Genomic DNA, 485,771 nt, shown 5'->3' with positions numbered 1-485,771 from the left:
TGAGGCTGCAAACTGGTAGGCCTAAGACCTCCATGGCTTCTGACACATTAAGAATCAGTTCAACAAATGTTTGCTAAGCTAATAAGCACCTGTGTTGTGTCAAGCCTTGTGCTGATCACTGAGCATGCAGAAGTGAACAAGATGGAGTTTAAAATCTGATGGAAGACTGGATGAGTGTTACAACAGAGGAAAAAGGGTAACGTGCAGAAACACGGATTAATATCTCACGTAGCCTGGGCAGCTGGACAAACCAGGATGAGAAAGCAAGTCAGAGAAGACTTCTCAAAGAAAGTGAGACCCAAAGGACGATTTAGCCAAGCTAAGGAGGTGAAGGAAGTGTTACAGGTAAAGAGAGCAAAACACTCAAGGACCAGAAAGTGAGAGAAGCTCACGAATTTGAGGAACAGAGCAATGGATATATAGCAGGGAACTTGGCGTGTGATGAAGGAAGTAATACACAAGAAGATAAACATCTTACAGGGCTTCAGGTATTATTAAAAGGAGCTCAGGCTCCTAAATGTAGGACAGTCATTGAAAGATTTTAAGTAAGGTCCCAACAGGTTTTGTGCTTTAGAAAAATCATTCTGGCTAGAGTGTCAAAAGTGGATTGGGAAGATGGAGGGGTGGCATGAGGGTTGGAATCAGAAGTGTTATTAGGCAAAGTCTTTTCCAGTGACCCAGCTTTAAAAAAAAAACTAGTGCAGTAACAGTAGGGCTTATTGTTGTTGTTCAGTCGCTAAGTCACGTCCTACTCTTTGTGACCCCACAGAGTGCAGCATGCCAGACTTCTGTCCTCCACTATCTCCTGGAGTTTGCTCAAATTTATGTCCATTGAATCAGTTATGCTATCTAACCATCTCATCCTCTGCCACCCTCTTCTTTTGCTTTCAGTCTTTCCCAGCATCAGGGTCTTTTCCAATGTCAGCTCTTCACTTCATGTGGGCTGAAGTATTGGAACTTCAGCATCAGTCCTTCCAATGAACATTCAGGACTGATTTTCTTTCAGTTCAGTTCAGTTGCTCAGTTGTGTCTGACTCTTCACGACATCATGGACTATAGCATACCAGGCTTCCCTGTCCATCACCAACTCTCAGAGTTTGCTCAAACTCATGTCCACCGAGTTGGTACTGCCATCCAACCATCTCATCCTCTATCATCCCCTTCTCCTCCTGCCTTCAGTCTTTCCCAGCATCAGGGTCTTTTCCAATGAGTCAGTTCTTCCCATCAGATGGCCAAAGTATTGGAGTTTCAGCTTCAGCATCAGTCCTTCCAATGAATATTCAGGATTGATTTCCTTTAGGATTGACTGGTTTGATCTCCTTGCAGTCCAAGGGACTCTCAAGAGTCTTCTCCAACACCACAGTTCTTTGGTGCTCAGCCTTCTTTATGGGCCAACTCTCACATCCATACATGACTACTGGAAAAACCACAGCTTTGACTATATGGACCTTTGTCAGCAAAGTGATATCTCTGCTTTTTTAATATGCTGTCTAGGTTTGTCATAGCTTTCCTTCCAAGGAGCAAGTGTCTTTTAATTTCAAGGCTGCAGTCACTGTCCACAGTAATTTTGGAGCCTAAAAAAATAAAATCTGTCCCTGCTTTCACTTTTTCCCCTTCTATTTGTCATAAAGTGATGGATGGAAAAAGGCAGAATCAACAGGACTTGGTGGTTGATTGAAAGGTAAGAGAAGAGAAATTCTGACCTGAGAAATTAGCTTGGTTCAGAAGTACAATTTATAGAGATGGAGAACATGAGAGCAACTCTGAGCCTGCTAAGGTCAAGTTACCGACTTGCTGTCCAAGCAAAGATGCCAAGTGAACGGTTGAATACACTGGATATAAATTCAGGAGAAAATAACTTAGGCTGAAAATATAGATTTAGGAATTCCCAATGAAGCCATGGTATGGATAAAAGAGCCCAAAGAGAATGTTTATTGTGAGAAGAGGGTTCAGAAAAGAACTGAGAAGAATATCAGCTGAAAAGACAGGCAGAGGAAGAAAGGCTAGACAGGGAAAAGGTAAGCCAGGCAGTGTATTAAGAAAAGATAATAGTCAACAATCTCAAACACTGTTGAGAGGTCAAGGAGGTTAGTAACTGAGAAGTGTCCATTGGATTCAGCAACAAGACAATTGCTGTTGACCTTCCATCCCAGAATAAAATGCCGGGAGGCAACAGCTCCACATGAATGAAACTGTACCAAATTCACTCCAAAAGGAAAAATACCCTGGGCTCAAAGCCAGAGAATATTCTTGGGTCAGGTTTTTTCTTCTTCTAAATTTAACCAGCTGGAATGTTTTGTTAAGTGGTATTTTTTCACCCTTGAAATGCAGGATTTATCTTTTAAAAGCATGTCCGTAATTCATCTTCAAGGTAAAACACAATGGTTTTCTATGGGAGCAGGTGCTGGTTGCTGTAAATACCACTGAGAAATTTTAATTTGCCTCAGGTATAGAAGCCTTTGGTGACCCAAATACACAAACAGGGTCTAAGTAGGAACCAAGTTTAAAAAAAAAAAAGCTTCAGGATTTCAACTAAGTTGAGAGATATTGTTTCAAAATAGAAGAGAACAAAACCTTCACTGCCAAAGGAATGAAAAATAGTGAGTTCAGTGCAATAAAAAGAGCCAAGGACTTGACAGAAAAGCAGAGCCCCCTGTCTCTCCTAGAATGCCTCAGTTTCCTTGTGGTTCTGTTGGAATCCCTTTCAGCCTCTTCAAGAAGCACCCCTTTTCCTGACCTGAGGATAAGCAGCTTGGCTTAGCACAGCCACGGGCTCCAGAGGCCCTCAAAAAGTTTTGCAAACTTAAACAATAAAAACTTCTGCCTCCCATCAAGACAGAGTAACATCTTGGGATTGGATCCAGTTTGGGGAGTGGATTTTCCCTCTCACCTGAAACAACTGAAAGATGAGACAAAATACATGAAACAACAGTTTTCAAGACCTTGGACATCAAGCAACAAAGGATGGCAATCCCCGAGAAACACAACCAACACGGTGAGCCCCTTGATTGCCCCAGCTGCCTGGAGAGATCAACTTCAGACCCTGTGCTGAGGAGGTCAGGAGACCAAGGCAGCTAGAGTTCACAGGACAGAGCATCAGAGAGGAAACAGCTGCACAGAGAGCTTCAGAGATCTACGGAGGTCTCCTTTCAAATCTTCAGCTAAGTGCTGATGAGCTCATAGACATTAGGAAAGTACCCTGAGGCTGGGGAAAGAACCACCCAAAAGGATTAGAGTTAATAATCTTTCCCAGGCTCTCACAGGACCAGGGCCAGTTCTTAGTCTCACCAGCCAGACTGGAAAAACCTTCTAATTCCTGGGGGCATTGGGTAGGTACTCAGAAGGGTTTTACCTCAGTTGTGGGGAATTATTAGCCCTAAACTAAATGATGCTCTGTTCTCATCTAAGAGAACTTAAAAGCAAGAGCCAAAGAGATCAAAAACTTCCTAAGTAATATAACTGCATCCCAGAACAAACTCAAGAATACTTATAAGAATACAAAAATATCCAACATTCAACAAGGCAAAATTCAGTGTCTAGTATCCAATAAAAGTTACTAGGAATGCAAAGAAAAAGGAAAATGTGACCCATAATGAGAAAAATCAATAGAAACCAGTCCAGAAATGACACAGATTATAGAATTAGTAGACAGCACATTAAAATAGTTATAACAACTGTATATTTTTATGTTCAAGAAACACTTTCAGAGCATGTTAAGTAGAGTTATGGAAGATGCAAAAAAAAAGACCAAATATCTAAAGGTAAAAAATATATCTGGGGTTAATATATATATATGATGAGATTAACAGTGGATTAATGTAGAAAAAAGAAAAAGATTAGTGAGCTTGAAGGCATAGTCATAGAAGCCATTCAAAATGAAACACAAAGAGAAAAAAAAAAAAAAAAGAACATCAGTGAACTGCAGGACAACTTCCAGCAGTAGGAGATAAAAGTTATATTTGAAGCAATAATGGCTGGAAATTTCCCAAATTTGTTGAAAACCGTAAATGCACGTGGATTTCCCAAGTGGTACAGTGGTGAAGAGTCCAGCTGCCAATGCAGGAGATGTGGAGTCAATCCCTGGGTCAGGAAGATCCCCTGGAGAAGGACATGGCAACCCACTCCAGGATCCTTGCCTAGAAAATCCCATGGACGAGGGGCCTGGTGGGGTCGCTAAAAGTAGGACATGAATGAGTGACTGAGCACACACACATACACCCATAAAGCCACAAACCCAAGAAGCTCAGTGAACCGCAAGCAGAAGAAACATGAAGAAACCTATGTCAAAGCATGTCATAAGCAAGTTGTTTTAAAACCATTGACAAAGAGAAAAATCTTGAAAGCAGCCAGAAAAAACACATACACACGCATTATATACAGAGGAACAAAGACAAGCACAATACTGGACTTAGAAATAGGTGCCAGAAGACAATGAAGCAACAACTTTAAAGGAAAACAACTGTCAACCTAGAATTCTTTACCCAGCAAAAATTTCTTTTTAAAATGAAAGTGAAAAAAAAAGATTTTCTCAGACTTACAAAAGCTGATTGAATTTAACCACAAACCTGTACTACAAGAGATGCTAAAGTCTTAAGAAAGGAGAACAACAACACCATATGGAAGTCTTGATCTACAAAAGGAATGAAGAGAACACCAGAAATGGTAACTATATGGGTACATAAAAAAAGAGAGTTTTTTTTCTTATTATTTAAATCTCTTGAAAAGAACAATCTAAGTAGGACAAGGAGCCATTAACTAAAAAAAAAAAAAAAACACCCAGAGCTCTCTGGAATTTATCCTGGAATAAATTGTTATATGGTGCCTTGTCTAAATTCTGATGAGGTAATTGCAAGAAGTAAACTCCAGGGAAGCTATTAGCAAGTTCACATTTGCAGTCATGTGGGAATGTGGATTCTACTTATGGAAGAAAATAATATGGATATGTTTAGTGCAAAATGCAGCAACCACAGCCGAGATCTGTGGCTCAGCTGGGTTACACTCAAGCTTGAATATAAAGTTTATGTAGACCAAAGCCTTTTTCGGGATCAGTGTATTGTGATGGCGATGTGTCTTCAGTGGACAGTAACAGGTCATACCGGGACAGAGGTCATGGCATCCAGGGATCCCAATCATTCTCCAGAGGAATTTCCTAGGGAACTAGGGGATATATGTAGGTTGGTTTCACTGGAGCTTTCATAGCAGCGGCATGTATTCCTTTTGCTTCCAGATTCTTACCATTCACTCTTGGACCGCTTTTTCTGCTTCTACCACTTATTGAAACTGTTCGCTCAGAGGTCACCATTGACTTCCTTACTGTGAATATCACTTGCCTCATCTCAGTCCTCATCCCCTTGCCTTAGCTCTCCTCTCACTTCTCTGAAAATTCCTCTATTTTATGACTTTTCCTGACTCCAAGGGAGACTATGCTACCCAGCTGTGCCCTTCAGTCTCCCTCCTTCCTCAATAGTCTCCTGCTCTGAGCTCTCATCCACTCCTATTTCACTCTCAGCTACCTGTTCTAATGATGACACCCTGATCTCTCTCCAACACCAGGGCCCTGGGCCACCTCTGCTCTCTCTAACCAGCAATTTCCCTTCCTCTTTGCACCCACCCCCTTCTTTCAATGGCTCACCTGGACTGTAGCCCTAAGTGTCTGCTTTTGCATCTTTCTACCCAACTATTCTGTAATGCAGTGACTGAGATAGGTCTTCTTAGTAGCTGCTACTGCTCAGCCTAGTGTCTGGCACACATTTTAAAGAGCCAAATTTTGCCAGAGAATTCAAATCTAATCAGCATATAAAGCATAGACTATGAATAGTCAAAATTACCCTCGAATAAGCCCTTAGTCATCCATAAAATGCACATGGTATTGTAAATCAAAAGGGGAAGGCAAATTCACTTTCCCCATCTCGCACTCCCTCTGAGAAGTATTTTTCTGAGTGCAGAGCCACAATAGCCCCCACCAGCTGCGTATATTCTCCCTGTCACTCCCTCCCACTTGTGTTTTATTTTTTGGCCCCGCACAAAATTTCTGTAAGTGAAAAGCATGGATGGCAAGAACTCCATTGTAAAGGTCTGATGGACAAATTCCTTTCTTTCTCCTTAAACTGATTCTTGCTTTTAACTTCACACTTTCTAATAATGACAGCCCCTCACTGAATCAGGCTGAAAATTCTTTGACTCTTCCCTCTCCCTCATTCTTTTCTTTCCACTTTCCAGCTTCTTCTTAATCCTTCTTCTGCACAGCATCCCTTTGTCTCCCTTCTTATTGCCACCTACATGATCCAGGCCCTGGTCACCTTGCATCTTGACTTCTATAACAGCCTCCTAATAGGTCTCACTGGTCTCTCTACAATTTACGTTTCACTGCCATTATATTAACCATTTCTAAACTTTAGAATTTTAAAATGTTAGAATCTAAAGCCCTAATTTAGTCCTATCGCTCCTCTGTTCAAAAGCCATCAGGGCCATCAGCTAGAGTCCACTCTCTCCAGGCTGAACTGTCTGGGCACAGGCTATCTCCAGTCCTACTTCCCACTCTTGCCAGATGGGAACACTACTCCCCTTGCCTACCCTCCAAATTTTTCTCACTTTCCTCCACTCAAAGGCCACCTCCACAAACATCTCCATTTACCAAGACTCAGCCTCAGATGGCAGCGCCCAAGGTACCCCTTCCTTCTTACCACTATAGCTCCTTCTTTGCACCTCTCAGCTCACACTGCTGCATTATATGTACCCCCAAAGGAAGGAGATATGTCACCATGTTCTTTTTACTCATTCATTCATTCAGCATATATTACTGAGCACTTACAATGTGCCAGGCACAATCAGGTACTAAAGACACGTGGTGAAGACAGATGCCAGTCTCAGGACTGATCATCTGGCCGTGGAGGGTGACAATGGACAGGCTGTGAACCTCACAGAGTCTATGAGAGGAAAAGAGAAAGAGTGGGACCTCACCATGACAGTGATCAGAAAAAGCTCCCCCAAAGAACAACAGAAGCTGAGATCTGAAGAAGGAGTAGAAAGTCGCCAGGCAGAAGGAGGAAGGAAAGAATTTTATAGGTTGAAGGAAAAGTATGGGGGGGAGAAAAAGTCTGAAGGTAAGAGAGAACAGGGCTTATTACAAGAACCAAAAGGAAAAACTATGGCTAGAGCACATAGAACAAGGTGACAGTCAGGGGGAGGGAATTCCCTGGTGGTCCAGTGGTTAGGAATCTGCCTTCCAATCCAGGGGACGCTGGTTCTATCCCTGGTCAGGGAACTAAGATCCCACATGCCACAGGGCAAAGAAGTCCATGCGCCACAGCTAGAGAAGCCTTCATGCCTCCACTACAGAGCCCTTGTGCTACGACTTCCAAACCATAATGCTACACCTAGAAAGAAGCCTGCATGCCGCAAGCCAGACCCATCACAGCCAAAAATAAATAAATAAAATAAAATGTTAAAGTCAGGGGGAATTGGGATGGAGGGAGACAAGTAGGGCGTAGCTGGGTCACAGCCTATTTTGTAAGGCAAAAGAGGCTGGGTTTGACCCTGAGGGCAAGGGAGAGTTTTCAGCAAAGGAGTAACATAACCATATCTGCACACTGGACAGATGGGAAAAATAGATGCGAGGGGTAAAGATTAGGGATGGATGCAGTGACCTACATGAAAGAAGATGGAGGCCAGGGCTAGGGTGAGAGCAGAAGAAACAGAGAGGAGCACGGATGTGGATGCTACGGCTGGTAGGATTGTGATTAACTGAACTCAAAGGAGCCACGATAGGAAAAGGTCAGAGATGGTCGCACAGTCTAGATGAGCGCTCTGTACATCAGAGTTGTTCAGTGACTATTTGTGGACTGAATGAATGAACAATAAATAAATTACAGAATAAACAATTTACCACTGAATGACAGGCAGAGAAGAGGACATTATTTTTGGAGATCCTTTCCAAGACAGAGCCATCATTAGAAGCAATACAGAAGCAAGGAAAAAATTCAAATTTGTTGGTTTACAACCCCCTAGATTATAAAGGGAGAAATTCTTTTCCTCATCAAGAGAAATTTAGGAAACACAAAGCAATTAGAAGAGCCTCAGATCACTCTTGATGTTTCTACCTTCCCAATGCTGCCTAGCTGAGTCTCTGCTCAATTGATAATCCATCAGGATCACCAATAGCCCCCAACTTCTCCAAATCCTAGGCCCCTGTGCATGTTCCAGGATTTTCCACACTCTTGAAATGGTTCTTCCAGTGACAATCTAAATGGTTCAAAAGCTTTATTTATTTATTGAGTGCCCAATACATGAACTATAAGCTAGGCTATAAGCATGACAACAGACACAGTCCCATCCCTCCTGGAGTTGCCAGTCCCCTTGAACGTTTCAGTCAGATCGCTATGTAAACGATAATATATGGCTTTCCCTCCATATATTCACAAAGAAGTCTCTTTGTATACACACGGTCTCAGAAATAACCGGAGGCCTCCAGTCCGCAGAAGAGTATCATTTTCATAAGGTGATATCGCCACCTAGTGGTCAAAAACAACTTTACCATTTGATCCAGTAAAATTTCTAGCTTCATTCCTGAGAAGGACTCTCCAAGTCTCTAGAACATTCCCTTTCTCTGTCAAGATAATATAGGGGTTGATTCTCTAACATATAATAAGTACTTAATACTTTTAATTAAATGTATAAACAGGAGAGCAAATGAATTTCATACCTTGGTACCTTATGGCAGTTGAAAATTTACATTTTTTCCCCCTAATTCTTCTGGATTCCAAAGAACCTCTGAACATTTCTATCTAAAAGCCAGATGCATGTCTGTCCTTAATTCAGCAAACAACTCCTTTAGGTGTGTTTGAATAAACTGATATTTTAAAAGTCATTGCCACCATGAATGAAATCCTGACTCCAAAGGAAGCACTCTGTTATCCAAAATCAATGAAGAACAGAGTCTGTTACCCCAGATGTCAGGACAAATGGCAAAACAAAAGATCGTTCTACAAGGAGGAGAGCATGGGCAGAGAATGTCGAAAGATGCTTTCACTGACTCTCTACACACAGGTCAAACTGAGCCGAGTGTCACTGGAAGGTATGCTCAGAAAACCAAGGTGACTCAAAGTGGCCTATCCCTACTAGAGATCACAAAGAAAGTAGAAAAGAACAAAAGAAATCAGAATCTAGTTTCTTAGGAACTCAAAGCTCCAGGACACCAGTCTAACAGGCCAAGGCTCAGGTCCTCTTGTCTGAAGTGAAAGTTGCTCAGTCCGACTCTGCGACCCCTTGGACTGTACAGTCCATGGAATTCTCCAGGGCAGAATACTGGAGTGGGTAGCCTTTCCCTTCTCCAGGGGATCTTCTCAACCCAGGGATCGAACCCAGGTCTCTCACATAGCAGGCAGATTCTTTACCATCTGAGCCACCAGGGAAGCCTACTTAAGTACATAAAGTGGATCTCCAACTGATCCTGGAGCCTCCTGGCTGTTAGGCCTTGATTCTCCTGCTGCCTGCGGCCCACATGGCAGGAAAACGGCAGTTAGCAACAGTTACCTGGCTCCTCCTCTCTCAGAACATGGAGAGGCTGAAGCAAAGGCTTCGGGAGGGCTCCTTGCCATCAGTCAGTTCTTTTCTACACGGCCTCATCCTTCCTGTCTGATTAAGATTGTCGTCTGTGCATAAAGAGAGGGAACCAGAGAGGCATCAGAACACAGTGGACTGAAGAGCAAGGACTCGGGTTCTAAGCCCAACCCCCTTCACTTGCCGGCCTTGGATGTCTGAAAAATTACTTAACCTCGCCAGCAAGACCAGCAGGTACTATTGCGCAGGTGGTGGGCCAACTCAGGGGTGTTGCTCAAATGGTAATCACCATAGATTTGTTTATCCATTGAAATAAGTTTTTAGCAAATAGTTTGTAAAGTGTCTTGAAGGGTCCCTTTCTCTAACTCACCCAAAGGTCCCCAAATGGCCTAGCATCAGCCCTGTATTCTGAGCTTCAGTTTCCTAAACCATAAAACGGAGACAATCCCCTCTATCTATAGAGTTGGCCAGAGAACCAATCAAAATAGTGGATATGAAGCACCTTGAAAACTGTAATGTGCTCCGTAGGCTATACTTCTCTATATTCATTTTGTGATTATCCAAATTTGAGGGATTGGCATAACAAAGATGAAACAAGTTTCAGCCTACAATAATTTTTTCTCTCTTTGAAAAGAGAAGCAAAGGCCAGTGTTCAGATAACAATTATTTTCTCACTCAAAATATGTCACAATTCAAAAGGTAACTTTGTATTAACTATCAGAACTTTAATGTGGGAGTTGCTTTACTAAGTAAGCAAAGTAGTTGAATTTGTTTTGAAAGAGTTAGACCTTCTCTGAGTCTTCAGATAAAATGAGTGATTTAAAGCTAAGCCTTGTGCAACCTCAAGCCCCCTACTGACCACTGGAAATGGGGTTTTCTCAGGAAGACAGTTCTGAAGGTAGGCTAAGGAAGAAGTGGCAAGATTTATAAATTTTTAAGTTAGCCCACAGAAGTCACTCTGCAAAGCAACGTATATTTGAGGAAAAAAATTTCAGAAAAACAGTCCACATGATGCCTCTTGGCTTCTTCTTACTGTGAAGATTCAGCTAAGAATAGTTCAGTCTAGTAACACAAATGAAGTCATATAATTTTGAGTTGTCTTGAAAAAGATGAAGAATGGATAGGCAGCAGTTTCAGCTTTCTAATTTGGTCTGTTTTGAGACAATGTTAAAAAAGGAGTCGAATATTTAATCTGCCTTTCTTGGCTGAACTGTATTTAGGGTAACCAAATAATTGATGAGGGGTAAGTTTCTCTTTATAAAAAAAAATTTCTCAGGCCCAGTTTAGAGTTCCACTTCTGGCCTCACAGTACAAGGAGCTCCACAAACAGCTCTCCAGTGAAACTAATGAAAATAATTTTGATTTGTTTAAGTCTCTGGAAATGGCTCTAAGAGCATACAACAAATGAAGAAACAGTTGTTCAAGAAAACCTACTGAAGGAAAGTCACACAGCTCAAAATAGCCTGGAGTTAAAACTCCCCTCCAGGCCCTCCCCACCGTTCCATGCAAAACAAAGAACACTCTCACCAGAAGAAAAATGGATATTAAGGTTGATTATGCCCAGCTCCCAGCTGGTCCAGCTTCTGGCCCATCTCCAAAAGTCCTTGCCCCAGCCATATAAGAGATAACAACTCCGAACAACCTTGGAGAAGAACAGATCCCCTTAAGACAATAACTTTTCACATACGTGCCTATATATACTTACTCTTTTCTTAGGTTAGTGCAGCAGCTCGCTAATCTGACTGCTGCCCCTTCTCGCCTCATTAAAGGTGATCTGTTCTGTAAAGTGCCAGTCTCGTTCTTTTTCTGAACCTCGCGTTCTCTAACTCCCTTACCTTACATCTACAAAACCTCGGTGAGAACTGCAAGAGTCTATGGTATGTGAAGGGAAGAGCCTTTCCCCACCCACTCCTTTCCCCCCACTTCAGTGAGATGACTCTCCTCCAGACTGCTGCAGCCCAAGGACACAGGGCTCCCTCCCTCCCTAGTTCTACATCCGAGGGCTACTTTCCAGGAAGAACAGAATGTCATCCTTTCTCATCCTGCCCCTACCTGTTGCAGAGACTAAGCTCTGGTGAGTACAGCCTATAGATGGAATCTCTCTTCCTCCATCCAGCCCCTAATTATGGGGAGGAAGCTCGAGCTCAGGAGCAGAACTGCTGAGAATACTGGGGCCCCACCTGCTCTTACCGAAACTCATGGGCGTGGGGCCCAGGCTTTTATAACTCAAACCTAAGACTCTGGGTCCCTGAGAGTTTCAATAATTTTACCTAATTCTTTTACATAATTTGGAAATTTTTCTGTATTAAAAAAGTTTAAGGATGAAAATATTGTACAAAATCCTTGCAAAAACCAAGCACAGGGGACCCCGAGACTCTGAAATTTTGAGTCTTTACAAGCATTACTGAAATTTTCCTGCAGACTCAGTAACTCGGGAACTGGATCCTTGGACTCTTTTATGTCAGTCCAAGTCCCCTACCACATGAATAGAAATACGACACATAACAATGAATGTTATTTGACAGATGCAGATGTTATCCTCAAGACAAACCATTTCCAGAGAATAAAAGGAAAAGCAACACGTTAGGGGTTTCCACAGCCCAAATTCATCTTCCTATAACTAGAAACCTTTCAGCGTTTCAGCGAGGAGATAAAAGTGACCCAGAAACAGAGAAACGTGTCTATTGATAAGCAGCGGCTGTGTTTAATCATTAAAATTACCCTGGGCCCTAAAGGGAGAGAAACAATCCAAGTTAGAAAGGGCTTTTTCTCTCTCTCATTTATTTCAGAAGCAAGTAGAAGCAAATGAAGAAAACAGAATCCCTAAGGTCAGACCCTGGCAAGGGCTCCAGGGAGTCGAAGTCCCCGCTCCTTCCTGCTCTCATGTCCAAGGCCGCTGTGCTTGGGAGCCCGAGCATCCTTCTGCCTACACCTCGGACACTTCACTCTGTGCCCCAGAGGGGTGGGTCTCCTCGTCCTCTTCATCTGTGGCCTGAAGAATCCTCAGCAGTTTGAGCTCCGGGTTCCAGGTAATGCTAGAAGCACTCTTTGGGGACCTCATTTGGTCTTCCAGCAAAATCTCCATCTGAGTCTTGATGTCCTTCTTAGTGTATTCTATTTGGGATAATTTGGGACCTAAAAAAAGACCCAGCCATCAACTGCACCTGTAGCCTTCTCCCAGTTAACCATGAAAAATGGAAGACAGAAAAGGAAGGGCTGGGGAGTCTGGAGGACTCTTCTGATGTATGAGGGTTGTGCCCTCCAGGGACGTGAACCATCCTGATCAACAGGGTTCTGCTCCCCCTGTCCTCAAGACACTTTCTAAGGTTCCTCCACCCTAGGCTCTTACTCTTCTTACTGCGGGAGGAGTCCAGGGATTTCTTAGCAACGTTTGTCTGTGGTCTCTCTGTGGAATCCTGAAATTCAAAAGTGTAAAGAAACTTGAGTCAGGATTTAGGAAACAAAGGGTTTTTCTAAATGATGCTTTCCTTGGAGAAATTAACGTCTAAGACAGGACAAAATGCCACCATCTGACACTGAAGAGAGAAGCTGTATCACGGGTTCTTCTGCCTTGCAGGCTGACCACGTGAAGCCAGAATGCAGTTTTCCCCAGTCCCAGCAGTTAACTAAGGGTAAACTGCCTCCAAAGGCGTGTGTGTGTATTAGTCACTCCGTCATGTCCCACTGTTTGCAATCCCATGGACTGTAGCCCGCCAGGCTTCTCTGTCCATAGGATTCTCCAGGCAGGAATACTAGAGTGGGATCCTCCAAGGGATCTTTCCAACCCAGGTATCAAACCTGGGCAGCTGCCAGCAATTCTTCCCATTCCTATAAGCACATGCTGTTCTTACCATTATGCTGCTGCTGCTAAGTTGCTTCAGTCGTGTCCTACTCTGTGCGACCCCATAGACGGCAGCCCACCAGGCTCCGCCGTCCCGGGGATTCTTCAGGCAAGAACACTGGAGTGGGTTGCCATTTCCTTCTCCAATGCTTGAAAGTGAAAAGTGATCATCATGAGACAGAGTCAATTTCCTCTCCTCTCGAATCTGAACTGGACTTGGATTTTTTTTTTTAACAAATAAAATGTGGCAGAAGTGACATGGTTCCAGTTCCAGGCCCATCCCTAGGAAAGTGCCTTCCTGAGATTACTTCTTGGCTGTCAAGAAACCCAGACTATACATGTGGAGAGGCCTCATAAAAGAGAACTAAAGACAATTTGGCCAAGAGCCCCAGCCCAGCCTCCAGCTGAATGCAGCTGCATGAGTGACCTTAGGCAAGACCAGAAAATTATCCAATCAACCCACAGAATCATGAGAAATAACAAACCACTGTGGTCCCACTTTGGGTGGTTTGTTATACAATAATAGACAACTAAGGGCTTCCCGGGTGGCCCTAGTGGCAAAGAACCTTCCTGCCACTGCAGGAGGCCTAAGAGACGTGGATTCAATCCCTGTCTGGGTCGGGAAGATCCCCTGGAGCAAGGCATGGGAACCCACTCCAGTACTGTTGCCTGGAGAATCCCCATGGACAGAGGAGCCTGGCAGGCTACAATCCACAGCGTCATGGAGTCGGACACGACCGAAGTGTCAGCATGCACACCACAGCCAACTGAAATAGGGCCCTAGCAGGATGTCCCTCATACACTCTCACCTGTTTCAAGGTGGGGCCTTCTGTCTTCATCTGCTGCTGCTGCTTTTTGTTGCTTTCCTGACCTCGTAGAGTTTTGCGACCTAGCGACCACAAGATCAATTCAAGTCTCTTATTGGTATTCCACATCCCATTGCTGGGCTTCTAGTTGACCCCTAGTCTACAGGTGACTCCCCAGCCAGGACCTTAGAGGCAGGTCAAAGGGAATGAGGCCCTCTTAAGTTCTATTCGTGATTCTGTTCGCCTGGGACTGTGACCACATCTATCATAGAATTAGTGAGTAAGGTAAACTGTGTGTTAAAAGATCCAGGATTCCTCAGAAAAACCTAAGGGGCAAGCACCTGTATGTCAGTATAGCAAAAGAACTCCTAGGTCTATCTGTTCAGTTTATGAATCCTGTTCTTACTTTCTTGTGCCATCCCTAAGTTACCTCTATTGACTTATGAAAATGAACATCCTCCCACCCCCCAATTTCTAGATCTATGACTCTTTTGTGTCAGATCTTTCCCCCAACTAGTCACGAAATCCACTAGTTCTTTCCCTTCTGTTTCTCTTCCTTTAAATGTGCAATTCTTCCAAGCTACCACCAGCGGTATGAGGCTAAAAGGGACAGGCAAACAAGGAAGTCCCTTGCTCCACAGTTGTGCTGGCTCCCTGTTAGCACTGATTCACACCTTAGTTACACTCTGGGGCATTCTGAAAACCACCCAGGCCTGGACCCAACACCGTACACTCCGATTTTAATAGGTCTAGGGTGCAACACGGGTGTTAGGGTTTTGAAAGCTCCTCAGTTGATCTCAGGGTGCTGTCAAAGCAGATCACCACTGCCCACCACTGAGGATAAAGATCAAACATCTCAGCAGGCCATGTTGTCAGCCTGATCCACCTCTCTCCCTTAAATACCCAACCCCACAGCCACAGCAGACTGCTCAGTGCTCCCTGCAGCTACGCTCCTCCAAGACACGTTCACCCAACCCATCCCTGGTCCAGGAATTCTCTTCTGTATCCGGGAAACTCTCACAAATATCCAGGATCCAGTGCAAAAATCACCTCTTCCACGAGGCCTTTCTCAACTCAGAGAGGACAAGCCACTGCTCTAACCATATAATTCAAAAGGGAGCCCTAGTCACCCAAGCAAAGCTGCTCCTACTGGAGGCACCAGGAAGAGGAACAAGGCACCAGAATGAAACTCAGGGGAGCTGTCATCGCCCTGGATATCGAACTAACCTTGAACAAGCGCCTCCGCGCTGGGCCCAGCCCCAGTGCTGTCTACCTCCCGTGTGAAGGTCAGGAGGCTTCTTCGATCTCCAGGTTAGAAGATACTTTTAGTATCAGAGAGCAGGATGAGTTGGGAGATAAACCAAGAAAAGCATCCTTCTCAGAAAACACCTCACCCTCGCTTTCCCAGTGCTCCAGGGTTGGAGGGTGAATTCTGACGATTAAACAGTTAGTTCCACATCACAGACAGTGATGTCCAGTCTATTTAGGGCAGAAGAATCTGCCGCAGTTTAGGGGGATTCTTTATCCTTGCTTCTCATTCTGCACTCAAACTGAGAAACGTCAGAGGGACCGGGGTAAGTATATCCTTCAGCTCAGACCATGATAAGAACTCCAAAAGAGGGAGTCTCTTATCTGTGGCATGAACACTAGAGGAAAGGGACTACCGGTCAAGAACTAGCCCCCTGCCTCCTGGACAGGGCTGAACCATGAAAGACTCCTGAGACTTCAACATGTGGCTGAGAAGTGGCTGACTCTGCTTCCTTAGAACTCTCCTGGGGCTTTCATGAGGGGCCCCGGCTCTTCCCTGTCTCACGGGCCAGTGGGCCCTTGAGGCTCTTCTCTTCAATAACCCGGGCTAACTCTTCATCCTCAAACCGCTTCCTTTTCTAAAGTAGGACCTGAGGAGTAAGTGATTCTGACTCATGCTCATGGCCGTCTCTCAAATCCCCATGTGAAGCAGACGTCTGGCCCAGCTCACTTGCTGAGCAAATATTTGAAGGAAGGCTGGTACATGGTAGACCAGCCAAACCGACCTCCAAGGAGCATTCAAGTGCCTGACAGACATGGATCCTCAAATGCCAAACGTGTTCAGCTTCTCCTGTCCTCAGCTAGGTCCTGGGATTCTGTCGCTCCCAAACCCATACATTCTCCTTACCACAGTGTGGGTCACAAACCACGGCACCTGAATGTTTGTGCGAGGTGTTGTGGCTCCCTGGTTCACTCTTGCATCTCCTTTTAGCCTCCTGAAACCCACATGAGGAGGAGGTGAATTAGGACTTTTGAAAGTGAAGAAATCTCTTCCAAAAGGGTTGAAAAGAAGGCTGTTAGTATAACCACACAGGAACTTTGTATCTACAACCAGCAAACAGGGAGAATCCCATCCCTTGTATAACCCCTTCCTGTTCCAGGCTGCACCCACTCGCTCCAACCCCAAGTGGAAGCGTCCAGGCGTCCCGAGCGTCCCTTTGCTGTCACTCTACCTGTTTCCTAGTGGCTGTCTTCACCTTCCTCTGTTGCTGCTGCTGCTGCTTCCTATGACCTGGTGACCAGATAGCCAGCTCAGCCCTCTTCTCCGGGACAGCTCCCACCCTCCCCCTGGGCCGCCTGCTGTGTAGTGAGGCTCCCGGTAGTGAGGCTCTCTCCCCGCTGGTCAGGACCAAGCTGGGAGGGGGTGCTTTTTGAAACTGCAGTCTCCTAAGGTCTACAAGTGACCCTGTATGACTGTGGCTGCAAACGTCACTGAGTTGGGACCAAGATCAAATGTAAGAAATGTGGGCAGAGGGGGGATGGTACCTGGAGACCTAGCAGCATCAGAAAACCTACCATCTGTTTTCAGGTTAGAATAGTGTTTCTTCAAATGTTCAGGATATCGCAATGCTGGTTTCTAGAGCAAAAAAAAAAAAAAAGGAAGAAGAAGAGAAAAGAAAAAAAGCTCTACTGTAGGTCTTTCTCTTTCCCAAAATGTATCCCCAAATGCCTTTATCCATGGAGTCAATGAGCACTTTTTTGAGAAGCCCAGTGTGTGCAATATTATACCAGGAGCTCGGGAGAGGGGAAAGGTGTGGGAAGCCAAGTGCAGAAGAAATAGAGAACGCTGCTCTCCTCCAACCTCTCCCTGTACATCCACTTTCACCCACACACAGCCCAGTCCTTCTGTGGCACCTGGATCCAGAGTGGAAGAATAGAAGAGAAAGAAATTAGAAAGCTAAGTCCTCCAGACTTGAGGGCAGGTGAGTTTGGACTTGCACCCAGACATCTTCCTCTGAGGGTCCCTAGCTCTTACTTGTAGGGTGAGGCGGTGTACAGATAGATACATCTTAGCAGAAATGGCACTGTCAGGTCGGCTCTTTTCCAAGGGAGATTTCTTTTTCATCATGGCCAACTGTGTCTGCATCTCTGGATAAAGTATGGTTTTCCCTTTATCCAGCAAGAGGCTGAAGGGGACAGACACAGAGACAGTCAGCAATAGCTTTTCTTGGCTGCGGAGAAAGAGAAGAAAAGGGCCCTATATTTGCAGACATGTCCACCCTGGGCCTTAAAAGGCATGTACCAACAGATGCTCATTCAGTAGCGGCTTCCAGATGCAACTATGGCCATAATGGCTGAGTGGATTAAGTTTACTATATGTCGGGCTCATGTGCTTTACACCACTGAATCCTTACCACACCCCAAGGGCAGGTTTATGATCTTCACTTTGCAAATGAGGAAAATGAAGATTAATAAGGCTAAATAAATTGCGGAAATTCACGAAGGCAATGAATTTCAATATAAAATTCAAAGGTGGTCTTGCTCCAAACCACAGATCCATTCCGTCTTCCGCTTAACCCACAACTCACCTATAAAAAGAACAGTGTGTCTACCCCCCAGTGAAGGTTTAAATGACAGAATATAGGTAGTGTGCTAATTATTAAGCACAGGGCCTGGCAGGTGGTAAGTACTTAAATGGTGGTGATTATCGTCATCATTGCCTATGCCTAAGTCCACAAGTTCAGGGACCAAGTAGGGGGATGGTTTTCTTCCCTCCCTCCCCAGAAAGAGCACACTGCTTAGACGTTTCTTAGCTTCTAGAGAAAAGAGGATGCTCTGGTTCTCCCACAGCTTACAGGACACTCACTCCTTCAGCAGATCCTGAGGCAACACGTCAAACTGGTTCCATAGAGGTAAGGATTCTGAACTTAGTTGCTCATGCAAGTATGCTGGGGTGGGAGGCGGTATCATTATCCCTGGAAGTTCCAACTTGTGTTTCTGGAAGAGGAACAATAGAAAGAACTCCCTGTAGCACTCTCTTCGATGCCACATTGTCCCACCACCGCTCCAGCCTCCCAACACAACGCTGGCGTGGGAAACTCCTTGTTTCCAGACCTACTCCAGCGTCCTCGCCCCCTCTACACGACAACCTGCCACATCTTTACCAATCTGGCTCTTCAACCATATTGTTGAAATCAGATCACACAGGGATTGATGGACTTGTTTCATTATTTCCTCCAAAAGGCTCCGAACAAATATTTATTGGCCAACTATGTGCCAGGCAGAGGGCTAGGGCTAGGAATTCAGCAACGAACAAAATGGGCCAAGATACTCTTCTCCTGGATGTAGCAAACTTCCAGCTTTGTGACTTATCCAAGGCTACATTTACCCAATAATTGGTAGAAGTAGCATTAGAAGCACAGGTCCCTGGAGAAGGAAATGGCAACCCACTCTAGTATTCTTGCCTGGGAAATTCCATGGGCAGAGGAGCCCAGCAAGCTAACAGTCCATGAGGTCACAAAGAGTCAGACACGATTTAGTGACTAAACCAACCAACCACCAAAAAAAAAGCAGCACAGGCCCACTGTAACTTCTAGTCTGTTGAAATTCTATTCCCATCACACCAGGGCTTCCCTGGTGGTGCAGAGGTTAAAGCATCTGCCTGCAATGCAGGAGACCTGGGTTTGATCCCTGGGTTGGGAAGATCCCTTGGAGAAGGAAATGACAACCCACTCCAGTATTCTTCCTGGAAAATCCCATGGACAGAGGAGCCTGGTGGGCTACAGTCCATGGAATAGCAAAGAGTTGGACACGACTGAGTGACTTCACTTTTCACTTTCATCACACTGAAAACTAGTTTCTAATCAACCTAAAATTCCCTCCGAATGCCCAGCAGTTGCTCCTAACATCTCTTCAAGGTGTTCTTTTACCTTCCTACAGGGAGGAGGTAGGGAAAAGACCTAGTTCTTCATTTCTCTGCACAGAAAATGGTTTGGTTATTACACGCCTTCCTTAAGATGGGTTTTATTTTGCAGATGTTGTTCATTTAAAGAGAGAATGCGAGAAGGGGGCAAACAAAAATAAACTCTTACAGACGAAGATCAGGAAGGTTTGGCCACTTTAAACTTACCCCTGGAGATTTCTTTCTGTTCATATTCCCATCCTGGCTGCAAATAATATGCTTCTCCTCAGCTGGGCTTGAAATAAGAATAACCACAACTTATTCCCAGACATCTTAAGCAGAAGCATCAAGGATATTTATGAATGATGACCATGAAGATTTCCATCCTCCATTCAGTACTCAAAGATGGCTGGTTAGGAACTCAGAGGTACCTGCAGTTCAGAGGCTGCTAAAAACAAGAAACCCCCCTCACCTTGCCCTCACATCTAAATTAGGCTCCCCTCCATTCTCTCAAACAATTCAGTTATTTACTTTTATAGTATTAATCCAAATTAGTAATTATATACTTAGGTGCAGGGATGTTTATAATGTCTGAATCCTACCACCACCATAAGACTCCATGAGGATAGGGACAAAGTATTTAGTTTCTTGACTGAATTCCACTGCTTAGCCCAGAGGTGCTCAAATATTGTTTGCTCTGTCATCTTCCTTCTCCTTCTTACCTGGAATACAGATATGATGACTTAAACTCTATCAATCAACTTAGAGTTTGAAACCCCCATGAAGCACCTCAGAAGGTGGGAGCCATGGCCCAAAAAGCTATTAACAGAAGGTGTTCTGGTGTCTGATTACCTCATGGAGCTGAGATACAAGCCATGGACCACCTAACTCTGGGCTTCTTTTATATGAAAAGAAAGAAACCCTTAGAGGTCTTTTGTTTACACCATATATATTCACACACACACACACATACACACAACACACACACACATACATATAAAAGCATTCACAGGATGTTTTTAAAAGAAAATAAAGTCTCATCATCTCTAAACTGAAGATGGCAACCCACTCCAGTATTCTTACCTGGAAAATTCCATGGAGGCTACAGTCCATGGGGTTGCAAAGAGTCAGACATGAGTTAGCGACTTGAACAACATGTCTAAACAGTCACTCTAAAAGAATCTGAGAGCCTCAGCAGTCATGAAAGAAAAATCCGTTTCTTCCAACGATTGTCAAAGATTAGCAAATCTTTGGACCTTCACCAAGTGATATTTATCATAGCTGCTTTGTACACAAATTCTATATGCTATTCATTTTGTATCAATGCTCTAGTCCTTAGGCTTGAGACCAAAGATTTGGGTGCTTCACTGAAAACTTTTACTAGTTGCTGATGACTAACAATAAAAACTGATAGAAGGCATTTGTTTCTTACTAAACCTCACAAATACATTGGGCCCTATCTTGTATGCTATTTACAGACAAGTAGCCTGGAAAATCCCAAGGATGGAGGAGCCTGGTAGGCTGCAGTCCATGGGGTCGCTGAGGGTTGGACACGACTGAGCGACTTCCCTTTCACTTTTCACTTTCATGCACTGGAGAAGGAAATGGCAACCCACTCCAGTGTTCTTGCCTGGAGAATCCCAGGGACAGGGGAGCCTGGTGGGCTGCCATCTATGGGGTCGCACAGAGTCGGACACGACTGAAGTGACTTAGCAGTAGCAGCAGAATTTGATGTAGAAAAGTCCAAAGCATGAATCTCAAAGTGCACTAACAAGAATTCCAGGGCAGCATTTAGGGCTTCCCTGGTAGCTCAGTTGGTAAAGAATCCACTTGCAATGCAACCCTAACCCTAACCCTAACCCTAATGCAGGAGACCCTGGTTCAATTCCTGGGTCAGGAAGATCCGCTGGAGAAGCGATAGGCCACCCACTCCAGTATTCCTGGGCTTCCCTTGTAGTTCAGCTGGTAAAGAATCTGCCTGCAATGTGGGAGACCTGGCTTCGATCCCTGGGTTGGGAAGATCCCCTGGAGAAGGGAAAGGCTACCCACTCCAGTATTCTGGCCTGGAGAGTTCCATGGACTGTACAGTCCATGGGGTCACAAAGGGTCGGACATGAATGAGCAACTTTCACATCACTTCAAGAAGTAAATGCAAGAGGCCATGGCCTTCTGCTCTGCTTGACCTCCTCCTTCATGCAAATAGGTAGCTAAAAAGGAGTTCACAGAGAGAAGGCTGGCAGAAGACAGTAGGCATTTGTAGAACACAAGAGTTGAAGACTCCCAAGTTCTCAACATGATACTCACCTCACATGCTTCTCTGGGATCCAGATGACATCCATATTTCCTACATCTTGAGGACAAGGAAGCTTTGTCTCATTCAAATTCAGCACTGATAGCTAAGAGAAAAATATAAAACCTATGTATGGCTTAAAGGTACCACTCCTGATGGTATTCAGTACCAGGCTAAGGAATGAATCATCATGCTAACCAAAAAGGTATGGTGGTTCAGAAGATGATAAAAAAAAAAAAAAAGAATAAAATAAACATTTCTTATCCCAAAAATAGCTTCATAATATTCCTTCGAGAAACCAAGCTATCAGGAAAGGTACTCTGCAAGAATGAGCACTGATGAGTGAATGGTCTCCCCGGCCTCCCTGTGACATTAGGGCGGCATTTAGCAACTCGCAACCCCACCTCATAGGAGGACACCTTGGGGCTTACCCAAGGGAACACTACTTATTCTGCCCACTGCACTCCAAAAACTAAGATCCTCTGTAGATAAAACAATACAATCTGAGAGCAGGGAGAGAACCGAAAGAAGCAGAAGCAAGTTTTTCTCTTTTATAGCCTGTCTACAATTACAAGCATCTACATAAAAGTTAAAGTCATAATTTGTTTTTCACATTTTGCTATTTAGGACACTAGATTTATAAGGAAAGTTTATAAATCATCTAGTCTGTACCCCTAGCAGGATTCATGCAGGAAAAAAACTATTAAAAATAGGTTGTCCCCATGAAAAGAAACTGACCGACTTGGGGGAACAGAGGAGATATTTGGGGCACATGCATTTTGAATTTAGAACCATATGTATGTATTATCCTAGACAAACAATTAATTTAAAAACTAATTTAATCTAACACTCTCATTCTGAAGAGGCCAAAGAGGTAAGTGATTTGTTCACTCACCTATCCAAACCCATCTACCCTCCCTCGGTTCTTACACTCTCCACCACGTGACACTGAAAAGTGAAGGATCTCATAGGAAAAAATAAATGGCATCCGGGAGGACTGCAAAGAATAGCAAATCTCTACTGTGGACAAGCAGGAGGGTTTTTTCTTCTTAAAATATAGCTCTTTTCCTAACTAGCTGTGCTTTTGAAAAAATCACTTCCTATCTGGGCCTCAGTTTCCTCAACTGTAAGATAAATGAGACAGACCACAGAAATAGTTTTCAAACTGCAGTTGTAACTTATTCATAGGTCACAAAATCAATTTTGTGAATCACAGCCTACACTGTTTTAAAATGAAAGAGAAAAGGATAGAAACTTTCACAGTATAGTGTAACTTACAGTTAGGGTGAAGATTGTCCCATGGTATTTTATTGTAAAATGTATTTCTTACCATAAGTGATAGCTAAAAAAGTTTTAAAATCATGAGTATAGCCGATCTTGAGGCTCATTTTAGACCTGACATTCCAGCATTCTAATTTCCCTGTATTATGAGATGACAGTAGCTGAACATGCTGTATACAGGAGAGATAGAAAATTCTTAACTATGGAAAACTGCCACAAATAAATATCACTAGGTCTGGGATTTCTAGAAACAGTATAACATGTAAAAACATTAGCACAGAGTCTAGTAGTAAGGGCTACTAGACTAATAGTAAGGGCTAATAGTAAGGGCTCAGTAGTAGGTAGTTATCATCATCATTATTCGGATTACAGTCATCCTCAATGTTAAATAAAGGCAACATTTTATTCCCAGTAATAAAGAGAAAATGCTGAGGAAATACCTTTTTTAATCTGTGACTTACTTTGGGAGATCTATCAGCACGGTTCATTAAGTCTCTGTCAGGTAAATCCTTCCTAAAAAATGAGTTTCCAAACATGAAACAGAGTCACAAAAGACTTACTGGGATGATAAAGTTCGTGCTATGAGGAAAAGCTCCTACTTATCTACAGAAAACCTTGGACTTAATACCTACCAAATGAATGTCAGGTCTTATCATCTTCTTAAGTTTTGCTTGTTTGTTTTTCCTTGAACAACTTCTAGACATTGCACATTGCAAAACCTTCATAACTATTTGTTGCATCAAACTGAATTCCTAGCCTACGCCTTTCTCCAACTACAGTTACATAACCATCAGTAAAAAGTTATTCAGTAATTTTGATGGAGATGTTAAAAAACATGCTGCGCTGCGCTTAGTCGCTCAGTTGTGTCCAACCCTGTGACCCCACGGACTGTAGCCCACCAGGCTCCTCTGTCCATGGGGATTCTCCAGGCAACAACACTGGGGTGGACTGCCACGTCTGTCAGGGAATGTTTAACAGGAGGATTCCTACGTGCTGTTTCTCACAAGTCCTTTGTTTCTTTTCAAGCGGAGCAGAATGCTCCTCCCAGGAACCGGGGTCATTGTGTGAGACAGGCTTGAGTCTCCTTTAGTAAACATTCTCTTTACGACAAAACTGCTTAGTCTCGATCCCCTTTCTTGAGATATGGATGGCCTTCTGACCTTGTGGCAATTATTAATCCCTTGTTCCCTTGGTAACGGTTGTTATACGCTTGGTTTTCTGATCTTTATCATTGACAAAAGAAACTTCTTATACTATCGCCTATATATACACACAGAAAAATCATTAAAGCACCTTTGCTCCATCAGAGCTTGGGTCTTTCTTTCTCTCTCTCTCTCTCTCTCTCCGGCTGATTTCTTGGAGCACAGAGACCTGTCTTGCTCACTCTTCTGCCGGGCCTCTAAGACTCTCTCGAGAAGGCGCCCTGTGCCTTCACCCCATCTCGAGAGGGCGCCCCTTGCCTTCGTGAGTGATGCAAGTCCTGTGTCAAGGACTTTATTGGTTTTCTGCGTAAACCAGGGAGTATCAGCCTCTTTCTCTCTCTCACTTTGTTATTGCCGCCTCCAGACTGCCAGGTCCCGGTCCATTAAAGGACCCCAACACACATCCTCCTCCAGGGGATCTCCCCAACCCCAAGATTGATCCCAGGTCTCCCTCACTGCAGGTAGATTCCTTACCATCTGAGCTACCAGGGAAGCCAATAAACAAAATGTGGGGCTTCCCTGGTGGCTCAGTGGTAAAGAATCCACTTGCCAGTACAGGAGACCCAGATTCAATCTCTGATCCGGGAAGATTCCACATGCCAAGGAGCAACTAAGCTCATGCACCACAACCATTGAGCCTGGGCTCTAGGGCCCAGGAGTCACAGCTAACGAAGCCCATGCGCCCTAGAGCCAGTACTCCACAACAAGGAAAACCACTGCAAAGAGAAGCTCGCATACCGCAACTAGAAAGCAGCCCCCAGTTGTCACAACTAGAGAAAAGCTCGTCCAGCAAAGAAGACCTAGCACAGCCAAATAAATCAATACATCATTTTTTAAATGTGGCACTGACATACAATGGAACATTTTTCAGCCTTAAAAAGGCATGAGGTTCATTCATGTGACAACATCAATGAAGCTGGAAAACATTATCCAAGGTGAAATAAGCTAAACACAAAAGAACAAATATTGTACAAGTCCACTTACATGAGGTACCTAGAACAGGCAAATGCATAGAGGCGAAAAGAAAAACAGAATAGAGATCACCAGGGAGTAGAGGGAAGAGGGAAAGGAGAGTTATTGTTTAACCAACTCCTACAAGACAAGCAAGAATACTTTGTTTCCCACACTGCCTACTCATTACTCCTTTAAGGGAACTGCTAAAGGATTTGTTTGTCTTGTTTGGTGGTGGGTTGGGGTGGGGGGCTGGGGTGGGTGGTTGTTTGTTGGTGTTTTTTTGGCTATCCCACGTGGTTTCCCACGTGGTTTGTGGAATCTTAATTCCCTGACCAGGGATTGAACCCCAGGCCACAGCAGTGAAAGTGCCAAGTTCCACCCCCTGGGCCTCCAGGGCATTTCTCATTAATGCTTTGTTTTTAATCTGGCTTTCTCAAAGTTCAGTACATAGGCAAAGAAAGTTAACCCAAAATTTTGAGGTATTAAGCCGTTTAAGGAAGATTCCATGATTATTTACCTGCCTTCAAACTTGGAGTCAAACTTTGAACTCAATAGTGAGTGAGCCTTTGTGAAGGTAAATCCTGGTAAGTGACACCGACAAATAACTCTCTTGGCCGGGAAGCAGGAATCTGCGATGTTTACAATGGTAAGCACTGGGAGCTTGTCTGAAAGACCAGACCAGAAGAAAACATACAACATGGCATGAGGGAGCCAAATAGAAACAATTCAAGGATCTTGTAAGGGAGGACACAGGGCTGGCTAATTCACCTTCAGCATCCAGAAAAGATTTGGAGGAGGAGTCCAGAAGTCGAGGGTGGCCCCTCTCAATCCGGCGGATAGTTGCCCAGCATTGTGGATGCTGACAGACAGCCAGGTCACAGGTAGTTTCATCCCACTGGCTTTTATCTGGCAAATCCATATCTACATATGGTTTAGGACAAAAGCCAGTCTTGCAGCTTTCTAGCCCTCTGGAGAAACCACCACCATATAATTAGGGAATATTACGACCCCATGGATTGTGGTAGGCAACAATCCATGGGGTCGCAAAGAGTCAGACATGACTGAGCGACTTCACTTTCACATACATTAGCTAGTCCAGATATTAATTTGGACTCAAAGCATAAAATGTTTTTATTGAATCATATTGATAAACAGTGGTTACAGGATAGTTAAGAATGGGGTACCATGAAAGTATGAAAATCTCAGCATGGAATAGAGTGACAAGAATTTGGATTCAGACTGACTTCAGAAGGCCTCCCAATTGACCATTTAATTAATAGCTGAGTGACCTGAGATTTAACCAATCTGAGCTTCAGTTTCCTTAGCTGCAAAATGAGGAAAAGCCTATTTCACAGATCAGATCAGATCAGATCAGTCGCTCAGTCGTGTCCGACTCTTTGCGACCTCATGAATCGCAGCACGCCAGGCCTCCCTGTCCATCACCAACTCCTGGAGTTCACCCAGACTCATGTCCATCGAGTCAGTGATGCCATCCAGCCATCTCATCCTCTGTCGTCCCCTTCTCCTTCCTGCCCCCAATCTCTCCCAGCATCAGAGTCTTTTCCAATGAGTCAACTCTTCACATGAGGTGGCCAAAGTACTGGAATTTCAGCTTTAGCATCATTCGCTCCAAAGAAATCCCAGGGCTGATCAGGGTCACTACAATTAGTTAATGGATATTAACAGGTCTGGCAAACAGTTCAAGATAATTATTAACATCCTTTCCTTTCCCCTTTCATTAACCATTAGGGATAGGATGCCCCAATCTCCAAAAAGCCTTATCAAATTATAACCAACGTACATAGGACCTGAATATCCACAAATAATTGTATACACAGGGGCTTCTGGAACCAATTCCCTGTGGGTAACATATCACAGGACAGATAAGTCACAGAAGTGCTTTAGATGGCTCAAAACTTTAGAAGAGATGCTTCATTTTTCAATATGGTCCATTTTTCAATATGCTCCAGTTCTCATACAGGCAGCTAAAATACCCACCAGAAATGAATGGGTTTGCTGAAACAGCAAGTCAGTCGACTCAGAAGTTGGATCAGAAGCCACTAGCTTTTTATTTACTGGCTCTATGGTCTTTGGCAAGTGAATTCACCTCTCTCAGCCTGTTTCCTCTTATAAAGTAGGAAAAGGGAAATCCCTAAGTAGGATTGCAGAAGCATTAAATGAAGTAATGTGCTTTTATGTATGATATATAACAGGTACTCAATAAATGTTATCTTTCTCCCTCTAGAAATGTTTTAGGCAATCACTACCACCAGATCCTTAATAACTTTTTTTAAGGAGAGTGTCCATTTCTTCTTTCTTTTACTCAAAACAATTATTTGACTATCAAATACGTGAGGGGACCTGTTATGAGCACTGAGAACAATAATGAACCAAATAAGTCTCTGTTCTAAACAGCTTATAATTTAAACCAAAGATAACAAACTAGTAGCCTGGAATTGCACCTGACCAGTGGCCACAGGACTGGAAAAGGTCAGTTTTCATTCCAATCCCAAAGAAAGGCAATGCCAAAGAATGTTCAAACTACCGCACAATTGCACTCATCTCACACGCTAGTAAAGTAATGCTCAAAATTCTCCAATCCAGGCTTCAGCAATACGTGAACCGTGAACTTCCTGATGTTCAAGCTGGTTTTAGAAAAGGCAGAGGAACCAGAGATCAAATTGCCAACATCCACTGGATCATGGAAAAAGCAAGAGAGTTCCAGAAAAACATCTATTTCTGCTTTATTGACTATGCTAAAGCCTTTGACTGTGAGGATCACAATAAACTGTGGAAAATTCTGAAAGAGATGGGAATACCAGACCACCTGATCTGCCTCTTGAGAAATTTGTATGCAGGTCAGGAAGCAACACTTAGAACTGGACATGGAACAATAGACTGGTTCCAAATAGGAAAAGGAGTTCATCAAGGCTGTGTATTGTCACCCTGTTTATTTAACTTATATGCAGAGTACATCATGAGAAACGCTGGACTGGAAGAAACACAAGCTGGAATCAAGATTGCCGGGAGAAATATCAATAACCTCAGATACGCAGATGACACCACCCTTATGGAAGAAATTGAAGAGGAACTCAAAAGCCTCTTGATGAAAGTGAAAGTGGAGAGTGAAAAAGTTGGCTTAAAGCTCAACATTCAGAAAACAAAGATCATAGCATCTGGTCCCATCACTTCATGGCAAATAGATGGGGAAACAGTGGAAACAGTGTCAGACTTCATTTTTGGGGACTCCAAAATCACTGCAGATGGTGACTGCAGCCATGAAATTAAAAACGCTTACTCCTTGGAAGAAAAGTTATGACTAACCTAGATAGCATATTGAAAAGTAAAGACATTACTTTGCCAACAAAGGTCCATCTAGTCAAGGCTGTGGTTTTTCCTGTGGTCATGTGTGGATGTGAGAGTTGGACTGTGAAGAAGGCTGAGCACGGAAGAATTGATGCTTTTGAACTGTGGTGTTGGAGAAGACTCTTGAGAGTCCCTTGGACTGCAAGGAGATCCAACCAGTCCATTCTGAAGGCGATCAGCCCTGGGATTTATTTCTTTGGAAGGCATGATGCTAAAGCTGAAACTCCAGTCCTTTGGCCACCTCATGCGAAGAGTTGACTCATTGGAAAAGACTCTGATGCTGGGAGGGATTGGCGGCAGGAGGAGAAGGGGACGACAGAGGATGAGATGGCTGGATGGCATCACTGACTTGGTGGACGTGAGTCTGGGTGAACTCTGGGAGTTGGTGATGGACAGGGAGGCCTGGCGTGCTGCGATTCATGAGGTCGCAAAGAGTCGGACATGACTGAGCAACTGAACTGAACTATGACTTGTTTTGTTTCACCTACACTTTGAACCATTACTTAAAAATGGAAATAGTCCATATAATGTCCAGATTTCCGGCTCCTCTTAAAGATCAAAATATCTGACAACACAGAGGCCCAATTCCAACCACACAGCACCTGGCTGGAGCTGAGCACTTCCTAACATCTTTAAACCAGGTGTATTCTATCCAAGTGGAGACTTACCCCACCAAACTCTATCATCTGTATCTGAAGCAGTTTCAGTTGCCATTTATCACCAATTTTGCTGCTCTTTTTCTTATAACAGAGAAATAGTTCTCTGTGCTCAACTCTGTAACACAAACAGGAAAACTAAAAGTGACCTGAAATAGCAAGTTTCAAGGGAAAAAAAAAGAAATAATTTCTGCTCAGTGAGCGTTGAGGACAATTTCTACATATGTAATAGAAAAATGATAGAACTTAAAAAGCCACTGCAAAACCATGAAAAATATTTTTGACTAGGAAAGATGCACGATGAACAATTCAATGAAACAAAAAACAAATACAACTGTAACAGGGTTTGTTTTTGAATGCTTATGTAACGTTACGTTACTCCTACAAACGGCTGGGTGTTGCCCTTTTGTTACCCAACCAGCCCGAATTGAGCCCAGAGGTCTAGTCATGCCTGTGTCGATGTTGCCAGCTTTAGTACCATGCTGGCAAAGTAGTTTGTATTAAAAAACTTTAGGTAACAGCTATCCTTAATACCATTATTACAAAGTTGAGAAGACTAAAAAGATTAGTGGGAGAATGCGGCAACAGATGGCCATGATTCCTCGAAACCAAAGCAGAAACCAAGTTATTAGCACGCCAAGGCCCACGGGAAGTCGCAGCTCCAGACGAGCTAAGCTGTGGGCCAGAGCCCAGCCTCTCGTCCGAAGGAGCCCCGCCCCGCCGGCTCAGTCCACGCCTCCCTCTCCCACGCTAGGCGCCCGGCCGCTCCGTCGCCAGGCAGCGGCGCAAAGCACTATGGGGAAGGAACGGAAGCCCCAGTGGGCCATACTTAATTTCTAGATGTGATGGAAGGGTGAAGCAGGGAAACGAGCCTGGGAAGGGATGCCAGGTGCCTGTGAGGCCGGACGGAAGGCCCTCGGGCCAAAACCATGGCAGCGTGGGAAGTTCAGACGCACCGGCCACTGGAGGCGGAGGCGGGGCTGCGGGAGGAAGGCGGTTCTGGCGCGCGGGGCACTGTGGGACACGTTGTAGGCAACGTGGGGTGGGACGGAAGCCTCGCTGGGTCAGACCGTGGCGACGCGGGAAGTCCGGACGCCGTGGCGGCCAGAAGCGGAGGTCGCAGGCACGGTCCCCGGCCGCGACCATGGCGGAGAGGCCCGAGGACTTAAACCTGCCCAATGCCGTCATCACCAGAATCATCAAGGAGGCGGTAAGCAGCTCCAGCTGGCGGCCGGACCGGGAGCGGACGAGCGGGCAGTGGGAAACAGGTGCTGGGCCGGTAGCTTTGCTCACCCTCGCTTTTCTCACAGCTCCCGGACGGTGTCAACATCTCCAAGGAGGCCCGGAGCGCCATCTCCCGCGCCGCCAGCGTCTTCGTGCTGTACGCCACATCCTGGTAAGGCGGGCAGACTTAGTCGAAGCTTAGCTGGGCTAAAGCCTAAGGAGGCGTAAAGAGAGCCACCTGATTCGGAGTTCGTAACCTGGACCCCGCAAACCCCGATAATTATGTTCTACCTCAATGGAGCGAGGTTCCGAGCCCTCGTTCTAGATCTTGAAACCTCTGAAACAAAATAAGACAATTACTTTAACCCTTTTGTATAGGGAAGGGTGGGACTCACCGTGTCACAAATATCCATGCAGGTTTTCCCGTTCCACCTTTGGGTGCTCCTTTTCCCACCCACACCATACGCGGCAAGAGCGCATCTGACAGCCCTTAATCTTTCTTCTTTCAGTGCCAACAACTTTGCGATGAAAGGGAAACGCAAGACACTGAATGCCAGCGATGTGCTGTCAGCCATGGAGGAGATGGAGTTTCAGCGGTTCGTAACCCCGTTAAAAGAAGCTCTGGAAGGTAACTGCGTTTTCGTCTTCTTGAACATCCAAGTCGATGTTCATCCTAAATGACCTGCTCATTTAGGCCCTGAGATTTTATCAACTTGAGTCTCTTTTTTACAAAGTCCAGTAGCAAGTATTGGATGCGACTCAAATGGCAGGCACCACCTCATTATCTGTTTGGTGATGCTGGGCAGATTATTTTTCCTTTTGTACCTCAGCTTTTCCAGTTACCCAGTTGATTTAGCTGCTGCTGTCTGTCTGGTTCAGCCTTGCTTCCTAACCTCCTCTTTATCCTTACAGCTTATAGGAGGGAGCAAAAAGGCAAGAAGGAAGCTTCAGAGCAAAAGAAGAAGGACAAAGACAAAAAAACAGATTCGGAAGAGCAGGACAAGAGCAGGGATGAGGACAATGATGAAGACGAGGAAAGGCTGGAGGAAGAAGAACAGAATGAAGAGGAGGAAGTGGACAACTGAGGAGAATGGGGAGATGCCCCTTGGAAGGAACCACGTGAAAACCTGGTACATGTTTGTGTGAAGCTTTTTCCGGCTGGGCAGAGTAGTCTTAGGCAGAAGAGCCTGAGAAGATTGAAATAAAAACTGAATTATCATCAGGATTATCATCAAAGCCAGTGCTTCCCAGACTCAGAGCATCTGAGTAGCAGAATCCTGTTTTGTTTAATCAGTCTCAAGGTTATAACTTTTTGGCAAGAGGGATTCTAAATGGCTAATTTAATTGGTCAGTTTGATCTCTTTTGTTTACATACACATATAGTTAGGCAATTGTTGACCCCCAGTTCCCTCCCTGCCCCCCAGAAAAGTAATGACAACTTCCATGCTGCCAACTGTGTCCCAAATCACAGAGGCAGTTAAAGCTCAGGAAAAATTGGGGTTTGATCACAGTCAACCTATTTGATTATACAGTATTTGGCAATACTAGCTTATTTCAAGTGATCAGAATGGCTTAGCTTTAGGAAACTACTAAAAAGGTTGACGAGAACAATGAAACCTGCTGTCTCTTCACTTGACAGTAACATGAATTGAATTTGGTTTTCTACAGACCCACTTGGCCTAGAGCCCTTCTATATTGCCTGTAGGCGTGTAACCTGCTTGGGAGGCTACCTTCTAGGCACATATTGTTTTTAAATCCGCAGAGTAGAATTAGTTAAGCAAGGTTGCCAATGTCTTACTCTTACAAAACAGATGGTTTAGTTTTAAATGCACCTCACTGCCTGCCACTGTACAGCTTCAGGATTTGTCATCACCTCCTGGAAGGTATAAAATTCCAGGTTTTTGTGTCCCGTAGTCCATCTTCCAGATTCGTGACTATGGCTTTTCGTTTTTCCAATTCATGACAAGTTCCGAACTTTATTTCTTTTAAGCACAACTTTCTCCCTCTGTGCTTCCCACCACCTGTCTCTGTCCTGCCTCTCCTCTGCTCCCCATTCCGACTTTCTCTGTCCCTCTTTTTTTAACTTCTGCCAACCCAGGAACTTGGATGACCTGCAGTACCCAGAGTATGGGTTCCTCTGATTCCCTAGTTCTAATCTCATGTCTTAAAACTGATTTTGTAAACCTCTTTGACCCATGAGGGAAATCTGATGGTGCTCAGGAATTTAATTCCTCCCCTAACCCATCCCCTTTAACTGCTTCTAAGTATCTCTGTTGACCTTTCCAGGTTTTCTTCTCTTTCCATTTGGTGCTCCAAGCACTTTTTTGTTGGTCTCTTTAAGTTGAGTGCTTGGAGATTGAAGGGTAGTGAAGTGTAGTTTGACACTGTTGATTTGTTAAATGAATACAGTGGAAAGTTTGTTGATAATTGAGTGAAGAATATTGAGAAAATTATAATGCTTTGTATAATAAAAAACATTATTGTTAAAAGTGATGACTCCTCTATCATCTGTCTTGTTGATAACAAGAGTGCTTTGGGGGAGGACCATGGACCATGTACTATATAGTTCTTGTGGTGTGAACTGGGCCAGATCCTTGTAAATACAGGCTCTTGCATCATCTTGGACCGCCAGCAGATGTTGGTGGTTAACAGGTAAGGGTGCTGCTCTTCAACCACAGTGAGAGCTTTCCATGGCTCTGCTGGGCACCCTATACATACTAGATGCAAACATTTATTGAATCCCTGCTATGTGTCTGGCAGTGTTCAAACTGCTATCAAGTATTAACTCTTAAACCCTATGAAGGACCTAACTGCTGTTAGCTCCATGATTTCAACTGTAACACCATATTACCTCTGATCTATATAGCTGTTTCAAAGCATTTTTCATACAAACACAACCCCAGTGGCTTTTCCTTCTCCACAGCAGAAACATCCCTTTTTTTTTTCCCCTGTTCTCACATTTATATTTGTATGAAAGACAAAGTTATTCAGTATATATTTGTTTCTTATTTCTCCCTTGCAATTTATATTGATGATATATCTCTAACAGTTAGCTATAATGTGACAGTATTACGTCTCTGGGAAAACAGCATACACTGAGTCCTTCATAGTTGGTTACTGTACAAGTTTTTTTATTTTTTTTAATACACTAAAGTGCAGTTTTTTCATCTCTAAATTGGCAGTATAATACCTATCTTGAAAGAATTTAAGATATAATAGAAGATTCTTAAACAGCGGCATATACACAATAAGGCCTTGTTTTTATCTTTTTCTCTTCTGTACACACGTTCATTTCCCTTTGAATTAACAGATTCCGAATTGGAAAGAAATCATTTTTGTAAGAAGCACTGAGATTCTTTGAAAGAATGAGTGAAACTAGGTGGGCTGGTGTCCGGGCAGGGGGTACAGCACAGGGCCCGAAACACTCACTCAACATGCAGAACGCCTGAAACTTCGTGGATCTGTATGTGCTGTGGAACCATATCATTGGCGCCAAGGACCATGCGTCCATCCAGATGAACGTGACTGAGGTTGACGAGGTGACAGGCAGGTTCAACAGCCAGCCAGTTTAAAACCTCTATCTGCAGGGCCATTCGCAGGATGGGCGAGTCAGATGACTCCATTCTCCAGCTGGCCAAGGCTGACGACATCTCAAAGAACTTCTGACTAGAGACGATCCGGGACATGGAATATCTGTTATAAATAAATAGTGAAAACCTTAAAAAAAAAAAAAGAATCGATGAAACTGATAATCTTGTCTAAGATAATTAGTTTTCTTTCATACTAGTAGACTAAGAAAAACGTAAAATCTGGATACATACACAACATAACATTTGTACTCTGTGATGAAATTAAAGACTAATCCCTGTAGCTTCTGATAGACATCAGAGGCACTGTCGTCAAGTATTTGTTTTTGGAGCAGAATTCAAACTAAATTTCAAGTTTCAGTTTGCTCATTCTATGTCAATATATTCATTTCTAATTATATAATTTAATTTTTAAAATTTAGGTAATATTGATTTCTAACAAATTTCATAAAAATAGTTTAGTGGGGTCTTGGTTTTGTTTGTTTTTATTTTTATTTAGTAAGTACGATATACATACAAAAAGTACAAATAAGAGTAGAGTTTTGTAAATTTTCACAAACAACACATTCATGAAACACACTGAGATCAATAAAACAACACGACCAGCACTCTAAAAAAGTCTTTGATTTCCCTTCTCATTATTCCCTATCTACCCAGTAGTAGTCACGATCCTGACTCCCAGCACAGATTGATTTTGCCTGGGTTTCTACTTCCTATAAACGAAATCATGCAATATGTTCTCTTGTGTCTGACTCCTTTTGTTCAACATTATATTTAAGATTTATATTGTTGCATTCACAGTACTTTTTAAGAGTACTGTTAAGAGTAACAGATTAAGGTAGAATTATATTTTAACGGCTGCAGGAAGTGGAAACAGGTCTGTCAGCCAAGAATAAGAGATAAAGGGGCTTCCCTGGTGGACCAGTGGTTAAGACTGAGCTCTCAAATCAGGGGGCACAGGTTTCATCTCTGGGGGGGAAATAAGATCCCACGTGAGACATGAAAAAAATAGATTATACTAAACAGCACTAAGATCCCGAATATGGCATGGCATGGCCAAAAAGACATAGGGGAAAATATATTAAAATTTCCACCCTGTGATTACCTCTATGAGGGAGGCTTCCCAGGTGGTGCTAGTGGTAAAGAATCCTGCTGCCAATGCAAGAGACTCGAGTTTGATCCCTGGATCAGAAGATCCCATAGAGTAGGAAATGGCAACCAACACCAGTACTCTTGCCTGGAAAATTCCGTGGACAGAGGAGACTGGCAGGCTATAGTCTACAGGGCCGCAAAGGGTCAGACACAACTGAGTGACTGAACACACCTCTATGAGTTGAAGGAGTATGGTAAACACGTATTGAGAAATCCTAGTGGTGACATGGGGCAAATTAATCTCTTGGCAATTGTTTTCCCAATCTATAAAATGAAGATAACATAGTTGTCATCAAATGTAGATAAGTGAATGTAAAACGTATGGTACTGTCCCTGGACTCTTTAATGCACAAAAAACATTACTTTCTTTCCACCACCACCTTCCTTATTTGAACACAGATCAGAACTAAGCAGTATCATATTCTCCCAGCTTTAAGCCTCTCTGTCTCTTAGACTTTGAATATAAAGAGGTATAAAACAGGTTTGGAGTACAGATTTTGATAAATAAAACCTGAGAGTAAGTGTAATACAACCCACTGGCATCCTTCACAGATCAAAATCAACAGTTCAATAATCCCTGTCTCACTTTTACAAAGGAATTCCTTTGCTACGGTATTGACCCCGATCCTTATTTCCCTCATCATGCTACCAGTTCACTCAAGCCCCATAAAACTCACCAGATCCCTCCTGCCCTTGAATATAATCTGCTGCACCTTGCCCACTCATCCTCAGACTTTTGGTCAAATCTCTCCTTGTACCCATGATAGATAGACAGGTCTGATGCTATCAGACTTGAAGTCTTTCCAAAGTGCCCATGTCTTTCACATCACATCTTCCAAACGATGGCTCAGAGTAAGCCCTGAAAAATTACGCTGGAATAACTTTTCTCTGAAAACTTAGAGGGCAGCCTGCTGCTGAACTCAACAACTTTGAAATGCTCAGTCCGCAAAAGTGGGCTTAGTTAATTGTGTTAGGCACGATGGTGTTGTTTTAATGTCCTAGACATCTAATTATTCTTTCAACAAGCAACCAGCGCCAAGTATGCGCTAGAGTGGGAAGAGAGGGCCTTTAAACAAAACCTTCGAAGCCGGTCCACAAGCAGCACAAAACAGCACCGCCCCTGGCCCGCAAGTGGGCTCCCTAGGGCCTTTCCCTGCACCTGCGCAAATCTCAGAGAAGGGAGGGGCGGGCCCGCCAGCCCTTCGGCACACCCGATTGGCCAGGCCTGCTGACGTGTAGGCGGGGCCGCGGCCGGAGTGGACCAACCCTCAGGCAAAATGCCCGCAGGGGGCGTGGTCTGCGCGCTTCGGGGGCGGGCTGCGGGGGTGGGGGGAGTGCTGCTTCCGAAAGAGCCGCCCCGCCCCCACGTGGCCTCCGGGAGACTAAAGCGCGCGACAGCGGTGGCGGGAGCGGTGTCTCGGACTCCTTAGGGAGGCAGGTGAGTAGGGTCCGGCCTCGGGGAAATGGCGGACTTGGAGACAGGGGCTGTGGCACCAAAGTCTTGTGTCCCCAGAACCAGGTTGTGCTGTACGCCCCAAGCGCCGGCTGTGCAGCTGGGGACGGAGTCACCGTGCGACTCCTATTTGAGGCTCTTAGAGGTAGACTGTTCAGCTGCAGCGGGGTTTGGGGGCGGGGGTGGTCTCTGCGTGGCCATTGCCCTTAGAGACCCGGGTCTGGGCTCCGAGTCTCCTCTGGGGTCCTTTCCTTTGGAAAGCCCCACCGGGGCTCTCTCCAGTTCAGAGCCGGAGGTGCCTCTCAGGATGCAGGAGGGCGGTGCAAACAATAACAGCCGCTCAGTGCTACGATTGCTTGTACGTTATCTGCATTGGCCTATTCCATCTTATAACAGCCCACTGAGGTCGGTTCAAGTCCTTATTTACCAGATGAGAAAACTGAGGTCTTACAGCTGAAAAGTGAGAGAATTTGAACCCACATCCACAGACTCCAAAACCCAGACGCTTAACCGTCGTGCTACCAGCTTCAGCCGGGTTCACAGTCACTGTTCTGCCTTTTCCCTCCCTACCCCCTTCTTGCAGAGCTCTCCAGGAGCCCGCCTCTGTTGATACGCTGCTTTGAAATCTATACTTAAAGTTCCAAGGGTAGTGGTGGACACTGAAGAATTCTTTGCTGGAGACCTACCTGGCTTCTAGCCCCGTTGACCCTCTGTACAATCTTGGACCAGTGTCAGCCCAGATTACCATCATTTCAGTAATGTAAGCAGCGTGCTTTAAGGAACCCCCTTAACCAGTATGTTCTAGGAGTTTGGAACTGGCGGATTCTCCTTTTAGCTCCAAATAGCTAAGCCCAGATGAGACTGGGCTCTTCAAAGTCAAGTCAAGGCCTGGGTCTCCTTCTCTTTAAACCCCATTCCAAGTCCTGGGGCAGGCCGGAATAGATATTCAGGAAATGCAGGTTGAATAAACAGGCAGCCAGGCGGATCCTTTTCAGAACTGCCTACCAACTGGGCCCTTCTGGGGCTTTGGATTTCTCAGCCCTGAGCACCTTTTACCTAGCTGGCTCTCCTGACTGTCTCCTCCCCCTGCTAGTGGCAGAGCCAGCCTTCCCTGGCAGCAGCTTGCAACCCTTTGTGCTAAGACCGTAGCCTCTGGAATCCTCGGAGGAACACAACACGGGGGCATCAGACCCAGCAGCTCTTCTCAGCTCCTCCTGGTGGTGGTTCTCTAGGGCCCAACTTAGGTTACTCTCGGGTGGGAGAGGTTACCTTCCAAGGAAGGAGACATTTTCACAATCAGTCTGAAATTTACTTATGCCTCAGTGTCCCCTCTTCCATGAAGCCATCCATCCTTGATTCCCAGAGAGACAGGTCCCTCTCACAACCCTCTACTGAAGTATCAGTATGGTGATGGTTTCTCCTCTACCATATAAACTGCTGGAAGGCAGGAACCCCCCACTTCAGATATCCTGGAAGACCCTGTGGGCCATCCAGGTTTGAGGGAATGTTCTCCCTTCTGGGTGCAGAGGGCACAGCTGTGAGGACCCTCCTGGAGGTCTAGTCAGCTCACTTCTGCTCCTGATGATAGTAAAAGTAGCAGCAGCTACATGTATACGTGTGGCTCCTTGTGCCAGGCATGTACCTCTTCACTATCTCTGATCTTCTCTGCAGCTTTGTAAGTTAGATAGTATCGTTCTCATTTCATAGATTATGAAGTGAAGATTCTGCAACCTTGCCCAGAGTGACACACAGACAAGACCTGGGACTGTTTGACCCTGAAACGTTGTTCTTTCTGCATTGCCTGCTACAGCCTGCCAGTTAAGCTAATGTGTTCTGAATCCCATGGTGACTTGCCCTTGTCTTTGGTGTGGTGTCACAGGATTTGAGCTGTGGCTTACAGGCTCCCTTAGTTTAGGAGAAGGGCCTCTCCCAAGTTTGTGACAAATCTTCCAGTCTTTGAGGGTCTTTTGGGAAACCAAAACTTCCATCTGGATTTGGCTCTGATACTCAGGGGGTGGTGTTCTGCTGCACAAATGTTTATTAAGCTCGTATGTAACAGGATGACTGTGTGTGGGGCAGGTAACAGGGCACTTGAGTGGAAGCCAGGTCAAGCTCAGAGCGGTACATGACTTGCCGTGGCTGTCAAACAACTCCTGTCGCTTTCTGCACCCTGCTTCCGCAGCAGAATGTGAGAGATTAAACAGGATTGGTGATTTCAACTCTTTTAATGTTTTCAGCACTAATACCCATTTCTCAACTTTCTCTGAAACCTAAAATTAAAAAAAAAAAAAAGCAGGTAAAAGTGAAACTGCCCTAGTAAAGCCTGCCCCTTACCACTCTCACCCTCCTCCCTTGCCCCCCACCCCTAAAACCCCCAGTCTTCTCTGGTAAATTGGGACTGCAGGGCCCTAGGCAGCCTGCCCTGTTGCTTCTGAAGGCATTTGTTCCTTCAGCAGCCTTCTAAAGTAGATGCAGATTTGAGACCAGTGGAATGCAGTTTTGAATTCCAGAAGCCTGGGGCCAGCTGCCGTTGTTGTTGTTGTTCTCTGGAAAGTAAGTTAGAATCTAGCTTCAGAATGTGATGTGAATGACGTTGAGCAAGTCACTTCACCTCTCTGAGCCTCCGTCTTCTTAGCACTAAAAATTAGGACAATTTTCTGCAATTACATGAGATAATATATGTGTGTAGTGTACCTAGTGCAATGCCCAGCACGTGACACACCCTCAGTATTTTTTCCTCTGATATCCTGCACCTCTCCAGCCTCAAGGCAGAGATAGTATAGGCAGAGAGACTTCTGCTGAATCAAGTGTTTATCAGTAGTATGGGGTATAGTAGGCTACACCCTGTAGTCATTGTCTGCAACAAACTCACTCACATTCTGGCTCAGTCACTAACTAGCTGTGTGGTCTTGAGCAAGAGACTTAACCTGTCTGAGCTGGGCTAATCCTTGGCAGACCTGAGAGCAAATCTTGCACAGAATCGGTGCTCAGGACTTTGTATCTTCTGAACGATCGCTCATATGGGGGTTGGGCCATCTTTGGGGAGGCCTGGCTTGCCCTGGGTCAGATGATGTGGCTGGCCCCAGGGGTGTGGCGGTGAAGTGGAACCTGTGTGGCTCCCGATAACCCCAACCCCACCAAGGAGGAGGATCAGACAAAGCTGGCCCCAGAGCTAGCTGGGAAGAAGCCAAGGGGGCCTGGGAGAACTGGGGGGCAGAGGGAGGGGAAGGTATCATCAGTGTACTTAAGGACCACCCTCCCACAACCGGCCTGGAGACTGTGCAGCTTTGGGTAAGTCCCTGCCCCTCTCTGGGCCCCTAGGTCCCATTCATACAAGGAGAGATTAGTGGCTCTTTGTTTTCCCCCCAGCTGGCTGTTAGGCACTTCCAAAAGGAAGTGTCTAAAACACAGCTCTCCACCTCCTCTCTCTGCAAGCTCGGCTCCCCGCCGCCCTCTTCCTGCCTGTCACTGGCTCTGCTGTCCTCCAGGTCAAGCAAGCTAGAGCTAGAGCATCCGCCCCAAGAGACTGCCTCTTGGCCGCCTTAGGACGGCCCCTCCTTCCCACCCCTTTAGCCCCACAGCCTCTGTCCTCATCTACTCCTAGTTGGCTGGGCCCCACTAAGGCTGCAAGAATGACCCCTAAAGCCAGGCTCTGGCCAAGCCCCTCCCCCACCCCAGCTCAGAAATCTTCCCTGACCTCATCCTGCCACCGCCCACCCACCCCTAGCTCCTCTCCTCCAAACACACATCCTCAATTGCCTCTTCAGTCCTCCCAGCCATCCACACCCCGTCCTCCTTCCCCACCCCGGCCCCTTCCTTCCCTTCCGGAGGGAACGTTCTCCCATTTCCCTCTACCAAGCTGAACCCACTCATCCTGCAAAACCAACTGCGAGTCCTATCTTCTTCCAACAAGCTTCTGACCTCCTGACTCACATTGGGAAAGTCCTGGCTCATTCACAGTGGGCTCGGCCTCTCCGAGATGCACTCAGTCTGCCCAGCCTCCCACTACAGCAGTGCCAGCTGGATGAGAAACCACGTGTGCGAGTGCCCACTGTGGCCTGGCACATAGTAGGTGCTCAAGAAACGCATCTTAATGCCGCAGCTTTCTTTTGTCTTACACCTCTTTTATTGTTTGGTCTTACACCCCTTATTTGGCATTGAGCGCATGTTGTCTTTGTACTTCATGCAATTAAATGTTTACTGCGCGGCAGAGTGCCGTGGGGAGGCAAAAATGAACTAAGCGTGGACCCTGCCCTGCAGAAGCTCTGCCTACGGGGACGAGATAAGGTAGGTCCACAGAGAGCTGTTACGTAAGAGAGACGGATCTGGGCGAGAGGAGACGGCGCAGAGGGACAGGGAAGGAGGGACTGTCTAGTGGAGAGCCTGGTCGGATTTGGGGGTGGGGGAGTTGTGGAAAGAGGAGCACAGCCTCCTAGGGAAAGAAGATGAACCAGAAGGTGGCCAAGTGTGGCAGGTGCTTGGGGAGCAACATGAGGCTCTCTGGCTGGAAAGGACACCCGTGGCCACTCCCAGGGGTGTCTGTCTGTCTGTCGGACACTGCCATTTAATCCAGTTCACATGTGTCCTACGTGATAAGAAGTCCATGGGCCAAAGGGTTAGCAGTGCTTTTCCCTAGAGGCAGAATTACAGGACATTTTTCTCTTTCTGCTTATCTGTACTTTTCTGAAATTGCTGCCACGCCCACGGATGTCATTCATGGAATAGACAGAGCTGAAGTGGTGGCTGCATCAAGGATTCTCAGGAATTCATGTCCAGTCCACCCCAGACTGATTCTTTGATAAAGTACAATGAAAATAAATTATTAGAGACATGTTTTTTTTAAAGAGAGACGGTGTAAAATACAAATCCAGACTTTATTTATTTTTTTTTTCAAATCCAGACTTTATTAGATTCAGCTTGCTCTGGAAGTTTCTGAAGGCCCACTATCTTGTGTCTCCTTACCGTGATGCAGACTGGCAGGGACTGATGAACCCCAGTAGCACTGGGTCAGAGCCTGGGGGAATGTGACCACCTCCTGGTACCAAGGACCATGTCTCATGTGCCTCCCATTGTCCCCAGAGCTGAGCACACGGCAGACCCCCTGGGAGACCTCAATTCCAACCAGCTGACTCTCCTGTGCCCCCCGTGCCCACCATGCATCCTCAGTCAGTTCTGCACAGCGGCTACTTCCACCCACTGCTCCGCAACTGGCAGACAGCCGCCACCAGCCTCAGCGCCTCCAACCTTATCTACCCCATCTTTGTCACGTGAGTCCCCCAATGAGCCAGGTCTTTGATCCACAGGGGGTGGGTTGAGGGGTGTGTGTGTGTGAACAGAACAGGTGTCTGTGTTGTAAGGGGTAAAGTGAACTGTCAGCTTGGAGCTCAAGGTATTGGAAGTGGCCTATGGGTTTAGGACAACCATCTTTGAAAAAAAAACCTTGAAAAGAATACAGTCCTCCTTGTTGGAAAATAAAAATAACCCTTGCCTGTCACCCTGAGTTTGTGCCATAAGACAGAAGTTGAGATCTTCTGTAGGTTGTACATGTAAAAGGTGGTGGTCATCATCATTCATGATAGCACCTGACTCTTATTGAGGGCTTAGTGTACTCCGGGTACTACTGTGCTAAGCACCTATTGCTAAGCACCTATAGATATTACCTCATTGTACCCTGACAGTATTCAGATGAGAAAAATACGGATATGATCCCTTAGAATGTCATCTCCACAAGGGCAGGAATTTCTGTCTCTTTTGTTCACTGTTGGATCACCAGCCCCAAGAACAGTACCTGACACATGATAAGCACTCAATAAATATTTGTTGAATGGGGAATTCCCTGGAGGTCCAACAGTTAGGACTCCATGCTTTCACTGCCGAGGGCCCAGGTTCATCACCCGGTTGGAGAACTAAGAGCCCACAAGCTGCACAATGCATCCCTAATATAAATACATACACTTGTTGAATGAGTGAATGAATCGACCCACGATACGGATCAAAGAGAATATCCTGTGGTCAAGGTCACCCAGGCAGTAAGTGACTGGGCTAGCAACCAAGGACCTCTGACTCAGAGTCCACGTTCTTGCCCACTTGATTCCTTCCTGTGAGTACTGTTCTTCTAGCACAGTTGCTTGTTGTCACTTTATTCTTGTTGTTCCTGTTATTATTTCAGGCCCTGGGCTTGGCCAGGCAGGGGAACCAGACACTGGATCCCATCCTCCTCCCACCACCTCCGCCTCCATATCCCTTCCCAGCTTCCCAACCATCCCTCCCACTCACCCCCTCACTGCTGGCCCTTCCCACAGCTACCAATCCATAGCCCATCCCCGGCTCTTGCAGGGATGTTCCTGATGACAAACAGCCCATCGCCAGCCTCCCAGGAGTGGCCAGGTAGGAACTGGGGTGGGGAGGGCAGGGTTATGATGGAGGGAGTGATTTCACAGGTGGAGGTGCCAGGAAGCTGATGCAGACCCAGGAGGGAGACGATCTGGAGAGGCTGACTTCCCATCAGAAGGGTTTTCTCAGGGGCAGAGTTGCTCCACAACAAAAGAGGCAGTCTGGTGCCTATCACCAAAGGCATCACAGCAGAGGAGAGTTGAAGTTCAGATGGGAGCTCAGTAACAGAACCTTGAAGGAGTCTTCCAAGCTGAATCCCACAGCTCTGCCACTTAGGGCCTCGGTTTGCCCATCTGTCTGATGGGTGCATTCCTGCCCCACCCTGTACTGTGAAACTTGAGCCCTCCTAATGCCATCTGCAACTTGACTCTTAACAGAGGCACAGACCAGACGGGTGGGGGGACCCTTGCCTGGGCCCTGCCTCACTTCAGCCTCTGCACAAAGGTACGGTGTGAACCGGCTGGAAGAGATGCTGAAACCCCTGGTGGAAGAGGGCCTGCGCTGTGTCCTGATCTTTGGTGTCCCCAGCAGAGTTCCCAAGGTGATGAGTCGGAGGAGGAGTCAAAGGAAAGGGTCGAGGGGGGGCGCGGATAAGCTGAGGTTCCACAATGACCACACCCTCACTCCAGCCTGGTGCTGGTCCCGGGCTCTGCTACGTGGGGCCTCAGCTTGCCCATCTGTCTGATGGGTGCGTTCATCTGTCTGATGGGTGGCCTGGGGCCACCAGTGAAGGAACACAGTCGCTGCCCTGGAAACAGCAGCCATGTGGCATCAGGAAGCTAAGCAGGGCTGCAGCTCTGAATGGGCAAGTCAGGTCTCCTGTACAAAGTGGGAATAGTCCTCCCCAGGCCTCCTGGTCCAGGGGCGGTGGTGGTGATGAAGGAGTGGGCTGGCCTGCTCTGATGGCCGGCCACCGTGCCTCCCTAAGGCTTCATGTAACAGACACACCGCGTTGTCTTTCCCCTGCCGCTAGGATGAGCGGGGCTCCGCAGCCGACTCTGAGGACTCCCCGGCTATCGAGGCCATCCGTCTGTTGCGCAAGAATTTCCCCAGCCTCCTGGTGGCCTGTGACGTGTGCCTGTGTCCCTATACCTCCCACGGTCACTGCGGTGAGCTCCCGCCTCCCACCAGCCCCGTTGCCACCCACAATCCCGCTGAGGTGGGGATGTGCCGAGGCCCGAGCTGTTCCCCCAAACCCAGCTGTTGGTCCTGCAGGGCTTCTGAGTGAGAACGGGTCATTCCAAGCTGAGGAGAGCCGCCAGCGGCTGGCAGAGGTGGCTCTGGCCTATGCCAAGGCGGGTGAGTAATCCCCCAGCAGGGATGAGCACCCCCAGGTCAGGGAGGCGGCAGGGTGGATAGAGGAGGATCCCAGAGTTCTGAAGGCCACCCTCTGCCCTTCAGGATGTCAGGTGGTGGCCCCGTCGGACATGATGGACGGACGCGTGGAGGCCATCAAGGAAGCTCTGATGGCACATGGATTCGGCAACAGGGTAGGGGAGGGGTGTGGGGAGGTGAGAGAGCCTGGGCCAGACCTGCCCCTGTGTCTGCTCCCCACATGGACGAAGCAAGGCCCAGAGCTCCAATGGGCCTGGGACACAGGCTCTTCTTTGGACCTGGGTCCTTCCTCTCCTTTTCACTTCACCCTGGGACACGTGAAAAGGGCTGGCTGAGCTGAGACCCCTGTTATCTCCCTGTAGGTATCAGTGATGAGCTATAGTGCCAAATTCGCTTCTTGTTTCTATGGACCTTTCCGGTGAGTAGGAATGGGTGAGGGTCTGCTGTTGAATCCCTGACCTGCTAGCCCAAAGCTGGAGCCCACCTGGTGTCTCTGCTTCCCCAGGGACGCGGCTCAGTCGAGCCCGGCTTTTGGAGATCGCCGCTGCTACCAGCTGCCACCCGGAGCACGAGGTCTGGCCCTCCGCGCGGTGGTGAGTGAGCCCCACCCAGCCTCTCCCCCCGTCGCCTCGCCTCCCAGGCACTGCCCACACCATACCTCATCTCTTAGGACCGGGATGTTCGGGAGGGAGCAGACTTGCTCATGGTGAAGCCAGGAACGCCCTACCTGGACATCGTACGGGAGGTAAAGAACAAGGTGAGAACAAGGGTGTCGCCACCCAAGACTGAGTCCAGATCAGGTCAGTCCTGGCTCTGTACACAGTGTGACCTTGGGGAAGGCATTTTCTCTTTCTGGGCAAGAAGGGCCAGAGTTGGGGCTGGGGAGATGAGAGTGTATCCACAGATTCTGGGACCTTCGATCGAGGGAATCTCAGAGTTGGAAGCAATCTGCCCAGGAACTGGAACGCTCCCCCACCTCCCGTATGCCATCCCTGCCAGGGAAACACTGTGGGCCTCTGTGCCAGGGCTCGGGGGAGCCTTTGAACAACTCAAGAGTGGGCCAGGCTGCCAGCAGCAATGACTCAGGTCTTGTGGCAGGGAGGAAGGGACACCCGGAGGTACAACCACCCCCGCCACTGCAACCTGCCTGTCCCCCACTGCTTCCCCAACAGCACCCTGAGCTCCCCCTGGCTGTGTACCACGTTTCTGGAGAGTTTGCCATGCTGTGGCACGGGGCCCAGGCCGGGGCATTTGATCTCAAGGCTGCTGTACTAGAGGTCATGACTGCCTTCCGCAGAGCCGGTGAGCATGCAGGAGTGGGGGGTTTTGACCTGGGCCACAGGGAACTGATAGGCACCCTGCCCAAATAGGGAAATAAAGTTAGGGGACAGCCTGGAGTCACCTGTCTGGAAATGCCAATGATCTAAACAGACAGGCTGGGGAACGGACATGAAACTGCGGGGCAGAAGGTGAGCAATGAACCATGCAGAGCCCTCAGTTACTTTTTGATTTTGAGACCTTGGGCAAGTCACTTCTCTAACTTCAGTGTCCTTGTCTGTAGACTGGGGATAAGACAGATGGTGCATGGTCATCAAGGGGATTAAATGAGATGCTGCGTGTAATTGGCATATGCATGTCATTTCAGAAATGAGAGCTGGTTTTGTTGGTTAGGCACACAGCGTGGCGGGGGAACTCACAGCTTGCCTATTTCCCCCACTGTGCAACTTTATACCTGGGCACACTGAGGCCCAGAAAGAGAAAATGCCTTCCCCAAGGTCACACAGTGTATAGAGCTAGGACTGACCAGAACTAGACTCAGGTCTTAGGTGGTGACACCCTGGGGCTGTGCCTCTTCATAGTAGCCTTCTTCCCACCCCAGCCCTCACCTCCCAGAAGGTATTTCCCAAGCTGATGCCCTGCCCCGCTGCCCGCTTCTTTCCCCACACAGGTGCCGATGTCATCATTACCTACTATACACCTCAGCTACTGCAGTGGCTGAAGGAGTGATGGAGAAAGTGTACCAGATTCAAGAACTAGAACTTTTCCATTCCTGAGCCTTGGAGAAGTGAAAACCAAAGTAAACGATGCTTTTAGAACTGTGCACTCCTGCCCTCTTCCTGCTTATGTGCTGGCGGGTGCCTGGAAGCCCTGGGTGGTTTTTGCCAGCCTGCCAAATCTTCCCACTTGCAGCCACATCCTCACTGGCTCTCCCAGGCTTCCCAGCCCCTCCTCTGGGTCAGTCCTGAAGCTCACCTTTGCCAACCCTGCTCCTTCTTCTGGGGCTGCTTTAGCTGGAAAACCACCAGGACTCATGGCATCAGCTCAGTGGGGTCTGGGAGAAGGGCTTGGAACATTAAGGGAGAGAGGGCAGTTGATTCTTGGACCCTAAGAAGCTCTGGAAAGCTGGAGGCCTCTGGCAGCAGAGGTGGGCACACAGGCCTAGATTGACCCCCTGGGTTTAGAGTTGACATTTGCTGCAATTCCACTGGAAAGCGATCCCCACACAGGCCAGTGGTTGCCAGGCTGCCTGAGGTCTGCTGTTGTTCTCTGAGCCATAAACCTGGAGAAGAATTACTCATTAACAAGCAGAAAAGAATTAATTCATTAACAAGCAGGAACGCTGCCGAAGGATCGAAATTCAGAAGCAAAGAGAATTCCTGACTGTTGGCGATGGCACCACCAAAAAGGCTCTTTATTGCAGAGATATTTCTTGAGAAGGTCTGCTTTGTGCCCACGCACAATACCGGGTCCTGGGGATATATAGCAGGACAGACTTCAGCTTGTCTCTGTGTGGAATCTACACAAGGGAACCAGGGTGACAGATGCCAAGAAGAAAACAGACAAATAAGGCAGTTACAGATGGTAATAGTGCTTCCAGGGAGAGAAAGGGTCTGAGACAGAATAATAGATGATGGGCCTCGCTTGAGAAGCCCTTCCTGAGATTGAGGGGCAAGGAAAGGCCTTTAACAAGAGGAGAGGGAAGCGGATGTCAGAAGCTGTGAGAATGACGGCAGAGTGTGCAGGTTCCTGCAACAGCAGGAACCCCATCGTGGGAACCAGATGAGGAAGAAGGTGGGTGACAGCACCGGAGGTTGGAAAGGTAGATCCCACACTTTGTAGGAAGCTTGGTTTCTGTTTTGCATCTGATAGAAAGCCATCTGAAGGGCCTTAACCAGGCGTTATACGTGTTCATGTTCCCCCATTCTGCTGCTTTGAAAAAAAACGGAGGGGTGAGCCAGAACCAGCCTGGTTGGGAGGCTGCTGCAGACCCCAGGGAACCATGCCAGTGGCCTGGACCAGGGTGGTGGCAGTGGAGAGCAAAGGAAGCGGAATGTGCTCAGGATACATTCTGAAGACCAAATAAGCAGGCTTTGCCAATGCTTTCCTGTTGGGGAATTGAGGCAGGGAACGAGATGCCTTCATGGGTTTCTGGCTTGAGAAACAGGTCTCTCTTGGTTCTTCTAAGGGGATGCGATGTCATGTTCCCCACTCCCAAGTGAAAGTTCAGGCCCAGCTAAGGAGGGGCTAGTTCCTAAGTCCACCTGCCTGTCTGCAGAGTTACAGAGAATCCCAACTCTAGAGCCAAAGCAAGACTATTTTGGATGTTAAAGCAGTACAACCTATTTTAAAATTTAGAAATACCTGAGTTAGAGGCAGCTCCCCTCTGACTCCTGGTGCTCTTCCCCAGAGCTGTGGCCACCTCATTCTGTACTCAGCGTTTGGGACGTGAAGAATCACCTTGAGACTGAAAACATGAGAGATGAGCCTCTGACGGGTCTCAGAGCTTGGACCATGCCAGAACCTTGCACCACCTTCATTTCTGTGCCCCCTGGCCTTGAACTCGTTGCTGATTAGTGTGGAAGGGAACATTCTTCAAGGCCATCCCACACTCATCATTGCCAAGCTGAGAGGGAGCCCAGCTCTGTTCTAGGCACAAGGAGATGGGAGGCAGACACGCTCTTTAGGTACAAACCATTCTCAGAAAGCAAATAACTGTGTCCTGAGCCCCCAGGAGTTAACACTGAGCAGAGTGATGATGGGGCTCCCTGAGGAGAATGAATGGGCAGACCTGTTACCACTGATGTAGTGACAGGTGCTGTGAAGGCCACCAGGTATGAAGGATCAGAAAACACTTCCCTGAGGTCTGACATTTAAACCTAGACCTAGAAAGCAAGCAGCCAAGCTGACACATGTTTAGGGACAATCATTCCCAGCAGAAGGGATCCTGGGGCCAAAGTGAGCTGGATGGCTGGGGGCTGGAACACAGAAAAGGTTTTTAATGGGTTTTTAAAAAATCTTTTTTATTTCCTAAATTATGAAAATATGATAACACATTTACAGGAGACTTGGAAAATACAGTACAAAGTTAAGATTTTTATTTGGAATTTCAGTTTATAGAAGCATTTTGACAGCACTGTGGCAAAGCACAAATAAGATATGTGGCCTAGACTGAGTGGTGACTGTGGGGATGGAGAAGAGGAGATTTAGGACTTAGGTGAGAGGTCAAGGGCGAACTTGGCTTGAGCTCCTGGGTGGCTGATAGGCAGGCCATTGACTGAGGTGAGAAAGCTTGGAAAGGGAGTCCCTAAATTTAGCGTGGGTTTGCAGTGAAGAAGCTCTGTCTGTTTATGTTCATATAAGTCTCTTAAGGAGGCTCAACAAGTTTATGGCAGAAGTGGGTCTACAACCCCAGTCACCAACAACAGCAGAGCTGGGATTTGAAATCACATAGCCCAACCCTTACCCACTCTGCCATACCACCTCCCAATAAACAGTAACAAAATTATAGCTCTAACACTGATGCTCTTAGTAGCTCTAGTAACAGGCACATCCAGGGGCTGAGCTGCCTTCAGGCATGTGGTCTATGTGAGTGGCGCCCTCTGGAGTCAAGACTTAGCACCTGAGGTACCGTAATTTTATCCCTGGGCCGAGAACTCAGCTCTCACAAGCAGCCAGGCTTATTATTCTCAGATTTCCAGGTATCTGGTGAGCATTAAGGGCCTCTCTCAACACAATATGATTTTCTTATTTCCCTCTCAAGACGTGCCAGCTTGGATGGTAGCTTGTCCCTTAATGCGGCATCCCGCAGACCACCACAAATAACCAACACATTCCTTCATCACTTTTCATTTCACTAAGGTCCCTCAAACTACCTCAGTGGGCATACAGTTGAGGTCTCCCAAAACAACAAGCATTTAAACCAGACATTTTACAACCGACTTCCCAACTAGGGAAAGGGGAGTCCTGACCTTGCCCCGTGTGGACTCTGCCAGTTCCACACATTAGGGCCACTCACTTGCAGCACCCCATATTCTGCCTTGTTCTGGGTGCTCTTGGTGGCAAGTGACAGATACAGTCTCTCCTGGAAGCCTGTATCCCTTCCTATCTCTCATCTGTGTTTTTCTCAGCTTGCCTTTATTCTAATATGGGTTTTTGCCACTTGACGGCAGCAAGGTCCTTGTCTGTGAAAGTCATTCAGTCACGTCTGACTCTGCGATCCTATGGACTGTAGCCTGTCAGGCTCCTCTGTCCATGGAAGTCTCCAGGCAAGTATACTGGAGTGGATTGCCATGCCCTTCTCCAGGGGATCTTACCTGATCCAGGGATCGAACCTGGGTCTCCTGCACTGCAGGCAGATTCTTTACCATCTGAGCCACCAGGGGAGATGGTCCTTAATCCTTTCTATCCCAGTATTCACATAGCAGATCTCTGGAGGTCTCTTATTGGTCCTACTTGGGTCACACGACCAGCCTCAGTTTAGTCCCTGTGAACAGTGGCATGGGAGATGTGGCATGGAGATGTAAGGCTGGTAGGATCTCAGAGCTTTTGCACCTGTGGTTGTCTCCTTTGCCTGGAATGCTTTTTACCTAAACTTTAAAGGCTGTCTCCTTTTTCATTGTTAAGATCTTGGTTTAAATGTCACGGCCTCAGAAAAGTCTGCTTTGACATCAGATTTAGTCATTCCCCAGTTACTGTGTATTAGTCAGGATTCATGTTCAGTAATTATAACAAAAGCCAAAATAATGATAGCTTAAGATGGAAATGTGTTTCTGAGTAGTCTGGGCTATATGGTCAGCTATATGGTGTGGGGGGTTATGGCCCCTGCCTTGTTCTGTCATCAACACATCTTGGCTTCCATCTCATGATCACAGTTGGTGGATCCATTTCCAACCATCAAGCCTTCTTTCAGTCAGCAGAAAGAGGAGACGAGCAAGTAGAGGGCATGACACCTTCACAAGGGCACAACCCGAAAGTTTCACACGTCATTGGCCCTTGTCTGAACTTAGTCCCATGGCTACACCTAGTTGTATAACAAAGGCTGGAAAAGAGTCTGGTGGGGCAGCCCTGTGCTCAGCTAAAACTTGGAGATTCAATTACTAAGGAAGATGGAGAGATGGATATGGGGACAAATGGCCATCCTCACCACATGGAGTTTTTGTAATGACAGACACAGTGGCCAGAATATCAAAGAAGTCCTTAGAGACCATCAGGTTAAACACTAATTCAGTAGATGAGGGACAGACTCAGACAGGGGACTTGTCCAAGTTCACACAAGCCGGTGTTAGACCAAGGCTGGATCCATATCTCCTAACTCCAAGCCCACAGTGCTCAAAACTAGAGGAGGGATTGCAAGGTGTAGAGGAGAGAGATTGCGTAGGACTTTATCTTTTATGTATTGTCTTAGCTTCAAGTACCTTTTTGTCTTCATGTATTATGTCTAACAAGAATATATTCATGTGTTATTCATGTAAGTGAACACTTGGCCAATATACATGAAAAAGTATTATCTTCACTACTTAACAGAGAAAATCAAATTAAAACCATAATGAGATGCCACCATATATTCATCAAAATGCCAAAAATTAAAAAAAACATAGACTGCCAATTTTTGAGAATGTGGAGCAAGTGGAACTCTCCAGCATGATTGGTACAACCATTTCAGAAAACTGGCCCCATCTACTGAAACGACATACACATACCTATGGCCTAGTGATTCTACATCTAGGGATTTACCCAACAGAAATATGTATGCATGTGACCAAAAACATGTGTTCAAGGATATCCATAGAGGGCACTACCCTGGTGGTCCACTGGCTAAGACTCTGCACTCCCAACACAGGGAGTCCAAGTTTGATCCCTGGTCAGGGAGCTATATCCTGCATGCCACAACTAAAGATCACCCATGCCACCGCAAAGATCTTGAGTGCCACAACTAAGACCTGGCAAAGCCAAATAAAGGTCTCTCCTGGCAGTCCAGCGATAAGACTCCAGGCTTCCACTACAGGGGTCCCGGATTCAATCCCTGGTTGGGGAACTAGATTCCATATGCTGCTGCATGGTGTGACCAAAAAAAAACTTAAAAAAAAAAACAGCCAGTATTGTGACATGCCAGGTGTCTCCAGGAGCAATCACTAGGCCAGAATCCACACAGGGGAGATGAAAGAATGAAACCATCTAGGAATTCCTGTCATCTGCCTTAGGGAGGAAACTGTATCAATGACATGGACCTATTTTTGAACTGGGTAATTAAAAAAAAAATTTTATTTCAAAATGGCAGGACTTATCATTGGCTTTCCTGTGACTCTCAAGGCTCCCTTCTCTGCTGAAAAACTTACCTGAGTCAAGCTCTCCCTTGCTGGCCAAGGTCTGTGACTCTGAACTTTGTATTTCCTCCCAGGCCTGAGACCAGTGAGGGTGAGGCAGTTCTGAATAAAATCAACAGAGCAGCCTTGGAATACAGAGGGATGTTTTGTTTGAAAACACAACAAAAAACAAAAGAAGTGGAGGGAAGAAAGGAATAAAATCGCATGCATGTTTGTGTGCTCCTATAAAATGGTCTGTTAGCATAAAAACACAAACTGCAGCAATCCCTGGGAAGTGGTTGGACAATGGAGAGGCCATTGCTCTTGCTCAGCTGTAGTTATCCTTAATCTTCGCTTGGTTGCCCTTCAGATCTTTGCTCCCCGCCTAACTGGTTCATCCAAAGAAGTCCCCTGTCACTGTTCATGGAACCACTGTTTTCTGCCTCCGTAGCTCTTACCACCTGTGAGATATTGTTTATTTACTTGTTTTTTTCTGCCTGCCCCTGTTCCTTGAAGGCAGAAACCCTGTCTTGTTTCTCATTGTATATATCCTCAGTGAAGAACAGGGTGTCAGACATAGAGCAGATAAGGTCAGCACAAAGTTAGTGCCCTCAATAAGCAGTTAGTGAATGAATGAGGTTGGGCTGTTGCTTTGTATTTTTAAAGATTTTTGAGATGAGCATGACTACTTTTGAAGTAGGAGATAGATGGGCTCCTGGGCCAAACAGCTGATGTTCGTCAAGTGGAATGACACTGAAATTTTATCCTCAGCCAGATGAGAACAATGCCTGATTCCCTTCATCCACCAAAATGGAAGAAATGAACTAGCAGTGGGGAATTTGTTAAACAGAAATGGAAAAGTGGTTTTTTTTTTTACTGCTAACAACCAAGGGAAATGAAGGAATGAGTAAACGGCTATAAAACGCCCAAGAATAGGCCTGGAAGAGTCCAGCGATTCTAGTTTTACTCTAGCTGTTTCTAGTGCACACAACTAGACTTCCTTCACAAATTTAATTCCTTAATCACTGTCTGACTATCTGTGAATTCTATCCTGCACCTGGCATTCTTTTCCCCTACACACCCTTGTAACTCCCTTGGCATTCTTCATTTCAAAAAGGTTACCAGCCAATAACCTCTTTGACGACCAGACTCAAATGTTATGGCCATTTTAAAACTTTGCAGAAAAGAGAATGCAAGATTGTCACTGCCTTGAACCGTATCACATACCCGTGAGCAAAGCCTAGACTATAAGACCTCTCCCTTTTCCCCAGGGAAGGGGAAACATTATCTGAGGCATTAGCCTGCTGCATGCCCTCTGCCTGGCAAAGAAATAAAGCTACGCTTTCTCTTTCCTCCAAAACTGTCTCTGTATTTCTATCAGGCATCACTGCAGTGCACAGACACCTAAGATTTTGACTTCTTTTTTCATCAAAGAAAAAAAAAAATCAGGTTTCTACAGAGGACTCTACCCTCAGCAAATTGTCTTGGGTGAAGACAAGTTTTCAACAGAAAGCAATTCTCTCCGAGTACCGATTGGGGACTCAAGACCAGAGAGGGGCAGCACCTTGCCCCAGTTTACCCAGCACTCACCAAGCCAGACCAGGACAGAAATCCCCTCCTCCCAATCAGCCTGGGCACCTGGGGGGAGAGGGGCTCCGAAACCAAGGCAGGCGGAGAAGGAACTTCGGTGGGGCGGGTGGGGAGCGGATTGAGCGGGGAGAGCACAGAGTGTAAATGAGAGGGACCGTGAGGCCGACTGGGCTAGGATGGGGAGGCCAGGAGCACGCAAGGAGGGCCTAAAGTGATCAAGCTGATTGGTGCGGTGCGGGACCTGGAACGGAGAGGGTGTGGGGTCTTACGAAGGGGCAGAGAAGGTCATGGAAGGGAAGAAGAGGGCAGCGAAGGGTGGTGAGGGCTGGTGACTAGAGCGCCGTATACAGTGAGGTGAAGGTGCCGCCGAAACGAGCGGAGAAGCAGCAGAGGGGAAGCGGTGTGGGCGGGGAGAGGCGGAGGGGCGTGGCGGGGACAGGCGGAGGGGCGGGGACAGGCGGGGGAGCGGGGACAGGCGGAGGGGCGGGGACAGGCGGAGGGGCGGGGACAGGCGGAGGGGCGGGGACAGGCGGAGGGGCGGGGACAGGCGGAGGGGCGGGGACAGGCGGAGGGGGGCGCGGAGAGGCGTAAGAAGAGGAGGGGGCAGGGCGGGGAGAAGTGGAGGAGGCGGGGCGAAGAGGCGGCGGAGGCAGAGGATGTGGGCCGGAGAGAGGCGGGAGGGCCGGAAGAAGCGGAGGAGGCCGGGCGGAGACAGGCGGCGGAGGCGGAGACAGGCGGCGGAGGCGGAGGAGGCGGAGACAGGCGGCTGAGGCGGAGGACGCGGAGAGACGTGGTGAGGAGAAGAGAGGAGGAGGAAGCGGAGGAGGCGGGGCGGAGGAGGCGGAGGAGGCGGAGGGGGCGGAGGGGGCGGAGGGGGCGGAGGGGGCGGAGGGGGCGGAGGAGGCAGAGGGGGCAGAGGGGGCGGAATGGGGAGAGACGGAGGAGCAGGAGGAGGTCTAGGATTCGCCAGAAAAGGGGCACCGCCGAGCGTCTGCGGCTTCTCCCTTCTTCCTAGCGGCTGTGCGGCTGCAGCTTCCTTCCTGACCTACTTCCCCGTGAGGCAGGTAGGTCGTGGTCCCAGGGACTGGCGCCACAGGTTCCGCTGCATACCTCAGGCGTAGATAGGTCGCCCTAGGGCAGGCTACTTGGAATTTGCCTCCACCGAGTCCTGGAAATGGGAAGGGAGGTGAGCAGTTTAGGCCGGCAGCCAGAAGCCCCAACTCCGGCTTCCAGAAATGAAAAATGCTGTGCCAGTGGTTCCCTGCCTGACTCTGGACGAGTTCTCGATCCTCTCTGGGCCTTCATCTACCCACCTGCCACGTGGGAGTATCTTTGGACGGGTCTCCCTAAGTTCTAGACTGAAATTTCGTTGCCAAACTTCCTTTAAGGGTTGTCCCCAGATTCACCAGTCTGGTCTGTCCCTCAGCAACGACTTAGCTGCACTTTGAACTCTGGCCCCTTGGGTTTCTTCTGAACTGGTTGGGTGTCTGGAATCGGCTCTGGGCAAGAAGCTGCCTCCAGCCTATAGATTTTAGGCTGAGAAATTTGTTTTCTGTGCACTGAGTCAGGAACCTGTCACTGGCTCTCCACCCAGGCAGACGTTATATCTGGGGCTCAGGGAGGTTTTAAGACGGGCAGGACCAGGCTGCTCTATCCTGTCTTTGCCCTGAGCTGTAGAGGTTCACCAAAATCAGATTCTTGAATACTCCAAGTACGTCTAAGCAGTGGAAGGAAGTACTGACCAGAGGATCTGGAGGTTTGGGTTCTAGTCCTGGCAGTGCTGCTGACTGGCTGTGACCTTAGGCAAATATCTATCCCTCTCTGGCTCAGTCTTTCCCCTTGACTAAGGGGTTGATCAGATGGTTTGCTAAGACTCTACTGTTTTTCACATTCCCAACAATAGTAATAGCAGTCAAAATAATTGTTACCTTATCTTGACGTACAAGGCCCTGGGCTTCCCTGGAGGCTCCGATGGTAAAGAATCTGCCTGCAATGCAGGAGACCTGGGTTTCATCCCTGGGTTGGGAAGATCCCCTGGAGGAGGGCATGGCAACCCACTCCACTATTCTTGCCTGGAGAATCCCCGTGGACAGAGGAGCCTGGCAGGCTACAGTCCATGGGGTCTCAAAGAGTTGGACACAACTGAACGACTATGCACAGCACAGCACATTTGCTGATTCGGCCTTCTCAAATTGCCAGTGAAACTACACTTGCTTAGGAATTTCCCCGCAAACAAAGTCTAAATCAGGTTTCTGGATTGATATCCTCATGGTACCTGCTGCCTTCCTTCTTTGTCTGATAGCTGTATTCCCTGTTCTTTAATGCCTGTGAATGTCACGAGGGTGACAAGTCTGTCCCTTTCCTAGCATATAGCACATAATAGGTGGAAGGAACGGAGATATCTTATTTGGTGCAGCAGTCATGTGAGGTTGAGTCACTCTGCTCTCCTTACACATGAGGAGACAGCATCAGAGACACTCCGGGTCTCACAGTGAGTTGGCAGCATCAGAATTTGAACCCATTCTGTCTCTGACTCCAAAGCCTGAACTTCCACCTCACTTGCCCTCTCATTCCAGGATTTTCTGCTGTGAAGCCATTACCTAAGTGCCAGCAGATCTAACCCACGAAGCCTGGAAAGAGAAGACCATCAGGTTGGGTGAGGGTGGTCTTGTCTAGCTCAACCTCCTGGGACCTGAGGAAGGGGCTGACCTAGGGTGGACTGGCCCCCCTCCTGCAGACCCATGGCACACCGGCTACAGTTACGACTGCTGACGTGGGACGTGAAGGACACGCTGCTGAGGCTCCGCCACCCTGTGGGAGTGGAATATGCCACTAAGGCCCGGGCCCACGGGCTGGAGGTGGAAGCCACAGCCCTGGGACAGGCCTTCAAGCAGGCGTACAAGGCTCAGAGCCAGAGCTTCCCCAACTATGGCCTGGGCCACGGCCTCACCTCCCGCCAGTGGTGGCTGGATTTGGTCCAGCAGACCTTCCACCAGGCTGGTGTTCGGGATGCCCAGGCTGTGGCCCCCATCGCTGAGCAGCTGTACAAGGACTTCAGCAGTCCTAGCACCTGGCAGGTGTTGGAGGGGGCTGAGGCCACCCTTAGGGGGTGCCGAAAACGAGGCCTGAAGCTGGCAGTGGTCTCCAACTTTGACCGACGCCTAGAGGACATCCTGGAAGGTGTTGGCCTGCGGGAACACTTCGACTTTGTGCTGACCTCTGAGGCTGCCGGCTGGCCCAAGCCCGACCCCCGTATTTTCCATGAGGCCTTGCACCTTGCTCAGGTGGAACCAGCGGTGGGAGCCCATATTGGGGACAGTTACCAACGTGATTACAAGGGAGCACGGGCTGTAGGCATGCACAGCTTCCTGGTGGCTGGCCCCGAGCCTTTGGACCCTGCGGTCAAGGATTCTGTACCCCAGGAACACTTTCTCCCCTCACTGTCCCATCTCCTGCCTGCCCTTGACTATCTGGAGGGCTCCCCGGCAAGGCTTTGAGTCTGGTGAGGGAAGTGGTGGGGGCCAACAAACACTGGAGACAGGGAGCCCTTTTCTTCCCAAGATCTGGCCTTTGCCCCTCCCCCTGAAGCCTCAATAACATGTTCTGACTATAAAGCCTTGAGTGTGCCTTTCAGCCCTGCCCCACCAACCAGCTCCTGGTCTCTGAGAGGATTCATTCATCACACCCGTGTCCCTTTTCCACCGCGAGTCCCCCTCACCTCCAACAAGATTCATGAGAGCCCAACTAGCTTCAAAACCAGCACTTTCAAACTTTCTTTTAGCAGCAGGGCCTTTTGTCATGGGAGTACTTATGTGGAACCCCAACATGCAAAACAGGAAAAGTGAGAAATTGCTAGGGTTGAAGCAGAGGTCCTGGGGTCCTTCTTCCATTCATGAAGTCTCTGTGATTCTCCCCCTGGGAAGCCTAGAGATCAGAGGAGCTTAGTTAGGTAACCAGGACACTAAGCTGAGCTGTGAGGATGCTGCCCTCTAGGACTGCATAGTCTGAAGGGCAAACTTAATTAAAAATTTTTTTTAATTGTGCCGTGTGGCTTGTGGGATCTTACTTAGTTCCTTGACTACGGATCGAACCCCGGGTCTTCAGAGAATTCCCTGAAGGAAGCTTTAGACAAGGAACACACTGATTGCAGCTGATGTAGGCCTGCAGTGTGTTAAATACTCTGCCAGGGCCTTATGTATGTATACATAACTCGTGGGCCTTGCAAGTGTGACTTCCACCTTACAGATGAGGAAATGGATTTGTGGGTTAGGTAGCCTGCCTGAGTCACAACTAGTACCTGCAGGAGCTGGGGTTCTCTTTAGGCTGGTCTGACTCCAGAGCCCATTGGCCTGACTTCTAGCAGAAAGTGATCTGTGTCACGAGACATGATGCCGTGGAGATCCAGGGAGAATAGAGAAGATGTCCTAAGGATGGCAGTGCTGAAGGGCACCCTGGTCACAGGGATAGTGGGGGGGGGGGGGAGGTGGGAAAGCACAGGGAACAGGGACTGGAGCTCAACTGGCAGGAGTGCAGGAAAGTGGGGGGGGGATCATTGGAGAAATTCCATGTCTCTTCCTGTCTTTCCCCCTTCGTGCTTCTCTCTACTTGCTGTTTACTGGACACCTGTGCCCTGTCTAGTGCCAAGTCCGGGGGTACTACAGGTAAAAGGCACAGACAGGCACAGACACAGGATATGTCCTCGTGCCAGTAGCTGGGGAGAGCTCTGGAGTGGACCTGAACTGGGAGTGGCCCACAGATGGGCAGACAGATAAGAGGGGCACTCTTGGGAGCAGGCCCATGAACTGTGGACCCAAGGCTGCTGTGGGAAGGTAGATTGGTAGCTGGGGGAGGGGAGAATAGCATGAAGACCTTTAGGTGCCGCGTAGAAGAAATGGCTTTGACCTAGGTTTTAAGCGAGTCTGTGCTCAGGCAAAAACAGGAAGCTCTTCTTAGACTTGGCCAAACCTCTTGTGGATCTGTCTTCTTTGGGCTTAGTGCCAAGGCCAGTTGACTAAACATTAATTTCCAGTTGTCAAGCAGTGAGGACTCAAAGGTCATGAACTGTGGTTCTGTGCAAGGGCCTCAGAAGTCATGTCAACCGAAAAAGTTGATTTGACCCACCCAGTGTTAGTAAATTATTGAATGAACTTCAGAGTGGGGAAGGCCCTGTCCTCCATCTTTGAGCCCAAGAGCCTTACAGGTAAGTTGCAGGTAAGACTGCCTTGGGACGGTGTTCGCAGGTGAAACAAAATGGAGGACCACTGTTCTCAGTGACCTCCTCAGAGGATAGGAAGGGACTTGACCATGGTCTCAGCAATGCAGGGCCCAGAACCCTGTCCCAGGCGCTTTCAGCTGTGTGTGCTGAGCTCCTGCTTGGATCTGGGAGCGTGGATAGGGGGTGAAGACATTCATTTCCCAGCAAACACAACACTAGATATGAGCTGGCACCTGGGGGATTTGGCCAATTACCAACAAAGAACACAATAAATTTTTCAGTGTTTTAAAGTCTTTAATAATGTACATGTTCTCTAAGGCTGGCCCTCTTATTCCCTTGGCTCTTTCTGGTTTGAAGGCCTCACCCTGGTCTCACTGTATTAGAGAAGGCATTAGGTGATGGCATGTACAGCTACAGTTGGGAAAGAAGTTCGTCCCTGTGACCACAGCTGGGCACTGGCTGGAGCTCTGCCTAGTCAGGCAGTGTTTCCGATGGGTGTGTTGCAGGCAGGCTACCTGGAGACAGGATCCCCTGAGTCTCCCGAGTATCTAGGTAAAACCTGGGGGAGGACAGAGGCCAAAGTCCTCTGGCCAACAGCAACCTGGCAGGAGTTCTAAATCCCTTCCAGGTTGTCCTTGTGTGCTAGAAAAATATTTTCTCTGTGCCATGTCATGAAAAGGATGGAGAAGCACCGAATAGAGGGAATGAAAGAGCTTCAGCCATAAGATTTTCTGCCAGAGGACGGGGTCTCCTGGGGGTAGGAGTTCTCCAGAAGAGCCTACAACATGCATCCAGTCACTTGTCCCTCCATACATCCACCGATCCATCCATCCATCAGTCCATATGTCCACTCACTGATCACGTTTATCACATGCTCACTCTGCACCAGGCACCATGCTGGATACCAGTGCTAAAGGGGCAAATGAGACACCATCAGAGGAGCAGATGGATGGTGGATTTGGGAAACCAAGCCTCAGGGAGTAGTGGATTCCCCCAAATACCCAGCATTTAATGGTTGGACCCATATTCCCCACTAAAGCTGCTCATGGGGCACAGGCAGCATTTGGGAAGAAGACACTGGGTAGAAACGTGGCCTGAAAGGGTGGTGGGGAGGGACACCTGGCCTCCCAGTAGCTGCAGGTCAGTGGACAATGGAAATGGTCTGGTCAGCCACAGCAAAGACCGGGAAGAGGGGCCCAGGGAAAGACGCATGGTGGATGTGGAGCACGGTCCCCGAGGCAGGCTCATAGAACAGTAGCTCCTGTGCCTGCAAGTCCAGCAGCACCCCCAGCTGAGCTGGGCAACGCAGCAGCGCCAGGGGCTCGTGCTGCCCGTCGTGTGAGAAACGGAAGTCCTGGCCATAGCGGGAGAAGACCCAGGAGAAGGCATTGCAGCCCAGACGAGAGTCACTGCCAGAACCCTTGCGGGGCAGCTGGCCTAAGGCCACGCCCACCTTGTACGCACAACTGTTCTGGACGTTTACCGTCCAGGCGTGCAGCCCAGCCTGGAAAGACGTGTCAGCCAGGGCATTGGGCCAGTGGTCAAAGCGCTCTGGGCCATCTGCACAGGCCTTGGACTTCTTGGCATTGAAGGTCAGGGTCCTCCGATCATCTGACAGTTGCAAGAAGGGGCTGACCGTCCTCTCATCCATACGCACGTCCTCTGTGCCTGCCAGAAAGAATTCTCTGAGTTGCCCAAGGCCCACCCTCAGCCCTGACCTGGTCCTGCCAGGTAGCAAAGGGCTTCCTCACCACTCACTGGGAGGTAAAGCCATTTACTCTCTCTGAGCTTCAGATTTCTCATCTATAAAAGTGGGGATCAGAACAGGACTTAACACAGGGTGGATGTGAGGATCAAATGAGATGATACCTGTAAATTACCAAGCATTAACAGTGATAGAAATAAGGCCCAGAGAGGAGAAGCAAGTTGCCCAAGGTCACATACCAAGTTAGTGGCAGGGGCCAAATGAAGACCCAGCATATTGTTCCTACATTTAGCATTGGCACTGATTGGGCTTCCCTGGTGGCTCAGATGGTAAAGAATCTGCCTGCAATGCGGGAGACCTGGGTTGGGAAGATTCCCCTGGAGAAGGGAATCGCTACTCTAGTATTCTGGCCTGGAGAATTCCATGGACAGAGGAGCCTGGCAGGCTAAAAGTCCATGGGGTGGCAAAGAGTCAGACACAACTGATCAACTTTCATTCACTGATTGTAGTGCACCCTAGTTGGGCATACGCAGTATCCAGATCAGACTTGTCCTAGTGACATGGTTCCTGAAAGCTTGAAAGCATCAGATATGCAGTTTCCAACAACTAAGTAAATGGGACTGCAGGCAAATCAGGCACCACTGGATTCCAGAATCTAGAAGCTGTAGCTTGTACTAACATTTTAAGGAGAATGTGCGGGGAGGGAGGGTTAGAATTGAGATGAATTCAATCCATTAACTTAGTCTTTCTGTGAATTGTGAAAATACTACAACAGGCAGTGTGGAAGCTTCCATTTAGTTTGGGGGAGACCTGCTTTGAGAACCCTCCCAGTGGGGGAATTCCAAAAGGCAGGAATCCACGTCACGTCCACCTCTGTGGCCCGAGTATACAGCACAAGGCCAGACCCACCACTGGCCTGAGTCAATGTCAAGTGAGTGAGACTAATCCAGGAAGCTCAATTCTTGCTCCAGATGCTCTCCAACTCAATTGCATGTGCCAAATTGCTTCAGTTGTGTGCTGATTCTTTGCGACCCTACGGACTGTAGCTCACTAGGCTTCTCTGTCCATGGAATTCTCCAGGCAAGAATACTGGAGTGCGTTGCCATGCCTTCCTTGAGGGGATCTTCCTGACCCAGGGACCAAACCTGTAACTCTTGCGGCTCCTTAAAGAGAAACTAGGTTTCCAAGAAATAGTACTGAGCTGTTACAGTAGGGCAGAACATGAGGAGGATGTGATTTCTGGGAACAGGATTTATCCCAGACCCAACCACAGAGCAGGCTGGTCTGGAAACGGAGAGGACCTGGCCCAGCTGCCCCAACCCTGTCCAGAACTTAGGCTCCATTGACAAGCCTGCATCCAGCATCACTGGTTGCTTAACCTACGATGCCAGACACACCAGTCCCCAGTGTGACGCAGCAGCAAAGCCCACCCAGACAGGAGCCTGGCTCCAGCAGTTCCTAACCTGAGAGGGATCCGAGAATGGCTGTTGCCCAGAGTTGGGTCAGTAATGGACTCCGAGTGCACTTCTCATTAAAGTTTAACTTTTCCGACTCCTTGGGATCCAAAATGCCCTCTGCTTCCTCGGTCCTTGTGCAGGGAAAAAAAAGAGATTTAGGGAGGTTCTGGAAACACATCTGGATCAATTCAGGAGGGGGACGGAAGTAAAATCCTTTTCCCATGAGGGTGACAGCAAGAATGGCCAGGACCCACATAGGAGCCCCCAAAGAGAAGGGGCTGGAGCCAGAAGAGAAGGTGGGCATTCCCTCTATGCCTTGGAGCCTTAATTCCAGCAAGGCACATGGTTTATAGGGAAGGGAATACATGGTGTCAATGTGTTCTGTGGGGAAAGCAAGTCACCGGTGTCTCTCGTGAGTTAGCTGGGAGGAGGACCAGAGCTACAAGGAGGATCTAAGCCTCTTGTACCACGGTCTTTCTGCTCCAGTAGCGTGCATAGAGAAAAATCTCGCTTTCCTTCAAAATCTACTGCAGCAAAACCTATTGGTATGGTCAGAAGATACAGCCATTCCTCTGCTCTTAAATCAAACACCCCTCAGGAGTCACATAAGAAATGATCGGTTATCACCCAACCATAAAGTAATCATAGCACTTTGCTCCCAATAGCCACCTCTTTTCAGCTCGCAGCAGGGACTGGGTTTTGCTGGAAGAGATTTGGGAACACAAGATGCCTAGGAGGGGAGTATTGTCATGTATTTAGCAGCCGAGCTCTAGGCTTGCTGTTTCTATGTAGAATCTCAGGATCTTTGCTCTAACTTGGGAGGCAGTTGTTACTTCATTGGACAGGAAGGAACCGAGATTCAGAGAAAGCACTCAGCTAAAAAGAAGAATCTGGATTTAAGTCTTGCTACTCTGCAGAAACAAAAAAAACCCAGACTGGGGTCCAGGCACCATTGTCTTACCCTTGACCTGAAGTGAAGTCTGAAGGGCTGTGAGGCCCTTCAGAGTGAGGATTCACCTTAGGGCCTAGCAGACCTCTGATCTGGCTTCTGAGAAAGAACCTTCCCTCTGCCTCTAATCCTGAAGGTAGCTTTGAGCTCAGGCAGCAAAGAAGTGAGAACACACGCTCTCCTCCCCAGATCTCGTGGCTCTGTCCACAATCAGAGGAGGAGGCTAGAGGGTGAGCACATCTCCTCATGGATGCCAGCTCTTTTTTTTTTAAGACTGGCACCGACTGTCCTGGCTTGAGAGGAGCGAGGTGAACAGAGCCTTAGGAAAGCTGAGAGCAGACTCTAGTTACAAAGACTCTTTGTGGTTGGGACAAGAAAGGCTCTGTTGCTGTCTTCTCAAAGCACTGAGGCTGGCTCTGGAGAAGTCCCAGCCACCAGATGAGGAGGAAAGAGGAGAAGGTGGTGTCAGCAGTGCTGAGTCATTATCAGAGCAAATCTGAGGCCAGTTACAGACACTAGAGTCTAGAGAATCGGCTGGTCCAGCTGCCTCATGCCATGGAAGAGAAAACTCGTGACCCCAAAGGAGTGGGAATGAAACGGGACTGGCATGCACCAGGCCCGGGCCAGGACCAGAACACCCAGTCTGTGCAGCATGGCCTTCTGTCATGGCAGACCAGGGCTGAGCTCAGCCACAGATGTGGAAACAACCTTAGGGACCGACAAACAGGTTTTGAAAACGGTATAATCGTCCCTCCATGTCCTAGGGGGATTGGTCCCAGGACACCCAGGAGTACTAAAATCCATGGGGCATTCAAACCCTTTGCAGTCAGCTCTCTGTATCTGCAGTTCCCCATCTGCAGATTCAAAAACACTCAAACCCTTGGTTGGTTGAATCTATAGGTGGGGAGCCCATGGAAATGGAGGGCCAACTCTACTTTGAGAGTACGCACCCTCAGTCTAGAAGCACAAAGTACTACAAACAAACCCTGAACTCTCCTAGTGGGTTTGTCTACCATACTATGGGTTTTGCAACTCAAACAACTGTTTCTGTATTGTAGGACCGAACAAATGAATAGATATATTGCTGTTGCTGGGAGCCACGGTTCTCACTGTGAAAGAACTACATAAAGACAGAATAAGGAAAGGCATAGGAAAAACCCTGTGGTGTTTGACTGGAATTAGAAGTTGTGATAGAAACTCAGGAATAAAAAAGTTATGTGCACACACACTCCCCATCTCTGCCTGCTGTCCACTGAGAAGGCTTGGAAGCAATGCATCAGTAGCAGGGAACACACCTAAAGCCTAAATCTTGGTTTTTAAATACTCTTCACCACTAAAAGGAACCAAGACTCCCTGGAGAAATAGCTGATTCCAGGGCTGGGGCAGGAAAAGAAGCTGTGCCTAGGATATCTTCTTGTGCTGAAAAGCAAGAAAGTGCTCTAAGAATGGTGAAGCGTTGTCAGAAGGACCACAGGATCTGGCTTGAAGGGGCTCCTACTGGCCAAATCTGGGACAGTTTGAAGATCAAAATTAATAATAGAAGTAATAGATTACAATGCACTGAATAAAATAAGAATCTATGAGTCTATGTTGAGACTAAATAAGTGAATGAATAAACAAAGTCCTAGACACAGCAATCAGACAAGAGAAAAAAGTAACAGTAAAGGACTCCAAATGAGAAAGAAGTAAAACTGTCACTGTTTGCAGATGACATGATACTATACATTGAAAACCCTAAAGATGCCACCAGAAAACTACCAGAGCTCATCAATGGATTCAGTAAAGTTGCAGGATACAAAATTGACATACAGAAATCTGTTACATTTCTATACACTTGACAGTGAACTATCAGAAAGAGAAATTAAGGACATAGTCCCGTTTGCCATCACATAAAAAGAATAAAATTCTTAAGAGTAAACCTACATAAGTAGGTAAAAGGCCTATACACAGAAAATATAAGACACTGATGACAGAAATTGAAGATGATACCAACAGTTGGAAAGATAGACCATGTTCTTGGATTGGAGGAATTAATATTGTTAAAATTACCATACTACCCAAAGCAATCTACAAATTCAGTGTAATCCCTATCAAAACACCAAAGGCATTTTTCACAGAACTAGACAAATAACTTTAAAATTTGTATGGAAACACAAAAGACCTCAAATAGCCAAACAATCATGAGAAAGGACAAGGCTGGAGGACTCACGCTCCCTGACTTCAGACTATACTACAAAGCTACAATAATCAAGACAGAGACAGACACATGGATCAGTGGAACAGAATAGAAAGCCTAGAAATAAACCCACACATTTATGGTCAGCTAATCTACGATGAGAAATTTGTTTTCTGTGCACTGAGTCAGGAACCTGTCACTGGCTCTCCACCCAGGTGGGCGTTATCATCTGGGGCTCTGGGATGTTTTAAAACGAGTAGGACCAGGCTGCTCTGTCCTGTCTTTGCCCTGAGCTGTAGAGGTTCACCAAAATCAGATTCTTGAAAAATCCAAGTACATCTAAGCAGTGGAAGGAAGTACTGACCAGAGGATCTGGAGGTTTGGGTTCTAGTCCTGGCAGTGTTGCTGACTGGCTGTGACCTTAGGCAAATATCTATCCCTCTCTGGCTCAGTCTTTCCCCTTGATTAAGGGGTTGATCAGATGATTTGCTAAGACTCTACTGTTTTTCACATTCCCAACAATAGTAATAGAAGTCAAAATAATTGTTTCCTTATCTTGACCTACAAGGCCCTGGGCTTCCCTGGATGCTCCGATGGTAAAGAATCTGCCTGCAATGCAGGAGACCTGGGTTTCATCCCTGGGTTGGGAATATCCCCTGGAGGAGGGCATGGCAACCAATTCCACTATTCTTGCCTGGAGAATCCCCATGGACAGAGGTGCCTGGCAGGCTACAGTCCATGGTGTCGCAAAGAGTCGGACACGACTGAGCAACTACGCACAACAACAACGATCTACGATGAGAGCAAGAAGATACAACGGAGGAAATACAGTCTCTTCAATAGCAGTGCTGGGAAAACTGGACAGCTACATGTAAAAGAATGAAACTAGAACATTCTCTAACACCATATACTAAAATAAGTTCAAAATGGATTAAAGACCTAAATGGAAGACTAGAAACCAAAAAACACCCAGAAGAAAACATAAGAACACTCTTTGACATAAATTATAGCATTTTTTTGTCTGTTTTTTGGCCACATTGTGCAACATATGGGATATTAGTTCCCCAACAAGGGATCAAACCTGAGAACCCTGTGCTGGAAGCATGGAATCTTAACCACTGGGCTCTCAGAGAAGTTCCATGTAGCAATATGTTTTTGGACCTGTCTCCTAAAGCAAAGGAAGAAAAAAAAAAAAAAAAAAACCAAATGGGGCTTAATTAAACTTAAAAGCTTTTGCAGAGCAAAGGAAACTATCAACAAAATGAAAGGACAACCTAATTGGGAGAAAATATTTGCAGATTATATGACCAGTAAGGGGTTAATAGCCAGATATATAAACAACTCATACAACTCAACATTGAAAAAACAAAAACTCAATTAAAAAATGGGCAGAAAGGGAACTCCCTGGAAGTGCAGTGGTTATTCCACACTTCCACTGCAGGGGACTGGGATTCAATCCCTGGTGGGGGAACTAAGATCCCGCAAGCCACATGGTGCAGCCAAACCCTGTCCTCCCAGAGAATAAACAAAAACAAAAATGGGCAGAAGACCTGAATACACATTTTTCCAAAGAGGACATACATATAGCCAACAGGCACCTGAAAAAATGCTCAACATCACTAATCATCAGGGAAATGCTAGCCAGAACCACAGTGAGCTATCACCTCCCAGCTGTCAGAATGACTGTCATCAAAAAGAACACCAGTAAGAAATGGTGAGGATGTGGGGAAAACAGATTCTCATATACTGTGGTGGGAATGTAAACTGCTGCAGTCACTGTGGAATATGGAGGTTTCTCAAAAAAAAAAAAACCCAACTGAAAACAGAACTACCATATGACCCAGCAACTGTATTACTGGGTCTATACATATACACACACACCCAAAAAGACACATGCACCCCGATGTTCACAGTGGCATTATTTATAACTGCCAAGATATGTAAGCTTCTCCAGGCCAGAATACTGGAGTGGGTAGCCGTTCTCTTCTCCAGGGATCTTCCCAACCCAAGGATCGAACCCAGGTCTCGTGCATTACGTGCAGATTCTTTACCAGCTGAGCTATAAGGGAAGCCCCACGTACATACACACACACACACACAAAACATAATTCAAAAAGACACATGCACTCCAGTGTTCACAGTGGCATTACATATAACTGCCAAGAATATAAGATACCTAAAGGTCCATCGACAGATGAATGGATAAAGATGTATATATATACAACGCAGTATTACTCAGCGTAAAAAAGAATGAAGTTTTGCCATCTGCAACAATATGAGTGGATTTGGAGGGAATTCTGCCAAGTGAAGTACGTCAGCTAGAGAAAGAAAAATACTGTATACCACTTATATGTGGAATCAAAAAATACAACAAACTAATGGCTATAACAAAAAAAGAAACATAGAGAAATAGAGAACACAGATGTAGAGAACTAGTGGTTACGAATAGAGAGAAGGAAGGAGGGAAGATAGGGGTAAGGGATTAGGAAGTACAAACTATTATGTATAAAAGAAGCAACAAGCCTACATTGTACAACATAGGAAATATTATAGCCAATATTTTATAATAACTACAAATGGAGTACAACCTTTAAAAATTGTGAGCCAGTATTTTGTACACTTATATATTATACATCAACTATACTTCAAATTAAACAAACTAATATAATGCTGGATGTCAATTATACTTAAATTAAAAAAGGTAACATCTCTGATAATGGGACAAAATGACATCAATGCCCCCTGGTATGACAGACAGACTGAGGACATCACGTATGAGATACTCTTGCTTGAAATGTACAACCTGAACCTAATCATGAGGTAACATTAGATAAACTCAAATTGAGGGATATTCTATAAAACTGTCCTAGACTCTGAAAAAGTGTTTAGGGGGGAAAAGAGTGAAGGAAAAATTACAGATTAAGAGATCAGATGGATTGGGTATGGGGGGGAATGGGATTCCAAAGACAATTATTAAGAACATTTTTAGTACAATTGGCAACATTTGAATACAGACTATATATATTAGATAATAGCATTATGTGGACATGGGATTTCCTGAATTTAATAATTATACTGTGGTATGTAAGAGAATGTCTGTTTTTTGGAGATTCATGTTGAAGTAGGTGATAAGATAAAAAGTCATACTATCTGCAACTTACTCTCAAATAGGTCAGAAAAAACAAGTTTTTCTGTATATATACACTAGATAGACAGGAAGAAAGAGACACAAGAAACAGAGAGCAAATGTGGCTAACTGATATCAATTAGTATTTCTAAGTTTATTATACTACTTTAGCAACTTTTCTATACCTATGAAATATTTTAAAACCAAAAATAAAGAATTTTTTAAGAAATCAGATCAGCTTGATATTGAGGACAGACTGTATTAGAGGAAGATGATGAAGATAAAAGAGAAAAAGATGAGGAGAGGGACTTCCCTGGTGGTCCAGTGGTTAAGATTTCGAGCTCCCAATGCAGAGGGCCCAGGTTCGATCCCTGGTCAGGGAACTAGATCCCACATGCCACAACCAAGAGTTTGCTGGATTCCAGCTGGACCTTTGAGTCCTTCCCAGCACTTTCATTCTGTCATCTTAGCTCCATGAGATGTGGCCTGGATGTCTGGATCTCAGCATTCTTTTCCCTGAAAATCTCGCTGCAACTAAGACCCGGCGCAGCCAAGTAAATAAATTAAAGAAAGAAAAAAAAAAAGAGAGAGAGAGAGACTAGGAGAAGTGTGGAAAAGATCATAAGGAGACAGTAAGCTAAATTTAGGAACATCCATACTGCGGAATACTTCAGACTTCCCAGAAAGTGAAGTACATCTAAATATACCAGGATAGATAGCCTGATAAGTTATAAACAAATATGAGGTGATCCCATCTGTGCTTTCAAAACAAAATTTCAAGAAGGGAAAAATCCCCCACACTCTTTTGTGATTAAACACGGGAAAGCCTATAAGACACACATATAACTGTTAAAGCTGATCATGATTCAGAAACAGAATTGGGAAGAAGTGATAGAGACATTTTTCACTTTAAATCATTTTCTACTGGTGAAAATTATTTTTTTCTCCCATGTACATATGTTGCTATTGATATCTATACTGCTGTCTTTATAAAAATAAAGAAGAATGGACTGTGCTCCCCAAGCACACATTGTGTCCGTGAGCTCTGAAATCTCACACACGCAGGGTAAGAATTTAATTTCTTTGCCTGGAAAATTATCACGTCTTGGCCACTTCCTCTGGCTCTTGGGTCTCAGAACCTTTCAAGACTTTTCAGAACTCAGGTAGGGCCTGGTGAAATTCTTTTATTACTGCATAATTAAAATAGAATTTTCCTGGTAACGCAGACTTAGATTTCAGATTCTTTCATTAGAGAAAAGGGGAATGAAGTAGAGAAGACAGAACTGGGTCAGGTGTCAGCTGTGGGTCCAAGCCCCAGCGCAGGGGCTTAGGCAAGTCCCTTCCCCTCTTTGAGCCTCAGCATTCTCATCTGTAGATGGAGGTGGTGAAACCCTCCCAGCCGGGTGACTGTTTTTTTAATAGGATAATGTTTAAGAAAGCCCATGACAAGCCCCAAGCCTGGCTTCAGGGAAGCCACTCAGCTGCCCACCCTGAGCTTCCCCCCAGGAGCGGTGAGGCCGGACAGCAATGGACGTGGCAGACTTTGGAGAGGTCAGGGGCCATGGCTCCCACGACTGCCCAGGCAAATACCAGGGCCATACTCACCTCTCAAAAATCTCCTGCTCCTTCTGCTGCGAGAAAAGAAAACAAAGTCAGGCTTGGCACCAGAAACCCAGCAGGTCGTCAAGACTTGACTATGATTAACTCGCATGGAGGGCTCCACGTGGAGAGAAATTCTAGAATAAAAACATCCACTCCTTCTTTAAGACCCTGCACAAGTTTTATGGGTCCTTCTTCACAGACCTCTCCCATCACGCACTCAAAGTGAATCCCTCTGTGCCCTGAGCCCCGTGGCACCCTAGGTTTCCCTCAGACTACACTTCCGGACAATCACCTATTTACCCAGCATTTCATCGCCCAGCGGCTCAATGGACGGGACTCATTGAATTTTCTGTTGTGACCCTCCCAGCGTTTGGGACAGAATGTGCTCGGCACGTGACAGCTGTGTGACAAAATGAACGCGCGATCTGGGACAGCCACAGAAACCATGACTGCACGAGAGGGGCAACTTGAACACAACAATGTTGTTCCACATTCTCATTTCTCTGCGTGGCGCATCTACTGAGATGTCACACCGTCACCTTAAACATATTAGATTGTGATTTCCGGGTGGTGGGAGTGAGGATGAGCTCTGTATTTGCAGCAGACCTCTTGTCAGTGCAGTGTTCTCTCTGCAAGCTTCTGGACTCTCTCCCTCTCCCCACTTCCTTTTACAAAGCTATGACTCTTGTCTTTGAGACATTAGCCTTTAAGTCGCTTCATTCAGGAAGGCTTCCCTGACTACCACCCGCCTCAAGCCAGGACTGCAGGGGCCCCAGCTGCCAGCAATGCCCCCTACCATAGCACATATCCCTCCATGTCTTAATTATCAGTTTATATATTCGCCTCTTCTACAAGGCTGTGAGTTGCTGACAGCCATATCCGGTACCTCCACTCTTAGGGCTTTCCAGATGGCTCAGATGGTAGAGTCCGCCTGCAATGCAGGAGACCCGGGTTTGATCCCTGGGTTAGGAAGATCCCCTGAAGAAGGAAATGGCAACCAACTCCTGTATTCTTTCCTGGAGAGTTCCATGGACAAAGGAGCCTGGTGGGCTACAGTCCATAGGGTTGCATAGAATCAGACACAGCTGAGCAACTAACAACACGCATAGATAACACAATGCTTAGCATACATTAGGCTCTTAGTAAATATTTGCTCACTACTGAAAGAACAGTTACCAGTTGAAAAAAAAAAAAAAATCCCCATTAGTAATATTGCCCTGTCTCATCCTGGTTCCAAATTATCATTTTCTACCCACCTCATACCAATAAAACATTCTCATTTTCAGACTTTGGCGAAATCTGGTCAACTTGTGGTGTCCTCACCCCCGCCTAACTTACAATCAACTGGAGGTCATCCAGATGAGTGAGCATGTCCACCAGGCTGCCGCGGATGGTGTCCAGCTTCTGCAGCGCCTCGGCCCAGTGTACTCGCTGCGTCAGGATACTCTGGTGGGCCCGCTCCTCTTCGCCATGCACCTGTTCCAGCAACCTCTGCTCCTCGCTCTCGCACAAACTCCTCACCAGACCCAGCCGCTGGATGACCAGTTCCCGAGCTGCGCTGGCCGTGCTCTGACCCGGAATTAAACAAGCAGTTGGGTCCTGGCATAGCCCCAGGCAAGATTAGGAGGGTTGGGGCTCAGCCAGAAGAAGTGCTAAGATTGATTAGCCATGTCTGACATGGGTACAGTAAGGGTAGTAATAGTGCTTAAAACACCCAAGCCCTAAGATTTTCCCAAATGTGGTTCAGGGAAAAGAATGCTGAGATCCAGACATCCAGGCCACAATTCATGGAGCTAAGATGACAGAATGTAAGTGCTGGGCAGGACTCAAAGATCCAGCTGAAATTGCTTATTTCACAGTTAGGATCCCCAAGTTCAAGAGACCAGGTCAGAGAATCATAGAAATGCAGAGCAGAAAGGCCTAAAAAGTCTATCATCAACAGAACGCACACAAACAGTAGTCCAGTTCTTATTTGGACCATGGTGGTGGTTTAGTCGCTAAGTCATGTCCAACTCTTGCAAAGCCATGGATTCCTAGGCTCCTTTGTCCATGGGATTCTCCAGGTAAGAATACTGGAGTGGGTTGCCATTCCTTCTCCAGGGGGTCTTTCCGACCCAGGAATCAAACCCAGGTCTCCTGCACTGCGGGCAGATTTTTTATCAATTGAGCTATGAGGGAACCATCTATTTGGACCATGTCTAAGGACAAAAAGCTCATTACTTCCCAAATCTGTCTATTCCAATTGCTTCCATGGTAGAATTCTTAATCTGCCACACAAGAGGGCAGAAATAAATTCTAAGTCAATGAATTTAGCATGTGTCCCCTAGCAACTAGCACAGTGTCTGGCAAGGAGCAGGTGCTCAAATATTTACTGAACGATTGACAGGAAAAGTTCTTTCCAACTTAAGCCAAAAATCTCTTGGTGGTGCTCACATGCCAGTCAGTGGTAAAGCAGGGTCTAGAGCCCAGTTCTCCTGACTCTCAGCCCAGCACTCTTCCCCTCCATCAGTGCCATCTGATGACCCATCCTCCCCCATGGCACTGTTGTCTGAAGCTCCTGCACTCTTGCCAGACAACTGAGGGTTCAACTACTTCCCTCATGCCAGAAAGTTGGGGCTCGTCAGTGGCTCTCCTTGTTTCCTGCCCCTAAAGACCTGCCTTGTACAATGAGGGGACAGTTAGGCCTGTTTCTCAGAAGAGACTGAGACCCACAATGTGCCCCAAGGAGAAGAGAGACGGCCTGAGTGAATGGCTGAGTGAACCCAGGGGTTCAGATTCCAAGTCCAGTGTTCTTTGGAGGCAACATAACACAGTGGTTAGGAAACTAGGCTGTAGAGACAGCGCCTAGGTTTAAATATTAGCTGTTCTATTTACTAACTATGGAACGTTGTTCCTTATCTTCCCTGGGCCTCAATTTTCTAATCTATCAAATGAAGATACTAATAGTACCAACCTCATAAGGCTACTTTGAGGGTCAAGTGAGTCAATATATATAAGAAGAACAAAGCCTGGCACATACGTGTTTGGTATCATTAGCTCTTGCTCCTCTCTCTAGCCCACCTCAATACCTTTCCCACGGGTGGGTCTCTGCAGTCCCGTTTGTACTGTATGAACAGGATCAAGAACAGACCCAAGATGCATTAGATACTCCCTGACAAGAAGGCTGCAGTCAATTTCAACATGCTTCTTGAGTCATTCCCAGGGAAAAAAAAAATTTGCTTTCCAAAGATATGCCTGAAGAAACTAAAATCCCTCCTAGACCAAAACACGGGCTTCCCTGGTGGCTCAGACGGTAAAGAACCTGCAATGTGGGAAACCTGGGATTGGTCCCTGGCTTGGGAAGATCCCTGGAGGAGGGCATGGCAACCCGCTCCAGTATTCAATCTAGACTGGAGAATCCCATGGACAGAGGAGCCTGGTGGGCTACAGTCCACAGGGTCGCAAAGAGTCAGACATGACTGGGTGACTAACGCACACATAGACCAAAACACAGAAATGCTGGAAAAATAGACCAAAGCATCCTTTTAAAGTGAAGCTACTTCTGGCAGCTTAGAAAAGGGAATCCCTTGGAGTCCAAAAGTAGAAAGGAAACGGAAGACCAGTGTAATCAAGAGCTGGGGACTCAACTGGCTGCTCTGAATGGGGCTTGTGATTTACTTTAGATTTGTACACTCATGTAAACCATCATACAAAAACAAAAGTACAATAAAGACCTTTCTGATTTTAAAATAAAGGGAAAACTTTCTACAAATGAGGGAATTATTAAAAGATGTGCTTTAAAATGAACCCTGCACACAGCAACTAGAGAAAACTTGTATGCAGCAATGAAGTCCCAGCATAGTAAAAAAAAAAAAATTTTTTTCTAATTAATTAAAAAATTCTTAAGGGGACCAAAAAGAGACCATAAATAGAATATACAACTTTCAAGCTAGGATAGGGAAAAAGAAGGGAGGAGGGGTTGATTAACTCAAAAGAAGGGAGGAAAGGAAGGAAAAAAAGCACAGAAAAAGTGGACTACAGCAGGGGAAGGATAAACTGGGAGGTTGGCATTGACATAGACACACTACTGTATACACAGCAGATAACTATCAGAACCTACTATACAGCACAGAGAACTCTGTCAGTCCTCTGTAATGATCTGTATGACAATGGAATCTAAAAAGTGGATTTGTGTATATGTACAACTGATTCACTTAGCTGTATAGCAGAAACTAACACAACATTGTAAATCAACTATACTCCAGTAAAAATTAATTTTAAAAAATTATAAAAGTGGACTACATAGAAAACAGGCTTCGCAGGTGGCTAGTGGTAAAGACTCCACCTGCCAATGCAGGAGATGCAAAAGACGTGGGTTCGATCCCTGGGTCAGGAAGATCCCCAGAGTAGGAAATGGAAACCAACTCCAGTATTCTTGCCTGGGTAATTCCATGGACAGAGGAACCTGGCAGGCTACAGTCCATCGGGTCACAAAGAGTCAGGCATGACTAAGCATACACAGAAAACATAAAATGACAGCCATAAATCTAAGATTGATTAAACTTGGCTAGTTAAAAGGCAGGGATTATCAGCTTGGACTTTTTTTATAAGTATTTTTTTAACCTTTCTTTAAAATGTTATTTATTTATTTATTTATGACTGTGCTGCATCTTTGTTGCTGTGCGGGCTTTTCTCTAACTGCTGCAGGCAGGGCTCACTGTGCAGTTCAGGCTTCTCATTGCCGGGGCTTCTTTCATTGCAGAGCAGGGGCTCTAGGGGCGCAGGCTTCAGTAACTGTGGTGCATGGCCTCAATAGTTGCAGTTCCTGGGCTCTAGAGCACAGGCTCAATAGGTGTAGCACAGGTGATTAATTGCCCCATGGCATGTGGGATCTCCCCAGATCAGGGATCAAACCTGTGTCTCCTGCATGGACAGGCAGAATTCTTTACCACTGAGCCACCAGGGAAGCCCTTGTTGTTGTTGCTAAGTCGTGTCAGCTGTTTCCGACTCTGTGTGACCCCATAGACGGCAGCCCACCAGACTTCCCCGTCCCTGGGATTCTCCAGGCGAGAACACTGGAGTGGGTTGCCATTTCCTTCTCCAAAGTATGAAAGCGAAAAGTGAAAGTGAAGTCACTCAGTCGTGTCCAACTTAGCGACCCCATGGGCTGCAGCCTACCAGGTGCCTCCATCCATGGGACTTTCCAGGCAAGAGTACCGGAGTAGGGTGCCATTGCCTTCTCCAGGGAAGCCCTGGACTTTTTAAAAAAGGAAACAAAATCCAGTTTCTAAAACACACCTGAAACAACATAAGAAGTTGGAAGTAAAAGAAAAGAAACTGATATATCCAGAAAACACTTGTTGGTCTAGTAATGAGTAAAAGACAAAATAGTCTTGAAGGCAAAAAGGATTCCTGTTCATAAAATGTCACTGCTACTGCTGCTAAGTCACTTCAGTCGTGTCTGACTCTGTGCAACCCCAGAGACGGCAGCCCACCAGGCTCCCCTGTCCCTGGGATTCTCCAGGCAAGAACATTGGAGTGGGTTGCCATTTCCTTCTCCAATGCATGAAAGTGGAAAGTGAAAGTGAAGTCGCTCAGTCGTGTCTGACTCTTAGCGACCCCATGGACTGCAGCCTACCAGGCTCCTCTGTCCATGGGATTTTCCAGGCAAGAGTACTGTCACTGAAAAGTGACAAAAGGGATGTTTTACCAGGAATATATAACAAATTTAAATATATACACTTAATAAATAGTACCAAGAATATAGAAAGAATTGACAAAATTATAAGGAAAAATAGGCAAATTCACAGCATAGTGTGAAAATGTAAATGCCCTTTGCCAGTAATCAAAAAATCTGGCAATCAAAAAAATAGTAAATATAGAGAAGATCTGAACTTATTAATAAGCTTAATTATGGACTTCGCTGGAGGTCTGGTGGTTAAGGCTCTGAGATGCCAATGCAGGGGGCACAAATTTGATCCCTAGTCTGGGAACTAAGATACTGATACTAATGTAAAAGGTAAAAACATATATTTGAAAATTTTAAAGTATAAATAATTAATAATAAAATAATTAAAAATCTGATAACTCATAGCACAAGGAAAAAGTCATAGTAAAGATTTAAAAATACTTATAACTGAGTGAAACTGAAAATACTACATCAAAATTGTGGGATATCCCTCTATCAATACCTAGAAGGAAATATATAGCTTAAATGCTCACTTTGAAAATGAAAAAAGACTAAAATCAATAGGCTGTGTTCAACTCGGGAAGTTAACAAACTACAGAGTAAATCCCCAAAAAAAATCAGAAGGAAAAAATCATAAAGAGGAAATAATAATGGAAAATAGATGTAATCAGAAGGGAAAAGAGAAGCAATCAGAAGCTCTCAGAAGAGAACTTCAACAAGCTCTCCACATCACCTACCCATCTACCTGCACCTGTGCTCAAACACTCTGTCTTCCCTATTTCTGTGGATAAACTGCCTGTGCTCTCACCTCTGGCCAATACTTCCACTTATTTACTAGCTTCCACCCTCTCTGCTAAACCAACTGTCCCCTTTTCCTGCATCATTAATTTTCCCCTCTCTACTGGGCAATTCCCATCAGCATACACACACACAGTCATTTCCCGCATCTTAAAAACCAAGCAACAAACATTTGCTTGCTTGTTGATAGCATATCCATCTCTTGATGGACATCCCCCTCCACTATCTCTTGATGGCATATCTCTCTCCACTATCATCCCATTTCTCAGCTTCCTTCTACAGCAAAATTCCTCAAGAGTCATCTGTGCCAACTATCTCAAATTGCTCTTTTTCTACTCTCTCTGAAATTCACTCTGATCACACTTTTACCACAATACTCTACCAAACTCCTCTTGTCAGGATCTCCGAGGAGCATGTTACTGAAGAGTCCATTCTCATGTCTCCCCTGACTTGATCCCTCTGCAAAATCTGAACCCACCTCCTTGAAACCTATTGTGCGGCACAACACTCTTATTAACTGTTTTATTCCTATTTACCGATTGCTTGCTTCTTGGTCTACTTTGCTTGTTCCTATCTACTCAATTGGGCTTCCCTGGTGGCTCAGACGTCTACTCAACGGTTAGATGTCAGAGTGCTCTAGAGCTCAGTCCTTGGACCCCTGCTCTTTTCTATCTGTATTCTACTCACTTAGTGATCTCATCATTTCCTATGACTTTCACTTTATACTCTCACTTATTTGAAAAAAAAAGACAGTGCACTAAGTCGTGTCCGACTCTTGGCGACCCGATGGACTGCAGCCCGCCAGGCTCCTCCGTCCATGGGATTCTCCAGGCAAGAATACTGGAGTGGGTTGCCATTTCCTTCTCCAGGGGATCTTCCCGACCCAGGAATCAAACCCAGGTCTCCAGCATTGCAGGCAGATTCTTTACCAACTGAGCTACACAGGAAGCCCCACCCTCACTTATACACTAATACATTTACGTCTCTGGCCCAGCCCTCTCCTAACTTGTGTACCCAGCCATCTACTCAACATCTTAACTTGAATGCCTAATAGTCATCTCCAACTGAACATGTACAAAACTGAACTCTAGTCTCCTCCAACCATCACTCTGCACGCAATCCTTCCCCACCTTGGGAAACGGCTGCTCCATCCCTCCAGTTGCTCACATCAAAAATAAAGTCAACCTGATCCCTCCTCCCTTTCTCTCACAAAGCCTACATCCAATCCATCTGCAAATCCTGCTCTTTCTTCCCTCAGAAAGTATATATTAATATATGCTGCGTTTCACCATTCCTACCATACTCACTCAGGTCCAAACCCCTCTCAACTCTCACCTGGATTAATGCAACACTTCCTCACCAGTCTCCCTGTTTTTACTTTTGCTGCCTATGGTCACTTCTCAACACAGCAGCCACTCCTTTTAAATCTTAAGTCATATCATCTTACTTCTGATAACTTCCTGCCTTCCCCAGATAAAAAGCCAAGTCTCTGTGTGACCCGTGAGGATTCTACCTAGCTCCATGCACTGCTCTCTGACTTCATCTCCTTTGTCTTCTTGTTTACTCTGCTCCAACATGTCAGGCACGCTCCCATCTCAGGGTTTTTGCACTTGCCTTTTCTCTTTTGGGAACACTCTTCCCCAGGATATACAGTGCATTCCCTCACCTCTTGGAAATTTTGTACAAATATCAATCTCCTTAATGAGGCGATTCCTGATCACAACCCCATCCTCAACATGACCCACCCCCTGCCTGCGTTCTATTTCTCCATAGAGGTTATCACCTTTTGACACAGCATATATTTTATTTGTTATTAGCCCTCTCCACTGGTGGCTCAGCTGGTAAAGAACATGCCTTCCAGTGCAGGGGTTCAGTCCCTGGGTGGGGAAGATCCTCTGGAGTAGGTAGTAGCAACCCATTCCAGTATTCTTGCCTAGAAAATACCACGGACAAAGGAACCTAGCAGGCTACAGTCCACAGGGTCACAAAGAGTCAGACATGACTAAATATGCACACACACACACACACACACACACACCCTCCCCTGACTAGAATGCAGGCTTCACGAAAACAAGAATTTTCCCATGTTTTATTCACTGTGGAACCTCTAGCACATAGACTGATTGTGCTTGGTGTGTGGCAGGTGCTTACACAGGTTTGTTAAATAATCAAATAAATGGCAAAAATGTTGTAAGTATTCCCTTCAAAATCAGCACCTGCTACGAAAGCTTCTATTTGACACTGCGCTGAGGTCCTAGCCAGTGCAGTTAAGACAGGAAAAGGAGAAGGATGAAGAAAAAGAGAAAACATCATGCAAAGAGAAGCAGAGATGGACAGAGAACAGCTGCCTGGACTTCTAGCGGCTTGTTTGTTCCTGCTTCTCATCCCCTTTAGGTTCTGAAAGACTCGTGTATCTAAAATCCAAGAAATTCTGTTTTGCTTATGCTATCAGTAGTTCAACTAGACTCTATTCCTTGCGATCAAAATCATTTATTTTTTGACTAAAATAGTGCCATGTCTGCTCCATGTACTTTTGGGGAAGGAGGGCAGGGGTGTGCAGGAAGAAACTCATAGCCCCTGCCCTTGAAGGGCACACTTGAGACTAAGAGGCAGCAGCAGCAATGCGTCCACTGAATAAAGGGTGGGCAGTGAGGTGCTGTGGGCCTCCCAGGCGGCACTAGAGGTAAAGGACTTGCCTGCCAGTGCAGGACATGCAAGAGACACAGGTTCGATCCCCGGGTCAGAAAGATCCCTTGGAGTGGGGCATGGCAATCCACTCCAGTATTCTTTCCTGGAGAGTCTTATAGATAAAGGAACCATGGTGGGCTACAGTCCATAGAGTTGGACACGACTTGGCATGCACGCACTAGTGAGGTGCTGCAGAGGGATCACCTGGGAGTCAGACATCCAGCTCATAGAACTGACTCTGTGAGTCAGTTAACCTCTGCGGGACCCATTTCTCCGTCTGTAAACAGGGATGTTACTACCACCTACTGCCGAAGACTGTCATAAAGAATGTGCAATGTAAAAGCCATGGGTTATTTTATAATACTGGGGCTGAGCACAAAATAATTAAAATGATAGAAGACTCATCTGATCTTTTACCTGAAGAAAGTTATTTTTAAATCAGTCTTTGCATCAAATGCATTCTAGGAACAACCCACTCTGCCCAGATGTAAAACCAAGAAAGAGGAAACCATCCTTCCTGAGCATCCAGCTTTGTCAGTAACACAATGGGTCTGGGAGGTTGGGAAGGAACTCTAGACTGGTTCAAGCCCCTAAGGCTGAGAGCTTATCCTAGGAGGCGGGCCAGAGGAGGGGGAAGGGGAAAAATTACCTACCACTGCTCTCTGGTTCTTCCCTGGCAGGACGTCAGCCACATATTTGGTGATGGTAGCACTCTGTAACTGCAGCCTCTCACACTGGTCCACAATCTTGTTCTGCAACACAGATGACATCCATGGTATTTGGATCCACAGTTGGTCCATTCTCTCCGTTCCAGTGATTTTTTTTTTCCCTTTTACCCCACCTCAGCCACCTACTCCCATGGTCATATCTCGGAACTCATCATTATTGAAAACTATGCCACTTCCAAAATCTTCAAGGATCCCATAACCTCCCCACCACTTTCCATCCTAGATCACACACTCTAGAATCTCCATTCCAACAATCCTCCAGCTTAGATGGAGTCACCAGTACATTAGTCTTAGCACTTTTCACTGTCCATCATCCCTTTTTGTGGCCTTGCTTCCCTCTTGATCCTCAAATCCCATGGCCCATCATAAGCACTTTCTTACATACACTCACTCTTCCTTCATATCCAGCCCCCTAACTGTCCACACCTGCAACTGAGCACAAAAACATGGCTTCCTAAGCTGCTCTTCCCCAAGGAATCCCCATTCATTAACAGTACTTCCAAGCATCAATCTCGCTACCCAGACCAAAACTCCAGGAGTTACTCTCCAACCCCACATCTAATCCATCAGTGAGTCCTACCAGCCTCTTCTCTGAGGTCTCTCTCTCTCTTCTGGCCACTTATGGTCACCTTTACTTCTGCTGTTCAACCCAGATCACCATGATCTCCCACAGGAACTGCTGATAGAGTCTCCTAACAGGGCCTTTATTCTTGACCACCTTCCCAGCTTCCTCGTTAGCCATTGCCACCTTTGGTAAGGAAATCAGATCAAGTCACATCCCAGCTCAAAACCCTCTCGTGGCTTTCCAATGCACCCACAGTGAGACTGTAACCAACAAGGCCCTACCTGGTGGGACTCTGCCTTTCTGTCCAATGTCCTCCTACTAGTCCGGCCTTCTTAAAGTGAAGTGAAGTCACTCAGTCGTGCCCGACTCTTTGCGACCCCGTGAATAGTAGCCTGCACCAAGCTCCTCTGTCCATGGGATTTTCAAGGCAAGAGTACTGGAGTGGGTTGCCATTTCTTCTCCTACTCCGGCCTTCTTACTGTTCCATAAATACACTAAACCTGTCCCGACCTCAGTGCCTTTGCACCTGTTGCTCCTTCTGTCTCCCATTTATGTCTTGTTCCTCGACTCCAAGGAGACTTAAGCCTTCCCTGACCATCGCACACCTCATATCATTACTTTTTTTTCTCCCTTGCACTTATCACTCCCTGATTGTATATCATGAGTCTGTTTACTTCTTTGGTAGCTGTCATCCCCTACAGGAACATAAGCATCATGACTTTAACTTGTTCTCTGTGTCCTACTACCTAGAAGAGAGTTTCTATACATAGAAGGCCCTGAATAAATATTCAGTATTTGTTGAATGAATGAACACCCACTTCTTTGGCCACAAGAGTTTCAGCAGTTCACTGCTCCCAAAGCTGTGAGCATTGGCCCTGAGACCAGGAGAGAGTTTTTAGAAATGAAGACACGAAGGCCCACAGAGAAGTGACTTGCCCATGGAGACAGCCAGGTCCCAGCTTTGCCAGTCCACCTCTCCAGGTAACAGCTGCAGCACTTCCAAGCAGCAGCTCTGCCACCATTTCCCCTAAGAGCTTTGCCCCAGTTCCATCTGCCAAGGGCGACTCAACTGTCTCTTCCAGGCAGTTCTTGTAAATCCTTCCCTCCACAACCAGGACTCAGTCTTACACTTCACTGGCCCAAACACCAAGTTAAAGAAATGACTTGACTGGAAGAAAGCTGTGGCCACCACACACCACAGGACTGAGGGAAGTGAGACTAGCTTCTGAAAAGCTACAGGGCAGGTATCCAGAAGGTAACAGAGAGGTTGCTGAGCTGGCCTTGTTTTTGTCCAGTTTAGTAACAATCTTGCCCTGGGGCAAAATTTCTTTGATTGGCCAGTGGGACAGGAAAGTCTGCAAAGAACCCACAGTTTACTCAAAATTGGAGGCAGGGGCTTCCCCTGTGGCTCAGTGGTGAAGAATCTGCCTGCCTGTTCAAGAGACTCCGGTTTGATCCCTGGTCAAAAATGAGAGGATCCTGCATGCCTCGGAGCAGCTAAGCCTGTGTGCCACAGCCACTGAGGCTGTGCTCTGGAGCCCAGAAGCCACAACAACTGAGCCCATGTGCCCTGAAGCCTGTGCTTTGCAACAGAGGCGGCCACTGCCATGAGAGGCCCACACACTGCAACTACAGAATAGCCCCCACTTGCCACCAACAGAGAAAAACCTGGGCAGCAACAAAGACCCAGCACAGTTAAAAATACTGTTTTTTAAAAAATTGGAAGGAGAGAAGGCAAGACACATGCCCTCCAGGCAAATAAGATGAATATGCTAGGGGCCTCTGGAGGGCTCAGGGAAAGCCCCCTGCCCCGTGCAGAGTCCATTCCAAAGCAAATAGCAGGCTTGCTCCCCTGGTCCAGGCTTCAACCCCTTCTACCACTCAGATTCAGCCCTGATGGCAACTTTTTAAAAAAAGGTCTTATTAAGTTCTCACTCCCATTAGCATCACTTCCTCCCTCCAACCACTGACGCAAAGAGGTGGTTTTTCTCTGGCCTAGTCAATGACTCCTCTGGTCCAGCCCCTGAACATTTGGAACCCTGAGAAAGTTATTCCCCTGTTCTGGGCTTCAGCTAGCTCCCTCATCTATTAAAGATAGGTAGGACCAAACCTTCAAAGGTCTGGATGGGATGAGATGATGGCTATTTAAGCGCTTTGGAACTTGCAAAGTTTCTATCCATCGTGCCAGTTCACTATACCACATTATCCAAGCTTATTTTCATCATCACCAACTTGGTGGTCCTACTTGTTACCCACCAGGAGCTTTTCAAGTGCTGTTGGATAACTGAATCCCTCTCCCCAGCACCCTGTCGGGTGTGTGTGTAACAGTCCAGTCTGAGCCCTCAGGCGTCACAGCTGCGCAGACCTCCAGGGAGAGGTTGGGAGAATCAAGCAGGTTAATCAAATTGCAAAGAAACCCCCAGGGACCAAAGGTGGGGTGGAAGGAGATAGGAAGCCCCATGGTGACTTGACTCTCCAATCTCAGCAGCTCAGGGGAGATTGGTGGCAGGAAGCCAAGCTGGAGGCGGAGGTGAGGAGAAAGAAAGCCTAAGTGAAGGGTTCCAGTAGGAACCTCCTGACATCCTCCCCGCCCCCTCCGTTTACCTAAGTGAAACCGGCTTCAAGTACAGTCCAGGCCAATCCTGAAAGGGAAGAGAAGTCACCTCACCAGGAAGGCTGAAGGGAGGATGAGGGGAGGAGCTTTAAGTCGAGGGGCTAGGAAACAAGGAGAGACCGAGTTTTATCAAGTTTCCAAAGGGGCGGTGGCCGGGGAACGCTTTGTCCCGGGCACCTAGAGCAACGGAGCCCTTCACTGCCCAAAGGCAGCCCCACCGAGCAACACGTTTAATAAATGCCTCCAAACTATAAATGAGGACACTGGGGCTCAGAGATTACGAGACTCACAGGGAGGACCTGATGGAGGTGGGACTCGAACTCGGGTCAGCTGGACTCCAGAAGCCACACCCTCAACCGCCTCGCTCTACAGCCGGTGCCTCTCGCGGAGCCACGACTCCCCGACCCGCTGCCGGGCGCCTGCCGGGGCTCAGCGCCTCCCCCCACACGGCGCCCCCTTCTTCCGGAGCCCGCCGCCTGCCGGCGCCCACGCCCGCTCACCCGCAGCTCTTCCGCGCGCTTCTCGGCCCGGCGGATGCGGTGCCCCCGGCAGCGGCCGCCCAGCCCCGTGCAGGCGGCGCACACGAGCCGTCGCTCGGAACAGCAGAACCAGTTGAGAGCCTGGCCGTGTTCGGGGCAGATCGGCCCTGGCTCGGACCCCGGCTCCGGCCCCGGCCCCTGCCCAGCGCCCTCCGTGGACATGGCCGAGCGCCGGGCGCCGACCGCTCCACCTGTCGCAGGTGACGGCTGGGCGGGGCTTCCCTGGCTCCGCCCCCGGGGCCCCGCAGAGCGCCCGGCCCGCCCGGCGCGCCCAGGCGGCGACGCTTCCTCCCACCCCGCTCCAGTTGCCGGGTGGGCGCCCGCCCCACACCCCGCCCCAACCCGGGCCAGATCCCGCCCGCTTTAACAGTCTTCTTGATGTTTTACTGAATCGTGTTTTATCGCGTGTTTGTTTTGTAATAAAATAAAACACATTAACGTGACTGTAGGAAGTTGAGTACTGTTAATTGAGCACTTACTAAGTGCCAGAGTTTTGCTGAGCGCTTTAGCATCCCATCATGTAATACCCCAACAACTCTTTTTGACAGGCAAGATACTTTTAAGCTACTTTTAACCAAGTAGCTTAAAGCTGGGAGAAGGCAATGGCACCCCACTCCAGTACTCTTGCCTGGAAAATCCCATGGATGGAGGAGCCTGGTGCCCTGCAGTCTATGGGGTCACTAGGAGTCGGACACGACTGAGCAACTTCACTTTCCCTTTTCACTTTCATTGCATTGGAGAAGGAAATGGCAACCCACTCCAGTGTTCTTGCCTGGAGAATCCCAGGGACGGGGGAGCCTGGCGGGCTGCTATCTATGGGGTCGCACAGAGTCAGACACGACTGAAGCGACTTAGCAGCAGCAGCAGCAGCTTAAAACTAGATTCTGGTGTCAGGCTGTCTGAGCTCAAATCCCATTTAGCTGTTTATTGGCTGAGGACCTTCCAGGGTCTCACTTGTAAAATGGGGGTTATGTGGGTAACTACCTCACCGACTTGTGCTGAGGATTAAATGAGTTAAAACACAAAACAGTATCTTAAGTGCAGACGGTGGTTGCAATTGCTAAGCGCCTGCTAATAGTACAAGCAAAGTGCTACTATGATCCCCATTTTTATGGAGGTTAAGGATCTTGCCCAGGGCTCACAGTTATTATTTTGGTAGCAATATGACTGGAACTTAAGCAGTTGGACTTGCGGTCAATATGATTAATATTTTCTAAATTGCATACCAAGGCCCATCTGTGTTAGGCTGATTTCCCCAAAGTCGTTATATCCAAGCTTTCTTAATTTGAAAAAAAAAATGTTTAACTAGTATTGAAAAAAGTAATGCATCTTAACTGAAGGAAATAGAATGTGCAGATAAGCACCTGGATGAAAAATCCATCCCTAGAAGGAACTACTGCTAATAATACCTGAGCTATCTTGGAGCTTTTTTCCTTAGGATTTGATAAAGGAATTTAAGGCTAAATTGAACCCTCTGCAGGGGATACAGACTGATCTTCCTGGGTGCACAGGCAGAGTACAGGCAACTTCCCAACCCCCAAATTCCACTTTAGGAGGTCTTGTCAGAGGACTGAGGGGGAGAAATCAGCCAAAGGCAGAAGGGGCAGTCCTTGGCTGACAAACAGTATTCTGAGTCCAGCAACTGAACACTTGTAAGAACAAAATCCTAAAGAGGCACATCACTATATCCTGCTTCACACTGGAGCTCAGGCACTTTGACCCCGAGACCCCTATAAGCCACAGCTTTATGAAGAAAAGAGAATCTTTCCCTTCTGTCAGCCCCTGAGGCTTCAGCCCCAGAGTTGCACCGCTTACAGTTTACAGCTATGGAAAGTTGGTCAGATTATTTAGTGCTTCAGTTATCTCATCTCTAAAATGGAGGCGATAATACTATCTATCCCTGAGGGCTGCTTCAAGAATTAAATGAGATATTATCTGCAGAGTGCTTAGCTTGGGTGTATGGCATACCCTAGGAGTTAATGTTTTACTATGCATGTGAGGATCTGTAAATACACTTGTAGCAAGTTCTCGAAATGTACATTTTGTGAGGTTATTTGGCTAAAGGGGTGTAGTATTGCTGGCATCAAAAGAAGTTTGTAGTGCATCTCAGTGGAAGGGTGAAAGCCTCATCATAGTATTTCTGGGATTATACTTCTGGGGATGGAGACAGAAATGGGCTACCATAGACATGGTGGTTAGAATTTTTTGTTGTTATTCTAAGGGCTAAAGGAGGGGAGGACTATTGAATCTTATGGTAAGAGCAAAGAAAACAGAAGGAGGTGATTTTGTCTGAAGGAAAGAGACTAGGGAGAGCAGCAGGAGGAAGAAAGGGTTGAGGCCCTTAGGGAAAGTGGGGCCCATTTATTGGGTGTGGCCCTAGAGCTATGGAGGCCCTAGGAGGGCTGTAGGCAGGAAAGCAGAGACAGAATTCCCAGAAGTGCTCCCAGGCAGAGGGACTAGAGAGTGAAAGGGGCTTAGGTGGGAATGGATTTACTTTTATAAAATTGGGATCATCTATTCCACCCCTCAGGGGCTAAGCTGGACTGGAACTGGAGGATCAACCCCTTCCCTTAATGCATATGAGGCCCTGCCCAACAACACTTGTCCCCAAGAAGCCTAACTGCTAAGTCACTTCAGTCATGTCCGACTCTGTGCAAGCCCATGGACTGCAGCCCAACAGGCTCCTCCGTCCATGGGATTTTCCAGGCAAGAGTACTGGAGTGGGGTGCCATTGCCTTCTCCCAAGAAGACTAAGGATACTCATAATCCCCCAAGTCGGGGCTCTCAAGCTTTATCAGACCACAGAATCACCTGAGTCGGTCAGGGAAGAGGAGTGGTTAAGCAGACAGGCTTCCCAGGGAGATTCTCATTTACAAGTCTGGCCTGGACCCAGGAATCTGCATTTGTGGTGGTTGTCCTGAGACTAGGATACAAATGAGCCCTCTGAGCACTCCTAGAAACACTACCCTGAGGCTGTGGTGACCTACTGGTATGTGGTCTCCAACCAAGAAGGGGCGGAGACTAGCATCAAAGAAAGAAAGTGAAAAAGGAAGAGAAAGAAAGGAAGAGAGGGGGAGAGAAAGTAGGAAACATTGCCCCTAGTAAGGGTGTTCAGGTTGTTTCAGTGACATACGCATGTACAGGTGTGAGCACTGGAGATTGAATATATTTTTCTGAGAGTCATGATCAAAAAAGTTTGAAAGCTGCCCCTCTAAGGTGACCTTTGGAGCCTTGGTGGGAGTATGGGGGAGGGGAGCGCTGAACTTGAACTTTAGGGCTTGCAGAGGCAGGACATGGTGAGCTAGGGACAGAGAAGAATGTAACCTTTGTTACATTTTAGTCATTTAACAGATTTATGGAGCACCTTCCTATGTGCCAGGCTGTGCTTAAGACACTGAGGATGCAACTGTAAAGAAGAACAAAGTCTACGCTCCCAGACGAATAAAACAAATGGGTATGTAATATAATGTCGGTAAGTGATAAGAGGGACCAAAAGGACTCACAGATCACAGGAAAGAAGGCTTGATGGAGGTGCTGATATAGAAAGGATGCAGGAGGAGGTCTCTTGGAGACCTGGAACTGTGTCCTAGATAAAGACAGCAAGCAAACTGTGAGAGTATCTGCGGAAGAAACTTTCCAGGCAGAGGGATGAGCAAGGGCAAAATTTCTTTTTATGCCATGAACTCTGCTCTCTCCCCTTGCCAAAGAACTGTACATTTGTTACTGCTTGTACACTGTACAACTTGTTGCTGAAGGAGGAAACAGACAGAACAGGCTCCATCTTGAAAGCAGGACTCCATCTTGGGCCGGAATTGTGGACTTTGAGCTATACGCCCAGTATTTATGGAAACGACACACCAACTGGAAAACCAGACCCCTCCCCACCCCACCCCACCCCCCACCCCGGGATGGAAGAGCCCCAGGGCTCGTATCCAGACTCTCCATCATCACCTGAAAGAATACACCAATTATCTGTGTAACCAAATAGAATCATACATTCTATTATGCTTACTGGGGTATGACCACAGGCCTATTGATAATTGTCTACTGTTAACTACCTAGGCTTAAGGCGTGCGAATCATGGGTTAACTTTGATTGTATCTTTCTTTTCCTTTGTTCAGACTAGTTTCAGGGAATTTGGGGATGTGGGTTTGAACATGTACACTTAGAGTATATAAGGTTTTCACAAAAACTGGTTGGGGTCCTTGGCTAAGAGGAGACTCTGCCTTGGGCCCGCCAGTGTAATAAACTGCATTGTCCTTCTGAGTGAGTTTGTTTCCCAGAACGCGTGGCTACAACATTACCGCTCTGCTCACGGAGGACTGGCTAATAAGTCTACAGATGAGGTGTTGAAGCAAGGAATATGACTTTATTCAGAAAGCCAGCAGACCAAGAAGATGGCAGAATAATGTATGAAAATAACCATCATCTCGAGGTCTGGATGCCAGCTTCTTTTGCAGATGGGAGTAAGGGTGAGGAGGTAAAGTAAAAAAAAACACCATTAGTCTTACAAATATCTCCTGGAATAGCTAGCCTAGGGTAAGTTAGAAAGAAAGTTAAGTCGCTCAGTTGTGTCTGACTTTTTGCGACTCCATGGACTGTAGCCTACCAGGCTCCTCCGTCCATGGGATTCTCCAGGCAAGAGTACTGGAGTGGGTTGCTATTTCCTTAGGGGATGTGTTAATATCTTCCTTCTTGTTCAGTTCAGTTCAGTTTAGTCGCTCAGTCGTGTCCATCTCTTTTCGACCCCATGAACCACAACACGCCAGGCCTCCCTGTCCATCACCAACTCCCAGAGTCCACCCAAACCCCTATTCATCGAGTCGGTGATGTCGTCCAACCATCTCATCCTCTGTCATCCCCTTCTCCTCCTGCCCTCAATCTTTCCCAGCATCACGGTCTTTTCCAATGAGTCAGCTCTTCGCATCAGGTGGCCAAAGTATTAGAGTTTCAGCTTCAACATCAGTCCTTCCAATGAACACCTAAAGGACTGATCTCCTTTAGGATGGACTGGTTGGATCTCCTTGCAAGTCCAACAGACTCTCAAGAGTCTTCTCCAACACCACAGTTCAAAACATCAATTCTTCAGTGCTCAGCTTTCTTTATAGTCCAACTCTCACAGCCATACATGACCACTTGTAGAACCATAGCCTTGACTAGATGGACCTTTGTTGACAAAGTAATGTCTCTGCTTTTTAATATGCTGTCTAGGTTGGTCATAACTTTCCTTCCAAGGAGCAAGCATCTTTGAATTTCATGGCTGCAATCACCATCTGCAGTGATTTTGGAACCCAGAAAAATAAAGTCAGCCACTGTTTCCACTGTTTCCCCATCTACTTCCCATGAAGTGATGGGACCAGATGCCATGATCTTAGTTTTCTGAATGTTGAACTTTAAGCCAACTTTTTCACTCTCTTCTTTCACTTTCATCAAGATGCTCTTTAGTTCTTCACTTTCTGCCATAAGGGTGGTGTCATCTGCATATCTGAGGTTATTGATATTTCTCCCAGCAATCTTGATTCCAGCTTGTGCTTCCTCCAGCCCAGTGTTTCTCATGATGTACTCTTCATATAAGCTAAATAAGCAGGGTGACAATATACAGCCTTGATGTACTCCTTTTCCTATTTGGAATTAGTCTGTTGTTCCACGTCCAGTTCTAACTGTTGCTTCCTGACCTGGATACAGGTTTCTCAAGAGGCAGGTCAGGTGGTTTGGTATTCCCTTCCTGTAGCCATCCACAAATGGACAGGGTCCTAAACAAAGGCATTTTGGTTTAACATTCAGGCAGAGGGGAGGGTTCCTGAAGCAGGCCATTGTGTATGTGTTAGTCGCTCAGTCGTGTCCAACTCTTTTCGACACCATGGACTGTAACCCACCAGACTCCTCTGTCCATGGAATTCTCCAAGCAAGAATACTGCAGTGGGTAGCCATTCCCTTCTCCAGGGGATCTTCCCAACCCAAGGATCAAACCTGGGTCTCCTGCATTGCAGGCAGATTCTTTACCATCTGAGTCACCAGGGAAGCCCCTCCATTAGGTATGGAAAATATAATTTTAGTGAACAAAAGCCACAGGAAGCAAAGGTTAAACTAAAATAAACAGATCCAATATGGAGTCAGTTCTTCCCTGTAACAAATTTACATTCTGAAATGGCACCACAAGTATATTTTACAGATTCCCACACACATGATATAATTTTCATTAGCTCCTACAATATGACATAGGTGGGAATGTGTTTATTTTTATAAAACTGGGATTATCTGTACATTCTTCTCTGTAATCTAACTTTTCACTTGTTTATGATGTTTGGTTTTGGTCTTTTTTTTTTTTTTTTTTTTTAACTTTTTAGTAGTGAACGTTTGAGAAAATTCTGTTGAAAAGGACTATCCCCGGCCTTTACTACTACGGGCTTTATTACCCCGCAGGCCTGCTCTTTAGTGGTGGCCCTTGTCTGCCTGCCTGTCTCTGATGTCAGGGCTGGAAACTATCTGACTGGGGCTTGCATGGTTTACAGGAGTGGCAAGAAGTTTCTCAGCACTGTGGCTTCTTTTCTCCTGTGATGTATTCACAGCATAACCAGTCTCAACTGTCACCTTTAAGAGGGGCTAGGCCGTCTGCCACTGCTGAATGACAGCCTCAGACCACATAGCTGCCATGTGGTGAAGCCTAGGCCACTGAGCAGAGAGTCTTCTCCACTTTGGCCAGACGAGATCCAAGAAGGGACTGGGTGAGACCAGGGCTTGTCTCCAGAAGGCTCTCAGGATCAGCCCACTTCAGAGGAATGACAGTATCAAACTAGACAAGCAGGAGAGAATACTGCTAAGGCAGTAAAAAGCCAAGAACTAGGTTTATATCAATATGTATATAAGGCAGAATTAGAGGCACTGGTTTCGTTACACTAAAGGGAGAAAAGGTCAGGGTAAAAGGCAGTATGTGAATTTGCCTTACTTACACCCACAGCATTCTGTGTTGTGTCCTAATTGGCTGTCCATGACTGACTTCCACTCTCATTTTTTTATTCAAAAATACTCAGTGATTACAAAAAGAAAGAAAGAAATACAACCATGGGAAAAATCACCATAAAGGATCACCTCCATCCTTAAATGCATCAGTATTTGGCAGGTGAGAAGTGAATATAATGACCAGAAGTGGCTGTTTAAAAAGAAAAAAAGGAAAAAGTACAACCAAGGCAAAAATATTCCAAGAGCATAACTGAGCTGCCCAATACTACAGCCACAAAGACATAGTACCGTGGGTACTAAAATTTAAAGTTAAAATTAAATTGTAAAATCAACTCTACTTCAATACAAAATTTAAAAAAATTTTAATGTTATTCACAGGAAAGAAAAAGTGGTTCAAAATAATAGTTTGTCTAGTGCCTATCTCATCGGAGAAGGCAATGGCACCCCACTCCAGTACTCTTGCCTGGAAAGTCCCATGGACAGAGGAGCCTGGAAGGTCCCAGAGGGTCGGACACAACTGAGCGACTTCCCTTTCACTTTTCACTTTCATGCATTGGAGAAGGAAATGGCAACCCACTCCAGTGTTCTTGCCTGGAGAATCCCAGGGACGGGGGAGCCTGGTGGGCTGCGGTCTATGGGGTCGCACACAGTCGGACACGACTGAAGCGACTTAGCAGCAGTAGCAGCAGCAAATAGTCAATGCCATACCTTCTTTTTCTCTAAAGAAAAAAAAGTGTTTCACAGCCCAACAGATTCTAAGAAACAACAGGGCAGGAAAAAAATCCTGACAATTACTCTTAAATACGAAGATCTTAAAGCTCAGGGTCTGGCTTTCTAATGAACAGACCCACCCAGAAGAAGCACCCCCACCACACACACAGTTAGAATTAAATACAATTTAAAAATCAAAATCAGTTCTTCACTTGCACTAGCCAAATTTCAGGTGCTTAATAACCACAAGTGGCCGGGGACTAGGAGATGGTACAGAGAAGATACAGAACACTACCATCATAGTAGAATGTTTTATTGCAGCACTATGCTAGATGCTGTGTTAACACAGCAATCGATCCAGGTGGGATCTATCAGCCACTGCCCACATGGAACTCCCAATCAAGTGAGAAAGACAAGAAAATGAAAAATCATGCTCGATGGTGGAAAGTGTGGGGGCTTTGCAAGCACAAAGGAAAGATGGCTAACTCAGGCTGGAGGAAGAGAGGTATGGTGGGGAAGACTGTGGGCAGAGAGGGAGATGGCCTTTAAGCTGAGGATAGTGAGGCAGAGACAGGTGATCAATGTAAGGACTGTGGACAGAGGGAACACCTGTGCAAGGATTCACAAGTGACAGCTGAATAAGCCAGGGAGCTGCGAGTGGCTTCAACCACTGAAGCATATAGTATGGGTGGTGGAGGAGGACGTTGAGATTCAAAGACAAAGTATATTCCAAACCTTACAGAACCTGATGAAGGAATTTGGATATTAGTTATCTTTTGTGTATAATAAACCATCCCAAAGCTTAGTGGCTTAAACAGCTGTTTATTTGCTCACAGTTCTGGGGGTGGCAAATTGGGCTGAGCTCAACGGGGCTGTTTTTCTGATGTTTTTCTGGCTGATCTAAAATAGCCTCACTCAGGGACGTCCCTGGTGATTCAGTGGCTAAGACTTTGCATTGCCAAGGTAGAGGGCACAAGTTCGGTTCTTGGTCAGATAACTAAGATCCCACATGCCATGCAGTGCACAGAAAAAAATTTTTTTTTAGTTAAAATAGTCTCAGTCATACAGCTGGCATTTGGTGCTATCTATTGGATGGGCCGTGTGTGTTAAACAGGCTAGCTTGGGCTTCTTCCTGTGGTGGCAATATTTCAAGAAGGTGAGAGCAGAAACTACTTGGCATTTGAGGCATAAACTCACCAGACAAGTTCAAGGCCAGCTCTGATAGGAGAAGCTACAAAGAACTTGTGGCCATTTTTAGTCTATCACACTGGGATGATGTTGGCCTGAAGCAGGGTGGTGGGTATAGAGAAGCGGAGAGATTTTTATTTTTTGGATATTTAGGAGTCAGAATTGAGAAGTCTTGGGGATTGTTCTGGAACACAGAGGAGAGGGTGAAATGACAAATGACTCCTAGATCCTTTGGCTTAGGTGATTGATGAATGGTGGTGCCCAGTACTCAGACAGAAAAGAGGAAGAACAGGTTTGGGGGAAGATAATGTTTCCAGTGTGAGTCATGTCAAGGATGAAATGTCTTTTAGACATCTAGGTGGAAGTAGGCAGGAAGCAGGTGGATATGCAGATCGAAGGAGAAGTCTGGCTAGAGATACCAGTTTGGGAATCTCTGGTGCCTTTGGCCTAAGGCATCTTCCAGCGGGTCTGCAAACTCAGAGCTGGAACATATTACCAGGCAGGGAGGGACCTGGTAAGTCAACTCTGTAGCCGCGCTAAGCCTAACCTAGTATCCCAGGCAAAGTAATCAGTCTCTCCTGGTTGAAAGTTGCCAGGCTGTTATGAGAAACAGGGATGAAGTTTCTAGGCAGAGTACTCGGCTCTGAACTAAGATTAATGTTGTAAATGGCAAGAAGGTAGGTCCCAGCTCCTGTCAGGAGGAAATCTCCTAACAACAGACCACTAACTGATAAAGTAATGAATGTATCGTCACTAAGGGAGCATTAACAGAGGCTAGAGAAACTGTGATGCAGAGGCTTGGAGGGGATTCCCTCTCTGGGTCCAATGATGGACCTCCATGGCCAGCCCTGACACTCTATGAAGGTAAATTTCCCTCACCATCTCAACTTCTGATCCTACAGATACCTAACTTTCAGAAACTCCATGAGTCTTCATTGAAGGCAGTTTTGCTGGGAGATCAGCACTGCAGGAGGCACCTATTAGGGTGCAAAAGAAATGTTGACTAGGGTCCTTGCCATTTATTCATTTGTTTATTCATTCAACACACATTCAACCAGCCGCTAGCAAATCCTGTGCTCTGTACTAGGAACAGAGAGATGGCAAGACTCTAATCTAGAAGAAACTCAACTGTAACCACAAAAACTGTCTTGTAGCTGCTGTTAGTTTCTAGAACCGTCTTCCCAATGGATCTCAAGAAGTACTCCAGGGTCTCCTTGCTATGGTGTTGGGCTGTAAAGGTTTGATGAAAGAAAGAAAGAAAGAAAGGAATGGAGGTGTCTGAGACCTGGAGAAATGTACAAGGGAGGGATCTCTGCCTGAGCGGAATAAGGGAAAACTCCTAAGAAATAAAGCAACATCCCTATCTGAATGAATAGTTAAAAAGAAGACATTTATTAAGTGCTTTCTCAGTGGCTATTACAGTGATACATGGTTTCCTTGTATTATACAGATTCTCTGGCATTGGTGATCTTGAACACATCAATCCTATTTTCTGGAACCTTGTCCACGCACTGTTGCAGTAAGAAGGCGGCGGGGCGCTCTCAGCTCAACCCCCGAGAGACGTCAGGCGAGCGGAACCCGGGTTCGGTGGCTGGCGAGGGCGCCCGGAGGGTTTTCGCAGGACTCCAGACCTAGCGACGCGCACTTCGTTGCTAAGGGCGGAGGCGCCGGAGGCTGCGGATGCCGTTGGGTTCGGCGTCCTCGTTGGGCCTCAGCTCCCGGCCCGGCCGGCCCGCCGGTGGGTATGGAGCCCGAGGCGGGAGGAAAGGGCGCAGCTGATGGGAGGGGAAGTGGGAACCCTCGCGCTCTCCGAGCCGAAGCCGCCTGACTGGCCGAAGCGGGGAGGGCGTTCCCGGGGCCCACCTTGGGTTGGGTGGCCTTACATCCAGTCTTGGGTGAACACCCCTCCATCCATTCCCACCCCCCACCCCCCACCCACCCCAGCCTCATCAAAAATAAGCTTTGGCCAAACGCTTAGAAGAGGCGCAGGGCATTTGTGTGATCTGAAAGGAAAAACTGCACAGAGTTTGTCCCCACAATTTGGGGCAACCTTGGGAGTTCTGACGTAGTGCTGATTCCCTAAATGATCTTGGGCAAGACCCTCTTATTCTCTGAGACGCTCTTTCCCCTACCGGTACCATTGGAAGGTCATATCGGACCATTTCCTACTTGCTTCTACCTGTGGTTTTGTTTCTGTTTGAGCTTTGGTTTTAGATTTCTTGGTCTTCCAGAGTGTAGTTTAGATAAGTGCAGAAGGAGATTTGGGGCGAAGGAGGGGGATATGAAATCATCATTTACATGAACAGTGGACCAGTAGTCCAGCTGAATAAGATCCAGTGCCCCAGCTTCACCCCTTTGTGACCTTTGAAAATGGAAAAAAGTGAAAGTGTTAGTCACTGTTTGTGACCCAGTTGACTGCCGCCCAAGCTCCTCTGTCTGTGGAATTCTCCAGGCAAGAATACTGGATGGAGTGTGTTGCTGTTCCCTTCTCCAGGGGATCTAACTGACCCTGGGATCAAACCCGGGTCTTGTGCATTGCAGGCAGATTCCTTACCATCTGAGTCTCCAGTCCCAGTTTCTTTATGGAAAGTGACAGGTGGAAATATTCTGGAGTGTACCAAGGAATGTTGCACTGGAAAGTTAAAAGAGAATTCTCTGAATTATGCTTAGAGTGACCATTGAGGGGCTTTCCTGGCAATTCAGTGGTTAAGGTTTCATGCTTCCACTGCAGGGGGCACAGGTTGGATCCCTGGTGAGGGTTCTAAGATCCCACATGATCCACAGTGAGGCCAAAAAATTAAATAAGATAAAAATTTAAAAATAGAGTGACCACTGAGGATCTTAAAGGCCTTTGGAGAGTAGCTTGGGGCAGAAATGAGTCCTAGGATTCAGATTTAGGCCTGATTTGACCTGGAATCAAGTCCTCTATGTGGAACGGGTCAGAGTAACTGCTACCTGGAAAATCTGTTATTGGACAGTGTTAAACGACCCGAATATTGTTGGGGGCTTCCCAGGTGGCACTAGTAGTAAAGAACCCACCTGCCAATTCAGGAGACATAAGAGACATGCCTTTGATCCCTGGGTTGGAAAGATCTTCTGGAGGAGGGCATAGCAACCCACTCCAGTATTCTTGCCTGGAGAATCCCACGGATTGAGGAGCCTTGTGGGCTATGGTCCACAGGGTTGCAGAGTCAAACACACCTGAAGCAATTTAGCATGTATGCACATATTGTTGCTGCTGCTGCTGCTGCTTCAGTCGTGTCCGACTCTGTGCGACCCCATAGACGGCAGCCCACCAGACTCCCCCGTCCCTGGGATTCTCCAGGCAAGAACACTGGAGTGGGTTGTCATTTCCTTCTCCAACGCATGAAAGTGAAAAGTGAAAGTGAAGTCACTCAGTCGTGTCCGACTTTTAGCGGCCCCATGGACTGCAGCCCACCAGGCTCCTCCGTGCATGGGATTTTCCAGGCAAGAGTACTGGAGTGGGGTGCCATTGCCTTCTCTGCACATATTGTTAGGTCCTTAAAAAAAGCTTGCCAAGCAGACTCTCCCACCTTAGTATTCCATTCATTCATTCATTCAAGAGATATTTGCCTTGCATCTGTTTTCCTAGGCCATGCTTAAAGCGTAAATACAAAAATGAATAAGACATTTTCCTTCCTCTCAAGTATACTGCAGGTTCACAATATAAACTATGGCAGATAACTTGAATAGTGTTTTCATTTCTTAGTCTACAGCAACATGGACATTATCCAAGTACATGTATTTTGTTCTCAAGATTTTAAATCGCCTTGCTATATCATATCTGGGCTTCCCGGGTGGTGCAGTGGTAAAGCATCCTCCTGCAATGCAGAAGGCACAAGAGACGCAGATTCAATCCCTGGGTCAGGAAGATTCCCCCGGAGAAGGATGGCAACCCACTCCAGTATTCTTGACTGGAAAATTCCATGGACAGAGGAGCCTGGCGAGCTACAGTCAGTGGGGATGCAAAGAGTCAGACACAACTGAGCGAGTGGGAGCATCCTTTCCTTTCACATAATATCTAACATAATGAATTCTTAGCCTCAGTCACTCTGGTCAGGAGACATAATTGGCTTCAGTTTAATATACTCCAGACTCACTTTCACATGTGTATACTCTCTGTGTATATTTGTAATGTATGTTTAATATGTGTGTATTAAGAGTAGAATTAATAATAGTGAACATTGCCGCTTTTAGCATTGCTATCTCTGTCAATCCAGTAACCATTCTGGTAGTCATCATTTGTTACTAACAATCTGCAGCTGGAACCAAGAGCTTGAAATGCACTAGCTTTTGCAGAGAGTGAGTATAGTAAGCTGGTAGGGAGCAAAGCCCCTGGAGTCCAAATGCCTGTACTCAGGTTTCAGCTAGGACACTTACTTGCAACTTATGTGTAAACTTGGGCAAGTAATTTAACATCTCTGTGCCTGACTTTTCTCATCTGCAAAATGAAGATAGTAACGTCTATCTCAGAGGCTTGTGGAATAGATTAAATGAGTTAAATATAAAGCGCTTAAAAAAGTCCTTGGCATATTTTAAGTGCTGTTTTAAAAAATATTTATTTATTTATTTGTTTGGATTTCCCAGGTGGCTCAGTGGAAAAGAATCCCCCTGTGATGCAGGAGACTTGGGTTTGGTCCCTGGGTCAGGAAGATCCCCTGGAAGAGGATGGCAACCCACTCTAGTATTCTTGCCTGGAAAATCCCATGGACAGAGGAGCCTAGCAGGTTGAAGTCCATGGGGTCGCAAAGAGTCGGACCCAACCTAGCTACTAACCAAGAGCAACAGCCAATTTATTTGGTTGCTCTGGGTCTTAGTTTTAGCACACGGGATCTTTAGTTGCGGTGTGTGAGACCTGGTTCCCTGACCAGGGGTGGCATCCTGGCCCTCTGCATTGAGAGCTTGGAGTCGTAGTCATTGGACCACCAGAGATGTCCCTAAGTGCTATTTTTAATCTTCACGGAAGCTGAGTGTAGAGATATTATCCTGTTTTACACATTGGAAACTGAGACTTAGAGAGGTTCAGGAACTTGCCCTAGACTGAACGAAGCAGAACTATAATTCAGACGCAGGCCTCATTTCAAGGCTAATGCGCCTAATGAAATATTATTCTGACTGTTTTGTGCTGCTCTTAGTAATTAGAATAAGATCAATCAATAATTAGAGTTTATCTGAATGCTTAAAATTTAGTTGTTAAAATGCTGTAAAGCTGTTTCTTCTTTGTAGATGTTTATAGTGGAAATTCTGGGCTAGAAGTCAAGAGCTCTACCTAGTTAGAATTTTGAGCAAATGATGTTTCTGCCCATATTCTGCAGATCTTTAAATAAAGAGTTTATATGTGATGATTTTGAGAAACTGTTTCTACTTAAAGTAATATTTTAAAAATTCATACTTAAAGTATTATTTTAAACAGAAGAATTTGCCTTTCTCACAAAAACAGTAAGCTTGGAAGTAAGCAGTCACTCCTGAAGATTTTTGACGAATGAAAATATTACTATGAGTAAAATAAAAATATTTAATGATGAGTTTAAATATATCCTGTTTTGCATATTTAAAAATAGTTGTATAATTAACATTATGGTATAGTTTCCCTAAGTATTGGAAATGTGCAAGTTATAAAATCTTTGAATTTTGCAAGATAAATCTTTGTGAGGGGAAATGACACTTAACAATGTCTTTAACAGTTTCTTATTTACCTTGTAAATCTCCTTTCAGTACAAACATATGGTTAGAGAAGAGATTAATCTAATTGTCTTTTCACTAATTACAGAGATTAGGAAGTGGCTGCCTGAACTATTTTCCAAAGGATAGCTTTACAAAGCAGCAGCTCACCAAGTTTACAAAGTTTACAACTTTACAAATACGGCAGTTCACCAAGAAGATCCCACTGGTTTGGGTGTAAGTAATTCTAAAGATTTTCTTTTCCGTAGATTGTCCCATGAATATGCTTCAGATAGGAAGTATGGCTCTCAGAAGATACCAGCTAAAAATCCAATCAGTTTTAAGCAGAGTCAATCCATTTATAGCATCAGTGACCTAGATCTGTGGGTGGCATCTGTCCTTAGTTTGATGGCAGTGTTAAAAAATGGGTTAGGTTGGCAAATAGGAAGCCCTGCAATCTCATATCTAACTACAGCAGTACAACACTGCAAGCTTTTTGAAAACTATCCTGGAATTTTTCCTGGGGACATATTTGTGGTAACTGAAAAACTAGGTTCCCCTCTTGATGAGTGTCAAGCCAAAAATACACAGCCAAGCCAAAGAGCAGAAGAAAGGATTTACAACTTGCAGCAAGTTGAGAGAACAGGGATACTTGCCCAAACTGTGTCTCTCGGAACAGCAAAACTGGAGAAGTTTTAAGATAAGAGTGCACGCATATATACGAAACGGCTCAGGTGGTGTATGCATATTCATAAGGGGCTTGAGTAGAGGAGAGTTCAGCATAAATTTGGGACACAGGTTGTCAGAGTCACAGCTTTAGTTGATTAAGTCACCAGGGTCAGCAGAGGTCAGCATCATCATTCCTGAAGTACCAGATAGTCTTGTGGTTCGGAGAAGGCAGTGGCACCCCACTCCAGTACTCTTGTCTGGAAAATCCTATGGATGGGGGAGCCTGGTGGGCTACAGTCCATGGGATTGCACAGAGTCGGACACAACTGAGGAGACTTAGCAGCAGCAGCAGCAGTCTTGTGATTGAGTGTTTGAGGGGGTTTGGATCCTGCACTATAGCTCAAGAACGTGCCTCTTGCTATCCTGTACCTTCGAAACAGAACCGGGAGTCCTTTTTTAAAAATTTTAAACATTATCTAGTATTTCAGCTCTGCTGGGTCTTTGTTGCTGCATGGGCTTTCTCTGCTTGTGGTGTGTGGGTTTCTCATTGCAGTAGCTTCTCTTGTTGCAGAGCACAGGTTCTAACAGGCTTCAGTAGTCATGGCTCCCAGGCTCTAAAGCACAGGCTCAGTTGTTGTGATGCACAGGCTTAGTTGCTTTGTGGCATGTGGGATCTTCCTGGACCAAGGGTCAAACCTGTGTTCCCTGCACTGGCAGGGGAATTCCTTACACCTGAGCCACCAGGGAAGCCAAAGAACTGGGAATTTTTACAATTGATTTATCATCTCCCTGGAAAAGGAAATGGCAACCCACTGCATTATTCTTGCCTAGAAAATCCCATGGATGGAGGAGTCTGGGAGGCTACAGTCCATAGAGTTGCAAAGAATCGGACACGACTGAGTGACTTCACTTGATGTGGTCAAGAGCAAGCCTCTGGCCAGGCTTAGATCACAAAATGTCTAGGCCTATAATGGTTCTCTATGTCGAAGAAGTTCCATCTGGTTCTCTTCCTCTGGGAACCCTCTGGTCTATCCGGCAACACTTGTGCTTGTTACAGAGAACCCTACATCATCTGAACTAGAAGAGCCCTTCAGTTCAGTTCAGTCGCTCAGTCGTGTCCAGCTCTTTTCGATCCCATTAACCGCAGCATGCCAGGCCTCCCTGTCCAACACCAACTCCCAGAGTTTACCCAAACCCATGTTCGTTGAGTTGGTGATGCCATCCAGCCATCTCATCCTCTATTGTCCCCTTCTCCTCCTGCCCCCAATCCCTCCCAGCATCAGAGTCTTCTCCGATGAGTCAACTCTTTGCATGAGGTGGCCAAAGTTTTGGAGTTTCAGCTTTAGCATCATTCCTTCCAAAGAAATCCCAGGGCTGATCTCCTTCAGAATGGACTGGTTGGATCTCCTTGCAGTCCAAGGGACTCTCAAGAGTCTTCTCCAATACCACAGTTCAAAAGCATCAATTCTTCGGCACTCAGCTTTCTTCACAGTCCAATTCTCACATCCAGAGCCCTTAGGTTTGCTGTTTCACAACACATGTGTCTGTCACATCGTGCGAGCCGCTTGAAGTACAGAGAAGGATATGAGAGTCCCTCGTCTTACAGAGCATCCAGTCTGCTCGTAATCTTGGAGTCTGGTGTCCGTGTTTATGCATTAGAGGAGGAGCTCCACGACACACAATACACGTGAGACAAGGCGAGCCTGGCGCCAGAGCCCAGAGCTCTTGATGCCACTCGCCGTGTTCTGTCCACTGCATTTGCTTCTGTCCCTTGTCAACTTAAAGAATATTCACCACCTAAAAGTTGAGAGTTACGTTTTATTCGGTAGGAATTTTTAGGACTTCATGCTCGGGAGGCGACATTTCAAGTAATCCCAAGAGAACTATTCCAAGGAGGCGAAGGGGTGAGCTCAGATGTATAGGAGTTTTGCAATAAAGGGCAGGTAGTCTGAACATCAAAAAATTATTGTTAATTAAAGAAAACCACACACACAAACAAAAAAAAGAAAACCAGATGCATCAAGTTAGGGAATTTAGCACTTTTCTATGTATGGGAAAATGCAAGAGTCTGGGCTCACTGAAATCATTCCTTGGATCTGCAGGATACTTTTCCTATCCTGAATTTCCTCAGGACTCACCAGCTCACCGTAGTCTGTGGCTGCAACTCCTGATGACTGTGACATCCTTTGTTTCCCGATATGGCAGGAAATAGTCCATTTCTCACTGGTTACCTGTTCTTTTCAGGAGGTCAATTCTGGCAGCTTTCAAATGTAGGCTGAAATTCTTCTGGAAAGCTGTGGTGGGTTTTTTGTTGTTTTTTAAGTGTTTTGTGTTTTCATCTATTTTGTTGAAGTATAGTTGGTTTACAATGTGGTGTTTATTTCTGCTCTACAGTAAAGCAATTGTTATGCATATATATACACATACTCGTTTTCATTCTGGTCTGTCACCGAATGTCGGCTGTAGTTCCCTGTGTGATACAGCAGGACCTCGGTGCTCATCCATCCTGTGTGTGACCATCTGCACCTGCTAGTCCCGAACTCCCAGTGCATTGCTGCCCCTCGCCCCTTGGCAGCCGCACGTCTGTTCTCTGTGTCTGTCAGTCTACTTCTGCTTTGTAGGTAGGCTCATGTGTGTCATATTTCAGATTCCGTGTATAAGTGATAACATACGGGATCACTTCCTCTTTCTGACTTACTTCACCAAGTGTGATCATCTCTAGTTGCATTCACACTGATGCAGATGGCATTATTTCATTCATTTTTGTGGCTGAGTAATATTCCATTGTGTGTCTATGTACTACATCTTCTTTATGCATTCATATGTCAGTGGGCATTTAGGTTGTTTTTATCTTGGCTATTATAAATGGTGTTGCCATGAACATTAGGGTACACTTATATTTTCAAATTATGGCTTTCTCCATATATATGCCCAGGAATGGAATTGCAGGATCACATGGCAACTCTATCTTTAGTTTTTGAGGGACCTCCATAGAGTGGAAAACTGTGGGGTTTTTTTAAAGGTAAGGATATGGGACGTCCCTGGTGGTCCAATGGTTAAGACTCTGAGCTTCCGCTGCAGGGATCCTGGGTTTGATCCCTGGTCTGGGAACTAGGATCCTGCATGGAGAATACTTGGTGAGTTTTAGCTGCTATTTCTCGTTATAGACTCTTCTTCCTAGAACTAGGTAGGCTCATCATTCCCATAAGAAACTCGTCTCCTAGCATTTCTTTAAGCAGAGCCCTGGAAGAGATGGTGACTGGATACTCCCACCTCTACCCTCTGCCATCTCAGGGGACAGCTAATTGAGTAGCAGACGAACGTTACCCAGAGTAGCTGAGACTAGGTCCTAGTCATGTACCTGCAGTCCCATCAGATGTCCACACTGGCCACATATTCTGATCTTGACACTAAAACCGAGATATTTTAAAAATATTTACTTATTAACTCTTTTAAAAATAATAAACCTTATTGCATGTAAACATAAATAATTTTATGAAAAATAAATATACTTTTGAAAACACACAAAAATGTTTGATTGGAAGAGAACAGTATTGTTTTACATTTTTGCAAATCTCTTTACTGTTTGGCTTAAACAGAAGACAGTTGGATCCTCATGTCTGCTTCTGCATTCAATCTATTGCAGTATGTTGTTTGCATTGTAGTATAAGCAGAAAGTCAGGACTCACATGGAGACGTAGTTGGGAAAAGGATTTCACAGATTCCCTGCAAGGGTCTCAGGAACCCCCAGCAGTCCTGAGATCACACTGTGAGACCTGCCGGTCAGGTCATTACCTGTATTGTCTCCCGCGTCTCATTCTTATTACAGAATAACCTCATGACCCTGGAAAGTATTTAATAGCAGTCCCACAAGCTAGGAAGGTTATGGCCTTTTAGAATAACTAAAGCTCTTCTTCAAGAAGCTTACTGGTATAGATTGGTTTTTTTTTTTTTTTTGGCCTTGCCTCAAAACTTATGGGATCTCAATAAGTGAAAGCGCCAAATCCTAACCAGTGGACCACCAGGGAATTCCCAGTACTTCATTCCTTTTAATGGCTGAAAAATGTTCCATGGTATGCGTAAACCACATTTTGTTTATTCATCCATTGATGGACACTTGGGTTGTTGCTAGCTTTTGACTGTTGTGAACAGTGCTGCTCTGAACATACATGTTTAAATTTTGGATTGAACACCTGTTTTCAATTCTTCGGACTATATACCCAGGAGTAGAATTGTTGGATCACATAGTGATTCTATATTTGACTTACTGGGGAGCATCTTAATATTTTTAAAGTTAGTTTTGTTTTTGTTTATCTGCAAATGCTGTATGGTGGGATGGTGCCTTCCCAGGGCCATAAGAGTGTGAGGCAGGGAAAGGAGGAAAACCAAATGCCTACAGTTAGTCTTTTTAAAAAAAAAAAAAAAAAAGGTTTTAGCATAACCATAATACCTGCCGTTCTTGTGCCTCCCAGAGTTAACAGTGTGTATTCTTCTTTTTACCAAACAGGGAACACAACTTCCAGCAGCCCCAAGGGATGCTGCTACTCAGGTGCCATCTGAAACGAGCTCTTCCCCAGAAGGTCTCGTGCAGGTTCTGTGCAGTGATGGGGAAACTGCAGAGCAAATTCAAACACAGCACTTACAAATACAGGTATAGCAGTCTGCCCTCGGGTGGGATCCCCAGTTTTGTGCCCCATGACAATTCTTTCCTATAGAAAGAGAAGGCCTGGAGCCATCGTTGATGCTCTCCCTGAACAGTCAGTTTGGTCTGTTTCCTTTTGGATAAGAAACATCTTAGTTGCTAGTGCCTACAGCCGCATGGCGAGGGGTCCCACATCTTTGGGAATCATCTCTAGAGCAAGCAAAGACTCTGGGTTTCTTCCTTCATCAGACCCCAGTCACCCACTCATTCTGAGCATTTACAGAGTTAATAGTGCCATTTCTGGTGACATCAGTGTGTCTCCTTTCTCTACTCCCTTTCTGTCTTTCTCCTCAGCCTGGCCTTGTGGTCCACACTCTGTTCCCCTTGCTCCACTGTGCACCCTACACCGTGGGGCTCCTCATTTTCCATCCTCTCTTTAGCAGGCCTGATGGATTTATCGAAGAGAAGATTCAAACTAAAGCCTTTCAAGAGTATAGCCCAGCTCACGTGGATACCGTCTCTGTTGTTGCTGCTCTGAACTCAGACCTCTGTGTCTCCGGAGGAAAAGATAAGGTGGGGTTTGCAGTGCTTCCCAGGGAACCAGCTTATTGCAGAGAAGGGCAGATGTTTGGAAAGGAAGTGCTGGCTTTTCATTTCCGGCAGCAGGGTTGAATAGTGTAAAAATATGCGCTTTAGAGTTAAAAAGACTGGGTTTAAATTCCTAGTCTGCCGCTTCCTGTTACTTTGGGCAAGTCTTTCCATTTTCTTGAGCTTCAGGCTCCTTATTATTAAATGCGGGTAGTAATGCCAACCACCCAGGGTAGTTGTGAGGATTAAATGGGAATGCCCTCAGCACTCTGCAAGACCACCCACATGCTTCTTATAAATGACAAATATTACTCCAGCCTATCCATTTTTACACCTGCATGCACACAGGAGTTATTTATCAGCAAAAGGAAAGTTCTAGTCTCTTTTATGCATCTCTTTTGCCAAAACATCTACCAATACTTAGAGACTGCTCCCATTTTCAGTGTAAATCTGGTTGCTTTATCTCCCTCATACCTGGATCTGTCATAGCACTCAGACCTAGGCTCTTGCTAGCAGAAATGCTGATTCTTTCATAACAAATAATGCCTCTAATCTTCAATGGCCATTTAGAATCTTCAGATTTCATTTTCATACTGTATTTCACTGATTCTAAGATGTGCGTGTTTCCACATTTTAACACCTCTGAAATCAGGATGCATCTAGAAATTGATAATAACATCATTTAATTGGCAGCATTTTGTTTTAACATCTAGACATGAAATTATATTTCTATGATCCTCAGCTGTGAGGGGTAGATGGTGCGAGGATTAGCCTCTCTATTTTGCAGGTTATGAAACTGGGATTTAACTAGGTCATAGTACTGAACTACAGAGATGGGCCAGAGAATGCTTCTGAATCCTGTTTAGGGGGAGAAATACAACAAAATACTAAAATGTATTCCTGGAAAAAGGATGGGAAGACAGTTTTCATAATGATTCTCTCTGGCAGATGGGATTATGGATGAGATTTTTTGAAATTAAAAAAAAAGTATGGGGACTTCCCTGGTGATCCAGTGGCTAAGACTCTATGCTCATAATGCAGGGGGCCTGGGTTCGAGCCCTGGTCTGTGAACTCTATCCCACGTGGTGCAACTAAAGACCCTGCGTGCTGCAGTGAAGAGTGAAGATCTCACACGCCTCAACTAAGACATGTCGCAGCCAAATAAATAAATATTAAAGAAATAAATGATCTGTTTCACAACAGTGTAAATGTACTTTTATTTTTTTGGCCATGCCACATGGCGCGTGAGATCTTAGTTCGCCAGTTCAGTTCAGTCACTCAGTCGCGTCCGACTCTTTGCAACCCCATGGACTGCAGCACGCCAGGCCTCCCTGTCCATCACCAACTCCTGGAGTTTATTCAAACTCATGTCCATTGGGTCGGTGACACCATCCAACCATCTCATCTTCTGTCGTCCCCTTCTCCCACCTTCAATCTTTCCCAGCATCAGGGTCTTTTCAAATGAGTCAGTTCTTCGCATCAGGTGGCCAAAGTATTGGAGTTTCAGCTTTAGCATCAGTACCTCCAATGAATATTCAGGACTGATCTCCTTTAGGATGGACTGGTTGGATCTCCTTGCAGTCCAAGGGACTCTCAAGAGTCTTCTCCAACACCACAGTTCAAAAGCATCAGTTCTTTGGTGCTCAGCTTTCTTTATAGTCCAACTCTCACATGCATACATGACTACTGGAAAAACCATAGCTTTGACTATACAGACCTTTGTTGGCAAAGTAATGTCTCTACTTTTGAATATGCTATCTAGGTTGGTCATAACTTTCCTTCCAAGGAGCAAGTGTCTTTGAATTTCATGGCTGCAGTCACCATCTGCAGTGATTTTGGAGCCCCCCAAAATAAAGTCTGACACTGTTTCCCCATCTATTTGCCATGAAGTGATGGGACCGGATGCCATGATCTTAGTTTTCTGAATGTTGAATTTTAAGCCAACTTTTTCACTCTCCTCTTTCACTTTCATCAAGAGGCTCTTCAGTTCCTCTTTGTTTTCTCCCGTAAGGGTGGTGTCATCTGCATATCTGATGTTATTGATATTTCTCCCGGCAATCTTGATTCCAGCTTGTGCTTCCTCCAGCCCAGCATTTCTCATGATGTACTCTGCATATAAGTTAAAAAAGCAGGGTGACAATATACAGCCTTGACGCACTCCTTTCCCGATTTGGAACCAGTTTGTTGTTCATGTCCAGTTCTAACTGTTGCTTCCTGACCTGCATACAGATTTCTCAGGAGGCTGTTCAGGTGGTCTGGTATTCCCATGTCTTTAAGAATTTTTACAGTTTGTTGTGATACACACAGTCAAAGGCTTTGGCATAGTCAATAAAGCAGAAGTAGATGTTTTTCTGGAGCTCTCTTGATTTTTCAATGATCCAGCGGATGTTGGCAATTTGATCTCTAGTTCCTCTGCCTTTTCTAAAGCCAGCTTGAACATCTGGAAGTTCACAGTTCACATACTGCTGAAGCTTGGCTTGGAGAATTTTGAGCATTACTTTGCTAGCATGTGACATGAGTACAATTGTGCGGTAGTCTGAACATTCTTTGGCATTGCCTTTCTTTGGGATTGGAATGAAAACTGACCTTTTCCAGTCCTGTGACCACTGCTGAGTTTTCCAAATTTGCTGGCATATTGAATGCAGCACTTTCACAGCATCATCTTTTAGGATTTGAAATAGCCAGGGATCAAACCCATGCCCCCTGCACTGGAAGTGCAGAATCATAACCCCTGGACCACCAGGGAATTCCCTGAATATACTTTTTTTTTTTTTTTTTAACAGCACTGTGCAGTTTTATTAACCATTCAAGTACAGTAGCGTCTGTAAGATCGGGACAGAATTGGGATTTAAAAGTGAACATATTCAGCATCTAACAATTTGAAAGAAGCCACTACATACTCTTTTCACAGACATGTTTCCACGGAGCCAATACAGTACTAGCCATTAACCCAGCACACCAGGTGTACTGAAGTATAAAAGATGCAACAAGAAAAATAGCTACATTAGAAAGACTTCAACACTTTAGAAAAAGAATAAAACACTTTTCGTTTCTCCCCTTCAGCCCCTAAAACAACATCATACTGTCTGGATCTACCTATACAGTCCTACATCACTGAATATACTTTTAACACTACTAAATTATACATCTAAAAATGATTAAGATGGTAATTTTTTTTTTTTAAGTAGAGAGAAAAAATCTAATCCCATGTAGATTTTCCTTCAGCATCTACACCCAGAACCTCAAACTAAACCAGATGCCCCTGGGGAGTGTTATCCCAAACCCGTCATTAAGGCCCAGACGCTTCCGTGGAGTGGCCCAGTGGCTGTGGAAGAGACAGAGAGCTCAAACTTGGGGAGCATGAGGAGCTACAATAAAACCTTGGTAGAAATGGAGAAATTAGGTAGAGAACAAGATAAAGGCTTGTAGTTTCAGCTAAACAAAAAAAATCAATTAAACTAAAATATTCTACTGACTCTCTGCAGACAGCTGTGGCCTATAACTGGAGAACTGGGAATGTGGTGAAAAGGTTCAAAGGACATGAGCGTGAAATCACCAAGGTAATTGTCATATGATCAGCATCACGAGGAAATTTGGAATTGAATAAAGGAACGCCTGTAGCTCTCGGTAGTAAGAGTCGTTGAATATTTCAGTATTAAGGAAAAATGCAGAGGTTTCATTTGACGTCACCATGGGAAGCCCCACTCGTACCAGAGCAAACCATTCACTCAGCTACAGTCACAGGCATAGTAGACACAGTTTTTGTCACCGTTAAGCTCTTCCTGGGTAGCGCTAACCCACCTGCCAGTGCAGGAGATGTAAGAGACATGGGTTTGATCCCTGGGTTGGGAAGATCCCCTGGAGGAAGGCATGGCAACCTACTCCAGTATTCTTGCCTGGAGAATCCCAGGGACAGAGGAGCCTGGTGGGCTACGGTCCATAGTGTTGCAAAGAGTTGGACACGACTGAATCAACTTAGCACATAGCACAGCACAGGTAGTAAATAGAGAACAGCTGAGATTAACTCCCCCTGCCCTGTCCTAACTCACCAGGGTCATGTATCGAAGCCTTACTAAGTGTTTACTCTAGTTAAGAAAATGACACACTCTCCATACTGAGGAAACTTTTAGTCTAGTTGGGGAAATTTTTTAAAAGCCAGAAACAGGTAAATAATTAATTGTTAAAGAGCATGACAGAGTAGACTGAGATTCCAGCAAAAATGATGGAGAATGTCAGATTATGTAACTCCCCTCTCTGAAGTCCACCTACATGAACCAAAAATTGAGAAGCAAACTCCACCATAATGAGACAGTATCAGCGACAGCCACAGAGCACAGACTCTGTTTACCTGCCAGATACAGTGCATTCTGAACCAGCCTGAGAGCGAACACCAGGCTCTAGCACTTTTATCTCCAGGCTTTTTCCATTTTTAACGTCCAAACAAGCACACTAGAGCTCTTTTTTTTTTTTTTTTTTGAGCAGATAGCGTGTATTTACAAATCAAGCCAGTTCTTCAGCGCCTCTCGCGATAAGATGGTCATGATGTGGGACTTGCAGAGCTCCTCACAGCCGAGACAGCAGTTTTCTGGCCACACCATGGTGGTCACTGGACTGACGGTGAGTCCAGGTGAGGTTAAAGCCAACGTCTTCCCAACACCAATACTGTGGTACTTTTCTGAAAAGCCCTGTCCCAAGTCCATTTCATGGACCATGTTCTTGCCATTTTTCCCTAAGATTCATCACATCTGTGTACCGGCTCCCGTGACAACACCCTGCTGTTGTGGGATGTGGGGACTGGACAGTGTGCAGAGAGAGCTTCAGTCTCCAGGAACCTGGTACGAACTCAAACTTGGTCCAGAGGAGGGCAACAGAAGGGAGCCTGGGGTGAGGAAGAGCCCAGGAGAGAGATGTGGAGACTGCATGACCAGGCCTTAGAGTCTTGGGTCCTAATTACTGCTCACCCCTAACTAAGGTCTTCTGCTCCAGAGAACAACTCCACTAGTTTATATTGGAGTTTTAAATGGTGTCCTCACTTATGCCTTCAAAACATAGTTATTCCATATCGTCTGTGGGCCAGGCACTGTGCCAGAAGCAGGGTTAGTGGCCCAGGGCTTGGTTCCTGGCCTCCAGAAGCTCACAGTTTATGCTTATCATGTGTTCAGTATATGTAACATTATGCAGAGAAATTAGCATGACCTTTTGCTATTTGTATAATTTGATTTGCTTATGAAGACCAGTGTTTGCCGGTAGCAGACTGATGTCAACTCCACTGCCTATGAGGTTAGTCATACCTGGGTTTAAAGCATGGATACATCACTTTTTAGCTGTATTAACCCAAGAAAGTTACTAGAAGTCTCGGTGTCTTCATTTATAAAATGGGGAGAACTGTATCACCCGACATGGCAGTGTCCTATAGTGGTTGTCAGACGTTAGTCACGTGATCTTTTCGAGTTTTGAAGACAACTGCCAGTGGCAAGCTGTGCTCGCCTGTGCCCTCCGTATTTGTGTAGGCTGCTGGAAGAAGTGAAAACCGTGTTGCCTCGGGTTGTTTTGAAAACTGTTTCACGCCTATCCAGCAGGGGGCTGCAGGGATAAAGGGAAACAGGGACACGCTTCCTGAACCCGAGGAGGCCTCAAGTTAGTGTTTAATCGGTCCCACTTGAAAGCAGAGGCCGCTCTCCTTAGCTGCCACTCGGCCAGCGGTGTTTGGGTTTCAGACACTCTGAGAGTGCTGCATGCATTTCGAGGCTCACGCCTGGTCCAGGTGCTTCCGTTGCTGCTGATAACGTAGGAGCTGCAGCTTGAGCATGACCGGTGGGCCTCTGCACCACATAAAATCCCTCTGAAGTCAGATGTGCTAGGCTCAGCATCCTTGAGAAGTGATGACAGGGATGCTCTTTAGTGACATTTACAGAAATTACAGCGGAGAAATGGCATGGTGTGGAGAAGTTTTGAAACTTTTGCTTTTTCCAGGTCACTCACTTGTGCTGGGTCCCCCGAGAACATTACATACTCCAGACCTCTGAGGATAAAACCATCAGGTGGGCTTACTGAGCAGCAGTGCAGGTGTTTCTGGTGAAGGTCTATGGCTCCCGTGCTTACCTGACTCTCTTCCTGCTCTGCTTCTCCGCGTTGCTGTGCCTTGCCCAGGGCCTTCCCCTCCTCTGCACTTTGCCAGTGCTGGTGTCTCTCTGATCTGGCCCCGCAGATCACCTGGATAGAGGTTAAATGGCAGGAGGTCAGCTTGTTCTGGCTGGTTTTTAGAAGCAGCTGATTCTGCCATCCCTGACTGTGGGAACGTGTTCATTAACCTCAGGGTCCGTTGCTTGCTTGTCCCACCCCTTAAAGTGGCCCTTACTGGGCTCCAGGTGTTCTCAATCACCCAGCCCTCAGAATCACCATCAGGGAAGTCAAATGAAGTAAATCCTTCTTAGACTAGAAAGCATGACCAGAAACATTGGATCTCAAGAGATTCTTCTTAGAAAATGGTAGGAAGAAGATAAAGAAGTAAAATTGAGACAAGAGGTAAAACAAAACGGTCCCCAGTTGACCCCATGGGTCAGTTGGCCAAGTCCTATAAATCTTCTGTGTCTGACTCTGGAATGATGCCTGCTTCTCTCCATCATGATGTGTATCTTTGAAAATTTTTATTAAATCACAGGCACAGAAATATTCTCTCTTGTCTGTTGAAAGTAGTACCCCAAGGGACCAAATTAACAAATTAACTTGAACAATTAAGATGCGTGGTCTAAATTCCCATTAATTAGATCTCAAAATAGAAAGAACTCAGATGTCATTCAGTTTGGTTATTTCCTGACAGCTTTACCATCCCTGAGATTGATCTGGTTCATGTTGCTGTTTTTAGGTAAATCCCAGCGTTCCGTTCTGACTTGCCAAAGCCCGCAAAGAGCCAAGACTTCAGCGTTCACAGGCAATTACAGGTGCATTTCAGCACATTTACTGCAAACTCATTCGCTGCCGTAATTTCTTTCAGACTGTGGGACAGTCGGGGGCTGCAGGTAGTTCATACATTTCCCACCCAGCAGCACATCCAGACGTACTGCGAGGTCAGTGAGGATGGGCACAAGTGTGTCTCCTGCAGCAGCGGCTTTGAAGGGGAAGGCTGTGAAGCGACGGTGAGAAACTGTGGGGTCCAGGTGTCGGGGTGCTGACGAGAAATGACTTCCTCTCGCCTCCTGCCTGTCCTGAGCTATACAGGCAGGCTCTACTAAAGTCTCAGGCCTATTCCAAGTGCAATCTATACATGATCCTTGGCATTCTGGATGCTTCTTTCAAGAAAACTCCATTGCCTAAGCTCTCTGCATCAGTCATAGAAAAGAGAAATGTGATGGGAGTCAAGACAGGAAGGCGTTAGACACAGAACCACCTGCTAATGTCCCTGATCCCAGTAGAATTTAGAAAAGGGATGAACTGATTGAAGAATCAAGTGTGTTCCCGTTGCACATGTGGTCACAGTAAAGGAATTCAAGTTCTTTGGGAAGTTTGGGGCTCTAGTGTTGGTCAAGGGCCCACTGCATCCTGAACCCCTATACCTTTCCTTGCAGTTAATTTCAGGGTAGATTGCCTTGGCTCCTCCAGAGTACCTTGGATTTCTCACAGTAAAATATTAGTTAAAAGATTTATCTAGTATCCAAACTAGATACTAGTATCTAGTATCCAGGACAACTACAACTCCCATTTTATTGGACATTATGTGCAAGGCACTGGGCTGAGCTTATCATGTGCATCATCTCATTTAATCCTTAAACAATCTTGCTAGTTCAGTATTATTATAATTCCCATTTTACAGATGGGGAAATAGAGGCATGGCAAGTTGAAATCTCTTGTACAAGACCACACTTCTCATAAGTGGTAGGTTAAAGTGTTGAATTCCAGGCTTCTGATGTAGCATTTCTTCTCCAAGCTAAGCATTTGCATTTCCAGCTCCTACAATTATTCCTTGGACAGCGACTCAGTGTCCAGAGATTTCATTATTTTTTTGGACACAATTCCATATGCTCTTGTTTGTGAACATTATTCTCTTAAGTGTAGTCTGATTAGTATCAACAGGAGTGGACTGGCAGAACTGTCGTCTCCCTTGTTATAGAATCTAGTCTTCCTATACCAAGAGTCAGTGTCTTGGTATTAAATCAGAAGGTCTGAACCTGTATATACTTATGAGAAGCTGTTCCTAACTGTGGGGTCTCCATGGGACCCACAGATGCCAGGAGGCTGGTATAAGGCCACTCGACCTGTCGTAGAAAATAGGCCACCCCCTTCTGTACTCCCACTGTGCTGCCATGATGATAATGAAAAAGGCAACAACCTCTGGTTAAACCATCTTTAACCTAGCTTGTTTGACACATAGTCACTGCCTGAGGGATGGATGGATGGGAGGGATGAAGATAAGGGTGTCTGTGAGGAGGTAGGTTGAGGGAATAGGGGCATCATGAGAGGCTGTGGAGAGGATACTAGAGAATGAAGCATGTCTGAAGCTGGGAAATATGTATGCAAGCTAGCCCCTGTCATTACTTTGCAGCTGTGGGACCTGAGGCAGACACGGAGCAGAATCTGTGAGTACAGGGGACATTTCCAGACTGTTGCGTCCTGTATCTTTCTACCCAGAGCTTTAGCCGCGATGCCTGCAATTGCTACCTCATCACATGACTGCAAGGTGAAGATCTGGAATCAAGACACTGGAGGTAAGGAGCCTGCCTCTCAGTTCAGTTCAGTTCAGTCACTCAGTCGTGTCCGACTCTTTGCGACCCATGAATTGCAGCAAGCCAGGCCTCCCTGTCCATCACCAACTCCTGGAGTTCACTCAAACTCATGTCCGTCGAGTCGGTGATGCCATCCAGCCATCTCATCCTCTGTCGTCCCCTTCTCCTCCTGCCCCCAATCCCTCCCAGCATCGGAGTCTTCTCCAATGAGTCAACTCTTCACATGAGGTAGCCAAAGTATTGGAGTTTCAGCTTTAGCATCAGTCCTTCCAATGAACACCCAGGACTGATCTCTTTTAGAATGGACGGGTTGGATCTCCTTGCAGTCCAAGGGACTCTCAAGAGTCTTCTCCAACACCACAGTTCAAAAGCATCAATTCTTCAGTGCTCAGCTTTCTTCACAGTCCAACTCTCACATCCATACATGACCACTGGAAAACCATAGCCTTGACTAGATGGACCTTTGTTGGTGAAGTAATGTCTCTGCTTTTGAATATGCTATCGTATTGGTTGGTCATAACTTTCCTTCCAAGGAGTAAGCATCTTTTAATTTCATGGCTGTAGTCACCATCTGCAGTGATTTTGGAGCCCCCAAAAATAAAGTCTGACACTGTTTCCACTGTTTTCCCATCTATCTGCCATGAAGTGATGGGACTGGTTGCCATGATCTTAGTTTTCTGAATGTTGAGCTTTAAGCCAACTTTTTCACTCTCCTTTTTCACTTTCATCAAGAGGCTTTTTAGTTCGTCTTCACTTTCTGCCATAAGGGTGGTGTCATCTGCATGTCTGAAGTTATTGATATTTCTCCCTGCAATCTTGATTCCAGCTTGTGCTTCTTCTAGCCCAGCATTTCTCATGATGTACTCTGCATGTAAGTTAAATAAACAGGGTGACAATATACAGCCTTGAAGTACTCCTTTTCCTATTTGGAACCAGTCTGTTGTTCCATGTCCAGTTCTAACTGTTGCTTCCTGACCTGCATATAGGTTTCTCAAGAGGCAGGTCAGGTGGTCTGGTATTCCCATCTCTTTCAGAATTTTCCACAGTTTATTGTGATCCACATAGTCAAAGGCTTTGGCATGGTCAATAAAGCAGAAATTGATGTTTTTCTGGAACTCTCTTGCTTTTTCGATGATCCAGAGGATGTTGGCAATGTTATCTTTGGTTCCTCTGCCTTTTCTAAAACCAGCTTGAACATCTGGAAGTTCACGGTTCATGTATTGCTGAAGCCTGGCTTGGAGAATTTTGAGCATTACTTTACTAACATGTGAGATGAGTGCAATTGTGCGGTAGTTTGAGCATTCTTCGGCATTGCCTTTCTTTGGGATTGGAATGAAAACTGACCTTTTCCAGTCCTGTGGCCACTGCTGAGTTTTCCAAATTTGCTGGCATAATGAATGCAGCACTTTCACAGCATCATCTTTCAGGATTTGAAATAGCTCAACTGGAATTCCATCAACTCCACTAGCTTTGTTCATAGTGATGCTTTCTAAGGCCCACTTGACTTCACATTCCAGGATGTCTGGCTGTAGGTGAGTAGTCACACCATCATGATTATCTGGGTCATGAAGATCTTTTTTTGTACAGTTCTTCTGTGTATTCTTGCCATCTGTTCTTAATATCTTCTGCTTCTGTTAGGTCCATACCATTTCTGTCCTTTATCGAGCCCATCTTTGCATGAAATGTTCCCTTGGTATCTCTAATTTTCTTGAGGAGATCGCTAGTCTTTCCCATTCTGTTGTTTTCCTCTATTGCTTTGCATTGATGGCTGAAGAAGGCTTTCTTATCTCTCCTTGCTATTCTCTGGAACTCTGCGTTCAGATGCTTATATCTTTCCTTTTCTCCTTTGCTTTTCACGTCTCTTCTTTTCACAGCTATTTGTAAGGCCTCCCCAGACAGCCGTTTTGCTTTTTTGCATTTCTTTTCCATGGGGATGGTCTTGATCCCTGTCTCCTGTACAGTGTCACGAACCTCAGTCCATAGTTCATCAGGCACTCTATCTATCAGATCTAGTCCCTTAAATCTATTTCTCACTTCCACTGTATAATCCTAAGGGATTTGATTTAGGTCATACCTGAATGGTCTAGTGGTTTTCCCTACTTTCTTCAATTTAAGTCTGAATTTGGCAACAAGGAGTTCATGATCTGAGCCACAGTCAGCTCCTGGTCTTGTTTTTGCTGACTGTATAGAGCTTCTCCATCTTTGGCTGCAAAGAATATAATCAATCTGATTTTGGTGTTGACCATCTGGTGATGTCCATGTGTAGAGTCTTCTGTTGTGTTTTTGGAAGAGGATGTTTGCTATGACCATTCTCTTGGCAAAACACTATTAGCCTTTGCCCTGCTTCATTCCGTATTCCAAGGCCAAATTTGCCTGTTACCCCAGGTGTTTCTTGACTTCCTACTTTTGCGTTCCAATCCCCTATAATGAAAAGGACATCTTTTTTGGGTGTTAGTTCTAAAAGATCTTGTAGGTCATCATAGAACCATTCAACTTCAGCTTCTTCAGTTTTACTGGTTGGGGTATAGGCTTGGATTACTGTGATATTGAATGGTTTGCCTTGGAAACAAACAGAGATCATTCTATCATTTTTGAGATTGCATCCAAATACTGCATTTTGGACTCTTTTGTTGACCATGATGGCTACTCCATTTCTTCTAAGGGATTCCTGCCCACAGTAGTAGATATAATGGTCATCTGAGTTAAATTCGCCCATTCCAGTGCATTTTAGTTCGCTGATTCCTAGAATGTCGACGTTCCCTCTTGCCATCTCCTGTTTGACCACTTCCAATTTGCCTTGATTCATGGACCTGACATTCTAGGTTCCTATGCAATATTGCTCTTTGCAGCATCGGACCTTGCTTCTATCACCAGTTCCATCCACAACTGGGTATTGTTTTTGCTTTGGCTCCATGCCTTCATTCTTCTGGAGTTATTTCCCCACTGATCTCTAGTAGCATATTGGGCACCTACCAAGCTGGGGAGTTCCTCTTTCAGTATCCTATCATTTTGCCTTTTCATACTGTTCATGGGGTTCTCAAGGCAAGAATACTGAAGTGGTTTGCCATTCCCTTCTGCTTCTCAAAGATACATGATGTCCTACAGGTTTCTTTAAAACTCTTTCTTCCATTGCTCAGCATATACAGAGTCACCATGTCCTGCCACTGTCCACCACCATAGTGGTTAAGAGATGACATCGAGATCAGACTCCCTGTCCAACTGGCTAGAAGCTGTCACCACGTAACCCCTGGTATCATGTACAGACACCTTCCTAAAAGCTCAAATATATTTGGTTCCTTCATTCTTTCTACCTGAAGTTCCTCATCATGTTTTAAGTTGTGATGCTAAAAATGTCTGGAAAAGAGAACAAGAATTGCTGCTTTAAGATTCATTTTCAAGGGCTAAAACGAGAGCCTCAGTTTGGTGGGGGCGACATATGGGGTAAGGATAGTCTCAGAAAGACTCTGGCCTCTCTTGACTCTGCAGCTGAGGTTTGGGATCGTAGTAAGGTCACGCAAAGCACCAGAGAAAGACACGCTTTGGGGAGCCAGCTCGCCACAGTTTCCTCGATGTGCTGGTGTGCCTGAGCCAGCTTCTACTCGCTGACTGTTAAATATTCAGGAATATTTAATATGGTCATGGCAGGAGTATTTAACATCACAAAAATTGGCAAATGCTGTGAATGAAGGTTTGTTTTTTTTCTTTCCAAAAAGCCAGTTTACCAGCACCCCACTGTCTCCATACTATTCTGTCCTAGACACTGGCTTCTGGCAGACACAGGGCTAGTGTTCATTTAGAGACCCTCAAGCCAAATCCCTTCGACAATCATCTCCCAGAAACTCAGCTCCTAGCAGGGGAGGATAGGGTCACCCTCCTCAGACGTGTGGGGTCATGTCTAGCGGCTTCCACAGTGAGTGCAGTCAGGTACCCTGACCTGGGCGTGTTGGAGGAGCAGCTGTTGTAGATTCAGGGATGGAAACCGAGACCAGGGAGGACCAGGTGTGAAAGCGCTGCTCTGCCCGCCAGGCGTGCACTTGTGCTCTTAGAAGAGCAGCCTGCAAGATGCTGACGGAGGAGAGTGGGTCAGCAGCCCCAAACTGCCCCGCAGGTGCCCTGTCAGCCTTTGTCCTGAAAGGACAAAGCAAGTCCCTGGGGCGCCGCAGCTGAAGATTAGTATCCTTACCTTTTGCTCTGCGCTTTGTACTCTGGGCAAGCGCCCGAGGGCAGCGTTCTAACACGGCCTTGCAGCGAGGCCCCAGTTGTCCAGTGTACTTCAGGTGGAATACGTCCTGTGCTGACAACCTGGGCTTGACTTCCCCACTGAAAGCGCCTCTGAGGCACTGGGTGCCTCTCTTACCTGGGTTAGACGCGTATACATAGCACGCGCTTCATCTCTGTAGGTTTCTTACAAAGACGCCGCCTTCCATGATATGGCACCCTTGGTCTAACATGCCGGTTCCCCCTTCCTCCCCAGCCTGCCTTTTCACCTTGTCTCTGGATGGATCAGGACCTTTGACTTCCCTGGCGGTGGCCGACTCCATCTCCTTATTGTGTGTGAGTTTCAGCAGAGGAATTCACTTACTCAGGGTGGACTGCAGCCAAGGGCTGGAACTGCGGGAAGTGGCAGCATTCTGAGGCCAAGAGACCTTCAGTGGACAAGAGCAAACTGTGGCCTCTTCTTTCTCAGTGTGACTTTGTGTTTTTCCATGTCCTCTTGAGGGGAGGGTGATGTGGAGCTGATGCTCTTTGCTTAGGTTCCCTTGGAAGATATGTCAGTGTTAGAAGTCAATTTAAGTCAAAATCAGGTGCAGAGATTAGAAATACGGACTCAAATGTGGTTCTCAATTCAAATTAAATCCAAGTATAATTTTTAGTGAGCGTTGGGGACTACTCTTTAAGAAAAGTGAGTTTATGAGCCTCTTGCCTTTTGAGATGGCCCACACTCTTTTATCTGTGGAGTGTTTCTCCCAAGGCCATCTTACCTTCCGAGATGGACTGCATTATGTTCATGGAATGTGTATCTCTCTTAAAAAAAGAAAAAGGTTTATAGCTCAGAATGATGACCTGTGGGTGTAAGAGTGATAGGCCTCTGTCTGTGAGAGTCAGAACACAGGTCTGAGTCTACTGAACTGACCTTTTCCATGTCTCCACTAAAGAAAAAAGTGTAGTGGAGAGAGAAACTGTTGTGGTTGCCTCACAATTATCTAGATGGGAAAGGTTAGTGCAGCTCCATGGAAGAAATTGATTGCAGACATGAGATTAAGCTCTAATCACAGCCCCTTCCCAGTGTGAAGAGTCAAAGTTAGGGCCAGGAAGCAAAAGCCACCCGGGTAAGTGCTGCATGAACAGGAAGCCTGCAATGGCGGGCAAAGAGGCTGACAGCCACCCTGCCTGCCCGGAGTCGGACGGATCATCAGACCCATTCCACGGACACGGGAACCGAGAGATTAAGGCTAAGAAGAATTTCATTTGTGTATTTTAGTATCTTTACTTAGTTTTATATAACCCTTCCTGGGAGATGGCCAGAGTGAGGCAAAGAGAGTGCCTGCCATGACAATGGAACACGTAGAAAGAAGTAGAAAGATGGACTCAACCGTGCCAGCCACTGAGCCCCCCTCGGTGAAGAGGAGCAGAGTGCTCCCATCTGTCTGGGTGGTCCCCAGGAGATCGGTCCCGAGCCTGGTGCTCACAAGCCTGCTTTCCTCCAGGGAAAGTAGACTCACTCCTGCCTCCAGGCAAGCCCACACATAAGGCAGCTGAGGCCTAGAAAGTCCCTTTCTGATGAGTCCCAAAGAGTCCTCTCTGGCCCCTGCCTGACCCTGATACCTGTCCCTGACAGCCATCTTCCATGTCCCCCTCTTGCTCCTCTTTGGGGCCAGCTCCTCCATGCTGTCTCCACCACCGGAGAGGAGCATCTTAAGCTGATGCAAAGCATCAGAACCATGTTGGACTCTCCATTTCCCCATTCAACTGGATGATCTTGGGAAAGTTAAAAAACCTCAATTTCCTCACTTAGAAGATGGAGCTCATAACCCTACTTTCCTCACAGGGCTGTTCTGAGAATTGGACCATGTTAAATGCCAAGCAAGCTGCTGGATGCTCACAGTTGGCAGCCCCAGCTCCTCACTGCCCTCTTTGCCCAGACTAAATGCTGTCCTTCCCATGTGACACATTCACCACTCCTTCACCCATTCTCCTTAGATGGTGATTTCTAACCCTTCAGTCATTGTTCAGCTTCCCTGTGATCCCTTAAGTTACAGATTTTTGAGCCCTAGAAGGACATGGTGAGAGAGGAAGAGGCCTCACTGAGCACCATATGGCTGAACACGCATATTCCCACTGTGGTTCTGCTAGTCCCCTGTCACAGATGAGAAAACTGAGGCCTGGGGACATGCAGTCCTCTGCCCGAGGTTACACACGTGGGGAGGAGCCCTTTGCCTCACCCCTTAGCCTCTGCATGATGTCACAAAGTCCACTTTAGAAATTCTTAGACCGTGACATTGTTTGTATCTTTTCTAGACCAGTTATCAACTTTTTGGCTCCAAGGAGATCCTCCTGACAAGGGGCCTGGGAGTAGTAGACAGGTGTCTCCGGGAAAGTCCTGCTGCTGCTGCTGCTGCTAAGTCGCTTCAGCCGTGTCCCACTCTGTGCGACCCCATAGATGGCAGCCCACCAGGCTCCCCCGTTCCTGGGATTCTCCAGGCAAGAGTCCTGGAGTGGGGTGCCATTGCCTTCTCCGGGGAAAGTCCTAGCGAGTCTTAAACTAGTGGTGCTACAGCTGAGCCTTTTTTTCCAGGAAGAAGACAGGGTCTAAGGGAGTGGGTTGGGAGGGGGTCTCAGGGAAGACGGATTGGAGGGAATGTATGTGAGAAAATTCGGAGAAGGCAATGGCACGCCACTCCAGTACTCTTGCCTGGAAAATCCCATGGATGGAGAACCCTGGTAGGCTGCAGTCTGTGGGGTCGCACAGAGTCGGACACGACTGAAGCGACTTAGCAGCAGCAGTAGCAGCGTGTGAGAAAATTAAAGGGCTCTGACGAGCCCAGTTCTATTACCAATTAAATCATTTCCCTACACTCTACACCTGCTTGATGTAAAAATTCCTCATCTGTGCATTTTAAGTAGAAAATAGACTCATAAATGCACGTTTTTATAGGATATTTCAGTCTTATATGCCCTAATGCATTCATTTGTTCATGGAACATCTCATTTTAGAGTCTATTCCTCTAAAATCACATAAGGGAACCTTCCAAAGACAGTTGACTTTTTTTTTCTTTTTTGGCCGTGCAGCACACATGGCATTCGGGATCTTAGTTCCCTCACCAGGGATCAAACCCATGCCCCTGCAGTTGAACTGTGGAGTCTTAACCACTGGACCGCCAGAAAAGTCCAGCCTTTTTCTATAAAAGTATTTAAGCCCTTGGAATCTGGCTAATTATATTGCAAATTTTTAAAAATTCATATATTTACTTATATAAGTTGAAAATATTTATATATTAATATTTAAGGGAAATGCATAGTGATTATTTATGACCTTTTAAAAATATTTATTTGTTTTTTTTGGTGGCTTAAACTATCTTATGAGGACCTTTATTTTTTCTAAAAGGTTAAAAATAACCTGGAAAAGGGTGTTTTCTTTAAAATAGCAGCATTTCTACCTGCAAGTATTGTGATGCAGTGAACATCTTTGGTATCCTCACAGTATCGAACAAGTCCTGATTATCACTGACTTCCTGAACAATGATTATTAAAGAAGGTTCCTGAAGAATTCTGAGTGTTCAGTCACCAAAACAGAAATAATATCTGATCTTTCAGGACAGCAGCAGAAATGTGCCTTCAGATGTGTGTTTTCAACATTGGTATTGAGATTGTTTTCAGTCTATAAGGACCTTTGTTTTGACACAGGGATTGCAAGTATAGAACTCAAGAATAGGGGACTATAGAACTCCCCTTCCCTTCTGGCCTTCAGTCTTTCCCAGCATCAGGGCCTTTTCAGATGAGTCAGTTCTTCACATCAGGTGGCCAAAGCACTGCAGTTTCAGCTTCAGCATCAGTCCTTCCAATGAATATTCAGGAATTATTTCCTTTAGGATGGACTGATTCGATCTCCTTGCTCTCCAAGAGACTCTCAAGAATCTTTTCCAACACTGCAGTCCAAAAGCATCAATTTTTCTGCTCTCAGCTTTCTTTATAGTCCAACTCTCAAATCCATAAATGACTACTGGAAAAACCATAGCTTTGACTAGATGGACCTTTGTTGGCAAAGTAACGTCTCTGCTTTTTAATATGCTGTCTAAATTGGTCATAACTTCTTCCAAGGAGCAAGCGTCTTTTAATTTCATGGCTGCAGTCACCATCTGCAGTGATTTTGGAGCCCAAAAAATAAAGTCTGTCACTGTTTCTACTGTTTCCCCATCTATTTTCCATGAAGTGATGGGACCAGATGCCATGATCTTCGTTTTCTGAATGTTGAGTTTTAAGCCAACTTTTTCATTCTCCTCTTTCACTTTCATCAAGAGGCTCTTTAATTCTTTGCTTTCTTCCCTAAGTGTTATGTCATCTGTGTATCTGAGGTTATTGATATTTCTCCCGGCAATCTTGATTCCAGCTTGTGCTTCATTCAGCCCAGCATTTCTCATGATGTACTCTGCATATAAGTTAAATAAACAGGATGACAGTATACAGCCTTGACGTACTCCTTTCCCTATTTGGAACTAATCTGTTGTTCCATGTCCAGTTCTAACTGTTGCTTCCTGACCTGCATACAGATTTCTCAGGAGGCAGGTCAGGTGGTGTGGTATTCCCATCTCTTTAAGAATTTTCCAGTTTGTTGTGATCCACACACTTAAAGGCTTTGGCATAGTCAATAAAGCAGAAGTACATGTTTTTCTGGAACTCTCTTGCTTTTCTTATGATCCAGCAGATGTTGGCAATTTGATCTCTGGTTCCTCTGCCTTTTCTAAATCCAGCTTGAACATCTGGAAGTTCATGGTTCACATACTGTTGAAGCCTGGCTTGGAGAATTTTGAGCATTACTTTACTAGTGCTTGAGATGAGTGCAATTATGCGGTAGTTTGAGCATTCTTTGGCATTGCGTTTCTTTGGGATTGGAATGAAAACTGACCTTTTCCAGTCCTGTGGCCACTGCTGAGTTTTCCAAATTTGCTGGCATATTGAGTGCAGCACTTTCACAGCATCATCTTTTAGGATTTGAAATAACTGGAATTCCATTACCTCCACTTGACTTTGCATTGCAGGATGTCTGACTCTAGTCCAGTAATCATTCCATCATGGTTATCTGAGGCATGAAGATCTTTTTTGTATAGTTCTTCTGTGTATTCTTGCTACCTCTTCTTAATATCTTCTGCTTCTGTTAGGTCCATACTATTTCTATCCTTTATTGTGCCCATCTTTGCATGAAAAGTTCCCTTGGTATCTCTGATTTTCTTGAGGAGATCTCTAGTCTTTCCCATTCTGTTGTTTTCCTCTATTTCTTTGCACTGATCTAAGGAAGGCTTTCTTGTCTCTCCTTGATATTCTTTGGAACTCTTCATTCAAATGGGTATATCTTTCCTTTTCTCCTTTGCCTTTCACTTCTCTTCTTTTCATAGCTATTTGTAAGGCCTCCTCAGACAACCATTTGCCTTTTTCATTTCTTTTCCTCGAGGATGGTCTTGATCCCTGCCTCCGTACAATGTCACGAACCTCCGTCCGTAGTTCTTCAGGCACTCTGTCCATTTGATCTAATCCCTTGAATCTATTTGTCACTTCTGTATAATCAAAAGGGATTTGATTTAGGTCATACTTGAATGGTCTAGTGGTTTTCCCTACCTTCAATTTAAGTCTGAATTTGGCAATACTATTCTGAATCTGGCAATAATGGTAATCTATTATCATTATCAATGGTAGTCTATTGATGGTCTGTTTTTTCCTTGTATCTACAATGGCCTTTGACTTGGCTGACCGACGGAATGCAGAGGAACAAATGCTATGCAAGTCTGAGGTTCAGCCTTAGAGCTTGCAGCTTCACTTTTACCCTCTTGGAACCCTCTTGTTGCTCCGAGGCCTCCACACTGGAGAGGTAACGGAGGCCCTGTGGGAAAGAAGCCAGAACCACTACACAGACGAACAAGGTCTCCTTGGACCTTCCAGCCCTGCCAGACCCACAGCCGAATGCAGCCACTGATGACATCAGAAGAGAAACTGGACAACCAGCCACTCAGTCATGAAGAACAACCAGTTGTTTAAAGACTCTAAGTTTGGGAACAGTTTGTTATGTAGCAGTAGAGCTAAGTGAAACAGTTTGTGTTCTAATCTTGAGCCAAGTTCCTTTGTTTCAACATGTTTGTAAGATAGATTCATATTGTTGGATAATCTTGTATTGTGTGACAATATTATAATTTATCCACTTAACTACTGATGGGCATATGGGAAGTTTCTAGTTTGGGATGCTTATAAATAGTGCTGCTATGAACATTCTATTAATAAGTCATGTGATGAAATCTGCCTGCATTTGTGTTCACTGTATAAGCAGGGGAGGCCTTTCTGAGCCACAGTGTATCTTACATGATCAGCTTTAGTAGATACCACCTCTTTTTCCAAAAAGTTTGTCCCAGTTCACATTCCCACCAGCTGTAAGACATTTAGCAGAGTTTCCGTTCCATATCCGTGCTAACACTTGGTGCTCTTAACCTTTCCTTAAAACTCTCAGCTTTAAAGATGAGTGCAGGGACTTACTGGTGGTCCAGTGGCTAAGACCGCACTCCCAATGCAGGTTTGATTCCTGATGAGGAAACTAGATCCCACATGCCACAACTAAGACTCAAAATATAAATAAGTAAATGGGTGTGTAAATGAAGACCGCAGTAGGGAGGTGTCAGCTCTGTGAGCCAACATTAGAAAGAAGCTGGACCAACTGGTTTTGATTCTACCATTCTTCCTGACACGGCCAGTTAAGAGGCCAGAATTTAAAACAGATTCTTATATGCTCTATACTTTACAAACCACTTTCACAACCATAATTTCATCTGAGTCTCCTAATAAAATAACCCTGGTATCAACTAGCACTGCATATCTAGGTGCTGAACTCAGTCCATCCAGAAATATTCCTTTAGAAACTGGCCACCTTAATATGACTGATAACCTTGCTGACATTTAAAATGAGGCTGCATGGAACATTGTCCATGATTCACCCTAAGTGCAAAACACAGGTGACAAAACAGCCCCATACGGCCTCGTCCTATTTTGGTAAAACATATCTGCATGTATGTCTGTACTCATACATGAAGGTCTGGAAGAAATAGAGCAAAAATGTTAACAGTGTTATCTCTGAGTATTGAGCTTCAAGATGAATTTATTTTCTACTTTATGCCTGTATTTTTTTTATAATGAGGATGAATTAGTTTCATTTTAAAAATTTAATTATTTTTGAAGTCAATAACACATTTATATAGTCATAATCAAGAGTACAAGAAGTTACACAGCAGTCTCCTCTTCATCCACGTCTACCTTCCATCTGGCTGCCTCAAGAAGTAACCAGTGTTCCAGCATCTGCAGAACCCTTCCAGAGACGTTTCATGCATACACTACAAGCAAACACATAAATTTAATTCTTCTGACACTTTTATGATAAAAAAAAGACTTTTCATTTTGAAGAAAACGTTGTAGAACGTGTTGTGATGTGGAAGGATAAGTAGAAAGACTACACAACGGTGCATAGAGTAGACATTTTATAATGGTAGTGCTGTGGTTGCTAAGTCGTGTCTGACTCTTGTGACCCATGAACTGTGGCCTGCCAGGCCCCTCTGTCCATGGGTTTGTGTTTCTCCAGGCAAGAATACTGGAGTGGGTTGCCACTTCTCCAGGGGATCTTCCTGACCCAGGAATCAAACCTGGGTCTTCTGCATTGCAGGCAGGTTCTTTACCAACTGAGCTACAAGGTAAGCACCTATTTTATAATAATTTATGAAAAAAATTATATATGTAAAATACTAAAAGGCTATATACCCAAATGTCTTTGTGGTCACTTCTGTGTGTAGGATTGTGGGGTGTGGCCTGGGTTTAGGGTGTGGACCCCAGCACCACAATGCCTGGTTCGGATCCCAGTCAGCCTCCTCTTAGCCTCACGGACCTGGGGCCAGGGACCTACCTGTGTCTCCGTGCCATCACCTGTGAAATGGAGATTATATGATGGTAATACCTGCTCACAGAGTGTCATCAGAAATGTCACAGGTTCAGGTAGAGCCCCTCAAATAGTGCCTAGCATCGCTCCTGAGTATCATATTATTATTCATCTGAGTCACCTAATTTTTCCGTATTGGACATGTATTACAATAAAAGTTAAAGAGTAAATTCCCATGAGAGAAGGGAAACAGATGTAGAGGCAAGCGCCGATGAGAAAGTGCCACAGAAAAGCGTGCAGACCACGAGGCCCTGTGGACCCACCAAGGAGGGTGGGGCCCGGCTTCCTGATTTTGACTAACAGCCCCGTGAGAGGGTCCCTTTGCCTGGTGCTGCCCGCTGAGCACTCCAAGAGCAGAGATGGACTTTGGCCATCTCTCTCTGGGCATTCAGAGAAGGCTTTTGAGACCTTCCTGGAAACTCCCCTGTCCCTTCCTTATATAAACAACCTCTTGCAACTCTGCCACTGTCTTCCTTCCTGGCAGGGGTCACGTGAGGAAAGATTTCAGAGTAAGTGTGAGGTCTTACCTGGCTGTGCCTGGCCCAACTCATACCAAGGAGCTCCGGGGGACCATTACTGCCAGCCCAACGTGGCAGAAGGTCTGGGGGTTTGGAGAATGAGATGCTTCACAGCCCAGCTGGAGGAAGAACTGTCCGATTACAGTTTTGAGTTTCCAAATACAATCCAGGCAGCATGGGCAGGAGGCCTGTTGTCCTGTGTCTGCCTGGGGATAGAGCGGGGAGGGGAAAACAGATGAAGGGAGGGACTGAAAGCCCAGGGCTGGGAGCTGGAGGCCCTGCGGGTCCAGCCTCAGCTCGCACATTTCAAAAACTGATGTTAGCTGGGAAAGATTCTCAATTTCGTCAAAATCCAATCACTGCTTACAGAACTCCTCAAGTTGATCTGGGAATACAATGCCAGGTGTGACCTGCTTGGCGAGAGTAATTATGTGAACTACTTTATATTTGAAAGAATATCTAGATCTTGTGTAGTTCCTGCTAAGTCTGAGGTAAATGAAGGTTGGGAAATAGTGCAAATCAATGTTTCTAGATTTATTCAGCTGGTACACTTTAAAAATAAAATGGTGGTCCAGTGTTTAAGTCCTTGCCTTCCAATACAGGGGTTGCAGGTTCGATCCCTGGTTGGGGAGCTAACATCCCATTTGCATCACAGCCAAAAAGCCAAACCATCAAACAGAAGCAGTATTGGTCGGCTCTCTCTCGAGCCAACCCACTGTTCTAACAGCGTGTCCTACTCTAATGCTGTTCTCCTCTCATTCCACCTCACATCTGGAAATTCTTTTCCAACCCACACACAGACCACGACAAACCCTGCAAGCTGCATGGGGCAGCCAAAAATAAATAAAACAGAAGCAATATTGTAATAAATTCAATAAAGACTTTAAAATGGTCCACATTAAAAAAAATCCTTAAAAAAATAGAATAATAAAATAGTTCATAATCCTTATCCACGATTCTAAAATTCCCACACTCTGGAGACAAAGTGTGTTAGTTGCTCAGTCGTGTCCGACTCTGCAATCCCATGGAGCCCACCAGGCTCCTCTGTCCATGAAATTCTCCAGGCAAGAACACTGGAGTGGGTTGCCATTTCTTTCTCCAAAGGTTTTATTATTAAATTTGGTGCCAAAATTGGCCTGACCTGATGGTGCTTATTCTTTCAGCTTTCACTCTATAATAAATTGCAGAATATTAGTACATTTTATTACAGTGTGCTGCCTCAGATCTCACTAGTATATGGTCAGTGCATCATATTATGTTCCTAAAATATGAAAAATTCTGAATTCTAAAACACATTTGGCCCCAAGGGTTTTGCATAAGGATTGTGGCTTGTAAAACAGATTCCGATGCTACACAAAGGAGACACAGAGATGTCCATTCCCACGCTGAGGTTTACCCAGCCCTGCCTGACATCATCTTCTTGGTGTTAGGTCCATGGGAAGTCTTCAGGAATCTGAAGATGAATGTACTCAGGATGAGTCAAGGAGCATGTATTGGGGATATTTTTTCCTAAATTAGTCCTCCTCATACTCCAGTGTGTCTCTGAATTTCCCCGGGGATCTTGTAAAAATGCAAACTCTGACTTAGTAGGTCTGGAGTGGGCCTGAGCTTTGGCATTGCTCTCAATCTCCGGGTGAGGCCTCTGAGGCTGGGACTTTTCTAGGCTCCGGGCGGCCTAAGGCTGGGCGCCAGGTGACCCCCTACGGTGCCCACAGGGGGAGCTGCCCCTGCCCTTTTGGGGTGGGGTCTCACTCAGGCCTGATCACCGGACTGAACCTGCCTCGTCACCACCTTTACTCCCGCCTCCACTGTCCGTTTCCTGCCTTCTGCTGCCTCTTCCTCCCCACGTGGTTCATGCCACCTTCCGCCTCCACTCCAGATCTTGGCTGGGCTCCACCACGTCTCATGACTCTTCACTCACCCAGTTTCAACGGACTGCTTAGACAAGGTGCTTTTCCAGCTGACTGACCTCACTTCCCAAGCATGAACTAAGTTTGTTCAACTCTCAAATTCCTGAGATGCCTCACTATCTCTCCTGGGTATCTCCCCGGAAAATTTTCCACAGTGTGCAAAGTACTCCCTAGCCCCGACCACCCAGAGACACTGTGATAGCGCATTTGCTCACTAGACAAGAAGTGACCCGGGAAAGGGCCGTGGTTAGACGAGGTGTTTTATGCTTGCAATGCCCTGATTTCTTACACACCCACCTTCCTTTCTCCTTAAGTTCTGGATTCCCTGGTTGCAGAAAACTCAGACTTAATTATTTTCCAAGTGAATTCCCCTACTCCAGAAGTGAAACCATTAGGGGGCTCTGCTCCAGTCCTTTATGTCTCAGAACAGAAAGAATTCAGCAAGAGGCAAAGTAATTGATAAAAAGTGATTTATTAGAATAGGACTCTTATGAGGCTTACAATTGATTGGTGAGAGGGTGCCGCCTCAAGAACTCCATGGCTTATGTTTTTATAATCAAAGGAAATGTGGGGAGGGGAAAAAGACCGATTTCTTTCTTATTCTTCAATAGATGTCACACTTCCATCATCAACTCCTCCTCCAGGTTGGGTAGGGGAATTTTCTTGTCCCTACATGGTCAAGCTGGCACTATGGAAAAATTACTTCAGGTCTCAGTACAATGAAGGTCTTTCACTTTGAACTGTCACCTTTCCGTAAATCGTTTTTTATGTGTGCAAAGAGCGTGTCCTAGGAGTCATTAACTTCCTGAGCTCACTGGGCGAGATGTGGGTCTCATGCCACCATTGTATTGTTTCGGCCATGCTTCTGCTTCATGGTTTCTGTTGCTACGCAAGCCTACTTGATTTTACAATTAATCAAATCTGATTGCTTAAGTGATCATTAACTTACTGCTGCTGCTAAGTCGCTTCAGATCAGATCAGATCAGATCAGTCGCTCAGTCGTGTCCGACTCTTTGCGACCCCATGAGTCGCAGCACGCCAGGCCTCCCTGTCCATCACCAACTCCCGGAGTTCACTGAGAGTCACGTCCATCGAGTCAGTGATGCCATCCAGCCATCTCATCCTCTGTCGTCCCCTTCTCCTGCCCCCAATCCCTCCCAGCATCAAAGTCTTTTCCAATGAGTCAACTCTTCGCATGAGGTGGCCAAAGTACTGGAGTTTCAGCTTTAGCATCATTCCTTCCAAAGAAATCCCAGGGCTGATCTCCTTCAGAATGGACTGGTTGGATCTCCTTGCAGTCCAAGGGACTCTCAAGAGTCTTCTCCAACATCACAGTTCAAAAGCATCAATTCTTCGGCGCTCAGCCTTCTTCACAGTCCAACTCTCACATCCGTACATGACCACAGGAAAAACCATAGCCTTGACTAGACGAACCTTTGTTGGCAAAGTAATGTCTCTGCTTTTGAATATGCTATTGTATTGGTCATAACTTTCCTTCCAAGGAGTAAGCGTCTTTTAATTTCATGGCTGCAGTCACCATCTGTAGTGATTTTGGAGCCCAGAAAAATAAAGTCTGACAATGTTTCCACTGTTTCCCCATCTATTTCCCATGAAGTGGTGGGACCGGATGCCATGATCTTCGTTTTCTGAATGTTGAGCTTTAAGCCAACTTTTTCACTTTCCACTTTCACTTTCATCAAGAGGCTTTTGAGTTCCTCTTCACTTTCTGCCATAAGGGTGGTGTCATCTGCATATCTGAGGTTATTGATATTTCTCCTGGCAATCTTGATTCCAGCTTGTGTTTCTTCCAGCCCAGCGTTTCTCATGATGTACTCTGCATATAAGTTAAATAAACAGGGTGACAATATATAGCCTTGATGAACTCCATTTCCTATTTGGAACCAGTCTGTTGTTCCATGTCCAGTTCTAACTGTTGCTTCCTGACCTGCATACAAATTTCTCAAGAGGCAGATCAGGTGGTCTGGTATTCCCATCTCTTTCAGAATTTTCCACAGTTTATTGTGATCCACACAGTCAAAGGCTTTGGCATAGTCAATAAAGCAGAAATAGATGTTTTTCTGGAACTCTCTTGCTTTTTCTATGATCCAGCGGATGTTGGCAATTTGATCTCCGGTTCCAAGTCGCTTCAGTAGTGTCCAACTCTGTGCGACCCCATAGACGGCAGCCCACCAGGTTCCCCCGTCCCTGGGATTCTCCAGGCAAGAACTGGAGTGGGTATAGTCCCCCAAAGTCCCTTAAAATTCCCTCTCTATTTATGATCCCCTAATGAAATTTCTGGGCTACCTATTTGATTATCCTACTTTGTCCCTATCAAAAGTAATACATATTTATTAATAAAAGTTAAAAAAAAATATAGATAAGAAAATGACAATACCAGTAAGCCTAGCATGCAGAGATAACCATTGTGACATTTTGTCTCATGGCCTTCAGCCTTTACAAGTTTTGTTTTACAAAATCTGACTCACACATACAATATTTTGTAAACTGCTTTGCCCCCTCCATTTATAGTATATTGTGATCATTTTCACAAGTCAATAAAAATTCTTTCACAATATCATTTTAAATGATTGTATAGTTTTCCACTTAACTGATGTGCTAAAGTTGGCTCTATTTTAAAAAAAATTAATTTGTAGTTAAAACTGCAACGAACATCCTCACTTAACCAAAAGATATAGGTATATTCTGATTGTGACTGATTCTGATGTGTGTGTAGTTCTCACACCAGCTGGGTGTACAGTTCAACTCTGTTCTGACACTACCTGGCTGGAGAAAGCATCAGATCCCACAGCTTATAGGTTCAGTGTCACGAGACTGCCTCCCCCCACACACGCTTCAGCTGTCAATCGAAAGCCCATGTAGTTCCTCGTGCTTCTGACCAATTGGCTATAGTCAGAGGTTCCCATGAGCACATCCTTGGGTTTGATTAGTTTGCTAGAGCAACTCACAGGACTGAGCAATATTTGCTTCCATTTACCTTATATAGGTAATTATAAGGTAGCATATTATAGAGGATATTATGAAGGATATAGATGAGCATATGTATGTCTAGTCAAAGCTATGGTTTTTTCAGTAGTCATGTACAGATGTGAGAATTGGACCATAAAGAAGGCTGAGGCCAAAGAATTGATGCTTTCGAACTTTGGTGCTGGAGAAGACCCTTGAGAGTCCCTTGGACAGCAAGCAGATCTAACCACTCAATCCTAAAGGAAATCAACCCTGAATATTCATTGAAAGGACTGACTGATGCTGAAGCTGCAGCTCCAATACTTTGGCCACCTGATGCAAAAAGCCAACTCATTGGAAAAGACCTTCATGCTGGGAAAGATTGAGGGGAAGAGGAGAAGGAGGGTGACAGAGGATGAGATGGTTGGATGGCATCACCGACTCAACAAACATAAATTCAAGCAAACTCTGGGAGATAGTGAAGGACAGGGAAACCTGGCATTCTACAGTCCATTTATTTAGTCACAAAGATACAACTTAGCGACTGAACAACAACAGATGAACAGCCAGATGGAGGAGATGTGTAGGGCAAGGTATGAGGGAAGGGCTGTGGAACTCACATACCCTCTCAAAGCACACCATCCTCCTAGCACTTCATCAGTCCAGAAGCTCTCTGAACTCTATCCTTTTGGATTTTTATGAGGCCCCATTACACAGCCATGATTAATTAAATCATTGGCCATTGGTGAGGGAGCTTAATCTCTAGCTCCTTTCCCCTCCCAGGAGGTGGAGGGTTAAAGTTAGGGTTGTAAGGACCAGACTGAAAACTCAGACACAAAATCATAAGGTTGATTCCCTTGGCAATCAGCCCCCATTCTTAGGTTATCTGGCGGTATTTTGAAAGTTACCTCATTAACATAACAAAGACACCTTTATTGTTTTCAATCACTTAGGACATTCCAAGGGTTTTAGGAATCTGCACCAGGAACAGAATAAAGGCCAAATTCTTACTATAAATCACAGTATCACATGTATCTTTTGGATACTTGCAGGAAATTATATTATTATGTCAAATTGTATAAACTTCATGGTGTGCAAGAGTTGCCAAACCGGAAAGCATGGCTTCCAAACTTTCAAATACAAACCAGGTCTTCTGGGCTTAATCAGTGTTTTGAATTCTCACTAAACTTAGTTAACCAGAAATGAAAAGTAGGGCATTCCAGGGCTGAAAGGGAATTCCAGGCCACCAGGTCAAGCGGTGAGACATCCCTCTGTTTCCTGATCAGACAGAGGAAAAACGCTTCCCGAAGAACACAACTATTTTTCAGGCAATTCTAGGCTTATTTAAATCCTGCAATTATTTTGGCATTTATTTTTCCATCCAATGTTTATATATTTAAAATGAAGGGATTAGGGGGAATTCTCTGGGGTCCAATGGTTAGGACTCCAAGCTTCCACTGCAGGGGGCCCAGGTTCTATCCCTGGCGAGGGAACTAAGATCCTGCATGCCTTGCTGCTGCTGCTGCTAAGTCGCTTCAGTCATGTCTGACTCTGTGCGACCCCATAGACGGCAGCCCAACAGGCTCCCCCGTCTCTGGGATTCTCCGGGCAAGAATACTGGAGTGGGTGGCCATTTCCTTCTCCAATGCATGAAAGTGAGAAGTGAAAGTGAAGTCGCTCAGTCGTGTCCGACTCTTAGCGACCCCGTGGACTGTAGCCTACCAGGCTCCTCCATCCATGGGATTTTCCAGGCAAGAGTACTGGAGTGGGGTGCCATTGCTTTCTCCGCCTGCATGCCTTGAGGCACAGCCAAAAACAAAGACAAAGGGGTTAGATCATTGAGGGAATGGCTGGGCAGCTGGTCACTTGGTGAGGGTGGTGGTAAAGGGGACGGCTTTAGTTGGCCTGTGTCTATAGTAGACCCATGGGGTGATAGTTGATCCCCAATTGCAAGGAGATCAAGCCAGTCAATCCTAAAGGAAATTAGTCCTGAATATTCACTGAAAGACTAATGCTAAAGTTGAAACTCCAATACTTTGGCCACCTGATGTGAAGAACTGACTCATTGGAAAAGACCCTGATGCTGGGTAAGATTGAAGGCAGGAGGAGAAGGGGACAACAGAGGATGAGATGGTTGGATGGCATCACCTACTCCATGGACATGAGTTTGAGAAAGCTCCAGGAGCTGATGATGGACAGAAAAGCCTGGCAAGCTACAGTCCACGGGGTCAAAAAGAGTTGGACATGACTGAGTGACTGAACTGAACAGAACTGAGCATCCAACTGCTTACCCAGGACAGAGCTCAAGTGTATGGCACCGCAGGAACTGACTTCAGGGCCCTGATAACAGGCTGCCCCTGTACCTCTCAACATGGGGCAGGGCTCTCCTCTGGTTTGAGAATGGCTACCCTTCAAAATGAGCCAGTCGCTGAGATTAGTGTTGGTGCCCATGGGATGGAGTACAAGGCCCATGATCACCGCAGTGGCCACTCTGCAGCCCTCAAGAGCATATGAGTGCCCTGGAGGGGGCCTACTGGACACCTGTGCCACAGCCTGAACTGATCGGGAGACCAAAGTGATCCTGGTGTGTGAATATGTGGATCAAGACCTGTGGTCCAGGACAAGGCACCCCCACCAGGCTTACCCGTGGAGACCATCAAGGGTCTGAGGCACCAGTTTCTAAGAGGCTTAGATTTCCTTCATGCCCACTTTTTCATTCACCAAGACCTGAAGCAGAGAACATTCAAGTGACAAGTGGTGGAACAGTCAAGCTGCCTGACTTTGGCCTGGCCAGAATCTGCAGCTTCCAGCTGGCACTTACATCTATACTTGTTATAGTCTGGTACCCTGAACTCCAGAAGTTCTTTTACTGCCTACGTATTCAACACCTGTGGACATGGGGAACGTTGGCCGTATCTCCGCAGAGATGTTTCCTCAAAGGCCTCTCTTTTGCAGAACCTCTGAAGCTGACCAGTTAGGTAAAATCTTTGAGGATGACAGGCCCTGAGAAGTGTCTCTGCCCCATGGAGCCCTTTCCCCCAGGGGGCCTGGAGCCCCTAGTTGCTGGTACCCGAGGCTGAGGAGTCTGGAGCACAGCTACTCCAGAGATGCTAGAGATGCTGACTTTTAACCCACACCAGCGAATCTCTGACTTCGAGTCCAGAGGCACTCTTATCTACACAGTGACCCAGGGTGAGCAATGGGAATGGTTGCATCAGAACCAAGAGAGGAGATACTGACATTTCCCTTCCTTCAAATCCTAGAGTGTGACCTCTGCCTCGGTCTCTCAGGCTTCAAAGACTGGAGACTGGAGACTTCCTCCAGTTTTTAATAGAGACTATTTTGCTGCCTTAATGACATCCCCCTCCAACCCCTCCTTTTTTTTTTTTTTTTTAAACATTTAACCTAATTTTATTCATGCTTGCCTTGGGATAGAGAATAGATCTTTCAGTAAAAACGTATGGTAAAAATAAAATATGTCTTACCGTGTACAACTTTTAAACTACAGTAATGATGTACCTTAATTACTTCCAGGCATACAAGTCTAACAGTACAGTTTTTTTTGTTTTGTTTTGTTTTTTAATAGACACAATTAAGGAACATTTTGTAATAAAGTACTAATCATTCTTAATTTTTCTTTGCAGATAGATCAAGCATCTCCAAAATACAAATTCCTATACACAGTGAAACTTAAAAGCTCAACATTCAGAAAACTAAGATCATGGCATCTGGTCCCATCACTTCATGGCAAATAGATGGGGAAACAGTGGAAAGAGTGACCGGCTTTATATTTGGGGCTCCAAAATCACTGCAGATGGTGACAGCAGCCATGAAATTAAAAGACCTTTGCTCCTTGGAAGAAAAGTTATGACCAACCTAGACAGCATATTAAAAAGCAAAAACATTACTTTATCAACAAAGGTCTGTGTACTCAAAGCTATGGTTTTTCCAATGGTCATGCATGGATGTGAGAGTTGGACTATAAAGAAAGCTGAGTGCTGAATAATTGATGCTTTTGAACTGTGGTGTTGGAAAAGACTCTTGAGAGTCCCTTGGACAGCAAGGAGATTCAACCAGTCCATCCTAAAGGAAATCGGTCCTGAATATTCATTGAAAGGACTGATGCTGAAGCTGAAACTCCAGTATTTTGGCCACCTGATGCAAAGAACTGACTAGAAAAGACACTGATGCTGGGAAAGATTGAAGTCAGGAGGAGAAGGGGACAACAGAGGATGAGATGGTTGGATGGCATCACCGACTCAATGCACACTGAGTTTGAGTACACTCTGGGAGCTAGTGATGCACATGGAGGCCTGGCATGTGGCAGTCCATGGGGTCGCAAAGAGTTGGACACAACTGAGTGACTGAACTGAACTGAACTGATACACAGTGAGTGCTTTACTTAAGACTAATGATGCTAAAGCTGAAACTCCAGTACTTTGGCCACCTCATGTGAAGAGTTGACTCATTGGAAAAGACTCTGATGCTGGGAGGGATTGGGGGCAGGAGGAGAAGGGGACGACAGAGGATGAGATGGCTGGATGGCATCACTGACTCAATGGACATGAGTCTGGGTGAACTCTGGGAGTTGGTGATGGACAGGGAGGCCTGGCATGCTGCAATTCATGGGGTCGAAAAGAGTCGGACATGAGAGTGACTGAACTGAACTGAACTGAACAGAAGATATACTGAATTGCTAAAAAAAATAAGATGTGATATAGTAACACTTGACTATAAAGAATGCATACCAGAACATTTTTAAATGGTGAGTGAAACTTATTAAGAATAGTTTACTACAATAAATGCTGGCTAAATAGAACCACCTCTCCTTTTGAGGCTTATCCTTCTGCCACCGTGTGTCCTTACACCAAGGGGGTGTCCCTTGTTCTCTCCTTCACTATACCTTGATATTTGGATCCTTTTTTATACAGGAAAAACAAAACAAAGAAAAAAAAAAAAAAGGAATGGTTAAGTAATTTCTGGTACAGTCATTCAATGAAATCCAGCACAGCCATTAAAAAGCTGAAGGGGCTTCCCTTTGGCTCAGTGGTAAGGAATGTCTCCTGCCTCTGTGGGAGACACAGGTTCGATCCCTGGTCTGGGCAGATCCCACATACCACAGAGCAACTAAGCCTGAGCGCCCCAACTGACACCCAAGTGCCCTGGAGCCTGTGCTCTGCGACGAGAAGCCAGTGCAATGAGAAGCCTGCACACCACAACTGAAGAGTGACCCCTGCTTGCCATGACCAGAGAAAAGCCCATGCAGCAAAGACTCAACGCAACCAATACATAAATAAATAAAATACAGAATGATATCTCACATACATTATTAAACGAAAAAAGCAAGATGTAGAAACGTGTACCATAAGCACATTTGTGTAAAAGGGAGGAAAAGAAATACATAGACATTCTTTTTTTTTTTTTATTTTTTTATTTTTATTTTTATTTTTTTTTTATTTTTAAAAAAAAAATCACATGCTCCCCATCCTGAACCCTCCTCCCTCCCAACCTCCCCATACCATCCCCCTGGGCCTTCCCAGCGCACCAGCCCCAAGCATCCAGCATCGTGCACTGAACCTGGACTGGCATCTCGTTTCATACATGACATTTCACATGTTTCAATGACATTCTCCCAAATCTTCCCACCCTCTCCCACAGAGTCCATAAGACTGTTCTATACATCAGTGTCTCTTTTGCTGTCTCGTACACAGGGTTATCGTTACCATCTTTCTAAATTCCATATACATGCGTTAGTATACTGTATTTATGTTTTTCCTTCTGGCTTACTTCACTCTGTATAATAGTCTCCAGTTTCATCCACCTCATTAGAACTGATTCAAATGTATTCTTTTTAATGGCTGAGTAATACTCCATTGTGTATATGTACCACAGCTTTCTTATCCATTCATCTCCTGATGGACATCTAGGTTGCTTCCATGTCCTGGCTATTATAAACAGTGCTGCGATGAACATTGGGGTACACGTGTCTCTTTCCCTTCTGGTTTCCTCAGTGTGTATGCCCAGCAGTGGGATTGCTGGATCATAAGGCAGTTCTATTTCCAGTTTTTTAAGGAATCTCCACACTGTTCTCCATAGTGGCTGTACTAGTTTGCATTCCCACCAACAGTGTAAGAGGGTTCCCTTTTCTCCACACCCTCTCCAGCATTTATTATTTGTAGACTTTTGGATCGCAGCCATTCTGACTGGTGTGAAATGGTACCTCATAGTGGTTTTGATTTGCATTTCTCTGATAAAGAGTGATGTTGAACATCTTTTCAAGTGTTTGTTAGCCATCTGTATGTCTTCTTTGGAGAAATGTCTATTTAGATCTTTGGCCCATTTTTTGATTGGGTCATTTATTTTTCTGGAGTTGAGCTGTAGGAGTTGCTTGTATATTTTTGAGATTAGTTGTTTGTCGGTTGCTTCATTTGCTATTATTTTCTCCCATTCTGAAGGCTGTCTTTTCACCTTGCTAATAGTTTCCTTTGATGTGCAGAAGCTTTTAAGTTTAATTAGGTCCCATTTGTTTATTTTTGCTTTTATTTCCAATATTCTGGGAGGTGGGTCATAGAGGATCCTGCTGTGATGTATGTCAGAGAGTGTTTTGCCTATGTTCTCCTCTAGGAGTTTTATAGTTTCTGGTCTTATGTTGAGATCTTTAATCCATTTTGAGTTTATTTTTGTATATGGTGTTAGAAAGTGTTCTAGTTTCATTCTTTTACAAGTGGTTGACCAGATTTCCCAGCACCACTTGTTAAAGAGATTGTCTTTAATCCACTGTATATTCTTGCCTCCTTTGTCAAAGATAAGGTGTCCATATGTGCGTGGATTTATCTCTGGGCTTTCTATTTTGTTCCATTGATCTATATTTCTGTCTTTGTGCCAGTACCATACTGTCTTGATAACTGTGGCTTTGTAGTAGAGCCTGAAGTCAGGTAGGTTGATTCCTCCAGTTCCATTTTTCTTTCTCAAGATCGCTTTGGCTATTCGAGGTTTTTTGTATTTCCATACAAATTGTGAAATTATTTGTTCTAGCTCTGTGAAGAATACTGTTGGTAGCTTGATAGGGATTGCATTGAATCTATAAATTGCTTTGGGTAGTATACTCATTTTCACTATATTGATTCTTCCAATCCATGAACATGGTATATTTCTCCATCTATTAGTGTCCTCTTTGATTTCTTTCACCAGTGTTTTATAGTTTTCTATATATAGGTCTTTAGTTTCTTTAGGTAGATATATTCCTAAGTATTTTATTCTCTTCGTTGCAATGGTGAATGGAATTGTTTCCTTAATTTCTCTTTCTGTTTTCTCATTATTAGTGTATAGGAATGCAAGGGATTTCTGTGTGTTGATTTTATATCCTGCAACTTTACTATAATCATTGATTAGTTCTAGTAATTTTCTGGTGGAGTCTTTAGGGTTTTCTATGTAGAGGATCATGTCATCTGCAAATAGTGAGAGTTTTACTTCTTCTTTTCCAATTTGGATTCCTTTTATTTCTTTTTCTGCTCTGATTGCTGTAGCCAAAACTTCCAAAACTATGTTGAATAGTAATGGTGAAAGTGGGCACCCTTGTCTTGTTCCTGACTTTAGAGGAAATGCTTTCAATTTTTCACCATTGAGGATAATGTTTGCTGTGGGTTTGTCATATATAGCTTTTATTATGTTGAGGTATGTTCCTTCTATTCCTGCTTTCTGGAGAGTTTTTAACATAAATGGGTGTTGAATTTTGTCAAAGGCTTTCTCTGCATCTATTGAGATAATCATATGGTTTTTGTTTTTCAATTTGTTAATGTGGTGTATTACATTGATTGATTTGCGGATATTGAAGAATCCTTGCATCCCTGGGATAAAGCCCACTTGGTCATGGTGTATGATCTTTTTAATGTGTTGTTGGATTCTGATTGCTAGAATTTTGTTTAGGATTTTTGCATCTATGTTCATCAGTGATATTGGCCTATAGTTTTCTTTTTTTGTGGCATCTTTGTCAGGTTTTGGTATTAGGGTGATGGTGGCCTCATAGAATGAGTTTGGAAGTTTACCTTCCTCTGCAATTTTCTGGAAGAGTTTGAGCAGGATAGGTGTTAGCTCTTCTCTAAATTTTTGGTAGAATTCAGCTGTGAAGCCGTCTGGACCTGGGCTTTTGTTTGCTGGAAGATTTTTGATTACAGTTTCAATTTCCATGCTTGTGATGGGTCTGTTAAGGTTTTCTATTTCTTCCTGGTCGAGTTTTGGAAAGTTGTACTTTTCTAAGAATTTGTCCATTTCTTCCTCGTTGTCCATTTTATTGGCATATAATTGTTGATAATAGTCTCTTATGATCCTTTGTATTTCTATGTTGTCTGTTGTGATCTCTCCACTGTCATTTCTAATTTTATTGATTTGATTTTTCTCCCTTTGTTTCTTGATGAGTCTGGCTAATGGTTTGTCAATTTTATTTATCCTTTCAAAGAACCAGCTTTTGGCTTTGTTGATTTTTGCTATGGTCTCTTTTGTTTCTTTTGCATTTATTTCTGCTCTAATTTTTAAGATTTCTTTCCTTCTACTAACCCTGGGGTTCTTCATTTCTTCCTTTTCTAGTTGTTTGAGGTGTAGAGTTAGGTTATTTATTTGACTTTTTTCTTGTTTCTTGAGGTGTGCCTGTATTGCTATGAACTTTCCCCTTAGGACTGCTTTTACTGTGTCCCACAGGTTTTGGGTTGTTGTGTTTTCATTTTCATTCGTTTCTATGCAAATTTTGATTTCTTTTTTGATTTCTTCTGTGATTTGTTTGTTATTCAGCAGCGTGTTGTTCAGCCTCCATATGTTGGAATTTTTAATAGTTTTTCTCCTGTAATTGAGATCTAATCTTACTGCATTGTGGTCAGAAAAGATGCTTGGAATGATTTCTATTTTTTTGAATTTACCAAGGCTAGCTTTATGGCCCAGGATGTGATCTATCCTGGAGAAGGTTCCATGTGCGCTTGAGAAAAAGGTGAAATTCATTGTTTTGGGATGAAATGTCCTATAGATATCAATTAGGTCTAACTGGTCTATTGTATCGTTTAAAGTTTGTGTTTCCTTATTAATTTTCTGTTTAGTTGATCTATCCATAGGTGTGAGTGGGGTATTAAAGTCTCCCACTATTATTGTGTTATTGTTAATTTCTCCTTTCATACTTGTTAGCATTTGTCTTACATACTGCGGTGCTCCCGTGTTGGGTGCATATATATTTATAATTGTTATATCTTCTTCTTGGATTGATCCTTTGATCATTATGTAGTGACCTTCTTTGTCTCTTTTCACAGCCTTTGTTTTAAAGTCTATTTTATCTGATATGAGTATTGCTACTCCTGCTTTCTTTTGGTCCCTATTTGCATGGAAAATCTTTTTCCAGCCCTTCACTTTCAGTCTGTATGTGTCCCCTGTTTTGAGGTGGGTCTCCTGTAGACAACATATGTAGGGGTCTTGTTTTTGTATCCATTCAGCCAGTCTTTGTCTTTTGGTTGGGGCATTCAACCCATTTACGTTTAAGGTAATTACTGATAAGTATGATCCCGTTGCCATTTACTTTATTGTTTGGGGTTCAAATTTATACACCATTTTTGTGTTTCCTGTCTAGAGAATATCCTTTAGTATTTGTTGTAGAGCTGGTTTGGTGGTGCAGAATTCTCTCAGCTTTTGCTTATCTGAGAAGCTTTTGATTTCTCCTTCATACTTGAATGAAATCCTTGCTGGGTACAATAATCTAGGCTGTAGGTTATTTTCTTTCATCATTTTAAGTATGTCTTGCCATTCCCTCCTGGCTTGAAGAGTTTCTATTGAAAGATCAGCTGTTATCCTTATGGGAATTCCCTTGTGTGTTATTTGTTGTTTTTCCCTTGCTGCTTTTAATATTTGTTCTTTGTGTTTGATCTTTGTTAATTTGAGTAATATGTGTCTTGGGGTGTTTCGCCTTGGGTTTATCCTGTTTGGGATTCTCTGGGTTTCTTGGACTTGGGTGATTATTTCCTTCCCCAGTTTAGGGAAGTTTTCAACTATTATCTCCTCAAGTATTTTCTCATGGTCTTTCTTTTTGTCTTCTTCTTCTGGAACCCCTATGATTCGAATGTTGTAGCGTTTAATATTGTCCTGGAGGTCTCTGAGATTGTCCTCATTTCTTTTAATTCGTTTTTCTTTTATTCTCTCTGATTCATTTATTTCTACCATTCTATCTTCTAATTCACTAATCCTATCTTCTGCCTCTGTTATTCTACTATTTGTTGCCTCCAGAGTGTTTTTAATTTCATTTATTGCATTATTCATTGTATATTGACTCTTTTTTATTTCTTCTAGGTCCTTGTTAAACCTTTCTTGCATCTTCTCAATCCTTGTCTCCAAGCTATTTATCTGTGATTCCATTTTAATTTCTAGATTTTGGATCAATTTCACTATCATTATTCGGAATTCTTTATCAGGTAGATTCCCTATCTCTTCCTCTTTTGTTTGGTTTGGTGGGCATTTATCCTGTTCCTTTATCTGCTGGCTATTCCTCTGTCTCTTCATCTTGTTTAAATTGCTGAGTATGGGGTGTCCTTTCTGTATTCTGGCAGTTTGTGGAGTTCTCTTTATTGTGGCTATTCCTCACTGTGTGTGGGTTTGTACAGGTGGCTTGTCAAGGTTTCCTGGTTAGGGAAGCTTGTGTCAGTGTTCTGATGGGTGGAACTGTATTTCTTCTCTTTGTTCAGTCGCGCTGTGGGGAGGGAGGGAGGGATGCTTCAAGCAAATAACACTGGCGTGCGCTCGCAGTGCCTCAGCCACACTGGGTCTGCCCCCGCTCACTGCGCGTGTAGCCTCCCTGCCCACACTGCTCGGGCTCTAGGTTGTTCCGCCGGGAACAATCCAAGGCTGGCCCTGGGTTGCATGTACCTCCCAGGTCCAAGCCGCTCAGGTTCAGGCACTCGGATAGTCCTCAGAGGCGCAGACTCAGTTGGGCCTGAGTATTGTGCTCTTCCCAGGTCCGAGCAGCTCAAGTGATGAGGTGTTTGGCGAGCGCCAATGCTGCGACTTATCGCCTCCCCGCCACTCGGTTATCTGGGCGCAAAACCGGCGCACCTTCTTAGGCAGATGTTAACCGTCCAGACCCCCAAGAAGTTTTAGTTAGCAAAGAAGCCTGCTTACAGTTTTATAGATAATGTCTCTCTGGGGCTGCGATTGCCCCCTTCCGGCTCTGGCTGCCTATCACCGGAGGGGGAAGGTCTGCAGCCGGCTATCTCTGTTCAATTCTTTGTTCCGTGCACGGGCCTGGCGGTCTTAGGTTGGGGCTGGCTTTTCGCGTAGTAGATATCCCACAGTCTGGTTTGTTAGCCCAAATTATTTCGCTCAGATAGTGCTCAGGGTATTCAGGCCAGATTCTTACTCTAAGCGATGCAGCCCGCGCTGCGCCTCCCTGCCCAGCCCCCGCTTGTTAATGGCGCCTGCAGGCGTCTGCGCTGCTTCTCCACTGGGGGAGTTACCGTAGGACTCGCAATCTTCGAGTTTTAATTGTTTATTTATTTTTTCTTCCTGTTACGTTGCCCTCTGTGCTTCCAAAGCTCGGCACAGATTCGGCAGTGAGAAGGTTTCCTAGTGTTTGGAAACTTCTCTCTTTTTAAGACTCCCTTCCCGGGACGGAGCTCCGTCCCTCCCTCTTTTGTCTCTTTTTTTGTCTTTTATATTTTTTCCTACCTCCTTTCGAAGAGTTGGATTGCTTTTCTGGGTGCCTGATGTCCTCTGCCGGCATTCAGAAGTTGTTTTGTGGAATTTACTCGACGTTTAAATGCTCTTTTGATGAATTTGTGGGGGAGAAAGTGTTCTCCCTGTCCTACTCCTCCGCCATCTTTGATCTTGAACCTACATAGACATTCTAACATAGGAGTTTTGCTTGCGTATTCATAAAGCATCTTGAGAGAGATACAGAAGAAACTGATAGTATAATATGCTAATTTTTAGGGAAATTAGGTAGCTGAGAGAAGAACATTTCCATTGCCAAATCAGACCTCTCATTGTGCTGAATACACGAATGTGTCACCTATTCTAAAGTAAAAATTGTAAAACATAAATTAAGGGGACTAGGGCATTTGATTACATCACCAAACACTTTCATTTCTGTTTTTTTTTTTTATTCTCCAAACCCCAATTTAAAGGATCTGTAAAGGAACAGATCCCTACAGTCCATGGGGTCTCAAAGATTAGGACATGACTTAGCTAAGTCAATAACAAAAACAAAAAGGAATAAAAGAAGAATAGGAGAGGGAACAAAAAGTAGGTCATATGAACATGATTTGGGGAGAGAATGAGGCAACAGCACAGATTTCAGGTCACACTTCCAGTCCCAGCTCTTTAATTTGTTTCTCCTGAGCTCTTGGGCAAATAAATCTCTTTGAGCTTCTGATCCCTTATCTGTGGAAGAGTAAGGATGAGTCATTGATGTTCTGTTTTCTATATTGTGCCTTGTGGGGATACTGGGAGGATTCACTGTCAATGATCAGAAGGATTTAATAAAGTACATAGACTGCTATTATTACTTTTAATAATAGTAGCATTTTAAGCTATTAATTCAATCTTTCTCAGTCTTATAGGAAAAATAGCAGTATCTTATTTAAATTTGAATTTCTCTAATTATAAATGGGGCTTCCCTTGTGGCTCAGCTGGTAAAGAATCTGCCTGCAATGAGGGAGACCTGGGTTCAGTCCCTGGGTTGGGAAGATCCCCTAAACAAGGAAAAGGCTACCCACTCCAGTATTCTGGCCTGGAGAATTCCATGAACTATAAATGAAGAGATTTCGAAAGCTGGTTTGAAACTCAACATTCAAAAAATGAAGATCATGGCATCCAGTCCCATCACATCATGGCAAATAGATGGGGAAACAATGAAAACAGTGACAGACTTTATTTTCTTGGGCTCCAAAATCACTGCAGATGGTGACTGCAGCCATGAAATTAAAAGACGCTTGCTTCTTGGAAGAAAAGTTATGACCAACCTAGACAGCATACTAAAAAGCAGAAGCATTACTTTGCTAACAAAGGTCCATCTAGTCAAAGCTATGGTTTTTCCAGTAGTCATGTATGGATGTGAGTTGGACCATAAAGAAAGCTGAGCGCCGAAGAATTGATGCTTTTGAACTGTGGTGTTGGAGAAGACTCTTGAGAGTCCATTGGACTGCACGAAGATCAACCAGTCAATCCTAAAGGAAATCAGTCATGAATATTCATTGGAAGGACTGATGCTGAAGCTCCAATACTTTGGCCACCTGATCCAAAGAGCTGACTCATTAGAAAAGACCCTGATGTTGGGAGGGATTGAAGACAGGAAGAGAAAGGTTCAACAGAGGACAAGATGGTTGGTTGGCATCACCAACTCAATGGACATGAGTCTGAACAAACTCCAGGAGATGGTGAAGGACAGGGAAGCCTGGCATGCTGCAGTCCATGGGGTCGCAAAGAGTCAGACATGATTTAGCAACTGAACAACAGCACGATTATAAACGAGATCGAATCATTACATGTCTATTCCATTCGTATTTCTCTTTCTGTGATTTGCCTGGTCGTTTATAATAGTTAACATTTACTGCATGTTACTGTGTACCAGGCACTGTGTTATGATCTCTATCCAAATTATCTCATTTAACCTGCAGATCAAATGGGCAAAATTATTATGCTCATTTTCAGCTGAGAAAACCAATATTTAGAGAAGTCAGTTCTCCATCACTAGTAAGTAGAGTCCAGATTCTGATTGAGGACTTGACTCTGACCCAGAAATCTGACTTGATTGAGAACCCAGGCTCTTCGGGCTTTGGTTTCAAAGACTCTCCCCCTGATCATTTTCTTTGTGCATTATTTGCCTTTTCCTAATATTTTGCAAGAGCCCTTTGTAATTTGGTGGTAGGGCTCAGAGTAGTGGAGGATCTCTCTGGGCCAAGGGGCAGAAGTGACTTCAAAGAAGCACCCTGCCTGGCCTTCAACTACCCCTCTGGTGGTGTGTCAGCCTAGGCGGTGCAGTCAGACCTGATGGCAGCAGACCAAGCTGTGCTCTGTGTTGTAGAACACAGGTCTGCAAAGACAAGTGGACTTCAACCCCTTTAGAGAGAAAGCAAGAGTGACTCACAGGAGGAGGATGAAACCAGAGCTTTCAGGCTGTCCAAAGTCATCAGAGGGAAAGAAGAAGAAAACATGAGGCGGAAAGCCGGCCAAGAGCTTCCTGAAGACCATGCAAATGAGGCCCGCCCACAGCTGCCTGGAAACCACGCGCCGGGAGCAGGCAGAGCCCAGAGAACAGGCTGCAGGACCGCTCAGCCAAGGAGGAGGAGGTGGAGGAGGCTCTGAGGAGCAGGTAAGGAGTCAGGGAGGGTCGTGGAGGGAAGGGTCACAGAGCCCTGCATTCTGGAGAGGCAGCTCGTCCCTGGGGTGAACACCGGCCTGGGAGGCAGGGCTCCTGGGATCATCTTCCAAGTTCAACCATTCTTTAGCTGTGAAGCCCTGGGCAAGTCAATTCACCTTTCTGAGTCTTGACATTCCCATTGATAAAATGAGTGCAAAAATGTCATATTAACTACGCATTGAGCATCTGCTGTGCTTTGCTGGGCACATAATAACCATTATCCGTTCCTCACAGCAAGCTCATGAGGTGGGCTCATTAGCCTCTATCATAGAGGAAGACAAAGCTCAGAGAGGTTAAGCCATTTGTCTAAGACCTCACAGCAAAGAAGTCTGGTTCTAAAACTACATACTTTCCACTCTTGATCCTGCTTTCTTCTGAGGGTGGTTTTACACAATCAAATGGTCTATGCAAATGGAAAAAAAAAAAAAAACTGTAAAAGGCAATTATATCATCAAAATGGGAATCATTCCACTCAGACCCTGGCCAGAACTGATGCCCTTTGTAAACTGGGAAGTTCTACAAAATGCTAGTCCTTCACCTCTTTCCTCTCTCCAAGTTGAAAGCATTGGGGTGATGCTACAGACAACTGATATTTGGCTGAGTGAGCAGGTCACAGACAGAGGTGACGTCTTGGGTGGTATTGGGATATCCCAGCTTGAGAGTAAGTCCAAGTTGGGTAAGTGGCCAGTCTCTCCTGTTTCCTGGACTCAGACTCTGAAACCACAGCCAAGGCCTGAGGGGACCATGGCCAATAAGGGCCTAGGTGCTGATTCGACCGTAATCATCCCTCCTCACAACCCTTAACAGATTTAGCCATGGAACTTCAGAAAATGGAAGTCTATCTTGTGGAGAAGGAAGTTCTTTAAGGGGAGTAATATAAGCTTAGCACAGTAAAGTTTGAATTTTCAGATAGAATAAAAAACAAGCCAACAAACTTATACTCTTACCCGCAGAGATAAGCACTGTTGACAGTGTTTGTTTTTCCACGCATTTTTCCCATTGCACACATATATTGGAAAATTGGATTGTACTGTAATACGGTTTTACTGCTGGTTCTTTTCACTAATGACATGTCATGAATGTACTTCCGTATCAATAGGTGTTTCAGGACATTGTTTACAGGCTGCAGAACGTCTCTTTGTATGGATGGAGAGAACTTATTTAATCAGTGTCCTACTATTGGATAATTGAGCAGTTTTCAATTTTTCACCATTAAAGCAGTGCTCAGATCTTTGCACAGGACCTGGATTGTTTACACAGTATAAATTTCCAGCGAGGGATACTGCTGAATGAATCAAGGTTATATGCATTTTAAGGTCTGCTTCTGACACACTCTGGAATTCAGGGGCTACTCAAAGCTCAATGCAGAAACCTGCATGGCTTCAAAGTCAGCCTTTTTAAATTTTATTTTATTTTTGGTTGTGGTGGGTCTTTGTTGCTGTGGCGACTTTCCTCTTGTTGTGGCAATCAGAGGCTACTCTGTAGTTGTGGTGCATGGGCTTCTCATTGTGGTGGCTTTTCTTGTTGCAGAGCACAGGCTCTAGATAACAAGGGCTTCAGGAATTGTGGCACTTGGGCTCAGTAGTTTCAGCTCCCAGGCTCTCGAGCACAGGCTCAGTAGTCATGGCATGCTGGCTTAGTTACTCTGTGGCGTGTGGAATCTTCCCGGACCAGGGATTGAACCTGTGTCCCCTGCATTGGCAGGCGGATTCTTTACCACCAGCTGGAAGTCCTCAGAGTCTACCCTGAGCCTTCCTCTCTCTCAAAGCCCTTTGCAGGGATAATTCAGCCACCTCATAGACAGTCTTTCCTGGGTGCCAGGTTCTGTCTAAGAACTCTACCCTCTGAGGCACCACCACTTTTAGCTTCCTTTTCAGAAGAAATGGAAGAACAGAGAGGTTAAGCAATTCAGCTGAAATCACAGCCCTAATAAGCAGCGGCTCAGAGATCAATAGCCTTGACAATCTGGTTCTAGAATCTCTGCCGTCCATTGCTTCTCAGAGAGTACGTTTGATCCCATCTCTTAAGATATCTTTTACCCATCCCTTTGATCTTCCCCACCATCGCCTCACCTGCATCAAGCCCCACCATCCCAACGTGGACCACCGCTAGCACCCCTATCTGGTCTTACATTTCCACTCATCCCTTTCAGTCTGGCTTCTGCTCTGCAGCTGAAATGGTGTTTTTAAAATAGAAACAGGATCAGGTCAGCCTCCACTCCCCAGCGCCCCTGGCAAGCACACACAGACATAAACTCAGCCCTAGAATAAAAAACCCAGATGCTTTCCCCAGCCTCCAGGGCAGTCTCCCTGAGGATTCTCCTAAGTCCTCTCTTGGGATTCTTCCTAAGCCACTTTCCAATCTAGACCTGCCCACTACTCCTCAGTTACCCAGCCTCCTTTCACTTCCTCAAAGCTGCTTTTCCTTAGAGTTTTGGCATGGGCTGTTCTCTTGAGCTGGAATGCTCCTACTCCACTCTACAGGGATGGATTCTTTTCATATCCCTTCTCTGGTAGTCTCATCTGAAGCAGCCAGTCCTCTAAGCTCACTTTCCTTTTTGTTTATAGCATTCATTAAAATTGTGCGTTTATTTACTGCCCGTCACTCATTCATTAAATGTTGCCTTCCCTCACTAGACTCTACATGTCGTGAGGTCAGAGACTACGTCTATTTTGTTCCCTGTTATTTACCAAGTGTCTAGCACAGTGCCTGACCTGTGATGTTCAGTTCAGTTCAGTTCAGTCACTCAGTTGTGTCTGACTCTTTGCGACCCCATGGACTGCAGCACACCAGGCCTCCCTGTCCATCACCAACTCCCGGAGTTTACTCAAACTCATATCCGTTGAGACCTGTGATGAGCTCTCGTTAATTCAATGACTGCTGGACCGATGGACGAAAGGTCCACAGGAGGAGGCATTCATTGGTCGGGATCTTTGGCAAACTATCCCAGCTTTGGCCAGAGCTAGTTCGTCCTCCTCCGGCATGTCTTCCTCTTCCCTACACGAGGCAGTGACCGAGGTCCAGGGTCTAGCAGGAAACCAGGAAACCATGGTTGAGAGCGTAAGCAGGTTTTGCTTCAGGTGCCATTTCAGTCAGGGTAGATGAGGTCATGTTTGGGGCACAAGGGAGACACACTGTCCCCAGATCCCCCCTGCATGCTTCCTGGATTCCTACCATGAGAGGAATATTTATGGCTGCTAGAACTCTCCTAGTGAAATGCAAACTCTCACTATCCAGTCAGTAACACACATCCAGCAGGTGAACCGAATGGTGGGTTCTGTCTCTCTGACAGCAGCATAGTGGTGGCCTAGAAGTCCCGAGGTCACCAGTGGGTGACGCTGATGGTTTAGTCACTAAGTCATGTCTGACTCTTTGCAACCCCATGGACTATAGCCCACCAGGCTCCTCTGTCCATGGGATTCTCTAGGCAAGAATACTGGAGTGGGTTGCCATTTCCTTCTCCAGAGGGTCTTCCTGACCCAGGGATCGAACCTGGGTCTCCTGCATTGCAGGCAGATCCCTACTTACTTATCTATGAGGGAAGCCCATGCGTGACACTGGGGGAGACTAAAGGGCTCCCCAGGTGGCGATAGAGATAAAGAATCTGCCTGCCAATGCAGAAGACACAGATACACGGGTTTGATCCCTAGGTCGGGAAGATTCCCTGGAGAAGGAAATGGCAATCCAGTTCAGTATTCTTGCCTGGGGAAAATCATGGATAGAGGAACCTGGCGGGCTACAGTTCATAGGGTTGCACATGACTGAGTGCATGCGCGTGCACACACACACACACCAGCAAAATGAGGGCTTAGGTTGGAGAAGAGGTTTTTAAACATTTTTTTTTTTTCCTCAGAAGCTCAACTCTTCAGCTTGTTCAAATGATTAATATGAGGAAAGCCAAGTGTTTCTGGCTGAAATACAGAAGTGGGCCTGGAATGCTGCTTCTCCTCCATGACTCCCCCTTTGAAGTCCCCAGGGTGGTGGGAGGGTCAAGTCTTAGACTCAACTCAGTAGTCAGTGCCTGCTGGCTGACCGTCTGTGTTCCAAGAACAAAGAAGGCATCGAGGCCTGCATGTTCTGGGTGTAGCTCCTTGGGCCCCTTAAGTGATCAGGAGGGCACTTGCTGAATCTGATATTGAGAGAATAGTCAGAGACTTTAGGCAGGGCAGCAAGTGAATTTCATAGCAATTGAAGGGTAGGGCTGGCAGCCCCTTTGTGTGAGAAGGAGGTTTCAGCCATTTTAGAAAAGAAATGAGGGCCCAGGAGAGAGGAAGCCCAGAAGGCTCATTTACCCTCTCCACAATCTAGAAAAAGCAAATTGCCAGCCCTGCCTTTCCAGGCCAGGGATCCCAGGCCTTGAGGAGACCGCCCACAGTCTTGCAGATGCTTGGCTTCCGGGCGCGCTGTTGGCCACACCCCAGGGCAACGCTGGTCCCCCACCTCCCCACCTGCCGCTCTGGCCGGCGCTGCAGGCAGGTGCGCTCCAGAGGCTGCAGGTCGGGCCACCCGGCAGCTGCAGGCGCTGTGTGTGCGCTGCCATGGAGACGGGCCCCGGGATTGGTGGCGAGAAGGCAGTCTCCCAAGGCTTTGTGGATATTGGAGAGGAAAAGACTGGAGCCTCCGACCTTCCGGGGCAGTCTGGCTTACTACCCTAGTGCCAAGGAAGCCCAGGTGGGTGCTTTGGGGGTTTCTAGGACAAACGGATGGAGGAGGAGCCAGGGGAGACCAGATCTTGGGAGAAGGCTCTGGAAGGGCTGATCTGGGGAGCCGGGGAGGGAGGAGCCTGTCCATGATTTCAGGTCAAAGGGAAAAGCCTTCACAGAGGTCCCTTTGCCAGGCCAGCATGGTGCCCTGCACAAACACTGGGCCCATGGACTGCGGGGATTGGCCCTGCAGCCCAAGGGGATGAGGAAGGGAGGGCCTGGCATCTGCCCCCAGAGGAGGGGTAGACCAGGTATCAGCAAAGCCCATCTCTGCCCTAGCCAGGGATGGGAGGTAGCAGGTAGGGAAATGTTCTTCCTCCAGGAAGATCCCCTGGGGGAGGGCATGGCAACCCACTCCAGTATTCTTGCCTGAAGAATCCCATGGATAGAGGAGCCTGGAGGGCCACTGTCCATGGGGTCGCAAAGACTCCAACAGGATTGAAGTGACTCAGCACACCTAGCACATGAAGCACTGTCTGTGGTTCCCCTGCCTCTCTCGGGAGTCCAGGAAACCAAGGGCAATCCCATACAGCACAGGAAGCATTGTAATCCGCTTTCAAGGCCAGAGAGCTGTCTCCTCCAGCGTGAGCTCAATGATACTGGGGTGGCTCAGGCCTTCACCCAGCAGAGGGGATGCTGCCGGAGCACCAGGCTTAGGAACCTGGTGATCTGGAACAATCACTTTTTTTTTTTTTAATTATTGGCATATAGTTGGAGAAGGCAATGGCACCCCATTCCAGTACGCTTGCCTGGAAAATCCCATGGGCGGAGGAGCCTGGTAGGCTGCAGTCCATGAGGTCGCTAAGAGTCGGACACGACTGAGCGACTTCACTTTCACTTTCCACTTTCATGCATTGGAGAAGGAAATGGCAACTCACTCCAGTGTTCCTGCCTGGAGAATCCCAGGGACGGGGGAGCCTGGTGGGCTGCCGTCTATGGGGTCGCACAGAGTTGGACACGACTGAAGTGACTTAGCAGTAGCAGTAGCAGTTGATTTACAATCTTGTGTTAGTTTCAAGTGTACAGCAAAGTGAGTCAGTTATACATATTCAGTTCAGTTCAGTCGTTCAGTTGTGTACGACTCTTTGTAACCCCATGGACTGCAGCACACCAGGCCTCCCTGTCCATCACCAACTCCTGGAGTTACCCAAACTCATGTCCATTGAGTCGGTGATGCCATCCAACCATCTCATCCTCTGTAGTCCCCTTCTCCTCCTGCCCTCAATCTTTCCCAGCATCAGAGTCTTTTCAAATGAGTCAGCTCTTCGAATCAGGTGGCCAAAGGATTGGAATTTCAGCTTCAACATCAGTCCTTCCAATGAACACCCAGGACTGATCTCCTTTAGGATGGACTGGTTGGATCTCCTTGCAGTCCAAGGGACTCTCAAGAGTCTTCTCCAACACCACAGTTCAAAAGCATCAATTCTTCTGCGCTCAGCTTTCTTTATAGTCCAACTCTCACATCCATACATGACCGTTGGAAAAACCATAGCCTTGACTAGATGGACCTTTGTTGACAAAGTAATGTCTCTGCTTTTTAACATGCTGTATAGGTTGGTCATAACTTTCCATATATGTACTCTTTTTTACATTCTTGTCCCATATAGGTCATTACAGAGTACTGAGTAGAGTTCCCTGTGCTATACAGTAGGTCCTTATTAGTTATTTATTTTATATATAGTACTGTGTACATGTCAGTCCTGATCTCCCAATTTATCCCTCCCCCGCCTACCCCCTGAGAACCACAAGTTTGTTTCTACATCTATTTCAGTTTTATAGATAAGTTCATTTCACTTCATCTTTTTGAATGTAAGTTTCAGTTTCATCTGCGAAATAAATATGGATGATAATGCCTTTCAACAACCCTCAAGACACAGCCTGGGGCCAAGCACGGGCATGGAGACTAATGGGTGTTCCTTTGCTCCTTTTCTGCCAGGATGTCTCCTGTCAGACCCCCGCAGTGTCTGGTCTGAGGATGGCAGAGCAGCAGGGCCGGGAGCCTGAGTGCCCTGTCTGCTGGAACCCCTTCAACAACACATTCCACACCCCCAAAGTGCTGGACTGCTGCCATTCCTTCTGCGTGGAATGCCTGGCCCACATCAGCCTGGTGACTCCGACGCGACGCCGCTTGCTGTGCCCTCTGTGTCGCCACCCCACCGTGCTGGCCTCCGGACAGCCTGTCACTGACTTGCCCACGGATACCGCTGTGCTCACCCTGCTCCGCCTGGAGCCCCACCACGTCATCCTGGAAGGCCACCAGCTCTGCCTCAAGGACCAGCCCAAGAGCCGCTACTTCCTGCGCCAGCCCCGGGTCTACACGCTGGACCTGGGCCCTGAGCCTGCGAGTCAGGCTGGGCAGCCCCAGGACGTGGGCCCTAGCACCAGGCCAGTCCCCATCCGCAGCCGTTACTCGCTGCGGGAGTGTTTCCGCAACCCGCACTTCCGGATCTTCGCCTACATGATAGCGGTCATCCTCTGCGGCACCGTGCTGTTCATCTTCTCCATCTTTTGCACCAGACGATTCTTCTGGGGCGTGGGGTGAGCGTCTGTCCCAGACACCGTTCCTGGCTGCTGCTGCGTATGGGGATTGTGGAGCACCACTTGGGGTTGGTCTTCCTTCATAGTATTGTTCATTTTTACAATCCAGGGGTCGGCTAGGCTGTGCATCTGCTTCTAGCAAGAGTCCTAATACAATGAGAACCTCTGAAAGCTAACGGACTGGGGAAGATGTGAAGAGACCTCTGGGTGTGAACCGTGGGTCATGGAAGGGCAGAGAAGCAGACCTGTGATTACAGAGCCAGAAGCAAGTTGTGCCAAAAGGCTGGATGAGGGTACCCAGCAGCCTGTCCAGCCCAAATAGCAGGTTGCAGTTCTTACTGGAGCTGCTTTGAACTCAGTTCACACTTTTTGTTTTGGTTTTTGAGTTGCTCTTTTTACTATTTGTTGCTAAAAATATCTGGAGTGAACTTCAATCGGGAGCAAGTGTGTTTGTCTTCTCCTTTCAGTTTTCTCTTTGGCTGTCTTGCCACCATTCCTGGTAAAAAGGGCCTGCATTCATTAATTTATTCACTTATTCAACAACCCATTGGCTGGTCCTCTGTCAGAACTAGGGGCAGAGAAGGGTAGGATTAACCAGGAGTGGCAGAGTCCTTATCAGTAAGGAGGGCAGGCCCACTCATTTGCTTCTTGTTCACAATGACCTCTTGTTAGTATGTGGTTTATGGAGTGTTAAGAGTATAAAAGTTTAAAGGGAAAAGAAACCAGAGTCAGTGGATCAAAAGAAATCTGGAATTTGGAGGAAAAGATTTTTATTCCTTCTGGTAGGTGCAGGGTGGAGTTCTGATTCCCTTCCTTCAGCCATTGTAATTCCGGCCTTAAGAGGTAAGGCAGGGTGCATCCATCGTGGCCAGCGCAGGGGACACAGGTTTGATCTCTGGTCGGGGAAGATACCACATGCCGAGGAGCAACTGAGCTGCAACTATGGAGGCTGCATGCCTATATCCTGAGCTTGGCAACAAGAGAAGCCACTGCAGTGAGAAGCCCCCGTTCACTGCAATAGAGACAGGCCTCGCAAAGCAACGAAGACCCAGTGCAGGCGAAAATAGATAAAATTATTTTTTACAAAAAAAGAAGTAGTAAGGCAGGGAATTCTCTGGCAGTCCCGTGGTTAGGACATCCTGAATCCACTGCAAGGGAACCAAGGTTCCACATGCCATGAGGTGCAGCCAAAAGAGAGGTAAGGCAGAGACTCCAGACAGAGTAAAAGCCTTAGCTCCCAGCCCAAGCAACGCAGCCAGGGGACCCTGCTTTTTATTTTGTATGACAGCATCCAGGGACCAAGGAAAACTGGATAGAATTTGGATGCCGCTTGACTGCCAGTGGCCACCTCTGCAGTATCTAAAACCCTGACTTCTGTTTTAATGCTACCTGGTGACTCAGGTCTCAAACGACCTCAAAGCAAATTAGAACACCATCACAAAACAATAACATTTTGTTTTGGGGGGATGAATTTGTAGACTAAGCTTTCAGAGGCCAGAAACTGAGTTGATTTCATTTGTTCTATATAACATTTTGTGAGTTTCATGAAGGTAGCTTCTATAACGGAGAAGGCAATGGCACCCCACTCCAGTACTCTTGCCTGGAAAATCCCATGGACGGAAGAGCCTGGTAGGCTGCAGTCCATGAGGTCACTAAGAGTCGGACACGACTGAGCGACTTCACTTTCACTTTTCACTTTCATGCATTGGAGAAGGCAATGGCAACCCACTCCAGTGTTCTTGCCTGGAGAATCCCAGGGACGGGGGAGCCTGGTGGGCTGCTGTCTATGGGGTCACACAGAGTTGGACACGACTGAAGCGACTTAGCAGCTTCTATAAATTCTTATGGGTCTTAATGTATAAAATAGTCCCAAATTGCCAAGACATGCAGACTTCATGTTTAGCAACACCAAAGCCTTAAGCTCCACTGTGAAGGAAAAGTTCTCCATTACGAAATTGGAAAGCCGCCTTCATATCCTGCCAAGGGACTAGCATCTACCTCTCCATTTGCGCCATCAGGTAATTACCCTAAAGCTGGGACTCCACACTTCTCCCCACTGACTTCATTTCTTTACACATTCTTGCTTCTTAACCTTGTGGCGGATAAATTAGGCAATGAGCTCACGTTCTCAGAGCCATGAGGAACAGAGAGGAGCTGGGGGAAGCTCAGGAAGGAACACCTGCCTCCATACTAGGGCCGACTGCTCCTGAGTTCAAGAGGTCTCACCCCTATTTCACAGATGAAACTGAGGCTCCCCAAGTTTAGCTACCTTGTTCAAGGTCACCCAGCTAGCATGTGGTAGAGGCCTTACAGTCAAAACAGAACCTCTATTCTTGGAGTGACTGATTCACCAAGCAAGACTCAGCTTTGAGTATTCTGGAATAGGGAAGGTTATATAGTTAACACTGCAGCATCTTCTGTTTTCACATTTAATATTAATGGTTCTAACACTGGGCAGTGCCATCCTTCTAGAGCTCATTTAGAAATCTTTGGTCCTCCAATGCAGGGGTGAGTTTTGTTTCTGGCTGTTGGTACTCAGAGGTCAGGGATGCTAAGACATGCTGCAATGCTGAAGACATTTCTACAGAACAAAGCACCATCTGACCCAAAATACAAATAGTTTCCTGTTGAGTAACACTGTAGGCTCCTTGTAAGTTCACAGGTACAAGTGATGAAATTAACTCCCTTTGGCATGAAGTCAGAGTAACAGATGCAGTGATGTGGTATAAACGGTGGAACAGGCTTTTCCAGTAAGTGACCCGAGGTGACTTTTTTTTTTTTTAAGGAATGAGGCCATTTATTAACCCAGGACCATTTGCCCTGATGCTGCTTGTTGCCAGCTGCCACCTGTCTGGTGATTCTGTCCAGATCTTTTTCCTGAGATGTCAGTTTGCAGCCCCCATCTTGGTCCTTTTCCCCCATTTTCAGGCCCTGCAGGCTTGGAGGACCTGATGGGTCACACTCTTGGAACCTCTGCTGAAGTGGCTGGGCATGATGCCATTCCTCTGATGCCCCTCCAGAGATCGTGGTCGTGGGGCCAAGCCCAGCGCCCCTGGAGGTACAGGTGCTGTGCGATGGAAGCAGCTCGTGTGTAGGATCAGTTCTCATTGTAGGGAGTGAGCTCTTTATGCTTGGCCAGCTTGACAGTGTCCAGCCATTCAGGGACTCTCAGCTTCCCGAACTTTTTGAGGAAGGCGGCCGGCGCTCTGAGACTCCTGCTGGTTCATGTCTTTTCCAGTAACTCCAGGCATCATGCAGCCTCCGTGTGCCGGCCAGGGGAAAGAAGGTGACTTCTAAAAATGGTTTGCTATTCAGTTGACCCAGAAATCCCAGAAAATCATGCAAATCAAGAGGTTCAAAACTCTTCCCATGTTCACTTTAAGAACACTTGTGAAATGGCCCAGGCCATTTAGGGTATGCATATTTGAAATGCCACCAAGTATCTGAACGATGTCCCTTTATAGAACACGTGCCATGCCATTCTGTCATCACAATGATAGAGTTTGTAGGTCTGCTCAGGCCAAAGAGGAGCTGGATGCAGGGTTGGTGGTCCAGAGGGCTGAGTTTTTACTGTATATGCTCAAAGATGCAGAGAGCAATGCCTAACTGAAGGGCTTAGATTCAGATGCTCTGGCCACCAAGCACATCCAGGTGAACAAAGCCCCCGAGAGGGGGCGCAGGATTTACAGAGCTCATGGTGGGTTCACCCGATCCAGGAGCTCTCCCTGCCACACTGAGACGATCCTCACTGTCCCTGCGACGCTGAAAAAAGGACAAATTCTCACTGAAAAAGGAGACTGTTCCTAAACTGGAAGAGGAGGTGGCACAGAAGAAAAACATACCCCAGAAGAAAATGAAGAAACAAAAAACGTAATGGTCTGGGAATAAATGCTGCCAAAAAATAAATGCAAGTAAAAAATAAATACAAGGTAGAGTGGTTAAAAAGTTCAGGCTTTGTACAGGGAACAGGCCGTGCTGACTGGACTGGTGTGTTTTTTTTTTGGGTCTGGTCAGTGTTGCTAACATACTAAAGTCCTATGAACCTCTTATAAGGTCAGAGTCAAGACTTTACCACTTACTAATTAGGTAATCTGGAGCAAGTTACTTCTTTGAACTGTAGTTTTGTTTGTAAAAAAGGCAATAATAATTAGCTCAGGAGATTGAGAATTAAACAAGATGTCTGTGTGGCCTGGCGGTACCTGGACAAAGTGTCCCTTAAGTGATGGCAGTGTGATTATCTCACCATGATCATGAAATGCCACACTCAGTGTATGCTCCTCAGCCAAAGGCTTTCTAACAATATTTCCAGTGAGGAAATGTATATTCCACATTTCTTTTGCCAAAGGCTTAGATGAAATGTTTTCATTCAGTTGCTACTTCTAAATCACTTGGAACCCCCCATTCCCCCAAAAAGAAGACAAGTTTGAATGATAGTAAAATTTTCACTTTGAGAAAATCTTGAACACACTATATTTAAAAATTGCATGCTAATATACTAAGGTTCATTATTAGTTACAACACACTACAAAGGTAGTTATGAAAAAAACAATTCTTCATGGCTTAACTATGGAGGAAATGGTAACCCACTCCAGTATTCTTGCCAGGAGAATCTCATGGACAGAAGAGCCTGCTGGGCTACAGTCCATGGGGTTGCAGGAGTCGGACACAACTTTGCAACTAAACCACCACAACTATGGAGGAAATAGAGCCCGTTAAACAGTGAAGAGAGTGAAGTGCACAACGGAAGGCAGAGCTGATAATCCAGAACCTCCAGAGGCACACAGGATGTGCACCCACTTGGTTGCAGCTGAAATCAGACTAAAAAGTCCCTTTAGCTACATGTCACTCATTCATAGTTTGTACAAGAGTAACTGTCAGCCTCCCTGGGAAGCAAAGGACAAGTGTTTTGAATGTTCAAGAAGCCATCATATAAGCCCCTTCAATTTTCTATACACAATCCTTGCCAATTCTATTTTTGTGTGAATCTGTGTGAATTCAGAGTTCAGTGGTTGTATATCTGGGGCGGAAAGAGAAGGTAACTGCTGCGTGGCCAATGAATAAGAATTAGAGGGTCCAGATACAGCTCACTGGTAGTCTGGCCTACAATCCAACAGCCCTCTATTTTTAAAAAAATGACTGACAGAATGCTTACTAAGGAGATGGAATTGGAATAAGCCATACTTGAGATCATGTGTTATATCCCAAATTTAAAAAAAGGGATCTCTGTGGACCAATGGCTGGGACTCAGGAAAGGCTTCACTATAAAAATAATTCTTTAAAGGACAGTTTTTTAAATAGGATTTTACTCTGTAGCAAGTGTGCAATAAAGAAAAAAAGTTTATGTTTAGGAATACCCATTAGGGATTTTTTTTTCCCCCAGAGTTATCTCCACATGAAGGATCCATATAAATAACCAGCAGAAAAGAACCTGCACAGTAGAGACATCGTGTTTGCTTCCTAAAAATTTCATTGAATCTTGACACAGTGGCCTAGTTTTGGGGTAACAAAGGATGCCAAACTTCAAAGCAAAACGGAAGACATCTTCTGAAGAGGCAGATGCTCAGCTCTGGACTTCCTGATGCAGTTAGCATTCCAAGTGAACTCAACAGGATGAGGTGAACCTCTGCTGCGGAAGCCAGGACACAGCTGTGGCCCACGTCTTCGCCTTCCATGCTCAGGGCCCTCCTCTGTCAGGTGCTGTTCAGCCAGCGCACAGAGAGACTCGCTTCTCTACTTGAGGGCTTCCTGCAGAGCACGGCCGTCGTGCTCTCCGGGTCACATGGAGTCCTGAAACACGTACCATGTAACGGAAAGCCAGGTTTCAAGAAGTAAAAATCCTGAGTGCTTTGAGGGAAGCAAGAGGGCATTCAAACAAAAGATTAATAAAAACAATGTCTACAAAGTTCATGGAGGGGCTTGAAGAGGAAAACAAATTTTTCAACCATGGAAGGGGTTGACCAATACCCAAGGATTGGGCTGCTTGCCTGAAGTGGGAGCTGAGACAGAAATTCGATTCTTTGAGGATCTATATACATGGTAATTGGCAAAGTACATGATAGAACAAAACACATCAGTTCCTTTCTTTTGAAAATGGCTCTAAAGGGAGATTGAGTCCTTCTTCCATGGTCCTGCCTATTCAGCCATCCAGAGCTTGAAGGTCCTGTCATAGGAGCAAGTGGCTATGAGCTGCCCATCGGAAGAAATGTCTAGGCCCATCACTTTGCCTTCGTGGCCGGCCAGAGTCTTCAGAGGGGACCAGCCTGGGTGAGTCCAGATCTTGGCTGTGTTATCATAGGCACCAGTGAGCAAGAAATTCCCATGGATAGCTACAAAAGAGAAGAGGAATTACTTCAGGAATTGAAATATTCAAGAGCGTAAGAAAAAGAACAGAACCCAAATCTGCAGGGTGTGTGCTCAGTCGTGGCCGACTCTTTGTGGCCCCATGGACTGTAGCCCATCAGGCTCCTCTGTCCATGGAATTTTCCAGGCAAGAATGTTAGAGTGGGTTACTTCCCTGGTGGTCCAGTGGTTAAGATTCTATGCCTCCACTGTAGGGGGCATGGGTTTGACCCCTGGTTGGGAAATTAAGATCCCACATGCCACATAAGGAAAAAAAAATTCTAAAGCAATTAAGAATACTGGAGTGGCTTGCTATCTCCTCCTCCAGGGGATCTTCCCAACCCAGGGATTAAATCCACGTCTCTTGCATCTCGTGCACTAGCAGGTGGATTCTTTACCGCTGTGCCACCTGGGAAGTCCCAAAATCCACTAGAGTATACTATTTTCAAAAAGATGTTATTTTGGCATTCATAAAACGCCAACCTCCAATCTGCATTTTTACTAGGCCTCTACAAAAAAGAGAACAACTACAGACAGACTTAGGGAAACAAATAACATTATTAAGGTCTTTTGGTTCTTTCCCTGATACACAACCTATTCAAAATAATATTATCCATCAGCAGATGAATGGATAAGAAAGCTGTGGTACATATACACAATGGAGTATTACTCAGCCATTAAAAAGAATACATTTGAATCAGTTCTAATGAGGTGGATGAAACTGGAGCCTATTATACAGAGTGAAGTAAGCCAGAAGGAAAAACACCAATACAGTATACTAACGCATATATATGGAATTTAGAAAGAGGGTAACGATAACCCTGTATACGAGACAGCAAAAGAGACACTGATGTATAGAACAGGCTTATGGACTCTGTGGGAGAGGGAGAGGGTGGGAAGATTTGGGAGAATGGCATTGAAACATGTGAAATGTCATGTATGAAACGAGATGCCAGTCCAGGTTCAATGCACGATGCTGGATGCTTGGGGCTGGTGCACTGGGACGACCCAGAGGGATGGTATGGGGAGGGAGGAGGGAGGAGGGTTCAGGATGGGGAACACATGAGAAATGAAGGAATAAAAAATTAAAACAAACAAACAAACAAAAAAACACACAAAATAATATTAAGAACTAAGTGCTTGGACCTTCCCTGGAAAGCAAACCACGCACAGAAGTCTTCTTTACTTCCTAGCAACAAGCGGCGTGCAGTCAGAGCTCTGTCTGAAAGGGTGGCTGAGGTAAGGAAATGATCATTTCTTCCTTCAACAGGGTCCAAATTCTCTCATGTTCCCCTTCCAAGTTAAGCTAACACCTGGCCTGCATTTCATGCCAATGCAATCTGTTTGTCTTGTAGTTAGGCTTACAACAGAAGGAAGACTTACGCTCGAACTTGACACCTGTCACTAAGTTCTGATGGGCAGGAATGGTGTAGACACAACGTCGCTGTCGGAGGTCCCACACTTTGCAGGTGTTGTCGCCACTGCCAGTTGCAATGTGGTAGCTGTGGATCAGATAGAGAGAGGAAGTCAGAAACACAGAATATTTTCTGGCCACTAACCCTGTGCACCCCTCATTCAGTGAGCTTATTTACCCATTGGGGGAGAAATTTATTCCATATATTTCCTTCAGGTGACCTTCTAGGAACATGATACAACGTCCTGTGCGCAGGTCCCAAACTCGACCAAATGCATCCAGTCCCCTGACAAAACAGTTCATGAATGAGTACTGTGAACCCAGTTCCCTCTGGAAGCAGGCAGATGTCAGAGGTCAGATGACTGAGCTGCCCCGGCTGTGTGGAAGAAGCCTTACCCAGTGCCAGCCAAAGAGCCATCTTGATGGAAGGCAATGTCATACACACCCATGCTGTGGCCCTCCTGATGCAGGATCTCCTCTTGAGCTTCCAAATCCCATAAGCGCCATGATCGGTCATAGCTTAAAAAGTCAAGCTAATAATTAACCAGCAGATACTCAAAGTGTACAAAGTGCTATAAATTACAAGTGTACAAAGTGCTTCAATGTACCAAGTGCTGTAAATAGCTGGAGCTCAAGTTATATTTCTGAAACTACTCATACAACCATATTAACAAATTCTTTTCTGGCATAAATAATGTCTCCACAACTAAGCGTTATCTGTCTTGGGTGCTAAATGGGAAACTGTGGACTGCCCATGCCTAAAAAACTATCTCAGTGGCTATTTTAGAAAACAGAATTCCCTTAGGATGGCCCAGAACAAAGACTCTGTCACCTACTTTCTTCCCCAATTTCACTGTTATGTCCTTCCATTCACTGAGCATTTACTGAGTCCTAAACTGAATGTTGGGGATATAATCAATCACAAGTAAATCAACAGAATATAAGAGAATAGAGAGTATATAAAGAGGCCCACATACACACGGTCAAATGATTTTCAATGCGGCCACCAAAGAAATTTCAATAGTGAAAATCTCAATAAATGATGAGAAAACTGTAATACATATGGGAAAAAAGATAAAACAAACAAAAAATCCTCAATTAAAAAATGAGTAAAGCACCTGAACACTGAACAAAAGAAAATACACAAAGGGTCAATAAGCGTATGACTCAACACCAAGAGTCATCAGAGTAATAAAAACTGAAACCATGAGATTTCACTACATACTTGCAAGACTGGTCAAAATGATGAGACTGCCAATGCCAAATGTTGCAAAGATGTTAAAAAAACAAACAAACACCACCACTAGAATGCTGGGAATGCAGAATGACACCAGCACTACGGAAAACCCCCTGGAAATTTTAAAAGTTAAATATACATCTACCCTATAATCTTGCAATTGCATTCTAAGGTATTCATTCAAGAGAAAGGAAAGACAAATATGTCCACAAAAAGTACTGGACAAGATACGTACAGTAGCTTTATTCTTACCAGCCAAGAGTTGGAAACAGCCCAAGTGTCCACCAATGGGAGAATGCATAAACTGGCAGTTATGCAACCGACTGTTTCTCAGCGATAAAAAGGGACTACCGATACACGCGACGACAGGAATGAGTCTTAAAAACGTTGTGCTGAGTAAAAGAACCCAGGCACAAATGAGTTTATAAGGTATGACCACGTAGAATTAATTTATGGTGACAGAAATCAGGGCAGGGGTTGTTTTGGAAAGGGGAGTTGGCTGGGAAAGGCACGGGGGAACTTTCTGGGGTGATGCAAGTGTTCTCTCTATCGACAAGTGTATGGCTATGAGCATAACTGATGCCGTCTTGGGCCCATACAGTTCTTCCTGTCCTCCTGCTGACCCCACCCAGAACTGTACTGTGTGGTAAATCACTTTTCTATTGTCAAGGGCTTTTATTAGTAGTTCATAGATATTGTTTAACAACCATTAGGACCAGGAGACCTCCATGCTCTGTTAGTCGTCAAACAATGAAGACCTTTGCTGGTGTATTCCCAGCACCTACTGGTTACCCACTCATAAATCTTGACTTAGGAATGTACTTCCTGCTTCCAAGCACAGACCCCCGTACCCTAGGTTAACTATAAAACTGCTGCAATGGCTTCTTGAAGGTGCAGACTGCAGCTGTGAATGCTTCAGGACTGCTGACTGCCAGATCCCACCCTATAAGTGACCCTGTAATAAACTGATCCACTGGTTATATGGATGGAATTGTCCACCTTGATTATCCCTCTCAAGATGCTTCTCGGTGACATCCCTCGTGGTACGGTGGATAAGAATCCACCTGCCAATGCAGGGGACATGGGCTCAATCCCTGGGCCGGGATGATTCCACATGACGTGGGCCACCCATGCGCCGCAACTACTGAAGCCTGCGTGCCTAGAGGCTGAGCTTAGTCAGCAACGTGAGAAGCCACTGCAGCGAGAAGCATGTGCACTGCGACAAAAGCAGCGCCCGTTCACCACAACCAGAGCGCCCACAGCAGCAACGAAGCCTCAGTGCAGCCAAAGAAAACGACTTCTCAGCTTGGTGGGCGCTTTCTGTTCCCTTGGACCTCTAACAACAGGGATGTGGGTCATGTGAATGCATGCATTTGTCAAGACTGACTAAATTATACACTTAAATCCATTCCACTGCACGTAAACTGTATCTCAAAAACGTCTTTAATAGATTCTGGCCTCACTGAATTTATAGAACCAGGAAAAGAGACTGATCTGTAAGCAGTGAAGTTATAATACAACGTATAGCCCACCCCACCGCCCCTCTCCATCAAAAAATGCACTTCTAGTATTGGCCAAGAAAGAGAAGAGGGAAACTCTAGCTCTCTGGCATTTAGTGACCGAAATCTCAGATTAACTGCAATTTAAAGCCGAGTACACTTGGCCTTAACTGTACCATATAGTCTTTTGTGATTCTGATTCATTGCAGTCCAAGAAAACATGACTTGAGGACAGAACAAGAGGATGGCTTACCAGGTGGTACCCAAGAAGCGCCCTGATGGATGCCACGTCACACGGGCCACACGCACGGTGTGCCCTTCAATGTCTGCCACCGGCTCATCACTGTAAAGGAACCGAATATCCTACGTAAACTATCTTACACTCATGCAAATATTCACTGAATTTTTTTTTAACTGTTGAGCACACAGGCACTCATTCTGCATGGGTGGACAGGCCAAACTGTAACTTGTAATCTGTTAAAATTTTAGGGCCAACGATAATCTAATCACCTCCCAAGGTTATAAAAGCTTTGGGACCATTACATATGTCCACAGGTGAACACTGCCCATTTTTGTTGTTCAGTAGCTCAGCTGTGTGCTACTCTTTGCAACTGCATGGACTGCAGCACGCCAGGCCTCCCTGTCCTTCACCATCTCCTGGAGCTTGCTCAAACTCACGTCCATTGAGTCCGTGATGCCATCCAACCATCTCATCCTTTGTCGTCCCCTTCTCCTCCTGCTTTCAATCTTTTGCAGCATCAGGGTATTTTCCAGTGAGTCAGTTCTCATCAGGTGGCCAAAGTACCGGAGCTTCAGCTTCAGCATCAGTCCTTCCACTGAATATTCAGGGTTGATATCCTTTAGGATTGACTGATTTGATCTCCTTGCAGTTCAAGGGATTCTCAAGAGTCTTCTCCAACACCACAGTTCAAAAGCATCAGTTCTTCGGAGCTCAGCCTTCTTTCTGGTCCAACTCTCACATCCATAAATGACTACTGGGAAAACCATAGCTTTGTTTATATGCACCTCTGTTAGTAAAGTAATGCCTCTGCTTTTTAATATGCTATCTAGGTTTGTTATTGCTTTTCTTCCAAGAGGCAAGTGTCTTTTAATTTCATGGCTGCAATCACCATCTGCAGTGATTTTGGATCCCCCCCCCTCCAAATAAAGTCTGTCACTGTTTCCATTGTTTCCCCATCTATTTGCCATGAAGTGATGGGACCAGATGCCATGATCTTAGTTTTTTCAATGTGAATTTTAAGCCAGCTTTTTCACTCTCTTCTTTCATCTTTCATCAAGAGGCTCTTTAGTTCCTCTTCGCTTTCTCCCATAAGGGTGGTGTCATCTGCATATCTGAGGTTATTAATATTTCTCCAGGCAATCTTGATTCCAGCTTCTGCTTCATCCAGCCCAGCATTTCTCATGATTTACTCTGCAGGTAAGTCAAATAAGCAGGGTGACAATATACAGCCTTGACGTACTCCTTTCCAAATTTTGACCAGTCTGTTGTTCCATGTCTGGTTCTAACTGTTGCTTCTTGACCTGCATATAGGTTTCATAGGAGGCAGGTCAAGTGGTCTGGTATTCCCATCTCTTTCAGAATTTTCCACAATTTGTTGTGATTCATACAGTCAAGGCTTCAGTGTAGTCAATGAACCAGAAGCAGATGCCACAGCACTTCAATAAGCATTGTCCTTCTATTTCAATTCATTGTCAACAAACTCTTAATTCTACACCACTTAAGATTAAGAGAAAAATAAAAGATACTTCAACCTAACAAGCAAAATAATTTCTCTGAACCAAAGGACTGCTGAGATTCTAGAAAGAAACATACTTTGATAGAAATGCAGGGCAATATCAAACATTTCTGGTGCAAGTGGATTATAGATAATTTTATCTCAAACTTCAGCTTGTTCAAGGATCCACATGAAAGCAGAACTCCTAAACAGAGGCTTAGTTTCCTTTCAGTGGCCATTAAATTCTACTACCAGCAACAGCAGAAAGAAGATCTGAAACACCAGTGAAAGGAAATAAACACAAACCCTAAAGAGGGCAATTAAGAAGGGAACACTATTAATGTGGATACACAGAACTAATCAAAGCCCTAGGGGAACAAATATTGCTACATATTACCAAAGCCAATTAAAACTTGCTGTGCTCACAGCTAAGATCCTATCTAGCAGAGTGGAGACACTAATTAGCTCCTCACAAAATCCTAGAACAAAAGCCTCATGTGCTTTCCCAAAGAAGGAAAACTAAGCAACTGAATTCAGAAGTCTTTTAGGCAACAAGGTGCTTCTAACTATTTCTTGGAAAGCAATAAATAATCACAAACACATTAAAACAGAGAAGCCTGTTGTAACTGGAAAATATGGTTTAGGTAAAGGATGACAATATTGGGAGGAGACATCACTTCCTTGGCAATACTGCTGGACATAACCTTCTTTCTTCCCCTGTGGCTGTTTGCTAAGAACCAATGTGCTGTCTGGAGTATTATTTTCAGTCAATCTACCAAATAGCGCATTTGTCCAATGTCAGTCTATTGCAATGGCAGGTATAATGGATCGTTCCAGAATAACTGGAGCCAGGAAACAGCGGTCACTATATTAGAGGCAAAAACCAAGGTACAGAGTTCTAGGTCCCTAGGGCCAACCAATCAACTGTTTACTGCGGTGACTGCCGTGCGGACAGAGCAGTAATATTCACCTGTCAAGGCTCCACAGCTTCACAGAACCGTCAGCAGCACAAGAGGCCAGATTAACGTCTTTTTGGTCCAAGGAGACTGTGGATTTGGGATGGAATACGATCGCTCCCACATTTGTGTTATGGCCTGAAGGAGTGTAAGAGATGGAAATTAAAGGGCTGCTGTTCCGTTATAACTTAAGTGTAAATATACACAATGAGGAATATTATATATACACATTTCAGAAAACGTGAACCTATAAAGTATTAGTTATTCAACTACTAAAAAATTGAACTTTTAAAATTTAAACTAACGTATAAATTACATTAAAAAAAAGCTTAACACACAAAAAAATGTTTCTTGCTTTAGACTGTAAATGCCAGAGTAGGGCTGGACATGAGAGAGAAATATGCATATGATGTCATTATCATTCAGCTTTGCAGTCAAAGAAAACCAAACCAAGTCAGATCATATCAAGAATCAATCGTGTGTGTACTGGGTTTGAGTGTCCTGTAGAGCTTTAAGAGTTATACTGCTTGATAGAGTTTGAATTGGGAAAAAGAGCAAGATTTAGGTAAGAGTCTAACCCACCTCGAAGAGTGTGAAGGAGGTTGCAATCGGGAACAGACCAGAGCTTGCAAAGCCCACTCCTATCAAATACAAAGGAAAGCATCTCAGCCAGGGTTGGTCTGGGAAGGAAAAGGTATCTTGGTAACATTACTAAAGGACAATTTCTTCTTACCCCCCAAAATCGTTATAGTGGCAGACAAAAAAGAAAAGGCTTATCATTTGGAGGGTTATGTAAGAAAGCTATAGCCAGGTCTGAAGCAAACAAAGGCCTCTACTGGACTGTAAATATTACAGCACAAGTTGCTCTTCTCCTTAGCTTTTGGACCAATTTCTAGGCAAAGTAGGACAAATGAAGTTACCTACCTGTAATATTAATAATGATACTATCTCCTTAAATATGAATAGCATATTACTACTTACAAAGTATTTAAATAAAAACTGCTTTATTTTGAAAAATTCCAACAAATTACTTTTATATCTATCATCTCAAATGATCCTTATAACAGATTTGTGAGGTACATAAGATGGAATAATCATTTCTACTTTACTTGTGTATTCGTTTTATTTTCTGGTAATTAACTTTTTAAATCGGAGTACAGGTGATTTACAATGCTGTGTCAGTTTCTGCTGCACAGCAAAGTGAGTCATTTCTACTTTATAATAAAGACAGCTGAGGCTTGAAGAGGTGGACGAATCTACATAGGTCCTTGGTTTTCTCCTGAATTGGTCTCGATTTCTGCCTAGTCAAGTAGCTTCTGTGTGTACAATGTAAGGAAGACTGCCCCTCACTAGACGACAGTGTCCCACGAGAACAACTAAGTGACTGAACAGAACAAAACAACAAAGTTTTCACGTCTTAAAACTTTTCTGCATATGCGATGGCAAACAGAAAACAGAATAAACACAAGAACGGTAATTTGCTTTGCTTTACAGACAAAGAAACTGAAGCTTACAGAGAAGTATCTTGCTTAGGTCACATAACTAAAAGTATGAGTATCTTGCTTAGGTGATATAACTAAAAAAGAAAAGCTGTATCAAGGTGTGTATAGTTAGTCTATAAACTCCCTATATTAATATATCTGCCCCAAAATGATGCTAATGCCAAGAATGTGACTGACAGATGCGAACTGAAAGCTCTATCACAAACTACAATGGGCACGAGTTACCACCTCTAGTTTGATGTGATCATGAGGCAGCAGAGGAAAATGGGATGGCAGAGGCCTTCTGTTTATTTTTCACATTTTTTTTGAAAGTAGCTCAGTCACGTCCAACTCTTTGCGACCCCAGGGACTATACAGTCCATGGAATTCTCAAGTCCACAATACTGGAGTGGGTAGCCTTTCCCTTCTCCAGGGGATCTTCCCAACCCAGGGAGTGAACACAGGTTTCCCACAATGCAGGCGGATTCTTTACCAGCCGAGCCACCAGGGAAGCCAAGCAATGGCCTTCCAAAACAAATGTTGACTCTTCCCCCAGAACCCCATTCAGGGAAAAGAAAACAGAACACTATAAAATGGGGACTTACCAACAGGCTGTGGCCAGCATTTTGGAATTGGGACTAAAGTGACAGTAGGAGATAGGCCGATCATCCCCAATCTGACTGCAGAAATTATTCAAAGACTTAAAAAAACAGACAAACAAGGAATCATTAAATGCTAACCCAAGACTTTCTTGGCTTTTCCACCATTAAAAAAAGAAAAAAAATCTTTCCAGTTTTAACCCACCCTAAGATTTCCCACCCCTCCTTCTTTGTCAGGAGACACTGCTACAAATGAACGAATGAACGGAGTCAAGGCTTATCTGGAACTCCCCCATGCTGTCATCTACAGTCTGTGTCAACAGCTTCTCTGTCAGCTAAAAATAAACCAGAAAGCCATGGCAAGATTTAAAGTACAGTCTAACATATTAAAAGGGAGAAGTAAAGCACGGGAACCACAGGTCTCTGCCTGGTACGAAGTACAGTAGGTTCCCTGCCACCTTAACTGATGGATCCTCCCAAGCAGCAACAGTGCAAGCAAGGAAGATGTACAGCTGCCTTTTATTTGTTAGAGGCGGGCCAAGGTAGAACATATAACAAATACTGCAGAAATCTTTAAAACATCGGGCAATCGCTGAGAGAGTCTTACTCGGAGAGATTTGTGCAGCTCTTGCATCTGGGAGGTTCTAGTTGTCTCAGGAATCTCTTTATGAAGACGGGCCTCTTCTAAGCGTTTCATTGCCCTGTAACACGGAAAACATTACCCTGGGCAAACAGGCTGGAAACAAGGGTCCAAAGAAGTCTCTGTATCACTCAATTTCAACTAACAACCACAGTCATTATAAAGCAGATCCTCAGTCCCTGAGAGGAAATGAGAAGCATGCTTCTTCCCCCTTCTCAAGTTTCTCCTCACCTGGGCAGTGAGTAATTAGCAATCCACAGTCTAGCAACCTTCAGGCTGTGTGGTCCTTCATGGTACCAGGTCTGCTGATACTGAAAGTTAAATAAGAGCAGAAATGTCAAGTCTGAAGCATCCCTGCCTCTTTCATAGCTATCAATTCCCTACTGTAACTGCCCAGGAAAAAGGTGAATTGGTTCAGTATAATATGATGAAATCAGGTATATGTGTTTTCTGATGTGCTTCTTTCTATGAGTTCTTATTGGATGATTTCTGGTTCCTTTTTACAAGGGAAACCAGGAATGCTGTGCTTCTTTCCCGAAATGGGAAACTCGCTTACTTCCGTTTGTATCTACAAAGGAACCACAAACAACTGCCAACAACTATTCCTAAACAGCAGTCTCCAACCCCTGCTCTGGCCCTCATCCGAGGCAAAGTAAAGCTCTGAAAACAGAAAACGAGAGAACTAGCCCCTTGTCTCCTGTGTGCTGACACTATGAAGCCAAGGACGTATTTACCTCTTCTTTGGACTTCTTTGATTTCTCATCATCTTTTTTGGTCTTTTTTAAGGCATCAGTACCGACCACTGAGAGAATATTTCTTAACCTGTAACAAAGAAGATCAGAATTTAAATAGAGTTGAGGTAAGGTAAAGGAGGACTTTCACCTTACTTCACTCAGCGTGTTGGATACTCTTGACGTGCTAAGTATAAAAAATGACTAAGAAACAGCCCTTGACTTCACGGGGTGCTAAGGGGAATCCTGAGTAAACAACCTAGACTTGGAGGGAATCAGGGAAGGCCCTATGGAGAAGATGTTCTCTAAACCGAGACGTCAATCAACCAGGTCAAAGGTCAAGAATGTTCGGAAAGGACAGCTAAGGCAGAGGGTTCCACAAATGTGAAGGTCTAGAGGCAAGCACGTTGAGCCTGGAATCAAAACAGTTCAGTATGGCTGGAGCATGGGGTATTGGGAAAGGCTGAGTAAGAGAAATGGCTGAGAATCTAAGTAGGGGCCAGGCCACTATGCGCTCCTAATGCCAGGGTGAGCAGGATTCACATTTGAGAAAGACTCCTGGAAAAGTATGGAGAATAAAGAGGGAAGAACAAAGGAGGGAGCTCAGCATACTGTGGTATCCTCCCACTTGAGACTTAATGGACTGAATAGGACGGTGGCGGGGGAGACTCCAGACAGTCACCTAAGGGACACAAACAACAAACGGTAACAGTGTATCCTTTGCGAGGCTATTGACAAAGTAACACACCGTGACAGAGCAGTGTCTGGGCTCTTTACCAGGGAGCAGAGGGTAGGAAGGGCTTCTTTAAGGAGGTAGTATTTATGCTAAAACCAAAAGAACTGAAAAGCTCTAAAAGGCGAGAGCTCCACTATTCTTGCTTAGAAAATCCGTGGACAGAGGAGCCTGGCAGGCTACAGTCCATAGGGTCGCAAGAGTTAGACACAACTTAGCGACTAAATCACAACATAAAAGGCGAGAGAGGGGAACAAAAAAAGGAAAATTAAGTCGAAAGACACACACAAAAAAGCTTGAGCATCCTAGGAGGATCATTATGGCTACTAAGTCTAGTAAACGGGAAGAGGGGTACAAGGTAAGGATGAAGAGCATGTTAGGAGTTTTTTACTCTAAGTTTAGTAAGAGACACTGTAGGATTTTTGTTAAGCAAATTGATAAGCAAACAATTAATACAGCACATCTGGGGTTATTACAATAGTCTAAAGGTGAAACTAGTGGAGGGAGAGAAAAGAGGACATGCTGGAGGTACATTTCAGAAGTAGAATAAACAAGATTTTGCTGATGGGTTATACAGAAGGTGACGCAGGTTTTTAACTGAAAACCGTGTGAATGGTTGTGTTATTTCCAAGAATAGGAAAAGGATGGGAAATAGATGAGTTCAACATCAGTTAACTTCAGTTCAGTTGCTCAGTCGTGACCGCATGGACTGCAGCAAGCCAGGCCTCCCTGTCCATCATCAACTCCCAGAGTTTACTCAAACTCATGTCCATTGAGTCGGTGATGCCATCCAACCATCTCATCCTCTGTCGTCCCTTTCTTCTGCCCTCAATCTTTCCCAGCATCAGGGTCTTTTCCAATGAGTCAGCTCTTCACATCAGGTGGCCAAAGGATTGGAGTTTCAGCTTCAGCATCAGTCCTTCTAATGAACACCTAGGACTGATTTCCTTTAGGATGGACTGGTTGGATCTCCTTGCAGTCCAAGGGACTCTCAAGAGTCTTCTCTAACACCACAGTTCAAAAGCATCAATTCTTCGGCACTCAGCCTTCTTCACAGTCCAACTCTCACATCCATACATGACCACAGGAAAAACCATAGCCTTGACTAGACGGACCTTTGTTGGCAAAGGAATGTCTCTGCTTTTTAATATGCTGTTTAGGTTGGTCATAACTTTTCTTCCAAGGAGTAAGCGTCTTTTAATTTCATTCAACGTAGGTCCATGAATAAAGGTAAATTGGAAGTGGTCAAACAGGAGATGGCAAGAATAAACATCGACATCTTAGGAATCAGTGAACTAAAATGGATGGGAATAGGCAAATGTAATTCAGATGACCATTAAATCTACTACAGTGGGCAAGAATCCCTTAGAAGAAATGGAGTAGCCATCATAGTCAATAAGAGAGTCCGAAATGCAGTACTTGAGTGCAATCTGAAAAATGACAGAATGATCTCGGTTTGTTTCCAAGGCAAACCATTCAACACCACGGTAACCCAAGTTTAAGCCCCAACCATTGATGCTGAAGAAGTTGAAGCTAACCAGTTCTATAAAGACCTATAAGATCATCTAGAACTAACACCAAAAAAAGATTTTCTCTTAATCTCAGGGGATTGGAATGCAAAAGGAGCAAGTCAAGAGATACTTGGAGTAACAGGCAAATTTGGCCTTGGAGTACAAAATGAAGCAGGACAAAGGCTAACAGAATTCTGCCAAGAGAATACACTGGTCATAGTAAACACCTTTTTCCAACAACACAAGGGACAACTTTACATGTGGACACCACCAAGTGCCAGATTGATTTTATTCTTTGCAGTCGAAAATGGAGCAGCTCTATCCACTCAGCAAAAACAAGACCTGAAGCTAACTGTGGCTCAGATCATCAGCTCCTTAAAGCAAAATTCAGGCTTAAACCAAAGAAAGCACGGAAAACCACTAGGCATTCAGATACGACCTAAATCAAATCCTCCATGATCATACAGTGGAGGTAACAAATAGATTCAAGGGATTAGATCTGGTAAACAGAGTGTCTGAAGAACTATGGACAGAGGTTCGTAACACCGTACACAAGGAGGCACTGACTAAAACCATCCCAAAGGAAAAGACATGCAAGAAGGCAAAGTGGTTGTCTGACAAAGTCTTAAGAATAGCTGAGGAAAGAAGAGAAGTGAAAAGCAAGGGAGAGAGGGAAAGGTATACCCAACTGAATGCAGAGTTCCAGAGAACAGCAAGGAAAGAGAGGGCCTTTGTCAAAGAATAATGTGAAGAAACAGCAGAAAACAGGACGGGAAAGACTAGAGATCTCGTCAAGAAAACTGGAGATATCAAAGGAACATTTCATGCAAAGATGGGCACAATAATGGACAGAAACAGTAAAGACCTAATAGAAGCACAAGAGATCAAGAAGAGATGGCAAGAATACACAGATGAACTGTACAAAAAGATCTTAACGATCTGGATAGCCATGATGGTGTGGTCACTCACTTAGAGCCAAACATCATGAGTGTGAAATCATGAGGGCCTTCAGAAGCACTGCTGCCAATAAAGCTAGCAGAGGTGACGGAATTCCAGTTAAGCTATTTCAAATCCTAAAAGACGATGCTATTAAATGATGCTGCATTCAGTATGTCAGCAAATTTGGGAAAACTCAGCAGTGGCCACAGAACTGAAAAATGTCAATCTTCATCCTAATTCCTAAGAAGGACAGTACTAATGAATGTTCAAACTACCAGACAATTGCGCTCACTTCCCATGCTAGTAAGGTTATGCTCAAAATTCTTTAAGCTAGGCTTCAGTACTTGAGAGGAAACTTCCAGATGGACAAGCTAGGTTTAGAAAAGGCAGAGGAACCAGAGACCAAATCGCCAACACTCGCTGATCATAGAGAAAGCAAAGGAATTCCAGAAAAACATCTACTTCTATTTCACTGACTATGCAAAAGCCTTTGACTGTGTGGATCACAACCGTGAAAAACTCTTAAAGAGATGTGAATACCAGACCATCTTACCTGTCACCTGAGAAACCTATATGCGGGTCAAGAAAACAACAGTTAGAACCTTATATGGAATAAATGACTGGTTCAAAATTAAGAAAGGAGTATGACAAGGCTGAATACTGTCATTCTGCTTATTTAACTTATACGTAGAGTACATCATGGACATGCCAGCCAGGCTGGATGACTCACAAGCTGGAATCAAGATTGCTGGGAGAAATATCAACAACTTCAGATATGCAGATGATACCACTCTAATGGCAGAAAGCGAGGAGGAACTAAAGAGCTCCTTGATGACGGTGAAAGAGAGAGTGAAAAAGTCAGCTTGAAACTCAATATTAAAAAACCTAATTAGATGGCCTCTGGTCTTAACACTTCATGGCAAATAGAAGAGGAAAAGGTGGAAGCAGAGACAAATTTCCCCTTCTTAGGATGAAGAAAATCACTGCGGATGGTGACTGCAGCCATGAAATTAAAGATGACTGCTTCCTGGAAGGAAAGCAACGATAAACCCAGACAGTATATTAAAAAGCAGAGATACCACTTAGCTTAAAAAGGTCCGTACAGTCACAGCTATGGTGTTTCCAGTAGTCACGTATGCATGTGAGAAATGGACCATAAAGAAGGCAGAGCACTGAAGAACTGATGCTTTTGAACTGTGGTGCTGGAGAAGGCTCTTGAGAGTCCCTTGGACAGCAAGGAGATCAAATCAGTCAATCCCAAAGGAAATTAACCCTGAATATTCATTGGAAGGACTGATGTTGAAGCTGAAGCTCCATACTCTGGCCACCTGATGAAAACAGCCAACTAACTGGAAGAGACCCTGACGCTGGCAAAGACCGAAGACAGCAGAAGAAGAGGGCAACAGAGGATGAGATGGTTGGATGGCATCATCAATTCAATGGACATGAACTTGGGCAAACTCCAGGAGATGGTGAGGTACAGGGAGGCCTGGCGTGCTGCAGTGCCTGGGGCTGCAAAGAGTTGGACACGACTTGGTGACTGAACAACTTAGAGATGTCAAATTTGAGACTATAGAACAGCTAGGCTACAGAGACCTGGGAGTCATCAGACTCCATGCCATGGGAGTCCATAGAAACTCCACATAAACCATGCCATGGGAACAGACCTGATCCCTCACGGTTGGTGTAGGACAAGGACAAACAACAGCAGTTTATAAAGGTTACCCAGAAAAAAAAAAAGGTTACGCAGGGGGAAAACGAGGCTTAGAAGAATCAGCTAAAGAAACAGGAGGATTGGGTTTTATGGAAGCCAAGGAAAGGGAGCGTTTGAAGGATGAATAGGTGGCAGTGTACTAGGGCTATTCTTAGTAAAGATGAGCTGATGACCTTAATGAACACCCATTTCAATGCGGAAGTGGTCAGTCAGTCTGCACTGGGCTGAAGAGTGGTAAGGGCCTTAAGAGGGTAAATGTAATAAGTGAGGAATAGTTAAGCCCCAAGTCCTAAAGAGGCAGGCAGGTCACATCCTCATAACTGCACACGACTAGCCTGTCACTGAGAGATTTTGGAACTTCAGAATCACAAGAATAGCATTATCTGAGGAAAGTACCTCTTTTCAATAATGTCCAAAAAACACTTACCATCATGTTTTATGTTAATGACAAAAAACGTGTTTGCTGTTTAAATTTTCAGAGTTCAGTGACAAATTTTACCCAACTCAAAACTATACACTAAGGAGAGGAAGGGGAGGGAACATGTTAACCTCTTCACAGTTTATAAAGAAAAATTGGTAGTGGAGAATAAACTGGCCTAAGACTTAGATTATGGACTAAACCATATTCACACAACTTAAGATATTCTGTCAACATTATGTGAGACATCCTATTAAAAGTTTAGCTACAAATACCAACTAAATAATGGCAGAAAGTGAAGAGGAACTAGAGAGCCTCTTGATGAAAGTGAAAGAGGAGAGTGAAAAAGCTGGCTTAAATTCAACATTCAAAAAATGAACATCATGGCATCTGGTTGAATCACTTTATAGCAAATAGATAGGGAAAAAGTGCAAAGTGTCAGATTTCGTTTTCTTGGGCTTCAAAATCAATGTGGATGGTGACTGCAGCCATGAAATTAAAAGACACTTGCTCCTTGGAAGAATAGCTATGACAAATCTAGACAGTGTATTAAAAAGCAGAGACATCACTTGGCTGAAAAAGTTCCGTATTGTCAAGGTTATGGTTTTTCCAGTAGTCATGTATGGATGTGGACCGTAAAGAACGCAGAGTACTGAAGAATCGATGCTTTTGAACTGTGGGGTCAGAGAAGACTCTTGAGAGTCCCTTGGACAGCAAGGAGATCAAACCAATCCATCCTAAAGGAAATCAACCCTGAAAATTCATTGGAAGGACTGATGCTAAAACTGAAGCTCCAATACTTTGGCCACCTGATGCGAAGAGCCAACTCACTGGAAAAGACCCTGATGCTGGGAAAGATTGAGAGCAGAAGAGGACAACAGGATGAGACAGTTGGATGGCGTCACCGACTCAATGGACATGAGTCTGAGCAAGCTCCGAGAGACAGTGAAGGACAGGGAGGTTCATGGGGTCACAAAGAGTCGGACATGACTTAGTGACTGAACAACAACAACAACTAAAATCTGGAACTATAATGCTGTGATTAAAAAAGAGTAAGTACTTAGAAAGGGTACCTTTCTCTTCTTTCAGCAGGACCTTCTCCAAAAAGTGTGATGGGTTCCCCCAAAGCTCTAAGGCAAGCCTTGACCTCTGAGTCATCTGTGGAAACGTTGATTTGCCGGGCTCGCTTCCTTCTCTCAAACTCTGCTAACACTTCAGCCTGTCTCTCACTGATGTGCTCTTCAATTTCAAACACTTCTCCTATAAAGAGAACAGGCAATATCAGCATGATCACCAATCTTCTTCAATTAGGGAGAGAGAAATAAGTTCTTACAACTGGAGTCTGCATGCCTCTGCTGCTGCTAAGTTGCTTCAGTTGTGTCCGACTCTGTGCGACCCCACTGACGGCAGCCCACCAGACTCCCCCTGGGATTCTCCAGGCAAGAACACTGGAGTGGGTTGCCATTTCCTTCTCCAATGCATGAAAGTGAAAAGTCAAAGTGAAGTCACTCAGTCGTGTCCGACTCTTAGCGACCCCATGGACTGCAGCCTACCAGGCTCCTCCGCCCATGGGATTTTCCAGGCAAGAGTACTGGAGTGGGGTGCCATTGCCTTCTCCAGTGCACGCCTCTAGGGACAGTTAACTAATCTGTAAGAAACTTTACAGTTTCTCAGTTTATTAAAGTATGCCAAAACCAGAAAACTAAATGAGGTTTTAAAAGCCAGAAACTGGTTCAAGTCATCTTGTTTCATTTGGCAACTTACACGTACATAAACATACAGCTTTCATGAGACAATGCAAATACAGAGCACTTTTACAAGTTAACTAGGCTTTCTCTCCAAGGCAAAATAGAAACATTATTTTAACAGCTGCCAAAGCTACTCTCTGAAACAGTCTCAGTATAGGAACACTAACAAATATAACAATAAACTGGAAATAATTACCATGAAAATGATAAGCCTTAACTATAAGGCTTTTTGGATAATCTAGTAGCTAGTTTTAAAACTCACATAAAAAACAAGCATTTGGATGAGAAGTGAGTACAGTCGTGATGCCGTCATGTTTAAAATAACATAAAAGGTTTAAAACTCATGAAAAGTGCATGTGTATAGAAAAGAAAATGTATGGGAGGGTCGATGAGAAACTTGACAGAAGTCCTATCTGCATGGAAGTCTTTTTATACTGTCTGATGGAGAAGGAAATGGCAACCCACTCCAGTGTTCTTGCCTAGAGAATCCCAGGGACGGGGGAGCCTGGTGGGCTGCCGTCTATGGGGTCACACAGATTTGGACACGACTGAAGCGACTTAGCAGCAGCAGCATACTGTCTGAATTTCTTATGACAAACATGAATGATTTTATTTTTAAAATATAGTAGACTACTAGTTACTGGCATGAAAAAATACCCTCAACAGTGTGTGTGTACTTATTGGCTTACTTGTTTCCAACTCTTTGCGACCTGGTGGATTGTAGCCCACCAGACCCCTCTGTCCATGGGGTTTTACATGCAAGAAATACTGGAGTAGGTTGCCATTTCCTCTTCCAGGGGATCTTCCCCACCCAGTGATCAAACCCACCTTGTTTCCTGTGTCTCTTGCATTGCAGGTGAATTCTTTACCCACTGAGCCATCAGGAAAGCCCATTTAACAGTATTCAGAATGACAAATGCAGGTTACAAAACAATTTGTTTATCGTGGTTTCATTTATGGAAAAAATGTATTTTCATAGCTTTATTAAGTTCTTGAAATGATATAGCCCCGATTAATAAAGATTACAGGTTTTTCTACTTCATATATTTCTTTACTGTATAACTGCTTTCAAAATAAAGATGGCTATCACTTTAAAAAGAGGTAATTTCATTTTGGGTGAAAAACGGTTGGAAAACTAAAAAGAGAAGAATATTAGGAAACACAGTAGCTTCAAGCTAACGCCAGAACTACACTAGATTCCAGAAGACAAAGGAAATCACTGAATCCAAATACACACTGAATAAATTCCTAGTAAAATTACTAACAATTCACTGAAGAAAAACTGTATAAAAGGTTTAAAAAAAAGGTTCTCAGGATGATAATACCAAGTCAGGCAGGCAGAGAATACGGACTTCGATAGGTGCAAGTTTATTATTTGTAGTTTTGGGACATAAACTAGTGATATTTGAGGCAGGTAATCATTACAGAAAATTTGAGCACGAAAGGTAAAGATGAACTCACAATCTGCATCTTACCAGAGGTTATGTTAATGTTTCCTGCTTCAATTCCTGCTTTGAGTCCTTCTTTTCCCAAAAGCCCAGATTCTCCTTTGGCCAGACGCTCCCTCTCCTTCTCTTCCAAACTTCCATAATAGATGTGTGGTTTCTTCACAACAGGAGCCACCAAGTCATCTGGTGCCTTAGTTTTGGTTGCCTGCTAAAACAAAGACCTAGATTAACCTAAAGCTTAATCTTAGCAATCTACTGGGTTTCCCAGCAGAATGCAGCTTATTTAGAGCTTCAAACCTATTTCTTCCCCACACAAAGGACAAACCAGGCACCAGTGAAAATGTGTCTTCCTTGATCTGGGGGTGGAGGCTAAGAGTGGTTCCAGTCTCTTAATCACTTAAGTTTTGTAGATAGGAAGAGATGGATAAAACTAGTGAATTTCTCCTGCTGATTTTTCTGTCAAAGGTTTTCTCTCGAACATGTTTATTTCATACGGTTGCAGCAGGTGCAATCTCTTCTTGGCTTTTACGAAAATTTCCAGAATTACTGCTCATCACAGGGCTATCAAGGGTAACTGAAATAACCAAAGCGATGGTACAGGGGACAAGTTACAAAGTTACTGTTCACACATTTCAAACGTTTCGGACATGAAGCAGTAGATAAGTTAGGAGGCCTGGTTACAATTAAGAGTTCGGAAAGTGTCATAAATCTTGGCCAAGACTCTACTCCCTTTCAGAGCTCCGTTTCTGAACCAGACGGAAAAGATATTTACATTTCGGGGCTGTAGTAAGAGGTGAAAACGAGCTGAAACAGATGAAAGCACTTAAGAATTAGGAAAACACAGCAGCCTTCCTCCTCGGCCCTCCACTGCCGTAGCCCGTTCCCTAACGGCCCTGTTTCGCAGGGACCCCCACCCCCTCAGCGCTCCCTGCCAGAATGAGACCTGTACCGTGGAGGAGGGTCGTGTGGAAGCCATGCTGGGCTCCGGAGACGCGAAGCCCCAGCGAAAGCCGCGCTCTGCGTTTCAGACCGTCCACCGCGCGCCCGGCAAAGCGGAACTACGTCGCCGAACGGAAGTGGTCCGAGGTCCGACGCAGCATCCTGGGAGGCGTGGAGCATTATGGGAATCGTAGTAGCAGGGAGTCTGGGCTAGTTGAGAGATATGATCTGCAGAGCCTCCGAGAAAAGCACGCGGAGGACAAGGTTCTGCGAAGAGAGAGACTCAGAGGCAGTGTGGGAACTGTAGTCCAGTTGGCTTAGCGGATGATTCGGGGTGGGCGCCTAGGTTCCGGAAAAGGACTGAACAGGCCTGAAAAGAGGTAGGTGCGGGGAATCGCGCGGCTGCAAACTGAACTCAGGGAGCGAATCGAGGGATTCCGGGGCCTGCTGTCGGCTCCTGGCACGGCCAGGGGCTCTAAGTCCTCCTGGCGCCAAGGGCCATGTTGCCATGGAAACTCTCGCCCTGGACCCTCTAGTGCAGCCCGGGGGCTGCGGCAGGAGTGCTGTTCTCCGCTGTCAGGAAGTTCTCTTGGCAGTTTCTTCTGAGCTGGGTGGGTTTTCGGTGGATTTGGACAGTGGTGAAACAATAAGTTCAAAGAGCCCTCTAGCGCCGAAGTGAAATAAAGACCAGGCGGAGGAGCCACGCCCCGCTTTTGCTGTCTTCAGCAGGTCTTTCTATCTTATTCTGAGTGAGATGATGAATGTGAGGCCTCAGGTAAACTGCAAGCAAACAACTTTTCAAAACCCTGCTGCCCTGGGTGCTGGGGCATCAGAGGTGGACAAGACAAGATTTTTGCCCCCTTGTAGGGGGTGAAAGTGAAAGTGAAGCCGCTCAGTCGTGTCCAACTCTTTGCGACCCCATGGACTATAGCCTCCCAGGCTTCTCTGTCCATGGGATTTTCCAGGCAAGAGTACCGGAGTGGGTTGTCAATTCTTTCTCCTTGTAGGCGGTGGAGATTCACAAAATATTGGTGTTTCCAGAGCTGGAAAGAGCCCCCTCCCCTCCCCTAGGCCTCTTTACGATAATAATGGCTATTTACTGTGAAAAATTCTGGAAGAGATGGGAATACTAGACCACCAGACCTGCCTCCTGAGAAATGTGTATGCAAGTCAAGAAACAATAGTTAGAACTGGACATGGAACAACAGACTGGTTCCAAATCGGGAAAGGAGTAGTAAAGGCTGTATATTATCACTCTGCTTATTTAACTTATATGTATGTTTTTAACATATATGTATGTATGTATTTATATATGTACTTTTAACATATATGTATGTATTTAACATATATGTACTTATGCAGAGTACATCATGCAAAATGCCAGGCTGTATGAAGCACAAGTTGGAATCAAGATTGCTGGGAGAAATATCAATAACCTCAGATAGGCAGATGACACCACCATTATGGCAGAAAGCGAAGAAGACTTAAAGAGCCTCTTGATGAAAGTGAAAGAGGAGAGTGAAAAAGTTGGCTTAAAACTCCACATTCAGAAAACTAAGATCACGGCATCTGGCCCCATCACTTCATGGCGCATAGATGGGGAAACAATGGAGTGACAGACTTTATTTTTCTGGGCTCCAAAATCACTGCAGATGATGACTACAGCCATGAAATTAAAAGACACTTGCTCCTTAGAAGAAAAGCAATGACAAACCTAGACAGCATATCAAAAAACCAGACACATTACTTTGCCAACAAAGGTCCATCTAGTAAAAACTTTGGTTTTTCCAGTAGTCATGTATGGATGTGACAGTTGGACTATAAAGAAAGCTGAGCGCTGAAGAATTGATGCTTTTGAACTGTAGTGTTGGAGAAGACTCTTGAGAGTCCCTTGGAGAGCAAGGAGATCCAGCCAGTCCATCCTAAAGGAAATCAGTCCTGAATATTCATTGAAGGACTGATGCCGAAGCTGAAACTCCAATACTTTGGCCACCTGATGCGAAGAACTGACTCACCTGAAAAGACCCTGATGCTGGGAAAGATTGAGTGCAGGAGGAAAAGGGGACGAAAGAGGATAAGATGGTTGGATGGCATCACTGACTCAATGGACATGAGTTTGAATAAGCTCTAGAAGTTGGTGATGGACAGGAAAGCCTGGCATGTTGCAGTCCATGGGGTCACAAAGAGTTGGACACAACTGAGCAACTGAACTGAACTGAACTGATTGAACATTTGCTAAACGCCAGGTTTTGTTACAGGAATTTACACTGCAATGCGACATTTAATCCATACAACAACAGATACAGAGCAGGAAACCAAGATCTAGTAAAAGGTGAAGCCAGTTGTCCAAAATCAGTGGGGATGGAATTAGAATCTCTGCCTCCAATTGTTGTTCAGTTGCTCAGTCATGTCAGGCTCTTTTCGAGCCTCTGGACAGTAGCATGCCAGGCTTCCCTGTCCTTGACCATCTCCTGGAGTTTGGTCAAACTCCTGTGCATTGAATTGGTGAAGCCATCCAATCATGTCATCCTCTGTCATCCCCTTCTCCTGCCTTCAATCTTTCCCAGCATCAGGGTCTTTTCTAATGAGTTGGCTCTTTGCATCAGGTGGCCAAAGTATTGAAGCTTCAGCATCAGTCCTTACAATGAATACTCAGGGTTGATTTCCTCTAGGATTGACTGGTTTGATCTCCTTGCTGTCCAAGGGGCTGTCAAGAGTCTTCTCCAGCACCACAGTTTGAAGGCATCAATTCTTTAGTGATCAGCCTTTTTTATTGTCCAGCTCCCACATCTGTATATGACTACTGGAAAAACTAACCTTGGCTATATGAACTTTTGTAGGCAAAGTAATGTGTGTGCTTTTTAATATGCTATCTAAGTTTGTCATTGCTTTTCTTCTAAGGAGCAAGTGTCTTTTAATTTCTGGCTGCAGTCACCATCCACAGTGATTTTGGAGCCCAAGAAAATAGTCTGTCACTGTTTCCATTGTTTCCCCATCTATTTGCCATGAAGTGATGGGGCCAGATGCCATGATCTTAATTTTTTGAATGTTGAGTTTTAAGCCAGCTTTTCACTATCCTCTATCACCTTCATTAAGAGACTCTTTAATTCCTCTTCACTTTCTGCCATAAGTGTCATCTGCATGTCTTAGATTATTGATATTTCTCCTGCAGTCTTGATTCCAGCTTGTGCTTCATCCAGCCCGGCATTTCTCATGATGTACTCTGCATAGAAGTTAAATAAGCAGGGTGACAATATACAGCCTTGACGTACTCCTTTCCCAGTTTTGAACCAGTCTGTTGTTCCATGTCCAGTTCTAACTGTTGCTTCTTAACCTGCATACGGGTTTTTCAGGAGGAGGTAAGGTGGTGTGGTATTCCCATCTCTTTCAGAATTTTCCACAGTTTGTTATCATCTACACAGTCAAAGGCTTTAGTGTAGTCAATGAAGCAGAAGTATATGTTTTTCTGGAATTCTCTAGTTTTTTCTGTGATCCAAGGCATGTTCGTTCTAGAAGGTCATGTAGGTCTTCATAGAACCATTAAGCTTCAGCTTCTTCAGCATTAGTGGTTGGGACATGGATCTGGATTATTGTGATATTGAATGGTTCACCTTGGAAATGAACAGAAATCATTTTGTCATTTTTGCAATTGCACCCAAGTGCTGCATTTTGGACTCTTGTTGACTGTGAGGGCTACTCCATTTTCTTCTTCTAAGGGATTTTTGCCCATAGTAATAGATATAGTGGTCATCTGAGTTAAATTCGCCTGTTCCAGTTCATTTCAGTTTACTGATTCCCAAAATGTCGATGCTCACTCTTGCCATGTCCTGTTGGACCACTTCCAATTTACCTTGATTCATGGACCCTGGACTTCAAGGAGATCAAACCAGTCAATCCTAAAGGAAATCAGTCTTGAATATTCATTGGAAAGGCTGATGCTCCAGTACTTTGAGCACTGATGCGAAGAACTGACTCCTTAGAAAAGACTCTGATGCTGGGAAAGATTGAAGGCAGCAGGAGAAGGGGATGACAGAGGATAAGATGGTTGGATGGCATCACTGACTCAATGAACATGAGTTTGAGCAAGCTGTGGGTGTTGGTGATGGATGGAAGGCTGGCGTGCTGACGTCCATGGGGTCACAGAGTCAGACATGACTGAGCAACTGAACTGAACTGACTGATGGACCTAACATTCTAGGTTCCTATGCAGTACTCTTCTTTACAGCGTCAGACTTTACTTTCACCACCAGACACGTCCACAACTGCGTGTTATTTCTGCTTTGGGTCAGCCTCTTCATTCCTTCTGGAGCTGTTTCTCTACTCTTCTCCAGTAGCAATTGGACACCTACCAACCTGGGCGGTTCATCTTTCAGTGTTGTATCTTTTTGCCTTTTCATAGTGTTCATGGGGTTCTCAAGGCAATAGTGCTGAAGTGGCTTGCCATTCCCTTCTCCAGTCGACCATGTTTTGTCAGAACTCTCCACCATGGCCCGTCCATCTTGGGTGGCCCTACACCACATGGCTCATAGAGTCATTGAGTTAGGCAAGGTTGTGGTCCATGCGGTCAGTTTGGTTAGTTTCCTGTGATTATGGTTTTCATTCTTTCTGCCCTCTGATGGATGAGGATAAAAGGCTTGTGCAGGCTTCCTGATGCGAGGAACTGGCTGTGGGGCAAACTGGGTCTTGTTCTGGTGGGCAAGGCCACGCTCATCTCCAGAGCAGGCACTTTTATCTGTTACTCTATACTGATCCCTGGCGGTGTGCTTTTTACAGTTTGCAGAAAGGTTAAAATGTGTCTCAATTCTTTTTTTAAACATTCTCCACCCTTGGAACTTTGGCCTCCTCTACTTTTTTTCTACATTGGAATCAAGATAATATCTGATTTAGTACAAAGCAATTTGAAATGTGAGGTGCCCGTGTTTTGTATTGATAAAACAGACACATTACTTGTGTCTGTCGCAACCTTTGTGGGAGGAGGAGACATTTCTTCCTTGTGTATTTCAAAGTCCTGTCTATATCCTAGATACATGTATTAACAATTTATATCTCTACATATATTTTTGGTTTTTGTTTGTTTGTTTTTTGCTTGGTAAGAAGTGGATTTATTTAACGAGAAACACACTCCAGATAGTGTGGGCCATCAGAGAAGGCGAGAGGGGCCTATGCATATTTTAAAGGAGCTTTCACTTACATGCTTCTCATGTAATCCTCTCCCTGTGGCCTATGTACAATTTTTATAGGAGGGTGACTTTTTTTTTTTTCCCTTTCTCGAGGCATGTGGATCTTAGTTCCCCAACCAGGGATCAAACTGGTGCCCACTGCAGTGGACACACAGAGTCCTAACCACTGGATTGTCAGGGAATTTCCCAGGAGGCTGACATTTATTAATCCAACTGAGCAGCTAAGACTTTATCTGAGCTAGCTTTATCCAAATAGGGGTAATTGTGTCAGCATCATGGTATTTCTCTGTTAGAGTAAACCTGAGAATGTAAAAAGAAGAGTGTGGCACAGTGCTCAAGAAAACTTCATTTCCTTTTCTTTTTGGTTTGGATCTCTCAGTTTATTCAACAAAGCATCTACTAACGGTTATTATAGATGATCTCTACTGGATACGGTGAGGATATGAAGATGATGCCATCAACAGGTTTTAAACTCAACTGAGGAGTTTTATTTTCTTCTAAAAGAAAAAAAAAAAAGCTTTTTTTTCTTTTTTAGCATAAGCATTACCTTTCAGATTCCAGAGTGTTCTCTTGAGCCTCTGTGTATACTTATTCTCTCTGCCTGGGATGCCCTTAATCCCCCTTTTCTGCTTGTCCATCAAAAATCAACTTAGACATCATCTCCTCCACATCCCTGTTCACCCCACTGGATTGGGTGCCTTTGTGATGTCATTACATTACCCTCATCAAAGTTCTTCCTACAGTATACTGAGGTTTTCTCTTTATGTTTGTTTTCCCCACAGACTGTGACTATGCCTTTTAACTCAGTAGCTGGAGCACAGGAAGTGTTGGTTGAATGAACGACCTATCCATTGAGGACCTATTCAGACCTTTAGGATAACCCTGTGAACTGGTGAGTTAGAAGGAGCTTTCATACAATTTCGCAAACTAATTTTAGCATTCAGGAGTGATCATAAGTCTCTCACAATTCCCACATAGTGTTGGTCAAATCTATTGACTTTTATATTCTCCTACTAACTATACTGAATTAAAATTGTGATATTTTAGCTTTATTCTGTTAGCTAGAATAATTATCTGGGAATGGACATGAGATTAAAGTGATTGATGCCTAGAATTCTATTTTATAGGCAGCTTGCTATTTTAAATTCTGGAAGAAAGAGATTTTTGGAATTATAGAGTTGTGGGTCTGCATCATGATAATTATATCCCTAAGGACTTAGAAGCCAGTGTGTGATTTCAGATGAGTCTTTTGTATCACCATTTGTTTTAGTGTGCATGCTTACAAACTGGTTTTGTGTTTGTAGCTAAGATTTATGCCTTACAATTTTTTCTCCTTTCTACCATTTTTAACAGCTAATAGTTTACTGCATCTGCCCTTTAGTATTGATTTCATGATGCTGCGACGAAAACCAACCCGCCTAGAGCTGAAACTTGATGATATTGAGGAGTTTGAGAGCATTCGAAAGGACCTGGAGGTGAGTACAACTTTCAAACCCTTAGGAATATTTAAAACAGTAACCCTTAACTTTTGAACTCCAGATTCTCATACCAACAGCTTGTTTGAAATCTCTATTTGGATGCTTGACAGGCATCTTAAACATAATGTATTAGCTTCCTGTGTCTGCTGTAATGAATTTCCACAAACTTGGTGGTTTCAAACAACAGAAATTTAGGCTTTCACAGTTCTGCAGGCAAGCAATCTGAAACCAGTATCACTGATCCAAAATCAAGATGTCAGCAGGACTGTGCTCCCTCCAGCAACCGTAGGGGACAGTCCTGTTCCTTGACTGTTGCAGCTTCTGGTGGCTGCTGGCATTCCTTGACTTGTGGCCACATCAGTCCGGTGTCTCTGTCTGTAATCACATTATCTTTTCTGCCTGTCAAGTCTCCCTCTGCCCTCTCTTACAAGATACATGCATTGGCATTAAGGGCCCACCCACATATTCCAGGGAAATGTCCCCATTGCAACATCCTTAATTGAATCACATCTACAAAGACCATTTTCACATACAAGGCAATAATTACAGGATCCAGAGATTAGGGCCTGATAGCTTTGGAGGTCATTATTCAGTGTACTAAACTTAATATGTTAAAACAAAAAACTCTTGATTTCTTCCTCGAACCATTTCTACCTCAGTATACTCTACTATGTCAGTATCTATATCGTTGCTCACACCATAATCCTGAGAGACAATCTTAAGTTCTCCCTTTCCCTCACCGTTTATATTCAATTTTTCCATAAATCCTTTGGTTCTACCTCCAGAATATTTCTAGTATCTACCCATACCTTTTTTATCTCCGCCGTTAGAACCCTATTCCAATAACCATTATCTCACTGCACAATTTGAGCAGCATCCAAGTTGTCTCTCCACGTCCATTATTGTGTCTTCAATCCTTTCTCCATTAGGTATCTATATAGAGTGATCTTTAAAAAATTTCAGCTCATGTTATTCTCATGCTTAAAAATCCTCAGTGGTTTCCTGAACCTGGAATAAAGCCTCAGTTCCTTGTCATGCCTCCAAGTTTTTGTATGTTCTGGCCCCTCTCAGGTTTCATCTTCTGCCACTCTTGCCTTGCCCTCTGTACCCTAGGCACATTGGTTTTCCTTTGTCCTTGAACATGCCAAACTGTTTATAACTCGTGGCCTTTGCACATGTTATTTTCCTCTGCCTGGAGTCTTTCCTCTTTCTTCATGTCTCAGTTTGAATGTGACCTCCTCAGTCTGAGAGGCCTCTTCTGACCCTGTCCAGCTTCGGTGTTTTCATTCCTACCCGTGCTCTCTCCATCTCATTAGGGTCTCTCAGAACACTGTATTCTTTTATTTCATAGCACTTATTATAATTTACAATGATTTGTTTATTGTAAAATCATTTACATTACGAATGCTGATTGTAAAAATCATGCCTGTCTTCTCCACTGTTGAGTTCCCAGCATCTAGTAGGAGTTCAATATGTATTTTTTAAGCATAGCCTTACCGTACGGTATTAGATGTCAATCAGTAAGACTTAAATTCTTTACTGGCTTTTGGAATAAAGTACAAATTCCTTAGGATGACATAAAAGGCCCTTTTGATCTGGTCCTTGGTCATCTCTCCACTTTATCTTCTCCTGACGAGTTATCTTTAATTTCAGTGTCAATAAACACTCTGTGCTCTTCCCCTGAAATGTCCCTTATGGTTCAAACTTCAGTTGTAAAAAGTCTTATTATATAAAGTGTTAGTCTCATACTGAAATTTGACCTTGCAGAGTCAGCTCCCCATTGAGTTTTTTTTTTAATTGAGTTAATTCTTATGACTGAGTAGTATTGTATGGTATATCTATATAGATACAGATACACCACATCTGTGTTATCCATTCGTCTGTCATGAGGCACTGAGGTTATTTCCATATGTTGGCTATTGTGAATGATACTGTGATGAACATGGTGGTGAACTCTTTTTGAAATAGTGTTTTCATTTTCTTTGGATATATACCCAGGAGTGGAATTGCTGGATCATATGGTAGTTCTGCTCTTAACTTTTTGAGAAATCTCCATTCTGTTTTCCTTAGTGGCTGTACCAGTTTACATTCTCAGAATGTGTGCTTTCCTTTTCTCCACGTCCTCTCTAACACCTGTTATTTCTTGTCTTTTTGATAATGGCCATTCTAATGAGCATGAGATGATATCACATTGTCGTTTTGATTTGCATTTCTCTAGTAATTAGTGATGTTGAATATCTTTTCTTATACCTCTTGATCATCCGTCTTCTTTGGAAAAATGTCTATTCAGATTCTTGGGTCCTCTGTTTTTTTGTTGTTGAGTTGTATGAGAGTTTTATATATCTGGGGTATTAATCCCTTATCAGATAAATTATGTGCAGCTATTTTCTCCCATTTAGTACCTGTCTTCTCATTTTGTTTATGGTTTCTTTTGCTGTGCCAAAGGTTTTTAGTTTGATATAGTCCCATTTGTTTATTTTTCTTTTGCTTCCCTTGCCTGAGGAAACAATACTCAGAAAGACTGATAAGACTGATTCAAATAGCATACCACCTATGTTTTCTTCTAGGAGAGTTTTATTGTTTCAGGAGGTCTTATAATAAAGTCTTTAATCCATTTTGAGTTAATTTTTGTGTATGGTGCAAAATAGTGGTCTAGCTTCATTCTCTTGCATTGGCTGTTCAATTTTCTCAACAGCATTTATTTAAGAGACTGTCCTTTCTCCATTGTATGTTCTTTGCTACTTTGTTGTAAGTCAATTATCTGTATATGTGCAGGTTTATTTCTGGGCTCTTAGTTCTGTTCCATTGACCTGTGTCTCTTTTTCTGCCAATACCATGCTGTTTTGATTACTGTGGCTTTGTAGTATAATTTGAAATCAGGGAATGTGATACCTCCAGCCTTGTTCTTTTTTTTCAAGATTGCTTTGGCTCCTCGGGGTCTTCTGTGGTCCTATACAAATTTTAGGAATTTTTGTTTTATTGCTGTGAAAAATGTTGTTGGGATTTTGATGGGGATTGCATTGAATCTGTAGATAGCTTTAGGGAGTATAGACATTTTAACTGTCCTATCCATGAGCATAGAATACCTTTTCATTTCTTTGTGTCTTCCTTTTCTTTCAACAATGTCTCATTTTTAAGTGTACAGGTCTTTTTACCTCCTTGGTCAAATTTATTCCTAGATATAAATTTATGCCTTGATATTTTTGTTGTTGTTTTTCATCTTTTTACTACAGTTATTTAGAGGGTTTCACTTGTTTTTTAGAGCAACTTTGGAGGGAGGAATAGTTTTTGTCCTGTGCTAAAATGGAACAGAAAACTGGTATTTTATTTGTTACTAAAATTAGTTTAATTACATTTTGCTGATTCTGGATTTTGAAACAGTCAGCAGTTGTTCACAGTTGGAAGCCTTTTAAATGATTTCATTTTACTTGGATATTCTGAGTTTCTCACAGCTTATAAAATGATATATCATCCTGTGCCTTTTAGAACTTGTCTTCACAAAGGTGTTTAGGGAGAGCTTTTCTAATGTTATGTTAGGTAGTATAACCTAGAGAGTAACTCAGGAGGCCATTATGTTTATATATATATATGTGTGTGTGTGTATATGTATATATATAAATACCTCACTGATGCACTATATACTTTGATGCTGGCATTTAAAGGCTCCCAGATCAGCAGTGGTGAAGAATAGCAGTAAGTGGTGAAGAACAGCAGTGATTCCAGGGATTGGGATTGGTGTAGTGGAGCCATTCTTCTAATAAGGAACTCTCAGGTAGGGTAGTTGTGGGATGTTTGAAAGTGATCAAACTGAGACATTGACTGTGAATTCTGTAGTAACTTGTGGCTGGAGCCAAACCTTTTATCTGAAAACAAAAATGAATTCCCCAAGTCAGACAGACCTCATGATAAGATAGCACAAAACTTTCTATTCTTGTGTTACATTTAATCTCATGGTGTCATCTGTTAATTTCTGGTGGTTATTGTTTTACCAGTCACTTTAATCTCCATCTATTGTGTGGACTTTGCTCTGTCATAGCCCTGATTCATCTTCTATTTTAATGGTCTATTTCCCTTTTAGACTGTGACATCCTGGAAGGTAGGGCTTACATCTTTTATCACTGTATCCTCTTATATCCTCTCGGACCCCTAACCATCTAAACCTAGGATTTCAGCTTATTGTTGTGTAATCCCAAACCCTATCCTTTACCCTAATGCCTAATACATGGTAGGTGCTAAATAAATGTTTATTAATGAATAGAATATTGCCTTAACACTAAAACATCTAAACTTTCAGACCCGTAAGAAACAAAAGGAAGATGTGGACATTGTAGGAGGCAGTGATGGAGAAGGTGCCATCGGACTCAGCAGTGATCCCAAGAGCCGGGAACAAATGATTAATGATCGAATTGGTTATAAACCCCAACCAAAGCCCAACAATCGTTCATCTCAATTTGGAAATTTTGAGTTTTAGAAGTGGATTATCTTGCGTGCCAGAGCCCTGGAATGGAGTACAATGATGGCAGAAACACAAACAAGATTTAGAGAATGGAGTGTTCACAGTCAGACAGAATGTTTTACCTCCTGCAGAGAAATACTTCTGCGTGATTACGGATGCTTAACTTTCACTCTGAAAGCTGAAATTCAAACTCTGGTTTGCCTCTGAAAAATTTGACTTGATTTTTGTTTTTAAAAATAAATATATTTTTGGGAAAGTGTGTGACATCCTTAATGAAATATAACAGCACCATTAAATTGCTACATCATTCTTCTCAACTTTATTAAAAGACCCTATGCACAGAATGGGCTTTCCCAGGTGGCTCAGTGGTAAAAAGAATCCTCCTGCCATCGCAGGAGACGAGAGTTTGATGCCTGGGTCAGTAAGATCCCCTGAAGAATGGCAACCTACCCCGGTATTTTTGCCTGGGAAATCCCATGGACAGAGGAGCCTGCTGGGATACGGTCCATGGGGTTGCAAAGAGTTGGACACAACTTAGCAACTACACAGCAAACACAGGACACATCCAGTTGATCCCTGTAACTGATTTTCACTTAGTTCATTTATTTGACAAGTATTTCTTGAGTGCCTCCTACGTGCCAGGTACCATTCTAGGCACTTATTAACAGCAGTGAACAAATCGAGATCCCTGCCCTCATGGAGATTAGAATCTCACGATTTTGTATTAACCCGATCAAGCTGTGGATTTCCAGAATCTTTATAGAATGGCTTTGTAACTAGTTTGAGAGGATAGGCAGTGGAGTATTAGCACTCCAACCATCTCAGTTTTCCTTCTTTCTCAAACTGCCTGAGAGTTTTCCTAATGAGTCAATCTGGGAGGAAGCTCAGAGACTAGAATTATGTCCTGTTGTTTTCACTGTTTAATTCAACTACTGGGAACTGCCAACTATAGTAGAAAAGAACCTCTGGAGTCAGCAGTTCTGTAGAGACCCACTAGCAGGATCTTACCCAGCCTTTCTGGGGTGGTTTACGTCTGGGCAATCACAGTGTGGGAGGCAGGGAGAGAAGAAGGTATGTAGTCCCGCCTCCCTACCATTCTTACAATAGTTTTATTCTTCCACTTTTATCTGGGACTTTCCATTCTTTTATCTTGAAAACACAGCAACAACAACAACAACAAAAAACACAGCAACAGTGGCTCCAGATAGGGAAACTGAGTTCAATTATTTTCAATGCTACAAAGGCCAGGATCAAAGAGAGAGAGAGAAAAAAATCATCCAAGCCTGCCTCAACCAGTCACTGTGGCTTCCCAGCATGAGTGGGCACAGAAGCACAAAAACACTGCCTTCTGAGTTTCTTCCTCCCTCCTAAGAGCCACACTCAGGAGGATGTTCTGTCAGCATAAACACAGGGAAGCGATTACAAGATGGTAAAATCTTCGGTGTACTGAGATATTGCATCTTCACGAAGACCATCTCCTGTGCAAAAGGTCATGTGAACTCTTCTGGCGTGTACAAAGCCTGTCGTTTTAAGTGAAGGAGGAGGGCAGTGAGATGAAAATATAACTGGATCACGCCACCTGAAAGACGGACATCCTAAAAACTGATGATAATGAGTCCATGTGGACAATGAAGAGACCACTGACTCTGATATCACTCTGGGTGGAAGACATACATAGAATCACAAAATCAAAATATTTATTTGTTCTTTTGCACATGACAGTGTTAAAATATTCCTACGACAGCAATACTGCCCTCCAGGAGCTTACAATCTAAAACAATCAACATTAATTGTAGACCCAGTGATTAAGGCATTATATCAAATGCAAACTTTATATCTTTAGACGTATCTTCTCAAGGAAGCAGCTGGAGAGGGCAGGACCAACAGTAAATGACATGAAGTATACTCCCTACCACCTCCCCTTCCAGCTTCTACAGGGAACCCCAAACCAGCGCCCCACAGCCTAAAAGGGAACTCCAGAGAACCCTACCATAGACGTAGTGAAGAAACTTTAGTCTCTGATTCCCTGGTGGACAGACGACTCTGTCTGTGGGCAGTGAGGGGCTGAGTGTTCCTCTGGCATAGGTTGGAGACGGTACCTAAGATTTTGTAACTTAGTGGATAGTACCAGGTAGCCCTTTACCCAGCCTCATAGAAATTCCAACAGGACAATTGCTCCTCAAAGTGTGCTTAGGGTCTCGAACAAGTTTTACAGCTTCCACTTGGTATCAATATCCAAACCCACTGCACAGCATTGTCCAGTTCATTGGGAGGGCTAGGGAGATTACTAGACTAGATGTATGGGATAAAAGACTGAAAGACAGTAAGGGGCCAAAGACACACGATACAGCTTCCACTTGTGAACAGGAGGAAACAAGCAATTGGCATCCAAAAGGAACAAAGAAGTCAGGCACTAAAATTCTAAATGAACAGGGGTATAGATATGAAAATCAACAAGATTATCAATATTAACACAGTCCAAGAGCTCAAGAAAGACAGAATTTAAGGTTTACTTTTTTTTTTCCCCTTCACTAGTTTCTTCCTTTGGCAACCTAGCTCAAGATCACAGAATTCAGGTTTTTCATGAGACTATCTTGAATACCCAAAGACGTATCCCAAATTGCTTCTCTCTGAGAGTTTGAAATTCACAGCATTTTGTCTTAACTGGCCTTGATTTTTCATACCTTGAAAATAACCTGATAAGGTTATTTCAGAGCAGATCATGACAAGATGTCTAGAGAGTACCAGGGTTACTACTAAACATTGATTCTTATTTTATTTCTCAGGGTTTTATTATTCATTGGCTTCTGAGACAGTACAGGCTATTTGTACCTTAATGTTGGATTTTTATCAGTACCTGTCATTCCCTTTGCTTATACTAAGTATCAGCACTACAAGGGGTTGGAATGAGAGAAAAACATAAAATTATAAGTGTTGGTTCAAGGTTTTAACCTCGATCCGGTAAGCTTATAACCCTCTCTTGGTTCAAAGCCATGTAAGTACACATTTCTTGCCCTCCAATATTTAACTGGCATCAACAGAGAAAGTACAAACTTCAAAACCACAACAGAGGCCAACAGGATAGCTGTGTTTTCTCTCTCCTGCCCTGAGGCACAAAAGGAGTCTAGCACCAAGGAGGGCAGGATTTAATAGACCAGCACAAGAGTCACTATACAGAGGTAGGTTGGACTGGGAACAAGACTGCAGTGTCGATTAACGAGAATAAAAATCCAAGACCATTCTTCACTGAGAAAAGTAATTTTTGGCCACTTGTGATCTAATTAAGCTCTCCCCACCCCGAGTAACAAAGATGGTCATGCAGAGAATGAGGATCTGCCTGGTATGCCTTTGGATGTAGGGGCTGAGGAAAATCTGCCCATCAGTCAACCACACCCTAAGCCTCTCAGAGATGGCTGGGCTTTTGCCCTTCTAACCCAAGACTGGCTGATTTACATTGCAGATCAAAGGTCTTTCTCAACCTTCAGGCTACTTCCAAGAAATTACAGATCTTTAAAAATAACGACTAGTGATTTCATACATGCTAAGAAAAGTTACTTTGGCTCCAGCTCTTCCATGCATGTGGACCTGGGCACACAGACACAGCTGGAGCTGAATAAATGTTTATGGAATGATTAAGTATTGACCAGCAGCATTTAGTACACGAGTTAAGCCCAGACACACCACCTACTAATAGCAAGTCAAATTTCCATGCCCAGTCCCAGGTAGCTCACCCACCAGGTGATACTCCCTTAGTTTAAAGCAGAGATGCTCAAAATATGGTCCCCTGATCATCAGCAGGAGCATCACTTGGGAATTTGTTAAAAATACCAATGTAGGAGCTCTGGGTCGAGGCCCAACAACTGGGTTTTTAACAAGCTCGCTAGGTGATTTTATGATGCATGCTAAAGTTTGAAAATCACTGGTTAGAGGCAGACAATAACAGAAGAAAACAATAACAGAAGAAAATGTTTAAACGCTTGCTTCATTCAGCTGTGACATACTAAGGTACCAAGTGAAAGTAAAAATGTCAATGGTTTCATTTTAAAATATCTATTTTCTCAAATTGATTGTCACCTTTTTTTCTTGATTAACGAGCTCATTCTAATTAAAATGTTGAGTGGGAACATAGGTTGATTAGTCAGCCACCCAGGAATGCACTGTGCTGCAAGTTCTGGGCCTGTATTTATACAGTCTCAAACCATCTCTGCCCCCTACAAAAATTTCAGTGCAACACGTCACATCTAGGGAAGCCATAACCTATCTTCCAATCATTGAGTCCAAAGACTAAAACATGTTTGGGTTCTGGGTTTAGCTGGGCAAGACTTTCCCTTGCCTGTCATCAATCCTGGCTAAAGTTAACCCATTTTCATCACCAACCCAGGAAAAACCCATCAAATTCACAAACTGTCTGTTTAAAAGAAAAAAAAGAACACAAGACTAAAAAAAAAGGAAGCAGGCGATGCAGCCATTGAACAGAAAGCTACCCAGATTAGAAAAGAACATATAACTCGGATCTAAGATGATTGTGAAGGATAATGAAGGAGGAGAGGACTTCTCAAGAGAAATGGGAAACTCAGCTCACTAGGGAAAGAAGTGTGGGGGGAAGGAAGTTACCACTTTAGCTCAGAGACTGTAAGCTAAACCTCTGTTGAGCAGGTGTATGTGTGTCGTAAGGAGATAAGAGAAGGTGGAACCCTGTCTTCCAGTCTTGAACTGCTTTCCACTGCAATCGATAAGGCCACACCATGGACTTCGACGTTAATGGCAATGCTCTGTGATGTCCACTACCACCGCCTTCTTCCAGCTGAAGAGGAAGTACCCTGTGCCCGCCCCGGCCGCTACAGCAATGCAGAGGTACCCGTTGTAGGTCATGAAGATGAGCATGAGGAAGTAGCTGATGACCACTTGGATGATGTGCAGCACTGTTTGCAGGAGGTGCGGGAAGCTCAGCATTTGCTGCCTGGAGAGCAAACAGGGACACCAGAGTTAGGGCTCCGGGAGCGCTCAGGCAGCTCGGCACGCGCGTCAGGCGCAAGAAAGGGAACAGTTGTAGTCCTGAGCTCAGCCTCAGCTGCCCTCTCAGTCACCCTGGCAACTCCAGGGTACCTGTGTCTACGCAAGTTTTGTTTATTGGTCCTTGGAATGAAAAATGATAGGGCTATGAGGTTAATAGACATCAGCCAGATATGGTTCTATGGCAGCAGGAGTCAAGCTCTTCAGGAGGAGGGCAGAGGGAGGCTGGAGGGTGACTCACCTCCCCCGTGGAACCTGAAAGGGATGACTCACACCCTTCCACACTTATTTCTGCGAACATTTTCAGGCCTTCCACCTTCACAAAGCTTACTCTTAAAAACTTGGAAACAGAATTGACGGTGGGGTGGTATAGTAGACAGTTCTTAATTAGGGATCAGGAGACCTGGCTGTTTGTCTCCTCTGTCACTCACTGGTTCTATCACCTTAGATGAGTCACAATCTGGTTGGCCCTCAATCATGGGTACTATTGGAATAAATAATATTGTGCTTCCTTGAGAGTAAGACATTGGTCTATAGGATTCCTTGAATTCCAATTTAGCTTTAAGATCTACATTTCTATTATAACTGAATTTTAAAAAGGACTTGCCAATCTGTGGGGAAAACCAAGTCATCCAAATACTTTAAGTGAAATACAGACCTTTGCACAGTGTCATAACAAAATGAGACCAGAGCTGGGCAGGTACAACTTTCTATAGAAGTTCTTCTGTACCCTGACCTGAAACTTCTTTCTTTAACTTGTTTCTTATTATTTGACTAATATGTTAAAATGTGGATTCTTTTCCTTCTTCCAAAGTGACCAGTGCTTAGAATTCAGAATGAACTCTAAGAAGAGTTAATGTCATTCCTCTTTGGGCCTAATGACTCACAACCCCAAGCCTCCAAAGAGTGCTGATCAAGGTGACATAGAATCATTAACTCAAGAAAAGGGCTGTTGCTAATAAAATAGCAACTTTGCTATTTGCCTAGTTCAGCTCTCCAGAACTTCCACCTGGATCTGTTCAATCTCCTTACCCGACAGTTTTGTGTGTCTCCATAAGGATGGTTCCATTTGGTCCTGGGACGGGCATGGAATTGTACCGGATGCTGACTTGGGACTTGCGCAGGAGGCCCTCTCGGGCTATCTTGAGTCCTTCATAGAACATGGCTAGTAAAAACACTGCCACGAAAGCTCCAGCCATTTCTAAGTAGGAAAGGAAAAGATGGCAGTAATGTCAAACATGCAAAATGCTTAGCTGGTGTGCTCTCCAAGCGAGAAAGAAAACACAGAAAAACCGCTCCTCTTTTTTTCTTATTTTTTTGGGGGGGTTGGGGGATGGGGGTGGGTGGGAATGGGCCTTGCCACTCAGCTTGCAGAATCTTAGTTCCCTGACCAGGGACTGAACCCAGGCCCTGAGCAGTCAAAGTGCCATGTCCTGATCAATGGACTGCCAGGGAATTCCAAAAAACTGCTACTCTCTACTGTCAATTCCAGAATATGTTATATTGTTACCTCTTCACTCCCATGGATGGAAGAGAAAGACTAAGATGATCTTAGTGAAAACTACAGTCTCTACTAAAGAATATACTCATTTTCTGATTAATATAATAAAAAAATAAGTGGAACAACAATAACCTTTGGTCTGGCTGCTTGACGTGATTAAACTAGTTTCACACAGACACACGATGTAGAATACGCTTATTGTTAGGACTCTGACCTCCCAGCGCAGGGGCACAGGCTCCAGCCTTGCCTGGGGATCCCACACGCTGCACTGTGTGCCCTGCCTGCCCCGCAGAAGAGTGCTGACTCTATTTCTTGAATGGGCATTTCAATACTAAGTCTTTCACAGTGTGAATTGTTGGTAACAATATGAATGTATTCAAAACTGATTTAACATACTACCTGAATTAAATGCTTTCCTTCTTCCCAAAACAATCGATTTTGTGGGTCCAAAGATTTATCTTATACCTAAAGTGGTCCACCTGACCACTGAACTTGTACAATTTGAATTTAAGGCACACTAACTCAACATTATAGACTCCAAAAAAAATGGATGGTTAACTGCCCCCAAACTAGGACTGACCCTAAGATGGGTCAAGAGTCATGAATGCTGTAGACCAGTTCGGTAAAGGAGAAAGAGCATTGGATTAGGTCAGAAGCCTTAGGTCCCTGTCCTAGTTCTGACATACTAATTTATTTAGGGCTAATCATTTCACTATTTGAAGCTTAATTTTTCTGTAAAATGGAAGGACTGTACTCGATTAATAGTTTTGAAGCTAGGGTTATTTTGTGGTATGTATATATAAAATGCTTCTTAGGCCATTCAAACTTGACCATAGTCTTCCGTCCAAGACCAATCAAACAAGGAAACACTCTGGAAAAGGGTGAAAGACAATGGTCTGCAAAAGACTCTGGCCTGTATCTAAATTATGTTTCAGAAACTCTAAAACATACACACGTTATTTAAGAGAGGTTTGCAGTAGGACCTAAATAGTCATTGTGTATCCTTACCTTCCAGGTAGGAAATAGGAAACCAGACGGCTACAATTGCAACCCTCACGACTCAGTAACTCTGGCAGGAAGAGGCGCTGGGTTTCCAGATTCTTTGCCACTGTCTCTCATGTGAGTGTCACCTTCAAATAGCACCTGATGGCTTACTCACCTCCAGCCGTATTGATCACCAAACCAGAAAACAATAGTTCCACGTTCTTAAAGCCAAAGTAGAAGGTCATAGGCTGCCAGGAAACCAAAACATGTTAGTTAGAAACAATCGAAGTTTCTACATGAGAATCTCAGGTCAAGAAGCTTAGAACACTTATAAGCAGCAGTTCTGGGTAATAAGAAGCATTCACTTAAGAGGAAAACTTTCTCCTCATTTTCGTATCACTAACACAGGCACTTCTCCCCATGTACTCTCCTTTGCCCTCACTGTCAACTTTCATCTTTTTTCTTGTCTACACGAAGCATAAAGAAATTAATCAAGAAAAGGGTCAATTTTGAAAGGAAGACATACTGAAGAAAGAACCATAGAAATATCGGTTCTGGTATAGCCCTGAAATTAACCTGCCACATAATCTTGGGCAAATCACTTGACTTCTCTAGGTCTGCCTTAGTTTTTCCTCATCGGTAAATTGATCTTTAACCTTGAAAAAAAAAATGCTATGACAAACCAAGACAGTGTATTAAAAAGCAGAGACATCACTTTGCCGACAAAAGTCCATACAGTCAAAGCTATGGTCTTTCCAATAGTCATGTATGGATGTAAGAGTTGGACCATAAAGAAGGCTGAGCACCGGACAATTGATGCTTTTGAACTGTAGTGTTGGAGAAGACTCTTGAGATCCCTTAGACTGCATGGAGGTCAAACCAGTCAGTCCTAAAGGAAATCAACCCTGAATATTCATTGGAAGGACTGATGCTAAAACTGAAGCTCCAATACTTTGGCTATCTGATGCGAACAGCCGACTCATTGAAAATGACCCTGATGTTGGGACAGATTGAGGGCAGGAGGAGAAGGGTACACAGAGGATGAGATGGTTGGATGGCATCACCAACTCAATGGACGTGAGTTTGAGCAAACTCTGGGAAATACTGAAAGACAGGGAAGCCTGGCGTGCTACAGTCCACAGGGTTGCAAAGAGTTGGACACAACTTAGTGACTGAACAAAAACAACAAACATAATCATCTTTCAGTCCTAAAATTTGATTATTTCTATGACCCAGGTGGGTGGGAAAGGGCCCGGGCTGCCTTTCCTTCGGCACTTACCATCATCATCATCATGTGATCATGGGAGTGGTCAGATGAAGTGGTCGGGTGATGGTGAGGTGGCATGGTACTGTTGTCTCCACCACTCATATCCATGTTCATCCCCATGATGTGGGAATGGCCCATTTTCCCAGGAAAAGTTGAGTCAGCAGAAGATTCTTTTAAGAAAAAGAATTATATACAATAATTAAAAATACAAAATCTTGATTTTTTTTTTTTTAATCTTCACAATGTTTCATCTTGTCTTTTTTTCTCTTTTGGCCACACTGTGTGGCACGTGGAATCTTAGTTCCCTGACCAGGGATGGAATCTGTGTCCCCTGCCCTGGAAGTACAGAGTCCCGGTTTCTGGACTGCCAGGGAATTCCCCAAATCTTGTTTCTTGATAAATATTTAGTCTACATGGGATTTCAGCCAATAAATATATGCTCCCCTAACATTTTACTCAGAATTATTTTTTAATTATCTACAGACACAGAGAGGAGTAACTGCACCAACAGGGATGTCCTCTGGAAACTGTGGCAGAAGGAATTTGTACATAGGGTTTCAGAAACCTCTTTTTTTTTTAAATTCATTTTTATTGAAGTATAGTTGATTTACAATGTCATGTTAGTTTCTGCTATACAATACAATACAAAGTGAATCAGATATACAATATCAGAAACCTAACTCTTATTCTGAAGAATCAATGCTCTTCTAGATACATTCAATGTATGTTCAAACTTAAATATGAGATAAGGAGAAGAAAAGTAGCTTCTTTGGGTGGCAGGAAATAATTTGTATAAAATTGATGCCATGGATGAAATTTAACAGCCTTTCTGATCACAAATGTCGGTAGATAAAAAGCAAGAGTTTCAAGATAATTCACCTAATTGGATGGCCTGTGTTCAGTCAGGATATTACGAATACACTCTCACATATGGGACCACCAGCCTTCAGCTAATTTAAATTAGAAGGAAAGGTCTACTGCTGCCCTAGGCAAGCAGTGTGTTCAGAATTTGATACACTGTCAATATCAGCAGGGCATTAGACCTGGGAACATGGCGGGGGGAAAAGGCATAAATTAGATATTCTCTATTAAATTAAGTCTAGACAACTGCACGTTCAGTCTTGTCTCTATGTTTACTACCCCTTAATGGTTTTATTGCAAAAGTCCATCCAAGATGTTATCCAAAGAGCAAAAATTCTGGTAGCTGGGGTGGGGAGTGGGAAGGTGAAGAGAGTAGAGAGGGAGGTGGTGGGATCCTCTTGATGTGTCCCTGAATGCCAATTTGTGGAGGAAAGAGTTCTTTAGAAATCCCAAGTAGGTGTTCACGTTCATGAGCCTGTGTGCCTCTTTTATTAATCCAATCAATAAATATTTATCCAGCTTTCGCCAAACTCTGAGCTAAGTGCTAATAATTCAACAGTGAATAAGACAAACAAAACACAGGATGGAGACACAGTAAACAGAACAGTTTCATGTGGTGATTAGTGCTGTGAAGGAAAGAGGGGAATATGGCAGGGTTACTAAGAGGCTGAAAAGAGGCACGCTTTAGATACCAAAGCACAAATACTCCACCATTTATTTCCCCCTCTTCAACTTCTATCCCATGATTCTATGATAGCAAGCTGAAAAAATAGGTTCCAGCAAAGGAAATGGCAAAACATCCGTTACAGATAATCAAAATTCAACTATGAATTTAAATAACTTTCATGCCAGATACTGTATTGCTTCATCATGAGAGAACTCAACAAGCTGGTATTGTTAATACCATTGCCATAAGGGGACTAGATTAGAGGTACAAACAGATACCTAATAAGATTTTTGTCCACAAAGGTTTATTTATAGTGAATGGTTAAAAAAAAAAAAGAATACACACAAAAATAATCAACAAGAGAGAACACACGAATGTTTGTGGTGTGCCTTCTGGCATCAGCGACTGAGGGACATACAGAGATGAAGCAGACGTAGACTCCTTCCTCATGGAGCTTCAAGGCTGAAGTTAGAAGGGGAAACTGAACAGTCACCACTCAGTTTGGGGCATAAGATGAACTGTAAAGGACAATTTAAAAAGTAAGAACATAGCATCAGAAACTGATTAAGATTTATACCCTTGATTTTCCTCACGAACTTTTACATATTCTCCCTTTCACCGGGTTTCTTTTGAAGACCCACGGGTTCCTAATTGTCCAGGCATCGCATTACCAATCAGAGACGCCCATTTAATGAGTACTTAATCAAATCTCTTCAGATGTATCAGTGTTCTGTATGTCCATATAGAATAGAGAATATGTACCAGTATTCTCGACGTCCAAATCCTAAGAATGTCTTTCAAGTTATGCACCTGTTTTGAAGTATCACCTTGTAGGATACATTTCACACTGAAATATACTAGAGAACAGAGCAGGAACTGAATCTATTTCCTCCCACGGTCAATAGACAATTAATTTCTTTTTTTTTTTCCTTTTAACCTTAATTTTAATTTTTTTTAACCTCACCATGTGACTCACAGGATCTTAATTCCCCGACCAGGGACTGAATCCAGGCCTCCAACCGTGGAAGCACTGAATCCTAACTACCGAACCACCAGCAAACTCTCACAACAGATTTTTTTTTTTTAAATAATTTAATGAATTTATTTATTTTTGGCTGTGCTGGGGGTTTGTTGCTGTGCAGGCTTTTCTCCAGCTGTGGAGAGAAGGGGCTATTCTCTAGCTCTGCTACTCAGGCTTCTCATTGTGGAGCACAGGCTCCAGGGCATGTGGGCTTCAGGAGTTGTGGCTCAAGGGCTTGGATGCTCCATGGCATGTGAGATCTTCCCCAAATCCCCGTCTGCTGCATTGGCAAGTGGACCCTTTACCACTGAGCTACCAGGAAAGCCCACAATGGATTTATTATAGTAGAATCCTAGGTAAAAGTCAGCTTTCTGTTAGCTTCTCTCTTGCAGAGTATTCTAGCTAACTAAGACCACTTTCAAGCCCTTTCTGCCTATCCTCTCTCCCAAGGCCACAAAATGACTATCAACACATGTGGATGGTTCATAAAAGTTCTTTCGTCTAGCATAGAAAACTTCTTTGCTCTTTAAGAAAATAGATCAGAAATGGTCTAGAAATTGGTGAGAGAAAAATATCAAGTGTGAATTTCTATGAAACTTAGTTCATATAAAAATAGGTGAGAAGCTTATTTCTTTGGAAGGCTTTACACTATTCAGTTTCCAGGGAACATTCATGTTCAGCTGGGTACTTGAGGTTGGCTGTATACCAACTTGCTTGTATTGCTTGGAATACTATTAGAATGAATGACACATCCTATACTGAATAACCTGATGCTGGGAAAGACTGAAGGCAGGAGGAGAAGGGGACGACAGAGGACAAATGGTTGGACGGCATCACCGACTCAATGGACATGAATTTGAGTAAGCCCTGAGAGATGGTGAAGGACAGGGAAGCCTGGTGTGCTGCAGTCCATGGCATCACAAAGAGTCAGACATGACTGAAGAACAACAGCATTGAATCCCATATAGTTTTGCATTTTCTACCGTCCCCTTTTCCCCATTTAATAAGTATGGTGCCATCTTTATAAAAATAGGTTTCAAAACTTCCTTGGATTCAAGGATCTAATTCCTTCTCAGTGTACTTTTGAGAATCATCAAAAAGAAACTTCCTCTGTTCCTGCCAACACTTCCCCCAAACACACGCATTGTAAAGCTGAGAGGGCCAGAATCTCTTTTGCAAAATCTATCATCTCTAGCAAAATATATATCAATTTATAGAGAGAAGATAGGGAACTAGTGAGCAGGTTAAATTCTGATGCCCATTCTGTGTCTTAGCACTGACCTTAAACTTTAAATCCTCTTTTATTTTCCTGGTATTTCACAATGGTGAATGAGAAACAATAGTCCATAGGGGCCTACGATTAGATCCCACAAAAGACTACACAGAAGTGGTCACACATCTGCCATAGGGTTGCTTCTCCTCCAGCTCAGTCAGATGTAATCCGGAGCCTCAGATAATTCTTTTGGAGACTGCCACCAGTCTTTCCTGACTTTCATGATAAGGAAGAAAGCTTTTATTCTTAAAATGATTAGGGTCATGTTCTTTTTTAGATTTGTAAAAACATTTAACAAAGGGAACTCTATCTAGTCACTCTTCTGCTTTCTGGAATCAATAGTTATGACTGATGATACAAGCTTTTGGCAAGCACAGACAGGGGAAATTCAACATCAAAGACAATACACTACCATAAACAAGGATTCCTGCGTATGGACTATGTTCATGTGATTATGCAACAAGTTTAATTGGACTAATCCTGCCTTTTCATGACCTGTATAGGGTCACAGATATTCTGAGGAATGACTCTGGGTTTGTTTCAAGTGTCTCTATAGGTGAACTTTGAAATTTTCCTATACATGGCTCAGATGATAAAGAACCTGCCTGTAATGCAGGAGATCTGGGTTGGAACCCTGGGTTGGGAAGATCCCCTGGAGAAGGAAAAGGCTCTCCACTCCAGTATTCTTGCTTGGAGAATTCCATGGACAAAGGAGCCTGGAGGGCTATAGTCCGTGGGGTCGCAAGGGCTTGGACACGACTGAGTAACTAACACGATCTTTTATGAATCCTGCACTTATGCTGTTTGCAGGAAGTGGTAAAGGAATGTAGGAATAAAGGAGAGATCTTGATATAATGCAGTAACAAATCAGGCCTTGGTGCCTCTGCATAACCTGACGTTTCAGGCCAATATACTAAAGTTGTTTAGAAAAAAAATGCAGTGGTTTCTAGGGAAGGGAAATACAATTTGATGACTATAAATAGGGAAGGCCCTTTTCCTTGATGGCCATGATGTTGTTTCACTCATACTCTAGGCCCTGGCCTCACATTTTTACTCCAAAATGACCGACAGAAATGTGGTCATAACTGTTTGAATATAACTACACCATGCTTTGGATATTTTAACTCTCTTTCCTTGGCCTGTATCCTTCTTGGAGTGCAGTAATCATAAGGATACTTAAACTAATTTCATTTACAAAGAGTATTAGGCGTGAGTAAATCTTAAGTTTATACACAGGTTCTAGCCAGAACTGGCAAAAATTTTTGACTCCCAGACTTCTGCCGTATCAATGTATTAAATAACAGTTTAGGAAGATGAGACAGTAAGAAAATAAGTCAGGCCAATAAGAAAAAGGAAATGGTAAAGACCTTAAAATCTCAGAGTTCTGCCCAGATTAAATTTGGCAGGTGATGGGAGGGGATAGGGCACGTGCTATAATTGTAGCTTTATAAAGAAAGAACGCCGGAGAATAATTTCCAAAACCCCACCACCAACACTGTGTTAGTCACTCAGTCATGTCTGACTCTTTGCAAACCCTATGGACTAAAGCCCGCCAGGCTCCTCTGTCCATGAGATTCTCTAGGCAAGAATAGTGGAGTGGGTTGCCATGCCCTCCTCCAGGGATCTTCCCAGCTCAGGGATTGAGCCCAGGTCTCCTGCATTGCAGGCGATTCTTTACCATCTGAGCCGCCAGGAAAACCCAAGAATAGTGGAGTGGGTTGCCATTTCCTTCTCCAGGGGATCTTTGCCTTCTTTCCCACCCAGGGATTAAACCTGGGTCTCCTGAATTGTAAGCAGATTCTTTACCATTTAAGCCACCAGGGAAGCCCTTACCACTAAAAATATAAAAAATGAAAATGAAAGAAAGAAAACTTAGATTTTATACTTTAAAACCTAAAGCTACCATTTTCTCTTCTAAGTTTGTGGCTTTGTTGATAATACCAAAGTGAGCTCTACTGTAAACAGATAGTGTAGGTGTTACTGAGTCCAAGCTCGGTCTGCTCACTGCTGGACAGGCCAATTAACCAGAAGATTGAGGCAAGGAATACGATTCTATTAGGAAAGCTGGCTGACAAAGACAGCAGACTAATGTCTCAAAATAACCTTGTTGTCTGGGTCTGGATGCCAGGTTCTTTGTAGGACAGAGACAGGTAGGAGTTGAAGAAGTAAAGACCATTATCTCCTGGAATGGCCAACCTCCAGAGGTGATGTATCAGTCTTTTCCAGCAGAGGTGCAGTCTTCCCCAAGGCAGGTCGTTATAATAACAAAGGGCTTCCCACTCCCTCAGAGAATCCACTTGCAGTGCAGGAGACCAGGGTTCGATCCCTGAGTCAGGAAGATCCCCAGGAGAAGGGCATGGCAACCCACTCCAATATTCTTGCCTGGAGAATCCCATTGACAGCCACAGTCCTTGGGGTTGCAAAGAGTCAGAGGCAACTGAGCAACTAACAACATAATAACAAAAGCAACACAAAACAAAAGTTAAAGTCAAAGAAACAGATCCATCATAGAGACAAAACTGGCTCTTTGCTGCAGCATAGGAGGTCCCTGAGGAAAAGAAGCAGGTTTAGCCTTTTGATTTAAGAGAAGCCACTTTAGGCCTAAGCCATTTTGTGATCTAAGTCTGGCTACCATGCACTCCCTTGAACAGGGTCTCAGTAAAAACAATCTTAAGGGAACATAAGAAGTAACAATAGCAAAGATGGTAAGTCTGTTGTAGGATTCATTGAAAGCACTATTTGTGGAAAGAAACCAAACTACACTCTACACACTAGAGAGATACCAAAGTCTATGTGGCTATACCACTCATGCATCAGACTAATCGGATGCATCAATAGTAACCAGTGGACAGAGACAAAGGGGAAAACTACTTCAAACGGTTACACTTAAAACTTAAAGGGCCTCCATTTATGAGTGGCCAATTCCCTGGTGGTTCAGATGGTAAAGAATTGTCCTGCAATACGGGAGACCTGGGTTCAATCCCTGGGTTGGGAAGATCCCCTGGAGGAGGGCATGGCAACCCACTTTAGTATTCTCACCTGGAGAATCCCCATGAACAGAGGCAGGCTACAGTCCTTGGGGTTGCAAATAGTCAGACACAACGGAGCGACTAAGCACACACACAATGATCTAGGCAAACAAGAAAGGCTACACAGACTGAAAGTTTTTAGAAGAACAAAAGAGCTATGAATTAGCAGGAGTAGATCTTTTATACTGAAGTTCTTAGCTAAGAATGACCACTCAGGAGCTGCCCTGTGAATATCATTCTAACAATCTATGGATAAGACAGAACGCAAACCCATGATTTGATTCTAATCAGAATAAGATAAGAAAGGCTTTACTTCCAGGTGATTCACCCCCTTCTATCTTTATCTTTCTATATCTCCACTCAACAATGGTTAATCTGCTCAGGCTGAGCAAAGGAGATGAGAAGCCTGCTGGTCCTGGAAGAACTGATTACAAGACAAATTATACAGGTATATAATAACAGAGGCTTATCATTTTGAAGGGAAAGCATGCTAAGGACAAACTTAATTTTTTACATACCCAATGCAGATGATAACACCTTAATGGCAGAAAGTAAAGAGGAACTAGAGCCACTTGATGAAGGTGACAGGGGAGAGTGAAAAAGCTGGCTTAAAACTCAACATTCAAAGAGCTAAGATCATGGCATCCAGTCACATCACTTCATGGCAAATATATGGGGAAAAAAATGGGAACAGTGGCAGATTGTATTTTCCTGGGCTCTAAAATCACTGCAGATGATGACTGCAGCCACAAAATTAAAAGATGTTTGCTCCTTGGAGGGAAAGCTATGACAAAACTAGACAGCACCTTAACAAGCAGAGACATTATTTGCTGACAAAGGTCCATATAGCCAAAGCTATGGTTTTTCCAGTGGTCATGGACAGATGTGAGAGTTGGACCCTAAAGAAGGCTGAGTGCCAAAGAATTGATGCTTTCGAACTGTGGTGTTGGAGAAGACTCTTGAGAGATCCTTGGATAGCAAGGAGATCAAACTAGTCAATCCTATAGGAAATCAACCCTGAATATTCACTGGAAAGACTGATGCTGAAGCAAAACCCAGGAGACAGTGACGGACAGGGAAGCCTGGCATGCTGCAGTCCATAGGGTCACAAAGATTCGGACACGACTTACTGACTGACTGAATAACAACAACAAATCCTCACAGTATCTCTTCTTGTTTCAGAGGAACCAAGGCACAGGAAGTGAAAAGTGGAAGTATTAGTCACTCAGTCGTGTCTAACTCTTTGCCACCCCTATGGACTGTAGCCCACCAGGCTCCTCTGTTCATGGGATTTCCCAAGCAAGAATACTGGAGTGGGCTGCCATTTCCTTCCCAGGGGAATGGAATCTTCCTGACCCAGGGATCAAACCTGCTTCTCCTGTATTGGCAGGCAGATTCTTTACTGCTCAGCCACCACGGAAGCCCAAGGCATGGAAAGTTTAAGCAACATGTTCAATGTCATTCTAGAAAGTTGTGGAAGACCCTGGCAGGAACTTATGTATCCTCACTCCTAGGCCAGGGATTATTCTCTGTTAAATCTGCCTTACTATTTATTCAGTGTCAAATTTTGATCACTTTTCCTAATTCAAATAAATTAGAAGATTCACTCAGCCTGCTTCTGGTTTTCACACTGTCTTACAAACATGGGTTTTACTCATGGTACTTATGCCCTCTGTTCATCCTATGTGATACATCAATGACAAATCAATCTACCTAAAGCATGGCTCTACTTATCTGTCCCCAACATTCCACTGCCTACCAACCTCTCCACTGAAATATTAACCTCCTGGTTCTAAGATCATAGATCTTTAAAATAAAGGCCTCAACCTACCTTTCTGCCTACAGGTACTTTGTGTTTCAGCCGAACAAGTCTAATTAGCCCAGTTTCTACTCTTACCACACTTTGCTGTCTGGTGTCTTCACTGACATTGTTTCTCTCGTCTGCCAGGCCCATCCTTACAATCTCTAAATGCAACAAATCTTCCTCCTCTTACAAGGTCTAGTTCTAATACCTCAGACCATTCATATCACAATGTGCCTTTCCTCATTATCCAACTGAGACTAGGTCTCAAATATCCCAATTTTTTTTTTTTTAATGTTCTTTCAATCTGTCTGTTTTAGTCATCACCTGATAGAACACTGTTGAGAAAATGTAAGAGAAACAGTTGAATGGAGTGTTTCTCCAAGTCCTCATCTTCATCAACTGCAGACATTTAACAAGTTCCTCTTGGATGCTTAGCCTCCTGACTCAGCTAAGGAGAGAAGTCTGGCTTCAACAAGTAGACCTAGAAAGAGATGAATGAGCCATCTCTTCATCTATTGGCAGACCACCTCAAAATAAAACCAAGTGCCCCGCCTCTCACTTTGTGGGTCACAGAAATCTCACTAAGAATTGGAAGGGCTTTAGGGCTTCCATGGTGGTCCAGTGGTTAAGACTCCATGCTTCCACTGCAGGGGACACGGGTTCAATCCCTGGTTGGAGAACTAAGATCCTTGTACCACACAGCATGCCCCCCACCCCCCCCAAAAAAAGCCTGGAAGGACTTCTGAAGTCACCAGATGCAGCTATTCAGTAATAACCAAATTCTGTAACAACTGTTATAACACCCCTCAGGATGTTTCCATTTCAGAAATATAAGGATGCAAACACTCTCTTCCCAGCCAAACCAAGCATAGGAGGTGTTTCATAGGAGCTGCATTTTGCTACTTTTTGGTGATGGTGTCGATAACAGAACCAGTAGTTCCAGTGAAAGCAGTATCCAGATACCATTTGCATGTATTTCTCAAACCGTGATTTGCATTTTAGGTTTTACTCCCACGAACTAATCTGTCTGCAAAGAAACACAGAAGTATCTTCACCTCACCCTTCTCATCATTTATTTTATGTCCACTACCTGGCATTTGGGGCTTCTCAGATAACTCAGCTGGTAAAGAATCCACCTGCAATGCAGGAGACCCTGGTTCAATTCCTCAGTTGGAAAGAAACACTAGAGAAGGGATAGGCTACCCACTCCAGTATTCCTGGGCTTCCCTTGTGGTTCAGCTGGTAAAGAATCCACCTGCAATGCCGAGACCTGGGTTTGATCTCTGGGTTGGGAAGATCCCTTGGAGAAGGGAAAGGGTACCCACTCCAGTATTCTGGCCTGGAGAATCCCATGGACTGTATAGTCCATGGGGACCCCAAGAGTCAGACACGACTGAGTGGCTTTCACTTTCACTGGCATTTATTTATGTCTCTGTTACAGATTTCCTTCCCAGCCTTACCCCAATTTAATCCTCTTCACATTCAGATATTCCACTGAAAGTCATCCATTCACTCTTCGTGAATTTAGTACTTTGATAGCTGTACACTTTTTTGGCTCAGTAGTCCCCGTCCCATCTTCTGAATATGTGAAAATCCTATCATTATTTATTTAACATTTATAGTTCACTTAAAATGTGTCAGAAGTAAGTGAAGTGAAGTGAAAATCGCTTAGTCGTGTATGACTTTTTGCAACCCCACAGACTATACAGCCCATGGAATTCTCCAGGCCAGAATACCGGAGTGGGTAGCCTTTCCCTTCTCCAAGGGATCTTCCCAACCCAGGGATCAAACTCTGGCCTCCCGCATTGCAGGTGGATTCTTTACCAGCTGAGCCACAAGGGGAAGCCAGAAGTAGGATAAAGTTAAAATATATACGAGGTTTTCCTTGAATTCCTGACAGAAGAAATTGCTTTTTATTGGATATCTTTAGCAATCTTCTCTTATGGAACATTTGACTTACAGTTCCTAAAATACACGATAAAAAACACCATATACACACAGCAAAGTTCTTAGACGGCAAGTCACTAATTCACACCTCCTTACCGCACCTGGAAGAACACTGGGCAAAATACTCATTCACTCAAATTATTTAATTCTTACAAAACCCAGGTAGGTTTTATATCTACTTAGAAGGACCCAGGTGCAAAAGACAAGATTCTTCCTTTTGCAAAGCTTACCCTAGAGGAGGAAACTGTCGTTAAATATTTAAGTAAAGGTGTTTAAGTATATAGTTGGAAGTACACATGGTGCTGTGGCAGGAGAATAACAGTAAAGGAACTTAGACGAAGCAGGGGAGGTAGAAGAGAGAACAGAGAAGCCCTCTTAAGGTAACATTTAGGCAGACTGAAAATTACTGGAGATGGGTAGATGGGCAGAGAATAGCACCCCTGAGGCAAGAAAGAATCAAGGTCATTCAAGGTCAGTATGAATGGAACATCCTGAGTACGAGGAAGAGAAGCCAGTGAGGCTGAAGACAGGCAGAAGCGGACAGTGAAGAAGACCTTACAGGTCATGTGGAGCAGACTGAATTTTACTCCAAGGGCAGCTGGAAGCTATTTAGGGTAATAAGCAGGGGAGGGATGTGACCAGATTTAGACTTTAATAGAATACTTTGCTGTGTAGAATAACTGGCCTTTATTTGTTCTTACCTAATAATATTTTCTGCTCTAATTTTCTGTGAGGTGTTCACAGATGGAAAAAAACAAATTCCTTACAGAGCCATGGGCCATAATCCTTTAATTTCCCCAAATCCAGAAAGACATCTGTTAAAACTTCCAAAGGATTAGACAAACCTTCTAATTTCTGGGTTATTTAATGGTTTGAGGGGCAAAACTGAAGAATACTCTACAAGGACTACCTTGGATTGTAAGAGCTTCTAAAGTCACATGTCCACTTCTGTAGGAGGGAGTTAAGCTCACAGAACATTGTTAAGAGCATGAGTCAGGTAAGATTCAATCCTGGCTCTGCTACTTTCTCTCTGAGTATCTTGGTGACATTTCCCATAAAAGTCTCATGAGTCTTTCGATAGGCAGTAGGTACTATGCAGAGCCTGTTAAAGGGGCTGCGTTCAGATTTCAATAGCATTTGGGTAACTTACTCAAATTTGTTAGTTTCTCAGTAAGGTAAAAAATATGATGAAGGTAGACTAAGCTCCCTGGACAGCACGTGCCCAGTGGATTGTTATTGGGTTATACAATCTGTACTAAACATGGAAATCTTCAGCCATGATATTTGACAAATCCCACTTTTCACTCCACAAAACACTAGCAATAAATTCAGAATTTATGTGACTCCAGTTTTTAATGCTAAGGGCATTGGAGAATATACTAGACTTGAGTTCAAGACCTGGATTTCTGCTTCATCCAACTCCATCACTCTGTATTCTTTGGAGGTAAAACGCCAATGTCAGTTTCTCAGTTTTGACCTCATTGACATTTGGGGCTGAACAACTCTTTTTGAGCTGTCCTGTGCACTGTAGGAAGTTTAACAGTATTCCAAGCCTTTACTCACTAAGTGACAGAAGCACTGTCCCAGCTGTGACAATCCAAAAATATCTCCAGATTTTGCCAAATATCCCCTTGGGGCAAAATCACCCTACTTCTTTTTTTTGGGTTATACTTCATGACATGTCAGAATCTTAGTTCCTCAGCCAGGGATTGAACTGACAGCCTCTGCTTTGGAAACATAGAGTCTTAACCACTGCACCACTTAGGTAGTCTCTGACAATCACTTTTGATCTCTGAGTTAGGCATCTCATCTGAAAGTCAGGGGAATGAGATAAAATCTGTTTTGTTCCTTTTCAGGGCTTTTGTATCATTAAAATAAGGTAATGAATGGCAAGAAATACTGAGAGAAAAAGACCATGTAACATACATAAATGCATTATTATTACTTTGTGGGTTATGTTCTATGAGTGCTCAATAACAAGGCTGAAGAAAACTACTCACATCTTGTTCATGGAATGCATAGTAAGGCCTACTTTAGACTATGTGGAGTCTAATATACCATTTACCTTGGTATTCAATAAATACTTGTTGATTGAATGCTTCTGAGTCTAGGTCCAATCAAGAGTAAACTTTCTTTCCAGCACGTTCTCAGGTTTTCCTGCTGAGCAAGCACAGTGTAGTATGTTGCTAGACCTAACTGTATGCGAAGGATAGGACTGGGTTAAACAAGAACGGCTACTTGCTTTAATAGCTGGAAAATAGAGGTACAAGAGGTTAACTGACTAGTCAAGGTCATGTGGCAGTCAGTCTAGTGGCAGTCTGCAATTAGAATCCAGATTCTGACCTCAAGTCCAGTGATCATTTTATTACTCCTATCATTGGACTTTCACCCAACTCTTCTGTCCTTGTCTCTTAACATAAAGGTGTTAGGGACTTCCCTGTTGGTCCAATGCTTAAGACTTCATGCTTTCACTGCAGGGGGCATGAGTTCAATCCATGGCTAGGAAAGGAGGAACCCGCCCCCCCGCCCCCCCCACCGCCCCAACCCCCAGTCAAAGGGAAACAAAACAAACAAAAAACAAAGGTAGCTGTTTCTGGAGGCAATTCTGAAAGATTGAGATTAGGAAACAAAGTTGTAGTTTTTAGGGAGCTTGGAAAGAAATACAGACCTATTTCTATCGGGAGGAAGAAATGTATACTCTCTATACTCAGAATAAAGCGGATTAAAGGAATCCTTCAGGTGTGATTATTGGAGTGGGTATTACTGGAGCCATTCCCTTCTCCAGGAAATCTTCCTGACTCAGGAATTGAACCTGGGTCTCCTGCATTGTAGACAGATTCTTTACCGCCTGAGTCACCAGGCACGTCCATTAAGTTGTCGAGGAGGAGCTAACTCTAGCTGTTATCCACCTCCAGAGTAGTTGTGCCTTGTGTTAAAACGGTTAACTGCGGTAATGTAGGCTGCTTTGCCTCTGTGTGGCTCTAAGTAATGGATTTCCATATAGCCTGAGCTCCAGGCCACATTTCAGCATCCCACTGAAATTAACAAAAGTCCCAAATGCCGTTCTACTATATATTTTCAGTGTCAAAAACAGAACTTTAAAAAACTAACTCATAAAAATGTCACCATTTATTCTACTCTTTTAAAATACCAGAACACTTCTGATTATTATGCCTATGTGTGAACTTTCAAATGGTAAATGTTGTCACAGAGTGATCACTCCCAACCACTGATTCAACAATCTGAGGTATTCTCAGGCAATGTATGGATTATAGCCCACCTGTGCCTTTATAATTATTACAGCTTGAAAGAAAAGAGTAGAAATTCTGAGATAGCTTGCTGAAGCAAAAGTACCAAGAGCAAGAGCCCTCCTGGTTCTTGGAGTCAGACACTGACTATCACAAGACCATGCCATCTTTGGAGCTAAGAACAGGTTTACTAAAATTTTGTGGAAATAATACACATAAGTCTGGGATAATAAAATCTCACTGTTTTTTGAACACCAAATATAAAGATACATATGAAAGTGACTGACACATTAATAACATACATAGAAAATAATAAATGTTAATTACTACCCTCCTAACTCACGAGTTTCTCAAAGTGTGGTCTAAGGACTGCCTGAATCAGAATTATTCAAGAAGTTTGGCTAAAAATGAAAATTATGGACTCCACTCTAGACTCTCAAATCTCCTCTTAGGGAATGGGGCCTCAGAATCTAGATATATGTCCAAGTATACAGCAATTCTTACATACTATAAAATTTGAGAACCAAAATTCTGAATTATAAAGACAAACAATAGAGATAAGGGCTTCCCAGGTGGCTCAGAGGTAAAGAACCCGCCTGCCAATGCAGGAGACGCAAGAGATGCATGCGGGTTCTATCCCTGGGTTGGCGAGATCCCCTGAAGAAGAAAATGACAACCCACTCCAGTATGCTTGCCTGGAAAATTCCATGGGCAGAGAAGTCTGGTGGGCTGCAGCCCACGGGGTTATAAAGACAACTAAGGGAATAAGCACAAGCACAAGACAATATAGATACAGTGCACAGAATCTCAGGATTGTACTGGATTGGCCGAAAACTCTGTTCGGGTTTTTCCATAAGATGTTTCAAAAACCCGAATGAACTTTTTTGCCAACCCAATATATTTAAACGAGGGAGCTAAAAAGAAAGAAAGTTAAGCTTCAACCAGGAACCAAAATAAAGCATTTCTTTATTATGATATCCCAAAAGGACACAAAAGTAGTCCAGTCTCACTTAAAATTTACACATAGCACCACCTAATATGGTGTTGACAAAGTGCTGCACTCAATATGCCAGCAAATTTAAAAAACTCAGCAGTGGTCACAGGACTGGACAAGGTCAGTTTTCATTCCAATCCATGGCATCCAGTCTCATTACTTCATGGCAAATAGATGAGAAAACAAGGGAAACAATGACAGACTATTTTCTTGGATTCCAAAATCACTGCAGATGGTGACTGCAGCCATGAAATTAAGAGACGCTTGCTCCTTGGAAGAAAAGTTGTGACTAACCTAGATAGCACATTAAAAAGCAGAGACATTACTTTGCCGACAATGGTCCATCTAGTCAAAGCTATGGTTTTTCCAGTAGTCATATATGGATGTGAGAGTTGGACCATAAAGAAGGCTGAGCACTGAAGAACTGATGCTTTTGAACTGTGGTGTTGGAGAAGACTCTTGAGAGTCCCTTGGACTGCAAGGAGATCCAATCAGTCCATCCTAAAGGAAATCAATCCTGAATATTCATTGGAAGGACTGATGCTGAAGCTGAAACTCCAATACTTTGGCCACTTGGTAAGAAGAACTGACTCACTGGAAAAGACCTTGATTGCTGGGAAAGATTGAAGGCAGGAGGAGAAGGGGACGACAGAGGATGAGATGGTTGGAATGCATCACCGACTTGATGGACCTGAGTTTGAGCAAGCTCTGGTAGTTGGTGATGGACAGGGAAGCCTGGCGTGCCGTAGTACATGGGGTCACAAAGAGTCGGACATGGCTGAGCGACTGACCCGAACTGAACCACCTAATAATCAAGGAACTTTCTGGGCTAACACTAAATTTAATACAAAATGGCTCATCTCTGGAATTTGACAGCAGTTTCTTTCACACACTGTGGGAATAGTTCCCAACGTGATTAATGAAATTAAGATTGGCTCCCAGCTAAGCACCCCAGGGCCTGTCCCTAACCATCGGCTCCTGCTTGTCTGAAAATGGGAGTTCAGCTTGAGATCCTGAATAGACCACTAAAAATAAACAATAAAAAACATGAGGAGGAAGTTGTGGGCAGAAGAGATATTTTCTTTTTCTGTTTTATGGCGGCTCTCCAAGTATGCAAGGAAGTTGTACTCAATCTCTAACTGGTAAAACTGTACCTGCTGGTTGCGGGCCCTTGGGTGAATTACTCAATATCTCTGGCCTCCGCTCTAAAATCAAGTAATAGAAGTAGCCTACCTCATAGGGATTGTTATGAAGAGCTCACTGAGGCAGCAGGATACTCAGTTTCCATGACGACAGCAATGAGAGTATTGCCTACCTTGTGGCAGCGTGCCCTTAAACATGAACTCAGTGCAGCGCCCAAGCACAGTGAGCCCTCGATCAACAGTCATTACTGTTACTTCTCAATCTACTGTTCTTTCTAAACTTGGCATAGGTATAATCCCCTCCAATCCTTTGATTTGTCCTTCGTCCATTTCCCACTTGGGTTCCTAGGTGGCTCAGCGGGTAAAGAATCTGCCTGCAATGCAGGAGATGCAGGAGACTCGGGTTTGACCCCTGGGTCGGGAAGATCCCCTGGAGCAGGGCATGGCAACTCACTCAAGTATTCTTGCCTGAGAAATCCCCTGGACAGAGAAGCCTGGCGGGCTATGGTCCACTGGGTTGCGACTGAGCACGCACGCATAGCTACTCCATAGCTAATTTTTCTTTCTAATCTTTGTTGTTCTCATTTTGGGAGTGTTCAGGGTGTGCCAGTGAGCCCTATCCACTGCACTTCACAGGGAAGGATGTTCTTCACCCATGTTGAATCAGGTGGTCAGTAATTTGCTTCAATTTGATTCCAATCTGCATTTATAGTCTTTGAGATGTCTCCAAGTTTCAGGTTTCTTTAATCTCTATTTTCTAATGATAAAAGACATTTTAATGGGTGGTTTCCCTGCTGCCAAGCAATTCTCTAACTCTAGTGGGGTGTCCTACAACTCAACTCAATTCTATCTTTTCAGAGATAGCATCAGATTATGCAGATCAGAAAGTCCCACAAGACTGCCCTTCACTTCAGATGTCAACTGCAAGCCTGTGTTTGTGATCCACTGGCTATACATCAGAGGCTCCCACAATCTCTTCTCCTTGAGTTCTATAAAATTTGCTTGAGTGGCTCATGGGTGCTTAAGTCATTTCACTTGTGTCCGACTCTTTGAAACCCCAAGGATTGTAGCCCGCCAGGATCCTCTGTCCATGGAATTCTCTAGGCAAGAATACTGGAGTGGGTTGCCATTTCCTTCTCCAGGGGATCTTCCGGACTCAGGGATCGAACCCGTCTCTTGTCTCCTGAACTGGCAGGTAGGTTCTTTACCACTAGCGCCACCAGGGAAACCCAACTCTAGCCACTTAGGAAATTCCAAGGGTTTTAAATCTGAGCCAGAAATGGGATAAAGATCAAATATTTATTGTAAATCATGACAACATAGCTTCTCTTGCTTTTATATTTCTAAAGACATTTCATTAGCATTTTGAGAAGGAAAAAAGATTGTTCAAAGTGCAACTTTGAAATGTAAATATGTACATTATAAGATGTTTTGGCCCATCTTATATTTTCTACATTCTAAGTTTCTTAAGAATAGGTAAGAGGTAGTTAACTCTACCCATTAATTCTAAGCTATAACACAGCACCATACACCTTGGGTATTTTTGAAGCCATAATAAACAAAACTCTTTTCATGGTTAGTTTCTAGAAAGTTCGTGGGTGTTTTACAAGTTGTCCAAATAACAGGCAGAAAGAAATCTAGTGAGGCATCTCATTGGCACTCCCTAGCAGTAATTTCCCCTGGGAATCTGGCATTAAAAAAAGCTTATATTTGAAAAGATGGGACCCATCTGGGTAACTTACATGCTAGGGCCTATACTCCTCTCACCTTACTACAGGAGTTACAGTCCAAAAGTAAGCCCAGTCATCTTCTATCCCACAGAGATTATCAGAGCTATGCCACAGAGAATTTATGAGTACTTAAAGCATGGCCCATAGACAAGTTTCTTTATTCTAAAATCATAAGTTGACCTTGTTTGTGTTCATCTAATATTCATGTTTATCTTTATGATTATATACACATAAGATGATATCTGCGGGAATCAAAAAATACACGTTTATTTTGAGTTGAAGACTCAAAATAAGTAGGTTATTCCTACTGAGTATGTCTAAATCAGGCTTTCCTGGTGGCTTAGATGGGAAACAATCTGCCTACAATGCAGGAGACCTGGGTTTGATTCCTGGGTGGGGAAGATCCCCTGGAGAAGGGAATGGCTAACTACTCCAGTATTCTTGCCTGGAGAATTCCATGGACAGAGGAACCTGGCAGGCTACAGTCCATGAGGTTACAAAGAGTCGGACATGACTAAGCGACTAACACTTTCACTTTCTCAAGTCTAAATCCATAATTACCACTTGTGTGTAGCTTAATAAATACGGCTCCAATTTTTTAACTGCAGCACGAACAATGGCACCTGGAGCCAGAAGGATTGTGTGTGTGTGTTAGTTGCTAAGTCTAAGTTAGTTGCCGGATTCTTTGTGACCCCATGGACTGTAGCCTGCCAGGCTCTATCCATGGGATTTCCCAGGCAAGAACACGGGAGTGGGTTGCCATTCCCTTCTCTAGGGGATCTTCCCCACCCAGGAATCAAACCCAGGTCTCCTGCATTGTAGGCAGATTCTTTACTGTCTGAGCCACCAGGGAAGCCTGATGTGTGTGTGTGTGTGTACCTTTCCTTAAACATACACAGACACAAACTCCTCCGCAAGACAATGTACTTGGTCTTTTGTTTCTTCCTGAATCATATCAAGTACACATACTGGTGGGCTGGAGGGTGTGTCACACTGTGCAGGTAAAAGGAAGATGTCACCTTGAGAGGGCAGTAAAGCTGAAGCTAGATTAGATGACTTTGACATCTACCCAAACGCCAGTCAGGAAGTAGTTACTAAGTACCCTCTCAGTTCAGTTCAGTGGTTCAGCCGACTCTTCGTGACCCCATGGACTGCAGGGCGCCAGGCTTCCCTGTCCATCACCAACTCCTGGAGCTTGCTCAAACTCATGTCCATCGAGTCAGTGATGCCATCCAACCATCTCATCCTCTGTTGTCCCCTTCTCCTCCTGCCCCAGGGGTTATCGGAAATTTAGCGATGAAGAGGATGGAGGCTCTAGCTGAAACCTGCTATTTACAGAGCAGATTTTGCAAATGGCTTAAGACACCTAGAGAAAGAAGGATGGAGGTGTGGAAGGGAGGGAAGAAGGCGAGTGGGTTTAGTCCAGAAGGTAGCAGGGGATGATTTAATTCTGGTCTGCTTTGAGGTCTCTAGCTCCTCTAAAAGGCAAGAGATTCTTATGGTATCACCCATTTTACAAAGTTATAACTCATCCCACAATCAGCCAAAAAAAAAAAAAAAAAAAAAACCCCAAACAAAACACACCTGGGAAGCCAGTGAAAAAAAAACACATATAAACAGACAGATATTAGGTTCTCTTAAGTTATCTTTTTTTTTCACTTTCAGTCCATACATGGACTGTAAAAAACAGCTAGTCTTCTACATGGCAAATACTTGTAAAAATAGCTAGGAGACAGTCCCCTTTTGTCCTTAGTGTATAACATTCCCTTTACAATGTAATAATACCCTGAGTAATACTTCACTGAATAACACTAGAAAAAGGATTGTGATGTGACTTTTGGCAAGTTCTCAGTTCAACATCATTTTGATGAGACTGCTTATACTTGGCCCTTTACTTAAATCAAGATATTTTTAAGGAAATGATACTTTCTCATCTCTCTCACTGATTATTTACAATTTCACTTCTAAATATCTATTCTACAGATAATCTGACACATATGTGAAATGTTATATGAACAAAATTATTTGTTGCAGGGCTGTCCTTAACAGCAAAAAATACTGAAAAAACAAGCTAAACATTCATTGACAGGGCACTGATGAAGTAAATTATTTCCATAGAATGGACTGCTTTGTAGCCATAAACAATGAAGAAGTTCTTACATATTGATAGAGAATGACCTCCAGGGTATATTATGAGATGAAAAAAGATGGGATGCTGTATACTATCATTTGTAAAAATTTTTTAAAGGGAAAAGAGTATATGCATATTGTTTGTAAACACCTATACTAACTCTGAAAAGACTGAAGGCAGGAGGAGAAGGGGATGACAGAGGATGAGATGGTTGGATGGCATCACCGATTCAATGGACATGAGTTTGAGCAAGCTCTGGGAGTTGGTGATGGACAGGGAAGCCTGGCATGTTGCAGTCCATGGGGTCGCAAAGAGGCGGACATAACAACAACTGAACTGAACTGATACTAACTCTGGGGGCCACAGGACATGCAGGATCTTATTCCCCAACCAGGGATTGAACCTGTACCCCCTGCAGTGGAAGTGTAGAAGTATGGAAGCCTGGAGTCTTTACTCCTGGACAGTCAAGAAAGTCCCAATGATGCTAATATACTCTTTAGTCACCTGAGCCCGTAACATCTGCTTCTCGACCCAGCTTCTGTGTAACACTGGGCTAGCTACTTTCCCCAACCCCCATGATTTCTCCAGACAGTTTGCCGGGAAGCAGCAGCAGGAGGGGTTTCTGAGCTTTACATATCCTGTTTTAGTGACAAATATAGAAGCTCTTGTTTCTCTTGCCCACTCTCACCTTTCTCTACAAAGAAGATCAAGTATACAACTCCATTCTTCACAGAAGCCTTTAGAAAAGCTTTTATTTGCCTGGTCCGAATAGGACAGCTCAAATTTGATATGTCGAACAAACAAACTGAAAAGGTCTTTTAGTTATGCAATGACAGCAGGGCCTAAGTCCAATGGGGAGTGGATCTCCCAGTTACTATACTCCACTTCTCTGATACCTTTTGTTGTTGGCTAAGCCACATCCTGGAATAATGCACTCAGGAGATGCACCCTTTCAAACTCCTCTTATAGGATGCTTTTGCAGTCTTGACGCATTTCCACCATGCTAACCATGAATGCTTAAGTATGATTTATGTTAAGATCTCAGTGTTTTATGAAAAGTGTGAGAACAGTGGGGACAGCCCTGGATTAGGCAGCAGAGGCTCTCAGCTGTAGACATTAGTTCGCCATGCTGCTGCTAAGTCACTTCAGTCGTGTCCGACTCTGTGCGACCCCATAGATGGCAGCCTACCAGGCTCCTGTCCCTGGGATTCTGCAGGCAAGAACACTGGAGTGGGTTGCCATTTCCTTCTCCAATGCATGAAAAGTGAAAAGTGAAAGTGAAGTCACTCAGTTGTGTCCGACTCTTTGTGACCCCATGGACTGCAGCCTACCAGGCTCCTCCATCCATGGGACTTCCCAGGCAAGAGTACTGGAGGGGGGTGCCAGTGCCTTCTCCATAGTTCGCCATATATCAGCTATATTAAGCAAATCACCTGAACTCAACATGCACTAGATCCTTTATTGCAAAATGGATATACAAATACCCACCTACCCATCTCATAGGTTTGTAAGGATCAATAAGTCAAAATACCTCCTAATTCTAAGGTATCGTAAATATGAGATATTATTATTAACGATAGCCTGCTTTCTCATTAGAGGACAGAATTTATCTCTGAAAGGAGACATCCAAGTCACACACAGGGGTCACTTTCATGTCACTGAAAACATACAGACTTGGGACCTCCCTGGTGGTTAAGAATTTGCCTGCTAATGCAGGGGACAGGGGTTCTCGGAATCAGAAGACCTGGGTTCAATATCTGACTCTTGGGGCTTATTACCTGTCTGACCAGAGAAACTCAGTCTCTTCATTCATGCATTTGTTTTTATATTTTTTGATCATTCATTCAAATTTATTGCGCACCTATGGAGTGAAGGTACTGTGATGAAACCCTCTCCTCAAGAAGCTCAGTCTGATGGAGAAGGGATACATACAAATAATTAAAACACAGTAGGAGATGTACTAAGATATAGATGATGCACAAGGTGATGGCACCTGATAAAAAGCCATCGGAAAAGGTAGGAGAGGAATGGGCACCTGTGGGGACATAGCAGCATTCCTCTTTCATTTCATGAACTGAACAAATACATTCTAGATGCTCTAAACCGCTCAAAATTACATAAAAACTCTGTATAGTTCTATAATAACTCTATTACCTGTTTAGGGAAAGACTCAAACTGGCTGAAAAAAAAAAAAGGTCTGCTAACATTTTACCGGTTGCTCAAGTTTTGCTCTCTTCGTGTGTTCCCCCCCCAAATCATTTCTCTTATTTACTTTTGTCATGCAGGTTTCCATCTCATTATGCTGCATTGCACAATGTCCTCAGCCTACAAAAGCAGGTTGTATACAAAAACCTAGGTCCTTTGTGCAAAGGAAAAGAGGTAGGGTGGACCCTTCTCAACCTTTTCCTTCTCTGCAGGGCTTTGTATTCCTAAGGATGGGCCCCTCCTCTGCTTGGGGATGTTACCTAAATCATGAAATGATATTACTCAAAGCAATGGAAACTTCAAAAGCACTTCCTTCACAGTGCCTACTCTAAGATTTCTCTTGGCACAAACTGCTTGTTTTACTAGGATTAAGAGTCAGACCCTTGCTGACTTCTCATACTTAGTCAAAAACTACAGAAAAGATTTTTTTCGATGGCTTTATTATGCTAAAATCTGCATGTGGGACTGCAGGCATCAGTCAGCAACCTGCCTTCTCTCTTCCCTCCCTTTCCAACCATTCCTGGCTTGCCAACTTTAAATGGCAGAGTTATCTGGGCGCTGCCTGGTTACTGACTTATCTGACATATTCCACTAGTTGAAGTCATCTTGTCGCTGTAAACACTTGCTTTTCCAGTGACAACTATGTCATCTTTTTCTTTTTTGCAGCATGTCTGGTGAGGAAGGCAAAAAGAAGAATCAACAGCAGAGGCAAACGGGAACAAGGAGAGGAACAGGGCTTAAGAAACAGATTCTTAGGGGCACAGTATACATTGTTACCTTTAGAGAAGCCATTTAATTTTATTCACATTCAGTCTAGAACATTTATTTTTCTCAATTCAAAATTGAGATTATAATCCAAAGAAGAACTGGATTGATGTTTTTAACAGATGAATACTAGTGCCCTAAGTGATGTCTACCATACCACATTGCACTCATTCCTCACATCAATTCCATATCCTAAACCATTTGCGTTTTTTTAAATATGACCCACGTTATTTAGAATAAAAAATTCCATTTCCTACTGGGCTAAGTACAAGCTTGGCCTTCAGTGTATTTGACAAATATGGTCTTGGTCTCCTTTTCTATTTTAATCCACTATTTGCCTATATATACTATTGTCCTAAACTCTCAGCAAACTATTGCACAGAACTCTATTAATCAATTTAACTAATGACACATTCGGAGAAGGCAATGGCAGCCCACTCTAGTACTCTTGCCAGGAAAATCCCATGGACGGAGGAGCCTGTTAGGCTGCAATCCATGGGGTCGCTAAGAGTCAGACACGACTGAGCGACTTCACTTTCACTTTCAAACAAGTGAGCATGGCTGTGTTCCAATAAAACTTTATTACAGAAACAGGCAGCAGGCCAAGACGAGATTTTGCCCTTACACTGTAGTTTGCAGATGCCTGATATCCACATTCCAAGAAAAGAGTTCTGTTAAAAAATGGCAAAAAGATGTTTATGTTTTAAGTTAAAATATAAAATGCTTAAGGTCTACGGGTAACTAATATCTGTATCATTCCCTGCTTTAATTTACTTTTTTTTCAGCTAGCCAATTACTAGCCCTAATTGCATCAGATAAGAGTGGTCATGTATGGATGTGAGAGTTGGACTGTGAAGAAAGCTGAGCGGCGAAGAATTGATGCTTTTGAACTGTGGTGTTGGAGAAGACTCTTGAGAGTCCCTTGGACTGCAAAGGAGATCCAACCAGTCCATTCTAAAGATCAGTCCTGGGTGTTCATTGGAAGGACTGATGCTAAAGCTGAAACTCCAATACTCTGGCCACCTCATTCGAAGAGTTGACTCATTGGAAAAGACTCTGATGCTGGGAGGCATTGGGGGCAGGAGGAGAAGGGGACAACAGAGGATGAGATGGCTGGATGGCATCACTGACTTGATGGACATGAGTTTGGGTGAACTCCGGGAGTTGGTGATGGACAGGGAGGCCTGGCATGCTGCGATTCATGGGATGGCAAAGAGTCAGACACGACTGAGCGACTGAACTGAACTGAAGAGTGCAACTTGTCTTAAACTTGGAAAGCCTTGCCTCCTCACTTCCACTTGGAATCCCAATCCCAAACCTACATTCAATTCATAATCCTAACACCACACTTAAGATCTAACTTGGTTATAATTATAAACTATTAGTTTTAAAATCATTCACCAGAACAGATTAATATACTATATAGAATTATATAGTACCTGTATATAAACACTGTCATCTCTGTAGCAAAACTGTTGATAATTCTAAAGGAACTGTTAAAATTCATGCTTTCTGATTAATCTTCAGGGGGGTCAATACATTTCACAAATATGCCTAAAAGCTATATACTTAAGCAAAACAAAAACGCTTTATTCAAACTTGAGACAAACAAGGTAGTGCCTATTTACCTCCGTATCCCCAGCAGTACTATTTAATAGATGTCTGGTAGATTTTAGGGAGCCTGGCCCAAGCTCAGAGAGAGTTAGAAGGGCCGGGACGGGAATTCAAGTTTCCTGATTCCTAGTCCACTATTCTACTTCAGGAAGACAGTGGTTTCTTTGGGTGCACTCAATCCTGCAGTCCAAAGCCTGAAAGACTGGGCTTCCTCGGTGGTCTAGTGGTTAAGAATCTGCCTGCCGATGCAGGGGACATGGGTTCGATCCCTGGTCTGGGAGGATCCCACATGCCACGGAGCAACCAAGCCCATGTGCCTACTGAGCCCTCACTGTAGAGCCCGTGAGCCCCAGCTACTGAAGCCCACACACCTAGAGCCCATGCTTCGAGATAAGAGAAGCCCCTGCTCTCCGCAACTAGAGAAAGCCTGTGTGCAGCAATGACGACTCAGGACAACCAAAAATTTTAAAAAAGTAAATAAATCTTAAAAAAAAAAAAGCCTGGAAGACTGAGGAAGGCTCACCACTGTCTTCTCCTTTCTCCCATTGCCAATCAGAACCAGCAGCTGTGTCCTACAAGGGCAAACTAGGCATGCATATTTGTGGTGTCTCACTAAAAAGGCTGATCCATGATCCAGATTTTAGGATTCCTGCCTATCTAGAAAGGCAACTTAAACTCCCTGGATATTCGATGTTCACCCAAAACTATCACAACATTGTTCATCAGCTATATCCCAATACAAAATTAAAAGGTTTAAAAAAAAAATGCTTTGCTGAAAAAACACTCCCAACTCAAGAACACAAGATAAGTGCTCACTGGTCCCCTTTAGCATTTGTAAGTGTAAGTGTAAGCATTTGTAATAGTGTAAGCACTATTCAGATGCTGCAGTGATGGAATGACAATAACCAGTCCTAGGGAGAGGGGGAAGAAAGAGCTGTTACTTGTGTAGATTATTCTTCCCCTGTACCCAGAGCAGCCAAGCTCACATTCAAAACACAGCTACCACAAAGCATTCCAGTTCCAGTGCTTAGACTCCAGTTGCATCATTGCTTTAACACTGTCAGCCTTCACGGCTTTAACCATCTTAATCTGTAAAATAAACACAGGAAGCAGACAACAGTCCTGTCCCTCCATTTAACAGAGGAATCTTTACGAACAAAAATTAGACCTACGTATAATATTTCTAGCTATCCCATTCCTCTTTTTCCCCCTTCCCTAGAGCTTTAAACAACATTAAAGTCATCTTCAACTGACAAGAGACTAAGCTACCCAGACAGTTCACAGCTAGTACAGCACTTTTATCTTTCTGCAAGCTTCTTAGACAAGGCAAGAGCCATTGCTAGGCTCTCTGGGTCACATGGGAAAAAAATATGCTAAGAGAGTAAATTAAGGAATAAGGAAACAAGGCTGAATTACACTACTCAGTCTAACAAAGAGTAAATGAGAATCCATTACAGGCAAGAGGGCACAGTGCTCGGCGACGCAGGAGACACCAAGATGAATAAAACCGTCACCGTCCTTGAGGAGTTTACTATTTAATAGAGGCACACAAACTATAATAAAAAGCAGAACAAGCTAAGTGCTAAGAGGCATTAAAACTCTGGGAAGGAGTTACCAACCATTTCACTCCACATTCATGCTAACAGATTAAAACTTTCAGGTAAGGGACACATGTTGTCCTAATATGATTGAGATCTGTGTAAAGAAGCTAAGGTGGGACATAATCTGCTTATCCACACCTCCTTCGGTTAAGTTAGGCCTACCCAGAAATTGTTCCAAAAATGACACCAGGTTAACCAAAGAAATGCTTATATCAGAGAGGATACAAACTGCAGAGAAGTCGACAACAAATGATGTTTACTTAGGTTTGTGGCAAGAAGATTAAGCAAAACCCAGGCCAAGGTTGGGGCCAGGGATTTTCAGCTTCTGAAGTTTCCCCCTCTCCATCACCCGCCCCCAGAACATCCCAGCTCTCCTGCTCCTCACCTGCGAAGGTGGACACTAGGGAAGGAACTTCTCTCCGGAGGTATCCCCACTCTGTGAGAGTACACAGTACTTAAGGGTTGATACCATTCTTGTTGACCAGGCAGTTCGCTCAGTCCCTAATCAAGAAACCAGGGATCCACCCTCAGTCAGCCCTTTACTCTGTGTGACCTCGGACTAGTCATCCAAGTGCTGAGTTCCTGTCTTTCCATATTTGTGAAGTCTGGGATTACGAGAAGACTGGGATTGAATTGGATGACCTCTGAGGTCTTAAAGCTTCTTGACCAGCCAGCACACTGAAGCACTGGACAAACAGCTCGTTGAACAAATAGCGAGGGCGGCCACAGGGAACAAGCGGCCGGGGGATCAGACTGGTTTTATACACAGGGAAACGGAGGCACGCAACACCCTGACCCAAGGTCACTCCAGTTATGTCCCAATGGGGGCTGGGCCGAAAGCTCAGGTCTCCAGACCTCCGGTCCCGGGCCCTTTCTCCTTTCGCGGAGCAGAGAAGAGTGGCGTGGAGGTCCCTGTCCCGGAGAAGAAAGGACTGTGTTCGTGCCCGGGTTGCGAGAGGGGCAGAAGAGGCCTTACCTTTCCAGATCGAGTCCCGCCACCAGTGCCTCTCTCTCAGATCCTTAATCCGTCACACCTCCAGGACTCTTCAGAAGCCCCTCCACTTCTGACCCTCGCGACGTGTCCGAGACCGCCACCGAAGCGTCAATTCCCGCCCTTACCCCGCCCCCTGACTCGCTGGCCAATCGCCGCCCAGAGTTTCGGAGCGCCTGCCGTTCTCACCGCCTCTGAGGGCTGGAGAAGCTTACGTCACTCATCAGGCCTCGCCCGCCAGGTCCTCTTATTTGCCTTTGCTCCACCTTCTCCAGAGCCTAGTCTCCTCCCGGCCCAATAACCATGCGAGAGTTCGTCTTGCCGGAAAGCAGCACGCTGCCGCGGCATTTTACGACGTCAGCGTTGAAAGTCTCTGGAAACGCTCCGACTTCCTCCCCGAAGCTGGGCGAAAGGCGGCGCGATGTTCGGTGCGGGCGACGAAGACGATATCGACTTCCTCTCGCCTAGCGGCGGGTGAGTGCAGAAGCGTAGGGCAAGAGAACGTGGCTGAGAGCCTGGCGGATCGGTTGGAGGGGGTCGCTCTCTTTTCAGACCTCTTCCCAACTTCCGGGTCCCGAGACCCTTGCCACATTCCGGTGCTGTACAGGTTCCAGAATCTGGGCAGAACTGAAACTGTGCTGAGTTTGTCCACCCGGATTCTGGACCTGGCATCTCTCCTGAAGCACAGTATGACCATAGGGTTGGAACTTTTGCTTTCCGGGTCAGTTTGTCCTTCTGTGAAATGGGTATAATTGTTGATAAAAATACCTAAGAATTTTTGAGTCCACCGGTGCCGATATGAGGCTTTCTCTGCTCCGTGGACAAGACGTTGACCCTTCAGAATTGGCCCTGGTGGGTCAGCTTCAGCATCCTTCAAGGCCTAGCTCGGATGTCACCTTTTCGGTGCTTTCCCTTCTCCCACGGCCCCAGGCAGAATAAATTGCATTCTCTTTCTTATCCCCACAACTAGGTGTGTTTACCTTTATCTTTGCATACCGAACCTACTAGATTATAAAGCCCTAATAGGACATGGACTGTTCAGTCTGTTCCTGCTGTCGAGCGCTCAGCACAGTACCTGGCACATAGTGACTGCTCTAGGAGGTGCCTACCGAGTGAACGATAACTGTGAAATTGCTCTCTAAAGCTTAGAGCCCATGTAAGAAACTGCAACTGCTGTCCCCTGCCCCCAGTCAATATATATATATATATATATATATATATGTATAACACACACACACACCAGTCTGGGGTACAGGTCTTCAAGAGGCAGGGCCTTGTCTCTTCCAGTAATCATTTTAACCTTTTCCCTTGTGATGTGTCGGTAGACAGCTTGACTGCCTTCAGACTTGTGAACTGCCAAATTCTGATGTTTGCAGAGCCTTTCTTTGAACATCTGTTTAACCAGTTCTGGCCTGGAGAATTCCATGGACTGTATAGAGTCTCCCCGGGGACTGAGAGACTTTCACTTTCACTTTCTTTGACCACCTGTTTAACCAATTTAAGAAGGTACCCAAGAATGAGGCAAACACCAGTATACAATCCTACAATCCTTATCCTACTAAATGCTTAGAGGTTACAGAGATGATTAAGCTTCTCTGTGAGCTCTCAGATTGCTTCTAGCCCTGGTGGAGAGTTCAGTTGACATAAAATGGCACTGGCTCTGTTTTGCTCTTAAATAGGATCTTTTGACTTGCACAGTGACTAGTTCTATATTAGCCATCCTAAGTTCTCTTTTCATCCTCACTGCCCTGTTCCACCCCTGCCCTCACTTTGGATGGCCTGCATCCACTTAGTTTCATCTTGAGTTCTTTTGGTTGCTCAGTTATTTCAGAGTTAAGCAATCTTTGGTTCCTTTTTATTCCTACTCCACCCAAAGCATTCACTAATATTTCCACACATCCAGCCTGTTGCTGTTGACTGTGTAGTCAGCCATTTGGATGAATGTTTTTTTCTTAACAACCTGTTTTTCAAATGGCTGTACCTTTTGAAAGTTGACGAAGTATGCTTTAGATTCACATTCTTCACTAGGTCAAAGTGTTGGAGGGAAGTTTAAATGAATGTTAGGGTTCCCAACTTCTTTTAAATTTAGTTTTTATTTTATATTGGAGTATAGTTGATTGGCAGTGTTGTTCAGATTCTTTTCCCATATAGATTTAAATGAATGTTAGGGTTCCCAACTTTTTTTTAATTTAATTTTTATTTTATATTAGAGTATAGTTGATTGGCAATGTTGTTCAGATTCTTTTCCCATATAGGTTATTAAATTAGAATATTAAGTAGAGTTTAGGGCTTCCAACTTTGATGCAACAAACACTGCTGGCTGAAAATTTCTGAATAGATAATAACGGTCATGTGCTCTTCCCCAGGTTCCTGGCCTGAGATAAGTTCTTGGTGGCTCAGCTATGCTGCTTTCCTGTGCAGGCTTTTCAAGGACTTGAGAAGCTAGTCATAGGCATGAGACTCCGCCCCTAAACACAGACAACAGCTAATTGAATGAAAAAAGTCTTAGTAAATAAAGGTATACAGAGAACTTTTAAGTTTAAGTTTGAGAATACAGAAAGTTTCACCAGCATTTCCTGATTCAGCTATTCCTATTCTGATTCCCTGTAAGGAAGTAGAACATATGACAGTGAGCACTGCGGCTGCTTTTCAGTTCCTCTTGTATATTACTTATATTTGTAAGTATTCTCCACTAAAAAAGATGCACAACGTGAGAGTTGCGAGTTAAGTTTTATTTGGGGCAAAATGAGGACTGCAGCCTGAGAGGCAGCACCTCAGATAGCTCTGAGAGACTGCTCAAAAGAGGCACTCAGGGAAGGTCAACATATAAGATTTTGGTGAAGGGGGAGTTCAGTGCAATAAAGCTTACTTTACAAGAGGTTTTCTGATAGTTGAAAGGATCTGATATCATCATGAAGGGATTTAGTGCTTTTCTAGATATGAAGAGATGATAGGATTGGGATCATGAAATCAGTTCCTGAGAATACCCAACTATCTAAAGACCTGTCCCACCAGATATCCTGGAGCACAGAGAGCCTCACTCCTGAACTCCCTCAGGGCCTGTGAAGGTCAACAGCTGCAGCAGCACAGGGTTCAATCTCCACAGAGGCAGCTGGCAAATGCCCTTGTTGTTGACTCTGGCAATACTCTTGGCAAGAGCCAGTTTGTAGTTGACAGTATCTTGACTTTCCTGTAGCTCAAATGGTAAAAAATCTACCTGTAATGAAGGAGATCAGAGTTTGGTCCCTGGGTTGGGAAGACCCTCTGGAGAAGGGAATGGCAATCCACTCCAGTATTCTTGCTTGGAGAATCCCGTGGGCAGAGAAGCCTGGCGGGCAGCAGTCCATGAGGTTGAAAAGAGTTGGACATGAATGAGCAATTAACACATGCATGCATGACTTAAATGTGTGACTTACTTGATTCTATTTAAGATAGTCAAGCCTAAAAGAAGTGGGAGTATTGGTACCTAGGATGGCTGTCTAGATGATTAATAATTTGTGTTCCAATTTTTCAGTCCTCTTGGTCCATGGTTAACCTAGAAGTAGTAAAGTAATAATCAGGATGCTTTTTTTTTTGGTGGGGGTGGGGGGTCGGTCTTGGCCCTTTCTCCACTTTGAGACTGAAATGAAGAAATATGTGAATGTCTACCAGGTGTATGGTACTTGGCTTCAGCTGACAAAGATAGGAATAAGGCACAGTTCTGCCACTAGGAAACTTCCAGTTAATAATGGAATGAAACAGTCCAGTAATAATAATTTAAAAGCATTTTTAGGGGGCCAGTAATATATATGCTTGTGTTTTAGATTATGTAAAAGTTATATGTAGACAAATCTGATTAGCATAGTATTGATAAATCCCCATTGTAGAGGTAGAAAAAGGAAATTTAGAACTGATCATCAGAAAGCATCTTTAAGTTCTATAAAAGATATGGAAAAGCCTCGATTCTGAAGTTGATTCTGCTCCCGGTTAGGAATGTGACTTTGAAGTCACTCACTTCCCATCCTTGGTTCTCCATACCCCAATCTGTTAAATAATGGGGTTGTTCTCGGTGATCTTTGAGACTTTTGCCAGTCTTGTAGCTTTGTATTTATGCTGATGTCAGTTCAAGGTTCCAGGTCAGCTTGTGCATCAATCAAGCATGCTTTCTTCCTTCTAGGGGTATCTGAGTTGAATTGGTATTTTTAAGGTAATAGGATGTGTACACCTGTGTATAAAACATATTGTGTACTTACTCTGTGTCAGGTACTATACTAAGTATGACATATCCAATATCATATTAATTTCTCTCTACTACTCTCTGAAGCAGTTTTTACCATTATTCTCATTTTGCAAATAAGGCTCAGAGAGGTAGGTTGCTCATGGTCAAACAGCTAAAAAGTAGAAAAACCTGGATTTGAAATCAGGCAAGCAGATTTCATATGCCTGACTACCCTTGTGCCTTCTTATTATAATAGAAGTAAATGTTTGATACAACAGTTTGGAAAAGAAGTACTTTAACAACAAAAAGAATCCCAATTTATTAAAATATATTGATAGATCCTAAATGTGTATATTTCTGTTTTGAATGAGAAAAGAAAAGGAATATAAAACTAAGGTTAGATAAGGACTTTGATACCTAAATGCATTGGCTAGCATTTACTTTGTGATTAATGCTGTAATGACTTTTGCTATGAATTATAAAGTTAGAGACTAAAGTCCAGAGTTAGCAAACTCATTCTTGCTAAAGTCATTAGGGGGATGTGTACATTTGGGACTTCCCTGGTGGCTCAGACGGTAAAGTGTCTGTCTACAATGCAGGAGACCTGGGTTTCATCCCTGGGTCAGGAAGATCCACTGGAGAAGGAAATGGCACTCCACTCCAGTACTATTGCCTGGAAAATCCCATGGACGGAGGAGCCTGGTAGGCTGCAGTCCATGGGGTCGCAAAGAGTCGGACACGACTGAGCGACATCACTTTCCTTTAGAAGTAGAAAATGTAATAATTTAGAAAAAACCTGTGCCTTTGGTCTGTGTAGAGTTCATTTTAAAAATTAATAGAAAATAGCTTTAATCTGAAAGGTAATGGGGTTGACCTGACTTTTGGATTGACTTGCAGTCATTAGTTGGCTGGCCTTTAGGGCATCTGTGGAGCAGAGTTTACCTATAATACTTTTGTCTTTCTGTTGAAAAAAAAATCTGCAAAATTAGAACAGTAAATTCAGTACTGAAGCTAACAAGGACATTCATGATTTGTGCATAATCTGTTAATCTTAACAAGGTTTTAAGCTTTGCAAATTTTTCACAAAGTTAAAGGCATTGCTCAACTCTCCTAGAATCTTAAAATTCTTTTAGGAAACCTGCTCTGATTGCCCTAGGTGAAAGGAGATCTCTTGGTCTTCTTGAAATTTCATTAGCATTTGTTGATATCTTAATGTGGAGTAGGCCAGCACTGCTGTCTCTGTTTGTAATCTCATTGAAACCTCTTAGTCCATTAAAGTAGACATTGCTGGCCCTATTTACAGGAAACTCACAGTATACTCACTACCTTGAGAAAACAAGGTATTAGTTTAAAATCATATTAAATTTATTTTGTAAAATCTAGTATGTATTATACGTTAAAATTATCCATGGGAAATAGCCAAAAAAAGTTGTTGGGAAGCTTCAATATTTACCTACTTTTGCCTGGAAAATCCCATGGACGAAGGAGCCTGGTAGGCTGCAGTCCATGGGGTCGCTAGAGTCGGACACGACTGAGCAACTTCACTTTCACTTTTCACTTTCATGCATTGGAGAAGGGAATGGCAACCCACTCCAGTGTTCTTGCCTGGAGAATCCCAGGGACGGGAAGCCTGGTGGGCTGCCATCTATGGGTTGCACAGAGTCGGACACGACTGAAGCAACTTAGCAGCAGCAGCAAACTAAAGATGGCTTTGGAGAAGTGGAGTTCAGAGCTATATTAGACTTTGAGTTCACTTATTGAGCCTGTTATATACCAGACCATAAGGAAAATATAGTCAAGTTTGTTGTTTAGTTGCTGAGTTATGTTGGACTCTTCTGCGACCCCAAGGACTGTAGCCTGCCAGGCTTCTCTGTCCATGGGATTTCCCAGGCAAGAATACTGGAGTGGGTAGCCATTTCCTTCTCCTGCAATGCAGGATTCGTTACCACTGAGCCACCTAGGAAACCCAGTCAAGTGAAGTGAAAATCGCTCAGTCGTGTCCGACTCTTTGCGAGCCCATGAACTATACAGTCCACGGAATTCTCCAGGCCAAAATACTGGAGTGGGTAGCTGTTCCCTTCTCCAGGGGATCATCCCAACCCAGGGATCGAACCCAAGTCTCCCGCATTGCAGGCGGATTCTTTACCAGCTGAGCCACCAGGGAAGCCCATATAGTCAAGTAGTGATCATAATAAATAATCGATTACCATGTTAGATGATAAACGGCTGAATAACTTTTATTGATCTCTATGTTGTACTCCATATAGCCGCCACTTGCTATATATCTCATGTTATAGGTTACAGTTATATAGTGTGTATCTAATTCTGTTGTTACAGTATATAAGCTACTTGAAAACAGAACCCAGTTTTGCTCACTGGTGTATATGTAGCACTTAACATAGGGTATGGTGCGTATTTCTTGAATGAATGAAGTGCAGAGTTCTCTGGAAGCCTGTAGGAAGATCAGCTAACCTACTCTTCGAGATTAGGGAGCAGCTTCCAGGGGAAGAATGTTTCAGGCAGAGAGAATAGCATATCCAAAGACTGGAGATTAGAAAGATTGTGCCTTATATGAGAAATTAGAAGTTCCACCGTGTAACCCTAGCCTGCATTTGTAACTCTAGCCTGCATTTGAACCTGAGACTGTTATCCTTAGAAAGTCCTGCTTACAAGGTTGACCCTTTGCTGGCAGCTGGGAACTTGATTGACAGTTCGCCACAGTGATATAAAGCTTTCCACAAATGATAAGACCAGCTTACTGTGCCTCAACTGTTTGTGCAAATGATATGGTTTATACTGAACCTTGTCCTTCTTCTTGAGAGTGCCTTAGACTGCAAGAAGATCCAACCAGTCCATCCTAAAGGAGATCGGTCCTGGGTGTTTATTGGAAGGACTTATGTTGAAGCTGAAACTCCAATACTTTGGCCACCTCATGTGAAGAGTTGACTCATTGGAAAAGACCCTACTGCTAGGAAGGATTGGGGGCAGGAGGAGAAGGGGACAACAGAGGATGAGATGGCTGGATGGCATCACTGACTTGATGGACATGGGTTTGGGTAGCCTCCGGGAGTTGGTGATGGACAGGGAGGCCTGCTGTGCTGTGAATCATGGGGTCACAAAGAGTCGACTGAGCGACTGAACTGAACTGTCTTTCTTCTGGGAGTCTAGATTTTTTTTTTTTTTAATGTTTCTAGCAGCTTTATTCATAATTGCCAACACTGAGAGTCTAGAATCTTGGTACATTTTAGAAGGTTTCTATGTGACTGTTGGCTCTCTAGTCGCTAAGTTGTGTCCAGCCTTTACAACCCCATGGACTGTAGCCCACCAGGCTCCTCTGGCCTTGGAATTTCCCAGATAAGAATATTGGAATGGGTTGCCATTTCCTTCTCCAGGGCATCTTCCCAACCTAGGGATCAAACCTCTGTCTATTCTGTTAGCAGGCAGATTCTTTATCACTGAGCCACAGGGAAGTGCCTTCTGTGTGACTAGCCCACAATAAAAAACCTTGGGCACTGAATGTCTAATGAGCTTTCCTGACAGACCACACTCACACGTTATTATAACTTATTGGTGGAGGAATTTAACATGTCCTGTATCACTCCATTGGGAGAGGACTCTTGGAAGTTTGTTCCTGGTTTCCTCTGGACTTTGCTCCAGTGCACCTTTTCCCTTTGCTGATTTTGCTGTGTATCCTTTTAATAGACCTCAGCCCTGAGTATCATATTATATATATTATGCTATAACTATGTGTTAAGCCCAGCAAGTCCTTCTAGCAAGTCACTGAGCCTAAAGGTAGTCTTGAGGACCCTGACCCAAAATGTCATTCAGGGAGAAGAAGCACAAGAGGGAATACAGGTTTGATGGGGCAGTGGACACTGGGAGATACAGGTTTTGGTTTGGACGTGTTGCATTTGTGCTCCCTGTGGAATTCTGTGTTGTCTGCATTCAGAAGAGATTCTGTGCTAGAAATACTGATTTGAGCATCATCAGCATTTGGATAGCACTGATATCAAGGTAAATAAATTCGATTGCCAAAGGAGAGAATGAATCTTGGAGCATGGATGCTTAAAGGTTGGACAGTGGTAGAAGAGACCAAGGAGTTAAATGAGCCGGAGAGATGGGAAGACAATAAGAGAGCGATCCCATTAACGTTTATTGACCTCTTATTTGGGCCAGCCCCTCTTCCCACCCTTGCAGATATTCCCACAGAAGTCAAAAGAAGAGTTTGTTTAAAGAAGAACAAATTAGTTGACAGTGTAAAAAGGCAGCATGAAAGCCAAATAAGATAAAGACAAGCTGTTTATTAACAAAGAGATTGTTGGTGACTTTAGTAAGAGCAGTTTCAGTGGAATAGCTGGGGCATAAGATGCATCATAAGGGATGGTAAAAGAATGATTCTGCCATGAAGGATGGAATCATAGATGGGATTATGTTTGATGGAGTAAGCTTATAATACAGTTGTTTTTTTTAAAGGTGACAATATTCTTTTTCTTTCTTTCTTTTTTTTTTTGAAAGCTCAGAGCCCTAACCACTGTACCACCAGGAATTCCCTGTAATATAATTTTACTTCAGAGTAATAAACTAGCAAAAAATAGGAAACTATGACTTGCTAAAGGTAAGAATGTACAGTTTGAAGAGGACACCTGGACTAATCCCCTTAATTTACAGATGAAGAAACGGAGGTCCAGAAGAAAGAGACACCTTGACCAAAGTCCTGTGGATGGGCGAGGCCACTTGGTGCTGCTCAGACCAGAAATACAGTCTTGATTTCAAACATACTTAGCTGCTGCTTCTGATAACAAGTGGTGGGATATACAGTCGAGGAGGGATTTGTTCAAGGGTGGAGCATGAGCAGCATTTGTAATAATCCCAGGTTTGAAATATGTCAAACGAAACATCATTTTCATTTTCTGCAACAGTACCAGATTGGCTTCTCTTTTTGGACTGGATCAAGCAGCTGCTGGCCATGGAAATGAATTCTTCCAGTACACAGCTCCAAAGCAACCCAAGAAAGGCCAGGGAACAGCACCAACCGGTAAGTTAAGAGGTTAGGATTGACCTCTGACAGGCTAGTTGGAACAATAAACAGCCTTCCAAAGGTGACATGCCAGGTCATCCATCCTTGATCGGTTTGGCCAGTCTCACCACCAGTGAGGTACATACTGCTCTGAGCTCTCAGATTCTGAATTCTGGCAGCTAGGTGGTATGCTCATTTTTAGAATCTGATGAAGGAAGGTCACAGGCAAGCCCTTCTGCCCCACGTGGAAACCATTCTCCAAAACTTTGCCCAAGACACTCTAAGTAGGCACTGTCCAATGTTTTGGCAAGAAGGAAGAGCTGCCTTTCACATCCTTCACCTGGATGGGTTAGATATGTGCTGACAGTGAATTTTTCCCAACTAGACAGTGATGCTCAATGCTGTATCACCTGTACCTTTCATCATGATGAACACAAGAAATAATGAATGAAAATTTGTTGAATAAAAAGAGAAAAGAAGAGTCCAGTATTTTTAAAATGCCTGCCACATGTCTGGTCTCAGGCGCTTTACTTGGATTGTCTGATTTAACAATTCTGTGAAATAGGTGAGACTGCCACCATTTTAGAGGCTCAGTGAGGTTTAGGGGCATAGTTAAGGTCACAAGCAGTAAGTGAGAGAATTGGAATTTGAACCCTGATCTGACTTACTCCAAAACTCTTCTGCCCTCCTCTGCGCTTTGCCGTATTTGTGTGAGAGTCTGAAGAGGAGTGAAACTTTTCTGCCCTCCTCTGCGCTTTGCCGTATTTGTGTGAGAGTCTGAAGGGGAGTGAGGGACTGATAAGACACAGCCCAGGAACTTCCCTGCTGGCCCAGTGATGGATACGAGGCCGCTTGCCAACGCGAGGGACACGGGTTCGATCCCGGGTCTGGGAAGATCCCACATGCGGCAGAGCAACTAAGCCCCCGCACGCAGCTGCTGAGCCTGTGTGCTGCAACTGCGGAAGCCTGCGTGCCTAGAGCCCGTGCTCCGCAGCAAGAGAAGCCACCGCGAGGTGGGTGTGAGGAGCCCGCTCACCGCAACTGGAAAAAGCCCACGGATAGCAATGAAGACCCAGTGTGGCCAAAAACAAACAAGTGAATAAATTAGCAAACAAAAGTTGACGTTAAAATATTTTTTAAAAAAGAAAGAAATAGCCCAGAGCAGAACAAGTGGTAAGAGACATTACATTAAATTTGTGTTGGATGAAGGAGGGAAGTATTGAGTGTCTTTTATGTGCTAGGCACAGTGCTGACACTCAGGGTGCTGTTAGGATATTTAGAGTTGAACCCTTGCAGCAAACACTGTATGGCCTGTAGTCCAAAATAGTCACTGTTCGGCTGTTTACGTACAGTGTTTGCAGACCCCTGCTCTAAGTCTTACCTGTCACTTTTGACAGCTTTGTCGTGGATTGTGGGTCCTATTCTCCAAGCCATAATCTGGCCAGATTTCTAGTAGGCTGTGCTTTTTACATTTCCTCTGGCATATCTTTTCATTAGCAGTGTACTTGTGACTCAGTTTTATGGTGATTGAGTTAATGGATGTGGATAAAAACAAATACCCTCAGTCCCTACCCAGTGAAGTAACTTGGTTTTTTTAAATTAGAAAACAACAACTATGAATTCATTATACTTTTAAAGAGGGGATTATAGAGGTTTTTAAAATGAAAGATTAACTATATTGTCTTATGTAGGCATTCACAAATAAAATAAAAATTAGTAATACAGGAGATGCTCTCTGTTCAAGGGATATTTATGTAGCAAGTTATTTGTAGAGAAGGAGGTGGCTGCAGCATAGCTCTTGAATCTCTTCATAGATCTATGGAAACAGAGAAACTAGATAAAATAGACAAACTTATGGATAATACTTACAATAAAACCAGTTGAAAAAGGATCTTCATGAACCTCCCAAGTATAAGCAGGTATGGACACAACTTGCATGGTATCAACATTTGTGTGGGAGAAAACCAGGAAGCAATGGAATAATATCTGCCTCTGAGAGTGGGAGAACCCCAAAGTAGCCAACAGGTGTTCATGAGAAATACTGCAGGTCAAGCTGGAACTGCAAAGCATTTTGCCTGTTTTAATTGGCTGAGTACAAGGGGTTGATGATGGGGACTAGAAGAACTGGAGCATTCTTGCTTCTATGAACTTGTGAGACTCACCCTCTCTGATGACCTTCTCAGAGAGGTCCCCACCCCAAGAAGAACCTGCTGGGAATGGAATCAAAATTGAGGAGGTTAAGGATATTAGAAGTGAAGGTTAGGGACTTCCCTGGTGGTCCAGTGGCTAAGACCTGGTGCTGTCCTGCCGAGGGCCCAGGTTAGATCCCTGCTCAGGGAACTGGATCCCACAGGCTGCAACTAAAGATCCCAAGTGCAGCAACTATGACCCAGTACAGCCAAATAAATACATTAAAAAAAGGAAAAGGAGAGAAGATTTAGATTAAAGTAGGGCTAGAACAGAATCAGGAAGCAGGCAGAAGCCCCCCTGCTGTTTTGAATCCTCACAGCAGAGGAGTGAGTTCCATGAAGTTAGGAAAGCCACCCTGAACCATGCCTTTGTCTAAAAGTTCAGAAAAGCAAATTTCACATAAAAATAAACAATAGAAAAGTATCAAACTCCACGCAAAGTTATTGCAAGAGCAAGGAGCAGAATAATGTCCCTACAACATGAGCTCTATTCTGTGAGAATGTTTCTTAACGACTAGATCAAAACTGCAGCCACCTATTACCATTAAGAAAATAACATAAAAACATGAAATGGGACCATAAATTGAGAATTTTAAAATCCCAGAAGTAGGTGACAGGACTCAGGCAAGAATTAGAGATATCAGAAAAATTATTTCAGAAATGAAGGCTAAACAAGAAGGAACACAGTGTGAATACACACAACAGGTTACGCCTTAAGAGAAATAGGAGGCTGGTAAGAGGACATTTTTAAACTAAAAATTTAAGAGAGAAAATGTTTTCAAAGGAAAGTGAAAGACTTTGCAGGAGAAAAAGATTTCAAATCACATATTAAAAGCAGTCCTTATGAGCAGGGAATTAAAGAATCTGTACAATTCTAATTTCAGAGAGGAAGAAATGCTTAGCCAATGAGAAGATCCCATGATTGTGACATCTGACTCGCTTATCCCTCTAGCAAATCCATGAACAGCCTTCCATTTTCAGGATGATAGATAGGTAGGGAGATGAGAGCCTTGGGAGACAGTAATTTTTTTCTCAGTGTTAACTGCGGCCTGAGTTCCTCTTTTTCTTGGTCATTTACTACTTCTCCAGAGAGAAGTTTTATATTCTGTAGCATCACATACATAAAACTGGAAAGTACTGTTGTCGGTTTTTACAGAATAATAAGGAGAACAAGAACACCACAGACTAGGAAAATAAGCCAACAATCTAAAATAGGCAATTTATCAAAATCAAACAAAATAAATGGCCAATACAAATCTATAGAAAATGTTGAATTTCTGCTTCCCCATAATCAATAAATGCTAATGAAAACAACCGTGAGATGGCATTCCCCTTTCCCTAATGCCCCCCATCCCATCGGTAAAGATTTAGAAAGCTCGTCTCCTCTTGTTGGCAAGGATGCAAAGCTGGCATGTTCATACTGCTAGTGGTATTTTATGTTTGTTTTGGAGATTCTTTTGAAGAGTATAAGGAAATGTGTATATTAAGTGAGAAAAGGAAATTGCTAAAGCATATCATTAATGTTGTTTTTGAAAAAGATGAAAAAGCTGACAAGTTTATGTGTATAGAAACAGGGCTAGGAATAAATACATCATACTATTGATGTTTATGTTTCCGTGGTGAGATTATAAATTGTTTTTATTTTCTTTGTGTGTTTCTGAATTTACCAGGTTTTCTACAGTGTACATGTACTCTATATAAACAGAAAAAAATATGTCAATACTGTTAATAAAATTTAACTGACTAAATTTTAAAGATCTTATTGGCTATATTCAGCAGTTCATGAATTGAGTGGCATCAGATGGTAAAGCATCTGCCTGCAATGTGGGAGACCTGGGTTCAATCCCTGGGTCGGGAAGATCCCCTGGAGAAGGAAGTGGCAACCCACTCCAGTATTCTTGCCTGGAAAAATCCCATGGACAGAGCATCTACAGTAGGCTACAGTCCATGGGGTTGCAAAGAGTCGGACACGACTGAGCGACTTCACTTACCTTTCCTTTGCTTTCTAGAGTTGAGCAGCATCCAGTCTAGTAGATAGGGGCTATAAAGAGCTGTATGAAATGAAAGTCTCTTACAGGCAGAAAGGAGCAGAAACAAGGCAGAAGGGATTCTCGTATCATGCTAGGCAAAACAGTGGGCTGCTTATTACAAGGTCACTTTCCTTTCAGTTCGGTTCAATTCAGTCGCTCAGTCGTGTCCGACTCTTCGTGACCCCATGAACACTTCGCTTTAGGAGATAGTAGAGACCTATCACACATTATCTATCTGGTGACTGATCAGATCATTCCTAATTGGTTTAAGATTCCATTTCTTGAAGAGCCAAAACGGTGATTATGTTGAATCTCTGTTTAGTGGATTGGAGCTTAGGCTCGGTGATTCCATTTTGGGCCTGTTGTCTTGTTTTTTAACAACAACAAAAAGAATCAAATGAGGATTCTTTTGAAAATAAGTCCTTAGCTGCTGTGTCCACACCTGTGTTCTCACTATTCCATCAGTGCGTTCCTGTGGTGGGTGTGAATATATGATTTACTCTAAATGTACTATTTTTAAATGTTAGTCTTGCTTTACCACTGCGAAAGTAAAGTTATGAATGTAATCTCAATATCAAAAATTTTCAACTCTGAAAGTAAAGGAAGGGGAAACAACTTCATTTTTACCAATTATCGCTGTCAAAATATTGGAAGGAGAAAAGAAAGTAATGGAATGTGATCTTGCTTTCTAGACAGTGCTTCTTGTCCAGCCCCCAAATTTGTTTGAAATGGAGCCAGAATCCTGAGTTCTAGTCTAGGCTGCTACTGTCATCATGTAAGGTACTTGGGGCCTAGAGGCTCAGTTTCTTCATCCCCAGCCATAACCATAGGGGCCCTTTGGTGGATCAGATGAGGACAAAGGTTGTAAAAGCATTAGAACATCAACTCTAAGGTTAAAGAAGAATTTTGAAGCTACTTTAATGGTTAAAAATCAGTTTCAAGCAAGAAATGAATGACAACTTTTGTTTTCTCCTTCATCTCTTCATCAGGGAATCAGGGGACACCAAAAACAGCGCCCACCACGACAGGCACTTCCACATTGTTGGTTGCCACAGCAGTCCATGCCTATCGTTAGTAAGTAGCTGAGAAGGACCACTTTCTGGAGTTGCTTGGGGCCACGGGATAAGCTCCTGTCTTTTCACAATAGGCCTCTCTGTTGCAAAATGGCTACTCAGTCCTGCCATAGACAAAGTATTAGTAATGCTTTTAATGTTTCAGTTGGGCAGTTCTGCACACAGAACTTTGAAGAGCCAGTACCTTGTGTACTCCCTCTAGGAAGTGCTTATACCCTCAGCAGCAGCCTTTTTAAAAGTTCAGAGAAAGCCACTCCACTAAAAGATCCTGAATAGTAGATGTTTAAAGAGTAAAGAAGTTGTGTCAGAGCTTTAAATTATAAACTGTTGTCTGTCCCTTTCTGGAGGCTGAATGCCTAGATTCCCCACTTCTAGAATTCTTTTTAACAGTTACTTTTAATCTAATAAAGTCCATGCATTACAGGTGGTTACTGTGTTTCTTAAATCTCTTTCATTCTCCCATTGGGAGATATATAATGTCTGAAAGCTGTTTCTACTTGTTTGAAGGAAGTGTTAATACCTGTTTTTCTTACTTCTGTAGCACAAATGGTCAATATGTAAAGCAGGGCAAATTTGGTGCTGCAGTCCTGGGAAATCACACAACCAGAGAGGTAAGAATGCCCCCTTGTCTCATGTATATTCAGGTGTCCCAAATCATACCAGTGAACTGGTTTTTATGGGGACTTGTCTTATATATCAAGTCAGAGGATTAGAATGATTGTACTTAATGTGAATTTTTAATGTTAGGTGTATAATGATATTTATAGTCACATTTTGCTTACTGTTGTGCATTAAAACAAATTCAACCACTCAAATTCCTTAAGTTTGACCTTTGTGATATGAATCTAGCTTAAGAATTTGTAGAATCTTAGAGTCATTCAGTAACCAGGGACATTCTTTTGTTAGGTAATGAGCAATGCTTAGAGTATGACCACTGTTTATCTTGTGTGTGTGTGTGTTTATCTTTTTTGAAAGTTTGGTGAGTTGGGCAGTTTATCACACAGCAAAATACTGATTTGAGTCAAAAAGATGTGATTAGAAGCCCAGAGACTGATTTCCTTGTATAGATTGTTCAGTTCAATTCAGTTCAGTCGCTCAGTCATGTCATTTTATGACCCCATGGACTGCAGTGCACCAGGCCTCCCTGTCCATCACCAACTCCTAGAGCTGACTCTAACTCATGTCCATCGAGTTGGTGATGCCATCCAGCCATCTCATCGTCTGTCGTCCCCTTCTCCTCCCGCCTTCAGTCTTTCCCAGCATCAGGGTCTTTTCAAAGGAGTCAGTTCTTTGCATCAGGTGGCCAGTGTAGATTGTATCTAGCTTCAAATTCTTCTCCAAAAGGTTTTGAACATTGTTAAAATACACATAGGAAACAATAGCATTTCAGAGGTCCAGATAACATGCAGTCCACATACCTCAGAAACTCTGAGACACTGAGAGAGAAGATTACCTGTTCAGGGTAGCTAAAGTAATGAACAACACTCCTGTATATGAAAAACAAAAAGCTTAATTTTGGAAATTTGCAAAACACATGTAAAAACAGTGGGACTAGAATAACAAACACCCACATATCCATTACTGAAGTCTAACAGTTATTAATCTTTTTCATCTCAACTCCAACCTGTCTTCCTATTCTCCTGTTCAGATTATTTTGGATAAATCTCTAGCATACAGTTTTAGCTGGAAATATTTTAGTACATATCTCTACAAGATAAAGATTCTAAAAAACATAACCATTATCACTCCTAAACAAAACCCACAGTAATTCTTTGATCTTATGCACACTGCCAGTTAGTATTCAGATTTCCCTGATTATCTGTTTTTTTCTTTTTAACAGTTACTTTTAACCTAATAAGGTCCATGCATTGCAGTTGTTACTGTGTTCCTTAAATCTCTCATTCTCCCATTGGGAGATATATAATGTCTGATTGTCTCTCATTTTATCATGTTAGCAGCCATTGTTTTTTTCTTTTGGACCCACTGGGAGGCATGTGGGATCTTAGCCCCCTGACCAGGGATCAAACCTGCCCCGACTGCAGTGGGAGCGTACAGTCTTAACCACTGGACCAGCAGACAAGTCCCTGTTACCAGGCATTGTTGATTATTATCTAAGTTCTTTACTTCATTAGAGATTGCCATTTGGATTTAAAAATCTGGTATTGGGACTTTGAGCTTCCCAGGTGACACTACTGGTAGAGAACCTACCTGCTGATACAGGAGACTTAAAAGATGTGAGCTCCATCGCTGGCTTGGGAAGATCCCCTGGAGGAGGGCATGGCAACTCACTCCAGTATCCTTGCCTAGAGAATACCATGGACAGAGGAGCCTGATGGGCTACCCAGTCCGTAGGGTCGCACAGAGTTGGACATGACTAAAGTGACTTAGCACAGGCGCATTGGGACCTTACCACCCTTCACTTCCAGATAGAATGTCTTATGTTGTAGCAGGCAACAGTATAAAAAGACAAAGTGAAAAAATTGTATTTTAAAATTCATTAGGGAGCTATGGAAATGATGAGGAGTAGATGAATTAAAATTCTGAGAGGAAAGAGCCAATAAGCTGAGTGTTTCCTTGCCTTGAGACCTTTGCTGATACTTAGGAGTAGACTAAGCATCAAGTGTGTCCCAAGCAGAGACTGCTGGGGAAAAAACACTGGCGAAAACTGTAGACGCTCCAAACACAAGATTGGTTTTTCCCCAAGGGACATTTGATGAATTGGGGTGTGGTGTGGAAGTCCGTGGACTATACCAGAAAAGCAGAAGGAAAGATTGCCTTTGGTTCATAGGAGATAAAATCCAACTTAGGGCTGGAAAGCAACAACTTTCCTCTCAAAACATTTGCTAGATTTTGAACTTCATGGGGAAGAGACTAAAGAATCTCAGCTCAGAATCTCTGATGGGCAGAAAACTTCAGGACCAAAGAATCAGAGGCCATCCAAGCTCTCAATGAAAAGCCTTCATAGATAGTGCTCAGGAATAGGGACAGCCCAGAAGTGAGCCAGCTCTTCATAACCTGTGATCCTTCACTGAGCAGCTCAGTCTATAATTTGATTGGCATGAGGTGATCAGTCCCTGCTGTATCTGCCTCACATAGTATAAGGGAAGTCTTTTCTAGTACAAGATTGTATATGAGCTTCTGTAGTCAGTCCCTCCCTCCCTTCTAGAGTTGAATTTTAATTTCTGTGTGTGTGTGTTGTAAATATGTATGAGACATAAAATTTGCCATTTTAATCATTTTTAAGTATATAATTCAGTTGCATAAATTGCTTTCACAGTATTGAGCAACCATCATCAGTCTTTCCACTTTTTTCATCACCCCAAACAAAATCTGTAACCTTTAAGCAATAACTCCCCATCCCCTTTCTGTTATTCCCTGGTAACCCCTAATCTACTTTCTGTTGTTGTTCAGTCACTAAGTCATATCTGACTCTTTGTGACCCCATGGACTGCAGCATGCCAGGCTTCCCTGTCCCACACTATCATGAATTTGCCTACTCTAGGTATTTCGTATAAGGGGAATGATAAAATATTTGTCTGGCTTATTTCACTTAGCAAAATGTTTTCAAGATTCATCCATGTTGTAGCATGTATCAGAAATTGGTTATTTTTATGGCTGAATAATATCTTATTATATATATAAAACACATTTTTAATATTTATCCGTTCATTATCTGCTAGACACTTAGTTGTTTCCACCTTTTGACTATTGTGAATAACAGTGCAGTGAACATTGATGTACAAGTGTATGTTTTAGTCCCTCTTTTCAGTTCTTTTGCATGTATACTAGGAGGGAAATTGCTGTGTCATATGGCCATGAAATTAAAAGACACTTAGTCCTTGGAAGGAAAGTTATGACCAACCTAGACAACATATTAAAAAGCAGAGGCATTACTTTGTCAACAAAGTTCCATCTAGTGAAAGCTGTGGTTTTTCCAGTAGTCATGCATGGATGTGGGAGTTGGACTATAAAGAAAGCTGTGTGCCGAAGAATTGATGCTTTTGAACTGTGGTGTTGGAGAAGACTCTTGAGAGTCCCTTGGACTGCAAGGAGATCCAACCAGTCCATCCTAAAGGAGATCAGTCCTGGGTGTTCATTGGAAGGACTGATGTTGAAGCTGAAACTCCAGTCCTTTGGCCACCTGATGCGAAGAGCTGACTCATTTGAAAAGACCCTGATGCTGGGAAAGACTGAGGGCAGGAGGAGAAGGGGACCACAGAGGATGAGATGGATGGCATCACCGACTCAATGGACATGGGTTTGGGTAGATTCCGGGAGTTGGTGATGGACAGGGAGGCCTGGCATGCTGCGGTTCATGGGGTCGCAAAGAGTCAGACACAACTGAGTGACTGAGCTGAACTGAACTGAATGGTAATTCCTTGTTTAGCTTTTCGAGGAACTGCTGAACTCTGTCTACAGCATATACCATTTTACGTTCCCATAAGCAATATATGAGGGTTCCAGTTTCTCCACTACCCTGCTGACACTTCATTTTTTTCCTTTTTCTACAATAGCCATTCTAATAGGTGTGAACTGGTACCTTATTGTGGTTTTGATTTGTATTTCCTTAATGCCTAATGGTGTTGAACATCTTTTTTATGTACCTGTGGGCCATTTGCCTATCTCTTTAGTCACCCCTCATTCAAATAAAAACACCAACAAAATAAAGACATTGCTAATTACAGTTAAAAGAGTAGGGTCAAAATGAGAAGAGATTAAAGTAGACGGTGAGAAGATAAACTCTAAACTTTAATGGGTTAACTGAGGTTTGAGTTTTATACCTGCATGAAGCATGACCCCTGACATCTTTGTATTGTTCTTTAACTTCTCTTTTTTCTGCCCGTCTTTGCTTGAGTACAGTATAGTATTCTTCTTTATATCAGCCAACAACAGCCAGTAACTGTTGCCAGGATTCATCTGAACTTTGAGCTGATGGTAAGGCTTTCCCTATTGGAATCAGTAGCTCCTTTGGGACTGGTTTATAGGACAGATGGGTCTGTGCATACCTGGTGGGAAAAGTGGGTATCTTTTTTTTTTTGGCTGTGCTTGTCAGGGAATTCCCCAAAGTGAATATCTTAATAGAACCTCTCGGAAAGGTCTCTTGACTGCCTTCTGGGAATGTGGACTAAGGGGTGATTGGTGGAGGATGGGAGGGAATAAGAAAGTTCCCTGATAACTCTCCTTGGGTCCACCTGAGGCAAGGCCCTTCTACGTGAGCTTAGGCAGTTACATTTATCCACTGTGCTGCCTGCTGTTGAGTTATCTCAACATTTTTCCTTTCTCCAGGTTCGGCCCAATAACTATAGCACCTTTTATGATGACCAGAGACAAAACTGGTCCATCATGTTTGAGTCAGAAAAGGCTGCCGTGGAGTTCAATAAACAGGTAAGACTATTTTATTCTTTCTGTGAAGAGCCAAACACTAGTCTGGATTTCCCTGATTTTAAGAAAATATATGGAAAACTCATAATTTGCTATATTTTTAGTTACAAGCATTAAAAAAAAAAAAACCCTAAATTCATCCCTTGAACTTATTGTATTTTAGGGAAATAATAAGAATACTTATTGCTTGAAAGGAGAAACAAAAGGCTAAATATAAACATATCTTTAAACACCTCTCATAAATTATCTTAAGGAATAAATACAACTATCTTTTTTAAGATACTATTTTAAAAGAATTTTTTAAAAGTTGTTTCATTGTCATTATAGAAAATTTAGAAAAGCATTTGAAAGCATTCATAATCTTACTACCCAAGGTAATCACTGTTGACATGTGACATTTCTTTTTTTTCCTGTGCATGAGGTGCATAAATAGTTATAGTCCTTTCAGCATGCATGTGTATTCAGTAGCTCAGTCATGTCTGACTCTTTGCGACCCTGTGGACTGTAGCCCATCAGGCTCCCCTGTCTGTGGAATTTTCCAGGAAAGAATACTGGAGTGTGTTGCCACTTCCTACTCCAGGGAATGTTCCCAACCCAGGGACTGAACCCATGTCTCTTGCATTGGTCTCTGATTATTTCCTCAGACTAGAAGAAGTGAAAGATGTAATCAAACAGTTCATGTATGTTTAGATTCTGTATAAATTGTACTGTTTTACATCCATATCAGTTCTCACTATACCTTTGCCACATTTATTTATTTTTGACTGTGCTGAGTCTTCCTTCCTGTGCTTGGACTTTGTCCAGTTGCAGTAAGAAGGGGCTGCTCTTTGGCTGTGGAGCACAGGTTCCAGGGCGCTCAGGCTTCAGTAGTTGTGCTGCGAAGGCTCCGTATTTGCAACTCACAGGCTCCACAGCCTGGGCTCAGTAGTTGTGGCACACAGTCTCAGTTGCCCCTGGGCATGTGGGATCTTCCTGGACCAGGGATCCAACCAGTGTCCTCTGCACTGCATGGCGGATCCTTAGCTACTGGACCATCACGGAAGCCCCTTAGCCAGCATTTAGAATTATTATAGTATTTTTGTCCTTCTTACTCTTACTTGCTTGATAAAAAATGACTTCTCATTGTTTTAGCTAGCATTTGATTGCAATAATGAAACGTTTTTTTTTAAAGAAAATGAGTAGCAAGTTTCTAAGGTATATATGTTCAAACATTGACTATAGAAAAAGTATTCATTAAGATAATGTTTGACTTCTTTATCTAGTGTCTGAGCTAACATAATATGGGTACATCTGTAGGTGGTAGAGATGAATTCTAGGAATACATCATGGTTTTGTAAAGGGCCTTTATTTATTTAAATAGCCTTTTGACATTTTTTTAGATGCTCCCCTATCTTTCATAGGCTCCCAAACACTGAAGCAGTAAACTAGTATAGTAATGATAACAAATGTTTATTGTGTACTTACTGTTATTTGCCAGGCATTGTGCCAAGTACTCTCCTTGTATTATTAGTTCAGTCTTCATAGCTAACCCTAGGAAATATGCAAAGCCTTTATCTCCATCTTACAAAACAAAAGTCTGAAATAAGGTTCATAGGAGTTATGTTATTTGGCTGAGGTCACACGTTAATAAGTGGCAGTGCCCAGATCTGTACTCAGACAGTCAGACTCCAAAGCCATACTCTTAAGCACTTTGATTGCTGGCAAGATTACTGACTTTTGGATGGTTTGCTTCTAAACATGTAATTTGTTTCGTAAGTGGACGCCACTGTTTGGAAAAGAGCAATTAGTAGTAACCGAGTGAGTCCTTAACTGAGCTTAAACTAGGTTCATGCTGCTTCGATTTCACCTCGCAGGTTTGCATTGCCAAGTGCAACAGCACCTCTTCCCTGGATTCAGTGTTGTCACAGGACCTGATGGTAGTGGAAGGCCCTGCTGTAGAAGTTGGAGATTCTTTAGAAGTGGCCTACACCAGCTGGCTCTTTCAGAATCACGTTCTGGGCCAGGTAAGAAAAAGTACCCTGCAAGTTCTTTTGTAATTTAAATAGCGTGAGAGCTATTCAAATGTACAGTATATTACTGTGAATTGCTGCTATTAGCAAATAGAAATCTTTCAGGAGCCTTGGTTTGACCTCTATAGCCGCTTCTGTGGAGAAGGCAATGGCACCCCACTCCAGTACTTTTGCCTACAAAATCCCATGGACGGAGGAGCCTGGTAGGCTGCAGTCCATGGGGTCGCTAGAGTCGGACACGACTGAGCGACTTCACTTTCACTTTTCACTTTTATGCACTGGAGAAGGAAATGGCAACCCACTCCAGTGTTCTTGCCTGGAGAATCCCAGGGACTGGGGAGCCTAGTGGGCTGCCGTGTATGGGGTCGCACAGAGTCGGACACGCCTGAAGCGACTTAGCAGCAGCAGCAGCAGCAGCAGCAGCAGCAGCCGCTTCTGAGACATAACCATGAAATGCTAGTGTATAAAATCTGCTTGGTGCCACCGTGTCTCTTCCTTAGAGCAAGTGGAAACTAGTTTGCACCAGTGTTATTTTTGGTAATTGTTCATGTGTACATCTTGTCCTCCTATACCAATTTTAAATTTGAATAGATTCTTATGGGATTAGGCCTTAAACTTCTTAGACTTTCTTCACAGTTGTTTCTCTGTTTTTCTTATACTAGTGTGAATAGATTGGGCTTATATTATTAAGCCCTCAAAAGTAGTATGATTTGATAAAAGGAGCTTTAGATCATGAGTCCAAAAATGTGGATTCAAGTCCCAGTTTTATCCTAACTTGACTTTGTCAAATCATTTAAGCTCTTAGATTTTTTTCCCCTGTGAATTGACCTTAGTTAGGGCTCTATCTACTTCCTTGGCCAGATGGTTGTTCGAATCAAATGAGATAATTTATTTGAAAATTCTTTATAGATTAAGATAATTTTAGATATGTGGTGGTAGAAGTTTATTTTTTTCTAAATGTGGAAAATCCTTGCTTTGGAGATACTCAGTGTGATAACACTTTTAGCCATGATGTGGTCCCTTTTTTTCAGGTCAGAAGTATTTTTCCAGTATATTTGACATTACCTATTTCAGAAGTACTGTGCTGTTCTGTGTTAAGTTGAACATCATAATGATTATTATTATTTGTGAAGTTGGCTGACATTTATTTTGATTAACTTTCAGGTTTTTGATTCCACTGCTAACAAAGATAAGCTTCTTCGCCTGAAATTGGGGTCAGGAAAAGTCATCAAGGTAAAGGCTTAACTGTGTTCTTGTAAGAGTTTATCAGTTGCAGTGTGCTTAATTTAGACTGAATTTTATGAAATCTCTAAGCTGGGTTTATTTTCTAAGAATCTGGAAAGGCTTGATTATAAAATACAGAAAAATGTGCTATGTTATCTGGATTTGAGAGACTTTGCCCTGTGAGACAATATATTGGAGAAGGGTACATTTCTTTTTTGTGGTCCCTGCCTTTCATTTTTCATTCTGTGGTTCTGAGGGAACAATTAAATTCTTCCTATTGCCTCCTTGGGAAAGAGATTAAATTGTTTCTTCTAGAAGTGTATCATTAATGAGTGATTCTAATCTGTCTGGGATGCTTCGAATCATGCTGGGAAGCAGCTGCGACATAGCAGGAGAGACGTTGGGATTGGAGTCCAAGGACTCGGGTTCACATTGTGAATTTCTTCTCTAGCAACTGTGGATGTATTTTATAAAGTAAAGCTCATTTTACAAAACAGAAACAGACTCACAGACTTAGAGAACAAACTTATAGTTGCCAGGGGGGATGAGTGGGAGGGAAAGAGGGAATTTGGGATCAACGCGCACACTCTCCTGTTTAAAATGGATAACCAGCAAAGTCCTATATAGCACAGGGAGCTCTTGCCAGGATTTTGGCTGTCTGTGCACTAGTGCCAAGCAGAAGTATGGAGACAGAGTTACAGAGTAGAAGAAAAGAGCGGCTTTGTTACTTTGCCAGGCAAAGGGGGGATACAGTAGGCTAGCCCCTCAAGAACCTGTGCCCCCCTCCCTGTGAGTAGGGAGAGGTTATATGTCAGGGTATAGGATAAAGATCAAAGCAGTAACAATCTTCATTCCCTCAACCATCTTCATTCCTTCTTCTGCACTGTTTCTAAAGGGTGGGGTTGCTGACCTGATGAGGGTGTGTGCAGGGTCTTGGGTCTCGTCTCCCAATCTTGATGAGCCTCTCTGGGCCCTTTAATCTTGCCTCAGGTGGTTTCCTTGCTGCTTCTCCTTTGTTTCAGTCAGTTCAGTTGCTCCGTCAAGTCAAGTCTGGAGAACTCAGAGAAGGTCATGCAGGCTGGAGTCTTGCCTACAAGGAATGGGAGACAAAAAGGCTTCCGTTCCCAGGAGCCCCACAGGGCCCTGCTCAGCATCAGAACTCTGCTCAGTGTTACCTGGCAGCCTGGATGGGAGGGAGTATGAGGAGAATGGGTACATGTATATGTATGGCTGAGTCCCTTTGCTGTCCACCCGAATCTATCACAACACTGTTTTTGGTTTCTTTTTCTTTAAAAAAAAAAATTAATGTGGCTGTGCCAGATCTTAATTGCAACATGCAGGATCTAGTTCCCTGATGAGGGATTGAATCTGGGCCTCATGCGTTGGGAACGTGGAGTCTTAGCCACTGGATCACCAGAGAAGTCCCTCACAACATTGTTAATCAGCTATACTCGAATATAAAATGAGAAGTTCTTTTTGTTTTTCTTTTTTTTAGAATTTTTTTAAAAAAAAGAATATTTTACACATGTGAGGTATCATTGTGTCAGGACATATTGATGCATTGTTAAGCACTCATTCATCTGTGCGGCAGAGTGTTTTTCTCCATAGCTTTGTTAATGACTCCTTTTCCCAGAATCCTTTGGAAACTTTTCCCTGGAGATCATAGTAGTTGGGGTATGACACTTAAAGCTAGACTTAAAGCTAGTGTTGAATCTTGGCTTAACAATGTACTAACTGATCTTGGGCTAGTTACCTTACCTCCTTAAGCCTCAGTTTTCTCCTCTGTAAAATGGGGCTATTGCTACTAACCTTATGAAGTTATTTTAGGAATTAAACAAGATAGTGGAAGTAAAGCGCTTACCAAAGTACTTAGAAAAAAGTGTGTTTAATAAATGATAGCTTTTATTTCTCTTTTAATGCCATTCTGTTCCTCCCAATTTCTCTCATCATCTAAGATATTTCATTTAGCCCTGGATGTGCTGGCTTTGACAAGTCAGCTGAGAAGAAGTATTCTAGATGTTCTTATAACTGGTGTGTGGGAGTGGGGAGCATAAACTGATGATCCTCTGCTGTGTTTTGTCTTATGAGAAGGTTTGTATCTGATGAGCTTTTCCTCTTCTCTGATTCCTAAAGAGCTGGGAGGATGGAATGGTGGGCATGAGGAAAGGAGGGAAGCGGTTGCTTATCATCCCCCCAGCCTGCGCTGCTGGCTCTGAAGGGGTAATAGGATGGACTCCCTCAACAGACTCGATCCTGGTGTTCGAGGTGGAGATTAGGCGGGTGAGTGAAATGGTGCTGTGTTGTGTTTGATGAGTCCTCTTTGCTAGTTACGTAAAATGAATAAATAATTGTGTCGGAAAAGATTCTAAAGATCTCTCTCTCTGTCTTTTTTTCTTTTAAGTAGAAATGGTATAGTTGGAAAGAACAACAGCTTTAGAATCTATTTTTATTTATTTATTTTTAATATAAATTTATTTATTTTAATTGGAGGTTAATTACTTTACAATATTGTATTGGTTTTGCCATACATCAACATGAATCCGCCACGGGTATACATGTGTTCCCTAAAGGCCAAAGTTTATGTCCTTCTTGGCTCTGTATTTATAGTCACTTCTCTCTTTATTTTTTCTGTAAAATAGTGATTCTTACCCAGGGTTCATAGTTTTTGATTTAGTAATTCCGTGGCTACAAATTTACCCTGTCAATATCTTTTCAGAAGTGTGCATGTATACCTGTGTGTAGATGGACAGCTAGAGACAGATGCATGGCTTTTTGCCACGTTGTTTGTGATAGTGGAGAACTGGCAACAGCTTAAGTGTGTTTCATTATGAGACTGATTGAATTATGGTTTTTCAGGGGGTGGACGTCTGTGTATTTCTTAAAGAATATCAAAAATCTGTTTTTAAGTGAAAGAAACAAGTTGCAGAACAGCATGGGTAGTATGATTTTGTGTGTATATTTATATATACACAAATAAATATATACATACGCCCATATATTCATATGAAATTTCTGGAGGCATTTAAAGAAATGTAGTGATTTTTCCTCTGGAGAATGGGAATGGAGTTTAGAAACTTTTACTTTGTTACATTCTACCCTTTTGTACTATTTAAAGGTTTTATTACAAATAATCTCTATGTTAGTCACTCAGTCGTGTCCCAACTCTCTGCTACCCCATGGACTGTAGCCTGCCAGGCTCCTCTGAGCATGGAATTCTCCAGGCAAGAATACTGGAGTGGGTAACCATTCTCTTCTCCAGGGGATCTTCCCAACCCAGGGATCACACCCGGGTCTCTTGCACTGTAGGCAGATTCTTTACTGTCTGAGATATCAGGGAAGCCCAAATGAAGTTTATAGCAACTGAGGTTCATTAATGTTCCCCCTCTAATCCCTTGCCCCCTCACCCCCAAAAAGACTCTGTTGGCTTTACACTGTGATTATTAGGTCCAAATGTGATAGTGTTTGGGACTGTAAACTACGAAATACAATGCAAGTAGATACTATGGCCATCTTCACTGTGGCTGTTATTCCTGCTGCAACAAAGGGTATGCATGGTTTCTCAGTGACTCTTCCCACCCTTATCTCGGGTGGGCAGCTTCCAGATGCCTTTTTCATAGCTTTTATATTTTCTCCATTTCCTTTGAGGACATCATGGCTGTGATAGATAACAAATCAATTTGAATCCATAAAGACTTTTTGTAAACATAAGAAAGAAATACCCTATTTTACCAATAATCAAAGAATTACAAATTGTTTACTAAACTGACAAGGCTGGGGGAGTTCCCTGGTGGCCTAGTGGTTAGGATTCTGGGCTTTCACTGCCGTGGCCTGGGTTCAGCCTCTGATTGGAGAACTGAGATCCTGCAAGCCATGAAATATGGTGGGAAAAAAAAAAAAAACTGACAAGGGTGATACAGAATGGTAATACCCAGTGTGACAAGAGCTTTGAGAAGGATTTATATACCACTTTTGGAGTATAAGGGCTTCCCGGGTGGTGCGGTGGTAAAGAATCCACCTGCCAATGTAGGAGGGGCAGGAAGCTTGGGTTTGATCCCTGGGGGTCGGGAAGATCCCCTGGAGTAGGAAATAGCAACCTGCTCCAGTATTCTTGCCTGGAAAATTCCATGGATAGAGGAGTCTGGCAAGCTACAGTCCAAAGAGTCAGACATGACTGAGCAACTGAGTACAAATATGGAGTATAAAGTAGTTCAGCCTTTATGGTGTGAAATTTAATGGTATATATCAAAAGTTTTAAAAGTAAGTATAACTTTTATCCAGCAATTTAACTTCTGGGAATTTGTATTTTGGGAAAGATTATGTGCAAAGATACAGAGATAAAACTATTCATAGAAGTATTGTTTGTATGGAAGAAATTAGAAATAAACTGAATGTCCACCAAGTAGGAAATGATGAAATATATTTTGTGATAACATAGATATTTATGACTTCTGTCCCCAAAATCCTTTGGAGACTTTTTCCTGAAGTTGATAGCAGTTAAGGGTATGACCTTTGAAGTTAGAAGTTAAAAAGGATGTTGTCAATTAATAATTTAGTTAACATGGAAATATTAATATGTTAATCAGTGAGTGAATAAAGCAGTATGGCCCCATTTCTGTAAAACACACACACATAATATAAATGTGAAATAGTACATCTGAAATCCTAACTATTACTGCTTAATAGTTGAATTGCCAGTAATTATCTTTTTTTTTTTTTCTTTTGGCTTGTCTCCATTTTCTCTTTTGCCTACCATGAGCAGGTAATGACTTTGTATGATGAAGAATAAGTAAGATGGAAGGAGAATGGAGGGGGAAGGGGGCTGTTTTTGTGGTCTGTTGGCCTATTCGACCCGTGGTTGATATTTCCCTAGGTCAAATTCGCTCGAGATTCTGGCTCTGATGGGCACAGCGTTAGTTCCCGGGATTCTGCAGCCCCTTCTCCCATCCCTCCTGCTGACAGCATCTCTGCTGATCCTGTTGTGTCGCCATCCACTTCGGTGCCTTTCAGATCAGGGTAAGACACTGCAGTTGTATCAAGCTCTTTTATTGTCCATAAATAGGATTCTTAGGGTAGTTCAGAAATAGGGATATATTAAGTTGGCCAGAAAGTTTGTTCAGGTTTGTCCATTGCATCGTGTAGAAGAACCTGAATGAACTTCTGGACCAATGTACTAGTTAAAAACTGAAATAATTTTAAATAATTGGGGGGGAAATGGGATAAAGGAAGTGGGAAACATAATTGCTTCAGACTTTCTAACAAAGGATTAATGTTCATAGTCTATAAAAACACTAATTCAGATATAAAAGAATACCCGCTAAACTTTGGAGAAAAATTGGGCAAAAGCCATAAACACTTATCTCTAAGGATTAAATGTAAATTTTTCTGTTTGAATGGAAAATTGTTTATCTTCAGTAGCTTTCAGAAATTATGCAAAGTACAGAACAGTTGAAATTCTATTTTACAGCTGTTAAATTATCAAACGTCTTAAAAAACAGTGTTTATCCAGTATAATCTGGACTTGTGATTATAGATTTTGTTTTTATCTCAGGATATGTCTTATTTGCTTTCAGGGAGTCAGCTCTTCGTTCCAAATCTAACTCCCTTAGTGAACACCTTACAGTAAATACAGTGAGTATATATGTCTTATCTCCTTAACCCCAGTTTGCTAGGAAGGTTTCGTGTGCCTTGGGTGTGGTAGGTTAGAGAAAAAAAAAAAAAGAGAGAGAAATGTTGATTTAGGGTAGAAGTCAGTGGTTACTTGATTCACTGTCCTTTACTTGGGAGTCAGTTTAAATTAGCCTGGGCTTCTGCAGAGACCTGGATTCAAATCTTTATTCTTACAAACATGTGACCTTGAGAAAATTATCTAACTTCCCTGATCTTCAGTTTCTTCCTTATTAAAATGGAAATAATTCTCACAGCCCCTCTTTGTAATCTGTTTTTGTGATATGTTTATAAAGCCCTAAGTTCAGAGCCTACATAAAACATGTCTTCGGTAATCTCTCAAGATTTTTATGAGGTTTCATCGTGTGTGTACGTGTGCACGTGTGTGTGCGTGCGTGCGCTCAGTTATGTCTTACTCTTTGCGATCCTTTGGACCATAGCCTGCTAGGCTCCTCTGTCCATGAGATTTTTCAGGAAAGAATAATGGAGCAGGTTGCCATTTCCTTCTCCAGGGGATCTTCCCAACGCAGGGATTGAACCTGCATCTCCTGCATTGCAGCTGGATTCTTTATCTGCTGAGCCAGTGGGGAAGCCCATGAGGTTTAAATGAAATAATGCCTATGGAGTTTCTAGTATTGTGTCTGGAATATTGTAAGAGCTCAATTAACATTGCTTTTTGTTATCATAATTACTGCTAACACTACATGTCTTTATACTTTGATTTTCTCAGAGGAATTCTACACTAATTCACCAGCTAGTTGGCTTTGCGGAGAAGGCAATGGCACCCCACTCCAGTGTTCTTGCCTGGAGAATCCCAGGAACAGGGGAGCCTGGTGGGCTGCCGTCTGTGGGGTGGCACAGAGTCACGACATGACTGAAGCGACTTAGCAGCAGTAGCAGTTGGCTTTGAGCAGATTGCTGGGCCTCTGTGTTTCCCCAACTGTGAGATAAGGAGACTAGCATGTTGTAGTAAACTTTGGATCTGAAGACTTTTGGGAAGGTGTGCACTGTGTTGGAGGCCGCCCTGCCTGCTCCACGAAGGCCTCTGTGTGCCGCGTGTGGATGGGTGATAGCTGAGGTGGTCGAAGTGCTAACGCTTTGTAGCTGTCGCCTGCCACATTAGGGTAACTGTGTGGACTGAAATCGATGATTAATTTCCCTCCAACTCTAGTTTAGTTGTTTATATACAATCCAAAGTAGGAATTAATTAAGCAAATAATTGATCTGATATGTATAAACAGTGGTCTAAACCCAGAAGGGTAAGCCAAGGAATCAAGAAAATGGGAAAACAGTGTAAAATCTCAGATCTTTGAATGCTGACAAAATTGTTCGGTTTTAGTTCTTTTGTACTCTCTACACACAGCTACTTTTATCAAATATTTCTAAACTTCGGTAACTTTTGGTAAGTTAGTGGTCTACAATGTTTTTTTTTCCTTTCTTTTTTTGCAATTTTATTTTTTTAATTGAGACAAAGTTCATATGACATAAAACTTTAACCATCTTTTTACATTTAAATTTTTATTAAAAAATTTTTCTTATATGGACCATTTTCAAAGTCTTTATTGAATATGTTAGAATATTTCTGTTTTTTATGTTTTGGTTTTTTACCTGCAAGGCATGTGGGGTCTTAGCTCCTCTACCAGGGATCGAACTTGTACCCCCTTCTTTGGAAGACAGAGTCCCAACCTAGACTGCCAGGGAATTTCCCAAGTTTTTATCTTTTGCTTTTAATATATAATTGCATTCATAGGACACAGTTAGTAAAACAGTATAACAGGATATACGTTGAGAAGACCATTCCTACCCCTTTCCTCATGTACCCTTGTTTTATTTCACCCCCCTCCCCACCCCCACACCTTGGGTAAATGCTTTTGTTTCTTATGTTTTCCTTCAGTGTTTCTTCATGCAAATGCAAGCAAGTAGGAATGTATATTTTATTTCCCCCCTTTCACAAAAAATAGCATATTATATGTATTATCTACCTTGCTTTTTATACTAACAGTGTCTTTCCATGTTAGTGTATGGAAAACTTCCTCATTCTTTTCTATCTTTAGATCCCGGTGTTCCATTGTGTGGATATTGATTTATATAATTAGTCATCTTTTGAGGGATCTAACTTGTTTTGCTGATGTGCCTCCACTGTTAAAAAAAGATGAGCACACACTCTGAGTATATAATTGTTTACAAATTATATGAAGTATTATCCATCGCTGTAAGCAAGTTTAATGTCTTATGTATACAGTAGCTTGAGCAAGCTCTGGGAGATGGTGAAGGATGGGGGAGCCTGACGTGCTGCAGTCCATGGGGTCACAAAGAGTTGGACACGACTGAACTACTAAACAATAATACTGTAGCTTATAAATAATTTTAAAATAGAGGCTATGGTCATTTCGTTTTACACTCACTAGATTATCTTGCTACTCTTAGGGCTATACACTGCTCTGAAAACTGTACTTTGAACCAGTTAATGAATACAGAGGCATCCAGCTCAGGGACTAGTATGTTATCAGTGCCAAGTCAGTGTTAAATGAACCTGAATTTAGAACATAGAGTTCCTGTTTACCTCTCTCCCTAAATCTGTTCTGAATGTTTACCTACTGAGTTGCTCTTGGGCTTTTGAGAAGGTATTATTATCTAAAATGCCTCCCTCCCTTAATCTGTACTTGAGTTTTTCATCTGTAAAGTGAGAATACTTATGCCTGGTAAGGAGACTTGATTGAAATGAAGGAATACAGATGGAACCACTTTGTCCATGCCAACACGTAGGGAATTGTTTTTTCTACTGTCATTCATTGTGACCCATGTATGCTTCTAGGAAAGAAGTCTTTAATTCTCATTTTGTAGAAAAAGTGCTTTCAATAGATGTGGCGTAAGAGTCAAAGACATAGAGTTGACTGAAGGTAATGAACCTTGATTACAGTGATTTTTGTGACTTTCCTTTCTTTTTAGAATCCTGATACAGTCAAGGCCAAGTTGATCTCTCGGATGGCTAAAATGGGCCAGCCCATGCTGCCCATTCTTCCACCACAGCTGGATTCTAATGATTCAGAAATTGAAGTATGTCCCACTGGTTGTCTTAGAATGAATAGTGCAGATGTTGCTGTCTTCTGTTCTTTTTTTTTTTAATATTTATTTATTTGACTGCCCTGGTTCTGCAGCATGTGGGATGTACCCTGACCAGGGATTGAACCCTGGCCCCTTGCATTGGGAGTGCAGAGTCTTAGCCACTGGACTACCAGGGAGGTCCCTCTCTGTTCTTTTAATTGAAATTATTGCTTTTCCTGCCTCTAAACAGAATCATTATTTAGAGAGCTTATAGTCAAAATGATACAGGTTGGTATTGGTACATGTGTTTCTCCTATAATTAGCACTTCCCCTGAGAAATGGAAGCAATTCTGTATATCTGTCACAAGAGCTGGGCGGTTTTAAGTGGTTAATTTAGTTTTCTACTGAAATCTCTATTGTTAGTATAAATCAAACCTTTGAGACCGCATGATGCTCAACCCATAAAGAATGTTCAAGTCATATTTGTTGATCGAATTGCTTAGATTCTCTTGGGAAATGTTGATTTTTCAAGTTTAAAAATTGTATTGCAAAAAAAAAAAATTGTATTGCAATCAGATCTATCAATTTTTTCCCTTTGTTTTTTGCTTTTGACAGTATGCTTAGAAAGCTTTCCCACTTTCAGATATTTGTAAACATTACATGTGTCTTTAAAATGTTTATTATTATAAAAAAAAAATAAAATAAAATAAAATGTTTATTATTATATATTTAGATTTGTTATTTCATATTTAGTCCATCCGGAATTTGGTGAATGACAAGAAGTAACAATTCGAATTAAGTTCTTTAACCATTGGTTAATTCTTTATTGAATACAATAATGCTTTCTCAACTGAATTGAAACAGTGATTAATTTTTAGGATTCTTTGACATTGATGTTCAGCAAAGCAAAGGTGATGATCTTGAGTAAAAAATTCATAAACAGTTTTATTTTTTCATAATTTTATTTCTTCATGGAAAAGCTGTGTGCAGATTTAACATTTTAAACACAGATAAGATTTCTGGGACCTGTTATAGAATTGATTTTTATCTGGGTTCTAGAAATGAAATTTGGGTAATATATTCTCATTAAAATTTTTAAGTGCTACTTACCTATTATAGGGTAATTTAAATTAAAAAGAAGACATATTTAACAAAAAGGGCATTCTTTTTATGTCATTTTATAATCAGATTTTTAAACTTAATATTATATCATGAACATTTCTGTTAGTATCGATAATATAAGAAAAAGAAATAAAGCAAAGCTTTATCACCTTTAAAGATAGATAACCCAGTGTTCTGTTATATTGATTTATCATAATTCCTTTCATTCTGTTGTTAGACATTTAGGTTGATTTGTGTAATGATGTAAACCTGGGATGCTTTTCCAGAAACGCATAATACATTTCTGAGAATTTCAGGAGATAAGAGGAAGTTCTAAAGTAAAAGAATGTCGAAGAGATATCAGCCCTTGAACTACTGTAGCATAGCAGATCACAGTCTCTGTACATTGTGCCTCAAGTTTCTTTTTTCCTTGCGTGAATCAGGAAGATGTCTATACATTAACTTTGTTTAGACATTCTTTTTTTTTTTGGCCACTTTGTGTGCCATACAGGATCTTAGTTCCTTGACTGGTGATTGAACCCATGCTCCCTGCAATGTTACCTTTATTTAGAATTAGAATAGGATCAGCATCACTTTGCTTTTATGAAGAAAAAGAATGAAGGGAAAACACTCTATATTGTCAAAAATAGCCTGGTAATGAGACACAGTGACTCCTACTGTGTGTGATTTTCTGTGAGTACCTTGAGGTCTGTGGAGGTTATTTGGCAGAAGAGAAAGGCTGCATTATTCCCTGGGGTTCCTTGTGAGACGCCCTAATTCTGTGGAAGCAGACTAGGTCAGTCTTAAGGTAGCTGCTGGTTTGGAAAATGATTCATTATGGAGAGCAGTCACTCTAGCTGCTTCAGATAAAATAACATCGTCAATGGACACTGGAAATTTAACTATAATTATTCGATAGAACTTACAGGGAGAGAGATCCTACTCTAGTACATAATAGAGTGCTTTCCTCCCAGAGCCCATGCCTTAAATTCGTGCCTTTCTGCTTACCTTTCCTTCCTCTTTTTTTTTTTTTTTTGGTCTAAAACACTGGTTGTAAGCAGGTTTAGGGTGGATAGTCGGTCTCAGTCTTCAACTAAGGACCCATAGATGTAATAACCAAAATGCTCGTGCCTGTTGTAGGACGTGAATGCTCCTCGAGGAGCTGGGCAGCCCTTGGCGACCCCATCCGTCCAGCCCTCTCTTCAGCCAGCCCATCCAGTGCTCCCACAGATGACCTCACAAGGTAAGGAACCCCTCTAAGGCTCTGTGGCCTTAAATTGGGTTGGTACCAAAATTATCGTCACTGTACTCTAAAATGTTAGGCTGTAATGTTTTAGTACTGAGAACTGGACTAGAGTATAGAACTTCCCAGACTGTCCCTGGATAGGGCATTTTCAGACCTGAGATGTATTTGGTCTGCCTGCTGTGTCTTCTGCTGTGTTGCATTCTTAGGTTTTGAAACTGGCACTCAGCTGATGAGCCATCTCCCTGTGTGTAATTCTGCACTTCCTGTCAGCTGATGGGGTCATAGGTCTGAATCTCGTGCACTCAGAAAAACCCAGTTTCCTTTCACTAGCCCAGTAGGTTTAGATCCTACTTGCTGAGATCCAGTAGGTCTGGTTTTAGGAGAATTAGGTGAGGCAAGTGGTCAAGTGTGAAGGGTGCTGGTGTGTAAGGTGATAGTCCGGACTTGTACCAAGAAGTGGGGAGTGGGTTTAACAGTGAGAACTTTTTGTTCTATCTTAGCACCTCAGCCATCTGTTTCCCGTCTCCAAACACCATCTGCTGCTTTGATGCAAGTTGCATCTCTTGATTCCCACTCAGCTGTATCTGGAAATGCCCAGTCCTTTCAGGTAACATTTTTTAACCATGTCAGTTATATGCTGTCATTTATTATTGTTCTGTTCAGTCTCTTTTTCTATTTTTGCTCAATTTGTACAGCAGCAGTTCCCCGCAGAGCTTAAAATTTTTCCCCTTCCTGAAACCACCACTTTTTCATGTCTAAACAAGCAAAGGATTGCCTGCCTTGCAGGTTGTTGTCAAGATTAAATTTGAGAACCAGCAAAACACCTGACAAGGCCTGACACACAGTGAAAGCCAACTGATGTTTGTTTCCTTCCTTTCACACATGTCTAATTTAGAGATGTGTATTCAAGTCTTCTGTGCTCTTCTCTATCACACAGCTGATAGGCTAAGATTGCGCTCTACACTCAGTAGAATGGTTGTGGTGGAGGGGCGGTGGGGGAGGCTGTACACAAATACAGCTGAACTCGAATTGTTTAGTTATCCTCCAGAGGTGAGCTCTTAAAAGTAGGTTTTTGTTTTTGTTTTTTTTTCTGTTTTCATAGGAAGCAGTGGCAACAGCCTGTGTGTCTCTGCTGACAGTTTGCCAGGACAGTAGACTCTTTCTTTTGCCCAACACATTTGATGGATAAGACTTAACTCCCCATGATAAAAGACTCCCACTTCTTTGGTGATTCTTCATGTGGGGTACAGGGAGGTGAGGGGGAAGGGGTCAGAGCAATGGTGGTCAGGCAATGCCTCATTAGTAAGGGTGCATCAGAAATCAGAAAAGTCCTAGCTTGGCCTCTCTCACTCCTGAATGGACCTAATGGAGAGTTATATCCTGTAGTAATGGATGGGTAGTTACACCTGTCCCTGGAAACTAACTGTATTTCCTTAATTCAAGGAAGAATAACTATCATTATTAAAATGATAGCTGCTGTTTATTGAACATTAATTGTCTTCCAGGCACTTACTTACCAGGGGGTTAGGAACTTTAGCTATCTGTCACTTCATTTAGCCCATACAACAACCGTAAGAAGTGGTATTGTTATTTTCATTTAATTGTTGAGGTGACTGAGGCTCAGGAAAATGAGAGTGCTTGGTCATACAGATAAACATCAGAATCTAGCTAGGCAGAGGCATCCTTTGGAAACTATTGGATTTAGTTTGGAATCAGAACGCCTCTTTTTTTACTTTAATGAAACCAAGTAGAGTTTGCTTAGTTTTAAAACGTCTCAGGCCATCTATTGGCCCAATGGCTGAGGGATGAATTCCTACTGAATTAAATCATCACAAGAGGACTGGGGAGTAACCTGAGATGCCCGTAGGGCTTTAGTGACTAGCATCGCTAAATGCCAGGAATGAATTACATCATTCCTCTCCTGCTGCAGTTACTGTCCAATACCAAACCCTGGTCTATCCGTCTCCAGCTTCAATATGTTTGAGTCTCCTTCCAGTTTACCTACCTTATTCCATCAAAGACAAGCTAAGCAGAAAAGAGAGAGATGAATGTTTTGTAAACCGGCTGTAATTTGGCCTCTTCTCAGCCCTATGCAGGTGTGCAGGCCTACGCTTACCCCCAGGCACCAGCTGTCGCTTCCCAACTGCAGCCCGTTCGGCCCTTGTACCCCGCACCACTCTCGCAGCCTCCTCATTTTCAAGGTAGGCATTTCTCATCTTCTGCTCTTGCTGGGCTTCCCCGTCTCCCATCCATTCTCATTTTGACTCCAGTAGATCTCTGCCATTTTTGTCTTTTCTTTTTTAAGAAGCTTAGTTGAGGTATGACTTACATACCATGGAGTTCACTAGTTTTTTTCCTTTCTTTTTTAAAATATAATAAAGATTTATTTCTTGTGCATGCTACATGTCCGTTATGGGTAGACTGGAAGTTGGGTCATGCCTGGTCATCACTCTGGAAGGAGGTTCCTGGAGCAGGAACTGTCTGAAACACTGACCTTTGCGAGTTTTGTGTGGATCCATATGTTCCTTTCTGCTGGTCAGGGACTCCTGTCCGCTGTCAGCTGTGCTCTGTGAGATCCTCTGTATCTGAAGATGTATCCCTAATGAATTGATGGAGAGAAAAGTACCCCGCATCCACCGACTCCTCCGTGTCTTGTCATCTCCCCAGTTCACTGGTTATAAGTGTACAATTCAATGACTTTTTTTTTCAGTCTACACGGTTGTGCAAACATCACCACGATCCAACTTTAGAACATTTCCAGCATCCCCCTCAAAGCCCTTCTGACTAGTGTTTTGTTTCTTGCATTTTTTTCCTGCCAGCCCTTTAAATTCCTCTCTGAGAGTTGCTCTGTAGAGTTCTTCGTAGATAGTAAAAGAGGAAAATATTGGAGGAAATTGGGAGAAAGCATGACTGTTTAGAATCTCATATGAGAGCTACTTTGTTACAAGTTTAAAGTTGTGAAAAGAATACACTTTTATAAAAAGTCAACACAAAAGAGTGTGAAATAAAACTTTACTGTCTTCCATCTTTAAACCCCCTTGACCTTAGGAAGCAGTCACTTGAGTAACTTTTCAGGTATTTTGTATACATGTACAGTATGGTTGCCTTGTGTAAATACGAAGCAAAGTAAGTGTATGCAGCTGGGATGGTATCCTGCCTTCTTCTGAAGCTTGTGTTTTGCACAGTGATCACTTTGAGTATTAGGACAGGGGTAGAAAGAAGCAAGAATATCCCCAACGAAATGTAAGGTCCGGGAGCGGTTAAGAGTTTCCTGTGTGTATCCTTGGTCTGGAAGCCCTGCTCTTCTCCATCTGGCAAACTACTAAACCTGTAATCTCTTCTGAGAAGCCTTCCTTGTTACCATCCCTCCCTCTCCTTCCAGAGATGTAAATGTATATGTGTCACTAAAAAGTTAATGTTGCTGTTCTCTGTGCTCCTTTTTGTACCTTGTAACCTGGTACATGGTTCATTCTTTGCACTTACAACAAACACTCTGTTACAGTGATCCGTTTACATGTGAGTCTCCTCACCAGACTAAGCTTATCAAGGGCAGGAACCATGTTTCACTCATTGCTGTATCCCTGGTACCTGATCCTATGCCTGGCATGCAGTTGGGTGAATGGAGAAGCAATCTGAGCTGCTAATGGCCCCACGTGTGCCCTGGAACCAGACTGTACCGCTGGTTGCATGCCGCAGGAGCACATCGTGGTTATTGTTAGTTTTGGAGCCCTTTGACCTTTACAGCTGTTCCATCTTGTCCTAACGGTGTGACTCACCGCCAGCCTTTCCTAGTCTTTGGAAATGTTCATTTCTTTCTTTCCTCTGCTGATAGAGCTGTTGGCTTTTCCTCATTCAGTGTCCTCTCTTACAGTTTCATAAGTTTCGTCTTGGCTTTTGTCTATTTAGGATCAGGTGACGTGGCTTCATTTCTCATGACTGAAGCCCGGCAACATAACACTGAAATTCGGATGGCAGTCAGCAAAGTGGCCGATAAAATGGATCATCTAATGACTAAGGTAACAGAGTCATCTCATTTTGAAAGTAAGGGTATAAAGTGAATTCCCTGGTGGTCCAGCAGTTAAGAATCATTGCTTTCACTGATTCAGTCCCTTGTTGGGGAACTAAGATCTGGAAAGCTGTGCATGGTGCATCCAAAAAAAATTAAGTGGGGTATAAAGAGGGAGTACGAAAAGAGAGCCACCAGCACTACAGGTGAACTCTTTCTTGTTTTCTGTATTCATACTGCATGCTCACTCACTCAGTTGTGTCCAGCTCTTTGTGACCCTATGAACTGTAATTTGCCAGGCTCTTCTGTCCTTGGGATTCTCCAGGCAAGAATACTGGCATGGGTTGCCATTCCCTTCTCCAAGGGATCTTCCCCACCCAGGGATTGAACCTGCGTCTCCTGCATTGCAGGCAAATTGTCTACCACTGAGCCACCTGTGAAGCCCCATATTGATAGTGGTTAGTAGTTATTTCCCAAAAGAGTTGTTTTATTTAGGGATGCAGTTAGCAGAAGAAAACTCCTGCTTACATTAGAGATTGTCTCAGAAACTTAACAACCCTCTCAGTGGTCAGATCTTGGATACATTGTATTTCTCCTTGCAAAAATTTCATTAAAATGAAAATTAATTTTAATTACATTAATTCATTTAATTCATTAATTTTAATGAAATTTTAAAGACTTTTCTGGCACTAATTTTGTAGGTTGAAGAGTTACAGAAGCATAGTGCTGGCAGTTCCCTGCTCATTCCCAGCATGTCGGTGACCATGGAAACAAGCATGATTATGAGCAACATACAACGAATTATTCAGGTGAGAGTGGTCTCAGCCTGGAGATCTTCCCATGCTCTGTCCAGAGATGTACTACCTTTAAAACCTCCACTCCAGGAATAAGAGCATGTAATAAATGCTCACGCTCCATGGAATTGGGAAATTCTGGAAAATCCACTGTGGCTTAATCTAGTCCAAGTGACATCACTCTGTAATCGGAAGGAAGCATTTCTCTTTTCACCATATACACAAATTCACTTCACTTTATAGCCATTTATATGTTTAGTCTGTTAGATATAGTGATTTGTATCCATCAGGTAGAATTTGATATGTTGTTGTAAGTATTTATATTTATCTGGACAGAAGTTCTAGGTTTTTTTTAACAGTATCACCCATCAGTTCAAGTTGATTCCCTTTTATCTGATGCTTTTCTCTTAAAAACTTCAGTTTTACACATCACATATTTTTGAATTTAGGAAAATGAAAGGTTGAAGCAAGAGATCCTTGAAAAGAGCAGTCGGATAGAAGAACAGAATGACAAGATTAGTGAACTAATTGAACGAAATCAGAGGTAATGACAGGTACGGGGCACTGGCTAGGATGAGCAGAAAAGGGTTTAGCTTGTAAATGCCCGAGTTCAGTGAACATTTGTTCAGGGGGCTTTGTGTATGTTTCTGCTCTTTTCTGCTTCCTGCTTGTCGCATGAATGACTTCTTGGTGACGGAGAGGGATTTCAGGAGAGAGGGCTCAGGAGGCTGCAACAGAACACGCACCCGTGTTTGAGTCCACCCTTTGCTCCTCATTTGTTCTGTGGCTTTGAGCATTTTATTTATTCCTTCTGGCTCTAGTTTCCTCATCTGTAAAAGTAGTGTTAATGCCTAGGAAAACTCTGATGTCAGCTTTTCTGTCTTCTGTGTGGGCTGGGCTGACTCTGTTTTATCAACCAGAACTTCACAGATTTCCACATAAACCCAAGCACTGTATAATTTTTCTAGATACTTCTGAAAAAGAATTTTGGGGGAGTGGTCAGGGGAACATGTCACAGCATATAGCATTTCATTTTAAAAATACCGTTTTCCATATTTCTTTTCTTCAGTGTCCCTTATCTCCCACATGGAGGAGGGGAGGGAATTGGTTTTCTTCTCTTCCTTCCTTGCAGCCTTCATATTCCTATCTCTTTCTTCTCTCATTTCTCCCCACTACACCTGATCGAATTCCTCTCCTCTTTATTCTACACATTCAAAGCAGTTCACCCCTGGGCCCAGGTTCCTGCCTCCAAACTTGATTACTGCAGATCTTAGGAAAAGGAACTGCTTTCGGATTGTTGCTGATGAAGGAGCAGAGCAGCGCTCTGGCTGCACATTGGGTTGTGCCTGCTCTGCATGGAGTGCCTGATACGTGTTTTCTTTTCCCCTCCTTATTTCATAGGTATGTTGAGCAGAGTAACCTGATGATGGAGAAGAGGAACAACTCACTTCAAACTGCCACAGAAAACACACAGGCAAGAGTTTTGCATGCTGAGCAAGAGAAGGTAAAGAAACTGGGGAGAGAAAAGCCCAAGTCAGGATGTGTAGAGCCAAGGAGTGTGTCCTCTGTACGTACTTACCAGTCTCCTTTTGAGCAGAATTTTTGCCATTGTCGGGAAGAGAACTAGAAATCTCCCAGCAGATTTTTAATACATCCACCATCCAGATTTCTGTTTTTTAAATACGTTACAGTTAGTTGACTCAGAAGAAATCACTGATCTTAGTAATTTGGTTAAGGTGAGGATTAACCCAGTTTATTAGAAAGGAATCCTATTCTGCTGAAAAAATCAGCAACAGTTTCTGTTATGCCACGTAACACATATTTATTGTGAAGTTTGAGATGGTTTAAGTAAGCAATCCTTCATCTGTGTCTGCCAGAGCATTTTAAAGTACTGCTGTTTGACTTCAGTCAGCTCAGAATTATGTATTTTGACCTGTTTCTGAAGAGGGTCTTGGGTTGAGGAGGACTGCTTTGGAAGCCCCATTCTTCCTATCTTTGCTGCAGTGATACTGTTTATCTGGAATGAGTTCCTTCCTGTTTGGCCTCTCCCTCATCAGCTGGGAGATTACAAACCTTCATCTGCTGTTTTTTCAGAGGTTTAAGAAGTAGCTTATATTTTGTATTTGAATATTTTTTTAAAACACGAAAAGTTAAGGTAGGATGCACGTTATAACTTTACATACTTTTTTACATTCTGGTAATGACAAGGATTCCTTTCTTGGGTCTCATTGCTGTTATTCTTTATGTCCTCTTAGCTAGTATCCAGCCAAGTAATAATAATAGTAATAATAATAATAATAATTTAAAAGTGGACACCTTATCCTCAGATAAGCTGTGTTTTGCCAAGTCCAGTCTTGACCCTGAATCTTTCCCATTGCTACTTGACACTGCCCTTTGTTTGTCATGGCTGAGTCCCAAAGCCTGGATCCCCACTCCCCATGAAGTCTACTTTTTTTTACTATTTCTCTTTCATCTACTTTTATTTGCTTTCTCTTTCCTAACAAGGCAACCACATATCTTATTTGTTGTGGCTGTTAACTATTATTCAGGTCTACAATTGATTATATAACTTGTTCTAGATCAGTGGTTCCCAAATACTGGTTTGGCTGCCTCAAAATCACTTAGGGAGCTTGATCAAAAATATACATCTGTAAGCTTCACCTTGAGATTCTAATCCAACATTTCTAGTTGAGGTCTGAATCTGAACTTTTAAAAAGCTCCCCTTGATTCTGAGACAGAGCCAGGTAGGAGGCACTGCTCTTATCAGTGATTTCTTTTGCCACAGTCTGTGGAGGTGGCAGCTGCCACACCTTTGTTTTTAGCAAGCTCACTATGTGGCTCCCATGCTGGGTGTCAGTGGTATGTGTGCGTGTGAGTATGTATTCCAGTCAAACTTTATTCACAAACATAGATAGCAAGCCAGTTTGACCTGCAGGTGATAACTTGCCAATCCCCTGAATTAGCTAACTAATCCACCCAAATGCTTGTTGATAAGCTCCAAAAGTGTCTGGTACAATACATGAACCTGGTCAGTGCTCTATTTACAATAGCCAAAACGGTAGTGATAATAACAAAAACAGTACTACCTGTTGTTGTTCTGTCACTAAGTCATGTCTGACTCTTTGTGACCCTGTAGACTGGAGTACCAGGCTTCCCTGTCCTTTACTATCTCCTGGAATTTGCTCAAACTCATGTCCATTGAGTCAGTGATGCTATCTAACCATCTCATCCTCTGCCACCCTCTTCACCTGTCAAACACCTCCTCGGTCCTAGGCACCATGCTTACACAGATCTGTTTGAAGACATCTCCTGGGCTATCAGGAGATAGTCTTGATATTCTTGATGAGTCAGGTACCATATACATGCTTCACTTGGTCTCCTTTATTCCAGTAAAACTTATCGAGCCTTGACTCTCCCATTTTTCTTTTGATCCACCTCTTAAGAGTCTTCCGTGTGATATCTCTCCTCTTAAATGGAAATAATCAAGGTCCTTTCATGCCTGGAGGTACTTCTCTGCCTGCAAGCACAGTTCAGAAACCTGTGGTTATATGCTCAATGAATATTTGGTAAATGAAATTATTTTTCTCTATGGCAGTATTAATATTTCCACATAAAACCATGGAATAATGGTTAAAACTGGAGAGAAGTTACAGTTCATCTAGTTTGATATTCTTTTCCAGAAGAGCAAGCTGAGGCCCAGGTAGAGTAAAAGACTTGCCTGGGGTCTCACCTGCAGCCGGCTGTGTCCTTTTCCCTTTGCCAGATGGCCATCTTTCTTTGGTACCATGTTCCTCCTCCTATCCCGAATGCTTTTTCCCTTGTTTTTCTGAATTCTTGGTTCTTTCTTGTCATGGCTTTCTCTTCCCAGCTCTCCAGTCAGCAGTGGAATTTGATCCCAGGTGCGAACCAGGGAGCTGTCCTATCCACTGTGTAGGTTTTTGATATTTTCCTTTCTCATTTGATATTGCAGACCCTTACTTAAAACAATCATAATTTACACACCCACACACATGTGCACACAGATGCACATACATACACATATTTATATATATTCACACATTTCTTTCTGATTACAAACATTACATCTGTTTCTTCCAGGAAATACAGATAAGCAAGCATAAAACATAACTCACAAATTGTCCTCCCACTCAGAGATGCCCTCGTGCTCAGATTCTTCGCAACCCCATGGACTATAGCCTGCCAGGCTCCGCAGTCCATGGGATTTTCCAGGCAAGAAGACTGGAATGGGTTGCCATCTCCTATTCCCAAGGGATCTTCCTGACCCAGGGATCAAACCCACGTCTCTTGCATCTCCTGCATTGGCAGGTGGATTCTTTACCACTGAGCCACCTGGGAAGCCCCACAGTCAAAGATAATTTTTATATGTATCATTCATCCCTTAACAGTTTTCGCTATGTGTGTGTTTGGGAGAGAGTATTACTTGCTTGTAAGAGGCCTTTCTCTATTGGGGCCTGAGTCAAGAGCTTTTGAGTGATCTTCCATTCTGCTTGTTCTTGATGAGAGTGAGCACCGCCTCTCCCCTGGAACTTGTCCCCTCCCATGGTCTTAGCTGCTCCGAGGTGCTATGTGAACGGTCTTCACTCTGATTTTAGTGAACTCTGGAGCTGTGATGAACACGGAGCTCTCTGAGCATTGTGTTAGTTCCGTTTCTACCAGGCCACTTGGGACAGGACAGTGAGTAAAACTTTTATTCTACTTGTGGCAGATGAAAACCCTCTTCTGTCTGGAAATTCAAGCTGCCATTGTCCTCTGTGTTTAACAGATGAAAACGTAAGGCTGCTGAACAGCAAAAATAAATATCTTAGAGCTCACTCTGAAGGATGTTGTTAAAAAATTTATTCTGATACTTAATAAAACCATCAGGGAGACTTTTGTTCAAGACTGTTGCTGTAGATGAGAGTTCTGTGGTGGCCTTGGGGTTAGGATTCTAGGCTTTTACTGCTGTGGCCTGGGTTCAGTCTCTGGTTGAGGAACTGAGATCCTGCAAGTCACAAGGCGCAGCCAGAAATCAAAAGACTCCTGCAACAGGTACGAAAGATTGGGCTCAACTGCAAACACAATAAGGGCAAGAAAGCAAGTAGGGAATTTACAGCCATGGAACAGTGAGAGGGTCAGTGGATGGAAAATTACTAAGAGGAGAATCATAGGAAGGGGGATTCTTGCTAACGACAGGCCAAGGACTTAGATAGCAAAGGTTGGGATGAAGAGCTGTGATCAGTTATCGGGGTAGAGATTCTCTCTAAACTGACATAGCAGGATTCTTGCTAAAACTGGGCTGGTCGGGCCAAAGACAGGGTGGGGAGACCAAGGCTGAGCGCTCTGAGGCCCTGACTTGAAGTTTGGTCAGAGAGAGCCTTTGCCTGTGGACGCTCATATGCTCATTCCTGGCCTATTTCTTTTTACTTTGTGTACCATTCGTTTTATTTCCTCCACCTTTAAGAGAGCCAAAATATCAGATTTTAAATGTAAGCTAGAAACCTGAATAAGGCTTTGGAATAAAGTTTAAAACTGAGGTGGGCACAGTGACAACCCTAAGAAGGGACAAGTGATACCAAGAAAGTAGACAGCAGCAGAAACGCACGTGCAGTACAGTCATCTAGGGAGGAGTAATGGTGGACGCCTACAGCATGGAGAGATGGTCCCACCCCAGATACACCCTGCTGTCCGGAGGTCACGCCCATGAGAGCCGTCATGCACCGCCTTTCCTGCCTTGTTTTGACAGGAGCTCGTCCGTGCAGGTGGAATGAATGTGGCATTTGTCCCTTGTTTCCCATTCCTTTTCACTGACCATCCTTTTGTTTGCATCATCACCCTTAATACACAAAACACAGTAGGTGATTTTTCCAGGGGGTCATTTTGGTTTCATCGAATGTAACTTGAGAATATTTAGCTCCTGTTTGGCCAGTACGAGCCCCGTTTAAAATGCATTGAGCAGCCAAAGAAGTTGGAGTGTTCCTTTCTTTTATTACCACGGTTCTTCCCCAAACCCCCAACACAGTTACTCTGACGTGACTGATCTTTATAGTACCATTAGTGCCACAGTGCTCAGGAGAAGTTAGAGACTGAGAAGTGGATTGCCATTGAAAGCATTCAATTTAAAATTTAAAATGCTCTTTTCTTCTTTTTTTTAAAAAAGATTGTCCTTTATAGGAAAACTAGAAAATGGCAAGAATACCATTTTTACAAGGTAATTCCCGGGTCAGAGACCTTGCACATTTGAGGGCTTGATTTTGATTCAGTGCAGGTCAAAGGTGGCCTTAGCTCTCTTCCCACCAGTTCAGCCAGCACAGAGTATGTGAGCTTGGGACATCACCATGTTTAAAGTGATGTCGTACTTTGTCGCTTTTCAGGCCAAGGTGACGGAGGAGCTCGCTGCTGCCACTGCACAGGTCTCTCATCTGCACCTGAAAATGACAGCCCACCAAAAGAAAGAAACAGAGCTGCAGGTCCAGCTCACAGAGAGCATGAAGGAGACAGACCTCCTCAGGGGCCAGCTCGCCCAACTGCAGGCAGAGCTCTCAGGTACGCCCTGTGGAGGGGGCTGGGGCTGTGACCAAGTAAGCGTAAGCAATTACACTGTTTCCTTCCCCTCGGTCCGTCTGACAGAAGGCTCATGAAGGTTATGAAGGATGAAGCCAAAAATTGAGGTGAACCAGTATAAACCTACAGGATTGACATAAATGACAACAGGAGAACTGACCGTCCATTTAGTGCCACTAAGTGGCCACAGTTCTGCTATGTTTGGTCAAGTGTTCAGTCTCTTTGGTACTTAGGATTGGCCTCACAGGCCTTGAAGAAATAATCTAACTTGTGACTAACCTAACTGGGGGGTTCCTCTAACTTGTGACTCAGTAGAGGCTTAAGAAGGTGCTTCTTGCATTGGTTGCCTCTTTCCTAGAGGATGGATTGCAGTCTTTCAGCCTGGCACTCAAGGCCCCTCCACCTTGGCTTATTTCCTGTTATGTTGCTTAATTCATCGTAGCTCTGGGCATACTAGCCAGCCTGCTGCTTCAGCACATCCTGTATTTGTCTTGCTTTTTATCAGTACTGTTCTCTGGACTTGTGGTGTGCCCACCATCACCAAGATTTACCTCCAGTTCTCTCCAAAAACTGCCTCTTTCAGAAACTTCACCCTTTTTTTTGCCTCTAGAATATTTGATCTCCTTTAAAGTCTTGCATCTCTGAGTGCATTATTATGACCATTTTCAGAGTTAGCCTTTGATCAGCACTACTTGTGTGTCTGTTTTCCCTTCTATAATGCAAGCCTCTGAAGGGCAAATATGATGCCTTGCTCATCTTGTGAAGTCCTCCCCTTAGTACTAGTTCAGTGCCTGGCACGAAGGTGCTGCTCGTGACATGGTGAAAAGCAGATTTGTGAAGACTGGCATGTTGATTCACCCACCACCTTGTAAAAATAAATGCAGAAGGCACAGATGGGACCAGTGGGTCAGGTATGGCAAGAACAGCAACAGTTAAGAAACAAAATTCACTTGCCCAAAAAGAGAGCTAAAAAACACTGATCTCAGTTGGTGAAGTGATACCTTGAAGATAAATCCTTTCCTTCTTAGAGCATCACTTGAGCAAACTTGAGGGAAAATCTTAGATTCAAATGTCATACTGATATCTTCTTTCCTGTTTTCACGGTGCCCTGTGACAGTTACCTTAAGGGTACCATAACGTCTCAAAAGTTTTCCAACAAAATTAATTTTGATGCGTTACATTTTAAAAATTACTATTTTCCTATTGAAGTATAGTTGATTTACAATGTTTTACAATATTGTGTTAATTACTACTATACAGCAGAGTGATTCAGTTATACATATATATGTATATATTCTTTTTTTTAAATCTTTTCCATTATGGTTTATCATAGGGATATTACCCCTATGGCACAGATATCCCTCTGTGCCATACAGTAGGACCTTGTTTGATGTATTACATTTTAAAGAAATTTTCCAAATAGCTTTATTTGAGAAGGAGTGTTTAGAAAACAGACTATTGATAGAATGTCCCAGCTACCAAGAAAGTTGAGAATATCTTACCAGGCATTGAGAAAGGGCCTGGACTAAACAAAGATCTCAGTGTGTTGAGTCCCGTGGGTTGAGATGATGACTGACATGGAACTGAGGGACGGATACATTTCAGGGGTGATCTCTGACTGCTTGCTACACTTCTCTTCCATTTTGTGTGTGTCGGAGGTGACCTGTAGGTACAGAGATAAATATGGATGGGTGTGGAAGTCAGTGGGTCAGTTTATGGCTTGATAAGCCTGTTGCTGGTCAGTGAGGTGATGCTGGAAGAAGTGAGTGGAAGAGGCTCGTGTGGGAGGGTTGGAAGATGAGAGAACACAGTTTTGAAGGAGCTGTCAGGATGCCGTACAGCCCACGGCAGCTCTGGTTCTACAGCCACGCCTTCGTGCTATCATATCTCAGAGGTCCAAGAAACCTCCCAGCAAGTGCAGTCCAAACTCAAGAGTGAAAAGCAGAGCCGGAGACAGCTGGAACTCAGGGTGACCTCCCTGGAGGAGGAGCTGACTGACCTGCGAACTGAGAAGGAGTCTCTGGAAAAGGTAAGCTCTCCATCTGAAGTTTCTCTGTTGTATCCAGGTGGCCAGAGTGGGCTGTTTCATAAACATTATTTTCCTTTTAAAAAGTACTGTAGCGTGTGCTCACTGTAACATACAAATAATACAGAAAAATATAAAAAATGAAATTTATGTTTTCCTCTTCTCTACACTAGAGGCAAGAACTATAAAAAAATGTATGATTATTCTTCCAGATTGTTTTCTTTGTGTATAATATATACATGCACATAGCACACATGTGTGTATGTATAAAGTATATGTTTACACATATGTGTACACTCATAACATTTTTAATAATAATGTGATCACTTTTAATACTTTAAAGATTGTATTGTGGCCGTTATACTGATAAGAATGAGAGCTTTCTCATTCTTTGTAACTACTACAGAGTAGGCTGCTGCAAGGCTGTACCATAATTATATTTAACTATTCACCTATTGATGGATATTTCTGTTTCTAACTGTTCACTGTTTCAAACATTGCTTTCGTGGATACCTTTGTACTGTATAACTTTTTTTGCAAATTCATTTGAGCATTTCCATAAAAATTGATTGCTTGAATTTGAATTGCTGCATCAGAGAAAATTCTCAACATTTAAATTTTTAAAATAAATGTCACCAGATTATCCTAGAGTATGTTAGCTTACATTTCCAGCTCTGTGTAAGCAAGCCTATTTCTCCATTATTTTTCCAACTCTGCCTGTATAAATTTTTACAATCTTTCATGATAGGTGAAATATGCTTATCTTATCTTTAGGTGTATTTTTGTTCGTAGTAAAGCTTTCATATATTTAACACCTATTTGTATTTCCTCTGTTATAAACACTATTAAAATGCTACTCCTTTGTCAGTCATAGGTGTTACAAATATTTTTCTAGTTTGATGTTTTTTAACCTTATTTAGTGATATCTATTGTTATTTTATAAATTTAACGCTAGGATAATACTAGCCCCATTGAACAAATTGGGAACATTTCTATCTTTTTCTATATTTTGGTACAGCTTAGATATGAAGAGAGTGGTCTGTTTCTGAGCTTTTACTAAAACTCTCTAGTAAAGCCCTTTGCCTAGTGCCCTTTTAGAGGATAAATCTTGGTCTGTACTTTGTTTCTTCCATAATTTTATCAGGTTTTTTTTAAAAAAGTTCTTTCTGATTTTGAGGGCTGTTTCAATTTTTCATTGTTCTCGATACTCCTACAGTGATCACCCTTGTAACACGTAATCTTTAGGATCTACTGCTTCCTTAAAATAAAGTCTAATTTGTGTAATTTCTGGGTGTGTGTATGTATTTTGAAGGTCCTGTCACAGAATTGTGACTTTCTTACCAGCAGATTGTGAAAGATGTTCCTCAGAGATGAGGAACATCTTAACAGTGGTAGGTATACAGGGAAATAAGATAAAGTAAATAAAGCTTTACCTTATTTAAATAAATAAATAAAGCTCTTCTAGTTTACCTTCTTATTGTCGCAGTTTTTTTTTTTTTCCCTGCCAGTAGTCGAGAATGTCAAATATATTGGGGAAACTAAACTGAAAAAATGAATTGTTTCCATTAACGAAGTAAGGACCCAGTGATGTTAATAACTAGCACCACCATCACCATCTCCATTTATCTTCTTCAAACAACTGGAGCTGATGACGGTTCTCTTGTTCCTAAGAACCTCTCAGAAAGGAAAAAGAAGTCAGCTCAAGAGCGCTGCCAGGCTGAGGAGGAGATAGACGAAATTCGCAAATCACACCAGGAGGAACTGGACAAACTTCGACAGCTCTTGAAGAAGGCTCGGGTGTCCACCGACCAAGCAGCTGCAGAGCAGGTAATAGGAAAATGAGGCCGGGAAATCAAGGGCAGTGGCAGGACACAGCTAATCTCTAGTCATTTGACAGCAGCCTTTCTTTTTGTAAGTTTCTGCATTCGTGTTTATATGTTGTATGTTCTTTAGTTAGAGTGAATTGGTGTCCTTCATCTGATCATCTGTGGAATTTTGGAGGGAAATAAGTTTCTTCTGTTTAAAAAGGTCTAAGGGTCCAGATCCTGAAAAGTATGATCATATTATGGCCCTGGGGACCTGTCTATAGACAGTCACCCCTTTATCTGGTTGTAGTACCTTTTGGAGTCCTGACAACCAAGGTCTTCCAGATGGTTGTTTCTCTGCTAAATCTGGGCTCTTAACTTTTTTGCCTTATTAAAGATGGGGTTTCCCAAGATGCAGTTAGACCCCCCATGATACAGTGATTACTTTCTCTTGGCAGCTGTCTCTAGTACAGGCTGAGCTGCAGACCCAGTGGGAAGCCAAGTGTGAGCAGCTGTTGGCCTCTGCCAAGAATGAACACCTGCAGCAGTACCAGGAGGTGTGTACACAGAGAGATGCCAGTCAGCAGCAGCTGCTCCAGCTGGAGGAGAAGGTGAGCGTTTTCCCTTGGACTAAGTCCAGGGGATAAATAAGCCCAGGCAATTTAAGGTAAACAGGTTGTTCAAGTCTTGTAGATCCTTTTGTACCCGAAACATGTTAATCACTTTTGAAAACAGAATCATACTTGTTCAGCTCTCTGGTTGATCAGTCATATTACACGTACTCATTTGGGATGACAGGTCAGTGACTTAGAAAAAGAAAAAGCAGCATTCATGTTCTGGACTATGTTTTCCATTATAATTTGATCCTTCATTTATTAAGCAAATACTTATTGAGTGCCAGTTGTGTTCCAGGCACTGTGTTAGGGAAAAGGCTTACAAAGAACACTCCTCAGGAGTCTCACAATCAAGAAAGGGAGACTGAGAAACAAAGATAAGCATTAAGTGCTGTGAGGCCCAGAAGAGGAAGTGCCCAGGGGAGCAGAGCCAAGAGGGACAAGGAGCTTTGATGAGGTGGGGAAGGCCACAGGTGTTCTGGGCAAAGGCCCTGAGATGGGCTGGAGCACAGGTGTGGTGGGATCATCTGGCATAAAACGAGAAAGAGAAGGAGGGATGGCTTACCACCATGTATGGAAGTCCTCATATCTGGAGGTCAGTTAAAGTGTCCAGTTGAAAACCTTCCACTCAGAGATAAGGAAGGCAGTCTTGGTGGTGACCGTTCATATGTCTCTGTGACTAGGGTTATCAGACCCTTCCTCCCATTTTTCATCATATTCTTGACCTAAGTAGGAACAAGGCACGTGACCTTGTTGGGAAAGAGGAGATGGAGTGGTGAGTTGGGACTGAGTGATGAGGAAATGGAGCACTCTGGGTCAGCAGGCCCGGGGTAGGGGTGGAGGGGTGTGGATGTCAGCAGGCCGACGTGAGGTTGACACTTGAAGCTTAGGATGCTTCTCCTCCTCCTGGGCTTCCTGACCTTCACCTGGAAGCCCAGGTTCCCAGGCCACAGCCACAGCCTGTTCGTTTTTGCAGTGTTCAGCCCTCCAGGCCCAAGTCACATCCCTGAGAGAGCAAAATGCACAGCACATCAAGGACCTAGAGAGCAAGGCCCAGACATCTGGGGTCGAAGCCACTGCCGCTGACCCCTCAGAAAAGGTGAGCTGACGTTTCAGAGACGTGAACCGTGTCCTGCAGGGCGATCGCCTGTGCAGAGCAGGCCTGCGGAAGGGACTTTGTCGTCAGTGTGTTGTGTCCTTAGCTTGTTTGCCAATCCACCACCATCTGACTTGCTGCTGCTGCTAAGTCGCTTCAGTCGTGTCCGACTCTGTTCGACCCCATAGATGGCAGCCCACCAGGCTCCCCCGTCCCTGGGATTCTCCAGGGAAGAACACTGGAGTGGGTTGCCATTTCCTTCTCCAATGCGTGAAAGTGAAAAGTGAAAGTGAAGTCTCTCAGTCGTGTCCGACTCTTAGTGACCCCATGGACTGCAGCCCACCAGGCTCCTCCGCCCATGGGATTTTCCAGGCAAGAGTACTGGAGTGGGGTGCCATTGCCTTCTCTGATCATCTGACTTAAATCGGAGTTAATCCATTGGAACCTGTCTCTTTGGTGGCAAACCCAAAGAGCCCTATGCTGAGGTCTGGATAGGTGAGGGAAATGTTTCTAAGTCACAGGAGAGGAGTAGGGATCGTGCCAGCCTCTTCTGGCCACTAGTCCTCGTAGCCTGTGGCAGCTCCAGTGGTGGCCTCAGTGGGAGGGTGGCATCGGGGAGCCGTCTTTGAGAGTCTTAAGCACACACGCCGCAGCTTACCCGTCCTTCCTATAGCCCTTCTGTTGAGTGCTGCTCGTTATTCAGCATTGTCCCCTCCACAGTGTCAGCCTTTGGGGTCTCAGTTCCTGACCAGCCGTGTCTCACTGCAGAGTCCTAGGAGGGCTTCATTGAAGCCTTCCAGACCTCTCTCTGGAATTTATTTATGTAACATCTAATTTATTTGGCCGAGCTGAGTCTTTGTTGTGGCATGTGGTATCTCGTTCCCTGACCAGGAAGGGAACCCGAGCCCCCTGTGTTGGGAGCCCAGTCCCAGCTACTGGACCACCGGAGCGAAGCCCCTCTCTGGAATCTACATGCATCCCTCAGTCGCTTGACTTTGGCAGCATGCATTTTGATCTTGTTTCTCTCTCCTCGCGTGGTTGTCAGGTCAAGAAGATAATGAACCAGGTGTTTCAGTCCTTGCGGGGAGAGTTCGAGCTGGAGGAGTCTTACAGTGGCAGGACCGTTCTGGGGACCATCATGAATACCATCAAGGTACAGCCGGCTGTTGTTTGTGTCATTGAGATGGGTATCTCCTTGCTTAAGTGCTGTCCAGAGGATCCAGAGTGAAAAGTTATTCAGGATTGTTGATGAGATGGGTATCTCCTTGCTTAAGTGCTGTCCAGAGGATCCGGAGTGAAAAGTTATTCAGGATTGTTGATCAGTAACTAGGATGTCTGTACAGATACGGGCAGCCTCTTTTTAGAGGAAGAAACAAAGGTATTTGTACTGAAAAATAACAAACAGAATAACAGAGTTACTTGAACTCAACGACCAATTGTGTTAATAGAGACTGAAGAACTAGGAGTGCCTCCGTTTCTGGTTAGTGATCCTCTCCTCCTTCTTGGCTTTTGAACAGATGGTGACCCTTCGGCTGTTAAACCAACATGAGCAAGAGAAAGGAGAGAGCAGCAATGAAGAGGAAGAGGAAGAAGATGAGGCGCAAGCTCGGAGCCCTTCGGGACAGTCTCAGGCACCCTTGGACAGGGGGAGCCAGGGGCCCCCTGCAGTGCTGTCGGAGTGGGTGGTCCAGGAAGATGCCCCGCTGTCTCCTCAGGGCTGTCCCACTCCCCAGGATGACGCACAGAGAAGGGAAGGGGAGCCCTCAGAAATAGAGGCAAGCTTAGAGATAAAAGAACGTTCGATCTCTTCCGAAGTGGCTTGCCTCCCCTCCCAAAGAGCTCTGGGGCCCCCAACTTCAATTCCCCCCAGGCCTCCAGGCCCCGTAGCTGTGGACTCTGAGGGCGAGGAAGCACTGGGAGACGCTCATGTCAGGGAGGAAGAAAGCTCCACAAGACTGTCCCCGACCTCAGACCCTGAGAAGGTGGACCCACTGGCCGTGGGGCCTGAAAGTCCAGGAGGAGAGCCTCAGCCTCCAGAGCTCCAGGAAGACAGGGATGTCACAAGCTCGGCTGCTCCCTCCCAGAAACCGTGCGGCCCAGAGGCAGCTCCGGCAGCCATGGGAGCAGCACCTGGATCTGAACAGTGTTCTCAGCATCCCAGGTGTGTCCCCTGAGCAGTTTGAGAAGCAGGCGGCTGTCTGTGGAGGTTGTCTCCAGTTTTTCCAGGGCAGGTGATTCATCCTCAGAGACTGGCTGGCTGGCTGAATCACTCATTCATTCACGTATTTACTCGGTACCTGCCATGTAATCTGTGGAAGTGTGGGAGGCAAGGTGGAGTTGGTTTTTGACTTGAAGAGCTTACAGTCTATTAGGGAAGGCAAACAAGTGCTTATACAGTTGACCTTGAACAACACAGGAGTTAAGGGTGCTGACCCTGTGTGTGTAACTTTACAGTTGGCTCATCTCCAGATTCAAGTGGGGTCACAAAAAGTCAGACACGATTTAGCGACTGGACACCCCCATACTCACCCAACTGCAAATCGTGTTTATTGAAAAAAGTCTAGGTATCAGTGGACCTACATGGTTCAAACCTGTGTTCATCAGGAGTCAACTGTATGTTGTAAATGCATGATAAACGCTTTCTAAAAAAAGAAGGAAAGAATCAAGGTTATAATGGAGAATAAAGGGGCACTTATTCTACTTTAGGTAGGGGGACTAGGGAAGGATTCCGAGAAGGTGACGTGTAAACTGAGACCTGAAGGATGGATAGGAGCCTTCTATGCCAAGAGTGGGCAGGAGCGTTTGCAGAAAGCAAGGCCAGCACACACAAGGCCCTGCGGTGGGGGTGCGTGACGCAGTCCAGGAAGAAGGCACAGTGGGTGGGAGAACAGTGGTGTTATGCCAAGGTTGGAGAACTCGGTAGGAGCCAAGTCATGTGAGATTTTGTTGTCACTGTTAGAAGTTTGGACTTTAAGTGCAGTGAGCAGCTTTTAAGGGGATTTGACTGATTTACTGGCTTTAAAAGATTGCTCTGGCTGTAGGTTATGGAGGGAGTCAAGAGTGCTGGGGGTGAGTGTGGAGAAGTGGGGGGATTCCTGGGCAGTCACTGCAGCTGTTGGATATTTAGCCCAGAGCCTGTGGGCACTGTGGCCTGGGGCAGGAACATTTTCCTATGACTTGATTTTCCTGATTTTTCTTTCAGCCTCTCTGAGGATGAAGAGGATGAACTGTTTAAAGGGGCATCTCTGAAAATTCCGAAGCCCAAAGCACAGGCTGAGGAGGAGGATGAAGACGAAGTGGTAAGGAACTCCCAGGCCCTGCCAAGTCCTCATGCCGCCCCCTGGGGGCCCCTCCCCGCTGGCTGTGAGAAGAGGAAGGGGGTCTGCTGGTGGCCCACCCCCTGGGCTCTGTGTTCAGGGCCCTGCGCGAGCAGGCTTGGGTCTGGGAGGGAGCGGTTCTGTAAGCCTGGTGGGGATGGGCAGATACCACTCTATTCTTGAAAAAGGATCACAGTCTCCACTCATGCAGCAGTAATTTCTACTTGAAGAAAGTTGGGCTGCTTAGTCCCATATTAGAATGCTAAAGCCTCAGGTTTCCGGACCTCAACTCGGCTAAGGTGTTTTATTTTAGAATTGGAAGGGACTTTGAAGATCTTCTTGTCTAGCATCTGTATTCATAGACAGACTGAGGTTCAGAAGGATGATTTACCTAAAGCCACAGAGTGAGTTAATGGTATAGCTAGGACTCAAACCCCAGGCTCCTACTCAGACCACCTGTTTCTAAGCATTTTCTGCTTCATCAGCCTGCTTTCCAACCTGCTGCCTTGTTTTGTTATCACAATATCCCTGGGCAGAGAATGGGTTAAGTACTGATAGTGTAGGGCTTCCCTGGTGGCTCAGTGACAAAGAATCCACCTGCCAGTACAGGAGACACAGGGTACACGGGTTCGGTCCCTGGGTTGGGAAGATTCCCCTGGAGTGGGAAATGGCAACCCACTCCAGTAATTTTGCCTGGGAAATCCCCGGCAGGCCACAGTCAGTGGGGTCTCAAAGAGTCAGACACAACTTAGTGAGTAAAACAACAGCAACAACGCTGATAGGGCAGCCCCACTTTACAGAGCTCCAGAGTTAAGGCCAGAAAGGTGATCTGCTGATTAAGCCTGGATCAGAACCCCGTTTCTCACATTCGTGGTCCCCGTTGTGCTAAGTTACAAGCATTCTTGGCTCTGTCTAGGACGTTTGACTGTTGTGATAATTTCACTAGCGTAAAATGTGGGTGGAGAACACAGATCAGAGTCAGGCTCAGTCCATCCCAGGAACAGAAATATGAGGTGAATGGGGGCAGATTTTCTCCCCTTTTGTATCCACCAAAATGGATTCTGCCTTTTTCCAAGACCTTGGGAAAACGGCTGTGGCAGAGCTGGGATCCAGCTCCTATGGACCAGAACCCTTCTCTCTTGCCTATGTTCCCCGGGAAAGCGCACTGGTTCCTCTATTGGCCTTTCTTCCCAAGAATTACATTTTCATTTGAGAGTTCTGAATATGAACAAAAAGCCAATTGAGTATCTCAAGTGACTGTCCTATATATGGATGGAGTTTTCTGACTTTAGCAGAACATTATTGGTGTTAATACTAATATCATCAAGTTAATGTCTGTTTTTTGGGTACTCTGAAAACTATAGACATTTAATCTTCTGCCAGTTCAGTGAAATGTAGGCACTTTTATTCCATTTTGTAGAAAGAAGGCCACGGCTCTGGAACATTAAATGGCTGATCCAAGGTTCTGTAGTGGTACATGCACACCAGAACCTCAGCTGGAACAAAACAGAAGCAGTGAGCCACATTTTAAGATCGCATACCATCAGAGTTTCGAGATCACTTAACTGATGCCCAGGGAGAGGTTCGAGGTCTGTTAGTTGGGGGTGGAGATGGAATTAGCCCAGGGACCTCTGACCACATCACACCGCCTTCCTTTGGCTGGCCCTGGGAAGTCCGATCCCGGGCCAGAGTAGTTCACCAGAGCAGAAGGTACCTTACTTAGTAGAGAACACTCGGGAGTGCCTGTCTCTAGCGTCAGTCCCAGCAACCCATAGGATTGTCCCTGCCAGTCTAGAGGGAAAAGGCCAGAGGCTCAAGTCACGAAAAGTGGGGAGAGTTTCCTCTGGCTCGTTAATCCCCCTTATCCTCCTGCCTGATGGGAGGGAGGGAGGGAGGTGCCAGTGATACCAGGGATATGAGCCTACATTCCTGGGTTTTCCTCATCTTGGGATTCTCCACTTGGTAGGGCGGCCAAGACTTTAAATTCGACTCTCTCTCAAATGGTGGGCCCACGTCCAGAGCCAGGCAGGCTACCTCAGGCCACAACAGCGTTTTTTCAAATGTGACTGTACTCTTCTCAGCTTCCTTCTTCCTGTGTTCTCTGCCCTGAGGGCGGCTCTGCTTCTCTGTTTCCTTATCCTGCTCCCCCTTCCTTTTCCCACACAAAATGTGTAAGTTACCACATGCAAGAAAACCTGTCCAATCAATACATGTGTTTCTCAAATAAATGACAAAACGAGCCAAACGAAGTTGGTCTTCTTGTCTCCATGTTGAAAGATTGCCTCCCTTCTCTGACTGCTTGTCTCAGCTTTTCCGGAAGCCTGGGGTTTGCTGGCCTCAGGGTTCGTCCCTTCAGTTAAACCCTCACCAGCAGTCTCCTTTCCAGCCTGGAGCCGGGAAAGATGCTGGTCACTTCATCTTGCACAGGCGGGAAGTCCATCTGGTGCAGGGACAAGTGAGGACTGACTACTCTTTCCTGTCTTGTCAGAGCATGAAGGGACGCCCGCCCCCAACACCCCTTTTTGGAGATGATGACGATGATGATGACATTGACTGGCTGGGATGAAGACCCAGGAAACCGGTGCAAAGGTTTCTCTACCAACCCTTCCCTAGGCGTGATTTTGCACAGCCAGCGCTGGCTTTAGACAAGCCACGGGGTGAGGTGAAGGTGAGCACGCTGAGGACAGTAGTTCAGATGCCTGAGCTGGCCCACCTCCGAGCCCCCGCCTGACCTGGTGAAGCAGCGTGGGACCCTGTCTTCAGAACACTGGGGTTGGCAGCAGCCCGCCCTGGTCCTGCCTCAGAGTCCCCCATGGAGAAAGGGCTGGGGGGCTCCCCTCCAGCGAGTCCCTGTGAAAGTCGTGCCCTCTCCCAAGCTTTTTATTCTCTGAACTCCCAGACTGACCTGCCTCGCAGTGCTCAACTGTGTCCCAGCGCCAGTACTGTCCCCTGTGGTGAGGTCTCCCTGGTAGAGCTGGTAGAGGGTAAAGTACCCCATCTAAACCCAGTTAACAGCCTTGCCTGCAGTCCTGGGACGTATATCTTTTCTCTGCCTTAAATCTGATATAAGAGGTCAATGAATATTTGAAATTAACAGAACAAAAATAAATGTCTGCAATGAAACCTGACTCAAGCTTTTGGGGTGAAATCGAATCTGGTTCCAAGAGCAGTCTGTGCCCTCTGGGAATGTGAGGGTAGGGGCTGTAACAGATCTAGGTTGGTTAACATGTGTGAAAGCACTGTGACACGCTTCCTTTGTACTTAACCGTGGAACTGTTAGGCTTTCCGAGCACTGTCCCACTGTGCTTTCGGGCTCAGGGCTCAGGGTTAGGACCAGTCCCGTCGCCCACTGACTCCTGCAGGTCCTACACCCTAGGGAGCCAGGCAGAGAAGGTGGGGAGGGTCCCTGTGTCGCCATCCCTAGGGAGCCCGGCAGAGAAGATGGGGAGGGTCCCTGTGTCGCCATCCCTAGGGAGCCCGGCAGAGAAGATGGGGAGGGTCCCTGTGTCGCCATCCATCATGGATGACACCTGAGAGACTGAGTCTTTACTTGAAGAGCAGCTTCCATTTCCTCTGATTTCAGGCCCAGTACTAATGCAGGGAACAGTAGTGAGAAAATATTCACGGTCATTTTACTTATTTCAGCATTTTCCAAAGACCATGTAAGCAGTCTTTTAAAAGTAGAATAACTTTAATAAAAATGTTCCCTGATTTTAAATGTTTATAAGATAGGAACCCAGATTCCACTCCATCTCACCTGCCAATCAGACATATCCTTTTTGATGATAGCTTTGAGCCTGTCTCCATCTGTGGGCCTGGGAGGCCTAAGAACTACCATTTACTAAACTCTGTTGTTTAACAAGTAGGCGCTGTTGTGGGGCACTTTACCCAGACTGTCTCATCTCCAGCGGCCCTCACAGAAGATATTTATCCTCCTTTTATAGAGGAGATTGAGGCTTAGAGAGGTAAAGTCACCCGTCCAACCTTACATAGCTAGGAAGCGACAGAACGGGGGTGCAGATCCTGGCCGTGGGATTCTGAAGCCAGGGGTCTCGGCCAGCCCAGCAGCATTTGTCCTGGGTTGAGGGAGGAGGGCAGTGTTGTATGTCAGAAATACAGGCTCCTGGGCCCCACCCCAGGTCCCCTGAAACAGAATTTCCGTCCTGTTAGGGTGAAATACACACAGCATAGACTTTTCAGTCTCCACTGTCTGCATTCACACCCTTGTTCCACTGGGTGCCGTGTGGCCGAAGCCAGTTACTGCCTCAGCCACAACCCTCATGCCAGGGAGCCTGACCACTTATTAGCTGGGTGACTGTATTTAGCTGCCTTAGCTTCCTCATCTGCAAGACAAGGGCAGAAATACTTTTGTGGGAATTAAATGAGTTAATACTGTAAAGTGCTTAGAACACTGCCTGTCTGGCACATAATAAGTATTATATAGGTGTTTGTTAAAAACAAAAATTCGAGTAGAGAAAATACCACCTTTTGTGGCTTGACTCTGAGGACCGTTGAAATGCCTACTTAACCTGGCCATATAATCCATTTCTCCAGACAGTAGACTTTTTAAAAAGTCCTCCATGCTGTGAAAGCCTCAACTGTATTTAAAGAGACCATCAAACAAAAGAGGCTGCTGATCACCTATGGAGATGATCTCAGCAGTGCCTCAGGGCAGGGGAGGGGCCTTAGCTGGACAGAGAAGTGGATGCCTGACCGTCCAACTCCAAGACAGCAAATCTTAACACCTGTTGTGACACTGAGCAGCTTTCCAGCTCCGTGCTTCTTGTGGGGAGAACACACGGATCAGTACTGAAGGCGTCACGTCCTATACTTTCTGTTTGAGCTCTTTCTTATTGTAACTTTTAAAAAGTGGCTTTGGTATGTTTTTGCTTCTGCCCTCAGGGAGAGAAGGTGCTAATAATGGTGCTGACTATGGGTGTTTAGAGTCCATGTGACAGTTCTTTTTCTAATCATTATTTGTTACATGAACAGAAGAGTGGCTTGTTGAGTAGGCTGGCACTGAGGGTGTCTGCTGAGGGAACAGCCTTTCGGGGCTGGGTTTGTGGAGCACAGAGTTGTCTTCATGGGAGACAGACAGACTCAGGCCTTGGGCAGCCCTACTCAGCTCCCGCAGTTGCTCTCAGGGTTCCGTGAGCTTGCTGTTTGAATGAGGAGAAACAGAAGACAGTCACAGACTATTTAAAAATATATATTTATTAAAATAATTTCGTTTTTAATTCTCAAAGCTTCAGACCATCTTTCCTCTCTCCCATGAGGTACTTGAATATAGACATTACAGTAGACAGCAGTGATTTTCTCTCCCTGGGTCTATTTTTTCCTTTTCTTTAAAGCGAAAAGGTTCAATATGTGTAGAGCCCCCACCTAACTCTACTAATGTAAGGCTTTGGCTTGATGGCTTATTACATCTTCAGTTGACACGCCCTGTGGCTTACTCACTATTTGAACAAATCATGTTTCCCCACCAGATCACTATGGGTGAGCAGTAAGTAATAAATAGAAAACATCAGTATTGAATATTACTCAGTGAATTCTTGGTTTTGCATTAGGGGGAGGATCAGGATAAGATTAAGGCCATGAAGAGCTCCCCGCCCCGACACCTAAAGCTATTTAACTGTCACCTTCCCATCCCATGGGAGGAGCTCACTGTATTCGGAGGGTAGGTCACAGCCCTGGTAACGATCCTGCTTCTTTGCCTTTAGTCAGCTGTCACTTACTCTCCCCCCAAGAGAGGGAAAGGGGTCCTAGCAAATGCTGCCATGGTTATGAAATCTGCCCCCAGGTGCTGGTCTCCATCCCACCTCCTGTCACAGCAGCCTTCTTAAAGGCACAGGAAGACTTCGCCAGGGCCCTCTGCAGCCTGGCTGAGGAGCAGCAATGGCCTCAGAACTCCAGGGAGCAAGCGCTGGCTTCAGCTGAAAGTTTCCATGAGCTGGCAATGCCTTGAGAACAGCCAGCTGAAAAAACAGGAGACGTGGGGCGGGCAGTTCAAGGTCTGGAACGAGGCGCCCCAGGTCCTTCCGGCCCCCAGAGCCCTCACCCTCAACCAGCTAAGTCATGCTGAGAAGTGGGTAGGCCAGGTAGTAGCCCACACCTGAGCCCAGGACCACGCCGAAGAAAATCCAGGTGTTATAGGACATGACCGCCAGCATCACGAAGTAGCCAACGACCACCTGAGCGACATGGAGCAGAGACTGGCCGAAGTGACACAGAAACCACCTAGATGAACAGGAACGCCCAGTTAATGCCGGCCACGAGCTGGAAGCTAGGAGTTGGTGTCAGGGAGTGGAAAGAGCAACCGAGGTATAGGACTAGCTTCTTTATAATCCGTATGCTTAACCCAGGAGATTTATTTTTAAGGAGACATGTCAGAAACCAGTGATAGAGAAGGGAAGAGGGACTTGTACAAGGAGTTTGGGATAATCATTTCTCCACCACACTGAGCTCTGAGTTTCCCAGTATCCAGGGCAAAAAGGGAAAATGTGTGATCAACCACATCTGACAAAGGATTACACAAAATCATCAGTAAGGCAGACTTCCCCCCCCCGGCCCCCGAATCAATTGTGAGCTGTGAAAGGAAGTATTACAATGGAAAGAGCATGGACCCTGGTAACATCAATTTCTAGCTCTGCCACGTGCTAACTGTGGCTCAGCGTAAGTGTCTTAACCTCTCTGAACTGAAATGTCCTCAGCAGTAAAACATATATTAGTAAGACCCATATGAAAACACCTCCCTTGCAGTGGGTTTGTGACTGTTTGAGGCCCCCGCCTAAGGAGCAGACAGACACAGTTAACACAGCCAGTGCTGCAGAGAGGACAGAATGGGGATCCCCAGTGGCTATCAGAATGGGGAGGGAAGGAAGGAGCAAGAGGTTGCCCTCTACCAAGCTGGTACACTGCTAACCACAAATTTTTTTTATCATTTATATAGGAAGAGCTGCAGGTACCATCTTGGGTTTGGAAGCCTTAGTGACCTAAGAAAACCTGCTGTGGTTTGGGGTGGGCTGAATGGACACCCTTGCTGGACTGGGGCTTGCACCGGAGTCAGGAAGATTGGAGCCTCCCACGTGGCTGCTCAGAGAGCCCCAGCCTGGGTATCAGGACACCTGGCTGTAGTCCGCAGCACCGCTAACTAACTGGAAGCGCTTGGGCAAGTTCTGGTCCGTCCCTGGGCCTCAGTTCCCTTGGATGAAGTGGGGCTAAGTGTCCTGTGGGTCCAGCCTACCTCTCAAGGTGAGTGTGAGCACTCTGCCCGTTGCCCCCCACCCCACTTCTGTTACCTGAGAGGGCTTCTGCTGACAGGCAGGGAGTCTGTGCTTGAAGAATCCTGGTCTGCCGCTTCAATAAGCTGCTGGCTTGTGGGGATGGACAGGTTCATCAGGGCCTGGTAGAGCAGCCTGGCTTTGCCAACCTTGATGCTTTCATACAACACAGCCAGAAGCAGGATGACCAACACGGAAAGGGCCATGCCTGTCAAAGGAGACTGAGTTACAGAGCCCAGCCAGGCAAACAGTGCTCCCCTTCTGGCAGCTTTGCTGGGGACTTGGCACAAGTGGGGAAGGGCACCTCCCCCCACCCTCCCTCTGAATCCATTCCTCCTCCCTTCCCCTCACATCTTCTTCCCCACTCTTGCTGGGCTCAGAACTCCTGTCTCTTTCCCCTTCCAGCCCATTGTTGGTAGAAGTGGCCTGCAGGAGTGTGGCTTTGAGCTCAGCAGGAAAAGCCACCTGGCAAAGCCCGGGGTGGGTGGGGGGCGGTGGCGGGGGGCATGCCCAACGGCCCACCGCCCCAGCTGCACCCCAGCAGGCAGCACTGCGTCCTCTGAACACGGTGCATGGGTTCCCTTTAGTTTACGGAGGTCCACCTTATTTCTGTGGCTTCATAACGTCTGTGAAAGATTAGATTCTCCAGAGATGGCCGCCTCGCTCTATCCCACCCCACATGCTCTTCTTACAGTGGCAGCATTCCTGCCATCAAGGGGTGGCATCTGTGTTCCCTCCCCTTTAGTCCCAGAAGACCTCAGGGACTGCCTCAGCCAATAAAGGTGGAAACGATGCTCTCTGACTTCCAAAGCTAGGTCTTAAAAACTAGGCTTTTTTTTTTTTTTTTCTTTACCTTGTTCTCGCTTTCTCCCTTTTTTCCCCTACCTTTTTCTCTTGGGACACTCACTCTGGGAACCCAGCCACCCTGCCATGAGGACTTCAGCCAACAACCCCTGCTGAGGTCCTAGCTAACAATCAGCATCAATTTTGATTAATACCTGTAGTGATGGGCGTTTGGGCTTCTTCCAGTCCATTTTTATTCATTTTTTCATGGTACTCAACACAGTTTATTGAATGAGTAAATTAAGAACTAAGAATTGACATATCCAAAACACAGCAATTTTTAAATTGTTTTACTTTTATTTATTTAAATTATTTTTTAATTGAAGGATAGTTGCTCTACAGAATTTTGTCTTCTGCCATTAAGTGGCATTGTTTTAAATGGACCTGAGCTCTATAGAATTGGATTGTTCATAATCTTTGCCACTATCATTGCTGATCTAAGAACAGTCCTCTTACCACTTTTATTTTACAATCTGCCTACCAAGCTAGAGTTAACAAAATCACATGTCCTATTTCAAAGTAACTTTTTGAGAAACATGTATTATTTCTGTTAACAGAGGTAATAACAGACTTGGTAACTAAACAGAGCTACTCAACTAGGAAACAAGGCTCCTGCTCTGTTTCTTTGTTCTGTCTGTTATGTTACAGTGCCTTTCATAGTCTATTCCCCAGGTTGTAGGTAGGTACATTGTGATCACAGCAATTTCCATCCATAGGTTGCCAGCAGAGATTATAAGCTCAGAAATTAAAAATGGTGAAAGCCTGAAGAAAACAAGTATGAGTCAGGTCTAACACATATAGGGGGAGAAAGTATAAAGAGCTGGAGAGAGATAGAAGGATCAGAGAAAATGGGCAGATGGGAGACGTGGACTCTTCACAGAGACAACTGGATCCCTGGGGTGAAAGCTCTGGTCTCAGCAGTCTATTTTTAACATGTAAGTACTTAAGTGGAAACACAACTCCATCATGATTTAGTGTCTGACTCTGCCTTTTCAAGTCAAAGGAATACTCGTCTCTTTCAAATTTATGTCTCATTTGAGGTCAAAGGCTGCAGCAGCTACTCTGGGCTGACACTAGACAATGAACCCCTGTATGAAGGAGGTGCTAGGAGGCAACAAGAGGACCTGATCTAGTTCTGGCTCTGATGCACACTATGTGTCCCTGGACAAGTCTTTCCCCCTCTGGGTGTCCGTTCCTTCCCCGTATTGGGGGAAGCTGCACCCTCGTGCCTCTCTCTCGGCCTCACAAAGAGCTCTTTGCAGTCTGAAGGGCAGAGATTCCAAATGGAATTACAAATGCAAAGTTACCACTCAATATTTATGCAAGAAGAGTCAGGCTCCCGAAAATGTTCACAGAGCACAACAATAATGAGAACCTGGGTTCCCACTGCCTGGAGGTACTCAATCTACAAGTCTGGGCTTCCCAGTTCTTACCTGTGGGACTGTGGACGCTCCAGAAATCAAAGAGAAGCACTGCCTCATCTGAGAAGATGAAATGCATCTGAAAGAGAAGGGACCGCATCAGAGGGGGCTTAGGGCAGTGGAAATCATGTTCCCGATTGCTCTCCAGAAACCTCTTCTAAAGGCCCAGGAAAACAAAGTCACTGGATTTAAGTGCTGCAAAGGCCATTAGAAGCCATCAGAGCCAACTGAAGCCAGACAGGGCAGGGAATTGCCCAGGGTCCCACAGTGGGTGAGCAGTAGAGCTAGAATTGAGCTGGCCTGTTGCAGGTAGGGGCCTCCCTGGTGACTCAGATGGTAAAGAATCTGCCTGCAATGCGGGAGGCCTGGGTTTGATCCCTGGGTTGGGAAGATCCCCTGGAAGAAGGTATGGCAACCCACTCCAGTATTCCTGCTTGGAGAATCCCCACAGAGGAGCCTGGCAGGCTACAGTCCATAGGGATGCAAAGAGTTAGACATGACCGAGCGACTGAGCACAGCACAGTTCCCGGTAGAAGTAAGGTGCTTGGGGGTGCCTGTCCTCACTGGGCCAACCAGTCACAGTGCTCTCAGTCATGCAGAGATGACTCCTTTGTGCCCTTGAAAGGCAATGAGGACATGCTAGGCTGAGGACTGACTGCCTCTTCTTACCCCCAGGGCCCCAGCCATTCTGTTCCAGCAGTGCGTATCATGGATGAGCCCAGGGTCAGCTGTCTTCAGTGTGTACTGCACACCTGTTCACCCAAAATTCACTGAACAGTTGCTGAGCCTAATCCCGTGCCCAGCATTATGGAGAGAGGTTAATGTGTCTGCCCTTGACAAGCTCAGTCTTACAGAAAGAATGAAGGTAGAAGCGAAGAGCACGCAGCATCTGCCTGAAGGCTCTTCTCAAAGAGCAGCTGGTCCACCCTGTGTTCTGGGTGGCATCAAGAGCTTTGCATATAATATCTCACTTCACCACAATCTTCTATGCAGCAGGGCCAATTAGGTCCATCGTATAAGAAAGAAAACAGGGAACTGGGCTCTGAAAAGTAATTTGCTGAAGGTCACAAAGCTAGTAGTAATAAGTTGGCAGAACTGGGATTCAGACCTGAGTCTAGTTAGATGCCAAAGCCCCATCTGTCTATGCTGCCTCTCAGTGACCAAGAGAAGAGGACAAGATGGGAACTGAGTGGGATTCTAAATGCCTGCATCAAGCTTAATGATTGGCAAGATTAAAGCCAGAGAAATCAATCAGTTCACACTCTCAAGGAAGGGGTGTTTCCCTCTTGTCACCAGGTAAGACCTCAACCAGCAGAAGCACTGTCAGTGCCCAACCATAGCTAAGCAGATCCTGGCTGAGTTGGGATCAGTTGGTGCAAGACTTCGCCTTCAAAGACAATGGCCAAACATTAGAATCTTCAAATGCCAGAGTGACAAGTGTCCTCAGAAAGTTTTTTAAATTGAGACGTAATTGACAAATAATGTATTTGTTTCAGGTGTACAACAGGATTCCATATATGTGTATATTGCAAAATGGTCACCACAAGAAGTCTAGTTAATGTCCATCATGACAATGTTTCTTTCTTGTGATAAGAACTTTAAAGATCTACTCTTAGCAACCTTCAAATCTACAGTTCTGTATTAACTAGTCACCATGCTATTATATCTCCAGAACATTTTCTCAGAGAATTTTTAGTCACCTGTTTTTCACCTTTTTTCCCCACAGAACACTGACAAATAAAATCTTCCTTGTAACTCCACGATATAAAACACAGGGCTTTTGGTGAAGAGGGGAGAGAGGTCTGAGCTCTGCTGAAATTCAATGTGAAAAACATTGATCTGGTCCAATTCTAGTCCCTTTCTAACCACTTCTCATTTGCAGATGGGTAAAAGGAGTTCCAAAAGGGGAAAGGATTTGTCCAAAACCTCGTAAGATGAAAACTGAAACCTAGACCGTCTTTTAAAAATTATGTTGAATAATTTTAAAATAGCTTTTTATGTCCCAAATATGAAAGTGATACTTGCTTAATGGAAAAAGCTGAAACAGTACCAAAAAGAAAGTAAAAAATTATTTTGAGTCCTACTACCCAGAGATACCCTATGTCACGATTTCAAAAAGAGGAGGCAAAATGTTCACAAAAAATTGATATGCAAAAACAAATAGGTACAGGTAATCCTGTGAAACTGCATTTACACTGGAATTGCACTCATGGAATTTCAGAAGCCTACAGCACCATCTCTGCAGGTGGAGTGAGGTGTGACACCTTGACCCCCACTCCAAGTTCATTTGATAAAGCAGCTGGCATGACTGGAATATCCCCTGTGGCTAATTAATCAGAGAGGTTCCATAACTGGGTTCCTTCTGTCATCCTTAGGCTTGGGTCAGCTATCTTGGGGACCCCAAACAGTTTTCGCAGTAGATCAGAACACCCCTGAGAGCTGTGCCAGGGGTGCAGGGGCTGGAGACAAATGAGGCAAGTCCTTGACCCCCAAGGAGCAACTGTTTGTTAGAGGAGAGGGAGTGAACAAATAGTACAAAGGGGTTTATGTATTCAGCAAGGGGGAGGCCTGTGGAGGCTGGGGGTACTGGGGACAGAAGATGCCTGGAAGACACCTAACCCAGCCAGGGAGGCAGGTGGCTAGGACGTCTTCTGAAGCAGGAAGCAGTCAGGGAAGATGGACAGTGCAGGTTTTCCAAGCCACAAGTGTCCTTACAGAGCGTCCACCCCACTGGGGAGTGAGGGGCCCGAGGGAGGGACAAAGACTCACCTCTCTCGCTTTTTCACCCGTGAAAAAGATTCAAATCAGCACACCCTGACTTGGAGCTGCAGTTTTCAGTCAAAGAGCCCTGTGGTCAGACACTCAAGGGGCGGGCCTCTCCAGTTTCACAGCTTTGGATAAACCAGGGCCTCCAGTAGCTAAATTATCTGTGTCTGGTTCAGGGCCCCACCCTGTGGGGAGGGGCTACGGGGAAAATGACAGCAATCACGGGACTTGGTTCTTCTTTATTTTCTCATTTGGAGTTACTCACACTTTGAGAATCCCAAGGACAGAGGAACCTGGAAAACTACCGTCCATTGCCTCGCAAAAGAGTTCGACACTACATAGCAACTAAACAACAACAAGTGCCCTCATTTATAAGCCAAAGAGTTCAGGGGCAGATTAAGGTCCCAGTCCTATCACTGCCCGGCTGGGGAACTTTTCATATAAACCCTTCCCATCTGTTTCCCCTTTTAGAGGGCCGTCGGGAGTTGGGTGGGTGCGTTTGACTAAAAGACCTGCGTTGGCTTCCTGAATCTTCAATTCTATGACATTCTTCCTGGAGGAAGAAAACTGTGTACATGATTTATTCGTAGACCGAAGAGTTTGCAAGCTGTCAATTCTCTCCAGCTCAGGTGAACTCTACCAAGAAAACTAGTTTATCTGAAATGCTATTTCTAACCCAAGTGTAAGAGGATGGAAAGTGGCAAGGTCTGTTTCTTTGTTTTTTCTCCGAAAGAATCAGATCACGAACTTGCGAAGGCAGGGAACCGCCCCGGGGGTGTGTGTACGCGCGCCCAGCCGCCGGCTGAAACGCTCCGAGAATTCCCTCCTCATGGGCGTCTCCCCGCAATCTCCCCCAAGTCACCGCGCCCAGAGCAGGGGGAGCCCCCGCCCCGCTGTCTTCACCCAGCGCACCCCGACCCTCATCCGCGCCACACCAGCGCGTAGTGACTGCTAGTCAAGCTGGACTAACTCCCAGCCGGAGGAACAAATAAAAAACCCCAAAGCCCCGGCCAGCTCTCCTGTTCCCGATGTTGACACAGCTGCCAGCACACCCCCTTCACCGCCGGGGGCGGCGGGCACCGCGGGATGCCCGGGGTCGCCTGCTCCAGGGTCCCAGCGCCCACCCCGCGTCCGCTCCTCCAGGAGGCGCCCGAACTCACCGCCATGGTGAGCGTGCTGGGCGGCCGGGCGCCGTGGCCGCGTCTGCTCGCTCGGGACTGGGGCTCCGAGCCCGGACAGCCGCCGCGATCGCGACCGGGGCTGCGCGGTCACGTGGTCCGGGCGAGGCGCGCGCGCGGGCGCCTGGGACTTGTGGTCCCCACAGTGCTCCCCGCATCCTTGGGCGCACCCACCGGCCGGACCTCCTGCCGAGCTCCAAGAAGGGAGCGGAGCCGGCCTCTGGGCCAGAGCCGCCAGCACAGCGGGGTCCCTTCTGCCTTCCCTTTGGGCCCCTTCCTGTTTTGCACTTGACTTGTCTTCCAATTATCATAAAAGGATTTATTGCTTGTTATAATAAACAGCTTAACACCTGTTAAGTCCATCTTCTGGACGTGATAACAAGAAGTTAGAAGTAAATTAAAGAAATTATGCCCCAAGCTTTTCATGTAACCATCCTTCTTCTTTTTCTTCTTCTTGTCTTTTCCAATCTGAAATGAAAAGCAATACACGGTTGTAATTTTAATTTGTATTTCTTTAATAACTAGGATGGTAAACTTTCTTCTTATTGGTGTAGCCGTTTTTCTGTATTCTCTGTCCATTTCATCCATCCTGCTTGGGGTGGGGAGAGTTTTATAGGGGATGAGGGACTTTTAACAGTATTTACTTTAAAATATATTTAGTAGCGACTTCACTTTCACTTTTCACTTTCATGCATTGGAGAAGGAAATGGCAACCCACTCCAGTGTTCTTGCCTGGAGAATCCCAGGGACAGGGGAGCCTGGTGGGCTGCCGTCTATGGGGTCGCACAGGGTCAGACACGACTGAAGCGACTTAGCAGCCGCAGCAGCAGCAACCCTTTGCCAGTCCTTCTAGGAGGCAAGTGGCTTCTTAGAGAAACCTTACCAGAGGCAGCACTAGCAGACCTTGAACCTGGAATATGACCTCATTTCAAATCCTGCGCCAACAAGAACTGGCTGCAGGACCTCCAGCTTTACATTTCTGAGCCTTGGTTTCCTGGTGGGTAAAATGGAAAGAATAATAGAAGCATGTGATAGAGCTATTGTAAGGCTTAAGTGAAGTCTTGCGTGTTAAATCCTCATCAGAGAACCTGGCAGTCAGAGCTTGCTCAAAAAATGGTAGCCATTGTCATCCTTAGTGGCAAATATTTCCGTTCTGTTGTAACTGAACAGGATCTGGTGGTTCCTTCCTGGGACGGACCCTCCCCACCTCCTCTGCCTGCTTCATCTTTGTAGAAAAGTTCGTCTCCTAAGTCTCTCCTGAGCCACAAAAACCTGACTCAAGAATTATTGACTGAAAGGGTGAACATGTAGTGACAAAAATTGGGTACCGAGTCAGAAGAAACTGGTAAGAACTTAAAAAATAAATGGGCCATATGGCAGTCACAGAATCTTATGTTCCTTCCTGAAGTATCTAGATAACAGTATCTGATGCAAATTTCCTGAGTTGTTTTACAGATGCTAAAACCCACCAAATAGAAGAAGTTAACGTTAGGTGACCGTGAGTGTGTAACCCCCAGACCTCCTGGAGCCTGAGGATTAATGTTGTTGACCCCTGTGACACCATCCTGTTACCTCACCATCAGCCAGTCAGAGAACTGTGCACAAGCTGATCACACACCCTGCAACTGCTCTCCCTCACCTGGTCTTTAAGAATGCTTCCCCAAAGGGACTTCACTGGTGGTCCAATGGTTAAGACTCTGCCTTGCAATGCCGGGGACATGGGTTTGATCCCTGGTTGGGGAACTAAGATCCCACATGCTATGGAGCAACTAAACCAGAATGCTGTAGCTACTGAACCTGTGCTCTACAACCCGTGTGTCACAACTAGAGAGGAAAGATCCTACATGACACATGGAAGACCTTGCATGCCGTAACTAAGATGCAATACAGACAAATAAATAACTTTTTTTTAATGCTTCCCTGAAACCCGTTAGGGATTTTGAGTCCTTTTGAGCATTACCTGCCCTGTTCTCCATGCTCAGCCCTGCAATAAACCTTTCTCTGCTCAAACTCTGACACTTTGGTTTGTTTGGTTTCACTGTGCTCCAGGTGCATGAACTTGGGTTCGACAACACTATGAGAGGAAGTCCCTTCAGAGGTCAAGCCACTTGCGCAGGGTCACACAGCTTCTAAGGGCCTCAGTCTGAAAGATAGTGAGTGTTAAGGGAAATCAGGGGTTAAGCAGCCTCAGGGAAGAGCATGGGGCCAGCACTGTGAGGGGGTCTCAGGGGGACGGCCTCGGCTGTCAGGGATTGCCAGGCCCCATGGAGGAAGCAATGGGGAGGAGAGGTATTCTTGAAGCACCTGGGCCTCTGGAGCTTGGTGATTTCGGTATAATTTCTCACCTCTCTGGGTCTCACCTGGGCAACAGAAATAAGAGGACTTAACCTTCACACTAGCAGGCTCCCATGTACTCCCCAACCTTCCATTGAAGGATTTTCAACACAGCTTTATTCATGTGACTATTTTTGTTGGCTTTGTTACAATCTGATGAACTTCACACTTAGTTCTCACTTCCTCATGTGTGTTATGATTATAACAGTCCTAAAGTTCTAAAGTGCCCCTTTACTTCCTGAACTACCAAAGACGTCCCTCCTCTGGTGCCCAGGCAGAGAACAGAATCCCAGTTCATAAAGGTAACACCATAGATGGCCAAGCCTCAGTCCATGGCAAGAGATTCTTTCTGGATTCTGTACTAGTAGGCTCCCCTTCTGAGAAACAGCAGAGAATCTGCCCTTGTCTTTCCAGCGCACACCTACAGCCCCAGAACAGGACAGAATCCCTGGTCAGAAAAGACGGTGCTGCCTCAGTCATCACAGAGATCAGCCAGGACCCCTTTAAACTGGGTGCTCAGCTCAAGCCTGCTCAGTTGGCGGAGGGAAAATCCAACCAGTCATTTCTCCTGTTGAGGTTCAGTAGAGGAACTTGATGTCTCATGAAAAGTCTACAAAATATTGTTTCTGCAGAATATCTGGCTTTGATGTGCAGATAAGGCCGTGTGACCCCATGGGCACTGCTATCCCTCTCTGGGCCTTTCTGGAATGGAAGACCTCTAACTGCCCCTTCATATACTAATGATCTACAGTTATAAGGCAGCTTGAGGTTGGGGTTGAATACTTTATGGCTAGGATTTTTGCCATGTAGCTTCATTCAGCTAACTTCCCTTGTTCTTCCACAAACCTCTGCTGTTATATATATACATGTAAATATGTATATATATATATGCTATGAGTAGCATAATGTATAACACATACATGGCAACCCACTCCAGCACTCTTGCCTGGAAAATCGACTGATTTGAATCGACTTGCCTGAAGCGACTTAGCACCAGCAGCAGCAGCAATACATAACACAACATTATGCATCTGGGCTGTGTGGCATGGGGGGATGCACACTGGAGGCTGAGCAGAACATAGAGATAGAGTGTGCCTGTGTGTTTCTGTATGATGTGGACTTTGTGTTGATGAGGTTGGGAAAAGCAGGAGCCAGGCCACCAACCTGAAGTCCATGTTTAAAGCCAGGACTTTGGGACTTCCCTGGTGGGTCCAGTGGTTAAGATGCTGAGTTCCTAGTTCAGGGGGCTCAGGTTCCACCCCTGGTCAGGGAACTAGAGCCAGCATGCCACGATTAAGACCTGGTACAGCTGAATGAGTAAATAATAATAATACAGTCAGGAATTTATTCTGTGACAAAGAACCACTAAAATTTCTTTGCCCCACTGGGCAAGGTTCCCCAATAAGGCATCAAACCCATGACCCCTGCATTTGTAACATGGATTCTTAACCACTGGACCACCAGGGCAGTTCCCCAAAGTGGTTTTTAATGTATGCTTTTCTCCCTGCAGTTTCCCTTTTCTTTCCCAAATGTCACTCTCTTAGTGAGGTCTGCTCTGATCACTGATTTAAAACTGCAATCTTTTGTATCCTTCACCAACCATTGCCACCCACCCCCCATCTTATTCTGCTTTATTGTTTTTCCATGGCATGCCTCACTGGGTAGTAAGTATCCTGTTTATATTGGTTATCTAGTGTTTCTTTCTCTGCACTCAAATGGAACCTCAAGAACAGGGATTTCTGTATTGTTATTCAAGAAGGCACTCCCAGTCCCTACAAGAGCTCATGTTACAACATGCACTGTCTGCTTACATTCTTTGAATGAATCAGCACACCCCAGCAGGCATGTGCTTCATTGCTTCAGAGGAAGGAAGTGGTAGAAACCAAGGCAGCCTCAGGATGGGATGGTTTTATTTCCCATGAGACTGTGGCAGGTTTGGGGAGGTTTGTGGGAGCAATTAGAAAATAATTTGTGAAGAAGCACAAGGGAAAGCAGGGATACCCTCCCCCAACCCACAGAATACCTCAGCCCAGAAGAGGGAGCTTGCAGCGAGGGGCCTCTGGGTCACCAGGGGAGGAACAGCGACAGACAAGACAGAGGGCCATGCCCCAGCTCTGGAAAAGAGCAGCTGCGAAGTCATGAGGCCTTGCAGCCCATAACAATGGTAGCAAACCCAAGCATGGCCCTTCCTCCCAAACTCACAGAGCAGGGGTGGAGAGACTACCAGTCATACCCAAATACACACAACCTGTTTCAGTTCAATTCAGTCATTCAGTCATGTCCGACTCTTTGCAACCCCGTGGACTGCAGCACGCCAGGTTTCCCTGTCCATCACCAACTCCCAGAGCTTGCTCAAATTTCATGACCATCGAGTCAGTGATGCCATCCAACCATCTCATCCTCTGTCATCCCCTTCTCCTCCTGCCTTCAGGCTTTCCCAGCATCAGGGTCTTTTCCGATGGGTCAGTTCTTCACATCGGATGGCCAAAGTATTGGAGTTTCAGCTTCAGCATCAGTCCTTCCAATGAACACCCAGGACTGATCTCCTTCAGGATGGACTGGTTGGATCTCCTTGCAGTCCAATGAACTCTCAAGAGTCTTCTCCAACAGCACAGTTCAAAAGTATCAATTCTTCGGCACTCAGCTTTCTTTATAGTCCAACTCTCACATCCATACATGATTACTGGTAAAACCATTTGTTGGCAAAGTAATGTCTCTGCTTTTCAATATGCTATCTAGGTTGGTCATGACTTTTCTTCCAAGAAGCAAGCGTCTTTTAATTTCATGGCTGCAGTCACCATCTGCAGTGATTTGGGAGCCCAAGAAAATAAAGTCTGTCACTGTTTCCACTGTTTCCCCATCTATTTGTCATGAAGTGATGGGACCAGATGCCATGATCTTAGTTTTTTGAATCTTGAGTTTTAAGCCAGCTTTTTTACTCTCCTGTTTCACTTTCATAAAGAGGTTTTTTTAGTTCTTCTTCGATTTCTGCCATAAGGGTTGTGTTGTCTGCATATCTGAGGCTATCAATATTTCTCCTGGCCATCTTGATTCCAGCTTGTGCTTCATCCAGCCTGGCATTTTGCATGATATATCTGCATATAAGTTAAATAAGCAGGGTGACAATATACCAACCTTGATGTACTCCTTTCCCAATTTGGAATCAGTCTGTTTCAGTTCAGTTCAGTTGCTCAGTCGTGTCCAACTTTTTGCAACCCCATGAATCGCCAGGCCTCCCTGTCCTTCACCAACTCCCGGAGTTCACTCAGACTCACGTCCATCAAGTCGGTGATGCCATCCAGCCATCTCATCCTTTGTTGTCCCCTTCTCCTCCTGACCCCAATCCTTCCCAGCATCAGAGTCTTTTCCAATGAGTCAACTCTTCCCATGAGGTGGCCAAAGTATTGGAGTTTCAGCTTTAGCATCATTCCTTCCAAAGAAATCCCAGGGCTGATCTCCTTTAGAATGGACTGGTTGGATCTCCTTGCAGTCCAAGGGACTCTCAAGAGTCTTCTCCAACACCACAGTTCAAAAGCATCAATTCTTCAGTGCTCAGCTTTCTTCACAGTCCAACTCTCACATCCACACATGACCACAGGAAAAACCATAGCCTTGACTAGACTGAAACTCCAGTACTTTGGCCACCTCATGCGAAGAGTTGACTCATTGGAAAAGACTCTGATGCTGGGAGGGATTGGGGGCAAGAGGAGAAAGGGACGACAGAGGATGAGATGGCTGGATGGCATCACTGATTCGATGGACGTGAGTCTCAGTGAACTCCAAGAGTTGGTGATGGATAGGGAAGCCTGGCGTGCTGCGATTCATGGGGTCGCAAAGAGTCAGACACGACTGAGCAACTGATCTGATCTGATCTGACTAGACGGACCTTTGTTGGCAAAGTAATGTCTCTGCTTTTCAATATGCTGTCTAGGTTGGTCATAACTTTTCTTCCAAGGAGTAAGCTTCTTTTAATTTCATGGCTGCAATCACCATCTGCAGTAATTTTGGAGCCCCTAAAAATAAAGTCTGACACTGTTTCCACTGTTTCCCCATCTATTTCCTGTGAAGTCATGGGACCAGATGCCATGATCTTCATTTTCTGAATGTTGAGCTTTAAGCCAACTTTTTCACTCTCCTCTTTCACCTTCATCAAGAGGCTTTTTAGTTCCTCTTCACTTTCTGTCATAAGGATGGTGTCATCTGCGTATCTGAGGTTATTGATATTTCTCCTGGCAATCTTGATTCCAGCTTGTGCTTCTTCCAGCCCAGCATTTCTCATGATGTATTCTGCATATAACTTAAATTAGCAGGGTGACAATATACCGCTTTGACATACTCCTTTTCCTATTTGGAACCAGTCTGTTATTCCATGTCCAGTTCTAACTGTTGCTTCCTGACCTGCATACAGGTTTCTCAAGAGACAGGTCAGGTGGTCTGGTATTCCCATCTCTTTCAGAATTTTCCACAGTTTATTGTGATCCACACAGTCAAAGGCTTTGGCATAGTCAATGAAGCAGAAATAGATGTTTTTCTGGAACTCTCTTGCTTTTTTGATGATCCATCAGATGTTGGCAATTTGATCTCTGGTTCCTCTGCCTGTTCTAAAACCAACTTGAAATCTGGAAGTTCACAGTTCACATATTGCTGAAGCCTGGCTTGGAGAATTTTGAGCATTACTTTACTAGCGTGTGAGATGAGTGCAATTGTGCGGTAGTTCGAGCATTCTTCGGCATTGCCTTTCTTTGGGATTGAAATGAAAACTGACCTTTTCCAGTCCTGTGGCCACTGTTGAGTTTTCCAAATTTGCTGGCATATTGAGTGCAGCACTTTCACAGCATCATCTTCCAGGATTTGAAATAGCTCCACTGGAATTCCATCACCTCCACTAGCTTTGTTCGTAGTGATGCTTTCTAAGGCCCACTTGACTTCACATTCCAGAATGTCTGGCTCTAGGTTAGAGGGGGTTAAAAAGGTGAGGGGCTTCCCTGGTGCCACTAGTGGTAAAGAACTTGCCTGCCATTGTAGGAGACATAAGAGACATGGGTGCAATCACTGGGTTGGGAAGATCCCCTGGAGCAGAGAATGGCAACGCACTCCAGTATTCTTGCCTGGAGAATCCCATGGACAGAGGAGCCTGGTGGGCTAGGGTGCATAGTGTTGCAAACAGTCGGGCATGATTGAAGCAATTTAGCATGCACACATGCAAAAAGGTGAGAGGTCTTCAGGAAGCCCTGGTCTTGAGTTGTGAAGTCTTAGGAAAACATAAACAGAGGACAGGCAGGCGGGAGACAGATTCCTGGAGGGCAGCCTACCTTTCAGCCCTCTTGCTTACTCCTGTCTGGGTTGTGAATACCTTTCACCGATCAGGTCAGGCATTTAGATCAGCTTGATTCCTCCTGGGTGAGCATCAAGCAGTTACCCCTGCAGTCACTTTCTTTCTGTTTGCAAAGGCTCTTGCTGTCAATCTGGATTCTTGCAGCAGTCCAGGGGCCAGAAGGACTGATGTGGTCACCTGGATTGGCCTGGAGAGGACGGGACTTCCCAGGGTTGATAGTGAGTCGGTAGCAGACTCCAGCCCCTCAGCTTGCACCTGGTCCAGCACTGTTCACGGTGCTGTAAGCAGTCGTTACAACATGTGCAGGATGGGAGATGTGCAGGACTAACATGTGCAGGACGGGAGATGAGACCACCTCCTCCCACACGCCCCCACCAGCTACAGTGGGAAAAGGGGCCCTAGGAAAGTGCACATATTTTACCCAAATGTACCGGAGATGCTTCCTGGGAAAACCCTAAACAGGACCTTGAGAACTCATGCCTTACTTCTACAGTAGTTTTTTGTAGGTATTAAATCATTTCTTGATTGTTCATGATAATAGATGATACACAAGCTTCATTCCCATCTATAACTTTATCTGGTATCAATTTTCATATTAGATATATTGCCTAGATGTGGCAATAATTATATTAATAACTAAAAACCTCCGTGACTTTGCTTGGGTGACCCTTTTAACAGTGGACAACACAGTGATTGTTAGTTCAGCTACATCAAGGTTTTTGAAGACGATGGCTTCTCCACTAAAGTAGGATGTAAATAAATTTTGAATGGAGCCTGGCATCACCTGGAAGCAATTCTAAACTTCACACCTTTGGGGTAGTTGACCCAAATGGCTTCAGAGTAGGCTAACTTTACAGAGCACATTAAAAAAAAGGACACACTTATTCAGCTGAAGCTAAAGCTCCAGGACTTTGGCCACTGGATGCAAGGAGCCAACTCACTGGTAAAAACCCTGATGTTGGGAAAGATTGACGGCAAGAGGAGAAGGGGGCAACAGCAGATGAGATGGTTGGATGGCATCATCACTGGCTCAGTGGACATGAGTTTGAGCAAACTCCGGAGGCAGTGAAGAGCAGGGAGACCTGCTGTGCTGCAGTTCATTGGGTTGCAGAGAGTCGAACACAAATGAGCGACTGAACAGCAACAACATTCAACATCATAATCAGACTATTACAGTTAGCAATCAACTGCATGAGTGAAAAAAAATCTACCTTAAAACCCTTTGTTGGAATGCTTTACATTTTCCACAGAACAAAAACTGAAAATCCTGTTGTACAGTTAGTCAGAAATGCAGTCCTCAAGGGATTATTTTGCCTATACACATGAGTGTTGTCTAAAACATGTCTTCTTGTAGCAGCTGGGCCCTACCACCACTGTTCTTGGCTGAGTCACAAATCTGTTGTAACCTGTAGCTTCTCTGTCACTTCACTGGCTCTCCTTTCCTGCTAAACTTTGTTTTCTGGAAGTAATTAAAACTTTCTGCACTGCCATAGCTATTGCTACTGTTGAAACTGCCACACCCACCTTGGTTTCATGGTTTGGCAAAGTATTGGTCTCTACCACCATAGGGGCCAGAGCTTCTGCCTCCAAATTTCCTCCTTTCGAGTGCCCAAAATTTGAAGATTGATTGTTGTAATTGCCCAAATCCTTGTAGCTTCCATCACCCCCAAAATTGCTTCAGTCACTACCAAATCCATTATAGACATCACATTATACCACCATGGCAGCCACCAAAGCCACCTTGACCACTTAAGTTCCCTCCACAACCAAAGCTGTCATTCCCACCAAAATTACCTCCATGACCACCACCAAAGTTTCTGGAACTATTTTTGACCTCTCTGGCCTGATGAAGCACTAGCCCTTCACAGTTGTGGCTGTTCGCTGTATGGTGTTTCTGAATGACAATCTAGTCTACGGAGTCATGGTCATCAAAGGCTATAATGCCAAAGCCTCTCTTTTTGCCACTGCCTCAGTCAGTCATGATTTCAGTCACTTTAATTTTCCAATACTGTCCAAAGTAACCTCTTAGGCGATATTCTTCAGTGTCTTCTTTAATGCCACAAAACGAAAATCTTTTTCACAGTTAAGCGGCGATCAGGTCTTTGAGAATCCTCTCTTGAGACAGCCTTCTTGGGTTCCATAACTCTTCCATCCACTTTCTGCGGCCTTGCCTTCATGGGCACATTCACCTCGACAGATGCACATATGACAAACTCGAAGCCTCTGGAGTGCCTGGGGTTTGGATCCTTCATTACCACACAGTCTGTGAGCATTGCCCATTGCTCAAAATGGCTCCTCAGACTCTCATTGGTTGTTTCAAAGCTCAAACCTCCAATGAAAAGCTTTCACAACTGTTCAGGCTCTTTGGGATTCTCTGACTTAAACAAGATGGCAGTAGATGGGGAAGACTTTAATGAAGCTTCCTCAGTGGCATCCAGGGGCAGGAAGGAGTAATCTAATGCATGTATCTCTGTCAGGAAGCATTTAACAGGACGCTTCCTGTGTGCTGTTTTGGATCTGTCACGAATCCCTCTGTTCCTTATTAATTCCTGAATATTCAGGAATTAAGAGGAGAGGCAAACCACTCCCAGGGTAGAGGAATGCATGCATTTCCTTCGTTAGTTTTTCCATATGATGAGAAGTAACTATTTATGACCCTCTTCCTTTTTATGAACCATATGGTAACAATGATTATTTACAACCCTCTCTCTTTGATATGGATTGCCTTATGTTTCTTGATAATTTGTAAGTCTGGACTTTTGATCTTTATCTTTGCTGAACAAAGCTACCCTGTAAGACAGTATATATACCCACACTATGTTGACTAAAACACCTTTGCTCCATCAGAGCTTGGGTCCCCGTGTCTTTCTTCTTTTTCTCTCTCTTTCTTTCTCTCTCTCTTTATCTCCAGCTAATTCTCTGGAGCGTAGAAACCCGTCATGCTCACTCCCCTGCCTGGGCTTCTAAGACCCTCTGGAGAAGGTGCACTGTGCCTTCACCCCCTCAAGAGGGTGCCCGGTGCCTTCGTGAGTGACGCAAGCCCTGTGTCAAGGACTTTATTGGTTTTCTGCGTAAACCAGGGAGTATCGGCCTCTCTCTCTTTTGCTTTCTTATCGTTGACTGCGGACCACCAGGTTCCGGTCCATTAAAGGACCTTTACAAGTGGTGCCAGAACAGGGGCCTGGTACACGCGGCGGATTCGGATGGAGCGACTCCAAGGACCTATTGAAGTCCGTAAGTACCAAGACATGGGTCAAACGGCTGGAAAGCCCCATCACTTTTCTACTTTACTTCATCGCTTATTTAAAGTTCAGGGACTTTCAGTTTCGCACTAGTGAATAGAGGCTTGCCTTCAGACAGTGGTTGAATGTAACTCTTGGTTCCCTGATGAAGGTAGTTTTGATTTATTTGTTTTTATTTTATTTATTTATTTATTTTTAATTTTTACTTTATTTTATTTTTTAACTTTACAATATTGTATTGGTTTTGCCATATATCAACATGAATCCGCCACAGGTATACACGTGATCCCCATCCTGAACCCTCCTCCCTCTTCCCTCCCTGTACCATCCCTCTGGGTCATCCCAGTGCACCAGCCCCAAGCATCCTGTATCCTGCATCGAACCTGGACTGGTGACTCATTTCATGTATGATATTGTACATGTTTCAATGCCATTCTCCCAAATCATCCCACCCTCTCCCTCTCCCACAGAGTCCATAAGACTGTTCTATACATCAGTGTCTCTTTTGCTGTCTTGTATACAGGGTTATTGTTACCATCTTTCTAAAGTCCATATATATGCGTTAGTATACTGTATTGGTGTTTTTCTTTCTGACTTACTTCACTCTGTATAATAGGCTCCAGTTTCATCCACCTCATTAGAACTGATTCAAATGTATTCTTTTTAATGGCTGAGTAATACTCCATTGTGTATATGTACCACAGCTTTCTTATCCATTCATCTGCTGATGGACATCTAGGTTGCTTCCATGTCCTGGCTATTATAAACAGTGCTGCGATGAACATTGGGGTACACGTGTCTCTTTCAATTCTGGTTTCCTCAGTGTGTATGCCCAGCAGTGGGATTGCTGGATCATAAGGCGGTTCTATTTCCAGTTTTTTAAGGAATCTCCACACTGTTCTCCATAGTGGCTGTACTAGTTTGCATTCCCACCAACAGTGTAAGAGGGTTCCCTTTTCTCCACACTCTCTCCAGCATTTATTGCTTGTAGACTTTTGGATCACAGCCATTCTGACTGGCATGAAATGGTACCTCATAGTGGTTTTGATTTGCATTTCTCTGATAATGAGTGATGTTGAGCATCTTTTCATGTGTTTGTTAGCCATCTGTATGTCTTCTTTGGAGAAATGTCTATTTAGTTCTTTGACCCATTTTTTGATTGGGTCATTTATTTTTCTGGAATTGAGCTGTAGGAGTTGCTTGTATATTTTTGAGATTAGTTGTTTGTCAGTTGCTTCATTTGCTATTATTTTCTCCCATTCCGAAGGCTGTCTTTTCACCTTGCTTATAGTTTCCTTTGTTGTGCAGAAGCTTTTAAGTTTAATTAGGTCCCATTTGTTTATTTTTGTTTTTATTTCCAATATTCTGGGAGGTGGGCCATAGAGATAAATCCACGCACCTATGGACACCTTATCTTTGACAAAGGAGGCAAGAATATACAATGGATTAAAGACAATCTCTTTAACAAGTAGTGCTGGGAAAACTGGTCAACCACTTGTAAAACAGTGAAACTAGAACACTTTCTAACACCATACACAAAAATAAACTCAAAATGGATTAAAGATCTAAACATAAGACCAGAAACTATAAAACTCCTAGAGGATAACATAGGCAAAACACTCTCTGACATACATCATGGTAGTTTTGATTTAGAAATTTGGCACCAGGTCAAGAGAATGTTGAACGAGCCGCCAGACGGGGAAAAAATATTCCGATAGATTTCTGGCCCCTATGGGCTCTCATTAAAGCTGTTATTCTACCATTTCAAGGTAATTCTAGCCCTCCTGATATTTGGCAACAGGCAGAACACTTATTACATGAATATGAATTAGATGATGAAACCTTACAAAAGGCCTAATTAGAACAACATAAAATATTTCAGAATTTTCCTACAAGCCCTGCCCTAGTTGCTCCAAGCGCTCCTCCCCTGCCAGGGGGCACAAATCCTGAAATCTCTCCCTTCCTAGAACCTAATGATTCTGGCAACGACTCCCCTAAGACACCTTTTGACATTAAAACCGACAATACCTTTCTGAATAACAATAATAAGTTTTTATCACATACTCTTAATTGTAAGAATTTGCTACCTACTCACTCTCCTTCATGACAGAGGCTCTCTGAATTGCTGGCTTTGCAATCACAAGTCTCTGAAGCCGATGGTTTCTCTGCCTTTCCAGTTTTTAGAAATCCTGATGCTCTAGGGCACATAATACCTCAATATGAAGATATTAACTTTTATCACATGCAACAAATTAAAAAAGCTATAACTATGTACAGCCCACATTCACCTTTTACTAAAGCACTTCTAAATTCTATAACATCCTCTATTGGAAATTTTATTTCCCATGATTGGTGAACTTTAATAAAAGCTCTCCTTAAACCAGGAGAATATCTTCAATGGATAATGTGGTTTCATGATATAGCCAGAGATCATGCTAACAGAAATGCTCGAGCTAGTGCTCCCCCAAAATCAAATTACTTTTGAGATGTTAACTGGTACAGGACAATTTGACACTACAGAAGCTCAAATACAGTGCCCTCCCTTGTTACATGGACAATTAAAAATAGTGGCCCTTGAAGCTTGGCATCAAATTACTCCTCAAGGGGAGCCTACAGGTACCTACACTAAAATATTGCAAGGACTTAATGAAATGTATGCTGATTTTTTAGCTAGATTAGAAACTGCTATCTCACATACTGTAATTGGAGAAGAAGCCAAAAGGCAACTAGAGAAATTACTTGCTTATGAAAATGCAAATCAGGAATGTCAAAAGGCTATAGCTCCAATTTGTGAGACAGGGACTATTATTGATTATTTGAAGGCTTGTCACAATCTAGGATCAGAAACTCAAAAGATGCAAATGCTAGCTGAAACAATGGTTGCTGCCTTAAGAAAGAGAAATGAAGGATGCTTTACATGTGGAGATAAGAATCATTTAAAAAGGGACGGCCCTAAAAAAGCTAATAAAAAATCTCCAAAAATCTGCCATCGCTGCCATAGAGGAATACATTGGGCCAAAGATTGTAAATCTAAATTTGACATTGAAGGGAAACCTATTCTGGGAAACTCCAAGCAGGGGACCCCCCAGGTCCCCTTCAACAAAAACCAGGGGCAAATTCCATCTTCTCCCTCAAACCCTCAACATCCGGCAGTGCTGCTGTCTATACCAGCCCTAAATGACTTTCTCCTTTACCCTCAAGCAGTCCCCTCTAGAATACCTACCGGACTTTTGGACCCCTGCCCCCACAAACCTTCAGTCTTTTACTTGTCCGATCTAGTTTGAGTTCTAAAGGAATTACTGTTCACCCTGGAGTAATTGATTCAGATTATAAAGGAGAAATTCAAATTATGATGTCATCTCAGATTTTATGGCAATTCAAAAAGGGGATAAAATCCCTCAATTACTTCTTTTACTTTACATTTCTATTAACTCCTCTAATGATGTGGTGGGTGGATTTGGCAGTACAGATCAAAAACAGTCCTTTTGGACATAATTAGTATCTGAATTTGCCCGACAGACTATAAATATCAAAATTAATGGTAAAAGATTTTCTGGTCTCCTCGACACTGGATCTGATATTACTATTATTTCGAAACATTTATGGCCCAAATCCTGGCCTGTACAAAAAATTTCTTGCCAAATTGCAGGGATTTCTCAAACCAAAGTATAAGAGGTTTATCAGAGTACTCAAATTTATCCATGTGAGGACCAGAAGGCCAACCTGCAACATTAAGACCTTATGTAATAGATGCACCCCTTTATCCAATAGGAAGGGACTTACTTATGCAATGGTAAACTCAGATATACAATCCACATTTTTCCTAGGGGCCGCTGCTCATTTAACAAACAATACAATTATTAAAATAACTTGGAAGAATGACGAGCTTATTTGGACAGAGCAGTGGCCCCTCATGAAAGAGATATTACAGTGCTGCAAATCATGGGGTGGCACAGAGTCGGACACGACTGAGCGACTGAACTGAACTGAACTGAAGGAACGTAGAGACACACAACTAGAATTAAAGCATATTGAGGAATCTTGTTCTCCTTGGAACTCTCTTATTCTTATTATAAAAAAGAAATCTAACAAATGGCGTCTCCTAACAGACCTTAGAAAAGTTCATGCATCTATGAAACCTATGTGTGCGTTACAACCAGGAATCCCATCACCTACCACTATTCCTCAAAATTGGCACATTATTATTATTGATTTACAAGATTGCTTTTTTAATATACCTTTACACCCTTTACGTTGAGAGAGATTCGCTTTCTCTCTCCCTTATCCTAATCATATTGGACCTCATAAACAGTACCAACGGACTGTACCACCACAAGGGATGATGAATTCTCCCACCATGTCAGTACTACATAGCGAAAGCCCTTGAGCCTGTGAAAAAGCAATTTCCTAACTTTCTTGTTATTCACTATATAGATGATATATTGTTTTAGGCTCCGTCTATCTTAGAAACTCAACACATGTTCGATATAGCTCAACTATGCTTAAAAGACTCTGGATTAAACATTGCCCCTGAAAAAATTCAAACCTCTATACCTTACCATTACTTGGGGTTTGTTGTTAATAGACAACGTATTACTCCCTGACTAACTCAGATCCGTACTGATAAATTATCAACCTTAAATGATTTTCCAAAGCTCTTCAGTTCAGTTCAGTTCAGTTCAGTCACTCAGTAGTGTCCGACTCTTTGCAACCCCATGAATCTCAGCACACCAGGCCTCCCTGTCCATCAACTCCCGGAGTTCACTGAGACTCACGTCCATCAAGTCAGTGATGCCATCCAGCCATCTCATCCTCTGTCGTCCTCTTCTCCTCCTGCCCCCAATCCCTCCCAGCATCAGAGTCTTTTCCAATGAGTCAACTCTTCGCATGAGGGGGCCAAAGTACTGGAGTTTCAGCTTTAGCATCATTCCTTCCAAAGAAATCCCAGGGCTGATCTCCTTCAGAATGGACTGGTTGGATCTTCTTGCAGTCCAAGGCACTCTCAAGAGTCTTCTCCAACATGCTTTTGATGTTCAAAAGCATCAATTCTTTGGCACTCAGCTTTCTTCACAGTCCAACTCTCACATCCATACATGACCACTGGAAAAACCATAGCCTTGACTAGACAGACATTTGTTGGCAAAGTAATGTCTCTGCTTTTCAATATGCTATCTAGGTTGGTCATAACTTTTTTTCCAAGCAGTAAGCATCTTTTAATTTCATGGCTGCAGTCACCATCTGCAGTGATTTTGGAGCCCCCCAAAATAAAATCTGACACTGTTTCCACTGTTTCCCCATCTATTTCCCATGAAGTGATGGGACCAGATTCCATGATCTTAGTTTTCTGAATGTTGAGCTTTAAGCCAACTTTTTTACTCTCCTCTTTCACCTTCATCAAGAGGCTTTTTAGTTCCTCTTCACTTTCTGCCATAAGGGTGGTGTCATCCGTATATCTGAGGTTATTGATATTTCCCCTGGCAATCTTGATTCCAGCTTGTGCTTCTTTCAGCCCAGCGTTTCTCATGATGTACTCTGCATATAAGTTAAATAAACAGGGTGACAATATACAGCCTTGATGTACTCCTTTTCCTATCTGGAACCAGTCTGTTGTTCCATGTCCAGTTCTAACTGTTGCTTCCTGACCTGCATACAAATTTCTCAAAAGGCAGGTCAGGTGGTCAGGTATTCCTATCTCTTCCAGAATTTTCCACAGTTTATTGTAATCCACACAGTCAAAGGCTTTGGCATAATCAATGCAAAATAAATTACAAAAACAATTTATTACTCCCATCAAACTAGATTTACCTCTAGAATTATTTATACTCCCCTTTCTTCATTCTCCCACAGGACTTTTTGCCCAACAAGAACACCCATTAGAATGGATCTCTACCCGTTTTAGGGGAATAAAGACACTTTCACCCTACCTTGATTTAATTGCTCTAATAATTATCAATGGAAGAAATAGGACTAAAACTCTAATTGGCTGTGACCCTCATAAAATTATAATACCTATCAATAAATCTCAATTTGAGAATGCATTACAAACTTCTACCGATTTCCAAATAGCTTTTACTCATGGTAATGAGCAGGCTGATAAACTGGTTTCTTTTGCTCTTCCGGAGGAACAGCATGCTCTGTTGCATAACAATGCTGGCTCCCTACACCAGCTATGGAAAATCCCATACTGCCAGGCTAAAGAAATTATTAGTAATTGCTCTACTTGTAGACCCCTACATCTTCGACCCATCGCCCAAGGTATTAATCCTCACGGTTTGCAACCTAATGAACTATGGCAAATGGATGTAACTCATTGCCCTGAACTTTCTCCATTTTCTTTCTTGCATGTCTGTATCAACACTAATTCTTCTTTTATTTGGGCCACACCTCTTCACGGTGAGGCTACACATGTTATAACTCATTTATTAACTTGTTTTGCTGTAATTGGAACTCCTAGTTCTATAAAATGGAGAAGGCAATGGCACCCCACTCCAGTACTCTTGCCTGGAAAGTCCCACGGACGGAGGAGCCTGGTGGGCTGCAGTCCATGGGGTCGCTAAGAGTCGGACACGACTGAGCGACTTCACTTTCACTTTTCACTTTCATGCATTGGACAAGGCAATGGCAACCCACTCCAGTGTTCTTGCCTGGAGAATCCCAGGGACAGGGGAGCCTGGTGGGCTGCCGTCTATGGGGTCGCACAGAGTCAGACACGACTGAAGCGACTCAGCAGCAGCAGCAGTTCTATAAAAACAGACAATGGCCCTGCCTATACTACTAGACACTTTAAACAATTTTTACAATCTTTTTCTATTAAACATATTACAGGTATTCCTTATAATCCACAGGCACAAGGCATAGTCAAACGAGCACATCACACACTAAAGTTGCAAATAAAAAAATTTTAAAAGGGGGAATACACAGGAACACTACTGTCTTCCTTATCTAAAGCAGACTTCACTAGATTTCAACATAAGATATTTTCTAAACCTATAACTATTGTTAATACAGCTTTATTAGTTTTAAATTTTTTAAACTTACCACATGGAGAAATCTTAACAAGAGCAGAAAAGCATTTCGAGGAATCGAAGGACACTTCTCTTCCTCTGCCCATTTGGTACCAAGACGGGTTAACGAAACAATGGAAATCTGGGAAACTAATCTTACAGGGAAAGGGGTATGCTTGTATTTCCCCAGATGGATCCAATGAACTCACATGGCTTCCTCTTCGGAAGATTCGACCCAAGGGGGCCCCCAGCCTTCAAAATGGAGACGGGACAACAAGGACCCCAGGAGGAAGAGATTCCAGTGCGGGCCATGGTGGCTGTGAAGATCTCCAGGAAGCACCACCATCAGCGGCATCAACCTTATGATCTCCCCACTTGGGGACAAATAAAAACCCTTACTAATCGAGCTGAAAATTTGGTCCCTCAACAGGGAATACCTTGGAGCCCTGAATACATTCTCCTAGCAATGCTCAGTCTCCTGGCCTGTGCCTCCCCCATTCTAACTAATCATATTTAATGGGCTTACATACCCAACCCCCCTTTACTACAGGTGGTTGAATGGATGGAGAGAGGACCAATCGTTTCAACTAATGACTCTATACATATGCCTTCTCCCTGGAGCATTAAAGGGCCCTCACACCCTGAAGAAGAAGGAAAACTAATTAATATTTCTCTAGGTTATGAAGTCCTTCCTTTGTGCATGGGCCCAGCAGAATTATGCATAAACGTTAGCCGACAAACTTGGGCTTTCGCCCTGCCTCCCAAAAGGATTTTCAGACGTTGCTTGGATTATTTACTGCCCTTTCTTTGTCAGTGAACCATATTTATACTACTGAGACTTTAGGGAAAAAGTTAGGGAAAGAACAAAGAACATTATGCAACGGGTTTACTTGTAAGAACTTTACATATACTCCTGTTTGTTGGGACAAATGTCAAGCCAAATCAGGAAAATTAATGTTTGTGGCTAATCATACGATTATCGATTGGGGACCCCATGGTATGTGGCTATCTAACTGCTCAGATGATGTTAACAGCACTGTGTGTGACTATGCTACTCAGGTGGCATGGAAAATTAATGACACTACGATGGAGCATTACCATGCAAAGGACTTCTTGGGTGGCTTGACGGTGGATTAGCCCCACCTCGTCCTAGGATCATCCTCGATAAACAGAGTGGGCCTGAACAATGGGACATTTGGAAACTTGCTGCGAGCACCGAAGAACTTGTGACTTGGACCGGATGTTTCACAGGGACCAGTCGTAGTCATAGTAACTATTTCTTTCACTATAATCAATCTTATTTTATACAGGCCTGTGTCCCACTCCCTTTTGTTATAGCCATAGTAAATTTACAATTTAATAAGACTTTACATTCTGTAACTTCTATTAATTGCAAACTATATACGTGTCATAACTCCTCTATTTCTTTAAGAAATGATTCCCTTTTGATTCTTCGATCTCGACGTAATTTGTGGTTACCAGTAAATCTCCAGCGACCCTGGGAAGAAGGTCCCATGGCTGGACTTGCCTCCAGACTACTTACTAAACTGCTCCAACGATCTAAACGATTCGTTGGATGGCTGATTTTGGCATTTTTGGGTTAATAACTATTTGCACCACTGCTGCTGTCACTGGCCCTGCTTTACATACCTCGACTCAAACACATAATTTTATCCAAAATTGGACTGAAGATGCTCATTATATGTGGGCTACTCAGGCTCAGGTAGATGAGGATATTCAAGAGGAAATACAGGAACTAAAAACAGCCAGCAAATGGGTCGGAGATCAATTAATAGATTTGCAAAAGCAAGTGATACTAAATTGTGGTTGGAATTCTACTCAATTTTGTGTTACTCCTGTTCATTTCAATCATAGTGCCTACAACTGGGTTACAAATCAAATTTCATTTACAAAACATATATGATAATGCCTCTCTGAATGTGCAATTACTGCAAAAGGAAATCTTTGAAACATTTTCTAAAGGTCTGCCCTCTTCCACTAATTTGGAAACTTTAGCTGAACACCTAGCTGATCAATTATCTGGGCTAGACTCACGAGGATGGTTTCAAAGTATTACCCACAGCATCAGGTCTAGAACTGTAACTTTGGTGATTGTCTTGGTAATTAGATTTGTTGTTTAGCATTGCCTTTCTATAAGGTTGGTTAATACTAAACAAACTCAGTTGATCAGGACCTTTCTCACAAATATAATAAAATAGGGGGAATTGTCAGGAAGCATTTAACAGGAGGCTTCCTGTGTGCTGTTTTGGATCTGTCATGAATCTCTGTTCCTTATTAATTCCTGAATATTCAGGAATTAAAAGGAGTGGCAAACCACTCCCAGGGCAGAGGAATGCATGCATTTCCATCGTTAGTTTTACCATACGGTGAGAAGTAACTGTTTACGACCCTCTTCCTTTTTATGAACCATATGGTAACAATGATTATTTACAACCCTCTCTCTTTGATATGGATTGCCTTATGTTTCTTGATAATTTGTAAGTCTGGACTTTTGATCTTTATCTTTGATGAACAAAGCTACCTTGTAAGACAGTATATATACCCACACTATGTTGAATAAAACACCTTTGCTCCATCAGAGCTTGGGTCCCCGTGTCTTTCTTTCTTTTTCTTTCTCTTTCTTTCTCTCTCTCTCCGGCTAATTCTCCGGAGCCTAGAAACCCATCGTGCTCACTCCCCTGCCCGGGCTTCTAAGGCCCTCTCGAGAAGGTGCACTGTGCCTTCACCCCCTTGAGAGGGTGCCCGGTGCCTTCGTGAGCGATGCAAGCCCTGTGTCAAGGACTTTATTGGTTTTCTGCGTAAACCAGGGAATATCAGCCTCTCTCTCTCTTTTGCTTTCTTATCGTCAACTCTGGACCATCAGGTTCCGGTCCATTAAAGGACCTCAACATATCTCTACTATTTGTTTGTTTGTGGTGGTTTTAAAACTGTAAATTGTTTGACATTCCTCCCATTGAGAGGTGGGGAAGAGGTCTCTGTTCTCTCTGGGCCAAACTTAGTGACTCACTACCGACAGAATGCAGCAAGAGTGATGCTATACAGCCTCTGAGCTTTGGTCATAAAATGCAGTTTTGCAAGATGAAAAGAGTTTTGGAGCTTGGTTGCACACAATAAATATGCCCAACACCGTGGGATTGTATACTTTGAAACAGTTAAGATGGTAGGTTTCATGTCATATGTATTTTACCACAATTTTTAAAAAAATTAAGCACTTTTTTATGATAAAAATGGCAATAAAAAGGAATGAAGTTTTGATACATGCTACAATGTGGATGAACCATGATAACATTATGATAAATGAAGGAAGTTAGTCACAAGGGCCACACATCATATGATTGAGTACATATCAAATGTCCAGAATAGGCAAAAAAATAGACCACTGGTTGCCAGGGACTAGGAGGAAGGAAGAATGGGGAGTGACTTGTGATGAAACATTCTGAAGTTGGAGAGTGGTAATATTTGCACAATCCTAAGTTATGACCAACCTAGACAACATATTAAAAAGCAGAGACATTACTTTGCCAACAAAGGTCCGTCTAGTCAAGGCTATGGTTTTTCCTGTGGTCATGTATGGATGTGAGAGTTGGACTGTGAAGAAAGCTGAGTGCTGAAGAATTGATGCTTTTGAACTGTGGTGTTGGAGAAGACTCTTGAGAGTCCCTTAGACTGCAAGGAGATCCAACCAGTCCATTCTAAAGGAGATCAGCCCTGGGTGTTCTTTGGAAGGACTGATGCTAAAGCTGAAGCTCCAGTACTTTGGCCACCTCATGCAAAGAGTTGACTCATTGGAAAAGACTCTGATGCTGGGAGGGATTGGGGGCAGGAGGAGAAGGGGACGACAGAGGATGAGATGGCTGGATGGCATCATCGACTCGATGGATGTGAGTTTGAGTGAACTCTGGGAATTGGTGATGGAAAGGGAGGCCTGGTGTGCTGCAATTTACGGGGTCACAAAAAGTCAGACATGACTGAGCGACTGAACTGAACTGATGACTATTCTAAAATTGTATACTTTAAAAGGGTGAATTCTATGGTATTAAATTACATCTCAATAAAGTCATTAAAAAAAAAAAAACTATGAAGTTTCCACTTTGTATGCTAGGTGTCTTTCAGGACTCTGAACTGCCAAGCATTGAAAAAAAAAATCTGAGTTGCCCAAGGCCACCATTTTATAAGGAAGTCCAAGCCATATGGAGAGGCTATGGATAAGTGCTGCATTTGACAGTCCACTTCACCTCCCAACTGTCAAACAGCATCAGGTGAGAGAAGCCAGATTTGAGGTCCGGCTGGGTTGAGCTTTCAGATGACAGCAGCCTCAATGGACATCTCAGTGAAAGCTCAGGAGAGATTTCAAGCGAGAACTGTCCAGTCAAGCCCTTTCTAAATTCCTGTCGCACAAGATCTTACCCAGAACGAATCAGTGGTTCTACTTTAAGTTGGGGGGTAATCTGTTAAGCATTAATAAAAACTGGAACACTTATAACACAGTTGATTTCTACTTCATCCCTTGGGTTCATTTTGTGGAGGTGAGGTGAGGCCAGGGATGTAGAATGTCCTTAATATTTTCTGAAGGTCTTTGTTTGTTTGTTTTGGTTTTTGTCTTTTTTTTTTTTTGGCCTCCCCACATGGCATGCAGGATCTTAGTTCCCTGACCAGGGATCGAACCTGTGCCCCTTGCATTGGGAGCACGGTCTTAACCACTGAACCCTCAAGGAAGTCCCTGGTTTTGTTTTTTAATTGACCATTTGTTTATTTACTAACAAGTCCTTCCTCTATACAGAGGCTTTGAGGCAGTTCATAGAGAGAGTTAATAAAAGATTAAAAAAAAAAAAATGAAATAAGTGAGGGAAAGATTCATGATGATCTGGGAGGAAAAGCAACAGAGTTGTTCAAAAGAGCCCACAGGGAGAGTGACATTAGCTCTGAGCACACATGGGGTGTCACCAGCCAGCAGCTGTAATGAGGTTGTGATGTGGGCTCCCAGGCCCTGCAGAAGCCTACCTCAGCAGGGACTCGCAGGCCAGCAGTAGGGAATATTCTGGGAGGAGTCACATGTGGGCAGCTGTGCATGACCGTCAGCCCTGGGGACTGCCCATTCCGGAGGCTGAGAGCTCCAGTGTGGTTCTGGGCCCCGTTCTCCCTCAGAATGATGGTCAGAGCCCAGGTTCTTCCCTGTCTGAGACATCTCTGCACTGGCTCTGTCACCACCATGACTTTAAGGTTTTTCTTCACTCCTAAACATGACCCTACTCATCTTGGGTTAGTGAGCACCCAGAGGGCAGCTCCCTGGGGTTTCTGTGCCCTGTTTCCTAGTTCTCAGGGAGCCAGGGCTGCACTGGTGTTCTTTCTCTCTGCTGGGGCACTTCCCATGCTGCATCCCCCAGGCCTCTGTGTCCCCATGTTTGAGGAGAAAGCCCCAAGGAATACAGGGTGGACTTCAGGATGGACTCCCCATCCATCATCCCTACTTCTGAAGCCTACAGGATGAAGGAGGGCATGGACCAGCCAGTCTGCCATGGCGGGTACTTTCATTTTCTATGGCTGTAGAACAAATGACTACCAAGTGAGTATCTTAAAATAACACCTTTATTCTCTTTCGGTTCTGGAAGTCAGAAGACTGAAATCCATTTCCCTGAGATGAAATCAAGGTTTTGCTCTTCCCAGAGGCTCTAGGTCAGAGTCTTTTCCTTTTCTTTCCTGCTCCTATAACTATATTCCTTGCATTTCTGGGCTTGAAGTCACCTTCTTCCGTCTCCATAGCCCTCAGTGTAGCATCATCAAATCTCACACTGCCTTCTCTCTCCTCTGTCTCCTTCTGACTCCCTCATCTTGATTACAATTAGGATCTATGTAGATAATCCAGGATAACTTCCCCATCTCAAGATCATTAATCATATGTGCAAAATTGTCCTTTGCTATATAAGGTAACATTCACAGGTTCCACAGGTATGACCTGGATAATTTTTAGGGCCATTATTCAGCCTATCAAAGGGAGCATCAATATTTATGACTTTTCTGCTTGTCTAGAAGGGCCTTTCAGAGAAGGCAATGGCACCCCACTCCAGTACCCTTGCCTGGAAAATCCCATGGACGGAGGAGCCTGGTGGGCTGCGGTCCATGGGGTCGCAAAGAGTCGGACATGACTGAGTGACTTCATTTTCACTTTTCACTTTCATGCATTGGAGAAGGAAATGGCAACCCACTCCAGTGTTCTTGCCTGGAGAATCCCAGGGACGGGGGAGCCTGGTGGGCTGCTGTCTGTGGGGTCGCACAGAGTTGGACACGACTGAAGCGACTTAGCAGCAGCAGCAGCAGAAGGGCCTTTAGCCAAACTATAGTGAGCCACAGGACTACAGACAGATGAGAAAGAAAAGAATGGTTGGCTTTGGCCTCAATGGGAGCGGGTTTTCTACATAGACATGTTCATTCTTGAAGCCAGGGTTGCCTCTAAGACTTCTTGGGTACAGGATTTCTGCCTGACTTCACAGGGACCCTGGGCTTGTCTTAACAGACTCTTTGACACCTCTGTGAGGTTGTCCATTCTAGCTGCCAAGGGCTCCCAGGTCTTGCATGCTTGCCTCCTACGGGAAGACTGAAGGGCCCCAAAGAGTTTCCATCAAGTTGAGGTTAGCCCATGATGTCACACCACAACAGTGACTCAGAGGCAAATGGGAGAACCATATGATAAGCAGTTGGTCCTGGTTGACTCAACAGACACCTCGTACTGTTTGGTATTGCAAAAACAAAGAACCAATCACATGGAAGTTTACAGTTCAGGAAGATTTTCTGCTGTGAGTACCCAGACGTCCAGGCAGTTTTCCTAAACACATCTGAATGTCCCCTCTGAGAAGTCATGAGTGATTGGAAGGGAGAGGTCAGCAGAGCACTGTGGGTGAGGGGCCATGTGTACGTGGATGAGGATGTGATGTATGTATGGACAGTGTGTATGTATATGTCAGAGTACATGTGGTTGAGCACGTGTGTAAGTGTGCACATGTATTGGGTAGATGTATGATTCTGTATTTCTGAGAGTGATTGGTGAGTCTGAGTTTGTCTGAGTTGAGAATGTGGGTAAATGTTGGGATGGTGTGTGTGTGTGTGTGTTTGTGAACATGTAGGCAACTTCAAAGGATGAGGGAAAAATGAAGGGGGTGAATTCCCACTGTTGGTCATGAAAAGCCCCCAGGAAGTAAGTCTGGGACACGAATGCTGCAGGGTTGGTGGGCAAACCACATCCTTGGTCCCTGATGTGGCAAGCCCCAGGGCTGGCACTGCTTCCAGCCAGAGCCAGGGTTGATTGCAATGTGCCTTTCTAGACCCAAGGTCAGTCTGTCTGGGTTCCTACTCTCAGAGCAGTGTTTGAAAGCTTCCTCTTATTTCTTCATGCCCTGAAACCCCCTCCTCAATAGAGAGTCTCCATCTGCAGGCCCTAGCCTGCTTTGCAAAGGGGGAGATGGGGTTGTTGCCTTCCAGAAAGCAGCCTAGAGTTGCTTCTGTATAAATGGATGGAGCACAGGAACCAGGTAATGAGGTCACCTGGCCTGTCTCTGCAGTCCCAGAGAGATTTCTGTTTCTAGAAAACTATAATCAGAGCTCTAGGGAATTTGAAGGAGCAAGGATATGTTTTTTTCTTTCGGAGACATCAACAGCAGGGGATGTCCTCTTTGAACTGAGAATCAGGAGGCCTGAGTCCAGATGGTGTCATTTCCCTCCTTGGGCCTCTGAAGGGATAAAGATAATCTATAACACAGAATCTCTAAATTTTCTTTTTTTCAAGTGGTTAGCACATGGTATTTTAATGATCAGTAAACTTGTTCTGGCTCCCCCTTCTAGAACCCAATGGACTGTTTCTGTCCCCCTGATCCCCATTCATATGTTGAAGCCTTAACCCTCAACATGATGGCTTTTGCAGGTGGGGCCATTGGGAGAAAATCAGGTTTAGATGAAGTTTTGAGGGGTAAGGTCCCTATGCTGGGGTTAATGTAATGATATGAAGAGAAGGAGAGACTTACAGCGCTCTCGTTCTCTCTGTGCCATGTGAGGACACAGCTAGAAGGCAGCTGTCCACAAACTTGGAAGAGGATTCTCACAGGAACCAGATCTGCTGGCTTGATCTTGGACTTCTCAGCTTCCAGAATTTTGAGAAATAAAAAAAAATCTGTTGTTTAAGAAACCCAGTCTGTGGTATATTCTGTTATAGCAGCCCGAGCTGACTGATGCATATGCGGAGTTTCCTTCAGTATTTCCAGGACCTGCTCAAGTTTCCGGCATATATTAAGCATGTTGTTGTTATTAAGTCACTAAGTCATGTCGGACTCTTTTGCCACCCCACTGACTGCAGCCCGCCAGTCTGCTCTGTCCATGGGATTTCCCAGGAAATACTGGAGTGGATTGCCATTTCCTTTTCTAGGGGATCATCCTGACCCAGGGATCAAACCCATGTCTCCTTCATTACAGGCGGATTCTTTACCACTGAGCCACCTGGGAAGCCCCATATTAAGGACGGCAATAGCAATAATGGAATCTAACAGTTATAGTACATTCTATGCTGATCACTTCCCATGGATTATCTTTTCTAATCAGCACAATAACCGATGATGTGGATCCGTGATGGTCTCTGTCTTTTCAGAGAGGCCAAGTAGCTTGCTCTGGGCACACAGCTGTTAAAGGGAAGACCCCAAGCAGTCTGATTCCTGAAGTTCCCTCTTGGGCAAAATCAAACTTGCTTTCCTTAGGAGGCATATTAAGGTGCTCAAGAAATGAAGATTAAGCACTGGCTGAGTGAAAGAAGCTGTTCCCTGCAGTTGAGTGCCTTCCCCCTCCCAGTCTGTCAAATCCCTTTTCAGGGCTCAGTTTTCCTGCCTCATAATAAGGACATCATACTGTCTTGTGGATACCTTTTGTTCTGAACATTTTTTGATGCTTTTTCCTTATTCTTACCTTAGTGATCTCTGACTTACTTCCTACAGGCCTTTGTGGACTCCTTCAGGATGGGCTTGCATTTCACCCACTTCTGTATTTCCAATCCACTACCTAGAAGCTTTTAGGCACATGATAGATGCTCGATGACATCTGGTCCATCACTCCATGGAAAATAAATGGGGAAACAGTGGAAACCATGACAGGCTTTATTTTGGGGGCTCCCAAATCACTGCAGATGGTGACTGCAGCCATGAAATTAAAAGACGCTGCTCCTTGGAAGAAAAGTCATGACCAACCTAGACAGCATATTAAAAAGCAGAGACATTACTTTGCTAACAAAGGTTCATCTAGTCAAAGCTATGGTTTTTCCAGTGGTCATGTATGGATGTGAGAGTTGGACTATAAAGAACGCTGAGCACCAAAGAATTGATGCTTTTGAACTGTGGTGTTGGAGAAGACTCTTGAGAGTCCCTTGGACTGCAAGGAGATCCAACCAGTCCATTCTGAAGGAGATCAGTCCTGAATATTCACTGGAAGGACTGATGCTAAAGCTGAAACTCCAATAGTTTGGCCACCTGATGCGAAGAGCTGACTCATTGGAAAAGACCCTGATGCTGGGAAAGAGTGAGGGCAGGAGGAGAAGGGGATGACAGAGGATGAGATGGTTGGATGGCATAACTGAGTCGATGGACATGAAGTCTGAGCAAGCTCTGGGAGTTGGTGATGGACAGGGAAGCCTGGCATGCTGCAGTCCATGGGGTCACAAAGAGTTGGACACAACTGAGTGACTGAACTGAACTGAACTGCAGTGCTCGATTAATGCTGGGTTGATTGACTAGTAAAAAGCCAAGGATCATTTCTGAAAATTTCCCCGAAGTGACCACATAATCAACATATATAAAACCATTGACCCACGGAATCATATATACAAAACAAAATGTGTAAGTAGAGCTATGGGGAGAACACATTTTCCTAAAACAACTCTCGGTCTTTCCTCAATTTTGACTTTCAGAAATAACACATAATTTAATAAGGTGTTATTAATTTACTCAATGAGGTACAATGTACACTTTCAATGAGTTTTGACAAATACATATACCTATAAAACCATCACTACAAAGAAGACATAAACTTTTTCAACATTCTAAAGTTACTCTGTACCCTTTCTAGTTAATTCTTCCCACTCCTTGCCCTTTACAAAAATTGCTCTGATTTTTATCACTATAGTTTAGTTGGTCTGTCCTAGAATGTCATCTAAATAGACACATACAGTATATACTCTTTTGTATGTGGCTCCTTTTGGTAAGCCTAATGTCTCTGAGTCCATCCATGATGTTGTCTGTAGTTCATGCTTTTCATAGCTGAGGTAGTATTCACTGTGTGGATATATTATTTCTAGGAAACATATATATCAAATATCAATATGTATTTGGGGTGAACATGAATTCTTCATGTACAAGTGATCTTGTAGGCTAATGATTTTTCTTGGGTAAATACCTACAAGTGGAATTGCTGTGTCAGGCTACTTTCTTTGGTACCCAGAGTCCTTTGTAAGGCTTAGAAAAAATATTTTTCAGAAATGTGACTACTTAAAATGTCACATCGTCATCTTAGGGCCTGAGAATTTCCTGGAGCATGAATGCTTTGTGTTCCTTTAGTTGGTACACTAGGCAGTGTATTCAGGGCTCAGAAAAAAGAACAAAGAAAGAGTATGACCTCACAGAACTGTATGAAGTTTCTGAGAGCATTTATGGTTTGAACAGAGCAATGGAAAACACTAAAATCACTCGGTGAGTGCAGAACTTCGGGGTAAAGACTTGGATAGGACTAAAGATACACTCAGAATTGGCTAAGCCGTGTCCTAGCTGTGTGACCTTACACAAAGCTGCACAACCATCTCTGCATCTCAGTGTCAGCTTGTAAAATGAGAGGTAAGCCTTGTGAAACAAAGACATTCTCTGCCCCCTGCTTAGGGATGCTGTGAGGATGCGCAAAGATAAAATTTACCCAAGTCTCACCTTGATAAACTGTAAAGTGCCATGCAGTGTGAGATAATACCATGTGGAGAGAAGCAGGAACACACACAGAGCTCATTTTGTGCTCTGATGACTCGCATCCATTGCCGCGAGGACTTGGCTGCCTTTCTTTCTGGGGACTTCGGGCAAAGTCAGATACACAGTGACAATAACTCTTTGTGAGCTTCCAACTGGACCCGGATATCTCTCTCCATTGTGTTCATGTCTGCAGTAGAAGACTGCCAGTTTCTTTATTCCTTTACACCTGCAGGAGAATTGTTCCCCAAATCACAGCCACCACCCCACCCTCCACACAATATTTCTTCAACAATTTTGTCCTTCACTGATCTTATCACACAACTCATTCTCAGTTCACCACTGAAAATATAACCTAAGGGTGACTATTTTATAGAAAGTCTCTTTAGGATAGTTCTAGCCAAAGACCCCAAGAAGACAAGATATCTTAAGTGGAGATAAAAGATGAACGCAAGCAATGTCACATGCCAGCTATATTTACTGGGAACTTACCTCTGAGGGCTACGTGTTCATAACCATCTTATGAGCTGGCCACTATTATTACTTTACAGATGAAGAAGAACTAGGAGTCTTGTAACCTGAGGATTCCATTGTGGTCACTAATCAAGGCTGCTGCCAGGTCATGTGATCCTGGGCCTCAGTTTCCCTATCAGTAAAATGAGAGGGCAGACTACTTTCCTTTAATCTTTGATGTCTTTTCCAGCATCAATATCCTGTAAGCCCGTGTCTGATTCTGGATGAGTCAAGTAGCCCTTCAACTATTTTCTCATCTATAGAAGGGGGAGAACCATAACTGCCTGGCTAGTCTTCCCTGCAGGGCTGCTGTGACTGCATGCTGTGAAAAGAGAACTGTGCTGAGATGCTGAGCGTATGTCTCTGCTATCTCCTCAGGGCCCCTGAGTCCCTAGGAAACGGTGGGAACCCATGATGAGCAGGAGGCCAGCCGCTTCGTTACAGGTTCCCCATTCACTTGGTCAGGAGAAGACAGAAGAGACAATAGAGATTATGTGATATTTTGCCCTGATAGGGCTATTTATTTATTTATGGCAGCACTGCAGGGCATGCGGGATTTTAGTTCCCTGACCAGGGATTGAACCTGCGCTCCCTGCAGTGGAAGCCTGTAGTCTTAACCACTGCATCTCCAGGAAAGTCCCTTGCCCCAAAAGGACCTTGAGATCAGCTTATTAAATACTTTCCATTCCACAGACAAAAAAACTGATGCCAGCAAGGGTAGTGCTTTCCCTTACAGAGCGAGGGAAGAGCTGGAATTGCAGCCCTGGCTCCCTGATGCTGGATCAGTTCTTCCTGAAGCATCAAGGTGCTCAAAAGCAGAAAAGAAAGTCACATCACTCTCTGAGCCCCAGTCTATGCCTGGCTTTGCTTCCTGTCTAGCCACATTTCAGGTAATTCATAGTCACGTGTGGCCAGTGGCTGCCATGCTAGATAACTGCCTCTTGAGAGAGAAGCAATGCTGCTTTAATGAGGATGGGCCACTGAGTGGCGCTGTTATCCATTTTGCTCAGCACTTGAGAAAAAGAGGAAAACAATAGAATGGGAAAGACTAGAGATCTTGTCAAGAAAATTAGAGATACCAAGGGAACATTTCATGTAAAGATGGGCTCAATAAAGGACAGAAATGGTATGGACCTAACAGAAGCAGAAGATATTAAGAAGAGGTGGCAAGAATACACAGAAGAACTATACAAAAAAGATCTTCATGACCCACATAATCATGATGTGTGACCACTCACCTAGAGCCAGACAATCTGGAATGTGAAGTCAAGTGGGCCTTAGGAAGCATCACTACAAACAAAGCTAGTGGAGGTGATGGAATTCTAGTTGAGCTATTTCAAATCGTAAGAGGTGATGCCTTGAAAGTGCTGCACTCAATATGCCAGCAAATTTGGAAAACTCAGCAGTGGCCACAGGACTGGAAAAGGTCAGTTTTCATTCCAGTCCCAAAGAAAGGCAATGCCAAAGAATGCTCAAACTACTGCACAATTGCACTCATCTCACACGCTAGTAAAGTAATGCTCAAAATCCTCCAAGCCAGGCTTCAACAGTACGTGAACGCTGAACTTCCAGATGTTCAAGCTGGATTTAGAAAAGGCAGAGGAACCAGAGATCAAATTGCCAACATCTGATGGACCCATCAAAAAAGCAAGAAAGTTCCATAAAAACATTTATTTCTGCTCTATTGACTATGCCAAAGCCTTTGAATGTGTGGATCACAATAAACTGTGGAAAATTCTGAAAGAGATGGGAATACCAGACCACCTGATCTGCCTCTTGAGAAACCTGTATGCAGGTCAGGAAGCAACAGTTAAAACTGGACATGGAACTACAGACTGGTTCCAAATAGGAAAAGAAGTACATCAAGTCTGTATACTGTCATCCTGCTTATTCAACTTATATGCAGAGCACATCATGAGAAATGCTGGGCTAGATGAAGCACAAGCTGGAATCAAGATTGCCTGGAGAAATATCAATAACCTCAGATATGCAGATGACACCACCCTTATGGCAGAAAACAAAGAAGACCTAAAGAGCCTCTTGATGAAAGTGAAAGATGAGAGTGAAAAACTTGGCTTAAAACTCAAGATTCAGAAAATTAAGACCATGGCATCTGGTCCCATCACTTCATGGCAAGTAGATGTGGAAACAGTGGAAACAGTGAAAGGCTTTATTTTGGGGGGCTCCCAAATCACTGCAGATGGTGACTGCAGTCATGAAATTTTAAGACACTTGCTCCTTGGAAGAAAAGTCATGACCAACCTAAACAGCAAATTAAAAAGCAGAGACGTTACTTTGCTAACAAAGGTCTGTCTAGTCAAAGCTATGGTTTTTCCGGTAGTCATGTATGGATGTGAGAGTTGGACTATAAAGAAAGCTGAGTGCTGAAGAACTGATGCTTTTGAACTGTGGTGTTGGAGAAGACTCTTGAGAGTCCCTTGGACTGCAAGGAGATTCAACCAGTCCATCCTAAAGGAGATCAGTCCTGAATATTCACTGGAAGGACTGATGCTGAAACTGAAACTCCAATAGTTTGGCCACCTGATGCAAAGATCTGACTCATTTGAAAAGACCCTGATGTTGGGAAAGATTGAAGACAGGAGAAGGGGATGACAGAGGATGAGACAGTTGGATGGCATCACCGTCTCAATGGACGTGAGTTTGAGTAGACTGTGGGAGTTGGTGATGGACAGGGAGGCCTGGTGTGCTGCAGTCCATGGGGTCGCAAGGAGTTGGACATGACTCAGCGACTGAACTGAACTGAACTGAAAAAAGTCTCAGACACAGACGTAAGGGGAAAGCAAGGTAACTTATTGCCCTTATCCTTGCCTTCCCTGGTGGCTCAGACCGTACAGCATCTGCCTACAACGCAGGAGACCCAGATTTGATCCCTGGGTTGGGAAGATTCTCTGGAGAGGGAAATGGCAACCCACTCCAGTACTCTTGTCTGGAAAATCCCATGGATGGAGGAGCGTGGTAGGCTACAGTCCATGGGGTCCCAAAGAGTTGGACACAACTGAATGACTTCAATTTCATTTTTTGCCTTCCCATGCCCCTCCACACCCTTCAGAAGACCCATTTCAAAGAAATTCAGCTTAGATCAGGCACAGAATTCTCTGAACACAGTAGGTGAGCTCTCACAGGGCCTGGGCCGTCCAGGCCATTCAGCAGTGCCAGGTGGTAGGTACAGACGCTAGCTGAAGCCAGATGCCCTCCAGTCATGCCAGGTTTCCAGGTCACACAAGGTCCTGGGGGAAGCTTGTGCAGAATTTTACAAAGGAGTTCATATATACACGCTGATGTTATCAGAGCTTTCTTAGGAAAAGGCAGAAGATACACCTGTGATCCATTTCTTAAGAAAAATCATTTGGAACAAAGTCTGAAGCTAAATAATCTGATAGGAAATTCTAGCTAACCATGACGTATCTGGAATGTTAGCTGCTAGGCTCTTTCTTGTGCAAGCTTTGCAAACAAGCTTTAATATTTTTCTTTGCTCTCTGAGAGAGGAGGACAGAAGCTCATTACAAATGTATCTGGCAACTAAGAAGACTATGCCTACAAATGGAGTTTATGTGGTTACACCCTAAGACACAGCAGTCCATGGGAAGTTCATTATTTTCATGCTGAAACAGTCCAGGTCATGAATCTGGGTATTCCTACCCATTTTAGAGGCAGCACCAAAACTGCATTGAATAGAAGGGTTGAAATATACATAATCTCGTACTGTGTCTGCATTCTGATCTACTGGGAACACTCTCTTTCTAAGCTTCTTATAAGATTCTTACCTTTTAGATACTGATCTAGCATGAAATCTGAATCTCCAAAAAGATACCACACTGTGGGCAATACTCTGGCTCCCAACTGTTGGAAGGCTGGGTGTGGGGGCACTTCCATTCCTCTCCCACTTAGGGATCATGTAGAACACCTGCCACCTTCTGTGAAAGAAAGTTCAATGTGAGTTCCTACTGCCTGCACTGTGACCCTTCTCTGAGTTTCTTGGGTTTGCTGGAAGCCCCTGATCAAGTTCTGTTCACTGTTAGAAGGCAGTCAATTCCCTCAAGTGTGACTCTCTTTTTTTAATTAACTTTTTTTTAGAATTTATTTTTGGCTGCTCTGAAACTCCAATACTTTGGCCATCTGATGCGAAGAGCTGACTCATTGGAAAAGACCCTGATGCTGGGAAAGATTGAGGGCAGGAGGAGAAGGGGATGACAGAGGATGAGATGGTTGGATGGCATCACCGACTCAATGGACATGGGTTTGGGTGGACTCTGGGAGTTGGTGATGGACAGCGAGGCCTGGCATGCTGCAGTTCATCAGGTCGCAAAGAGTCGGACACGACTGAGCGACTGAACTGAACTGAAGCTTTGTTGCTTCGCTCAGGCTTTCTCTAGCTGCCGAGAGCAGGGCTACTCTCTAGTTGAGGTGCCTGGGCTTTTCACTGAGTTGGCTTCTCTTGTTGCAGGGCACCGGCTCTAGAGCACAGACTCAGTAGCTGTGGTGGGCCAGCCCAGTTGCCCTGAGGCATGTGGAATATTCTCAGACTAGAGATCCAACCCATGTCCCTTGCATTGGCAAGCAAACTCCAAAACACTACACCAGCAGGGAAGTCCCAAAGGTGACTCTCTAGATGTGGCCTTGCAGGTGGGCCCAGGGCAGGGGTACAGCAGAGGAAGGGGGGAGTGCTGGCTAGGGATCTAGGAAGCAGACGTGGCAAGGACCCAGGAGCAGTGGAGGCAGAACTGCACTGGAACCCAGCACTGATTTACCACCAGAAGGCTTCCACTGCCCCCTAGAGTGCAGTGAGCCAAGGCCAGCCACGCAGGTTTGAGGAGCAAGGAGGGTGAAGGAAAAGATATTTGAAGGCATGCCCTCTGCCAGGTCAGTCAACTTTGGTGGATCTGATCTAAAGATTCCCTGGAGATGGAGCAGCACTTGAGAAACAGAGTAAGATATTGAACTATCCAGATTGGCTTGGTTATTATAAAAAGGAATCATAATCCTGGCTTCTGAGATGCTTTAGGACTCAAACATCCCTTTTCTGGATTTTTAAAACCCCAATCCATGGACCTCTGAATTTCAAAAAGCCACAGAAATTATGTGCAAAAGGGTGTGTGTGTGTGTGTGTATGTATATATGGGCATTTCTCTAGATAGAGAATCCGTAGTTCATCAGACTCACAAAAAAGAAAATGTTAACAATTCTTGCATTAAACTACTCTGAGAAAAGGGGATAAATTGTCTCGGGGGGTTGTGGAAAGAATCACTTTGGACGGATGAAGTTCTTGGTAGAACTTACGGGGAAAAATAGGCTTCATGGCAAGATAATATATAAGTATTTAAGATTTGACAACTATTTAGTAAAGATACATGCTTAAAAAGACCACCAATGGAGGTATGACTGACATACACAAAGCTGATCATATTTAATGTATACAACTTGATGAGTTTGGGGATAAGTATACAGCTGTAAAACCATCATCACAATCGATGCCACAACCATATCCATCATCTCCAGAAGTTTCCTCCTGTCCTCTTCCTTTTTACTTTCTGTGGTATAGGCATAAGATAACTTAAGATCTACCCTTCTAGCAAGAATTTAAGGGTACAATCAGTTCAGTTCAGTCGCTCAGTCATGTCTGACTCTTTGCGACCTCATGAATCACAGCACACCAGGCCTCCCTGTCCATCACCAACTCCCGGAGTTCACTTAGACTCACGTCCATTGAGTCAGTAATGCCATCCAGCCATCTCATCCTCTGTCGTCCCCTTCTCCTCTTGCCCCCAATCCCTCCCAGCATCAGAGTCTTTTCCAATGAGTCAACTCTTCGCATGGCCGAAGTACTGGAGTTTCAGCTTTAGCATCATTCCTTCCAAAGAAATCCCAGGGCTGATCTCCTTCAGAATGGACTGGTTGGATCTTCTTGCAGTCCAAGGGACTCTCAAGAGTCTTCTTCAACACCACAGTTCAAAAGCATCAATTCTTCGGCACTCAGCCTTCTTCACAGTCCAACTGTCACATCCATACATGGCCACAGGAAAAACCATAGCCTTGACTAGATGGACCTTTGTTAGCAAAGTAATGTCTCTGCTTTTCAATATGCTATCTAGGTTGGTCATAACTTTCCTTCCAAAGAGTAAGGGTCTTTTAATTTCATGGCTGCAGTCACCATCTGCAGTGATTTTGGAGCCCCAAAAATAAAGTTTGACACTGTTTCTACAGTCCTGTTAACTAACTGTACAGCAGATCTCTAAGACTTATTCACTGTGTATAGTTGCAGTTTGTATTCTCTGACCAACACCTTCCTGTTTCTCTCTGCCATAACCCCTGGCAACCACCATTCTACTCCCTGCTTCAGTATATTTGATTATTTTAGATTCCTCATATAGATGATATCATGTGGTATTTGTCCTTCTGTGTCTGATTTATATCACTTAGCATTATGTCCTCCAGGTTCATCCATGACATTACAAATGGCAGTATTTCCTTTTCTTTTAAGGGTGAATAATATTCCATTGTATGTAGATACCACGCTTTCTTTATTGATTCACCTATTGATGGACACCAAGTTCTTTTTTTCTTGGCTATTATGAATATTGCCACAATAAACATAAGAATGCAGTTATCTCTTCAAGATCCTGATTTCAATTGCTTTGGATACATGTCTAGGAGTGGGACTGCTGGATCATATGGTAGTCCTTTTTCTCTTTTTTCTTTTTTTTCCCTGTGCCATGAGGCATGCAGGATCTTAGTTCCTTGAGCAGGGATTGAACCCACACCCCCTGTATTGGAAGAGCAGATGATTAACCACTGGACCACAGGGAAGCCCCTGGATCATACGATAGCTCTAGCTTTAATTTTCTGAGGAATTTCCATATTCCTTTTCACAATGACTGCACTGATTTACATTCTCATTAACAGTATATAAGAATTCCCTTTTCTCAGAGCTTCACCAACACTTACTCTTTTTAAAAAATTTCATAACCATCTTAACAAGTGTGAGATGACAGCTCATTTTGGTTTTGATTTGCACTTTCCTGATGATTAGTTGAACGGTTCTATGAAGACCTACAAGACCTTTTAGAACTAACACCCAAAAAAGATGTCCTTTTCATTATAGAGGACTGGAATGCAAAAGTAAGAAGTCAAGAAACACTTGGAGGAACAGGCAAATTTGGCCTTGGAATACAGAATGAAGCAGGGCAAAGACTAACAGAGTTTTGCCGAGAAAATGCACTGGTCATAGCAAACACCCTCCTCCAACAACACAAGAGATGACTCTACACATGGACATCACCAGATGGTCAACACTGAAATCAGATTGATTATATTCTTTGCAGACAAAGATGGAGAAGCTCTATACAGTCAACAAAAACAAGACCAGGAGCTGACTGTGGCTCAGATCATGAACTCCTTATTGCCAAATTCAGACTTAAATTGAAGAAAGTAGGGAAAACCACTAGACCATTCAGGTATGACCTAAATCAAATCCCTTATGATTATACAGTGGAAGTGAGAAATAGATTTAAGGGACTAGACCTGATAGATAGAGTGCCTGATGAACTATGGACAGAGGTTCGTGACATTGTACAGGAGACAGGGATCAAGACCATCCCCAAGAAAAAGAAATGCAAAAAAGCAAAATGGCTGTCTGGGGAGGCCTTACAAATAGCTGTGAAAAGAAGAGAAGTGAAAAGCAAAGGAGAAATGGAAAGATATAAGCATCTGAATGCAGAGTTCCAAAGAATAGCAAGGAGAGATAAGGAAGCCTTCCTCAGTGATCAATGCAAAGAAATAGGGGAAAACAACAGAATGGGAAAGACTAGAGATCTCTTCAAGAAAATTAGAGATACCAAGGGAACATTTCATGCAAAGATGGGCTTGATAAAGGACGGAAATGGTATGGACCTAACAGAAGCAGAAGATATTAAGAAGAGGTGGCAGGAATACACAGAAGAACTGTACAAAAAAGATCTTCACAACCCGGATAATCACGATGGTGTGATCACTGACCTAGAGCCAGACATCCTGGAATGTGAAGTCAAGTGGGCCTTAGAAACCATCACTACGAACAAAGCTAGTGGAGGTGATGGAATTCCAGTGGAGCTATTTCAAATCCTGAAAGATGATGCTGTGAAAGTGCTGCACTCAATATGCCAGCAAATTTGGAAAACTCAGCAGTGGCCACAGGACTGGAAAAGGTCACTTTTCATTCCAATCCCAAAGAAAGGCAATGCCGAAGAATGCTCAAACTACTGCACAATTGCACTCATCTCACACGCTAGTAAAGTAGTGCTCAAAATTCTCCAAGCCAGGCTTCAGCAATATGTGAACTATGAACTCCCAGATGTTCAAGCTGGTTTTAGAAAAGGCAGAGGAACCAGAGATCAAATTGCCAACATCTGATGGATCATCAAAAGAGCAAGAGAGTTCCAGAAAAACATCTATTTCTGCTTTATTGACTATGCCAAAGCCTTTGACTGTGTGGATCACAATAAACTGTGGAAAATTCTGAAAGAGATGGGAATACCGGACCACCTACCTGGCTCCTGAGAAACCTGTATGCAGGTCAGGAAGCAACAGTTAGAACTGGACATGGAATAACAGACTGGTTCCAAATAGGAAAAGGAGTTCGTCAAGGCTGTATATTGTCACCCTGCTTATTTAACTTTTATGCAGTGTACATCAGGAGAAACGCTGGGCTGGAAGAAGCACAAGCTGGAATCAAGATTGACGGGAGAAATATCAATAACCTCAGATATGCAGATGACACCACCCTTATGGCAGAAAGTGAAGAAGAACTAAATAGCCTCTTGATGAAAGTGAAAGAGAAGAGTGAAAAAGTTGGCTTAAAGCTCAACATTCAGAAAACTAAGATCATGGCATCTGGTCCCACCACTTCATGGCAAGTAGATGGGGAAAGAGTGGAAACAGTGTCAGACTTTATTTTGGGGGGCTCCCAAATCACTGCAGATGGTGACTGCAGCCATGAAATTAAAAGATGCTTACTCCTTGGAAGGAAAGTTATGACCAACCTAAATAGCATATTCAAAAGCAGAGACATTACTTTGCCAACAAATGTCCATCTAGTCAAGGCTATGGTTTTTCCAGTAGTCATGTATGGATGTGAGAGTTGGACTGTGAAGAAGTCTGAATGCCGAAGAATTGATGCTTTTGAACTGTGGTTTTGGAGAAGACTCTTGAGAGTCCCTTGGACTGCAAGGAGATCCAACCAGTCCATTCTGAAGGAGATCAGCCCTGGGATTTCTTTGGAGGGAATGATGCTGAAGCTGAAACTCCAGTACTTTGGCCACCTCATGTGAAGTGTTGACTCATTAGAAAAGACTCTGATGCTGGGAGGGATTGGGGGCAGGAGGAGAAGGGGACGACAGAGGATGAGATGGCTGGATGGCATCACTGACTCAATGGACGTGAGTCTGAGTGAATTCCAGGAGTTGGTGATGGTAGGGAGGCCTGGTGTGCTGCAGTTCATGGGATCGCAAAGAGTCGGACACGACTGAGCAACTGAACTGAACTGAATTGATGATTAGTTGAGCACTTTTCATTTGTTGGTGATTTATATGTCTTCTTTGTAGAAATGTGTATTCATATCTTTTGCCCACTAAAAAAAATCAGGTTATTTGGATTTTTGCTATTGAGTTATAGGAGTTCCTTATGTATTTTGGATATTAATCCTTTATAAGATATAGGATTGGCAGATATTGTCTCCTTTTCCTTTAAAATAGCCTGCCTTTTCACTTTGGTGATTGTTTCCTTGTTATGTAGGAACATATTTTTTTTATATAGGTTATCTCACAGACCTTCCCAAAGCTGACAGTCCGGAGATATTAAACAGCTTGTCTCAGTGCTTACTGACCAGTCTCCAGGTCTTCTAACACCTGCTTAGTGCTATTTCAACTGCAAATCTGAGAGGCCAGCTGTCCTTTCTATCGGTGCTGCAGCTGGCCCTCCCTGTCCCACTCTGAAGCTGAGGCAGTTCTTCTTTCTGTGGAGACATACCAAGAAGTGACTTGTCTCAGTCAGAATTTTGCTGCTGCTGAATCTGGAACACTCGAGTTCAAAAAGACACTGAGCCAGATCCTGAAAGTGCCCAATTTGGCAGCTTCCTCTTCCAGCAATTGTCTCCCAGGTACATGGGAAAGGGGTTGCGAGTGGCCCTAATACCAAGATGTTATTTCCTGTGAACTCCTGGAGGGGGATAGGTACTCTGGGGAGTGAAAGGTGGAGAGGGCTCAGTTCAGTTCAGTTCAGCTGCTCATTCGTGTCCGACTCTTTGCGACCCCATGGACTGCAGCACACCAGGCCTCCCTGTCCATCACCAACTCCCAGAGTCTACTCAAACTCACGTCCATTGAGACGGTGATGCCATCCAACCATCTCATCCTCTGTCATCCCCTTCTCCTCACGCCTTCAATCTTTCCCAGCATCAGGGTCTTTTCAAATGTTCTTCGTATCAGGTGGCCAAAGTATTGGAGTTTCAGCTTCAGCATCAGTCCTTCCAGTGAATATTCAGGACTGATTTCCTTTAGGATGGACTGGTTGAATCTCCTTGCAGTCCAAGGGACTCTCAAGAGTCTTCTCCAACACCACAGTTCAAAAGCATCAATTCTTCGGCGCTCAGCCTTCTTCACAGTCCAACTCTCACATCCATACATGACTACTGGAAAAACCATAGCTTTGACTAGACAGAACTTTGTTGGCAAAGTAACGTCTCTGCTTTTTAATTTGCTGTTTAGGTTGGTCATGACTTTTCTTCCAAGGAGCAAGTGTCTTAAAATTTCATGGCTGCAGTCACCATCTGCAGTGATTTGGGAGCCCCTCAAAATAAAGCCTTTCACTGTTTCCACTGTTTCCCCATCTATTTTCCATGAAGTGATGGGACCAGATTCCATGATCTTAGTTTTCTGAATGTTGAGTTTTAAGCCAGCTTTTTCACTCTCCTCTTTCACTTTCATCAAGAGGCTCTTTAGGTTTTCTTTGCTTTCTGCCATAAGGGTGGTGTCATCTGCATATCTGAGGTTATTGATATTTCTCCAGGCAATCTTGATTCCAGCTTGTGCTTCTTCCAGCCCAGCGTTTCTCATGATGTGCTCTGCATATAAGTTGAATAAGCAGGATGACAGTGTACAGCCTTGATGTACTCCTTTTCCTATTTGGAACCAGTCTGTCGTTCCATGTCCAGTTCCAACTGTTGCTTCCTGACCTGCATAAAGATTTCTCAAGAGGCAGATCAGGTGCTCTGGTATTCCCATCTCTTTCAGAATTTTCCACAGTTTATTGTGATCCACACAGTCAAAGGCTTTGGCATAGTCAATAGAGCAGAAATAGATGTTTTTCTGGAACTCTCCTGCTTTTTCCATGATCCAGCGGATGTTGGTAATTTGATCTCTGGTTCCTCTGCCTTTTCTAAAACCAGCTTGAACATCTGGAAGTTCAAGTTTCACGTACTGTTGAAACCTGGCTTGGAGGATTTTGAGCATTACTTTGCTACATGTGAGCTGAGTGCAATTGTGTGGTAGTTTGAGCATTCTTCGGCATTGCCTTTCTTTGGGATTGGAATGAAAAGTGACCTTTTCCAGTCCTGTGGCCACTGCTGAGTTTTCCAAATTTGCTGGCATATTGAGTGCAGTACTCTCACAGCATCACCTTTTATGATTTGAAATAGCTCCACTGGAATTCCATCACCTCCACTAGCTTTGTTTGTAGTGATGCTTCCTAAGGCCCACTTGACTTCACATTCCAGGATATCTGGCTCTAGGTGAGTGATCACACCATTGTGATTATCTGGGTCATGAAGATCTTTTTTGTATAGTTTTTCTGTGTATTCTTGCCACCTCTTCTTAATATCTTCTGCTTCTGTTAGGTCCATACCATTTCTGTCCTTTATTGTACCCATCTTTACATGAAATGTTCTTTCGGTATCTCTAATTTTTTTTGAAGAGATCTCTTGTCTTTCCCATTCTATTGTTTTCCCCTATTTCTTTGCACTGATCACTGAGGAAGGCTTTCTTAGCTCTCCTTATAATCTTTGGAACTCTGCATTCAAAGGGTATATCTTTCCTTTTCTCCCTTGCTTTTTGCTTCTCTTCTATTCACAGCTATTTGTAAGTCTTCCTCAGACAGCCATTTTGCCTTTTTGCATTTCTTTTTCTTGGGGATGGTCTTGATCCCTGGCTCCTGTACAATGTCACAAACCTCCATCCATAGGTCTTCAGGAATTCTGTCTATCAGATCTAATCCCTTGAATCTATTTTTCACTTCCACTGTATAATCATAAGGGATTTGATTTAGGTCAACCTGAATGGCCTAGTGGTTTTCCCTACTTTCTTCAAATTAAGTCTGAATTTGGCAACAAGTAGTTCATGATCTGAGCCACAGTCAGCTCCTGGTCTTGTTTTTGCTGACTGTATAGAGCTTCTCCATCTTTGTCTGCAAAGAATATAATCATTCTGATTTCAGTGTTGACCATCTGGTGATGTCCATGTGTAGAGTCATCTCTTGTGTTGTTGGAGGAGGGTGTTTGCTATGACCAGTGCGTTCTCTTGGCAAAACTTTATTAGCCTTTGCCCTGCTTCATTCTCTACTCCAAGGCCAAATTTGCCTGTTACTCCAGGTGTTTCTTGATTTCCTACTTTTGCATTCCAGTCCCCTGTAATGAAAAGGACATCTTTTTTGGGAAAGGCTGGCAGATCCTATATTGTGGAGCTGGGCCTGCCACAGTGCACACTGCTCCTGCTGCCACCTTGAAAACAGGATTCCTGATGCCCAGGCCAGGAACTTTCCCTCCCATCAGACCACTCCTCTGGGGATTTCCTGGGTGGTCCAGTGGTCCAGTAAGACTCCATGCTCCTAATCTGGGGGGCCCAGGATGGGTCAGGAAACTTAAGATCCCATCTGCCACAACTAAAAATCGCACATGCTGCCACTGAAAGAAGATCCTGCATGCCGCGACTAAGAACCTTCCCAGACAAATAAAAAATGACATGGGGCTTCCCTGGGGGCTCAGTGGTAAAGAATCTGCCTGCCAGTGCAGGAGACAAGGGTGCAAGCCCTGATCCAGAATGATTCCACATGCCTCGGAACTTCTAAGCTTGTGCACAGCCATAAATAAATAAACTTAAAAAAAATAAACCTTCCCTCTGGTGCATTCTAGGGTAGCTCAAACAGTAAACAATCTGCTTGCAATATGGAAGACCTGGGTTCCATCCCTGGGTTGGGAAGATCCCCTGGAGAAGGGAATGGCTACCCACTGCAGTATTTTTGCCTGGAGAATTCCATGGACAGAGGAACCGGGCAAGCTACAGTCCATGGGGTCGCAGTCAGACATGACTGAGGGACTAACACTTTCACTGGTGCATTCACCGGAAACCAGTTAAGCAAGCGCAGTGATCAGCATAACCACGGTGCTCATCTTCTGTCCAACCCCGCTACCTTGAGGGAATTTAATTTGAGGAGTGTATGAGCCACCTCTGAGGTACAAGAATATCCCCTACGAAAATAAGACAAAGTAAGATCAGGATTTAAGTTGAACCTTCTTCCTTCGGTTTTATGAGTAAAAATGTCTCTCATTTCTAAACCACGACTTTAGATTCGCATGATATGTTCACATATTTTAAAAAGCACCTATCTGGGAGACGGTCCCCCGGCCCCACCGCCGGCGGCTTCCTCCGTCTGCTGCGCGCCTTCGCGAGGACCCCGGACACTGCGAGTGTCTCCCTGCGGTCTCGCGGGGACCGCCGCCTACCGGCGAGTCTGGAGAAGCCGCCGCCACCGCCTGACAGACCGCGGAGTCCGCGCCGCCGAGACATGAAGAGCCGCCCGCGGCGCTGAGAGGACAGCTTCCTGTCACCTCCGGCCGCGGGACCTCCTGCCCGGGCACTCGCGCTCGTCCCGGTGCCCGAAGCCTGTCCATGGCGGCGGGGGGGACGGGAAGGGACGCCCCCGCCCCAGGCCATGGGGCCGCGCGCGCTTGGCGGAGGCGGTCCGAGACTCGGCCGAAGCTGCGGCCACGAGCGGCCGGCAGCCCGAGATGGAGAGCGGAGCCCAGCGGGCCGGGTCTGGCGGCGGGGACCTGCAGACCCCTGAGACCCCGGAGGAGGAGGTGACACACAGCCTCCAGCCGATTCCGCCCCGGTCCCGGAGGGACTGGCCGGCGCCCTTTCCCGCGGCCCGCGGATTTCGCTCCGTGACGAAGTTTTCTCTTGTGTTTCCCAGAGGATTGTTCTCCATCTCTAGGACGCGCATTCTGGCGGACACACGCAGTTTGCTTTGGGAGATAACTTGCTGCGCTCCCACCCACATCTCCTTTGCTTGACTCCTTCCAGTCGGACGTTCCAGACGACTGAATGGAGTTTTGAGTTGGACTCTTGGGTCCCTTACAGAATCGAGCCTGATCCTGGAGCACTGGGGCTGGAAGGGTTTCTGTAAATGCAAGTTAGATTAAAGGAAGACCTCTCGCCGAGGGATCTAGTGAATGGCACACAGTCTACCATCACTGACAGGTTGAGGCTAAGCTGACTCTGCGCTTAGCCTCTCTGGATGGGACCGCTGACCTCGCAGGAGAGTCGGGGATTGCCTATTGCCTTTGCCCCGTGAAGTTGACAGGCAAGGGACAGAGGGTTGTTTCCAAGCTCTGCGATTAGCCTGGGCTTGTTGCAAGTTACCCAGTTGATTGAATTTGGAAATTCAAAAAATTGAATTTTTTTGGTTTATTATTGCTTTTGAAGAGAAACTTTTCTCCAGATTCTCAGAAGAGGGGTAAGTAAAGCCACAGTTGTGCTTTTTGTCTACAGTGTGAGTTAAGATACTGTACTGATCTTAGAACCGGTTGTTGTTCAGTCACTCAGTCGTATGTGACTCCTTGCGATCCCATGGACTGCAGCTTGCCAGGGTTCCCTGGCCTTCAGTTCTCCTGGAGTTTGCTCAAACTCAGTCGGTGATGCCATCCAGCCAGAGGAAGGTCATTCTGGGTGAAAGTCAGTGCCTGAAGCCAAAGGGGGTGGTCGATACAATGTCAGTTTTACTCCTGTGCTGCAGTTCCCTAAACCCTGATGCATTTTAGGAATTTATATTTGTGAACTTCATTCTGAGATGGCCGTATGATAATTTATGAATTTGATACAGTGTTTATCATCTAATGGTTGTCCAGAATGTTGCAGTTACTAGTAAATCACAGGCTCCTAGTGGGGACCATAACAAGGAGCTAAAAAGAGGGGAGGGAACCTCATGGGGCATAATTTTAATTATTGCATTTTATTATTTCATCTTCCAGAGACATTTGCATTTAAGAGGTATAAAACCTAAGTGAATTATAGAAGCTGACGGGTGGATTTGTTGAGTTGAGTGAGTCCTTTATAGTACTTACCTATGTTGCTTGATCCCCTGGAGAAGGAAATGGCAACCCACTCCAGTACTCTTGCCTAGAAAATTCTGTGGACAGAGGAGCCTGGTGGGCTACAGTCCATGGGGTTACAGAGAGTCGGACATGACTGAGCGACTTCACTCACTATGTTGCTTGGTGGTGGTTGGTGAATTGAGCTAGACCATTTGTGGTTTAAGTGGTGTTCCCTTATTCTTAAGAGTTGTTCTTTGGTGAAGTTCTTAGGTGAAGTGATAAAAGTATATTCTTTTACTACATTTTACTTCTCAGTTTAGTTATAACATTGTATTCAGGTCCCAAGTTTCAATCAGTGTTTTTTCCCGGATGGGGGTGGGTCGACCTTCAAAGTGTTACATCATTAAAAAAAAAAAAAAAAACTAAAATAAGGGACCAAAGAAAGCACTTTGATGAGAAGTGCAACAGTTGTGCTCCTGAATAAATTAGTTGAATTTCCTAGTAAGAGTTTCACTCAGTTGTAAGACTCATTTGTTGATTTTAAAAAGGCCAAATTCCATTATCATAGCATATTAGCTACTCCAGAAACAGAATTTTCTCTTCCTGTTGATGTAGTCTAGTATCATGTGAATGCCTACCTAAAAGATTCCATTAAATATTTAACCTATTTTTTTTTTTTTAAAAGCATCTATGGAGTGTATGTGCCAAGCACAGAGCTGTGCCTAGGAGTCAGCAGTGAACAAGTCATTCATGCCTCCCCACCTACATGAGTTCACAGCCTGGCCAAGAGTGAAGCCCTAAGCCTTGGTGGGTTTTGACAGCTCATGAGGAGACACATCACCTTGCTGCCTGGTTAGACTTTTCTGCACCTTCCCAGGTGATGCTTCCCAAGCCACACAGTGTCCTAGTTACCACATAAGGACTGCCCAGTGAGCAACAGTGTCGCTCTAAGGCCCAGATATGTGCAACTTTTGCACCTTCCTTCTGTACCCAGCAGAGGAGTACTTACTAGGCTCATTCCTCTGGTAGTACCTTTTCCTGGGAGATGTTGGCTACTTCTCTCTCCTTGACTCACAGCAGAGTGAAATCGATTTCCTCACACTCATGGCAATGCAAGGGAGTATCATGAAAAGATGGTTTTTAAGAGAGATAATTAAAAATGGTCCTGTGCTGTGTGCTGAATCTTTCCCTCTTGGCACAACTAGGGTGGCCCATCCTTGTCAAATTACAGAAACTATTGTGGTAATCTCCAAATTACATTAACTTGAAAGTGCCATTTCTGGAAGGGACATCTTCCTGGTCTTTCTTATAAAAGAGCTTCTTGTACAGGAACAAATGAGGAAGATCCACATTGACTGACTGCCTCAGACACAGACATCTGTGTGGAAAGAGATCCACAGGCAGTTTTACATCTTCCTCTCCTAAATAGTACACTTACAGTCCTTTCCTTCTGGGATCTCAATACCCTTTGTGGCTCACATTAGACTGAAGTGATGCTTGACAGGTCTAGGAGAGCAGTGTCCAATCCCAAAGACTGATCAGACCCTTTCCAGAGTTTGAAATTCCTGCCTTATTATTAAGATGCTTGAGGATAAATTCTGATATTTCTTTCCTCCTTAAGGGCTTTCTTCTCCAATCTTGAAAACATTGAAATTTCAATACTTTGTTAACATTCTGTAGTAACTTTCTTTATTCCTTTTTCATTTGTTGTCCTAACAGTGGTGTGAACAACTTGGAAAATAATAAGTCATTAACCTTTGTTTTCCACATTTGCCAAAATCATCACTCTGGTTTCATTCTTGAAGACTATAGAAAAGAGTTCAGAATCAGGAATTAGAGAATTCTCTTCTTGCTGTTCTGCTTAAAATGGATTTTAAAATTTTTAATTTATTTTTTAACTTTCTGGTTGCTCTGAGTTTTCATTGCTTTGTGCTGGCTTCCTCTAGTTGCGGTGAGTGGGGGCTACTCTTCATTTTGGTGTATGAGTTTTTCATTGTGGTGGCTTCTCTTGTTGGAGGGCACAGGCTCTAGATGTGTGAGCTCAGTAGCTTCAGCACACACACTCAGTAATTGCTGCTCACAGGCTTAGTTGCTCATTAGGATCATAGTAGCATTCTTGCCTGGAGAATCCCAGGGACAGAGGAGCCTGGTGGGCTGCCATCTATGGGGTCTCACAGAGTCAGACACGACTGAAGTGACTTAGCATGCATGCATGCACGCATTGGAGAAGGAAATGGCAACCCACTCCAGTATTCTTGCCTGGAGAATCCCAGGGACAGAGGAGCCTGAGCCTGATGGGCTTCCGTCTACGGGGTCGCACAGAGTCAGACATGACTAATGTGACTTAGCAGCAGCAGCAGCAATCTCATAGTGTAATAATGAAGGTTACCTTGGTAAAATGTATATTGATCAGCAGGGAAAGGGTATTCAGATCCAAAATACCACGACCTTCTTTGGGTCAATCTAGTGCCTGAAAGGAGAAGGTGATGGCACCCCACTCCAGTACTGTTGCCTGGGAAATCTCATGGACGGAGGAGCCTGGTAGGCTGCAGTCCATGGGTCTCAAAGAGTCGGATACGACTGAGCGACTTCACTTTCACTTTTCACTTTCGTGCACTGGAGAAGGAAATGGCAACCCACTCCAGTGTTCTTGCCTGGAGAATCCCAGGGACAGGGGAGCCTGGTGGGCTGCCGTCTATGGGGGTCCAACAGAGTCGAACACGACTGACGCGACTTCGCAGCAGCAGCAGCAGTGCCTAAAGACTGTCTGCACTGGGAGCTGTCTGTGGTGCTGATTTCACCAGCGCTTCACAATCTTGGGAACACCACACTTTGCCTGCGTCATCCTTCTGGGGTCTGAACTGCTGCCTCCATCTCAGCCTGGGCTGAGACAAGCCTGGGTGTGCAGACACCACCTCCTCCCTGCCCATTTCCAGCCTGCCAGTTTAGCCTTTCTGTGAGCCTTGTGGAAGAAGGGCTGACTCAGAACCATATGATGGATTGAGGTTCTCAGTATTCACACTCCTGGCCCTGTAGGGGTAGAATGGGGGAATGGATGTTTATTCACATCCTCCACCTGTCTGAGAGGAGTGCCAGGATCCAACTCTAAACTTCTGCAAAGGAAACTCGGCCCTCCTCTCAAAAGCCTAGGAAGTGTGTTAGCTCCTGCTAAGAGCAACTAGGCACAACTTTGTCCCCCAGGGGACACTTGGCAATGTCTAAAGATATTTTTTAGTTGATCACAACTAAGGGGTGGGGGCATCAATTACTGGCTTCTAGAGGATAGAGGCCAGGAATGCTGCTAAAGATTCTACAATGCACAGCACAGTGCCCCCATACAACCGTGGAATTATCCAGCCAATTTAGCCCAAAACTAGTGCTGACGTTGAGAAACCCTGCTCCAGGGTTTGAGGCAATTTGGTATGGTGGCCAGAACTTTACTGGCATCAAGGTCTAGCTCAATATTCTTTATTTACCACCTATTATCTTAGATAAATCATTGAACAGCTCCAAGCCTCATATTCTACATATGAATGTTTAGGTTCTTGGACTAGAAGTCTTAAAGGCCCTTCAAGTTCAAACTCAGCATGTTTGCATAAATAATTTGCTGAGTACACTGCTAGGAACTAACATCCTAGACATATAAAATATCCAGAAATGCATAAAATATCAAAAGAAAAGGAATATACCGGGGGAAGGTGAGAGTTGATAAATGGTTACTACCAAAATATCAGCATCCTAAGAGCATTCTGGATGAGGTCATTTTACTATTTTTTTCTCCTTGAGTTTATGCCAATACTGGGTTTGGAGGGGAGCCAATTTCTTTCATTTACACATTTAATCCTAACCATATCTTATTTCAGGTGTGATTCAGAAATTAAACACAAGGGAGGGAATTGAAGAATGCTCCATCATCCTGTCACTGAAATCTTATTACAATCAATATTTTCTGATTTTTTTCAATTTTTAAAATAGTAATTGGATGTTTTTACAATTAAGCCTTTCCTTAGTGAAGTTTAAGGTTCAGAGCAAAAAGGAGGGAAAGCACAGAGATTCCCCAGATACTTCTTTTGCACACGGACATAACCTCCCTTCTTCATGCTAAAGAGGTCCCTGTGTCACAACTGGAGGACTTGTACTGGCACATCAGGATCCCAAGTTCACGCTTCTGTTGTACATCCTGTGTGTTTGAACATTAATGTTTTTACAATAAAATATCAGTTTTCAATTGAAGTGTAACTGATATATACACACACACACATGTTCTGTTCCATTGTGGTTTATCACAGTATTGAATATACGTTCCTGTGCTGTTCAGTAGACATTTTGCCTATCCATTCTATACATACACTTGTAAGCACACTCACAAAGTAACACTGACAAAAGATTGCAATATTTAAAAATTTATTGCAGTCCATGTAGAACACAATGTTCTATAATAAGTAAAAATGTAGTTTTAATTTCAACACCAAAAATCTACAAAGTTCTTCATACGATCCAGATTTCTTATTAAATATAAAGATTTGTTCAAGATAGTTTTCTAACTATAACCTCAAAAAAACCAATCTCTAGAAAAAAAAAAAAAAAAAGACAATTGTTCCTTACAGTGGAATCCACCCCTACGAATCAATCTATATCTCTATCTCTCATCTGTCGATCTTTCTTTCTCCTCGCCATGCCCCCCATCCACCTGTCTCTCATTTCATTTTTCAAGTAAAACAGGAAATATGGAGGGATCAAAAGGCACAAATCACATCACTAAGGTCTGCAATCGGAGCCATAGGATTAAACAAGCGTTGTCCTCTGAATGCACATCCTAGCAGGCTGACTCCTGGACACAGGAACACATCTCCCTGAGCTGGGAAGCAGCAGGGGATGAGGTCTGGTCCCTGAGGAACACCGTCCCCAAGACAGGTGGGTTTCTGTGTTTTGTGGAGGAAGTTCTTCGCCTCGGTACTGCGATGCTGCCTCGGAGCCTTGCAAGACCAGAGAAGAGGTGGAGAAAGGCGAAGTGCGCCCCTAAGGCCCAGGCGCCCAGGGCGGGTAGACCTGCGGGCCCGGAGGTCGGTGGTGCGCGGCGAGCAAGGAATCCAGCGCCGTCAGAGCCCAGTGTAGGGCGGCGCCCGCGTGCGTCAGCTGCCAGGTGAGCCAGGCGCGCTGCGAGGCCGTGGGCTCCGTGCGGTCGGTGGGCACCGGTAGGAAGGAGCCCCCCGGGGCCCGCAACTCATCCAGGACCACTTCAAGGGCTCCCATCTGGTTGGAGAGCTTGGACGTGAGCGCCTCCAGGGGCGCGGCGGCTTCAGGTGACTGGCTTCTGCGAGGGCGCTTGGGCGAGGCGGGCCTGGACTCCGGGTTGTACTGGCAGCGTCTCTGGTCCCGGGCCCACATTGGCGATCGGAACCGGGCCCCCCTGTCGTGGAGACGCCCGGAAGTATGGGCAGAACCTAGGAGGGAGACAGAACAGGAGAGGTTCCTGTGATGTGCGCTGCCCCTGAAATTTCTCATCAAATGCACAACCGCCCCTTGCCTGTCCCAACACCTCCACCCCAGGCCTCACACCGCACCATACCTGACTCTGTTGGCCTCTTCCAACATCTGCTGGCAACCCAGGCCAAGTCCTGGGCACCTTCCTCTGAGCCTGTTCCCACTTCATGGGCATCTCACCAGGGTTAGAGGCTTTCTCTGCCCTCTAGGGGTCCAGTTTGCCCTTGGGGACTTTGCCCACATCCCCACCTCTACCAAGCCCAGCCCAGAAACCTACCTGCTCTGTGGTAAAGTCCTGCTCTGCAGGAGTTTGGATGCTCCTTAGATCTCCACTGGGCTGGGGGTGGTCTTCCCCTCACCTTCTCTTCTCCATGGTCGTTTCTCTTGTGACTCTCAGGGGAGCCATCCCGGCTTCTGCATCGCTTGTGCCTGGTGACCTCTGTAGGTGGAGAGGAGGACAGGAGTGAGTGTTCCCTGACCTACCTCTGGAATCTGGGGAGAGTGGATTAGAGAAGGTTCCAGGTCCCACTGCTCCTCCACCTCCTTGCCATCCCCTCCCCCAAAATCTGGTTTCCTCTACCCCTGCTCTCCCTTCAAGAGCATCTCACGTGGACAGAGTAGTTTCTGAGCTGCCTGGCAGGCATGCCCCAGGAAACCCTCTCTCAAGTTCAGACCTCAAGGATGGCATAGCTGGTAGAGCTCCTGATCACAGGGGATCGGGACTTCACCCTGGGTTTCTCCCCCTCCTTTCAGAGGGGTCAAGGTCACATCTGGCACCCTTCCCTCTGTCCCACAGCCCAATCTCTATGTCTCCCAAATTCTTTCCAAGATCACTTGAAACAGATGTCTGCAAAAAAGAATCTGGCATCTTACCTGCTTTGCCCTGAGAGCCCTCTTGTGTCTCCATGCTTCGTTTTTCTCTCTGTCTTTCTGAGGGCTGTCGATCTCCTCCCTTCTCTTTTACAGACAGATTTTCCTTGGAGGAAATCCTCCCATTTTCCCTGTGGGAGACACCTTGTTTCTGCTGGCCAGGCCTTCTGCCCCTTGCAGCCCCTTTCATTGTGTCCATGTCTCCCATCAGCAGCACACGTCTGGATGCCTCAGAAGCGGACCAGGGAATGATCAGATCAGCAGAGGGTGTGGCCTTGTCTAGCTTTTGGACAGCCCCCTGGGGAGTCACAGATTGGTCCTCAGGAGGATCACACCCCCGAGAGCATTTGCATGATGAGGTTAACACTCTTTGCTACATCCCACTGACTCTCTTGGTCCTCAGGACACTGTAACTGTTAATTTCAGAGCATTTTGATTCTCTGCTAAATGTTAATATCAGAGGAGGACAATTTAAAGAAAATTTTTAGGATTTTTTGATGAGGAAAAGTTTTAAAATCTTTTTGAAATTGTTAAAATACTACTACTGTTTTTTTATGATTTGGGTGTTTAGCCACAGTGGTATGTTAGGTCCCCACCAGGGATCGAACCTGCACTCCCTGCACTGGAAGGAAAAGTCTTCAATTCTGGACTGTCAGGGAGGTCCCATAAAAGGGCAGGTTTTTTTCCTTGTTTGTTTCATGCTGCTTTTTCTCTAGTTGTTTTCATAGTTGTGTGTCTGTACGACTGTCAGCATGGGTCACTCTATGCCAGGGGTCACCAAGGTGTTGGTATGCTGCTAAATCACTTCAGTCATGCCTGACTCTGTGCGACCCCATAGACGGCAGCCCACCAGGCTCCCGCGTCCCTGGGACTCTCCAGGCAAGAACACTGGAGTGGGTTGCCATTTCCCTCTCCAATGCAGGAAATCGAAAGTGAAAGTGAAGTCACTCAGTCATGTCCGACTTCTAGCGACCCCATGAACTGCAACCTACCAGGCTCCTCCACCCATGGGATTTTCCAGGCAAGCCTTTGCAGTCCGTTTTACTTACTTTCTCTTTGGCCCCTACTCAGGTAGACTGTCCTGACACGATGCCACCAGAGACTCCACAGCTGGAAGATCCTATTTAAGCTCCAAATTACTGTTTGTTTTTTTAAAGGCATGACCTCTGCTCTCCACATCATACTGAGTTCATTTAATTTTTCTTCTTTTTCTCACTCTTGTTTCTTCTTTTGTCTGGATATGGACCTATTTTTCAACTGGGATCAGAAGGTACAAAAAGACATAATAGGTGAGTGACAAAAATAACCTAGAGACAGCTTTGAGAGCAATGCTCCATGAATAATTTGAAGCAAGTGATGGATGTATTTATACTGCTTGTGGGGTCCTCAAGGCAAGAATACTGAAGTGGTTTGCCATTCCCTTCTGCAGTGGACCACATTCTGTCAGAACTCTCCACCATGATGCAACCATCTTGGGTGGCCCTACACAACAAACTGTGGAAAATTCTTCAAGAGATGGGAATACGGGACCACATTACCTGCTTCCTGAGAAATCTGTATGCAGGTCAAAAAGCAACAGTTAGAACCGAACATGGAACAATGGACTGGTTCCCAAGTTGGAAAGACATACCTCAAGGCTGTATATCGTCACCCTTCTTATTTAACTTCTATGCAGAGTACATCATGCGAAATTCTGGGCTGCATGAAGCACAAGCTAGAATCTAGATTGCCAGCAGAAATATCAATAACCTCAGATATATAGATGACATCACCCTTATGGAAGAAACTGAAGAGGAACTGCAGCGCCTCTTGATGAAAGTGAAAGAAGAGAGTGAAAAAGGTGGCTTAAAACTCAATATTCAGAAAACAAAGATCATGGCATCTGGTCACATCATCACGGCAGATAGATGGGAAACTAGGAAACCAGTGACAGACTTCAATTTCTTGTGCTCCAAAACTACTGCAGATGGTGACTGAAGCCGTGAAAACAAAAGGCACGTGCTCCTTGGAAGAAAAGCAATGAGAAATCTAGAAAGCATATTAAAAAGCAGAGACATTACTTTGTTGATAAAGATCTGTATAATCAAAGCTATGGTTTTTGCAGTAGTTTGCCAGTGCCAGCCGGCAAAGTCGATCAGGTCCCGAGAACGTGCACAGCGGGGCTAAGAAAGAAAACTACAGCAAAGGAATTCTACAACAAAGATGGGGTCGAGAGGTTCAGACACGTCTCCACGAAGGGACGCAGTCTGACACCAACTTTATTCAGCATCTTATATTTATACAGAAGAGCATGAGAAAGACAAGACAGTTGACATTTTTTCTTGGTTGACCTATACATCTTCAAACAGTCACAAGAAATCTTGAGAGCATGGGAATGGCACCCTGTTATTATTTCTTACACCAGGTAACATTTCTCTGTGCATGAGAAGTTTGCACAGAACTCCAGCTGCCTGCAGTAAATAAGCGCCTAATCTCTGGGGTGGCGGGACAGAGAGCTATGTTTGCAAGCAAACCCTCAAGAACTGAGGCAGCTCCCAGAGCTTGTGTCCTTCGGACAAAGGACCCCGTTCTCACGGGCAGCTCCCCACAGTAGTCATGTATCGATGTGAGAGTTGGACTGTAAAGAAAGCTGAGTGCCAAAGAATTGATGCTTTTGAACTGTGGTGTTGGAGAAGACTCTTGAGAGTCCCTTGGACTACAAAGAGGTCAAACCAGTCCATCCTAAAGGAAATCAGTCCTGAATATTCATTGGAAGGACTGGTGCTGAAGCTGAAACTCCAATACTTTGGCCTCCAGATGGGAAGATCTGACTCATTGGAAAAGACCCTGATGCTGGGAAAGATTGAAGGCAGGAGGAGAAGGGGACAACGGAGGATGAGATGGTTGGATGGTCTCAGGACATGAGTTTGAGTAAGCTCCGGGAGTTGGTGATGAACAGGGAAACCTGGTGTGCTCAGTCCAAGGGGTTGCAAAGAGTCGGACACAACTTAGCGCCTGGACTGAATGGATATATTCACTGTCCCTAGTTGCAAATAGTGTACTTGTAGGTGGAATAATTTCTGTGAATGAGCAGGAGGGAGCATATGGAGGGGACCGCCCTGTCTTTTGCACATAGCTACTCCTCTATAAAAACAGCCTCCACCAGGTCTATGGGACCTCTAGTTCAGGTTGTTTCTGCTGATTGCTGAGAAAACCAGCACAATCCAATCAGAATCTAATCTTATTAGACTCAAGGTACCCAGCCCTCAGAGTAAAGAGCTGAGTCACTTTCATGAGAATGTTCACTTTGCTCTACAACTGAAAATTACAACATTATTCATCAACTGTACTCCAATGTAAAACAAAAAGTTAAAAAAAGAAAAGAAAAGAATGTTCTGTGGCTTCTGGGCTGACAGAGTCCTTACCTCTTCTCAGGCTTCGTTAACTGATCCTTGGATTCTGAGATGTAACACACTATTTTCACACTAGTTATCTTTGGGCGCATATTGATATAGAGTGTCACGTATTCCTGGAAAGTGTATGTGTTATGAGGGTGGGAATTAATTCCAAGTGCTCAAGTGCACGGAAGGCCCTGATCTCCCATCATCCTGGAGTCACTATTGGGATTGTTTAGGTCTCATCTCTGAAAACAAATCCTTCAAGTGTAATCGTGCTGATTGGCCTGATGCATATAGATTTCCTGAAGTTTTCAAATCCAGGGTAGCTCCCCAAATGGGTTTACATGGAGGAGTCTGCATTCTTTATAATTTTGTTCAAAATATACACGTTTCCTGTACCCCAAAGCCTTGCCTTCAGTGGGCAGGGAATTTAGACCTCTAGAGACCTTAGATAAAACCAGTATAATGATGAAGATCTGATCTGCACTCAGGAAAGGTGCTATCCTGTGACCTGAATGTTGTGATTTATAGTAAGAAAGATGTATTTGGTATTTCTCCTGGTTGCTGGCACAGCTACTAAAGCCACTGGAATTTCTTAAGTGTGAAAGTGATAAATGGGCTTTGTTATGTTAATGAGGTGACCTTTGGAAAGCATCCCAGTGACCAAAGAGTAGGGGTTGCCTGACCTTATCAGAACCCCAGGTTGGAGGGAGGAGAGAGGAGCTGGAGGTTGAACCCATCACCAGTGTCTAATTAGAGTTAAGCATCACTCTGTAATGAAGCTTCTGTAAAAACCCAAAGGACTGATTTGGAAAGCTTCCAGGTTGGTGAACAGGTGGGGATTTGGGGAGGACAGGGAAGCTCATGCCCTTTCCCCTCACCTTGCTTGAGGCACATCTTCCATCTGGCTGTCCCTGAGTTACAGCCTTTTATTATAAAATGATAATCTAATCAGTAAAACATTTCTCTGAGTTCTGTAAGCAAGTTGATTGATCCCAAGAAGGGTCCTTGGAACCTCTGCACTCTAGTGGGTCCACCAGAAGCACAGCTGAGAACCTGGCCTCTGACTGCATCTGAAGTGGGGGAGGGGCAGGCAGCCTTCTAAGACTGAGCCCTAAACTTGTGGGATCTGAAATTTTCTGTCAGTGTACACTTGTAAGACAACAAATGTCAGAAATTGCTTGGTGGTGTGGGGAAAACACACAGACACATTGGAACTTGTCTATTAATAGAATCTTATCATGCTTACCAGGCTACCATCACTGCTGGCTATGCATGGGGCACCTGCATTTGTAGGAGCCCTCTGGGTTCAGAGCAGTGAAGCTGGGGAGAGCCTGTAGGCTTCAGGGAAAGCAGAACAGTAGCAAGTACAGCTAGTGTGAGGCTGATTTCTCCCTGTTTACCACACATTTGTATTTCTCAAAGGAAGATCATTGGATTATTTTCCCATCATCACTGTAATTTCCTGTCTTCTGAGGTTTGATTTAGTGATAGTTCATGCCCACAACATTGGGCCATTGTGTCTTTGCATAGGAGCTGTGTTGCTTTCACTCAACCATATGCCATGATCACCAGAAACCTTTCCTGAAGAAAAAGCTTTGATCACATTCTCTAGGGCAGTTATGTCGGGGATGTTTGTTTGTTTTTTGGCAGTCTCTACTCAGAGCATTTCTAGGTAGAAAAAAGACCACGTCATCTGTACTAATGTGAAGAGAGGAAAGGACTATCCTGGTGTCTGCTTCCTGTCTGGAAGGAGGCTTCCTTCCTGAAGGAAGGAGGCTCCCTTATAGGCAGATACCATAGGACCATGTGAGATGAGTAACCTCAAGGGGAATGTGCCTTTGCCTTTACGTTTAAGCTTTTTTTTTTTTTTGGCTGAGCTGTTTGGCAAATGGGGTCTTATTTTCTGGATCATGCATGGAGCCGTGGTCCCATGCAGTGTAAGCCTGGAGTCCTAATCACTGGACCTCCAGGAAAGTCCCATCTTTGCCTTTTAAATTCTACCAGGTAGGTGAGTGGTTCCACAAAGTGTGGTCCCAGGACCTGGAGCAGCACCATCACTCTTGAGCTTGTTTAAATGCAAATATCAGGCTTCAATCCAGAGTGCTGTGTGCACGGCCATGCTATCTACGTTACACAAGCTCCACAAGTGATTCTTTTTTCTCACTCAACAACAGTTTTTTTGTTTTTGTAATAATATATCATATTTGGCATCATATTTGATGATATCATTGCCTTTATTTTCTCCAAAACTCCTTTCCTCAGAAATTTTGGGGTATAATGAAATGAGAAATATACTTCCAGAGGAGCATCCTGCTCATTGTAAAATTAAAAAATTGAACCCAAGCCCCCTCAATGATTCTGATGCAAGTCCTAGGATGAGAAGCACTGAAGTAGGATATTCAGACAGAGGTGGGGGAGCGTCCTCACTCAATTACAGTCTGTGATCAGCATCCTAAGAGAGCATTCTGAATGAGGTCATTTAACTGTTTTTTTCTCCTTTAATTTCAACATTAGATAATTTTTTTAAGTTTATGCCAATCCTGGGCTTGGAGGGGAGCCAGTTTTCTTATATTTACACATTTTATCCTAACCATATCTTATTTCAGGTGTGACTCAGAAATTAAACCTGTTAGGTAGTTAGAATAGGGAAAAGGAGTCCAAAATGGTGGTGGCTAAAAGACAAGGAAGGGAAAAGCCCTCAAACAAAGAACAGAGGAAGGTCAAAGGAAGGTCCGAGGACCGGAGTGAGGACTTCAGGTAGAACAGGACTCCTGACTAAGTCCAACTGGCATAGGGCAGGCCCGGGGGAAGACAGAAACATATAAAAGAGGAGCCAAAGGGCTCTCTCTCTCTCCGGCTTCCCCACCCCCGTGCGCTGGGGTGCTGTTCTCTTCGCATCTTTGCATCCACGTGGCCTCATGCCTCGAAGATGGATTTTCCTGCTATCTTCTAAATAAAATAGAGCTGTAACACTGAGCCGTAACACTGATTTGTCTAAGAGCTACAACATGGTCCGTTCGAGACCTGAGAGCTATAACATGGTCTGTCCAAGACCCGAGAGCTGTGACATGCCAATGGAGCTTTATAATTCTGTCACTCCAAATCTTTGCTGTGACCAGACAAAAACCGAGGAGCATACAGTCGTGTGACAAACCCAAAGAAGGGAACTGAAGAATGCTCCATCATCCTGTCATTGAAATATTCTTACAGTCAAATTTTCTGATTTTTTTCAATTGTCAAAATAGTAATTGGATGTTTTTACAATTAAGACTTTCCTTAGTGCCGTTTAAGGTTCAGAGCAAAAAGGAGGGAAAGCACAGAGATTCCCAGACACTTCCTCCCCACACGGGCACAAGCTCTCTTCTTCACACCAATGAGGCCCCTGTGTCACAACCGGAGGACTTGTTCTGACACATGAGGATCCCGAGTTCACGCTTCTGTTGTACATCCTGTGTGTTTGAACTTTCATGTTTTTTCATAAAATACCTGTTTTCAATTGAAGTGTAACTGATTTACACTTTATATATATATTTACATGTTCTGTTCCGTTGTGGTTTATCACAGTATTGAATATACGTTCCTGTGCTGTTGAGTAGACGTTTTGTCTATCCATTCTATACATACACTTGTGAGCACACTCACAGATCACACTGACAAACGATTGCAATATTTAAAAATTTATTGCAGTCCACATAGAACACAATGCTCTATAATAAGTAAAAATGTAGTTTTAATTTCAACACCAAAAATCTACAAAGTTCTTCATACAATCTGATTTCTCATTGGATATAAAGATTTGTTCAAGGTAGGTTTCTAACCATAACCTCAAAAAACCCAATCTCTAGAAAAACCCCAAGAAGACAATTGTTCCATAGAGTGGAACCCACCGCTAGGAATCTATCTCTCTCTCTATATCTCATCTGTCTATCGTTCTTTCTCCTCGCCACCTCCCATTCACCTGTCTCTCATTTCATTTTTCAATTAAAACAGGAAAATATGGAGGGATGAAAAGGTACAAATCACATCACTAAGGTTTGCAATCTGAGCCATAGGATTAAAGAAGCGTTGTCCTCTGAATGCAGGCTGACTTCTGGACGCAGGAACACATGTCCCTGAGCTGGGGTGCAGCAGGCGATGAGGTCTGGTCCCTGAGGAACACCGTCCCCAAGACAGGTGGGTTTCTGTCTTTTGTGGAGGAAGTTCTTCGCCTCAGGGTACTGAGATGCTGCCTTGGAGCCTTGCAAGACCAGAGAAGACGTGGAGAAAGGCGAGGTGCGCCCCTAAGGCCCAGGCGCCCAGGGCGGGTAGACCTGCGGGCCCGGAGGTCGGTGGTGCGCGGCGAGCAGGGAATCCAGCGCCGTCAGCGCCCAGTGCAGGGCGGCGCCCGCGTGTGTCAGCTGCCAGGTGAGCCAGGCGCGCTGCGAGGCCGTGGGCTCCGTGCGGTCGGTGGGCACCGGTAGGAAGGCGCCCCCCGGGGCCCGCAACTCATCCAGGACCACTTCAAGGGCTCCCATCTGGTTGGAGAGCTTGGACGTGAGCGCCTCCAGGGGCGCGGCGGCTTCAGGTGACTGGCTTCTGCGAGGGCGCTTGGGCGAGGCGGGCCTGGACTCCGGGTTGTACTGGCAGCGTCTCTGGCCCCGGGCCCACACTGGCGATCGGAACCGGGCCCCCCTGTCCTGGAGACGCCCAGAAGTATGGGCAGAACCTAGGAGGGAGACAGAACAGGAGAGGTTCCTGTGATGTGCGCTGCCCCTGAAATTTCTCATCAAATGCACCACGGCCCTTTGCCTGTCCCAACACCTCCACCCCAGGCCTCACACCGCACCATACCTGACTCTGTTGGCCTCTTCCAACATCTGCTGGCAACCCAGGCCAAGTCCTGGGCACCTTCCTCTGAGCCTGTTCCCACTTCATGGGCATCTCACCAGGGTTAGAGGCTTTCTCTGCCCTCTAGGGGTTCAGTTTGCCCTTGGGGACTTTGCCCACATCCCCACCTCTACCAAGCCCAGCCCAGAAACCTACCTGCTCTGTGGTAAAGTCCTGCTCTGCAGGAGTTTGGATGCTCCTTAGATTTCCACTGGGCTGGGGCTGGTTGTCCCCTCACCTTCTCTTCTCCATGGCTGTTTCTCTTGTGACTCTCAGGGGAGCCATCCCGGCTTCTGCATCGCTTGTGCCTGGTGACCTCTGTGGGTGGAGAGGAGGACAGGAGTGAGTGTTCCCTGACCTACCTCTGGAATCTGGGGAGAGTGGATTAGAGAAGGTTCCAGGTCCCACTGCTCCTCCACCTTCTTGCCATCCCCTCCCCCAAAACCTGGTTTCCTCTACCCCTGCTCTCCCTCCAAGAGCATCTCACGTGGACAGAGTAGTTTCTGAGCTGCCTGGCAGGCATGCCCCAGGAAACCCTCTCTCAAGTTCAGACCTCAAGGACGGCATAGCTGGTAGAGCTCCTGATCACAGGGGATCGGGACTTCATCCTGGGTTTCTCCCCCTCCATTCAGAGGGGTCAAGGTCACATCTGGCACCCTTCCCTCTGTCCCACAGCCCAATCTCTATGTCTCCCAAATTCTTTCCAAGATCATTTGAAACAGATGTTTGCAAAAAAGAATCTGGCATCTTACCTGCTTTGCTCTGAGAACCCTCTTGTGTCTCCATGCTTCGTTTTTCTCTCTGTCTTTCTGAGGGATGTCGATCTCCTCCCTTCTCTTTTACAGACAGGTTTTCCTTGGAGGAAATCCTCCCATTTTCCCTGTGGGAGACACCTTGTTTCTGCTGGCCAGGCCTTCTGCCCCTTGCAGCCCCTTTCATTGTGTCCATGTCTCCCATCTGCAGCACATGTCTGGATGCCTCAGAAGCGGACCAGGGAATGATCAGATCAGCAGAGGGTGTGGCCTTGTCTAGCTTTTGGACAGCCCCCTGGGGAGTCACAGATTGGTCCTCAGGAGGATCACACCCCCGAGAGCATTTGCATGATGAAGTTAACACTCTTTGCTACATCCCACTGACTCTCTTGGTCCTCAGGACACTGTAACTGTTAATTTCAGAGCATTTTGATTCTGTGCTAAATATTGATATCAGAGGACAATTTAAAGAAAATTTTTACGTTTTTTTGATGAGGAAAAGTTTCAAACCTGTTTTGAAATTGTTAAAATATTACTACTGGTTTTTTATGATTTGTTTTTTAGCCACAAGTGGTACGTTAGGTCCCCACCAGGGATCGAACCTGCACTCCCTGCACTGGAAGGAAAAGTCTTAACCTTGGACTGTCAGGGAGGTCCCATAAAAGGGCAGGTTTTTCCCTTGTTTGTTTCATGCTGCTTTTTCTCTAGTTGTTTTCATAGTTGTGTGTCTGTACGACTGTCAGCATGGGTCACTCTATGCCAGGGGTCACCAAGGTGTTGGTGTAGAGGACTAGGAAACCTTTGCAGTCTGTTTTACTTGCTTTCTCTTTGGCCCCTACTCAGGTAGACTGTCCTGACACGATGCCACCAGAGACTCCACAGCTGGAAGATCCTATTTAAGCTCCAAATTACCGTGTTTTTTTTTGTTTTTTTTTTTAAGGCGTGACTTCTGCTCTCCACATCATACTGACTTTATTTTTTCTTCTTTTTCTCACTCTTGTTTCTTCTTTTGTCTGGATATGGACCTATTTTTCAACTGGGATCAGAAGGTACAAAAAGACATAATAGGTGAGTGACAAAAATAACCTAGACACAGCTTTGAGAGCAATGCTCCATGAATAATTTGAAGCAAGTGATGGATATACTCATACTGCTCATGGGGTCCTCAAGGCAAGAATACTGAAGTGGTTTGCCATTCCCTTCTGCAGTGGACCACATTCTGTCAGAACTCTCCAGCATGACACGACCATCTTGGGTGGCCCTACACAACAAACTGTGGAGAATTCTTCAAGAGATGGGAATACTGGACCACATTACCTGCCTCCTGAGAAATCAGTATGCAGGTCAAAAAGCAACAGTTAGAACCAAACATGGAACAATGGACTGGTTCCAAATTGGAAAGAAATACCTCAAGGATGTATTTGGGTTGTCAAATACATCAAGGGTTGTCACCCTTCTTATTTAACTTCTATGCAGAGTACATCATGCAAAATTCCAGGCTGGATGAAGCACAAGCTAGAACTTAGATTTCCTGGAGAAATATCAATAATCTCAGATACGCATGTGACACCACCCTTATGGCAGAATGTGAAGTGGAACTGAAGAGCCTCTTGATGAAAGTGAAAGAGGAGAATGAAAAAGCTGGCTTAAAACTCAACATTCAAAAAATTAAGATCATGGCATCTGGTCCCATCACTTCATGGCAAATAGATGGGAAAACAAGGGAAACAGTGACAGACTTCATTTTCTTGGGCTCTAAAACCACTGCAGATGGTGACTGAAGCCATGAAATTAAAAAGCAGGTGCTCCTTTGAAGAAAAGCAATGAGAAATCTAGACAGCATGTTAAGAAGCAGACATTACATTACTTTTTTAATAAAGATTCGTATAATCAAAACTATGGTTTTTGCAGTAGTCATGTATCGATGTGAGAATTGGACTATAAAGAAAGCCGAGTGCCAAAGAATTGATGCTTTGAACTGTGGTGTTGGAGAAGACCCTTGCAAGTCCCTTGACTGCAATGAAATCCAACCAGTCAGTCCGAAAGGAAATCAGCCCTGACTATTCATTTGAAGGACTGGTGCTGAAGCTGAAACTCCAATACTTTGGCCTCCAGATGGGAAGATCTGACTCACTGGAAAAGACCCTTATGCTGGGAAAGATTGAAGGCAGGAGGAGAAGGGGAACGACAGAGGATGAGATGGTTGGATGGTCTCACCGACTCGTTGGACATGAGTTTGAGTAAGCTCCAGGAGTTGGTGATGAACAGGGAAACCTGGTGTGCTCAGTCCAAGGGGTTGCAAAGAGTCGGACACAACTTAGCGCCTGGACTGAATGGACATATTCACTGTCTCTAATTGCAAACAGTGTACTTGTAGGTGGAATAATTTCTGTGAATGAGCAGGAGGGAGCATATGGAGGGGACCGCCTTGTCTTTTGCACATAGCTACTCCTCTATAAAAACAGCCTCCACCAGGTCTATGGGACCTCTAGTTCAGGTTGTTTCTTTCTGCTGATTGCTGAGAAAACCAGCACAAGCCAACCAGAATCTATTCTTATTAGACTCAAGGTACCCAGTCCTCAGAGTAAAGAGCTGAGGCACGTTCATGAGAATGTTCACTTTGCTCTACACCTGAAACTAACAACATTATTCATCAACTATACTCCAATGTAAACCAAAAAGTTAAAAAAAGAAAAGAATGTTCTGTGGGTTCTGGGCTGACAGAGACCTTACCTCTTCTGAGGCTTCATTAACTGATGTAGCTCACTATTTTCACACTAGTTATCTTTGGGCACATATTGATATAGAGTGTCACATATTCCTGGAAAGTATTCCAAGTGCTCAAGTGCATGGAAGGCCCTGATCTCCCATCATCCTGGAGTCACTATTGGGATTGTTTAGGTCTCATCTCTGAAAACAAATCCTTCAAGTGTAATCGTGCTGATTGGCCTGGTACATGTAGACTTCCTGAAGTTTTCAAATCCAGTGTATTCCCCAAATGGGTTCACATGGAGGAGCCTGCATTCTTTATAATTTTGTTCAAAATATACATGTTTCCTGTACCCCAAAGCCTTGCCTTCAGTGGGCAGGGAATTTAGACCTCTAGAGACCTTAGATAAAACCAGTATGATTAAGATCTGATCTGCACTCAGGAAAGGTGCTATCCTGTGACTTGAATGTTGTGGTTTATAGTAAGAAAGATGAATTTGGTATTTCTCCTGGTTGCTGGCATAGCTACTAAAGCCACTGGAATTTCTTAGGTGTGAAAGTGATAAATGGGCCTCGTTATGTTAATGAGGTGACCTTTGGAAAGCATCCCAGTGACCAAAGAATAGGGGCTGCCTGATCATTTCAGAACCCCAGGTTAGAGGGAGGAGAGAGGAGCTGGAGGTTGAACCCATCACCAGTGTCTAATTAGAGTTAAGCATCACTCTGTAATGAAGCTTCTGTAAAAACCCAAAGGACTGATTTGGAAAGCTTCCAGGTTGGTGAACAGGTGGGGATTTGGGGAGGACAGGGAAGCTCATGCCCTTTCCCCTCACCTTGCTTGAGGCACATCTTCCATCTGGCTGTCCCTGAGTTCAGCCTTTTATTATAAAATGATAATCTAATCAGTAAAACATTTCTCTGAGTTCTGTAAGCAAGTTGATTGATCCCAAGAAGGGTCCTTGGAACCTCTGCACTCTAGTGGGTCCACCAGGAGCACAGCTGAGAACCTGGCCTCTGACTGCATCTGAAGTGGGGGAGGGGCAGGCAGCCTTCTGAGACTGAGCCCTGAACTTGTGGGATCTGAAATTTTCTGTCAGTGTACATTTGTAAGACAACAAATGTCAGAAATTGCTTGGTGGTGTGGGGAAAACACACAGACACATTGGAACTTGTCTATTAATAGAATCTTATCATGCTTACCAGGCTACGGTCACTGCTGGCTATGCATGGGGCACCTGCATTTGTAGGAGCCCTCTGGGTTCAGAGCAGTGAAGCTGGGGAGAGCCTGTAGGCTTCAGGGAAAGCAGAACAGTAGCAAGTACAGCTAGTGTGAGGCTGATTTCTCCCTGTTTACCACACATTTGTATTTCTCAAAGGAAGATCATTGGATTATTTTCCCATCATCACTGTAATGTCCTGTCTTCTGAGGTTTGATTTAGTGATAGTTCATGCCCACAACATTGGGCCATTGTGTCTTTGCATAGGAGCTGTGTTGCTTTCACTCAACCATATGCCATGATCACCAGAAACCTTTCCTGAAGAAAAAGCTTTGATCACTTTCTCTAGGACAGTTATGTCGGGGATGTTTGTTTGTTTTTTGGCAGTCTCTACTCAGAGCATTTCTAGGTAGAAAAAAAGACCATGTCATCTGTACTAATGTGAAGAGAGGAAAGGACTATCCTGGCGTCTGCTTCCTGTCTGGGAGGCTCCCTTATGAGCAGATACCATAGGACCATGTGAGATGAGTAACCTCAAGGGGAATGTGCCTTTGCCTTTATGTTTAAGCTTTTTTTTTTTTTTGGCCATGCTGTTTGGCAAATGGGGTCTTATTTTCTGGATCATGCCTGGAGCCGTGGTCCCATGCAATGTAAGCCTGGAGTCCTAATCACTGGACCTCCAGGAAAGTCCCGCCTTTGCCTTTTAAATTCTACCAGGTAGGTGAGTGGTTCATGATGTGTGATCCCAGGACCAGGAGCAGCACCATCACTCATGAGCTTGTTTAAATGCAAATATCAGGCTTCAATCCAGAGTGCTGTGGGAGGGGCCATGCTATCTACGTTACACAAGCTCCACAAGTGATTCTTTTTTCTCACTCAACAACAGTTTTTATTGTTTTTATAATAATATATCATATTTGGCATCATATTTGATGATATCATTGCCTTTATTTTCTCCAAAACTCCTTTCCTCAGAAATTTTGGGGTATAATGAAATGAGAAATATACTTCCAGAGGAGCATCCTGCTTATTGTAAAATTAAAAAATTGAACCCAAGCCCCCTCAATGATTCTGATGCAAGTCCTAGGGTGAGAAGCACTGAAGTAGGATATTCAGACAGAGGTGGGGGAGCGTCCTCACTCAATTACAGTCTGTGATCAGCATCCTAAGAGAGCATTCTGAATGAGGTCATTTAACTGTTTTTTTCTCCTTTAATTTCAACATTAGATAATTTTTTTAAGTTTATGCCAATCCTGGGCTTGAAGGGAGCCAGTTTTCTTATATTTACACATTTTATCCTAACCATATCTTATTTCAGGTGTGACTCAGAAATTAAACCTGTTAGGTAGTTAGAATAGGGAAAAGGAGTCCAAAATGGTGGTGGCTAAAAGACAAGGAAGGGAAAAGCCCTCAAACAAAGAACAGAGGAAGGTCAAAGGAAGGTCCGAGGACCGGAGTGAGGACTTCAGGTAGAACAGGACTCCTGATTAAGTCCAACTGGCATAGGGCAGGCCCAGGGGAAGACAGAAACATATAAAAGAAGAGCCAAAGGACTCACTCTCTCTCTCCTGCTCCCCCACCCCCATGCGCTGGGGTGCTCTTCTCTTTGCTTTTTTGGATCCACGAACCCTCATGCCTCGAAGATGGATTTTCCTGCTATCTTCTAAATAAAATAGAGCTGTAACACTGAGAGCTACAACACAGTCCATTCAAGACCTGAGAGCTATAACACGGTCTGTCCAAGACCTGAGAGCTGTGACATGCCGATGGGGCCTTATAAGTCCGTCACTCCAAATCTTTGTTGTGAGAGACAAAAACCGAGGAGCATACACTTACGTGACAAACCCAAAGGAGGGAACTGAAGAATGCTCCATCATCCTGTCACTGAAGTATTCTTACAGTCAATATTTTCTGATGTTTTCAATTTTCAAAATAGTAATTGGATGTTTTTACAATTAAGACTTTCCTTAGTGCAGTTTAAGGTTCAGAGCAAAAAGGAGGGAAAGCACAGAGATTTCCAGACACTTCCTCTCCACACGGGTACAACCTCCCTTCTTCACACCAACGACACCCCTGTGTCACAACCGGAGGACTTGTACTGACACATGAGGATCCTGAGTTCACGCTTCTGTTGTACATCCTGTGTGTTTGAACTTTCATGTTTTTTAATAAAATACCTGTTTTCAATTGAAGTGTAACTGATTTATACTATATATATATATATATATATATATATATATATATATAGACATGTTCTGTTCCATTGTGGTTTATCACAGTATTGAATATATGTTCCTGTGCTGTTCAGTAGACGTTTTGTCTATCCATTCTATACATACACTTGTGAGCACACTCACAAATCACACTGACAAAAGATTGCAATATTTAAAAATTTATTGCAGTCCACGTAGAACACATGCTCTATAATAAGTAGAAATATAGTTTTAATTTCAACACCAAAAATCTACAAAGTTCTTCATACAATCCAATTTCTCATTGGATATAAAGATTTGTTCAAGGTAGGTTTCTAACCATAACCTCAAAAAACCCAATCTCTAGAAAAACCCAAAAAAGACAATTGTTCCGTAGAGTGGAACCCACTCCAGGAATCTATCTCTGTCTCTACATCTCATCTGTCTATTGTTCTTTCTCATCGCCACCCCCCATCCACCTGTCTCTCATTTCATTTTTCAAGTAAAACAGGAAATATGGAGGGATCAAAAGGCACAAATCACATCACTAAGGTTTGCAATCTGAGCCATAGGATTAAACAAGCGTTGTCCTCTGAATGCACATCCTAGCAGGCTGACTTCTGGACACAGAAACACATCTCCCTGAGCTGGAGTGCGCAGGCGATGAGGTCTGGTCCCTGAGGAACATCGTCCCCCAGACAGGTGGGTTGTTGTCTTTTGTGGAGGAAGTTCTTCGCCTCAGGGTACTGAGATGCTGCCTCAGAGCCTTGCAAGACCAGAGAAGACGTGGAGAAAGGCGAGGTGTGCCCCTAAGGCCCAGGCGCCCAGGGCGGGTAGACCTGCGGGCCCGGAGGTCGGTGGTGCGCGGCGAGCAGGGAATCCAGCGCCGTCAGCGCCCAGTGCAGGGCGGCGCCCGCGTGCGTCAGCTGCCAGGTGAGCCAGGCGCGCTGCGAGGCCGTAGGCTCCGTGCGGTCGGTGGGCACCAGTAGGAAGGCGCCCCCCGGGGCCCGCAACTCATCCAGGACCACTTCAAGGGCTCCCATGTGGTTGGAGAGCTTGGACGTGAGCGCCTCCAGGGGCACGGCGGCTTCAGGTGACTGGCTTCTGCGAGGGCGCTTGGGCGAGGCGGGCCTGGACTCCGGGTTGCACTGGCAGCGTCTCTGGCCCCAGGCCCACACCGGCGATCGGAACCGGGGCCCCCTGTCGTGGAGACGCCCGGAAGTATGGGCAGAACCTAGGAGGGAGACAGAACAGGAGGGGTTCCTGTGATGTGAGCTGCCCCTGAAATTTCTCGTCATATGCACTACAGCCCCTTGACTGTCTCAACACCTCCATCCCAGGCCTCACACCACAGCATATCTGACTCTGTTGGCCTCTTCCAACATCTGCTGGCAACCCGGGCCAAGTCCTGGGCACCTTCCTCTCAGCCTGTTCCCACTTCATGGGCAGAGTTAGAGGCTTTCTCTGCCCTCTGGGGTTCAGTCTGCCCCTCAGGGCCTTTGCCCACATCCCCACCTCTACCAAGCCCAGCCCAGAAACCTACCTGCTCTGTGGTAAAGTCCTGCTCTGCAGGAGTTTGGATGCTCCTTAGATCTCCACTGGGCTGGGAGTGGTCATCCCCTCAACTTCTCTTCTCTATGGCTGTTTCTCTTGTGACTCTCAGGGGAGCCATCCTGAGCTTCTGCATGGCTTGAGCCTAGTGACTTCTGTGGGTGGAGAGGAGGACAGGAGTGAGTGTTCCCTGACCTACCTCTGGAATCTGGGGAGAGTGGATTAGAGAAGGTTCCAAGTCCCACTGCTCCTCCACCTCCTTGCCATCCCCTCCCCCAACTCTGGTTTCCTCCAGTCCCCCTCTCCCTCCATTAACTTCTCACGTGGACAGAGTAGTTTCTGAGCTTCCTGGCAGGCATGCCCAGGAAACTCTCTCTCAAGTTTAGATCTCAAGGATGGCATAGCTGGTAGAGCCCCTGATCACAGGGGATTTGGGACTTCACCCTGGGTTTCTCTCCCCACTTTCAAAGGTGTCAAGGTCACATCTGGGACCTGTTCCTCTGTCCCACAGCCCAATCTCTAGTGTTTCGCAAATTCTCTCCAGGATCACTCAAAACAGATGTCTGCAAAAAAGAATCTGGCATCTTACCTGCTTTGCTCTGAGAGCCCTCTTGTATCTCCATGCTTCGTTTTTCTCTCTGTCTTTCTGAGGGATGTCGATCTCCTCCCTTCTCTTTTACAGACAGGTTTTCCTTGGAGGAAATCCTCCCATTTTCCCTGTGGGAGACACCTTGTTTCTGCTGGCCAGGCCTTCTGCCCCTTGCAGCCCCTTTCATTGTGTCCTTGTCTCCCATCAGCAGCACACGTCTGGATGCCTCAGAAGTGGACCAGGGAATGACCAGGTGAGCAGAGGGTGTGGCCTTGTCTAGCTTTTGGACAGCCCCCTGGGGGGTCACAGATTGGTCCCCAGGAGGATCACACCCCCGAGGGCATTTGCATGATGAGGTTAACACCCTTTGCTACATCCCACTGACTTTCTAGGTCCTCAGGACATTGTAACTGTTAATTTCAGAGGATTTTGATTCTTTGCTAAATGTTAATATCAGAGGAGGACAATAAAGAAAAATTTTAAGTTTTTTTGATGAGGAAAAGTTTTAAAGGTTTTTGTATTTGTTAAAATATTACTACTGGTTTTTTATGATTTGTTTTTTAGCCACAAGTGGTATGTTAGGTCCCCACTCCCTGCACTGGAAGGAAAAGTCTTAACCTCTGGACTGCCAGGGAGGTCCCATAAAAGGGCAGGTTTTTTTCCTTGTTTGTTTCATGCTGCTTTTTCTCTAGTTGTTTCCATAATTGTGTGTACGACTGTCAGCATGGGTCACTCTATGCCAGAGGTCACCAAGGTGTTGGTGTAGAGGACTAGAAAACCTTTGCAGTTTGTTTTTCTTGCTTTCTCTTTGGCTCCTACTCAGGTAAACTGTCCTGACACGATGCCACTAGAGACTATGGCTGAAAGATCATAGTTAAGCTCCAAATTACCATGTTTTTTTTTTTTTTTTTTTTTAGGGCATGACCTCTGCTCTCCACATCATACTGACTTAATTTAATTTTTCTTCTTTTTCTCACTCGTGTTTCTTCTTTTGTCTGGATATGGACTTGTTTTTCAACTAGGATCAGAAGGTACAAAAAGACGTAATACGTGAGTGACAAAAATAACCTGGGACACAGCTTTGAGAGCACTGCTCCATGAATAATTTGAAGCAAGTGATGGATATATTCATACTGCTCATGGGCTTCTCAAGGCAAGAATACTGAAGTGGTTTGCCATTCCCTTCTGCAGTGGACCACATTCTGTCAGAACTCTCCAGCATTATGCAACCATCTTGGGTGGCCCTACACAACAAACTGTGGAAAATTCTTCAAAAGATGGGAATACAGCTTACCTGCCTCCTGAGAAATCTGTATGCAGGTCAAAAAGCAGCAGTTAGAACTGAACATGGATCAACGAGCTGGTTCCAAATGGGAAAGACACACCTCAAGGCTGTATACTGTCACCCTTCTTATTTAACCTCTGTGCAGAGTACATCATGAGAAATTCCAGGCTGGATGAAGCACAAGCTAAAATCTAGATTGCCGGGAGAAATATCAATAATCTCAGATACTCATGTGACACCCCCCTTATGGCAGAAAGTGAAGAGGAACTGAAGAGCCTCTTGATGAAAGTGAAAGAGGAGAGTGCAAAAGCTGGCTTAAAACTCAACATTCAAAAAATTAAGATCATGGCATCTGGTCCCATCACTTTATGGCAAATAGATGGGAAAAGAAGGGAAACAGTGACAGGTTTTATTTTTTTGGACTCCAAAACCACTGCAGATGATGACTTGCAGCCTTGAAATTAAAAGATACTTGCTCTTTGGAAGAAAAGCAATGACAAACCTAGACAGCATATTAAAAAGCAGAGGCATTACTTTGCTAACAGAGGTTTGTATACTCAAAGCTATGGTTTTTGCAGTAGTCATGTATCCATGTGAGAGTTGGACTATAAAGAAAGCTGAATGCCAACGAATCCATGCTTTTGAACTGTGGTGTTGGAGAAGACTGTTGAAAGTCCCTTGGACAGCAAGGAGATCCAACCAGTCTCATCTAAAGGTAATCAATCAGTCCTGAATATTTATTGGAAGGACTGATGCTGAAGCTGAAACTCCAATACTTTGGCCTCCCAGTGGGAAGATCTGACTCATTTGAAAAGATCTTGATGCTGGGAAAGATTGAAGGCAGGAGGAGAAGGGGTCGACAGAGGATGAGATGGCTGGATGGCCTCACCGACTCGATGGACATGAGTCTGAGTAAACTCCAGGATTGCTAATGGACAGGGAGGCCTGGCGTGCTGTAGTCCATGGGGTCGCAAAGAGTCGGACACGACTGAGGGACTGAACTAAACTTACTGAATAAGGCATTTGCTGTTTCCCTCCACTACCTTCTGTCATTTTTCAGGTAACTTCGTAATTTCATTTTCCAAAAACCTTTTATCTTTCTGAGCAAAGAACTATTCCAAGTGCTCTTTATAGTATTCCAGGGAATTGAAGTTTTTTCCAAGAAGAGAATTTTGTAATGACTGAAATAAATGTAAACCCAAATGTGCAATGTCTGATGAATATGGCTGATGAATCAGAACTTCCAAGCCAAGCTGTAACAGTTTTTGCCTAGTCATCAAAAAACATGCAGTCTTGAGTTATCCTGATGGAAGATTATGTGTTTTGTTGACTACTTCTAGTCAGTTTTCATTGAGTGATGTTTTCAGTTGGAGTAATTGGAACCAGTAGTTGCTGGAATTAATGGTTTGGTTTTCTGAAAGAAACTTATAATAAAGGGCGTCCTTTGAATCCCACCGTATACCTAACATCTCCTTCTCTGGATGGAGACCGACATTTGGTGTGGTTGGTGGTGTTTCGTTTCACTGGCCCCACAATCTCTTCTGTTCCACATTATTGTACAATATTGACTTTTCTTTGTCCGACACAATTTTATTTAAAATCAGAGCATTTTTTTACATCTCAGTAGAGAATCCCTTTCAGAAACGGTCCAGATTTTATTGAACTTATGTGAAACCCAAACATCAAACTGATTAAAATAACCAAGGTGACAAATTATTTTCAACACTTGATTTGGGTATTTTGAGTGTGTCTGCTGTTCCTGAAGGCATAAGTTGATTGTCTTCAATTAATGTCTCCATTTGATTGCTGTCAACTTCAACAGGTCTACCAGACCATGGATCATCGTCAGTGAGAAATCCCAGCACAAAATTTGAAAACTACTTTTGATACGTGAGATCAGTCATTGCACCTTCTCCATATACTGCACAAATCTTTTTTTTTTTTGCATTTCAGTTGCTTTTTTAACCTTTCTTGAAATAATAAAGCATACTATGCTGAAAAATGCTGTTTTTTCTTGCATCTTTGATACTAAAATGGCTACACAAAAATCCACCAATTTTGATATATAAATATTTTTAATGCATGGTGATATTAGCACTGTCACAATACAATCTAAAAAAATTGTTTTGAATAAAGTTAGAGAACTAGGCCCTGCAAGAGCCATCTTACAGAAAAAAAAAAAAAGAAGAAGAAGAAGGCTTTTGGCCTACTTAGTAGGTGAGTGGTTCACAAATTGTGGTCCCAGGACAGAGAGCATCACTCATTTCAGAGCTTGTTTAAAATACAAGTATTAGGCTTCCATCCAGGCTTCCGGGGTCAGGACACTGGAGGTGAGGCAGTGTAGTCTGTGCTCCACATGCCCCACCGTCAACCCACCATGTGATTCTGATGCAGGTTTCCACATGAGAAGCACTGAAAGAGAATATGCAGATAGAGGGGCGAGAAAGATGTCATTCATTTAAAACCAGTAATCGCATCACTTTTCTTTGTCCAACACATCCTAAGAGAGTGGTCTGGATCAGGTTATTTACTGTTTTTCCTTTTAATCTCAACATAAAATAATTTTGTATATTTGTGCCCATAATGGTTTTAGGTGGAAAAAATATTTTCTTGTCTGTACACATTTTATCATAACTATCTCATTTCAGGTGTGATTTCAGAAATTAAACATAAGAGAGGGAACTGAAGATCACTTCATCATCAGTGTCACCGAAGTATTATGCCAGTCAATATTTTCTAATCCTTCCAAGTTTTTAAGTAATAGTAATTCGATATTTTTAAAATTAAGACTTTGCTTAGTGCAGTTTAAGGTTCAGAGCTAAAATGAGGAAAAGCACAGAGATTTCCCAGATGCCTCCTCCCCACATGGGCACAGCCTCCCCTGTGTCCCCCCACAAAGAGGTACTGGTGTTACAAGTGAAGGACCTGCACTCACACATCATGATCGTGAGTTCACACTTGTGCTCTACATCCAGTGTGTTTGGATCTAATTTTTTTTAAATAAAGTACTTTTTTCAATTGATTTGAAGTGTAGTTGATTTACCATGTTGTATTAATTACTGCTGTACAGTAGCTTACCTGGCCTGGACTCAAATCTGACTATGCCACCTGGCTGCAGTGGGCTTAGGCAACTCCCTTCCCTGCTCAGAGCCTCATATCTGACAAGGTTCCAGAGAACCAGAGAGGAGAGAGTTCAAAAGTGCATGTTTCAGGTTATGCATACATATACATTCCTTATCATGGTCTCCATTTTGGTTTATCACAGGATGTTAAATATAGTTCCCTGTACCATACAGCAGGACCTTGTGGTTTATTCATTCTCTGTGAAGTATTTAGCATCTGCTGATCCCAAGCTCCCAATCCATCCCTTCCCCACACTCTCTCTTCCTAGGCAACTGCTAGCCTTGTCTATGTCCATGATTCTGCTTCTGATTCATATAGAGATTCATTTGTGTCATATTTTAGATTCCACATATAAGTCATATTGTATAGTATTTGTCTTTCTGACTTACTTCACTTAGTAAGATAGTCTCTACTTGAATACATGTTGCTGCAAATGGCATTATTTTGTTCTTTTTATATTGTATATGTGTACCACTTCTTTATCTATTCATCTGTTGATGGAATTTAGATTGCCTTCATGTCTTGGCTACTGTGAATAGTGTTGCTATGAACATAGAGGTGCATGTATCTTTTTCAATTATAATTTTTTCTAGACATATACCCAGAAGTGGGAATGCTGGGTCAGATGGTAATTCTATTTTTAGTTTTCTGAGGAAACTCTGCACCATTTTCCACAGTGGCTGCACCAACTTACATTCCCACCAACAGTACAGGAAACTCCTCTTTTCTCCATACCTGCTCCAGCATTTCTTATTTGTAGACTTTTTACTGATGCCCATTCTGAAAACATGAGGTGGTACATCAGTTTACTTTGGATTTGCATTTCTCTAATAATCAGCAATGTTGAGCATCTGTTCATGTGCCTATTGGCCATCCGTATTTCTTTTTTGGAGAAATGCCTCTGTACATCCTTGGCCCGTTTTTCCACTGGGTTGTTTATTTTTTGTGGTTGTTGAGTTGTATGTGGACATTAATTTTTAATCAAAATATTTTGAAGGTAAATGACATATGTTTATAAAAATTTAAAGACAAAACAAAATTTTACGTTTTATTGCAAATCACCTTAACATTCTTATTAGCATATAACTAATATGTATAGTATTTTACAACTGTAGTACGTATGTATACAGTACTTTAAATAATAATAAACATATAAGAGGTAACCTTTCCATTTCTTCCAAAAGGGATACACCAAAGGTGAAGGATACAGGCTTCAGAGAGCATCTAATATGCAGGAAGACACAGCCTCCTCCATGACCTCATTCAAATTCAGCCCAACCATGTACAGATGCAAGACTTCCTGAAGGAGATGGTGAGACTCATGTAACCCAGCCTGGCCACATTTCCTGCTCTCCTTCATCAAATGGAAAAGAAAACAATGGTCGCTGACTGGCCTGGCCTCAAACCTGACTGTGCCACCTGGCTGCAGTGGGCTTAGGCAACTCCCTTCCCTACTCAGAGCCTCATACCTGACAAGGTTCCAGAGAACCAAAAGTGTGCGTGAACCACCCCCAGTACTGCTGAGGGCACTGCCGGGTTTCAGCACCTCTCCTGCACTGAACAGGCCTGGTGTCCAGTCTGCCAGGCTGTGTCGCCAGCAGAGTCAGTAGGTGAAGAAGGTAACACTGCTGCGGGGCCCCTCCTGGACCCGCCTTGTCCCAAGTCATCGCCCTGCGTTCTCTCCTTTCCTCCTCTGTGGTGGGGAACCACCATCACATTAGAGGGTTAACCTGAGGGGAAAATGACAACACAAGGAAGGCATAAAACTGTGCCTCTGGGGAAACCAGTGCTGCTGGAGGTCAAGAGAGGTCACGTGGGGGGGCTCAGGCGCTGGGCCTACTGACAAGTGGCTGCAGGGAACACCGAGGAGCCAACCAGGTGGGGGAAAACCAGTTTGTCACACGGCTGGCAGCTTCCAAGTGTGTTCAGTGTGTGAACGTCTGTCGCCCTGTGCTCTGGAGATAGTGGCGCTGGGTCCCTGGATTGCACTTCCAAAGGTGTTTTTTGTTTCTATTGTCATGGGAATAGGAAAAATTCTGAAAGTTATTCAACCTTCACAGGAAAGGGGAACCACCTAATTTTGGACTTCTAGTGGCTCAGGAGAATCTGCACGAGGTGTGTGTGTGGGGTGCACACGCTTACCCTGAAAGGTGGCAGGTAGGAAAGAGGGAACCACAGAGAAGGTAGACGAGCCAAGGGGCCAGGAGGGGTGGGGGCTGGCAGGCGAGATGGCGGCAGAGTGGCCTTCCCATCAGGGTCCCCTCTGCCCCCTCCGCTCAGTCAGTAACCGCCTGTGCCCGTCCCACAGCTCTGTGAGGAGGTCCTGGAACCCGCACAGGGACACACGTTCTCTAAGCTCCACGGCTGAGCAGAAGCGAGCGTCAGACAAGGGGGACTACGTGCAGTGCTCTGCCTTCAACCACACTGGGGCACACGGTTCTTCATTTTTCTGTGGGGCGGGGATCTTCTTCCTGTCTCATTACTCAACTCAAGAACTGCTACGTTTTCCGACACATGGGAAATAACCACAGCACGAGTGAGTGATGGGATCCTGGGCAGGACCCCAAATTCAGTGGCCCTTGTTTTCCTTCTCCTGTTGCTCTATTTCAAACCAACACTGGAGTCAGTGGAATTCTCAGAAAGCATTAGATCCTGACTCCAGGGGAACAGGTTGGGTCCCTGGGCACAACAGTGGGGATGGGGGCTACCTTCCAAATGGCCCGGGTCCCGAAGCCTCCTGACAGAGCCCCTGTTCCTGCCTTCAGCACTGGACCCAGGCCAGAGCTTCCCTACCTGGAAAGACCCCAAGAGATCCTAGGGCAGCACGGGATCCACCTTCTCCGAGCAAAGCTGTCCTTCTCTGTGACTCAGTTGTCCCCCGTCCCGTCTAGACCACAGTGTTCTGGGGCAGGCCGGCCTTAACACCAATAGGAGAAACACTGGGAAGGGGCCGGGAAGCCAGGCTTGGGGGAGGGATGAAGGGGGTCGTAGAGGCAGAGATGGGGGACCTGGGTCCCTGCTAGGTGAGCTGTCCCCGTCACTGGGGAGGATGCACCTGGCAGCTCCTGTCTCCTGCAGGCAGCTGCGCCAGCCTTCTCGCGAAGGTCGCTGTCTGGTGCACTTACAGCTCTGAGAGTGTCAGAGCAACTGTGGAAGCAGACATTCCACTCTGGGGAGGCAGGGGGAGTGGGCCCGTGTGTGTCTCCTTGCACCCACAGCATCCTCACTCGCTCTAGCGTCCAGCTCCCTGTCCACCCACCCCCTCACTGAGTCACCACCTCCACCACGGGAGCAGCTCTGCCCACATCCAGCCTTACCACTGAGGCCACGCTGATCAAGGACCACCTGTCACCCCACACCTGCCTGTTCCCTTCCACCCCAGACCGCAGCCGGATTCTGAAATGGAGACAGCGTTAGCATCCACTTGATCTCTGGGGCCTCTCTCACCTGACCCCACACTCTCTGTGGGTGCGTGTTCTCACAAACATGTCCCCATCTCAGTTATTCCAACACTTAAATGGGTCACATGGCCAGGACAGGGACCCCTCATGTTGCTCCAGGCTCTCAGAGGTCCCTCTAAATGGAGAGGACAGCAAACAGGACAAGAATCTATCACCAATTCAAGAGAGAGAGACATGCCAGGAGACCCTCAGCAGGACTGGATCGAAGAAGAGAAGCAGGACTCGGGACTCCCACCTCAGGAAGAAGACACCCTGGTGCAGGACAGGGGATGAGAAGAGAATCCTGGGAACAACATCCCCCTGCCTGACTCCAGATTGACTGAAGGGCACCTTCCAAATACCCGAGCTCTTGTCCAGGAGCTTCTCAGCTGGAATTTGGAGGGTGGGGTGGGGTCCAGAAGATGCACGGAGCCAAGAATGTGTCTGACTCTGTGCGGAGCCAGGCCCACCAGAATCAGAGGTGTTTCCAAGACAAGGTGGGTGTTAAAACCCTGAGGAACAAGTCAATCATGGACCGGATGCTAAAGTACAAAACTGGGGTAGCTTGTGGAGCTAATGCAATGAGAAAAGTCTTCCCAAGGATGTACTCACAGCTAGGGGAGAACCAATAAGCAGAGATCTTGTGATTACAAGGCTCCCTCCTTCCCTAAACAGGGCAGGACCTCAAATCCACATCTGCAGACTAGAGCAGCCTCAAGGTCACGATCCCCAAATCCGCACAAGGAAGGTTAAGTCAAGGCCATGAATGGTGAGAACCGTGAGGCTCCGGGGTCAACACCTGTGTTGGAGGGAACCGCCTTCTGCTCCCCACGGGCCTCCTGCCTCCCAGAGAAGAGGCTCTGGGACCAGACTCAGAGTCAGCAGAGACCCCTGGGACCAGCCCTGGTTCTACTACAGGTTCTGTCCAAGGGCAAAATAAATACAAACTCAAATTCTTTTTTAGGGTTTTCATCCACTGAGAAGAGGGAAAGATCAAAAAGAGCCATGGTCCAAACCGAGCCAGGTCAGGCTGTGTGCAAAAATCACACTCTTAGGAATCAGAGCTGCCTCCATGAGCAAAGGGCCATGGCCACTAAGCCCCTGGCCACTCCAGCTGTGCCTCCTGGATCTGGGGGAGGTTTCAATCACCAGCTTGGAATCTTCCTCCCCCCACCCCTCATTCCTCCAGAGGCCGATTCTCCAGAATACCGTCTGTTCCATTTAGAGGGCTGGCCCGGGTATCCTTTGAAGAGGAGTGTCCCCATGACCACGAGCAGGGAGGTGTGGAAGTATTTGTTTCTCCGAATATCCCTGTGCTGTGCCCTGCCTGGGCTCAGGTTGGGGCTAGAGGTTTAGGGTATCCGGGACTGGGGGCTCAGAGCGTGGAAGGGACCTCTTCAGTCTTCCTGAGAATCTACTTTGGGTCCTCACACTGGATCGTGGGGGTGGTGACAGGGGACCTTCACACCACCTGTTTCTAGGCCTCCTCACTGCACCTGCTCGGAGGTCCAATGACTGTAAATTTCATTGTTTCTTATTGAATGTGTGGGAGGATTCATGAAAATGTTACATAACATTGGAAGCTTCTACTGGTGAGAAGTTTCAGACTCCACCCAAAGACATAGATAAACCAGACTTTGTCCTGTTCCCTCAGCACCTGGAACTCACACAGCTGTGGGTCAAGGTCCTGTGAGGAAGTCACAGCGGGCCCTCTTCCACCCTCGGGCCACCAGCACAGCAGGGACAAGACCCCGAGCTCCCGTCTGGGCAGTGCGAGCACACAGGGAGGCAGCTGAGGCTGCTCCTCCCCGTCTGCCCCGGGGACAGGCAGCCCGTTTAAGGTTCCCAAACCTCCCTTCCTCTCAGAGTTCCAGAGGGGCCTCTGGGAAGCCTGGGGTGCCTGGCACAGGGGGTGACTACTGTGGAGTGAGCATGGGCCTCCCGCGTGAGCTCCACACCCTAGGGTGCAGCTGGAGGGGGCCATCAGAAACCCCTGCTCCTCTTCCTCTCCCTACAAGGGGGCAGGAGACTCTTTTTAGCAAGACGGAGAGGGGAGAAACGCGGTACACTGGCAGCTTCACAAAGATCTCAACCTGCCCCCACAAAGATCGGGTGATCTTCCAGCCACTAGTGGGGACTTCCCTCAGAGCTGGGGACACAGCATTAGACCTGTGCCCAGGGCTCGTCTCCCAGCCATCCCCGCCCCACAAGGCTGTCCGCAACAGGAACAAGATCCAGTGCAGCTCAGATGCATCGCTGGGTCCTGGGCTAACGGCTCAGGTCCTAGAATCAGGCCAGGGTCCAAGGAAGTACCTGTATCATCTGGGGCTTATCTTGATCTTGAGGATGAGGTCTCCCCACTGACAGTGTACCTTCAGGGAGGGACTCCTGCCCCACACAATCTTCACACTGGCTGGATGGCCTGATCACAGGGCAAAAGGACCCCGAGCTGTCAGTGGTGAAGACGTTCCCCTTGCAGTCCCACCGCACTTGGGAAAATGAGGTGGAGAGACAGAGCAAGGTTCTGGGCGGCCAATTTCCTTGTTGGTGGGAGATAAGGACACGGAGGACAGGGCTCCATCCTGGACAGGTGCCCTCGGTTCCTTCCTCGGAGCATAAAGCCAGTGCCTGCAGGGAGGTCTTCAGGCCAGAGGACCCCGTGCCCTCCCTAACACTGCTCTTCGTGACATCCTGCGGGAGCCCATCCTTGCTGCCAGCGACTGGCCTTCAGGGTGGGGGCGCCCCTGGGATTTTCCATCTGGATGCAGCCTGGAGAGACCTTAGGAGACAGTCACAGCTCGCATTCCAGGTGGGCCCGCCCTCTGTAACAAGGGCAGTTCCTCTGCCTCGGTCTGGACCACTGCTCAGCCCAGATGAGCGACTCACCACCATCCCAGTGAGGCTTCTGACACCAGCACATCCTTGTTGTCTGCTAAGCGCCATGGGAGGGTGGTGTAAGCATTGCTGAAAGACAAGAGTCACGAGACTGAGTCACTAAGAGGAGGCACAGGCGTCCCGGGAGTCCCCAAGAAACCAGCAGAGAAATGGACCCCGGGGCAGCCAGAGAGCCCTTTGTGCCACAAGCTGGGTGCAGTGCATGTTGACCTAAGTTAGTTACTGGGATAATACAGCATTATCCTAGTAATTACATATGATAACTGCAAGCAGTAATTACATCCTTTTGCACATTTTGAAGAAATTTTGAGGGATTGAAGAAGTTTGCAAATTACTAGTGAAATCTGAATTTACTAATTAACCCAAGTGGTCCTCATCTCTACAACCCAGGTGCAAGGACAGAGAAGCTATGTGTGTGTGGAGTGGGGGGAGCAGGCCCTCAGGGTCAGGCACATGGACATCTCCCAAAAGACAGCTCTTGGAGACGGGATCATCTGGAGGACTGAAGGAGGAGCAGCAGGGCCCTGGTTCATGTGGCAAAGTCAGTGCCTGGCCCAGAATGAGGAATGTACAGCACCTGGGGATGTTTCAAGGACCTTGTTCCCATTGTAGGTGGTGTTCCCTTTCTCTGGGTTTTTGTTGGCATATCTCTCAAGAAACAATACTGAACATGGAAATACCGCACAGTGTGTGATGATTTCCAGCCTCCAAAGGTCTCAATAAATTCATACTTTTATAAAATACTTTTCACTATATTGTGCTATATTGTTATATGAGGAAGTTTAGAGTGAGAATGGGAGGTTCTATGCTCAGTATTTGAAGACTGAAGAGATCTCCGCCGTGGCGGAGTTCCCCCTGGGTGGTCCGGGACCCAGGGAAAGATCACTTTTTAACTATTTCCACAGCCCCCGGGGTGTCATACAGTTGGAACAGCGACAAACTAAGCTGGCTTCTCACACTGGGAAGCTCAGAATATCAGAGAACCTGAGCACGAGTTTCCCTCAACTGTTGAGACGCCAGTTGATCCCAAGGAGAGTCGGGCGCCGTCTGCTGGCCGTTGGTGAAACGGCAAACGAAGCCGTGTCTCGCGGCGAGGGATTGGCCGCGCGCTCCTCTGTGCATTCCTGAAATGAAGGATATTTGCAAGGCTTGGTTCTCTGCTGATGGCCGGGGGGATGCTTTGACCCAGCCAGGCTTATTCTCCAGCATCACTGAGAAGACTAAAGAAAAATGGAGAGGGTATCTTGAAAAAAATATGCTTGTCACCTAATGGCTGTTTTGTTTTTGGTTTTAAGACTCATGAGCTTCATTTATAATTTTCTTATAGAGACATGGAAAACTATAATGTATCTTTACATAAACTATCTTCTTTTCAAATCACCTACCTCTGCTATATATGTTGGTGTTATACTTTTATTATTATTGACATGGTTATTTGAGTATATTGACAGTCACCCAAATGGTATTTATGTACTGGATGCCAAGAAAACACCGGCAGGTGAGGTATTCTCTCTCCCCACAGATGTCTACGGAGTCGCGGGGAGCTGTTCTAAGGATTCATCAGATCAGGTCATCAAAGGTAATGATATCCCTGGCAGTGAAGAGAGAGAATATAGCCATACTTAATGTATTAGTAAGAGTGAATGGATTAGTAGGCAGAGTAGACCCAGCAACATTCATGATTCAGCTTCTTTAGCTTTCGGTATCTGGATTATTACATATGATTTTGGCAGTTCATATGGAAACACAGCCCAAATGCCGCACCTTGAATGAATTCATAAGAACAAGAGGCAGTACCATCATTTATTAGCTTTAAAAATATTAATAGATTTGTTGAAATACACTTCACAAAGCATACGAGTAATAGTTTTAAAGTGTACAACTCAATGATTGGCATATTCACAAGTTGTACAGTCTTCACAACTATCTGATTTCAAGCCATACTCATCACTCCCCTCCCAAAAAACCGTTGACACCCATTAAACCATCACTTCTCATTCTTCCCTCTGTTTAGCAACAAACAACCACTACTATAAATTCTATTTCAGGATTTGCTTACCACGTACATTTACTATAGCTGTGATCAAAGGCTGGTCGCAGAAACGAGCCGGAACAGTAGGAGGCGAGCTTCCCTTTGCCAACAGCAAAGAAGCAGGTCTCAAGAACCTACTTGATTCCACTCGACCGCCCCGAGAGGGTGCGCGCACAGCTTCGTTCGCCACTCAGTAACGGCCAGCAGAGGGCGTCTCAACTGACGCAGAAAACACCCACAGCCAGGGTCCCTGCGCTCAGGCACCGCTTCCGGGGTGAGAAAACCATCCTTAGTATGTCGCTGCACCAGTTGTGCGACACTCTGTGGGCTGCAGAAATCGTGAGTAAAAAGTGGCCTTTCCTTGGTCCTGACCATCAGGGGAACATATCTGTGTATATTCATTAGCTAACTTGTTTCAGACTCTTTGCAGCCCCATGGGGCTGTAGCCGCCAGGCTCCTCTGTCCATGGGGTTTCCTAAGCAAGAATACTGGAGTGGGTTACCACTTCCTACTCCACCGGGTCTTCCCCACCCAGGGATCGAACCCGAGTCTCTTGCATCTCCTGCATTGGCAGGCAGGTTCTTTACCTCTAGCATCACCTGGGAAACAGTGGCTAAGATCTCCTCAGTTTCCTGGAATACTGAGCACAGAACCTCCCGTTCCAACTTATTCTCAATTTCCTCATACAACATTTAGGGAGATTTATTTTTATAAAGTGAAATCCATTTATTGAGACCTTTGGAGGCTGGAAATCATCACATACTGTGTGGTATTTCCATGTTCAGTAGTATTTCTTGAGAGAAATGCCAACAAAAAACCCAGAGAAAGAGAAAACTTATCTATAATGAGGGCAAAACACACAAGTGTGGGGCCTTCCAGCTGGTCCCTGAAACATCCCCAGGTGCTGTACATTCCTCATCCTGGGCCAGGCACTGATTTCCCTATATGAACCAGGGCACTCCTCCTTCAGTCAGCAGACGCTCCTCTCTCCCAGAGGTGTCATTTGGGAGGTGACCATGTATCAGACCCTGAGAGCCTCCTCCTCCCCATCTGCACAGCCCCTCTGTCCTTGAACCTGGGTTGTAGAGATGAGGACCACTTGGGTAAATTAGTACTAAGGCTAGCTGTTGTTAAACAGATACTCCAAGGTAAATGCAAACATCTTCAATCCCTCAAAATTTCTTCAAAATGTGCAAAAGGATGTAATTACTGCTTGCAGTTATCATATGTAATTACTAGGATAATGCTGTATTATCCCAGTAACTAACTTAGGTCAACATGCACTGCACCCAGCTTGTGGCACAAAGGGCTCTCTGGCTGCCCCGGGGTCCATTTCTCTGCTGGTTTCTTGGAGACTCCCGGGACGCCTGTGCCTCCTCTTAGTGACTCAGTCTCGTGACTCTTGTCTTTCAGCAATGCTTACACCACCCTCCCATGGCGCTTAGCAGACAACAAGGATGTGCTGGTGTCAGAAGCCTCACTGGGATGGTGGTGAGTCGCTCATCTGGGCTGAGCAGTGGTCCAGACCGAGGCAGAGGAACTGCCCTTGTTACAGAGGGCGGGCCCACCTGGAATGCGAGCTGTGACTGTCTCCTAAGGTCTCTCCAGGCTGCATCCAGATGGAAAATCCCAGGGGCGCCCCCACCCTGAAGGCCAGTCGCTGGCAGCAAGGATGGGCTCCCGCAGGATGTCACGAAGAGCAGTGTTAGGGAGGGCACGGGGTCCTCTGGCCTGAAGACCTCCCTGCAGGCACTGGCTTTATGCTCCGAGGAAGGAACCGAGGGCACCTGTCCAGGATGGAGCCCTGTCCTCCGTGTCCTTATCTCCCACCAACAAGGAAATTGGCCGCCCAGAACCTAGCTCTGTCTCTCCACCTCATTTTCCCAAGTGCGGTGGGACTGCAAGGGGAACGTCTTCACCACTGACAGCTCGGGGTCCTTTTGCCCTGTGATCAGGCCATCCAGCCAGTGTGAAGATTGTGTGGGGCAGGAGTCCCTCCCTGAAGGTACACTGTCAGTGGGGAGACCTCATCCTCAAGATCAAGATAAGCCCCAGATGATACAGGTACTTCCTTGGACCCTGGCCTGATTCTAGGACCTGAGCCGTTAGCCCAGGACCCAGCGATGCATCTGAGCTGCACTGGATCTTGTTCCTGTTGCGGACAGCCTTGTGGGGCGGGGATGGCTGGGAGACGAGCCCTGGGCACAGGTCTAATGCTGTGTCCCCAGCTCTGAGGGAAGTCCCCACTAGTGGCTGGAAGATCACCCGATCTTTGTGGGGGCAGGTTGAGATCTTTGTGAAGCTGCCAGTGTACCGCGTTTCTCCCCTCTCCGTCTTGCTAAAAAGAGTCTCCTGCCCCCTTGTAGGGAGAGGAAGAGGAGCAGGGGTTTCTGATGGCCCCCTCCAGCTGCACCCTAGGGTGTGGAGCTCACGCGGGAGGCCCATGCTCACTCCACAGTAGTCACCCCCTGTGCCAGGCACCCCAGGCTTCCCAGAGGCCCCTCTGGAACTCTGAGAGGAAGGGAGGTTTGGGAACCTTAAACGGGCTGCCTGTCCCCGGGGCAGACGGGGAGGAGCAGCCTCAGCTGCCTCCCTGTGTGCTCGCACTGCCCAGACGGGAGCTCGGGGTCTTGTCCCTGCTGTGCTGGTGGCCCGAGGGTGGAAGAGGGCCCGCTGTGACTTCCTCACAGGACCTTGACCCACAGCTGTGTGAGTTCCAGGTGCTGAGGGAACAGGACAAAGTCTGGTTTATCTATGTCTTTGGGTGGAGTCTGAAACTTCTCACCAGTAGAAGCTTCCAATGTTATGTAACATTTTCATGAATCCTCCCACACATTCAATAAGAAACAATGAAATTTACAGTCATTGGACCTCCGAGCAGGTGCAGTGAGGAGGCCTAGAAACAGGTGGTGTGAAGGTCCCCTGTCACCACCCCCACGATCCAGTGTGAGGACCCAAAGTAGATTCTCAGGAAGACTGAAGAGGTCCCTTCCACGCTCTGAGCCCCCAGTCCCGGATACCCTAAACCTCTAGCCCCAACCTGAGCCCAGGCAGGGCACAGCACAGGGATATTCGGAGAAACAAATACTTCCACACCTCCCTGCTCGTGGTCATGGGGACACTCCTCTTCAAAGGATACCCGGGCCAGCCCTCTAAATGGAACAGACGGTATTCTGGAGAATCGGCCTCTGGAGGAATGAGGGGTGGGGGGAGGAAGATTCCAAGCTGGTGATTGAAACCTCCCCCAGATCCAGGAGGCACAGCTGGAGTGGCCAGGGGCTTAGTGGCCATGGCCCTTTGCTCATGGAGGCAGCTCTGATTCCTAAGAGTGTGATTTTTGCACACAGCCTGACCTGGCTCGGTTTGGACCATGGCTCTTTTTGATCTTTCCCTCTTCTCAGTGGATGAAAACCCTAAAAAAGAATTTGAGTTTGTATTTATTTTGCCCTTGGACAGAACCTGTAGTAGAACCAGGGCTGGTCCCAGGGGTCTCTGCTGACTCTGAGTCTGGTCCCAGAGCCTCTTCTCTGGGAGGCAGGAGGCCCGTGGGGAGCAGAAGGCGGTTCCCTCCAACACAGGTGTTGACCCCGGAGCCTCACGGTTCTCACCATTCATGGCCTTGACTTAACCTTCCTTGTGCGGATTTGGGGATCGTGACCTTGAGGCTGCTCTAGTCTGCAGATGTGGATTTGAGGTCCTGCCCTGTTTAGGGAAGGAGGGAGCCTTGTAATCACAAGATCTCTGCTTATTGGTTCTCCCCTAGCTGTGAGTACATCCTTGGGAAGACTTTTCTCATTGCATTAGCTCCACAAGCTACCCCAGTTTTGTACTTTAGCATCCGGTCCATGATTGACTTGTTCCTCAGGGTTTTAACACCCACCTTGTCTTGGAAACACCTCTGATTCTGGTGGGCCTGGCTCCGCACAGAGTCAGACACATTCTTGGCTCCGTGCATCTTCTGGACCCCACCCCACCCTCCAAATTCCAGCTGAGAAGCTCCTGGACAAGAGCTCGGGTATTTGGAAGGTGCCCTTCAGTCAATCTGGAGTCAGGCAGGGGGATGTTGTTCCCAGGATTCTCTTCTCATCCCCTGTCCTGCACCAGGGTGTCTTCTTCCTGAGGTGGGAGTCCCGAGTCCTGCTTCTCTTCTTCGATCCAGTCCTGCTGAGGGTCTCCTGGCATGTCTCTCTCTCTTGAATTGGTGATAGATTCTTGTCCTGTTTGCTGTCCTCTCCATTTAGAGGGACCTCTGAGAGCCTGGAGCAACATGAGGGGTCCCTGTCCTGGCCATGTGACCCATTTAAGTGTTGGAATAACTGAGATGGGGACATGTTTGTGAGAACACGCACCCACAGAGAGTGTGGGGTCAGGTGAGAGAGGCCCCAGAGATCAAGTGGATGCTAACGCTGTCTCCATTTCAGAATCCGGCTGCGGTCTGGGGTGGAAGGGAACAGGCAGGTGTGGGGTGACAGGTGGTCCTTGATCAGCGTGGCCTCAGTGGTAAGGCTGGATGTGGGCAGAGCTGCTCCCGTGGTGGAGGTGGTGACTCAGTGAGGGGGTGGGTGGACAGGGAGCTGGACGCTAGAGCGAGTGAGGATGCTGTGGGTGCAAGGAGACACACACGGGCCCACTCCCCCTGCCTCCCCAGAGTGGAATGTCTGCTTCCACAGTTGCTCTGACACTCTCAGAGCTGTAAGTGCACCAGACAGCGACCTTCGCGAGAAGGCTGGCGCAGCTGCCTGCAGGAGACAGGAGCTGCCAGGTGCATCCTCCCCAGTGACGGGGACAGCTCACCTAGCAGGGACCCAGGTCCCCCATCTCTGCCTCTACGACCCCCTTTATCCCTCCCCCAAGCCTGGCTTCCCGGCCCCTTCCCAGTGTTTCTCCTATTGGTGTTAAGGCCGGCCTGCCCCAGAACACTGTGGTCTAGACGGGACGGGGGACAACTGAGTCACAGAGAAGGACAGCTTTGCTCGGAGAAGGTGGATCCCGTGCTGCCCTAGGATCTCTTGGGGTCTTTCCAGGTAGGGAAGCTCTGGCCTGGGTCCAGTGCTGAAGGCAGGAACAGGGGCTCTGTCAGGAGGCTTCGGGACCCGGGCCATTTGGAAGGTAGCCCCCATCCCCACTGTTGTGCCCAGGGACCCAACCTGTTCCCCTGGAGTCAGGATCTAATGCTTTCTGAGAATTCCACTGACTCCAGTGTTGGTTTGAAATAGAGCAACAGGAGAAGGAAAACAAGGGCCACTGAATTTGGGGTCCTGCCCAGGATCCCATCACTCACTCGTGCTGTGGTTATTTCCCATGTGTCGGAAAACGTAGCAGTTCTTGAGTTGAGTAATGAGACAGGAAGAAGATCCCCGCCCCACAGAAAAATGAAGAACCGTGTGCCCCAGTGTGGTTGAAGGCAGAGCACTGCACGTAGTCCCCCTTGTCTGACGCTCGCTTCTGCTCAGCCGTGGAGCTTAGAGAACGTGTGTCCCTGTGCGGGTTCCAGGACCTCCTCACAGAGCTGTGGGACGGGCACAGGCGGTTACTGACTGAGCGGAGGGGGCAGAGGGGACCCTGATGGGAAGGCCACTCTGCCGCCATCTCGCCTGCCAGCCCCCACCCCTCCTGGCCCCTTGGCTCGTCTACCTTCTCTGTGGTTCCCTCTTTCCTACCTGCCACCTTTCAGGGTAAGCGTGTGCACCCCACACACACACCTCGTGCAGATTCTCCTGAGCCACTAGAAGTCCAAAATTAGGTGGTTCCCCTTTCCTGTGAAGGTTGAATAACTTTCAGAATTTTTCCTATTCCCATGACAATAGAAACAAAAAACACCTTTGGAAGTGCAATCCAGGGACCCAGCGCCACTATCTCCAGAGCACAGGGCGACAGACGTTCACACACTGAACACACTTGGAAGCTGCCAGCCGTGTGACAAACTGGTTTTCCCCCACCTGGTTGGCTCCTCGGTGTTCCCTGCAGCCACCTGTCAGTAGGCCCAGCGCCTGAGCCCCCCCACGTGACCTCTCTTGACCTCCAGCAGCACTGGTTTCCCCAGAGGCACAGTTTTATGCCTTCCTTGTGTTGTCATTTTCCCCTCAGGTTAACCCTCTAATGTGATGGTGGTTCCCCACCACAGAGGAGGAAAGGAGAGAACGCAGGGCGATGACTTGGGACAAGGCGGGTCCAGGAGGGGCCCCGCAGCAGTGTTACCTTCTTCACCTACTGACTCTGCTGGCGACACAGCCTGGCAGCCTGGACACCAGGCCTGTTCAGTGCAGGAGAGGTGCTGAAACCCGGCAGTGCCCTCAGCAGTACTGGGGGTGGTTCACGCACACTTTTGAGCTCTCTCCTCTCTGGATGGTTTGGATCCTTGGCAGGTATGAGGCTCTGAGCAGGGAAGGGACTGTCCTAAGGCCACTGCCACTGAGTGGCAGTGTCAGATTTGAGCTTGGGCCAGTTAGGGACCATTATTTTTTTCTCCATTTGATGAAAGAGAGCAGGAAATGTGGCCAGCTGGGGTTACATGTTCTCTTTCCGGAAGCCTTACACCTGCATATGGTTGGGGTTGAACTTGAATGAAGTCCTAGAGGGTTGTGTCTGTATCACGTATTAGACGCTACGTGAACCCTGGAATCCTCCTTTGCTGCACCCCTTTGGAAAAATTGGAAAAGCTACCTCTGATATTCAGTTATCATACGCACATGTACTATGGTTGTTAAATACTATACACAGTAAAAGTTATATGCTAATTAAAATGTTTAAAAGGTAATTTGGAATAAAACATTTTAAAAACTATATTTGTCCTAAATTATTATAAAGGATATGTCATTTACAGTCACAAAATATTATATAATATTAAGGCCTAGACACAACCACAAACAATGGAAAAATGGGCAGATGACCTGAAGAGACATTTCTCCAAAGAAAAAATGCAGATGGCTAATAGGTACATGAAAAGATGCTCAACATCTCTATGAAAGAGATGCAAATCCAAAGTACAATGACATTCCAACTCATGCTGCTCAGCGTGGCCATCAGTAAAAAGTCCACAAGCAAGAAACGCTGGTGCAGGTGTGGAGAAAAGAGCACACATCTACACGGTTAGCGGGTGTTTACATTGGCACAGCCACTGTAGCAAATTGTATGGGTTTTCTCAGAAAACTAAAAATGGAATTACCATATGATCCAGCATTCCTGTTTCTGGGGATGTATCCAGACAAAACTATAATTCAAAAACATACATGCACCGTTATGTTCACAGCAGCAGTGTTCACAGTGGACAAGACATGGAAACAAACGTCCATCAACAGATGAATGGGTAAGGAAGACGTGGCAAATGCACAGAATGGAATATTATTATTCAGCCCTAAAATAGACAAAATAATGCCATTGGCAGCAATACGGATGTAACTACAGATCATCACAGTAAGTGGAGTAAGTAAGAAGACAAATGCCATACAACATCACGTGTACATGCAATGTAAAATATGACACAAATGAGCGTATGAAACAAAAACATACGCGTGGACATCGGGAAGACTGGCAGTTGCCAAAGGGGACTGTGGGTGGGGGAGCGGTGGGCTGTGAGTTTGGGATCTGCAAATACAGACGATTATGTAGAGAATGGATAAACAAGGTCCTATCGTAAGCAAGGGGACTATATTCAATATCCTTTGATAAACCATAATGGAAAAGAGAGTGAAAAAATATAAATACATGTATAACAATCACTTTGCTGTACAGCAGTAATTAACAGATTTTAAATCGACACTTCAACTGAAAAAAAGATATTTGACTAATATTTATGTTTTCAAAAAATTAAAATTTCCAAACCCACAAAATGTCCAACACCAAGAATGAACTCATGATCGTGATGTGTCGGTGCAGTCTGCTCAGCTGTAACACAGGCACAGCTTTGGTGTGGACTATAGAGACTAGAGAGGGAGCTGTGCCCATGTGAGGGGGAGAGGAGGCATCTGGGAGGTCTCTGTGCTTTCCCTGATTTTTTCTCTGAACCTTAAGCTGCACTAAGGAAAGTCTTAATTTAAAAAATATCAAATTACTATTACTTAAAAATCTGAAAGAATTAGAAAATACTGACTGTCAAAATATTTCAAGGACATTGATGATGGAGCATTCTGCAGTTCCCTCCTTTGTGTTTAATTTCTGAATTCACACCTTAAATAAGATAACAGGATAAAATGTATACAAACAAGAAAATGATTTTTTCCCCTAAAACCATTATTTGCATAAACATCCCCAAATTCTTTTATGCTGAAATTAACAGAGAAGCCTGGCATGCTGCAGTCCATGGGGTCGAAAAGAGTCAAACACGGCTGAGTGACTGAATTGAACTGAAAGGGAGATACAGTAAAAGTACCTGATCCAGACTGCTCCCTTACGATGCTGATTACCAGTTTTAAATGAATGAAATCTTTCTCCCCTCTTGATCTGAATATTCTCTTTCAGTGATTCTCACATTGGAATCTGAATCAGAATCACATGGTGGGGTGGGGTTGGGGCACGTGGAGCACAGATTGCACTGCCCTACCTTCAGTGTTCTGACCCTGCAAGTTTGGACTGAAGCCTAATACTTGCATTTTTAACAAGTTCTGAAGTGAGTGATAGCCCTTGTCCTGGGACCACAATTTGTGAACCGCTCACATATTGAGTTCGCCAAAAGCTTCTTTCATTTTTTTTTTCCCCTGTAAAATGGCTCTTGCAGGGCCTAGCTGTTTTTAACTTTATTCAAAACAATTTTGTTGTACGTTACAGCTCTCGTATCACTGTGCATTAAACAAAATATCAAAATTGGTGAATATTTGTGTAGGCATTATAATATCAAAGATGCAAGAAAAGAGAATTTTTGGTATAGTATGCTTTATTATTTCAAGAAAGATAAAAAAGCAACTGAAATGCATAAAAAAGATTTGTGCAGTATATGGAGAAGGTGCTGTGACTGATCAAATGTGTCAATAGTAGTTTTAAAACTTTTCTGCTGGGGTTTTCTCACGGGATGATGGTCCATGATCTGGTAGACCTGTTGAAGTTGATAGCAATCAAATGGAGACATTAACTGAGGACAATCAAGTTATGCCATTCGGGAGAGAGCAGACACACAGTTCAGTTCAGTTCAGCCGCTCAGTTGTGTCCTACTCTTTCGACCCCATGAGCTACAGCACGCCAGGCCTCCCTGTCCAATACCAACTCCTGTAGCCCACCCAAACTCATGTCCATTGAGTCGGTGATGCCATCCAACCATCTCATCCTCTGTTGTCCCCTTCTCCTCCTGCCCTCAGTTTTTCCCAGCATGAGAGGCTTTTCCAATGAGTCAGCTCTTCGCATCAGGTAGCCAAAGTATTGGAGTTTCAGCTTCAACATCAGTCCTTCCAATGAACACCTAGGACTGATCTCCTTTAGGATGGACTAGTTGGATCTCCTTGCAGTCCAAGGGACTCTCAAGAGTCTTCTCCAACACCACAGTTCAAAAGCATCAATTCTTCGGCACTCAGCTTTCTTTATAGTCCAACTCTTACATACATATGTGACCACTGGAAAAAGCATAGCCTTGACTAGACGGACCTTTGTTGGCAAAGTAATGTCTCTGCTTTTGAATATGCTATCTAGGTTGGTCATAACTTTCCTTCCAAGGAGTAAGCATCTTTTAATTTCATGGCTGCAGTCACCATCTGCAGTGATTTTGGAGCCCCACAAAATAAAGTCTGTCCCCCTTTCCACTGCTTCTCCATCTATTTGCCATGAAGTGATGGGACCGGATGCCATGATTTTAGTTTTCTGAATGTTGAGCTTTAAGCCAACTTTTTCACTCTCCTCTTTCACTTTCATCAAGAGGCTCTTTGGTTCTTCACTTTCTGCCATAAGGGTGGTGTCAACTGCATGTCTGAGGTTACTGATATTTCTCCTGGCAATCTTGAATCCAGCTTGTGCTTCCTCCAGCCCAGCGTTTCATGATGTACTGTACATATAAGTTAAATAAGCAGGGTGACGATATACAGCCTTGAGGTACTCCTTTTCCTATTTGGAACCAGTCTGTTGTTCCATGTCCAGTTCTAACTGTTGCTTCCTGACCTGCATACAGATTTCTCAAGAGGCAGGTCAGGTGGTCTGGTATTCCCATCTCTTGAAGAATTTTCCACAGTTTGCTGTGATCCACACAGTCAAAGGCCTTGGCATAATCAGTAAAGCAGAAATAGATGTTTTTCTGGAACTCTCTTGCTTTTTCGATGATCCAATGGATGTTGGCACTTTGATCTCTGGTTCCTCTGCCTTTTCTAAAAGCAGCTTGAACATCTAGAAGTTCACGGTTCACATATTGCTGAAGCCTGGCTTGGAGAATTTTGAGCATTACTTTACTAGCGTGTGAGATGAGTGCAATTGTGTGGTAGTTTGAGCATTCTTTGGCATTGTCTTTCTTTGGGACTGGAATGAAAACTGATCTTTTCCAGTCCTGTGGCCACTGACATATTGAGTGCAGCACTTTCACAGCATCATCTTTTAGGATTTGAAATAGCTCAACTGGAATTCACCTCCACTAGCTTTGTTCGTAGTGATGCTTCCTAAGGGTCCACTTGATTTCACATTCCAGGATGTCTGGCTCTAGGTGAGTGATCACACCATCGTGATTAACTGGGTCATGAAGATCTTTTTTGTACAGTTCTTCTGTGTATTCTTTCCACCTCTTCTTAATATCTTCTCAAAATATCCAAATCAAGTGTTGAAAATAATTTGCACCAGCTGGGTTATATTAATTGCTTTGATTTTTGGGTTCCACATAAGTTAGGTGAAAAAAGCCTTCTTAATCATTCCCACATGTGATTCTCTACTGAGATGTAATGAAAATGTTCTGATTTTAAATAAAATTGTGATGGACAAAGAAAAGTGGTTATTGTACAATAATGTGGAATGGAAGAGACTGTGGGGCCAGTGAAATGAGACACTGACAACAACACAAAAGTTGGTCTCGTCCAAAGGAGGAGATATTATGTATATGGTGGCATTGGAAGAAGTCCTCTATTATATGTTCCTTTCAGAAAACCAAACCATTAATTCCAACAAACACTGCTTCCAATTAGTCCATCTGAAAACAGCACCTCAATGAAAACTGGCTGGAATTAGTCAACAGAAAATGCATAATCTTCCATTTTGTTGTTTTAGTCGCTCAATCATGCCCAACTCTTTGAGACCCCAGGGACTGAAGCTGCCAGGCTCCTCTGTCCATGGGATTTCCCAAGTAAGAATACTGTAGTGGGTTGTCATTTCCTTCTCCAATGGGATCTTCCCAATCCAGTGATCTAACGCCCATCTCCTGTATTGGCAGGTGGATTGTTTACTACTGAGCCACCCAGGAAGGCCAATCATCCATTAGGATAATGCAAGACTGCATGTTGCTTTGATGACCAGGCAAAAACTGTTATAGCTTGGCTTGGAAGTTCTGATTCATTGGCCATATTCACCAGACATTGCACATTTATTTTGGTCATTACAAAATTCTCCTATTGGAAAAAACTTCAATTCCCTGGAAAACTGTAAAGGGCACCCAGAATAGTTCTTTGTTCAGAAAGATAAAACGTTTTGGGAAAATGAAATTATGAAGTTACCTGAAAAATGATAGAAGGCAGTGGAACAAAACAGCAAATACCGTGTTCAATAAAGTTGTGGATAAAAATGAAAAAAGTGTCTTTTTTTTTTTTTTTCCAAAGCCGAAGGAACTTTTTGGTCAACCCAATACTTGGTAGAATTTGAAAGAGAAATGTGGGAATTCCCTGGCATTCCAGTAGTTAGGACTCTAGGCTTACACTGCATGGGGCCAGGGTTCCATCCCTGATCTAGGAAATGAGATCTCATATGCCAAGCAGCATGGCCCCCCCAAAAAAACTTAAGAAAGGCAAAGTTGTATTCTCCTTGAGGTCACTCATCTCACATGGCCCAAGATACCTAGTCAGGGAGCCTCCCAACAGGAAATGTAGTGGCCAGGATAAAACTTTGCTATCTTCACATTAGCACAGACTAGATGGTCTTTTTTCTACCTAGAAATGCTCTGAGTAGGGACAATTAAAAAAAAAAAATGCCTGATGTTCCAACATGACTGCCTTAGAGAAAGTGATCAGGACTATTTTCTTCGGAAAGAGTTTCTGGTGCTCATGACAGGTGGTTGAGCTGAAGCAAAGGAGCTACCAGTAACGGCAAAGAGGCCCAATGTTGTGGATACCAAGTAAATCAAACGTTGGAGGACAGGAGATTCCAGAATGAGTGATGGGAAAATAATCCAATTATCTTCCTTTAAGAAGTATAAATTCATGGTAAATAAAGAGAAGTCATCCATACTAGCTATACTTGCTATTGTTCTGGATTCCCTGAAGCTACACTACCTGACCTCTTTCGAGTTCTGAACCCAGAGGGGTCCTATGAACGCAAGCGCCCCATTAGCAGTTGGCAGAGACAGTAGCCAGGTAAGGGTGGTAAGATTGTAGTACAAGTTCCAATGTGACAGCGTGTCATCCCCATACCACCAACCTATTTCTGACACCAGTTTGGTGTCTCACAATCCTGACACTTTGTCCTCAGAGAAAACTTCAGATTGCACAGGTTCAGGGCTCCGTGTTACAAGACAGCCCCTCCCCCACTTCAGATGCAATCACAGCTCCAGGTTCTCAGCTGTGCTCCTGGTGCACCCTCTAGAGTGCAGAGGTTCCGAGGACCCTTCTTAGGTTCAATGAATTTGCTTACAGAACTCAGAGAAATGTTTTACTGATTAGATTATCATTTTATAATAAAAGGCAGTAACTCAGGGACAGCCAGATGGAAGATGTGCCTCAAGCAAGGTGAGGGGAAAGGACATGAGCTTCCCTGTCCTCCCCGAATCCCCACCTGTTCACCAACCTGGACGCTTTCCAAACCAGTCCTTTTGGGTTTTTACAGAAGCTTCATTACAGAGTCCTGATTAACTCATTAGACACTGGTGATGGGTTCAACCTCCAGCTCCTCTCTCCTCCCTCTAACCTGGGGTTCTGAAAAGATCAGGCAGCCCCTATTCTTTGGTCACTGGGATGCTTATAAAGGTCACCTCATTAACATAACAAAGCCCATTTATTCCTTTCACACTTAAGAAATTCCAGTGGCTTTAGTAGCTGTGCCAGCAACCAGGAGAAATACCAAATACATCTTTCTTACTATAAATCACAACATTCAGGTCACAGGATAGCACCTTTCCTGAGTGCAGATCAGCCCTTAATCATTATACTGGTTTTATCTAAGGTCTCTAGAGATCGAAATTCCCTGCCCACTGAAGGCAAGGCTTTGGTGTACAGGAAATTTGTATATTTTGAGCAAAATTATAAGGAATACAGACTCCCCCGTGTGAACCTATTTGGGGAGCTACACTGGATTTGAAAACTTCAGGAAGTCTACATGTACCAGGCCAATCAGCATGATTACAGTTGAAGGATTTATTTTCAAAGATGAGATCTAAACAACCTCACAGTGACCCCAGAATGATTGGAGATCAGGGCCTTCCATGCGCTTGAGCACTTGGAATTAATTCTCACCCTCACAACATGTACACTTTCCAGGAATATGTGGCAATCTATATCAATATGTGCCCAAAAAACTAGTGTGAAAATAGTGAGCTACATCTCAAGCCTGAGAAGAGGTAAGGACTCTGTCAGCCCCAACAGCCACAGAACATTCTTTTCTTTTTAAAAACTTTTTGGCTTACATTGGAGTATAGTTGATGAATAATGTTGTTAGTTTCAGCTGTATAGCAGAGTGAACATTCTCATTAATGTGACTCAGCTCTTTACTCTGAGGCCTGGGTACCTTGAGTCTATTAAAAATAGATTCTGATTGGCTTCTAGTTTTATCAGCCATCAGCAGCAACAATCTGACCTAGAGGTCCCATAGACCTGGTGAAGGCTGTTTTTATAGAAGAGTAGCTATATGCAAAAGACAATTCGGTCTCCTCCATATGCTGCCTCCTGCTCATTCACAGAAATTATTCCACCTACAAGTACACTGTTTGCAATTAGAGACAGTGAATATATCCATCACTTGCTTCAAATTATTCATGAACCAGTGCTCTCAAAGCTGTGTCCCAGGTTATTTTTGTCACTCACCTATTATGTCTTTTTGTACCTTCTGATCCCAGTTGAAAAATATGTCCATATCCAGACGAAGAAACAAGAGTGAGAAAAATAAGAAAAATTAAATTCAAAACTTGATATGATGCTGAGAGCAGAGGTCTGACCTATGTTGTTGTTGTTGTTGTTTTTAACAATTTGGAGCTTAAATATGCCTTTTCAGCTGTAGTCTCTGGTGGCGTTCATGTCAGGACAGCATACCTGAGTAGGGGCCAAAGAGAATGCAAGTAAAACAAACCATAAAGGTTTTCTAGTCCTTTATGTCGGAGAAGGCAATGGCACCCCACTCCAGTACTCTTGCCTGGCAAACCGCATGGACGGAGGAGCCTGGTAGGCTGCAGTCCATGGGGTCGCTAAGAGTCGGACATGACTGAGCGACTTCACTTTCACTTTTCACTTTCATGCATTGGAGAACGAAATGGCAACCCACTCCAGTGTTCTTGCCTAGAGAATCCCAGGGACAAGGGAGCCTGGTGGGCTGCAGTCCATGGGGTCGCACAGAGTCGGAAACGACTGAAGCGACTTAGCAGCAGCTGTCCTTTATATCAACACCTTGCTGACCCCTGGCATAGAGTGACCCATGCTGACAGACATACAGATATACAAAATTGTTGAAAACAAATAGATAAAAAACAGCATGAAACAAATAAGACAAAATTGCCCTTTCACGGGTCTCCCTACAGTCCAGTAGTTAAGACTTCACCTTCCAATGAAGGAAGTGCACATTGGATCCCTGATGGGGAGCTAAGTTCCCATTTGCCTTGCAGCCAAAAAGAAAAAGAAAAAAAAAAACAAAAACAAAAAAACAACAAAGCAATATTTTAACAAATTCAATACAGACTAAAACTTGTCCTCATCAAAAAAACTTAAATTTTTTAAAAATTGTCCTTCTCAGACGTTAATATATAGCAGAGACTTGAAATGCTCTGAAATTAACAGTTACAATGTCCTCAGACCGAGAAAGTCAGTGGGATATACCAAAGAGTGTTAACCTCATCATGCAAATGCCCTTGGGTGTGTGATCCTCCTGAGGACCAATCTGTGACTCCCCAGGGGGCTGTCCGGAAGCTAGACAAGGCCACACCCTCTGCTCACCTGGTCATTCGCTGGTCCACTTCTGAGGCATCCAGACGTGTGCTGCTGATGGGAGACAAGGACACAATGAAAGGGGCTGCAAGGGGCAGAAGGCCTGGCCAGCAGAAACAAGGTGTCTCCCACAGGGAAAATGGGAGGATTTCCTCCAAGGAAAACCTGTCTGTAAAAGAGAAGGGAGGAGATCGACAGCCCTCAGAAAGACAGAGAGAAAAACGAAGCATGGAGACACAAGAGGGCTCTCAGGGCAAAGCAGGTAAGATGCCAGATTCTTTTTTGCAGACATCTGTTTTGAGTGATTCTGGAGAGAATTTGGGAGACAGTAGGGACTGGGCTGTGGGACAGAGGAACAGGTCCCAGATGTGACCCTGACACCTCTGAAAGGGCGGGGGGCGGGGGTGGAAACCCAGGATGAAGTCCTGATCCCCTGTGATCATGGGCTCTACCAGCTATGCCATCTTTGAGGTCTGAACTTGAGAGAGGGTTTCCTGGGGCATGCCTGCCAGGCAGCTCAGAAACTACTCTGTCCAGGTGAGATGCTCATGGAGGGAGAGGGGGGCTGAAGGAAACCAGAGTTTGGGGGAGGGGATGGCAAGGAGGTGGAGGAGCAGTGGGACTTGGAACCTTCTCTAATCCACTCTCCCCAGATTCCAGAGGTAGGTCAGGGAACACTCACTCCTGTCCTCCTCTCCACCCACAGAGGTCACCAGGCACAAGCGATGCAGAAGCCGGGATGGCTCCCCTGAGAGTCACAAGAGAAACAGCCATGGAGAAGAGAAGGTGAGGGGAAGACCACCCCCAGCCCAGTGGAGAACTAAGGAGCATCCAAACTCCTGCAGAGCAGGACTTTACTACAGAGCAGGTAGGTTTCTGGGCTGGGCTTGGTAGAGGTGGGGATGTGGGCAAAGGTGCTGAGGGGCAAACTGAACCCCAGAGGGCAGAGAAAGCCTCTAACCCTGGTGAGATGCCCATGAAGTGGGAACAGGCTGAGAGGAAGGTGCCCAGGACTTGGCCTGGGTTGCCAGCAGATGTTGGAAGAGGCCAACAGAGTCAGGTATGGTGCGGTGTGAGGCCTGGGGTGGAGGTGTTGGGACAGGCAAGGGGCGGTTGTGCATTTGATGAGAAATTTCAGGGGCAGCGCACATCACAGGAACCTCTCCTGTTCTGTCTCCCTCCTAGGTTCTGCCCATACTTCCGGGCGTCTCCAGGACAGGGGGCCCCGGTTCCGATCGCCAGTGTGGGCCCGGGGCCAGAGACACTGCCAGTACAACCCGGAGTCCAGGCCCGCCTCGCCCAAGCGCCCTCGCAGAAGCCAGTCACCTGAAGCCGCCGCGCCCCTGGAGGCGCTCACGTCCAAGCTCTCCAACCAGATGGGAGCCCTTGAAGTGGTCCTGGATGAGTTGCGGGCCCCGGGGGGCGCCTTCCTACCTGTGCCCACCGACCGCACGGAGCCCACGGCCTCGCAGCGCGCCTGGCTCACCTGGCAGCTGACGCACGCGGGCGCCGCCCTGCACTGGGCGCTGACGGCGCTGGATTCCCTGTTCGCCGCGCACCACCGACCTCCGGGCCCGCAGGTCTACCCGCCCTGGGCGCCTGGGTCTTAGGGGCGCTCCCCGCCATTCCTCAAGCAGTGCAAGGCTCCTGGGAGGCATTTTGTACCCCGAGGCGACGAGTTTTCCCTGCAGAAGACAGAAATCCTCCTGTCTCGGGAAAGGTGTTCAGCGAATGGATTTCAGCTCCTGCTGCATCCCCAGCTCAGGGAGATGTGTCACCGTGTCCAGAAGTCAGTCTGCAGGATGTGCATTTAGAAGACAACACTCTTTAATCCCGCTGTTCAGACTGCATCCCCTAGTGATGTGATTTGTGCCTTTTCATCCCTCCATATTATCCTGTTTTATTGAAAAAATGAAATGAGAGAGAGAGAGGAACACAGAGAGGGAAAGGAGGACGTAGAGGAGGAAGAAGACTTACAGGCAGCTAGATGTCGAGATTGAGGTAGAGATTGATGTAGAGATAGATGTGAAGATTGGTGTAGAGATAGATGTAGAGATTGATGTAGAGGTAGATGTTGAGATTGATGTAGAGGTAGATGTCGAGATTGATGTAGAGATAGAGGTAGAAATAGGTAGATTCCTAGGGGTGGGTTCCACTGCAAAGAACAATTGTTTTTTTGGGGGGGGGGTTTTACCAGAGATTGGGTTTCTTCAAGGTTATGCTTAGAAATCTACCTTGAACAACTCTGTATCAAATGAACTATCTGGGTTATATGATGAACTTTGTAGATTTTTGGTGTTGATATTAAAATTCCATTTTTACTTATGGACTACAATGTTCTACATGTACTGCAATAAATAATTTACTATTACAATCCTTTGTCTGTGTATTTATGAGTGTCCTTGCAGGTGTTCTTGTAGGGTGTGGAACCTTTCATTAGCCTTCCTTTTCATATTCCCTTTATTCACTGTATCAACTTTAAAGAGATTTTACTTAGAATGCTAGATTCCACAGCAAGGTAAGTGCACACATCAAGAAAATGTTCACAAATGTATATGAACCTTTGTTATCAACACTTCAGTTAAGACATGCAGTATTTCTGTCATGCCTTTGCAATCTTTACACCGACCAATATGAAAACTTGAAGTCATGTCTTTTTAAAAAGCAGTTCCTTTTGACACTGTATTGAACTTTGTGTCTCACTGATTGGATGCACCCTGTGTGTGTGTGTGTGTGTGTGTATGTATGTGCGCACGCGCGCATGCGCGATAAGTTACTTCAGTTGTGTCCGAGTCTTCGCCACGCTATGAACTGTAGCCCACCAGATTCCTCTGTCCATGGGATCCTCCAAGCAAGAATGCTGGAGTGGGTTGCTATGTCTTCCTTCAGCGTATCTTCCTGACCCAGGGATCGAACCCGCGGCTCCTAAATTGCAGGCGGTTTCTTTGCCGCTGAGCCCCTGGGAAGCCCCGGATGTATTGTGCCTATCCATAAAGTTTTCCCTTTGCACTGCACCACACTTCCTGAGTCTCACTTCATCACGTACTCTTCATAATACAGAATGATAAACATGGATGATGAGGGATGGGCTGCATGGCAAGACCCTGGCAATGAGAACCATGAGAGTCAGTGTCCTTAAACTGAAAATATGAAGGCATCTTCTCCAAGGAAACCTGTCCCTTCAAGAGAATGAAGAAGGATAAAGACCCAATCAAGGATGGAGCCAAAGAGGTTTTTGAGACCTGGGAGGACTCTTGAGGAGATGAGGAAGGTTCCACAGATTCTTCTTTGTGAAGATCACGGTTGGGAGGCGGCAGTAAGCTTTGCATATGCTATTCATCAATCTGAAAAGCTAAGTAAACTGTTGTTTATTCTTCAAATATCAACTGACATATCCTTTCTTCTGGGTAATTTATAATAATTCTAAGACTAGATTCCATGCTTTCATGGTACCATGTATCATTTTTGAAGCACTTATCATAGTCCTAATTTTAATTCTGTGTGTTCATTTGAATAATACTCATCTCCTCCTGTGAATCCTAAGCTCTCTAAATGGGACCCATGGTTAAGGACTTTTCCCGTTTTGTATTCACACTACCTGGCATTGTTCCTGGCACATAACAGATGTGCAATAGATATTTCTAGGTAGGAAATGAATTACCGAATGCACGAACGAGAGAACACTGATATGTGGGGTCACACCGTTCTCTTTATTTTTGTAAATAAGCCTTGGAGAAGGCCCATTGTGGGACATTTCCTAGAGACAATTGTAAGAAAGTCTATACAGTCAAGAGCCAAACTACAGGCTAATGGAGGGAACAGAGTTTCTAACTCAAGTACCTAAGATTGTATAGATGATAGAGTCTGATGATACGAGAGGAGGTAATAGAGATTATCTGAAGCAGAGACAATTTCCTGGGGTTTCTTTGACTTGAAAATTTGGCAACCCACTCCAGTGTTCTTGCCTGGAGAATCCAGGGGGGACGGGGAAGCCTGGTGGGCTTCCATCTATGGGGTCGCACAGAGTCGGACGCGACTGAAGTGACTTAGCAGCAGCAGCAGCAGCATACTTAGTTGAAAGTGTCTAAACATTTACCAAAACTCACGTGTAAGTATTTAATTCACACACTAATAATATTTACATAGTTGATTCACATTTAACATTGACTCTTTTGGACTCTCCTGGTGGTCCCATGGATAAGACTCTGTGCCAAGGTCCAGCCCCGGCTGATCCAGGGTATTCGAAGGAGAGACGGTCTAGGTGACTATTTATATGCTAATTAGAGATATAAAGAGTAATAGAATGAGGATAGCTCAGTAGGAAAATTCAGTGGAGAAAAGAGGCTGAGTAGCTTGGTTTACGCAGGAGACCAATAAAACTTCAAGACAAGAAGTTTGCACCACTTACGTAGGCCGCAGGCGCCCTCTCGAATAGCGGAAGGTGCCCCACCCTAGACACCTTCTTGAGTGGGTCTTAGAAGCCCAGGCATAATTAGTAAGCGTGGTGGGTTCTGCGCTCCAGATGGAGACTCAGCTGGAAGTTAAAGGGAAGAATGACATGGGGAGACCAAGCGTTGGTGAGCAAGGCCCGTAGCTTTATTTTCAACAGGGGTTTTTATACCCTAAGTTACACATAGAGGATAACAGGGGATGCAAAGTCAGCAGTTTTTGATCCTTATCAAAAACCAGGGTTTCTTTCCTGCAAATTTATCGTATACAAATGGTTTAGGTGATTTATATCATCTTCTGGCCAGAAGGCCTACTAACATTTTATGACTCTTGACAAGGACTTATCAACAAAGACTTATTTTCTCTAAGAGTAATTATTTTAAGGTTTGGCGCCATCTTCCAAAGATAAAATTGCATTCCTATAGGGCGGATGTGTAATGGGCTTACAACAAAGGAAAGAATTTATTACCTTAAGGGTCTAAAGTTACTAACACCAAGGCCACTACTTATTTTTTCTACATACCAACTATTAATTAATACATATTCAAGGATACAATTCAGGGGATGTGAAAACTTGGCAACAAGCATTGGCTCATCAATGAAATCCTTTACTAGTTTATTCTGACAGTTTCTAACTCTCTGAGAGGCTCTAAGCTATTTGAATATCTTAAGCTTCCTGTGCCTCTCGAGGCTGGGAGACTGTAAACAATCGTATGCATAGCTGTAGGAGTCCGGGTAAACTTGTCAGGCGAGTTAGAGAGCCATCTGAGGGGTTTGGATTTAAACACTCCTAATTGCCCAGGAACTTTATTAATTGGAGCTGTAAGTTAACTCTTTGACAGAGAGAGAGAGATGGTGGTGGGGGACAGCCCCCAGTAAAGTCAGAGGTGAGAGCACAAAGCAATAAAGTAGGCCGACTCTGGTTTTTGGGGGGGTAGATGCTCGAGAATATCCGGGGGGACTCCTGAGGCTCGATCCCGCCTTTGCGTATGCCGAGCCTCCTTCCTCATGACCTTTGTCACGAGTGGAATGCCTCACCGGCTCCCGGCAACTCTGTGCTTCTACTGTGGGGCGCATGCACTCAATCCCTGGTTGGGGAACTAAAATCCAGCATGCCACTAACATAGCCCCTGCCCCTCCCCAAAAATCCACTCTTTTACTGTTTATCCTGAACTAGGAAACTGACTGACTCTTCCATGTAGAGAAAGGATGGAACTTCTTGGGTAAATTGAAATGTTCCTGGTCCCCATTCCACGATCTATTCTTACCAAACTCCTTCATTCTTCATTTCTCTCCTCTCTTCTTTGCTTCCCTTCCTCCTCTTCAGTGCAGAGAATATCCATACCCTGCCTTGCCTATACTTTTCCACCCAGTTCTGTCTCTGAATATTGCCTCCCTGCAAGGGCTCTATGAGGATAATTAGACAATTACTCAGAATCAAGGGCTTTCAGAGTTGTTACAGTTGAGAACAGCCTTTTGTTTAGAGATATGTTGGAATTTGTTTGTATTTGTGAGGAAACACTAACGTTCAAGCAAAGCCTGGAGAAACTGACCTGCCTGTCTCCTTTTATAACTAGCTGGGAGGAGACAGAAAGCAGAGAGCTTTTTTTTTTAAAACATAATTAGTGGACCCCTTAGGATTGTGCTCTAGGGACAAAGTCAGGACTTTATCTGAGGAGTGAAAGTTGCTCAGTCATGTCTGACTCTTTGCAACCCCACGGACTATACAGTCTATGGAATTCTCCAGGCCAGAATACCAGAGTGGGTAGCCTTTTCCTTCTTCAGGGGATCTTTCCAACCGAAGGATCGAACCCAGGTCTCCTGCATTGCAGGCGGATTCTTTACCAGCTGAGGGGCAGGAATTGCCATACTCAGATGGTGAGGCTCAAAGATGCTCTATCTGGGACACAAAGGGAGGGGCTGTGTTTCCAGTAGATGAAGAGGAATCTCAGTTACTATTTACCCTTCAATTTTTGCCGAATCTTTAGTTTTCTACTGCTGCAGACCAAATGATCACTAACTTTATTGGATTAAAACAACACAAATTTATCATCTGAGTTTCAGCAAGTCAGAAGTCTGAGCATGGTATGGCTGGGTTCCCATCAAGGGCACACAAAGTTGAGATTCAGGTATTGGGTGATTGTGTCCTAATCTCAGGCTCCACTAGAGAAATACATGCTTCCAGGCTCCCTCAGGTTTTTGGCAGAAATCATTTACTCTGCAGTCGTAGGAGTCGTAGCAAGGAATAACTCCTTGCTAGTTATTGTTGTGCTCAGTCATGTCTGACTCTTTGTGAGCTTATGGACTGTAGCCCACCAGGCTCCTCTGTCCATGGAGTTTTCCAGGTAAGAATACTGGAGTGGGTTGCCTTTTCCCACTGTCGTGCTAGTAGTAGCCACATCAGTTCTCAGATGTGGCTTTTAGGTCTTTATTATGTAGCTCCATCCACAGACCTTATCATATTTGGAATTTCTGACTATTAGAAGGGTCCATCCACTTTTAAGGGTTCAGTCGATTAAATTAGGCCTACCACGATTATCTCCATTTTTTGTCAACTGTTCATGGGGTTCTCTTCCAATATTCATTGGAAGGATTGATGCTGAAGGTGAAACTCCAATACTTTGGCTACCTGATGTGAAGAACTGACTCGCTGGAAAAGACCCTGATGCTGGGAAAGATTGAAGGCAGGAGTAGAAGACAGAGGCTAAAATGTTGGATGGCATCACTAACTCAATGAACATGAGTTTGAGCAAGCTCTGGAAGTTGATAATGGACAGGGAAGCCTGGTGTGCTGCAGTCCATGGAGTCACAAAGAGTTGGACACAACTGAACAACTGAATTGAAAAGTCAACTGATTTGGGATCTAATCATGGGAGTATTATTCCCTCCAATTATCTCCATTTTTATCAACTTAAAGTCAACTGATTTGGGATCTAATCATGGGAGTAATATTCTATGCAACCATAGGTTCCTCCTGCACTGAAAGTTAGGGGTTCTCACAAAGGGATAACACTAGGGAGCAGAGATATGGGACCCATGCTAGAATTCTAGGCATCATAATATTTACAACATAATTTGCTCTTAAGTTGATGTCAGAAGACTAGGAAGGCATTGCTGGGACTGGGGACATCCCCTTCTTTCCCTCAAAGGAAAGTGACCTCGTTTGAAATAATCCTAACTCCCCTGTCCCAGCACTTTTATACCTTTAAAAATACTCCATTCTGCACAGCTCCTCAGATGGCGTTTCTGTCTGCTAAATGAAATGCTGTCCCATTCATGAATCTCTTAATAAAGTCAATTAGATATTCTAATTTACTCGGTTGGATTTTCTTTTTTTTAAAGCACATGCAAGTGGAAGGTGCAAAACAGGCTATGTTTGACTCTGGAAAAAAGAATAAAATATTTGGGATAATTTTACCAACCCCCTGCCCCATAGTAAATTCCATAAGAGGGTGAATAAAGGCTGTGTCTGAATCTCCATTGTTTACTCATTACCTAGCACACCCAAGCAATCCAATCTGCATACATTATAAAAGCTCAAGGCATAATTGTTAGTGACGTTTGTACATGAAACGGCACAATGAGAAATTATTTCTACTCCAATTGCTTGATTACAATATTGGACTGAAACATCACCATCGAACTCTGGCTCTCACTGAGGAGCGATGTGTTCACTTAATTTGGTGCGTCAGTTTTTCTCATTGCTCTCATACCATAAATGAAATATATTTCCAAGATCGGCGTTCTCTCTCTATAAAACATCTATGGCATCTGCCTGATTGGGCATTTCCTTTTTCTCCCTCCAGTTTCTCTCATTATCCCGGCTCTCTGGAGTCTGCGATAGTCTGCAATTCCTTGTTTCCCCGCAGCTGGCTGCATTGACTGGGAAAAGCAACTCCAAATTCTGTCCTCAAGAATTGAAACCTCTGAGTACCGGGAGTGGGGTGTCACGCACACTGAAGCACTCTGCAAGTAGCACTCTGCGAGCCCGGTTTCTGCCGGCTCGCATCTCACCACCGCCAAATGAGCTAAACAAGCCCGGGAGTGGACCTCCGACCTCCGACCCCTCCCCGACCGCGTCTTCTCCGCTGTACGGCAGAGCCTCAGTCAACATGGCCGCGCCCATAGCCCATACTCAAGGGCACCGCCATTGCAGCTGCCGGACCCGCCGAGGCCGCGCTCCGGGTGGTCGCCATGTCGGCCACCGCCTGCGCCCAGTTCCCGACAAACCCAGCGACCGTGGACCGGAGGAGGAGTGCAGGGACAGCCGAAGAGGCCGAGTGCTTTCCGGAGATGGCTGTGTCGGGGCCCGGGGGCAGCGCTGCGGTGAGCGCGATGATGGGGCGGGGTGGTCTGGTGGTCAGCTGTCGTTTAATCGGGCATCAGTGGCTGGAGGGTTACTGTAGTCTGTGAAATAGGTGATTTGGGAATTGGAATCGATGCTGAAGGGCCTTTTGCACGGGCGGGCGGATGATCTTAGCATCCTCAGGGAGCTAAAGGATAGTGCTAGAGGGCTGTCTGTGCAGTTTAAGGAAATCATTGTTTGAGGGATCTGCGGTGACAGGGGCCTGCGCAGTCAGTGTTTGGAAGGCCGCGGGGATAAGAAATAAGGGCTTTGGGGTGTATCAGAGATTGGGGAGGACTGTAGGGGTCGCAAATGGGAATGTCTACGGGAGTCAGCAATTACAGTCTCTGTGGTTGTTAGAGATGGAATTGTTCCCCTCTGTGTGCAGAGGTGCAGGCAGGTGAGTTAGTAGTTATTGCAGTAGTTAAAGGTAAGAGATGATGATTGGGGTTTACAGGTGAAATAAAAAATCAGAATTAGAATATGCCTGGAGATGAGCCAATAGGACTTACTGATGATATGGAGCAAGAGGGAAAAGAAGAATCAAAATTTACACCTAGGCTTTTTGGAACTGGTAGATTCCATTTCCTGAGAAAGGGTTGTGTTGGAGAAGACCTGATTTGATGGCTTAAAGAAGAGCCAGGGTGGATAAGCCATAGTTCTGTTTGAGCAGTGGCAAGAAGCCCATTACATACATGTTCAAGTAGAGATGTTGAGAAATTGTTAGATATATAAATCTAGAGACTTATAGAGACTTATAGTCTCTAGGAGAGACTTAGACTGAAGAATCCTTATTTGAAAGGGATCAACATAAAGATGGCATTTAAAGTCATAAGATTGAATGAGATCATCTAGGAAGAGATGACAGGGGAGAAAAAAGGGCAAAAACTCAAAGAGTTTTGGGTCAATCTGATGTTTTGAGTTCTGGTGGAGGAGAAGAAGGAGGAGGAGAGGGAGAGGGGAGGAGGAGAAGAAGAATGAGGTAGGCAGTAGGAGGTAACCACTGAGGTAGGAGGAAAACTGTAAATGTGTTGTCAAAAAAGCATCAAGGTTTTCAAAGCAATGGCAGTACTCAGTCCCCAGAGTATGACTACAGAGAATTTGACTTTGGCAAGTTGTAGTTCCATGGTTATTTTGATTGATTAGAGCTCTTAGAGTGGAATGACGGGTAAAATCTGGTGGGAGAGTTAAAGAATGGGAGGTAATGAAATAGAGACAGCAAGTATAGACAACTTTAAGAGTTTTGCTGATAAGGGGAGCAAAGAAATGGATATTGGATGGGACATGAGATTAAGAGAGGATTTTCCTCAGATGAATAATATTGAGACAACTTTGTGTGTCAGTGAGAATGACACAGTAGAAAGGCGTACTAAGTCACTTCAGTCCTGTCCAACTCTTTGTGACACTATGGACTTTAGCCCGCCAGGCTCCTCTGTCCATGGGGATTCTCCAGGCAAGAATACTGGAGTGGCTTGCCATTTCCTCCTCCAGGGGGTCTTCCTGACCCAGGGATCGAACCCAGGTCTCCGTTGCAGGCAAATTGTTTACTGTCTGAGTCACCAGGGAAGCCCTCTCCTGGGAGAAGACTCTTAGAAATTTATTCCTGTATTCCTCTGTGCTTTACATCATGCCCCTTTTCCTTAGCTTATTTTGCTTTGAATTCTTTGCTGTTCTAAATCATAGCTATGAGTACAGCTATATACTGAGCCCTGTGAGTCCTTCTAGTGAATCATTGAACCAGAGTGTTAATGGGTTAAAGCCTGGTGATACTCTAAACAAGATACGGTTTTGAAGGATGAATGAAAAACAGTTAAAAGTGTAATTTACTTCATCTTAAGGCTCTAAGATTGGGGGGAGGTGGGGAAACAACTTCTATTGGGGAACACTGTAAGGGAGCAGAATCCTCAGGTGACAAGTAGGTTTTGGTTGAAGCAAGCAGGCGATGGGGCTTCCCTGGTGGTCCAGTGGCTGTAACTCCATGCTTCCAATGCAGAGGCCCCGGGTTCAATCCTGGTCAGGGAACTAGATCCCACATGCTGCAACTAAGACCTGATGCAGACAAATAAATAAACATTAAATTTTAAAAAGCAAGCAGGTGAAGGAAATAGCTGAAAGGGTGTGTGTAGTGGAGTTTATTGGCAGTGGTTAGGGTTTCTGTAAAGGCTGTGTGAGGGTTCTGTTGGTGTCAGTGATTGGGGATTGATAGTATTTGGGGGTCATATCTTAGGTGGAGATCGATATGTCCCACTGGCATCAATAGTTGAGGAACCTGTGGCACTATGTGATCAGAGTGTTTATGAGGGCAAGTAACTGTGGAGATCTGTTGCTGTTAGTAACTGGAAGGTTTGCTGGGATCAGTCCTTTTGGAATTAGGAAGGACCATGCTGGCTCAGTGATTGGGAAGCCAGTAACAATTAGTGACAGGAGTTATAGGAATCAGTGACTGCAAGTTTGTGAGCTCAGAGATTGGTGACACACACAGATAACTGATTGGTGGTTTATGGCAGTAGGGATGATCTTTAAATGTTAAACAGACATGTTTGAATACGTATTTATTAGCTTCAAAATTCTACAGTAGCTACCTAATAAGAGGAGAACTTTAACATGCTTTATTTAATTCCTTCTCCCCACCCACAACCAATCGTATGCATGCTTATTTTTCTTACATCATACCTCTTGATTTTAGGGATTAAATTTTTTAAAAGTTAATTTATTTATTTTGGCTGCACTGGGTCTTCATGGCTGCTTGAAGGCTTTCTCTAGTTGCAGTGATTAGGGGCTACTCTCGTTTCGGTGCATGGGCTTCTCACTGAGGTGGCTTTTCTTTTTGAGCAACATGGGCTCTAGGGCATGTGAGTTTCAGTAGTTGTGGCTCTCTGACTCCAGAGCGTGGGCTTGGTAGTTGGAGCACATGGGCTTAGTTGTCCTGTGGCATGAATCTTCCTGGATCAGGGATCAATCCTGTGTCCCCTGCATTGGCAGGCAGATTCTTTACCACAGGACCACCAGGGAAGTCCAAGGATATTTTTATAACAATTGCACAAGAAAGTTTGCGGGGGTCCAGCCCCAGCTGATCCAGGGTATTCGAAGGGGAGACGGCGTCGGCGACTATTTATTTATTTATCAAAGATATAAAGAGTAATAGAATGAGGATAGCTCAGTAGGAAAATTCAGTGGAGAAAAGAAGCTGAGTAGCTTGGTTTACGCGGGAGACCAATAAAACTTCAAGACAAGAAGTTTGCACCACTTACGTAGGCCGCAGGCGTCCTTCCGTTCTCCCGAAGGAGAGGAGACACTGAGGCCTCCCCGGTCGGATCTTAGAAGCCCAGGCATAATTAGTAAGCATGGTGGGTTCTGCGCTCCAGATGGAGACTCAGCTGGAAGTTAAAGGGAAGAATGACATGGGGAGACCAAGTGTTGGTGAGCAAGGCCCGTAGCTTTATTTTTAACAGGGGCTTTTATACCCTAAGTTACACATAGAGGATAATAGGGGATGCAAAGTCAGCAGTTTTTGATCCTTATCAAAAACCAGAGTTTCTTTCCTGCAAATTTATTGTATACAAATGGTTTAGGTGATTTACATCATCTTCTGGCCAGAAGGCCTATTAACATTTTATGACTCTTGACAAAGACTTATCAACAAAGACTTATTTTCTCTAAGAGTAATTATTTTAAGGTTTGGCGCCATCTTCCAAAGATAAAATTGCATTCCTATAGGGCGGATGTGCAATGGGTTTACAACAAAGGAAAAAATTGATTACCTTAAGGGTCTAAAGTTACTAACACCAAGGCCACTACTTATTTTTTCTACATACCAACTATATTAATTAATACACATTCAAGGATACAATTCAGGGGATGTGGAAACTTGGCAACAAGCATTGGCTCATCAATGAAATCCTTTACTAGTTTATTCTGACAGTTTCTAACTCTCTGAGAGGCTCTAAGCTATTTGAATATCTTAAGCTTCCTGTGCCTCTCGAGGCTGGGAGACTGTAAACAATCGTATGCATAGCTGTAGGAGTCCGGGTAAACTTGTCAGGCGAGTTAGAGAGCCATCTGAGGGGTTTGGATTTAAACACTCCTAATTGCCCAGGAACTTTATTAATTGGAGCTGTAAGTTAACTCTTTGACAGAGAGAGCGAGATGGTGGTGGGGGACAGCCCCCAGTAAAGTCAGAGGTGAGAGCACAAAGCAATAAAGTAGGCCGACTCTGGTTTTTGGGGGGGTAGATGCTCGAGAATATCCGGGGGGACTCCTGAGGCTCGATCCCGCCTTTGCTTATGCCGAGCCTCCTTCCTCATGACCTTTGTCACGAGTGGAATGCCTCACCGGCTCCCGGCAAAAGTTTATCAAATGACTTGGATGTAACTAAACACTTTACTGGTTTTATTATTCATAGTTCTCTCTTGTATATTATTAGGCCTTTCCCAGTCTCAAAATTATTCTGATCCAATTTTCCTTCTTTTAAAAATTATTCCTCTTCTCTCTCTCCTTTTCCTACCACATTCCCTATACCTCCCTCCCTTCTTCTCTTTATTTTTAAAGTACATAGGTAATATACTTTCCAAATCCTTACAAAAGTAAATATCTTACATTTGCTCCCAAACATAATTGATTTTTTGGCTGCTCATAAAAACCAAGGGTCTCCATTCTTCTACCTCAGAACTCTATATCCATAGTGTTTAGTTATAAAGATGAAGACTGATTCTAACATGTTTGTTTGTTGTAATTGTCTTTCTGTCTCATAATCATATGGTGTTTTTTCAAAGTACCTTCGACTGAATGGCGTATAACAGCAGAAGTTGATTTCTGACAGTGCTGGAGGCTACATGTCTGAGAGCACTTTGGGATCTGGTGACGGCCGTCTTTCGGTTTCAGACTCTCATTAGATCCTTACTTGGCAGAAAGAGCAGAGAGAGGAAGCACATTCTCTCATAACACTTATAAGGGCACTATTCCCACTCATGAAAACCCTCTCTCATAACCTCATCTAATTCTAATTTTCTCCCAAAGGCCCTCTCTCCTAATATCATCACATTGGAGGGCAAGGTTTCAATCATGAATTGGAGGGACACGTTCATTCCATTATAGGGACATTTCTTAACGTGGTTTTTGCCTCTCAAAAACAAAAGTGAGTGAAAAAATAACTTTATGACAAACAGTGAATGGACAAGGTAGGAACAAGTAATTATTATCTTGTCCAGATCTCTCACTGATGTGGATAACATTAGACTGAACTAGGAATGTGCTGTTTTACAGGGATCGGTAACATTCAATGATGTGACTATGGCCTTTACCAGGAAGGAATGGGAGCAACTAGATCCTGCTCAGAAAAGCCTGTACAAGGATGTGATGCTGGAGAATTACAGCAACCTAGCCTCAATGGGTAAGGACAGTTCCTTTGTAATTCAAACTATACTTACTGTGATGCCTTCTCTCTGATGCCCTTGATAAGTTTATCCTCGATTTTTATGAATCAAAGAGTTGTAATCCCTTTGGGTACTAAGCAGAATACGTGTGATCCTGCCTTGAAAATGGAGGATCTACTCAGATGGGGTTTGTGGGCATTGCACTGTGAAATTTCTGAAGCAACGTATTCTTTTATCCTTTACAAGCTCTGAAACTCAGATGTTAGGGATTGATTTCTGGGATATTTGTTGTTCTAACACTCAATTTCTGTCTTTTCTCATGAGTAGGGTATCAGGCTCTCAAACCAGACATGATATCCAAGTTGGAAAAAGGAGAAGAGCCATGGCTAGGGAAGGGGAAAGGAAGCAGACAAGGTGGCTCGAGTGAAATATCAAGAACCAAAGAAATAGGAGCCAATGGAAGTAAGTTCCTAGTTTCTTGATGATAACTTTGGATTTCTTTCTTTCTCCCACACTTTTATTATTTACTTTTAAAAATATATATATCTTTTCTTTCTACTGAAGTATAGTTGATTTACCATGTTAGTTTCAGGCATATAGCAAAGCAATTCAGTTATCATCTATCTATCTATCTATCTTTTTTTTAAAAGATTCTTTTCCCTTGTAGGTTATTACAAATTACTGAGTAAAGTTCCCTGTGCTACATAGTAGGTCCTGGTTGGTTTTCTGTATTATATATAGCAGTATATTTATGTTAATCCCAAATTCCTAAATTATCCACCACCCCCCCCCCTTTCTCTCTTTGGTCTGTTAGGTCTGTTTATGTTTTGTATAGTTCATTTGTATCTTTTTTTTTTTTGGATTCCACATATAAGCAGTATCAGGTGATGCTTGTCTTTCTCTGTCTGGTTTACTTCACTTAGTGGGATCGTCTCTAGTTCCATCCATGTCGCCACAAATGGCATTATTTCATTCTTTTTATTGGGTGAAAATTCTGTTGTATAAATATACCACGTCTTCTTTGTCTATTCATCTGTTGATGGAAATTTAGGTGCTTCCCTGTCTTGGCTGTTGTAAACAGTGCTGCAGGGAACATTGAGGTGCATGTATCTTTGCTCATTACGTCTTTCTCTAGATGTATGCCCAGGAGTGGGACTGCGGGATCATATGGTAGCTCTATTTTTAGTTTCTTAAGAAACTTCCATATAGTTTTCCATAATGGCTGTACCAATTTACATTCCCACTAACAGTGTTGGAGGGTTCCTTTTTCTCAACATCCTCTGTAGTATTTGTTATTTGTAGATTTTTTTTTTGATGATGGCCATTCTCACTGGTGTGAGGTGGTACCTCATTGTGGTTTTGATTTGAATTTCTCTAATAATTAGTGATGTTAAGGATCTTTTCATATGCCACCTGTATGTATTCTTTGGAGAAATATCTATTTAGATCTTCTGTCCATTTTCTTGATTGAGTTGTTTGGTTTTTTTGATACCAAGCTATATGAGCTGTCTGAATATTTTGTAGATTAAGCCCTTGTCAGTCGCATCATTTGCAAAAATTGTATCCTGTTCCATAGGTTGTTTTTTTGTTTTATTTATGGTTTCCTTTGCTGTGCAAAAACTTTTAATTTGGTCCCAGTTGTTTATATTTTTGGTTTTATTTCAATCTTTACTCTAGGAGAAAGTCCATAAAGAGATCACTGCAGTATGTCAAAGAGTGTTCTGCCTGTGTTTTCCTCTAGGAGTTTTATAGTATTTGGTCTTCTTCCCATTTTGAGTTTATTTTTGTATGTGGTGTTAAAGATGTTCTAAATTCATTCTTTTACATGTATCTGTCCAGTTTCCCCAGTACCACTTATTGAAAAGACTCTCTTTTCTCCATTGTACATTCTTGCCTCCTTTGTCATATATTAATTAACCACAGGTGCCTGGGTTTGGAATTCTTCAAAGAAAATTTGTTCTGAAATTCTTCTTAAAGGTTTTAAGGGTCTTAAAGACCCTTCTTTATTAACCGGGAAGTAGCAGTAGGAAAATATCAAAATCTCCCGGGGGAATGGGAGTTCAAAGATTCTCTAACCTTGGAGATTCTAATATGTCTTCCTTCTGTGACCCTGCCCACATGGGAAGTCCTCATATGAGATTCACTATAGTTGTGAGCCAGTGTGGTTTACGGGAATTTGCTTATACCACTTGTATCAGTCAACTTAGGCTAAGTTATGCCCCATTAAAGAAAGAGCCCCCCCCACCTCCCTAAATCTTAGTGGACTACAAAAAGAAAGTTTTGTTTCTTGCTCAAGCTGCAGTCCTTTCCCACATTACCTTGTGACCTACACTGAAAGCGCAGTCCCTATTTGGCAAATTCTGATCTCATTACAGAGGGAAAGAAGGAGTGGAACCATATGATGAGTTAAAAAATCACTGGATGTGGTAGATATCTCTTTCTTCTTAACATTTTATTGGTTCTTTAGTCAGAGCAGGTCACCTTTCCACTCCCAAATTCAACTGGGTAGGAATGGGAGGATTAAATGGTCATGCAGTGGGGCTGGGAGGAGTAATCTACAAGGAACAATAATGCAGTCTGCTACACTACTTGGGTTATGTTAGGAAAAATGGTGAAAAACAGAGCTCTAAACCTTGGGCACCAGACAATCAGATGCCTAACTGACCCATCCATATATAGCCATCTTTCCTAATCTAGACTTTCCATTGCTCAGTTTTGAGAAAGAGCAGTGAACCCTTTTAACTGTTTTTTTAGCTAATCCCATTCCTGCTTACTCTTGCAATCCCATGGACTGCAGCCCGCAAGCCTCCTTTGTCCATGGGATTCTCCAGACAAGAATACTGGAGTAGGTTGCCATTTCCTTCTCCAGGGGATCTTCCTGACCCAGAAATCAAAACCAGGTCTTCTGCATTGCAGGCAGATTCTTTACTGACTGAGCTGTGAGGGGAGACTTTACCTCTCTAAAGCAATGCTTTTAAAAATCATCCCCCTTTTCCTAATATCCTCAGCTTTTCCACCTTTGTTCACCCACACTCTGAGACCCCATAGTATCAATTTTCTCTCCTTAGGTATTTAGACATTCTTAGATCTGTCTTCTTTCCAAATCTCTTGGCGTGATGCTCCTGCCCCTCATTACTTTCCATTTCCCCACTTTCTCTGTGAAATGCTCTAGACCCATGGTCTATACCACCATCATTATTTCCATTTCCTCCCTAACCCTTGCAGTTCAGTTAAGTTCAATTCAGTTGCTCAGTCATTTCCAACTCTTTGAGACCCCATGGACTGCAGTATACCAGGCTTCCCTGTCCATCACCAACTCCCGGATCTTACTCAAACTCATGTCCGTCGAGTCAGTGATGCCATCCAACCATCTCATCCTCTGTCATCCCCTTCTCCTTCTGCCTTCAGTCTTTCCAAGCTCATCAGGGTCTTTTCAAATGAGTCAGTTCTTCCCATTAGATGGCCAAAGTTTTGGAGTTTAAGCTTCAACATCAGTCCTTCCAATGAATATTCAGGACTGATTTCCTTTAGGATGGACTGGTTGGATCTCCTTGCATTCTAAGGGACTCTCAAGAGTCTTGTCCAACACCACAGTTCAAAAGCATCAATTCTTCAGCACACAGCTTTCTTTATAGTTCAACTCTCACATCCATACATGACTACTGGAAAAACCATAGCTTTGACTAGACAGACCTTTGTCGGCAAAGTAATATCTCTGCTTTTTAATAAGCTGTCTAGGTTGGTCTAACTTTTCTTCCAAGGAGCAAGTGTCTCTTAATTTCATTGCTGCAGTCACCATCTGCAGTGATTTTGGAACCCAAAGAAATAAAGTCTCTCACTGTTTCCACTGTTTCCCCATCTATTTGCCATGGAGTGATGGGACCAGATGCCATGATCTTAGCTTTCTGAATCTTGTCCAGACAAAGCTCTAATTCCTTGTCTTATATTTTACCTCCTTACAGGATAGCTCTTTCTCAGATGATCAGAAATTGAAAGCTTTATCTTTCTTTCTAAATTAGAGCTTCCTCTCACCTTCCCTGTTTTTATCAGTGTCAAATTTTAGGCTTGTCTACCATGGAATTCCCATGAACCTTTGCTCTCTGTGCTCTCTTTTACTATTCTTTCCTTAGTTCCTGTTTTTTTTTTTTTTTCTCAATTCTGACTGACATCACTCAAATCAGATTCATATTATCCCATTCCTAAATTGCTCCAATTCTTAGGTAGACTTCCTAACTTCCCCCCTTTAGAAAAATAATTCATCTTAGATGTTGCCACCAAACGTTAAAACATACAGTTATTATATACCACTACAGTCTCCCAAAAAAGGAAGGGCAAGAAAGGCCTTCTCCATTCCCAAAGAAAGGCAATTCTAAAGAATGTTCAAACTACTGCACAATTGCACTCATCTCACACTCTAGCAAAGTAATGCTGAAAATTATCCAAGAGAGGCTTCAACAGTACATGAAATGAGAACTTCCAGATGTTCAAGCTGGATTTAGAAAAGGCAGAGGAACAGAGATCAAATTGCCAACATTTGTTGGATCATGGAAAAAGCAAGAAAATTCCAGAAAAACATCTACTTTTGCTTTATTGACTACACCAAAGTCTTTGACTGCATGGATCACAACAAACTGGAAAATTCTGAAAGAGATGGGAATACCAGACCACCTGACCTGCCTCCTGAGAAATCTGTATGCAGATCAGGAAGCAACAGTTAGAACCAGACATGGAACAATGGCCTGGTTCCAAATTGGGAAAGGAGTCTGTCAAGGCTGTATATTGTCACCCTGCTTATTTAACTTCTGTGCAGAGTACTTCAGGCTTCCCTGATAGCTCAGTTAGTAAATATCATGACATCTGGTCCCATCACTTCATGGCAAATAGATGGGGAAACAATGGAAACAGTGACAGATTTTATTTTCTTGGGCTCCAAAATCACTGCAGATGGTGACTGCCGCCATGAAATTAAACAACGCTTGCTCCTTGGAAGAAAAGCTATGACAAACCTAGGCAGTATATTAAAAAGCAGAGACATCACTTTACCGACAAAGGTCTGTATAGTTAAAGGTATGCTTTTTCCAGTAGTCATGTATGAATGTGAGAGTTGGACCATAAAGAAAGCTGAGCATCGAAGAATTGATGCTTTTGAATGTAGTGTTAGAGAAGATTCTTGAGAGTCCCTTGGACTGCAGGGAGATCCAACCAGTCCATCCTAAAGGAAATCAATCCTGAATATTCATTGGAAGGACTGATGCTGAAGCTGAAACTCCAGTACTTTGGCCACCTGATGGGAAGAACTGACTCATTAGAAAAGACCTGATGCTGGGAAAGATTGAAGGCGGGAGGAGAAGGGGAAGACAGAGGATGAGATGGTTGGATGGCATCACTGATTCAATGGACATGAGTTTGAGCAAGTTCTGGGAGTTGGTGATGGACAGGGAAGCCTGGCGTGCCGCATTTCATGGGGTCACAAAGAGTCAGACACGACTGAGCAACTGAACTGAACTGAATAGCCCCCAAATTAGCAGAATATCCATAATATCTTTTTAAGTTTCTTCTAACTCTGAATTTTCAAGACTCCGTGAATTTCTCAAGGCTGGAGGGACCAGTCTGTCAAATGATGAATGAAGAGAATTCATAGTTTTTGATTCCTCCACTCATGGCTCCAGTTTTGACTATCTTTACTTTTCTCGCTGATGCTTGGTGTTACAACTGAAAAATATTCCTAAGTCATTTAATATGTGCTTTTTTGTCATTGCTGTAGTGACTCTATTCTTGGTTCAAGTTCTTACTATTATCCTTGGAGGTTCTTCAAGGAAGGACTATTTTCTGTTCCCTCCAATGATTGTTGGTTCTAGTGAGTTCCATGCTTCGGTTTCTGAAGTTACGGTAATTTTAGCTTAAAATTTATGTCTTAATTACTGTCTCAAATTCAGGACAGGCTTATAGCCTTAATTATGTGCTCTGCCAGACCAGACTCCCCTAGTATTATCCTACCATTATGCCAGTTAACTAGTTAAGAGTCTCCTCTCCTCCCCCATGGTAAATTTCTCTTGTGGTGATGTGTATCTTTTTCAACTGTCAGTTGGGACCAGCCAAATCATCATTGTAAGAGGTTCTTATAATGTTATACCTCAAGAGGAAAGGTCTGAGTTTTGATCCCTTTCTTCCCAAAAGGCAATTTGCCTCCATCTCTCCCAGCATCTTTGGGCATTGGAAGATACAGCCTTTGTCATGCTACAGAAAAGTTCTTGTTATACTTTTTCTCTCAGGATGCTTGCATCACTTAAAATTTCCTAAATGAAAAAGCAGCTGGCAACTCCAGTTCTTCCTACTATGTCTATACCACTACTTTATGTATACTTATAAAAATTGATCTACTCTATGGGAATGAATCTCTTAAAAATTCTCCATAAAAGCAATGATATTTCCCAGCTATATATTCAAACACCATAACTCCTTTCTATTTGAACCCAGTTTTTACTTTATCCATGTAATGTTCTTTCACTACTAAAATGACTATTTACTTTTTATCTTTTTTCTCCCTGAAATCATGGGGACTCTTATATGTGTTTCTCCCTTTGAGTCTCTTTAATTCCTATCCTGAAGCTTTTTCTGTTTTTTCCATGTCCATAGTTGATAAAGGCCACCCCCAAAATGGTGGTCCTAGATCCTAAGTTGTTTGGTTTTTACATATGTAGTGTCCATATCTAGCTAACAGAAGTCTTCAAGCTTCAACTCTAAGTTCTTAGGAAAATTGTTGGATAGCTAGGGTTGATGTTTACTGTTGTCCAATCAGTTGCTTTCAACCAGAAGTTGGATCATATACTAAAAACATATTACTGCTGCTTACATCTGTCAGTTTGAGTTTGGTCTCAGAGAACAGAAGCCTGGGTTGAGAAGATAGCTCAAAATGTATAATTGTATAGTGTATGGAGGAAAGAACGTGAGCAATTGCTTAGAGTTGGGAATTAGCTTAAAATTTATAATTGGCAATTAGAGTGACCTGACAGGAAGGTGTGCTCCATAGCAAACTATTGGAAAACAAGTGTTTGTGTACACTACAAATCCAATGTCATAAAGTTTATTTGCCAGTCTCATCACTGTGAATTTTATAATATGGTAAAAGCATCAAGTAACTCAGAGAAGGAGCTTCCCCAGTGGCTTAGTGGTAAAGAATCTGCCTGCAATGCAGGAAATGCAGATGACACAGGTTCAGTCCCTGGGTCGGGAAGAACCCCTGGAGGAGGGAATGGCAACCCAGTCCAGTACTCTTGTCTGGAGAATCCCATGGACAGAGGAGCCTGGTGGGCTACAGTCCATAGCGTTGCAAAGAGTCAGACACACTTTAACATAAGAGTCAGATGTGTTTTAGTACAGGAATGCCATTATTATATTAATCATAGGTGGGAGCAGTAGAACATCCTTTTCTACTTAATCCCTCAGACACCTATATTCAGTACTGTTTGATGAGCTTACTTATTTTCTCTTATTTTGGCTCTTTGGGGAGCAATAACAAAATTTTACTTGTGCTATCCTAAGTAAATGGAGGAATTTATTATAAGGCCTTTGTAACCTAAGGGATGGTACTTGAGCCAGGGACTAGAGCCAGTACTGGAAAGCCATTAGGAATTGGGATTGTGTAAACAATCTCTTTGAGAACACATGATCTTACATCTGTGCTTTTCTGTGGATATATGCTTTATTCTTTGTGCTGATGAACTTTCAGTTTACATGGGAAGGATATGGCTTTATAATACTTGTCTAGTATCATTTTAAAATTTATCACCCAGTGGAAACTGACTAGAGTCCAAATTTTTACAAGGTATACTCTAATTGGACATCTTGGCTTGAGCCAGATGTCCCTGACTGTGACTAAGGAGATTTGGATGAATATAGTATAGGCTGTTGGAGACAAGCACTATGCATGAATTTGAAGTTATTAATGCTGGGAAGTTTGGGCAGAGGAGAGACTTCAAAAAGTGTCAGCTAAAATTACAAGCTCTTTTAGCTTCATCTCTTTTTTATTTGCTGCTTTTTGTGTTTATTTCATCTTTTATCCCAGGTTGCAAGGTCGTATTTATAAACAGTCAAAGTTTTTTCTAATCACCATTGTCAGTTTTCTTTTTCTGTCTTTACTACAGCACTTTCCCTCTCAAGTCCAAAATGACAGGAATATTTGCACTCGATATTTCATTCACTTTGGGAAACTTTGTTGTTGTTGTTCAGTTGCTAAGTCATGTCTGACTCTTTGTGACCCCGTGGATTGCAGCATGCCAGACTTCTCTGTCCTTCACGATCTCTTGGAGTTTGCTCAAACTCATGTCCGTTGATTCGGTAATGCTATCCAGCCATCTCATTCTCTGTCATCCCCTTCTCCTCCTGCCCTCAATCTTTCTCAGGATCAGGGTATAGGCTCAAGTAAAGATTCAACCCCACAACAGGGCATTTCTCTATAAGTTATATTCAAAAATATGAGAGTGCAAAGATTCACAAGAGTGTCTCATTGAATTTCACTTTAGAAGAAGTCCATCAAGATGATGACCAGCTAAAGAACCACCAGAAATCTCAAAACAAAATCCTTAGGGGAGTTGCATTCAAGAAAACAACTCTGACTAAGAAAAAGAGCCACGAACGTAGTTCATTGCAGAAAAAAAATGTGAGTACAAAATATATTCCTTCAAAAAAAAAGCTTCTTAAATTTGATTCACGTGGAAAGAATTTAGACTTACCTGCTGACCTCAGAAACTGTGCAGAAAAGAAATCTGATATAGCTAAAGAGCATAGGAAATCATTCAATCATAGCTTATCTGATACAAAGAAAGACAAAAATCAAATTGGAAAAAAATGTGAGAAATCATCTACCTATAGCTCATCTAATGGGCCTGACAAAACTCAAACTGACAAGAAATATACTGAACAGGACAAAATTCAAACTGGAGAAGAACATGAGAAATCATCCAGCCATTGTTCATCTCTTACTAAGCATGAAAAAACCCAGAATAAAGTGAAACCCTATGAATGTAATGAATGTGGGAAGGTTCTCAGCCATAAACAAGGACTTGTTGACCATCAGAGAATCCATACAGGGGAAAAACCATATGAATGTAATGAATGTGGGATAGCCTTTAGCCAAAAATCACACCTTGTTGTACACCAGAGAACTCATACTGGAGAAAAACCATATGAGTGTGTTCAGTGTGGCAAAGCCCATGGTCATAAACATGCTCTCACTGACCATCTGAGAGTTCATACTGGGGAAAAGCCCTATGAATGTACTGACTGTGGGAAAACCTTCAGACATAGCTCAAACCTTATGCAACATGTGAGATCTCATACAGGTGAGAAGCCCTATGAATGTAAGGAATGTGGAAAGTCTTTTAGGTATAACTCATCTCTTACTGAACATGTGAGAACACATACAGGTGAAATACCATATGAATGTAACGAATGTGGAAAAGCCTTTAAGTATAGTTCATCCCTTACTAAACATATGAGAATTCATACAGGTGAGAAACCCTTTGAATGTAATGAATGTGGGAAAGCTTTCAGCAAGAAGTCACACCTCATTATACATCAAAGAACTCATACTAAAGAGAAACCCTATAAATGTAATGAATGTGGAAAAGCCTTTGGACATAGCTCATCTCTTACTTACCATATGAGAACTCATACAGGTGAAAGTCCATTTGAATGCAATCAGTGTGGGAAGGCCTTCAAACAAATTGAAGGTCTTACTCAACATCAGAGAGTTCATACTGGGGAGAAACCCTATGAATGTAATGAATGTGGGAAAGCTTTTAGCCAAAAGTCACACCTCATTGTACATCAGAGAACTCATACAGGAGAGAAACCCTATGAATGTAATGAATGTGGAAAAGCCTTCAATGCAAAGTCACAACTTGTAATACATCAGAGATCCCACACTGGAGAGAAACCTTATGAATGTAATGAATGTGGAAAAGCCTTCAAACAAAATGCATCCCTTACCAAACATATGAAAACTCATTCAGAAGGGAAATCTCATGAGTGAAATTAGAGTGGGAAATCTGAACAAAAGGTTTTATTTAAACTTATAAGTATTCTGAACTTAAAGGATATTAGAAAGCCTTTAATAAGAAGTCACACCTTGTTATGGATGAGAGAATTTGAAAATGAATCTTCACATAGAAGAAATGGATGGAGAGTTTAAATTTGATACTAAACCTTTTATATAAAATATTGTTATAAATGATCTATATATTCAGACTGAAATATAAAGCTTTTAAAATTGTTAATAAATAACCAGTACACTAGAGAACCAGATTACATATTCTGACAATTCCTGAGTGGCTTGAGTGTTGTGTCTTTAAGCACCATGTATGAGAATTAAGTTTGCATATCTGTTTAGTGCCATGTATAAACGTCTGTGACTGTTGGTATAAGCTTCATCTTTGATGCTATCACACAGGTCTTTGTATTATCAGAAAACTTTATAAGAGGATTATTATTTATATAAAAATGTTAATGCAAAATTAAGAGAAAATGAAAGAAATCAGTTGAGGACATGCAGGTGCCAAAAGGGAATACTATCAAAGATAACATTGTTGGGTGAAATAAGCAGGTTGCTCAACTATGTATATAGTTTGTTCCCATCTATGTACAAAAGGGTGTGTGTGTGTTTGCATGTCTGTCTCTGTGTATGTATATATTAATATGTTTGTATACATGTATTTGTGTGTATGTATGTATGTGTGTATGTGTATATACATTTTTTATGTAAATAGATTGGTTTGAAAAAATACAGAAGAAACTTAGGGGTTGCCTTTGGGCACAGGCGTACAGGAATGAGGTCTGGGATAGGAGAGAGACCTCCTCTTTATTGTATACTGCTTAAATTTTAAAATCATGTACATATATTATTTTCACAATTAAAATCCTTTTAATATGTATAAATCAACACTAATGAAAATTTTCACTGAACCCACTCTGTGATGTGATTTGACTAAGTAAAAGTTTCTAGGCTTATTCATAAATGAGCATATGGTATTAAATTTGATATTGAATTCACAAAGGCTTTTCTTATCAAACATATTCTTTCATTAAAATAATAAATTACAACTATTACTTGGAGCTGTTTCTTTTACTTACTATAATTTTAAAGACTGAAGATGAACTGTGATTGTAGCTGAATAAAAGGGGTTTTCTGAACAATCACTCCACTTTATCTCATATTCAAAGTGCTTTTATACAAATACCTCAATCTGGGGTTTCAAATGTACTGCAACAAATGGCTCTACTTCCTGTTCTTGCCCAATAGCAGACCTTGTGAATAGATCAGTGCACTCTTTCTGAGTGAATCTAGACTTGGCCTCAGAGTATTCTCAAGCATGCATTCTAGAAGGTACTGTTAATCCATTTGGGTTTGCACAGGAAACCTGTTTTGCTATTTTCCTCATGAGTTATAGATTTAAAAATACAGCTGAACTGTTCTAAAATGTAAGTTGTTACACTAAAAACAGTAACATAAGGACAAAAAATGGTTTTGTAATATAAGATAAGAATAATATTTGATATATATGTCATCTTTTACATTTTTCATAGCACATTCACTACATTACCTGATTTGTTCCTCAGAATAAACATGAGTTGGTAAGAAAGACTCTAGTCATGGTCAATACTTCTCAATAAATATTTCAAATAAATAAGTACTGTTCTAGCATAATTATAGATCCTTAATAATATGTGGTTAAATGCTATCTTTGCAAATATTTCCGGTCCCAGCAGCTGCCTACTGACCTCATTTTTTTGAGAATTGAAAGGTATAAATATTTAAAATAGAACTTGTGTTTGTGTGTGTACATGTACACATGCATGTATTGAAAGATCAACTCATGAATATTATGCACTCATTACCAAGTAACTTACGTACTCTCAGGTGAAGACAATGAAATCTGAAAGTCATTTCCATCAGTAATTTATTACCAAATGAAAATCTGGCACTATACACAGAATGAATTCATCACTATCTAGAGCTGTAATAAATCTCACTTTTTAGAAGAATAAAGCAGTTGCATGTATGACCAGATTAACTTTCTTACATCTCTTGGAGAACCCACAATAGTGCCACACCTGGGATGGTCAAGAGTATAGTGTGCCTGAACATTAAAAATGAATGCTGAAATTCGTCCTGTGCAGTAAAAAATGAATTAAAATTTAGCATCAATGAATGAGGAAATAATATTTGAAAACAACTAGAGGCAAACAGTGAAAGAAAATAGACACACAGATGTGAGTCCAAATCAATGATATGGTTGGTTGGGCGTGCATCACAATGGCCTGGAAGGCTTGTTACTAGAAAGACTTTAGAAACAGGCCCCACCCACAAAATTTCTGACTCAGTAAGTTTGTGATCTGGCCTGAGAATTTGCATTTTAAATAAGTTTACAGAAGATGATGATGTTGGTCGGGGACCACACTTTGAGAATCACTAATCTGAATAATTGTTTAAGTACAATTTTAAAATATTTTTAAATGTTCCTGAAATATTTCTTCAATATAAAGAAGAGGAAGGGCATATATCTGTGGAGTTAGTTATTATATTAACAGTTTTAAAACATTTATTTCTTCATGAACTTTTGATCACGTGTATATTATTTGCTGGACACTATTATAAATCTTAGGGACATAGCAGTCAACAAAAAAAGAAGGAAAGAAATCTTGTCCTCAGCTTAATTCTAGAGTGGGAGACAGGCAGTAAATGTAAATATAGTTGCCCCACAGGGGATTGGTTCCAGGACCAGCCAGTTACCAAAATCTGAGAATGCTTAAGTCCTATAGTTGGCCCTATATCCAAGGGCCATATCCAAGAACTCAACCAACCATGGATTGTGTAGTACTGTATATATTTATTGAAAAATATCCATGTATAATTGGACCCATACAGTTCAAACTGTAAGCAAAATATAGAATATGACAGAGGGTGATGAGTGGTATGGCAAAGGACAAAACAGAGAAGGGGAATGCAATTGTAAGAGAATGCAGTTTTAAATTTGATGGTAGTGGTGATGGAGTAAGCTCAATCTCACTTAGTGGTGACACAGTCTTGAAGAGTGCAGAAGCAAGTCATATATATATGATGAAAGAGCTTTCCAGACATACATGTTTTAGAATCTGAAGGTGTGGAAAGATAAAGATGCTGAACATACAGAAGAGGAAAAAGTAAGAAAATTTTCCATTAAATCAAAAATTTTAAATAATCAGGTTTGCAAGAGAGGTAGAAAGCAAGATCTCTCTCTCTCTCTCTCTCTCTCTGTCTTTCTAATGGGAGAGCACACAAACAAGCAGTTTATTTATTTAAGTCAGAAGCAAGACAGAAATACATACTCCGAGAAAAAGGGTATGGGCATCCTCTCTGATGAGGAGGAGCATAGTAAAGAGGTAATTTTCATTTTTATTTTTAAAGGATTTCATTTTCCCAGTTAGACATTTGAAAAAAAAATCTTTTTTTTTTGGCTGAGACAAATGGTTTGCAAAAAAAAAAAGATCTCTCATACAGTGCTTTTCGTAGTCAAGTTAGTACAACCTATTTAAATGTAAATCTGACAGTGTACACTGCACTCCTACTTCCAGGAATCTCTTCTATGATACACAGTTAAGGTGTAATATAGTGATCACAGAATACAGAGAAGTTGGATAAAGCAGTCAATTGCCAATTAATTGATTAAATAAAGTATGACACCCTCATTAGATAGAATTTGATGTGGCAGAGGAAGATAACTTGAGAGAAAACACACAGTTGGCTTTTTTTTTTTTTTTTTTTAACATGAAAAACCACAAGACTGAGTTTATAGCAACCTCAGCTACTGGAAAATGAGGAGAGAATCCCAGAAAAGAGGCACGAAGAGGGAGGACCTCAGATTATGTGAATAAACTGCCCTAGTCTCCGGCTGACCGTGAACCATGCATGGTGGCACAACTATCTTTTTGTCTTTTGAACTGAGCTTTCTTTTGCGCTGCTACTGCAGAGAAAGAGTTTAAAGTTTGAGTTCAACAATGTTAATTACTTGATAAAAGCATTAACACTCCTCCAAGAAATATACAAAATCCTGAATTGTCATGATTTATCACTCACAATATCTAGGATACAAGAAAATTCAGATTAGGAAAATGTGACCCCATTTCAAGAAAACAACCAACCCAGAAATTGGAATAGCAAATGAGGATATTATTATAGATATTATAACTATGCTTAATGAAATAAAATATGCTCCAAATGAATAAAGATTTTTTAACTCAAGGAAGAAATGGAAATGAAAGAAAAACCAAAATAAAATTCTAGAACTGAAAACACAATGTCTGAAATTTAAAATTCACAAGATAAATGTACCAAATGTAAATTACAGGGAAAAGAGTCACTGCCTTGAAATAGATCCGTAGAAATGATCAAACAAGTGAGAGAAAAATGATGACAAGACATTAACCTGCGACCTGTGGGACCAAAAAAAAAAAAGTCTTACATCTATGTAGATGAACTCCCAAAAGGAGAGTGAGGAGAGAATGGGACATACTAAATATTTGAAGATATAATGGCTATTTCCCCAAGCTTGGTAAATGATATACTGATTTGAGAATCTTGGCAAACTCCTAATAGGATAAAAATGAAGAAAACCATGATTAGAAACATCCTAAACACACTTGAAGATAGAAATAAAATCTTGAAAGCCAGAGAAGAAAATGACACATTTTATGTGATAAAAACAGTTTTAATGATTGGTGACTTGTCATCAAAAACTGTGGAGGCCAGAAGACAACAGTGGATCAGTATCCTTAAAATGCTGCAGAAAAACAAACAAAAACCTTCAACCTCAACCTCGAATTCAATAGCCAGCAAATATATCCTTTAGAAAATGGAGGTGAAATAATGACATTTTAGATAAATGAATTAAGAGAATTTATCCCCAAATACCATAAATTTCTTTAGACTGAAGGGAAATAATACCAGATGGAAACTTGGTTCTTCAAGGAAGCATTAAAGAACATCAGAAATGGCAAATATAGAAGACTATTCTAACCTGTTGCTGCTGCTGCTGGTGCTGCTGCTAAGTCGCTTCAGTCGTGTCCGACTCTGTGCGACCCTATAGACGGCAGTCCACCAGGCTCCGCTGTCCCTGGGATTCTCCAGGCAAGAACACTGGAGTAGGTTGCCATTTCTTTCTCCAATGCATGAAAGTGAAAAGTGAAAGTGAAGTCGCTCAGTCCTGTCCGACTTGTAGTGACCCCATGGACTGCAGCCCACCAAGCTCCTCCATCCATGGGATTTTCTTTAAAATACGTAGGGTTATTTAAAACAAAGTTTATAATAAATAAAATTATTATTATTATTTTTAAGGGCTTCCCTGGTGGCTCCCTGGTAAAGAGTCTGCCTGCTAATGCAGGAGACACAAGTTTGACCCCTGATCTGGGAAGATCCCACATGCTGCACAGCGTCTAAGCCCATGCGCCACAACTACTGAATCCACCTGCCACTGTTAATAAGATATCCCTTATTAATTTGAAAAAATCCTTTTTATCCCTAGTCTAAGAGGTTTCTTTTTGCTTTCTTATCGTGAAAGCATATTGAATTTTATCAAATGCTTTTTTCTACATCTATGGCATATGGTTTTTCCTTTTATTCTTTTAGTAGTTTTATTTCCTGACTTTTAAACATTAATCCAACTTACATTCCTGACATAAACTCTGCTTTTTCATATGTTATTTTTATATGTTGTTGTGTAGCTCATTCCTGTTGAGTAATCTGGTTTGAATATTGTAAACTCTTTGGCCTTCCTATTATCTGATCTCTTTCTCCTCAAGTCAGTGAACCCCTGGGCTCTCTTTGAAATATTCTTCCCTGAGAATTTATCCTGAAGTCTTCCTCCAGGATGCAGACTGGGGCAATTGTAGAGCTCACTGGATCTATTTTTCAAGCATCATGGTTCTGTACTGTTATTCAGTGTCTTAAAACCACTGTTTTATATGTTTTTGTCCAGTTTCTAAGTTCTTTAAGCTAAGAGGATGAATCCAGTTTCTTTTATTCCATCATGGATGGTTGTGTAATTCTTAACCTCCAACCCCACTCCCCTAACAGGATGTTTAAGAATGGAGTGATCACATTTATTTTCAACTTCAACTTCATCTGAAACTTAAAATACAAAAAATTGCCCAAATTTTTCTGTAAAGAACACTCACAGAGAATTTCTCTACATGATAAACTTATGTAAAAAACAACAGTAATTAGTGTAGTATCGTATTGGGATAGGAGTAGCTTAGTAGTAAAAAAAAAAAAAAAAAAGGCTGAGATATATATATATATATATATCTCAGCTTGGACAATGCAGATTTGGACTGCATAGGTCCACTTATATGCAGATCTTTTTTCTATAGTAAATGCTACTTGATATATGGTTGTTAAATCTGTGGATGCAAAAACTAATACAACTTGGCAAGTGTGAAATTATCCTAAAGGGAGTTAATTGTGTGATGCAAATTTGTGAAGGTCTTAGATATTGTTATCTTATTAGTTCTAGCCCCACAATAAACTCCACCTGCTTACTGAGATAAACAGACCTAGCTAATATTTGATGCTGATCTCTTCTCCTCCAGGTTATGTATGAATAGGAACAGACTACCATTTTTTGCATCTCTCTAACATCTGTTTTTTTCTGTGTTCTGTTACCATCACTTTTTGATTGATCCATATTTCTATACATGTACTGCTGCCATCAATAGGGTTGTAATCATGTCCATTTATGCATGACTACTTATGATACCTATACACTTTCTGTTATCTCTTGTGTATAGTTTATGTTTCTATATTTATAGTAGATAGATTTATTACTTTCAGTGTTTTTAATAGGAAAACTTCTGCATTGCTTCTGTATACTCTCACCAGATACATAGTAGGTACCAAATAAGTATTTTTGGTCACTCTTGAATTTAGAACTTTAGAACCCTGAACTCTTTTTGAACAACTTCCTAGCCCTAGCCCTTTACTTTGTCATTTTGAGTCGTTCACTTTACTCTTTCTTTCATAAGTAGTTGCATGCATGAGCCCTTTGTAAGCAGGTATTTGTTTGGTGTTCTGGGAACCAGTGGCATTGAAAGGTGTGCCAGTGGAACTTTATCTTGTGGTAATGAAAAGAATCAGGCCATTGTCAGATACTATATAAGGAAGTGATAACAGTTTTAGGAGTTTTGTCTCATTGGTTAAGTATAGCTTTGTAGTTACTATAGATTACCATGACTTTTGGAGAAGGAAATAGCAAACCATTCTAGTATTCTTGCCTGGAAAATCCCATGGAGAGGAGCCTGGCAAGCTACAGTCCATGGGATTGCAAAGTGATGACAGAAGCAACTTAACACACACACACACCAAGGCTTTTCCCTCAAATGTCAGTGTATGGGATTATGGTATTTACAGGTACTTATCTGAGCTGGTCTTTGAGTTTAGGGACCAGAGATCTTAAATTTTATTTGTGCATGGAGACAAGGTATAAGGTATTTCCTTTATTAATAAACAGTCAATTGCTTCTTTCTTCAAAATACTGTACACAGATAACTTAATTATGTTGCCTTAACGGCAACAACATTCCTATATTTCAGAGTTCCTGAAGACAACTTAAGACACAATTTTGAGATCCATCATAAACACCCAAGCCCATATCCTTCACCAAGATTATTAGCATCAGCTTTTTAAATCAAATATTATCTTCTAAGTAGGAAAGTGAAAGTAAAAGTTGCTTAGTCACGTCTGACTCTTTGCGACCCCATGGACTTAGTCCATGGAATTCTCCAGGCCAGAATACTGGAGTGTGTAGCCTTTCCCTTCTCCGATGGATCTTCCTGACCCAGGAGTTGAACTGGGGTCTCCTGCATCACAGGTGGATTCTTTACCAACTGAGCTATGAGGGAAGCTAAGTAGAAAGAACCGTATTAATAGATAACAGAGGGAAAAAATGGAGAAATGTAACAAAATACTTAGCCAAGAAAGAATCAGGTAACTAAGTTACAATCAAGTAGCTAGAAATCTTTGTAAATAATAGTTCATCTGTCCATTGCAATGGTGGTACAAGGTTCTAATTTTAGTGTTGGTAGGAGGTGGTAGACTTGGAAATGCTGGTTCGTGTCCACTGTGCAGAGCCTCCTCTTGCGTGCGTGCTAAGTATCCTCAGTCACATCCGACTCTGCAACCCCATGGACTGGAGAAGGAAATGACAGCCCACCCCAGTAGTCTTGCCTGGAGAATCCCATGGATGGAGCCTTCTCTTATCTGTGTATAAAACAGTTTGCCTAGTAGGAGCAGCATTCAACTTCATTTCTCACGTATCTTAGTGATCTCAGAGGAAAGGATAGTCCTCTTTCATTAATGAGTCTCTCTGTTTGTTCCCTAGACTCAGTTTTTTTCTATTTGTTTTAGGACCTTGATTTAATGATTATTTCATAATTTAGTCTCTCCTTGTTCTAATTTTAGACATTCAAAATTTTTTTCTTTTATAAGAACATCGTATGTAACAATACTTTTTTATTTACCTTTTAATCTTATTCTCCCCTTTCATTATCAAACTTTTCATACTCCTGCCTAACAGCCTCAATTCTATTCTGCTTTAATCTTCAAATTTAGACTCTGATTATCTGTTTTTAGCTCAGTTGGTAAAGAATCTGCCTGCAATGCAGGAGACTCCAGTTCGATTCCTGAGTTGGGAAGATTCCCTGGAGAAGGGATAGGCTGCCCACTTCAGTATTCTGGCCTGGAGAATTTCATGGACTGTATAGTCCATGGGGTTGCAAAGAGTCGGACATGACTGAGCGACTTGCACTTTGTCTGTTTTTCTACTGAAATTATTTTTAAGGGACCCCTGAACCCTGAATTCTTTCTTGATGGAAGCCTGTTCTTAGTCCTTTCCATGCTCAAGCTTTCTGCTGCATTTGATATTTTGTCTTTGCTTGTGTGACATCACTAGATTACTTTCTGTTTTAATCTCTTTCCAGGTGCTTTTTTTGTTAGTTTCACTTCCTCCCTAGCAGAAATGCATGTCCTTTTAAGGTTTATATTTTAGTTGTTTATTTCTTATCCCAAAGAATTCATGCATTCTGATATCCTCAAAAATAGTCCTCCCATGTCATTAATTCCCTGATACATCTTTTTCAGCTCACATATCTCATTTGAATTCCCCATAGCTTCCCTGCTTAGAGTATATCTCTGTTTGAATGTCCCACTTCACTTTAGTTCTTTTTTTTTTTTTAATTAATTTTATTTTATTTTTAAACTTTACATAATTGTATTAGTTTTGCCAAATATCAAAATGAATCCGCCACAGGTATACATGTGTTCCCCATCCTGAACCCTCCTCCCTCCTCCCTCCCCATACCATCCCTCTGGGTCGTCCCAGTGCACCAGCCCCAAGCATCCAGTATCGTGCATCCACTTTAGTTCTTTATGGTCAAGTTTTACCACTTTATGGTAAAACGTGAAATCACCAACTTTCTCTCAGTAGCCTCTTTTTCCTTCTTCAGTAGTTCTGTCATTTGTACCACTATTACCTGGCACTATTAGCTCCTTTATTAGTATCAGCACCATTAACTCCAGCTTTCTTGGATAGAAATCAAATATACTTATGAACCTCATTTTCAAGACATTCTTCTTAATCAATGTCAGTACATTTTTGTTTCTTTTTCTTTTTGTGTTTTAGAACACATACTAAATTCTTATGTATTATCCTAATCCAGGCCCATGTCATTTATATAATACTTTCTTTGCTGAATTTGATAGCCTTATTCTGTTATCCATTTTAGATGAAATTAACAAGCACTTCATCTAAAACATAACACATTTATCATATTGCTACTATCACAGGGTACTTCATTTTTCTATGTTCTACTACATTGTATTTCTGTTTGTCAGAAGTTGTTATTATATGATCCTGTTTTATTTTTCCTTTCTTATTTTTACCTCTGCTTTCTGAAGACATATACCTGAATTAGTATCATTGACTCTTTGTCATGTCATGTACTTTTTATATCTTTATCTTTAAAGAATATTATTTTTGGCTGCATCAGGTCTTACTTGTGGCATGCAAGATCTTCATTTGTGGCATTTAGGATCAAAGGTGTATGGGCTCTTTGTTGTGTGTGGGCTTCTCTCTAGTGGTGCATGGGCTCCAGAGCATGGAAGCTCTGTAGTTTGCAGCAGGCAGGCTCTCTAGTTGAGGCTCACTGGCTCAGTAGTTGTGGCACATGGGCTTAGTTGCCTTGCAGAATGTGGGATCTTAGTTCCCTGACCAGGGATTGAACCTGTGTCCCTGGCACTGGAAGGTGAGTTTTTAACTACTGGACCACCAGGGAAGTCCTTATATCTTTATCTTTGATTATACTATGACTTTTGTCTCAGTGCTGTCATTTCTTTTACCACACTTATCTATATTAATCTCTCCTTTAAACTACCATATTAATCTGAACCTATACTGTATTAAATCACTGCAGATGGTGACTGCAGCCATGAAATTAAAACACGCTTACTCCTTGGAAGGAAAGTTATGACCAACCTAGATAGCATATTGAAAAGCAGAGACATTACTTTGCCAACAAAGGTCCATCTATCAAGGCTATGGTTTTTCCTGTGGTCATGTATGGATGTGAGAGTTGAACTATAAAGAAAGCTGAGCACCAAAGAATTGATGCTTTTGAACTGTGGTGTTGGAGAAAACTCTTGAGAGTCCCTTGAACTGCAAGGAGATCCAACCAGTCCATCCTAAAGGAGATCAGTCCTGGGTGTTCATTGGAAGGACTGATGCTGAAGCTGAAACTCCAATACTTTGGCCAACTGATGCGAAGAGCTGACTCATTTAAAAAGACCCTGATGCTGGGAAACATTGAAGGCAGGAGGAGAAGGGGACGACAGAGGATAAGATGGTTGGATGGCATGACTGACTCAATGGACATGAGTTTGAGTAAATTCTGGGAGTTGGTGATGGACATGGAGGCCTGGCGTGCTGCAGTCCATGGGGTCACAGAGTTGGACACGACTGAATGACTGGACTGAACTGAACTGAACTGATGACAAAGCTTGTATGAATTCTGCAGTGATATCATACACAAGGGCCTATTCCATAGGGTAGAGCTCATTACTGGGCAGAATACAAAGGTATGCATTTTCACTTCGTGGGGCTGATGGAACAGATTACCACAAACTAGGTGGCTTAAAACAACAGAAATGTATTGTCTCAGTGATGTGGAGCATCTTTTTATGTGTTTGTTAGCCATCTGTGTGTCTTCTTTGGAAAAATGTCTGTTTAGTTCTTTGGCCCATTTTTTGGATTGGGTTGTTTATTTTTCTGGTATTGAGCTGCATGAGCTGCTTGTACATATTTGAGATTAATTCTTTGTCTGTTGCTTTGTTTGCTATTGTTTTCTCCCATTCTGAAGGATGTCTTTTCACCCTATTTATAGTTTCCTTAGTTGTGCAAGAGCTTTTAAGTTTAATTAGGTCTCATTTATTTATTTTTGCTTTTATGCAAATTTTGCCTTGGAGTAGAGAATGAAGCAGGGCAAAGACTAATAGAGTTCTGCCAAGAGAACGCACTGGTCATAGCAACACCCTTTTCCAGCAACACAAGAGAAGACTACACATGGACATCACCAGATGGTCAACACTGAAATCAGATTGATTATATTCTTTGCAGACAAAGATGGAAAAGCTCTATACAGTCAGCAAAAACAAGACTGGGAGCTGACTGTGGCTCAGATCATCAACTCCTTATTGCCAAATTCAGACTGAAATTGAAGAAAATGGAGAAAACCACTAGACCATTCAGGTATGACCTAAATCAAATCCCTTATGACTATACAAGTGGAAGTGAGAAATAGATTTAATCTTAAGAAATTTTAGATTTCTTAAGTAAGAAATAGATCTGATAGACAGAGTGCCTGATGAACTATGGATAGAGGTTCATGACATTGTACAGGAGACAGAACTCAAGACCATCCCCAAGAAAAAGAAATGCAAAAAAGCAAAATGGTTGTCTGAGCAGGCCTTACAAATAGCTGTGAAAAGAAGAGAAGCAAAAAGCAAAGGAGAAAAGGAAAGATGTACCCATTTGAATGCAGAGTTCCAAAGAACAGCAAGGAGAGATAAGCAAGCCTTCTTCAGTGATCAATGCAAAGAAATAGAGAAAAACAATATAATGGGAAAGACTAGAGATCTCTTCAAGAAAATTAGAGATACCAAGGGAACATTTCATGCAAAGATGGGCTCAATAAAGGATAGAGATGGTATGGACCTAACAGAAGCAGAAGATATTAAGAAGAGGTGGCAAGAATACACAGAAGAACTGTACAAAAAAGATCTTCATGATCCAGATAATCACAATGGTGTGATCACTCACCTAGAGCCAGACATCCTGGAATGTGAAGTCAAGTGGGCCTTAGGAAGCATCACTATGAACAAAGCTAGTGGAGGTGATGGAATTCCAGTTGAGCTAAAAATCCTAAAAGATGATGCTGTGAAAGTGCTGCACTCAATATGCCAGCAAATTTGGAAAACTCAGCAGTGGCCCAGGACTGGAGGTCAGTTTTCATTCCAATCCCAAAGAAAGGCAATGCCAAAGAATGCTCAAACTACCACACAATTGCACTCATCTCACACGCTAGTAAAGTAATGCTCAAAATTCTCCAAGCCAGGCTTCAGCAATACATGAACTGTGAACTTCCAGATGTTCAAGCTGGTTTTAGAAAAGGCAGAGGAACCAGAGATCACATTGCCAACATCCGATGGATCATTGAAAAAGCAAGAGTGTTCCAGAAAAACATCTACTTCTGCTTTATTGACTATGCCAAAGCCTTTGAGTGTGTGAATCACAGCAAACTGTGGAAAATTCTTCAAGAGATGGGAATACCAGACCACCTGACCTGCCTCTTGAGAAACCTGTATGCAGGTCAGGAAGCAACAGTTAGAACTGGACATGGAACAACAGACTGGTTCCAAATAGGAAAAGGAGTACCTCAAGGCTGTATATTATCACCCTGCTTATTTAACTTATATACAGAGTATCTCATGAGAAATGCTGGGCTGGAGGAAGCACAAGCTGGATTCAAGATTGCCAAGAGAAATATCAATAACCTCAGATATGCAGATGACACCACCCTTATGGTAGAAAGTGAAGAAGAACTAAAGAGCCTCTTGATGAAAGTGAAAGTGGAGAGTCAAAAGTTGGCTTAAAGCTCAACATTCAGAAAACTAAGATTATGGCATCTGGTCCCATCACTTCATGGCACATAGATTGGGAAACAGTGGCTGAATTTATTTTTTGGGCTCCAAAATCACTGCAGATGGTGATTGCAGCCATGAAATTAAAAGACGCTTACTCGTTGTAAGAAAAGTTATGACTTACCTAGACAGCATATTGCAAAGCAGAGACATTACTTTGCCAACAAAGGTCCATCTAGTCAAGGCTATGGTTTTTCCAGTGGTCATGTATGGATTTGAGAGTTGGACTGTGAAGAAGGCTGAGCACTGAAGAATTGATGCTTTTGAACTGTGGTGTTGGAGAAGACACTTGAGAGTGCCTTGGACTGCAAGGAGATCCAACCCGTCCATCCTAAAGGAAATCAGTCCTGAATATTCATTGGAAGGACTGATGCTGATGCTGAAACTCCAGTACTTTGGCCACCTGATAGGAAGAGCTGACTCATTTGAAAAGACCCCGTTGCTGGGAAAGATTGATGGCAGGAGGAGAAGGGGACAACAGAGGATGAGATGGTTGGATGGCATCACTGACTCAATGGACATGGGTTTGGGTGGACTCTGGTAGCTGGTGATGGACAGGGAGGCCTGGCATGCTGCAGTCCATGGGGTTGCAAAGAGTTGGACACGACTGAGTGACTGAACTGAACTGAACTGACTCTGGGAGGTGGGTCATATAGGATTTTGCTGTGATTTATGTCAAAGAGTGTTTTGTCTATGTTTATCCTAGGAGTTTTATAGTTTCTGATCTTACATTTAGATTTTTAATCCATTTTGAGTTTATTTTTGTGTATGGTGTTAGAAAGTGTTCTAGTTTCATTCTTTTACAGGTGGTTGACAGTTTTGTCAGCACCACTTGTTGAAGAGATTGTCTTTTCTCCATTGTATATTCTTGCCTCCTTTGTCAAAGATAAGGTGTCCATAGGTGCGTGGATTTATCTCTGGGCTTTCTATTTTGTTCCATTGATCTATGTTTCTGTCTTTGTGCCAGTAGCATACTGTCTTGATGACTGTAGCTTTGGAGTATAATCTGAAGTCAGGCAGGTTGATTCCTCCAGTTCCATTCTTCTTTCTCAAGATTGCTTTGGCTATTCGAGATTTTTTTGTATTTCCATACAAATTATGAAATTATTTGTTCATTTCTGTGAAAAATACCATTGGTAGCTTGATAGGGATTGCATTGAATCTGTAGATTTCTTTGGGTAATATACTCATTTTCACTATATTGATTCTTCCAATCCATGAACATGGTATGTTTCCTCATCTATTTGTATGATCTTTGATTTCTTTCATCAGTGTTTTATAATTTTCTATATATAGGTCTCTTGTTTCTTTAGGCAGATTTATTCCTAAGTATTTTATTCTTTTCATTGCGATGGTGAATGGAATTGTTTCTTTAATTTCCCTTTCTGTTTTCTCATTGTTAGTGTATAGGAATGCAAGGGATTTTGCTAGGGTCCAGCCCCGGTTGGATCCAGGAATTCCCTCAGGATGACGGCGTCGGCGATTAAGGAATAACAAAGGCTGAGAGATTTATTAGATGCTCAATAATAACTGGTTTACGTGGGAAATCAATAAAGTTCGTGACACCAAACTTGCTCTGACCACGGAGGCCGCAGGCGCCCTCTCGAATAGCGGAAGGTGCCCCACCTTAGGTACCTTCTCGAGTGGGTCTTAGAAGCCCAGGCAAATAAGTGGTTGCAGAGGACCTCCACGCTCCAGATGGAAACTTCAGCCAGAAATTGAGAAAAGGAATGACATGGGGAGACCAAGCTTCGGTGAGCAAGGCCCATAGCTTTATTTTCAACAGGGGCTTTTATACCCTAAGTTGCACATAGAGGATAACAGGGGATGTGAAATCATGCAAAGTCAGCAGTCTTTGATCCTTATTGAAACCAGGGTTTCTTTCCTGCAAATTTATCGTATACAAATGGTTTAGGTGATTTACATCATCTTCTGGCCAGAAGGCCTACTAACATTTTATGACTCTTGACAAAGGTTTGTCAACTGTAAGACTTATTTTCTCTAAGAGTAATTATTTTAAGGTTTGGCGCCATCCTCCGAAGGTGTTAGATAAAGTTGCATTCCTATGGCAGAGGTGCAGTGGGTTTACAACAAAGGAAAGAATTTATTACATTAAGGGTCTAAAGTTGCTAGCACCAAGGCCACTACTTATTTTTTCTACATACCAACTATATTAATTAATATACATTCAAGGATACAATACAGGGGATGTGGAAACTTGGCAGCAAGCATTGGCTCATCAATGAAATCTTTTACTAGTTTTATTCTGACAGTTTCTAACTCTCTGAGAGGCTCTAAGCTATTTAAATATCTTAAGCTTCCTTGTAAACAATCATATGCATAGCTGTAGGAATCCGGGTAAACTTGTCAGGTGAGTTAGAGAGCTATCTAAGGGGTTTGGATTTAAACACTCCTAATGCCCAGGAACTTATTAACTGGAGCTGTAAGTTAACTTTTTATCAGAGAGAGCAAGATGGTGGTGGGGGACAGCCCCCAGTAAAGTCAGAGGTAAGAGCACAAAGCAGTAAAGTAGGCAGACTCTGGTTTTTGGGGGTAGATGCTCGAGAATATCCAGGGGGACTCCTGAGGCTCCATCCCGCCTTTGAGTATGCCGAGCCTCCTTCCTCATGACCTTTGCCATGGGTGGAGCTCCTCATGCCGGCTCCCGGCAGGATTTCTCTGTGTTAATTTTGTATCCTGCAACTTTACTATATTCATTGATTAGCTCTAGTAACTTTCTCGTCATGTCTTTAGGGTTTTCTATGTAAAGGATCATGTCATCTGCAAACAGTGAGAGTTTTACTTCTTCTTTTCCAATCTGGATTCCTTTTATTTCCTTTTCTTCTCTGATTGCTGTGGCTAAAACTTCCAAAACTATATTAAATAGTAGTGGTGAGAGTGGGCACTCTTGTCTTGTTTCTGACTTTAGGGGAAATGCTTTCAATTTTTCACCATTGAGGATAATGTTTGCTGTGGGTTTATCATATATGGCTTTTATTATGTTGAGGTATTTCCTTCTATGCCTGCTTTCTGGAGAGCGTAAATGTCATAAATATGTGTTGAATTTTGTTAAAGGCTTTCTCTGCATCTACTGAGATTATCGTATGGTTTTTATCTTTCAGTTTGTTAATGTGGTGTTTCACATTGATTGATTTGTGAATATTGAAGAATCCTTGCATCCCTGGGATAAAGCCCACTTGATCATGATGTATGATCTTTTTAATATGTTGTTGCATTCTGTTTGCTAGAATTTTGTTGAAGATTTTTGCATCTATGTTCATTAGTGATATTGGCCTGTAGTTTTCTTTTTTTGTGGCATCTTTGTCTGGTTTTGGTATTAGGGTGATGGTGGCCTCATGGAATGAGTTTGGAAGTTTACCTTCCTCTGCAGTTTTCTGGAAGAGTTTGAGTAGGATAGGTGTTATCCTCTCCTACTAAATTTTTGGTAGAATTCACCTGTGAAGCCATCTGGTCCTGGGCTTTTGTTTGTTGGAGGATTTTTTATGACAGTTTCAATTTCTGTGCTTGTGATGGATCTGTTAAGATTTTCTATTTCTTCCTGGTTCAGTTTTGGAAAGTTATACTTTTCTAAGAATTTGTCCATTTCTTCCAAGGTTTCCCTTTTATTGGCATATAGTTGCTGATAATAGTCTCTTATGATCCTTTTTGTTTCTGTGTTGTCTGTTGTGATTTCTCCATTTTCATTTCTAATTTTGTGGATATGATTCTTCCTTTTTTTCTTGATGAGTCTGGCTAATGGTTTGTCTATTTTATTTATTTTCTCAAAGAACTAGCTTTTAGTTTTGTAGATTTTTGCTATAGTCTCCTTTGTTTCTTTTTCACTTATTTCTGCTCTAATTTTTATGATTTTCCTTCCTTCCACTAACCCTGGAGTTCTTCATTTCTTCTCTTTCTAGTTGCTTTAGGTGTAAACTTAGGTTGTTTATTTGATTTTTCTCTTGTTTCTTGAGGTAAGCTTGTATTGCTATGAACCTTCCCCTTAGCACTGCTTTTACTGAATCCCATAGGTTTTGGGCTGTTGTGTTTTCATTTTCATTAGTTTCTGTGCATATTTTGATTTCCTCCGTTATTTGTTGGTTATCCAGAAGTGTGTTGTTTAGCCTCCATGTGTTTGTATTTTTAACAATTTTTTTCCCTGTAGTTGACATCAAATTTTACAGCACTGTGATCAGAAAAGATGCTTGAAATGACTTCAGTTTTTTTGAATTTACCAAGGCTAGATTTATGGCCCAGGATGTGATCTATCCTGGAGAATGTTCCATGTGCACTTGCAAAAAAGGTGAAATTCATCATTTTGGGGTGAAATATCCTATAGATATCAGTTAGGTCTAACTGGTCCATTGTATCATTTAAAGTTTCTGTTTCTTTGTTAATTTTCTGTTTAGTTGATCTATCCATAGGTGTGAGTGGGGTATTAATGTCTCCCACTATTATTGTGTTACCATTAATTTCCTCCTTCATACTTGTTAGCATTTGCCTTATGTATTGAGGTGCTCTTATGTTTGGTGCATATATATTTATAATTGTTATAGCTTCTTCTTGGATTGATCCTTTGATCATTATGTAGTGTCCTTCTTTGTCTCTTTTTACAGTCTTTATTTCAAAGTCTATTTTATCTGATATAAGTATTGCTACTCTTGCTCTCTTTTGGTCTCCATTTTCATGAAATATCTTTTCCAGCCCTTCACTTTCAGTCTGTATGTGTCCCTTGGTTTGAGGTAGGTCTCTTGTAGACAGCATATATAGGGGTCTTGTTTTTGTATCCATTCAGCCAGTCTTTGTCTTTTGGTTGGGGCATCCAAACCATTTACATTTAAGGTAATTATTGATAAGGATGATCCCATTGCCATTTAGTTTGTTTTGGGTTTGAGTTTATAAACCTTTTCTGTGTTTCCTGTCTGGAGAAAATCCTTCAGCATTTATTGAAGAGCTGGTTTGGTGGTGCTGAATTCTCTGAATTTTTGCTTGTCTGTAAAGCTTTTGATTTTGCCTTCATATTTGAATGAGATCCTTGCTGGATATAGTAATCTGGGTTGTAGGTTTTTCTCTTTCATCACTTTAAGTATGTTCTGCCATTCCCTTCTGGCCTGAAGAGTTTCTATTGAAAGATCAGTTTTTATCCTTATGGGGATCCCCTTGTGTGTTATTTGTTGCTTTTCCCTTGCTGCTTTTAGTATTTGCTCTTTGTGTTTGATCTCCGTTAGTTTGATTAGTATGTGTCTGGGGGTGTTTCACCTTGGGTTTATCCTGTTTGGGACTCTGAGTTTCTTGAACTTGGGTGGCTATTTCCTTCCACATTTTCGGGGTGTTTTCAATTATTATCTCCTCAAGTATTTTCTCATGCCCTTTCTTTTTGTCTTCTTCTTCTGGGACTCCTATGATTTGAATGTTGGGGCATTTAACATTGTCCCAGAGGTCTCTGAGGTTGTCCTCATTTCTTTTAATTTTTTTTTCTTTTTCCCTCTCTGCTTCATTTGTTTCCACCATTCTATCTTCCACCTCACTCATCCTATCTTCTTCCTTGGTTATTCTACTGTTGATTCCCTCCAGAGTGCTTTTGATCTCATTTATTGCATTACTCATTATTGATTGACTCTTCTTTATTTCTTCTAGGTCCTTGTTAAACATTTCTTGCATCTTCTCAATCCTTGTCTTGAGTCTATTATCTGTAACTCCATTATGTTTTCAAGATTTTAGATCATCTGAACTATCATTATATTGAATCCTTTTTCAGGTAGACTCCCTATTGCCTCCTCTTTTGTTTGGTTTGGTGGGCATTTATCATGTTTCTTTACCTGCTGAATATTTTTCTGCCATTTCATTTTGTTTAGATTGCTGTTTGGGGTGCCCTTTTTGTAGGCTGGAAGTTCATGGTTCCTCTTTATTGTGGAGCCTGCTCCCTGTGGGTGGGATTGGACTAGTGGATTGTCAAGGTTTCCTGGTTAGGGGAGCTTGCATCTGCGTTCTGGTGGGTGGAGCTGGATCTCTTCTCTCTGGAGTGCAATGAAGTGTCCAGTAGTGAGTTTTGGGGGTGTCTGTGGGTTTGGCGTGGCTTTGGGCAGCCTGTCTTTTAATGCTCAGGGCTGTGTTCCTGCTTTGCTGGAGAATTAGCATGGTATGTCTTGCTCTGGAACTTGTTAGCTCTTGGGTGGAGCTTGGTTTCAGTGTAGGTATGGAGGCTTTTAGGTCTGCTCTTATCTACTAATGCTTCCTGGAATCAGGAGTTCTCTGATGTTCTCAAGTTTTGGAGTTAAGTCTCCTGCCACTAGCTTTCAGTCTTATTCTTACAGTAGCCTCAAGACTTCTCCATCCATACAGCACAGATGATAAAACATCTATGTTAATGGTGAAACAATTCTCCACAGTGAGGGACACCCAGAGAGGTTCACAGAGTTACATGGAGAAGAGAAGAGGGAGCAGGGAGATAGAGGGCACCAGGAGGAGAAGAGGGGGAGTCAAAAGGGGAGAGAGCAATCTAGCCAGTAATCAATTCCCTAAGTGCTCCCCACAGTCTGGAACACCCAGATAGATTCACAGAGTTACAAAGAGAAGAGAAGAGGGAGAAAGGAGATAGAGGTGATCAGGAGGAAAAGAGGGAGAGTCAAAAGGGGAGACCAGTCTAGCCAGTAATCAGTGCCCTAAGTGTTCTCCACAGCCCAGAACACCCAGAGAGATTCACAGAGTTAAATAGAGAAGAGATGGGGGAGGGAGAAGATAGAGGTGACCTGGCAGGGGAAAAGGGAGAATCAAAAGGCAAAAAAGCAATCAAGCCAGTAATTACACCCCTAAGTGAAAATGGAACTGAAGATTGGATTCTTAAAGGTACAAAATTGATAACAAATACCAGAAAGCAAAGATTAAAAATCTAGAATAGAAGTTAGACTCTCAAAAAAATATATTAAAAACACAAAACAATCACAATAATTATAAAAAAAATATATATATATATATGAAATTTGCTTTAAAAATAGGGTATTTATTTTTTGCAAAGTAATAGTAGCTTATAAAAATGAAAATCAAAGGAGTAATAAAGAACTCAAATTTTAAAAAATTATAAAGTGATAATAGTAAAAATATATCTAGGAATTTCTCTGGACATGTTGTGGGCAGTGTGGGGTCAGTTCAGTTTCAGATAGTTCCTTGTTTCAGCTGTACTCATTCTCAAGGTCTATAGGCCCCCTCCAGTGCTTAGTCAATATTAACTACAGAGTTTTAATCTGTGTGCCTGTCACTTCAAGTGGTTCCCTCTTCTTTGTTTATTTTGGCTTTCTCTGTTTGCAAGTCTCTTCAGTGTCTAATTTCCACTCTGACACAAGGGGGTGAAGGTGGTCATTTATTTATTTATTGTGTTATTGTGTTGTGGGGAGGGAGGGACACTGCAAACAAATCCTGCTGGCATGTGTGGGAAGTGCTTGCAGTGTATGGACCACACTGGGTTTGCCTCAGCTTAAGGTGGCGTGTGCTTCCTGGGTCTACACTGCTCAGGCTCCAGGGTGCTCAGCAGGGCACTGTCCAAAGCAGTTTCATGCACTTCCCAGGTCTAAGCTGCTCAGGTTCTTGGGCACTCCGCAAAGACAGACTCAGCTGGGCATGCGTTTTGTGCCCTTCCCGGGTCTGAGCAGCTCAGGCGACCAGGTGTTCGGCGAGCACACTATCCCAAGTGGGCACTTTCCCAGGTGGACCGTGCGTCTTAATCACCTCCCCATCCGGCCACTCAGTTTCCCCAGCGCGCCGCCAGAGCACCGAGTCAGGTATGCTGTGTGTCTCCTCTGGGGAGCTGATCTCGGGCTGCGACCCTCCTGGCAGATGTCAACCGTCTAGGATTCCAGGAAGACATGGTTAGCAACTGGGAGCCTGCTCACAGTTTGGTGGAGGATGCTGTCTCTGGGGCTGAGATTGGAGCAGCCCCTTGCTTTCTGGCTCTGGCTGTCACACGCCTGCCTCTCTGCCTCTGGTGGGGAGGGAGGGGCCTGTACACTGCGGGCTAGCTCTCCTTTATTCGCTCAACCCTTTGTTCTGTGAGTGGGCCAGGCTGAGTGTTAGAGCCTTTTGCAGGAAAGTTCTCTGCTGGTGGCAGATGCAAGCATCTGGGCTATTTCTCCGCTGGGTGTTGCGGTTAGGCACTATTCTGTGGGTTGTGCTTTTTTTTAACTCCCGATTGTGTTGCCCTCTGAGATTCCAAAACTCCCCACAGACCAGCCTGTGAGAGGGTTTCCTACTGTTTGGAAACTTCTCCTCCTTCACGACTCCCTCCCCAGGACGGGTCTCCATCCCTAACTCTTTTGTCTCTCTTTTTGTCTTTTATATTTTATCCTACTTCCTTTCAAAAGAATGGGCTGCCTTTCTGGGTGCCTGGTATCCTCCACCAGCATTATAGAAGTTGTTTTGTGGAAGTTGCTCAGCATTCAAATGATCTGATGAATTTGTGGGGGAGAATGTGGTCTCCCTGTTTTATTCCTCTGCTGTCTTGGGACCGCCCCCTGTCCCCTCCCTCTTGAACCTCTTCCACCCTTTCCCACCCTCCTAAGTTGCTACAGAGCCTGGTTTGAGTTCCCTGGATCATGCAGCAAAATTCCCACTGGCTATCTGTTTTACATACGGTAGTGCATATGTGTCCATGCTTCTCTCCATCTCACCCTCTCCTTCCTCTCCCCCCACTCTTGCCCATAAGTGTGTTCTCTGTGTCCGCATCTCCATTGCTGGCCTGAAAACAGTTTCATCAATACCATCTTTCTAGATTCCACATATATGCATTAATAAATGATATTTGTTTTTCTCTTTCTGACTTACGTCACTCTGTATAACAGGCTGTAGGTTCATCCACCTCATTAGAACTGACTCAAATGCATTCCATTTTATGACTAAGTAGTATTCCATTGTATATATGTACCACAGCTTCTTTATCCATTCATTTGTCAATGGACATCTAGGTTTCTTCCATGTCTTAGCTATTGTAGACAGTGCTGCAATGACTATTGGAGTACATGTGTCTTTTTCAGTTTTGGTTTCCTCAGGGTATATGCCTAGAAGTGGTATTGCTGGGTTATAGGGTGGTTTTATTCCTAGTTTTTAAAGGAATCTCCATATGGTCTTCCATAGTGGCAGTATCAATTTACATTCCCTCCAGCAGTGCAAGAGGGTTTTTAAAAATGTTTTTTTCATTCATCAGCATATAAATCAGCAGTCATATCATCTTATATTCCACCAGCAATGTACAAGAATTCTGGTTGTTTCAGATTCTTCCAGAATGTGATAGTGTCAGGTTTTTTTTCTGCTTTTTTTTTTTCTATTCTGGTTAGTGTATAGAGATACCACATTGTTGTTTTAATTAGGTAATATAAATAATATATCCAAATATCACTTAAATTTGTCCCTCTCCAAACGAGTAGTAATATCATTTGGGGTTAAATAATTTGGGGACCAGACTTTGATATCTTGTTGCTGAAAGTGTAAATTTGTTCAGGCTCTTTGAAGGGCAATTATCTATTCAATAGATCATCACTTGCTGTCTGTCTACTATGCCAGGCACTGCCCTAGGCAATGAGTATAATAGTGAATAAGACAAGTCCTGCCTTCATGAGAAAGACAAATTATAAAAAAAGGAAATAAATACAAGATCTTATATACCATTATCAGGGCTAAGAAGAAAATAAATAGGGGGCCACAGAGTGAAGAACAGGAGTCAGCGTACCTAGATGGCAGGGTCATAGAAGGCTCTTCAGAGAGGTGATATCTAAGCAATCTGGATACGTATCTAAAGGTCAGACGTGCTTACCTCTTGGCCAAGAACTCCCCCTTTGAGGAATCCAGAGTACAGAAGTGCACACACGCAAATATACACGTGAGAACGTGGACCAGTGCCGTCTCTCTTGCCCCATCCCCTGCACTGTAGCTCACAGCAGCCTGTGTGATCTTTGGGAAACTCAAATCTGATCATGTTCTCTGCCCAGCTTAAAACCCTTCGATTACTTGCACTTTGGACAAAGTCCATACTCCTTACCTTATAAATCCCACAATAATCTGACCATTCCCCGTTTACAGCATAACTCTATTTCATACCATCCTCGCCCTGCTCCTAATGATCCAGCTCCCTGGTCTATTTTCTGTTCTTCACGTGAGCTAAGCCTTTGCTCAGATCATTCCCTCTGTCTGAAAGCTCTTGCCTGGAGCCTTCCTGTGGTTGGCACATTCTCATCCTTGGGTCTCAGCTCAGGGCTTACTTCCTAAGAGTAGCTTCCTGACCACATAGATGGCTTGTGTTCTGTCAAGTTGGTTAAAGTGGGAACTGTTTCCCAGCATTGCTTTCCCTGTATGATTCCATTTAGAGTTAGCCATAAGAGGAACATGCGTGAAATTTGGAAGGGGGAAGTAAAGTAATGGCCATTGCTCTCTGAAGGTCGTTGTATCAGATGTGGTGATGGGCAGATGGATATAGAGGTACCCAGCAGATTCCAGCTGGTAGTCAATCTCCCTACCCTTACCTCACCGTGTCTGGCTCTTCTTTCTGACTCCTGGCCCTGCTAACAGCCTCAGGCTCACCCACAGCAAAGGCAGGGGCGCAAGGCAAGGATTCCACACCACATGGGCCCCAGGAAGCTGAGGATCGTGAAAGCTGGTCAGCGCAGCTGGTGAAACAGGGAAATGAGATGAATTCAGAGGCTTCCTGCTGGTTGTGCTTCTTGGCCTCTGACATACTGGGCAAGGTGGCTGTGATGACTTCCATCTGGAGGAGGAAGAAGACTGGGCACCCGCAAATTATCCAATTTGAACCACCTGAAGAACAATATATTAATAATTTTTACCTATTATTTTCAGTATGTATTTTTCTGAGATCTTTGGCTGTTTTTTCTCTTTTCAGAAAAGTTGGTAAAGTGTTCAATTGAGAGGATGCTTGCTAAAAGATTTTTAAAAATATAACTAATGATCAGTGCCCTGAAGTGATTTGTCACTAATGTGATTTAGGCCACTATGCATCTCCAAATGGAGAAGGCAGTGGCACCCCACTCCAGTACTCTTGCCTGGAAAATCCCATGGATAGAGGAGCCTGGTAGGCTGCAGTCCATGGGGTCGCTAAGAGTCGGACATGACTCAGCGACTTCACTTTCACTTTTCACTTTCATGCATTGGAGAAGAAAATGGCAACCCACTCCAGTATTCTTGCCTGGAGAATCCCAGGGACAGGGGAGCCTGGTGGGCTGCCGTCTATGGGGTCGCACAGAGTCGGACACGACTGAAGTGACTTAGCAGCAGCAGCAGCAGCAGCAGCATCTCCAAAATCACTCTAGGAGTGGATCGTGTTTTATTCTCACATGCTTTTGGCTTGTTCTCATAAATTAAAAAAAAAAAAAAAAGAAGCAACCTTTGCATGAAACATCCAAAGAAGGATTTTTGACACATCACGTAGCCAGAATCTTACTATTCCTTTATTCTTTATTTGCTGTGTGTTGATTTAGCTCCTGTTCTGTGCCAGGCGCCATTACCCCTGCTCTGTGCCCCAACAGTGGGCATTAAGGACACAGCACGGAACGAGCAGACAGAATCCCCGTACTGTGGGAGTTTATAATCTATTCAGAGATACAGACAGTAAGCAAACAAGTGAAACAAATGTATGATAAAATTGCAGGGACTATGTGCTGTGGAGGAACTAAGCAGGCTAGACAGTGACTTTGGGAAGAACAAGCCTTGCCATGATGTAGGACAAATGTGTTCTAGAAGGGATAGCAGTTGCAAAGGTCATGGGATGGAAACAAGCTTGACATGTTCAGGGAACAGCAGAAAGCCCAGTGAAGGAAGGAGCCTGCTAGGACATGAGGTTGGGCTTGGAGAGGTCAACACTGGAAGCAGTTTGGCTGGTTTTCTAGGGGTGTTGGAAAGATGGAGATTTTCAGCAGTAAAGTGATCTCATGTCCATTTTTGTAAGTTTTCTCTGGAAGTTGTGTAGAAAAATAGGTTACATTTGTGAATGGAAACCAACAAGATGAAGATTAGAGCCAATAGCCATTGCTACAGTTCTAAAATTTGTTAAAATAGCAGACTTTCCAATTTTTAAATGGCATCATAATGGGTACCACTTCTGTACTCTGCGGATTCTTCGGGTAGTAGTTGCATATTATATTTACATGTGTACACATGACAAAAATAAGCATTCAATACTCCTGGCCTGAGAAACCTCACAATGCACAGAAGAGAGGGAGCAGGAAGAGGCTGCTCCTGTGGGCAGGGAGCAGCCAGCCAGGCTGTACAATACAGGTCAGGCCTCTGACTGGCCACTAGAGGGCAACCTTGCTGCACTTTTGGGCTCTAGTCCGCTGTCTTCCTCTGCCAACTTTGGCTTCAACTCTGTCCCAAGTTGATGGGAAATGTAGTGTGAATTCTTCCCCTTTCATCTCTGGATGAGCTGGAACAGATCCACACATGGGCAGTTACAGGGATCTGGGAGAGGCTGCTCCCTTGCAGGTGCATAGGAACAGGTCTTCCAAGGCCACCTGTTACCTTCAAGATAGTAAATCACGCAGACTTTTCTTTGGTCCTCGTTTTGCTTGACTTTTCATCAGCATTTGATCTGCCCCCCCCCCCTTTATTTTTGCATATACTAAATTAAAATTTTATTGAATGAAAGACTGTCTCCAAAACTCATGATTGAATAGACTACAGCACATGCAGTTAAACTGAACAGAACAGCCATTTAACATGGACTGTCCCGCAAACTGGCACATCTCACTGTACAGAACTATTTCTATACCTGTTTTATAATCAAGTGTATGGTATTAGATTTGTAAATAACGTATTTGAAGAAACTGGTAGATTAAAGCATACACTAAAAAATCTATTCCCTATATGCCATGCAAATCTATTTCAATTTATTTTTGCATTATAAATAAATCTAAATGCCAGCATCAAAACTAATGGTCATCCCACAGAATCGGCTCTCAAACTCAGAATGCAAGTTTTGAATTTATATATATATTAAGCGAATAAAGTAGGGCAAAAAACAAGAAATAATCAGTCATTGCCAGATTCATATAGGCATACTTAATAGTCTAGGTTTAAGCATTTTTTAGGCACGTGTATCTATTCTATATAATAGGTTGCACCTGCTAATCCCAGACTAATAATCCCCTGCACCCCTGGCCCTTGGCAGCCACAAGTCTGTTCCTTGTGTCTGTGAGTCTGTTTCTAGTTCACGGATAAGTTCACCTGTGTCCTACTTTAGATTCCACACCTAAGTGATGTCGTACAGTGTTTGTCTTTCTGATTCCTTCCCTTATGTGACCATCTCTAAGTCCACTGTGTTGCCGCAGATGGCACCGTTTCATTCTTTTTTATGACTGTGTAGTATCCCATGGTATATATGTGCCACGTCTTCTTTATCCCTGCATCTGTTGATGGACATATAGGTTGTTTCTGTGTCTTGGCTATTGTGAATAACGCTGCAATGAACGTAGGAGTGCATGTATCTTTTTGATAAAATTATATAATTTATGATCAATAATTACATGTCAGAAAATGAAAATCATTGATGTCAGCAGTCATAACACTACTATTCAGTGGAACCATAAGAGACTGCAATTATTCACTATCTTTTAACCTATAAAGTGAAAATTTTACATGGTTTAACTCCATCCATGTCGTGTTCTCCTAATCCAGTGCATTTGGTATAGGTTTCTGAGTAAGCTGGAGAAAGCTGTAGATACTAACAACAAACAAAATTGTCCAACTTCACACTGAATTAATTAAAGTTGAAAAATTATTTCCTTAAGAAAAGACGTTTGAAAAAAAAGAAAAAGCATTGAACTGATTAGCAGATTTTAACTGTTCAAGTGTGCTATCATGGCTCTTATCAATACATTACAACAAGCAATTTTCTAGGTGAATGCAGCTAAATACTTCCATTTTTCTCGTTTAGTGCTTCTGGAGGAAAATAGCCAACAGGGCCAGTGGCGCAATGGATAGCACGCCTACTGCAGATCAGAAGGTTCCAGGTTACTCTCCTGGCTGACTTGAGGTTACCCCTCCCTGCTCTAGTGGGGAGGTAGGGTGGTGTGTTATTTACAACCCCCCTGAGACTCTCTTACTGGTAAAGCGTCTGCCTGCAATGTGGGAGACCTGGGTCCGATCCCTGGGTCAGGAAGATCCCCTGGTGAAGAAAGTGGCACCCCGCTCCAGTACTCTTGCCTGGAAAATCCCGTAGTCAGAGGAGCCTGGTAGTCCATGGGGTCTCAAAGAGTCGGACACAACTGAGCAACTTCACGTGATTCACATGGAAGAAAATGAAATCCCTCCTCTTCTGCCCCCTGTTGGCCACTTCATTTTCCTGCTTTGCCAGTTTTTAATAGAATCTCAGTGGTCTTATGAAGACATTGCTTTTCCAAAAGGAAAAATATTTGGTTCCTTGACTTAAAGGACTTGCTCCTTTTCAGGATGCCAGACCAACGGTGAATTGGTGGGAAAACTAGAGTTGGTGTAAAAGTGTATAAATTTCATACCTGTTGTGCAGTAAACCCAGGAGGAAACAGACCATCAGGAATCAGCTGTTCCTCTTTGGAGTTCAAATCAGTGTCTGGTGGGAGAGAGTGAGACAATTACTTAATGCAAGGCCACAAGCAAAAGAATAAAAAGAAGAGATGTGTGTTTGGAATGGATTCATTCAGAATGTAACCAGCAGTCCCTGAGCTTTCTCTGGAACACTGGTGTTGCCTTATGTCATAAGCTTGGGTTTTTTTCCCTCTTGATGGTAAGACCTTGTCTTCAACTTCCCTGCTATTCTTTGCACTGGATTGGGACACCAGCAAAGACTAGTTGGTTCCCAATAAGGGTGTCTTGGAATAATCTCTGTCCCCAGAAAATAGACGTGCCAGTGAGGCTGGCAAGAGCAAAAATAAAGCTGTTCTTCAGACAAGAGCAGGTCAACAAAATGAGGCTGTGTTTCTGACATGGAATAGTCTGGGGAATTGCTAAAATGTTTGGAAATAAAATACACTTTTTGTTTGGTGGCTCAGATGGTAAAGAATCTGCCTGCAGTGCAGGAGACCTGGGTTCAATCACTGGGGTAGGAAGATCCCCTGGAGAAGGAAATGGCACTCCAGTATTCTTGCCTGGAGAATTCCATGGACAGAGGAGCCTGGCGGGCTACAGTCCATAGGGTACCAAAGAGTGGACACACCTGAGTGACAGCACTTTTACTTTCTCTAGAGATGGTTCAGTATTTCCCAGTGGGGGTGCTGTTGGTGTGCTGGATGAAACAGTTCCATATTGTAGGGAACATGCTTGCGTGTGTGCTGCGTCCTAAGTGGCTTCAGTCATGTCCAACTCTTTGCAACCCTATTGTATATGGTCTGCCAGGCTCCTCTATCCATCGGATTCTCCAGGCAAGAATAATACAGTGAGTTGCCGTACCCTCCTCCAGGGGATCTTTCCAATCCAGGGACCAGTCCTGGGTCTCTTATGTCTCCTGCGTTGGTAGGCAGTTTCTTTACAACTGGCACCACCTGGGGAGTCCTGGATCCTAAGCACCAAACGTCAGTAATACTTTCCAGTTACTGTGAAAATAGAAAATGCTGTATCCCTTTCCCCATTTCCAAAATCACTCCTGGGACTAGTGCTGGCCTTAGTTAAGAACCATTAAGTCCTCTCATTTTTATCAGTTGAGGCCTAGAGAAGGGAAGGAACTTGCCTAAATTACAGACAAGACAAATAGAAAACAATCAGAGGAGATTTATTGAAAATCAGTTACCCAAAGCTCAGGCATTCTACCAGAACCTGTCTGGGGCTGGGGACAACAGAGAGAACACTATAAAAGCAAAAAGAAAGAGCTAATATTTATTGGGAACCTATTGCATTCTAGCACTCTCTAAGCCTTTTTACATTATCTCTGCAAGAACTCTGAGGAAACAGAGGTTAAGCGTGGAGGCATAATTTGAACTTGGGTTTTCCTGACTCCAAGATCATTATCTTTTCACAATTACCTTTCCAATGTATGTGTAACCATAAAAACTAGTGTTTTAAAAAATTAGCCAGAAATTGAAAAAAGGTAAAAGATAACCATGTGCTCTTTCAAAGTCATACAAGAGGACTACCTAATAAGCCCTCCTGGGGTCCTCTGGTTCTCTTGGCAGATGTGACTGTGCTTAATTTACTATTTACTGTTGTTTTCAGGCCAGCAGCAGCAACAGGCCAGACTCTATGAATTTACAGATTAATTAGTGTAAAATTGTTGCTGCTGCTGCTAAGTCGCTTCAGTCGTACCCGACTCTGTGCGACCCCATAGACAGCAGCCCACCAGGCTTCCCCGTCCCTGGGATTCTCCAGGCAAGAACACTGGAGTTGGTTGCCATTTCCTTCTCCAAAGCATGAGAGTGAAAAGTGAAAGTGAAGTCGCTTCAGTCGTGTCCAACTCTTGGTGACACTATGGACTGTAGCCCTCCAGACTCCTCTGTCCATGGGATTCCCCAGGCAAGAATACTGGAGTGGGTTGCAATTTCCTTCTCCAGGGGATCTTCCCAACCCAGGGACCGAAGCTAGGTCTCTTCTGTCTCCTGCATTGACAGACAGGTTCTTGACTGCCGGGAGCCGGTGAGGCATTCCACTCGTGACAAAGGTCATGAGGAAGGAGGCTCGACATACGCGGGATCGAGCCTCAGGAGTCCCCCTGGATATTCTCGAGCATCTACCCCCAAAACCCCAGAATCTGCCTACTTTATTGCTTTGTGCTCTCACCTCTGACTTTACTGGGGGCTGTCCCCCATCACCATCTCGCTCTCTCTGTCAAAGAGTTAACTTACAGCTCCAATTAATAAAGTTCCTGGGCAATTAGGAGTGTTTAAATCCAAACCCCTCAGATGGCTCTCTAACTCGCCTGAGAAGTTTACCCGGACTCCTACAGCTATGCATACAGTCTCCCAGCCTGGAGAGGCACAGGAAGCTTAAGATATTCAAATAGCTTAGAGCCTCTCAGAGAGTTAGAAACTGTCAGAATAAAACTAGTAAAAGATTTCATTGATGAGCCAATGCTTGTTGCCAAGTTTTCACATCCCCTGAATTGTATCCTTGAATGTGTATTAATTAATACAGTTGGTATGTAGAAAAAATAAGTAGTGGCCTTGGTGTTAGTAACTTTAGACCCTTAAGGTAATAAATTTTTTCCTTTGTTGTAAACCCATTACACATCCGCCCTATAGGAATGCAATTTTATCTTCGGAAGATGGCGCCAAACCTTAAAATAATTACTCTTAGAGAAAATAAGTCTTTGTTGATAAGTCTTTGTCAAGAGTCATAAAATGTTAATAGGCCTTCTGGCCAGAAGATGATGTAAATCACCTAAACCATTTGTATACGATAAATTTGCAGGAAAGAAACCCTGGTTTTTGATAAGGATCAAAAACTGCTGACTTTGCATCCCCTATTATCCTCTATGTGTAACTTAGGGTATAAAAGCCCCCGTTGAAAATAAAGCTACGGGCCTTGCTCACCAAAGCTTGGTCTCCCCATGTCATTCTTCCCCTCAATTTCCAGCTGAGTCTCCATCTGGAGCGCGGATATCCTCTGCGACCATTTATTTGCCTGGGCTTCTAAGACCCACTTGAGAAGGTGTCTAAGGTGGGGCACCTTCCGCTATTTGAGAGGGCGCCTGTGGCCTCCATGGTCAGAGCTAACCTGGTGTCACGGGTTATATTGATTTTCCACGTAAACCAAGCTACTCAGCCTCTTTTCTCCACTGAATTTTCCTACTGAGCTATCCTCATTCTATTATTCTTTATATCTTTGGTGAATAAATAAATAAATAGTTGCCGACGCCGTCTCCCCTTTGAATACCCTGGATCAGCCGGGGCTGGACCTCGGCACTTGACCACTAGCACCACCTGTGCTATGGGAACATACAAAGGATGAGAAGAGTGAGCCCTGGGGAGTCAAAGGAAGTCTTGAATTCTTGGCTTTGGAGGAAGGATAATATTTGAAAAGGCAGAGAAGGGAGGGCTTTCTAGAGGGGAGTGCAGCATGAAGAAAAGAAGGAAAAAGTCAAGGGTTTTTGTAGAGGCTTCAATTAAAGAACAGGCACCTAGTTTGAAGAGAAACCAGAGGAGAAGGCAATGGCACCCCAGTCCAGTACTCTTGCCTGGAAAATCCCGTGGACGGAGGAGCCTGGTAGGCTGCAGTCCATGGGGTCGCTAAGAGTCGGGCACGACTGAGCGACTTCACTTTCACTTTTCACTTTCACGCATTGGAGAAGGAAATGGCAACCCACTCCAGTGTTCTTGCCTGGAGAATCCCAGGGACGGGGGAGCCTGGTGGGCTGCCGTCTACGGGGTTGCACAGAGTCGGACATGACTGAGCGACTCAGCAGCAGCAGCAACAGCAGCACCTAGCTTGGTCTTCTTCCTCAGGTCACGCTCCTGACCTCATAGGATCCAGAATGTGAAGATTAAAAAGGAATAGACCATCGTAGAAGCTCAGTAAGGGCAGGGATTTCAGCTATTTTTGTCAGCAGTGTACTCTCAGAGCTTGGACATATTAACAGTGACTGTTTGTTGAATGACTAAGTTGATCAAAAGAAAAGAATATGATTAGCTTCAATTAACTGACTACTTACTATGTGCCAGGCATTATGCCAGGCTCTTTTAAAATTTTTAAAAATGTTCTATTGGAGTACTGTTGATGTCATTACAGTTCATTTCAGGTGTACAACAAAGTGATTCAGTTATACATACACATATATCTATTCTTTTTCAGATTCTTTTCCCATATAGTTCATTACAGAATATTGAGTAGCATTCCCTGTGCTCTAGAATAGGTCCTTGTTGATTATCTGTTTTATATGTAGTGGTGTGTATATGTTAACCCCACTTCCTAATTTATCCCTCTTCCCCACTCTTCCCCTTTGGTAACCATAAATTTGTTTTCTAAGTCTGTGAGTCTGCTTCTGTTTTATAAATAAGTTCAGTTGTATCATTTTTTTAGATCCCACATGGAAATGATATCATATGATGTTTATCTTTCTCTTTCTGACTTGCTTCACTTGGTATGATAATCTCTAGGTCCATCTATGTCCCTACAAATGGCATCATTTTATTCTTTCTTATGGCTGAGTAATATTCCACTGTATACATGGACCACAGCTTTTTTCATCCATTCATCTGTAGATGGAAGTTTAGGTTGTTTCCATATCCTGGCAACTGTAAATAGTGATGCAGTGAACATTAGGATGCAGGTAGCTTTTCAGATTATGGTTTTGGTTTTCTCTGGATATATGCCCAGGAGTGGGATTAACGGATCATATGGTAGCTCTATTTTTTTCATTTTTTAAAGAACCTCCATACTGTTCTCTATAGTGCCTGTACCAATTTACATTACCACAAGAGTGTAGGCAGGCTCCATTTTCTCCACATCCTCTCCAGCATTTGTTATTTGTAGATTTTTGATGATAGCCATTCTGACTGGTGTGAGGTGATACTTCATTGTAGTTTCGATTTGCCTTTCTCTAGTAATTAGCAATGTTAATCTTTTCACGTGCCTGTTGGCTATCTGTATATCTTCTTTGGAAAAGATATGTGTTCTTCTGCCTATGTTCTTTATTAGGTTGCTCGATTTTTTTATATTGAGCTGCATGAGCTATTTGTATATTTGAGAGAGTAATCTCTTGTTGATCCCATGGTTTGCAAATATCTTCTCCCATTCTGTGGATTGTCTTTTCATTTTGCTTATAGTTTCCTTTGCTGTGCAAAAGATTTAATGCTTAATTAGGTCCCATTTGTTTATTTTTGTTTTTCTTTTCATTACTCTAGAAAGTGGATCAAAAAAGGTATTGATGCAATCTATGTCAAAGGGTGCTCTGCTTTTCCTCTAAGAGTTTTATATTATCCAGTCTTACATCTAGGTCTTTAATCCATTTTGAGTTTATTTTTGTGTATAGTGTTAAAGAGTGTTCTTATTTCATTCTTTTACATGTAGCTGTCTACATGCCAAGCTCTTTACATAAATAATTTCTTCAGATCCTTACATTGATGATACCAAACAGATTTTCATGTTTTCAAATTAGGTCTGGCCTATGGCAAAATTGTTACATGAATGATTTTTATCTTCAGAACTCCTTGACCCTTTCCTGAAGGATTCATAATCCAAGATTTATGATTATTCTTCCCACTGCCCAAACTGTCTTCCTCCCATCCGAAGCCTGGTGGTGTCAGTATCAATGGAATAAACTGGTCCTGTGATATGTCTACAATGCGGGAGACCTGGGTTCCATCCCTGGGTCGGGAAGATCCACTGGAGAAGGAAACGGCAATCCACTCCAATACTATTGCCTGGAAACTTCCATGGACAGAGGAGCCTGGTAGGCTACAGTCCATGGGGTCGCAAAGAGTCGGACCCGACTGAGGGACTTCACTTTCCTATGATGCTTAAGAGAGTCCCAGATGGATGCTGGGTAACCTGGGCCCACACGCAGTAAGTACCTGCTGAATTTTGATAATCTGATAATGAAATCTTGATAATCTTGAATCTGGAGGCCACAATCACTGGTATCCTTGGTTTTCTTACCCTCAGGGAGCCCTCATGTTGTGCTAGAAATTTCAAACTGGAGGGAAGGAAAGGGTTTCTGCCTCCACCCCTGCCCCATGTGGGAAGAGAACTCTGGATCCCTTTTGCAGGGACTCTCTTTCTGGATATTAGGATGGTGTGTCAGACATACAGATACATTGCTCAGATTCCCTCTTCAAGAAAGGGCTCATTGTGCAGCTGTGAGGAGGGGGGTTAACCCACAGCCTCCACTGTTACCTGGTTCCGATTGGCCTCAACTCGAGCTGAGATGGTGGTCTTCTCGGGTGGCCCCATCCAGTGGCTGTGCAAGACTGTGACACAAGGTCCCGTCCTTTTCTGCCTGACACAGGCCTCTTCTCACATGCTCAGAGCTCCCTGCTGGCTGACAGAGACTTTGTCAGATCATGTCATGGTCTGACAGCTCCCCTGCCCTAATCCCGTTTCCTTCTTTGTCCTTTCACAAGTGTTAATCCCAGTAAGCCTTTTACACTCCTAAATCTGTCTCAGCATCTGTTTTCTGGAGGGCCCAGATGACACAGATGGGATGCTGTTAGCCCCAAGAAACCTTTCACTGGATAACCAGGGAAGTCCCCTTAGGCACTATCTGCATGATACTACCTCCTACTATCACCCCTTTGCTGACCAACAATGGTCTGGACTTGGTCCCATTCAGGTGAGTTATTTTCATGCTTGTAGGATTAAGTTCTTATTGAGTACAGGAAGCATTTCCCCACCTTCATTGAAACTTGTTTAAAGGAAGGATGGCATCTTGTACTTCTCTATTTATCTTCTGGAACCTAAGAATGGTGAGGTGTACACAGTGATTACACACTGCCTTAGTCATTGTGTGGAAAGGCAAGACTACAGGGGTTGAGTTCAGACAAAAAGGAAAAGGAATTTAAATGTACTGAATACCAGACACCATACTTTAAAGACTTTGTTAATATTTCATCCAACCCCATTTTAACCAACTCTGTGTTAATGCTTTGTGATAGCTACCATCATCTTTGGCAGAGACAGTTTCTTTGTTTCTGAGGCTTTCAAAATGAAGTGACTCACCAAATTCCATTGAGACACAGAGTCCCTACCACCCCATTCCTTGGTTAGACTCCATTTCTGCCACATGTAACTGGATTTTGGATTCTAAGCCAGATCCTTTTCATACTGTTCATGGAGTTCTCAAGGCAAGAATACTGAAGTGGTTTGCCATTCCCTTCTCCAGTGGACCACATTCTGTCAGCCCTCTCCACCATGACCCACCCGTCTTGGGTGGTTCTACTGGCATGGCTTAGTTTCATTGAGTTAGACAAGGCTGTGGTCCGTGTGATCAGATTGGCTAGTTTTCTGTGATTATGGTTTCAGTGTGTCTGCCCTCTGATGCCCTCTTGCAACACCTACCATCTTACTTGGGTTTCTCTTACCTTGGACGTGGGGTATCTTCAGTATTCTTGTTTTGAGAACCCCATGAACAGTATGAAAAGGCAAAATGATAGGATACTGAAAGAAGAACTCCCCAGGTCAGTAGGTGCCCAATATGCTACTGGAGATCAGTGGAGAAATAACTCCAGAAAGAATGAAGGGATGGAGCCAAAGCAAAAACAATACCCAGTTGTGGATGTGACTGGTGATAGAAGCAAGGTCCGATGCTGTAAAGAGCAATATTGCATAGGAACCTGGAATGTCAGGTCCATGAATCAAGGCAAATTGGAAGTGGTCAAACAGGAGATGGCAAGAGTGAACGTCGACATTCTAGGAATCAGTGAACTCAAATGGACTGGAATGGGTGAATTTAACTCAGATGACCATTATACCTACTACTGCGGGCAGGAATCCCTTAGAAGAAATGCAGTGGCCATCACGGTCAACAAAACAGTCCAAAATGCAGTACTTGGATGCAATCTCAAAAACAACAGAATGATCTCTGTTCGTTTCCAAGGCAAACCATTCAATATCACAGTAATCCAAGCCTATGCCCCAACCAGTAACGCTGAAGAAGCTGAAGTTGAATGGTTCTATGAAGACCTACAAGACCTTTTAGAACTAACACCCCGAAAAGATGTCCTTTTTATTATAGGGGACTGGAATGCAAAAGTAGGAAGTCAAGAAACACCTGGGGTAACATGCGAATTTGGCCTTGGAATACGGAATGAAGCAGGGCAAAGACTAATAGAGTTTTGCCAAGAAAATGCACTGGTCATAGCAAACACCCTCTTCCAACAACACAAGAGAAGACTCTACACATGGACATCACCAGATGGTCAACACTGAAATCGGATTGATTATATTCTTTGCAGCCAAAGATGGAGAAGCTCTATACAGCCAGCAAAAACAAGACCAGGAGCTGACTGTGGCTCAGATCATGAACTCCTTATTGCCAAATTCAGACTTAAATTGAAGACAGTAGGGAAAACCACTAGACCATTCATGTATGACCTAAATCAAATCCCTTATGATTATACAGTGGAAGTGAGAAGTAGATTTAAGGGACTAGGTCTGATAGAGTGCCTCATGAACTATGGACAGAGGTTCGTGACATTGTACAGGAGACAGGGATCAAGACCATCCTCATGGAAAAGAAATGCAAGAAAGCAAAAATGGCTGTCTGAGGAGGCCTTACAAATAGCTGTGAGAAGAAGAGAAGTGAAAAGCAAAAGAGGAAAGGAAAGATAGAAGCATCTGAATGCAGAGTTCCAAAGAATAGCAAGAAGAGATAAGAAAGCCTTCCTCAGTGCAAAGAAATAGAGGCAAACAGCAGAATGGGAAAGACTAGAGATCTCTTCAAGAAAATTAGAGATACCAAGGGAACATTTCATGCAAAGATGGGCTCAATAAAGGACAGAAATGGTGTGGACCTAACAGAAGCAGAAGATATGAAGAAGAGGTGGCAGGAATACACAGAAGAACTGTACAAAAAAGATCTTCATGATCCAGATAATCACAATGGTGTGATCACTCACTGAGAGCCAAACATCCTGGAATATGAAGTCAAGTGGGCCTTAGGAAGCACCACTACGAACAAAGCTAGTGGAGGTGATGGAATTCCAGTTGAGCTATTTCAAATCCTGAAAGATGATGCTGTGAAAGTGCTGCACTCAATATGCCAGCAAATTTGGAAAACTCAGCAGTGGCCACAGGACTGGAAAAGGTCAGTTTTATTTGAATCCCAAAGAAAGGCAATGCCAAAGAACGCTGAAACTACCACACAATTGCACTCATCTCACACGCTAGTAAAGTAATGCTCAAAATTCTCCAAGCCAGGCTTCAGCAATATGTGAACCATGAACTTCCAGATGTTCAAGCTGGTTTTAGAAAAGGCAGTTGAACCAGAGATCAATTGCCAACATCTGCTGGATCATCAAAAGAGCAAGAGAGTTCCAAAAAAACATCTATTTCTGCTTCATTGACTATGCCAAAGCCTTTGACTGTGTGGATCACAGCAAACTGTGGAAAATTCTGAATGAGATGGGAATACCAGACCACCTGACCTGCCTCTTGAGAAACCTATCTGCGGTTCAGGAAGCAACAGTTAGAACTGGAAATGGTTAGAACTGGACAACAGACTGGTTCCACATAGGAAAAGGAGTACGTCAAGGCTGTATATTGTCACCCTGCTTATTTAACTTCTATTCAGAGTACATCATGAGAAACGCTGGGCTGGAAGACGCACAAGCTGGAATCAAGATTGCCAGGAGAAATATCAGTAACCTCAGATATGCAGTTGACACCACCCTTATGGCAGAAAGTGAAGAGGAACTAAAAGCCTCTTGATGAAAGTGAAAGAGAAGAGTGAAAAAGTTGGCTTAAAGCTCAACATTCAGAAAACTAAGATCATGGCATCTGGTCCCATCACTTCATGGGAAATAGATGGGGAAACAGTGGAAACAGTGTCAGACTTTATTTTTGGGGGCTCCCAAATCACTGCAGATGGTGACTGCAGCCATGAAATGAAAAGAGGCTTATTCCTTGGAAGAAAAGTTATGACCAACCTAGATAGCACATTGAAAAGCAGAGATATTACTTTTCCAACAAAGGTCCATCTAGTCAAGGCTATGGTTTTTCCAGTGGTCATATATGGATGTGAGAGTTGGATTGTGAAGAAAGCTGAGCACCGAAGAATTGATGCTTTTGAACTGTGGTGTTGGAGAAGACTCTTGAGAGTCCCTTGGACTGTAAGGAGATCCAACCAGTCCATCCTTAAGCAAATCAGTCCTGAATATTCATTGGAAGGACTGATGTTGAAGATGAAACTCCAATACATTGGACACCTGTAGCAAAGAACTGACTCATTAGAAAAGAGCCTGAAGATGAGAAAGATTGAAAGCAGGAGGAGAAGGGGATGACAGAGGATGAGATGGTTGGATGGCATCACCAACTCAATGGATATGAGTTTGAGTAAACTCCGGGAGTTGATGATGGACAGAGAGGCCTGGCATGCTGCAGTCCACGGGGTCGCAAAGAGTCGGACACGACTGAGCAACTGAAGTGAACTGACACATTTTGAAACAAACAAAACAATGCTTCTGAAATGCTAATTTTTAAGAACAGCAGGTAGTATCCTGATTGGCCTGCCTCCAGGAGCAAACAGTTTCAACTCAAGTTCTGTCCTGGGACAAGAGAATCAAGTGACAAAGTCTTCTAAGCCAAGAATAGAGATTTAGTCATCATCATTGTCCCTGAAACTCCAAAATAACCTCAGGGTGTCCTGGTTTGATGTTTACTCTGGAAGTTAATTTGACATTTATCTAAATTTCCTCTATTCAGGTTGAAGTTGTTCATAATATTTGAAGGTGTGTGGTAACAGGACAACTTAAAATATCTCCTTAATCCACAATCCGATAATTTCAAGCCTATTTTATTGAAAGCCTTCTGAGGGGTTCCATTTGACAAACTTGTTTATTTAGAAGAAAATGCAGTACAAATAACTATAGTAAATAATAGTCAGGGGAAAGGCCATGATGTAGAAAAGGGAGTCAGCAGACATTTCCTAAAAGAGCCAGATAGTAAATATTTTAGACTTTATAGGCCAAGAGTCAAAATTGAAGATATTATGTATTATAGATATTAATATAATAGAGAAAATGAATTTCCACATTTTCTGAAACAATTAAAAATATAATATTGAGTACAGTTTTGAAAAACCACATATCTATTAATAAGAAGAATGAAATTCTGTTTTGGAATAATATTTTGCTTAAGTGGGCTTAAAAATGATTGTTTCTAATATTATACCAATTACAAATGTTCTTGCCTCATGGGTTATATAGAAACAGGCACTGAACTGAATTTGGCCAATGGGCCATAGTTTGCCAAACTTAGGTATAGAAAATATGATATCAATGGTTTAAGTATTTCTGGAGATTCTGGATAAAGAATGAGGAGTAAGAAAAGAGAGAGAGGTGTAAGGATTGAAAGAGATACATTGACATGCAGATAATATAATCATATATAAGTACCTGCTAAACCAACAGAATCCACAGTGTTAGGACTAATTTTATTATACCTAATGAAAATTTTCATCAAGGTTGCTAGAGAGATCAACTTATAAAAATCAGTAACATCTCTCTATACCAGCAAAAACTCATGATAATAACTAATGGTTGAAAAAACAAAACAGATAAACAAAAAAACTGTGAAATATTAATCAATAGATAGGAATTAACAACCAAGAATACACCAGATGATCACTGAGGAGGGAACTTTAAAACTCTAAGACGAGACTTGAAAGCTGATCTGAATAAATTTATAGATACCAGGCTTACCTGGTTTTGGCCCAGGGATCCCCATGTCAGACTTCTGACCTCCAAAGTTGTAAGAAAATAAACTTTTGCTGTTTGAAGCCACTAAATTTGTGGTTATTTGTTGCAGCAGAAACAGGAAACTAATATAGGACCCATTTCTCCTGTCCAGCTGCATGCCAAGAACACATGCATGCATGCTAAGTCTCTTTAGTCGTGTCCAACTCTGTGCGACCCCATGGACAGCAGCCCACCAGGCTCCTCTGTCCATGGGATTCTTTAGGCAGGAATACTGGAGTGGGTTGCTGTCTCCTTCTCTACAGAATAGAGCTTTCTAATTGTATCTTTGATACAGCAGCAGAGTCTCCTAACTGTGGTAGTTTTCCTAACATAAATGTTTAACTCTTGGAAGGAAGTGGCACATATGATCTACTGTGCGATCCTACCTCGTGCTACCTGCATTTGGAATATTATTCTGCGCTGCTCTTTGCAGTAGACTTGCTGCCCTTCCTTGAAGTGAAGTGAAGTGAAGTGAAGTGAAGTTGCTCAGTCTTATCTGACTCTTTGTGACCCCATGGATGGTAGCCTACCAGGTTCCTCCATCCATGGGATTTTCCAGACAAGAATACTGGAGTGGGTTGCCATTTCCTTCTCCAGGAGATCTTCCTGACCCAGGGATTGAACCTGGGTCATCTGCATTGTAGGCAGACGCTTTATCGTTTGAGCCACCAGGGAAGTGGCCCCTTCTTAAATCAACTCAATTTGTTACAGGACCTAGGAACAAGTTCATGCACACTGAGGTGGTAGAAGGGTGAAACAGAACAAATAAAAACACAGTTTGGGATTTAAACATCATGATGGAAAATCCTCAGTGGAACTTGGCTGTGTGGTTGACCCCCATCCCTGAGCAAAATGGACAAGGAAGCAGTGTAGCTCCTACTGACAGCTGACTCTGATTTGGGCTGGGACCTGGGGCCCTTTGCTGCAGTGCTTGCAGCTGGACAAATGCCTCCTCTAGTAACAGAATACAAAGAAACTGTATGAAACTGAAAACATATCTGCACACATGCACAGTCAGGGTAATTATAAACAGTAAGATACAAAAGGCTGCAAAAGCCTGCTGTTTCTGAAGTGCTAAGAGCAAAAGCAGGGCACACAGAGCCACCAAAGGGGTAAGCAAACCATCTCAGCCACCCTCTTACTCAAGCCCCGGACCCACCCCTGTTGTTATCCTGTGTAAGGAACCAGTTCACCCTCCCTCCAGGAGTGAACTAGGACACCTGTTTCTTGTTCTCACTCCCTCCTGCAGCACGAGTCCCCATAAAGCCTGGCCAGAATTCCTTGTGGGGCTTCTCATAAACTTCTATTGAATAAGAGTCCAAGGATCTAAACCAGTAACAGTTCCACCATAATTTTCATTTGATCCCTGATTTCAGTAGATGTTCTAGAAAAATAAAAACTAGTTCAGTGTTTTGAGACATCCCTGGTGGGACTCCATGCTCCGAATGCGGGGGGCCCAGGTTTGATCCCCAGTCAGGGAACTAGATCCACATGCTGCAACTGAGAGTTCATATGCCGCAACTAAGAACTGGCACATCTAAATGAAGAAATATTTCTTTAAAAACACACAACAACAAAACACACCTCAGTGTCTTTCTCACTGTGTGTCTTGTGGGTGAAATGATACACAACTGGTTTGGGTTCATTAGCAAGATGGTAGAACAGGAAGTGCCAGCCCACATAACCCCACAGATACTCCTATTTTAACAACCACTCATGGGCAAGAATACCTTTATGAGAGTTCAGAAGTGCAACAGAGAGGTTCCAGCATCCAAACTGAGCAAAATAACTGAAGAAAATAAGAACGGTTTCACTTTACCTGTGTCTCCTGTCTCCCATGATGGCGTAGCACTGGCATCTCTGGGAGCTTAACAGTAGCAGGCTCTGATTTATCGGTCTCAAGCCCCACTCCCAGACCCACTAAATCAGAGCCTGCTAATGTTTAACACGATCTGCAAGTGATTCGTATACACATAAGAAGCACTGTGTGATCATATTTATAGGAATCCGTAAATAATGTATTGCCTTGTTCTGTGTGTTATTTAAAAGTTATATAAATGGTGTCATACTGCACATATCATTCAGCAACTGGCTTTTTTCACCTTACAATTTGCTTTTGAGCTCTGCTGCTGCTGCTGCTGCTAAGTCACTTTAGTCGTGTCCGACTCTGTGCGACCCCATAGACGGCAGCCCACCAGGCTCCCCCGTCCCTGGGATTCTCCAGGCAAGAACACTAGAGTGGGTTGCCATTTCCTTCTCCAATGCATGAAAGTGAAAAGTGAAAGTGAAGTCGCTCAGTCGTGTCCGACTCTTCGCAACCCCATGGACTGCAGCCCACCAGGCTCCTCCGTCCATGGGATTTTCCAGGCAAGAGTACCAGAGTGGGTTGCCATCGCCTTCTCCCTTTTGAGCTCTAACAATGCTAATATAGATCTAGTACATTCCCTTTTACATGTTGAAGAACATTCACATTTATGTTGCTGATAAGGAAACCTTTTATGAAGTTATAAAATTAATTTTAGTTTACTAACCCATAGTGAAATGAAGCACGACCCTATGGTCCTTGCCCCTACCCCATGTCCTCTGCCTACCTTTCATCTGTGGAAAGCTTTAGTCAAAGAATACGTTTGATCAGAGAAATGAGAACATGCAGAAACAAAGAACAGTCAAATGAGACCAAATAATAATAATGCAGTCATTAAGCATATTCAGTGACCTTTAGTTCCTTCTCAAGGACTACAGATAATATTCGAAGCCATATCCTGTGAGCTGTCTTTTAGATACTAAAACTCCCACTAGATTGGAGAAGTTAATTACATGATGACCAGACTGTAGCTGTGACATAAGCTGCCACAATTTCAAGAACTGACCTCAAAAGAAATAGAAACAAACCCATCCTGGAACTGAAGATTAACTGTACTTAAAATGATAATCAAGATGACACTGGTCAGACCATCGATGACCAATTTGAAGATGACTGTCAGAGCTGACTGTGTTGTTTCTGCATGTAGACCTCTTCTTCAACCTAGAAAAGCTCTCTCCCCACTGGTTGTCAGTAGGGGATGGGTGGGAGAGTCAGCCTTTGGACGGATGTCCACCCTCCCCTTCCCGCACAATTGCCAGCATATGAATAAAGCCTGCTCTGGCCTCTCTACCCACATCTTCCCCGTGATTCTTCTGTCTTTTCATTTCTTCGGAAAAGGACTGCTCTGTTTCTGATCCACAGGCATCTTCAACCTTGCTTTTGAGTGTCTTTAACATTTCATGCCTTATTTGCATATTATTTAGGGCTTAAGGTCAGGTGAGCTCATCTGTCATCTTGATCTGGGAACCCCTGAGAGTCATTTTGTGCTTCCCCATCAGCTGTAGTTTCTGGACATGTGGCACAATATAGCCATCCCGCATCACTCACATGGCCCTCCCGTGCATTGATTACTATTGTTGTCAGGATATGCCAGGTCACACCCTTCTGAGTATCAGGTGCTCTGTCTCTTCAAGGCCATCTTTTAAAAATGAGTGATCCCAGAATGACTGGTTGGATTTCTACATAGAATTTTGTCATATTTCAGCAAACCAGACTAAGCACTTAAGTAAAGACCAATAAGCCTGAACCTAAGATGTTCTTCTGACCTGGAGGCAGAGTAATATAGGGAGAGTCGGATACCTAGAAAGCCTTCTTTGTTCATATAAATCTTAAGTCCATAAGGAGTGAGTCATTTTTTTCACACAACAACTGCTACCCACACCCTGCTCTGCCACAACACTTATGTGTGACTCTTACACTGTTTTTATTATTGGCTGATGTTGGCAAAGGGTTACAACTGAAGGAGGATATTTAATTTCCCTTCCTCCAAAGACTGTAAGCTCCCCAAAGAAGAGACCAATAACATTTAGCCTCATTGATGCCTCCTGACCATACTAAGTATAGAATGCTGAAGATAAGTATTGATCACATTTCATGGAATCTCACTTAACATGTTCACAGTAAATAAAAGCAGTGATTGAAGGTTTTCTAAGAGTATGAAAAGACACCAACCAAGAGAAAAATAAACGGCATATGATACAACATATGTGTGTAGTCTAAAATATGGCAGAAATGAACCTGTCTGTGAAGCAGAAATGGAATCATAAACATAGAAAACAGACCTGTGGTTGCCAAGGGCGATAGGTGATGGGGGAGGGATAGAATGGGAGTTTGGGATTAGCAGATGTAAGCTATTATATACAGAATGGATAAATGTCTTATAGCACAGGGAACTATACTGAATATCCTGTGATAAACCATAAGGGAAAGGAATATGAAAGAGAGTGTGTGTATATATATATATATATGACTGAATCACTTTGCTGTACAGCAGAAATTAACATTGTAAATCAACTCTACTTCAACAAAGTTTTTTAAAATGAAGAATTTGAAATTAATAGCAACTTACAATGGTAGTTTTCAACTTAGATATCATAGATGTGTTTCTAAAAAATAAAAGCATTTGCCGTACCAGAAAAAGAAAAAAAGGACACTGACAATCTCAGAGGATGGATGAGTTAGAGAAGCTGGGTTGTAAAGGCGTATCCTAAAACATGTTGAGCTGGTGTCAGCCCCAGCAGCAACTCTGTCTCAGTACCCCCACTGAAAAAGAGAATTCTAGGATGGAGCAATTTCTAGGGCAAGTCTTAACAGTTTATCAGGTCACTAAGAAATGGGTAACTCAAAAGACAAGTAGCACTCATCGAGACAGAGACTTACTGCAGACGAGGGAAAATCCTGAAACTCGGGGAAGGTTCTGAGAGCCTAGGGGAAGGTTCTGGTCACAAGGCCTCATTTTCTTCCAGTCACCCCCACGTCCCTTACATAAACGAAGAAAAACCACATGACTGCAAGGCAAATCATTTATTGAACAGGTTGAGGAAGGTCTTATTCATGGACCTGCTGTCCTGAATGGGACAAAGGGAATCGGAAATCTGGAGGAAACTTTGATTCTCGGTGAGCTGCTAAGTCTTCGTAGATAATTAGGGAATATCCTGAAGATGCAGAGACGGTGCCTTCCCGTGCGATAGTGGTGGAAGTCAGGCCCCAGCACTTGGCATAAGATGATGTGGGAACCATGGAAGAGAAGATTCTGGAGCCCAAATGAGGTGGCATTAAATAAGCAAATGAGAATGAGAACACAAAAGCTTATTAAGTGCTTCTCAGACTGAACTGAGGACGAAGAGAATTTCTGTTACCCAAAATACGTTGAAGAAATAGTCATCAACCTGCATTCTAACCCATGCTATTTGCCAGAATAGGGGAAGGGGGAGTGTTAATGATTCTTTTCCTGTTTTTTTCTATTGTTGATCCCATCTTAACCTGCCCCAGAGCCTATGAAAAGAAGAGTGGAAGCAATGAAGGATGCTAGGCTTATTTCTGCCATCCTCAGCACTGGAAGTTTTCAAGTGTTTTTGACAAATTGGCAAAAGCCATAGCAATCTTTTATTAAATGCTGACTTTATGTAAGCCATAGTTGCTAAGACTTTCACCTACATTATCTGAATGAACCCACACAATAAATCTGAGGCAGGAAACAGATGAGGAAACTCAAGAGACTATTTTCCAGGTTAGAAGACAACTGGAAATTCAGACAGCTCTATTTCCAGATTACAAGTTAAAAATATGGAGAGATTGAAGGAAGAAATTCTTTCCATATATTGGAGGGTGAGATGGGCTTTCAGGATTAGAGACGGACCACAAACACAGAATGTATTTGAGTATCATACTCACATTCTTTTCCCATTTAAAACTGTAATTCTTACTGATTGTTTCCCACATTATCAATTACTGAGCCCTTTTCTCCAGCATTATATTCACACAGTAATTCTGTAAGGTAGACATCATTTTTTCCCTTTAACTGCTATATGATTTGCTTAAAAAGCTCATGGCAGGAGGAGATCCTGAACCCAGATCCTCCAACTCCAAATTTCAAGCTCTTCCTACCAAATTATTTTTATTGTGATTTTTAAATCTTCTATTGTAATCCCCTAATGCTTCTGGAAGGTACTGAACCCTGGGCCACCCCGTCTCCAGCAGAGCTCACCAAACTGCAGCCCTAGGCCACTCCATTCCCTCGCGCCTGCAAGCAGCGATCTGTAGAGGCAGAGAAGAGCACATTCAAACACCAACACCAGTTTACTTCCCAGAACAAAACCAGATGATTTTCCAGGTTAAGACAAAGGGGACTGAATGGGGGTATTAACTTCTCTTGCATTTCTCCCTTCAGTAACATTCCTACTCAGCAACATGGGACTTCAGGCAGAGAAAGCCAGAGATAGCTCAACTTACCCACTTTGGTCAGGTCAATAACGTTTTCCTTAACAACTCCATACTTTTGGCAAATTTCCACAAACTCGTTCTTGAGTTCTGGACTCGTATCTGGTTCTCGGGCTGTGGGAAGAGTAACAGGAGCTGCTTTGTCCTGTTTCCTGGTGTTTGAGGCTCATGAGAGGCGTGGGTCTCCGGCTGAGTGGGAAAGTGAATGGCACTGATTACATGCTTAGGCACAAGTCTCAGGGATGGAAAAAAGTCTTTCTTGAATGTGACACCTTAGGATATCTTTCTGGCACAGTGAGAGAGTCATCATCTTCCCATCACTGAGCCCGAGAGATTTTACCAAAGGGGAGCATCTGTCTTTAATGGGGAGAGAGGTCCCAGGGTACGACAGGAAAGTCCACTCTGTCTCCTTCCTTCCCTGGTCTCGCCACCCCAAGATGAGCACCAGCATGAAAGTACTCTACCGTAGAGCTCTAGCAGTTGGAACGAGTCGCTGAAATTCTCGAGATAAAAAATAATATGTTGACTATAGTTCACCTGAAGTATGCGAAATTTATTCTCTCCATCATCTGTGGAGAAAACAGAACATGGCTCAGAACTTCTTTGGTCTGTGGGAAAGAAATGAAACCCTTTTACCTGTTCTCTCCCACAAAACAAATCCTGAAAGAAATAGTGATATCTACTGCCTTCCATCTGCATCTCTCTGGGCTTCGAGATGCAATTTCTAAGCAACACCGATGGAGTGACTATTAGGAGTAGAAAAATTCAGCCACAGCAGTAACTTCCCCTCTATTATGACACCTTGGCCCCACCTACCTCCCTCGGCCATCTCTGCCAAATGTCTCCTCTATGAGCCCCGTTGGCCTTATATACCCAGTGCTATAACCTGAATGATATGCTCTGGCAATGGCTATCAGATATCATCAGAAAGTGGGCCATGGAACTACCCTGGCGGTCAAGTGGATAAGAATCCACCTGCCAATTCATGGGATCGGGTTCAATCCCTGGGTCCAAGAAGATCCCACATGCTTTGGGGAAACTAAAATGGTATCCTCTAGAGCCACATGCCCCAGCTACTGAGCCCACATGGTGCAATTACCGAGCCCCTGAGCCCTAGAGACCATGATCCTCAACAAGAGAGAAGGCACCACAATGAGAAGCCATGGGATTCTCCAGACAAGAATACTGGAGCGGGTTGCCATGCTCCCCTCCAGGGGATCTTCCAAACCCAGAGATCAAACCCAGGTCTCCTGCATTGCAGGTGGAATCTTTGCCCAATGAGAAGCCTGCTCATCACAATTAGAGAATAGCTCCTGGTTGCTAAATCTAGAGAAAATCTAAAGGCAACAATGAAGACTCAGTGCAGCCAAAATAAATAAATATTTTTTTTTAAAGTGGGCAAGGAATGTGAAACTGTCCTGCCAATTTACTTTTTTATTTGCCAACTTCCTTTTGTTGTAGGAAATACATATGACCAAGCTTATTTCTCTGTCTGATGGTACTGTGTGCCAGGCACTGGCTTTGACACACACATTTCTCCCAAATTCAGGATATTGACTATTAGATGGTCACATTAGATTACCTAAACCAACATATAAGGAGTTTATCAAATCCTGAAGAGATTGGAGTAAATTCCTTGCAGCTGGAAGTAGAATTTAGAAAGACTTTTTTTTTTTTTTTTTTAACATACTTACAGCTAACAGTATATACGCCATCCTCTCCTGTGCTGTCACAAGTCAAAGGAAGCTCAGTACACACTCCGTTTACCCTGTAAAACAAAATGAGCTGATGCCCAAGAGATCCTGAAGGGACTGACTCCCTCACATTCTACCTGTAACTTGACTTTCCCATTTCATTGATTAGCTGTTGAACATTTTGGATATAGTTTCCAAAGCGCTTTTATTTACATGATAGCACTTCATTTGGTACTTAGAGAATGAGTCCACTTCTTCTGTCACTATGACTCTGTCACCTCTTCCCACTATTACTGTTATGACAGCTACTTGTCTAGAGAATTAGCTGGGTTCTGACCATGTGCCAGTCTCTCAGATAGTGCCTTACAAACATCACCTTGCTTGATACTCACAAAAAGACATGAGAGAGAATTATATCATCATCTTTTACTCCAGAGAAGACTGAGGAAGAAAGAGATGAATTTTCCTGGTGACACAAAGAGAATCAGAACTGGATCGGGTGTTGGTTCTGAATCCTGTGCTCTTAGCCTGTGCTGTCTTTCCATGGACAGGGAGGCCTGGCGTGCTGTGATTCATGGGGTCGCAAAGACTCGGACACGACTGAGCGACTGAACTGATCTGATCTGAACGATCTGACGCCTCTCTATCCCTTACCTCCTCTATTCCCACTGAAAAGTATTCCTGTCCCAATTCTTATCCCTGAAATCTAGCAAAGTCACAGGCTCAGGTTCCTCAATCCCTGGGTCAGTGCCAACGATTTTATCAAGGATGGACCCTGATTTTAGTAAAGGCCCAGAATATATGCACATTCGTGCGCGTAAAGATCCAACACCAAATTCAGACTTCTGTTTTTCCTTTCCCAAGCAAAAAAATACACACTTACTTTGTATGCATTTTAATAAACAAAGAAGAATTTTCCAAGAGACTGATGTACTCCACAAAAAACCTCATGCTACCATTTTCTTCTATCTTTTCCCTGTTGTCTGAGGCCAAGAGAATTGAAAACCATTCCCCTGTAATCTGCAATAAATCAATAAAATGACTGGGTGAGAGAAGAGGAAAGGAGTACAACATGAACCCTTGTCTCCTTGAACCCTGACCTCTCGGCCAGGACCCTCATCGTGATGATGTGAAGATGAAATTAGATTCGGGTCGATCGGCACTATATCTAAGACTTTTTCCACTGTTCACTGTTCCTCCAGTAAGTTGGAGGTTCCCTAAGTGTTGTCACCTTTAACATGGCACCACTGCCCTTTCTTAGACCAAGATCTGAAGCCTTCCATTGCCGGGGACCAGCCCCGGCTGATCCAGGGTATTCGAAGGAGAGACGGCGTCGGCGAGGGTCAGGATACGATAGCTTCAATTAGATATTAATTAGAGATATAAAGAGTAATAGAATAAGGATAGCTCAGTAGGAAAATTCAGTGGAGAAAAGAGGCTGAGTAGCTTGGTTTACGCGGGAGACCAATAAAACTTCAAGACAAGAAGTTTGCACCACTTACGTAGGCCGCAGGCGTCCTTCCGTTCTCCCGAAGGAGAGGAGACACTGAGGCCTCCCCGGTCGGATCTTAGAAGCCCAGGCATAATTAGTAAGCATGGTGGGTTCCGCGCTCCAGATGGAGACTCAGCCAGAGTGAGAGAGAGAGCGACATGGGGAGACCAGTATTTCGAGAAACTGATCCCAATTCTTTATTTTCCAGAGTCTGTTTTTATACACTGAGATGTTATACAAAAGTCACGTGGGGACAGCAGTCCTGACTTTTATTAAAGTCAGGTGCTTCACACAAATGTATACAGAGGTCTTAGGGGTGTTACATCATCTTCTGGCCAGGGGGGCCTGCTGACAATTTACGACCCTCTCCTTGTGACAGCGGTCAGTCAATCAGGACACTTATTTCTCCAGGGCTGATTATTCTCAAAACAGATGCCACCCAAATAAAGTTACATTCCTACAGGGTGAGGGTGTAGTGGGTTTTAGTTAAGGAAAGAATTTACTTAGCCTAAGGTCTAACGTGATTAATATCAAAGGTTAATTCTATATATTCATTAATGTGTGTAAGGGCAGGGGATGTGGAGACTTAGCAACAAACATTGGCTCAACAAATGAAAAACCCTTCACCAATACAATTTCTAATCAGCCCATTATACTTATACTAATAGTTTTCTAACTTTTCTAAGGAACCTGTTTTTAGAAGGTTTAAAGCATCTCGTGCCTCTCACGGTTGGGAGGCTGTGAGCAATCACATGTGGCCGGACGAGCCTGTCAGGCAGGCTAGAGAACCTTCAGAGGAGTTTGTAGGTTAAAACACTCTTATCACGCCCAGGAATTATTATTAACTGGAGCTCTAGGTTAACTCCTTCTCCAAAAGAGGTGGTGGGGGACAGCCCCCTGTAAAGTCAGAGATGTAGGTAAGAGCACAAAGTAGTAAAGTAGGCAGGCTCTGGTTATGGGGGTAGACGCTCGAGGATTTCCAGGGGGACTCCTGAGGCTCGATCCCGCCTTTGTGTATGTCGAGCCTCCTTCCTCATGACCTTTGCCATGGGCGGAGTACCTCACTCTGGCCCCCAACATTCCATTTCCTCTATTATGTCAAGGACCGCCTCTCCTCCCAGAGGGCCACTCTCCTTCAGAATCTTCCAAAAAGCCCTCCAAAATCCAAAGCCACTATGCTCCACTGCCCTTGAGTGAGTGTGGGGCTTCCCTCATAGCTCAGTTGGTAAAGAATCTGCCTGCAATTTGCTTCCCTGCCCTTACCTTTGGAATATCAAAGTTGCTTCTCACAACATCAGAGTTTCCCTCCTGGGCACAGACTAGGGTCAGCCCCAGACACAGCAGCAGCAGCTTCATCTTGGCAGGAGACAGCGCTGTCTTCTCTACTGTCACTGGGAGTGAGTCTCTTCCTAATGGTGGCTTGGCTCCCCAGGCCTCTCCTTTTATATCTGCTCCAGGTCCAGTTTACTGTCCACAAGGCGCCACCCCACTTCCTCGCACATTGTGACATGGGCTGTTATTCCCTGGGGTGAGGCCAAGGACTGTTCATGACCTTCTGAAATTTGGCAACTTCATCTCTTTTCGATATGCTTAGTGACCTTAAATTTCTCAAAACACATACTCTAGAAAAATAGTGGAGACTTGAAAGGGCTGCCTTGTGGAACCAGATTTAACTGTGGATCTGGCTTCAGTTCAGTTCAGTTGCTCAGTTGTGTCCAACTCTTTGCAACCCCATGAATTGCAGCATGCCAGGCTTCCCTGTCCATCACCAACTCCTGGAGTTCACTCAGACTCATGGCCATCGAGACAGTGATGCCATCCAGCCATCTCATCCTCTGTCGTCCCCTTCTCCTCCTGCCCCCAATCCCTCCCATAATCAGAGTCTTTTCCAATGAGTCAACTCTTCGCATGAGGTGGCCAAAGTACTGGAGTTTCAGCTTTAGCATCATTCCTTCCAAAGAAATCCCAGGGCTGATCTCCTGCAGAATGGACTGGTTGGGTCTCCTTGCAGTCCAAGGGACTCTCAAGAGTCTTCTTCAACACCACAGTTCAAAAGCATCAATTCTTCGGTGCTCAGCTTTCTTCACAATCCAAATCTCACATCCATACATGACCACTGGAAAAACCATAGCCTTGACTAGATGGACCTTTGTTGGAAAAGTAATATCTCTGCTTTTCAATATGCTATCTAGGTTGGTCATAACTTTTTTTCCAAGGAATAAGCGTCTTTTAATTTCATGGCTGCAATCACCATCTGCAGTGATTTGGGAGCCCCCAAAAATAAAGTCTGACACTGTTTCCACTGTTTCCCCATCTATTTCCCATGAAGTGATGGGACCAGATGCCATGATCTTAGTTTTCTGAATGTTGAGCTTTAAGCCAACTTTTTCACTCTTCTCTTTCACTTTCATCAAGAGGCTTTTTAGTTCCTCTTCACTTTCTGCTGTAAGCGTGGTGTCATCTGCATATCTGAGGTTATTGATATTTCTCCCGGCAATCTTGATTCCAGCTTGTGCGTCTTCCAGCCCAGCGTTTCTCATTATGTACTCTGCATATAGTTAAATAAACAGGGTGACAATATACAGCCTTGACATACTCCTTTTCCTACTTGGAACCAGTCTGTTGTTCCATGTCCAGTTCTAACTGTTGCTTCCTGACCTGCATATAGGTTTCTCAAGAGGCAGGTCAGGTGGTCTGGTATTCCCATCTCATTCAGAATTTTCCACAGTTTATTGTGATTCACACAGTCAAAGGCTTTGGCATAGTCAATAAAGCAGAAATAGATATTTTTCTGGAACTCTCTTGCTTTTTCCATGATCCAGTGGATGCTGGCAATTTGATTTCTGGTTCCTCTGTCTTTTCTAAAACCAGCTTGAACATCTGGGAGTTCATGGTTCACGTTATTGCTGAAGCCTGGCTTGGAGAATTTTGAGCATTACTTTACTAGTGTGTGAGATGAGTGCAATTGTGTGGTAGTTTCAGCATTCTTTGGCATTGCCTTTCTTTGGGATTGGAATGAAAAGTGACCTTTTCCAGTCCTGTGGCCACTGCTGAGTTTTCCAAATTAGCTGGCATATTGAGTGCAGCACTTTCACAGCATTATCTTTCAGAATTTGAAATAGCTCAACTGGAATTCCATCACTGTAGTGATGCTTTCTAAGGCCCACTTGACTTCACATTCCAGGATGTCTGGCTCTAGGTGAGTGATCACACCATCGTGATTATCTGGGTTGTGAAGATCTCTTTTGTACAGTTCTTCTGTGTATTCTTCGTATCTTCTGCTTCTGTTAGGTCCATACCATTTCTGTCCTTTATAGAGCCCATCTTTGCATGAAATGTTCCCTTGGTATCTCTAATTTTCTTGAAGAGATCTCTAGTCTTTCCCATTCTGCTGTTTGCCTCTATTTCTTTGCATTGATTGCTGAGGAAGGCTTTCTTATCTCTTCTTGCTATTCTTTGGAACTCTGCATTCAGATGCTTGTATCTTTCATTTTCTCTTTTGCTTTTCACTTCTCTTCTTTTCACAGCTATTTGTAAGGCCTCCTCAGACAGCCATTTTTGCTTTTTTGCATTTCTTTTCCATGGAGATGGTCTTGAGTTCTGTCTCCTGTATAATGTCATGAACCTCTGTCCATAGTTCATCAGGCACTCTATCTATCAGATCTAGTCCCTTAAATCTACTTCTCACATCCACTGTATAATCATAAGGGATTTGATTTAGGTCATACATGAATGGTCTGGTGGTTTTCCCTACCTACTTCAATTTAAGTCTGACTTTGGCAATAAGGAGCTCATTATCTGAGCCACAGTCAGCTCCTGGTCTTGTTTTTGCTGACTGTATAGAGCTTCTCCATCTTTGGCTGCAAAGAATATAATCAGTCTGATTTCAGTGTTGACCATCTGGTGATGTCCATGTGTAGAGTCTTCTCTTGTGTTGTTGGAAGAGGGTGTTTGCTATGACCAGTGCATTTTCTTAGCAAAACTCTATTAGTCTTTGCCCTGCTTCATTCTGTATTCCAGGGCCAAATTTGCCTGTTACCCCAGCTGTTTCTTGACTTCCTACTTTTGCATTCCAGTCCCCTATAATGAAAAGGACATCTTTTCGGGGTGTTAGTTCTAAAAGGTCTTGTAGGTCTTCATAGAACCGTTCAACTTCAGCTTCTTCAGCATTACTGGTTGGGGCATAGGCTTGGATTACTGTGGTATTGAATGGTTTGCCTTGGAAACGAATAGAGATCATTCTGTTGTTTTTGAGATTGCATCCAAGTAATTAATTTCAGACCGTTTTGTTGACCGTGATGGCTACTGCATTTCTTCTAAGGGATTTCTGCCCGCAGTAGTAGGTATAATGGTCATCTGAGTTAAATTCACCCATTCCAGTCCATTTGAGTTCGCTGATTCCTAGAATGTCGACGTTCACTCTTGCCATCTCCTGTTTGACCACTTCCAATTTGCCTTGATTCATGGACCTGACATTCCAGGTTCCTATGCAATATTGCTCTTTACAGCATTGGACCTTGCTTCTATCACCAGTCACATCCACAACTGGGTATTGTTTTTGCTTTGGCCCCATCCCTTCATTCTTTCTGGAGTTATTTCTCCATTGATCTCCAGTAGCACATTGGGCACCTACTGACCTGGGGAGTTCCTCTTTCAGTATCCTATCATTTTGCCTTTTCATACTGTTCATGGGGTTCTCAAGGCAAGAATACTGAAGATACCCCACGTCCAAGGTAAGAGAAACCCAAGTAAGATGGTAGGTGTTGCAAGAGGGCATCAGAGGGCAGACACACTGAAACCATAATCACAGAAAACTAGCCAATCTGATCACATGGACCACAGCCTTGCCTAACTCAATGAAACTAAGCCATGCCCGTGGGGCCACCCAAGATGGGTGGGTCATGGTGGAGAGGGCTGACAGAATGTGGTCCACTGGAGAAGGGAATGGCAAACCACTTCAGTATTCTTGCCTTGAGAACTCCATGAACAGTATGAAAAGGATCTGGCTTAGAATCCAAAATCCAGTTACATGTGGCAGAAATGGAGTCTAACCAAGGAATGGGGTGGTAGGGACTCTGTGTCTCAATGGAATTTGGTGAGTCACTTCATTTTGAAAGCCTCAGAAACAAAGAAACTGTCTCTGCCAAAGATGATGGTAGCTATCACAAAGCATTAACACAGAGTTGGTTAAAATGGGGTTGGATGAAATATTAACAAAGTCTTTAAAGTATGGTGTCTGGTATTCAGTACATTTAAATTCCTTTTCCTTTTTGTCTGAACTCAACCCCTGTAGTCTTGCCTTTCCACACAATGACTAAGGCAGTGTGTAATCACTGTGTACACCTCACCATTCTTAGGTTCCAGAAGATAAATAGAGAAGTACAAGATGCCATCCTTCCTTTAAACAAGTTTCAATGAAGGTAGGGAAATGCTTCCTGTACTCAATAAGAACTTAATCCTACAAGCATGAAAATAACTCACCTGAATGGGACCAAGTCCAGACCATTGTTGGTCAGCAAAGGGGTGATGGTAGGAGGTAGTATCATGCAGATAGTGCCTAAGGCGACTTCCCTGGTGGTCCAGTGCTTAAGAATCTGCCTTCCAATGCAGGGGATGCGGTTCGACCTCTGGTTGGGAAACTAAGATCCCATAAGCCACAGAGCAACTAAGCCCATGAGCAACAGCTACTGAGTCCATGTTCCTTAATCACAGGGCGGCAACTAAGACTAAATGCAGCCAAAGATGAATCTTTTTTTTTTTTTTTTTTTTTAAGGAAAGGGCCTCTTCGACTGGCAGAGCGATGCCTGCAACATCAGCTGCTGTGTGGGTCTGTGCCTGGTGCCTGGCAAGCTGCACAAGCAGCGCAGCACCAACGTCAAGAACTGACGCCTCCCCGTGTTCAGAGAGGACTTCTTTGACGGCCTGGGGCCAGTCAGTGTGAGGAAGCTGGCATTCAGGATCAACGTGGTGAACAAGGGCAGCAGTCTCAAGCGGGACATGCTGCTGGGGAAGAAGGAGCTGCCCCTGACCTCCACCGCTGCCCTTCTTGTAGAGGCCCCACTCCCCTCTGGATCCTGCAGGGAAGCCCTGATGCTGAGGCTCTTGTTGGGGATGTCCTGGGTCATACTCTTTTCCAAGGGTTACTTTTAATTGAAGAGAAGAAAGGGGGCTGCTGGGGGAAAAGGAAGGGCCAGCTTGCCGGGCTGAGTCCCTCTGGACCCCAAGTTCCTTGCCACCACTGCCGCTGCTCACCCCTTCCGGAGTTCTCGAACCTGAGCCAGGAGGTAGCAGAGTCCAATCATACACCCAGAGGCTGCCTGTCCTGGGGCCCAGCCAGATCTTCTCTGGGGTACTGTGAGTATCCTCCGCCAGGCGCCCCCCAGAGAGTGGTGCTAGGTCCCCGTTCTGCCTGCTGTGCCCCATGGGGCTGCGGGAGGACCCCCACTCCAGGGTTAAGCGGTCTCTGTGCAGCGCTCAGCCCTCCCAGGCTCCGGAGGTGAGAGCCAGTCAGAGGGAGGAGGGTGCCATGTCTGAGCTGAGTGGCAAAGACCCTCAGCTGTGGAGGAAATCCCAGAGGATGAGAACAGGGGGTTGATGGCTCTGCCCCTCGAGTAGGACAGCCCTTCTGTCGGCTGCTTTCCTCCAAGGCCCTCTTTTCTGGGGACCCTGTGGCCTCACTGGGCATCCAGGCCCGCCTCCTCTGGAAGGCTGGCTCAGATGGTGCCCACAGAGCGGCACTAGCTCGTGGGCTCTGCTCCTGCCTGTCCCCACCCACTCCTGAGCATCCAGCACCCCTCCTTGACAGCTGAACCCAGGAACTGCTGCTCAGAGACTGACGGCCTCGGCTTTTACTCCACCTGTGTCCATAGGTTTGGGCTAGGCTGGATGGGACAAGGGGTGCTTGTCCACCTGCTTGTGGCTTTTCAGGCTGCTAAGACAGCTGTCTTAACTGTCACAAAAGTGTGCGGGTCCTTGACTGATTTTTGTGGCGGTTTCCGGTCAGCCGTAAGGACAGGGAAGCCTGGCTACTGCTGTCCATGGGGTCGCAAAGAGTCAGACACGACTGGGTGACTGAACAACAACCGGCCCAGCCGGACACCAAGAACACCGTCTAAAGCAGGGCCAGGCCAGGCCAGCTCTTCCCTCGGCTCTCTTGGGCTGCCTGTGGGGTGAGGATGGACCATGCTGGTCTGTGGGGATCCTGGGGTGCCCCCTCCTAGTCCAGAGGGTGTCCCTCCCAGCTCTGGGTTTCCAGATCACACCAGGGGGAGGGGTGAAGGAACTGCGGAGGGGAGCACGAGTTCCCTTTGGCACACCTGGTGAGACATACCCACGCCCTTGAACCTGAGAATGAAGGCCCTCGGCGCTGGGGTCCCTGGCTGTGCGCCCTCCGGCCTCAGTCCTGACCTGCTCCATCAGGCCTCCTGCTCCTGGGACTACCTGGGCGAGGCCTGAGGGCGGAGAAGGTGGACAGAGAGCCCCGCATGGACTTAGATGCTCGATGGGACTTCCCACCCCCTTTTCTGACCCAGATACCTCTCCTGAAAGCTCCGATTTCCCTCCGGGGACCCCCATTTTTTAGGCCCCCACACTGTTTGATATCTCTGGTGAAGTTGATTGTGGGTACATCTTGAAGACATCCTCCCCCAAGTGTTTGTTTATAAATTCTGTTTTTAGTGCAATAAAGGTGTTTTGGGGGGTGTGGGGGTGGACCTCTGCTAGCTTTGCTGTTAAGTAACAAGAGAGAGGGGGGAAAAAGTGACTAAGAACACAGGCTTTGGCATCATGGAGACGTGAGCTTCCTTCCCATCCTGCCGTTTTGAAGCTATGAGGACAGATTTAAGCGACTCAGCAGCAGCTGCAGCAGCATGGTCACTGTAGGCTTCCAGGTGGCGCTGGTGGTAAAGAACCAATGACACACCCATGCCAGTGCAGGAGACATAAGAGACTGACACGCCCATGCCAGTGCAGGAGACATAAGAGACTGACACGCCCATGCCAGTGCAGGAGACATAAGAGACCAGGGCTCGATCCCTGGGTCAGGAAGATCCCCTAGAGGACCGCATGGCAACCCACTCTGGGATTCTTGCCTGAGAATCCCATGGACTGGAATCCCATGGAATCCCAGAGGAACCTGGCAGGCTACAGTCCATAGAGTCACACTGAAGCGACTTAGCCAGCTCGCACGCATGGGTCGCTGAAGGGACTCAATGGGACGCTTTGTGTGGAACCCTGAGAAGAACGTCCAGCACACATTGGGCTGGTGAGATCAGAGACTTATTCCAGGAGACAGGACTTGGGGTTGGTCTTGTAAGTTAGGGAGGAGATGGAGATGTGCAGAGCATGTGGGAAGAGCCCCCAGGTGAGAGGACAATACTGTGCTAGGATCCTGACCCCATAGCTGGGGCTTGTTAAAAGCTGTGGCTTATTCTGCCTCGAATTAATGTCCCCTTGTGAGTACTAGTGCGAATGAGTGCTCAGTTGTGTCCGACTCTGTGTGAGCCCATGGCCTGCACCCCATCTGAAGGAAAGTTACACAGCTCAAAATAGCCTGGAGTTAAAACTCCCCTCCAGGTCCTACCCACCATTCTATGCAAAACAAAGAACTCTCTCACCCGAAGAAAAAAAATGGACATAAAGGTTGATTATGCCCAGCTCCCAGGCGGTCCAGCCTCTGGCCGATCTCCAGAATTCTTTGCCCCAGACGTTTAAGAGATAACTAACCCAAACAACCTTGGAGAAGAACAGGCCCCCTTAAGACACTATATTTCTACATATAAGCCTTCGTGGGTTGGCGTACCAGCTCACTAATCTGACTGCTGCCCCTTCTCGCCTCATTAAAGGTGATCTGTTCCTGTAGGGTGCCAGTCTCGCTCTTTTTCCTAACCTCACCTTCTCTAACTCCCTTACCCTACACCGTTGGGCTCCTCTGTCCAAGGGATTTCCCAGGCAAAAATACTGGAGTGGGTTCCATTTCCTTCCCCAGGGATTGAATGCGTGTCTTCTACACTGGCAGGCAGATTCTTTACTGCTGAGCCAACAGGGAAACCCAGTAGTCCCTTCTGCACGCCTGAGAGAGTGACTGGCGTCATGGGAGGGGCTGGCACAAGGTGGTGGACCCAGGAATTGTGGCATTCAGTCTATGGCCTGCTTTAAGAAGTTTCCCAGGGACTTCCCTGGCGGTCCAGTGGTTAAGACGTTGCCTTCCAACACAGGGGACATCGTTCCCCTGGCCTGGGAGCTAGGACCCCACATGTCTTGTGGCCAAAAAGCCAAAGATAAAACAGAAGAAATATAGCTACAGATTTAATAAAGACTATAAAAATGGTCAATATTTTAAAAAAATCATCCCAGGTCCTTATGTGACCATTCCTAGCTCATGCTTAACTGATATCCAGCCACTGCTTTTTTGTCATCATGGGCTGATTGCAAGTTTTCCTGTCCCTGAGATGGAAGAATTGAATTTGACAAATAGTAACAAAGGCTGTGTACTTTACTCCCCGGTTTTGATTCCTCCCAAGAAGAGATGGCAGCCCATGAGCAACCAGGTTTGCACCATGAACCCCACTCTTCCTGGGCTGTGGTGCTGAGGGAAGCGTCAGCTACCACCACTTCACACAAGATCACCATTGTACCCACCACCGTTCCCAACCCTTAGAGCTCCACACCGTAACTTTCTGCTGCTGGTGGAGATGTCCTTACTGTTCTGCTTTGTACCTACCATAGCGCCTGATACGTATAGTATTACCTCTGGAATGACTGAACCTTAAATCCTGTCTGAAAAGCAGGATGCACTTTTAATGTGCTCTAATTAATGCACTAGAATGTGCTCAGTCACTCAGTTGTGTCTGACTCTTTGCAACCTCATGGACTCTAGCCCACCAGGCTCCTCTGCCCATGGGATTTTCCAGGAAAGAACACTGTAGTGGGGTGCCTTTCCCTACTCTGGGGGATCTCCTGGCTCAAGGATCGAACCTGTGTCTCTTGTGTCTCCTGCTTTGGCAGGAGGATTCTTTACCACTGGCGCCACCTGGGAAGCCCAGAAAGCACCAAGGATTCTAGTTTTGAGAAATAACCTTGTAAATCCTTGTAAAATCCTTTTGTAAATAAGAATATTACTTTGGGGCAGTGACTTCATTGTTAGCTCGTGGCCCACAGAAGTGGAGAGAGGGCAGAGGATAGAAATCTATGATCTGAGGCCCGTGCTGTAGGTGATCTTATCTTTTGATACTAAGATCTGAGTTGACTGTTCCCGACTCTGGTTATTCACTTCCATTTCAGATCTACCACATTTTTGGTGGTCGGCTCAAGCACTGCCAGGACAGCCTGTATTCACTGAGATAGTAAGGTCAAGGCTTCAAAAATACCAAAGGTATGATGCAATTCACCTAGCGGCTTGGTGAAAGAAGACCCAGTCAAAACCAAAGCTGAACTAATACTAAATCAATCAGGAGTGATGCTTGGCTTTACAATAGGATTCCCTTAAATAATATTCCGGTATTGTGCTTAAATATTTGTGGTAGGAGTTGTAAATTAACAATATGAAACACTATTACAACTTGTAGGTGAACAATAAATATCACAGCTGAGTGAATTATTGACTTTTTACTGTGGAAGATAGGAAGGGGTAGAGAGATGAGGAAAGATGACCAAAAAAACTAAAAGAGAAGAGTAACAACCACTGATGTTAGCATCTCTCAGAAGACGATGTGAGTACATGGCATACGGATTCATTTTACAAAAGTTCACCTGACCATCCATCAACGGTGAATACATCTAGTACATAACGCAAAATACACAGGCTAAGTATTTGATGTAGAGTAATCCTGTCTGTGGTGTAGCAAGCTGCTTTAGAAGACGTGCTACTAAAGGAATTTTGAAAAATAATGAATCGGAATCTGAAAAGAATAGATTTATATATATACACATGTATAACTGAACCATTTAGCTAACACCTGAAACTAACACAGCATTGTAAATCAACTCCTGCCCATGGGATTCTTAACTTACTTCAATTAATAAATAAAGGGAAAAACAATTAAGAGCAAAAACTGACCAGATCAGACACACACAAAAATAATGATGCCACCTCATTCTCTCTCCTCAAACATCTACCAATCATTTAGGAACAGAGAGGTGATATTTAATCACATTCCCTCAGTTCAAACATGTCATTGACACCTGAATCCAAACTACTATATTACAGTCAAGTTGCACCTGTTATTTTTATATTTAAGGTGATTAGACTTAAACAAACTTAGGAACAACTTGGTAATCAAATAAAGAAGGGCGTTCAAAAACATATTTGTTCAAATGTGGGATTGTGCCATAATCCACTTACCAAGGCAGGTAGTTACAATGGGAATACATTTCGCAGCAGTACAAAAACTATCTTTCCATGAGCCAGACATTAAAGAATGATATTTTGCTGTCATAAATAGAGAAAATATCAATGCATATTAGATAAGTGCCTTATAAATATTATTTCATAGAATCTTCATAATAGATCTGTATGATAGGTATTATTATCCTTTTTATAAAGGTATAAACTAAGACTCAGAGAGGTTAGGTAAATTTACCAAGAGCACACAGCGAGCAAGTGGGAGAACCCATACTGGAACCCAAGACTGTCTGAACCCAGAGCTCCTACGCTGACTGACTCCACAACACAGATCAAGGCTTGATGTTTCTGACACGGAGGACAGATGGAACAGGAATAAGTAGGCCCTCAGGAGTGTCTTCTTGGTAGTTACTATGGAAGAAGTTGCATGTAGATTTCCCCCAAATGTGACACTAAGGACATAGCTGAGGGTCAAATCAAGTGAAAGGCAAGTAGCAGTCCTCTCAGTCAACAAATATTTAATGGGTAAATGGATAATATGAGGGGTACTGCTCATCTAATGGGGCTTCCCAGGTGCTCGGGGTAAAGAATCCACTTGCCAAGGCAGGAGATGCAGGAGACACAGGTTCATCCCCTGGGTCAAGAAAATTCCCTGGAGGAGGGAATGGCAACCCACTCCAGTATTCTTGCCTGGAGAATTCCATGGACAGAGGAGCCTGGTGGGCTACAGTCCATTGGGTTGCAGAGAGTCAGACATGACTGAGTGACTGAGTGTGAACACAAGCATTTCTAACAAGGAATTAGGGGATGCTTCCATACCCCAAAAGGCAAAAACTATGCCCTTCCGTTTGTGGCCACAAGTACTGGTCACCAAACCACATTAAGACTTCCTCACCCAACGCTAAAATACAGAGCTTTTTATAAGTGACTCGCGGGAAGGGTGACGGTCTACTAGGAGGTTGAGAAATGACTAGCCTAAGTCATGATTCAGCGTGGGTAAGGGGTTTACGGAGTCCACATATGACCAGAAAACAGTCCATCCATAACAGGCAACTTGACTGAAACTAACCAGCAGACTGGAAATGGACATAGTGACCTTGTCCTCAGTCACACTCTTAATTAATGAACAAATCACTCATTGAGGCAGACAATAGAAACATTCAAGTCATGTTATATAATAGCAAGACACAGTGCCGAAAGGAACAGCAAGAAGTAGTGCTTATTTGATTCATGTGCCAGACTGGAAGTGCTCCTTGGACTTGGGCATCCAGGGTAATTATATATTCTGCTGGTAGTGGCTCAAATCCAGTTTTAAAATAGCCACTCCCTTCACTGATGAAAGGTTTCTTGGGGCTAACAGCATCCCATCTGTGTCATCTGGGCCCTCCAGAAAACAGATCCTGAGACAGATTTAGGAGTGTAAAAGGCTTACTGGGATTAACACTTGTGAAAGGAAAAAGAAGGAAACGGGATTAGGGCAGGGGAGCTGTCAGACCATGACATGATCTGAAAAAGTCTCTGTCAGCCAGCAGGGAGCTCTGAGCATGTGAGAAGAGGCCTGTGTCAGGCAGAACAGGACGGGACCTTGTGTCACAGTCCTGCACAGCCACTGGATGGGGCCACCCGAGAAGACCACCATCTCAGCTCAAGAGTTGAGGCCAATCAGAACCAGGTAACAGTGGAGGCTGTGGGTTAACCCCCCTCCTCACAGGTGCACAATGAGCCCTTTCTTGAAGAGGGAATCTGAGCAATGTATCTGTATGTCTGACACACCATCCTAATATCCAGAAAGAGGTAGTCCCTGCAAAAGGGATCCAGAGTTCTCTTCCCACATGGGGCAGGGGTGGAGGCAGAAACCCTTTCCTTCCCTCCTAGTTTGAAATTTCTAGCACAACATGAGGGCTCCCTGGGGGTAAGAAAACCAAGGATACCCGTGATTGCGGCCTCCAGATTCAAGATTATCAAGATTTCATTATCAGATTATCAAAATTCAGCAGGTACTTACTGTGCGTGGGCCCAGGCTACCCAGCACCCATCTGGGACTCTCTTAAGCACCATAGGAAAGTGAAGTTGCTCAGTCGGGTCCGACTCTTTGCGACCCCATGGACTGTAGCCTACCAGGCTCCTCTGTCCATGGGATTCTCCAGGCAATAGTACTGGAGTGGATTGCCGTTTCCTTCTCCAGTGGATCTTCCCGACCCAGGGATGGAACCCAGTCTCCCGCATTGTAGACATATCACAGGACCAGTTTATTCCATTGATACTGACACCACCAGGCTTCGGATGGGAGGAAGACAGTTTGGGCAGTGGGAAGAATAATCATAAATCTTGGATTATGAATCCTTCAGGAAAGGGTCAAGGAGTTCTGAAGATAAAAATCATCCATGTAACAATTTTGCCATAGGCCAGACCTAATTTGAAAACATGAAAATCTGTTTCATATCATCAATGTAAGGATCTGAAGAAATTTTTTATGTAAAGAGCTTGGCATGTAGACAGCTACATGTAAAAGAATGAAATAAGAACACTCTTTAACACTATACACAAAAATAAACTCAAAATGGATTAAAGACCTAGATGTAAGACTAGATACTATAAAACTCTTAGAGGAAAAGCAGAGCACCCTTTGACATAGATTGCATCAATACCTTTTTTTGATCCACTTTCTAGAGTAATGAAAAGAAAAACAAAAATAAACAAATGGGACATAATTAAGCATTAAATCTTTTGCACAACAAAGGAATCTATAAGCAAAATGAAAAGACAATCCACAGAAGGGGAAAAGATATTTGCAAACCATGGGATCAACAAGGGATTACTCTCTCAAATATACAAACAGCTCATGCAGCTCAATATAAAAAAATCGAGCAACCTAATAAAGAACATAGGCAGAAGAACACATATCTTTTCCAAAGAAGATATACAGATAGCCAACAGGCACGTGAAAAGATTAACATTGCTAATTACTAGAGAAAGGCAAATCGAAACTACAATGAAGTATCACCTCACACCAGTCAGAATGGCCATCATCAAAAATCTACAAATAACAAATGCTGGAGAGGGTGTGGAGAATATGGAGCCTGCCTACACTCTTGTGGTAATGTAAATTGGTACAGGCACTATAGAGAACAGTATGGAGGTTCTTTAAAAAAAAAAAAAAAATAGAGCTACCATATGATCCGTTAATCCCACTCCTGGGCATATATCCAGAGAAAACCAAAACCATAATCTGAAAAGCTACCTGCATCCTAATGTTCACTGCATCACTATTTACAGTTGCCAGGACATGGAAACAACCTAAACTTCCATCTACAGATGAATGGATGGAAAAAGCTGTGGTCCATGTATACAGTGGGATATTACTCAGCCATAAGAAAGAATAAAATGATGCCATTTGTAGGGACATAGATGGACCTAGAGATTATCATACCAAGTGAAGCAAGTCAGAAAGAGAAATATAAACATCATATGATATCATTTCCATGTGGGATCTAAAAAAATGATACAACTGATCAGATCAGATCAGATCAGTCGCTCAGTCGTGTCCGACTCTTTGCAACCCCATGAATCGCAGCACGCCAGGCCTCCCTGTCCATCACCAACTCCTGGAGTTCACCCAGACTCACGTCCATCGAGTCGGTGATGCCATCCAGCCATCTCATCCTCTGTCGTCCCCTTCTCCTCCTGCCCCCAATCCCTCCCATAATCAGAGTCTTTTCCAATGAGTCAACTCTTCGCATGAGGTGCCCAAAGTACTGGAGTTTCAGCTTTAGCATCATTCCTTCCAAAGAAATCCCAGGGCTGATCTCCTTCAGAATGGACTGGTTGGATCTCCTTGCAGTCCAAGGCACTCTCAAGAGCCTTCTGCAACACCACAGTTCAAAAGCATCAATTCTTCAGCACTCAGCCTTCTTCACAGTCCAACTCTCACATCCATATATGACCACAGGAAAAACCATAGCCTTGACTAAATGAAACTTTGTTGGCAAAGTAATGTCTGCTTTTGAATATGCTATCTAGGTTGGTCATAACTTTCCTTCCAAGGAGTAAGCGTCTTTTCATTTCATGGCTGCAGTCACCATCTGCAGTGATTTGGGAGCCCCCAAAAATAAAGTCTGACACTGTTTCCAGGACCAGATGCCATGGTCTTCGTTTTCTGAATGTTGAGCTTTAAGCCAACTTTTTCACTCTCCTCTTTCACTTTCATCAAGAGGCTTTTTAGTTCTTCTTCACTTTCTGCCATAAGGGTGGTGTCAACTGCATATCTGAGGTTACTGATATTTCTCCCAGAAATCTTGATTCCAGCTTGTGCTGGAATTCCAGCTTTTATGATGATCCAACAGATGTTGGCAATTTGATCTCTGGTTCCTCTGCCTTTTCTAAATCCAGTTTGAACAACTTGAAGTTCATGGTTCACATATTGTTGAAGCCTGGCTTGGAGAATTCTGAGCATTACTTTACTAACGTGTGAGATGAGTGCAATTGTGTGGTAGTTTGAACATTTTGGCATTGCCTTTCTTTGGGACTGGAATGAAAACTGACCTTTTCCAGTCCTGTGGCCACTGCTGAGTTTTCCAAATTTGCTGGCATATTGAGTGCAGCACTTTCACAGCATCATCTTTTAGGATTTGAAATAGCTCAACTGAATTCCATCACCTCCACTAGCTTTGTTTGTAGTGATGCTTTCTAAGGCCCGCTTGACTTCACATTCCAGGATGTCTGGCTCTAGGGTAGTGATCACACGATTGTGATTATCTGGGTCATGAAGATCTTTTTTGTATAGTTCTTCTGTGTATTCTTGCCACCTCTTCTTGATATCTTATGTTTCTGTTAGGTCCATACCATTTCTGTCCTTTATTGAGCCCATATTTGCATGAAATGGTCCCTGGTTTCTCTAATTTTCTTGAAAAGATCTCTAGTCTTTCCCATTCTATTGTTTTCCTCTTTGTTTGCACTGATCATTCAGGATTTATTTCTCCTTGCTGTTCTTTTGAACTCTGCGTTCAAACCGGTATATCTTTCCTTTTCTACTTTGCTTTTCACTTCTCTTCTTTCACAGCTATTTGTAAGGCCTCCTCAGACAGCCATTTTGCTTTTTTGCATTTCTTTTTCTTGGATATGGTCTTGATCCCTGTCTCCTGTACAAATTCACAAACCTCTGTCCATAGTTCTTCAGGCACTGTATCTGTCATATCTAACCTCTTGAATCTATTTGTCACTTCCACTGTATAATCATAAGGGATTTGACTTAGGTAATACCTACATGGTCTAGTGGTTTTCTCTACTTTCTCAATATAAGTCTGAATTTGGCAATAAGGAGTTCATGATCTGAGCCACAGTCAGATCCTGGCCTTGTTTTTGCTGAATGTATAGAGCTTCTCCATCTTTGGCTGCAAAGAACATAATCAATCTGATTTTGGTGTTGACCATCTGGTGATGTCCATGTGTAGAGTCCTCTCTTATGTGATATCAAAATGTGTGATAACTCTATTTTGGTAGTAATGGTCTCAGCGAGGCAACAGTGAGTGGAGGCATGAAGGGAGATCTTAATTCCTTGCCCAGGAACTGAATCTAGGTAGCCTGGATGGGAACCAGGGATCCTAGCCCCCAGACCAGCAAGGGCTAGAGGCTAGAAGCTATTTTTCCCTGGATCTTTGCCCTCAGTGAAAAATGCATTTATCACTGCGGCAGTGAGTGGAGGCATGAATCGAGATTTTAATTTCCTGCCCAGGAATTGTTCCCTGCCCAAAAAATTGAATTTGTTTAGATGAGACAGAAGCAAGGCAGAGATGCACACCCAGATAGAAGGGGTGTGGGCATCGCCCTAGTGAAGAGGAGGACAGTAAAGAGATGGTTAAGTCATTTATATAGATCCGTTCTTCTGTGTCTTTGTCTTCCTTAAGGCCAATTATCTGATTTTTTTCCCATACTTGACCTACACTAGGACCCTCCCCTGGGTACACCTGCATCCCTCAACCAAAATGGATCTTGAAGTGAAGGCTTCTGGGAGGAGCAAGACTCGTTATGGCCCGGAGTTATTCCTTGAATTTTGACTCACAGGGAGCCTTTCTGTGCTTGTGTAGTGTCTTCCTTGTCCTGAAAGAGGTGAGAGCTGAGATCCCTTAATCCTTTACTCAAACAGGGTTTTACTTCTGTGTCCCTGCCATGATTCTTACCTTGATTATTGCCATGAGTGTTCCCTTAAGGTGTTTACAAGGGACAAACACTGGCTATTTACCCTGTTACTGTTGTTACTTCTATTCTGGAGGGCAAACAGGAGGCTGACGTCAATGTCTTAACTGGAGCCCTACTATCTCGTGTCTTAGGAAATGCTAATAGGGGTATCTAGCCTGAAGCCCACATCTTCATGCCCCATGAAATGTAAACAGGAGGCCAGTTCTAAATGTCTGACCTGGAGCCCGTCTATCTCTTGCATAAATAATAGACAATTACTGGCATCACCGACTCAATGGGCATGAGTTTGAGCAAACTCCGTGAGATGGTGAAGGACAAGGAAGCCTGGGATGCTGCAGTCCATGGGGTCGCAAAGAGTTGGACATGACTGAGCAACTGAACAGCAACTGGCTAACCACTTGGTAAGAAAGAAAATGGAGTGACAGTTTTTTCAGGAGAGCCTGGCCTGGGAAACAAGGTCTGGTCAGCAGTGCTGACAGGGATTATCCAGCCGCCAGAAATCCCACAACCTAACACAACTACCTTCCTCTCCCCATGTTTCTATTAAAGCTGAACTAGTTCCTCACACTGTTTTCCGCAGACACCCCATGAGCAAGCCCATCTCTGGACCCCAGTCCTTGCTGCTTCCTTTGTTTGAAACACTCATCTCCCAGATACCGGCATGGCCCACTGTCTCACGGCCTCCTGGCTCTGGGTGACTCCTCCACACCCCAAGTCTAAGTAGCGCTCTTTCCCCACCTTTCCTGGTAAGCCTTCCATATTTATTTGTTTATTGCCTGTACCCACTCCCTCTAGAATGTAAACATGCTGAAGGAGTTTCTTTTATTCTCTGCAGTATCCAACAGGTGAAACAGTGCTCAGCGTGACACAGCAGGCACGCCAGGCTTGTTTCTTCCATATGTGGCCTTCCTGACCTGCACCAGAAAGATCAGAGAGCCCATCTTCTTTCTCCCTTGTCTGGTGGTAATATTTTCATGAGTGTGTCTTAGCTCAGACCAAAGAATGTGGGGGCCTTGAGTGCCAGGAGCCAGCACAGGAGTTCCCACCCATGACAAAGGTCATGCGGAGAGGCCTGATATGCAAAGGTGAGTCAGGACTCAAGGGCCCCCCCTGGACCTGCCCGAGTATCTACCCCAAAACCAAAATTTGTCTGTTTTACTATTTCACAACTTTCACCAACTCTTCTGACATTAACGGGGGGCTATCCCCGACCACCTTTCTCTGTAAGAAAATCAACTTAAAACTCTAGTTAATAAGTCTCCTGGGCATAATAGGAGTGTTTCAATTCAAACCCCTCTGATGACTTTCTAGCTTGCCTGACAAGTTTGTTCAGACTCCTGCAGCTATACATGTGATTGTTCACAGCCTCCCCACTACTAGAGGCACAGGAAGCTTAAGATATTCTAACAATGCAGAGCTTCTCAGAGAGTTAAAATTGTTAGAATCGAACTAGTAGAGGATTTCTTTGTTGAGCTAATGCTTGCTGCCAAGTTTCCATATCCCTTACCTACTGTGTCCCTGGGAGTGTATTGATGAATATAGTTGGTATATAGAAATGTAAGTAGTAGCTTTAATATTTGTAACCTTGGACCCTTGAGTTAATTCTTTTCTTGTTATAGCCCACCACACTTTTGCCCTATAGGAATGCAACTTTATCTAATGCTTTCGGAGGGTAGCGCCTGACTTTAGAATGATCACCTTTAGAGAAAAATAAGTTTTCTGAAAAAAGGGTCATAAAATGTTAACAGGCCTCCTGGCCAGAAGATGATGTAAATCACCTAAAGCTTTTGCATATGATAAGTTTGCAGAAAGAAAGCCTGGCTTCGATAAGGATCAAGGACTGCTGACCTTGAATGACTCTACCTGCTCCCCGCCCCCCCCCCATTACCCTCTATGCACAACTTAAGGTACAAAAACTACTTTGGAAAATAAAGTGCGGGCCTTGCTCACCGAAGCTTGGTCTCCCCATGTCGTTCTTTCTCTTTCCTTTTCCTATTCAGGCTGATTCCATGGAGCGCAGGGGCTCTCTGTGTTCACTTTCCTGCCTGGGCTTCTAAGACCCACTTGAGAAGGTGCCTAAGGTGGGGCACCTTCCGCATTGGAGAGGGTGCCTGCGGCCTACGTGAACAGAGCAAGTCCCGTGCTGGGGCTTGATAGCTTTCTGTGTAAACCAAGGAATATCAGCCTCTTTTCTCTCCTCTATTTTCTTAACTGCAAAATTCTTTCATTATCTCTTTATCTCTGTATCTCTTCTTTCGCAGATGCCGTCCTCCCGAGGGAATCCCTGGATCCTACCAGGGCTGGACCCCGGTACTTTAGCATCTTTCCCTTTGGTAGAATTGGAGAGATGGGAACTCTAAGGCGATTGGTTCAGAAAAATCTCTTCACAAAACACTATGCTCTGAATATATGGGGGTCTAGTTGTCACACACACACACACACACACACACAGGTTTAGCAGTCAGCCTTGAGAGAAGAGCAGAGAATCCATGACCCTTCCTTCCCGCCTCCTACAGCCTGGCCACAGTGCTATTCCCATTCCATTTTTGTCCAGCCTTCTGGGGGTCTTAAAAAAAAGTTAAGATTCAAGAAGCTACTGACATAGTAGGTACAAGACTTGGCCAGATGGAGGAAAATGGATGTTTTTTGGAATGTGATTCTGAGTTGACTCTGGGTTAGCTGAGGGCACTAGGGTTACTCGCTCAGTTGTGTCTGACTCTTTGCAACTCCATGGACTGTAGCCCATCAGGCTCCCCTTTCTATGGGATTCTCCAGGCAAGAACCCTGGAGTGGGTTGCCATTTCCTTCCCCAGGAAATCTTCCTGATCCTGGGATTGAACCCAGGTCTCCCGCATTGCAGGCCGATTCTTTACCATCTCAGCCACCAGGGAAGCCTTTGAAAGACTATTGGAAAGCACTAGAAGTCTCTGTGTATACAGGTTAAAACGGAAGAGCAGATTTACAGGATTCAGAAGTAAAGGAGGGACTGTGTGAGGGGAGCTCAGGAGACAGCCTGTGCCTGGGCTTTACTGTTTTCAGCTTCCTCAAGGTGGTTTGACTGATTCGATTCTCACCTTTTTTTTTTTTTTTTTTAAGAAATTTCCGATGTGGACCATTTTTACAGTCTTTATTGATTTTGTTACAATATTGCTTCTGTTTTTATGTTTGGTTTTTTGGCTGTGAGGCATGTTGGATCTTAGCTCCCTGACCACTGGACCGGCAGGTAAGGGCCTGACTCATAGATTCTTGTAGAAAAATATGAGCCTTGATTCAACAAAAACAAAGAAATTCCTACATTTGTCATCATCTTGTATGATACATATATTGCTATACCTCTTCCCCAAACTGACAGCTATGCCCACATCTCCCCATTGCTTTAAGGCCAGGAAAAGATTTGTAAAAAGCTTCTCCTCGCCACTCAGTTGTTGCTCTCAAATCTCTTTCACTGCACTTTTTCATCTCAGCTCTAAGGCAAGGAATATAATAAGAATCCATTTATGTCTTCTCTATCTTTAAAAGTGCAATAATAATAATGCACGTTCAGTCAGTGGGTGGGTCCCAGGTACTTAACTTGTACCACAAATGCAAGCACATAGTGTCTGCTTTTTTGGTGTAGAAGCATCCCCTAACTCCTTTTAGAAGTGCCTGTGTTCATGCTCGGTCACTCAGTCGTGTCTGACTCTGCAACGCTGTGGACTGTAACCCACCAGACTCCTCTGGAAATTTTCTAGGCAACAATACTGGAGTGGGTTGCTATTTCCTTCTCCAAGGATCTTCCTGACCCAGGGGTCAAACTCGCATCTCCTGCATTGGCAGGAGGATTCTTTACAACGGAACCACCTGGGAAGCCCCATCAGATGAGCAGTACCCCTCAAACTATCCTTTCACCCATCAAATATTTGTTGACCAAAAGGGTTGCTTCTTGCCCTTCACTTGATCAGACTCTCAGCCATGTCCCTAATGTCACATTTTAGGGAAATCTATATGTAACTTCTTCAGTCGTAACTACTAGGCAGACAGCCCTGAGGGTCTAAAGCATTACTTATTCCTGTTCCATCTGTCCTCCGTGTCAGAAACTTTAAGCCTCGATCTGTGTCGTGGAATCAGTCAGCATAGGAACTCTGGAATCAGACAGTCTTGGGTTCCAATATGGGTTCTCCCACTTGCTCGCTGTGTGATCTTGGTAAGTTTACTTAACCTGAGTCTTAGTTTATACCTTTATAAACAGGATAATAATACTTAGCATACTGATCTATTATGAAGATTCCATGAAATAATATTTATAAAGCACTTGTCTAATACTCATTGATATTTACTCTATGAGAGCAAAATATTATTTTTTAATATCTGTCCCCAGTACAGATGGTTTTTGTACTGCTGCCAAATGTATTTCCATTGTAACTACCTGCCTTGGTAAGTGGATTATGGCACAATTCCATGCTTGAAGAAATATGTCTTTAACAGCCCTTCTTTATTTGATTGCCAATTGTTTCTAAGCTTACTTAAGTCTAATCATCTTAAAAATTAAAATAACAGATGCAAGTTGACTGTAATAAAGTAATTTGGATTCAGGTGTCAATGCCATGTTTGAACTGAGGCATGAAATACTACCTCTCTGTTTCTAAAAGATTACCTCTAAATGTCTGAGGCATGGGCAGCTCACCTCTGTAATGACTGGTTCATGTGTGCTCATGGGCTCAGTTGTATTTGACTCTTTGAGACCCCGTGGGCTGTAGCTCACTGTCAGGAAGCATTTAACAGGAGGCTTCCTGTGTGCTGTTTTGGGTCTGCCGTGAATCCTCTGTCCCTTATTAATTCCTGAATATTCAGGAATTAAGTGGAGTAGCAAGGTGGTCCCAGGGCTTAGGAATGCATGCATTTCCTTCCTTAGTTTTTCCATATTGTGATAAGTAACTGTTTACGACCTTCTTCCTTTTTATGAGCCATACAGTGAAAGTGATTATTTACAACCCTCTCTCTTTCATATGGATGACCTCATGTTTCCTTGTTAACTTGTAAGTTTTGATTTTATCTCTGCTGAAAATAGCTGCCTTGTCAACATTCAGAAAACAAAGGTCATGGCATCTGGTCCCATCACTTCATGGGAAATAGATGGGGAAACAGTGGAAACAGTGTCAGACTTTATTTTGGGGGCTCCAACATCACTGCAGATGGTGACTGCAGCCATGAAATTAAAAGACGCTTTCTCCTTGAAAGGAAAGTTATGACCAACCTAGATAGCATATTGAAAAACAGAGATGTTACTTTGCCAACAAAGGTCCATCTAGTCAAGGCTATGCTTTTTCTAGTGGTCATGTATGGATATGAGAGTTGGACTGAGAAGAAGGCTGAGCACCGAAGAATTGATGCTTTTGAACTGTGGTGTTGGAGAAGACTCTTGAGAGTCCCTTGGACTGCAAGGAGATCCAGCCAGTCCATTCTGAAGGAGATCAGCCCTGGGATTTCTTTGAAAGGAATGATGCTAAAGCTGAAACTCCAGTACTTTGGCCACCTCGTGCAAAGAGTTGACTCATTGGAAAAGACTCTGATGCTGGGAGGGATTGGGGGCAGGAGGAGAAGGGGACGACAGAGGATGAGATGGCTGGATGGCATCACTGACTCGATGGACGTGAGTCTGAGTGAAGTCCGGGAGTTGGTGATGGACAGGGAGGCCTGGAGTGCTACAGTTCATGGAATCACAAAGAGTCGGACACGACTGAGCGACTGAACTGAACTGAACTGAACTGAGCATGCATGCACACTGTTGATTTACAGTGTTGTGTTGCTTCAAATGTATAGCAAAGTAATTCAGCTATATATGTATATATACTTCTATTCTTTTCAGATTCTGAATCATTGGTTTTCAAAAATACTTTAGTAGCACTGTCTACTGGAGAAGGCAATGGCAACCCACTCCAGTACTCTTGCCTGGAAAATCCCATGGATGCAGGAGCCTGGAAGGCTGCAGTCCATGGGGTCGCTAAGAGTAGGACAGGGCTGTGCGACTTCACTTTCCCATTTCACTTTCATGCATTGGAGAAGGCAATGGCAACCCACTCCAGTGTTCTTGCCTGGAGAATCCCA

The 485,771-nt window shown here is 44.1% G+C and overlaps 18 protein-coding genes, 3 long non-coding RNA genes and 3 pseudogenes across 144 annotated transcripts; 12 read left to right on the top strand and 12 right to left on the bottom strand.

The window, feature by feature from the left end:
- Nucleotides 1–8,249: 8,249 nt before the first annotated feature.
- LOC147367842 (uncharacterized) lies at nt 8,250–9,650 on the bottom strand. Its single transcript, XR_015132191.1, has 2 exons — nt 9,532–9,650; nt 8,250–8,510 (listed from the first exon to the last, which is right to left on the bottom strand). It is a non-coding gene; the product is annotated as an uncharacterized LOC147367842 (long non-coding RNA).
- Nucleotides 9,651–12,322: 2,672 nt separating this feature from the next.
- Nucleotides 12,323–30,187, bottom strand: C8H9orf43 (chromosome 8 C9orf43 homolog). Of its 23 annotated transcripts, none has more exons than XR_015132188.1 (15): nt 29,933–30,128; nt 29,116–29,221; nt 25,850–26,002; nt 25,599–25,746; nt 23,387–23,438; nt 21,659–21,750; nt 19,583–19,649; nt 18,320–18,450; nt 17,489–17,639; nt 17,029–17,367; nt 16,686–16,744; nt 16,388–16,448; nt 14,209–14,288; nt 12,908–12,974; nt 12,323–12,693 (listed from the first exon to the last, which is right to left on the bottom strand). XR_015132188.1 is itself a non-coding variant. In XM_086316077.1 (15 exons), the coding sequence occupies exons 3-15, from the start codon at nt 25,998–26,000 to the stop codon at nt 12,485–12,487; spliced, it is 1,356 nt and encodes a 451-aa protein (XP_086172203.1). In that variant the 5' UTR covers nt 26,001–26,049; nt 29,116–29,221; nt 29,933–30,133; the 3' UTR covers nt 12,323–12,484. The 23 variants fall into 23 exon arrangements, 21 of the variants coding, with proteins under 21 accessions (XP_086172203.1, XP_086172204.1, XP_086172201.1 ...); XM_086316077.1 differs by having other exon boundaries at nt 16,361–16,448; nt 17,029–17,089; nt 25,850–26,049; nt 29,933–30,133; XM_086316078.1 differs by having other exon boundaries at nt 17,029–17,089; nt 25,850–26,049; nt 29,933–30,133.
- Nucleotides 30,165–32,816, top strand: POLE3 (DNA polymerase epsilon 3, accessory subunit). Its single transcript, XM_086316111.1, has 4 exons — nt 30,165–30,313; nt 30,414–30,499; nt 30,837–30,955; nt 31,240–32,816. The coding sequence occupies exons 1-4, from the start codon at nt 30,248–30,250 to the stop codon at nt 31,410–31,412; spliced, it is 444 nt and encodes a 147-aa protein (XP_086172237.1). The 5' UTR covers nt 30,165–30,247; the 3' UTR covers nt 31,413–32,816.
- Nucleotides 32,817–33,556: 740 nt separating this feature from the next.
- LOC147367839 (small ribosomal subunit protein eS21 pseudogene) lies at nt 33,557–34,380 on the top strand (annotated as a pseudogene). The gene has a single exon (XR_015132190.1). The product of XR_015132190.1 is annotated as a small ribosomal subunit protein eS21 pseudogene (transcript).
- Nucleotides 34,381–36,442: 2,062 nt separating this feature from the next.
- On the top strand, nt 36,443–46,348 carry ALAD (aminolevulinate dehydratase). Of its 7 annotated transcripts, XM_086316103.1 has the most exons (13): nt 36,443–36,504; nt 37,103–37,279; nt 41,599–41,786; nt 42,856–42,906; nt 43,357–43,453; nt 43,886–44,021; nt 44,128–44,211; nt 44,314–44,402; nt 44,610–44,665; nt 44,753–44,840; nt 44,918–45,004; nt 45,420–45,549; nt 46,196–46,348. In XM_086316103.1, exons 3-13 carry the CDS (start codon nt 41,674–41,676, stop codon nt 46,252–46,254), a joined length of 990 nt encoding a protein of 329 aa, XP_086172229.1. In that variant the 5' UTR covers nt 36,443–36,504; nt 37,103–37,279; nt 41,599–41,673; the 3' UTR covers nt 46,255–46,348. The 7 variants fall into 7 exon arrangements, with proteins under 7 accessions (XP_086172229.1, XP_086172228.1, XP_086172233.1 ...); XM_086316102.1 differs by lacking the exon at nt 37,103–37,279; XM_086316107.1 differs by lacking the exon at nt 45,420–45,549.
- Nucleotides 46,349–53,966: 7,618 nt separating this feature from the next.
- Nucleotides 53,967–57,463, top strand: HDHD3 (haloacid dehalogenase like hydrolase domain containing 3). 2 transcript variants are annotated; one of them, XM_086316110.1, is made up of 2 exons: nt 53,967–54,213; nt 55,997–57,463. In XM_086316110.1, exon 2 carries the CDS (start codon nt 56,162–56,164, stop codon nt 56,915–56,917), a length of 756 nt encoding a protein of 251 aa, XP_086172236.1. In that variant the 5' UTR covers nt 53,967–54,213; nt 55,997–56,161; the 3' UTR covers nt 56,918–57,463. The 2 variants fall into 2 exon arrangements, with proteins under 2 accessions (XP_086172236.1, XP_086172235.1); XM_086316109.1 differs by having other exon boundaries at nt 54,203–54,484.
- A 1,445-nt stretch (nt 57,464–58,908) lies between these two features.
- BSPRY (B-box and SPRY domain containing) lies at nt 58,909–83,449 on the bottom strand. Of its 8 annotated transcripts, none has more exons than XM_086316093.1 (6): nt 83,213–83,449; nt 79,459–79,557; nt 70,990–71,250; nt 69,655–69,680; nt 61,804–61,928; nt 58,909–60,303 (listed from the first exon to the last, which is right to left on the bottom strand). In XM_086316093.1, exons 1-6 carry the CDS (start codon nt 83,411–83,413, stop codon nt 59,777–59,779), a joined length of 1,239 nt encoding a protein of 412 aa, XP_086172219.1. In that variant the 5' UTR covers nt 83,414–83,449; the 3' UTR covers nt 58,909–59,776. The 8 variants fall into 8 exon arrangements, with proteins under 8 accessions (XP_086172219.1, XP_086172220.1, XP_086172221.1 ...); XM_086316094.1 differs by having other exon boundaries at nt 69,655–69,677; XM_086316095.1 differs by having other exon boundaries at nt 70,990–71,220.
- Nucleotides 83,450–93,751: 10,302 nt separating this feature from the next.
- WDR31 (WD repeat domain 31) lies at nt 93,752–122,913 on the top strand. 45 transcript variants are annotated; one of them, XM_086316052.1, is made up of 13 exons: nt 93,752–93,848; nt 96,719–96,858; nt 97,902–98,029; nt 102,969–103,112; nt 103,544–103,676; nt 107,177–107,251; nt 108,174–108,318; nt 108,426–108,526; nt 109,665–109,732; nt 110,686–110,827; nt 112,231–112,393; nt 116,886–116,965; nt 122,389–122,913. In XM_086316052.1, exons 4-13 carry the CDS (start codon nt 102,997–102,999, stop codon nt 122,494–122,496), a joined length of 1,131 nt encoding a protein of 376 aa, XP_086172178.1. In that variant the 5' UTR covers nt 93,752–93,848; nt 96,719–96,858; nt 97,902–98,029; nt 102,969–102,996; the 3' UTR covers nt 122,497–122,913. The 45 variants fall into 45 exon arrangements, 17 of the variants coding, with proteins under 17 accessions (XP_086172178.1, XP_086172191.1, XP_086172182.1 ...); XR_015132159.1 differs by lacking the exon at nt 96,719–96,858 and having other exon boundaries at nt 103,547–103,676; nt 112,317–112,393; XR_015132171.1 differs by lacking the exon at nt 96,719–96,858 and having other exon boundaries at nt 108,174–108,308; nt 112,317–112,393.
- Nucleotides 122,914–123,813: 900 nt separating this feature from the next.
- Nucleotides 123,814–125,353, bottom strand: LOC147367834 (uncharacterized). The gene is made up of 2 exons (XR_015132186.1): nt 125,120–125,353; nt 123,814–123,996 (listed from the first exon to the last, which is right to left on the bottom strand). It is a non-coding gene; the product is annotated as an uncharacterized LOC147367834 (long non-coding RNA).
- Nucleotides 125,354–129,721: 4,368 nt separating this feature from the next.
- On the top strand, nt 129,722–133,349 carry LOC147367833 (cyclin-dependent kinase 4 pseudogene; annotated as a pseudogene). The gene has a single exon (XR_015132157.1). The product of XR_015132157.1 is annotated as a cyclin-dependent kinase 4 pseudogene (transcript).
- Nucleotides 133,350–142,095: 8,746 nt separating this feature from the next.
- Nucleotides 142,096–152,045, top strand: RNF183 (ring finger protein 183). Of its 2 annotated transcripts, none has more exons than XM_086316038.1 (2): nt 142,096–144,316; nt 151,004–152,045. In XM_086316038.1, the coding sequence occupies exons 1-2, from the start codon at nt 144,194–144,196 to the stop codon at nt 151,607–151,609; spliced, it is 729 nt and encodes a 242-aa protein (XP_086172164.1). In that variant the 5' UTR covers nt 142,096–144,193; the 3' UTR covers nt 151,610–152,045. The 2 variants fall into 2 exon arrangements, with proteins under 2 accessions (XP_086172164.1, XP_086172163.1); XM_086316037.1 differs by lacking the exon at nt 142,096–144,316 and adding an exon at nt 148,733–149,035.
- Nucleotides 152,046–154,020: 1,975 nt separating this feature from the next.
- Nucleotides 154,021–154,997, bottom strand: LOC147367831 (small ribosomal subunit protein eS19 pseudogene; annotated as a pseudogene). Its single transcript, XR_015132154.1, has one exon. The product of XR_015132154.1 is annotated as a small ribosomal subunit protein eS19 pseudogene (transcript).
- A 2,057-nt stretch (nt 154,998–157,054) lies between these two features.
- On the bottom strand, nt 157,055–177,867 carry PRPF4 (pre-mRNA splicing tri-snRNP complex factor PRPF4). 14 transcript variants are annotated; one of them, XR_015132149.1, is made up of 14 exons: nt 177,692–177,802; nt 176,776–176,956; nt 174,626–174,812; nt 168,241–168,328; nt 167,738–167,817; nt 167,474–167,567; nt 166,873–166,967; nt 165,369–165,427; nt 164,801–164,924; nt 162,348–162,437; nt 159,804–159,877; nt 159,537–159,644; nt 159,328–159,446; nt 157,055–157,931 (listed from the first exon to the last, which is right to left on the bottom strand). XR_015132149.1 is itself a non-coding variant. In XM_086316035.1 (14 exons), exons 1-14 carry the CDS (start codon nt 177,865–177,867, stop codon nt 157,738–157,740), a joined length of 1,599 nt encoding a protein of 532 aa, XP_086172161.1. In that variant the 3' UTR covers nt 157,055–157,737. The 14 variants fall into 14 exon arrangements, 10 of the variants coding, with proteins under 10 accessions (XP_086172161.1, XP_086172152.1, XP_086172162.1 ...); XR_015132150.1 differs by having other exon boundaries at nt 176,776–176,953; XR_015132151.1 differs by having other exon boundaries at nt 177,698–177,802.
- Nucleotides 177,868–177,877: 10 nt separating this feature from the next.
- CDC26 (cell division cycle 26) lies at nt 177,878–189,057 on the top strand. 2 transcript variants are annotated; one of them, XM_086316050.1, is made up of 4 exons: nt 177,878–178,067; nt 183,650–183,759; nt 184,249–184,342; nt 188,640–189,057. In XM_086316050.1, exons 3-4 carry the CDS (start codon nt 184,259–184,261, stop codon nt 188,814–188,816), a joined length of 261 nt encoding a protein of 86 aa, XP_086172176.1. In that variant the 5' UTR covers nt 177,878–178,067; nt 183,650–183,759; nt 184,249–184,258; the 3' UTR covers nt 188,817–189,057. The 2 variants fall into 2 exon arrangements, with proteins under 2 accessions (XP_086172176.1, XP_086172175.1); XM_086316049.1 differs by having other exon boundaries at nt 184,221–184,342.
- A 1,419-nt stretch (nt 189,058–190,476) lies between these two features.
- SLC31A1 (solute carrier family 31 member 1) lies at nt 190,477–224,664 on the bottom strand. Of its 5 annotated transcripts, none has more exons than XM_086316041.1 (6): nt 224,575–224,664; nt 199,513–199,612; nt 197,579–197,736; nt 196,475–196,547; nt 194,847–195,015; nt 190,477–193,761 (listed from the first exon to the last, which is right to left on the bottom strand). In XM_086316041.1, exons 3-6 carry the CDS (start codon nt 197,702–197,704, stop codon nt 193,560–193,562), a joined length of 570 nt encoding a protein of 189 aa, XP_086172167.1. In that variant the 5' UTR covers nt 197,705–197,736; nt 199,513–199,612; nt 224,575–224,664; the 3' UTR covers nt 190,477–193,559. The 5 variants fall into 5 exon arrangements, with proteins under 5 accessions (XP_086172167.1, XP_086172169.1, XP_086172170.1 ...); XM_086316043.1 differs by lacking the exon at nt 224,575–224,664 and adding an exon at nt 210,234–210,320; XM_086316044.1 differs by lacking the exon at nt 224,575–224,664 and adding an exon at nt 206,546–206,702.
- On the top strand, nt 196,329–221,889 carry LOC147367828 (uncharacterized). Its single transcript, XR_015132156.1, has 3 exons — nt 196,329–196,434; nt 219,699–219,792; nt 220,285–221,889. It is a non-coding gene; the product is annotated as an uncharacterized LOC147367828 (long non-coding RNA).
- Nucleotides 224,665–224,975: 311 nt separating the features above from the next.
- On the top strand, nt 224,976–282,114 carry FKBP15 (FKBP prolyl isomerase family member 15). Of its 9 annotated transcripts, none has more exons than XR_015132146.1 (28): nt 224,976–225,063; nt 233,707–233,822; nt 239,013–239,097; nt 239,638–239,707; nt 243,957–244,031; nt 244,383–244,481; nt 246,332–246,481; nt 247,652–247,720; nt 249,845–249,991; nt 252,582–252,724; nt 253,282–253,339; nt 256,325–256,432; nt 258,662–258,764; nt 259,268–259,374; nt 260,854–260,968; nt 262,674–262,783; nt 263,475–263,582; nt 264,017–264,111; nt 264,969–265,071; nt 269,939–270,110; nt 272,021–272,157; nt 273,826–273,981; nt 274,418–274,570; nt 275,550–275,672; nt 276,715–276,822; nt 277,187–277,962; nt 278,872–278,968; nt 281,475–282,114. XR_015132146.1 is itself a non-coding variant. In XM_086316020.1 (28 exons), exons 1-28 carry the CDS (start codon nt 225,011–225,013, stop codon nt 281,550–281,552), a joined length of 3,552 nt encoding a protein of 1,183 aa, XP_086172146.1. In that variant the 5' UTR covers nt 224,976–225,010; the 3' UTR covers nt 281,553–282,114. The 9 variants fall into 9 exon arrangements, 6 of the variants coding, with proteins under 6 accessions (XP_086172146.1, XP_086172145.1, XP_086172151.1 ...); XM_086316020.1 differs by having other exon boundaries at nt 264,969–265,041; nt 277,187–277,830; XM_086316019.1 differs by having other exon boundaries at nt 277,187–277,830.
- On the bottom strand, nt 271,536–292,579 carry SLC31A2 (solute carrier family 31 member 2). 5 transcript variants are annotated; one of them, XR_015132153.1, is made up of 5 exons: nt 292,457–292,579; nt 288,543–288,609; nt 286,285–286,474; nt 275,139–277,056; nt 271,536–272,259 (listed from the first exon to the last, which is right to left on the bottom strand). XR_015132153.1 is itself a non-coding variant. In XM_086316045.1 (5 exons), the coding sequence occupies exons 1-5, from the start codon at nt 292,460–292,462 to the stop codon at nt 284,888–284,890; spliced, it is 462 nt and encodes a 153-aa protein (XP_086172171.1). In that variant the 5' UTR covers nt 292,463–292,579; the 3' UTR covers nt 284,180–284,887. The 5 variants fall into 5 exon arrangements, 4 of the variants coding, with proteins under 4 accessions (XP_086172174.1, XP_086172171.1, XP_086172172.1 ...); XM_086316045.1 differs by lacking the exons at nt 271,536–272,259; nt 275,139–277,056 and adding exons at nt 284,180–284,961; nt 285,099–285,223; XM_086316046.1 differs by lacking the exons at nt 271,536–272,259; nt 275,139–277,056; nt 292,457–292,579 and adding exons at nt 284,180–284,961; nt 285,099–285,223; nt 291,300–291,437.
- Nucleotides 292,580–341,638: 49,059 nt separating this feature from the next.
- LOC147367824 (uncharacterized) lies at nt 341,639–350,520 on the bottom strand. The gene is made up of 3 exons (XM_086414544.1): nt 343,609–350,520; nt 343,013–343,174; nt 341,639–342,695 (listed from the first exon to the last, which is right to left on the bottom strand). The coding sequence occupies exons 1-3, from the start codon at nt 343,811–343,813 to the stop codon at nt 342,271–342,273; spliced, it is 792 nt and encodes a 263-aa protein (XP_086270670.1). The 5' UTR covers nt 343,814–350,520; the 3' UTR covers nt 341,639–342,270.
- A 126-nt stretch (nt 350,521–350,646) lies between these two features.
- Nucleotides 350,647–357,449, bottom strand: LOC147367823 (uncharacterized). Its single transcript, XM_086414545.1, has 3 exons — nt 352,604–357,449; nt 352,008–352,169; nt 350,647–351,690 (listed from the first exon to the last, which is right to left on the bottom strand). The coding sequence occupies exons 1-3, from the start codon at nt 352,806–352,808 to the stop codon at nt 351,266–351,268; spliced, it is 792 nt and encodes a 263-aa protein (XP_086270671.1). The 5' UTR covers nt 352,809–357,449; the 3' UTR covers nt 350,647–351,265.
- A 1,456-nt stretch (nt 357,450–358,905) lies between these two features.
- Nucleotides 358,906–360,895, bottom strand: LOC147367822 (uncharacterized). The gene is made up of 3 exons (XM_086414133.1): nt 360,862–360,895; nt 360,265–360,324; nt 358,906–359,955 (listed from the first exon to the last, which is right to left on the bottom strand). The coding sequence occupies exons 1-3, from the start codon at nt 360,893–360,895 to the stop codon at nt 359,531–359,533; spliced, it is 519 nt and encodes a 172-aa protein (XP_086270259.1). The 3' UTR covers nt 358,906–359,530.
- Nucleotides 360,896–388,696: 27,801 nt separating this feature from the next.
- On the top strand, nt 388,697–391,234 carry LOC147367821 (uncharacterized). The gene is made up of 3 exons (XM_086414543.1): nt 388,697–389,128; nt 389,573–389,734; nt 390,052–391,234. Exons 1-3 carry the CDS (start codon nt 388,924–388,926, stop codon nt 390,474–390,476), a joined length of 792 nt encoding a protein of 263 aa, XP_086270669.1. The 5' UTR covers nt 388,697–388,923; the 3' UTR covers nt 390,477–391,234.
- A 5,942-nt stretch (nt 391,235–397,176) lies between these two features.
- ZFP37 (ZFP37 zinc finger protein) lies at nt 397,177–481,437 on the top strand. Of its 5 annotated transcripts, XR_015132142.1 has the most exons (7): nt 397,405–397,641; nt 402,923–403,049; nt 403,360–403,494; nt 479,437–479,597; nt 479,938–480,088; nt 480,268–480,433; nt 480,523–481,437. XR_015132142.1 is itself a non-coding variant. In XM_086316002.1 (5 exons), exons 1-4 carry the CDS (start codon nt 397,510–397,512, stop codon nt 467,520–467,522), a joined length of 408 nt encoding a protein of 135 aa, XP_086172128.1. In that variant the 5' UTR covers nt 397,402–397,509; the 3' UTR covers nt 467,523–467,571; nt 467,925–469,850. The 5 variants fall into 5 exon arrangements, 4 of the variants coding, with proteins under 4 accessions (XP_086172125.1, XP_086172126.1, XP_086172128.1 ...); XM_086316002.1 differs by lacking the exons at nt 479,437–479,597; nt 479,938–480,088; nt 480,268–480,433; nt 480,523–481,437 and adding exons at nt 467,509–467,571; nt 467,925–469,850 and having other exon boundaries at nt 397,402–397,641; XM_086315999.1 differs by lacking the exons at nt 479,437–479,597; nt 479,938–480,088; nt 480,268–480,433; nt 480,523–481,437 and adding an exon at nt 411,555–414,135 and having other exon boundaries at nt 397,177–397,641.
- LOC147367820 (major allergen Equ c 1-like) lies at nt 457,535–463,568 on the bottom strand. Of its 6 annotated transcripts, none has more exons than XR_015132144.1 (7): nt 463,415–463,568; nt 461,543–461,679; nt 460,660–460,733; nt 459,430–459,534; nt 458,978–459,154; nt 458,733–458,782; nt 457,535–457,778 (listed from the first exon to the last, which is right to left on the bottom strand). XR_015132144.1 is itself a non-coding variant. In XM_086316015.1 (7 exons), exons 1-6 carry the CDS (start codon nt 463,505–463,507, stop codon nt 458,745–458,747), a joined length of 549 nt encoding a protein of 182 aa, XP_086172141.1. In that variant the 5' UTR covers nt 463,508–463,568; the 3' UTR covers nt 457,535–457,778; nt 458,733–458,744. The 6 variants fall into 6 exon arrangements, 4 of the variants coding, with proteins under 4 accessions (XP_086172141.1, XP_086172142.1, XP_086172143.1 ...); XM_086316015.1 differs by having other exon boundaries at nt 458,978–459,079; XM_086316016.1 differs by lacking the exon at nt 463,415–463,568 and adding an exon at nt 461,891–462,032 and having other exon boundaries at nt 458,978–459,079.
- Nucleotides 481,438–485,771: the final 4,334 nt, after the last annotated feature.

Source organism: Bos grunniens, chromosome 8 (genome assembly GCF_055505025.1).
Source record: "Bos grunniens cultivar Pamir isolate PY7600 chromosome 8, Bosgru_T2T1.0, whole genome shotgun sequence".
Lineage (NCBI taxonomy): Eukaryota > Metazoa > Chordata > Mammalia > Artiodactyla > Bovidae > Bos > Bos grunniens.
Note: the sequence above shows the minus strand (reverse complement) of the source record. Positions and strands in the feature narration are given on the sequence as shown.

Excerpts from the sequence above, each read along its gene's own strand:
- C8H9orf43 (XM_086316070.1), bottom strand. The coding sequence starts at position 29,161 with ATGGCAACTGAAACTGCTTCAGATACAGATGATAGAGTTTGGTGGG. Across the intron at positions 19,650-21,658 it reads ATCCCAGAGAAGCATGTGAG|CCCAGCTGAGGAGAAGCATA; the intron begins GTGAGTATCATG and ends TCTTATTTCAAG. Across the intron at positions 17,090-17,488 it reads TACACCGCCTCACCCTACAA|AAACCAGCATTGCGATATCC; the intron begins GTAAGAGCTAGG and ends TTTTTGCTCTAG.
- POLE3 (XM_086316111.1), top strand. The coding sequence starts at position 30,248 with ATGGCGGAGAGGCCCGAGGACTTAAACCTGCCCAATGCCGTCATCACC. Across the intron at positions 30,500-30,836 it reads GTGCTGTACGCCACATCCTG|TGCCAACAACTTTGCGATGA; the intron begins GTAAGGCGGGCA and ends TTCTTCTTTCAG. Across the intron at positions 30,956-31,239 it reads GTTAAAAGAAGCTCTGGAAG|CTTATAGGAGGGAGCAAAAA; the intron begins GTAACTGCGTTT and ends TTATCCTTACAG.
- ALAD (XM_086316102.1), top strand. The coding sequence starts at position 41,674 with ATGCATCCTCAGTCAGTTCTGCACAGCGGCTACTTCCACCCACTGCTC. Across the intron at positions 43,454-43,885 it reads TCCCCAGCAGAGTTCCCAAG|GATGAGCGGGGCTCCGCAGC; the intron begins GTGATGAGTCGG and ends CCCTGCCGCTAG. Across the intron at positions 45,550-46,195 it reads GACTGCCTTCCGCAGAGCCG|GTGCCGATGTCATCATTACC; the intron begins GTGAGCATGCAG and ends TTCCCCACACAG.
- HDHD3 (XM_086316110.1), top strand. The coding sequence starts at position 56,162 with ATGGCACACCGGCTACAGTTACGACTGCTGACGTGGGACGTGAAGGAC.
- BSPRY (XM_086316093.1), bottom strand. The coding sequence starts at position 83,413 with ATGTCCACGGAGGGCGCTGGGCAGGGGCCGGGGCCGGAGCCGGGGTCC. Across the intron at positions 69,681-70,989 it reads TGGATGACCTCCAGTTGATT|CAGAAGGAGCAGGAGATTTT; the intron begins GTAAGTTAGGCG and ends CTTTTCTCGCAG. Across the intron at positions 61,929-69,654 it reads GAGCAGGAGATTTTTGAGAG|GACCGAGGAAGCAGAGGGCA; the intron begins GTGAGTATGGCC and ends TCCCTGCACAAG.
- WDR31 (XM_086316053.1), top strand. The coding sequence starts at position 102,997 with ATGCTGCTACTCAGGTGCCATCTGAAACGAGCTCTTCCCCAGAAGGTC. Across the intron at positions 108,527-109,664 it reads CTTCAGTCTCCAGGAACCTG|GTCACTCACTTGTGCTGGGT; the intron begins GTACGAACTCAA and ends TGCTTTTTCCAG. Across the intron at positions 110,828-112,230 it reads GGGAAGGCTGTGAAGCGACG|CTGTGGGACCTGAGGCAGAC; the intron begins GTGAGAAACTGT and ends ATTACTTTGCAG.
- RNF183 (XM_086316037.1), top strand. The coding sequence starts at position 148,748 with ATGCTTGGCTTCCGGGCGCGCTGTTGGCCACACCCCAGGGCAACGCTG. Across the intron at positions 149,036-151,003 it reads CTAGTGCCAAGGAAGCCCAG|GATGTCTCCTGTCAGACCCC; the intron begins GTGGGTGCTTTG and ends CTTTTCTGCCAG.
- PRPF4 (XM_086316036.1), bottom strand. The coding sequence starts at position 177,724 with ATGGCTTCCACACGACCCTCCTCCACGGTACAG. Across the intron at positions 168,329-174,625 it reads CCTGCTGAAAGAAGAGAAAG|GTTAAGAAATATTCTCTCAG; the intron begins GTACCCTTTCTA and ends TCTTTGTTACAG. Across the intron at positions 165,428-166,872 it reads ATGCTGGCCACAGCCTGTTG|GAGTGGGCTTTGCAAGCTCT; the intron begins GTAAGTCCCCAT and ends TGTATTTGATAG.
- CDC26 (XM_086316050.1), top strand. The coding sequence starts at position 184,259 with ATGATGCTGCGACGAAAACCAACCCGCCTAGAGCTGAAACTTGATGAT. Across the intron at positions 184,343-188,639 it reads GCATTCGAAAGGACCTGGAG|ACCCGTAAGAAACAAAAGGA; the intron begins GTGAGTACAACT and ends CTAAACTTTCAG.
- SLC31A1 (XM_086316041.1), bottom strand. The coding sequence starts at position 197,704 with ATGGGCCATTCCCACATCATGGGGATGAACATGGATATGAGTGGTGGA. Across the intron at positions 196,548-197,578 it reads ATCACATGATGATGATGATG|CCTATGACCTTCTACTTTGG; the intron begins GTAAGTGCCGAA and ends GTTTCCTGGCAG. Across the intron at positions 193,762-194,846 it reads GAGACACACAAAACTGTCGG|GCAGCAAATGCTGAGCTTCC; the intron begins GTAAGGAGATTG and ends TTTGCTCTCCAG.
- FKBP15 (XM_086316019.1), top strand. The coding sequence starts at position 225,011 with ATGTTCGGTGCGGGCGACGAAGACGATATCGACTTCCTCTCGCCTAGC. Across the intron at positions 225,064-233,706 it reads TTCCTCTCGCCTAGCGGCGG|TACCAGATTGGCTTCTCTTT; the intron begins GTGAGTGCAGAA and ends TTTCTGCAACAG. Across the intron at positions 258,765-259,267 it reads CCCACAGATGACCTCACAAG|CACCTCAGCCATCTGTTTCC; the intron begins GTAAGGAACCCC and ends GTTCTATCTTAG.
- SLC31A2 (XM_086316045.1), bottom strand. Across the intron at positions 285,224-286,284 it reads GTCAGCAGAAGCCCTCTCAG|GTGGTTTCTGTGTCACTTCG; the intron begins GTAACAGAAGTG and ends CTGTTCATCTAG. Across the intron at positions 284,962-285,098 it reads CGGCGTGGTCCTGGGCTCAG|CTGGCTGTTCTCAAGGCATT; the intron begins GTGTGGGCTACT and ends CTGTTTTTTCAG.
- LOC147367824 (XM_086414544.1), bottom strand. The coding sequence starts at position 343,813 with ATGGGAGACATGGACACAATGAAAGGGGCTGCAAGGGGCAGAAGGCCT. Across the intron at positions 343,175-343,608 it reads GGGCTCTCAGGGCAAAGCAG|AGGTCACCAGGCACAAGCGA; the intron begins GTAAGATGCCAG and ends CTCCACCTACAG. Across the intron at positions 342,696-343,012 it reads AGGACTTTACCACAGAGCAG|GTTCTGCCCATACTTCCGGG; the intron begins GTAGGTTTCTGG and ends TCTCCCTCCTAG.
- LOC147367823 (XM_086414545.1), bottom strand. The coding sequence starts at position 352,808 with ATGGGAGACATGGACACAATGAAAGGGGCTGCAAGGGGCAGAAGGCCT. Across the intron at positions 352,170-352,603 it reads GGGTTCTCAGAGCAAAGCAG|AGGTCACCAGGCACAAGCGA; the intron begins GTAAGATGCCAG and ends CTCCACCCACAG. Across the intron at positions 351,691-352,007 it reads AGGACTTTACCACAGAGCAG|GTTCTGCCCATACTTCTGGG; the intron begins GTAGGTTTCTGG and ends TCTCCCTCCTAG.
- LOC147367822 (XM_086414133.1), bottom strand. The coding sequence starts at position 360,895 with ATGGAGATACAAGAGGGCTCTCAGAGCAAAGCAG. Across the intron at positions 360,325-360,861 it reads GGGCTCTCAGAGCAAAGCAG|CCCAGTGGAGATCTAAGGAG; the intron begins GTAAGATGCCAG and ends GACCACTCCCAG. Across the intron at positions 359,956-360,264 it reads AGGACTTTACCACAGAGCAG|GTTCTGCCCATACTTCCGGG; the intron begins GTAGGTTTCTGG and ends TCTCCCTCCTAG.
- LOC147367821 (XM_086414543.1), top strand. The coding sequence starts at position 388,924 with ATGGGAGACAAGGACACAATGAAAGGGGCTGCAAGGGGCAGAAGGCCT. Across the intron at positions 389,129-389,572 it reads GGGCTCTCAGGGCAAAGCAG|AGGTCACCAGGCACAAGCGA; the intron begins GTAAGATGCCAG and ends CTCCACCCACAG. Across the intron at positions 389,735-390,051 it reads AGGACTTTACTACAGAGCAG|GTTCTGCCCATACTTCCGGG; the intron begins GTAGGTTTCTGG and ends TCTCCCTCCTAG.
- ZFP37 (XM_086315999.1), top strand. The coding sequence starts at position 397,510 with ATGTCGGCCACCGCCTGCGCCCAGTTCCCGACAAACCCAGCGACCGTG. Across the intron at positions 397,642-402,922 it reads GGCCCGGGGGCAGCGCTGCG|GGATCGGTAACATTCAATGA; the intron begins GTGAGCGCGATG and ends GCTGTTTTACAG. Across the intron at positions 403,495-411,554 it reads AGAAATAGGAGCCAATGGAA|AAGAAGTCCATCAAGATGAT; the intron begins GTAAGTTCCTAG and ends ATTTCACTTTAG.
- LOC147367820 (XM_086316015.1), bottom strand. The coding sequence starts at position 463,507 with ATGAAGCTGCTGCTGCTGTGTCTGGGGCTGACCCTAGTCTGTGCCCAG. Across the intron at positions 459,080-459,429 it reads CCAACTGCTAGAGCTCTACG|CCCGAGAACCAGATACGAGT; the intron begins GTAGAGTACTTT and ends CTCTTCCCACAG. Across the intron at positions 458,783-458,977 it reads TATTGACCTGACCAAAGTGG|ATCGCTGCTTGCAGGCGCGA; the intron begins GTAAGTTGAGCT and ends CTGCCTCTACAG.